A 574,409-nucleotide genomic window follows, 5' to 3' on the forward strand; every position below is an offset into this window, starting at 1 on the left:
GATTAATTGACCATGTAGGTATCGGTTTATTTCTGGGCTCTCTATTTTGTTCCATTGATCAACGTGTCTGTTTTTAAAGGTATTTGCTTTTTGACTACTTTCTTGTATAATTTCCAAGATACATCCAGCTTTTGACTACTTTCAGCACGCCAGGAATTGAGCTCCCTAATTAGCCTATGAATTCTTCAGAAGTGGGTCTCTTCCGTCCTTGAGTTTCCTGAAAGTCCTGCATAGTATTGGGTACACTGCAGGTACACCTCATAGCTCTATACAATTATTATATCCTTGAAAAATGAATAAAATAAACTTTTTGGGGGGGCAAATTTTCCATTTGGTTGTTGAACTGGCTATTGAGTGAAGTCTATTATAAATCGCTTTGTAAAGTGCAGAATTATTTTGCAAAGCGAAGGATCTCTCCCTTCTTGATGTATGGCATGACTGAAAAGTGAATTTATTAGATGGCGTTAGCTCACTATCCCTACACACGTTTTCGTTTTCTGACGTCACAGTTTGGCGACCTTTCAGTGAGCCAGTCTCACGCTAGAGGGCGCGCGACTGCCCATGTGGCTGCCACCTGCACCGCGCAGCCTCCGTTCAGGGGTAGGCGGGAATCGCCGTGCAGACGCGCGTGACGTCACCAGAGGGCGCGGCCCGTGGGCGGGGCGGCCCGTGGGCGGGGCAACCCGGAGCAGCGCTCCCACGGCTAAAATAGGCTGCGAAAGGGAGGCGGCGGCTGCTCCTCCGCTGTGTTGGGGAAGATGGCGCCGCCGGTGACGGAAAGGGGGCTGAAGAGCGTCGTGTGGCAGAGTGAGTGCGGTGGGGCAGGGGCTGAGAGAGAGAAGGCCTGGCGGCCGCCGCGCCGGGCCTTGCTTTCCTGCCCCAGACCAGCGGTCTCTCGGGGAGACGCCGCGGGCACTTGTCGCTTCGGGACCCACGTCCCACTTAGGACTTCTTCCTTCCCTTCCCAGCCCTGTTTCTTGCCAGCGCCAGGGATGGGCGGGGTCGGGAGCACTCGGCCTTCTCGCTCCCGTCTACTCCTGCGCCTGGGCCCGCTCCGGCCCGAACCCCCGCCCTGGGTGAGCGGCACCCCCTGCCGGCGTTTCCCGGCCGCTGCGCGTATCCTCGGTCGGGCTCCCCACGCTCCTCCGCGGCCGCACCGGTCGGTGATGTCTCCACCCGAGACAATCTGAGCACTGTTTTTATATCCCGCGCCTCTCCTTCTCCCCCCACTTGTTTCCGAAGACTGCTTATTCTGCTTATTTGTGTTAGTACCAAGGACGATTTTACAACCATACTTTTCAATGTCTGTCCTTAAAAAAAACAAAAGCAAACCTCGCTGTTAAAAACATCCTCTTCCTCTATTCCTAGAGGAGCCTACTTTCTAAAGAGTTCTTGAGACGGGACCACTGGAATGATTAAATCTCGGGAGCGACCTGCATCTTTCCCTCTCCCTTTACACTCCCCGGGCCACTTCCCGCTGTTAGGACTCTTACTTACTGGTTACTGATGTTCTGCCATTCTGTTATTTCATCTGACTTTCATAAAAGTCTCTCCAAACCTAGATCTGCCAGGTTAGAGAAGGAATGAAATCACCAAACAGGAAGAACCATCATTGTTTGGCATTGCTCGCTTCAAAGTAATTATGGTCTAGTAGTGGAAAAGGGAGTAACATCTAATTAGTATTTCTGACTCCAGTATGTTGAGCAAAGAACAGAAGTGACTTGAGTTAAAATTCTGCGAGTTACAGAGCTCCTTGTGTAAAATTAAAACTCCAGATCAGTAACTGGCATATTGCTTAACATACCAGGTACTAAAAACAAGTGTATAAATAGAAGGGAAAAGAAAAAATTGCAAAAACATCTTTTAAAAAATTGACTAATTATAAGGTTGGCATATTGTTTTTCAAGATTTACATGGGTGACTTCTAAGACATGGTAATGTTTTAAAATCACAATGGCATTTAAATACATTTATATGAAAATGGGTAACGAATTGTATTTATAATTTCGAAGAGATATATACGTATACGTATATATACATATATTTGTGTATATATATACATATATACGTATATATATATACATATACATATATATATATATACATGGCATCAGCATTTATCAGAAAAAAATGTTAATAGTAATGTCAGTCTTGATAGCATGGAAACTAGGCAACAGAGGGAGAGTTTAGTGATAACAAAATTTCCGTTTTGTGCTGTTAACTTGAGGTAGCACCAAGATATCCAGTAAGATAAAGAAGACAGGAGACTGAACGGAAGGAAAGAGATATAAGGGTTAAAAAATAGTTCTTTGAATCTTTGTGTAAATAGAAACATAACCAAAAGACAAGATGATATTCATTCAACATTTAGTGAGTAAAGTGGAGAGGGAGAGAGAGTGGGAGGAGCCTCTGAGATCTGTTAGCAAAAGATGACAGTGAAAGAAATGAAGCAATCTCCTGAGAGGTAGGAAAATCATACATTTAACTGGGAAAAGGTTTGCTAGGTTGAAGATGGTATAGTTCGGTCACGGTAGAAAACTAAATAACCTTCAATTTCCCCACAGAGTAGGGAGAAGGGAACTAATATTTTTTGAACATTTACTCTGTGCCAGGCACTCTTTACATTATATTAAAACTTAATGAGAATTATCTCTATTTCACAGATATTAAAAGTGATACAGCTATTATCATAGCTGCATTATTCAAAATATCAAAAAGTCAGAACAACCCAATGACCATGAAAAAATAACATGTGGTGTGTCCACACAATGGAATATTATTAGGCAACGAAAAGGAATGGTATACTGATACATGCTATAAAATTGATGAAGCTTGAGGAAATTATGCCAAATGAAAGAAGCCAGTTAGAAAGAACCACATATTATGTGACTCCATTTATATTAAATATCCAGAATGGACAAATCTATAGAGACAGAAATAAACTAGTGATTACCTACATGGCAAGGGCAGGGTGAGATGGGGAGATTTGGGGATGTTGGCTAAAGGGAACAGTTTCCTTTTGGAGTAATGAAAATGTTCTAAAGTTGATTATGTTGATGGATGTACAACTCTGAATATACTGAAAGCCATTTAATTGTGCACAATTGGGTCAATTACAATTGACCCTTGAACAACATGAGTTTGAACTGCCTGGGTCTACTTATACATGGATTTTTTTCAATAAATACCTGTACTTTTTTTAAAGGAGGACACAGCTCACAGTGCCCCATACAGGGATCGAACCAGCAACCTTGGTGTTATTAGCACCACGCTCTAACCAACTGAGCTAACCAGCACCCCAGTACCTGTACTGTTTTTGATCTGGGGTTGAGAATCTGTGGATACAGAAAGCTGACTGTATCCATTTATCTACCCCATTTTATATACGGGACCTGAACTCTGGCTTTTGGTATCCATATGTGGGGTGGGGTCATCCTGGAACCAATCCCCCACGGGTACCGGGGACAACTGTAGTAGTTTAGTTTTGGGAGAGTCAAAAGTTAATGTAGCTTTTCGACTGAGTGGAGTGGTGACCCTAACCCCCCCACGTTTTTCAAGGGTCAACTGTATATGGTATGCAAATTATATCTTAAGCTATTTTTAAAAAACCTGATACAGTTATTAAATATGGACTTAGTATTCAGACCCAGGTCTTTTGGCTGCAGAGTTAATGTGTGACTTATCTGTGACTCTATAATGTTTAAACCTTAACTCAGAACCTTATTTTATGCCCAGTCTGTTGCAGTAGCCTCCTAATAACTGAGCCTCCAAGCCATTGTTTTTTCTCCAGTCCACCTGGCCAATAACTGCTAGAATAATTTTCCTGTAACAGTACTGTGCTATGATCGGGCTGATCTGCTTGAAGACTTGCAGAGACCCCCCCCCCCCCCCCCCCCCCCGCCCAGTTGCCTGAAGACCATTTCAAACAGTCTGCTTTTGAAGATTTATATGCTGGCCCCAACCTACCTTGTTATCTCCTATTCCCTCATGTAATCTTAATGTTCAGCTAGTCTGTACTGTTCTCGAAATCTTCTGTCTCCCATTTGGATGCCAATTCCTCCATCTGAAATGCTCTCCTTACCCCTGTTCTTCATCTATTCAAAGGTTAGCCAGCCTTCACGTCTCTGCTCAAATGGGGCTACTACCTCCATAGTGGCCTCTCATTTTAACCCAGCCTCTTGTATTTCTGTAGCATTTAGTTTATCCTTCTCAAATGGCACTTCTCACTACTGCCTAATGTGAGTCTCTGGGTAAGCTTCTTGAACGTAGGTCCACTATTGTGTCTTCTGGAGCTTTAAATTCAGAACAGGCCCTAGCAGAATGCAGTGGATAGCAATCTTGTTAAAAGTGAACAGATCAGTTTTATAATTTTCTCCCATGTTTTGCTACCTAAAGTTCCCCATTTATTCAATAAATATTATTGAATTTCCTATAGGAATACAGCTATAGAAGGCAGACAAGTTTCCAGCCTTTGGAATCTTGCATTCAGTGTGAAAAAATAACAAATATGGAAACAAAGAATAAGCATAATTTCAGTTTATGATGTGTGTATATAGAGAGGGGCTACTCTGGGTGCATTTGAGCTGAAACCTAAAACATGAGAAAGAGACAGCTTTTAGGGACTACCTTAAAACTCTTTTTAAAACAAATTTAATATTTTGAGTGCAAAAGGCTACATTTATTTACAAAACTAATACCCATACTTAAAATCAGTGAAAATTTCTAGTGCTTGGTATTGCTCATTGGCCACTTTTTACTACAGGGATGTAGTAGCAAAAAATATCATTGATAAAATGTTTTAAATAAACATTTGATGACATTTATTTAAAAAATAAACACAACGAAACAACAGTACTTAAATCAACCACAAAGCAAGTTTAACCCAACGTGCTTTTTTCCCCTTACTCAGTCTATTTTCTTTCTTGTCTATTGTCTGTAATTCATAGCATATATTTTAGAGGAAGTTAGGGGAAATGAACATAGAAAAATTGCGAATAAAAGTAATCATAATATATTTATTTGAGCCAATTCTTTGCTTATTAAATCATAAGCTTTTACCCTTTTTCACATTTTCCTCTAGTCCTTACATAACTCCAGATAATTTTTACTTTGTCATTCCATGACTTCTTTTTTTTAAAACACCTAACATTGACATATTTTCCATGCTCCTTCATAATCTTTGTAGTTAACATTTTTAATCATTATTAAATACCCATGTGGAAAAAATTTTTGAAAGCATAAAAGATTGTAAAATAAAATTACTCTTGCTCTCAACCCAGACCCCCAGCCTCCCTCTCCACAGCAACCACTCTGAGGTTTTTTTTTAATCAATTCTTCCAGTTTTCTATGCAAATATACGCATGTATAAAATACATTTTTGTTTTTGTTTTAATCAGTTATTTTTCTTTTATGTCTTTTTTCATTCTGGTCACTTGTTTTAAGTTTATTTTGTTGAGCAAAATTTTCTTTTAATGTCTGGATATTTGCACAGTCATGTATTCATTTAAAATCAATATTTATTGATTATGTACTCGTACCTTGTGCTGCACACTATTCTAGGTGCATATTTTTTGACCTAGAATTCACAGACAGTGGGAGAAGAACTACACAAGTACCAAGTACTGTGTTATGAAAAAGTTTTATGGGAGGAGAGAAGAAAAAGGAATTATTTTCGCTCTGGGAGTGAATCAGAGAAGACGCCAAAGAGGTGACATTGACAGGTGGTAGGATTTTGCAGAAATCTGTGTACAGAAATCTGAGCCAAGGCCCAAAGCTGAGAAACTGCGTGGTTATTTATGGGAGGGGGTACAATTCCTTTTGTTTGAGTACAAGAAATAGGGAGACGAAGACTAAAAGGGGTAGGTTGGAGCTACGTGGTTTAGACGTTCTCTAGGCAGTGGGGAACCATTAATGATGAAAGTTTTTCCCTTCTGGGCAAAAAGCAGACACAAGCGTTTTGGGGACTCTTATTAAAACAATGCTGAAAGGAAGTCATTTTCTTGTTTTGAAGGGAAACGACTCTTAAGATTTCATTAAGTAATGGTAGTGTAAACTGCACTAACGCTAAGTGTACATACAGCTTGATGAATTTTGATCCATGTAACTACCACCTAGATCAAGATAGAGAACGTTTCCAAGCGCTCCAATACCATTCACAGTCCAAATCCCACCCTTTCCCCCAGAGTATTCTGACTTACACTGCCATCAAATAATTTTATAATGGTGTCTTTTTACCTTCAGACCCTTAAGTTTAAGAGAGAAACCCTCTAGACCTTTTATTGTAAAGTATTTTCTTTAAGAATAAATATAGGGTTTACTAAATTTCTACCTAGAAAAAATTTCTTTAATATTTGCCTTTGTGTATATGTGATTAGTCCTATAGTAGTCCTCAGTTTTCATGTTCTACTTTCATACTTTTTTTTGTAATCAATGCCTATCACATGCTTTGTAATTAACATAACCATTCTTTATTATAGTGAGAATATGGTGATTTCAAAATGTTACCTGAGCTATACTCAAACAATTTTTAAACAGTGTACGTACCTTGAAAGCCCTAAATCGTCTTTCCCACAAACTATTCAGTCTGTTTTTACTCAACTGACTGAGTATTGCTTTTGTGTCTGCCCCCCAGCCCTGGGTTTATGTTTCTTACCTGTTCAGTAAACAACTTGGACCCCAGGTAGGCAGAACCTGATTAACTCATAATCAGGAATATTTTAGTTTTCTGAGAATGTAAATTTCTTTATGACCTACAAGTCTGTCTTTTTTTTTTTTTTCTTCACTTTTGGCTATTTGATTTTCAAACACATTGTCATTATATATTACTTATAAAAACCAGGTTTATTATTTTTCCTCATTTGACTAAGAGTTGGAAGACTGGGTTTGCAGTCCACTCATACGTCACGTTCCTAACTTAAACAATGAGTTTTCTTTAAGTTTTTCTAGCTTGAATTCTCCATGATTCCATTTTTTGGGTCTTCATTTTGTTATATTTTCTTTATTTCTGCTTTCATTCCTGGTAGTTCTCTCTTATGCAATAGTTTTATGTTTTATTTAGGCCATAAATATTTAATATTAGGTTTTCATTGTTTAATGACATTATACAGTTTTTTTCTGTCTCAAGGCTTTTTCCCCCCTGTTTTCCAGACAAATTAGTTTCTCTTGCATTTTATTACCAGGTTTGTTAATTGTTTCTCTGTGATTTAACGTAGTTGTGCAAGTCTCCCGTCAGCATTGCTGATACCAGGCTGGACTTTGCAGTTCTGCTCTCATTTTCCCTTCAGTGTTTTCACCTAGTCTTTGGCGGTACAGTTTTAGATACATTTCCTTTTCCCTTTGCCTTTAGGAGAAACAATGAGTTCGTTAGTATTAACTGGTCATAATTTGGGTGACATCTGGATTGGTGGAAGATCAGTTTACAGATTAGATAGAGGCCAGTTGGTGGAGGATATTGGATAGTAGGGTCTAGGTTTTATTCTGTAGGCAAGAGGGAGCATTTGAGGGAATTCTGAGGTGGGTGTTGATATAAACAAAGGGTTGTGTTTCAGGAAGATAACTGACAGCAGTGTGAAAAATGGATTGAAAAGGCAAAGGGGTTGGAGGTGGGAAGCAGGAAATTCAGATAGGAGACTGTGTCCTGCAGGAGTTCAGTGAGAGACAGTGAGAATCAAGGCAGTGCTGGTGGTGACAAGTCACCAGCAAGAACAACCAATCCTGCCTGATGACTGGATGTGGGGGAAGGAGGAAATAGCCTGACTGTGACTAAGAAAATGACAGTAACTCATAAACGGAGAAGTCTAGAGCAGTTTTTAGGGAACTGTAATCTCAGTCTGAGGCATGGAGCTGCTTAAACCTGCATTGTGTAACTGTGTAATTGAATGAAGTCCAAGGAGAGTTGGGTTGTAAGATTTGTGGAAAATTGAAAGACTGTTGGGGGTTAGGGAAATGGGGAGAAGTTGGTCGAACTTCCAGTCAGAAGGTGAGTTAGTTCTAGGGATCTAATGCACAGCATTGTGATGGTAGATAATAGTACTGTACTATGTGTTAAAGACTTGAAAGTTGCTAAGAGAGTAGCTCGGCAATGCTGTCACCTCTCGCCCCAAATGGTAATTATGTGTGGTGATGGAGGTGTTAACTACCACTACAGTGGTCATTATATTGCAATATATGTGTATCATATCTACACACTGTGAACTTTAAAGTGACACAATTCAATTATATCTTAATAAAGTTGGGGAAAAGAAATTGAAGGACTGATGCGATAGATGAAACTCGGATGATGAATATGGTCTCTGAGGAAGCGTGTAGAGCAAGCAGAACAAAACTAAGAGAATTGAGTCTTGGGATATATCCATATTTAGGATGGTAGAGAAATGAATATAAGGTCAAATATTTTCATTAGTATTTAGAGGAAATACCTTTTTCGCTCTGTAATGTTAGTTGATGTAGTTTTCTTTGACTCCTCTCCAAACATACCTGTGACCATATCACTTTTCATGGATGCTCCTAATCTCTGTCCACAAAACAGTTTACTTCTTTATCGTTTATTTTTAAGATGCTTACACTGACTGTCCAGATATCCTCACATTCTAAGGCAGCACTATCCAGTAGAACTATAAGGCAAGCCACATATGTAATATAAACGTTTTAAAAAGTAAAAAGAAACAGGTGAAATTAGTTTTAATAATGTATTTTATTTAACCTAATATATTCAAAATTATCATTTGAACATGTAATTAATAGAAAAAATATTTTACGTTCCTTTTTTTGGACGAAGTCATTGTCATCTGGTGTGTATTTTGTACTTGCCGGACATCCCAGTCAGGCTGGCCACATTTCAAGTGCTCAGTAGCCACCTGGGACTAGTTTCTCCTGTACAGGACAGTGCCGTTTCTAGGGTTTTAAAGACTAAGGAGATGGGCTCTGCCCAGGGAACGCTTCAGTCTACTCCATCATAAATTCCATGAGCATTCATTTCTTAAGAGAAGGACACAAATCCAGTAAAAACAAGCAAAATGTTTTTGATTTTCGGCTTGTTTGAGGTATACAGGAATAAAGAAAACTTAGAAAGGAAGGTAGCATCATATTTCAGTGTCTGAGCTCTGCCTGAGAAAATGAGTCATCTTTTCCTGCCAGTACCAGTGCTTTAGGCTTAAATTATGGTTAAATACTTCAGGCTTTTGCCATAATTCTTGTATAACATTATAATCTTCCTAGCAAACATATATAAGCATCTTAATTAATATTTATTAAAAATTTCAAACCTTCCCAGTCATAATTCTTTTTTTTCCCTTTCTCCCACCTCTCCCCCTCCCCACGGTTCAAGCCGTTGTTTCTCAGTCTAGTTGTGCAGGACACAGCTCCCTGGCCCATGCTGGTGTTATGAGCCTTGCGCTCCCCCGGCTGAGGCAGTTGGTCACCGGTCGTTGGTCGGCCACTCACAGCAGCTCATGGCAGCTCTTGCCGGCTGCCGGCCACTCAATGTTTGCCACCGGCCGTTCATGGCAGCACATTGTAGTCCATGGCAGCACTCAGCAGCTCATGCCAACCTTCAGCTACTCACGGCAGCCCAGCTCCAGGGAGAGCTGTTGCTCTCAATCTTAGCTGTGGAGGGTACAGCTCACTAATCCATGTGGAAATCGAACCAGCGACCTCAGCGTTAGGAGCATGGCACTCCAACCACCTGAGCCACTGGGCTGGCCCCCAGTCATAATTCTTACGATAAGTGTTAGTAACCCTTATTAAATATACCCCCTGCTTAAACATGTCATTCTTTAGTATGATGCCAAAAAACTTGATAGTAAATTCCAAAAGCACTAACTCAAAGCAGTTATAAAATAAGAAATAGAAAATTTTAAATGAATTATATACACATTTCATTACCAAGAATTAAAGACAGTTACTATAATTTGCATTTGAATTCTATTTATTTATTACATATGCACAGTACTACAGTTTTCAAAATAAACTGAAAATTAATAAAACCTAGTAAGCGGGGAAAGTTATTACAAAGGAGAATAGCTATTTGTGTGATTTGCCTATGTGTATTTTTTTTATTTAATACAGAAGAAAAAAAGCTTTTGCAAATCAGCGAACTAATTTAAATTTAGATTTAGATTAGTTCTGAAAAGCATTGCAAGGAACATATTATTATTACAAATCAAGAATGACTTGTATATTTGCATCCTAGTGCTGTAATATGTATTGTTGACAATTATAATGTAGTAAATCAGGAAGAAAAGTACTTAGCCAGTTTTGATTGTCAGGTATAATTTGGCTATGGGCTAGTTAGGGATTTTCCTATGGGTTTTTGTTTTCATCATCTTTACTTGGGATTTAAGTAGAATAGGGAGAAACAAATCAGATAATACTTTCAGAAACATTTCCAGATATGTTTATGTACTTAAATATACTAGCCTTTTTTATTATACTTATTCTCAAAAGTTTAAAAATATTACAGTTTAAATGTACCATGTAGGTTAGATAATAAAGAGAACTAGATTTTTATGTAGAGTTTTACAAGTAGCTTAGCAGAACTTCAAATTGGATATTTCTCCAGCCATCTTGGGTCTTTTGAGTAGTTACCCTATTACTGTATTTCTAACTATTGATTAAGTTCCTAAATCTTTTTTTTTTTTTTTTCAGAGATAAAATCAACAGTGTTTGATGACTGCAAGAAAGAAGATGAATGGAAGGTAAAGTTTGCATATTTTGCCATTGTATTGAGGACTTTAATATATTATCCTTATTATACAAAGTATGATAAAAAAAAACACAGTGAATGTTTAAATTTAAAAAAATTTATTACAGTAAAAGACACATTGCCCTTAATCCCCCTCAAAATACTCCCCATCGCTTCAGACACACTTATCCCATCATTCTTGCAACTTTCTGAAGCAGTTCTGGAAGTCCTCTTTCGTGAGTGTCTTTACTTCATACTTCATCATGACAACGCTCCGTGTCACACATGGCTTCTGGTATGGCAATTTCTGTCAAGTAAAAACATTACAGTGTGTCCTCATCCACCTTATTCACTGGATCTGGCACCCTGCCAGATCCCCAAAGATTCTTCCCTAATGTGAAAATTACCATGAAAGGAAAACGTTTTGAATTGATTCAGGACATCGAGGCAGCCACAATAGCACAACTAAAGACACTCATGAAAGAGGACTTCCAGACTGCTTCAGAAAGTGGCAAGAATCGTGGGAATAAGTGTGTTTGAAGCGAGGGGAGTATTTTGAGCAAGTTAATGGCAATGTGTCTTTTACTGTAATAATTTTTTTTAATTTAGACATTCACCATATTTTTTTAGCACACCTTTTACTTCTGTAACAGTATAGGATCTGGAATCATACTGCTTATGTTCAAGTCCTAGCCTCACCACTTAATAGCTGTGGCTTCTTAGCTAAATTATGTGACCTCTCTGTGTCTCTGTTTCCTTGTCTATAAAATGGGGGTAGTTGTAAATATTAAATGAATTATTAATTCATGTAAAATGCTTAAAACAGTGCCTGGAACACTTTTTATTCTACAAGTGACACTATAATTTTAAGAAAATTTGATGTTAAGCATAACATACATTTACAATGAATAGTTCTCTGCTTCAGAATGGAAATAGTTCTATTTGCTCACTTATGTATAGTAATTATGTACATATATTGAAAAAATAAATCTCTAGGTCATGCAAGTTAAAAGAAGAATTGAGATGATTTTTGCCTACTGTCCAGATATTTTAATTTTATGTTATAAAAGGTTCATAAGTTTGGTAGGTTTAATGGATTAAATTGTCTTTTGTGAATTCTTAGCAGTCAAATGCTTATACTATTTCTTAATTTATGTTTATTTTAAGATAATGCTTTTAGATGAATTTACCACTAAGCTTTTGGCATCGTGTTGCAAAATGACAGATCTGCTAGCAGAGGGTATAACTGGTAAGTGTTATTACCAATATTCATCATGAAAACATTTACTGTGATGGGGAAAGTTTGAAGTATTAATTAATTTTAGTTCGTAAGAAGTGTTTCGTCAGAAACACTTCTGAGGGGGTTATGTTTTTTGTTTTTTGTTTTCTAACTCTAGCCATAATAATTATACTGGACATTCTTCTTTTCTTTGTGAGTCTTCAGAATAACCTCTGTAACTCAGGTTTTCTTTTTTTTTTCTCAGCTGAGACATATAATTAAGTTTCCCTAACCAAGATTAATTCAGCTGCCTTGTTGAGTTTGTTCTCCAAATATTTTATATACTTGTTACGATTTTGTGTGTTGATGCACAAGGTTTATGTTAGCACTTTAATTAATATTCATGATTTACATGTATTGCTTTTAAATGGATAGTAAGATTTATGTCATAAAGTCAACTTTTATACGTATTTACAAGTGTATAATATTGACTTTGTAAATGTTTCTTTATTACTTAGACATGAGGCAGTGAATTATAAGTTTAAATCAGCTTTATGGAATTACGAAAAAAATCATGCTGCTACAAGTTATCTTCTACTAGGCAGGATTGTGTTAATGAGATTTTCATCTCCTTTTTGGGGAAAATGCCAATATCATAACATTCATAATCATGTTATCATCCTTAACTCCTCATTCTTTTAACTCATTTATTTAAATTTGATCTTCATAACAACCCTTGAAAGACATACTAAATATCCCATTCGTAATGAGGAAACTGGTACTCAGTCAAACATAATTCTTTTGTATTTTGGATCCTAATGTAGTATATGTACCTTCTATCACTCCTAACTTGTGAAGTTCAAAAGTACACCCAGTATTTTCAAGAAAGCCTGAGCAATGTATACAATGAGAGGATTACCGTGTTTCCCTGAATATAAGACCTAGCCGGACCATCAGCTCTAATGTGTCTTTTGGAGCAAAAATTATATAAGACCTGGTCTTATTTTACTATAATATAAGACCGGGTATAATATAGTATAGTATAATATAATATAATGTAATATAATGTAATATAACGTAATATAATATACTATAATATAATATACTATAATATGATATAATGCGATACTAGGTCTTACTTTAAGTTTTGCTCCAAAAGACGCATTAGAGCTGATTGTCCAGCTAGGTCTTATTTTCAGGGAAACGGCATCTTAAAAAAAATTTTAAGTAATATTTACTTTTTGATATTTACATGTAAAATAATTTTTTATTGTTAATTACATATTCAATTTGTGGTGTTTATGACCTTCAGTGGAAAAAGCTCTAAACTAGAAATTGGAGGATTAAAGCTTTGGTTTTTCTATTGGATAAGTGGAATACTGGTTAAGGCACTTAAATTTTTTAAGTTCCCAGAGGTCATTCTGATGTGCAGCTAGAGTAAGAGCCATTTGATAGCATGTGTGAAAGTACTATGAAACTACAGAACCATTTGCACTGTAAGGAGATTTACTGAATTTTTGTAGACCATTGTTTCTTACATGTGTTCCGTGTTCACAGATATTTTTCAAGGAAAGGATTCTGTGGCCAACTAAGCTTGAGCAACAGCATTAAATAAAGCTAAACATGTTTCTTTAGGACTTTTCAGAGTTTTTTTATATGTCAGCATATATGTGGATCCCCTGGGGATAGGGATAGTATTCAGTTTTCTAAACTTATTCGACCACAGAAAGCTTTTTTGAGAGGCATGTCATAGGACTGTATATTATGGAATACATTGCTGTGGATTATTCTCAATATCTCCCAGAGTCACCTAGGTTTGCTGTGGTTTAATCATAATCATATCTACTAATTTGAACTTGTCACAGTCTTCTTGAGTTCCACATGAGTTCTCCTGAGAACCCCTTTATTAGACTTGGCATTGGCAGGTTGCGTGATCAGACTTTCTATTGTCATTCAGGTCATTGTGAAAATATTCAGTAGTGTCTTGGATTTTTAAACAGTAGATAAGAAAAAATGCACATATGATGCTACTTCAATAGAGTAAAATCAGGTAAAAACCTTTAAAAACTAGACTGGGAATTAAATGATTTCTTTGTCATTATTATAGGAATAATCATGAAAACCTTTCTTTTTTACATCATTTAATAGATGTCCACTTTTCAGTGAATTGAAGGGTTGGCACTTTCTGCTATTGCTTACCAGACATTTCAGAATATTTTCAATGTCTATGTTCTAAATCATTATCACAGTATTTTCACAATTTAACATTATTTACCAAACATAATAATATATGTAGTATAAGATGACTGTAAGACACTTCATTTTGAATATTAAGCAATAAAAGAAAGTTAACACAGACTTAACCTTAGTTTTTTAAAGGTAAAATTACAATTGTTGGGAATGGAGATAAAATATTTCCTTGGAAATCTTATTTGATATTCTATCTAATAGAAATTATGATAAACCTATACTGTACTAATATAAATTTAGGAATGAGAAAATGTATCATCATATTTAAAAGAAAAGTCCAACAGTGTCTTCTCTTACTCATCAGATTAATGTTTTTAATTCTGTCGAGGCCCTTTGCCAACATGAGTTTTAAAAGATGGCTCTGGGGTCATTATGAGGTTTAACAGATAATTCCTGTAAAGTGCTTAGCCTTGTATCTGTTCTGTGTTTGCTATTATAGTAGGATATTTTTAAAAAGAAATACATATTTTAATTTTTAATGCATTTTTTTGGTTTATTCATTGCATGTCGATTGCTTATGCTGGTAGACCTAACTATGAAATAACTGCTTTATCTTTTTTTTTCATGATGAGCACTTAGCCCAGAGTTGAGCGTTAGGGAAGACACATTTTCAGTTTTTTTACATTTATCATATGAAGGCAAAGAAAATGTTAAACCCAAGATATGTAAATGTGTTTTCCTATTATTATAAATAAGTACAGTAGTTTATTTAAAATGATTTCAAGTGTATAAACATTTGGTTATATAAAATGACTTTTTTTTGTAGTTGTGGAGAATATTTATAAGAATCGAGAACCTGTCAGACAAATGAAAGCTCTTTATTTTATCTCTCCAACATCAAAGGTGAGTATTTTGAATCTTTAAAAAAGTATGTTCTCCAACATTTTCACTATTGATACGATTTTCTCACAGAAAACTAAAAGCAATAGAATAACCTTTATTAGAAAAATAGTGCCATACACTAGTTTGCTTAGGAAAGTTTTCTGTGTTAGAAGATTGTTTGATTTGCACACTTTAAGAAAAATAGTGTGTTTAATTGTATAAAATGTTAAAGTTTGAATAATTTGTTACTCATGCAGTTCCTATTCAACCATGATTTTTGAAACGATGGAAATGTACTTAAATAGTCTTGGGTTAATCCTTTATTTAGCCCTATAACATACATATGTGTATGTGTGTATACATGTATATACGTATATATGCATATATGTATATATGTATTTTATATCAAATGAATTTTTTTAGTTTATAATCTAACTATGATTTAACTCATACTTAAAGCCAAACACGTTTAGAGCCAAATAAAGTATAAAATTCCTTTATTCTGTACAATATTTGAAAATGCATTTTCCAGCACATTCTTTGGCTTATTCTCACCTGGAATGTTAATTTGGAAATCCCAGTTTCATTTTTTTCTAACTTTGGCAGACAGTAGGAAAGAACCCAGATATTCACTAGTTAGTCTCTACATGTTGGCTGTGGGTGGGTTTTTTTGTATCTTATTCATGATATCATTTCATAAGATAAAATTCATGATTGGAAAAAATGTGAGCTAAAAACACCATTTTTTAGCTACTAAATTGGCAGAAGGATTTTTATAAAAAATATATACCGTGTGTTTCCCTGAAAATAAGACCTAGCTGGGCAATCAGCTCTAATGCGTCTTTTGGAGCAAAAATTAATATAAGACCCGGGCTTATGTTATATTATATAATACAATATAAGACTGGGTCTAATATAATATAATGTAATGTAATGTAATATAATACCGGGTCTAATATATTATAATATAATACCGGGTCTTATATTAATTTTTGCTCCAAAAGACGCATTAGAGCTGATGGTCCTCTAGGTCTTATTTACAGGGAAAACACGGTATGTGTATATATAGATACAGATATATATAGCTATATCTTATCTATCATTTTCATATTCTAGCTATCAATGGGTAATGGAGCAGAAACTATACTGCTAGTGGGAGTATAGATTGATACTGCCTTTTTGAAAAATAATTTGCCATTCTTTATCAAGAACTTTAAAATGGTCTGTATCTTCAAGTTCATTGTAAAGAAATAATCAAATAAATGGTTGAATTAAATCCCTAGCAATAAATAAATGCTAAATTTTTAACATTAACAAATGGTATGAAAGACCATGTGGCTATTGAAAATGAGGTTTCTAGGAAATTTTAATGGTCTAGGTAAAAGTTTCTTTTTAATGATTAGTGACAAAAGCAGGCTACAAAATTGTATATTCAATAAAGGAGCAAAGGACTCAGAGAAAATGGCACCTGAATGTGATGCCTTTTTCTGCCACAACCAAATACAGTTTCTCTTCCTTTCCTTAACAATTACCTATTTAGTCCTACATGCCTTAGGGTATAAGTGAGGCCTTGGGCTCCTTGGGCACTGGGAGAGAATCCTGGTGTGAGACTTCCTTCCTAGGGCTGGGCTGGCACCTGGAGACCAGGTCAGATAATTCCGAGGCAAGAACCACAAAATTACAGATTTCAGGATGAGTTGGACTCCGAGAGATCTGTGAATACCAGGGGAAAGGTCAGTTGGGTGTCTCAGGAAAGCCCTGGGAGTTTGTTTGCTTTTATTACCTATAGCCCTCCAGAGGAGCAACCACTTTGCTTTCCTCCTCTTGTGGAACTGCCTCTACTTAGGATACTCCCAACAACTAAACCTAAGCCTCAATTGAGCTGACAAAGAAAAGCAGCCACACTTCTAAGTGGGTCAAGCTGCTTGGAGAGCAAGTTCAATAAGAATAAAGAAAAGACACATCTAGCAAAACATAGCTGCTTGGAGAAAAGGATGACAACCTGAACAGAAAAATAGTACACATAAGGAGCGTCTAGTACAGCATAAAAAAAACTCTCTGAAGCTCAAAAGTGTTATTTCTCAGTTAACTAAAGAAGAGAATAATCCCTGTTGAGATTTGAATTGGTAGCCTAGAATAACAAAACGGAGTACCTCAAAGCAAAAAAAAAAAAAGTCCTGGAAATCATGGGGGGAAAAGAGACTTGAGGATGAATCCATGAGATCTAACAGACATACAGTTCTAGGAGTTCGAGAAGGAAAAAAAGGAACAGACGAAGGAGAGATAATTCTTTGTTCTCATTTTTTGCTTCTAGATCATTGTGTCTTTAAAACTGGCAGCATTGAGTCATATACTATCAGACTGTATTACCTGTTGTTCCTCCTCTTGCAGTCATCTACCATCCTCTGGGTGTTTCATTGTAATCCCCTGACAGTTTCACCTCCCAGCTCACTGTCACTCTATGCAACACTTCTCCAGTCACAGTCTTGGTGGTTTCACTATCTGTGTACATAATACTTCCAGTATGTTCAGTGACTTGTCAGTTCCTTGATCTGTTGTCTTCCAATAGTCTTGTCTTCTCTTTTGCTGCAGCTTCCCAGTTCCTTTATCATTTCTACATTTCCTCATTGCCAAAACTGCACTCTGTTCATATTACCTTACTATTTATTATGTTTCTAGCTATCACTGGCTAGACTACATATCACTGGCTAGACTACATAGCATCTTAAAAAACAAATTTTTATAAACTTTGAGACAGATTTTATTTCATCATCAAAGTAAAATAATCTGTTATTTCAAAAGCTAGCATTTTTAAATTAGTATTTGATAAAATGTATATTAACATCTACCCTTTTTTAAGTCTGTAGATTGTTTTTTACGTGATTTTGGGAGTAAATCGGAGAACAAATATAAAGCAGCATATATATACTTCACTGACTGTAAGTAGCTTTGTAAAAGTCATTGCTTCATCGTTTAAAATACTATTAATCATAAAGTATTTATTTCTTGTAATACTATTTCAATACTACTGACTTTCTATCCTGATTAGGTTAGAAAGAATCTAAAAATATAAGATCACATGTTTCCTAATTCACGTTAATGTGATAGAAAATTAAAAGAAATCATTCCAAGCCAGTTTCAAGACAGTCATTTTTTTCTGAGATTCCGGGGTGTGTTGGTGGAGAGGGCTATCGCTCAAATTCGGTGCTGATAACAGGAAGAATTCTTTTTTAAATCAGTTTCAACTGGGGATTTGATTATATAATAAAAAATAAGACCCTTGGAGGGCACTGAAGAAACTGCCATTTGTTTGGCAAATATTAAGGGAGAAAATCATTTCTCTTACTGTGGCATATGTTCAAATAGAAATCAGCTACACAAAAGAATCATAGAGGAGTCCAGACACACATATAATTTAGTTTTATGTTATAACTTACATAATTATACTGCAAAATAAAAATACCTTTGATCTAAGTTAGGTCTTGGTCTCTGCTGTTAGAGATTCATCATTTTAAGTAGTGTATTATTTTTCTTGTTAATATTTATGTCATGCCTAGTAGTATGCATTTTTTAAAATGTCATATCGTAAGTATTTGTCATTCAGGTAACCTTATTATACAGAAATTTATGTCTATGGAATTGATAGAATTTAATTAATGTGAAGCCTTTTTTAACTTAAGGAATCTTGAAGCTAAAGAATTTCATGTTAAAAGACACTAGAGCCAATTGTTGATATTCTAACTTATATTTAATGGAATTATAAACAGGTAATGGGGGAAAGAAAAAAAATGGGCTCTAAGGTCCACAACTTACTAGTTTAGAATCTTAGAATTTCCTGACATTAGAGAAAAATTAACAATATGTGTGGTATGATTGCACTTAATGGCCGAATTAGAAAAGTAGTGTAAATTCCCAAGGCGTTCTGAAAGTCCTACAAAATGTTATTAAGTCATGAGTTTGTACCTGATTTTCCTTTGTAACAATTTTAGTTTGCTGTGTTAGCAGCTCTCTAAGGAAATATATCTTAGATTATTGTAGCTAAGAATGGGGGAAATGGAATTTCTAATACAGCGCTCTTAGCTAGAATACATATATGCTCTATAAAGTAAGGAACAATATTTATACATTATCTTTGTCCTCATAGTAAATTACTTTGTGAAAATCAGTAATTATATATAAAAAGTAAATATTCTTGGATGTTGAAATGATTTATCCAAAAGTACAAAAATTTAGATGGAGTTATATGCCTTTTTTCCTTTTTGTCTTTTCAGTTTGCCCTGATAGTCTCTTTAACAAAATTAAGGCTTGCTCCAAGTCAGTAAGAAGATGTAAAGAAATAAATATTTCCTTTATTCCACTTGAATCTCAGGTACTTTCTATTTTAATTTTTAATTTTAGTTCATAATGGATTTTAATTTTTGGTTTTATGAGCTTATTTGTTAATAAGGTATATCCTAAAGATGTTTTATATATTATGTATTTGGTGAATTTTGAGTAATCCGCAAATAAACATTTCCTATGATGAAGGGAAGAACATGAGCACTTAGTTGGAATACAACATTAATAATGAAAGTGGAGCTTAAATTTCACATCTGCCACTAAGTCCTGTGTATGTCAAGTTTTACGGTACTATTAGATTATAAAATCAAATGATTTTGCGAACAATCTCTGTTAGATGACTCCACAAAAAAATATTTTTAGCTTCTCTAATTTGTGATACTAAAATAAGTGTTCTTTGATAAACTTTTTATATAACATTATATAAATTATCATTTTATAAAATTTATAAAACAAAAGGTTTTTGTTGATTTGTTTTGCCTTTGGAATAGTTAATGAGCCTTCAATTAATAATAATAATAATAACAGTGCTCTGTTCTTTGTTTGGATTCTAGTATTTTATAGAATTGAAATTATTATTGTTTGGAACTGTAAGATCAATATTTTAAGAAATAGGAAGGTCCTAGATAACGAATTTCTCTTTTAAGCTATTGCTGTTCTTGACAAAGAAAGATTATAATCCAAATTATAAAATTTTAAGATTATCTGTTTGACATTAAACTGTTTTCCAAATGTTAAACTTTAGACCTGTTCCTTTTAGTATGATACGTAAGTTTAGTGTAGAGTGAAAATGGGCTTCCTAAAATCCCATGGGATATGAACAATAGTGTGATAAATATTGCAAACATATCCAAAGCATCTTGTTGCACAAAAGATATAGTTTAACCCTCAGAATTTATTGAAATTGTGGAATTGTTATATTGTAAGGAGAGGTTTGTGTAGATATCTGGCCAATTTGATGGCTGAGGGAAATAACTTATCTTTGTATGTATAGAGAAATCTCATAAAAACCTTCTACTTGCCAGTCTTTTCAAAATGTTATTATTTTAGGTCCTGTCTGTCTGCTATGTTTCTCCCTTGTTTTTCCTTTTAATTTACTTCCTTGGTAAACATCTTAAGAGGGTTTACTTAATAAACTTAACTGTTAGGGAGAAATTACAGTGAAAATTTTTGAGCTTTTGTTTGTTTGCAAGTGAAGAAATAAATTAAATACTACTGTTTTAAGCTATGAACAAAGATCATGTGCAATGCACATTGTCTGCAAGATGCAAAACAGTCTGCTGTGAAAAGATGAACAAGATGTATGTCCTACCGTCATCTGAATACTGTAAAAAAAAAAAGTGTTACACATCTTCAAAATGTTATCAGTTAAGGTTAGGTTCAACTGCACATAACAAAAATTTAAACTTTCAGTGGCTTCAACAAGATGGAAACTTACTTCTTGCTAATATAAAATAAGTCAGGAAATGGGTGATGTAAGTTTGGTATGCTGGCTCTACAAAATTGTCAGGGGCCTGGTATCCGGGACATGGCCTGCATGATCTCAGATCACTGTCGATTTATTACATCCTCATTTGAGGAAGCAGGATGAAGGAGAGAAAGAAAGAAGTACATGGTTTTCATTTATGTCTTATTACCTAAAATTTAGTCACACGGTTATACCTAAGTGCATGGGAAACAGAAATGTAGTGTTTTAGCTGGGCATATGGCAGCTTCCTCCCAAAGAATTGGTATGTTACTCAAAAGTAAGGGAAGAATGGTTTGGTGAGAGGCAGCTCGCAGTCTGCCACAAGAGGAGAGAGATTATTCCTTACTAGGAGAATGGGAAAACATTGGAAGAAAGAATAGAATTTCATAAGGTAGTAGAAGACGAGGGAAAGAATATTCTAGAAAATAAGAATAGCCTGGTTGCTAAGATACAGAAGCAGTAAAGTGCAGGGGAGCATCAGGAAAAGTGGATTATGAGGGGTGAAGTGATGATAGATAAGGCTGTCTCTATAGGTAGGTTGGGACCATGTTGTAGGAGGCTCCCGGTCCCACCAAGAATGATCGCAGAAAATGGGAAGGTACAGAAAACTGTGGGACTGGTCCTAAAGTCTTTAAGGAAAAGTAGAAGTCAGGAGATCATTGCTGAGACTGGTAAAGTCAGATATCACTGTGTTCCCAAGAAGGAAAGTTGGACATTCAACATTAGACGTTGCATGGGGAGGAAGGAATTTGACTCACTCCTCCTAAATCCCTTTCAGAGGGCTTAAGGTAGTAAAGGCAATTAGATAGAAAGCACTCACGAGTGTAGAGGAGTTTGTTTACAGTGGGCCTGAGGGAGTACAAAGAGCCTGGTATAGTTAGTGGAGAGGGTGCTAGACAGAGTCTAGGTAGAAATTGAGCAGTTAGCTAGAGATTAGCAAAAAAAGTAGATGGAAGTTGCAAGGATCTCTAAGGAGTGATTGTGAGGCATAAAGATGAATAAAACATTTGGTTATAGTCTAAAGGAACATGTAATGGTGGTGATGGGGAAAGTGGGGCAGAGGGGGAGAAGGAGGGAAAGGGAAGAGATGTGAGTATAGAATGAAAATCTGCTCCAAAATTCTGTTTGGTTCATTGGAGTATTATTTAGATAGCTTAGAGTAATTTCAGCTGTGTGGTAGGAATTCCCCAAATCTCAGTGCATTACAACCACGGTGTATTTCTCGTTCATGTTACTGTGGTTTGCCCAGCGCTTTCCTCCTTATTCTCTTCATTTTGCGACTGAGGCCGAAGGAGTAGCCCCTGTCTGGGATGTAGCCGAGGGAAAAAGAGAAACGGTGGAGCCACAGAGGCTTTTAAAGCTTCTGTGGGGAAGTGGCATGTGTCACTTCTAGTCAGATTCCAATGACCAGAGACAAGCCCAACATCAGTGAGTGGGACTATTCTCCTATAGAAAGAGGCCCCATAGGGAGGGGCAGTACATATTTTTGAACAGATAATACTATCTACTGCAGTAGGATAGTATATTATCAGAAAACCACCATCAAGCTGTAGGATGCTTGTTGGCAGGTAATACAGCAACCAAGACTTTGAGCAGCACGGACGTAAGTGGATTCGCTACAGCCAAATCTCAGTCCATGTTCAAGCTGTTGCTCTTGGTGATGGATTATGTTCAAAGAAATGAATGGCTTTGTGTGAAAGGAAATGCAGGGAAGTTTATTCATAATTCATTAGTTAACCTATAATGTTTATTACATGCCTGCTTTTACACTCAGTACATTATCCTAGGCTAAGAGGGATTACTATCATTGTTTAAAAAAACAAACATTACATAGTTTAATGGGGGAACACTCAACTCCAATTAGAGAGCTTCTTCATTTGTATTATTCATATGACAATAATATTAAATCTCTAATCCGATTCTTTGCACATACAAGTAAGTAAATGCTTTTGTTAGTTGAATAAATGTGTCTGTGAGGTTTTACTATATATGTGGTAAGACCAGTACCGTGTCTGGCACAATACTGTGCCTTAGGAAGTATATCTTTATTTTAAGGACACGAAGAGTATAAGCTGAAAAATTGAAGCTATGTATCAACTATGGAAAATTTTTAGGTTATTCTCTAGAAGGTTTTTAGTGGATGTCAAATATATAGACCTGTTTTGGCTTTGTTGTATTTCCGTGTGGTTGGCATTAGAGTTGTATTTTGGTTTGACTACTTCAGATTCCTCCATCTGTTGCAAACAGTACTATCTGTATATGAAACAAGAACTGAAGGAGAGAGGTAGGCTAAGCAGGAAAGGAGAGTGAGGAAAAAAAGGATGAACTCAAGATGACAGAGAAAATGAAATTTGATTAAGGTAAAGACACAGTTGTTTCAGAAAACAGCATGGTTACTACAAGTATTTTTTTAATGTCCCAAACAATAGCCTCATTTTTCTTGATGTGTATTTTTAACAAGTCTACACAATTGACAGTGTAACTCTTTTTTGGCCTGCCTTAGGTATATACTCTTGATGTACCAGATGCATTCTATTACTGTTACAGTCCAGACCCCAGTAATGCCAGCGGAAAAGACGCCGTCATGGAAGCGATGGCTGAGCAGATAGTTACGGTCTGTGCTACTCTGGATGAAAATCCCGGAGTAAGATATAAAAGGTGAGACACTCGGTAGTGTCTATGGTATGCTTTCTATTTGCTGTCCAGTGTAGAGGTAAGAAATGTCTCTGTGCTTATGTGTACTGGTTTGCAAAATTTATTTTCCTTGTAAAAAATATGCTGTATATACAGGAGATTTAAAGTGTAAGGTTTAAATTTCAGAGTAACTAATAGCCTGTTACTGAGTGTCAGAGCTTAAATTTGTATGATTTATTGACACATTTTTTCATGAGTGTAGGAATGCTTAGAGTAAATGTCTTTGTTGTCATATAGGGGCTACTACAGTCTTACATTTAATCTTTTATTAAGTTTCCACCAAATTTAAGCGGCCATATTATCTAGATACAGGTTAGAGTGTCTAAGTGTCTATAGTATCTAATCCCAATGGCCATTTAAAATAGACTTTTGGGATTTTTTAAGAGGTAAAGTTTGACTTTAGTAGTATGTATCGTTATTTATTTGCCTCTTTTTAAAAATGAAGTTTACTGTTAAGTGCTTAAATTATATATATATGTATAGCTTGATACATCATTCCAAAGTGGACATACCCATCTAACCCCCAAGGTCAAGAAAGGGAGCATTAACAACATCTCAGAGGCCCCCCTCCTGATCCCTTCGAGTTACTGTCCTCTTTCTCCTCCCCAAGGTAACTACTCTCCTGACTTTTAACACATATTTTAGGGTTGCCTGATTTTGAACTTGGTATAAATGGAATCATACGATATGCTGTGTTTCTGGCTTCTTTGTTCAACATTATGTTCTGCGACTCACCCATGTTGTTGTGTGTAGCCAGACAGCTTGGACTTTAATCTTTACTAGCTCTGTGACCCTTCTTTTCTTAGTTTCCTTATCTATGACATCGGAACGACAATAGAACTCACCTTATAAGGTGTTGTTAAATGAGTTTAATACCTGTAAAGCACTAAGAGTGTACGGCACAAATAAAATGGTAGTAGTGAATATACTATACTACTACTACTAAAGATTATTACTCATTTTTCTTTAAAAAGGTTCTTTAAATATTAACATTTTTCAGGTTGGTTGAATTGTTTAATTTGAAATTTCGTGTAGTGCTTTATATTTAAGTTACATTACTCTTAAACCATTTTTAAAAATCTGTTAGTTACTTAGAAAAAAATATAGTAAATCTCCTTAATTCGGGTGTTACCAAACAAGCTCTGTACTCATAGCTTAGGTGTTGGAAACATTCTTTTTCTTATAGGTGATGTTCTGATTACGTTCTGAACCCAGTGGGGCAGAGAGCTAATTGGCTTATCTTCTGCCAGAGTTCAATCTCCATTCAAGCTTCTGCTCTTGGTGATTGGCTCTGTTCAAGGACATGAGTAAATATAACCAATTTATAATTTAATATCTCACCTATGGACCTGTTTTGAGTTACTGTGATAGTTAAATAATCCAGGCTTTCAGAATCCTACTTGTTCTTTTACAAAGTATTCTTTTATGCCTTATGGACTTTTAAAGTGTAATTCTAACATGAAATTGTTACCTTTTGAAATAGTTTAAAACCAAATGTGTAATAAATTATTCTTTATAGTTGCTGCTTTATTTTTAATGTATAAAACCTAAAGATTCTTTAAAACTTTGAAGCCCTCACAATGAGACCATTTTTGACGTCGGTGTGCTAATTGAAGAACCTTTTCCAACATCTTTCTTGTAAATTTGGAAGTTATACTCATGCCACTGATCATGAAGATACAATTTAGAGTATGATTTTTATCATTTTAGAAGACAGTGATATATTAGATTTTATGCAAAAGACTATATTGGAAAGTGACTAAATGTTAGAGAGCATGTGAGGAAATCTCACACTTCTAGTGGGTGGGATAATTGGTCAGCTGATTTGGAGAATATATGGTAATATCTAGAAAAATTGAAAACATACATACTCTATGACCCAGCCATTATACTTCTAGATGTAATATATGTAGAGAAACATGTGTATGGAGATGTATGTACAAAAATATTTGTTTCAACGTTGTTTGCAATAGGGTAAAATTGAGAATGACTTAAATGTCCATCTTGAGGGGAATTAATACATAGAATCTGGTATAATCATGATGGAATACTGTATCAAACTAAAATGAATAAATTTGATATATGTGTCAATATATATAGATCTCAAATATATATGTAAAGCAGTAAAAAACATACACTGTTAAAACATATAAAACAGTGTATACATATATAGAGTATATGTATGCATATATATGTGTGTGTGTGTGTATATATACACACACATAACAGTAATGGTACGAAACATACAAACTATATTCATGATAGTGGTTGTCTTGGGGATGGGGGAGTAGAAGAAGGGAAGAAGACCAGGAATTGGGGGGGAATAAAGGGAACCAAAATTTTATTTATCATATTTTATTCCCTTTATATTAAAAATATCTGAAGCATATATGATAATGTTTACATTGATAAAATCCAGATAAATTAGTATAATATATTTATATAAAATCTTTCAATAAATTACATGGTTTAATTTTAGAATTCAACCTTATGATATTGTAAAGTATGTTGTGAAAGAAAGATAATTGAACATTTTTTCTGTTTCTAGTAAACCTCTAGATAATGCCAATAAGCTTGCCCAGCTTGTTGAAAAAAAACTTGAAAACTACTACAAGACTGATGAAAAGAGCCTAATAAAGGTAAAGTATAAAAGGCAAATAGTGGTTATGCATAGTCTGACTTATTTCTTTATAAACCGAAAAACTATTGTTCATTCATTTTCCAGTACTGATTTGGGAATCATTAGCATAGATTCCCAATACTGATTTGGGAATTATTAATATAGATGGTAGTGGAAACCTCAGTAGACAGGGTGGTTTAGCGGGGAAGGTATGTGTTTTGAAATTAAGCACTGTGTCCAAATCCTGGCTCTGTCATTTAATTTATAGATATGTTAATTTAGGCAAATTGTGTAACTTCCCCTGTGCCTAAGTTTTCTTATCTATAAAATGGGGGTAATGAGAGAATACCTATTTTATAAAGCAGTGGAAGTATTGAAAGAGTTAATGCATGTAAAAGTTCTTAGAATAATGCTTGCCACTGAGCAAACATTTAGTAAATACAATTATTCCTATTATTACTAACTCTGTGACCTTGGATAAATTATTTACTCTGAGTTGTATTTTCTTCTATAAAATGGATGAGATAACATACCTTGCTTGGTTGATAAGAAGATTAGGTGAATTAACATGTGTTTGGCACATACAAGATTTTAATAAATGGCAGCTGTTACTGTCTTATGAAAATAGTCTAAAGTAACCAAAGACTAAGGTTGGAACCTGAGGAATTACCAGAATTTAGACTTGGGCTGGGGAATGAAGAATGTGAGGAGACTGACAGGTGTGTCAGAGGGCTAGGAAGCCATATTACAGTAGCTAAAGAATGAAGGGAAGAAACTGTTGATTGTTTAAAAGGAGATGGGCAAAGAAACCACCAGTTACAGTGCTAAGTGATAAGTGGAATGAGAGAAAACATAGAATGTAATGGGAATGTAGGCTGGGGCTTAATCGTATTCTAACTGGAGTCCTAGGAGCCGTCCTAGAGGAACAGGCCCTTGAGCTTGAAGAATGAGTATGACATGATAGAAGAGGGATTTTATTGCTTGGATAACAGTATTTTGGGGGTAGATGTACAGAGAAAAAGGCCCAGTCCACAACCAAACAACTTGGCTAGAATGGAGGGTATAAGCTTAGTTACAATATTAGTTTAGAGCTTTATTACTGGTTTTTGGTTTGGATGCCTAGTGAAAGCTGCTGATAGTAGTTATGAGGACAGTGGCTCAGTACACAGAGCAGGGTAGATAGTCAATAAATGTCAAATAAGGGGAGAGATAGACAATGAGTATATTAGTAAATATCCCTTTAGTCCTTCATGATTTCTGTGAAAAAAAGGCAAAATCCACAGAAATAAAACATCCTTTCCATTCTTTCTGCCTGGGAAATTATACATTCTTTCAAATGGTTGATACCTTTCTTTCATTCAAGGACCTGATAAAATGTCACCTCCTTTTTGAAGCCTTTCCTTCAGGTCAAGTGATACTTCCTCCCACATATTGTCAGAATCCCAAGCCCTGATCTAGTATTACGTATATTGTACTTTTTCCTATTCAAATTTCTGAAGACTCATACCTTACATGTATTGAGGGCTTACTAAGTGCCACACTGTGCTAAGTATTTCCCTGTATTATTATGTTTAAGCTTTACAATAGTCTTATAAGCAGAGGTTTTGATTATATTCTGTTTTATAAAGGAGAACGCAGAGATATTAACAAGTTAAGCAATTTGTCCAAAATTGTACAGCAAGGAAGTTGTCAAGGCTGGACTCAAACCCAGATCTGTCTGATTCCAAAGGCTGTGCTCTTAACCATATTGTCTCAAGATTTATTTAAATGAATGAATGGTTAATTTAAAAATATTTCAAAGATCTATCCTATGTAGTTTACCTCTACTGTATGTAAGTAAATAGGAAATGTTTGTCTAATGAGTTGTAGTTATCTCTTACTGCTTTGAATAAAAATCCAAAGAATTTATTACTTTTAAAAATGAAATATGAAAGATTGATATTAACAATTATTTTTCCCAGCAGTATTATTCACTGTTTAATAATTAGTACTGTTTGTGAATTAATGATAGCAAGGCTTTCATTGTGATTTATCACCTAGCTGGCAACAATATAATGTTTTTTTGTTTATTTATTTTTAGCAATATAATATTTTTAAATAGTATAATGGTTAAGAGCACAGGCCATGGAGTGAAGCTGACCTGAATTTGAGTCTCTTACTACCTATGTGATTTGGGCAAGTTAACTTTTTAAAATTTTTCAATTACAGTTGACATTCCGATATTATATTCACTTCAGGTATATAGCATAGTGCTTAGACATTTATATGACTTATGAAGTGATCCTCCCTGATTTGGACAAGTTACTTTTAAGGCTTAATGCCCTCATTGTCAAATGGAGAGAAGAATACCTGTTTCAGAGGGTTGCTGTAAGAATTAACTAATATATGTACTTCTTGCTTAGCACAATGTGTAGTAGCATCAGGTTATAATTTATATCGGTTTTAGTGTTTATGGAGCTGAATTCCTAAGAAAATAGATTTAGTGCAAACCAAATGTTACTTTTTAAAAGGAATTTTCACAATACTGTATTATTGAATATAGATATTCTTAATCTAATTATGAAAGCTTTTGCTTTTGTAGTCTTGTTTTTCCCCCTATTGTGCCACTCAGATTTTTCTGTCTTAATATAACTTCACAATCTTAAGAATGTGATAAAACTTAGGAAAAGTCTGTTTTTGTTTTCTAAGATATTGAATATGTGTTCCAACAAGGAAATTGAAGTTTAAGATAATTTTGTCTTATCATTCCAGGGTAAAACTCACTCCCAGCTCATAATAATTGATCGTGGCTTTGATCCTGTGTCCACTGTCCTGCATGAACTGACGTTTCAGGCAATGGCATATGATCTACTGCCGATCGAGAATGACACATACAAGCAAGTATCATTTGAAGGGCATGTAAAGGGCATATAGAAACGGGAGAGGATCTGAGCATTTAGTAATTTGTGCAGGCACCAGAGAGCTAACTCTGACCTTTTGTATTTTTTATTCAGAGACTATATCCTTCTCTTTCCCCAATAACCATAATCTATTACACATATCTTGGCCTTGTAAGTTAATGGGTATGTTGACTGCTTTGAAGCCTTTTTTGGTATATTTGCTTCTTTAACTGTCTACAACAAAGCTACATTTAAACCAGTGGAATTTGGACTTTTCACTTAGGTTAAGAGTAAATGCCATGCCTACTACTATATTTATTGAAGTGGTAACCATATTCAAACTGGTCATTCTGTAATTATTTTGAAATACACACCCAGAAGTCTCTGTATGTGTGTCTTGTCAGTGTAACGTATTTAAAGAGATTAGAAGACTGGAAAACTAAATAGGATGGCAGTTGGGATAGACAGTTTTACCAGTTTGGCACCTAGTATTGACTTAACCCTGATATAAGCATATTTACTTCAAAAGTAATGTGAAATAGAAAGCTACATGAAAAATAAAATAGATTTTCTATCAAGGACCCATTTTATTCTTTGTGTATCATTTATGTGTGTATATATGCATGTGCATATATATATAACATGTTATTTGATATAATCTCTAAATCCAAATAGGCATTTTTCAGTTGAGATTTACTGTTTGAGCATCGTAGTAAAAATGAAAATTAGTTTTCTGAAATTTCATAATTAATTTAGTAATTTTAATAGATTAAAAAGATTGAAATACTTGTGATAATTACAATACTTAATATTTTTCTTAAACCAAATATTGTTAAACTAATTTAGTATTTTCTGTTGTTTTTTAATTTGAATTCTGGTCAAATCCTGGTTTCTTGAGTTTATGTTGTTTGTGTTAATGTTAGATGACATAGAGAAATCAACATAGCTTTCTTCTAGTATAAAAGTAGTTTCAAGCAGTTTATTCAGAATTTTCAGAAGGCATATTATTACCTCTCTTATACTTTAGGTCTCTAAACCTGCATTGCACAAAAAAATTGAACTGATGGACTCTAAAGGATTTGTTTTCAATTTAGACCTTCATTTCAGACATTTCTAACCTAGTATTTAAAATATTTACCGCTCTAGGTTTGCTAGCAAGCAAAGCAAGTTTTAATTTTTAAGAGTAAGGGAGCAACTTTCTTTTTTTTTTAAAGCCATCCATACTTTTTTTTTTTTTTTAACGAATCAAAGCACTCCAGGGATAAGACTAGATAGATGAACTCCCTGCGGTTTGTGCTTCATCACAATTTTTAATGGAAGTAGAGTACAAAGCAGGAAATTGTTACAAAGCAGGAAATTTGTTAAGTACCCAGAATCTATTATTCATCTTGGTGACTTCTTTAAATGTACTCTTGAAGTGGAATTGTCATCTTTTAGTATTGTCAGGATTGTTATCTTAATCTTTGTTTATAAATCAAAGATTAAAGACATTGTATGAGTACAAAGTGACATTTTAAATGACAAAAGGGCCTCTATCCTTAGTGCAGTCTTGTAATTAAGCACAGTCTTTCTACCCTTGGGCATCTGTAATTAAGACCACATATAGGTAGATGGTTTTATAGGTGGGACCGGTAATTTTGGGGGCTAATACAAATTCATACAGCAGAAATCTACATTTATTGTCTGCAGTCCAGAGCTAGGAAAGCTCAGTGCCATTCTTCCTAATCTTGGCTCATGAAATTGACAGTCCCCTGAATGATTGAATCTCCTTAGTTTCCCAAATGGAAGGAGGCTATCTGCATAAAAAAGAGATGAGAGAAATTAATTTGGGCAAGCAGTCAGGAAGTCCATTTTAAGTTTTTTTCATGAACCCCTTGAATTGCTGCTTAACTTCATTAGGACTCATTAAAGCAATCACAATTTTTTTTATGGCTACATTAGTTTTTCTCTCATTTTCTTTCTCATTCTTAAAGGAGATGTGCTTACAGGGTTAGGGAAGAATGTGGAAACAGATGATATATGCTTGTGAATTTTGTACTAATTCCGAACATCTTCGATATTTAATAGGCTACATTGGGGCTGATGTTTCTCGTTTTTACTTAATAGAAGTTTGGTAGTTGTGCTGATGGTTACTAGTACATTAAAAGCGTGTTTTTAAGCAATTAACACAAATTGTTAGTATACTTGGTCTTGTTCTTAAAGTTGATTGTGGAATGTTGAATTTTTGTTTCATAAAATACCATTTTGTTAACCTAAAACTATAATAATGACAACTAAATCTAACATTTGAAAGTAAGACTGTCTTGGTAGGCATAGTACTTTGATTTTTAATGTAAGGATAGCAATATGCCTTAGTTTTGAGTAGGTCTTCATTATCCTCCTAAAATAGTGGATATGTACTCTTCAGTTCTTGAGCTTTGTTTTAAAATTTTTGTTTGTAAAAGTGTTTCTTCCACTTTTCTTGGGAAAAAATAATCCAGAAGTTTTATACTTATGTCTACTTGTAGATATAAAACAGATGGGAAAGAAAAGGAGGCAATCCTTGAGGAAGACGATGACCTCTGGGTCAGAATTCGACATCGGCATATTGCGGTTGTGTTAGAGTATGTGAACCCATTTTAATTTTTATTCCATATTTTTTGGATCCTGAATACATGATAATACATTTTGTAATCTTAAAATGTTTCTATAAAGAAGTACACCTTAGGAATTTAAAAAATTCTCTCAATTTGACAGGGAAATTCCAAAGCTTATGAAGGAAATTTCGTCAACAAAGAAAGCAACAGAAGGAAAGGTAAGAAGAGTCTTATTTAACTTTCAAAGTAATAATGAAGGTGAATTTTAAAATTTGTTTAAAATTTTTATTTAACTTTTCATTTTGGGAAATTTCCAACACACAAAAGTAGAGAAAATGAATTCCCACGTACCTATAACCTAGCCTCAACAGTTAGCAACATTTTGTTAACTGTCTTGCTTCATTAAAGTTCATTTTTAAAAGCCTATTTAGCTAATTTCACCAGTGCATTCTTGCTAAGTTTTTTATATTGACGTATAATTTACCTAAGTAAAATGCACAAATCTTATGTGTATACTGAATTACTTTTTTGTATATGTATGTACACACACACATTAGAACCACAACCTAAATCAAGATATAGAACATTTCCATCATTCCAGAAGGTTACACAATGATACCATCTATGAATAAAAAAAGTTTAGCTTGATCCTTTTCAATCTTATTTTAAGTTAGTTTTATTAGTAGTTAATACCTCATAGCTATATAATGTAGAAAAGAACTGGTGATAGAGGCTATTATTGTCTTATTCCTAACCTTAGGAGAAACATGTTTGATATTTTATCATTGAGTATTATGTTAGTTTTAGGTTGTTTAGGTGTACCCTTTTTCAGATTAAGGAAGTTCCCCTCTATTCTTAATTTGCCAAAAGGTTGTTTTTAAATCAAGAATGAGTATTGGACTTCATCAGATACTTTCGCAGCATCTATTGAAATTATTTTTTTCTCCTTTATTCTGTTAATGTGATAAATTACATTCATTGATTCTCTAACATTAAACCAACCATGCATTCCTGGAATAAGCTCTACTTGGTCATGATACATTATTCTTTTCCTCTATCACTGGGTTCTATTTGCTAACATTTTGCTTAGCATGTTTGCTTCAAGGTTTATGAGAAATATTTCCCTGTATTATTCCTTTTTTTGTAGTGTTCTTGTCAGGTTTTGGTAGCAAGATTATATTGGTCTTTAAATGAGTTGTAATGCTTTCCACTCATTTTATTCTCTGAGGCTGTTTGTATAAGATTGTTATTAGTCCAATTATTGCTTGAAAGAATTCACCAATTAAGTAGTCTGGGCATGGAGTTTTCTTTGTGGGAAAGTCTTTAATTACAAGTTCTGTACTAGATATAAAAAGCTGTTCAGATTTTTAAGTTTTTCTTGTATCAGTTTTGAGATGTTGCATTTTTCAAGGGATTTGTCTATTACACCTATGTTTTCAAATATCCTCTGATCCTTGTAGTGTCTGTAGAATTGGTAGTTGTGTTCTATTAATTTAATCCTAATATTGTTAATTTGTGTTTTATCCCCTATACTATTACTATCCCCTATATATATTAGTAATATTTGAAAGAATCAACTTTTGGCTTTGTTGATTTCTTTTTTCATATGTTACTATTGTATTTAATTGATTTCTACTTTTTTATTTCCTTCCTTTAACTTTCTTTGGCTTAATTTGTTTTTCTAGCTTATTGAATTGGATGTCTAGAGCATTGATTTTTCAACCTTTTCTCTTTCCTTCTCAACATTGCTGTCGCTGTATCCCACAAATTTTGGAATAACTTACTTTAATTCAGCTCAAATATTTTCTAACTTTCATTGTGATTTCTTCTTTGACTCGTGTTACATAGGAATATGTTTTTTAATTTCAAAGAGTTTGGGAATTTTCTACTTATCTTTCTGTTGCTGAGTTGAAATGTAGTTATAATAGTGGCCAGAGCATGTGCACTGTATGATTTCACTCCTTTGCAATTTGTTCAGACTTGATTTGTGACCCACTATATGATCTAGTGTGGTCAGTGCCCTATGTGTACTTAAAAAGAATATAAATTCTATGTGTCAATTAAATTAAGTTGGTTTATCATGTTATTCAAATCTATTTACTGATTTTTTTTGTCTTTTTCTGTCAGTTACTGAGAGTAGTATATTAAAATCTTTGATTATGAATTAATCTGATTTTCTTTATAATCCTGTCAACTTTTGAAGCTGTACCAACTGATAAGTCCACATTAATGAGAATCATTATAAATTTAAGATAGTTATCTTTGTTGAATTTAGTCTTTTATCATCATAAAATGTCATTTTCTTATCATTTGCAATATTTCTTGCCTTAAAGCCTACTTCACCTGATAGTAATGTAGTCATTCCTGCTTTATTTTGGTTAGTGTTTACATAGTATATCTTTTTCCCATCCTTTGCTTAGAACTGTCTGTGTCGATATTTAAAATGTGCTTATTAAAAGGAACTGTAGTTGGTTTTTGTTTGTTTGTTCAATCTGACAATCTTTGTATTTTAATTGGAATGTTCAGTCTGTATATATTTCATATAATTATTGATGTAGTTGAATTTTTTATCCATTACCTGAAAGCTGTTGTCTTAATTTTGTCAGTTTTATTTTTGTTTATGGAGGGAGAGTAATCTTGATATCATCTACACTATCGTGGCTGAAACTAGAAATTTCTTGAATTTGTTGTCTTAAAATTTGTCAAATATTTAATAAATTAACGAATATTTAAAACTACAGGATTTTAAAGTTGGTACATAGAATAACTGAATCATAAGTTTGATTTTTAAATGTTTGATTTTTCCTAGACATCGCTTAGTGCTCTTGCCCAGCTGATGAAAAAGATGCCCCATTTCCGTAAACAGATTACTAAGGTAAGCATGTGACATACCTTATCATTTTTCATTTATTTGTCCATCGAGTTCTATAGTCAACTTTAGCAGTGGATGTCATGGAACTTGGTGTTAGCTGTCCTCTAAAACCTTACTGTAGGCCTTAGAAATATCCCAAGTATTTAAGCTTTCCAATAGTATTCTATTTAGAATCTAGGTTTAGCCATATCCGACTTAAACTTTGTCTTTGTCTTGAACAGCCAAACAGAGAAAGTTTAGCATATACCAACTTACTAAGAAAATTCAACATTGGATTAACTAGTGGTTGTTTTTCCTTACTCGTAAACCCAATACAAATTCAACCCTTTCATTCTATTTTTTGCTGTCTGTTGATTGTCCCCTGTAGGTCATGTTAGTTCTCACTTTTTTCCTTTTCTTGCTTTACATGGTACCTCCTTTCCACCCAAGCCCATACTTACCTTCAGGCCAATCTCAAAAGTTTAATATTGGTTGCACAAAAAGAAATTAAAATGCTTTAAATGACTTATTTTGCTTTAAATGATTTCTAAATGCTTTAAAAATTTTTAAATGATTTCTGCTTTTCAGCAAGTTGTTCATCTTAACTTAGCAGAAGACTGCATGAATAAATTCAAGCTTAATATAGAAAAGCTCTGCAAAACTGAACAGGTATGTGCAGAGTCAGAAATACCTATGTTCATAATGGATTTCTTGAGTGAACTTTCTAAGGTAAAACCTAACTTTGCTCAATCAGTGCAGTGCACAGAGTCACAGAGTCTCTGTTAGAAGAGGACTCACCTAGGCCGTATTTACTACATCTTTCCCCACTGACAGTAACAAGTAGATAAAAAGTATCATAGTAAGCAAGTCCCTCCTGACCTGTGATTATGCATTTTTGGTTGAATGGGATGATTTAAGTGCTCGGAGCATTATTTCAGGGTACCATTGTTGGCAGGCTTTTCTCAGTGGGTGCAGCATTTAATGTAGCATCTTGCAGAGTACTGCATAGGCACTTTTAACTTGTTTTAAGAGGCTCCTCTATAATGCAAAACGGTTTAGGTCAGTGCTCTCTAATAGAAATAGAATGCAAGTCATGTGTAATTTTAAATATTCTTAAAAAGGTAAGAAACAAGGGTAGTTAATTTTTTTTTTTTTAATTGAACTGGCAACCTTGTGGTTGAGAGCCTGCGCTCCAACCAACTGAGCCATCTAAGAGGCAGCTCAGCTCAAGGTGCTGTGTTCAATCTTAGTTGCAGGGGGCACTGCCCACCATCCCTTGCGGGACTCGAGGAGTTAAACTGGCAACCTTGTGGTTGAGAGCCCACTGGCCCATGTGGGAATCGAACCGGCAGCCTTTGGAGTTAGGAGCACGGAGCTCCAACCACCTGAGCCACCGGGCTGGCCCCGGTAGTTAATTTTAATAGTATATTTGACTTAACCCAATATATCCAAAATATTATTTCAACATGTAGTCAATATCAAAAAATTATTAGTAAAATATTTTACATATTTTTATACCAAGTCTTCAAAATCTGGTGTTTTCATTTACAGCACATCTTAATTTAGCCAAGCCACATTTCATGTGCTCAGTAGCCACATGTGGCCCATGTCTACCATATCAGTACAGGTTTAGGTTAATGATTCTCTTCTCTAAATTATTTTTTGACTTTTTACATTTTCTTCAATCAGTAGTTCACAAGTGATGCCCACTTTTTCCTGTGAAATGTCATCAGTATTCCATTAAAACTTGGCAAGATTTAATAATAGGTATTTTTAACTGAAGATGAATTTGGGTTATAGACCACTGACTATTTCATTTTCAATAAGGATCTGGCACTTGGAACTGATGCAGAAGGACAGAAGGTGAAAGATTCTATGCGAGTGCTCCTTCCAGTTCTACTCAACAAAAGTCATGATAATTATGATAAAATAAGAGCAATCCTGCTCTATATCTTCAGTATTAATGGTAATGGAGACTTTGTTCATTTTCATGAATGTATTAGAATACCCAGCTCTAAAACCACTTTATAATAAGTGGTTTAACTAAAGATCTTAAGAGAATCTTAGAAAATTCAAAGGTAATAGCTGAAGTTGGTTCAGATACAGTGGTACCTTGGTTTTCGAACGTAATCCATTCCGGCAGACCGTTCAAGTTATGAAACATTCGAAAACAGGCACGGTTTCCCCATAGAAAGTAATGCAAAATGGATTAATCCATTCCAGACCTTTAAAATCAACCCCTAAAACTGAAAATTTAGCGTGAATTTTGCTTTCTAATGATACCATAGATCCATAAAATTTACGGCGTTCATAAACGGAACTGTTGATCAACGGAGACATTCGAAAACTGAGGTACTATTGTAAGTAAAAGGAAAAATATGAAATTGGGAGAAGACTGGAGGGTATGTAATTTAAATGTTTACTTTTTATTTAAAAACCTTTATTCATGGGTATACCTATAACCTAGAAATGATTGTGGTAGCAATTTTGTGACTCATATTTTTACTTATCTAAGGAACTACAGAAGAAAATTTGGACAGGTTGATCCAGAATGTAAAGATAGAAAATGAGAGTGACATGATTCGTAACTGGAGTTACCTTGGTGTTCCCATTGTCCCTCCGGTAAGAAATCTTACATTTTGTATATACTGACATATATATATGCATGTGTAGTTGTTTGCATTAAATATGTTGTGTTACGTGGGAATCCATGTGAACAGTCTTCTTAATTTCACTCAATAGATTTGGTAACTAAAAAATTAAAATTTTGTTTTCCATATATGAGTAATTTGGACAGATACATCTTTGTAGTGAATTTATGTCTTAATGGCTTCATTTGTAATTTGCTATTCATGCTTTTCTCTTTATGATTCATTTATAGCAAATTTTGAAAGGACTGTTTAGGATCTCACTCTTTCCCATCAAGTTTTATAGCACTTTTGAGTAAACATACATTCTGATGCTATTTTATCATTAAAGCACAAAATACTGTGAAGTTACGTAACCACACTTATTCAGGTTATTTGAGTAGGCATTTCTTAGTTTTAAGTCAAGTACAATATAGTATTTGCTGTAAAGTAAATATCTTTGTTAGAAAACTCAGTAAGAGACTATCACTAAATAAATTACTGGTTTTAAATTTTTTCCTCTAATTATATTAGTCTCAACAAAGCAAACCATTAAGAAAGGATCGGTCTGCAGAAGAAACTTTTCAACTCTCTCGATGGACACCTTTTATCAAAGATATTTTGGAGGTAAAAGTAATTAAATTTTACTTATACCCTAAGTGCCCTTCTGTATTCTTTACTCTTTGTATGTTTATCTGTCACTCTGAACATATCCATGGGTCAGGAATTTTCTGCAGTACTGGGAGGGTTCACAAAAGAAGACTGTGTCTGGGATCAAGGGAGGAGAGGAAACTCTTGGAAGATTCTTTCCTGAAGACCTCAAACAAACTCACACCACTGACTGCCTCAAAATAAAAAAGTAAAGCACACACGTTTTATGAAAAAGCTGCTGTTTTTTAAATAACTATATGTAGCAGAAATATAAATAATTTATTTGAATGAAGGTTCAAAACAAAATAACATTTGTATATGACCACTATTAGGAAATGTTAGAATCCAGTATTCTTGGAAATATATTTGTGATTAAAATGTGAACCTCACTATAGTTTGCTGTTATATCCAACAGATAGTTGATGCCTTTAGTACTATCTGCTTTTAGAAAATAATATTCTAAATCTATAATAATACTATGAGAAATTATAAAATGGACTAATAAAAATTGCATTATAAGCTCAATAAAATAACATCGATTTTTCAGTCATAATCATTTATTCCAATTTTCCTTTGACTTAAACCCCAGTTTCTACTTTCCTTTGGAATCTAATTGGATACAATATATTACTAGGATTTTTCTGTTTTGCTTGGCTAATTTTGTCATTCACACATATTTAATCATAGATGAAAAGTTTAAAGAATTTAGACTTTATTTTCTGCAACATAAGATTTTCTTTCTCTGACCCATAACAAGGATGTAGATCTAAGTAGTTTTTCTTGGCTGGTATTTTTAGAATAAGAATTGACTTTCTCAGACGCTTCCACAAAGATTTGCATGTTAAATTCAGAAAATCCACTTTGAGCTCAATAGCAATCTAAGACCTTCAGAATTTCTCCTGAAACTCCATTTCTGTTTCCTGCAGTCTTGTTGAAATATTCTTGGATACTGAGTACCTGGTGCCCACTCCTGTGTCCACTTATTAATACCATTTGTACTACCATGCTGTAAAGCAGTGGTCCCCAACCTTTTTTGATCATTCACACTTAACCATAAAAAATGTGAACATGAGCGTATAGCATAAGATTATTTATAAACTATATTACTATACTAACAAAACATAATCTATGTATACAATATATCCATACACATAAGTATATCCAATGTAACCCTTAAAAAAGGAAAATTTTTTAAATGAAATGGAAAGGAGAATTTCCCCCATCCCCATGTATTGTCTTGTGTAACCCTAGCCAGGGGTCACATCCTGTTTTAGAGCCACTGCTGAAGGTCAGGGCTTGTACACTGGTAGCCTAAGAGACATGTCAGGACCAGGATGGTATTTAGAATTCCCTAGCACTCTAGACATAAAGGTCCTGATAAGATACCTGGAGTCTTCACACCAATGTGGGGACCCTCCAAATGAAGAAATACAGGTATGCAGTAAATACTGGTTTAATAAGTAAGTGATTGCATTAATATTTGAAGCGAGTAAGTTTTGTGAGTTTCAAAGAAAGGACTAACCTTATTTTATTGAATATTTATATATCCTAAAAATATATATATAAAATATATATGTATATATAGTATATATATGTATATTATATATATATATATCCTTATGGTCCTTAATTATAAATACAAGTTATGAGTTTTATGCAAAACAAACAAAAATATCCTAGAGTTTACAACATTTTCTTGATGGTGTTAACTCTTTTCTTCCCTAGGATGCCACTGATAATAGATTAGATTCAAAGGAATGGCCATATTGTTCCCAGTGTCCAGCAGTATGGAATGGCTCAGGAGCTGTAAGGTAAAAGCTGTAAATGAGAGTCAGTGACATTTTCAGTGTGATATTACAGACTAACAATTGAAATGGTACACAGTACTCTTACATTGGCAACTCTCCTAGAACTCTAATCTGTTTTAAATGAGTCCAGGTAAACTGTGTGAAAATTTACTTTATTACGAAAAATATTTTCATGAAATTAAAACAGAGTTTTTCCTCTCTTTTTTTTTTTCTTCACATAGCAGAGGACATACCTGTTTTGATCATTTTTTTGGTGGTGAGATATTTGAAACATTCAGAAAGCTCTAGAGAAGATTATAATTCAGTGTCCAACTTAACAAATGAATCATAAATACAGTTCAATCATAAATACAAATCACTCTGATTTTGTTATTCTCCCTTTCTTCCCTATCCAGAATTTGGTGTTTATCATTCACCTATATATCTTTTACACATTTTCTACATATATTTGTATTATAAACAATGTATAGAGTTGTGTTTTGCAGGATATTTCTTTTGGTCTTTGGCTTTTAGCTATTTAACTGTGATGTGTCTAGGTGGAGTTCTCTGTGTTTATTCTACCTGCAGTTCTTTGAGTTTCTTGAATCTACAAGTTAATACTTTTCATCAGATTTGGGAAACTTGCAGTCATTATTTCTTCAAATTTTTTTCTGCCCGTTTCTCTTTCCCTCTTCTCTTTTTGAAACTCCATTGCACTTATGTTGGAAGGTTGACATTGTGTCATGGGTCACTGAGGCTGTGTTTACTTTTCTTTCTGTTCTTCAAATACAGTATCTATTGATCCATCTTTAAGTTCTCCGATTCTTTCTTTTGATATCTCAAATGTGCTGTTGAGCCACCTAGTTTTTTTTTTTTTTTCATTTCAGTTTTGTACTTCTCACATTTAGAATTTCCTTTTGGTTCTTTTTTAGTTTCCATTTCTCTTTTGAGATTTTCTATGGTTAAGTTGTTAGCATAATTTTGTTTAATTCATTTATCATATTTATAATACCTGCTTTGAAATTTGCTATATCTAACCACTCAGGTTTCTGTTGACTGCATTTTTCCAAAGTGTGGGTCATAGTTTACTGTTTCTTTACATACAAGGTCGGACAGTTAAGTTCGCGAACTCATCCTAGAAAAACTGCTACATACCTCATTGCTGAATATCACTACCTTCACCTTCAAAGTACTTCCCTTGGGAAGCTATGCACTGACTCTAGCTCCTAGTCCACCCTGCAAAGCAATTTTGGAACTCTTTTTCTGGAATGGCCATCAGAGCTGTCCTTGTATTACCCTTGATGTCCTGAATGTCATCAAAATGTCTTCCTTTCAATATTTCCTTTATCTTCAGGTAAAGAAAGAAGTCATTGGGGGCCTGATCAGGTGAGTAGGGAGGGTGTTCCAATACAGTTACTCGTTTACTGGCTAAAAACTCCCTCACAGACAGTGCCGTGTGAGCTGGTGCATTGTCGTGATGCAAGAGCCATGAATTGTTGGCGAAAAGTTCAGGTCATCTAATTTTTTCATGCAGCCTTTCAGCACTTCCAAATAGTAACCTTGGTTAACTGTCCAGTTGGTACAAATTCATAATGAATATTCCCTCTGATATCGAAAAAGGTTTGCAACATCATTGCAACAAATTCGCAAACTTAATTGTCAGACCTTGTATCTACTAATTTTTGGTTGAAAACTAGACCTTTTAGATAATGTATTGTGGCAACTCTAAATTATGTTTTGTCTATACCTGTTTTCTTGGAGGGGAATCTCCTGACCACCTATTCTACCATGACCACAAGTTTTCTCTATAGTTGTGTTTTTAAACAGTGTAAATGGTGTCATATTGTATGTGTCCTCCTGCATCTAGCTTTTTTTGTTTCCCTCAATATTCTGTTTGTGAAGTTTATCCCACACTGATACATGTATAAATGTTCACTCCTGGTTGGTATATGCTTATATGAGTATCACGGTTTATTCATCTGTTTTCCACACAGTGGAAATTTAGGCTGCGTCAAAACTGGCGCCACATGCAGTGAGCGCTCTTGTACATTTACATGTATTTGAGTGTTTCTGTAGGGTGCTTCTCGTGGACTGAGGACTTTTTCTTTAGTTTTATTTTTCCTTTTCTACTGGTTTGGAAGTTACATATTCTATTTGTATATTTGTAGCAGTTATCCTTAGAATTTTTGTACACTTTGACTCAACAAAGTTGAGATTACTTAATATCTCTGCCCTCCTCTTGAACAATACAAGAACCTCAGAACAATTTAGTTCAAGCCACACCTTTTTAAATGTTACCTTAATGCTTTATTTTTGCTCACCTTACATCTTTTTTACTTCTCAAATTAATGATCAGCATTAATATCTTTTTTTAGTTGTCTGTTATGTTAACCACCACTCATTGCTCACCACTCCTTCTTACATCCCCTTTTTGGAGCTCAGTTACCTTCTTTTTTTTTCTTTTCTTATTTCAGGTGTACAAAACAATGTAATACACATTTGTACCTCTCACAAGGTGATAACCCCCGTCCCCCATTCTACTAACCTTCTGATATCATATATCGCTGTTACAGTTTCACTGACTCTATTCCTTATGCTGTACTCCTTCCTGTGAATACACACACACACACACACACACACACACACACACACACACACACACAGAGTTGACATTCAGTATTATTCAGCTTCAGCTTCAGGTGTACAGTGCAGTGGTCTTGCACCTACACCGTCCATGAATAGGTCTCCCTAATGAGACAAGTGTATATCAGTTACCCTACAAAATCTTTACAACATTATTGATTATATTCCCCAAACTGTATTTTATATCCCTGTGGCAATCTTGTGGTTACCAATTGTGCTTTCTAATCCCCTCACCTTCCCCCTCGTCCCCACCCCCCCCAACTAGCAACCCTCAGTTTTTTCTCTGTCTCTGAGACTGTTTCTGATTAGTTTGTTCACTTATTCTATTCTTTAGATTCCACATATAGGTGAGATCATATGGTATTTGTCTTTCTCCATCTGACTTATTTCACTTAGCATAATATTCTCTAGGTCCATCCATATTGTTAAGATATCATTCTTTATGGCTCAGTAATACTCCATTGTATTACAATGTATTACATTGTACATACATCCGGTCGGGCTACCAATGGGCTTTTCGGTTATTTCCAGTTCTTGGCTGTTGTGAATAGCTCTGCAATAAGCATGAATTTTTTCAAATTAGCATTTTGGATTTCTCTGGATACAGTTACGTTCTTTTCTGAAGCATATCCTTTAGAAATTTCTTTCGTGTGGGACTGTTGGTGGTAGAGACTTTATGGTTTTCTCTGTCTGAAAATATCTTCATTTTTCTTACATGATATTCTTATATGATGGCTATAAATTTCTAGGTTCACGGTAATTTTCACTCAACACTTTGAGATGTTATTCTGCTGTTTCTTGGTTTCTATTTTAAACTTTTGGGAGGGTATGTGTTTGGGGGCAGGTTGTTTCTGTCAGTTTTGTCATGGGTATTCTTCCTTTTCTTTTTGGTTGCTTTTCGTCTTTAGTATTCTGTACTCCCTATGCTATGTCTACCTGAGGATTTATTTTTATTTCTTTCCTTGGGAAATACACTGAATCTGAGGTTTCATATCTTTCATAAATTCTTCAAATATTGCCACTTTGGCAGTCTTGGTTTTGTTCAGACACCTCATTCTATCTTCGTGTCTTGTAATTTCTCAGCTTTAACATTTCTTTTACTTTTTGTGTTTCATTCTGGAAATTTTTCTTCAGATTTGGTTTTCAATTCTTTAGCTCTCTCTTTAGTTTGTGTCCAACCTGCTGAGTGAGCTATTTTTTAAATGTCTGTGTTCAGGGACTATTTTGAAATTTTAAAAGTTCTGTTTCTTTTTCAAATATGCTTGGAATTTTTGTTATTATTTTATCATACTTTCTGTATTTTTTCATTTTTCCGTTTGTCATTTATATTAAACAAAAATTTTAACTTCCACAGCTGAAAGCCTTTTTTGCTAGCAAAAGAGACCGGTCTTGGGGCATGAGTCTAAACCAGCCTCAGCATGGCTAGGTAGGAAAGACAGCCATGTCCGTTGTCCTGGAGTTTTGCAAGCTCCGAGGAGTTTTTATACATCAAGTAGGGGGGAGAAAGATGTAAGCCATTCCGGAAGGATTCTGGGATGGGCTCAGCAGAGTCCACAGCGGAGTCCCTGAAGCTCATGTGTCAACAAGAAGCAGAGACTCCCAGGGTTCAACTGCTCCTGACTAGTCTCTCTTTTAGGATAATATTGGAAATGGCCACTTGGCAGTTAATGTAATAATTTAACATACACAAAGGAGTGTGGGCAGTCTTTTGTTGGTTTTGTGCTGCAGTTGTTAACTGACTCCTTTGTGTCTCTTCCTTTCAGCCTCTGGCCTGCTGTAATTTAATTTAGGACATCTCAGAATTTTCTCGTTATTTATCATTTTAAACACACTTAATTTTAGTCTTATTTTTAATAATTTTAATATGTGGCATTCTTTGGAGTCTAATTCTGCTGCTTTTTATTTCTGCAGACACTTAAGTTTGCATATTTACTCATGAGTTTAATAATTGTGGATTCTGATTTATTTCAGTAGCTGGGGTTGAAAGTGGGTTCCTTCAGAGAGGTTTTGCATTTACTTCTGCCAGGATTAGAGACATTTTTATGTGTTAATTTCTCAGTTGGGCTTCTCCAGGCCCTGAAGGTAGTGGAAATTAAAACTCGTGAGAGAAAGGCCTGGGTTGGAATTATCATCTTCTTGGTCATCTCCCCTTGCTTTTGAGGGTGTCCTGAGCTTATGGAGGGCTGTCAACTCCCAGTCGCTACTTTGCACAGCACCTCAGGTATTGTCTCCTTTGTTCATTAAACAGATAAGCACCCAAGCCCCTTGTTTGCTAAGATTAGACTAATATTCCACAAGGCAGACCAAGCCTCCCGACAGTTTACCACTCCAGTTTTTAGCTCCCTTTTTACTGCTGACTCCTGGAGGTTTCTTGTACTTGTTTTCTTTCAGCTGTGCTTTCAAAAGATGTTTGCTCTTATTTTAACCAATACATCTGGGTGCTTTTTTAGAGTGAGATGTTCAGGATCTAGCATTTTAATTATTAGTGTTGTATCTATCATAGTGTAAAATACTAGCAGAGTTTTTACACGTGTGTGTGAAACAAATAGAATCACATTGTCCTAAAATTGCTATTCAGAAGTTTAAAAATTGCTAGAATCACATAATTGTTTTGAGCAGTATATCTCCTTTACTTTTGTTTTCTCACTCTGTTTCTTTCTCTTTTGAAAAAGTTTTTAAACCTAAGTTGTACTTTTAGTATATCCTTGATTTATTTTCTGTGGGAACCAAGACTGTATCTTGTTCCTGTTCCATATTTCAAAACTAGCAGTTAATTCCCTTTTCCTGTTATACCTCATCATTCCTTAAGATGGCAGATGGAAGTTGTCATCTCAAAGGCTAGACTAAGAACATTTACTGTGAGGTCCTACATTGCAGGGTCTTAGGGGTCATCTAGAACATGGTTTCCGAAGTAGGTAGCAAGATGATCTATTGAGTACTTATTTTTACTTTAAAAAGGGAGAAATTAAGCTTTATTGATAATAATATATTACCAGTATATACATACTAGTACACATATATAATTTATAAACTAATGTACATTTTAACATGTACATAAATGTTAATTTTGAAATATTTATTTACTTTTCAAATAAAAGCTCAAAATTTTTACCCGTGGGTAGGGGAACAATAAAGGTGACCCTTATGCTCTACATCAGTGCCACCCAATAGAACTTTCTTACAGTGATGGAATGTCTTGTATCTGCATTGTCTGTTATGATAGCCACCAGCCACATGTAGCTACTGAGCATCTGATATGTGGCTGGTGTGACTGAGGAACTGAATCTTAAATTTCATTTAATTTCAATTAATTTAAATTTAAGTAGCCTCATGTGGCTAGTGGCTACTGTATTGGACAGTGCGGATATAGAGCAATCAGGGAGGAAATGGCAGAAATAATGGCTACTATTTATTGAGTGCTTTCCTGGTACTAGATTCCATACTTAATGTTTTCCATACATTATGTCATCTAATCTTGAAAACAACCCTTGAAGTTTAGAGAGAGGTTAAGTAACTTGCTGGAAGTCATATTGAACTAGAAAGACGCAGAATCAGAGTTGAAACCCAGGTCTAACTCTTTAACAGCTTTATTGAGGTATAATTGACTTAATAACATTGCATGTGTGTAAGGTGTACAACTTGATATTTTGATATGTATACATTGTGAAATGATCACAAGTTAATTAATATATCCTTCATTCCTCACAGTTAATTTTTTGTGGGGTTTTTTTTTTCTGGTGAAAAGACTGAATTTAAGATCTACCCTTTGTTAACTACAGTCACCGCGCTGTACATTAGATCTCTAGAACTTACTCATCTTGCAGAACCAAAACTGTGCTCTTAACCAACGTCACCTCATTTCCCTGTAGCTGCTGGCAGCTAACATTCTGTTCTCTGCACCTATGAGTTTGACTGTTTTCGATTCCACATATAGATGAGATCATGCAGTATTCGTCTTTGTAAGTCTGGCTTATTTCACTTAGCACAATGTCTTCCAGGTCCATCCACGTTGTTGCAAGTGGCAGAATTTCCTTTTTTTTAAAAAAGCTGAATAATATTCCATTGTATATACACACATCACATTTTCTTTATCCGTTTGTCCATCAAAGGACGTTTAGTTGTTTCCATATCTTGGCTATTGTGACTGATGCTGCAGTGAACACGGGGTGCAGCGATGTCTTCAATATTCAGTGTCTCCTGCCATGATACATTACTGAGGTCCAGCAATGGACATCCCAATACCACATCAGCTCCAAACCAGTCCTGTGACCGCCACCGCCTCCCCATGTCTTTAAAACCCTATTGTTTCTATGCTACTCCCCCCATTTTTTTTTTTTTTTTAACTTCAAGAAGTCACATACTTTTCAGGTATATTATTTCTTTTAAGTAAGAGAAGGTATTAGTTCTGTTTTATAGGTAAAAATGCTGAGCTAGCTTTTGAGTGATTTGTCTACTCTATCAGATCGAAATTAAACTTGAAATGGGGCTGTCCTGCCTAATTCTTGATGCCCAGTCATACCGTAGTTAAGTCGTTTCCTTAAAATCAGTATAATTGGTGCCAAATTTGAGTTGGCTTGAGTTAGGCTTTTTTAAAAGTGTATATGCAGCATGGCTTTGGAAATTTTTTTTAACATTTGTGTTTTTTTATTTTTTAGTGCTCGCCAGAAACCCAGAGCTAATTATTTAGAGGACCGAAAAAATGGGTCAAAGCTGATTGTTTTTGTAATTGGAGGAATTACATACTCTGAAATGCGTTGTGCTTACGAAGTTTCTCAGGCACATAAATCCTGTGAAGTTATTATTGGTAAGACTTGTTTTCCTCTTTTCTGTTTGTTTAAACAAACTCTAAATTACGAAATATATATGTAAAATTTTATCTTGTATTTTACTTTTAGAACTAAATTGTTGAATGCATTAAAACTGTTTAATCATAGTATGTTTTAGCTCTGTTCTAAATAGAGCTTTTTCCTGATTGACCTTCTTGATAATTTTCTTTTTTAAAACTGCCTGCCTTTGAGGGAATGAGCTTCAAAATACTATATTCTTTAAATATTATTGAATATGTCCTTTAAAATATTATGTTCTATACTTTTCTTGCTTTCATCATTAAATAATTTTTGAGACATTTCTACTACAGAAACATTTTCAATTATTTTGTGGGTGTGGACTGATATTGGCAAGGCCTATATGGAATTGGCCTTAAAACTCCTATACGGAGTTTTAAGAATTTCAGTCAAAACCACTGATACATAAACTCTCCTGAGCCAAGCCTCTATCTGCAATATTGCTTAATGGTTCTCTGTGATTAAACAGTGACGGTTCTGTCATGAGGGTAGAGTAACTTCAAATTTTGCTTTTCAGTATATCAATATATAGCACAAAGTAGACAAAGCACTAGTAGGGAGCGGTATTTCTAAAGGTTTACTGAGCATGCTCACAAAGGAGGAGGACTGAAATACTATATAGTATATAGTATAGGCAGATTTCAGGAAGGTGTCTTACAGAAATTTTGTTGTATTACCCCAAGCTACTGCACTTTGCATATTTGAAGGATGTGATAATATAATTAGCCAAGGAAAATGGATTTAACTGCTGGCCTCTGAAAATTTATCTTTTCCCCTACCAGGTTCCACGCATATTTTAACACCCAGAAAGCTGTTGGATGATGTAAAGATGCTGAATAAATCCAAGGATAAAGTCTCCCTTATTAAGGATGAATAGTTTTTTTTGAGGGGAGGGAGTTGGAGATTCTTGTTAATATGTTCAACTAAAGTAGATTAAGACAACGTTGCTCTCATGTAATTTAAACAATGTAAATATTTTATAGAATAATGACTTTTCAAATCTATTTCTTAAAGGACTGTTTATGATTACATATAATTGAATTTGACACTTAATAATTTAAGTATTGTTGATGCTTCATAGATGATGAGAAAAAATGTTAAAATGCTTTCTAAAAGGAAATTTTTTCACCTTTGGAACAGAATATATTAGAGTTATGCGTAATTTTTCACAGCTACCTCTGTACATACTTACTACTTGTTAGATAATTAACCTGTCTTATGATGAAGTATAATTTTTTGGGAAAGAATGACTTTAAATGGAAAGGTTATAAATGTAAAAACTGTAAATGTGTACGTGTGATAGAATTATTTCCTACGAGTGCAGTTTTTCTTTCAACTGCAATTCATAATTTCTTTCATGTGTAAAATAATTCAGTCATTACAGAATGATTTCACAGTGTATACTGTCTTATTAGATACTTCTAAAGAACACAATTTTATATAACTTTGAAATTATGTATGTTTAAATTGGAAAACCAAAAAGAATCATGAACATTCTAAGAGAAAATAAATATATAGTTACAAAAATTATCTTGGTTTTTTTGGGGGGAAGTCAGGGAAGTTAGGAAGTTTAAAAGTTCTAAGTCAGGGAGTTACAAAGAAGAAAAAGAATGGACCAGTCTTCCCACCAAGATAACCCCTGTTGGCTCTTAAAAAAAATAATATAAGGTTGGACAATACTTAACAACAGTGATATGTTCTGAGAAATGTGTCGTTAGGTGATTTTGTCCTTGTGCAGACATCAAGTGCACTTACACACCCCTAGATGGTACAGCCTCCTGCACACCCAGGCTGTGGGGTACAGCCCATTGCTCCTAGGCTACAAACCTGTACAACATGTTACTGCATGAAACAACATGAGATTAAATCAGTCACAAGAGAAAATGATGCAATCAAGAGACATAATAAGCACGATGTATGAGGCTGCTGCTTGTGTAACATTGCATACTGTTTTACAGCAAACTTTTTTATAAATAGAAAGTATGCTCTAAAATAATAATAAAAAGCATAGTATAGTAAATACATAAACCAGTAACAGTCACTTATTACCATTACCAAGCATTACACACTGTACATAATTACATGTGCTGTACTCTGTATGACTGGCAGTGCAGTAGGTTTGTTTACACCAGCATGACCACAAACATGTGAGTAATGCCTTCTGCTATGACATTGTGACAGCTGTGATGTCACTAGGTGAGGGAATTTTTCAGCTCCAGTATAATCTTATGGGACCACTGTCATGTATGTGGTCCATTGTTGACCGAAACGCTGTTATGCAATTCATGACTATATAAGGATGTCTGCACACACGTTACACAAAGGGAGCATGTGTTACACAAGGGGGACATCATTTCAAACCTGTCCTTTTACCTGCCCTTAGTGTACTGTCATATGACAGGCCATAATTTTAAATATCACTCGTCTTCAGAGTTTTGCTCTTGCAAATAATGCTGCATTGTTTGGGTACATTTGCAAACTTACACAAATATTTCTATAATATAAATTTCTAGCAATGACGTAGCTGTTCAAAGTATTTGTGCATTTAAAATACTGACAGATACACATTTTTAATTTTTTGCAGATAAATCCATCACTTTTCCTTTATGGCTTCTGAATTTTATGTTGTACTTAGAAATACCTTTTGTACCCAAGGTTATTAATTCACCCACTGTTTTTTCTAGAACATTTTGATAGTTTCATTTTCTTTTTTACAGGTAACTCATCCGTCTGGAATTGAGTTTAGTGTGAGAGTGTATGTTAGATACTGTCTCTTAGCACTTGGGATTATGCCCTATGCTTCCCTTTCCCATACCACAGGGGATGAAAGGCTGAAAATTAAGTTTTTCAGATAAGTAGGGTTCTGAAGGTTAGATTCTGCAAATGATTTGCATTTGGTCAAGATTTGGGAGGTAAGAGGCAGAGGCCATGTACCGTGGCTATGCCAATGACATGTAAGCACCTGCCAACAGGAGCTGTTTGTAGCAATCAGACTCCTCATTTTAGTGTCTGTCACCTGCTTCATGGATATGAGGCAATGCTGGTGGCTGCAGCAGCACTCGCGTCCTGTTTCCTGAATGACAAATGGTGATATGACCTTCAGTCTAAAGGCATGGTGGCCCCCAGTTCCTGCCCCTACAGCTTTTTCCATGATTTTTTAAGGACCTAATTCTGTGTATGAAATCCCATTCTCCTTGAAGTATGTAGAGGAGTTTCTGTTCCTACAAAGAACCCAGACTGATACAGTATTTAACCAGGATCCAGCTTTATTTCTGTTTAAACATCCAGATATTATACCAGGTTTTATTGGTATCCCCTCTTTCCCCAGCTAATCTGAAATACTACCTTTATCATAGACTAAATTTATATTTGTACTTTGGTTTATTTCTGGATTCTGTTTTATGGCCCTATAGTATTTCTTACAGTATTTATTTTAATTCATTGTATGTTTTAATATATGATGGCTGTAATCTCTACTCCACCGGCACCTAAATTAGTTATTTTTCAGAAATTTTCTGACTATTACATTTGTCTAAGTGAACTTCAATGTCATTTTGTTAATCCCAAAAAGTTATTTTGGTATTTTCATTAAGTTTTCAGTAAATTTATAGGTTAACTTAGGAAAAATCCTGACAGCCTGATAATGTTGAAACTCGATATTCAGGAATCTAGAATGTTTTTCCATTTACCTAAATCTTTATGACCTTCAGGATCTTCATTTTCTTGACGCAGGTACTGCATGTTGCCGTATCTGATCTGTCATGGTTCCATGTGAATTGGATCTCCTGTTATTCTTTTCAAACAGATTTTTATATATAGAAGAGTTACTGTTTTTGATAATAAATTTCATAACTTGCTATTTGACTAAGTGATGATTATAAAATAATATGCATGTGCTTTCTTAGTGCTCTATACAGGTATGTGTCAAAAAGCATTTTTTCTTTTTTTTTTTTTAAGATTTTATTGGGGAAGGGGAACAGGACTTTATTGGGGAACAGTGTGTACTTCCAGGACTTTTTCCACGTCAAGTTGTCCTTTCAGTCTTAGTTGTGGAGGGCGCAGTTCAGCTCCAGGTCCAGTTGCCGTTGTTAGTTTCAGGGGGCGCAGCCTACCATCCCTTGTGGGAGTCGAACCGGCAACCTTGTGGTTGAGAGGACGCGCTCCAACCAACTGAGCCATCCGGGAGCTCAGTGGCAGCTCAGTTCAAGGTGCCGTGTTCAATCTTAGTTGCAGGGGGTGCTGCCCACCATCCCTTGTGGGACTCGAGGAATCGAACTGGCAACCTTGTGGTTGAGCCCACTGGCCCATGTGGGAATCGAACCCGCAGCCTTCAGCGTTAGGGGCACGGAGCTCCAAATGCCTGAGCCACTGGGCGGCCCAAACAGCATTTTTAAGTGCTTATATTACCTCATTTGATCTTGTCATTTAATCTTGTGAAGGTAGGTACTGTTATTATCATCTCTATTTTAAAGCTGAGGAGACTAAAGCACAAAGAAGTTGTGTAATTCAACCTGAATGTGTACATGGAGAGCAAGGCTTGACATGAATAAACAGCTTTCTTCACATACTGAGCTTGAGAACAGTCATTGCCAGTGAGAGGGTTAATTTTTGGTGTCTGCTTTTATCTGAGATCCTTGAATGCCTTGGTAACTATCTGTCAAGGGTTGGTACCTGTGTGGAACAGAGATTCAGACTAATCCAGTACCTGTGACAGCAGAACTCGAGTGTGATGACAGCAAACATTGGCCCATTTCATCAGTCACCACCTCAGTGATCACTTTGCCCATTCACACTGATGTGAGATCCTTTGCTGCCTATATTTCACTTATATTTTAGGCTTAAAATCGGAGAGACCCTTTGTTTCCCAAATCTGTTACTGAATTTGAAGATACAGACATGAAAGGTCTCACATAAATTCCTTAGTATAAGCTGTTCCTCACCCTCCAGAATTAGCAATTAAACATTCTTAAATCTAGACCCAAGGAAAGACTTTTGTTGCAACTAACTGAAACCATTTATTCACTATCTCTGAAGCAGTTTTGCTTCCTGTAGAAATGTGCTTGGTCCACAACATATCGTGGATTCCCATTGTTCAGCCATATTCACAAAATTAAGTATGAAAAATATCAGCAGTTCACAAGATGCAAACATTTTTGGATTCATGCCCTAAGGGCCCAGATCCTGGCAGTCGACGTAAGATGTGATCCCTTTGTAAGGCAGTTCTGCTACAAGTATTGGATCCCCTTTGTGAAGCCCATCAGGATGCGGGCAGATTTCTTTTAAAATTAAGGGAGCAAGAAATGCCTTCCTCCACAGTAAAATTTCTACTACCAAGCAATTTGGGTATTAAATATAAATATATTCATAGTATGAATTAGGTCTATTTTAAGTAATTCATTAACAGTAAGATTACAATAGAAAGGAATGATAAAAAGATGAGTTTTTGTTTGTATAATCTAATAGTTAACTAAAGTGGATGGCTTGAATGTTCTCTTAAAGAGAGAAAAGCGTTCTACAGCCCAGCTCCTGCTGTCTTGGACCCGACAGCCTCCAGCAGAGGCCTGTGCGCTGTGGAAACTGCCGGGCGTTTCTTTACAGCACCTCTGCCTTCAGCTCTCGGGAGCCTCTTGACTCGGTATTAGAGATGCAATCATTTAACAAGCTTGTTTTCCTGGTTTAGCACTGAGGCCGAATTAGAAGAGAGGTCTGCCGGCACTGACACGAAGTTGCGTGAGGGAGGAGACAGTCAAAGCTATTGAGTCAATAAATATAAAATTATCCTTGTAAATCAGAGCCTCCCTAGCACTGTTTCAGAACACCTGACGGACGTTGCCCTGTTTCTCTTTCTTGGATGGGTCGTGGCAGTGATTGTTCACAGTGATCATCAAAGAAGTGTAAAATTACGTTTAGAATATAACTTAAAGCAGAGATGGATCATATTTCTAAATCAAAAATGATTACAATAGTAAGTTTCTCTAAAGGTTAGTTTGAGGAATTAGAACATTCATTTATGGGAGTCCTTTCTAACCTGGCTTCCACGGAGTTGCTTCAGGTGTCCGTGAACTTGAAAAATTGTGTGTAAAATCAGGCGTGTTCACATATCCCTTTTCAGATTCTCAAAGACCATGGAACCCCCCAAAAGTTAAGAACTCATGAATCGTTTAAGAATACTTCAACCATCCAGGAAAAGGATGTAATTTTAAACTTGGGGACAGGATAGTGATGCTTGGTGCACACGACAGATTCTCAAGTTGTGATTCAATTTAGGTAAAGGATGAATCTAGAAGCCTCTTTCGCACGTACACAGTTTGAGCTCCTTTTTTCCTCTTAAAACTACTACTTCCAGTGTTCACTATCTTCCTCGTAATGCCACTGCTTAAAGTAAACTTAGCTACAAAATCAGAGGTCTCTTGAGATTGGCCTCTGCTTTGTCTCTTCCGAGGCACCCCAAGCAATTTCCAAGCCCCAAAGTTAAAAACAGCCCGTTCTTCGTCCATCTAGACAAATAGCAGCTGCCTTGGTCACAAAAATACTCAAAGTGGGAATAGATTCAATTCTCTCCTTCCCACTGAGCAAAGTTCTGGGGGTTGGGAAACAATTTGTTAAACGTTTGGAGTGAATGGTTCCCTCAGGAAAGAGGGAAAGAACCAATAATTTGCTGCTCTGTCATTAAGAAGGTTAGAAAAGTCTTAAAGAAGCAAATCCAAATCTTGGCATTACTCTGACATTATACATGAAATGTTATAAATTTACTAAATCCCAGGTTCACAGTTGTAATGAATTGTCTTCGCTTTTGTTCCAAGTTTCATTAATCTAGGATTATCGTTTTTGCATATTTCTGACTCCAGAAGATCTTTAATCAAATAATTTTATAAGCACATCATAAGAATTTCATACAGTACAGCCAATGGAAAGGAACGATCCTTCCCTTCCCCACAAAAACTCCCAGTTCCATTTCCTACAGGTCCACTGCTTATTTTTGTGTACTTTCCAGAAAGTATATATGCCTTTTGGAACACACGAAAGGTCACACTGTATATATTATTAGGTAGCTTCCTTTTGTCCCCCTATCTCGCAGGTAATCCACCTCATTCTTTTCAGTGGCTGCAGAGTATTAATTGTATAACTGTTCTTATATATGAATCATCACATAGGGTATTAGATTAGTTCCACTTGGGGCTGTTCCCATCGGGGCTCTGGTGGCCATCCTCGTCCGCGTACCAGGGCCTACCCATGAAGTAAATTGCTAGTGGTGGGATTGCTGCTTGCAGGGGAAGTGCTTTTAGAATTTGTAGAATTTAATACTATCAAGTCGCCTTCCAACAAAGCTGTATCAATTTATACTTTCACCAGCTGTGTGTGAGAGTACCTGTCATCCCCATCCTCACTAACACTGGGGTTTTTCTAACTTTTTGGGGGGCACCATACTAATAGGTAAAAGTATATTTTATTATTTTGATAGGAATACAGATTTATTTTAAAATAAATACTTGTTGATTTGATTTTAAGAATCAGATCTCTGTGTTTTTTTTCTCTTAAGCACTTTGTGTCTCCCCCTTTCTTACAATTCTGTTTTGCTCTAGAAATTCACCTTCCTAAATTGTGCAATAAGTAAAATATGTGGGGAGGAGATCAAGTTTTCTTTACATTTTTTTAATCCTTGGTTGCCTGGGGTCAAACTAGTATTTCAGTCGACTCCTCCATCTCTGTAATTTGGCAAGATCTTCTGCAATAGTTCTAATCATTTGATCAGTAGTTTCTTTCAAAATGGTTGCTGTCTTTAGGGCATGATCCAAAGATGAGTTTAAAACCTACAGAGGAAAAGTCCACACATTTTAGTTACATAAATTTACTACTGTTTTTGTTAACTGGATTCCCTCATTATTAAACATTGCAAGGTGGAATTTTGGACTATTCTATTTTTCCACCCGGTCTGTTTCTGTTTTTGAGGGTTGGTTTCCTAGGAAACCAGTCTGACATGGAATATATTTTTTAGGGCAAGGGACAGAAAAAAAGACCAACACATGACTGATGAGCATGAATCAGAGAGTTAGGTCAGGAACCTGCTGGGCTATTTTCCTGCTGTGGAGAAAGATCTGTGAGAAAGAAGAAAAGCTCTTAGGGTGGGGGTGGGGGGTCATTGAAAGGGACTTAGGGACGTAACCACTGAGAGGGCGCTGGACGCAGTGCACAGGCGAGTGGGAGCATTTGAAAGGGGCCTGGGATTAGAGTTTCTGGTTTGAAAATAGGAAATGGCTGGCAGCCTTAACCCAGTGTCACTGGAACAGACTGGTGAGCGGCCAGAACAGTCTCCAGTGCTTTCACACCTGGGCCAGGGGAATCCTGGAGCTGAGGCACCACCCACAAAAAACTTTCTCCAGGAAATTTCCCTGGGAACCAATTTAGGAGTAATACAAACCACATGGCTATTCAGGCTGTGTGTCTATGTTAGTGCTGAGCACAAACTGTTTTTAGTAGAGCATTTTCAGATGCTCTCATACTGTAATAATTTAAAAGCCATCAGTTGTGTGGTCAAGACCACACTTACAAGCTCCAAGGATTCTAGAACGTTTTTTCCCTATGTCCTCACCTCAGATTCCATTTCTTCGACACTGCTGAAGTTTCTCAAGGACGGGCTGCCAGAAATCCTGCAGGAGTGAAAATGGGGTGAGGGTGTAGCAAGGTCTGAACTGTAGGTCGGGAAAGCCTTAAGATTTTTTCTGGAAGGCACAAGCACAGTGCTACTTGTGTAAAGCGCTACCCTTAGCGCTGGGGTTCGTATGCGCTGTGTGTGCGTGTTGGCCATGAGGAGTCCGCAAGGAGGACCCTCTGCCTGTATAGCTCTCAGTCCCTTCTCGGCTGACCACAGCCGAGCTTCAGACAGAAGTGGTTCCCATGGCCATGAAGGGCGTTTCCTCCCAGAATCTGTCTCCTTTTCTGTTGCCAGAGAAAGAGGCAAGACTCCAAAGAGATTTTTATTCAGTTTTCATTGTTTGGGGGTCAACTTTCTACCTGCATATTTATAAAACAAATACAAATCTGGCAATTGCAGGCACTTTTAGTTGAGGTAATTCTAGCTTACGCAGCAAGGAGGCAGCAGCACTAGAAAAATAAAAGCAGCACCTCTTTAAGTAAACAGGCTCCCCTGGACTAGGACACTGTAACTACAACTCTGTCCCTTAGTCTGTAGTGGGTGAATGAGGGCCAGGGCCACCACGTACAGTTGTTCAGGTTGAGCACTGCATAGTTCAAGGGCGTTTCATTTTCATTCACAAAGTCCACATGAAGGACACTGCCTGGAGTCAGACACTACTCACAGCCATGAGTAGTGGCGCTAGGAGGCGCCACAGAACTTTGCCTGACAGGTTGGCCATGGAATCATCCTCACATCTTCCCCTGGCTTGAGATTCCTTCTATTAAACATGTCTTCGTTGGTACGTAACCGCTTGTGAGCAGTATCACTTCAGATACTTGCAACTCAAAGCTTCCGTTCGCCCTCTCTTCCTACCGCATTAATGTCAGTTGGTTCTGCAGGTTAGTTTAACACACTGGATCTGCCCTCCTGTCGAAAGACGTGATTCAGCGGCTTTCAGTGTCGAAAAAGTGCTTACTGTGTATCAGGTACCTTCCTAAGTGCTTTATGTGTTGACTCAATCCTCAATGAGTTCGGCACTATTTTTATTCCCGTTTGGGGAATAATGAAGAAATATAATTGGGGAAAGGGAGGCACAGAGAGGTCAAGCAACCTGCCCAAGGACACAGAGTGAAGACGCAAAGCCAAGAAGTCTCCAGAGACCACATGCTTAAACAGCACACCGCGCTATGGCAGAGGGCAGTGGGTTCAGACGGAGTGAGTGAGTTCAGAGCGTCGACTCTTCACCACCCCGCTACACTATTGGTTCTGCCTCTTAAGCAGCTCCTGAATACTAGTCTCTTCCCATTGCTGCCAACCTTGGCCAAACTACCATCATCTTACCTGGATTTTTACTCTAGCCTCTTACGGCATTTGGCCTCTGCTCCGACCTTTGACTCCTCTAACCCATTCCCCCTCACTTAGTAGTTAGAGTGATCTTTTAAAACACTGGAAAAAACAACAACAAAAAACCTTTCAAAACACCCTGGTTAAAAAACTTACGTTCACCTCCCTCCCATTGTGCCTAAGAGTCTGAAATCCTGGGACTGACAAGTCCCTGCACAGTCTGGCCCCGCCCATCCCCCCTGCCTTCCCTCACCAGCTCCATCTGTCCCATCGCCACTCCCGTTTTTCGCCTCCAGCCATACCATTCCTGAACTTGCCAAGGGTCTTCCCACATCGGGAAGATCTCTTAGACGGGAGCGTTCTTCACTCTTACCTCTACATCCCCTTGTTCATCTGTTCAGATGTATCCTTTGGAGCTCAGCTTCCCTGAACCCCAAACTAGGTAATAGCCCTCTATATGCCCCCTTCTTGGCACTTACACAGACTGGCTTCTCTACCAAAAATACGCTCCCCGAGGGCGGGACAGTAGTGGACTTTGTCCTCAGCACTGTGTCCTCAGCACCTAGCACAGCACCATGCTATTGACACTCAAATATTTGTTGAAAGAATAAATGAATGATTGAAGTATTAGCCAGACTTCGGTTTGAATCCTGGGCCCACCTGTGTGTAATCTAGATGATCTTGGGCAGGTAATTTAATGCACTGAGCACACAGTATGCACCCAACCAATGGGTAGACATTTTTGTTATCACTAATAATAGGAAAATAAATACTTACTTTCCTGGTATGAGCTCATGTTCTTCTCGAGAGGATTTTGAATTTGCTGTCTCGGAACAGATCCATTTTGGTTTTGAACAAGCTGAAAAATGTTAGTTATAATTAAATTCAGGGCAGCAAAAATGATCCCCAAATGGTGGATATGTGGGTATCATTTCGTGAACTTGTCTGTGTGAATGAAATCTTTCATTAAAATTCAACAAATAAGAAAACTGGGGAACAGAAAACAACTTTCTATCAAGTATTTTACATTCAATTAATTCAGGAAAAGAAATTCAACTTTTAAAAGGAGTTTTATTAGCAGACAAGAGGCCAGGAGTCTATGTTTTCTGGGTGCTAACTGTGTGACCTGGGCATGCTGTCTTAACTTTTCTGGGCTCAACTATTTCATCTGAAAATGGAGGGATAACACCTTCCAAGAGGTTGAACCATTGGATTCCGGAAGTCCTTTCTAACTTTAGGAGCAAGGATTCCAGGACTTAGAAACCAACAAGTTAGTCACTACAATTCTAGAAAGTAGAGACTAAACAGAAAAGATAAATGTAGGAAAGTCACCCCTCTCTCTCCTCCTCTTGCCTCTATCTTCTGCTTTCTCCTTTCAGGTCTCCTGTCTTAATTCACTGGTCTCTGGTAGCAGTAACCAGAAAGTCCAACTCTAGTCATGCTGACCACCCAGGCTTGCGTTGTGATAAAAGAGGCACTAATGAGCTCAATCTTTATCCTTTGGTAGTCTCCAAATACAATTTTGGATTTTATTTGAAACATAGAAACTCAAGAGTTAGAAAGGACCACAGCGCCATCTGGTCCAGTTCCATTTAGTGTAGTCTCCATATCTACAATGTCCTAACAAAGCACATTGTCCTCCAGCCTACAGGTGGGGCTCACGACCTCCCATGACAGTCTGCTCCATTTCCCATTCATTCCAATTTCTGGAAGGTTCTTATTTAACATTGAGCAGATGATGCCTCCCTGTGACTTCCGTCCTCTTGGCCACTGAATGTTTACTAATGGAGTTCAAGATCACATTTCAGATGACTCAGTTGCTTGCCTCATCCATATATTGGAATAACAGGTCTCACGAGCTGCAGACCCAAAGACCAAAGAGATAGTAAAGAAACCTGCCCTGTTGCTTCTGCAGAGTCACGGACTGTCACCTTGACAATACATTCAACTGGAGGATTTGGCAGCTGGGGTATGAACTCGTCCTCAAGAAAAGAGTAAGTCAGAGAATCAGGTAGGACTGTCTACGGGCAAAATGGGCAGCATTACCTTCCCTCCTCTGTGTTCTCTTAGCGCTTACCACGTTTTGCTATGAACTTTTCCTTATTTGGGTGAGTTCCTTTCTCACAATAGATTATAAACTCCTTGGGAGGGACAAACCATGTCTTACTCATTTTTATTAACAAATGTTTGTGGGATTTTAATTTTTTCCTAAGACCGCAAAATTTTCCATTGAGATTAGCAATAATGTTTAAGGGGTGTAAAAAAAAAGTCTATTTCTTTATATGCTGACTGTCAGTAGGGATATAGTTAAAGCTTTTACCACTCCTGAATAATAACAACAGTGGCAATTATTCAGTCAGTCATTTGTTCAGCAAATACTTATGATTTGTTACCAAATTGCACTGATAAAGCACCTAATAATTTTCAAAGTCTTTTATTGCTAGGATTTCATATCTCCCAGCCTCAGCCCAGGCTCTTGCCATCCAAGAGTAGAGCCGGATATGGAAGTGTCAGAGGAGTGCTAGACACCTGGGCAGCAGACCGGAGAGGGCAGGGGGCTTCCCCAAGTGGAAGCAGTGGCCAGTGTGATGTGGGTCTCCCATACCTGGGAGACTAAGTTGTTTACAAAGGTGGGATCATGCAGGAGATGTACTTACAAGGTGAGAAAAGTTTATTGTCATCTGAAAAGCTGAGCTCGACAAAAACACAACTTTCGCTGTGATTTAAGTAATTCTGTCCTGGGGTGTTGTATCTATAATGAAATTCTAAAGAAGAAAAGATTGAAAATATGAGTTATTGCCTGGGAACAACAGTTGTCCCCACTCCCACCTTCTTTTCGAGCCCCCCCCCCCCCCGTCTCCCTCACCTTTAAGTGGTTCTTTATGGCAGACTCTTGGGGAGTTATGAATCTTAGTGCCACAGGTCTCACATTTACTACTCTGCAGTCCAGTGCCAGAAGCTGAATAGCAGCTGTGTCCTGTACCAGGACCTGAAAAAGTCCAAATGACACAAAGGAAGTGTGAGTTTCTTGATTATAGTTGTAAAATGTGTGGCAAGTAGAGCCCTAACCATGCAAGGTATACATTACACACCAGTGTTGTCTTCCCCAGCTGTGCTACCAAGGGGAGTTGCCTGCCTAGCGGATGACATTTGGGATCCCAGTCTGACAACTGCGAGATGTTTTGATAAGTAACAGTTCTGACTCAGGATGAAAGTCTCAAGATTTGCCTCACATGTGTGGATGCTTAGTAAAGATCTGCTGAATGGATGGATCTCTGAGAAAGTGGCCCTCTGAATTACCAGACAGTCTTGCATTGGTAATTCTTTTTCCAGTTTTGCCCTGATACATCCACATTCTCTTCTCAGACCCTGCTGTGGCTGAGAGCTTATTTTTATCACCAAGCAGTAGGAAAGATGGTTTTCCCCGCGTCAAATTCATAAGCCCATATAGGAACCGGAATCATAGCTTTGCCGTCGTCAGTGCCACGGAGAGGCTAGTAGTAGAGAGCGCGCGTGTCTGGTGCAGGTGTAGAAGTTGTTCTGCAGGCTGGGCAGCGGAGCTCTCGAGGTAAGGCCAGAGCGTGGGAGCCTGCGCCAGGCAGGTGAGCATGTCATGCTTGGGTGTCCAAGCAACATCTCAGCTCCAGGACGGATGAGTCCCGGGGACAAAGCCTCTGCCGATGATAAAAGTCTTGTTGCAATCCTGATCACACGCATTCGTAACATTATCTTTGAAAGTGTAAGTCACAAATGGAAGGAGCTTTAGGAAAGCTTTTTTCTTCCCCAAACCTCACTCAGTCCATAGTCATTGAATGCCTTCTTGATCCAGAGCCCAAGAAAATCACAAATAGAAGACGGGCATATACGCTGGGACGGTTGTGTAGTAGAGTTGAAAGAACAAGAGGTTCAGATAGGCCTGAGTTTGACCTGGCTCTGCCGTCTATTAGCTGTGATTGTTGGAACTATGGTCCACAAATTCTTTGACATGCTGTTCAAAAAGTAGAGCCTAGGGGCCGGCCTGGTGGCTCAGGCGGTTAGAGCTCCATGCTCCTAACTCCGAAGGCTGCCGGTTCGATTCCCACATGGGCCAGTGGGTTCTCAACCACAAGGCTGCCAGTTCAATTCCTTGACTCCTGCAAGGGATGGTGGGCAGCGCCCCCTGCAACTAAAATTGAACACCACCTTGAGCTGAGCTGCCACTGAGCTCCCGGATGGCTCAGTTGGTTGGAGCGTGTCCTCTCAACCACAAGGTTGCCAGTTCGACTCCCACAAGGGATGGTGGGCTGCGCCCCCTGCAACTAGCAACGGCAACTGGACCTGGAGCTGAGCTGCGCCCTCCACAACTAAGATTGAAAGGACAACAACTTGACTTGGAAAAAAAAGGCCTGGAAGTACACACTGTTCCCCAATAAAGTCCTGTTCCCCTTCCCCAATAAAAAAGTAGAGCCTAATTCCTCTCTCCCTAAGTGTGGGCTGGATTTAGTGGCTACTTCTAACGATGAGAATAAAGCAGTAGTGATGGTGTATAACTTCCAAAACGAGGTCATAAAGGACGTAGAAGTTTCCATTCTTGGTCTTTCTCTTGGATCACTTGCTCTGGAGGAAGCTGGCTACCATGTCTTAATGATGCCCAAGCAGCCAGTGGCCATGTGAGTGACCATCTTGGAAGCAGATTCTCTGCCCCAGTCAAGCCTTCAGATGACATCGGTACTAGCCGACATCCTGACTGCAGCCTCATAAAAGATGGTGAGCCTACATCACCCAAGTAAGTTACTCCCAAATTCCTGGCCCATAGAAACTGTGCATAGTCAATGGTTCTTTTCAGCCATTTGAGTTTTGGGATCATTTGTTACCTAACAGTAGATAACTAATATGCCACCTTTTTGACACTGGCAAGTCACTTAATTTCTCTGAGTCTTGGTTTCCTTATCTATAAAAAAAGATAAGAATTCCTACCTTACAGGGGTGTTGTGATAGTTAAATGATGTACACTATAGCAACAATGGTGAAACTTTTGATTTCAGAATCCTTTTATTTACACCCTTAAAATTGAGGACCCTAAAGAGCTTCTGTTTAGTTTTTATCTATCATATATCATAACATATGCCATTTTATATACCTGTGCTGAAAATATTCAGTCAGCTGAAGATGGATTGTTAGAGAAATATCTATATGTAAATTTCAAATTGTTTTTGTTTCTACAGACCTGACTGGGCAGTCCTGAGGCTTTAAAAAAGTTTTTTTAAAGTGAGGTATTTTTTAAATATTTTACTTATATCGTTTAAAAACAATCCATTTCATATTAACAAAATAATATTTTTAATTTTTTTCAATTGCAGTTGACAATATTATGCTAGTTTCAGGTGTGCAGCATAGTGGTTAGACGTTTCTATAACTTACAAAGTTATCCCCCTGATTAGTCTAATACCCATCTGATACCATAGCATAGTTATTACAATATTATTGTAAATTGTACTTGACAGCCCTGTGACTATTTTGTAACTGCCAGTTTGTACTTCTTAATCCCTTCACCTTTTTCAGCCCAACAAAATAACATTTTTTAAATGAAAACTAACTTTTTGAAAATAAAAAAAAATAGAACAATGGCAGTTTTCGTGTTTCCGCAGGTAGCTTGAATATCTGGCTTAATAGAAGGCAGCTGGATTCCATAGCTGCATCTCCATTCAATCTGTTGCAATACTGGCCTCGCAATACCAGAAAAGAGCAGACCTCATGGCCCCCCGAAAGGGTCTTAGGGACCCCAAGAGGCCTTGTGGCCACACTTGGAAAAGCTCCACTCTGTTACAGCATCTGGTATGTTCAATCAGCAAAACCTATTATTACTATTATTAGAAAATGTATCATCTACAGAAAAGAAATAGAACTAAAGGTGACATCGAAAGAACAGTGAGTTGAAGGAAAGGTTCTTGGCTGACAGGCTATATGAACCTAAGCCAGCCTTGTTAGCTCCTTGGCCCTCGGTTTCCTCGTATAAACTGGGTAAATCAGGCCCAGGTGGTGATTTTCATGCTCGGAAGCTGCCTGAGCAGGAAGGCCTTGGCCCCACCTCGTCCCCACCCAGGGAAGTTCTGCCAAGGGGTGTTTTTCTGCTTAAATTATTTTTGGAGAAAGGCTCCAGTGACTAAAAATCACTGAATTCCATGCCCTGGTGTTCTCTGGGTCTCCTCTCAGCTCTAACGTTCTTTGCTTCTGTGAACTGTGTCTGGACAAGTCGGCAGCAACTCTCTGTGGTGGGTAAGCTTACAGGTGCACAATATGGGTCACATTGGAAGAATGGGGACACACAGAATTGAGGCCACCCAATGACTGAGACAGTGCAGTCTTGTGATTTCAGCCAGAGACAGGTGTTGGCATTTTTCACCCTACTTCACCACATCTTATGTAAATCTATTCAATTTTTAATTCTTTACATTTTGGGAGGAAAAAAAAATACCCATCATGAAACACCCTACTCTAGGGCAATTCCATTTGGAGTAGCAGATAGTAAGCTGGAGCTCACCATGAGCAGACCCCTTAGCGAGGGACCTTGAAGACAGAGCACCCATGTCCCCAGGCCCCTTGACTTACTGAGAATTGAATCTGGGTGCAGTCCCGTTTCTTGAAGGGCAATGGGAAACCTTCCACGGTTGATCCTTCTATGACCTTTTTTCTCCGTTTTTTGCTTCCTGAAAAAGACCCCATGAGACTCCATGAACTTCCAAGTACACTTCTAGTAGAGATAGTGAAAGCGTTGGTAAAGCTGAAATGTTAAGTTTCCTCTATCAGAGCCTGGAACAATGTAGGAGTGGCATGCTATCCTCAACCCCTGCCTGTCTGAGTTTCCCTGCGAGAAATTATACCCAGCAGTTTGGCCTGATTAAAATATAGTTACCAAACATTAAAAGTAAATCTGTTTTTGTCCACAGAGGATAATATCTAATCATATATATATATATGTTTCAAAATCAGTTTTTATCTGGGGAAGAAGCTGTGCTATATATGTATGTCAGTACTGGGTCACAGTGCTTTGGCTCTATACGTGCAAGCTGAATGTATCCAAAAACTCCAGCAAGGTGGATTTTGTCCAGTGTCTGTGGGACTAGAGGCTAGGGGGCATCTGGGCTTCATTTAGCTGTACAAGGCCACAAGGGGGCATCAAAACGATGCCCTACAGTTATTTACCAGAGGCTTTCTCTGACCTGTCTGTACCTTTTGCCTTCCTCGTTCACAGAAAGTCTTAACTCCTCCAAAGGAATTCTACCTAATAACAATTCTTAAGGTTGTTGCTCAGCCCTTGGGATTCATTAATAGCCCCCAGGGAAAGCTGCTCATTCTTAGTGTCAGGGGCACGGTGCCCAAGATATCCTGACTGAGACTGTGAGCAGGAATGAGACTGACCCAGGATGGGGTGTGAGCAAATGCACGCAGGTCTAACTGTGCCCGGGCCTGCTGCTCGCAGAGAAAGGCTTCATGCTCAGAGTTTGTGGAGTTGGGGGCTGCAAAGCCAAGTTCTTCTCCTCTTGGAAAAACATGCTCTCCTCCTGAGTCACATATTTTCTCATACTTCATTTTCTGTCTCCACCCTCCTTCTCTGGGGCATTTGAACATCTGCTCTCCAAAGTGGAAAGCTTGGATCTCACTCAAGTGAGTTCAGTCCAACACATGACTTTCTTTTTCTCCTTCTTTTAAACTTTTTTGTGCACTACAGTCTTCTTGCCAAATATAACAGCAAAGGGCAATTCTACCTGAGAAGACAGTTTTAGTAGCTTAAATCCAAAGTTCTGCATTAGAAATAACACAAAAGCATAATAAGCCTTTGACACGTAGCATATGTGTTATTTATCTGCACGTAAATAGCACTTTACAAATACTGTGCAAACAGTATGACCATCAGCAAGCTTCCTAAAGAACATGTCCCATCTGAGAGAGCTAATCTTCTAGAAGAGTAAAGGGCCTATAGCCCTCCGTTCAATTAATTCCTCAGGGATTCTGTTGTTCAACGAGATTTCAATTTATAAATCGTGTGTATCCCGTTACTGCCCAGCAGTTGATTCACTGTTAGGTTTGATTTTACACTTGGTTGTGCTTTTCTTTGCATCTTGTCCATCTTGAAAGAATCAATTTAGTCTGGGACATTGTTCCCTATCTTGGTACCTAAGTGGTTCTGTATGGTCTAGACTGGGAATTTGGAAGAGAAACATTCAGTAGTTTGAATGATTAATGAAAATGTTTTTTAAATGTCAATTTTTTATTATACTTAATAAAACCTTTAAAAATCCAAAATCTAGATTTAACTCAATAAATAAAAATGGTAGGCCTGGGATGACTCAGGGAGTAAGCCCCTCGTATTTAGATTCAAAGCTGCTGACTGACATGTTGGTTTAAAGTATTGGTCCCCACCAGATGACACCCGGTGATTTTTAGCACCAACACCATGCTGTTTATTTTTCAGGGGGTGGAAACTCAATGGAACACTTATGACGAGTGCCCATTCCTGTGGTAGAATGATTTCTAACAGGAAACTTCAGTCTTCCAGACCTTCTCATCTGCTTCTATTAGAGTCCATCACGCACAGGTAACAGTGGTTGCTAAACAGCTCCTCCTTCCGGGACTCTTGAACTTTGACCTTTCAATGGTAAATTAGCTTTGGCACCAGTCCAGGTGCCCCCTGCGCTTAGAGGTGCCACTCTAGCTAACTGATAGAAGCTTCACATAAATGATTTCAAATCCACGTGGACTAACAGTGAGTGTTTCTAAAACATTAAGGCTTTCTCCTTAGGATTTTACACTTACAGCTTTGTACACGATTTACAACTTGTTACGTCGAAGATTTCTTTCTGAGGACCAGGGAGGAGTAAGCCCTGAGATGCGGGATTAGGTTTATTTCTGGGACGACCAGGGGGCAGAGGAGGTCCACGACAGGGAAGATTTTCCCTCATCTCAAGCAGAGAGTAGTGAGGGTGGGAGCTGGTATGCAGTGGTGTACAGTAATATTCCATCTGGGTTGTGTTCAAAGCGAGCCTGCAGGACAGACCACCCTGCACGTGCTCTAGTCAGGGTTCTTAACCAAGGGGGCTTATCAGAATCGCCACGGGAGATTTAAAACAAAACTTCCCACCAGTGCTCCACCCCTGGCAAGGCTAATATAAGAGGTGGGGCTGAGGCATTTGCATTATTTAAACATCTCCCTGGCGACTTTGGTGTTGTCCCCAGTGGAGAACCACTGTTAGAGGTATTTGTAAGTTGGAAGGCAGGCTGGGCTAAGTGCCCAGCCCTGAGATCCGTGATTCTATAACTCAGCCAGTGGCTTCTGGCACCAGGTTACTTAGTTGACGCCCACTCTCACTGGAGTTATTATCCCAGTACTGGCTGCCACCCACCCACTCTGGGAGTTTAGCAGCAAGAAGCCCTCACCATTCAAGGACCCGATGGCAGAAGGCACAGCTCCGACTGGTTGTCTCTGCACGTTCCTGCCTTCCGGAGGTGCTGTCGGGGTCCCCCTGCACAAAGCACACACAGATGTGACTGTGACCGAGGAAGTGACTCATCCCTTGGCTGTTCACACACAGCCCAGCAAGCAGCTCAGGCTCAGCTGAACTCACCATTTCCGGACAGCAGCGTTCTAACCCCCTCCATCAGGGGTCTGTGCTGTGATGGGCTGGGGCTTGGGAAAAGAACCTCCAACACTGGCTTGACTTCTCTCCTTCTCCAAACAGATTTTCAAAGCTAGTTTACAAATGAGAGGATATTTTCCCTTTTTTTTTTTCCTTTCCTTTAGTTTCAAATTACCCAACGCTCCCCCAGTAGATGGGCAGATTTTAGAAGATGATTTTTAAATCTATTGATCTGGCCACTGGTTAGTAGAGCTCTGAAATGCATTTCAAAAGAAATGCATTAAACTATTAATTAAAACAAAGCTTAGGGACTGTCTTGAGGCCTCAGTTATTGCTTATTATGTTCTTTTATAACACACAAAAAAATGACACTACTGATCTGAAAGGGCTGCTACCACCCAGAATGTATTTGTTATGATAGTTTTACCCTTTACATAAACAGAAAATAAAACACTTTTCTCACTATAATAAACAATGTTGGCATAAGTATCATTGTATAGATAGCTTTTTCCATATCTGAATTACTTCCTTAGGAAATGTCTGGGTCAAAGGTTGTGAACATGTTTGTGTGATGATACAAATTGCCAAATGCTTTCCACAAAAGTTGTGTGAATTACACAGCCACCAACAATGTGGGCGACTCGGTTTGGCCACACTTTCCTCTGCATTGGGAATTATCACTGGAAAATGTTTTTGTTCGTTTTAAAGGGGGGTGGTGGTGGCATCTTGTATTAATTAGTGTTTCCTTTGTTATTAAAGGAGATAAATGTTTTCCCATATGCTGATTTATTAGTTGTGTTTCCTACTTGTGACTTTTTCGTTCACATCTTTGGTTCACTAATTTTTTTGGAGGGTTTCAGTGTTTCCTTATTAATAAAAACAACCATTTGCTGATTGTGTATCATGCCAGGTGCTTCTCACGTGGCTTCCTTTATTCCTTCCCACCATCCTGGCACTTTGTCCCCATGTTAATGGCGAGTAATCTGAGGCTCAGAGAATGTAAGCAACTTGGCAAGGTCACACAGAGACTAAGGGGCCGGGCTGGGATTTGCCCCTTTACTGGTACGCTTGTGTTCTTAGCCACAATTCTGCTCCTTAGTTCACTTGTCAGAGCACTTTGTATAATAAAAATCTCAACATTGAACTTGATTTCCTTTTAATATTTTCCCAGTTGTCTGCTGTTGTTTTTTTTTAAGTTGACTGTGGTTTCAGTTTTGCAAACATAAGTTTAAAGTGTTGATGTTTTCAAAGAAGAGGTGGAAATGGCCAAGAAACATAGGAAAATGGGTTAGATTTCACAAATAGTCAAAGAAATACAGATTAGATCAATGAGATGCCAGTTTTCACTTATTACTTTAATAAAAATTAGAAAGAAACAAATACCTAGGTGGGATCAGGTTAGAAGCACCTACCTTCCCCTGCACCACTGTGGGCATGAAAACTGGCATCACCTTTCTAAGGCCAGTTGATCAGAATGTTCAGTGTGTACTTTCTGAACCACTAGCTGCACTCTTAGGTTTTTATTCAGAGGAAATAATCAACTATGGGGAAAGTTTGCATATGAAATGATGTTACCTGAGGCAGTGTGTATAATATCAAAGAACTGGAAAAAATTAAATGTCCATCAGTAACAGATTAGTTAAGCAAATCAGGGTATATCCATATAATGAAATATAATGCAGTCCTTAAAAATGAGGCTGTAGGTTTATTCTAAGTGATGTGTTGAGATCCCCACAATATAATGTTAAATCAAAAAAGCAGATCATAAAACAGTATATATAGTAGGATCCCATTTTGGCAAAAACATGTTATATGTGTGCAGAGAAAAAAAGACTGGACAGATATATACTAACCTATGAGTAATATTCTCTCAGTGAACTATGCTTTATACTTTTCTCTATTTTCTGATTTTTTTTTCTTTTTGGCCATAAATTATATCGCTTTTGTAATTTAAAAAGTAAAGTCCCCCCCCTTTATTTCCCCCCTGTGCTTTCTTTGATCACTTCTAGGCCTACAGGGGTACCCCTGCCCCACATTTAAGGTAGATTTACATTAGCAGAATGTAGGAGGTGCCACCTGAGTTGGGAGACCTGGTATCCAGTGTCTCTTGTCATTTGCCCTGGGCAAGTCTCCTCACCTTTCTAAGCTTCCAAGTCCTGCAAAAAGTCTTTGCATGATAACGCTCTGAACCAACAGAATTATTAGTGCTTACTGCATTGTATAATTTTGTCATCATTTTAGAACCAGGGGTTTTGAATCCCAGTGTTTCCAATTCATTCGTAATGAAATCATCTCCAAGTGTGCCCTCCCCCCGCCCCACCACCGACAGCAGTGTTGGCATCACCTGGGAGCGGGTTAGAAATGCAGAATTGCAGGCTCACCTTGGACCTACCGAATCAAAGCCTGAGTTTCCGTAAGGCCCGCAGGTGACGCCTAGGCCCCCTGCAGTTGGAGAAGCCCTGCCCTAGAACAGCAACCTTCGCAAGTTGGTGCAGACAGAGTGGGGAATGTTAGCAATACCGCAGCTCTCGCCAGCACCACAGCCAGGATGCCAGTTAGTTAGTAAAGGGCCAGGTGATCTTAAGTATGTCGATTTCGGAGTCGCAACACGTTCCGGGTGACGCGTCAACCGCAGGAAGGGAACAGAGGACCGCGCTGCGGGACATTATCCTGGAATCGGAAGACGACCTCGAGGCCCTTTGATCTGGTTTTTAATAAGGGAGTCGGGGAGTCGGGGACAGTTTGATTTTTGGAATCAGTTCTGGAGCCCCAATCTGGGGGGGTTATTTGATTTTCCTTTAATCTGGTGAAGAGTCGTAAGGAATTTAAATTCAGCATTCCTGGGACAGTGGGAAGGAGCAACTTGAGGAAGAGGGCGGTGGGGATATCATGTGGCCACTCGCCTTTTCCCTGCCCTCGCTCCCGCAGGGGTTACCGGGGCGCCGCTGCGGAGCCCGGTAACTTTCGGTGCAGGTCCGCTTCTCCGTGGAGCCTCTCGGACCCTCCCGGGCGGGACCGCGCAAGACAGGGCCTGCCTCTGCCCTCCTGGCCAGGGATTGCGGGGTGCGGGGCCTCAGGTCCCACGAGGAGGAGGCCTCCTGCGGCCTTGCGGGGGCGCCCTGTCCCCCACGCCCACATGGGCCGAGGGCCCCGAAGGACACCCGGCTGCTCCTTGGGAATCTGGGGGCCGCACACAGGGTCGTGCCGTTAAGGCTGCAGACCCGCGGAGGGCGGGGGGGGGGGGGGGGGGGGGTGACTCAAAATCATTTCCCCATTCCCGCCACCCCTAAGGCACCATCACATCCTGCCTGCAGTCCCTTTTCCAGTCTTGTCCCCTAGTTGCCTCCTCCTTGTCCCCCAGAACTCGGTTCAAATCTGACCTCCTCTGAAAAACCTGCCCCCACCATCTCTCCCGAGTGACCCTCCCCTCCCACACTTGGTTACGTTTGGTCACATATCACAGTACTTAATAGTCAGGGTAGTTAACATCCGAGCCCTGTTTTATTAAGTACTTTGCCTCTATCAACCCATTTGAACCTCATAACCATTTCTAACAAGCTCCCAGGTGATGCCCCTGCTGCTGGTCTGAGGAAAGCGCTTGGGAGTGTATTTCATTACAATGGGAAATACTGGGTCTAAAATGATAACGACAAAATTATAAGCAGTGAACAGTAACTCTGTTGGTTGTGAGCCTTCCAGTTTGCAAAGACTTTTTGCAGAAGAGGAGTTGGAAGGTTAGGCAGGAATTATCCTCATTTTACAGAAGAGGAAACTGAGGCACAGAGAGGCTACGTAACTTTCCCAAGGTCACAAAGCTGATAAGTGACAGAGCCAGTATTTGGGCCCAGGCAATCTGGCTTCAAAATCATAAGGAATGTGTTATTACTTCCTGCATCGCCCTTTTAACAATCTCTAATTACATGTTAATTGTATTTGTTGGTTGTATGCTGTATGCGTCCCTCACAGGATGGAAGCATCTTGAGGGTACGTGATTGTTATGTTTATTTTCCCCAATACCTAGAAAAGTGCCTAGCACTTAGCAATAAATATTTGCTGAATGTTTTAAACTTGAGACTATAAAATTTGCATAGTAAGGAAGAGCAAACCCAGACCTGCGGGAGCTGCTGGGCGGAAAGCTAGGCTGACTCACTGGGCTCCCTCACACCACCTTGAAGCTTATTTTGGTTCTTGACTAGAGGCCAGAGCAAAGAATTCTGCCTGGTGTGTGGGGGATGGGGATGGGGATGGGGGCTGAAGGTGCCGGTTATATGAATGGTGTAACTCTGAAGCTGGGCTTCGAATGATGAGATTTTGCCAGGCAGGTAAGTGTTTTGAGGAGGCAAACACACTTCTTTGGAAATGCTAACATTTATGTAATCTTCAACATCTTGTATTTAACTCTGACGAAAACCTATTCAAGTTTTGAATATCAGACACAGGCTGTGTCTTCCAATACTGCCTGAAACAAAAGAATCAATTTAAGGCAATTATCCAGATGATTCCGTTTCTCAGAATTTTAATTCAGTCTGAAATGTTCTGATGGTGGAGGCTACAAAAACACAAATGTAAGACAGTGGTGATTGATTTGAATTCCTAATCTTGCGTAGGTAAACAATCCAAAAGAATTTAACTTGAGAGAAAGAAAACGCAGAAGTGGATTAATGGAAATAGTTTTTCACTGAGTGTGTCATTCTTTATTTAGAAGAGGGCGTAGAAAACCATTAAGAGGAAAAATTATTTCTTCCAGGCACAATTCACAAAAATGTTACTATTTATCCAGAAGAAATAGCCCTTCGGCAGTTCATCAGTTTAAACTGTATTGCTACAGCCTAAACTAATAAGATATTTCAAAAACCAACACTTGAAATAGCTTCTAATTTTCAAAAGCTGGTTCCATTTTAAATAATATGATTCATGGGACTTTGGAAACTTAAATTTCCTGAAATATTAAAATAGACCTCAGTTATTCCATGAATTAGAATTCTATAAATGCACAAAACCCACTTTTCCTGGCATGAAAGTAGGCTGCCGGTGGCTGTATTACCTCATTTGCGGGTGGAGAGGGTGTAGATGCCAAGTCATTCAGGATGGTTGGAGAACTGACAGGAAGAGAGCTCACTGAAGTTAGTTTGCCTTCATCAATTTTCTCTTTAACGTCTTCAAGCAGCATCTCCACCTTGAAGATTTCACCTTCCACTTTTCTAAGTAAACATAAACAGACAGGCATCATATAGGGTATGAAGTCAACATTGTAATTAGTAACAACAGTTCTTGAATATACCATTGATCTATATTATGAAGGTGGTCTGTCTTCAGATGGAAAGGATAATGGAGACCTTCCCTGACAGGCATCCTGTTTATAGTTTTACTCCATAGGCCTGCGCTCTAATCTTTATTTTGTGTTTCATTAGCTGTGTGTCCTTGGATAAATCACTTAATCTTTCTATATTTCCAATGTCTTAACTATAACAGGGGAAAACAATACTTTGCTTATGTGGGTCTGATTATTTTGAGGTCCTTTCCAGTCCTAAGAGCTACGATTCTATGGAAATAATTTTTCATATCAATTGAAAAAGAGAAAGAATATAAAAATATCAGAATAATTTAATTAAAGAAGCTTGAGCTATAGGAATATGAACGTATGTGTATATGTGTATAAACATGTATATATGTGTATATAAATATATATATTACGCAGCAAAGAGAATCTGTCTTCCTCGAATCATTACATTTACATAAATTTACCTTGTATTAATTCACAAAGAAAAATTTCCACAAATTCCAAAATATTAAAAATTATACCACTGCTTTCCCATTAAGGTCAAGAACAAGTCAAGGAGGTCCCTTTTCACCACTCCTTTTCAACACTGTAATGGAAGTCCTAGCTAATACAGTAAGACAGGAAAGGGAAATAAAAGATATAGCAACTGGAAAGGAAAAGAGTAAAACTATCTTTGTTCACAGATGACATGATCATCTGTAGAAAATCCTAAAGGATTGACCACAAGAAACTCCTGGAACTATTAAGCAATTAAAGTGAGGTTGCAGGATACAAAGTTCATATACAAAAGTCAGTTGCTTTCCTGTATACCAGCAATGAACAAGCGAAATTTAAAATTAAAAACAGAATACCCTTTATATTAGGATCTCCCCAAAATTAAATAGGTAGAATATAATAAAATATGTATAAGATCTGTATGAGGAAAGCAACAAAACTCTGATGTATGAAATCAAAGAACTAAATAAATGGAGAGATATTCCATGTTCATGGATAGGAAAACTCAATATTGTCAAAATGTCAGTTCTTTCCAACTTGATCTAAAGACTCACTCAATGCAATTCCCATCAAAATCCCAGCCAGTGTTTTTTGTGGATATTGACAAACTGATTTTAAAGTTTAAATAGAACCTGAATAATAATAATAATAATAATAATAATAATAATAATTTCAATGGAGAGACAAAAGACCCAGCATAGCCGACATAATATTGAAGCACAAGAACAAATTTGGAGGACTGACTCTACCCAACTTCAGGACTTACTATACAGCTATAGTTATCATGGCAGTGTGGTATTGGTTAAAGACTAGACAAATAAATCAATGGAACAGAATAGAGAGCCCCGAAATAGACTCACATAAATATAGTCAACTGGTGTTTGATAAAGGAGCAAAGCCAGTACAATGGAGCAAAAATAATCTTTTCAACAAATGGTGCTGAAACAATTGGACAGCTACATGCAGAAAAATAAATCTAGACATAGAATTATACCCTTCACAAAAATTAACTCAAAATGGATCATAGACCTAATATAAAATGCAAAACTGTAAACCTCCTAGAAGATTACATAGAAAAATATCTAGATGACCTTGGGAATGGTGTAGACTTTTTAAATACAACATCAATAGCACCATCCATGAAATAAATAATTGATAAACTAGAGTTCGTTAAAATTAAAAACTTCTCTGCAGAAGATAATGTCAAGAGAATAAGAAGACAAGCTATAGACTGGGAGAAAATATTGGCAAATGACACATCTGATATACAAGAATTCTTAAAACTTAAAAATAAAAACACAAACAACCAAATTTAAAAAATGTGCTAAAGACCTTATCAGATACCTCACCAAAGAGGAAATACAGATGGCAAATAAGCATATGAAAAGATGCTTCACATAACATGTCAATCAAGGAAATGAAAATTAAAACAACAAGGAGATACCACTACACACTTGTAGAATGGCCACAATTTGGAACACTAACAACACCAAATGCTGGCAAAGACGTGGAGAAATAGAAACTCTCATTCACTGTTGATTGGAATGCAAAATGGTACATCCACTTTGGAAGACAGTTCAGCAGTTTTTACAAAACTAAGCATACTTTTACCATGTGATCCAGCAGTCATGCTCTTTGGTATTTACCCAAAGGAGTTGAAAACTTATGTCCACTCAAAACCTGCACATGGATGTTTATAGCAGCTTTACTTATACTGTGTTTCCCGAAAATAAGACTGGGTCTTGTATTACTTTTTGCTCCAAAAGACGCATTAGAGCTTATGTTCAGGGGATGTCTTCCTGATAATCATGCTAGGGCTTATTTTCCAATTAGGTCTTATTTTCAGGGAAAACGGTAATTGCCAGAACTTGGAAACAACCAAGATATCCTTCAGTAGGTGAATGCATAAATGAACTGTATTATATCCAGGCAATGGAATATTATTCAGCACTACAAAGAAATTAGCTATGAAGCCATGAACAGATATGGAGGAAACTTAAATGCATATTGCTAAGTGAAAGAAGTGAATTTGAAAAGACTACATATGAACTCTGACAATTAAGTTCACGAACGCATCCTAGAAAAAGTGCCACATATCCCATTGCTGAATATCACTACCATCAACTTCAAAGTACTTCCCTTGGGAAGCTATGCACTGACTCCAGCGACTAGTCTACCCTTCAAAGCAATTTTGGAACTCTTTCTGGAATGGCCATCAGAGCTGTCGTCCTATTACCCTTGAGGTCCTGAATGTCATCAAAATGTCTTCCTTTCAATATTTCCTTTATCTTTGGGTAAAGAAAGAAGTCATTGGGGGCCAGATCAGGTGAGTAGGGAGGGTGTTCCAATACAGTTATTTGTTTGTTTACTGGCTAAAAACTCCTTCACAGACAGTGCTGTGTGACATGGTGCATTGTTGTGATGCAAGAGCCACGAATTGTTGGTGGAAAGTTCAGGTCATCTAACTTTTTCATGCAGCCTTTTCAGCACTTCCAAACAGCTTGGTTAACTGTCCAGTGGTACAAATTCATAATGAATAATCCCTCTAATATCAAAAAAGGTTAGCAATAGCGTTGCAACAAGTTTGTGAACTTAATTGGCAGATCTCGTATATTGTATGATTCCAACTGTGGCATTCTGGAAAAGGAAAAACTATGGTGATTTTAAACAAGGTCAGTGGTTGCCAGGGTTTGGTGTGTAGGGAGGGATGAATAGTCAGAATACAGAGGATTTTCAGGGCAATGAAAATTCTCTGTATGATACTATAAAGATGGATGCATGCCATTATACGTTTGTCTAAACTCATAGAATGTACAACACCAAGAGTGAATCCTAATATAACCTGGACTTTGGGTGATGTGTCAGTGTATGTTCATCAGTTGTAACTAGGGTTTCCGGGCAGGAATTCCTGCCCGTTCTCAGGAATTTTTTTTGCTTTCCAGTTCCCGAATCTCAAAATATAAACTGTTTTCTGTTCTCCACGATGAATCATTTCCACAATGTGACGTCCAATACTACCAACCACCTGGGTTCAAGGAGCTGATTTTCCCGATTTCCCGACCAACCTTTCTTGGAATTCGGGAATGGAAAAGCGAAAAGAATTCCCGAGAACGGGTGGGAATTCCCGCCCGGAAATCCTAGCGATAAATAGGAAAAATGTCTAAGAGATACATTGTGAGTAGTACGTTTATTTCCCATTGTAGGTATTACTGAGTTAAAGGAGCCAATTTTCCCGATTTCCCGACCAACTTTTCTCGGGATTCGGGAACGAGAAAGCGAAAAAAATTCATGAGAACGAGGAGGAATTCCTGTCCAGAAACCCTAGTTGTAACATCCAGTGGGGGGTGTCGATAATGGGGGAAATTATGCATGTGAGGGGGGCAAGGGGTATATGGGAAGTCTCCAGATCTTCCTCTCAATTTTGCAGTGAACCTAAAACTGCTCTTAAAAATACAGTCTTAAAAAAATTACATCAGAGGTGGCCGGATGGCTCAGTTTGGTTAGAGTGCAATCTCTGAACAACAGGGTTGCTGGTTCAATTCACATGGGCCAGTGAGCTAAGCCCTCTACAACTAGATTGAAGACAACGAGCTGCCACTGAGCTTCTGGAGGGGCAGCCAGATGGCTCAATTGGTTAGAGAGCGAGCTTTCAACAACAAGGTTGCTGGTTCAATTCCTGCATGGGATGGTGGGCTGAGCCCCCTGCAACTAAAGATTGAAAACGACAACTGGACTTGGAGCTGAGCTTGCGCCCTCCACAACTAGATGGAAGGACAGTTACTTGGAGCTGAAGGGCCCTGGAGAAACACACTGTTCCCCAATATTCCCCACTGAAATTTATTTTTTTAAAAAGACTGATTTCTGTTTGTTTGTTTGTTTTTTTAAAATTACACCATTTACAATCTCTGATCACTGAAACTTAATAACAAAAAAATAGCAAGAAAAACCATGATCTAATGGAAAATTTTAACACTCATCTAAGGTTTGGGTTAAATAGGAAATGAAAAGGGGAATTAAGGATAATTTCCAAGTGGATAATGAGAGAACAATATATGAAAATAAGTATAATGCAGCTAAAGTAGTACTTTCAGGAAAAGTTACAGTCTTAAAATGTATTCTTTTAAGGGGAAAAAATTCAAACTCAATAAACTAAGTATTCAAAACAGAGGCAGAGAAAGAACAACAAAATAAACTCCCCAAAAGGAAGAGATTTATAAAAGGAGTAATAAAATTTGATCAATTAAATCAAACCTTTTCTTTGAAAATAGCTATAAAATAAACTGCAAAAATCTGAGAAGCATAAATAATATTAAGGATGAGAAGTGCAAAATACTAGAAGAAAAAATCTAGATCAAATGGAATCAAACGACTTCATATCAACACAGTTTAAAATCTAGGTAAAATGGATAAGTTTCTAGGAAAGTATAGAGGATTGAAATCTACACAAAAAGAGGTAGGAAATCTGAAAAGACTAATAACCAGAGAAAAATAGAAAAGATTGTAAAAAAATCTACCCTTTAAAAGGCACCCAATCCAAATGGGATTATGGGTGAGTTTTACCAAGACTTTAAGTAACTCTTATGGAACATAAATAGGAAAAAATTCCCCACTCATTCTATAGTTAAAGTTAGGATATTTATTCATGTATTTCATTACATTAATAGATGAAAGCAGATAAACTAGATTTCTAAATCTCATTTCATCATTTTTATAAATTAAAAAAGAAAAACCCTAATTAAGCTTATGTACTGGAACTTACAGCAATCATCACACTTGGAAGCATTTCTCATTACTACTAGGGATGTGACAAGAACACTTATTTTCATTAGTATTTTCAATATTGTTCTAGAAAACCTAACAAATGAAATAATACAAAGAAATGTGCTATATAAGAAATGGAGGGAAGAAAGGATATAAAGTACAAATATTTAGGGGGAAATTGGGAATGGGGGGACCCTACAATTCTTTTCAGATGCTATGACTGTTATACCTAAAAACTAAGACAATTAACTGAAAATCAATGAAATACTAAGAACAGAATTGCATAAGGTAGCCCAGTACAAGTTAATTAGGGAAAACATTAACAATACTCAGAAAAACTATCAAAGAGCTAGGAAAAAATTTAACAAAAAAATGTGTAAAATCTACGTGAAGAAAACATACTCCTCAAGGGGAATACTCATTGCAAAGATTTTAACTCTTCCCAAACTAATCTGCAAATTCAACATAATCCTGAACAACATTCGAATGGAATTTTATTAAGGAAATTTGGTGAGCTGATTATAAAGTTTTAGTAAGAAGAGCTAAAGAAAGTTTAAAAAAGAAGAAATGTTTCAAAATATATACTAAGCTATAATAATTTAAAACTGTGTGGTTAATGTAGAAATAGATCGATGGGATGGAATAGAACCAGTCCCATACGTATGTGGAGGTTTTATATATGATAAAAGTGGCTTTTTCAACCAGTGGGGGAAAGGCTGACCTATTCAATAAGCGGTGGGACAAAGATCTAAGCATGAAAAACCATATTGATATTCAAATAAAATATAAGAAAATGTGTTCTACTCTAGCAGGCAGAAGAGAATTAAGCAAGGGACAAGAAGAGAGTGAAAATTCAAAGGAAGAGAAACAATGAAGCAAGGCCTCCAGGTCGTGGGGAGACATGGACTCAAGAACCACAGCTGAAGAGGTTAGAAATTGAGTGAAGAAAGAAAGGGAAGGTGAAAACATGTAGATTTGGAGATGGAGAAAAGACATTTTTGAGGGAATTTGTGAGCAGAAGACAAGATTATGTGCTGATAATTTCAGGAAAAGGGATTGATGGAGGTGGAACCCCAATTCTTGACTCCTTGGCTTTGGGGGTTGGTGTGTGAAAGAAGCAAATGACTATCAGACTACAGTCTGACAAACAAGATGCATGAAATCCAATTATTTTTGCATCTTTTAAGGCCAATAAGAAGGTTTGATATGAACACAACAGCTGACTTCAACAAGTGTTTACACAATGAATTGGCAGAATTATTTCCCCTACAGAAAGCCATCTGCAGTGGCTTTTGGACCCAACGCTTAGAAGGTTCTCACCATACCAAGACCTCAAGGGTTGTATGGAGTTCTGCTCACTGACCCATGTCCGTGTGGAGAACAAGAGGACCAATCTAGAACTGAGAAGCTTTGCTTAACTGAGGTGACTTTTGCTGTGACGTGGGAGAAGCTGGGTCCTTGCTTTGCCCCCACGCGGGGAGCTTCTCCTGTAATTGCAGTTGAAACTTTGGTTTACACTGGGGCCAGGCACAGTGGGTGTAACTGGATATGAAAAGCATTGCATAACTTTGATCTTAATGTACACAGAGACATGGCTTTAAAAGGACTGCCAAAACAAGTGGGATTCCTTGGAAAAGAAATATCCTTACTCTGTTCATTTTTAAACAAATAGGGAAAGCATGTGGAGATCCTTTAATTTCCCCCAGAAAAATAAGCCTCTGGGGGGGGGGGACTCAATATTCACATCCCCCTCCAGTAATTAGCTGTCTAATTACTCAGTATTGAAATAATAGTTAGAGATTTCCTTCATTTTGAAAAAGTAAAACTATACTTTTGGGAAAATGCCTCAAGATGCTAGTGCTAAAATATAAACCATTAAAATATTTTTTGGCATGAAGAATGATTCTGTGTCAAAAATGCTGTGAGCAGAAAGAGCTGAACTTATAAATATTAAGCCCACTAAATGGATTCTTTTAATTCATACCAGGAAATTAAATGGAAACAATCCTAGCTTTGAGTCCTGGAATACATCTTAAAATTATTTGGATTGGATAGAGGAGCGTGGTGCCATAAAAAGAGCCAGCTGGAAACTTCCATGACTGTGCCTCCAAGTTTCTAATGGGCATTAACTCAGGGATCATTTGACTTTAAGTTTGAATGCTTTCTCTTTATCAGGATTTGTGAGTCCCTCACCCCAACATTAACCAACCCCACATTGATCCTGTCTTGCCCATGACCCTTTGGAATTGTCTGTTGGATGAGAAAGAAAAGTGGAGAAAAGAGGGCCAGAAGAGAAGAACGAGGCAGGAGAAATAAAGCCAGGAGTGGGGTGAAGGACAGGACTGAGGTGCTTAGAGAGGAGAAAACCCTTTGGGGTTAGCATGTAAGCCTTTCTAGGGTGTTCTGGTGCTCTTTTGAGTCTCAAACCAGTTATCATGACATGTGACAAAATGTAAGATGGTGGCCCAATATCCCCCAGGACACAGTTGTTCTTTTGGGCGCTCCATCTGGGTCAGCACATAGAGTAGCACAGGACCTTATGCTTAAGCAGGAATTCCTTACTACCGTATTTTGCCGTGTATAATGCGTACTTTTCTGCCTAAATTTGTGAGGGAAAAATAAGGATGCACATTATACATGGGTAGTACTAATTCCGTATCTAAATAAATGTTTTTGATTCTTTTTATTTATGCTTAGGAATTAAAAGTGTAACTCTAGAAATCAATAACTATATCCGTATGCAAAATAATACCCTGGAATACCATCATTGGTTTTGTTGAACTTTGGACAAACTTGCAATAACAAAGAGTTCTTGGCCTTCTGTGATGCATAAATATTATAACTTTGTTACTGGTACGTAAAATTTCTTATACCTTGTATCTGTTCTTGTAGTTTGTAATTATTTGTTACATAAAATTTCTTGTACCATAATATGTTAAAAATAAATGCTAAAATTCCTTTATAATACAAAAACCAAATACCAAAATGTAAACAAATACAAATTTGAATTAAAACATCAAAACGAAAGATTTTTTTTCCCTGAAAGTTTGGGCCAAAAACGTGGGTGTGCATTATACACGGGGGACTACATTATACACGGCAAAATATGGTACTTGTTGCACGGGGTGACACTTATTCATTGGGGGCACAATTTTTACTGACCCTAGACCAGTGGCTCTCCAAGCAAAAAATCGGCAGCCACATCAGAATCCCAGCTGATGGGGCCGCTCCTCTGAACCCCCACCTCATAAAGTTTAAATCTGACCTTTCTGGATCAAAGTCACTGACAGCTGGAAATTCATGCCTGAGGACTTGCTGCTTCAAAGTCAAGTGCTTCTCCTTGTTGGCCAGAAACTCCTGCTCCAGCAATTCAAGATGTCCCTGCAGCTTCTCTAGGTCCTGTATGTAGCAGAGAAGTCACTGGAATCTTTTCCATGTAAACCCATGCATGTCATTGTTTTTCTAAAAACCAGTGAGGCTGTATGTACCCTACGGTAGTGTCAAAACGAAGCCACCGTCCTTTTCCTGGTGATTGTTTTCTTTCCAAGTCTGACCTCTAAAATACAGACAAGCGCCATCTCGACGTTCACATCACCCTCATATCAGAAAGCTGAAAAGTACAGTTTCTCTGATTTCTTTAATGGGACATTAATAATCCTACATATTTGTACATTATAGAGTACCTTCCCCAGTCGTTATCTGATTTAGTCTACACATCAGTGTTGTAGATGTTGCAAAGTAGATTTTATTATCTCAGTGTATAGAGGAGGAAATTGGAGCTCTAGGAAGTATGTGTGATGCCACATAGCTCTTAAAACGGAATTGAAGTTAGAGGACCTGGGTTTGAGTCTGTGGCACTTAGAGGGTGAGATGGGGAAGAAACAGCAGGAAGTTTAGCCAAAAGCTGCGAATGGGCCATCCAGACATCACCACGTATTTATACCGAGCAGGTCAGGGTCTTGTCTTAGAGGATCGAGATTTTAGTCCCACAGCCCCAGTCTCTAAACATTCCCTGAGTGCTGCCTCTGTCTGGCCCTGGGCTAAAAGTGTGACAGATTCAAAAATTGTATCAGCCATGGGCGCTGGTTCCAGAGAATTTAGTCCAGCTGAGGAAAGAGACCTTGGATCAGAGTACTTTGCCGTGGTTCCATGGAAAAAGTGAAACTTAAGTCAGGCTTGAAGGAAGTTCAGGAGGGCCTGGACCAGATAGTATCCATGAAAATGGAGAGGAAAGGATGAAGTGGAGAGAGATTGCCAAGGGCAGGAATACAGCATAGTGGGGTTACAGGATCAGACACACCAAGGTGCAAATTCAAACTCTGTCACCTACTAACTGTATGATTTTAGTGAACTTGAATTCTAAGCTTCAGTTTTCTCATCTGAGATAATACCGTGTTTCCTCGAAAATAAGACCTAACCGGAAAATAAGCCCTAGCATGATTTTTCAGGATGACATCCCCTGAACATAAGCCCTAATGAGTCTTGTGGAGCAAAACTTAATATAAGACCCAGTCTTATTTTCGGGGAAACACGGTATTAGTTGGTGCAAAAGTAATTGCGGTTTTTGCAGTTATTTTTAACCAGCCTAGCCCTTACTTCATATTGTGAAAATTAAATGAGATAATGCTTAGTGCCAGGAGCATAGTACATACTCAATAGATGGTAGCTATCTATCATCATTATTAATTCTTATTATCACAAATGAATAAACAAGTTTGGAAACATATTGGCTATTGGGTATAAAAAATAGCAAGTGTGGTAGATGTTTTCCATTTCCCTCCCCCACCAGATCTGTCCTCCACCTTTCTCTGTGCCCCAGCCAGGAGGCTGATCTTCAATGGACTGCATCAGTGGGCTCCCTTGCCCCGGCTTTGGTTGTTTTCAGCCAATGGAAGGCAACAGCAGGAGAGAGGAACTGAAGAAGGTTGAGGTAGGGGTCTTTACTTCCCTAATTTCCTCCTGACTGTGTCATCATGGATTGGCTCCGTCTCTGCCGAAATTTGCAGAGCTTGTCAGCTACTCTGACAGCTACAGCTGCTCTCCTTGGCTCCAGTATCCGTTCTTCCTCCGTCCCTTCTGCGCCACTGTTCCTTCCATGAGATGCTTTCCATCATTTGTTGGTTTCCCTTAACTTGGCCCACACTGTGCTTAAATAATGCCTTATTAAATTCTCCTTGGTTACTCCATGGGAGTAAGCCATCGAGTTCCTGCCAGGCCCCTGACGGATACTGTAAATCTCACAGACAATTCTCAGGTGTCTAGCTTGGGAGATGGGAAGAACATGAAAGCCCTGACTAAAATGAAGAATTTGGAGGGGCGGCCAGATGACTCAGATGGTTCGAGTGTGAGCTCTGAACAGTAGGGGTGCTGGTTAGATTCCCACATGGGCCAGTGAGCTGTGCCTTCCACAACTAGATGGAAGACCAGCTGCCGCTGAGCTCCCTTCCAGAGGGGTGGCTGGATGGCTCAGTTGGTTAGAGAGCAAGCTCTCAACAACAAGGTTGCCTGAAAAATGGCGACTGGACTTGGAGCTGACCTGTTCCTCCACAACTAGATTGAAGGACAACAACCTGGAACTGATGGGCCCTGGAGAAACACACTTCCCCAACGTTCCCCAGTGAAATTGAAAAAACAAAATAAAATGAGGAATTTGGAAAGGCTCATGCTTGAATGAAGACATCAATAGCAACAAAGTCTACAACTCTGGATGAGGTAGAATTTTCAGTGAGAATGGGATATCGAAATGAAGATACACACAAACACTTGGAGATAATAGAGGAGAAGTTAGGACTGGTAATTTATGACTTGGTAGTACGAACATGACAGTTAAAGCCACAAGAAAGAATGAGGTGTTCAAAGGAAAGAGAAAAGAAAAAGCCAATGATAAATTATAATTTGGGACCTTGGAATTTGAATTGTGTTACATCTCAGCAGAGAGGGCACAGTTTTCTAGCCAAAAATGTACCTCATTTAATTCTCATAATAACTCTGATCTGGGAAGATACGCTGCATGTCTAAGATCATATAACCAATACGTAGAACTAGGATCTCTGCTCTAAAACCCAAATGCTTTCTACTATGTGCTACTGCTCCTGCCAAGAAGGTTGGTGTTAGCCTCGTCTGGCCTTCCTCTGACACTGAACCAAGTGGGCCTGGGACTCTCAGAGCAAGGGTGACACTTTCAGGAGTCACCTTTAGGCACCGCTCAGCCCCAACATGAATCCCCACATAGCCTGTAACATCAGGAAGAAACGCCCTGAATCAAGGCCTCAGAAGGCTCGTACCTTGAACCAGCTCCCTCTGCTTTGCTCGGCCCTTTAAAATTCTGTGTTGCCCCATTTCCCGAAAGCCTAGGTGTTGGGAGATCTCCTTTATCATTCACTCCTTAACTCCTGCAATCTGGCTTCCAGAGAGCCACCACTTCACTGAAACTGGGCTTGCCAAGGTCCCTCTTGACATCTTGGTTCCCAAATCCATTGCACATTTTCTTTCCCTTCCTTCCTTGAACATTTGATGGTGTGGTCCACATCCCTCTTAAAACACTCCGTTCTCTTGGCTTCTGGAGCACCGCCCCTTCCAGGTCTGCCGTGACCTTTCAGGTCTCTTCATGGGTCTCCTTTAGGACCCCTCTTCTTTCACCTGCCCTTGGTTGCTGTTTCCCAGGATTCTAACCTTGGACTTCACTGCTTACTCTGGATGCTTGCCCAGGCAACCTCAGATACCCCATAGCTTCAACCCACAACTAAACCCAAATTTACATTTCTGGCACAAACAACTCTTGAGGTCCAGATCCATTGTGCTGATTGTCTACTGGACCCATCCACTTGGATGTCCTATTGGGACCTCCAAATGCCCCCAGCTGGACTTGACACCTTGCCTCCTGCCTGCCTCCCACACCCATTCTGCACTGGGTCCTCCACTTTAATTCCTGACTTTGGCTATCCAAGCTAGAAGTCTGGATTTCATTCAAGCCTCCTCTTGCTTTCTCCACCCCTTTCAGCATGCCACCACTTCCTTAAACCCTGAGATTTGTCCCCCTCTCATCCTCATTGCCAGCCTTGGCTCAGGCCCTCATAACTTGTCTGTCCCTACGGTGTTGCCTCCATGGTGCTCACTACTTCTCAGTTTTAAATCCTCCCGTGTTGCCCATCACTCACCCTCAGGATGAAATCTCTGCTCCTCAGAATGGTTGAAAGGCCTTTCATGATGTAGCCCCTGTCTACCTCTCTAGTCTGGTCCCTTCTTCTTCACCACATGTACCCTGAGCTCCATCTGGTCAATTGCAGTGCCATGCAGTTCTCACACCATCAGCTCTTTCTTGTCCCTGGGCCATCGCACCTGCTGGTTCCTTTTCCTGGAACACACTTTTGTCCACTACTCTGCCAAGCTTACCCAGATTCCTCCTACAATACCCAGCTCAGACATCACTTCTGAAGCCTTCCAAAGTACCTTGCTCTAACTGGCAAGGGCGGGGGGCGGGCGTCTCTTCTAGGCTGTCATTAACATCATCTGTTACGTTTCTCAAGCTGTATGTCACCTGTCTATTTACCAATCTGTTATTCCTAGGAGACTACAAACCTCTTGAAAAAGAAATTATTTCTTCATCTCCAAGTCCTTAGTGCCTGGTATAGAGTCTGGGACATAGGAAGTAACTGATAAGTGTTTATTGAATGAATGAATGAGTTATTTAATTAGTATGACAAATGAATGAATAAAGAAGAATGTCTCCTAACATTTGGGTCCTCCAGTTTTTGTCTGTGCTGTCTGGTTTCTGAAGCACAGCCTGCCCTGAGCTTTGCTTTTGTCCTTTACATCTGCTGACCAGGTGGCCTAAACTACACCTTCAACTTTTCTGGCTCTAGCAGTCTCAGCTTTTTGAGTTGCCAGATACTGGCAATTTTTATAAGCTATATTCCCCAGGACCTATCAACTTTGAATGAGCTTGTCCTTTGTAACAGCTGATTTGCTATTCTGTTGAACCTACCATGACCTCAGATTTATTATGGGGTGTCTGGTGAGGGATAACAGTGATAGATTCCCCTGAGAAAGAAAGGGCTGAATACATATAGAAATTGAAGTCTAAGCTCTTTTAGCCTTTGTAACACTCAGCCCTTGAACCTCAAATAATCAGTGAGATTCCGAGTCTCAGCATGTTGGGAAGTTGGGTGGGGGGGATGGGAAGATGAGGTGAAGGGAAAAGGGGACATAGCATAAATTAAACATTAACACACTTTCGTACTAAATAATTACCAATGTAACAGGCTTGAAATATGTTATTAAAGATCGTAATTCAACTCAATTTAGCATTAATAACTAAGGGCGTAATATATGTACAACATGAGGCCAGGCCTCTGGGGGACGTTAGGCAAGAGATAAAGACAAGATTGCTGCTTTAATCTTCAGCAAAACATTTCCACTCCCGCCAATGTAGAGAAGACATGGTGCTATAAAGCCATTTGTATTTACCCATGTCAAATTCCCTAAGAAAGATTTAAAAAACTGCATAAAATTTGTTACCAGTCTCTTGTCTTGCAAATGATAGGGAGAGTCCTGTGTTATACTTTTGGAAAATTCTTGTACCTGCAGTGAAAACATGCAATATTTCGTTAATGGCATGGTGTCTTATATTTGAATTTGGTTACTTCTATTGTTCATTATAAGCTTTAAAAGTATTACTTTCATCTTCAGTTGATCAGTCTGTTCTTTTAACTTCTGACACATCTTTTCCCCTTGGCATATCTTTTGAAATATGTAAGAACTTGATGAAGGGTCTTTCTGAGAGTTTGATGCCAACTTAAAAAGACTTGTCTCAGATTCTATTCCTATATAAGAAAAAATAAATTTTGGCTCCCATTGATCTCAAGTTCATTGCAGATTTATTAAGTACTGAAAACAGAAGTCTGTGGCAATCACTACCATTTGCTACCATGTTTCCCTGAAAATAAGACCTAGCCAGACCTTCAGCTCTAATGTGTCTTTTGGAGCAAAAATCAATATAAGACCCGGTCTTATTTTACTATAATATAAGACCGGGTCTTATGTGATATGATATGATATGATATGATATGATATGATATGATATGATATATGATACCAGGTCTTATATTAATTTTTGCTCCAAAAGGTGCATTAGAGCTGATTGTCTGGCTAGCTCTTATTTTCCGGGAAACACGGTATTAAAAAAAGATTTCAAAATGTGTATCTAAATCAAAGAGATTTAAAAATGCTAGTACCTGCAGGATGTTCTTCATGGGGATGGGTTGTGGGCTCCATCTGCATAATTAAAGGTAAGAATACACTACTGTTACTGATCAATGACGCCATCATTCAGAATGACCTGATGTGTTCTGGTCGACCTCCATACCTCCACCCTCATGGAGACAGCCCAGTGTTGTGTCAAGAGCTGGGGCTCTGAGGCCAGGATTGAATTCTACTCTGACACTTACCTGCCAGGTGACACAGGGCATTACTTCATCACTGTAAACTCCAAATTCCTCAGCAGTAATGGGAGCAGTAATAGAACCTACCTCATAGGGTTGTTATGAGGATTAAATGTTAAGTATAACACTTGCCATCATATCAGGCATGTGATAAGCATTCAGTACATGTTAGCTGTTACTACTATCATGTGTGACACTTTTATATGGAATATTCAAGAATTTCTCCTAAAACTCGACCATGAGCTCCAGGAGAGCAGGACCATGGTTGGACTTGTCACCAGCTTTGTTGTTGCTGCTGTCATGAATACCAAACACATGGTAACCACACTCTAGGGAACAATATGAAACAGTGTGCATTAAGCTCCACGATGTGTGTCAAGACAGTGATGGATGACACAGGACATGCCCTTTTCCTCTCAACCCAGGCTAACTGCCTAAGACAATTTAAACTTAAAATTCCAGAGTGACTCACCTTAAGGGTCTTCCCACTGTTCCCAACACATAAAGCTCAGAAACATGCTAGTGCCAGGGAACGAAACGGCAGTGCTCAAATCAGACTATAATTATTATGCATATCTCAATTACATGGTGGATATGGAACATACAGAGTTCAGTTCACCACCCTAAATTGAAAGGACTAGAGACAACGCAACACCTGACTTGAGACTCCCGCTGACATAGAGAGAGAAGCCTGCTATCCGTTCTGTTCCTGATAACCGTGGGGCACTGAGACCTGTGCACCCCCAAGCGTGCTCTCCTACAAGCAGAATGAGGAACCCTGAGACTTCCCAATGTCATAGGGGTGCACATTTCTCCAAGATCTAGAGAAGCATCCCAGTCAAGGCCAGATGGGCTGCTGGCTCCAGGGGTGTGTGTGTGGTGGTGGTGGTGGTGGTGTCGGTGGGGGGGCTCTGATCAAACTACCCAGAGCATTCAGTTGAAAGAGAAGGGAGTTGAAGCATGAAAAGGTGAAAACGGAAATAGGCAGAGTGTTCAGTCCAGGTGCTTTTCATGTAAGGTTAAAAGAAAGATCACACAGTCCTAGCAAAGTGCCAGAAAACTAAAATGTTTACTTCGATCATTAATGTGAATTTACTTAACTACTGAATTTCAAATAATCCAATAATCCATGAGATCCTGCGCCTTAACATGTTGGGGAATCAGGTGGGAGGATGGGAAGATGGGTAAAGGAAACAGTATAAATTAAACATTAACACAGTTTTGTACTAGTTACCAGTATAACAATCCTGACGATATTAAAGATTTTAATTCGATTTAATTTAGCATTAATAACTAGGGGTGTAATGTATGTAAGATACAGGGCCAGACCTCTGGGGGAAGTTAGGCAATGGAGAGATGAAAACAAGGGTGCTGCCCTCTAGAGACTTCAAATCTACTGTAATAAACAGATTTCCAAATTATTATGATTCAAAGCAGACGGAGATCAACGTTTTAACACAATACTAAACAAACAAGGATGGGAAAGATTGTGACTGGGGGTTCTGAAAAGTGCTGTGGCCCATGGGGAATTGAAGGAGGCTGTTAAAAAGAGCAGGTCTTGTTCCATGTAAGGTAGGAGCTCAGAGTACAGAGCCTGAGGAGAGGTTGGGTCCAGCCAGGTAACTGAGGATGACTCTGGGGGACGGAAGCTAAGTTTAGAAGGGTAGGATAAAGTAAAAAAAGATGGGGGGACTCAAATTCCAGGTGGAAGAATTGTGATTTTATTCTGTGATGTGTTATTAGTCCAGCCCGATTCTTCTCATGGAGACACCCACTGAGCTTCTGCAAGATCAAGGTACTTGGTCAGAACTAGAACTCAGTGGCAATCACCAACCAAAAACCCACACTGATAATAGATGAGCAGAGGCCTTAATGATGTATTCCCTGGAGACTACTTTCACATACCTCTCTCTACCTATTGTGAAGGTTCAGTAGTTTTCCTTTTCTGCTCTTTATCTCAACACAATTTGATCTAGACAGGTGAAATAGCTTGCACAATAGCTAACTTATCTCTCAGTTTAGGAGAAAAGCTGACTTGTTTAGATAATGGTAAGTAGTTTATCAATTAGGTTATTTTTAGGGATTTTCACTTTGGGACCAACCTTAGAGAAATCAGAGAACAGGTAATGAACTTGCCCTTGACCATATATGAACCCACTGTCTGATCTTGCTTTTTCAGTCTGCTGTTTCAGGGGTGTCTGCTTTTGGCAACGTTTTTGTTTATCTCTTGGACTCTTGGTTTTAGTTAGAAAATTTGAATTTTCTGGATGGCTGCTGTCTCCAGCAGCCACTGGCTCTTCTAAATCAGAGGTATTTTCTTCTGTTGCAGTTGAAGGACGACTATTCTTATTGCTGTTTTCACCATCCCTTTTGGGGTTGAGTTGGTCAGTGAGTTCTGGGATTGGTTCTTTTGTCCAAGAATTCTTAACGTAATGCAAACTAATGTTTTTAACAATAGCTTCATCAAAACTGTCAGCATTAGAACTCTCTGGGAGAGTTTCACAACTGATGCCTTGACCTTGTAAAAATTCCTCTTTGGAAAAATGATGCAGTAAAATACCAGAAACGTTTGACTTTGAAAGTTCTCCTTTATTAGCTGGAATGTGAAGATTTGTGTCATATTTTTTCTTGAGTGCATTTTCAGGCATTTTATCCAGCGTCAGGGCCGTATCGACATTTCTGCAAGTCTCTTTATGTGTAGCCTTTTCTTGAGGGTTATCTACTGTTGAAATAGTTTGATCTGACATACCAAGGATGTCATTTTTTGAGGTAAAATTGTAGTCATTGTGTAGCTTCATTTGGGAGAAATTCCCATCATACGGCAAATCCTCCTGTTGCTTCAAAGTTGTATCTTCTGGGAAATCGGCTTCATCCATGTATGTGCAGTCTGACCTTTGTCTTTTGTACCTGACCTTGATGTTCTCAGTTGTAACGATAGGTATTCTGGCTTTCATTGATTGTCTTCATTGTGTGTCCTGTTCTGTGTAAAACAAGAACAGCCTTGTTGTAAATATATTAGGATAATGTATGAAACAGTGCTTATCCTGGAGTCTATGCCAGACAAAATGGATGCTTTTCATTTAGAGAAATTCAGTTATAAACATGAAGGCAGAAAGCTCAGCTGAGAGCTAACCCATCCTAAATGCTGCACTAAGATAATCAATGGTCTATAAGCAAGGAATTTTTTTAAAGGAGGGGGTGGTATTAAATTTTCATTCATTAGACTTTGAGGGAGACATTGGTCTCTTATGGTTAAGGACCAAATATTTATCAAGCTCTCTTAGGAAATGCTATTTGGAATTCCTTCTCCCTAAATAGGAGCTTGGGATAAAAGTAAAAGATTGATTTTTTTGAAGTACCATGGCCGTCACTTGTCCACACATCACTGACAGGCCTCTGAGTTGTGTGGTTGAAAGCTGGCTCAGCTAACACGAAACTATCAATCTTCTCTGTTCTGGTGCTTTGTCATCTGTCCCCGCTGACATTCTGGTCCCCTTCTCCTGATATTTCCTTGAGTGTTGGGGAAAGGTAGATAAGGACTGACAGAAATACGACCAAGGAACAAAAAGCCCTTCTGGACACCTGGAGGCTGGCCTGCTACCTCCCTCTTCTGATTAGATCCCAGGGAGGACCCGGTCAGAGAGGCTGCCTTGCTCTGAGCAGGTCCTACCAGCAGCCACGGTCTGGGGGCAGCAGCGTATCTTGGGGATACTCGTGACAGTGGTAAGAACAAAACAAACTGCCATTTAATATGAGTCTTTTTTTTCTTTTAAATATAATTTAAAATATCCATTTAGATATCTCTTTTTGATTTGTGAACTTGCAGGATAACTCCTTAGAAGCAGTAAAATTTCCTCCAGTTTTAGGTGGAGTAACTGAGGCTCTGACTCAACCAGGGGAACTCGGCAACCGGCCAGCCTCCTTTGCTCTTAAAATGACAGAGTTGGATGACTGGATCGCATTGGTTTTCTCCTCATCAAAATTTTTATGAGTCTATAAATTACTGATTTATTAGGTGACCTAATATGTTTGACAAAAAAAAAAAAAAAAAAGAACTCTCCAAGAAATAAGTACAAACTGAATGTGGTAAAGACATCTATTAAACACTGTACAAAAATCTTAATTTATAGAATGTTAGAGAACTCAAAAGATATTTTGTTTAGAGAGAGAGAGAGAGAGAGAGAGAGAATGAGGGAGGGAGGGAGGGAGGGAGGGAGGGAGGGAGGGAGGGAGGGAGGGAGGGAGGGAAAAGAAAGAAAAAAGAGGCAGGGGAGGAGGAGGAGGAGGAATCTCTGTAGGATCTCTTTAAATGATTTACAGGGTCCAATATTTACTGTAAAATGAGGTATATCTTTGTGAACAGAATTACAGGCCACTCCAACTCAAGTTGAAGAACAAGGAAAAGTGCTTCCCAGGAATGTCAGAAGCACAGTGGGAAAGCAGGGGCTGAAAGACCTGGATTTGAATGCCGGCCTCTTCACTCTTTAGCTAGATGACGTAGGGCAACTTATTTAACTTTTCTGAGTCTTCGCTTCCTTTTCTGAAAACTAGCAACAATAATACCTAGTTCACAGGATTGCTAGATGAACATGAGGTGATGTATGTAAAGCTCTTAGCATAGTGCTCAGTACAGAGTGAGCATTCAATGAGTGGTAGTTGAAAAATGAAAACAAAACCCACCACAGTGTGGAATACTGAAGGATGCCAGGTGCAGAAGGCTAGGTACTCTTTATCTGCAGGGATATTTAAAGGATAAAGAAATGGCACACATGAGACATGATCTCTAGAAGAGCCTTGAAACTATTTTTTAAATCTACCTGTAAAATGAATACACTGTTTGATGGTGAAAACTATCACTAAATAATTTTAAGTAAAACATTGTCTAAGACATCCAAATGGCCAAGTACTTATAAAGATGTTCAATATCACTAATCATCAGGGAAATGCAAATCAAAACCACAATGAGACCTCACACCTGTCAAGACAAGCGATAGCAAGTGTTGGCGAAGATGTGGAGAAAAGAGAACGCTTTATACACTGTTGGTGGGGATGTAAATTTGTTCAGCCACTATGGAAAACAGTATGGAGAAGCCTCAAAAAATTAAAAATAGAACTACCATACCATCCAGCAATTCTACTTCTGGGTATATACCCAAAGGAAATGAAAACAGGGTATCAAAAAGATATATGCACGCCCATGTTTATTCACATTATTCACAATAGCCAAGCTGTGAAAATAAACTAAGTGTCCATCAATGGATGAATGGGTAAAGAAGATTATATATATATATATATATTCAGCCATGAGGAAGAAGGACATCCTGCCATTTGTGACAACATGGATGGACCTTGAGAGTATTATGCTAAGAGAGATACGTCAGACAGAGAAACAGAAGTACTGTATGATATCACTTTTATGTGGAATCTGAAAAAACAGCATAGAATAGTGGGTATCAGGGCCTGGGGGGTGAGGGGATAGGACAGACGTAAGGGTTCAAATTTGCAACGAGCTGTAAATAAGCCCTAGAGAGCTAATGTACAGTATAGTGAATATAGACAATATTATAATATTCAAATTTGCTAAGAGACTAGCTCTTAATTCTTCCAACCACGAAAAAGAAATGATAATCACATAATGTCATAGAAGTGCTAATTATCCCTATAACGACAATTGTAATATATAAATATATCAACATATTCTACCCCTTAAAATTACACAATGTTATATGTCAAATGTATTTCAATCTTTTAAAAATGTTGTCTAAGTTTTGAGGGAAAAAAGATTATCTTTAAATGCCTATAAAGCAAGGAGAAAAAAGAAAGATGAATTCTAGTTTTGCAAGACTTTTAATGACCCACACTACAGCCCCAAACTCATCCTCATGCTTGTTTGTATCTTAAGGTGCTCATTACAGAGCTCCAAGCCCTTCTTACCAAGGAAGAAAAGATCCTTTGCTACCATGTTTCCCCAAAAATAAGACCTAGCCGGACCATCAGCTCTAATGAGTCTTTTGGAGCAAAAATTAATATAAGACCCAGTATTATATTATATTATATTATATTATATTATATTATATTATATTATATTAGACCGGGTCTTATATAATATTATATTATATAAAACCCAGTCTTATAGTAAAATAAGGCCAGGTTTTATATTAATTTTTGCTCCAAAAGATGCATTAGAGCTGATGGTCCAGCTAGGTCTTATTTTTGGGGAAACACAGTAGCCAGAATCTAGCTTCTAAAATACCATTCCATTTAAACTGATAAAATTTAATTTTTGCTGTGACTCTTAAGAAAGAAGAGACCACCAAGATAAGCCAGAAGCCTGAGGAACTCTCTCATTACATACAGGAAAACAGCTTCTATAATTATTATTGTTGTTATTTTTCTCTGTGCATGCAAAATATCAAATGGTTTTTCCCCGTTTCAGGACAGTCTACATCTTAGCATGGTAATGGGCTCTTACAAGTAGCTGCTGGAAGGAGCTGGAACATCCACACCAATATCCAGCTCAGTCTTGGAATCCAAAGGCTTGTTCAAAGAGTCTGACCAGAACCCACCAGCACCTTTCTGTAGAACACAACTGGATGTACTGAGTTCAGGTGAACACATTTAGGGCTCTGACTGCTCATGCATTATGTGCTCAGCAATAGCTCACAATTCCCCTTGAGCTGAACACTTTGGGCAGTGAGGCCAGCACATGCCCACTGACCCCGGCTCATGAAAACGTGCAGGCTGGGCCCCAAGCAGGGATAAACAACAGCGTGCTCACCGTGCTGATGGCTACTCCCTGTGTGGTTTCCTTTATTATGAAGTCTGAGTTTGGTGCTGAAGTGCTGGCTTAAGCCCACGCATTTGCCAAGTCTGAGAAGAAGCTAACCACGCCTGGGGTGACTGGGAACCTGGTGGAGTCAATTAAGAATATCAACAGTGGGAAAAGCAAGACTCCATAGTGGACCGAGGCTGAAGATGGTCAGAGAATCATTGCTTCTGGCTGGTAGGAGATGTTTGTTCTAGTCACTAAGCCCATGTAGTGGTGATGCAAATGTCATATCAGAGCACTGTTTCCGTCTTCAAAGGAAAACTGTGGGGCCGTGTGCCTGTGACAGTCTTTTAACCCCAATACCCTCTGTTCTGTGTTTAGACCTCTAGCCTCCAGACAGAGTGTGTATGACCCATAGGTAGAGGAGAAAGCAGATATTGTTTCTACCCACCCTTCCCTGCCTCCCTCCACTAAAGTACCAGCCACTTAACACTCTCAGGTCCCGAACCTCACTCTTCTAAGATCAACCCTATTGACTGTAATGAAAATAGGAGTTGACTTTTGGAGGCAATGATTCAACACTCCTTTGTACGTGTGTCATTAGAGTGTGAATAGACTACTGTTAGGAGCTGTAAGGGCATGATCCAATGATATTTTGTACTGCATAAAGCAATATGCTGCTCTAATAAGACCAGCATATGCTGCAGTCATCACAAACTGGTAAGACAACAGCAGTAGCAATAGAAACTCACCTCCGTCTCGCGGTCTCTGGACGTCATGGCGTGAACCGGTTGAAGGGCCTTGCAATACGGATGAGCAGTCCTTTAATTCTAACACATTTCTTTTTTTCAATAGTTGGAAGCTGGCTGCAACTGAACAACAGAACAAAAACTAAGCTCCGAAATCATGGTGTGCCTGCTTCTTCGGGGTTCCTTCAGCTGCAAGAAGTCAGCTTCAAAGATTACGTAGGGAGCTTCGGAAGGGATCTAAGTGTCTTTTGGGCGGGGCGTGTCTTTTAAGAGCATTCAGAAATACTTAGTTTGACTCTGTTTTAATTTTCAAATTCTCTCCCTCTACTCCTCGCTCAAGATTTCTATTTACCCATGAAGGCAAACAGGAGATGGCTCAGACCAGTCTGTGGTAGGCCACGCCCAGGGGTCAGGTGTTGATGGATTTTGTATCCAGTGTATGGTGTTGCCAGATTAAAATATTTTCAACGGTAAAGTGATACAGGCTCCCTCTGCAATGACTGCATTTGATGACACTCTGGTAATCCTATCAGCTAACTTTATCTCAGAAACACGGGGTGCCCACAAATGCAGGGTCTGTAACTGTAACCACATACCATTCAGTGTGGCTTCAGCCTGTTATTGTTGAGTGGCAGATGGGAGACACTGTGATGGCACAACACATCAATCCAATGCTCCTTGGAGAGCCGGATGGATCTATTATTTATTGTCAGTCAGAGATGTGGGCCTTCTGTGAGTGTGGGCCTTCAGCTGGTTTGACAACCAGCTGTTATAAATGATTTGTCCTAAAACTGTTTTAAAAGAACAATCAAAAACGTCTTTTGAAACTGTAAGCAAGGCAGTATTTGGAGAAGCTTCCTTTTGGCACTTTACAAGCAGCCTTTGCTTGTTTTCTTGCCCTTTGGGGACCAGCGCTGTCTTTTTATCCAGTTTTCCCATTGACATAACCACATAGTCGTCACAGATGGTCTAATTTGTACTGTAAACCCTGGACCTCTGCTGTGCTGTGGGAACATTGAGAAAACTCTTGCCCACTGATTTTCGAAGAATACTTCTAATGACAAATTTTAAAGCATACTAATATAAAGAAGTGTAATTTTTTTTAAAAAAAGGTAACTTGTTCCTACCCTAAGTTTCCAGGATTATAGCTTAAGTTGGGCAACCTCTGTCTAGAAATAAGAAGGCCCAGAATATTTTAGGAAAATTCTTTTTTATTTAAAGACTTACCTTTCTCTCTCCTGCCTTCCACCCCCTGACTAAAGGAAGAACGTTGACTTAAAATTATAAATTAACACAAAAAAATGAATAAAATGTCAAACATATTGTACATAGATGCCTTATCTATGTTCCTCAAAGTGATTTTTTAAAATTATGATTTTGATAAAAAGTCCATCTTTGCATTAGGAAAAAAAATCTACAGGATGAATTCCCCAAGTATGTGGATGGATTACAGGTAAATTTTATTTTCTTATTAGAGCTGTTCATTCATTTATTAAAAAAAATATTTATTGAACATACCTATTAGTTGCAAGACACTATACTAGGTCCTGAAATGAAAAGGAAACATAGAACATGGTTAGGAGTGTGGATTTTGGTACCAGATTGAGTTTGTACTTAGGCTGTATCACCCACTAGCTGTGCCACCTTGACACGTTGCTTAACGTCTCTGTTCCCCAGTTTGCCAATTTAAGAAATGGGGGGATTAATAGCACTGCCATACGGGGTTATGAGGATAATGGGAGCTGATTTATTTATTTGTTTATTTATTTATTGTTTTCTCTCTTTTTAAATTTTCATTTTGTTTTCTTAGTTTGGGGAGGGAGCTGAATTCAGTAATTGCATGCAAAGGATTCAGAATATTGTTTATTATAAATGGTGGTAAGTGCTGTGAAGGACAGGAAATGAATAGAAGAAAGGAAGGGAAAACTTTCTTGAGATAGGATAAGCAAGAAAGGGCTCTCTGAGGATGTGCTTTTCGAGCTGGAGCCTGAAGGATACAAACCCAGCCAGGCAGAATCAGACAGAATATTCCGGGTTGAGGGGACACGTGTACAAAGACCTGAGGACGACAAAGAACTTTGTGTACTGGGGAAGCTGAAAGGAGCTAGCGTGGGTGGTGACAGTGAAGATGAAAGAAATGGGTGTCTTCAAGATACAGGACGTATTTTGGAGAGAAAATCAACAGAAATTGGCAGTGTGCTTGTAAAGGTAAAGGACGGTGAGGGGGGAATTAATCATGACTCCTTTGTCATGTTTTCTAGTATTTTCCAAATACTTTATAATAAAGATCCGTTGCATCAACAAGAAAACGACCCCAGACAGCAAAGGAAATGAATCAGCACAAAAGGAAATATGCACGGCATTAAAAATTTTGAAAAGATGATGATCTAAATACATGACAAGCTGATTACCTTCATTAGAGCGCTTTGTTCTTTGGTTTAGACTTGTCTGTAGCCAACTAACATTTGCTGAGTGAACCGCTTACCATAGTTGTCTACACCACAAACAGGCACCTCCAGCTCTGGGGACAGCAGGACAAGAGTTTGAATCCCGGTTCTGCCACTTTCTCGTTTCACAATCTGGGGCAATTTACCTAACTTCTCTGAGTCTTATTTTCCTACTTTGCAAAATGATGCTGACAACTCTACCTCAAAGGGTTAATGTACGAATAAACTAAGATAATGCATTTACTTAGTCCAGTGTCCATCATGCAGTAAGTCCACGAAGTGGTAGCCGTTTTCTAGGGGACCCCATATGATCCTCCACCCTCATCCTCACCCTGATAAATCGGTTAGTTATATATTTGGAAATTTATGCAGCTAGTGATGCTCTCTAAATAAATGTGTGTTGGAGGTGGGTTATGCCTATTTTAGCTTTCATGCATGCGTAGGGTTTAGAACAGTGTGGCATATAATGTCTGACAAACACTAGCTTTAAAAAATTATTAACTATTATATAAAATGTATCAGTACTTCAAAATTTTAGCTTTTTTAGTCAACCTGTGTTGTTTCATATAAGAGAGAGGATTTGAAATGTAAATCTGTTATAAATTATGCTCTTGTAGAAAAATACTAGCTCTCACTATTTCTCTAAACCCTTTCTTGTAAAAAGCATGAAGCTCTTTAAATAGTAATCAATTAGAGCCCCCTACAGTGATTATGAAGTAAATATTACCTAATCCATTGCTGAAATGCCAACTTTTATTGGACAGTATTGGCTGCTATATTAAAATACCGGAAGTGACAACCATAGGAAAGATAAATAATACTCAACACTTCGGCTTTTATGATGGGCTTGTGTAGGCTTAATAAACATTAGTTAATTAAGACTCACAACAACAAGGTGAGGTATTTCTTCACCCTCTTCAACAATATCATCATCTCAGAGATGGAACCTCAGTACAGCGCTAAGCAATTTAGGACAGGAAATAATTACGTGCTGAAAAGATAACAGCACTTTGCATCTAAATGACATTTATTAACCAAGAGGATCCAGCCACATTACAAACTCTAAACACTCTCAGAGACTTAATGAGCATCTCCCTTTAACCTTGTGGAACAGATTAAAGGAGAGGAAGCAACTAAGCCAAGATCACACAGCAGGTCACTAGCAATGAGGATTTATTCTCTTGGGTTCACGTATCAGGTGGGAAGTGAAGAAAGTGAATAGTTATGGAGGGCCTACTATGTGCTAGGCCCTTTGTGTACATCATCTCATCCATACTTTCCACAGCCCCTCAAGATAAACACCACATCATCCCTCCATTAAGATGAGGAAATGAGCTTATAGTAGCAGGGTAGGTCAGCTGAGTCCAAAGCCAGCTTGCTTCTGCTCCTATTAGACCATGCGTCACAACGTGGAAGGAAATATAGAAGTGGACAGACTCACCAGTTTGTCTTTTCCCTTCCTTCCCTCCTTCTTTCCCTCCTTCCTTCCCACCTTCCTTCCTTTCTTCCTTTCTCCCTTCCTTCCTCCCTCCCTCTTCCTCTCTCTCTCTCTCTCTCTCTCTCTCTCTCTCTCTCTCTCTCTCGCTCTCGCTCTCGCTCTCGCTCTCGCTCTCGCTTTCGCTCTCTCTCTCTCTCTCTCTCCTCCTCTCTCTTTCTTTTGTGATTGTATTAGTTTCCTATTGCTGCTGTAACAAGTTATCACAAACTTAGTGGCTCAAAACAACACGCATGTATTATCATTTGGTTCTGGAGGTCAGAAATCCAAAAATGGGTCTCACTGGGCTAAAAAATCAAGGTGTCAGCAGGGCTGCCTTACTTCTAGAGTCTGTAGGGGAGAATTCCCTCACCGTTTCCAGCTTCTGAAGACCGTTTCCTAACCTATGTCCCCTTCTTCCCTCTTCAAAGCCAACATCACAGCATCTTCAAATCTCTTTTTGACTCTGACCCTCCTGTCTCCCTCTTTTACTTATAAGGATTGCTGAGATTACAAAATTGAAACCACTCAGATTATTCAGGATCGTGTCCCCATCTCAAGTCCCCTAATTTAATCTCACCTGCAAAGTCCCTTTTGGCATGTAAAGTAATATATTCACGGGTTCTAGGGATTAGGATGTGGACAGCTTTGGAGGCCATTGTTTTGCTTACCACAGTATTCATTTTATATTTTGGAGAATTCTTAGAAAACTAGGATCTATGCCTCATCATTTGGTCCCCAAGCAGTAGCTCTTGTACTTCCAGGGGGTCTCTTACCCCCAAAGCCCCGTCTAATGTGGAGCTTTATCATCCCATGGAATAAATTTGTTGAGATACAGTAAATACTGTAGGAAGGCATACCTCACATGTGGAAAGTTTTAAAAAATGAAAACTATTGATATATGCAACTACACGGCTGAATCTCAAAATAACGATGCTATTTGAAAGAAGCAAGACCAAAAAGAAAGAAAGAACACATATTGTATGATTCCATTTAATTAAAATTCTGCAAACTGCAAACTAACATATAGTGACAGTTGCCTGCAGTTGGGGTGGAGGTTGAGGGAGGGATTCCTAAGGGCACGAGGAAATTTTCAGGGGTGATGTACATGTTGTTTGTGTTGATGGTTTTCACAGGTGTATACACATGTCATACCAATGTCAGAACTTGTGCACTTTACATATGCGCTGTTTATTATATGTCAGTTACAGCTCAATAAAGCTGTTAAAAATTAACAATACATGAAAAGAAATTGAAAATACTCCCAAGGCACACAGGAACCATAAATGAGGTTATAGAGCCAGAGAGAAACTGACTCACACGGCAGTAATCTTATCTATATAGCTCTTCAGAAAATTCTTAAACGTTCATTCAGATATTATCATTTCAGGATGATTGAAGATTTGCAAGTATAACACATTTGGGAGTTTATTTTGCATATCATCTAAGCTCCTTAGCATATGGCATATGAGGCCCTTTGTGAACAGCAGCTGCCAACCTCTCCAACCTGTCTTCCCACTGCACCTTGACTTGAAATTCATCCTTCAAAAGTGCTAAGGTATTTATAGGGGCCAAGCTCACCTGGAGTTTAATGTCTCCATGTCTTTGAATGCGCTGCTGTCCTCTCTGCCTGGGATGCCCTTCCTCCCTGGCCTCCTTGGCCAGGAGAGGTCAGCACTTCCTCCTCTGCCACCTCTGCCCCCTGTGCAACAAGCTTCCTCAGTTGACTTTCCCCACCGCATTGTAATTAATTGTCTTACATCTGTCTCTGTCACTCGTCTACCTGCCATTGCAGAGACTCAACAGGTATGGCGTGGAATTAGAAATGCGCCTGGTATGTCATAGAGACAAACGTCAGAGCCGTTAGGGCGTCTGTAGGGAAGGATGTCCATCAAAAGAGGAGGTCGATGTCGACAGGTGAGGGGATAAAGCATGGCCAGGAAGTCGGTGGCAATGACACTCCTCCAGCCCAAACTAGAGCAAGATCACGCCAGAGATGACACACACGTGTGACATGTTTTTGGTTATTACAGCACCTGAACTGGGGGTGGGGGTGGGGGGAAAGTGCTGCTGGCCCTTAGTTCCTGGAGACCAGGGTGGAAGCTGGGTAAAGAGCAGCCCCGTAGAAGAATGATCACATCCAAAGTGCCACTGGGGCTTTCATTAAGAAATACTACTCTAAAGATAAGAAGTATTTTCTCTGAAAAGACCCAAAATGGTCCTTTTCCTTAGTGTTTCAGCTGAGTGCGAGGCACATTCAGTAAAGGACCAGGGTCCTCCCTCACTACAAACACTCATTCTTCTTGAGACCTGCCTGCGTCTCCAGCCAAGTGTCACTCTGCCCTCTTCCTCCCTGTACTTTATTTCTTTTGTTCCTCAAATACCCTGTCTCCAGCCCACCTTGGGGCCCTCCCTTCATGCTGTTCACTCTGCCTCATCTTCCTTCTTTCTACCCTAACTCATCCCTTAGCAAGTTACTTCTTCCAGAACCTTCCCTCATCTCCTATACTAGGCCTGGTTCCTCTAATATAAGCCCTCAAAGCACTTTATCTCTTTAATAGCATTTATCACAATTATAAAATATTGGTGGAAGGAAGGCGGGAGGAGGGATAGGAAGGGAGGAAAGAAGTGAGGAAGACCCATTTGGCTGCTTGAGGAGAGTGGAAAGAGGATACATTTTTAAAAACCAGACTCTTCTTAGCTCTGTTCCTCATTAGTTGAGGACCTTGAGTAAGTTATCTAAGTGATTTGAATTTCAGTTTCTTCAGTCACAAAATGGGGGTGTTTGTGCAGATCAAAGGAGATAAGTATATAGAGTACCTTGCTCAGTGTCTGACACATGGTGGGTGCTGAAGAAATGTCAAATCTCCCCCACCCCACCCTACCCCACGGAAGGGCAGGTAAGTGTAGAAATTTAATTGAGAAAGATGGACTGAAAAAGTCTTTATATCTAGCTTGAGAGAAAGGAGAACAGCTATAAACCTTTTATGTGGGCTGAAGGGGTTCTGAGAACTCACAGATGTCCTAAAGAAAGCCTGTGGTCAGCAGGTGGGCAGTCGTAACGAGCTGTGAGTAGAAGCAATGAAGTGAGTTCATAGACACTGACGTGAGAGTGTTGCTCAATTTTCTTCAAAGATCTACTCTTTTCTGCACGGTCCCTCCAGCGTGCTTGCAAGTACCTGTGCGATGACTACACCTGGCTTCTCAGAAGGAGCTTGAGCTAACTAGGAAGTGAGGCACCTCTAAAGTACTTACATAGTCCTTTATGTCTCCAAGATCAGGGTCCTAATGAGGTGTTACTGATGAAACAAAAGATAGTTAGGGGAGGGTCAGTGACAGCTTTCTGAGGTAGAACCTAGCCACTGAGGTAGAAAGGGTTCTAAGTGACTAGTTTTGATTTGTAGGATTTGCCTCTCAAAGGGAACCTCTGGGTACATTTGCAAGCCCATAATTAAGACTGATGATAGCGTCATAAAACAGTGGGTATTTATTATCTTCAGAAGAGAATATCTGAGTACTCGTGCTATCCTAAAGGCTTAGAAGTTAGATACACGGAAGATTGCTAGGGCAATCCTAAGAGAGAGTCTCACTTCCTTTCCAAGCAAACCATCCCACTATGTGATCCTTGGAATAACAGGGTAGTAAACAAGTTTCATTGGGCAACTTCTTTCGCACAGGACACCATGTGAATTCAGAGCCCTTGATTGCTGCTAACAGGCTGCTCCAGATCTGCTGTTAAGCAGCCAGATTGCGCACCTCAACTTTAGAGAGCCCCGAAAAGAACACAGGGCTGTTTCCTGTTAAGCCGTGAACTACTTGCTTCTCTTTTTCAGACAGCCTTCTTCCTTCCTAAAAAGTTGCCAGGCTCACCTGCCTTTCCCAACTCCTGTCCTGGGACCTCCTCAGTTCAGAAACGGTGAGTCATCCTTGCGTAGGACACATTCCCTCTCCCCCCACCAAACTCCTAACCTCTCTGTTCTCCCCTCTCCCGTAAGCACTCAATCCTGTTTCATACCTAAGTATTTTATTTTTCGAAAGGAAATGACAGAGAGACACACTTATGGGGAATAGACAAAGCCACGGTAATTTATTCTTCTTTAAACTTTTTTGTTGCTTTAAGTTATTCCGCTTAGTGTAGAAAATGTGAAAAGTAGAGAAAAGCGTAAAGAGTCAGAATGCTTCAGTATAATTTTTTCTAGTGTTTATTAAACATGTTTTACATAGTTGGGGTTATAATGTGTAAGCAATTTTGTATACCATGATTTTTTTCATTTAATATCAAGAACTTCCCCCATGTTATTAAAACCTTTTAAATAAATACCTATTTTTTAATAGTTATAGCCACTACATGGCTATACTGTAATTAATCACTTATTTCCCTAATGACAGACATTTAGGTTATATCTAGTTTTTCAATATTTTAAAATAATATAAGAGTAAACATCTTTTCCTGTATTTTAAATTATTTCCTCGAGGTAGATTATTATGTGGGAAAGTATTAGGACAGAGTGTAAATATTTTAATGCTCTCAAACTATATACCAAATTGATTTCAAAAAGTCATATAGTCTCACCAGCAACATGGGAGTGACATATTGATATACTCTGCAACACTGAACATTAACATTTAAAGAATCTTTGCCAATTTAAAAAAAAGGTATTCCAATATTGTTTTAATTTGTAATACTTTGATAACTGATATGGTTGAACATTTTTCTTATGTTTATTGGCCATTTTTATGCTTTTTTTTATTATTATTGGGGAACAGTGTGTTTCTCCAGGGCCCATCAGCTCCAAGTCGTTGTCCTTCAATCTAGTTGTGGAGGGTGCAGCTCAGTTCCAAGTCCAGTCGCCTTTTTCAATCTTTAGTTGCAGGGGGCGCAGCCCACCATCCCATGTGGGAATTGAACTGGCAACCTTGTTGTTGAGAGCTCACGCTCTAACCAACTGAGCCATCCGGCTGCCCCTCAGGAAGCTCAGCATCAGCTTGTCTTCAGTTTAGTTGTGGAGGGCGCAGCTCACTGGCCCATGTGGGAATTGAAACGGCAACCCTGTTGTTAAGAGCTCCAGCTCTAACCAACTGAACCATCTGGCTGTCCCGAGGCCATTTTTACTCTTCATTTGCAAATTATCTCAGTCCTTTGCTCATTTATCTATTATCCACAATATAACTAGTTGTTTTTTTTATTATAAAATGTAATACATGTGCATTGTAAAAGATGTTAATACTTATAGTGTTTTATAACCTACTCCTTAAAGAACTCAGTCTAATACATTGTATCTTTCTATTTCCACCAGTATACATCTAAGCCTTCATTTTCTTTTTCTAAGCCTCTGTTTTTAATGGCTATGTCATATTCCACTGTATGGATGAACAAGATCTGTTTTCACCAATCCTCTGGACATATAAATTGTGTCTTCTCTTTCCATATGAAAAATGATTGCATGATGAATGTCTGGTACGTTTATTTTGTACACTTGTCTGGTCATTTATATAGGTAAAGTCCTAAAAAATAGAATTATTTGCTTAATAGGTACTGAAGCTTTTGGTATTTATTGGAAAATTTCCCTTCAAAATGGTTATACCAGGGCTGGCCCGGTGGCTCAGATGGTTGGAGCTCTGTGCTTCTAACGCTGAAGGCTGCCGGTTCTATTCCCACATGGGCCAGTGGACTCTCAACCACAAGTTTGGCGGTTCCACTCCTTGATTCCTGCAAGGGATGGTGGGCTCCGCCCCCTGCAACCAAGATTGAACACGGCACCTTGAGCTCAGCTGCCGCTGAGCTCCCAGATGGCTCAGTTGGTTGGAGCGCATCCTCTCAACCACAAGGTTGCCGGAAGGACTCCCGCAAGAGACGCAAGAGACGGTGGACTGTGCCCCCCTGCAACTAACAATGGTAACTGGACCTGGAGTTGAACTGCGCCCTCCACAACTATGATTGAAAGGACAACAACCTGACTTGGAAAAAATCCTGGAAGTATACTCTGTTCCCCAATAGAGTCCTGTAAAAAAAAAAAGAAATATTAAAAAAAAAATGGTTATACCAGTTTCTTGGCCTACTAGCAGCATGTGAGAGGACAAATTGCATCGTATCCTCACCAACAGTGAGTAACACCATGCTTTTTTAATCTGTAATCTAATAGGCATAAAGGTGTCCCGTTGTGTCAATGTGCATGTATTTAAACACTACTGAGGCTGAAGTTAATTTGTGGGCTCATTGTGGTCCTTTGAATTTCCAATATCCTTGTCTTTTGTCTTTCTATTGGCTTGTTGCCTTTTTTTTGGTTGGATTGTTTCATTGAAAGAGCTCTTTAACTATTAATATTAAGTATTTAGTATTAACCCTTTGCCCTTCACATATATCTCCATTTATCAATTTCCTTTTGACTTTAGAAGAGGCAGTACAGGGAGAGTTTAAAGCATGGGCCCTGAGACAGACTGGCTCTGCCATTTACCAGGTGTGGTAAAGGTACCCTATTCAGATGTCCTTTACAGCCATCTCCCAGCTGTTGTGGGGCTGGCTACTAAAGATTACAGCTGCCTCCCTTTCTGAAGAGTTTGCACTAGAGGGACGTGCCATATCTGGGGAAGTTACACCCCACCCCACCCCAATACAGTGATTCAAAAAAAAACAGTACCCTCAGATGACAGTTTAGTGGTTACCAGAGAGTAAGGGGGAAGGAGGTGGTAGAAGAGAAAAAAAGGGGGTCAAATATGAGTATATGGTAATGGAGGGAGAACTGACTCTGGGTGGTGAACACACGATGCAATATATAGATGATGTATTATAGATTTGTACACTTGAAACCTATATAATTTTACTAACCAAAGTCACCCAATAAATTTAATTAAAACACACACACACACGTAGTACCCTTCTGAAAGTGAGGGCTAATTCTATGGTGAGGTTTATCTCTAGACTCTGGAGCCCTCCCTCTATGAATCAGACCAAGGTCAAGATTTCCTAAGATCCGTTCTTACTTGGCTCTTTTCTGTTCCCTATCCTGTCTCACTCTCTTCCTTACAGGTTCCTTCTGAAGAGCCTTCCTTCAATAAGTCACATGGATCTAAGTCCCTCTCTCAGGGTCTGCTTCTAGGGAAACTGACCCAAGATTCTGCAAAATGGGGATAATATTAGTACCTACTTCATAGGGTTGTTGTGAAGATGAAATAGTGATTAAAATCATAGTAATGGCAAAAATTATCCCGCACTTATTAGGTAGTAGGCATTGTCCCGAGCACTTTCCATGTATTCATTTAGTCCATGTATCAGTCAGGATCCAGCTATGAGCCTCAAACATGTAAAACGCTAAGAACAGTGCCTGATGCATATTTAACAACAATAAATCTTAGCTATCATTCTGACTGATTCACTCTACATTTCAAATGAAAGATTAGGCCTGTTAGTAGTCTGTTCCCCCTGCATTTTGAGGTCTCCTTCCTATGTCCCTTTTCTTAGGTATTCCTTTGGAAAGCTCCTTATTTTTCCCTCTTATTCCAAAAGGTGGAGCTACCAAGTCCACATTTTTGCTGAGCAAGCTCCACACCCAATATGCTGACTTCCTTTCAGTCGAGGGAGCACTGTTATTCTTTGATAGACTTTGTTGGAAAAGGAAACAATATGTGTTATCTACCTGGTTATAAAATTTGCCTTGACTCAAGGGGGTCATTTATAACTCAGAGAAAAGTCCAGCCACCCTAGCTTTACAAAAAAAAAAAAAAAAAAAAAAGAAAAAGAAAAGCTAAGCCTATCCTAACAATCCTGCATGTTATAAAGCAAGGGGGTCCAAACTGCGACCTGCGTGCCAACTGTGGCCCGCAATCCATTTTTAATTGGCCCGCAGCAAATTCCAAAAATATATGTAGTTTACTTAAATAAACCAGGTGAGGCAATACGTACTTCACCTCGAGTGAGTGGCCTGGCTGTTTGTGTATTTTACCTCATATGGCCCTTGGTAAAAAAAGGTTGAAAAAAGTTTGGACACCCCTGTTATAAACTATGCACACACTCTGTTCTCTCCCTTCTCCAAGGCACTGAGAAATGGTCGAGAAAGCTTGTCATCAGTGTCAATACCAGGGAGTTTCATCTAGTGATGTGGGAATGATACAATAAGACCCTCATTGTTGTGTCCCTAGCACCCAGCAAAGTGTTTGGCACATAACAGGCATTTAAATATATGTGATATTGAACAAATGAATGAGTGAATTTGCAAGGTCAGAGAGAGCAATGACATCAGTTAATAGTTGTTTGTATTTACCCACTAATATGGTATCGTTTCCTTCCTGCATCTTTAATCATCCATCTGAGATCATTTTTTCTTCTTGAGAAAGAACATTTATAACTTTAGTGAGTGAGTGAGGGTCTGTGATGGCAAAATCAGTTTTTGTTTACCTGAAAATGCCTTTATTTTACTCTCATTTTTGGAAGATATTTCCACTGGTTAAATAATTCTAGGTTGACAGTCATTTTTTCTGAGCACATCAGAAATATTCTTCTAGCTTATATTTTTGCAGTTGCAAAGTCACCTATCAGCCTAATTATTCTTCTATTGGAGGTAATCAGCCCTTTCACTCTCACTCGTTTTAAGGTTGCTTCTTTGTTTGCAGCACTCTGCCTTGTCATTACCTATGTTTAGGTGTAAATGTCTTTTTTCCTTCTTTCTAAAAGTTCCTGCTTAAAGTATTGTCCATTTCTTTTATCATCTTAGAATTTTGATTGGATGCATGTTAGATCTATCCTCCATGTTTCTTTTTTATATGAAAAAAATAGTTCAGGTCTAGCTTCCATTTTGCTAATTGTCTCTTCAGCATGTCCAATCTGCTGTTTAACCTGTTCATTGAAGTTTAAATTCTAATTATTATGTATTTTTAAATCTAGAACTTTGTTGGGTTCTTTTTTAAACCTTCCTGTTCATTTTTTTACCTCAGAACTTTGTTCTTTGTTTATGTTTTCTATTTTTGACTTTCTTTCTTTCTTTTATGTTTTTTTTTTTAATTAAAGTTTATTGGGGTGACATTTGTTAGTAAAGTTACATAAGTTTCAGGTGTTCAATTCTGTAATACATCATCTATATATCACATTGTGTATTCACCACCCAGAGTCAGTTCTCTTTGACTTTATTTCTTAAAATATATTAAACATACTTATTTAGAACCTATGACTGGTAACTCCAGTTTCTAAGTCTTTATGAGTTTGATTCTGTTAATCTCTTTTTTCCCTGCTAATTCTTATACAAGATGCCTTATTTCCTTGTATGATTTCTGATTTGATTGAGAGTTCACATTTCTTGGAACTATTTCTGGGGAAATTTTGGGGTCTCGGTTAAATTGGTGTCTTAGCCAACTTGGGCTGACAAAGTACCATAAATTGAATTGCTTAAACGAAAATTTATTCCACACAGTTCTGGAAGCTGGGAAGTCCAAGATCAAGTTGCCGGCAGATTCAGTGTCTGGTGAGGACACTTGCGTGTTCATAGAGGGCTGTCATCTTGCTGTGTCCTCACATGATAGAGGGGGTAAGGTTGTTCTCTGGGGTCTTTATTTTTAAAGATTTTTTTTAAAAGATTTTTTTATTGGGGAAGGGGAACAGGACTTTATTGGGGAATAGCGTGTACTTCCAGGACTTTTTCCAAGTCAAGTTGTTGTCCTTTCAATCTTAGTTGTAGAGGGCGCAGTTCAGCTCCAGGTCCAGTTGCCATTGTTAGTTGCAGGGGGGCACAGTCCACCATCTCTTGCGGGAGTCCAGCCGGCAACCTTGTGGTTGAAAGGACGCGCTCCAACCAACTGAGCCATCTGGGAGCTCAGCGGCAGCCATGTTAAATCTTGGTTGCAGTCCACCATCCCTTATGGGAGTCGAGGAATCGAACCGGTAACCTTGTGGTTGAGAGCCCACTGGCCCACGTGGGAATTGAACCGATAGCCTTCAGTGTTAGGAACACGGAGCTCCAACCACCTGAGCCACCAGGCCGGCTCGCTGGGGTCTCTTTTATAAGGGCGCTAATCTCATTTATGAGGACTCCACCTTTATAAGCACCCCAAAGGCCCTACCTCCAAATACCATCACATTGGGGATTAGGTTTAAACATGAATTTGGAGGGGAGGGGACATAAACGTAGTTTATACCGTAGTGGTTGGGTTTCTCTACAGGTGATTTGATTTACCTTTGCCAGTTGCTGGGGGACACTACTTTGAATTAAATGATGTGCTTGAATTTTTCAGAAAACTCAGGTAGAACAGATTATTGCCCTTGGTTAAAAAAATCTTAGAGAAGATATTTCCCCTTCCATTCTATATGTTAAGACTAATTACAGGCAGTTTCCTCTTGTAATCTTCTGGGAAACAGTTGGGGAAGTCTTTGGGGAATCCTGGCTTTATAAGATTGCTCATCTTGGAAGAAACTGGCCTTTGTCTCTTTTTCTATGTCCCATCAGACCATGACAAAACTCAGATTCATCTAGTTTAGTCAAGATGAATCTCGGCTTCAGTGATCTACTTATCTCTTTTCCTAGTTCTTAGCTTAAGTAATCCTTATTTTATGCTAATTCGTTGACAAATTTTCTATTTTTAAAAAAATATTTAAAAGCATTTTAAGTTGTTCTCAGTGGGAGAGTTGGACAGAGTATCTAATTCATGACTGTCAGAAATGGAAGTCCACAGAGTGATTTTCTTCACTACTTTTTGTTCTGAAAAAAAAATCCAAATTTCCATAAAAGGCAAAGGAATAACACATGAATAGTATAATATAAGAATAGTGCATGTGTGCACAGGCGTGTGTGTGTGTGTGTGTCCCCATATATCTTCAACTAGACTCAATTGTTAATATTTGGTTTGTATTTCTCTCTTTCTCTGTCTCTTCTGCTGAACCACTTGAATATAAGTTACAGAAATCATGGTGCTTTAAATGAAATGTTTCAGCTTGCATCTCCTAAAAAATTAAGAAATTCTCCTATATAACCACAATTCCTTGTCACATGTAAGAAAATTAACCATAATTCCATAATATCATCTATTAATAATATACAGCCTATATTCAAATTGCCTCAATTGTTTCTTAAATGTCTTTTAATAGTCTCTTTCTCTCTCTCTCATTCTGGACTCCATCAAGATTCATGTATACTTTTGGTTTCTTTTTCATGACAAAGATGTTTATGAAAAGTCTTGTAGAGAATCTCAAATTCTGGATTTGTTTCAGAGTGCTCTTTTAAAAATATATACAAATGAATTTATTCCCAAGCTTAAAATCTTTCATGGTCTATTATAACATTTAGGAAATAAAGCCCAAACTCATTACCCTGGCTTAAAAGGCCTGCATGATCTGATGTGACTTCATCTTGTATGTTCTCCTCCCCCTCACTTCACTAAGCCACAGTGGCCTTCTTCCAATTTCTCAACCCACAAAGCTTGTCCTCACAGGACTTTGCATTAGCTGTTCCCTTTGCCTAATGTGTTCTTCCCTGAACTTTGCTTGAAAGTTGGCTCCTTGTAATTCAAATCTCAGTTTGAATACCATCTTCTCAGTAACCTTTCTTACCTTGCCTCAGTGTAAACTAGTCATTCAGGCACTCACTCTCACATCACCGTACTTGGACTTCTCTGCATGGTACCTGTCACATCCGGATATTTTTCTTGTTTTTTATTTTTATTGAACTCCAGAAGAGCAGAGGCTGTGTTCGGTCTTGCTCAGGACTATGTTCCCAGCACCTAGAACAGTGCCTGACACATAGCAGAAATTTATTGAATAGTTGCTGAGTACTGTAATGAATAAGCTAAAAGCTGAGGGCTGAAAAGAAGCCAGCTATTGGAAGAACCTGTGGGGGAAATCCAGGCAGAGGGAACTGCCAGGGAGAAGGCCTCGAGAGAACCCAGAAATGGTGTATTCAAGGGCATGAGGAATGTCCTGGAGGACAGTGTGCCAGGAGGAGAAGGAAATGCAGGAGAGTAGAGAGGTGGGTAGGACAAGATGACTTAGGGCTTTGTGGGCCATGGTAGGGAATTGAGATTTTATTTTAAATCAAATGTGAAATCACTAAAGGTTTTCAAAGTAGAAGAGTGACATAATCTGATTTATACCTTTTAAAAGAGAATTGAAAAGATAATTGAACTTGGGTAAGATAGAGATAACTAACATGAGTGATAGAAAGTCACATGTGTAAGAGATTTGGGAGGGGAAAATAATGATTCATTTGGACATGTTGAACTTGATATATTATACGTCCTTTGTGGCTTTCATATCAACACCCCAAAGAAGAATTTATGAGTAAGAAGGAATTATAATACTTACCTCTGAGATAGTACAGCTAACTAATTTAGTTGTTATTTATAAGTACTTGATATTAAAGGTAGTTGTTGATAATGATAATAGGTACCATTTATTGAGCAGGTAGGCATTATGGTAACCACTTAACAAAACTTACCTCACTGAAGCATCACAACCACGCTTGTGAAAAGGGGATTTATTATCTGTGTCTTACAGTTGAGGAAAATAAGGCTAAAGAGGATAAGTAACTCACTCGTTCAAGATCATTTAGCCAGTGAGTGGCAGAGGTGGAGCTCAAATGTAAGTCTAGTTTGATGCCAAATGATGCTATTATTTTAACCAATTTCCCATAATACTTTCCCGTAAGAGAAATGGTGTTTGGATCACTTGGTTATGACCATCATTCAGAGGTACTGAAACTGGGGTTTTCTTTAACATATCCTTAAGCCCGTAGAAACATTTAAGTTTCATTTCAGCGGAGAAATAGCTGAGAAATAATCTAATTAAACCAATCAGATTCTTTAGCCCAGAGAGACTAGAGTCTTGTTATTTTTGTGAAGGAGAACAAATTGAGACCTTTTTTTTTTTTTTTTTTTTTTTTTTAGTTAACTTGATAAGGAGAGGAAGTCAATGGAAATAAAGTTTAATTCTTCCCAGTGTATTTGGAATGTAGCTGCCTGAAACTGAGTGAAACTGCCACCCAGTTTTCCTGGGAACCAGCGATTCTGCAGCCAACACAAGTGTGCTTTTTTAACAGCTGGAAACGCCAGAGTTGTGACAGAGCCTCCAGAACTGAGGCTGCCTTGTTCACTTTCACACGGTCCCTCTGTTCCTTTCACAGAGCCCTCTTTTTCTTAGACAACCCGCAAATGCCGCTGGGGATATTCATTCTCTAGGCCCGGACGAGCCTTAAGCGCAGGAGGCACGCGTTTGGGGCTCCCGTCTTTTAAAAGGGTCTAGGCTAGTCCCTCGCTGAAGCACTTTTTCTGGACGATATTTATCGCTCCGCCCGTTAGTGTCTGAGGAAGAAACAAGAGGGCAGGAAAGCAACTTCAATTCGGTGGTCGAGGAGAGGTCCAGGAGGAGCGCAACACCGAGCACCCCCAGACCCCGCTCAGACTGACACGCAGTGCCCCGCCCCCCAGGACGGCCCGCCCCGCCCCGCCCCGCCCCCCGCGCAGGCCATTGGTGGGTCCGAAAGACGCGGGGCGTTGTCGGTTTGAATGGGAGCTACCGGCGCTGCAGCGCAGGCGCAGAGGAGGGGAGCGGGAGCGAGAGGGCGGTGCTGCGGGACCCTTGGGTGGCGGTGGGACAACGGGGCAGCGGAGGAGGGACCTGGGAGCTCTGGCTCAAGTAACCAGCCGGGAGTGGGGGCGGGGGGCGCGCGCCTGCCTCCTGCGGTGCCCCTGCCTGGCCAGGCGCCCGCGGCGCGCAGACCCGCCGGGGGGTGGGGACGCCGCCACCTTCCAGTCGCCCGAGGCGGCCGCAGCTTCGCCGCGTCCACCGCGCTCTCTGGACTCGCCGACCCGCGGGAGGTGAGTTCTGAGGGGCGTTTGAGGGCTCCCCGCGGAGGGAGGTGACAGGGAGTGTGTGTGCGTGAGGGGGGCGCGTCCTGTGCTCAGGGTCTGAGGCCACCGCCTTTGTTCCGGGAGGGAGGAGGCCGCGGTGGTCGGCGGGGACCCGCGCGGCGGGTGCGCGGCGTGGAGAAACCAGAAACTCGGGGTGAGGAGCAGCTCGACACTCAGCTGCTTTCTTGTTGGAGGTTTTTAAATGCGAGTGAAGCTTAAGAGCTTCGTTCGCTAAAAAGTGTAATAAGGACCCAGTGACTTTTCACGTATTCGCAGTGTAACAAACGGTTGACTAAACACCCGAAACTCCGTGGAATTAAATCCGAGGCTGATTGCATCCACCTGTAGTCGTGAGTTGACTCTCTCTACCCGGCAGTTCCTGGTTTGGTTAAGCACCTGCGTTTCCCACCTTTAAATTCAGGACCTTTTGGGCACCAACCTGTCGATTTGCCACAGAAATTGATAGTCGCTGCAGAAAAGTTTCAGTAAGCATCGAATGTTACGAAAGCCTTTTCCTAAAAGCTGTAGAGAATCTTCGACTAGTAAAAAGTGGAGAATCAGTCACCAATTAGATCCTTTTAAGTAGTATCATTGGAACTCAAAGAAAACGAGTAAGGATGGAAATTGTATTTGCCTTAATGCATAATTTAACCCTAGCGTAGAATTAAATGAAGTAGGTTCTTGGCTTTCCTTTCTGTCGGCTTGTCGTGGAGTCTCTAGTGGTGTGTGCGGGAAGTAACACAGCAACTGAGCTGAGTTTTCAAGCGGCCACTGTAGAAGGGTGCAAGGAAGATTTCCGGCCTGATAATAACCAACGTGATCACCTCTGATAAATACCGCTCTTGCTGGGGTTGTCACTATTGGAGAAGCAGCTTTGGTTGATTGTTTGGAAGTGAGTGAGCAACATGAAGAAGGGAGGATCACTGCTGGTGACACCAGTGTGTGTGAGGAGAGTGGGGCTGGGGTGAGGGACAGTCTCCTACCTACTCTTCTTTACACCTTACAAGGATACGTTCTAGCAAGCTTTCTCTGGCTGCTATTTATAGAATAAGGAGTGGAGCAGATACAAAGTAAAACATTGTGTGAAGTTGTAGAGGCATTTCCCCCAAATCTTCTTTGGCTAGATAAGCAATTGTTCTTAAATCAGACATTCAGTGTTACAAATATTATATTTTTATATAAATCTCAGACTTGGTACTAGGCTAATTACAACAAAGATAGGATATAGTGCTTTTAAAATGGCCTTGTTCTTAAGCATAAAGTATTTCTGAGATTTACCCTAAAGATAGAATTTTGTAATTAGTTCTCTGGAATTAAAAATTGAAAACCTAACATAGATTTAGATTATTCTAAATTTATTCTAATTAAGATGTTCTTTTTTATAACAATAACAGTAGCTATTATCATTATTGCTACTATAATTTGTGGAGTACTTTTGTTAAGTACCAGAGCCAAGCACTGGGTTAGGTGCTTTATAAATCATCACAACATTGTTCATTATGCCCAGACCAACTCAGAGAGTTTAACTAGCTCAAGATCATATAACTAATACCATGTTTCCCCGAAAATAAGACCTAACTGGAGAATCAGCTCTAATGCGTCTTTTGGAGCAAAAATTAATATAAGACCCAGTCTCATTTTACTATAGTATAAAACCGGGTCTTTAACATAATATAATAATATAATCTAACATAACGTAACATAATATCGGCTCTTATATAAGACCGGGTCTTATATTTTTGCTCCAAAAGACGCATTAGAGCTGATTGTCTGGCTAGGTCTTATTTTCAGGGAAACAGGGTAAGTCACTGTGCTGGTATTCAAACCAGGGCCTGTTCCCAAAGCACGTGCTGTATTGCTTCTATGCGTTTGTTTGAATCTCCTCCAGGTCTCTGGATTCCATTTGGAGGGACATAATCCTACTTTTAAGATGCTTTTGTGTAGGTTTTGTGTTTTGTTGTTAATTACAAAGAAATATTTCAGTCTTTATTTTAGGACAACTGTCTTCCTTTCAGTACCTTATAAGGCACATAACAATTTCAATATCCTTTTTATTCATCTTTATAGGAACAGTAAAAAAGAGTAAAACTTTCCTGAGTTATTTACATGAATATGAATGTACTCTTTACTGCGGAGGAGCAATGTACTCAAGTACGGTTTTCTCAACATTATAGAATTCTTTGCTGCTTCATAGCTTTGTTCTTCCCAGGCAAGAACTCAAAAAAGTTTGTTAAGTGCAAAGCAATTTGCTCGGTGTTACGAGATGGAGAGAAAGCTTCTTGTCAACTCTAGTTGCTTTTGAAGTTTTTGCAGTATCTTCTGTCTCCCTGTCCTGTCTGTTGCTGCCAGTTTATTTTCCTGACACAGATCCAACTTTGCTATTCCTTTGTTGAAAAAATTACAAGGTTCTCCATTACGTAAATACAAGGCCAAATATGTGCTTCAGCGACATACAGATTCAGAGTCCCCCATAGTATAGTACCTTCTTAGACTTGTCTTTCTCTATTCTTACTTAACCCAGTCCTGGCACACATTCTGTGCGTTCCCAGCTTCTTTTGCTCGAGTCATTGCCTTCATTTGCCTAATAAGGTCTACTTATTTCAAGGTGCAATACAGATTTCCTTGCTTCCAAAAAACTTTTGTTGGCCCTTTTTTTTTCACCTAGAATTATTCTTCTTATATCATCTAGTAACATTATTGAATTGAATAGAATTATTTTTCCACAGAATAATAATAACTTTTGGAAGAAGACAGTTATATTTTCTCATGAAGAATTCAAAATTCAAACTCTCTAGGGATCGTTTTTAGGCATTTATAATCCTTTTGCATTTGGAATTTATTTCTGTTTAAAAATGTATTTGAAAGCAATTTTGCCGTTTAAAAGTCTTGTTACGAGAATTGATTTATTGTCATTTACTAACTCAAGAACAATGCTCAGTAGAAAGGATCACTTCTTTTCTACTTCACTGTTGAGTTTTTCATATATGAATTAATTGATTTAAGCTGATGGCTGATCAACATTGGTAGTCATAAATGGCTGTGGGTCATATTCTCTGGTGAGTTGGTAACCAGTTTTTCTCATTGTTTCCTAATAAGTATTTCTCTATTGTTTTCTAATAAGTATTTCTCTTTTTTTTGGCATAGTAATATTTTCATAAGACTATATTTTGAATTTACTTCTTTGAGCACCTATTAATTGCATCATGTTGGTCCAATAATTTGTATAGTCCCTAAAAAGATAAAAACAAACAAATATGAATACTTACATTTATTAACAAACAATTACAGACCAGAAAGGGCAAAGACGAATACATATTTAGGACTATTATTGTTATTGTTTTTAAAGAAATTGGGCTTAGTGTGAATGGTCAGTGTTTTCTTGTGATCTCCTGGTCTTATAACCTGAGTAGTCGTTTGGGAAGCATTAAAAGTATAATTGGGGTTGGTTAAAATTTAGAATGTCTTTTTTGTGTGTATGTGTCCTTCTGTCACCTTGATATATGTAGTATGTCTATGTATTCAGAATTTTGTGTTTACTTAACTAGAAATTATTTTTCTTATGCAAATGTCTAATCGAAACCTTCAAAAGGTTATTAATTTTACTTACGGATTGGAAGGGCCATCTCTATTTAAAATTGCTTTATAGGAGGGAAAATTAACATTTATGTATTTGTAAATTCTGGGCTTCAGTTTGATGAGGAATAAAACCAACTAATAGGGATAAAAGTGATACATAATATATCTAATAAACATACATAAGACCTTTTTCCTTTAGTTGAGCATATTTATATTCTCAAATGTAAATAAGTAATTTTGTTGGAGCAGGACTTTTGATTCAATAGCTGCTTCCCAGGGAAAAAGGTAACCAAGATTAGGGATTTTACATAAAAATAATCTTTCTTTTGTCCTTGAAATTTTTAAGCAGCTGCTTCATCCTCGATTGAATTACACATATGATCACTGAAGACAATAATTGCAAAACAGCAGTTTTAATGATTGATTCAGATGAACTCAATGTATAATTTGAAAAATAGAGCCCCTTTCTAGTTTACCACCCCCAGAAAAGCATTCTATATTCAGCTCCTTCCTGACTTATCACGGGCTGCCAAACCCTAAGACACTAAGGCTGCTCATGCAGTCATTGTATCTACAGTGTTTGTGTAGAGCTGTTGGGAAACTACTGTGAACTACAAATATTCAGCATTTCTCATACAGATACTTACACACTTGCCCTTTCTCACTGTTTAGTAACAATCCTAAGATGAAGGCTTGAAGCATTCAAATCTCTGTCTTCTGGGTTACATTTTGTTTTAGTATTTATCTAATTGAAATTTCCTATATGGCTTTTATTAGTGTTTTGGTTATCCAGGGAGCATAATTCTTTGGTGTCCTTTTAGCTTTATGTGATGGATAAAAATATAAATATTTCTCACCAAAAAAGGAAGTTTTACGTATACATTGCCCCCCGCCTTATTCGTGGAGGATATGTTCCAAGACCCCCAGTGGATGCCTGAAACCATGGATGGTACTGAACCTTGTATATAATATGTGTTTTCCTATATGAACATCCCTTTTCACTTAAAAGAAGCACTTTAAAGCTTCTCTTTGGCATATCTGAATTGCTAGCATCACTAATGCTTGCACTTTGGGGCCATTCTTAAGTAAAATAAGAGTCACTTGAACGCAGCTATTGCTGTCAATCTGATAACAGAGGCGGTTGCTAAGTGACTTAAGAGGTGGGAAGCATATGCTGAATTAAGGGGATGATTCACACCCTTGGCCGGATGGAGCAGGTTGGCCCAACATTTCATTACTCTACCCAGAACTGCATGAATTTTAAAACTTATGAATTGTTTATTTCTGGAATTTTCCATTTAATATTTTCATACCGTCGTGGACCTCAGGTTAACTGAAACTACAGAAAGCAAAACCTCCGATAAGGAGGACTGCTATAGTTTAGTTGTTTAGAATGGTGAGTTTTTAGGTATAAACATTTGAAAGCATGAAAAGGAATTCATATATTACTGAAATTGTTTTTGGATTATACTATGAAACAGTTACATTCATTGTTTTGCATTTTACATGTCCACAGCTCTGGACCTGATTTATTTTAATCTGCCAAGAATAAAAATGAGTTTGAAATTAATAGTGCCTTTACGTTGCATGTATTTGATATCTTTCAGAATGACCCATGAGAATTTCATATACACTTGGGAATCCTTCCGACTGGTGGTACGCCTCTAAAATATAGATTTATTTGGAATCTAACCATTCTAATCTAGTAATCTAAGTTTACTAGAAAAAGATTGTAATAAAATGTGTGTTTAATTAGCAGTGACACCGTTAGTTACCCTAGGCATAACATCTAAACTAACTTGGCCTAACATCTCATGGACTAACATTGATTGCTGTAATCTTAAAGATTAGAAAAAAAAAATTAAGATTTAAACTTAATTGAAATACATACTTTAGGATTATATATTTGCTCAAAGAAAACTTTAGCAATAGTTTTTACACCATAAGCTAGTAAATTCTCCTATCTGCAAAATGACAGAGGATAGAATGATCTGTGAACTGAGTACTATGATTGTTTATTACTTTGAGGTTTTAATTTACATTTGATATGTAAGACAATTACCAGTTAACACTAAAATCATGTTCAGCAAGATAGACAGGTATACACACACACATAATCTTGCGTTATCTTTAGTTCACAGTATTATGCAACTGTTTGATTATATTATTGGTTTACAGATTGAATATGTTGAATAAAGAATCAGGACTGTTATGCTTTGCTTTAATTTGTTTCTCCTATTGCAATTTCTCTTTAATTTGGCAGTATATTGTTAAGATTTTTTTTTTTTAATTGGGGAAGGGGAACAGGACTTCATTGGGAAACAGTGTGTACTTCCAGGATATTTTCTAAGTCAAGTTGTTGTCCTTTCAGTCATAGTTGTGGAGGGCACAGTTCAGGTCCAGGTCCAGTTACCGTTGTTAGTTGCAGGGGGCGCAGCCCACCATCCTTTGCGGGAGTTGAACTGGCAACCTTGTGGTTGAGAGGATGCGCTCCAACCAACTGAGCCATCTGGCCTTCCGGGAACTCAGCAGCAGCTCATTGGCTTCATTCTAGTTGCAGAGTGCACAGCTCTCTGGCCCATGCGGGAATCGAACCAGCAGCCCTGTTGCCCAGAGCTCGCGCTCTAACCAACTGAGCCACCCGTCCGCCCCTGGTCCAGGACTTTTGTTCGGAGTTTTTTGATTACTGTTTCTTTTTCATTAGTAGTTATCAGTCTTTTCAGATTTTTCTGTTTTTTTCCTGATTCAGTCTTGGAAAATTGTATGTTTCTAGGAATTTATCCATTGCTTCCAAGTTGTCCAATTTGTTGATATATAATTGCCTGTAGTATTTTCTTATAATTCTTTGTATTTTTGTTTGTGTTGGTTGTCATGTCTCTTATTTTTTATTTTATTTATTTGGGCTCTCCCTTTTTCTTGATGAATCTGGCTAAAGATTTGTCAATTTTGTTTATGTTTTCAAAGAGCCAGCTCTTGGTTTCATTAGTCTTTTTTTTTTTTTTTTTTTTTAATGGATACATTGTTTAATATATAGAAACCACATCACTTCCTTTGTCACAGTGACTAATAAATGGGAGGCGGTCATCCCGGAGGGCCGCAGAAAGCTTTTTCATTGGCCAAGCAACAATAGAGTAGCACCTTCACCACCCAAGCCTTTGGTTAACTTTTTCCTTTGATCTATGTTTTCCCACCCACATCAGCCTGCAGCATCCAGGATGGAACTCTGCCTTCAGATGTTAATCTAGTTGGGAGGCTAGTCTATTAGCTTTCCTTTCTAATGGAAGGGGGGGTCCTAACTTAGCTGAGGAACCTGGACAAGTCTTTGATCTCAGACACATCCCAAGGCCGATGAATGTTTTCTTTAAAAAGCTGCAGGCTAATGAGGTAGAAAGGGCAGAGACAGGAGATGGATACCAGCAGAAGGGCAAAGAGGAGGGCGCCCACCAAGCTGATGGACAGCAGGCCTCCCAGGGCCGACAATGCAAAGAGCAGTGTGACTCCCGCGTAGCTGCAGGGAGTGTGCGCCTTCAGTTTCTTCTGCAGCGTGGGCCACAGCAAAAATTTGGATGGCACACGTCACCATGATGAAGGCGTGCAGGGACCGGGGCAGGCGTGGGGCGAGGCAGACAGACGCACAGATGGCCATGTTCAAGGACAGAGTGCTGGACACAGTGGCCGCATTGGCGCTGTAATCGAAGAAGACCAGGTGGCCTAACGGCATGAAGACGGACATGGCGTAGATGGTGTCGGTGCTGACAGACTCTAGCAGGTGAGTCTTCAGGATCGGCGATCGTAATGAAGACCAGTGCGCTCCTCACGTCTGCCCGCGCTTCCTCCGTCCTTCACCTTGTCCTTCACCTCCATCGATAAGATGAAGCAAAATACAGCCAACCAGAGAAGAAGCCAGGTCCGTCCCAAAAAGCCAGTGGGACGCCAGAAGACCCTCATCCCTATATCGCCAGATGGCCACAGAAACACAAACACTGCACTGCTGCTGCACGGCCCCAATGGACTCAAACACCACAGCCCAGGACCAGTGCTGGGGGCCTAGATGTTTCTCCCGAGCTCTTCCAGGAACCGCCGGTCCATGGAGTTGTTGGGAGAGAGCTCTCGCTCAGACAAGTCCTTCTGCCACCTGATCTGCATGTTAGTTCTAGGTTGGACACACATTGTCCTTCCCCTGGAACTCAAGCCACTTCCGTTTCCTGTGCAGAAGTCCACGTGGTTCGCCTTCTGTATAGAGTTCTGAAATAAGACCTCTCTGGTTATTCCATGCTGTGTTCTGATTGATAACTGTGCCAGCTTTCCTTTGTTTTCAAAGGCAGCAACCTATAGGCTAGGCCTGCAGTCTATGAGTTTCTTCTCTGAGGTCGGACAACACAGCCAAGGTCCTGCCTGCCAGTTTGTAAGGGCACAGCTGTGACAGGGCAGCCTTCTGCATTCTTCCCCATCCCCGGTGCTGGGGGCTCATTAGTCTTTTCTGTTGTTAATTTAGACTCTGTTTATTTCTGCTCTTTATTATTTCCTTTTTTCTACTCACTTTGGACTTTGTTCTTCCTTTTCTAGTTCTTATAGTTATAAATTTAGATTGTTTACTTGAGATTTTTGTTGTTTCTTGAGGTAGGCTTATACTACTATAAATTTCCTTCTTAGAATTGCTTTGGTTGTGTTCTATTGATTTTGGTCATTGTGTTTTCATTTTCAGTTGTCTCACAGTATCGTTTGATTTCGTCCTTGATTTTGTTTTTACCCTTCATTGTTTAGTAGCGTGTTATTTAGCCTCTATGTGTTTCTGCCTTTTTCAGTGTCTTGTAATTGATTTCTAGTTTCAGATCATTGTGGTCAGAGAAGATGCTTGACATGATTTCAGTCTCCTTAAATTTATTGAGACTTGTTTTGTGGCCTAACATGTGGTCTATTTTGGAATATGTTCCATGTGCACTTGAAAAGAATGTATATTCTGCTACTTTTGGGTGAAATGTCTTAAAAATATTTTTTAAAAGTCCTAAAAATTAAGGCCATCTGATCTGTGTCATTTAAGGCCACTGACTGTTTCCTTGTTGATTTTCTGTCTGGATGATCTAGCCATTGATGTTAATTGGGTGTTAAAGTCCCCTAGTATTACTGTATTACTGTTGCTCTCTTCCTTTATGTCCTCCAATATTTGCTTTATATATTTAGGTGCTCCTTCATTAGGTAAGTAGGTGTTTATTATGAGAATTATATCTTCTCATTGAATTGATCCCTTTATCATTATGAAATGCCCTCTTTGTCTCTTGTTACAGTCCTTGTTTTAAAGTCTGTTTTGTCTGATATAAGTATTGCTACTCCAGCTGTCTGATACAAATATTGCTACTCCGATTTGTGTTTCCATTTGCATGAAATATCTTTCCATCCCTTTACTTTTAGTCTGTGCGTGTATTTCCATCTGGAGTGGGTCTCTTGCAGGCACTGTATGTACGGGTCTTGTTTTATACACTCAGCCACTCTGTCTTTTGATTGGAGCATTTCGTACATTTACACTTAAAGTAATTATTGGTAAAAATGTAGTTATTGCCATTTTATTGTTTTCTAATTGTTTTTGTAGTTCTTCTCTGTTCTTTGCTATTCTCCTGCTCTCTTCTCTTGTATGTTGACTTTCTACAGTGCTGTGTTTGGATTCCTTTCTCCCTCTTTCTTGTATATCTTTTGTAGATTTTTGGTTTGTGGTTACCATGTGCTTCATATATACCAAGCTGTTTTTATAGCAGTCTATTTTAAGTTGATGGTTGCTTAAGTTTCAATACTGTGTTTCCCCGAAAATAAGATCTAACTGGAAAATAAGCCCTAGCATGATTTTTCAGGATGCTCGTCATATAAAATAAGCCCTACCGTATTTCCCCCAAAATAAGACCAGGTCTTATATTTTTGCTCCAAAGAACACATTAGGGCTTATTTTATATGACGGGCATCCTGAAAAATCATGCTAGGGCTTATTTTCCAGTTAGATCTTATTTTCCAGGAAATGCGGTACATTCTAAAATCACTATAATTTTTATTCAACCCCCTCCATGTTTATAGTTTGTCATTATTTTTTACCTCTTTGTGCGTGTTTGTGTGTTTACCCCTTAATTTATTGTTGTATAATAATTACACATGATTTTCCTATTTTTTCCTTTTAACCTTTGTACTAGCATTATAGTTGGTTGATCCATTGCTTTTACTGTTGGCCTTTGTCAGTGAGAATTTTTTTCTCTCTTAATTTTCTTAACATTTTGATCATTTCTTCTTTAAAAAGTCCCTTTAATATTTCTTGTAATAGTGGTTTAGTGGTGATGAACTCCTTTAGTTTTTTCTTGTCTGTGATCAAATGGAAATCTTGTAAACATTGTTGCTGCTTGACCTTTGTCTCTCTCATCTAGTCAATGGGCATTGTTTTCATTTTTTTCTAGGTACTCGTACCCAAATTGCGGAGTGAAATACCCAGCCATTTTTGAACTTGTCTTCCCTTGCTTTAGGCACTAATTTCCTGTACATTAGACCTGTATTCTGATGTCAAAATAATTTTTCTTGATTTTAATTGGCTCTTCATCTCCTGCCATGCTAAAATCAAGTTTTAAAATTTGTCTGTTGGACTCTGTTTACTATGTCCTTTGCTTTTTCTTATATTCTTTTACATAAACTTCCTAATTTTACCTTCTTACTCTTGATTTGTATTGTTCCTTATATTTGCCATCTTTTTTCCACTTTTTTCTTGTTTATTTTTTTATTCCATTTTTTTGATTTTTGGTTTTTATTTATTTATGTCTTTCCCACTATATCTTTCAGATAAAATGTAATTAGATATAGAAGTTTGAATTCGGTGTAAGCCATAGTTAGTCAGTTTAAAGTAAATTACTGTCTACTTACAGGTGCATAATTTGACAGAAAATAACCAGTTTACCTAGGGTAGTTACTTGAGTTTATTTTGAGGTGGAGGGTGGTTATTTTGGCATCATGTTTTATTACCCCCATTATTACTATGATGTGTATTTGTTACTATAACCTGTATTATGAATTCTAATATAAAAGAACTTCATGTTAAATACATTCTTGATTCTTCCTCAATATTTATCCCTACTCACATTGATAAAGGAATCTCTGACTGAATCTGACTTGAAACATTACAACTGAAAGGGATTTGGAGAATTTGAGTATTGTACCTTAGAGGGAATTATTAGGATGAGAAGTTTGAAGAATTTTGATTATCTAACATGGAGGCAAGACAAGTAAGTTATATTTATTGCCCGAAGGGTGTTACCAGTTTATTGAGATACGTAAGTGAAAGAATAAGACCAAAAGTTATTGGCATTTGAGTTGCAGTGTGGAGTAGTTTAGATAAATTGATAGAAGATCAAAAGACATATATGTATCTGTCCATCCCCTATTTTTCCCTAAAACCTAGTTTGTAAATACTTTTACTGCCAGTGGAGTAAAGCTGGGCTAAGATTTGTTTCATCTGATTGCATACGTTGGACAGTATGCATAAATTTCACTTATAATGGGAGTCTGCCTTTTTGACTTCCTAATCAGGTAATTAAACATGAGGCAATCAGAGTTATGTACTTAGTTCATCTTTCTGTATGCTTCTGTCAGTTTCTAGGATATGGAAAGAAATTATTGCTTTCTCTTTATTTTTCTATGGTCAGAGCAAAAGATTCTGTGAGCTACGTTTTGTTAGCAGTGAGGTTTTGGAGCATTGTTTTTTAAAACCTTGGAGATGCTATTAAGGACATATGTGTCCTTTGCAAATTACTAGTTACAAGTCTTAATGGAGGTTGGAGGCTAAACTTGGTGACTTAATAGTTTTTCAAACCTATAATTTCCATTCCATTTCCTGATCATGTCATTAAATTTTCTTACCCTAATGAACAATTTGTAATATATGTGTTGCAAATTTTATTAGTGTTACACTAGCAAGATACAAAATGTGTTAAATATGAAGTGGGTTTATTAACTCCATATAGTTTGGAGCATGAAGGAACACAGTGTTACTAAATTGGTGAGAGAGTTCTGTAACATGAATCATTGAATCAAGAATTGCTTGTTTGGAGGTTGCCAGTTCAATTCCTCGAGTCCCTCAAGGGATGGTGGGCTCCGCCCTCTGGAACTGAGATTGAACACGGCACCTTGAGCTGAGCTGCTGCTGAGCTCCAGGATGGCTCAGTTGGTTGGAGCGCATCCTGTCAACCTCAAGGTTGCCGGTTCGACTCCTGCAAGGGATGGTGGGCTGCACCCCTGCAACTAGCAACAGGCAACTGGACCTGGAGCTGAGCTGCACCCTCCACAACTAAGACTGAAAGCACAACAACTTGAAGCTGAATGGCACCCTCCACAACTAAAATTGAAAGGACAACAACTTGACTTGGAAAAAAAGTCCTGGAAGTACACACTGTTCCCTAATAAAGTCCTGTTCCCCTCCCCCAATAAAATCTTAAAAAAAAATAAAAAATAGAATTGCTTGTTTGGGCAGCTGGTTGGCTCAGTTGGTTAGAGCGCAGTGCTCTTAACACCAAGGTCACCGGTTTGATTCCCACATGGGCCAGTGAGCTGCGCTCTCCACAACTAGATTGAAAACGACAACTTCACTTGGAGCTGATGGGTCCTGGAAAATCATACTGTTCCCCAATAAAAAATAAAATAAAAGAGAATTGCTTGTTTGTTCAGTAAATAATTGTAAGATAAGAACTGCTGCCTTGTTATGGAGATGGTAATGTAAGAGTGACTTTTTTGAGGATACTCTTCTTTTAAGAATAGTAAAACCATATTATAAATTGTCCTTAGTAAAATGGTGAATAGCATTTTCTCTGTCTTCTTGCTTGTTTTAATTATTTTAAAAATGGTTCTCTATGCAGTCTTTTAAAAAATTATTTTTATTTTTTTATTGCCATCTTCCCACCCCCTCTTTCTTTGGCAGTCATCAGCTTGTTCTCTGTGTCTGTTTCTGTTTTGTTTTTTTCATTTATTTTGTTTTTTTAGATTCCACATATATGAGATCATGGAGTATTTGTGTTTCTCTGTCTGACTTATTTCATTTAGCATCATACCCTCTAGTTCCATCCATGTTGTTGCAAATGCCAAGACTTCATTCTTTTTTATTGCTGAATAATATTCCATTGTATGTATATACCAGGGTGCCAAAAAATGTATACACATAACGTGTATTAATCTTTTGTTATCCGTATATATTTTTACAATTTTAATACAGTATTTTCCTTTTTAAAATGTGTATACATTTTTTTGGCACCCTCTGTTGTGTGTGTGTTTGTGTGTGTGTGTATGTGTATACCACATCTTTATCCATTCATCTATTAATGGACATCTAGGTTGCTTTCATATTTTGGCTGTTAGTAGGAATGCTGCAATGAGCATAGGGGTACATATATCTTTTCAAATTAGTGTTTTGTTTTGTTTTTTTCTCTAAATAAATACCCAGAAGTAGATTTGCTGGATCCTATGGCAGCTCTATTTTTAATTTTTTGAGGAATCTCTATACTGTTTTCTATAGTGGGTGCACTAATTTACAATCCTGTTAAGAGTGTATGAGGGTTCCTTTTTCTCCACATCCTCGCCAACATTTGTTATTTGTTGATTTATTGATGATGGCCATTCTGACAGGTGTGAGATGATATCTCATTGTGGTTTTAATTTGCATTTCCCTGATGATTAATAATGTTGAGCATCTTTTCATATGTCTATTGTCCATCTATTATGTCCTCCTAGGAGAAATGTCTATTCAGGTCCTCTGCCCATTTTGTAATTGGATTGTTTTGGGGTTTTATTGTTGTTGTTTTTGGTATTAAATTGTCTGACTTCTTTATATATTTTGGATATTAACCCCTTATCAAAAATATCATTGGCAAATATCTTCTCTCATTCAGTAGGTTGTCTTTTTCTTGTATTGATAGTTTCCTTTGCTGTATGAAAACTTTTTAGTTTGATGTAGTTTCATTTGTTTATTTTTCTTTTGTTTCCCTTGCCTGAGAAGATACATCAGAAAAAAATATTACTAAGAGCAATGTAAGCGAGTTTACTGCCTATGTTTTTCTCTAGGAATTTTATGACTTCGGGTCTTACATTTAAGTCTTTAATCCAGTTTAAGTTTATTCTTGTATGAGGTGTGATCAGAAGATATGGTGAGTGTTTAAATAAAAAGAATTTATTACAGTAAAAGACACATTATCATTAATCCCCCTCAAAATACTCCCCCTCGCTTCAAATACACTTATCCCATCGTGCTTGCCACTTTCTGAAGCAGTTCTGGAAGTCCTGTTTCATTGAGTGTCTTCATCCTCCATCATGACAACGCTGTGTGTTACACATCACTTCTGGAATGGCAATTTCTGTCAAATAAAAACATTACGGTATGTTCTCATCCACCTTATTTACTGGAGCTGGCACCGTGCAACTTCTGGCTCTTGCTCAAAGTCAAAATGACCATGAAAGGTAAATGTTTTGAATTGATTCAGGACATCGAGGCAGCCGCCACAGCACAACTAAAGACATGAAAGAAAACTTCCGTAACTGCTTCAGAAAGTGGCAAGAATGATGGGATAAGTGTGTTCAAAGTGAGGGGGAGTATTTTGAGGGGGATTAATGGCAATGTATCTTTTACTGTAATAAATACTTTTTAATTTAAACATTCACTGTTGTTTTTGATCATACCTCGTATGTGGTGTAGGAAAGCAGTCACTCTCATTCTTTTGCATGTATCTGTCCAGTTTTCCCAACACCATTTATTGAAGAGACTTTTTTATCTGAGATTTATCTATTGTTTTTGCCCCACTGTATATTCTGACCTCCTCATAGATTAATTGATCATATAGGTGTGTGTTTATTTCTGGGTTCTGTGTTCTGTTTCATTGATCTATGTGTCTGTTTCTATGCCGGTACCATGCTGTTTTGGTTACTATAGCCTATAGTAAATATAGTTTGGTATTTGATATCATGATGCCTCCAACTTTGTTCTTCTTTCTCAAGATTTGTTTGGCTATTTGGGGGTCTGTTGTGGTTCCGTCTAACTTTTAGCATTATTCTAGTTCTGTGAAAAATGCCATTCACATTTTGATAGGGATTGCATTGAATCTGTATATTGCTTTCAAAGTACAGGTATTTCATCTCTGGTTAAATTTATACCTAAGTATTTTATACTTTTTGATGCAATTATAAATGGGATTGTTTTCTTAATTTCTTATGATCGTTTGTTATTGGTGTATAGAAACAACATATTTCTGTATATTGATTCTGTATCCTGCAACTTGACTGAACTAAGGTATTTTGCAAGTCCATTTATATATGTTTATTAATTTGACCACATATGTACATTTTAATAATTATGAAGTTAATCTATTTTTAAATGGTTAGTAAAATTTGGGATTTCATTGTGATCTCATGGATGAAAATATATTTCATTTAAATTATGATTTAATTATAATTTAAATTAATTCTAATATTTCACCTTTTGCTCCATTTTATAATTAACAGCCTAAACCTCAAAGTGGCTAGTGGAAGACAGTTTGGTTGACAGTTTAGCTGTTGTGTAGCCTAGATGCAAATTGGAGCTATTATTATGAATATCTACACTAATTCTCTGTAATAGTGTTTTATATTAAGGGAAAAAAAGGAACAATGGAATTCTGAACAAAAGGCAAAGAGATTTGTTGAATTAATAGATGCTACCTATCTTTTCATCCTTTCTAAGATACTTTCTTAAGATAATGCTTCTTTGTTGGCCATGAGAAGGGATAAGAGAAATACTATTTTGTGTTTCTTATGTGCCAAACTGGTTATTAATATGAAAACCTCGTTTCCTCTAGGAAGCTTGTCAGTATTCCCAAGGGTGATCCTTTCCACCTTCTTACTATTCTGTGTCCTACTAACCTCGCTCTAACTGCTTAATTAACAAAGCAGTGGGTGTATATTATTTAGAGTCTAGTTCATGTTATAGCTGCAATACTTAAAAGGATGTTATGTGAAAGAGGAATTGAGCGTTACTGGATGGCAGCAAAAGGAAGAAATGGGTATAAATGGCAAGATTGCTCAAGTATGTAACAATTTCCTAAAAGGACAATTCAAAATTAGGATTAGCTGCTTTCTGACCTTCCTGGACTAAATGTTGGACCAAGTGACCTGTAGGGTTTCCTTCCTGGGTAAAATGTTGGACTAAGTGACCTGTAGGGTTATTTATAACACTGAAATTTCAGGACTTCATCATCGTATCTATTAATTTATATATTTATTAATAGTGTCTATTAATTTATTTACACACACATATCTTAAGCTTACTTTGTCTCTCTCAACTGTTACCTTAAAGGTTATATCCGATGATCTGTAGTTTCTTTATGACATACAGATATGGGAATGGATTCATTTTTATTTATCCTAATTAGATTTTGTGTGCTTCTTCAATCTGCTAATTCATGTCTGCAATTCCGAAAAATTGTCAGTCTTTTATTACTGAAGATTTTGCCTTTACTCCTCTTTGTTTTTCCTTCTAGTACTCAAATTAGACCTGTGTTAGAGCCTCTCATTTTGTCTTCCTTTTCTCTGAACTGCTCTTTAGTATTTTTCATCTCTTTTTCTGTTTGTGTATGTCTGCATTATTTCTTCACATATTCTTATAGTTCACTCATTCTCTCTTTAGCTTATCTTCTGTTCTGTTTAACCAAGTACATTGAGTTATTAATTTCAGTGTTCACAGCAAATACTTTCGATAGTAGCCAAAAAATAAAAATTCAAAACACTGCAATCCAAATGCACATGAACAACAGAATGAGAAATACATTTGGTATTCAATGGAATATGATACAGCAATAAAAATATGCAGACTGTAGCTATGTGTTACAGTAAGTGAGATAAATCTCAGAAACATAATGTGGAGCATAAAACCATACAAAACTAAACGATAAATTATTTAGGCCTATACAGATATTTGAGGCAAAGTTACAAAGACAAGGGAATAATGAGCAAAATTCAGTTTAGAGATCACCTTAGAGGGGAAAGAACGGTTATGGGTTAGGGTGAGGCACGCACCCAGCAGACTTCAAAGGCAGTGATCATGTTTTTTTATCTTAAACCTGGGTGGTTTTATATAAATATTTGTTGTCATTCTACCATACATATATTTTCTAAATTTATTTTGTATCAATTAAGTATTAAGAAAAACATTTTAAAGACCTGAAAGAATTTAAATAGAATATACTTTGAGAGCAAATGAATACAAGTCTGACCTAATTACCAGCACGAATATCTTCTTGGAAGAAATGAATATATAGAGTTTAAAATCGACTTGTTCAAATAATTATTGACTTTTCACTTTACTTGTTAGCAGTTTTCAAAAGCTTAGAGTGTCATAATTTTGTTTTTAGATACTAATATACATATTTTGCATTTGTTTATAATAGAAAATATTACATAAAATTATTGTATTTCAAACCAATTTAAAAAATTAAACTTAAGTGTAGGTCTCAAACAAATCTCATATATTCACATCCTTACTTAGAAGCTTCATGGTGACAGCTAAGCCCTTTGCTGTTTTTCTCCTGTGATTGACATGACAGCATTCTGGATTTAGCTGTGTGATTGTGTGCAGCTTTGGGTTACTTTAGGTTATTCTTTGAAAATAGGACTTCAAGCAAAGCATCTTGTATTCCTTTTGCAGAAATGTTGCTGAAGTGCTGCTGAAAGGGCCAGAGATGCCAGGATTTGGGACACATTTTGAACCTTTAAGCTGTCTGACATTGACCTCCTTTCATTATTAATAAAGAAGAAGCAGGAGCTTAGGATGTATTAACACCAACTCATTAATGTACTAACCGGACAATGTTCTGCAACAATTCTACATTGTAAAGAACTGGACTGGCACAAAATAAAGTAATTTCATATTATACTCAGCTTATAATATGACTCGATGGAGGAAAATTTGATAAGCATGAGGGAAGACCATTCTTTTCATGTTCGTTACAGGTAAGACTGATGCTTTCTTAGTGGGTGATTTTTAATCCTTATTTAAACATGTATTTAACTCTGTATTTACATGATCATTTAACTCTGATCATTTCAGATTTAAACTTGAAAATATTCAAAATACACCAGCCGTAGTTAGTGTCTCCTATAAACAAGATTTTCTTTTTGTTGTGGTAGTTCTAAGTTTTTATATCATTTCTTTAGGAAAATGGTAGTAGAGACCAATTACGTACTATACTTTGTTTATTACTGTTCTGGGAAGAGTTTATGAATAGTTACCTTTCATTTTGTAACTTTATATAGTGCAAATATAAAATTGAAATCTACTTCTAAATCTTTGGGGGTAAAGGATGGATTTTTGTAATGTCGTCAGCTGAATGACCTAATTTTTGTGGTATAATTTGTAAGTGGTAATCTTTCTGTGTGAGCTTTTTAAAAAATTGGGAGAAAAAATGGGTATTAATATTGGAGTGGGGGGGTATTTTCTAAACATGATAAACTAATAGCCAGTTTAATAGTTACTGATAAAATATTAATGATATTTCTCATACAAAGCAAGGATATCTGCTCATTATTATTTAACACATTCTGGAAGTTCTGGTCATTGCCCTAATTCCTAAATGAAACACAAATATAAATATTAGAATGGAAGAAATGTAATTTTTAGTAAGGTGATTAGATACTAATTCTTATCAAAATTCTTACAAGTTAATAATAAACATGAGAACTTACAGCAATGAATATTTGAAATCTCTAATGAGTGAAGGTATTTAAATCTTAGATGTCCTAACATGTTTAGGAAATAGTGAGACTCACTGTCCTTTGGAGCAGGTGGTTCATCTTAGGGCATGGTGCCAAGGAAGTTTATATAGGTCAGGTGAGTGCATTTTTATTAAATATAAAAAAGTTTCAAGTGAAAAATTGGAAGACATTCAGCATAATTAAAATGAGCTTGTAATATATGAAATGCCCTCAGTCTACCTTTTTGGGCATGGTTCCAGAAACTTACGTACCTTCTAACCTTCTCACTCTGTTTCCCGCGTGAAGCCTTGCCAGTTTTACCTCCGAAATGGTGCTTGGATTCATCTACCCACCCCCCCCCCCATAGTTCAGGCCTCCATCGGCTTCCCTGTAGACTCCATTCTCCATTCTTATTCTCCTGGAATTCATCTTTTTAATTTGCCACTAGACGGCTCAGTCTAAATACACAGAGCTAACCATTTAACCATTCAACCTCTGCTTCATCCCTGTGGTGGCTGCTGGCCCCTCTGTCGGGCAGAGCCAAGCTTAGCAGTGCACAGGAGTTTCCATTGTCTGGCCTTTGCCTGTCCCTCCATCGTTGCTTCCCGTCCTCACCTTTCGCCTTGAGCTCTGGTTCCCTGTACAGGCCCTGTTTTCCGGGTTACAGTGCCTTTGCTCCTGCTACATCCTATGACTGCAATGCCCGTCCCACTTTCTTTGTTTTGCTAATTCTACTCAATATCTAAGGTTCAGCTTGAATTACCTCCCCCTGGAAACCATTTCTAAATGCCGTAGTTTGGCTGTATGCCCCCCCTGTGCTCACATAACATCCTGGGCATAGCTTTCTTAGCACCCACCATATTAAAATCCATTTATGTTTGTGCCCTCCTCCCTGGCCACTCCCTTCTGTGACCGTTAGCTCCCTTGGGGCAGCCACGATGCCTAGCACGTTGTCTGGCTCAGAGTCCACATTGGATGGAATGTCCGTTGACCTTCATTGGATACAACCATAAGATGAACCTAATAAGATGTTTATCTGCCGTGCTAAATGTTTTCAAGAGTGGTGTACTTACTTATACTGTCAGAGCAGTAGGGACGGATGAGTGGATTGTACTTCTGCCTGTAGCAAGGTCTTAGATTTGTCCTTTTCCCATGATACCCCACAGGTCAGATGTGGTTATACACTGGCATAGGACTTCACTAAAAGAAACTTATAACTCTTTTTATTTTTAGTAAGAATGTACGAAATAAATCTCGGGCTTCATCAGCGCTCTACAATCAGCATTCTGTGCATTGTTGTGTAATTGCAGATAATAGTTTCTATCCCTTGTGGTAGGAGTCGGCCTAGTGTAAGTTGTTATTCTGCTGTAATTAACACTTAGCATGTAATCTTTTATCCATCTTTCATTGTGGAGGGTCTCATCTATCCCGCGGAGCTTCTGTGGCACAAAGAGTTTGCAAGTTTTAAATGTAATAATTCTTTGGACGCTAAGGCACCTCCTGAGCGAGAATCAGAATGCTTTGTGACAGATTTTGCAACATAATGGTGAAGGTAGAGAGAAATGGAGATTGATAGTAAAATGGAATTAGTTTCTAAACTTGAAAAAAGTATCTGATTTAGTTTAAGTAATTTAATCTTTTTAGGTATGATAACAGTATTATGATATATTTTTTGAAAATGACTCCTTTTAGAGATACATACTAAAATATTTAGAAATGAAATCATATGCTTTCTAGAGTGTCCTTCAAAAGAATGGGGTTGGAGAGTGAGGATGGAAGTAGAGATGAAACATTGATGATATATCAGGTATTGGTAATTGTTGATGTTGAAAGATGAATATATCAGGTTTGTTATACTGGTTTCTCTAGTTTTGTATTTCTTTGAGAAATTTTCTTGTTCGTACTTGTTACTATGAATAATCAACATTTTAATACTTTTTAATATTGTAAAAATTAGACTATTGCACATAGGTTGTAAAGGAATACAATTTGAGTGTTGAATTCTTCGTAGAGTGTATTTTGAGAATTAAATTTAATATAGGATAAAATCACTTTTAAAATTAAGTTACCAATCACTATTTAAGTTTAAATCAAGATAATTTTCTTCTGCTTTCCATATAACAAAGGACACTAGAATAACTAGATATATGAGGGAAATTGAATGGATGAAAATTGTTTATGGGGCTAGGACTGGTAATGGAAAAGGTCGATGCCCAATGAGAACACGCAGAAGGTGGCGCTACAGTCTGTGAAGGATATTTGACAGCCACAGGAGACAGTAAGCCGCATGCAGAAGATGCAGAGCAGTCTGGTTTTGAATCTTGAGTCCCATCATTTATTCTTAAATAGTGTGTAAGCATTTGAAGGGAGAGTCCGATTTGTACGTAATCAGTATTAAGTCTTTTAAAATGATGTAGCATCAAGGTTTTAATCCCCTTTTGCTCATTGATATACTGTTGTCACGGAGGCTCACGGGGTTGCCCACGAGAGGACTCAACCCGGAGCAGCGGTGACTGGGTTCTTGACTCTGCAGAAGAAAGAATTCAACAGTGAGACAGATGCAGGAAAGCAAAAGTGATTGATTGAAAATAAAGTACACGCTTGAAAGTGTAAGCAAACTCAGAGAACGAGTCTCCCCGAGGAATTCACGATCGGAGGTTTTTATCCCTCCCTGGTGGGAATTGGTGATGTCCCATTGATGTGATTCATTCATCTCCCCGCACTGGGCAGGACCCTCCGTTTCCCCACCTTTTCTTCCTTATTTGGTTCCTCTGGAACTGTCATGGCATCAGATGCATGATGGGAGTCGTAATAACCGCAATGTAAATGAGATTATAATGACATTATAATTAGCTAAAGGGCCAGTCCCAGTCATAGCGATCAGCCTAACTGGATGAAACTGGTTCTTGTTTTTGTCCAGCTGCGGTACTGGATGCAGTCACTTGGTACTTGTGTAACTAGTGAGGCACCAGGGTGCAATGGCACCCTGGAGGGGGTGGTCAATTTCCTAGGCCACCTAACCTTCATTGTGAACACAAACCAAAATTGAGGTAAAGAAAACAAATCTAGTGTGGAAGAAAAGTTAAAATTAATAAGAAAATATAAAAAGTTAAAAAAAAAAGGGTTTGCAGAAAATGAGGAATTACAGCCATGATAGTCAGTCAATTAGCAAAAATGAAAACATTTCGGTCAAGGATAGTAGTAATGTAATTATTTATAGTTGTTAGAAACGTACTTTTTTTGATTATACAACTAGATAGGCCATTTAGAAGAATAAAAGAAACTTTTTATGTGGGCTGTATTTTAATGAAGAGGAATTTCCCTGGTTTGTCTTCTGTTCTGGGTATGTTCTTTGTTTTCAAACCAGCTGGTAAACAAATGAAGTAATTCTATTCTCTCATAGACACAGAGAGGATATGAAATTACTTTCTCTGTTACTATTTAATGATCTTCTAAAAAATTTATAAACCAACCTGCCTTGACTATTTTGCAGACATATTTGATTGAGGGGTCAGAGATTTTGCCAGAAGATTGACTTCTTTTTAATAAAATATACCCAAGTCATAATCTATCTCAGAATTAATCATAAAGTAGAGAGTTTGGGACTTTATTTCAAGCATCACTTACTGAAATAATTTTTCTAAGGTATTTTTTCCTGTAGGGCAGTCTCACCTCATGGACTTCAAGGGCAGCTGTATAGCGTTTGCCATCACTGTTAATGAGAATGATATAAAATGCCTTTTAAAAATTTGTAGCGCGTATGACACCATTCAGCCTCTAGCCAAATTTTGTTAGATGCAACGTCATTTGGATTGATAGTTCCAGTATAATGTTGTATAAGTTTAAATCCCGAAGGTCAAATATTTGTGGTGAAGATATTTATTTGAAGAAGACACTTCTCTGTTCTGTATGGACATAGACAAACACTTGTCAACTTCCATTTTTCATGTGTCTTACACATGAAGCTAGTCCTACCTAATCCCTAATTTCCTGGCCCTGAAGTGATGGTGCTGCTCTGTGTGACCATTTCTCTCCCTCCCTTCAGTGAAATCATGTGCCATCACTGATATTCCCTTGTATGGTGGCATGTAATTTTTTTAACCAATATTCTATCAATGGACATTTAAGTTGTTTGTGGTCCTTTTGCTGCTGCTAACATCCTTTTATATATATCTTTTTAAATTTGTATACATATAGCTATTATGTGTATATTTCCTAGCAGTGAAATGGCTCAGTATGTAATTTTTTTACGTAATTGGAATCATGATTAAATTTAAAATTTTTAATAGAAAAAATGATTTTATATGTAAAAATACCTTTTCCAATTTTTTCCCTATGATAATTCTTAGATATTCAATGGTTTCAGTATTTAGACAAAGACAACTAGTTAAGGTACCTCATCTAGCAAAAGAACCCTTTAATAAAATCACACTTTTATATATTAATCTTTTGCTGACTCATTTCTCGCCATACACAGAATACTATACCAGTAACCTCATAAAATCCTTAAACAAAAATACTCTAATTTTTTTCTTTTATGAAATCTTTCAGTTTCAAAAATATAGTTCTAGTGGACAATTTTCACTTGTGAAAAACAAAAACTGACTTTTTAAATTTGAAGTGACATAAAGAAATATAAATATAACAATTTAAGGTTTCTGATTTAACTGACTTTTCCATGTGCTTTAGATCTTCCCTCCTATATCTAATTAACTTAGTCTAATGTTGAAGCAAAATGTTAAATAGAGTTTACTTGCATTATTTAGCCTCGATCCATAAAGTGAGGGTGAAATCACTACTCTAACTGAACAAACAGTAGCCTTTGGCGAAATCACTTGAATTATAAAAAAGACACCTGGATATAAAACTTAAAAATTACCTGTCAGAGATGACTACATAAATCTACTATTCTGATCCAGAAGTTGGCTTTGAGCTTTTGTAATTCGCTCTGTTAACCTTAGTCCAGACTTTTCTTTTAGCTTCTTCAGATTTATTCATTTTAATGTATGGCTCTAAGGAACCTTGAAGTTTTATAGGCTGAAAAACAGCACCTGAAGAAACATGTTAACCTACTAGAAATATAAAAGTATAATCATATTTAAATGAATTTAGGCTGAGTAGATGGTTGTTTAATTCACATTTCCTGTTGAAGTAGTGATTCTCAACCTTGGCTTATACATTGGAATTACCTGGGGGCTTTTAAAAAATACTGAGGGCCAGACCTCACCCCCAGAGAGTGGAACCCAGCATTGAGAGTTTTAAAAAGCACTCCATATAAACTGCTGTTGTGCAGCCAGGATTAAGAACCACTGCTTTGTTAGAGTTTGCTCAAAGCTAATTCTAGTAAGGAGTAATTTAGTGCTGCTCTGAAAATGAAAATGTTTAATGAGCTAAAGCAGAGGTTTCCAAAGGGTGATAGGCATACCACTGGTGGTACATAAGGGGATTTTATTTGCCTTTTATTTTAATGCATATTTGTTTTAATGTGCATTAGAAAATTAAAGTATCGCATCAAATTCACAGTTTCACAGATACTGCTTTGGATGAAGCTAGACTTTTTTGATGTGTGCCAAATTATAGAAGCACATTTAAGTGAATGATTAGGTGGTACGTAGACATGGCAGAAGTCACGAAAATGTCGAAGAAACACAATAGCAACTTTGGTGAAGGGCACCTATTAAAGTTTAAGGTTAGAACCCAAAGGATTGGTGCTTTTTCTCCCTAGATATATTTACAGTAACTTAATTCTGGCGTTTAGAATTCTGTGACAGACTTTGGAAATTAGAATTTCTGTAAATCTTGAAGTCATTGCTTTCTATCGTAGTTTCTTGACACTTAGTTCTCATATGGAAGTGTGCCTTGTAGATCAAGATATTTTGTTCCTTTATTTTTCTAAGGTACAGGTGATCGTGTGGTGGTAAGAAAAGGAAGGAGAGTGTGAGAAACACAGAGAGAGAGAGAGTCTGTGTGTATGTCTGTGTGTGTGTCTGTCTGTCTATGAGAAAGAGAGAGAGAGAGATGGATGGTAGGATGGATTCATAGACAGGTGATAAATTACCTGGATACCTGGATAGAGAAGAGTATTAAATGATAGGACTTCACCTTTCTCCCCAAACTCTCAGGAAATCCAGTAAGTCTGCCACAACTCAGCCGTTTAGGAAACACTATTTTAGGTTCTCATTGGTAAAGGGGATTGCTCTGGGTGAGCCAATTAAAATGGTCTCCATATAGAGATATTTAGCTATTGTCTATGAAAGACCTCTGAAACTCAAGAAACATCTGATTAGACAAATTAGCTCTTGCTATAAATAATGGTTTACTGTTTTATCAGTAACGTATACTTGTATATACTTCAATTATAGAGGCAGCTGTTCTGAGCCAGGGTAGCCACAGTCCATATTTAAATTACATTACTGGAAGTTAAAAACACTGTGGTGCAATTATAATGTAATGTTGTAAATGTCTGTCCTATATAATTTTATAGAATGGAAGCTTCTTGCCTAGAACTGGCCTTGGAAGGGGAACGTCTGTGTAAATCAGGAGACTGCCGTGCTGGTGTGTCATTCTTTGAAGCTGCAGTTCAAGTTGGAACTGAAGACCTAAAAACACTTAGTGCTATTTACAGCCAGCTGGGCAATGCTTATTTCTATTTGCATGATTATGCTAAAGCATTAGAATATCATCATCACGATTTAACTCTTGCAAGGTAATTAATTTAAGCTTTTTAACATTCTTTAAATTAACTGTCAGTTTTTAAATATTTGTATTCAATTTAAAAAACTAACACATTTAGTGAGTTCTAATTTAATAGCTTTGCATTTTAAAATCTTTAGGCTGAGCAGAGTTTAATTAAATGAATGAATAGTAGTGAAATGACCCTAGAGTTTAATTAATTAAAATTAATTAAATTTAAATACAGAAATGTAACTTTTAATTTTTTTTAAAAGTAGGTTTCAAGGCTAATGGTTCCTTCTTAAACATGTCAGTTGTCCAGTAGGGAAAACTGTACTCTGGTCTCATTATATTTTTAACACCACTTGTTTTTTTTCTTCCAGGACTATTGGAGACCAGTTGGGGGAAGCCAAAGCTAGTGGTAATCTGGGCAACACCTTAAAAGTTCTTGGAAATTTTGATGAAGCAATAGTTTGTTGTCAGCGACACCTAGGCATTTCTAGAGAGCTTAATGACAAGGTAATAAGGAAACATCAGATAGTAGGCCAGATGTTCTCACGAAAATTGCTTTGTGTTTTAATTCTATTTAATTATTCTGTATCTAACAGATAGTACCAAAAAAAGAAAATATTCATAGAAGAATCGAAGAAAAAGAGAAACATACAAATTTTTAAATAGAGGGAAAAAGTAAAATAATGAGAGGTCCTTTTTTCATAAGTAATCATTTGTTTGGTTTTGTTTGGATTGCCAGTGTAAACCTTTCTTTCTCTTGACCATAATATCAAGGATATGACCAATACGTATATGTGATAGGCATTATAATATCTGACCTCTGATTTCAGAATGTAAACTGTGCTGATATCTTTATCTAGGTGGGAGAAGCAAGAGCACTTTACAATCTTGGAAATGTGTATCACGCCAAAGGGAAAAGTTTTGGCTGCCCTGGTCCTCAGGACACAGGAGACTTTCCAGAAGAAGTGAGAAGCGCTCTGCAGGCAGCTGTGGATTATTATGAGTGAGTAGCACTGAGGCAGTCACGTGGCCCACCTAAGTGGATCCACCATACATTCTTTATCTGGTAGTAAGTTTCTACGTTTGGCAAAGATTTTTAAATTTGGGACTAGCAAGTAAAAATAAACCATCAAATTGTTACCGAAATGTCACAGTGATGTATTAGTAATAATTCCCTCCCTTGGAAAGCTTTCATTTAAACTGCAGACCAGTGCCACTTAGTGGCAAAAACAAATGGTTAGGCTAAGTTATCTGGAGTAAATTTAGTCTTAGATCAATAGAATTTCATAGAACTTCTTATCTATAGAGGCTCCAAGAATAACTCTGTCCTTGACTCTGGGCAGAAACCTGCCTGAATGGTTCAGTAAAGTGTTCCTAGCTATTTCCTATAATCACCCTCCATCTCAGACACATCTTTAAAATGTGGCACATTATGGCTGTAGGCTTAAGTTTGTTTTTTTTTTTAATAAAAAGATTTGTAAATCAAATCAATAAATTCTTTTTCTCAAACTTATTTTTTCACAACTTTTTGTTATCTCTTAGGGAAAACCTATCACTAGTGACTGCTTTGGGAGACCGAGCAGCCCAAGGACGTGCCTTTGGAAATCTCGGAAACACACATTACCTCCTGGGCAACTTCAGGGACGCAGTTATAGCTCATGAGCAGGTACAGCGCAAGGCTTTGGAGCCAAGTCATTTTCTCCATCAGTGTTTTGCACAGTGATTATATTATCCTTTCCTTATGGCTATATCTAATTAAAATTTTCTGTTTCAGCGTCTCCTTATAGCAAAAGAATTTGGAGATAAAGCAGCTGAAAGAAGAGCATATAGCAACCTTGGAAATGCATATATATTTCTTGGTGAATTTGAAACTGCCTCTGAATACTACAAGTTAGTCTGATATTTCTGTAGATAAATGTAAATTGAGTAGTTATGCTGTCATATGAAATCATAGGCTTTGGGTTTAAAACCTGCTTTTTGCTACATACTAGCAGCAGGAACTTGGGTTTCTAAGCCTCCTCGGTTTCTCATCTGTAACAGGCCATCAAGACTTTGCTTTGGGGATTGTTGTGAGGATTCAAAGGAAGAACATATTAAACACTCAGCATAATACCTGGTACACAGTGCTCAATAAATATTATTGTACCTAAGACTTAATAGCAGCAGTATGACCCCTTTATATTTTTACGAGTTTTTAATCTTCAAAACTGTTTTTAAATGAAATTCTTTTAAAGTTTTTAAAACCTGTTTAGCATGTGTACTGTGTATATTAACGTACTTTTTTTCACCCAATTATGGGTTTGCAGAAAGACCGCAAGAAAGCCTGGTAACAAAAATATGCCTTCATTTCCACCAGTGATCACTGAGTTTTTTCCCTTTTTGAGCAGTTCTCTTCCCACTCTCTCTGCCCATCTTTGATCCTCACTATAAGCTGAGGCCCTGCCCCATTCACTGACCTGAGAAGTTGGCAATCCCAGCTTCTTCTGTGGCAAGTCTTTCTAATCTGTCAGTAGGCTTGGAATATAGATGATAGCAGAGTTTAGACTGCCTAAGGCTGTCTGGTCTGTGCTTTCCAGATTGTTTGGAGTTTTCCCTGATTAGTGGGGATTGAAGGCCCATGCAGACAGACTTTGGCAGGAGCCAGTGTGAGTGAACCAAGGGCACTTGGTTGGTTTGTATTTATTGTTAAAGAATGTGAGAGGGTTCTGAATATTTTGTCATCTAAAGAAAAAAGGTAAAATTGCTTTAGGTCCATCTAAAAAACTAGAATGTTACCTTACCCTACTTTAAACATCGATTAATGGTATTTGTTGATTAGTTAGATATGAAATATCCTGCCAAATAAAATAGATCACTATATAAGTAGTATATATTCTAATTTAAAAAATAGGTTGCTTATATTTTAAAGCTAAAAGACACAGAAAAGTTTTAATTAATAAATGATGTACTTGTATTAAGTACTGAAAAGTTCTGTAGTAAAGTGGATGTTGGCTATTTAACTTAAAGAAGCATGAGTCTAAAGTAATGAAATTTACCCCCATCCCCTATAAGCAGCTAGAACTCAGAGCTTTACACATATTTTTAACCAATATTTTTGGAAATCACCTTTGGAATTATTTTCAGGGCCACTTAAGAAGACTATTTTAACATTATAGATCTATATCCTTCAGGAAGAGAGCAGTAGTTTGGTAAGCTTACTTTAGTAATTGAATTTGGTTTCAGAAAGATTTCTGATCATTTACAAATGAACTATACCCTCAGAGAATAATGGTGTGCCAGAAAGGGTCATGCCAGAGCATCTGAGGGCAACTGCAGAAATCTTCCAAAAATGTTTGAGCGGCTAGACACCGTTAACGTACATGTGTAGCCTCCCAAGGTGACAGCTTTGAAGGTATCGTCATTACATAGATAATTTCAGGTTTGTTTGCTTTTTAAAAAAAAGCCCATTATCATATACTTATTTTCATATAGTTATAATTGACATGAAGTATCATACTATTTAGCAGAAATTGTAGGAAAGAGTCATATGAATTATTGGATCCGAAAGCATCTATACGTTTAAGCACTGATGATAACAACAAAACAGAAGTAATATTTATTAGCATGTACTGTGAGCAAGATGCTATTCTTAGCACTTTGTACTAATTCATTTAATCCTCACAAACCCTGTGAGGTATCTCCCCATTTACTTACGAGGAAACTAGTGCATACAGAGGTTGAGTGACTTCCCCCAATTACAGAGCTAGAACCGTAACAGGCAAAGTTGGGATTTGAACCCAGACAGTCTGGCTCTAGGATCCCTGCTCTTAACTGCTTCCCTAGCTTCTCATTGATGATTTCGTATGTATTGGGTAGAATTTGGTTAATGTTTAAATGTAGTATTTAATATTTTTCATGAATTGGTGACTAACGGCCTACACATAAGAATTTAAGTATTTTAAGTTTTGACAAAATGTAAAGGCAACAGTATGATTGGAAAGAGAGGTTATGTGAACAAAAGTCTCTTTAAGTTATTGCCACTATAACAGGAAAAGGTTTTTCAAAAGTTAAAAATACTATGTTAATATTTAGAGGCACTTGATCTCATGTGTCACTACTCCTTTTCTCTGGAAAATTAATAGGGCTCTTATTATAAATGTCTGGATTTGTCTTTTTGTGGTTCCAAGTCATCTTTCTATTTCGTCTAAAAATAGTGCAGAAAATATGGGCTATTAGGCTTTAAAACAGATCTGCTTTAAAGGCAGGTTGGAAAAGTGAGAGTCTTATGATTATAGCCAAAAATAAAAATGATCATTATGTAAGAATTAATCTCTTCTTTTAGAAAGACACTACTATTGGCTCGACAGCTTAAAGACAGAGCTGTGGAAGCACAGTCTTGTTACAGTCTTGGAAACACATATACTTTGCTACAAGACTATGAAAAGGCCATTGATTATCATCTGAAGCACTTAGCAATCGCTCAGGAGCTAAAGGACAGGTATGTTGTATCCCTTTTACTATAGCTGTGGTAACACACAGGTATGCATTGTTCAAACCCTAGAATTTTTCCTTTAAATTTCTTTGTTTCCTTTTTAATTCCTTAAGGAATTTCCTCTATTTCAGTAACATTTTCTGCATATTATTGTTTGAAGGGCTAGCTTGTGGTAAGAGGATTAGACTGGTTCCTACAGCCTTGAACCAAGATCAGTCAATAGGTTGTCGACTGAAAAATAGTATCGACTAAGTGTTTAGTCACCAGAAAGGATTTATTCAGGAAAAAGAAAGGCTGGCAACCCAGTGCAGGCAGACATGGCAAGCCACGTGCATGCTCTGGCCTGCGTGCCAAGATGAGGGGCATTTATAGAAGGGAAAGGAAGTTAATGGAAGGGGAAGTTAGAACCACAGAGCTTTATTATAACAGAGTTCTTCCTGTAGGGTTCTCATGTATAGGGTTCTCACCATTATGTGAGTGCGAGAACTTCCATAAGCCCTAGCTCCTCCTGTAGATCCTCCCAACTGATTATATTTGCTTGGAGTTCCATTCATCTATCAAGGTCACAAACTCCATTGCCTACAAATGTCCTCCTGACTAGATGAGTGCGTGAATTGTGGTGAACTTGGAGATAGTAAGGCCCAATGTAAAGGGGACACCTGCCCCAAAACTCCAGCTAATTTTTGCCAGGCAGAAACACGGGTCCATTATGTCTAGATTCTCCTCTTTTTAAAGAGAAGCTAGATGTCCTGAGTTTTATATGTGATCTTCTATTTTTAGTGTTAATGGCTAATTTTTTCTCTCTACTGAATGACAAACAGCGTATCTGTGCAGGCCTTTAGTCTGTGATGTTTACTTTAGGAAGACAGATTTTTACCTCAGTATGAAGAACTTTTCTGTACAGTTGTTCAAAATGAAGTGTGCTACCTCAAGAGGTATTGGGTTCTCTCCCCCGATGGTGTTCAGACAGACTGAATGATTACCTAGTAAGGCTGTCATAGAAAGAAAATGGGGTAGTGAGACCGATCCCTGAGATTTGGTGATACATTGCATGTTTTGAAAAGATGCTTTAATACTTTGAGTTCAGTATTATCTGGGTATTCTAATATGTCTCGAGTATTATGATAGTATGTTCTTTATATGAAAGATCAAATACATCCAAAGCACTGTTTATACCTTTAATTACTGGTAGATAGCTTTTATTCTCTGTACAGACCTCCTTTCAGATAACTGCATGTTAGCTTTGAATTATTTTGTAGAATTGGTGAAGGAAGAGCATGTTGGAGCTTAGGAAATGCATACACTGCTCTAGGAAATCATGATCAAGCAATGCATTTTGCTGAAAAGCACTTGGAAATTTCAAGAGAGGTATGAAACTAAAAAATTGCTATCTATGCTATTGTGATTCACTTAATAGCATGTACAGTGAGCAAGATGCTTTCTTAGCACTTTATACTAATTTATTTAATCCTCACAAACCCTGTGAGATATCTCCCCATTTTACACATGAGGAAACTAGTGCATGGAGAGGTTGAGTGACTTTCCCCAGTTACAGAGCTAGTAACTGGCAAAATTGGGATTTGAACCCCAACGGTCTGGGAAAGTCCTATTCTCTAGATTGTTCCTATATGGCTCAGTAATAAATTTAATTATATATTCTGTTGGCATCAAAAGTGCAGAAAGCATTTTGATATACAGATCCGAGGTATGTTTGCCCTGTGCTTCATGTAGGAAGACAGGAAGATAAGGCTGGGCACAGGGGAATAGAAAGATCACCAAAGTAGGCCTCCATCATACCCCCATTTCTACATGGAAAAGTAGCATAGTTTGGAAGGGAAACATGGTTTTTTGCATCAAGGACTGGTTCCTGTTACAGCTCTGCCACTTGTTGGCTATTTGAGCTTGGAAACCTCTCAGGCTCATTTCTCTCATCTGTAAAATGGGAATAATATCCACCTTGCAAAGTATTATAAGGATTAGAGATAATGTATATATAATGTGTCAGCTTAACAAATAAATGTTAACTATTACTACAGTATGGATATAAAATATTCTAAGGAAATTTTATTCATGGGATACCAAGTTAATGTGTCACAGAATAACCACATTATTTAATATGATCACAGAGATTAAGAGCAATCTAATATTTAGAGAGCTAAAGAATTGATAGACTATAATTAGCTGTCCTGTTGTCATATTTTAGAAACTTTCCTTCTTTATACTTTAAAAAAGCTACTAATGAAAAACCCCACTTTCTTCGTAGTCTCATAGTTCTAATACAACTATTTTCATTTCTCTCTATTTTCTTCCAGTTTTAGATTCACAGCATTTTTCAACTGATTTTCACCATTCTTTGTCTTTAAGTATTACTCTAAAATGTAAATGCTTGTGGTTGTAGGTTGGGGATAGAAGTGGTGAACTAACAGCACGACTGAATCTCTCAGATCTTCAAATGGTTCTTGGTCTGAGCTACAGCACAAACAATTCAGTAATGTCTGAAAATATTGAAATTGATAACAGTTTGGATGGTAAGTAATTGGTCTGCAAAACCCAACTTCTTTACCTTAAGATTTATATTTATCGCATGTTTACCATATTCAGAGAGAATATAGAACGTAAGAAGCTCAACTTTTTACTAACAGAAGTTAATGAAATTGAAACAAAATTCAGGAGAGAGAATAAAAAACACACAAATCTGTTTCTTTAAAAAGACTGACAAATCTACAGCAAGGTTATCCAAGAAAAAAAAAAAGAGAAGGGGGACATAATATAGATGCAGCAGAGGTTAAAAAGGTAAAGAGATTATCCTGAATAATTTTATAAAAATATATTTGAAAACCTAGGAGAGATGGACACTTTCTAGAAAAACAACTTACCAAAACTGAATCAAGAAAAAAATAAAAAAATCTAATTGTAGAATGCAGTGTGAATGGCATCGCTAATTCCTAAAACCATGAAGAAATGATCAGTAATTTTAAAGCTTCCCACTAAGAAAATACATGGCCAAGATGATTCTACAAGTGAGATCTACCAAACATTCAAGAAAATTGATTCCAACCTTCCACAAAATTTTGTAGATAACTAGAAAAAGGGGAACACTTTATCAGCCTTTCTGAACCAGTACAACGTTGATATCCAAACTAGATACAAGTAAGGTAAATTATTGGTCAGTCTTTTCTCATGAACATAGATGCAAAAATTCTAAACAAAATATTAGGAAACCAAATCCAGCAATGTATTTAAAATAAACAGGCATGTAAGTGGATTGAACACTGGTAAATCGATTAATATAATTCACCAATAAACATAGTAAAGGAGAAAACAGTCCAAATATCCAAATATATCATTAATATTATTAAATGTAAATGTTCCATTTAAAGGACAGAAGTGTCAGATTAGAAAAAGAGTAAAATCCAAGTTAATGCAAGAGAAATATCTAAAATGTAAGGATATTATAAGCCAGAAAGTAAAAGGATAGAAAAAGATACATTATGGAAAAACAAATCAAAAGAAATCTCATATAGTGTATTAATATCAGATAAAATATGCTTGAGGGCAAAAGAGCTTGTTAGAAATGAAGAGGGTCGCTTCACAGTGGTGCTGCATAATGGTTAACAGTTCAATTCACCAGGAAGATAAAAGCCTTAAGTTTGTATGTTCCTAATAAGCCTAATAACAAAGCTTCGGAGTACGTAAAGCAAAATTGACCAAACTGAAAGGAGAAATGGGGAAATCCAGAATCATAATGGGAAATTTTAACACATTTCTTTCTGTAATTGCTCACATCAGAAAACTAAAGATGTCAATGCTCCCCAAACTGATATAAATCAATGCACTGCCAAGCAATTCACAACAAGTCTTTGTGGAACTTGGTGAGGTCATTTTGGTCTGAGAACTCTTAAAGCCAAAACATTCCTGATGAAAACCAAGAAATGAGACGTGCTTTATCTGCAGATAAAGATTATAAAGCTACAATAAGTAAGGCTGTGTGCTACTGGCACTGAGACAGACAAACCAGTGGAATGGAATATAGAGCCTGTGTTTATATTCATTGCATATATGGAAACTAATATCTTAAAAGAATAAATTCTTGCTATATTAAAGGTTTAATTAGGGAAGACAGATTGACAACAATAATGATAATGCTGGCCAACACTTCATGAATGCTTACTGCTTACCAAGCATTGTACTGACCCCTTTACAGATAATGATGAGTTTATCATCACACAATGTTAAGAGGTAGATATTGTTCTTTACATATGAGGAAACCAAATCACAGAGAGGTAATTGCCCAAGGTCATCCCACGAGTGAATAGTCTGCCTTTAGAGTCCATGCTCAATCAGTATGCTGTAATACCTCTGAAAATAAAGGAGAATATCTTCGTGATATCAGAGGGGAAGGACTTCTCAAGACACGAAAACAAAACCATTAAGGAAAAAACTGACATTGAAATTAAGAACTTCATTTCATTAAAAGAAACCATAAAGAGATAACAAAAACTGAGAGGACATTTGCCACACATATGATTAAAAAGGGATTTGTATACTCAATGTATAACAACTCCTATGAATTAAAAACAAGACAAATAACCCAACTTAAAAATGGACAGAAGTGAAGAACAGAAGAAACACAGATAGCCCATAAGTATATGAAAAAATATTTAACTTCATTTAATCAGGGAAATCCACAGTGAGGTAATACTGAAAGCCTATGAGGTGGACAAAAATTAAAAAGTCTGATAATAACTGGTGTTGAAATGATGTGGGGAATGGACTCTCTTATGCAATATTGATGGAAATAGAAACTGGTATGTTTTAAAGAACAGTCTGGCAACATTCTGGTAAAGTTGAAGATGTACCAAGCTTATGATCCATCAAGTCCACTTCCAGTGTAAACTAAGATTTCCAAGAATTTCTGGAGTAGTATTGCTTATAACAAAAAATTGGAAGCAACCTAAATATCTGTCACCAGTAGAATGGATAAATAATTTCCTAGTCCTAAAATGGCAATGAAAATTAAACTACACGAATGAACTTGAGTGACTCACAAAGGTAAGGTTGCTCAAAGGAAACAAGATAGAGGATATATATAGTATGAGACCATTTATATAACGTTATGTATGTAATAAACTTTATTGCTTAGAGATATACACATACGAATAAAAATATGAAAAAATCACAGGAAGAGAGGGAAGTTATGGGGGGAATTACACAAGGGGGAATTTAATGTGTTGGGGATGGTTTATTTTTTAAGCTGGGTATTAGATATGTATTCCTTATGTCTTTCAAAGTATTGCTTAATCTTTACAAGATTGGATATGAAAGGTTTTTAATGCTAATTTTATTGAAAATAAATTTTAAGGACCTTTTTATTTAACGTTTCCTGACTGGCAGTAAATCTGTCATCTAATGAGATCTTTTTTCTTTTTTTTTGAATCTAATGAGATCTTAAAATGGAAATGGGTAACTCAGAAAAAAATAGCACTGGGATATTATTTTGATTCTTATCTCAAAATTGACAGCCTAAAGCCTTTTCCTTATGTTTTTACTTAGATCACTATGGTTTGTTTGGTCGTGTTTTTTGTTCTGTTTTGTTTTTTAAGCTAGATAGTATAAAACCAATTATTATAAAATGCCTTTTCTAAATTAAGGGGTAATGTTAGAAACCAAAGTTAATTTCCAATCAAAATTTAACTTCCTTACATCAGAGCATTTTAGATCGAGTATATGTTCTATTTTTATGCAGTTGGTATGGAAAATTATTCTTAAAGGAATACATTTGTACATGTTTCCTCCTTTCATATGGGTTTGTGTAACAAACTTTAAAATTGAATAATGAATAACATAGTGATGCTGAATTTGTAGTCTTAAGGGCTCTCTGGTTTATTTTTTTTTTTTTACAAAGGTGCACGCCCCAAGTTAGGACGCCGACACAGTATGGAAAACATGGAACTTATGAAGTTAACACCAGAAAAGGTTGACAGTTTTTATGTTTCAAATTTATTGAACTATTATAATAAAATATTTTAGTAATGTTTAATTTAAATGAAAGTTTATATTTTTATAAAATTACAAAATTATTTTTTTAATGTATAGTTCATTCACATTATTCATGGATTCCATATTTACAAATTTGGCTACTTGCTAAAACTTTTATTTATTTATTTATTTTATTGGGGAATATTGGGGAGCAGTGTGTTTCTCCAGGGCTCATCAGCTCCAAGTCGTCCTTCCATCTAGTTGTGGAGGGCGCAGCTCACTGGCCTATGTGGGAATCGAACCTGTTCAGAGCTCTCGCACCCTGTTCAGAGCTCGCACTCTAACCAACTGAGCCATCCAACTGCCACACTAAGATTTATTTGTAATTTCCAAATAAATATTTGTGGTGCTTCCCCCCACCATGTATGATCTCCTGTTTTTTTGTTTTTTGAGGTGTCATTGAGGTAAATGTAATGTTATATTAGTTACAACATAATGATTTGAGGTATAAATGTAATATGTTAGTTTCAAGTGTACAGCATAATGATTTGCTATTTCTATATATTGAAATGATCACCACAAAAAGTCTACTTAACATCCGTCACCATACATAGTTACAGAATTTTGTCTTATCATGAGAACTGATTTACTCTTAGCAACTTTCAAATATACAGTACAGTATTAGTAACTGTGGTCGCCATGCTGTACATTATATCTTCATAACTTGTTTTATAACTGGAAGTTTGTACCTTTTGACTCCCTTCAACCATTTCATCTGCCTCCCACCTCCCATCTCTGGCAACCACCAATCTGTTCCCTTCATCACTGAGCTTGGTTTATTTTTGCTTTGGTTTTTTATTTTATTTTCTTTTTTTTTTTATTCCACATATAAATGAGATCATAGGTATCCGACTTTCTCTGACTGAATTATTTCACTTAGCATAATGCCCTGAAGGTCCATCCATGTTGTCACGAATGGCAAGATTTCGTTCATTTTATGGCTGCATAATATCCCACTGTACATATGGTCATGTGCTGCTCAGCGACAGGGATGCCTTCTAAGAAATGCGTCATTAGGCAATTTTGTCATTGTATGAACTACGTAGAGAGCACTTACACAAACCTAGTTGATATAGCCTGCTACATACGTAGGCGATATGCTATAGCCTGTTGTTCCTAACAAGCCTGTACAGCACGTTACTGTACAAAACAACACAAGATTAAACCAAGCACAAGAGAAAATGATGAAATCAAGGGATGTAGTAAGCAGATGTATAAGGCTGCTGCCGGTGTAACACAGCATAGTGTTTTACAGCAAATTTTTATAAGTAGAAAGAGTACACTCTAAAATAATAAAAAGAATAGTATACTAAATACCTAAACCAGCAACATAGTCATTTATTATCAAGTATCATGTACATAATTGTACTTGCTGTACTTTTATATGATTGGCAACTCAGTAGCTCTGTTTACAGCAGCAGCACCACAGACACGTGAGGATGCATTGCACTACGACGTCACTAAAGCTATGGGAAATTTTCAACTCTGTTATAATCTTAAGGTACCACCATCATACACGCTGTCTGTCAGTGACCAAAACATTGTTATTCAGTGCATGACTATATACCGTAATTTCTTTATGCACTCATCCGTCAGTGGACACTCAGGTTGCTTCTAGGCTGTTGTAAATGGTGCTGCAGTGAACACAGGGGTGCTATGTCTTTGCAAATTAGTGTTTTCATTTTCTTCAGATAAATACCCATAAGGGGAATTTCTGGGTTGTATGTTAGCTCAATTTTTAATTTTTTGAGGAATTTCTATACTTTTTCCATAGCAGCTGCGCCAATTTGCAGTCCCACCAACAGTGCACGAGGGTTCTCTTTTCTCCACGTCCTCACTATTACTTCTTATTTGTTGATTTACTGATGATAGCCATTCTGACAGGTGTGAATTGGTATCTCATTTTGGTTTTGATTTACATTTACCTGATGATTCATGATGGTGAGCATCTTTTCATATCTGTTGGCCATCTGTATGTCCTCTTGGGAGGAATGTCTGTTCAAGTCCTCTGCCTATTTTTTAATTGTACAGGTTTTTTTATTTGGTGTTACACTGTATGAGTTCCCTATAAATTTTGGATATTAACCCCTTATTGGATTTGTGAATATCTTCTCCCATTCAGTAGGTTGTCTTTTCGTTGTGTTGAGTTTCCTTGGTTGTATAGAAACTTTTTAGTTTGATGTAGTCCTGTTTGTTTCTTTTTGCTTTTGTGGCCCTTGCCTGAGGAGACACATCCAAAAAGATATTAAGACTGATGTCAACTCAAGAACAAAAAGACAAACAGTCCAATTAAAAAATGGGCAGAGGACCGGAATAGACATTTCTCCAAAGAGGTCATACAGATGGCCAACAGACATATGAAAAGATGCTGAACATCACTAATCATCAGAGAAATGCAAATAAAAACCACAATGAGATATCACCTCACCCCAGTCAGAATGGCTATCATCAACAAGACAACTAATAACAAGTGTTGGAGAGGCTGTGGAGAAAAAGGAACTTTCATACACTGTTGGTGGGAATGCAGGTTGGTCCAGCCGCTGTGGAAGGCAGTGTGGAGGTTCCTCAAAAAATTAAGAATAGAATTACCATATGACCCAGCAATCCCTCTTCAGGGTATATACCCCAAAAATCTGAAAACATTGATCCGTAAAGATATATGTACTCTGATGTTCACTGCAGCTTTATCTATGGTGGCCAAGAAATGGAAACAACCAAAGTATCCTTCAATAATTGGGTAAAGATGTGGTATATATACACAATGGAATACTATTCTGCCATAAGAAAAGATGAAATAGTGCCATTTGGGACATCATGAATGGATCTTGATATTGTTATGCTAAGCAAAATAAGTCAAGACATAAAAAGTCAAGAATCATCACTTCACTGATATGTGGGATATAAAACTGAAAGCAACAAAGGAACAAGACAAACAAACAAAAACTCATAGACACAACCATTTAGTGGTTAACAGAGGGTAAGGGGGAAGGGAGGATAGTAGAAGAGGGTAAAGGAAGCCAAATATATGGTGATGGAAGAACTGACTCTGGGTGGTGAACACACAATATGATATATTAGTTGGTGTATTACAGAATTGTATACTTGAAACCTATGCAATTTTACTAACCATTGTCACCCCAATAAATTTTAATTAAAAAAAAAAAAGACTGATGTCAAAGAGTTTACTGCCTGTTTTCTTCTAGAATTTTTATGGTTTCAGGTCTTACATTTAAGTCTTTAATCCATTTTGAGTTTATTTTTGTATGTGATGTAAGAAGGGTCCAGTTTCATTTTTTTACATGTATCTGTCCAGTTTTCCCAGCACCACTTATTGAACACTGTCTTTACTCCATTGTACGTATATCCTTACCACCTGTCATAAATTAATTGACCATAAAATTAAGGCTTTATTTTTGGGCTTTCTATTCTATTACATTGATCTATACATAGCTGTTTTTATTCCAGTACCATACTGTTTTGATTATTGTAGCTTTGTAATTTAGTTTTGAAATCAGGGAGTCTGGTACCTTCCACTTTTGTTCTTTCTCAAGGTTTGAAAATACTTTTTTCCTACTCTCACATTTGATTGGTAATTTTGCTGACTGTGGAATTACTGGTTAGAAATGGTTTTCATTCATAATTTTAAAGACACTGTTCCATTCTGTATTCTTCAGTATTTTTGTTGAGATGTCCAAATAACTATATAGGAAACATTTAAAATTTTTTACATTTCCTCTTGGGATTCAGGTGCAGTTTTATGTTCTAACATCAAGGGCCATTTATTTTTTCTCTGATCAGTAGATCCTGAAATCCACTCTAGCAAATAATTTCCCCTTATAACCTGTGTGAGAAAAGGAATGAAAAATGAAGCTCCACTGTGACTGCAGATAGCTGGTTTGGTTCACTTACTAGCTATGTGTCTCACTTAAGTCATTAGCCTTGGCAGGAGCTATTCTAATTTGTGCCCCATGGGGGAATATTCTGGGTTGATGGAAATGTTCTGTTCTGGTTGGGGTAGAGGTTATATATCTTTCGACTACACACTTAAAATCTGTGCATTTAACTATATGTGTACCTATGACAAGTGCCCCATCAAATCATCAACTACTACATAACATGGACATTAGTTACTTGCAAATACTTAAGACAATGTTAAAGCTGCAGATGTCACATATATGTACTCTATATTTGTCCTTTAGACTCAATATTTGTTATTTTTACTCTGTTATTTAAATATTGTGCAAAACAGAAACACATTCAGATACAGACAACAAATTAATGGCTGTCAGGTGGGAGTGGGGCTTGGGGGCTGGGGTGAAAAAAGCAAAGGGAATAAGAGGTACAAATTGGTAGTTGCAAAATAGTCACGGGTATGTAAAGTACAGCACAGGGAATATAGTCAATAATATTGTAATAACTATGTGCAGTGCCAGGTCGGTACTAGTCAGGGGGATTACTTTGTAAAGTCTATAAATATCTAATCACTGCTGTACACCTGAAACTAATATGTCAACTCTAATTGAAAAATATTTTTTAACTAAAAAGTTCAAATCTATGTTACCATTCTAAAAAGCTTGTTATGTATTAGGTTGGGGCAAAAGTAATTGCAGTTCAAAAGGTTAAAAAAAAAAAATGCAAAATCCGCAATTACTTTTGCACCAACCTAATATATTTAAACCAAATCTAGACCTATATAAATTGCTGATTATGTTTTGCCTATTGAGAATTTATGACAAAAGAGAATTTAGTGACAAATAATTTTAGTACTCAAAACTACAATTCTATTGACAAAAAATTACTGCTATGTATTAGATGTTAAATTTTACAGTTAAAATTCTACATATATGCAAAATTTTCAGTTGTTAACAGATTTTTAAGTAACTTACATCCAGAATAAAAGTTTGGCTCCTCTGACCATCGAGATTTCATTTTTATCGGATTTTGGCAAACTTTCTTATTCTTAGCTTCTTAAAAAGAATCATTTTAATGTTTTGATAGTAAGAAATCCGCAGTATATATTTGGTATGAGCTATTGAAAACAGTGAAATATACTGGCAAAAAGGAATTGATTAAAAGATCTAAGCTCCCCTTCCTCCAATACTAAATGAGTGCAGATGTAAGTGAATATTACAGAAAAACAGAGATAGCTTTGGTGTTTTCGTCATGCTTGTTTTATTTATGTTTAAAATTTTGTAGGTACAGAACTGGAACAGTGAAATTCTTGCTAAACAAAAACCTCTTCTTGCCAAACCTTCTGCAAAGCTACTCTTTGTCAACAGATTGAAAGGGAAAAAATACAAAACTGGTTCCTCCACTAAAGTTCTCCAAGATGCCAGTAATTCCATTGATCACCGGATTCTGAATTCTCAGAGGGTATGTTTGAAATAAATTTTAAGTACAGTAGCCTCCTCCCCCCCCCCCACCTACGTTTTGCTAAAGTTTCAATTCCCTGTGGTCAGCTGCAGTCCAAAAATATTAAATGGAAAATTCCAGAATAAACAATCCATAAGTTTTAAATTTTGTACCATTCTGATGAAAATTTTGCACTGTCCTGCCCTGGACGTGAACCATCCCTTTGTCCAGCGTGTCCACACTGTATACGTGACCCACCTGTTAGTCATTTAGTAGCCATCTCAGTTATCAGATCAACTGTCGAGGTATTGCAGTGCTTGTGTTCAGTGACCCTGATTTTACTTAATGGCCCCAAAGCGCTAGACTAGTGATGCTGGCAATTCCGATATGACAAAAGAAGCTATAAACTTTGAGCCTGGGCCTGTATCACTAATATTTGCGTAATTCCTTATATGAAGTGTATTTCTTTAGCCTTAAAAATACAAGGATTAAAAACTAAAATAACTAGAAATGCTTTTTGTCAGTTTGATTGAAATAACTTTATTAACAATGTTGTCATCTTGTATTATTTTTACAAAAAATGTCAGTTTTTATTTTAAATCTTCATCTTGACCTTTTGCATTTCATGTGTCAAGATACTGTTCCATTCATGATCTAAGGATAATGCTGGCATATTTAGATTTTCTCTCAATATTTCAGAAAATCAGTGCAGATACTATTGGAGATGAAGGGTTTTTTGACCTATTAAGCCGATTTCAAAGCAATCGGATGGATGATCAGCGGTGCTGCTTACAGGAAAAGAACTGCACGACAGCTGCAACTGCAGCTGCTTCCACTCCCCCTAGAATGGTGCTAAAAAGTAAGTTATGCTTCTCCCCTGGTTTTAATAGTTCCCTTTGATATTCTTGTGATTTATTTCTGAGAATTTAGTTCTCATCATAGGAGGAACAATAGATGAGGCTGAATCCAGGTATATCTGAAATTCTGGTATTTGTGCAGTTCAAAAAAAGGTTATGTTTCAGTTTCCCTAAGTTTAACTATATCACACTGCGCCCCCCCCCCCCCCACTTTCTTTAGGGCTGGGAAAAAAAATCTAAACTTTAACAAGTAAAAATGAGGAAAAAAATTATCCGTACTTTATAAATTATACGTAAAATGCAAATGCTTCATAGCCAGATTAAGAAAGAAAAGCCAAGACAGACTGAAGAGGAACCTGTGGCAAAGGCTGAGGCTGGGCCTGCCTGAGCCTTAGAAAGGTCTAAAATAGGCGACAAGTTTTTCTGTTTCAGCTGCCAAATGACTTCATTTGGCTTTGCCAGCAGCACTTAAGTTTAGTAAGCTAAATGGTTCCTATCCAGGGCATGGAATGAAAACAGTCCCATTCATCGTGGTCTGAGATACTGTGTAAAACAATTTACCTTCCAGAATCTAGCCCTGTATCTTATAAAGAACATGTTGGGTGGGCATTAGATAAGGAAATGTAGTCGAGTCATAATAACCAGCAAGTGGGTCATTTCAAGTATTCTGGGATTCACTCTTCTCCCCATGTAGTGACAGGCCCCAGACGGTCAGTGACTCAGTGACAGCTCAGGCAGGGCAGGGCAGGCAGGTGTTGGGACTGAACAAAGCAGAAAGGAATTGTATGTGTATAATATGCTTCAGTGTTTCTGTAACATTTGGGTTTTGTCCTGTTCATAGCACCATCTGTTCCCGTGGTGTCCCCCAACACGGATGAGTTTTTAGATCTTCTTGCCAGTTCACAGAGCCGCCGCCTGGATGACCAGAGGGCCAGTTTCAGTAATTTGCCGGGGCTCCGCCTGACACAGAACCACAATCAGTCTGTGCTTGGCCACCTGATGACCAGTGACATCAAAGAGCCTGATGAAGACTTCTTTGACATCCTTGTAAAATGTCAGGTGTGTCTGCATGTTTTCATCACCCAGAGGCTGTTGAGAGCTTTGGCAGAATGTTCGTTCTAATGTGGGAGGCAGGCTGTTCTTCAGGGGCCCGTCAGATGCAGCACAGCCGTGTGACAGCTTGTTTTGTGTTCCTTTTGGCTGCGGAGGTGAGATGCTGCTGACGTGGAGAGGAGGCTATAAAGGCTGTGGGACAAAACCTGAAGAGAGCCCCCGTTTCCCAAATTTTAGGAGAAGCATCAGCAACAAGCAGTGATGAGCATGGGGGTCTAGCTGGGCCCCGTCTAGACAGTTTACCATCTGGGAGAAATGTACAGATTGAGACAGATTTCATACTTTAACGAAAGTAATTAAGGAATCTCTCAAATGGCTTGGACAGGCTCATGAGAAAAATAAGCATTATTTTCACTAAAAAGAGATATTTCCTCTGCCTGGCCTTAGTTGAACCTGCGTTTCAAGTTTTCTTTCATTCATTCAGCAAAATTATTGATCACCTCTTATGTTCTGAGTGCTATTCCACACATTGGAGATACACTTGCTTTTTAAAGGATCCTACATTTTAGTTAGAGAGTAAGTGTGTATATATGTAGATAAATAGTATCTATTTATCAGGTACAATAAACTGCTGTAAAGAAAATTAAAGCAAGATAAAGGTTGTGGGTATCCAGGGAGGGTGGTTGGGGAAGACAGTTGAACAGAGACCACAATGAGGAGCAGCCAGCCATGTGAATAGTGAAGCCGCGCAGAGACAAAGTCCCCAAAAGCTTAACAGGTTCAGGGGTGGCAGTGACTGGCGTGCAGCACGGCTCGGGGAGAGGGGTACGAGACGAGGAGGAAGCAAGCAGGGCCTACGCCGTACAGGCCTTGGTGAGGTCGTGTTGCCGATGTGGCAGGAGACATTGGAGGCTTCTGTTCTACAAGATCATCTGGCTATTCTTGAAAGACTCGAGGGGCAAAGGGTAGAGGGTCTTGTTAGTAAGAAAACCAGCGAGGAAACTAATTTAGACATGTTACTGGTGAGTTTGACTAGAGTGGTGGGAGTAGTCAGATTAGGGACATATTTTGAAGTTATGATTGATTGGCAAAACCTGTTAATAAATTGGATGGTGGGTATGAGAGTCAAGAATGACTCCTATATTTTTTGGTGGGAATGAATGGTGCCCTTTAATGAAATGGAGATTAGAGGAGAAAAAGCAAGAGTTGTACTTTAGAGATGTTGAGGCAATTGGATATAAAAATCTGGAGTCCAAGGGAGAAGTAGCTTGGGGAGTCACCAGCAGATAGCTGGTATTAACTAAAGCCCTGGGTGCTCCAAAATCTCACTGGATAGAGGAGATAAACAAGTGTTTTAAGGAAAGTTCAACTGTGTCAAATGCTAAGAAACCCCGAATTGGCAACATTGAGGTTAGAGATTTTGAATGATAATGTTCTAGGGATATGATAGGGACAAAAGATTGGGTTGAGTAAATGCGAAGTAAACAAAATTTTCAAGGTGTTTTGCTTATAAAGGAAAGCAAATAAATGATTCATTAGTTAGCGGGGGATAGAGATGGATTTTTTCTTTTTGGAGGAGATAACATAGCATGTCTGCTGATGGAAATGATCTGATCAAGTAGAGAGGGGAACCAGTGATATAGAAGAATATGGAACAATTGAAGAACATAGTTTTTGTATAGAGGAGACAGGAAAGCAGAGTGTACAGATTTGGAGTTGGGAGCAAGTAGGAATTGTCTCTGATGGCAAAGAAAGAAGGAGGACCATCAGCTGAGATTGGAGCGTTGTAATTTTGAAAAGAGGAAGGGGAACGCAGTTGATTTTGAGAACCTGAAACTCGTAGGATTGCTGATCTGTGCTGAGCACTGCCTTGAAGTTCATGGTCACTGAATGAAGGCCATTCAGTACAATTGTGTATTTTTTCAAGTCATAACCAGCTGCTTAAGGAGAGAGAGAGATTTAATCAAGGTTGGTACTTTGCCTGGAGAATATAGGATGGAGGAGAGAAGCACATGCCAGGGAGTGATTTTAGTAATGGAGTTTGGAATCTAAGAAGGGAAGTAAGGAAATGAAAGGTTTGAAAGTGAAAAGTGGCTGTGATCTCAGTGAATTCAAGAAATACTGAAGACACATACCTAGTAACAGACCGTCAACATCTATGAAGCAAAAAATTGACAATTGAAGGGAGAAATGGACATTTCTAAAGTGCACATGGGACATTCTCCAGGATAAACCGTATGTTAGGCCACAAATTAAGTCTCAACAAACTATCTTCTCCAAGCAATAACAAAGTAAATTGGAAAATTCACAAATTTGTGGAAATTATAAACAATACCTACAGAGCAATGAAAACGCTAAAACTCATGGGAGGCCGTGCTTGGGGAAATTTATAGCTATAAATGCTTATGTTAAAAAGAAGAAAGACCTCAAAATAAAAACCTAGCTTTACAACTTAAGGAACTATAAAAAGAAAAGAATATAATGGAAGGAAATAAAATAGCAAACAGAAAAAGACTGCCAAAACCTTTTAGCTAGACTAAGAAAAAAGACAAGGCTTAAATTAGAAACGAAAATAGGGACATTACTCCTAATTCTACAGAAATAAAAATTATAGGAGAATCCTATGAATGATTACATGCCAACAAATTGGATAATCTAGTTGAATAATTAGAAACACAAAACCAAGAAAAGAAATAGAAAATAGACCCACAATTTGTAAGCAGATCCTATTAGTAATCAAAAACCTCCTCACCAAAAAAACACACAAAAAACCTTGGACCTGAATCTTGCCAAATATTTAAAGAATACAAATCCTTCTCAAACTCTTCGAAAAAACTGAAGGGACGGAACAGTTCCTATAACTTAGGAGTCATTCTGTGGGGCCAGTATATTGCCGTGATGATACTACAAGAACACTACAGACCAATATCCTTTTTGAATATAGATGCAGAAATATCAAAATACTAGCAAACAGAATTTAGCAACAGGATACACGATGACCAGGTACGATTTATTCCTGGAACGCAAGGATGAGTCAACATATGGAAATCAATGTAATTACATCACATTAAACAGAATGAAAGAAGCAAAACCACATCATCCAGTTGATGCATAAAAAGCACTTGACAAAATGATAAAAAAAACACTCAAACAAGGAATAGTAGGAAACTACTAGAAACTACAAAAAAAAATAAAAGTAATTTATGAACTACCTGTAGTTATCATCACACTCAATGGTAAAAGGCGGAAAGCTTTTCTCTAACATCAGGAACAAGACAAGGATGTAAAATTATCTTTGTTTCAAGATGACAGGATCTTAAATGTAAAAAACACTAAAGAGTTCACACAAAAACCTGTTAGAACTAAAACAAATTCAGCAAAGTAACAGGATATAAAAATCAATATCCAAAAATCAGTTGTTTCTACACACTAACAATGAACAGCCCAAAATGGAAATCAAGACAATAGTTCTACTTAAAATAGCATCAAAAAGAATAAAATACTTAGGAATTAACCCTGGAGGTAAAGACTTATACAATGTAAACTATAAACTATTTCTCAAAGAAATTAAGAACAACATGAATAAATGGAAAGCATGTTCATGGATTGGAAGACTTAATCTTGTTAAAAATGTTAATACCACCCAGTGTGTGATCTACAGATTCAACGCAATCCCTATCAAAATTTCAATGACTTTTTTACAGAAATAGGAAAATCGGCCCTAAAATTCATGTGGAATCTCAAGGGAACCCAAACAGGCTAAATAATCGAGTAAGAAGAACAAAGAAAACTCAAACTTCCTGATTTCAAAATTTACTACAAAGCTACCATAATCAAAACAGTGCACAACTAGCATGACAGACATACAGACCAAGGGAATAAAACAAAAATTAAGCCCTCACATTTAGGGTCAAATGATTTCAACAAAGGTGCCAAGACGATTCAATGGGGAAAGGAGTCTTATCAACAAATGATGAAAAATTGAATATCCACATTCAAAAGCTGGACCCTACCCAAACAAAACAAGTGAAAAGTAGGGACAGAACAGTTATTGGTACCCCCATGTTCATAGCAGCATTATTCACAACAGCCAAAAGGTGAAAGCAACCCAAGTTTCCACTGACAGATGAATGGATAAACAAAATGTATATATACATAATGGAATATTTTTCAGCCTTAAAAATGAAGGAAATTCTGATATCTGCTACAAGACGGATGAACCTTGAAGACATTATGCTGAGAAATAAGCAGTCACACAAAGACAAATACTGTGTGGTTCCACTCCTAAGAGGTACCTGGAACAGTAAAATTCATAGACAGAAAGAATGGTGGTTGCAGGGGCAGGAGGGAATGGAGAATGGGAGTCACTATTTAATAGGTTTAGAGTTTCAGTTTTGCAAGATGAAAGCGTTCTGGAGATGATTGTGGTGGTGATGACTGCACAATACGAATGTGCTCAATGCCACTGAACTGCACAACATAAAAATGGTTATAAGTGGTAAATTTTATGTTATGCTCATTTATCACAATTTAAAAAAAAGATTTCCTGGAGGAGGACTAGACAGCAGGATCTGGAAAAACAGGGAGGCCGTGGTCAGCATGGGATGTTTGTTTTGAAATAATTTTAAAGATAGTGCAGTTATCTTTAAACTGGAGAGGCTAACTGATGACCATGGGAGCTAATGGATTAAGGCAGAAGCAAAGAATGAAAGCCACAGAGGGGAGAGGTCTAGGAACTGTAGTGCCCGAGTGTTGGAGGACAGTGAAATTACCAAGACATATGACAGGTGAGCCGGGCGTGTGGAGGGCGGGGGTGGCCCTGACTAGGCCAGTCAGCAGCCCACCCTCACAGGGTTAAATGTTGAAGGCATTTCCGAGGATTTGTAAGTTGTATTTGTTGATGCTTATTATGGCAAGATTATAACCTTTGACTTTCATGCTTGGACACAGGTGACCTTTTGTCTTAATCTTACCAGAAGCTCTAGCTATATTCTACACAACACTTGTTATACTCTGTTTGATTTCTGAGAAGAGGCAAAAATGAAATGTTTAAAGCTACATTTTCTTGTTGTGAATGACAGACATGCCATAGCTTGGTGCTCCTTCCCTGCAGTATTTGTGTTTTAATCTCTTTATTGTAAATTTTTAGGGGTCAAGATTAGATGATCAAAGATGTGCTCCACCACCTGCTGCCACAAAGGGACCGACAGTACCCGATGAGGACTTTTTTAGCCTTATTTTACGGTCTCAGGCGAAAAGAATGGATGAACAGCGAGTTCTTTTACAAAGAGATCAAAACAGAGACACTGAACTTGGTATAAAGGACTGTTTGCAAAATAATGCTTTGTTGGAATTTAAAAATTCAGGAAAAAAATAAGCAAACCACTAGTTAGTATGGATGTATTTTTTTAAAGTGACTATTTCCTTTCACTGCAAGGAAATGCAATCTATTTCTTTTTTCCTTAAAAGGAGAAATTATAGCACTGTAATACAGCTTGAAATGTTTTAGAATGATGTAAATATTTAACCTTTAATAGTATGGCATAAATTAACATTCCTCTGGACACTCGTTTCAGGGTGGAGGTGTCTTATAGGTACTTCATCAACTTTTGTGATTTCTGCTTGGGACTCTGTTCTTTGGCACTTGTTAGGTTCCTTTACCTATGTTTGTGAAGTAGGTTAAATGAATCCCAGACAATTTAGTTCTCTGGCTGAGATCATTTTTTAAAATCTTAATTGACAATGGCTTTTTTTATACATTTAACCATTGATGTAGTGAGAAATTATGCTGTCTAGTAAAAATAATGTACTTGACCAACATGTAAAAGAGTTATATAAAGTAGTCTTATATCTTATAAAAAAATTAGTTTTTTTCCCAAGAAAATCTATTTTCAGTATATTAGGCCAAAGCCATTATAAAAGAAACTCTTAAGAAATAAACTTCTTTTAGCATGTTTTGGACTCTGTTTAAAGATACAGTCATGCGCCGCTTAATGGATGGGGGTAGGTTCTGAGAAATGCCTTGTTATGAAGTACGAACACCATAGAATATATTTAACAAATCTAGACAGTACAGCCTACTACTACAATATAATCGTAGGTGCTGTACTTCTACTATACGACTGGCAGTGCAGTAGGTTACACCAGTGTCACCACACAGGAGGAATTGTGCTACAAAGGCTAAGATGTCCCTAGGTGAAGGGAATTTTTTCATCTCCAGTAGAATCGTATGAGACCACCACTGTATGTGTGTTCTGCAGATTGACCAAAACATTGTTACGTGGTACATGACTATATATATACATGTGTCCACATATACATAGTTTTAAAATGTATCCTTTGTTGCAAAATACTGCTGTAAAACTTTTTAGGCCCTAATGTTAAAAAAAACAAACTCATGTGGTTAGGTCAAGAATGTAGGCCACGAAAATAGAATATAGAGGAAAAGGCATAAAATTTAAGTATGAAAGATGTAGGCGAGAAGAGAACCTCAGTTGTCATTAAGCCTCGGCCTCCTCTTCCCAGAAACTGAAGGTGGTTTACAGGGATACATAACAGGACATGACACAGAGTTCAGCAAAAGCAAGACGACAAGGACAGAGCAGGGCGGGGACGCTGAGGCTGACCTGCATAATGCAAACCCGCACCAGGAACAAGAGCCAACCTCTGGTTGCTTCTGACTGCACATCTGGGCTGGGATCTGGGGAGCTCATTCTAAAAATTCTTCAGGTGATTTTGATCAGCAGTGAGAACCACTTCTCCAAATGACCAATGTTTAAAAAAATAAAAAAGAAGAAAGTTACACAATCTGGAATAACATTAAGGGCTCAGGGAAAAAATATATATATATTCATGGTTCTAAGATCATACAGAAATTGTCACGAGTACCGAATACTTGGATTATATTATGTTTTACATATTATGTATGCGATATAATGTCCTGGAGATAGAATCCTTTAAAAACTGCACATAAGTTTTGCTTTTTCTTATAAGAATATTCAACTAACAAAGACCGCATATCAACCACAGTAATGTAAAAAATAAGTGTTTATTTTGTGTATATGGTAGTTCTTAGACCCTGTAAACATTCAATATTATTCCATTTAAAACCTGTCTACCATGTTCTGATTTTCCAAAAAGCTTGTCACTATAAACTTTGATTTCAGTGATAAATATTGGATATACAATAAACAGGCCTATCTCTTCTAGTTATAAACTGGCCTTGATGTGTTCAATTTGCTTTAATTAGTTTTCCCTGAATTGCTGTCATCATTCAACAGTAGCATGTTGCTTTGCTAGCTGTCAAAGTAGATTTCATCCCCAAATGGTTATCTGTAATGAAAGAATACAAAGATGAAATTTTACTTCAATTTTTTAAAAAGATTCATTTTTGGACTGACAAAAAGCAGTCAGGAATGCAAAATGCATTAACTTACTCTCGTAGTTAGAGTCTACCACTTGAGGCATTCATTTCTGTTCAGAATCAAAATCACAGCTCAGATGACAGCTGCCACATTGGGAGCAGTCACCAGTGTGACCATGTCTAGCCCCCACAGAAGACTATTTTATATGCATTAATGTTCACAAATCTATTCCAAACTGCAGGCATCCTTTCATTATTCATTTGTTATATGCCTGTTACAAATTTTTATATAAAATTAATTTTTGTATTTCTTGGAAAAAATTACTACCTCTGATGAAATACTAAAAGATGTTTGCAATATTAAACTAGAAAATAATATTAACATGTAAAATTAAATTGTTACAAGCATCTAAGTGATGCTTTTAGGAGCCCAAAAAAGGGATGGTCTACATTTCATGTGAAAAACTTATCAGAAAGCAAATGCTTTGAATATGTTTTTTCTCATAAAAGTACCTGAATGAAAAATTTAAGACTATTCCTACTGGTATCATTCTTAGTAAGCAGCTGAACATAACTTTTAGTGTGAAAGTTAAAACAAAGAATACTAAACAAAGTATGTGAAACTGCTCTGTAGGTTGGTACCAGCAAAATTAATTACTTAAAAAAAGAAAAAGTTTAAAACAGTCTCAACTGCTGGGATTCTGAGTAGCCAGGGAAATAGATCTTATGAAGCCTGTGCACTTCGTCTGGTGGGGGAAGAACAAAGCCATTCTCTAAAGTCTAAAGTCTATTCACCATATGAAACTGACTTAACAAGCTATGACATATCTAAATTACCCTGGCAATCTTCAGTTCGTCTTAGCTAAGAATAAAGTAAAAAGGGTGATGTGGAAGCAGGCAAGAATTGAGAGACGAAGGTAGGACGTGAAACTACAAAGCCACTTTGATCTGTGGGCAGCCTACACAGACACAGGTGGATGGGTGGCGATACTGCAGACCCCTGGCTGCATTAAGATGCTGAAGTACAGGGAGAGACTAAATTTGACAGCAGTGGACTTTCCTTAAACAATAGATCATCGGTACGTACCACTTTCGGAATCCAGTGCACAACTAACAAATTATCCTGTTAACTAAAGTAGGTATTACGGGACTTCCAACAGGCAACACACACTTTGGTTAGTTGATTCCTATATGTGCTTGGAAATAATAAAACTTCTTTTTCAATGTCCTTAATTTAAACCAGTCTCCTTAATTATTCAGTTAGTGATACATGCCATATGTTCACCTATGAGATGCTGTTTCAAAGTTAACACTTCAAAACTTTGTAGGATGTATCTTAACATCAGAGAGAAGATAACATTAAACAGATGAAAAAAGAAATCAAATTAAATAGAAATACATGCTTGTTCATTGTAGTTGTCAGTAAAAATAGCAATGTTTAAGTTGGCACCTGTGTGATAAACATCAGAAAACTTGTAGTAAATAGTTGTGAAGGGGATACTTTACAAAACCCAAGCCGAGGTCCGAGTCTGTCCTCTAGCCAGAGGGTCCGCCCTCGGGATCCCCTCCACCAGCCACCGCAGTGCTCGCTGGGCTGCCTGCGCCATCAGTCCTGGGCGGGGCCTTTCCTGCCGCAGGAGAACTGTCCACATTCCCTGACGGCTCTTGGGAGACAGGCATGGGAGGCTGGCTGCTTTCAGGACTGCTTTCTCCTGGGATTCCACCAGTCTCTCTGGGCTTTGTATCCACAACAGGTGACTTAGGCTATAAGGCAGACAATTACATTTTGTTTGAATTAAGCAACATAATGTGAAGGTTTAGTAATCAAACATGTTTAACAAGTTTCTATGCAAATCTGTTGTAACAAACTGAATTCTTTCAAATCCCGGTTCCAGGCTGGACTGTAATTATATAAATGTTATTAAGCCTCACAGAACTGTACATGGAGGAGTGGGACACTTGGGACATCCTAGGTGTCAAGTGACCAAGTTCAGGAAGGGTTGAGAGGACTGGTGGTGGCTGGTATTGCCAACTCCTCTTGTCTCCTGAGAACAATTCATTTGCCAAACGTTTACTGAGCATATATTAAGTTCTAGATGCTGGGGATATAGCAGGAACGAAACGCAAAATCCCCGCCCTCACTGCAACTCACATTTAGTTTGGGGACAGAATTAGGGGAAAAGAAATTAATAAAGTATCATGCTGGAAGTGGGTGGGGGTGGCAGGATTGGACTGCTGTTTAAATTAGGGTGGTCTGAAAGGTCATCTATCAGCAAAGGCCTGAAGAGGTGAAAAAACGAACTATATGAATATGTGAGGGAACACAATTCCAGCTCGTGAACAACAAGCACAAAGGCTGAATTCGAGGAACAGTCTGGAGGTCCTTGTGGCTGAAGCAGAATGGGGGGGGTGTCAAAACCCTCACTCTAGGTGGGGTGTGGGCAGATCAAGGAAGCCATAGGCCACCCAGGTAACTGCGGCTTCAAGTGAGATGGGAAGTCCCTGGAGACTTCTTGAGATGAGTGACAGATAAGCATTAACTATTAAAGCTGAAAGGAACATCTTCCGTTTTCCAGAGGCAGGCAGATGTTTCTGCTTGTACGGAACTCCATGGGAAGAAGGAATTCTGTCACTTCCTCGTAGTTATTTTTCAAAGGTTTACAGCTGTAATTTAAACTTTGCAAATGACAATATGAATTCCTCTCTTAAACAGAAATAGAAATGTCCCTTTAAATGACCAATAAAGGTGGAAAGAAGGCCTCACCATTCGCAGGTCAAAAGTATAGTGTCGCCAGCCAAAGAGGTACAAGATTTGGGAAGGGGAGGTTCTCGCTCCCCCTGGCCCACTCCCGCTAAGACTCTAGGCTCTCCCAGGGGCTCCCTCAGGCCTCCCTCAGGCCTCCGGGCCTTCAAAGGTAGATACTTCAGTCCTGCTCACCTGCTGGTTTCCTATGACATTTCACATAAATGACCACCTGTGCTAGCAAACCACTGGGAAAGAGTCCTGAACATAAAAAATAAATCTCATTTCTTCTAAGGAGGCTGCACTAACTTTTGACCGGAAAGGGGAAGAGAGAGAGAGAATGTGAATAATTAGCGACATAAGTAACAGTGCAGGGGAGAAGAGTACAAACACTTAACCGAAAGCTCTACAGGAAGCACTGAGGCCGTCAGAAGGGGCAGCAGAAGGAACAAGTGCTGACTTACAGTGGGCACCACCTGGGGATGCTCTCGCGCCTCTTTGTCTGGTAAATCAAATGCCCGGAGCACTTCCGGGCTCCTGTTGCCAGTCTGCAGTCTCAAGTCAACATCTCTCTCTCTGAAAACATCTCTTCTACCCTCATACGTTTTGTCATAAGGGCCTTGCTCAGAGGGGCCAGTCTGGCCCCTATAATAAAAGTCTGCATCACCTGCTCCAGCCTGGGGTCTATAATCAATTTCCTGCGGCCGCCGCCTGTCCCCTGGCTGAAGGGCCGGGGGCTGTTCTCTTCCAGGACCACCTAAAGGTCTCAGCATGTGAACAGATTTTCCAGCACCATAGCAGAAACTCTAGAAGGAAAAGAAATACATATTGCTGAGTACCTAAGGGCTGCCTTACAATGAAATTAGGAGGTTCTTTTTATTCAGTGTGTTAACAAAATTATGTAACATAAACAACTCAACTGCACTTTTTTTCATTAGAGACCTCTTCTTTAATACAGGGCCAGAACAGCCAATTAAATTTGAGAAATCACTGAGTATTCAGTAGACATCTTAATCAGCTGGACACATTCTAATACTAATTGTCTGATAATTGCTCATACGTTGTCTATATTCACACCCATCATATAAGGTAAATGCTGATTATTCAAAAGTTGTACATCATTATGTAAACATTCTCCTGCAGGTTAATTTTTTTTACCAATACAAACTTGGCTGTAGCTACAGCTACAATTCAACAGACTTTTTGAGTCACACAGTGCATGGGAAAAACTAGGCAGCATTTCTCCAAGTGTGGCCCCCGGAGCCCAGGAAGGACCCCTGAGACTCTCTCAGGGGATCTGTGAGGTCCAAACTTTTCGTAATGCAGACATTAGTCTTTCTCACTCTCCTCTCGTGAGTGTGCAGCAGTCTTCTGGCGCTGAAGTGACTGCCTCACTCTCACGGCTCATGGTCTGTGTGCTCGTGTATACTGGTATTTTTAAATTTTCTCAGTTTTAGTTCCTAATATGGTAAATACAAAAAAAAAACTCCCATAAACAAGAGCTCTTTGTGGTCTTCAATTCTTAAGAATGCAAAGTGTCTTGAGAACAAAATGTTTAAAAATCACTGTACCAGAGACACTATTTGAAAACAAACAGCAAAAGGTCTTTCCTCCGGTAAAGCAACATGAGATGATGGGGTTTTGCTTACAATTTCAGTTTCACAGATTAAACTACTACTACACAACTAATGTCACCTAACAAAACCAGACCCCTAAACCACTGAATCCTATCATCACAAGCCAAAAAACAAAAACAAAACAGGAACAAAGTGATTGGAGAACAGTGAATTTTGTGTTCTTAGGGAGGACAAGCCTTTAATGCTTTCCGTGACACAGCTGAGTTCCTTACGTTTTCTTTTCATATGACAACCGCTTTATTGGATAGGGCTGAAAACCACCACCAACAAAGCTAAAGGGATCATGGATGAATGACAAGTAATATTTCTTGTTAACAAACGTCTGCTCCTGATGACAAGCTGTTCACACTCACCTGCTTCCACATCCCTTCCTGATTCTGTTAGACGCTGCGACCTTCCCTTCTCAGTGCTACAAACACTCAGACTGAAAGAAGAAGGCCCCCTTTCTCAACGAGGACGTAAACGACTGATTTCTGATTTCATGTGTATTAACTCACCACTGAGGGACACATTTTAAAAGAAAGTATTACTGTAAGTCACTGCCGTGACATCTGTAACTCTAGCACCACTTCCTCGCTTAGAGGAATATACATGGAGGTATAAATAAAGCTGCGTCACGTAAAAACCACCTTCATACACCATTAAGCGTGACTTAACCTGACTCTTAGGCGTCAAAGAAGCCTAATGGCCTTTCTTCTGTAAATCCTGCTAACTGTCAGCGAAGTGACGAAGTGACGCTCTATACGCACCAGGACCGCTAACGCCATAATTATCAGCACTGGCACGTGAAGTAACACGGGGATCTCCTTCAGGAGCGCTCTAATGAATTCCCCAGTTCCTTTTCCAATGTACTTCAATGGCTCCGTGATGAAGTTGGTGAACGTAACCGCCAGGGCCTAAAACAAACGGTAAAGCAACTTAATTACTTTCCTCACAGGATTTTGAGGCACATAGAATGAGCCAAAATTCACTGGGAACTGTGGCTGGAATTATGTTATAGCAATTAAAATGCTGTCACATGCTTTTCAAAATGTGAAAATCACTATGTAATGGAAGTATTCTTTTCTAGAACAAAGGTTTATTATTAGTAAAATGACTTAAAAAACACAAAAAGTTTTTAATAAATACAAGGGATTTTTGACTTACTTTGTATGAGTAATTTTTACAAACTATCCCATACCTTTGTTGGTGGGACCAACCAAATAGGGTTGACTAATAAGAGCTCATAGTATTTTTGGCATGGGTCATCCTTGTAGGTCCATGAAATTCTTAACCATTCTATTTAGAGAGAGACAGAACACTGAGTCATTAAAAAAAAAGTTGCATTTCATTCCCAAATAAGACAATATTTTGGTTTTACCTCTGCCACCGCCACCACCAATCAATTTTAAAATTGTTTTACAAATAGACTTCCTGCAATGCCGATTTAAAATTTTTTCATCTTATGTCCAAAATATTTATTTTAAAAATCCATTCAAAGTTTACAAGTGCTATGCAGATAAAATATTATATATGATCAAGATTTCTAAAAGGTAACTATTTGAAATTTGTTCTGTACACACATAAATCAACCCAAGTAAAACGGGAAACCTGAGTAAGATTGGTGGGTATGATACCCGTCTATCCCGGCTGTGATACTGTACTAGCACAGCTGTGTGAGACGGTACCACAGGGGGAAATGGGTAAAGGGTACGCAGGATCTCTCTGTATTATTTCTTATGACACCCGTGACTCTACAATCATCACAGTAAAATTTCAATTTAAAAAGTCAGTTCTTACCTTATTTTATCAACTAAATTAGAATATTAGTTCTCCCTATATTTCTAAATCAGGCTTACATCACACACTAGCCTGAGCTAACGGGGGCATTTTAGTTGCCCCTGCAGCAGGCTGGGTTGGTTTAGTCGCCATAGCTTTGTAAGAAGCATTAATTTGGGACACCCTAATGTGTAATCTGCTGAGATTCTATCCTGATCAGTCATCATGGACTCGCATTTATGTATAAGGTGCTTTGAACACTAAGCCATTCCCACTGCTACGTAACTAAAGGCGGTCCATGTTAGCGAGAATGTTTAAAATCTGTAAGAAAAAAAGTAAAATAATTTACCTTTAATAAAAAACGAGTAAAGCTACAATATACGATTTCATAAATCAGTACAAGGAGATTAAATCTAAGGTGGATATGAATGCATACAGACATTGATTCGCTTCATTAATAAACTTCGGTTGAGGACCTAGATAGAATGTGCTAGACACTGGTAAGGACTAGATGAACAGTGAGCACAGGATCCCCCCAGTCTAATGGAGGAAGGCAGATAGTATCAGAGCCAGTACACACTTGCAATTCCTTCCTGTGACATTACATGAACACAAAAGTCACTAGTCTGAAACCTAAGACTCTTCTTGCATGTTCTTTTGATATTAAAGGGTCAGTCAAGGAAAGCCTCCTTGTGGCATTTTATCATTGTAATTATTCATATGTTTTCTCATTCTCAGAAATTCTATTCAAAAATCAGGCCAAGTGAAGCAACACCTTACCCCAGAGACTTCCACTCCAGTCCATCTTCTCAGCACACACCTTGTTAAATGGCTCCATCTTGGCGACTTCGGCCTGATGCTGTGCGAACGCTACCTGACAAACACCGAAAGGGAACCATGAACCACTGCTAACAACGAAGGCTGCACCTCACACCCAAAACACCTTTGTTCAAAGCATGTCTTCACCAGACACCAGATTGTTTACAATTTTTTAATAGAAAAAGTGTATCTATTTTTTCTAAAGAGTAGCTCTTTTGGCAAAGTACAGTCTTAACACAATCAGTAAGGATAAATTACCTTCTTTGTAAGTAATTATGATGAGGAAGGAAAACCTTTTCACTACAAAGATTTTTTAAAAATTAGTTCAAAAATACACTTTATATACCATGCCCCAAAATATAGCTATAAGTGACTACTTCTCATTTCATGATGAAATAGTGTTTTGCTTCGTATGGCTTCCACCACAAATGGCCTATATGAAGATAACATATCTTTTATAAATCAAAGGGGAAATCATTGGATAACAGTATTCACCACGTAACCTCCTTTCCTTCCATTTGTAAATAATTACTAGTTCTAGAAGCTATGGAACTTAGAGCGAAAGGTTAAAAAAAAATCACAACGATTTAATCAGATGAATTCATTGAAAATATCTGGCTACTTGACTAGGCTGGCTAAAAAGATCTAAAATGTTTCTTCAAAGATTATGCTGTTTTGACAGGCATAGTAGTGCTTCTTTCAAATATACAGCATGATCCCAATTTTGAAAGAATTAAAATTTAGAAAAAAGATGGGAAAGAAATTATCTCAAAATATTAACAGGGAATAGCTCTTCAATATCTCTAGGTGATAACATTACAGATGATTTTTAAAAATTAAATTTCTCTGTATCTTTTCTAAATTCTCTACCATGGATGTACCACTTTTATATTAAGAAAATAACCTTAACTTTTAAAAATGAATATTTTGATATCATTTCTAGCAAAGAATAAAAGGATATGTCCAAAACCACTTAAATAAGAATTGGAAAGATGTGTCTACCTAGCTCTATTCTGATTTAGCTGTCCCGATGCCTCCCATCAGGAACTGGGTTATGAAAATTAGAACCGAGCTTTTTTCAAGGGCCCAAGAAAACCGAGTACAGTCGAGCAGTGGCCAATTGCCTGCCATCTCCAATCACTGCCTCCAACCCTCATGTGAGGCAAGGTTACGAGCATATACTAGCTATAAATGGATTATCGTCTTCCTTTATTATGAAATAACATTTAAAAATGTTTAAAGTGCCCACCGACTTAATACCTTATATAAATACATCCAATTCCATCCCAAACTGAAGAGAAAACTGATGACTAAAACACGCCTCAGCTGGGTGTACCAGTGGATGTACGTCCACAGCTCGGTGGCCACTAACATCACGATGCACAGCAGACACAGAAGCACCTCAAAAACAGAAAGAAGCAGAAAGAGTCACTGCCAAGCTGTCTTCCCCACCCCAAACAAGAACGGTCAACAGAAACAAAAGAACTGGACTCAAACACACAAACTCATTTGTACTATTTTGCTTTCAAGTTCATCACCACAGTCTGAGTGACTTAACAGATTCATGGTGGAGTTTTAAAAGTATTTTAAAAAGAAACTGTTCCTCATGCCCCCGTATCCCAGCTTACCATAAACACATTATATGGATCCACTCCAAAGGAATCTTCAAATCGCCACACCCACGTTTCAAAATCATGCAACTTAAAATTAATTAAAATATCACTTAATGCATCATCCAAGGCTCCTGGCTTCCAGTCTTCTCCACTGAGAAACTTCTGTATTTCTAACAAGGTTTGTCTTTTAATGATAATCTCGGCATCATAATGCATATCACCTTTATTTTCTTCAGGCTGAATTAAATTTGCCAAGAAACAAATAGAAAAGAGAATTTTATTATTATATTACTCAGTGAAACATTTCAAGACAAAAGCCAATCTGTAACTAAATACATAATTAATTTACAATATTTCACATGTGTAAAATAAGAATAAAAATATCTACCTGTGTCTCACAGGCCAACATAACCAAAGACAATACATGTGAAAAACATTTCAAAACATAAAAGTCTAGGCAAGTAAGTAACGTATATTTTACTAAAATACAGTTAATTCTTGCTATTCGCTGTAGTTATGTTCTATCAGTATTTGCCGATTAGTCGCTCATTAATTAGCAAATACTGAACCATGGCTCCTACAAGAAAATACAGGGTTAGGCTCCTGCAACACATTTTCATCTGCCAGTCAATACATACCCTTTCTATGTGTGTTTCTATTTAAAGACACCATATTTAATATATACTGTTGATTCATTAACACCGAACTCACAGCCAACAACCCTGTAGCTCATGCCTGAAGGAAGCTCACCTAACACATGTATTTTCTCTGTAAGGCACCTCCTAGCCTTCTTGCACGAGGAACACTAGACACATTACACTTGGGAACTACTTTAAACAGTGAAATAACCACATACACCAAAAACAGCGTAAAAAATGTAGCCATATATTGACCACAAAAAAATACTTTTATAGTCAGGGCTGAAACCAGAAGGCAGGACCTCGGCAGCGAATGCGCACAGCAGGCAGCTCTTGTCCGAGTGACCACAAAAGGACCCTGGGTATTGACTCTGGGGTTCCAGAGAAGCTTTAGTGAGTGGGCAAATGTGTAAATATGGAATCCACAATAACGAGGATCAACTATGCACCTTTATCTGATGATTCGGGTTATGACTTTCCATTTGCTGAGTTTTCAGATAGTTTCAAATTTGCAGTGGCACAAGTAAGAAAAAGAAAAATCTTTTTTTCTTTTATAAGAGTAAATACAGATAGTTAAACAATAAAAACATAAAATGAGAAAAACCAAAGTGTCATGGCAAAGCACAAATCATCAGCAAGCATAAAAAAAGCAGTTAATATATTTTTCTAAAACCAGGAACTATGTCAACATTTCCTAGTATCTCCACCTTCAGTATTTTCTGGCTCCGCCTTATTTCCTCATCTATAAAACAGACTGTTCTACGTCGCACACAGTTGTAAGACTTGAATTAAAGGGTGCACACAGATAACAACGGCCTTTACACTTCCATTTTCCAAAGTAAAGTGGTGTTATTGAATTATTCATCTAACAATTCCTTTTCCTTGATATTCTGATTGCCCAAAGTGAAAAACAGACTAAAAAATGAAATCTTAACATTAATTATGAACAATGTGGGCATGATACGCAAGGTTGCAAAGCAGCACGTGCCACAGGACAGTTGGGAAACTGCTTAAAACACATTTTTCTTTTTCTCAATCTATGTGCTCTTGCATCATCTCAATAAGAAAGCACACAGTAGAAAACAAGTGAGGGCCAGGACAGAATTTCCTTACCAAGTCAGGAGTTTATTACGTTTCCAATTGTTTAGTAAAGTTCAAATAACAAACTTAAAACAAACCCTCACCCCCAAACTCAATTAAATGGTCAGCAGTGCACACAACTGAGTAGGTAAGTAAGTCCCTGTGAACTGGAAGCAAAGGAGTGTGGTCTGCACCGCCCGCTTTCTCCCTCCACACCACCGCCCAGCCGGTTGCTACCTTTCACCTGCACGAACAGGTTTGGCAAAAGGGTGAGTCAGGTATTCTCTGTTCAAGTATAATGATGCTTTATCACTACTTTATATAATTTGAAAATATCCACTACACTGACTGGTTTCACACCATCCACCACCAATACTCACAAGTCCAAGCTTTCTGGTTTCAATTAAAATTTTATTTAAATATCTCCTAAAAACGGGATTGCTTTGACTTTCATAGTCTTTCCTCGTTTTCTTTTCACACTGATCAATCTGTAAGCACAAAAATAAAAACAACAGTTAGCATCAAGTTTAATGTAAGGGTCAAGTTTCTAACCTATGGACTGATCAAGGTAAAAAGCCATTTTCCTCAAGCTTGCTGTCTCTGGGTTCTCTCTGCAAGGGGCAAGGAGGCAACCTTGCCCCAATGAGGGCCACACGTCCAGCACTGAGCCCTGACTGGCAGTTTTTCTGCTGCCTGTCAGTAATTTTAAAGCTGAAGATCATGAAGCAAGATGTAGAGAAGCAGAGCATCTGGACCAATCTGTCTTTTCCTAATTCCAAAGTAATGACTGGAAGGAAGAGTGGGTGGGAAGGAAGGAGGGAGGAAGGGAGGGAAGAAGGAAGAATATATAAAGAGACAGAAAGAGACAAAGACAGGATGAAGTCAGAAGAAGAAATGAAGAACACGGCAAAGAATTTCTTGAATGTGCATGTTGCTTTTGGCCTTTTATGAACTTTTCCTGTCAACAACGGATCATTCCCTCCTACGTATATGGGACGCTGCTTCTGGAAGGCAGGAACCATGGCTTCTCCAGAGTATCCTCCACATGGTAACCCCTCTGCCCATAATTCTTCATCAGAACAGACTTCCTCTGACGTAGCTCAACTCTGAACAAGTCACTGAGTGAGGGTAACGCGTATCTTATAGACATTACAGCTGTGAGAGCAGCTTTTCTTTTTTAATTGAGTGTGGACCACAAGTTGAGTTGAGCTTGAAAATGGGCCTTAGATGATGAACAAGATCATAATGAGCATCGAACACAAATACAGGACAAGAGGACACTTGACAGAAGAACACCTGGCAGTTTACACATCTACAAAATTTTTTAATTTCTCTTTAAGAGAAATAATGTTTCTTAAAGCAAGGACTCAAGACTCCATTTTACCAATCATGTTTTTACAATGTTTGAACCAAAGTCACACATAATGGAATGAAAAATTTCTATAAAAAGGCATTTCTGCATTTCCTACTGTGCAGCCAAACTAGCTCACGACACCACAAAACGCAGTGAAGTGGAGGCGAATGCAGTCCAAGCATTTCTTTGCTAGCACTCGGGTGAGGCCACATTCACATTTGGTACGAAGCACAAGCAGGTCTGCGTCTCAGGTAACAAGCTCTCCCAGCCTCTCAGCCGGAAGCCTCCTCACTCACCAGCTCTTCCTAGTTTGACCTCCACCCTCAGCTACAAAACTTGCCTCCTCTACCTTGGAAAAGTCAAAACAGTTTCCTCTTCTCTCTTTAACCCTTGTCACTGCCTGGACCTCTGCCACCCCATCTCCATCCCAGGCCCCCTCCATGCTGCCACCAGCTCAGCCTCCACAATCAACAGAGGGTGGCTCCCAAAGCACAGCATATGTTCAAACCCCTGCACAATCCTGACTTGTTTCTTTCCTCATAAACTCTACTTCAGCCACATAAAAGGACTGAATAAATGACGAAGGAACAGCTACCACACATATTATAATAATCCCTTATATTTGTAAGAGTAACTCTTATCCTTATAAGCTGGTTATAGGCCCATTTCTTCATTTGCCACATTTTTCATGAGTCTGATGCCCCAGCACTGTGACAGGTAATATAGAATCAAGAATGAATAAAACAGGGGCCGGCCCGGTGGCTCAGGCGGTTGGGGCTCAGTGCTCCTAACTCAGAAGGCTTCCGGTTTGATTCCCACATGGGCCAGTGGGCTCTCAACCACAAGGTTGCCAGTTCGATTCCTCGAGTCCCACAAGGGATGGTGGGCAGCGCCCCCTGCAACTAAGACTGAACACGGCACCTTGAGCTGAGCTGCCGCTGAGCTCCCGGATGGCTCAGTTGGTTGGAGCGCATCCTCTCAACCACAAGGTTGCCGGTTCGACTCCCGCAAGGGATGGTGGGCTGCGCCCCCTGCAACTAGCAATGGCAACTGGACCTGGAGCTGAGCTGCACCCTCCACAACTAAGACTGAAAGGACAACAACTTGACTTGGAAAAAAGTCCTGGAAGTATACACTGTTCCCCAATAAAGTCCTGTTCCCCTTCCCCAATAAAATCTTTAAAAAAAAAAGAATGAATAAAACATATTTCTAGTCCCAAGAAATTTTCAGTCTGGTAAAGAAATAATTACAACATAGTAAGATAAATGTTATTACAGGAAAATAAAAGTTACTATTTAAAAGAAAAACCAGAGTAACTAAATAAAAAATAATATACAGTTGACCCTTGAATAACACGGGTTTGAACTGCGCAGGTCCACTTATACCATTTGTTTCAGTAAATACATACAATACTGTAAATGTATTTTCTCTTCCTTATGATTTTCTTCATAACATTTTCTTTTCCCTAGCTTACTTTCTTGTAATAAAATAATATATAATACATAAAATATATGTTAATTGACTGTTTATGTTATCGGTAAGGGCTCTGGTCAACAGTAGGCTATTAGTAGTTAAGTTGTTGGGGAGTCAAAAGTTATAGGCGGATTTTCAACTGTGCAGGAGGCTGGCACCCCTAACTCTCACATTGTTCAAGGGTCAATTGTATATATAAATTGTACAGTACACAGAAACACAAATAATGTTTTCAAATACAGGAAAACAAAGAGCAATTAACATACCATAAATATAAAATTCATGAATGGAAAAATCTAACCTTATGGGTTAAAGAATCAAGTTGGCTGTAACATTCCGACAATTCGTCAGCATCTGGCAAGTCAGGACTGGCCTCTTTTTTATCTGATGTACCATATTTCACCTAGAGTAAAGCAGAGAGGTTTTATGTCGTTATGGTTCAAAAATAATCTCTGGCTAATTTGACTACTTCATTTTGTGACTTTGCTTGTTATATTCTTCAACTGTATTGAACCATTAAAAAAGTAAGACTCTCACATTTATATACTAGTTAAGAACTAGTTAAGAACTAAGAAAATCAAATTAGTTTGCTGCTTGATGGGCTTTACATTCAATTTCGAAATAGAAACAACCAGGTGGGGTTGAAATAACCTTAGACTAAGAGTCACGAGAGATATTCAGCATGATTGCTAATCATTAATACATGACTTTCATAGCTCTGTGTAAACAACAACAATAATAAATAGACTATTTCCATCACAGGACTGGGAAGGTCTTACACACACACACACACGCCTTTCTCTAATACCTGCGATTTTCTCATTGTTCCTGAAGCAGCGTCATAGTTCAGCATGTCTGTGGGGTCAATCCACTCGTCGTCATGCGCGTAACCAGTTATCAGCCACAGACATTCACAGAGGAGCAGAGAACACAGCATCCTGCATGAAGGGCTAAAGAACAGTTTTTTGCCTTTTTTTTAAAGAACAATTTTTAATAGCTATAATAAAATAGAATTATTTTTAGAAGAAATTGATTTGTAATAAAAACTACTTCCTCCTAGTGCTAAGACAGTGCTTTCTTTCTGAACAACAAATAAAACTCAGTAAAATGGCATTCACATATAAATATATATACACACGCGCACATTCCCATTGACACAAAAAGAAAACAGGTATTTTCCATATGACTTAGCAATTCCATTCCTAGGTATGGACCCAGGAGAAATGAAAATATGTATATATCCACACTAAAACTTGTACATAAATGTTTATAGCCAAGTTATTCACAATAGTCACAATGTAGAAACAACTCAAACATCCATCAATTGATGAATGGACAAATAAAATTGTGTGATATATTCACACAATGGAATATTACTAGGTCATGAAGACAAATGAAGTATTATCATATACTACAGTACGAATGAAGCTGGAAAATATTATGCTATGTGAAAGAAGTCAGTCACCACAAACCATGTATTATATGATACTGTTTATATGAAATGGCCAAAATAGGCAAATCTATAGAGACAAAGTAGATTAGTAGGTGCTTAGGGCTGGGGATATAATAAGGGACAGAAGGGTGGCCGTAAATCTGTACAGGATTTCTTTTTGAGATGATGAAAAAATGATCTAAAATTGATTGTGGTAATAATGGTTGCGCATAACTGTGAACATACTAAAAACCACTGAATTTAAATGGGTGAATTGTATAGCATGTGACTCATTTCACAGTAAGACTACTTAACAAAAATACAGGTGTTTTAAACAAATCCCCCCCCCCCAATTTTTTTTTTTAACAAATGGGAAATAATAAAGGTGCAAAATTAAGATTCAGAGTTCCGGTCAAGATAGCAGAGTAAACACTGTGCTCTCCTCCACCCACCACCACATCAAAATTACAACTAAACTGCAGAACAACCACCACTGAGAGCCACCTGAAGTCTAGCTGAGCAGAAGTCCTATTAACTAAGGACGCAGAGAAGGAGCCAGGTTGAGACTGGTAGTGGGAAAGCGGAGATGTGGAATCAGCAGGTGCCACACTGACAGTGTGGTTTTTACGAATGGGGAGGTATCTCAGCTTCGGAGGTTTCCCCCCTGAGGAGCAAGAGGTCCCAGTCCCACACCAGCTCCCCAGCCCAAAGCACCAGTGCCAGGAGGAGGAGTCCCCATAACATCTGGCTGGGAAAATCAGTGGGGATTGCGTCCAAGTGAGATGCAGGGCTGCTGGAATCCCAGGCATCCTCTTGAGGGGCTCATGCATGGACTTGTTCACTCACAGACTCACTTGCTCTGGGCTCTAGTACAGGGGTGGCAGCTCGAAGAGCAACAGGGACATATGGGGAAGAACTGAACTGACTGGCTTGGAGGGGGCAATGGAGGGGCAGGGGTCAGGGCAACTCTCTCTGGGGACTGAAACACTGGCAGCTACCATTGCTCCTTTGTTGAGCCCACCCTCCTCCCAGCATGTATATCTGAGTCTCCATCAACCAGGCTCACACCATCCTAGGGCCCTGGTGATTTCCTGAGACCACAACCAACTCACACACCTGCGTAAGCTGCTTCCAGCAGCTTTTCCACACAAGTGGCCTACCTTGGTTCATGCTGCAGACTTTCCTAAAATCTCTCAAAGGTCCACAAACCTCAAACAAGCAGCAGCTGGTCTCTGTATGCCCTGTACATCTTGCTAAGTGGCCCCAACCTGGCACAAGTAGCGACAGGTCTCAATGTGCATTTTAATTCCCATCAGGTGGCCCCAAGGCTGGCATAAGCAAGTGGCTAATGTTGGCCTGGAACATAACTCCAACTAAGCAGCCACATACCTGGCACAAGTGGCAGATGGCCTCAGCTCACATTGTGGTGCCCATCAAAGGGTACCAAGCCCAGCACTAGTGGTTCACAGCACAGCCTCTCCCAATGCCTGCAAGCCAAGCACAAGTGGCAACCAACCACAGATCACTTTGTAGTTCCCTCTAGGCAGCCCTCAAGTTGGGCACAAATAATGGCTGACCTTGGACAGCACCAGAAACCCCCACAAGAGCCTCAATAACCAAAACACCCAGTGGTGGGCTTCAGACCCCACCGAGTTCCAACCAGCTCTACAAATGACACACCCGAAGGACAGACTCAGTTGACACCAGAACCCTGCAAAAGCTACTCTACTCTGTAGGGCAAGGAACCACACAACAACTTGTCTGCTGTAGTCACGGCCACCCCTCACAGCCTGAGGATCAATCCCACCCACTGACATGCCAACAGCACTCCAGGCTCACCTACAATAGAAGGGCACACACAACCCACACAAGGGACATTCCTGGAGCACCTGGCTGTGAACAGGGAGACCGTGCCACTGGGCCTCACAAGACACCTACTATACATAAAGCCACTCTGCAAAGATGGAAGACATGGCAGACCTACCTAATACATATAAACAAACACAGGGAGTCAGCCAAAATGAGGAGACAAACATGTCCCAAATGAAAGAATAGGACAAAACTCCATAAAATGAACTAAATGAAATGGAGACAAGCAATCTACCAGATACAGAGCTCAAAACACTGGTTATAAGGATGCTCAATGAACTTAGGGGAAGAATAGATGAACTCAGTGAGAACCTCAATAAAGAAATAGAAAACATAAAAAAGAACCAGTAAAAAAAAAAAAAGAATACAGTAACTGAAATGAAAACTGCAGATTAGATGAAGCAGAGGATTAAATCAGCAATCTGGAAGACAATATAGCAGAAAATACCCAATAAACAGCAAAAAGAAAACAAGAATTTAAAAAGCGAACATAGTTTAAGTGACCTGTGGGAAAACATCAAGTATACCAACATTCGCATCATTGGGGTACCAAAGGAGAAGAGAGAGAACAAGAGATTGAAGAAATAATGACTGAAAACTTCCCTAACCTGGTGAAGGAAATACACATACAAGTACAGAAAGCACAGAAAGTCCCAAACAAGATGAACCCAAAGAGGCCCACACCAAGACACATCATTATTAAAATGCCAAAGATTAAAGACAAAGAGAGAATCTTATGAGTAGCAAGAGAAAAGCAGTTAGTTACCTACAAAGGAGCTCCCATAAAACAGTTGATTTTTCAACAGAAACTTTGCAAGCGAGAAGGGACTGGCATGAAATATTCAAAGTAATAAAAAGCAAAGACCTACAACTAAGATTACTCTCCCCAGCAAGGATGTCATTTAGAATTGAAGGAGATAAAGACTTTCCAATACAAGGAAAACCACTAAACGAGTATTGTAAGAAATGTTAAAGGTATATTTTTAAGTAGAATAAAAAATATGAATAAGAAAATATAGGGAAAAAAATTCTCCCTGACAAAAGTAAAAGCAATGCACCAAAACTATAAAGCCAGTACAAAGGTTGAAAGGCAAAAGTAGAAGATCATGTGTAATTACAACAATAAATTAAGGGATGCACACAAAGAAAATAAAAAATCATGACAAAATAAATGTGGAAGGAGTGAATAAAAATTGTAGTGATTTTAGAATGTGCTCAAACTTAAGGGACCATCAACTTTAAAAACTACTATAAACATAGCTTGGTAAACCACATGGTAACTACCTCTACAAGAGACATACAAGAAATAAAGAGACGGAAATCCAAACAACATACAAGTAATCAACATACAAGAGAGCAAGAAGACAAAAAAAAAGCAACACAGAACTACCAAAACAATGAGAAAGTAATTAATAAAATGGTAATATCTACATACTTATCAATAATTATTTTAAACATAAATAGACTAATGTTCCAATCAAAAGGTATAGGAGGGGCTGAATGGATTAAAAAAATCAAGACCTGTACATATGCTGGTCTTGTACAAGACCTGTACAAGAGATCTACTTCAGATTGAAAGACACACAGAGACTGAAAGTAAAGGGATGGAAAAAGGTATTTCATGCAAATGGAAATGAAAACAGAGCTGGGGTAGCAATACTTAGACAAAACAGACTTTAAAACAAGGGCTGTAACAAGAGACAAAGGGCATTTCATAATGATAAAAGGATAGATTCAACAAGAAGAGATAACCTGTAAACATTTATATACTCAACGTAGGAGGACCTAAATGTATAAAGCAAATACTAATGGTTATAAAGGAAGAGATCGACAGTAGTACAGTGAAAGTGGGGGACTTTAACACCCTACTGACATCAGTGGATAGATCATCCAGACAGAAAATCAACAAAGAAACAGTGGCCTTAAATGACACATTCGACCAGATGGATTTAATTGATAGGGTATTTCAACCAAAAGCAGAACATACATTCTTTTCAAGTGCACATGAAATATTTTCCAAAACAGACCACATGTTAGGCCACAAAACAAATCTCAACAAATTTAAGAAGACTAAAATCATTTCAAGTGTCTTCTCTGAGCACAACGGTATGAAACTAGAACATTTACAAGAACATTTACAAGAAATCATTTACAAGAACACTGATAAACACTGATATCATTTACAAGAACACTGATAAACACACAAACTCCTGGAGGCTACAATGAATGGGTTAACAATGAGATCAAGAAGAAATCAAAAGATTCCTTAGACAAATGAAAATGAAAACACAAAGACCCAAAATCTATGGAACACCACCAAAGAAGTTCTAAAAGGGAAATTTATAGCAATGCCCCAAAAAAACAACAAAAATTTCAAAATAAAAAGCTAACCTACAGAAACTAGAAAAAGAAAGAACATAAGCCAAAGTGAGAAGGAAATAATAAAAAAAGAGCAGAGATAAATTAAATGGTGTCTAAACAAAAATTAGAAAAGACAAATGAAACCAAGAGCTAGTTCTTTGAAAACATAAAACTGACAAACCTTTAACCAGACTCATGAAGAAAAAGAGGGCCCAAATAAATAAAATCAGAAAGGAAATAGAAGTATCAACCGACACCACAGACAAAGGATTATAAGAAAATAAAGACTACAAGAAATTATGTCAACAAACTGAAAACTTGGAAGAAATGTATAAATTCCTAGAAAAATACAGTCTTCCAAGACTGAATCAGGAAGAAACAGAATAATCTGAACAGATCAATAATCACTAACAAAAAAGAATCAGTAATCAAAAAACTCCAAACATATAAATAAAAGTCCTGGAGCAGATGGCTTCACAGATGAATTTTACCAAACATTCAAAGAATTAATACCTATTCTTTTCAAACTATTCCAAAAAATTGAAGAGGAGGGAAGAGTCTCAAACTCATTTTACGAAGCCAGCAGCACCATGATACCAGAACCGAACAGACGTTACAAAAAAAAAAAAAAAAACTATAGGCCAATATCCGTGATGAACATAGAGGCAAACTCTTCAACAGGGCAGCTGGGTGGCTCAGTTGCTTAGGGAGGCTCAGTTGGTTAGAGCGCGAGCTCGTAACAACAGGGTTCCCGGTTCAATTCCCACATGGCCCAGTGAGCTGTGCCCTCCACAACTAGACTGAAGACGAGCTGCCACTGAGCTGCTAGAGGGGCGGCCAGATGGCTCAGCTGGTTAGAGCGCGAGCTCTTAACAACAAGGTTGCTGGTTCAATTCCTGCATGGGATGGTGGGCTGCGCCCCCTGCAACTAAGATAGAAAACAGCGACTAGGCTTGGAGCTGAGCTGCACCCTCCACAACTAGATTGAAGGACAACGACTTGGAGCTGATGGGCCCTGGAGAAACACACTGTTCCTCAACATTGCCCAATAAAAAAAAAAAAAAAATCCTCAACAAAATATTAGCAAACCGAATTCAGCAATACATTACAAAGATCATACACTATCATCAAGTGGGATCTATTCCCGGGATACAAGGCTGGTTTAACATCTGCAAATCAACTACCGTGATACACCACATAAAAATCATATGATATCAACAGATGCAGAAAAAACATTTGACAAAATCCACCATCCATTTATGATAAAAAACTCTCAGCAAGTGGAAAAGAGGGAACATAACTCAGTATACTAAAGGCCATATATGACACCCGCAGCTAACATCATACTCAATAGGGAAAAGCTGAAAGTTATTCCTTTAAGATAGGGGACAAGGGCCGGCCCGGTGGCTCAGGCGGTTAGAGCTCCGTACTCCTGACTCCGAAGGCTGCCGGTTCGATTCCCACATGGGCCAGTGGGCTCTCAACCACAAGGTTGCCAGTTCAATTCCTCGAGTCCCGCAAGGGATGGTGGGCTCTGCCCCCTGCAACTAAGATTGAACACGGCACCTTGAGCTGAGCTGCCTCCCGGATGGCTCAGTTGGTTGGAGCGCGGGCTCTCAACCACAAGGTTGCCAGTTCAATTCCTCAAGTCCCGCAAGGGATGGTGGGCTCTGCCCCCTGCAACTAAGATTGAACACGGCACCTTGAGCTGAGCTGCCTCCCGGATGGCTCAGTTGGTTGGAGCGCGGGCTCTCAACCACAAGGTTGCCAGTTCAATTCCTCAAGTCCCGCAAGGGATGGTGGGCAGCGCCCCCTGCAACTAAAATTGAACACGGCACCTTGAGCTGAGCTGCCGCTGAGCTCCCGGATGGCTCAGTTGGTTGGAGCCTGTCCTCTCAACCACATGGTTGCCGGTTCAACTCCCGCAAGGGATGGTGGGCTGTGTCCCCTGCAACTAGAAAAAACGGCAACTGGACCTGGAGCTGAGCTGTGCCCTCCACAACTAAGACTGAAAGAACAACAACTTGAAGCTGAACAGAACCCCCCACAACTAAGATTGAAAGGACAACAATTTGACCATTGTTCCCCAATAAAAGTCCTGTTCCCCTTCCCCAATAAAAAAAAAAAAAATCTTTAAAAAAAAAAAAAAAAAAAAAAAAGATAGGGGACAAGACAAGGACGTCCTCTTTCACCACTTTTATTCAACATATTATTGGAAGTCCTAGACACAGGAATCAGACAAGCAAAAGAAATAAAAGGCATCTAATCGGAAAGAAAGAAGGAACACTATTATTATTCACAGATACATGATACTAGGTACAGAAAAACCTAAAGATTCCACCAAAAAAACTATGAGAACTAATAAATGAATTCAGTAAAATAGCAGGATACAAAATTATTATTCAGTAATTGGTTACCGTTTTATAGACCAATAACAAATTATCAGAAAGAGAAATTAAGAAAACAATTCTATTTACAGTTGCATCAAAAAGAATACCTGGGAATAAATTTTAAAAAGGAGGTACAAACCTATACTTGGAAAAGTATAAGACATTGAAAAAAGTATAAGAAAGAAATTGAAGAAGATACGAATAAATGGAAAACTATGTTATTCTCATGAATAGGAAGAATCGTTAAAATGTCCATACTACCCAAAGCAATCTAGATTCAATGCAATCCCTATCAAAATACGAAAGGCATTTTTCACAGAACTAGAATAATGCTAAAAGTTATATGGAACCACAACAGACCCCAAATAGCCAAACAAATCTTGAGAAAGAAGAACAAAGTTGGAGGTATCATGATACGTGATATCAAGCTATACGACAAGGCTATAGTAATCAAAACAGCATGGTACTGGCATAGAAGCAGACACATAGATCAATGGAACAGAACTGAGAACCCAGAAATAAACACACGCCTATATGATGAATTAATCTATGACAAAGGAGGTAAGAATATACAGTGGTGTAAAAAAAAAAACAGTCTCTTCAATAAATGGTGTTGGGAAAACTGAACAGATACCTGTGAAAGAATGAGAGTAGACCACTTTCTTACACCATACACAAGAAACTCAAAATGGATTAAAGACTTAAAGTCTTAAGGTAAGACCTGAGGGCATAAAACTCCTAGAGGAAAACATAGGCAGTAAACTCTTTGACATTATCACTCTTAGCAGTATCTTTTTTGATATATCTCCTTAAGCAAAGGAAACAATAGAAAAATAAACAAATGGGACTACATCAAACTAAACATTTTTTACACAGCTAAGGAAACCATCAACGAAACAAAAAGGCAACCAACCGAATGGGAGAAGTTATTTGCAAACACTACTTCCGATAAGGGGTTAATATCCAAAATATATAAAGAACTCATACAACTCAACAACAAAGAAACCTGATTTTAAAATGGGCAGAGGACCTGAATAGACATTTCTGCAAAGAGGACATATAGATAGCCAATAGACATATGAAAAGATATTGAACATCAGGGAAATGCCAATTAAAATCACAATGAAATATCACCTTACAGCTGTCAGAATGGCCAGCAACAATAAAACAAGTGTTGACAAGGACGTGGAGAAAAGGGAACCCTCATGCACCGCTGATGGAATTATAAATTGGTGTAGCCACTATGGAAAACAGTATGGAGGTTCCTCGAAAAATTGTAAATAGAACTGCCATGTGACCCAGCAATTCCACTTCTGGGTACTTATCTGAAGAAATCCAAACACCAATTTAAAAAGATATATGTTCACTGCAGCATTATTTACAACAGTCGAGATACAGAAGCAACCTAAGTGCCCATCGATAGACAAATGGATAAGATGTGGTGTGTGCGTGTATAAATAAGTAAATAAATAAATAAAATGACTACTACTCAGCCATAAAAAAAATAAGGAAATCTTGCCATTTGTGACAACATGGATAGATCTAGAGGGTATTATGCTACCTGAAGTAAGTCAGAGAAAGACAAATACCATATGAGTTCATGTATATGTGGAATCTACAAAAGAAAATAAATGAACAAATAAAACAGAAACAAATTCCTATAGAGAACAAATTTATGGTTGCCAGATGGGAGTTGGGGGAAATGAGTGACAAAGGGGAAAGGATTAAGAAGTACAAACTGCCAGTTATAAAAACAGTCACAGGGCTATAAAGTACAGCCTAGGGAATATAGTCAATAATATTGTAATAACTACGTATGGTGTTAGATGGGTACTAGATTTATCAGGGTGATCATTTTGTAAGTTATATAAATGTCTAATCCCTATGTTGTACAACTGAAACTAATATAATGTTGTATGTCAACTGTGACTGAAAACTAAAAGACATTTTTTTTAAGATTCAAATAAGGTGATGAAACTCTCAAACCATCGGAGAAAATAACCCACTGCATCTAAGCCTCTGCATAAATACTGCCATTTCAACACTTAATACCTTTGTTCAACACTGTCCAATACAGTAACCAGCAGCCCCATGTGGCTATTTAAATTTAACTAAATGTAAGTAAAAAAACACTCTGTTCCTCATTCACACTAGCAACCTTTCAACTGCTCAACAGCCACAGGTGGCTAGTGGCTGCCACATTGGACAGTGCAGACATAGAAGGCTCCATCATCGCAGCAAGGCCTGTCTTTTACCTACTACGGGTATGGATCGGCTACAGGAATTCGAAGGCAAGAAAGCCCTGGGCCCTGCCCATAAATGGCTTACAGTCTAATTGTAAGAATGAAAGTAATTTCAGGCTAAATAAAACACTCCCTCTCTGCACTCAGTGTACTGCTTATTCTTCTACCACAACACAATGAAATTAGCCACTTATGGTCTGTGTCTTCCATTAATTAGCACAGTGGCTCTCAAGCGTGGCTGTGCTTGAAAATCACCTGGGGAGCTTCTAACACTCCCAATCTTCTGGCCACGTCCCAGGCCAATTACATAAGAATCTTTAGGGGCGGACACTCAGGCCCTGGGATTTTTAAAGCTCCCACCTGGTTCCAATATGCAGTGAAGGTAGAAAACTGCTGCCCGGGAGAAAGAACTTTTGCAGGGGAAGGTGACAACTTACTCAAATCTGAATTCACCTTCCTGATGAACTCTCCCTCTTGTCCCCTGCATTCTCTGAGCCCAGCACCTACCCAGTGGCTGGCACATGAAAAACATTCAGTAAATGTTTGTTAAGCAGCAAATGATCAAAGCCATAGCAGGGATTCAAAGGGCTTAACAGGTTCCAAGGATGAAGGCGGCACAACTCACTGGGTGAAATTGGAAAGATTTCATGGAGAAAGGGACATGGGAAATGGATTTTGAAGTGTGGGTAACATTCTAAGAGTGCAAGATAAGGGAGGCACAGCAATGTGTATGCTTCAGAAATTGGGAGGGTGGACGCAACGGAGAAGGGCTGGGATGACACTGCTGAAGTGAAAAGCTTATGACTAACTTCATCTGCGTTCAAGGGTGATGGCAGCTAGATTTGGGGAACATGAAACTAGCATTACATGTACAGGACACAAAGCTTGGAAAAAACGTGGATTCACACTGTCCAACAGGTGACTGAAGCAGAAAAAGGGTATTGGTCTGAAAGAGTGGGGGCAGTGAGAACAGAAAGAACACACCTGACACATTTTGAAGATTAATTCTACAGACCTCAGCAACCGAGTGCAGGGAGAAGAAAAGGAAATGAATGATGGCAAACGTGACTCCAAGATTTCAAGGCCTCCTGACAAAAAAATGGTGATATCGTTAACTTCAAAAGCAACTAAGAATGAGAACATGGTTTGGGGGGAAAGTTCAGCACTCATTTGCACCACATTTACTAAACACCTACTGGATTGGGCACTGTCTTCGTGACAGGGATGCCAGGAAACTAGACCAGCCAGATCTTCTAAGCAGTTAAGATCTAAGTAGGTGACAAAGAGAATATCTGAACTGAGCAGAGGCTCCAAGAAGATAGCAGAGTATGAAATCAAGTCTGCAGGAAACGAGGCATTACACTACTTCATAAATAGAAATGAATGTGGAGGGATGGAAATCAACCTTCTAAAGCAAAGAAGAGCAGCTGACAGAGTTATTATTGTTATTGTCTGTCATCAAAAGGATGGTGAAACAGTCCACTAGAAAGCCAGGAGTGTCACTGTGTGCGGGATGGAAGGTTGGAGATTTGGAAACAATAGCACTAAGAGCATTATACAAGGGAGGTGACTCAAAAGCCTGTCAAGCAGCTGACTTTTTACTATGACCCCCCCCCCCCCATCCAAAGTCATGCTGTTCACAACCATGTTACTTTCTCCAATAACCATCACCAGATGAAGAGCTTGATCCAGGGCTAGGGATTAGCAATGTGAAAATGATGGAGAACAGGAGGTAACTGGATTTAGCTGCAAATTCAAGCCCTCCTGCCAAATCCCCATGGTCACTGACTTAAGGCTGGAACTCCTTAAGAAATCTTACAATTGATTTCATGCTTCCTCCAAATAATGCTGCATCTAAACCTGCTAGGGATCTTGTTAAACAAACAGGTTCTGATCAAGTCAGAAGTGGGTCTGCGAATCTGCATTCCTAACAAGCTCCTCCTGATGGCAGAGATGTTGGCCCACAAACAGTAGCAGTGTTAAGGGAAAGTAACCATCCCGAGCTGGTGTAGTTTAATGGTGGCACCTGTGATTCTACTTATTTGTGAATAATAGTCTCTCTCCCCCCAATTCCTATTCTTTATCATTTTTTCATCTGCATCGAGCTTTAACATTAATATCAAAATTATACTACATAATAGTAGCTAGTATTTTTTTTTTGATTACCCTGTTCCAAATACCGCTACTCTGCCAGCTACTGAGTGCAAATCAGCACAGACGAATAGTATCTGATTTCAATTAATTTACACGTTTAATGAGAAAGACAAGGCTAACTTAGAGAGGGTAGAGTCCAATTCCGTATTAACCTAGAGGTAGCATGGCATAGAAGTCAGGGGTTTGCAGGTTAGCTCCCGTGCATGCGTGCAGCAGCCTGAGGACGTGCCTGTCAAACTTGAGGATGTGCGTTTCTAATAAGCTCCGAGGTGATGGTGATGAGGAATGTGGGGACCACACTTTCATCCCCACTGTCAGAGAGAAAACCTGAATCGCTTTTCACCACCCACTCATATCTATGCATCCCTAATTTCTTACATTCAAATTAGATTTGGAGTTTTTAAAAATGAACTACAACCAAACCCGAGCTCTCCTGCTGACGGTATTTGTTCAAATGATGCTTGAAGTTTTCACGGTTAACTGAAACCAACAACATTGAACGTTTGCTCGGGTCCGCTTCGCACTTGCGTTGCCTCTCTTCCCTAGGCCGCTCTCGGATCCGTGCAACACAACAGCCGCGCAGCAAACGCGATAAGGGTCGCTCGCCCGCCCATCCGGGGAAACGCCGCGCTCCGAGGTTCCCCGCAGGCCCGGGGGAGAGCGGCCCCCGCCCCCGGCAACGTCCGCGGCCTCCCCGCCGCCCAGGGGACCCGCCGGGGCGGACCCAGCAGCCCCGCCTACCGCACAAGCCCACCGACACACGTCCAGGGTGGCCCGCCGGCTTCTCCAGGAAGACACACACCTGCCAGGGACCGCGGGACAAAGTGGAGACCGCCAGCCACGGCCGCCGCGCGCTTCAGCGGACGCCGAGCCTCTCGCGAGTCTTCATCGACGCGCTCGGCCCGCAGCTGTGTATCCCTCCCGGGCGCGCAGCTGATTGGCCGGCCGAGGGGGCGGGGCCGGCTTCTGTACGCTGGTTATAGGCCAGGGTGTGTTTTGTGTCCGCAGAACTCTTCTGCAATGAACACTGAACACGGAAGCTAAATACGTAAAATGGATATGAAGCGTATTTTTCAGTCTTGATTTATAAGTTTGAATGTGACATTTTTAATAAAACCCGGAAATCTATTTTTGAGCAAAATATTTTAAATAGGGTATAATGAATGAAAATGATAGTCCTGGGGCGGGGCCAAGAGGTGTTTAGTTTTTGTCTTAAACTGCTGGCCTTGCAATCTCAGCAAACTCGCCAAAGAAAAAATGCTGAGTTTTACACACTAGGAGAAAATGAGAGATGTGCACAAGTTATTGGCAACACATTTTAAAGTGTTTTAAAATTTGGTAGTACATAATGTACTTGTGTGCATGTTGCTTATCACAATTTTAAAAATTAAAATATGCCTGACATAAAATTTATCATCTTAACCATTTTTAAGTGTACAGTCCAGTGTCGTTAAGTATATTCACATTATTGTGCAAACTGAAGCTGTACGTATTGATTCATTTCCCCTGTACCCCCAGACCCTGGCAAGCACTTTGTATCTATGAATTTGACTACTCTAGGAACCTCATATAAGTAGAATTATACAGTATTTGTGTTTTTGTGGTCTGGCTTATTTTACTCAGCATAATATCCTCATGGATCACCCATGTTCTAACATGTCAAAATTTTGTTTTAAAGGCTGAATGATATTCCATTGCATTATATACCAAAGTTTGTCCATTTATTTATTGATGGATTCTGGGGTATCCTGCACCTTTTGTCTATTTTGAGTAATGCTGCTATGCATATGAGTGTACAAATACTTTTCCAGACCCTGCTTTCAACTCTTTTTGTTATATACCCAGAAGTGGGGCTGCTGGATCACACGGTAGTTCTATTTTTAATTTTTTTGAGGAACCACCATACTGTTTTCCACAGTGGCTGTACCATTTTACATCCCCCCCAACAGTGCACGAGTTCCAATATTCTCCACATCCTTACAAACACTTTAATTTTTTTGGTAATGGCCATCCTAATGGATGTAAAGTGTTATCTCATTGTGGTTTTCACTCACATTTCCCTAATGATTAGTGCTGTAGAACATCTTTTCATGTGCTTATTAGCCATTTGCATATTTTCTTTGGAGAAATGTCTATTCAAGTCCTCTGCCATTTTTTAATCAGGTTGTTTGGGGTGAGTTTTTTTTGGGGGGGTACTGTTGAGTTGTAGGAATTTGTCACGTCCAGCGCAACACGGGCAGTGAGGGTGCGAGAAGGGGCAGTTTGGGTTTTTTAGAAAGAAACAGAGACTTAATGCAGTTAAATCTCTCCGAAGGCCAGGGGTCTCTCAGTCTCAGAGGACTGGAGCCCAGAATATGGCTGACTGGGGGTTTTTATTGAATAGGTATGCAAAAACAAGAGAAAACAACATTGTTTTGTACACGGTCTCTGAAACTCACACATCATAACAGAAAAATATTTATCTCAATCACCCTTTGTCAGTCAACAGCTGAAGCATGTCCTAATTAAGGTACGTACCTTCTCAGAGTCAGAACGGTCAAGTCTCTTATTTTGTAAGTTCCCTTGAGCTAAGTGGAGAGAACTGATCTTTATTGTTTTTGTAACTTCTCTCACAAACAGGTGCCAGGGAAAAGGCAGAACCGGCAACAGCTTTTCCCAGGCAGGGGGAAGAGGAGGCAAGGCCTCTTCCCATATCCTTCTAAGGCAGCTCATTGGTGTCCCCACTCGGTTCCGCCTGGCTTAGGTTGTATCTCCCGTGAGATATCTTACCCGTCTTTGGCTGAAAACCATCTTTTGGGGACCAGACAGAGAGACATAAGGTGTAAACATAAGGATGGAACAAAGACCCAGAAAGGCACAGTCTCACAGACTCTTCTTTCCTTAAGGAAAGACATGGGGGGACAGTTGGCTAGGCTGTTGTGTGACTACAGGAATTCTTTATATATTCTGGATATTAATCCTTTATCAGATATATGATTTGCAAATGTTTGATCCCATTTCATGGGTTGCCTTTTCAGTTGATTGTATCATTTGGCTTATTACAATTTTTGAAAAATAATTAAAACATTTAAAAAATAAATTTTGAATCAGACCTCTAAAGCTTTTGCCGAGGAGTTAAGAATTTCAGCTGCACAACCCTCCCATCCCCACTCTCCTTCCCTGTACCCCCAACTGAGAATGCAGGTCCTTCAGTTTTCTCTTTTTTTCTTTCACATGAACTTCCCAGAATCTAGTCACCTCCATGAAAAAGTGTGGAGGCACAGGAAAAAGGACATATGAAACCAGATAACTTACTGAAGATCATTTCTAGTGCTTATTACCGTGTTTCCCTGAAAATAAGACCTAGCCGGACCATCAGCTCTAATGCATTTTTTGGAGTAAAAATATAAGACCCGGTCTTATTTTACTATAAATTAATATAAGACCCGGTCGTATTTTATATATATTCTTGCTCCAAAAGACACATTAGAGCTGATGGTCCGGCTAGGTCTTATTTTCGGGGAAATGCAGTATCTAATGCATTGCAAAATGAATTCCACATCCCATATGATATAGGAGGGTCTTAAAGTTTACTCCCTGTCGTGCGGGAGACCCTGCTCGCCACGCCATTTTTCAGGCGGGGCGGCCTGCGGGGTCTCAGCTCCCGCTCCCCACACAAGAACGCAGGATATGGTGAGACCAAAAAGGAACACCCACGGAGCCATAGGTAGGGGAGTCATACCACTACGGTCTCACTGGAGGCTGGGCCCACTGGACGTGTGACCTGCCGTCCACCTTTCCGCCGACCGACCCTCCTCCACTCTCCTCGACTCTGTTCCTCTCCTCTCTTCCACTCTCCTCGGCTCTCCTCGGCTCTCCTCTTCCGCTCTCCTTGGCTCTGCTCGGCTCCTCGGCAATCGTCGGCAGTCCTTGGCTCTCCTCCGGAGCCGCAGCAGTTATACCAGTGGCCAATCGGCTAACCGGCCACAGCCGACGGCCATCCACCACCCGAGCCACGTGAGGCCGATAGCCTGTAAACTACTTTCTGGGGCTCTGTCCCCACACTCCCTGATAGTGATTAAGGTAGAATACAAAATTTTATGCACATTTTTTACCATGAAGTTGAGCTGGTCTGTATCAAGAAATTGTCCTTTTTCCTAGTTTTAAACTTAACACTAATAACCTCCTAACATATCTGAAATGTGTGAAATTAAGCATAAAAGTAAACTAGAGAGGAAATTACAGCCTATCTTTAGCAAAGTTCCCCTCTGTTTGCCTGAGAAGTAGGAAAACTGGGTGCCCACGGAATATCCATAGCCAATTAGACTTTATTTCTTCCTAAAGCACTCAATTCAACATATTTTTAGTCTAAGTTAGAATTAATACATTTTGCCAGGCTTTTATTAATCAACTTCCACAATATATTCAAGACAGAAAGTTCTCTAGATCTTGAATAAAAGAGGTAGAAGGCAAACAAAGTTAGGCAGTTGCCACGGGTTAAAAAGTCAGTCAGTAGCAGAACTTTAAAAAGAAACTTAAGAAATTGATTGTAGGGTTCATCCACTGGACCACCCTACCTCCAAGTACACTGGAAAAAATACCACTCTAAATTGAAAGCCACAGACACTGAGGAACAAGAATAGTTTTAGGTGTCAAGAGGTCTTTATTGAAATAATAGCACAGTTACACTTCTAATAACCCTTTCCACTTGTATACAATAGCTTAAAAATGCTTGCTACATACAGTGCACAGACAGTTCAATAATTAGAACCAACTCAACTGCATTTGAAATAAATAAAATAGCCTATTTAATAATTTAAAGTAAAATTACTGTACAATATGAAAATAAAGATACATGAATGTTAGAATCTACAGTGTTGTAGAAATAAAATCATTATTTTGCATTACACAAAACAGTGCAAGAAAAAAAAATCCAAATAAGCTTTTGGAGTGCAAAGTTTAAATTTCTTATGTTAAAATTATCATGCAGACATAGCATTTCAAGCCATGCTATAGTCTATGGCAAAGTTCTCATTTTTTAGAGGAAAAATGCTAGCCAGTAAATTTACTGTACCATCAAGTGTATCACGCAACGCTGCTGCTCTGCTTCTACAGTACAATTTAGAAGGGAGGTATCTTGTTGCATTCAAAAAATTGAAATTAACAAGTTTCTGAAGCAAACACATTTACCTATTAAGCCCGAAACAAAATAATGTGACAAAGTAGTAATTATATCCCTGGGTTTAAGAAAAAAGAAAAGGCCTATACCACATAATGAATGAAGAAGCAGTTTCCCACCCATCTTTAAACTCCATAATGATCCTTAATGAAAACAACCATTTAACTTTTGAGAGACCTAAAATTCTGACCTCTAGCTGACAAGTGATACAATATCACGGGATTGTGAGAAAAGCAAACTTTCTGAACACCTATACTTAATCTGTGTAGAACTTGGTTGCGTTACATGTAATAATATGCTTAAAGTATAGTTAAATTTCCATGTGTATATAAAAGTGTTATTTAGGCAAAGACCAAGGAATGCATTTAATACTAAACCGTAAACACATCGCCCACCTTGACTTGGAGTGCACAATGACAACGTAAGAGCTCTTCCGCAGACTTTGGCAACAAGACTACATACAGCAGGTCACAGCAGCACGAGCTCACATGGAAGACGGAAAGAACTGCAGAATAACACCACCCAACAGCTCCTACCAAAGGGGTACATGGTATAAGCGGCCTCCTCGTGCTACCACACTCCTGGTCAGTCTATGTTCTTCACACTGGGAATTTTCACAACTCAGTAGTCTTAGGTCTCCGTGCCTTCACTGCATAGATGCCGCCAGGTGTACTCTACCCATTGTAAGTCCAGAGGGTTACAGTTCTGTCCGCAGAGGACGACAGGAAGGAAAGATCCTGGGTGTGCCATCTGCACTGAATCACTTTATCCTTGTGCTCTCCCACCACCATGATGGGAAGCTGTTTAGTGAGGTCTCCTAAATCAACAAAGGAAAGAGATACTGATTTACAATACAAAATAAGCATATGAAAAGATTTCACAAACTTTCTGTTACTTTAAAACATGACAGTATAAAAAAATCCTAAACTACAGTGATACATTGAAAGATTTAAACAGGGATAAGTTACTGAAAACCTAATCATGTCAGTAGAATTTGGTAACATATACACAGCAACACTGACACAGCTGCCACCTGCTCCTTGAAACTCACTAAACGTGATCTCTCCCTGACTTTCATGCCACTACATCTCGGTCTCCTTTGCTGATTTCCTGTCTCTTCCTGACTTCATGTTTGATGAATCCCAGGAGTCAAACCAGATTTCTTGTTCCCTTTATCCTTCACTTCCTAGGAAATTTCATCTAGTATCATGGCTCCATGACCATTATACACTTATGAGTCACACACACTTCATCTCCAACCTTGACTTCTCACCTGAACTCCAGACTAGGAGCCAAACAGCTATTCGACATCTCATTGATTGCCTGACAGCCATCTTAAATTTAACTTGTTTAAAACAAACTCTTGACTTTCTTGCCTAACCCTGTTCCCCCCTTCCCTGTCTTCCTCATCTCAGTTAATAGCACCATCCGCTCATGCCAAAAACCTAGGAATCAGCATTGATTCCTTTTTCCCCTCACTTCCCAAATTTAATTCAAACAAATTAAAATACCCAAATTCAGACACTTCTTACCACCTCCACCTCTTCCACCCTAGTCCAAGCCACCATCTTCTCTCACTTGAACTTTTGCAATAGCTCCTCACTGATACTTGTCCTTATAATCCATTCTCCCTACAAAACTCAAAATTGTCTTTTAAATGTAATTTAGATCTTATTACACTGTTTTAAATCTTCCAAGCGATTCCCATTATGTTTTTAAAATGCCTATAAAACCCTGCCTCTGACTTATTCTCCTGCCTCTCCCTCCTTTGGTTCCCCAGCTTCTTGCAGGGTCACAAACATGCCCCAGCATCTTACACTTGCTGTGGTCTTCGCCTACGGTCCTCGGAGGCCTTGTTCCTTCTCATCACTCAGGTCTCTGTGCAAATGGACCTTCCCTGGAGAGACCTACTCTATCCTATCGAAATTAGCCTTCTCCTATCCACCCGTCACTCTCTCCTATCTTGCAAATTTTTTTTAGTAGCACTTGCCAACACCTAAAATTACATTATTTACTGATTTACTTCTTACTGACCTCTAAAATGAGAGCTCTATCAAGGAGCATGTTACCTGTCTTATTAATCTTTCTGTCTGTCCCTAGTTGGTACACAATAAATATTTACTTAATTAATATTTAAAAATACTAGATACTGAAGATATAATTACACAGATTACACACCAAGATTTTTAAAGTAGAAGCAAATGGGAGCACATAAATGCATATTTTAACATCCACTGTCACTGAACTCAAAATGATTAAGTGCAATAATGTTGATTCTTTTAAATTTTTAAAACTATTTCACAATAAAAATAAGACTATTCACTCGATTTATTTAATAATTTCCTATAATTCATCTCAATACAGTACTAATAATTTGAGCAGTAAATACTATACAACTAAAATTTTAAAATGTCATATACTCAATCTCACCAGATTAACAAAAAAGATCCCACATAGAAAAGGAGAGACTAAAAAAAAAACAAGAAATAAGTCAATCTCCATCACCTTGTAGGTCTGTCACCTTTATTTTCATATCATAGGATCCTGTTAGCAAGTAGTGAGCTCCAGGAGAGAATCGAACAGAGCGAACGTCACTGGAATGAGGGTGGTAACTTTGTACCATTCTTCCTCCTCTTATGTCATACAACATGCAGCTAGAATCTTCTTGTCCTGTAGCTAAGAGACGGCCGCTGGGATCTACAGCTACAGATGCCACTGCACTGCCTGGAAAGCAGGAGGAACGGAAGTTTCAATGTGGAAAAACCAATATAGAAAACGGCAACAGCCCATTATGCTCACTGAACCATACACTGAAAACTTAATGTAGCTTACCAATACTGCTCGGTTACGGGAAAAATCCAAATCAACAGTCAACCAATAAACACTTGTGTTCTTTTTAGGGGCAAAGCATGAAGCAAGATTCTGTGAAAAATGAGAAAGTCCATCTTTTTGTCACCTGGGAGAACCTCCTGGACACCGTTACCTACAGTGCAATAGATGAATCACTTTTCCTAATGCAGCATTTTTTTCACTGACAGATAAGTGTCCAGAAATAGCCCCATACCCAGCTCAGCGTCTAGCTGGGAGAACAAGAAATTAAATTTTAAAAAATATGTTTTTGGACGCCGTGTAGAAAATCTCTCTAAGTAACACATGATTAACCACCAATGGGAACTAAACAAAAAAATAAGCTCTAAGGCCACAGGCTGGAGCCCTAACTCTGGACCACGCATCTGTCTTCAGTGGGAGCAATAGTGTTCCCAACGGGGTGCAAAATGGTGCTCAGGGTACAAAAAAATCTTAACCATTAACAATGGTTTGTAGCTCCCCAAAGCACAACTGCACCCAACAAAATCTTACCTAGTATTTAAGTTCTCTTGTTAGGAAAAAAATTAATTTACTTTCCCCTTAGCCAGGGCAATAATAAAAACAAGGCTGAAGAACAACTGTTCTAGACCAAAGTGGCCTGGGAGGACTTCACAGAAAAAAGGGACCTAACTCAGATCTCAAAGGATAGCAAACAGCATAAATAAGTGTGTGTGTTTATATGTATTACACACACACGTAATTAAAATAATCTTTGCGTGAAATTTTGAGAGAGAAGAGGGCTATATGACCAGGAAGAATTACAAGAGAAACTGTTTCCAGGGAACGTGTAACACTGGGTAAGGATAGAGAGCTTAGTGCGGCTGGAGTTACTAGGTTTAACCAGTTAACATGACAGGTAGCCTGTAGCTGAGACATAAAAGGCAGATGAGGCCCGACTGCCGGGCATCTTGAATCCCACACTGCAGAGTGTGCACTCACTCCTGTGCACAGTGAGCCATCACTGCAGGTTTCTGAGGAAGAGAATTACATGATCCAAGCAGTACTTTGGGAAGATTAACTCAGGTGAAAATGGGTATCAAATTAAAATGCACAGACTATAGAGAAGGGAAGCCACTGGAACACAAGATAGCATGAAGTAACAAGAGAAGCAGGGCTTAAACGATAGACAGATTTCAGACAAAAATATAAATAAAGAATCAACAGTCTTGGCAATTAACTGCCTGGATGGTGGCAAAAAAAGGAGTGAAAAATGAGTCCCAGATTTCAAATCTAGTTGCGTGAGGAAATAAGAGACCCATTATAAAAAACAGGGAAAACGGGAAGAAGAGCTGATATGCAGGGGAAACATATTTTTATTAGTTTCACAAACGCATAGTTCGTGGTACAAACAGAAATCCGGGTTCATTTATTCAACAGTTATTAGATCATTACTCCCTCGCGCCAGCACTATCGAGAGGAGGGCCTAGCCGTTAGAAGACACGTGGAAGAACGCTGAAGGCCAAGGAGACGGCGCGTGACTTCACTGCAGGTGGGAGGAGTTTGGCATGTTCCAGGAACTTAAAGGAAAGAAGCAAGTGATCTGAGATGAGACTAGAAGGGCACACGAGGCCAGATCCAGCAGGGTCTCGTAGGCCGTGCCAGAATCTGCACTTTAACCTAAGAGCAACGTGACGTCATCGAGGTGTTGTAAGCAAGGTGTAATGTGCTCCGGCTGCTGCGTGGCCACAGAATGGAGGGGGCCGGTAGAAGCGCAGAGCAGAGGAAGGAAGCTCCCGTGGTGGCTACATTGAGAGATGGTGGTTTATCCTATAGTGGTGGCAGTAAGATGAAAAGTAGTAGGTGGGCTTAAGATAGATTTTGGAGGCAAAAACACAGGATTTGCTTTTAGATTGGATTCTGGAGGAAAGAGAGATGGGGGAGAGTGGGTCCAGGGAGACTCCAGGGTTTCTGGCATGAACAATGGCTGGCTGGGACCATGTAGGTGAGGAGGTCTGGGGCAGTTACATTTGAGGGGAGAGGTCACGATTCAATAGTTTTGTTTGGCACATGGAAAGTTAGAGATGTCCTGTGAGATATCCAAAAGGAGAGGTCAAGTAGGTGGGTTACAAATACGAGCCTGCACGCAGCAGTTTGGGCTAGAGGATGAAAATTTAAGTATAACTTGTATCAGCATACAAGTTATACTTAAAGCTGGGGGAATCGATGTACTCACCTAGAGAAAGAAAGCAGACAAAGGTCCTGCGCCCTGGGACTTTAGTCCCTGCCAAAATTTCAAGGTTGAGCAGAGGAGGAAGAGCAGCAAAGGAGTAGTCCTCCAGAAAGGTAAAAGAAGAGTAGAACGCCCAGAAGAAAGGGGAAGAGGTCAGCTCTTATACGCCCCTGAGAGCTGAAGTCAAATGAGGATTTAAAAACGTTTTGACAACATGAAGGTTAATGGTGATCTTGGAAAGGCAGCTCTTGTTAGAGGGGTGGCAGCAGGAGACAGACTGGGGTAGGCTGAAGACTGAGGGCGAGGAAATGAAAACAGTGTATGTAGGCGAGATTTTTGTTGAGACATCTGGGTAAGAAAGGGAGCAAAATATTAGGGGCAGAACTGGGAGGGGGATTAGGAGGTCAACAAAGAAACTTTGGGGCATTGCCAATTCTATAAAATGTTTGTATATATGTATATATGGGAGAGAAACACAGAAGGAGAGATCTGGTAGACAAAGAGACATTAACGTTGCAAGAGAGAGAAGATGACCAAAAAATTGAAGTCTCTGAAAGGAGAGAAAAGGGGCCAAAAATAATTTCGGACAAGGGGACAGTTGAGAGATAAATTCAAGGTAAGTGCATAGAAACTAAGCAAACAAAACAAAATATAATTATTAACACCAAGGTCTAAATGGCCCTGCTAACAGGATAATTAGGGCATGATATTAATCTCCCTGGGCCTCGGTTTCCTAAGCTGAATATTATTTTTACAAATAAAGTAATAGATAAAAGCATTTTTGGAAGAACTTAAAGTACTCCATGAAAATACCAAGTATTTATTTTACCATTGTTCTTTTTCTTTTTTTTAACATATATGTTGCAGGGGAGAAGACGTAGGTGAGTGCAGTTTATAAAGTTTCTTCCTCATCAAAATTCATTTAAATTCTAGAAAAACCTACCAGTTCCATGGAATGTTGTGCCAACAACACGAACACAGCTTGGTACTCGAAGATCCCAGAATCTAACAGTCTTATCTTGGGAACCAGATGCAATCATCCAGCCACTCCAGGTATAAAGTGCTAAAATATGGCCTATTAAAGATCAGATACTCAGTTATTAACGAGGAATGGTACTTTTCTAAAACACATTCAAAGCTAAGTACTCCTTATTATTGTGCATGCCATGGTCTGGTTAATCAAATGTACTATGTGGTAGAGATTTTCCACATATGTACATCGGTGATTCAGTGTTTTAGGACCTCATATTAGTACTTAAAAAACATTTTCACTTGAAATTATGCTAAATTTTCCACAGAGGAAACACAGGACTGTGGGGTTAGGTCACCAGCTTTGGACGAGACAGACCTAGGGTTATATCTCAGTTCTGCCACATTTAGCCATAAGATATTAGCCAAGTCATTTTGCTTTTTCAAGTTTCGCTTTCTTCATGGATAAGATGGAGATAAAACTTTCTGCCTCATAAAGTCGTTGTGAGGATTAAATTAAGGAATTATGTGTATAAGTAAAGGATTTAACACAGCGAAATGTTACCTATCATTACTGTGTTGTCAACTAAAGTTCACAATTTAAATTTCTGACAGAAAAATTTCCTGTCTTGAAGAAATCTGGTTTGATGAAATATATCCCATTAATGAAATGCAGAAGGGGAAAAGCACAGGTTGAATCAACAGGAAAGACAGCCTCTGAGACTGATGGCACATACCTGTATGTCCACTCAGAGCATGCAGCCCCTGGCCTCGTTGACAATCGGTTGTATAAATATTACAGTCCCCTGCGCCAGCACTTATCAAAATAGCTCCACCACTTTCCGGGCCTTCCATAAATGCCAAGTCTCTAATTGTCCCATCATGCATGCTAAATTCCAGATCTGGTCCTGAAACAGCAATAAGAATTAAAACAAAAAGATGCTGCTCAACTTACTGTGATAATTTGAGATTGCTAAACTGCCTCAGAATTGACCAAGGATAAGGTAGAGTGGTATGGCGTATATTTTCATTTAGGGATTGGTATTATAACCAATTTCACTTTACTGAGCAAAGAAAGAACTTCAAGAAATCAAAATACTGATTCAGATCTCATCATCTCTAAAACAGAGCTATACGTAGTTCATCTCTTTTACCCCACAGAAAGTGAAAGAGAAGACAGATACTCTCTAGAAAACATACACTAATAAAATTCTGGTAGTTGTTTAAAAGTTATTTTTCTGGTAACAGTCATTTCCCCAGGATTAGACACAACCTGGCGACCTGTAAGAACTTACTAAAAAAGAATAATGCCTCATGAATGCAACTAAGCAATTAGAATGTAAAAAAATTCTTCTTAAGGCTGTATTCCTAGATGTTATTAAAAACAGTACAGACGTATATCAGAAATACAACATGGGGAAACATCAACATACACTGGTGAGCTATTGCTTGCACACTTGGGCCCTACCTGTTGCATTACAAGTCTCTGCATTGAAGGGCAGCACTTTGACGTATTTGTCATTTGATCCTGTTGCTAATAACTGTCCGCAAGGACTCCATGCCACGCAGTAAATGGATCCTTTATGATGTTTATTCCTTTTAAAACGCACCACTGGCTGCTTAGGGGTGTCGTGTGTACTAAAAAGAAAAATTACAGAAAAACACTTCAATTTTGTGCTTGCTAAAGTTAATGAACAGAAGTTCTCTATGATGGTTGTTCTTGAGGGAGGGAGCAAAGAGAGCATCAGACAAGATGTTAATAACAATTTTCAACATCTCAGATGAAATAAATTTAAAGTATTTTTAAAATCCAAAAGTAAAATTATAAATCATTATTATACTAATCTGACTCTTATTTCAGACCACATAGGGAACACGGTATTTTTCTTAAAACCTCCATTTCACATATTTTTCAGGGATTTTAACTCAGAAACACAAAAGAATTTTAAAAGAGTTAAAAATGCTTGCAGGGGAGGCCGGATGGCTCAAAGGTTAGAGCGTGAGCTCTTGGTTGCTGGTTCAATTCTGGCAAGGGATGGTGAGCTGCGCCCCCTGCAATTAAGATTGAAAATGGCGACTGGACTTGGAGCTGAGCTGCGCCCTGCACAACTAGACTGACAGACAATGACTTGACTTGGAGCTGACGGGTCCTGGAAAAACACACTGTTCCCTAATATTCCCCAATAAAAATTTAAAAAAAAGAATGTTTGCAAACTCAGAAAGTTCAATAAACATTATATTAAACATATAATATGAGCAGTTGCCTGGTGTTGAGGGATGGATAAAAAATAAAGGAGGCAAGAGCTTGATCCAGAGTTTAAAGTCTGGCAGGGGCACATTTTGTCATGACAACCCACTTACAGTAACGTATAATGATAACATCAAGCCTGTGTAAGAAACTGTACATGTTTTTGAAGATTTATCCTAAAGGGTGAAAGGATTTACTTTAAACTACTTAAGCAAACAAGAAGGACAGAGCAAATATGACAGAAACTTTGACGACTACTGCATTTTAGTGTTCTAGTCTCTACTTTCGTGTATCCTTTAAATTTTTCATAATTAAGAAATTTTTAAAACCAAGAAAAAAGATGGCTAAATCTCCAATGCCCAGAAGGTGCTTAATATTGATCTAGAAAATAGATGAGATCGAAAGATTCTCTTTTCAGTTGTATATCCAATTCACCGCTAAGGCCCACTGATTCTTTCTTTAAATGGATTTTCCCTCCATCCATTGTGCTCCATCTCTATTGCCATTACGCTAGCCGTCAATGACAACAGCCTCCTTCCTTTTCTCCTAACATCCACTCTTACTGCCATCTGACCCACAGCCAGAGTGAGCGTCTCAAAATATACTTAGCTCACAACACTGCTCTGCTCAAAACTTTCAGCGGCTTCCCCCTGCACCCAGGATAAAACACAAAATGACTACAAAGCTCTGCATGTCTATCTCTATAGCCTCATCACAATCCAACTCATTACTCCAGGCAAATCTGAACTTATTTTGGTTCCTCAAAAAGCCAAGCTCCTTCTCACTTCATGCGCCCTTTGGTTTACTATCTTCTCCCTTCTCTTCACCTGGTGAGGTTCTCCTCATCCTCAGAACTCAGCTTTAATACGTCTTCCTCAGAAAGGCCTTTCTCTGACTCCCCAGTCCTCCAAATCCCCGCTTTACTTAACAGCACCTTGTACTTTTTCTTCACACCTAACACAACGTATAATTACATTTGTTTGTGTGTTTATTTGCATAATGTTCATCTTCCCCACTAAACTAGAAATTCCATAAAGTCAAAGAATGTGTTCCTTTAATCACAACTGTCCCCAAACCCTAGAATAGTACCTAGCACATAGGAGCTCAAAATCTATTAATTAAATAAATTTATTTTCATAAAAATCACTTTTTTCATGAAGTTTATGAAACATCTATGCCAGCATAAGAAATACAAAAAGGAGAAACAGTTAACTTAAGGTCAGGTTAACCCTAAACATACAAGTCTTTGACTCTGTCTCCATAATTACTGCTATTTTCCATTCCTTGATCTGGAATTCTGCCTATGTTCGCTCATGTATTCCTATTTAACTAACATTAATGAGCACCAATAAATTATATTACTATCATCTAGCATGAGGCCTATTCCCTTTCCCAACATTTAAATGCTACTTCAGTGCAAAAGCCTAAATTTCTGCTTTCAGATACAGATACCCCAAAAAAATGCAAATAAATATTGTCACCCCTCTGTTCTCCAAACTAGGATTATAATAAAAATGACTTAAGAGTTGTAAAAAATTTCCAATGGTATGAATGGTATGAAAACTATTCCATTTGTGCAATTCATTTCTCTAATCACAAAATCTGCCAAATACCTCATGGTCTTTATTATGCTGATTTATTCTGATAGTAAAAGCCTTAACAAATAAATTGACAAAAAGAGTACCTAATCAAAGAGTAAGGCGTTCAAATTCAGTTTTCTGTGAGGTTATATACATAAACTATGTGCTTTCTCAGTAACTTTAAAGAATTAGTCATATGCCTAATAAGGTCATATGTCCATTTTTAGTGCCATATGCCCTTAAAGACATATGCATTATTTTCAAATCCTGTTAAAAAGGAGGTAAAATCAGGTTGACCAACCGCAAATGGAATTTTTGTATGTCAAAATGGTCAAATATCAGCAATTTCATATAATGCAACCTAATACTTCTTTGAAGCTATTATTATAAGAATTTTTTTTATTTTCTCAAAGAATATAACTAGCATTACTTTATCTTATATAATTTAACTGGAATATAGGAATTTTTAATATTAAAGAAACAAAATACAAAAGCCAAGGAAATAAGGAAAATTAGAGCTAAATAAACAATGGCCTAACTGAAAACATTTTAATCAATAATTCTTATGTATATTTCCTAAGCACTGAAAATAAAAATTAAAAAGCTTAATAAACAGACATAGAAATTAAACACTGCTGAATGGCAATTCTGAGAAAGCAACAAAGATAACTAAATTAAAAACTAAAGCAAGAATGCCAGTACAAACCATTTATCCTTACCTTGGATCAATTACTTCTGGATAGGCACATACTCTCAGTGTTTTTGAATTTGAACCGACAGCATATAAACCACCACCTGGATGAAAAGCCACTGCTCTAACAGCCTGTGTGTCTTCTAGGGTATTAATACAAACAAACTGCTTTTTTGATTTGTCATCCTATGGAAAGAATGAACATGAAAGTCATCCGATGCAAAAAATGAATTTGAAATAATTCATCTTTACCCCATTTTAAATTAATTTGAACCTGTATTATTCACTTTATCACTTTCTGTTTGTGACCTACAATCATATATTCTTTTAAATGGCAAACCCAATTAACTCCGATTTTTCCATTTTTTACTCCTCATCGCTAAACTAAGCTCAGACAGGTTACAGAAATTCAAGTTTTTCTTCACTATGACAAAGTATAATACACATTCCCATACCAAGTTCTCTTTAACTGTCAATGAAAAAGAAATAGCCCACATATATAGTTCTTACAAAAACAACATTATTTGTGTTTCTAAAAGTAGGAAGTATAAAGGACTGTTCTTTAGTACACGTAGGGTAAAAAAAAAAAAGTTGACATTATCTCCAGCAATCAATACTTTAATATTTCAAACTGAAATTGTAAAATACCCTTTTGAAAATTGTAAAAATTATTTTAATCAGAACATTTAATTTGAACCTCATTTTTATTTTAAACTGTCAACCTGTCTGTCTGCCCACAGCCCTCTTCTGAGGAAGGCAAGTTGAAGCAGTTCTGCATAAAAGCTTTGGTGTCTCTTGCTACGGGTGTCATTTGAACCCACTCTGTTATCCTGACCAGGAATAACTGGCCCTGGAAGAAGGACATCCAGACTGAGAGTAGTCAACAGACCGACCAAACCCTGTCTTTGTGAAGTATGAGTGTCAAGTGCATACACAAAGGTAAGCCACTTTACCTCTGGTTGTATCCTGACAGCTCTAGGACCCATAGTATTATAACTGTGTATCAGTGACGAGATTATGCCTCTCCCTACCCAAACTTTTATGTATTCCTGCAACACATCCTTAAGGGGGAGGAGGGAGTCAACCTGATATGCCACATCATGTTTGTCTTGTATAATTGATTTAAATTATATTATTCATATGAATTTATTTGACTAGAAATGCTACATTTTTCTAATAATCCACATAAAGAAATATGACCGTTTGCCAAACGAATGGCATGGGTAGATAAGAATGGGCTATAGCATATTAATAATAATTACTACTAATAATTGCTTTATAGCAGAAGTGGCAGAGCAACAAATAAACTTTATTGCTCTTCTCCAGTGGGTTTTTTAATTTGTTGTCATTTTAAAAATAGTGTTCACATAAAAATCTACAGTTCCAGCTTCTCTTAGAAATCAAAAGAACTGGAAACACTAGGCAACCATGTTTCTTTGTGCAAGGGACAAATATTCCTATGTGCTTATCACAAAAATAGTCAAGTTATTCATTTATGTTAGCTGGTTGACCCCATAAGCCTCTGAAATAATAACTATGTCTATGGGGTTAAAACTGAAACTAGAGAAAATAAGAGTGAAGCTGTATACTAGTTAGGGAAGGATGTCTGATTCCAAAGGAAAAAGCAGGCACACTGATGAGAAGCCCACAGGAGGTATCAATAATAACTGAACAGTCAATCACAGGGTTTAGAGAGTAGTGCACAGCCCCAAGTCACGCACCAAGACCTCCACTGGGCCACTGATATGAATACTCTTAAATGTGCTTTCTGAGGCAACCTCTTCACGTAGTCTAGTGAAAGCTCAACTACCTTGAGATAAATACCGGCATTAACAATAATGACTATTTCCAACATTGGTCCTTTCTTTGAATTGAGAATTCCTTAGCAAACTTTGCAAGTATATATAAAAACACTGAAACCTTCTTCCCCAAAGTATTACCTCTTCCCCTCTTGACCTTGATAGATTGCCTGGAGAATCTCCAAAAGGTGGCTTAATGACCAAATGTTCTGATGAGCTGTGTGAGTAGAAATTCAAATAAAGTTTATTCTGAATATCAAAACAGAAACTCAATTAATTTATCCTTTCAATCTCTAATACTATTTTTTTTTTTTTTTTTTTTGGCAAATGACCTTATTTCCAGTCAAAGTTCCTCTCTGGAGCCATTTATTAAGAGGCTTTGGATTCAGTAACACCAAGCATAGTTGTAAGGAAGGAGTGAGAAGCCATTCTGGAAAGGAAAATAAGTCAAAGTCCAGAAGTTTTACAGTGAGATGTCAAGTACCGCAATCCTGGTTGCTACGTTTAAATCCCACTCCAGCCATGAACTTGGATTGGTGTTCAGGAAAATTATCTGGCCCAAGAGAAAAGGCTAACAGAAACTGACAGTTGAGGGCCCCACAATAAAACAATGTTTCTACTTTATCACTTTTTTGAGAGACCAACAGGTAGACAGATCCATCCATATATATAGACCTTCCTTCCAGTCAGCATTTTTTAAATGCCTGACTCTTCACAGATAGTAAAAGATTTCCAGATACTTGAAGAAAGCCTCCTAGATAAAACTCAGAGACTAAAACAAACAAACAAAAAAAGAATTTGCAAGAAGACAGGCAATTCAGGAAACAAATGCTACAATGATATAATTAAAATTCTTAGAGATATAAGAGGAAATAATACAGGAAACAAGAAAAAGATCTATAAAAAAACTTTAAGGGAAATTAGAGAATAAGAAAGAGCTCAAACAATTAAAATACGGTAGCAAAAAAAAATTAATCAATAGAAAATGGAGGTGAGGAAATTGCTCAATAACATGTTTTTCAATTTCCCAGAACTTAAGTTTCCAGTTTAAAAGGGCCCCAAAAGTACCCAGCAAAATGAAGGAAAATAGACACATTCTGATATATATCATAGTGAAGTTCTGGAACATCAGGGAAGAAAAGTCTAAAAAATTCCAAAGTTGAAAAATTATCCCACCTCATACAACAAAGGACCAGGTGAAAATGGCATCAGACTTCTTAACAAGAACACGAAACATGGAGCAATGCCTTTGAAACTCTCCTCAGAGTTTATGATTTCCATCCTAGAATTCTATACTCAGCTATGCTAACAAATCAAATGTGAAATATTTAGACATGCAAAATCTCAGAAACCTCACTTCTGTCGTACCTTTTCAGAAAACTACATGAGACCCTGAAAACAGGGATCCAATAGAGGGAAGAGGCAAAGGAAATTCCCAAGAGAATGATGAAGTAAAGTCCCAGGATTCTCTAGGCCTGAACAAAATGGCCTAGAAACAATGGATATAAACTGAAGCAGGAGTGATACTGGAGCGATGTCTCCCGAGGGGAAAAAAAATGGAAAAGAGCAAGTAGCTGATGTTTTTTACTAACTGGGTTGAAAATGGCAGCCAACTGGAAGCAGAAATCATGGGCAAAGATGGGTAAGATGAGGGATTCCATGTTATTTTGTTTTGTTATTTTGTCCACAATGCATAATAATATACTGGAATGCTTCCTACTCTACCATCTTGACCGGAAATCCGGGGATTCTGTTTTATATCAAGCCTTGAAGTGCTATTTGTCTTTTTAAACCATGTGTGTATATTATTTTGATCAAGATAAAAATTTAATTTTAAAATTTGAGTTCTTTTGGGGGTACACAAAACAAATGTTATAGGAACTGTAATAAATAAGCAAATATTAGATAAAATTATGCTCTTAAGTATAAAACTAGTTTTTGATACTAAATTTACAAAGCTGATTTCCTATAGGCATCCCAAATGCCAAAAGCAAGTTATGCATTTTCAAATGAACCACTCTCAAAGGTGTTTAATGTGAAGAGTAGATGAAGAAAATGCTCCTTCGCTATTCCCACTGCATAAATTAACACTTGTTTACTAATGATAGCAAGATAAAAAAATTTTCCTGACTAGTGAAAACATAAATATGCAAGAAGTCTCCACCTGCTGTAACTGCCAGCACTGCCAACACTATCGTGCTGCAATCATTCCATCCTGGGCCCTGGAAGTCTGCGAATCAAAAGATTATTTGTTGAAAGGTACCAATGGCAAGAGAAAAAAAAATCAGGGAGAAGATAAAGCCTAAAATTATATGATCTCTGAGTAAGATGGTTTATTAAAAACTAGATTGTCTTGGTGGTGGTAAGAAAACAAAAAGAAAAATAGGGGAGTAAAGACTATGAAAAGACTTACAAGCGAGTAGAAGGGAATATAGATAAATGAAGGCGGATTAGAAAAAGAAAACTTGGCAGGTAAAGAGCTCCAAACTATTTGTAAGGCTCCAAAGCAAAGTTCGTATGTCTATACTTCTATTCATTAATAGGAAGTTACTATTTCCAAGTTTTACAAAGTGAAGCACTTACATTTGGTTTCCACTAGAAGGTGATTCCTCAAGAAAAGGTATGTGGTTTGTTGCTCCAGGATTACGAGGAGTGCTTGTGTGGATATTTGAAGCGTCATGTGTTAATCTCGGACTAGAATCTTGGGGAGGTGTAGCAAAGCTAATTGCAGAACAATTATTAGATCCATTGCCTTTGCTCCCATTACATTGCTGGTTGAGCACTGAGACCTCATTGCCAAGGCTATCCATTCCAATATTTAATTCACCAAGCTTTTGAATGGACCTAAAAACAATGTAATTATATTAAAATAAAAACTTAATCACATTCCTAACATATATAAGATTAAAAGTTTTAGAAGCTAAATAAATAAATGCACATATAATATAGAATCTCTGGCTAGTTTAGTACTAAAACATTACCATCTTCAGCTTAGGACATAACCAAGATCCTGAAAGAAGATCCACATTTTCCTACAGTATACCACTGGAAAGGAAATAGGCATAACGGGTATCACCAACATTTTAAATACCTTTTACCTTAAAAATAGAAAAAAAAAACCTGTTTCTTCTCTGATATAACTTTGGTTTAATTTTTATTTTAAAACTTAATTTCCCAAAATAGTCAAAAATATCACCACTACCAAAATTTCTCACCAACAAAACGAAACAAGCCTTTTTCACTTCATCTGTCTAGTAATACCATGTCAACTAGGAAATAAATGACTAGAGCGGGCCGTGATGGGACAAAGGGGCATCCCTATGAGTCACACATTCCTTCATTCTACAAAGGCTATTTGCCAGACTCTGATCCAGACTCTAGGGAGATAACACAGGGAGCAAAAGAAGTTAGTCTCATGGCCCTTCCCTCTATATCACAGTAGCCTGATTCCTTCTGTTGGATTCAGGGCTCCAAAGGACACAAAAAGGAAGCTGCCAGGCTTCTTAAGATTTAGACCCAGAACGGGCCCAGCATCACTCTCTCCAGCCTGGATTCAATACTATGAGACAGGACTACACAAGGGGTATGATTACCAAGAGGTGTTGTGTTTCACTCTATTTTCTAACATTATTTTGTGTGTGTGTGTATGTGTGTGTGTGTGTGTTTAAGGCTTTAAAAAGACTTTAAGAGTAGTTGAATAGTACTAAAGAAATTGGCAGCCATTTCTAAATATCAGTTAAAAATTTTAAATAGGCAGCATTTCCAAAATATTATTCTATGAAACATTAACCATGTGAAATGCTCCCTATAAAAAAAAGTATGAGGTCAAATAAATTTGGTAGATGCTAAACATAGTCTAAAATGCTGACATATCATTTTGACTCTCAAAGGGGAAGAGGATGAGGAAGGGGCAGAATACGCCTCTAATAAGTGCCAAATCAGTGGTGCCAATTACTAGTACTAATAGAAACAAAATATCAAGAGGTATAAAGTAGTGATACAGTACTGTTAATAAAAATCCTATCATGCTTTAGTTGATGTTTTTTCAATAAGATCTATATAACACAACTCTTATTTCTCTTTCTCTTTCTATTCCTCTTGGAAGGAGAAGCAGAATTTAAATCTGGAAAGTAGCTCTGCTGCTAGAACGATTTGGAAGAATAAAACAATAAGGGCAAAAAGCATATTTTAATTTATAGATTCTATCTCTATTCAGTTGGTCCTTGGTATTAGTCAAGTACGTTAAAGTCCCCATACAGGCTCAGGTATATAAAACTTAAGGGCCTAGAAAAAAAACTGAATAAAAGTATATTAAATGGTTAAAAAACAAAATACATTAGAAAAAGTTAAGAGAACAACAGACAATTTATGTGAAACTAACTTACAAAAGTTTAGGATAAACATCCATTCATGCTTATAATAGACCTGGTTATCGGACAGATTTTTATAACATACTTACCTTTTAATGTAATTTTAAATTCTGATCTCTAATGAAATGGAGAGTAGCTGTTAAACAGTAACTATGCTCTAAACAGAACCTAAATTCCAAGAAATAATTTTAATCCTATTTATAATTGTCTTTAAAGGAAGAAAAAACAGTTTAACTTGTTTTCTGAGGAGTACATCCCTACCCCTACTGGCATCACAGAACCTTCCCACTTCATCTTTTGACTTCATGCTAAATATCCGCTTTCACTTAAAAATGGTCAGGGAGTCAACTGCAACTATGACATTTATGGATAAGAAGAAGAGATCCAAAGACTAGAAGTGGCAATTCATCGAATTAGGAAAATTCTGGTAAGCCACTGATTTAATCAGAGGTGATAAGAAAACCATCTTCAAATTGAATACTCAGAGGCCTACTTAGACTCTTTAGATTGCCATTATAAACATTCCTTGTGTGACGGTTTATAGGCAGGATAAACTTCAGGAGCACTGACTTGCACAAGCCTCAGTGTCAAGCAGATTACTTCCAATATCACTGAGCCAAGTACAGAACTCACAGCTACCACTGCATTGCCTAATCGTAATTGTGATGAGAGCCGACAATTATGCCATACTTCTTCTATGTCGAGAATTATTCTAAGTAACTTTATATGTATTAACTCATTTAATCTTCCAATCCTTGTGCATTTAAATACACATATTCCAGTTTACTAATTTAAAAACCATGATATATATACCATATTATATATGTATTACACACACACACACAGACACACACACACACACACACACACACACACACACACACCTCCTGTAATTCAAAACAAGTTCACGCTGTTTTGACAGTGTGAGTTTTGACAGAGATTATAAGAAAGAATCATTTTAGGGCCAGCCCGGTGGCTCAGGCATTTGGAGTGCCATGCTCCTAACTCCAAGGTCGCTAGTTCGATTCCCACATGGGCCAGTGAGCTGCGCCCTCTACAGCTAAGATTGTGAACAACAGCTCTCCCTGGAGCTGGGCTGCCGTGAGCAGCCGGAGTTTGGTGTAAACGGCTGAGTGCTGCCTAGACTGAGAAACAACAGCTTGAACCAGAGTTGAGGGAGTGGGGGACGTGGAAGAAGGGGAAAGAAAAAAACAGAATCATTTTAATACACTGAATTCAAAAGAATGTTGAAGTATCAGCACTCAAAATAATTAAAAAGAAACAGCTAACACTTAATATAGTGCTCACTACATGCCAGGTACTGTTCTTGGCGCTTTACATCTAGCAACTCATTTAACCTTCGTGGCAACCCTGTGAAGTAGATGAGAACATGCAAAAGGAAGCTAAGCAACTTCCCACAGGTTCTCAGCTACCCTGGCACAGGGCTGGGTCCGCCTGGCCGTCTGCTTCCGCCACCCTTCTGCTCTCCTTGCTTAGATGTGAAAGGACAAAACGAGAGGAGGTCTCAGAATGCTGTGACTGGAAGATATTATGTGCTTCCACATTATTTGAAACACAAAGCCTTACAGTGTCAAACTATACATGGAAAGTAGCAGTTATTACATGCTTCTAATAGCTTTTAAATAACTCTTTGTATGTTAAAAAGTGACTGAAAGACTGACCTACTGAGGAATTGTTCAGTAAGATTCTGCTGTTGGTCAGGGCCGTCCTCCTGATTCACACCTCCTTCAAGCAGCATCTGCTGGTATATCTGTCGCTGCTGCTCCTTCTGTTCTAAATGCTGCTGGTAACGTAATCGTTGCCTATAATATTCTTGAAATTGTTCTGTTGAATCTCGAAGCTTAAAAAGGTTAGAAAAATATATTTGAACAGACCATTTGAATATATCCCCACTCAACAGTAACTTGTATAAATGCTGAATAAAATATACACATAGCTATGTTTAACAATTAGAAAATATATAATATATGGCTCTTTGAAAAATAACATAGTATCTATGAGTCTTAATAATCAAGTGGATCAGTTAATTTGCTTTATTCCATAGCAAGAGACTGGCCAAAATGAATGGTCATCCTGGATGCTTGACTTACCCCAAATAAAAATACATATTATAGTGGTCACAAGGGGGACATGGTTAAAGAAAATAATGTAGATAAAGACTAATACAAACCTTATCTATATTACTTGAAAAAAATACTGAAGGACTGTACTAATATTTAATAAGCACAATATTAACCTTATCCAACACACTTAATAGGGTAGGTTATGCTAGAGAGAAACTTACAAAATTTTCCTCAAAAACAAAACTTTCATTCGGGTTTTCAATGGCCTTTCACAATAAAGTGGAATATATGGCTGTTAAACTTAGCAGTCTCAACATTCCTACTTAACTCTTCTAAAAGAATCTATAGCACCCAAACTTATAGGACTTAAATATTTAAGTGAATTCCAATATTGGTAAAGAAACAGTCCTCTGCCAGGCCGGAGTCTGGTTACATTACACGGATCATGCGAACCAGGGCTACCCTGGAAGAACAAAATAATCATCTCTGAATTTGGCCAACACTACAAGCTTAATCAAGACCTTCATACAGCTAACTAAAGCTAAAGCTGTCTTCCTTTTCCAGGAAATAGTAATGATTCTCCTCTATTTCATAATGTATAGTAATGACAGGGACAAAATCATATGTCCTTTTAAAAAAACTTCATTGTCATAAAATATAAATTTGTCATTGTAACCATTCTAAGTGTACAATTCAGTGCCATTAATTATATTCACAACGTTGTGCAACCATCATCACTATTTATTTACAAACATTTTCATAACCCCAAACAGAAATCTGTAACCATTAAGCAATAACGCCCCATTCCCCCCCCCCCAAGCCCCATTCTACTTTGGTCTCTGAATTTGCCTATTTTAGTTTTTTCATATAAATAACATACTATACTTGTCCTTTTGTGTCTGGCTTATTGCACTTAACATGTTTTCAAGGTTCATCTTCGGTGTAGCATATGTCAGAATTTCATTCCCTTTTATGGCTGCATAACAGTCCAATGTATGGATAGACCACTTTTGTTTATCCATTCATCTGTGGGTGGATACTTGGGTTATTTCTACCTTTTAGCGACTGTGAATAATGCTACTATGAACACGGACGAACAGATATCTCTTGAGTCCTTGCTTTCAATGCTTTGGGGTATATACCTAGGAGTAGAATTTCTGGGTCATATGGTTAATTCTTGGTTTAGCTTTCTGAGGTACGGCCACATCACAGTGACTGCACCATTTTACATGCCAACCAGCAATGCTTGAAGGTTCAAATTTCTCCACTTCCTCACTAACACAAGGTTCAAATTTCTCCACTTCCTCACTAACACTTGTTATGTTCCACTGTTTTGATTTCAGTCATCCCAGTAGTTGCGAAGTTACATTTCATTGTGGTTTTGATTTGCCATTTCCCTAATGACTATTGATGTTCAGCATCTGTTCATGTGGTTATTGGTCATTTGTACACATTCTTTGGAGAAATGTCTATTCAATTCCTTTTTTAAATTGGATTTTTTGTCTTTTTGTTGTTGGGTTGTAGTACAGGCAGACCTTGGAGATATCATGGGTTTGGTACCAGACCACTGAAATAAAGCGAATAGTGCAATAAAACGAATTACTGAAATTTTGCTTTCTCAATGCCTGTTTACACTATACTGTAGTCTATTAAGTGTGCAATAGCAGATATGTCTAAAAAAATGTATATACCTTAATTAAAAAATATTGCTAAAAATTGCTAACCATCATCTGAGCCTTTAGCAAGTTATAACCTTTTTGGTGCTGATGGACTTGCTTGACACAGAGTTGCCATAAACCTTTAATTTGTAAAAAAACACAGTATCTGTGAAGCGCCATAAAGTGAAGTGCAATAAAACAAGGTATGCCTGTGGTTCTTTATATAGTCTAGATATTAAACCCTTACCAGATATATGATTTGCAAGTATTTTTCCCATTTTGTAGGCTGTTTTTTTTTTCCACTTTTTTGATAATACCCTTTGGTGCACAAAATTTTAAATTTTGATGAAATCCAATTTATTAATTTTTATGTTTGTTGCTCATGCTCTTGGTATCATATCTAAGAACACACTACATAATCCAATGTTACAAAGATTTTCGCCTATATTTTCTTCTAAGAGTTTTATACTTTTTGGAAGATTTTGAGAAGGATTAGTATTACCCTTCCTCAAATGTTTGGTAAAATTCACCAGCAAAGTTATCTTATCCTGGACTTTTCTTTATTCAGAAGCTTTTGATTACTGATTCAAACTCTTTACTTATTATAGGTCTATTGAGATTTTCTACTTATTCTTGAGTCCGTTTAGATAATTTGTGTGTTTCTAGAAATTTATCCATTTCATCTAGGTTATCAATTGGTCATAGTATTCTCTTATAATCCTGATTATTGTAAGGTTGATAGTAATGTCCCCAGTTTCATTTCTGATTTTAGTTACTTGTGTCTTTTTTCTTTTCTTTTTTTGTGTCAGTCTAACTAAGGGCTTGACATCTTTGTTGATCTTTTCAAAGAACCAACTTTTGGTTTTATTGATTCTATTGTTTTCCTGTTCTCTACTTTGTCTCCCTTCTAATCTTTCTTATGTTCTTCCTTCCTTCTGCTAGCTCTGGGTTTAGTTTGCTCTTCTTTTTATAGTTCCTCAAAGCATAAAGTTAGGTTACTGACTTGAGATCTTTCTTTTTTTTTAATGTAGGAATTTCAGCTATGAATTTCCCCCTTAATACTACTATTTTTGCTGCATCCCATAGGTTTGGAATGTTGTATGTTTTGGTATTTTTTTTCATTTTCGTTAGTCTCTAAGGATTTTCTAATTTCTCTTGATTTCTTCCTTGACCCATTGGTTAAGACTGTGTTATTTAATTTCCACAAATTTGTGAATTTTCCAATTTTCCTTGTTATTAATTTCCAGTTTCATTCCACTGTAATCAGAGAAGATATGATGCATGATTTCAATCTTTTAAAATTTTCTGAGATTTGTTTTATGTCCTAACATATGCTCTATCCTGAAGAACACTGCATGTGCACTTGAGAAGAATGGGTATTCTGCTATTGTTGGAGTGTTTCATAGATGTCTGTTAGGTCTACTTGTTTTACAGTGTTGTGCAAGTTCTCTATACCCTACTGATCTTTTGATTAGATGTTCTATCCATTTTGTAAGTGGGGTATTAAAATCTCCAACTATTATTGCATAACTATCTCTCCCTTCAATTCTGTCAATGTTTGCTTCATATACAGAGTGTGCCAAAAAAATGTTTTCAGAAAGGAAAACTGTATTAAAATTGTAATACTCAATATATACCAGTAACAAAAGATGAATACAAGTCACGTTTGACTTCTGCCAATTACAGGAGGTGCTCAAAGTGGTTACCATCAGCATCCAGACACTTCTGATTATGGCGAACTACTGCTTGAGCAACATTACCAACGTGTTCACTTGTATACATTTTTGTGGCACCCCTGGTGTTTTGGGGTTCTGTTCTCTTTGGTACAAATATGCATTTGTATTTTTAATAGTAATTTTTCTACTTCATTCTTAATATTTAATTGAAAACAAAAAAATTTATTCAACTTTTTAAACTACCTTCTAATCACCCTTTCTCAGTAGCATATATATTTATATATATATGATAAAATTTACATCCTACTTCACAATTTTCTTTCCAAAACACCACAGAAAAATAATCTGAAACTCTAAAAGCTTAGTTAAAAGTATTTTATATTTAAAATGCCATAATTTCTTGTTCATTAAACCTAATCAGTAAAATATAAAGCATATATCTTTAAAATACAAGCTATCCATGTTTAATGTGAGTTCAATTACTTGAATACTGAAATATGTAAGATTAATATCAACTGTGGTATTTTAGATTGCTAATAAATTCACCGTTTAAAAATATACCAAAATACACAATGACAACTAAAAATACCACATATTTCTTAAGGGAGAGGGGAGAAAATGAGCAAATTAATAAGAAAACCTAGATATTCTCTCTCCTACTCCCAAATACCAGAAAATTCTTTTTAAATTCTATCCAAGCAAATACTATTACTTCTTACAAAGAAAATAACTCTAAAAGACACTGGGCATAATAAATATTACCTCATTTTTTTCTTGCTTAGGTGGTCCTGGATTCTGTGCTCCATTTGCCGGCTCTTTTTCAGAAACTGAATTCTGGCCCAGGATTTCACTGTTGATAGGTCGCTGTGCCTCAATAGGTGTATCACTTCTTCCAAAAAGGTTTAAAAAAACAAAAAGGAAGAGGTGAGGGTGAAAGAAAATATATTTCAGTTAGAGAAATTTTAATTTAAAACAACATTTAGCTTACATGTTTATCAAATGCACAAAAACAGATTTTCCTTACTTCTCTTAAGTACACTACGTAAGGAGTTTTTAAAAATAGAATGTATGTATAATGGATGAGCACTGGATTAATAAACAAGGAGGGTAGGGGATCCCATCTAAAATAAGATGTGTGGCCTTGGGGAAATCACTGACATTCTCTGTGGCTCAGCTTCGTCTATATATTAAATAATAGGTTGGATGACCTAATGCCTAAATCTTTATGAACTCTTAACCTCTGATTTTGTTATCCAAACATTATTTATTTTTTGTCTCCAATATGTTTGAACAAAATTTTAAGAATTGTTGAGATTTTATTGGTTTCCTTGCATTTAACATAAAAGCTAAGCATACATCTTTCCAATATTTTTAATGTATACTAATTAGTAAGTTTGACATTTTACATCAGATTGTTCCTAATATCTTCTAAACACTAACAATTTCTACTTTTCATAGTTATACACTGTTCAAAAATTTTAATACCATCCAAAGATGACTACTACAGACATTTACACACATTACCTATATAGTACAAGGCACCATGGGAACAAATACAAAAGTAAAATGATCTTTGCCTTCAAGGAATTTGATTATGAGGTGGCCTCATAATGGCCTGTCTAGGCAGAAGTATGTAAGACATATCAAAATATAGCTCTGGGGTCAAGGAAAGCAGAGCTAGAGAGTCATCTTCACACAGGCACCATTAGTTAGGAGTCTTGCACTCTATATGTGTAAGTACCTAACACACATACATAAACGCACCCAGAGGAGGAAGCAGAAAGACATGGGAGGAATTTTCAGCAATCAGACTTTGCTGTAAGCAGCTAATGTCCGTAAGAAGCCCATAAAGGTCCATAAAGAATTTGTAAGGGTTATTAACTGTATAGGGATAGAATAAAAGGACCTTCATAAAGTAACATTTGATTTAATTTTGCAACTTTGATTTAACTTTTGCAACTTGATTTAATTTTGCTATCACTTCCATATGCATTCTCATTTAACTTGCGTAATAACCTGTGAAATAGAGTATAACTCCCATTTCACAGATGAGGAAACATTCAAAAAACAAGTGATTTTCTAAAATTACATAGCTAGCAAATAAATAAAGCTAGGACCTGAATCCAGATCTTTAGAGTCCAAACCCAATGCTGGCCCATTCCTAAAGATATTTGGGGGTTTTGTTTGTTTGTTTTCCCGTTTAATTTCGAGATCATTACACTGAATAGCCAAAGTTTACATATTTCTACTGATTTTTCTAACTTTCTATTTTGAGTTTGTTTCTGTTTGAGTGAAAAGGTATATTTCAAAATACCATGCATTCCCTTATAAACCCTTCTTTCGTGTTTTATTTTCTTGTTCACCATAGTAACTCAATCATTGAATCTCGGGGATGCAGCATGGTGCTGACACATAGTAGACAAATATTTTTAACTAAATACTGACTTCAAACACATATTACTACAAGTAGGAGTCCCTTCATGTGGCATCTTTAACATAATTGATCTAATAGAGCTTCCCACTATTTTTTTTCTATTCAGCCACCTTGACCTTTTTTCCGAATATTTTTTTAATTACATCTAAAATGTTTTTTTAACACAAGGTAAACTTTTCCCAAACTAAATTTTTATACTTTTTCCACCGCACAGTAGCTCTCCCATAGCATGTTATAAGCAGCCCCTTTGATGCACTGTCCTTACCAAGGGTATGAACTCCAAAGGGGAGAAACTGGTACTTATTTAAGTACCAATCACATGCTTGCCACGCTGCCAGCTTTATTTCACTTTGCAAGTCAACACACTATTTTACAGAGAAGGTCATGAGGCTCAGAGAGAGTAAGTAACTGTCCCAAGGTCACACAGCTAGTAAATGGCAAAGGTATTGCTCAAACCCAAGTCTGACTCCAAAGACCCCTTCTACTCATCACTCTACGCTGCTTTGCCTCATAAGTTCCAATATCAGATGCATAACAGATGTCTTCTGGGTTATTGCTACTGCTCAGCTCGTGACACATGCATTACTTTTTGACATGTCACATTTTACCTCTCTGCTTGCCCTATAATCATCTAATAACTTATACTCCACTTCTCTCCACCTTTATCCAGTCATCCCTCCATTTTTACCATCTTTACAAAGGCAACAGCACCTGCAGAGTCGTATTAGGCTGGATTTTTGTGCATCTTTTTTCTTTATAAAGACAGTCTCACTGGTGCACAAGTCCTAACATGCTGTTCATTAGACTGACCAAGAAGCTCCTGTCATATTATTCACTCAGAAGAGTATCAGCAGTTACTCCAGAACTGAAGCCCAGCATCCCACCTGATGAGAATTTTCTCTAAAGGGATTGGCAAGTCCAAGAAAAGTTTAAGATAGTCTCTACCAATGCTCAAGACTCTCTATTCCGTTGAGATTTAGACAATAGGATGCTCCTATATTAATTATACCCATCCATTTTCATCACTAGATACCATCTCTATCTAATATGAGATGCAGAACAATAAGATGCCTTAAGAAGTCACCCTAAGCTTTAGGAAGTCCCCTCACCTAACTGATCCTAGAATTCTTCCTCTTTAAGGAACTTTAAAGAAAGTATCACACACACACCCAACACACAAACTCACAGCAACTTAATAGAAAATGCTTCTGTATATATTTATTCTGTATTTTTGTGCCTGGACTAAAGATCTCCTGCTTTAATCAGAAACAGAAACGTGAGTCCAGTGCTTCTTCCCCAATAAAGAATGCCTCCAACTATCCTCTGTGAACAGGAAAAGGTTTAGTTTTTGTGTTCCTTCAATAAACTTATTACAGGGGTGGATGGGTGGCTCAGTTGGTTAGAGAGTGAGCTCTGTGCAATGGGGCTGCCGATTTAATTCCCACATGGGCCAGTGAGCTGCGCCCTCCACAACTAGAATGAAGTCAATGAGCTGCCGCTCAGCTCCCGGGTGGCCAGATGGTTCAGTTGGTTGGAGCTCTGTCTCTCCACCACAAGGTGGCCGGTTCGACTCCCGCAAGGATGGTGGGCAACGGCAACTGGACCTGGAGCTGAGCTGCGCCCTCCACAACTAAGTCTGAAAGGATAACAACTTGACTTGGATGGAGCTGATTGAGTCCTAGAAAAAAAACACTACTGTTCCCCAATAAAAAAGTCCTGGAAATACACACTCTTCCCCAATAAAGTCCTGTTCCCCTTCCCCAATAAAATCTTTTAATAAATAAATAAACAAACAAACAAATTTATTGCAGTCAATAGTAATACTTCATAGTATCAACTCTGAGTATACGAAACCAGCCCTATGTCCCAATGGAAAAGCAAGGCAGGAAGTTTCCTAACTATTGAAATACATAACTGCTAATCATGAAATTATTATTTCATGCCAGTTTCGAAGGAAAAACTGAATGGTGGCTTTAACACTCATTTCCTTCATATATATAAGGAATTAATAAAAAAAAGATGAGTGGAAGCAATCAGATTTTTATATACACATGTTCAATACATTACTATCCACAGGAGAAAAAGTGTAAACTATCTGCTGTTCTACAATAAGGAATTAGGTAAAATTATGATAGTCATTAAATTATGATAGTCATTAAATTGTTACAGTCACTATATCTCAAAAAATGTTTAAGAATATGGGAAAGTATTCATAATCTATCAAGTGAAAAAAGCAAATTATATGAAAATATATATGGTACATTCACAATTAAAAAAAGGCTGGTCATCTAAGTGTGCGATTGTGTGGGATTTTAATTGTCATATTTATACTCTTCTGTATTTTCCAGAATTTCTTCAATGTACACGTACTGGCTTTACAGCCAGCAAAAGAATAAGGAATATAACAATAAAGATTTTACCTCAGAATTTCAATTATCAAAATTTAAAAAAAAAACCTTTGTAAAGTTTTAAGGAATAACTTTCAACTAAAGGGACTTAAACATCAAGACAGATACACACACACACACACACACACACACACACACACACCAATTAGATTATCTCACAGCTGTGGAAATTTCCTAATATTTTATGAGCTAATATTTACCGTTCAGGGGATTCTTCATAGATACTGTGACATTCTGTATTCTCAAGCATGAGACTTCTACTGAGGTTTTGTACCCCTGGATAATGGAAGTTAGCAAAGGAGTGCGACATTGGAGAAGTTTTGTTCCCAAGGTCGGAGATTCTCTTATCATGACTGGTTAGTCCACAAGTGAGGCCGTCTAAAGCAGGATTCAGAGAGCGAGTCATATAGGCATCAGCTGATTGAGGCCTTCTCATTGGAGATGATGGATAAGGAGAAAGTTTGCTGATAAGAGGAGTCAAAAGATCAGCGTACGCGGCTTTTGTGGGTTTCAGAAGTTTGTCAACATGAATATTAAGCATTTTCTGTTCAAAAGCACAAGAGAAGACAGAAGATGGGAGATTCTGAAGCCATGACAATAAACTCAGATCCAAATCATCACAACCATTACCACATAAGAGGTCGATGCCAAGAAGTACTTCACTTTCTGTAATTTCTTCTCCAGTTGCTTTGCTTTGACAAAATTCTACACAGCATTCATAAAGCAGACCCTTCATTACAAGCTGAAATAAACGATTGTTACTTGCTTTAAAACCAGCCTCACTTAACTTCCTATCAGCAGGGATGAATTCTGCAACCATGACACAAGCCTCTTCAAAACAGTGAACTCGTGCAGTGCTGGGATTCCAGTCCTTAAATTCGGCGTGATTGGTCAGACGAGGCAAAGTCAAAAGCAAACAGAGCTTGCTGTAATCATCTTTAGAAGGACAGTACTCTTCCAGGGCATGTAAACACTGCACAGCTTCTTGCATTGTAAATTCCAGCTATAAGAAAAACATTAAGTGATTGCCTCAAAGAGAGATGCTGTGAGGTACGAAAACAATGAGCGTGGTTCATTCAAATACAAAGATACTTTACAAACTTTCATCAACTATTAAATTGCAAGAGGATAAACTAGTGTCACAGAATACCCACATAATTTGTAGGATATTTAACCACCTTCAAGTCAGAAACAAAAATGTTTTCCACTACTAAAATAAAAAGATTAAATAATTCCATTAATTAGCACATTAAACTTTTATCTATGAAAACAGTGTTCTAATTCAGGCTTAACACCTGCATTTCCAAATGTATAATTTCTTTTAGGTTTATTTTTTATCAAATGTATAATTGCTAAGAGTAAGAATAATTGAGTTTTCTGAAATGAAAACTGAAGCACACCTATATTCAATTGTTTATATAGATTGCTATCACTTCAACTTACCCAAAAATCAAAAGCCATTCACAAACTTGCGAGAGGAAAATTTGTGTGGGGAAAGAAAGCAAATAAGAAAAAGGAACATCTACAGTTTGTTTACTACAAAAACAGTGCTGAGACAAAACAAAAGGAGGCTCAGCTGAGAGAATAATTACAAGAATTTGTATAGTGAATATCATCTTAGATTCATAAGCTTTTAATGATGTAATGAACCACAGAGCTTATGTAGTCTAGCTTCTATATCTTACAAAAGTCTAGCTTATCTTACGAAAAGTTAGGGTGCAGATTTAATCAAAGTAATTCAGTTAGTTAGTGACAAAGACAGAATAAAAATTAGGTCTGTTAACTTACATTCCAGTGTTCTTTCCACTTACAAACATCATTATCTGGCAAACATTTCTCTGTTATATATAAAAGTTCCCATTGTAATATCCTTTTGGTTTATTTCAATGAACATTTACTGGCACTTACTAAAAGTTTCATTGGTTTTAGATATAACAATACTAATAGTAAAACATTAGAAGTAACTCTCAAATCAAAAAGAATTGAATAATAAATTTAAACTGTCATAAAGACAAATGTTTTATAAAAAACCACCTGTGGATCAAAGGAAATAGACAGAAGGAAGAGGGAAACATAATTCACTTCTGGGATGAGAAAAGAAGCAATGATGTAAAGTCATCAAGTCAAACATGTATTGCTACCTAAATCACCTTAAACAAGTGAGAAGCACACACTCTCCAACCAACCAGCCATTCATTTATCATCTTTGCCTAAATCACTGAACAAATTTAGACTCACTACAGACTGAAAACACTACGTCTACAAAAGAGCAGATCTTGCCCCATCCTGGCTCAAAAACTTCAAAAGTCATGATACTAATCTTTTGTTTTAGTGAATAAAATACTTATGACTGAAACAAGACTATGGCGCAAACCTTCAGGAATAAAAATCTTACATGCTGGGGCTCATCTTCTGCTGACATTGCATTGTTAACACATAAAGCTTCTAAAAACTTCTGCTTCAGGATAATATAACGAAACCTGTGAAAAATAAAATATGAAACATTAAAATGATTAAAAAGCTGAATTATAACAATGTCAAAGACTGGAAATGAAACTCAAGTTCCTGAAGCAAAACAGGCCAAGTGTGTCCTAAAGAGGTAATTATTTCTTTTAAAAAAGACTTAACAAAATTAATTTTTCCAATGTCTCATAAATCAAATGTACTTATAAGTTACCATAAGTATCTTTGCTTTCAGGAAATTCTTAAAATATTTTATAAGGCTTATCACATTGAAGCCATAATCAAAATCATTTCAGTAGTAAGTAATCCCAATTTAATACTCAAAGGAAGGATTTCTATTTCCAATATTAATGCTAAACAAAAATCAAGTTTTTATGGAAGATGTCAAATGTCACCTACTATGAAATCAAAAATCCTTTATATTCAACAAATGTTTTGTTTTCCCAAAATATGACCTTTTTTCTTTTCATACATGAGAAAGGTCTAATAAAAATAGGGCTGAAAGGGTAAGGAGAAACGCACATTTCTAAAAAGTCATAAAATAACTATAAACTTAAAACTCTTTAACAGGGATTTTTCAGGGAGAATAAAGAAGAACAAAGAATCTACTTGATTTGTCTAAGAATCAAAAAATGTTGGCTGCCTCAAGCACTTTAAAGAAAAAGTGTTTCTAAGAACTTAAAGAAAATAATAATGAACCCTCAGTCATTTTTTGAACCATTGTTGTAGTAGCAAATATGTGTTCAACAAAACAAAATCCCTGCCTTCAAAAAGAGGGCCATCTAATAAATTGCATGAAACATGTATAGGGTTCAGCAGGGTCCCAAGGGTGTGTGAAACCAATACTACCAGGAGGGGTGGAAAATAAAAGGAAAGCCTTATAAGAACTGACTCTTGGCAGACAATCAGGAGTGTGGTATGTAAAGGCAGGAGATGGTGAAAAGAGTAGTATTCCAATAAATGAAGAATGTACAAAAGCAAACAGATATCAATAACATGGTATGAATGGAGAATCAAAAAACAATATGAGGTTCCAGTTCTGTTAATGGTAGAGTACTGGGCTAACCTTTCTGCAGATAAATATGATAAACCCCAGATAAAATACAAAAAAATTACTATTTGAAAGCACCAAAGAACAACAAAAAGCTAGCACAACACCGTGTTTCCCCAAAAATAAGACCTAGCTGGACCATCAGCTCTAATGCGTCTTTTGGAGCAAAAATTAATATAAGGCCTGGTCTTATATTAATATAAGGCCAGATATAATATAATATAATAACATAATATAATGTAATGTAATGTAATATAATATAATATCTAGTCTTATTTTAATATAAATTTTAAATTAATATAAGACCCAGTCTTATTTTAATGTAAGACCAGGTATAATATAATATTAATATAATACCAGGTATAATATAATACCAGGTCTTATATTAATTTTTGCTCCAAAAGATACATTAGAGCTGATAGCCTCGCTATGTCTTATTTTCGGGGAAACATGGGAGAGGGACATCAATCTTCGACAAAAGGGAACTTTAGGGGGTGATATTCAAAGGTATAAGGCCTTCCAGCTGAAGGCACTCCCAAGTCCATGCAGTGTGAGCTATAACTCAAGCAGAAAGCTGCAGTTTTACCAGCTTAAGATTTGAGCAAAAAGTTGGTTCTGCCAGAGCACCTAAAAAGCTGGAGAGAGGAGAGGGAATCCAAGAAAGGAGGAAGCCACAATGAGAAATACACCAAAATCTAAGGTGTAATGTCTGCCCAAATCCTTGGCTGTCTCTATCCCTGCTGAAAACCAATGATAAAAAGAAAATCTTGTGGTTGCCAAAGACAGGGGTTGTAGGTGTGGAGAAAGGGGCTGCATGACATGAATGAAGGGGGTCCAAAGATACAAACTTCCAATTATAAAGTAAGTAAGTCATGGGGATGTAATGTACAGTATGTAAACCCTAGATAAAATACAAAAAATAACTATTTGACTGCATGGTGACTATAATTAATACTGTACTGCATATTTGAAAGTTGCTAAGTCCTCATCACAAGAAAAAAAAATTTTGTAACTACGTATGTATGGGGCTGGATGTTAACTAGACTTATTATGGTGATCATTTTGCAATATATACAAACATCGAATCACTATTCGATATTGTACACCTGAAACTAATATAATGCTATATACCTCAATCAAAAATAATCTTGAAGGCAGCCAGAAAAAAAAGAAGCATTACACACAAGAGAATAAGGATACAAATACAGCCAATTTTTTGTCAGAAATAATGGAGGCCAGGAGACAATGGAATGACATCTTAAAAATCTTCATACTATTATGAAGAAACAACCGCTTCAGATATGCCCCTGTGACTTTTTGTATATTCTGGACATTGTTGACCAAGTAGGTTAGTATATCAGATTTTCAAATGATTGAAGTACATGCAACTTGTTCTCTGGAAGTGTTCAAAATCAATGGGATTGAGTATACTATTTACCAGGAAAATTAATGGTCTTTTAAAAAAAATTTTTGTTTATTGTTTTATTTTGCTACGCTTCTACCAATGATAAGACACTAAAAACTGCAAATGAGATCTCACCTTTTTTTGTCAAATTTTTCCATACATTCTAGAGGCTGAATGAACTGAAGAACTTCATCCCATTGACCATCAAGGATTAGCTGCCTATATAAAGAAAAGCCCATGTACGTTATCACATTTGGGTTACACCAATTAAAAACAGAATAAATGACAAGACAGCATTAAAGCTGCCATCTGAAGTCTGTAATAAGATTAACATTTTACTTGGTTCCTCAACCACTATAATAAATTTTTTCACAACTTATTTATACAACATATGCTCTGAGAAGAACATGCGAATCTTCAGCCACTCCTCATTCTAATATATATGTGGTTTTTTTCACCTATGTAAAAACAATGGACTAAGTCTAAAAAATTCCTTTATTTCCCCAGTCATCTTCCAGTGTTAAAGCTATTCTGTGTTATTTACGGGCTCATGTGTGGGAATGTTTCAGTCTCACTAAATCAGTGGTCCTCAACTGGGGGCAATTTTTGGTTATCTCAAGTAGGGTGCTGCTGGCATCTACTGAGTATAGGTCAGAGATGCTGCTAAACATCCTACAAGGCACAGGACAACCCCCACGCCCTCAAATACACACACTACAATAAATTATCTGGCCCAAAATATTAATAATGCTGTGGTTGAGAAACCCTGCTCTAAACTGTGTATTCTGTATCTTTCAGGCATTTGATACTAAAGTTTACACCTGAGATTGAAAACAGGAAGGAATAAGATCAGGTTTCATCCTACTCTAGTGGTTTATGGGAACTGCCAATGGAAGTTACAAGGCATTCTTACTGCTGCTCTTCTTTTATAACAGTAATTTCCCTACTTTGGGATTTTTAGATCAAGAGGATCTACATAGAATTGCCAACTTTTTATTCTGCAAAAAAGGAATATTAATAAAAAATCACAATATATATAATAATCATTTTATAAAGGGATATTGTAATACTTAAAAAGGTAGGAAGGACACAATTTCAAAGGCCAGCCTTTTGAGATGAATACATTTAGTTTAATGAAAACCTTACTATTTTATAATTCTTTGCATTTCACCTCAGACCAGCAAAACGTACTTCATCAGAAACCAACAGGTTCCTGGAGGGGCTATACAACAGCCACTGCTGAATTCCAGGCTAGCAATGTTTGAAAGGCCCAGAAGAACACTGCCTCAGTACTGGCTCCTGACTACATCATTGACTAAGCTCCCTGGGCTCAGTGACATCTGTAACACCACATACAGGGAAGTCCAATGAGTTTAAATAAATTCCCCTCCTATAATAAAGCTTTAAAAGAAAAGTTTCTTTTTCATAAGTTGGGAACACTTCATTTCTTAAGGCTTTCCAAGTCACAAAACGCCACATGTCCAAGAAGCTGTACTCCTTGTCAATGATATTTGGTATCACATACGCATAAAATACATTTCTGTCTAGAAATTTGGGGAGGGGGCGGTTCTGTCCAATTCAAGTTAGGATATATTTAGCTTTCCATTTTGGCAAACATGCTAATTCCCTTTTGCCCTGCAACTCCACCTCTAAGAATTTCATTCTAGAAGACATATGTACAAAAGATGCTCAGGAGAGCATTTATTTAAGAAAAATTGAAAACAATTTAATTGTCTAGAAATAGGGGAACCATTAGGAAATTAAGGAAACTGAAAAATTTTTAAGCATAAATTTGTAATCACACAGAGAATCCTTATGATGTTAATGGATAAAGCAAGATACTAAATTATAAACAACAGAACTGCTGTTCTTTTTTAAATATGCATGGAAAATTTAATATGCATAGAAAATACTGTGTCTGGGTGGGGGGTGATTTTTCTTCTTTATTTTTCTATGTTTTTTATAATGAATATGTTTATATAATGAGTACGTTTTATTTCTATGGGCCAAAAAAATGGTATTTCAGAAATATTTTATCTTTCTGGAGTTTCCGCTTTCTTAATCAAATATTTTTTTATAATGATGCCACACCACAAAGTATTAAGTTGGTGCAAAAGTAATTGCAGTTTTTGCAATTATTTTTAACCTTTTAAACCACAATTACTTTTGCACCAATCTAATAGTTGTAACTCCTGTTTTTTTAATGGACCTCTAGATCTTACTACTTGAGAACATTCTACAGAAGACACTATTCTGTAAATGTTCCATTATAAAGACAACATTTTTAAAAATCATACTTACATAGCCTTTTCATAAGTATAAAGATCTACCTGTATTGTACATATTACCTTATTAATACTTAACATTTCTTTATAGGAGCTACAAACCTCACAGTACTAATGAAATCATACCTCAGGAAAAGCATATCATCTGAAAACAGGCCATTTATAACTCCACTTTCTTTCTCAAGAGCCAACATACTAATGTGAAGCTTCTTTGAATTCAAGAAGTCTAAAATTAGCTTAATGATTTCGACCTCTTTTACATTCACTGTTTCTTCAGCCGTCATGTTGATAGCCTAAATATTAAACAGAACAAAACAAAAATTAGTCCTATCGTTTTGTTTCTAAGTGTTTTTATTAACTGTGTTGAAGTTCCACATAACAGGTTTCTTGGAATTATTCAGTAAAGTCATTTCAAAGTGTAATTAATTTAATACTTATCAAAACCAAGTCATTCTTTAAGGTGTGATAAAGGTATGGCTATGATTTTTCAGGTCCTTATCTTTGAGAGATACACGTTGGAGTAATTCAGATTCAATGATATAAAGTCTGTGATTTGCTTCAAAATAATGCAAGAATTGGAGAGTGACACCAAGATGAAAGAAGACACAAAGATGAAACATGAATGATGACTACTGAAGCAGGGTAAGGGGTAAATGGAGGTTCATTATATTTGCTACGCTCTGAAAGTGTGTCCTCCCAAAATTCGTATGTGGAAATCCTAACTCCAGTGATGAAAGTGATGGTTTTAGGAAGTGGGGTCTATGGGAGGTGATTAGGTAATGGGGGCAGGGCTCTCACGATTGTGATTAGTGCCCTTATAAAAGGGACCCCAGAAAGCTAGCTCACCTTTCCACCTTGTAAGGAGACAATGAGACGTCAGCAGTCAGCAACCAGAAAGAGGGCCTTCACCACAACCTGAACAGGCTGGTACCCTGATCTTGGACTTCCAGCCTCCACAACTGTGAGCAATACATTTCTGGTATTTATAAGCCACAAGTCTGATATTGTTACAGCATAACAATGGACTAAGACAATATTATTCTGTTTGCTCTAACACGTTTAAAATTTGCCATAATAAAGAATATTTTAAAAAGTCACTAATAAACAAACCATGTTTAGCTATGTCATACCCTGCCCTAGGTATGGTCTAATACCTGCATTTCATAAGCACTGTTGCTTTTACTCTGTGAGGTTCTGCACTCAGGAGACACCGGCCCTGTCCTTAGCAGCTTATAGTGTAACAGCAGCACATAAAGTGGTGGACCCTGTACTTTAGAGCCAAGCAAAACCAAGCTGATCAAAAGGTGCAACTTTAAATCATCTTGGTACTATCAACCTAACCATCAATGATACTGCAACGTATACAATCCCTTCTAACTCTCACCTATAAGACTGCAGTGATACAAGTGAGCACACTGCTTATGAATTCATAAACATTTACAACTGGGAGGAATTTTGAAGATCATTAAGTCAACATTCTCATTTGACAGATGAAGCCACACAAGTTAAACAGCCTAAGTTGCTACAGTTTTCAAATGTTAAGGCTCAGAGCAACACGAAAGACTACCGTGCCAAGGGAACTAGCTGTAAAGAAACAGATGAAAAAGACTGTAAGCATATCTTTCTCACAAGGCATTACTTTAACCAAGTTCACAGAAACATAAACACCTATGTGTATGCATGCAGGTTAATTTTTTCAACTTGTTAACTATTTTGTCAATTTATTTCTTCATAATGAGAAGTGCAAACGTCTAGCAACTGGAATGCTCACATCAGATGAGTACCTTTTCTTAGGAAGAGAAGATGGTAGGGTAAACAAGGGATAGTGCATGGGAAGGTAATTATATGCCTAAAATATTTAATGCTATCAGACTAAGCTAATCTGACACATCCATCTCCACTCTACAGACATGCCTGCCTCAGAAAACTGAGAAATCGCAAATCTCTCCCAACAGGCCAGCCGCCCAATTGCTCATGCTTTGGGTTTTCCTTTACTATCTTCTGAGTTTACAACCCTCCTGTTCATAGACTTTGTCCAAAAGAGGATACAGTAAAATTAACGCTATTTCCACTCACTAAATTCTAATCACTTTTCAGAATTGTCTCCCTGAGATTACTCCTGGAGCACAGTGATTAGCAATTTCAGCATTCCCCAAATCTTCAGATAATTCTTACTAGCAAAGGAATGGCTTTTACTAATTAAACTCACAGAAAAATAACTGGATTCCCCACTCCATCTCTAAATTCTTTAGAGGGCACTTTCACTTATACCACGACGCACCAACCACACAACTTACTGCAGAATTGAGACCACAATTTTCTGATATCGCTCAATACACCCAACGAGAGTAAATCTTTTATAGGCTTCATATCATTCAACAGTCAGTGTAAATATGCAGTTAACTCTGGAGTTACTATGAATCTACACCAATAGTCCCACTTTAAATCATAACTACAAGTTGAATGCTGCCATCACTCCTGGTCAATAAAGCCTAAGATACACATTCTTACAAATACACATTTTACATTGACTTTATGTTTAAATTTTGAATAGATACAGAAAATGTATCCTCGTTAACCTAGAATTGGTCAGGGTTTTGTTTAAATTAATCTTAAAAAGACAGTTTTAATTCTATATTGTGAAATTCCCAGTATTTTAATCACCCAACCCAGACTTTTAATTCTTATTAAGCTTCACTATTACTACATACAATATAAAACATAGGCACATGCTTATGAGACCATTCTCAGAACTATTTTCTAACCACACTGTGAAACATCTTTAGAGGCTCCAAAATCCTAGCTGTAAAATTTAGAAGTTAGATACATCATATACAGCAATCCCCCCTTATCCACAGGGGATATGCTCCAACACCCCCAGGGGATGCCTGAAACCTCAAATAGTAGCGAACCCTAGATATACTAGGTTTTTTTCCCATACATACATACCTTTTCTCTTAAAGGAAGCACTTTACAGCTTCTATTTGCCATATCCGAATTGCCAGCATCACCACTCTTGCACTCTGGGGCCATTATTAGGTAAAATAAGGGTTACCTGAACACAAGCACTGCCATATCAGGACAGTGCTGACAACCAAGACAGCTACCAAGTGACTACGGGGCAAGTAGGGTAGAGTGTGCAGCGTGGATATGATGGAAAAAAGATGATTCATGTCTGGGTGGGATACAGGGGGACCGTGAGAGATTTCATCACGCTACTCGGAATAATGCACCACGTAACATTTATGAATGGTTTATTTCTAGAAATTTCCACTTAGTATTTTCAGACTGTGATTGACTATGGGTAAGTGAAACCACAGAAAGCAAAACCACAGATAAGGGGGGCACTGTTGTACATATTTTTAAAGACAGCATTTAATTCATAAACATTTTTTAATCTCCTTAAACTATTATTCACTACAAAGCTAGAATTTTTTTATAATTTAGAGAAGTAGAATTCAATAATAAATGCTTTCCCCCCCCTCCTCAGGGAGACTATAAATCAGTAAGAGTTAACCAGCTTAGAAACAACTAAAATTATCTTTTAAAATGAGATGGATAATACAAAATGCCTCTTAGTTGAATTAACTTAAGGTGTAAAAATCAATGAAGAAATGTCTCTAAAAAAGTACAGATAATTTTGTTTCTAACTGTTCTAAATGCTAGTCAAAAGAATGGAGCTCTGGCCCTTCAATCTGACTCGTTTAGCCAAAATCAGCTCTAACAGCATCTTAAGTGGACCTGCCAGCCACTCATCGTACATATAAACAAACAATTACTCACCCGAAGAATTTATGTAGGGCCAAAAATAAAGTGTATTCCACTGAAAATAGAAAACAAAATGGAAAAAAAATCAGAATGTTTCAGTATTTCCCTATTAAATGACAGATGTATCCGTTAAAAAAAAAAATCACAAAAACATCTCTAAATTTTCCTTTAAGAAATAAAATTTTATTTGTATCAAATATCTGGACTAGGTGAGATAAGGAAACAAGAGTTTTCTTTAATAATAAGTACATCTGGAAACCAACTGGAAGGTGGTTAGTATTTTAGTACTTAGATAGCAATTACTACCCACAGAAACTGAATTTCAGATAAGGTATCTATGTGAAATTGTATTGATTCCTATTTTAGTGAAACAAGATTAGAAGAATGTATTAAGGGGCAAGAAATAAAATTTTTCGAAATCGAACACTAAAGGTAAAATGTTAACAATAAGAAAAAAGAAATAATGGCAACAGAAATATATTGATTTCTATGTATATTTCCATATATAGATATGAAAAAGTTTCATGAAAAAAATATATCAGTGGTAGCTTTCTAACCAAATATAAATAGATATGATTTAAATGTTCCTTTGCAATGAGGTTACTTTACTTACTTATAATATAGATTAGGAAGGAAGAAAAATGCACAAGGCTAGAATGATTCAGAAGTATAAGGTTAAGGGAATTGGGGTCCAAGTCATAAATTTTACAGCCAAGAAAAAAGTGCTTAAGAACAGCTCCATTAATCCCCAGCTCCGTCCTACACAATAAAAGCCACTCTCTTTAATCTTCCAAGTGCCTAATGCTGACTAAAGCGCTCTACAATTCCAGTCTACAGGCAAAAATGCAGATAAAGAAATGAAGTACTGTGAAGCCACTGAAGAAACTATCTGCAACACAGGACTACTACTGCACCATTTCCTTTTAAAAAGAAAAAGAAAGAAATTTGCTAGCTATCTTTTTAATAAAACAGCATTCTAAAAACGTATGCTGCCTCCAGGTCATTTAACTGTAAGCGCCTGGTCCTTCATGAATTATAAACGTGATGATAAATGCAAGTCACTTAATCTGTATGGGCCTCAATTTCTTCATACATAAAATAAGAGGGTTAGTTTGGGTAATTGCTATGATTTCCCTTCAAATTTTATAATTTGGTTTAACTCACATTTCAATAACATGAAGTATATGTTTTACAGGGAATGGGTGGGGAATGTCAAATCTGGGATAATCAGAAATACACAATCTATAAGTCAGTTTAATGAGAGAAAAAAATAGATTTGTTTCAGATCATTAAAGGAAACAAAAGAAAAGCCCTTCTACTCGCAAAGCTCTGTCATGTCTGCTAATCAGCTTCTGTCTATAACACGGATGCAGCATGCATGTGTCCTCACTACTGACAGCTGTTCTCTATTCATCAATTATTTTAATTTACGTTCTGGAACTGTGAATGATTTGGGGCCTAAAGAACAAATTAACATTTAAAGCAGGTGCAGCTTTATATGGCTATAAAAAGAAAAAATTCAATTAACATATATATTGCGTATATTTATAAAATAGCTCTGGAAAAAGACACAAGAAATTAATTAAAATGGTGTCTCCAAGAAAGAAAACTAGATAATTAAAGAATAGGAATGGGAAGAAGACTTTTCACTATATATGCCCTTTTATACTTTTTGAATTTTGTATCATGTATAAATATTACCTATTCAAATTTTTAAAATGATAAATATAAAACATAAGTAATAAATCTCCAATTGCAAATAACTGAAAGGAACTAGTGATATAATGAATATAATGTATTCATTATGTGTATAATGAATACTATGTTAGAGTGATTTGTATTTTTTCATAACCCAAGACCTCTTCTCAGATTTGATTCAAGTATTATTTCAATCTTTCTTTATAAGACTAAAGTATTTGTGTTCTTTCCATATTCAAACCCACAAATAAAATTAAACATATTTAATTACTTAAATATTAAAAATTTATAAGATAAGCAAAAACCATTTTTGACTCACACTGTGTGATTAAGTCACATAACCCAGAAAAGGTAAAGAAAAAAATTGTCAAATTTGGCACTAAAACTGTAAAATGCAAATCTACCATTTAACAGAAGTTGCCATAAACAAAGTTAAAAGACAGGGACAAACTAGGACTAAATGCAACACACATAAACAGTTAAAACGGTTACATCTAGAACATATAAACAGCATCTTCAAGTCAATGCTCTCTAAAAAATCTAGTAGAACAACGAGCAAAGAATACAAACAGACAAGTCCCAGAGCTACAATGACCAATAAATTTATGAAAAGATGTTTAATCTCACCAGTGACATTAAGATACCATTTATGGCCTATCCCTTGTGCAAAAATTAAAAAGACCTGAAAATATCTAGTGTTGGAAAGAGTGTGGTAAATGCCTTTTCATGCACTGTATTAAGAATGTAAATTGGGACAAACTTTTTAAGAGAGAGTCTAACAGTATGAAATTTTTATCTATGAAAATTTAAATGCATATACTCTAACTTACTAATTCCAGTTCTACTTCTAGGAACCTATCTTGCATAAATACTTGCAAATATACACAGATACATATACAAAGATGTTCCTTGAAGATCTGCTTGTAATACCTAGAGAAACACTAGAAATAAACTGAGCTCCCATCAGTAGCAAATTGTTAAAATTATAGTAAATTGATAGTACAGAACACTAATACAGTGACGTGCGTTTATACCATCTTAATGGAAAGGCACATCACAGAACAATACAGCTATCAAATGTTTGCCAAATAGATGAATATACATAGGCCCATTTTTTTAAAGGAGGGCATAATATCTGTCTAAATAAATAACAAAGAAAGGTCTGGAGAGATACATATTAAACTGTTCAGAGTGGTTACCTCTGAAGAAAGGTATAGAATTGGATGGAGAGCAGGAAACTAGGAAGGGGAAAGGGACTTGAAGGGAGACTTTTTCACTCTTTGCCATTGGTATTATCTGAATGGTTCACAATCAACATGTATTCATGCATTACTGTATATTTATACATACATTTCTTACACGAATACAATTTTTCATTTTAAAGAGAAAAAACTCTGAAAATGGGAAAAAATTACAGGATTATATCTCGAAGGTTTTCTTCTATATCAAGGTACCAAGTAGAGTAGAATCTCAAAGATAGAATTAACTGCTATGTTTACAATTCAAAAACTATTAGGTACTGTTCTAGTATCTTGTATTGTTTAATTGATCCTTATAACAATCCAATGATTAGGCAATTTCATCCCACTTTACAGATGAAGGCACTCAGCTTTGTAAGGTTAAGAAATTAGCCCAGCATTTACATTAAGGCTAAACATGTCTCACTAGCAGCTGAATACCTTTCAGAAGTGTGTCAGGACCTAAGTCCTGATATCAGCATCCATGTGAACGCCAACCAGGGTATCTTTAAAAAACACAAGAGGGAACCTATTTAACAGGGAAGCAAAACAAAGGGCAAGAGGTAAATATATATATATATATATATATATATATATATATATATATATATATATATATATATATATAATTTAATTTTGGATCAATTTTTCATTAGTTCCTTAAACATCTGGGCTGCCTTATCTTGGTAACCAGACAAGAAATTGTCTCCTCCTCCCCAATTCATATCTTAAGCTTTGTAGCAATGAAAATTAGGATTTCTGATTGTAAAAGAGATACAGAAATGCACAAAGAGAACAAGCAAAGAGAGACAGAGAGAGATAAGACACAAAGAGGAAGAAAAGGAGGAAAGGAAGGAAATACAGTAGCTGCAGGTTATAACCCTAGCGCAAAATTGGAACCATAAGTCTGCAGATTCTAAAGCTCTTTCTACTGTATCACTGATTCCCAAGAAAGGAAAGGGCAAAAATGCCTCACAAAAACAAGAAAAAACATAAAATGGTTACAATCACCTAAATATGCCAAAATGAAAAGGCTTCATAATACTGAAATAATTTTTTTTAATTATTCTAACAGAAGTTCCTAGTTCTGTGAGCTTTTACATTATTTTTCTATTAAACAATGTTAATAGGATAGGTACATAACCTACAAGTCTGAATTAATAACAATCTAACCAGACTTTTAAACATGCATTTTTAGCTAAAGAGACAAAGAACACTAGCTCAACTATGTAAGAAACTAAAATTAAAGATTACTTTTAATTTTAAACAATCTCTCCAAGTCTAATAAAATATACTTCCTAACCCTTACTTAATAAACCTGACTAAATTTTTAAATTATGTTATCTAAATGAATATTGCCATCTAAACATCAAAAATAAGCAGTGTTAAAATTGGTAGAAAGGAAGGGAACCTCCAAAAAAAGAACAGAAAAATTTAGATCTAAGAATTCTAGGGTGTAACAGGTTTAAAATGAACTTTAGTTTTTAAAGTATCTATGAAAAACCATATCAAATATGGGGAAATATAAATATAGATAAATTTTAACAATGTGGTGCTACAATGCTTTACTATTAAATATAATTTAGTTTTTGGAGCACAACCAAAAGCAAAATTCGGGTGTTAAGGCACAAGAATTTTAGATCTAAAAACAAAATGTGTAGAAATTTTTGCTTTATTCTTAAATAGTACACTCTTTCAGCTCACTTGCTTAGCGCATGGTCCATTGGGTCTGTTTAAGACCTATCAGACCTCTGCTGTGTTTCAGACCTCAGACTGAAATGAACACTTTTCGAGTCAGAAAGCTCACAAATTATGTCACTTATCCCAAGAGAAAGCCGGTAAGTAAGGATGGACAGACCTAAGCAAGTTCATTCTTTAAAACAATTCAAAATGTGAATCTGACTTACTACTAAGCAACAGTACACCACTTAATTACACAATTATTATTAGATATCAGGTGGCGCTAAGAAGTCAAGGTCTCCTGACTCTGAGCCAAAAGCTTTTAGGTATTAATCATGCAAAGAATTAAGAGTTTTAAACAGTTTCTTAAATCATTACAGCAACTCATGGTGAAAATTCAAACAGTTATTAAACAGCGTTTCAACTTACAAACATATGTAAATAAGAAATATAGAAAATTTTTAATCTTAATATTTGTAAAATTAAATTTAAACTAATCACAAATTAATGCTGTATCAAATTAATACTAGATCAAAGAAAATGTACAAATTCATACAGTATTCCTTATTTATTTGTGGTAAAAGGATGCTTTCTCAAAAAACAGTTTCACCTTTTATTAATTATATGAGACCTCCAGTATAGTTTTCTGTCAGACCTAAAGCTAAGGTACCTAAGGTTTGTAAAACAGAGCAAAACTGTCCTTCATGTTCTTTTTTTATTCACACTTACTTTTTGTTTTCAAAGAGAAAAGCAAAACTTAAGGTATTTGTGTATGCTTCAAAAACTGAACTACACAAAAAAACTGATTTTTTAAGACAGTAGGTCAACATTCAGAAACACATAAGGAAATGCAGTAAACCAAGTCACTAAAACTTGAAAATGTACTGAAAAGGCCAAAATTATACAAGCATTAGCCATTGAAATAAGTACAATAGAGTGTATACTATATAATTACCTCCTGAAGTTTTCCATCCTTAGCTTTCGTACTTCCTTAGCATTTACACATTTATCACCGAATTGAGTTGGAAGGTACCTTACTCCACGCTCCTAGTTAGAACAGACTATCCAAATCCTTATCTCTGACAGATGGTCTGCCAACCTCTACATAAATGCCTCCAATGACTATACCCCCAGTGCACCTGTGAAAGGCAGTCTCGATGAGCCTCGATGCATAAAACAGTCAAAATATCAACTTTTTGTTTTTTGTGGATTTCCGACACACTTTGAAAAAAAAATCTTGAAAGGGTTTTGTAGTCCCTGGCCCCCGAGTGTGGGCTAGATTTAGTGACCCACTTCTACCCAAGAGTACAATAGAAATGTGGGCTGTCACTTCCAAGACTTACAGACTGCAGTATCCATCCTGAGCCCAGGCATGTGCCCTCTCTGACTACTCACTCTGGAGGAAGCCAGCTGCCACGTCATGAGGCAACCTTGTGGAAAGATCCAAGTGACACAACCAAGGGAAGACTCTAGTCAGCAGCCAGTGAAGAATGGAAGCCCTCAGTCCCACAGCCCACATCACTGAGACTGGAAGGAGACCATCCCCGAGTCAAGCTTTCAGGTGAGACCACAGCCCCTGCGGCAGCTTGACTGCAACCTTGAGACCATAACCATTTTGTCACGATGGTTGGATATATCCGAATGAATATTTCCATCTGCTGACTGCAGATGGAAACGTCCAGAAAGGAAGTTTAGGAAAGCAGATGTACATTTTTCCATATGCTTGTGCTTTTCAAGAATGAGTAATAATAGGAAATTTTTATACATAAAAATAATGTCACTTATATGCAAAGCAGCTCAAATTGTTATTAAATGCATTAAATAGTCAAAATATCGACTTTTTGTTTTTTGTGGATTTCTGACACATTTTGAAAAAAATATTGAAATCCATAAACACAGCAAAAGAGTTCAATCAGAGACCCCTAGCTGGGCCGTGCCCAGATGCCCGACCCTCATAAACAGTGCAATTTCTTCTTTTAGGCCACTAATTCTGGGGGTAATTTGTTACACAGAAACAGATAATATGGAACTTCAATTTTCTCATATGTATAAAAAGGTGTTTTTTTTTCCTAATATTGAATGGAAATCTACTTTCTTATGACTTTCATCTAGTTATGTCTTCAGGGTCAGCATAATACAAGTCTGTTATGTTAAAAACTTTCACTCATTTGAATCTTACAATAACCATGTCTATTCCTATACTTGCTTCAACTACTCTTCACATAGCTTTCAGATCCCCTATCATTCTGATCATTCCCCTCTTAAATTTGTTAATCTGCCTCTTAAAACACCCAAGATTTAACATAACATACCACATGTGGTCTGGTCAATACCATGTTTCCCCGAAAATAAGTCCGGGTCTTATATTAATTTTTTGCTCCAAAAGATGCATTAGGGCTTATGTTCAGGGGATGTCATCCTGAAAAATCATGCTAGGGCTTATTTTCCAGTTAGGTCTTATTTTCGGGGAAACACAGTAACTGTAACACTTCCCATGATGGGGGCACTATACAATGAATACACCTAAACACCTAAAATATAAAGAGTGTCATAAAAGAAGTATAAATAAAATGCCATGGAACTTCAGAGGAATAATGTGGTTTCCTGCTAAGAATGGGTTTGAAGAATTGTTAATATCATAATACGCAGAGATGGGAAGTGAAAAGGCACTAACATTTATTGTGCGTCTACTATGTCAGGCTCTGTGCTAAATACTCCTGTATATTATCTATGTAATTCTTACAACTCTAGAATTTCATTTTACAGATGATTATACTAAGGCTCAGAGACATTCGGTACTTGTCTCAGGTCACATAGCAAAACGTGCAGGAGCAAGAATGGGATAACAGTATCTATCGGACTAAAATCCTGTGACCTTGCCCCAATAACATTCTGACACTTAACATGGGTAAAACCAAGAGGGGATAATTAGGGTTCAAGTAATCTTGAGCCTAATGTCAGTCAAAGTTTTAGCAATTGGAATTCAACTTATTTCTTATGCTGTGTAGTGATTTCACCATTCATTGGCTGAGTCGAAGCCACAATGCTTCTTAAACTTTTTTCTCCATTAAGGCCGAAGAAACTGAATACATCCCCAGAGAGCCCTTAAGCATGAAATTTCTTTGAAGTCTTTGAATTTTACCATAGAAATTACTGTGAATATTACATTGTCTATACTATCTTTTTAATACAAAAACAGTATTTCTTTATCCAAGTCTTCATGTAAATTGATAGCATCTCCATAAGTGTGTGCCATGTTATGTGACCACAAATTTATCCCCTGGCAGATAGCAGCTTATCTCTAACACTGCAAATACTCCTATTTGAAAAGCATAGGTCAAAGAGGACAAAGTAAGCAATTTCTTTATAATTCAAGAACCAATGATCCACACTGAGGATTAATACCAAATGAAACTCAAGTCAGAGTTATTGGCTATAGCCTTATTTTCTAAATACGAGAACATCCTACTGAAAGCAAGAAAGCAACTCTGACCCACATATAGAGAGGAAACACCCTTTTCTCCATGTCACCACAGTAATAAAGAACCTCTCCCAAGGAGTGAAGACGCACCTTAATAGTTCCCATGAACCTTTTAAGGCCATTGTAAGAAGTAAGGTACTGGGCCTGAAAATGCTAAATAGATCATGCAGAAAATTTTAATTATCCTTGCCAATGCTCCACTCTATTAAAAGGTAATCAATAAATGCCTTAAATTTTTTCCAGAGTGCTTTCAAATACATTATTTTATTCAACTTCAGAGTCCATTCCCAGACTAAAACAATGACAGGTATTATCCCCATTTTACAGATCTAGAAATCAGAGTCAGTAGCTCTTCCAAGATTGTAATCAGTAGCAAAGGGAAACTTAAATCCAGGCAATCTGACTTCCAGCTTCCTGATCTAGTAAGGAAAATTGCATCTTTTCATACTTATTTTGAAGTGTTTTTCAAACTGTAGCATATATCAAGCATACACATGCTGTCCATTCAGCAAGTAACTGATAAACTTGATTTCACAAACAGAAGAGGCTGAATACAATTATGTAACTAGGAACATAAGATAGTACCCCTGTTCTCTTACAATACATTCCTATTACTGGCTTTAAAAAAAAAAAAAGAGAGAGAGAAAGGAAGTCAAGGGTGGGCAATAAACAGGTTAAAATCACTTCACAAAAACAATTACATATTTAGTATACTTGAAACGACTGTAATACTATGTCAACTGTAATTGAAAAAAATTTTTAAATATATTATTTATAATGGCATCTAAATTCAAGTTTTTTCTAACCTGACAATATACTGTTACGGCTTAATTGCTTGTTTTTTCCATGACTGTATAATAATTTTTCTTCCCTGTGTGGCAGCAATCTATCCCCCAAAACCTAACGTAAAATTGTTCATTATATCTTCCTCCCAAATGAGTCCTCAAGATTATACCATATAAAGGAAAATGGGCTCTTAGGCGTTTCTCCTTTCCTTGTAAAATTTCAATGCAACACATGCCAACACTGAAGACAAAAAAAAAAAAAAAATCTACTTCGATTTACTGTGAAAACAGATTTCCAGCATATTAAAAACCTACGTGTTAATTTCTGTGCCATTAACTTCTTGAAGTATTCTATGAAGTCTACAACAAAGGGAGGGAAATAAGTGGTAGGATCACAACCTATGAATCTGGGTGGAACAAAGACTTCTCCTCTCATTATGCAGAGAAAACCAAGTTGCCAAAATCGCCCCGCTCAGATGCCGTGCGTGGTTACTGACTGCAAGTCTGAGTACAGAGAAGAAAACCACAACTGCCTGCCCCTGCCCCTTTTGCCCAAGGCCTGGCCTCAGAGCTAGAGCCCCAATCTCTTTCTCCCCAATATAAGGAACCGGCTTAAACCTATGAGCTCGACAATCTCCCGCGCCTCCTATGCAAGCGCCCCCCGCGCGGGACCAACCCGCGTCCCCAATCCAGTCACCGCCCTTCCCCCGGACCTCCCGGCCCCAGACCCCAAAGGCTGCTTCTAATGACCACACACGTAAGAAAGGCCAAACCCGGCCCCGAGGGGCTGCCCCTCGCCGCCGCTCGCTCCCGACCTAGCAGCTCCCTCCCCTCCTCCGGCCAACGCCTGCCCACTTCTCGCACGGGCTCGGCGGAGGAGCCAGGAAGGAAGAATCAGAGCCGTTTGCCCCCCTCCGCCCCTCGGCAGCAGCGCGATGGGCACGACCCCTGCGGCCGCTTCTGCTCAGGGATGAGCAATGCCAGGTCGCGGGGCGTCGCTCTGCCCCCAAGAGCCGGGCTGGCAGTGAGGGGAAGGTGTGGTACAGGGACCGGGGCCTCACATCGGGCCGGGCAGTTCCCAAGTCCTCCTCCGGCGGAGCTGGGGCCTCACCCACGACCCAGTCCCACCTAAGCCTACTTAAGATCCGTCTCCAAGGGCCGCGAGCGCCGCCCTTGGGGTCTCCCGGGTCGGAGCCCCGTCTGGTGGTGACAGGTGGCGACGGGTGACCATGGCAACGCGAGGTGTGCAGCGCGGCGCGGCCCGACCCCGCCTCCGCCGCCTGGAGTCACGCACCTGAGGACGAGCCCGGAGAAGCGGCGGAGAAAGCAGCAGGGAGGCCGGCGGCCGGGGTCCCGAAGCGACCGGTTCCGGGTGGGGCGGGTGCTCGAGGGCGGCGATCTGGGCTTGGCGTCGGTCCTCCGGCCGCCCGTGCGTCAGTCCATCAGTTCGTCAGTCCGTCCTTCCTCCCGTGTGCCCCTCCCGGGTCGGCGGCCGCTCAGCCCAGCCTCTTGCAGACTGCAGTTGTCAAGCGGTGCCGGAGCCGAGCTCCAGCCCCAAGCCCAGCCAATCGCCGCGCTTCCCCGAGGCGCCTCAGGACCCCGCCGAGCGGGGCGGCCAGGCAGGTGCCTGCGCGGAAAGGAGAACCGGCTGGGCGGGCCCAGGCCTGGCGAGGTGGGGAGACACCTGGAATGACCCGCTCCGGCCCAGCGCTGCAAAGATCCACTGGACCGGGAGGAAGAGCCCGCGGCGGCGACTGTGTGAGAGACTGCAGCCGGGACGCAAACCCCTTACGGGCGGTGACCGTGCGTCCCGAAATAGCGCGGCGGGGATTGTCGCCTCCCAATCTGGAGTCCTCTGCGCATTAGAATGGACTCTTAATACTCCTCGATAATTTATTAATAAAGGCTAAGGAAATAAATCTTGCCTCCTACCTCTTCTCGCTCCAGTTTTCTCTCTCCAGTTTTGCAAGCAAACCCCAATTCCGTCCTGAAAGCTCCAGCAGCTTATTTGCCCCCTTGAGTTCTCATTTTATGATGCCGATCTGCCTAGAAGTATTTGTCAGTTACTTAATATTCAACGTGTTCACAGCTTTCTACTACCCCTTTTGGATCTACTAAGCAGCAAAGCCTACTTCCCACCTCTTTGGTGCAGTATGACATCCAAAATCCAGACCACCCACCTCTGGAAGATCATCTTCTCCAATCCAGAAGCTAAGAATGCAGACCTTTTTCTTCTCAAGAATGAACTTTTTATTATAAGAACTCTTAGCGTGTTCTTCTTCAGAACACGCTGGGTATTGCCGAGTTGTGTTTCCGGTTTGCAAAGCCTAAGACCCCTGAATAAGTGTATCATTTATTTCTAGCCGAAGCCTCCTGATTCATTTACCCTCAGGTGTATAAATAGTATTGATAAGGGCTAAACGAGTTTCTTAGCTCCCTAGTTCTTGATCCTAATCACCTTTCAAATCAGCTTTTTAATCTTAGAAGATTGTTCCTGGCCTGAATCATAGGAAGTCCCCTGCCCCCTGTTCCAGGCCATTCCAGGCCCAGCTCCAAGGTGAACACCGCCACCTGAATGACCGGATTAACCAAGAGGAAAAGACCACAGACTCCACGAAGCTAAACAGAATTTCTGTCACACAGCCACCTTGCCTCGATGGCTTTGGGTCCTGCTTCTTGGGCCAACACTTTTAACTGTTTAACCAAAATCTATTTTTTTTCCTCATGCAGAGGACTTGGAGATACAGATGATACCCTAGCAAGATTACCAGTCCCAACCAAAGAAGCCAACAGTCTTCCAGGCGGATCTCAAGACCCTTTCCTCTCATATAAGATCTGATAGGGCGACAGTTCTGTGAATCCCCCAACAGGCAGGGACAGCTCTACGCCCCTGCACAACAGGAATCAGATACAGAAAAAAAGAGCTCCTGTCCCTCAACTTCCCATCGAGAGTTTATGGGGATCACATCTCTCAAGGGGAAAACAAGGTAGGCATTTCTGCACATCCAACACAACCCATAGAATGTGACCACCCAAAAGACCTCCCCTCTCCGCCCAAAACTTCCCCTTCTCACTATAATTATCTACCTCTATCAGGAAACAAATGGGTACAAAATAGCTAACTAGATTAAACCAGTCACTCACACCTGCACAGTAAAGGCCACAATAACCTTCATTTCACCTGGGCCTCATTATAATATCATACATATGCCCGGAAGTTCATTAATATTATAACAGACTGAATTCTGGGAAAGAACATGTGCAGTCTGAAGAGATGAGGTAATAGCCTATTGTCAATCACAGGCCTCAATCAAGTGGTCCGTCCCATGCCTGGAAAGGAACCGCCCATTCTAGAGGAAAAAAAGGATAAAAATTCCAAGTACTCACCAGTCAGTGCCTTTGAGCCTTTTGAGCCCATTTTTCTGCTCAGGCCAACTCCAATCCCTTTGGAGTGTACTTTCTCTTCTAATAATGGCCTTGAGCCACTGCTTTTGGCTCGGGCCTCGTCTACCTCTTTGAGGTGTACTTTTTTTTTCCAATGAAATGCTTTTTCACTACTTTACCTCAGTGTCTTGTTCAATTCTTTGCTCGAGATGCCAAGTACCTGGACATTACGCCAAGAAGGGCCCACTCTCCGGTAACAGTATCCTACAAATATACAGGACACTCATCGGGGCTGAATTAAGCATTTGAGGTCTAACCACATAGAACTAAGGAAGAATACAGTGACACCAGCCATCAAGAGCCTCATCCTCAACAAAGGCTAAAAGCCAAGAGTGAGCTGGGCCTCCCAAGCTGAGGAAATGTGGTAAAAAGAGATTGGTAATAAAACCAAAAACATTTTTGGAAAGGAAAAATCTGACCCAATTTAAGATAAAAGAGGCGATAGCTTGAGAAAAAGGTTTTAAGAAAAATATTTACAAATTCAGGGAAAACAATTTGAGCACAAAAGTTGAACTGCAAAACTTCAACTGCCTAGTCCTGATAAACTTCTGGAAGAACGTCTTCATTAAGTACCCTCTCAGTGATAAGTGACAAATAAATATAAACAACTTAATATTACCCTGGGTCTTGATATATTTTTTAAAAACCCTTTACATGTTTAAATCAAAAAAGAGTGCAGGTATATCCTAGAAATAGTATGTCAATTATTTGGCCCATATAGTTCACCTGAAAATCTGCTTCTCAATCTTGATTCTCAAACAACAGCAGCTCCAAGAACCAGAACCATTTAAATATTTAGAATATTCAATTGGACCTAGAAGGAGTTACTAATTAGGGACAATCTGACAAACATTTGACCACCTATTAAAAGCAGAGTGCTATAAAAAATAAAGAACCTCACTGCTGGTACTACATTGGTTTTGGCATTCATTTAAGCACAAAATGAAGTGTTTGCCTATGTTCTCATTTAAACCTCATAGTCTCCCTTAAGATGCCTGTTAATTATTCCCATTTAGAGATTAAGGGAAATAAATTGCCCAAGGTCAAACAGCTGATATGTAGCACAGCCAAAATTCTAACTGTTCTGATTCATACAACCTTCTTTTCCATTCTTCCTCACTGTGTAACTGGAAATTTTAGCTGAAAGAAAATGGACTTTATCCTGACAAGAGAATAAAATGTCTTACTCATGTTTATATCCCCCATGTCACTTGCATCTCAATTTTCAATAAATAGTAATCAGAATTGTTAGAAGCAAATACATAACCATTATAGTTCCAGAAAAGGCGAATGGGATGGGAAAAGAACCAGGGACTGAAATACAAAACATCTGGTACATCTTACCACTTATACACTGACAAATGCGTTGATTGTGTATTTGCTTCCTAATGTCACATCAGGTTTTACACTACAACCTTAATAGCTGTTAGCCTAAGGTATCACCTTTCCTTCTGTACTCAACCACACTGGTTAAGATTAGATCTTCTTGTCTTTCACTCTAGTTGCAGCAAAGCAGCGAATTGTTCAGAAAGGACAAGGCTTTCTTAGATGAAGGACTGTCCTTAGATCCCGAGGTACTGCCTCAATCATTCACCAAATATTTATTAAGTGTCTGCCTACTGTGGATCAGGAACTAGGTTGGGCATCATTTGAAAATGCAAGTTCTAACTTGACAGAATGACTCATGATGCCTTGTGACATAAATGCCTACGGGCTAAGGTGGACCCCTTTTAATATGATTCTCAAATCTCACTTTTAAATAGGGGAATAATAGTTTTTGGTTGTCTCCAAATAGTAGAAAGGAGTCTGAGTACAAGCCAAAGTTAGGAAATCTTGCCCCAACCTGTTCAGGGGAAGTTCAGTGGGGATAAGGGAACTTGTTTTAAAAGCTCCACTCTTATTATTAGAACAGACACTCATAAATACACACACCAAAGAGCTGTATGCTTCAGAACCAGCAGTGCCCTGGCTCTGGGAGAACAAAGTATCACCACTAGCGCTTCTCTTTCAAACAGGTTCAAGGATTACGTAGATAGAATACCAGCGCTCCTGTCTAGACCCTAAAAAAAGCTTAAATTATAAGTGGATGGGTAGACCTAGCAAAGAAAAATACCTTCTTTTTCAACATAAAAGAGATGCACTTTTATTTATATTAATATCTGGATGTTATATTAAAAACAAAAACAAATTTTTAAAATATTTTGTTTTTTAAAAAAATAGCCCATTTTAATTAAGTCATTTAAATACTTCAACCCCTACCCCCAAGAGGAAACTATGTTAGGAAATGTTAATAATACATAAAGCACATTAATCATTATAATTTTGGATGGGTGTTAGGATAAGGTTAGTAAGTTTCTAGTAATAAGCTTGAGGCCATTTATTAGAACTTGCTATAAAGATGGAAGAAAATCACAGAAAGTCAGGTAGGTATCTTATTGTAAGTTCATGTGCCCCCAAAAAACTTACAAAAATCCTATTTCAGAAAAATTTAGTATTAGCATTTCTTTTGAGTTTTGTCAGTAACTAAGTAGGCTCTTTCCTAATAAATTTTCAGTTGTTTATCTAAAATGGTCACGCAAAGGCAACGACAAAATGATATATATTTTAGCAACTGTTCTTCTTATCCTAAAAAAATACATCCAAGGACTTCAAGGCAGTTTAACAGGTTTTCGGTGTTAGTATAATAAAGTATGTGCACAGACTCTCAGTACTACAAATAATATATGAATTGAGATTTTGCACAAAAGTTCAAATTGAAACACTTATCAGTCTACTGGTAACATATAAGAAATTTGCTCCTTACTTTATAACTTTAGAATTCCATTTATCCAGATACCATGCAGCAAAATGGTATCTCTGCCATGCCTCAAATACAATAGGTGCTTAATAAATACTTGTCTGATATATCAAAATGTTGTCCTTGATCCTATTCCATAATATAACAGTCTGCCCAGCACATGTAATATTCACCAGTACCAACAACACATTTAACACCTTGCTCACTGGTCATCTACCCTTCAGCCTCTATTTGTGGTAAGAAGGGAAGCATAGGGACCCTAAGAAAATCAGGCCTAGAGAATTGGGAATGTTCTGGGATGCAGGTAGAGATCTTTAAAAGTTCTTGATTTTCAGACACAATGCGTAGTGTTGTCAGCTCTTAGGAGCAACTGAGGCTTTTCAGAAGAACGTGGAAGTAAAATTGTCCTCTTTGAATTACCTCTGAGATCAACATTTAAATAAATTAGAGTAGAAATATGCAGTCACCTTAAAGCCCACAAACAGATGAGGCTTGGGCGGGTCAGTGGAATTGAAAACTCCAGCCAAGTTTCCAGTGTGGGTAAAAATCTTGAAGGTAGCTCCCCAGGCAACACGCCCCGCAGCATTGCTTCAGGCTCTGGGAGCCATTTTTCCTGTTTCTGCATTAACTTTATCTGTATCTTACACGATGTTCAAAGGCAATTAATTTATCTAATTCCCCTCATTCTGATTCACCCTCAAAATTATGTTTCAGTTTCCCACACGTGTCTGGGAAGAATTTATAGGCCACACAGATGTTTTACATCTGTAAATTGGCATCTATTTTCATATACTGGTTTTATGAGCTTGGTTTCAGTGACCCACCCGAGATGGAGGTGCTCTCCAAATGCTGATGAAATCGATTTCTGAGCCTGCAATACTAGGAATCAAACTCTGGACTCTAGCACATTCTCCAGAGTAATGTAACTTCTTGAGGCCTCTTGGGAAGCGGCCAAATGACTCTCCAGGCAACACCTCTCTCCATTGATGAGACCAGTTGAACTATTTTCCCTGTTTTAAAATTTCTACACTTAGAATATTAGTTTTTACTTAAGAAAACCAATTTAAATACAACACAACAATTATGAATCGTAGATATATATTAGACACTCGGCTTAAGAATCTAACAAACATGCTAGCTGAAAAAACGAATGGTATGATTTATTTTAGAGAGAGCTTCACTCAAAACAAAGGAGGGGAGGGGAGCCATTAAAGATTTTTTTAAACATTTGGACATACCAACCAAATGGAATGGGTGACACCTTGTTTCGATCCTTTTGCAATCAAACTGTGCGAGGCAAAATAACAACCCCCCAAAAGATGTCCATGTCCTAAACCCCAGAACCTGTGACTATATTACTTTACATGGTAAAAAAGACTTTGTTAGTGTGATTAAGTTAAGGGCTTGAAATGGGGAGATCAGCCTGGGTTACCCAGGTGGGTCCATTATAATCACATAGGTCCTTAAAAGCACAGAACCTTTCCCAGCTGGGGTCAGAGAGATGCAACCTGGCTAGCTTTGAGGATAGAAGGGGACCATGAGCCGAGGAATCAACCCCTAGAAGCTAGAAAAGGCAAGTAAATAGATTTCTCCTACAACATCCAAAAAGGGACGTAGCCCGGTCAGTACCTAGTTTTTTGCCCAGTGTGGCCTGTGTCAGACTTCTGACCTAGAGAACTGGTAAGATAATGAATTTGTGTTGCTTTAAGTCAGTAAATTTGCAGTAACTTGTTGCAACAGCAATACTGTGTTTCCCTGAAAATAAGACCTAGCTGGACCATCAGCTCTAATGCGTCTTTTGGAGCGAAACTTAATATAAGACCCAGTATTATATTACACTATAAAACCCGGTCTTATATTAAAATAAGACCGGGTCTTATATTTAATTTTTGCTCCAAAAGATGCATTAGAGCTGATGGTACAGCTAGGTCTTATTTTTGGGGAAACACGGTGATACACAAACTCAAAAATGATACTTTGAGACAAATCAGAAGATATTTTTAGACAGAGATTGGATATTAAATGGAATGTTAAGGAATTACTGTTAATTTTTGTTAATGTATACTATTATTTGCGCTACCTTCTTAAACTTTTTATTTGTTGAAGATACATACTGAAGTATTTATACATAAAATATCTGGGATTTGCTTTAAAATATACTGAAAAAGGTGGAATAGGTAAGATATTAAATTAGCAAAAAGATGGTTAATTGTTGAAGCTATGAGCTCATGACACTGTTCTATTATTGTGTGGGATTTTCCATAGTAAGGTTAAAAAAAAAAGTGAACTAACTTAGAAGAGAGCTCCTGAACACTGTATCAGCACTGTCAAAAAGAATTTTGTGATAATGGAAATGTTATCTATTAGCACTGAAGCCACTAGTCATGGGGCTGCTGAGCACTTGAAATATAACTAGTGCAGCTGAAAATGTTTCCTTTTATTTCATTTTAATTAAATAGCCGGATGTGGCTAGTGGCTACCGTATTACACAGTGCGGCTCTAGATATTGGAAAAGAGCCACGCTGCCTGAGTATTAGAATATAGTTCCTAAGTAAGCTCATGAAGCAAGTCAGTGCACGTCAGTTATGTTCGCCTGCCCAGCCTCTTTCCCTTTCCTGCTAATAGTCATACCCAGCTCCCACCCCACTCCATGCCCTTCACCACAGAGGCAGGGCTTAAGAGCCAGGCTATGATACTTCTTCCAGGCCACAGGGATTGGTCCCAGAAGAATGATCAGAGCCAGGGAAATCATAATCCTTGCTTGGAACGTGAAGTAGCTCCCTCGATTAGGAGGTCTATGGATGGAACTCTAGAGCTCGTGGCCATCATGTTCCCTTGACACACTGAGGTTCCTGAGAGAGTAAATCCAAAATGAGGATAAAGATGGACAGTCTTGATTCTCCTCAAGTTCTCAAACCCAGTCAACGCTGGAGTCAACTCTAGCCCTTCTTTCCCTTGTTTCAGGTAGATAAGCCAATCAATTCCTCCTATTTGTTTATGTTATTTTTGAGTTAAGTTCTATCAGTTACATCCTGGAAAAGTCTTAATACAAAATCCCAAAATTTCTTATGTGCCAGGGTCGTTAGCAAAATAGTAAGACTAATGGCACTGCTATCGACTGAACTGTTCCCCTAAAATTCTTATGTTGAAGCCCTAACCCCCCTCCATCCCACTGTACTCGAAATAAGAGCCTTTAAGGTGATTACAGTTAAATGAGGTCATACGGGTGGAACCCTGATGCAACTCGACAGAAGTGGTGCCCTTTTAAGAAGAGACAACAGAGCGCTCTCAGCCATGTGAGGACACAGGGAGAAGGCAGCCATCTGCAATCCGGAAAAGTCCTCAGCAGCCCTGACCATGCTGGCTGGCTGACACCATCATCTCGGACTGCCAGCCTACAGAACTATGAGAAAACCAAGCTGTTGTTTAAGCTGCCCGGTCTGTTTTGTTATGGCAGCCCTAGCAGACTAATACAGGCTCTCAGCATAACTCCCCAAGTACCAGTTACTACTAGTTCCTTCCTCAGGGTGAAGCAGACCCTGATTAGCAAAAATAATGATAGATTAATCTTTTATTATTCTGTTCCCATTCCTGATTTCAGCTTAGACTGAAGTAGCTCTTCAACTGGTTTTTACTTCTTTAAAAATAACAAAAAGATAAGCCCAGCTATCTTTAATTTAACTATCAATTCAGGAGCATTATAATATAGAAAAAAAGTCTTTAGTGAGATTAAGCAGCTTGAATTATATTATCAATAACGGAGGGAGCTGATCAATCACACAGTCAAATTCAATTATTAATCTTTTTAATTTTTCATACTTTACTCTGTGTTATCAATAGGTTAAAAAAGTAAATTTTTCCTAAGTACTGATTTTATAGATAATGTTTAAAAGTGGCACACAAGACATTCAGTTTCACAAAGAGTAATAGTCAGTGATGACTTTAAATGTAATTTTAATCCTTATTTTAGGCTAAGTACAATAATAATTTAATACAATAAGCTAAATACACACAAAACCTGTATACCCTGAATTACAAAAGTGGTTTCCCTAGCCAAATATTGTTTCAGTCAAGTGCACATTTCCACAATGAACAAGTACTAACAAATACGTTAATAAAACACTACCTCAAAAGCTTATCCTGCCATCAGCTTTTTAGTAATGCCCTTCTTGCTAATGAAAGCATTTATTTTTAGAAGCTTTAATCTGACCCTGGGGAAATGAGTTCTCTTAAAACTTGACAAACAGTATATTTTAAGTACAAAAGGTTTTAAATCAAAAAGAGCCTTCCCACACAGAAGCATTCACATAAAACTTTCAGTTTCTCCCACCCCAATCACTCTGTATCTGAAGAAAAACTATTAAAACAAATTACCTTAAGATAAACACTTACAAAAGACTATTTTCTTATAACATCTTCTCCTTAAAAAAACAAACAAACCAGTTTACTATCATTTAATAACCTCTCAGACTACTGTAGTCTAAAAACTTCAGCGTACATGAAACACATGGGCTTAGCTGTCATAAAGTCAAAGGTGCCATTTAGATTTCACGTATTAAACAGCTACAATATAGCTTACAACACCGGCACAAATACACCCGATACATAAAGAATACTTCATCATTTAGACAGTCACAAGTCAGAAGGTACTACGTGGTTTGCAAGGTCCTTCAACTTACACGTGGCCATTAAAACCCACGAAGTAATTTAGGTATGGTACTATAATGGCAGGCAATTAAAGGCTCAAATTATCACTCTAAAATCGAAGAACATGAAAACAAAGGTGGGAAACTATGTTACTCCATCTTTCACTTACATGGCTAGACATCAGGACCTTACTGTGGAAAATATACAATTATATATGGTTTCCCCAGAAGACAATGAAGCTTCAGAAAGTACGAAGGTGTCAAGATCCATAGTTTGCTTCATCAAATGCTTTTCTAGCTCGTTTCAATTCTTCATTCATAGTAAGCAAGTCTTTAACCCTAGCAAACTTCCTTGGGTCCTTTCGAATCAAGAAGACGATATCTTCAACTTGTACCCGCCCTTGTCTTCCAATTGACATTGCTTTGTGAGTCTATTACAAAGAAACATATTAAATTCAATTAATTTTTTAAAAATCTAATATTTTACTCATTTAATTTGCATTTATTCAATGCTGGTGAGTTTGAAGATTTTATCTTCTAATTATTATAGCTATTCATTTGTGAATTTTCTTTCCGTTCATGTCCTCTATCCACTTTCTACTGTTATTAGCAATGTTTCCCTTAATGCTTCATAGACTTTCTTTAATATTAAGAATATGAAAACTATCAAATTTATTGATTTTTTTTGACATACATAGTTTTTTCCTTCATTGGTATAAAATAATTCTGTAATTTCTTTGTAACCACCCATTTCATTTAAGCTTGGTGTCTACCTCAATAACCAATAAATATTTGTGGATTTTCTTAAAATTAAATCTCATCCTCTATCTCATCCCTTATCATTATATATTCATCCTGTGCAAAAACAAAGGTCCATGATAGATTATTTCTAATGACTAAAAAAAGGGAAACTAAATATTAAGTCATGAAATAAACAAACTTGAGCACATCCATTCAATTCTTATGAAACCATTAAAAATATTAGAGTATTACACAATGACATGGGTAAAATGTTCTAGACGAGGGGTGTCCAAACTCTTTTCAACATTTTTCACCAGGGGCCATATGCGGTAAAATACACAAATAGCCGGGCCACTCACTCGAGGTGAAGTACATATTGCCTCACCTGGTTTATTTAAGTAAACTAAATATATTTTTGGAATTTGCTGCGGGCCAATTAAAAATGGATTGCGGGCCGCAGTTGGCCTGCGGGCCACAGTTTGGACCCCCCGTTCTAGACTTACCTAAATGAAACAGGTTATAAGAGTGTATATACTGTATGATTTCATTTTTATAAAGTTTAAAAATACATGCAAAAAGTCAAAAGAATATTCACCAAAATCTCAGCATGAGTTCTCTATATTGTGTGTATATACACATATATGTACACACATATATGTACATGTGTATATATGTATACATATGTGTATATATACAGAGGGTGCCAAAAAAAATGTACACACATTTTAAAAATTGTAATACTCAATATATACTGGTAACAAAAGATGAATACAAGTCATATTTGACTTCTGCAATTACAAGAGGTGCTCAAAGTGGTTACCACCAGCATAATTTTAAGTTTTTTCCTTTCTTAAAATGTGTATACAGTTTTTTGGCACCCTCTGTATAATATATACGTATATCGTATATATAATCTCCATCCTTAATGATAAGTAGTAACCAGTATCCTCCATAAAACAGGCCCTCAAATGGACTGCTAATTTCAAAAGGATGCCATAGTTCTCGTCTTATCTAAAAGTTAGAATTTCAAATCTATTCCTCAATTAACTAAGACCAATTACAAAAAAAAACTTACCATTTCAGTGATGAACTCTATAACAAGGTCCTCAAGAATATCCACTGACTCAGTGTAAGGATTCTGGTCATCCCCAAACCCGTACATCATACATCGTACTGTAAAAAAAAAAATCATTTTTGTTTACTTAAACAAATTTAACAATTTGAGCAATACTTTTTTCAAATTAGAACTGAACCAAGTTATAGAAGATACTGGTATGAAAATGTATTTCCATTGTATTTGTTGTCTCCAAGTATGACTTGGGTGTAAGAGGTTTTAAACACAATCTCATAACCAACTGTCCCTACCTAATAGATAGGAACTGCCCTTCCCTCCCAGCTACTGAACCCTGGCATCGATATTCTTTCCCTAACCTCTATCATCTACTCACCAACAGCCCCAGAATACGTTTAAATAGGCAGGGACAGGATGAGTAGCAATGGCTTAGCCTTTACTGAGAGACAGAGACAGAGACAGAGAGAGAGAGAGAGAGAGAGATAGTGGGGCATCAGAAAACAGAAGGCAAAATCCTTTCTGCCACTACCAAGAAAAAGGACGGAGAGAAAGTGTTCTAATTACCTTCTTATAGGAAGAACAAGGTAATCAAAAGGAGACAGCAAAGGGCTTACTATACAGAATCTTGACATTTCATTCCCTAGATCAATGAATGCAACTGCTGGCAAAGCCCTTTCAGGCTTCAACTGAAGGAACCATAAAAAATACAAAAAAGAAGTCTAAAACAGAGTTAATAAAAATAACTGCTAAGACCTAAAATATATATCGCCTTTACTATATGCCAGGCACTGTTTTAAGCCCTTCATGTATAAAACTCATTTAATCCTCAAAACAATCCTTTGAAGTAGATACTATTATTATCCTCATTCTACGTAGATGAAAAAAATTGAGGCACCAAGTTAAGTGACTTACCCAAAGTCACACAGATAGTAAGAGATTGAACCAGAATTTGGACCCATTTGATATGGCTTCAGAGTCTATACCCCTACCCACAACTTGGTCGTTTAGGGCAGATGGAATCCATATGGATTCTTATCCTATAAACTCCCAGTTAGTCCATGAACAAGCTTCAAGAAGTCCTTGAACCCTCCTGAAATTACATGCAAAAATTTTATACATTATTTGTCTGTGTCCATTTTTCTGGGAAGAATCAACTCTTACTAGATTCTCAAACGGGTACATAAATGTTAAGAAACTCTGTCATACATTGGAAATGTTTTGTATATTGATCTGAGTGGTGGTTATAAGTATATGTATATGTGTAAAATTCATCAAGCTGTTCACATAAGACTACAATTTATTGTAAGTTTTACATTTTTTGAAAAAGAAAGGAACTAGACTACGTCTAAAGGCAGGAATGAGTACATTAAGAATAATTTCTATTTAGGAGAAGCAAAAGCTGGTAGAACTAAAAAGAGAAGAAAGTAGATCAGGCCTAGGGAAGAAAATAAAGGGGTGACTTGGAAGCCAGCCTGGGATAGAGGTATCCCTAGGGTTTACACTGGCAAGAACCATTAGGTCCAGATAAGGAGGGAGAACACAAAACACAGGAGCCAATATTCTCTCTCTCATTCCTTTGGATTCTGAAAACTTTCTTGCCCCCGCCTTCCCTTTTTAAGATAATTTCAGTCTTATAGATGACTTACAAAAATAGCAGTTCCCAAATACCCTATATCCAGCTTCCCCTTATGTTGACATCTTATATAACCATCAACATTTATCAAAACTAAGAAATTGACACTGGTACAAGTACAGAACTTACTCAGATTGCACCAGTTTTTCCACTAATGTCCTTTTTCTGTTCCAGGATCCTATACTATTTAGTTGTCATGTCTCCTTAGTTTCCTCTGATTTGTGACAGTTTGTCACACTCATCTTTTGTGACCTTGACACTTCTGAAGAATACTGGTCAGTTATCTTATAGAATGTCTCTCCATGTGGGTTTGTCTGATGCTTTCTCATGATTATATTGTGGTTATGCATTACTAGAAAAGGTACCAAAGAGGTGATGTGTCCTCTTAATGCATCACATCAGGGGTGCGTGATGTCAATATATGTCACCGGTGATGTTAACTTTAATGATTTGACTGAAGTAATGTCCACCAGGATTCTCTACTGTATACTTATTATTTTTCCTTAAATATTTTGAAGAAGAGACTGTCATTAATATTTTGATGGGTAGAATTCACTAGTGGGGAAATATATTTCACTGGAAAAGGAAAATGCATATTTAATAGTAAATATGTAAACTGTATTTGGTTAAAGGGTCTGTGAAGACATAAACAAATACCAGTGAATGCTTTGCAACTTTGTTATATTAGCAAAAATAATTTTTTTAAGTTTTAGGAGAACAGCTCTTGGTCAGCAATATATATCAAGACTGAAGTAAGACAAGGAGAAGGCTGTGAAGATTCCAAATTCTTGTCATCACAAAAATAAAGCATTTCAAGTAGAACAGAGATTTCTGCTAAGAACCGACTTTGGGGTACTCTGGTATAGAAACCCCCTTCATATGCTGACATAAGAAGTAAAACCACGTACAAATGGAGTAAATGGCATCAGAGATGGAATAAGGTAAGGAACTGAGATATGAAGAAGAATCTGAGTGATTAAAAAATAAAAAAACATACTGATTTTGCAGTTTCAAGAACCTTTAGGAACTGCTTACATCTGACCCAGCATAAATAAACCAGGTATTCCTGTGTTGCCCCATTTGTCAATACATGTAAGGGACCCGGGATTGGGAGATTTTCAGGTGCCTCTCAGGGTGGCCTAGGCCATCAGTAGTAGCAGCAGCATTCCCTCTTGCTGACAAAAAGAGTTAAACCTGTCTATTAAGGGAACAGAACAGAGGACCAATACACTATACTCTCTATGCCACTGTAATGCCTCACACTGTTCACCCCCTTCCTGCTTTGTCCACTGCCATAGTCTCAAGCTCCAACTTCCATCCTACCGTCAGTACCTGTTCAAGGATCCATCCTAACCCTTGGCTTACAGCCAAAGAAGTCCCTGCTCCTACTGCTAGAAAAGTATAGGACAGGAAAAGTACAAGTATGTTCTTAGGCCCTGAATTGAAACACTGATCACAATTCCTCACTTTAAAAAAGTGTGTGTGTATGTAATTATACATACATATATAAAAATTGGGGTTAGGATCATTACTAGCTCTGATTCACAAGTTAAACAGAATTGCATAGGCAAATCCGAGAATAATGACCCTACAGGGAAAACACACTAAGAACAATAAATTTTTGAATGCACATGTCCAAAACATTTATCATCTATAATAAAATCACTGTGTATATACTTACATTCTTTAGAAAAGAGTCTCTTTCTTTTTCCCTGTCCACCTTCTGCACCTCCTCCAATTTCTTCATTTTCCTCCTCAAACTAGAAGTTAAAATGTATACATAGAAATGTCAAGTAATTGCATTGCATTTGATTTTTTAATTTATTAATTTTTATTTCCTATTTCAACATTGACACCATGCCACAAAGCCTAAAGCAACAAATTAAGGCCCTAAAGACTGTATTAGTCCAACCTCCGATTCTTGCAGGAACGGCTGCTAAAATGTCCCCAACAAGTCATTCTACTGCCTTTCCTGAAAGAGTTCCAATGACCCTACTTTTTAAAAAAGCCAAGTTACCGTATTGCTAGACAGTTTACGATTAGAAGAGTTGATACCGAATCAAAGCAAGCAAAACTAGTATTTACTAAGCGCTGCTTACGCAGTGCTAGGAACTTAAGTAAGCCTTACCCCATTTTGTGACAAGAAAACCGAGCCTCAAAGTTAAATAACTAGCTCGCGCAGAATAAAGATTTTCAAATGCAGGTTCCCTGACTTTCGGTCCATACTTTACAAGACGTATACAGTTTTGTTAGCAGTTGAACTGTTGGTTCATAATGAGCGCTAACATTAGCTTTGACCTCTAATGACTCTCTCGGCGTTATGAAGGGTGTCTGGCATCTATGGACCAAAAGCAAAGGACAAGGGGCCACCTTCTTACTCTTCCTTCACGTCCTACTCGCTCCGAGAAACATCGAAGGGAAAGGCTCGCGTCGCGTTAAGTCCCCGACTCTCTCGGCTGAATTCACTACGGAAAATAGACCCGATTCCGAGCTCGGCCTCCGCTACTGTACCCGAGAGAGTGAAGAAAAGAGCGGGTTGGAACAGAGGTGGTCACTCACAGTGGGGTCCTCTTCCTCATCTGCCATCCCACCAGCCGGCCTACAGAACCCGGCCCGCCTCGCTCCCGGCGGCTTTTACTACTTCCTCCGTCTCACTTCCGGTGACGCGCCGGGCGGGGCGGGGCCTAATCCTGACTGACACGCCGGAGAGGGGCGGAGCGTCACGCCTCGGGGCCGACCTGGGCACTGCTCAGGGAGACCGGGAAGAGAGATCTTGGCTCTGTCATACCGAAGACGGAATTAAATATTAGCAAAGAAAAGCAAAATCATGGCTTAGGAGGCGTGTATCTCGCTGTCACCCTAAATTTGCTTCTACATAGCGAATCACTGTTTCCTGGTTCGGTACTGCCAAGTTGTGGATCATTGGGGGGCTAGCCAGCGGTCTTGGGCTACCCCAACCGTGTATTTAAACAGTTTCAACAATTTAGAGTTCCATTGTTATTGCCAAACACTGTATTGGTTTTGCGGGATATTGTTCTTCCTACTAGTTCTCAAGCCGGCGATTCTACCCCTTAGATTGAGGATTTAAGTTGTTGTGGGGAGTTTTTTAGTCCAAAGGATGATTGGGAAAACCACAGGCATTAGAAGCCTAAAACTAAGGATGTAAGATGTTCTCAGTGCAAGAGGTGATGCCACATAAGGAAAAACTGTCCCACAATACACTATTTCTGAATGTTCTGCTAAACATTCATGTGAGTGAAAACTGTTTATCATTATCTGACCTAACTTTGTTTACATATGTCCGTTTATACATACACATCCCTGACCCTGATTCCTGGCACAGAGCTCCTAAAACCCTTGTCATTTCCTAACTGATAAAAGCTCTAGGAGCATCTCTTGTTCTATAATAGTGCCCGGTCTTTGACCTCATGCCTGACACAGGGTTCCTAAAACCCTTGTAAACTCCTAAGCGATAACAGCACTAGGATTCTGGGTGGGCTCTGGGATTGCTCCTGGAGGTGGGCTGGTCACCGGAAAGACAAAGCCATGATTAGAAACTTGGAATTTTCAGCCCCACCTGCCCACTCCTCAGAGAGGGGAGAGGGCTAGAAATGGAGTTAATTGATAGTGCCTACATGAGACATAAACCCCATTGGTAGGAGATCAGAGAGCCACCAGGTGGGGGAACACATCCTCACACAGGGAGAGGGCCATACCCCAACTCCATTAGGACAGAAGCTCTTCACTCAGCACCCTTGCGTATTTCGCCTTTTGTATGTATCTCTTCATCTGGCTGTTCATCTGGATCCTTTATCATATCCTTTAATAAACTGGTAAACATAAGTGTTTTCCTGAGTTCTGTGAGCTGTTCTAGCAAAGAATCAAATACAAGAGGAGGAGCTCATTGGAATCTTCCATTTGCAGCCAAATCAGACAGATGTTGTGGGTATTCTGGGGGCCTAGTGCGACGATTGGCAGTTCAGTGGGGGAGAGAGGCAGTCTCATGGGACTGAGACCCTAACCTGTGGGTCTGACGCTATCTCCAGGTAGATAGCGCCAGAATTGAGTTAAATTGTAGGACATCTAGCTGGTGTTACAGAATTGCTTGGTGTAGGGGGTAAAAAAACATACTTGGTAACCAAAAGAATCAGAAGTAAAATATTCTGTATGAATGGAGAAAGGCCCACAGGAAGAAAAGAACTTGGAATTTTTCCCCAAACAGCAACTACCCTGAAATGCAGCAGATTACACTTTGTTTTGTTTGGAACTTATCAAGAGCTATGAACCATTTCGGGAAATAATATCACCAAGGGCCACATCACTTGTAGTAATTTGAGTAGCCAGTACTCACTAGAATCAGTCTGCATTTGTAGCTCCTGCATTCATGATGATTCTATACATAGGTGCAAGCATCTAAAATCATTATACCCTCTAGTATAGTCATGCCTGGGCATTTACATATTGAAACATATTATTATAGTTTACTATCTTTATTTTACCTTTATTATTCAGTTAGGATAGTACATATTATTTTTAAATTATATGGGTAGTTAGGTGTATTCGTTATTTACTGCTGTGTACCAAATCATCCCAAAACTTACTGGCAAAAACAATAAACATTTATCACACCGTTTCTGTGGGTCAGGATTCTGGGTGCTGTTCATCTTGGTGCCTCTGGCTAAAGGTCCCTTACGTTGCAGTCAGGGTGTTTGCTGGGGCTACAAGTCTCATCTGAAGTGTTGATGGGGAAGGATCCACCTCCAAAATTACTCACATGGTTGTCAACAGGATTTAGCTCCTTCGGTTGTTAGACCAAGGGCCTGTTCTTTACTAGCTATTGCCAAAGGCCTCCCTCAGTTACTTGCCACATGGTTCTCTCCACAGGGCAGCTTACAACATGGCAGCTGGCTTCTCTCAGAGCAGATGAGAGAGAGAACCAGGAAGAACGTCCAAGACAGAAGCCACTGTGTTTTGTTTTGTGTTGTGTTGTGTTGTGTTGTGTTTTGTTTTGTTTTGTTTTGTTTTGTTTGTGACCTAACCTTGCAAGTCACATCCCTTCACTTCTATTCACTAGAAGTCAGTAAATGCAGCCCACTCTCAAGGAGAGGGGATTACACAAGGATGAGAATACCAGGAGGCAGACATCATTGGAGGTTATTTGAGAGGCTACCTACAGCAGGAAGTTATGTCATCTGTGAATTTCACTTCAGAATTAAAAAGGAGACATTATATTTGTTATTTAAAGTAGACTGTTGAGTATGCTAGGGTTGAGAACTGCTGTGTTAGGTAGTGATGAAATGCTGGCCTTGTCCAGGAGATCAGGTATAAAACATTCACGGTGTCCATTATCCGGGGAGTGGATCGGTAAAATGTACTGGAGGCACACCAACGAGGACTATGCAGCAATCAGAAGCAATCGACTAGTGACATGGACAGAGCTTAGAAACATAGTACCCAACTTAAAAAGTAGAGACACAGTAAAATCTATGACAGTACCATTTATGTAAATTAAATATACATAGATACAAAAAATACATATTTTATAGGAATATATAAAATGCATAGACATTAACTACATTAGAAATGTTGCGACATAAGAGAAATGGGAATAGGTATAAAGCGAATGCATAGATAAATAACAAATGAAGGACTTGGAAAAGGGCCAGTTACGATAGTATGTCATGAACTGAGTGTGAATAATTCAACCTTTGGAACCAGAGATCCAAAATATAAAGGGGAAAAAATTGCAGTGTTATGAGCAAAGCAGAAATGCAGCACAGAAAGTAAAAAGTCATGGTATGCTTCTAGGAGATGTTTTAGGTGGCTTGCCAGAGCCCAGATTGTTGGGTGGGGTGCAGGAAATGAGGGTGGAATGAAGCTAGAGCTAAGAGTGTAAAAGGCCTTGTATGTTCTCTTCAGAGACTGAACTTCAAACTGCCAGGGTTTGGGGGCGATCTTTAAGCAGAAGAGTGACATGTCCCTACCTTTTTAAAAAAGATCACTTTAGCAGGGAGAGTTCCTAGGATGAGAGACAATTACAACCTGAATTAAGAAGGAGCTTTAGAAGAATTTACAGGACTTTGTGTCTGAATGAATTGGAGCGCTATGGAGAGAGACATTCACATCCAGATTAACATGATGCTATTAATATAAATTGGAAAGTAAAAGGGGAAAGCAATTGGGGAAGGAAAAAATGAGTTCAGTCTGAGTTTGAAAGTCTACAGATGTCCTAAAGACAGATGGAAGTGCAGGCCTGGAAATCCACAGACATTAGGACTAGAGAACATGGGATTGGAGACACAAACACCTAGGTGATAGTTTAAAGACACAGGAAAGAGAGAAGGGAGGCAAAGGGCAGACCCTTAGAAAAGGTACATCAAGAGAAAGAAAAGACACAAGGAATGGCTCGAAAGATAGCAAAAGATAAAAGAAAAAAGACAAAGAGAAGAGACAGAAGAGGAAGAGGAGAAGAATGTTTTGAAAGCCAAAACAGAAAAAATTTCAAAAAGAAGCGTGTGGTCAGGTATGCTCGGTACCACAGAAATTAAGAGACTTAAGAAAAGGCCTTGATTTGACAATTAGGAGGTGGGAGAATAATCTGGACAAAATAGTTTGAGGGCAATGGTGCAGATGGAAGCCAGATTATAAGGGGTGAAAGAATGAGTGTATAGTGGATAGTGAAAGGTAGAAAAGCAGAGAGAGGAAACTAGCCTCAGAGGGCCGTAGGATCAAGGAAAGTGGACTTTGAATAAATAATTACTGAATGAAGAAGGCTGTGAATTTGTGTCACCTAGCAAACTGCTAGGAAAAGCCAGGTTTTCATTATAGAAAAAAAATGGAATGAGTTTTTAAAGAAAAGGTTAATGACAAGGGTATTTGTTCACATAAGAATGGAGTCAGCAGAGAGAGAAGTAGAGCTGACTTCTGTGAGAATAATTTGCAAGGAATGGCAGGGGTGGGACTCTCAGAAAAGAAAAACACAGGAGGCTGGGTGGTGGGCTTTAGGAATGATGGGAGAGTACCAACCAGACCCCAAATTTAGGCAGAAACTGTACAGTCTCACCCTCACCCTGCAGCCCCTTCACCCCAGGGTATAGACCTCTGCAATGCTATTCCGTTTGGGGGCTTAGGGAGGTAGTCATTGTTTAAACGGCTTTCAGAATTTCCACAATGCAGTCTTAACCACCTGCTTTCACCAAATAATGTCCGTACTCTTTGGTTAAACATGCAGGCTCTGAGGTCAAATGAGTTGGGTTTGAAGTCCTAGCTGTGCTACCTATCGGCTATTACTTTGAGACAAGTTACTTGACTGCTCCATATATCCATTTCCTCATCTGTGAGATGGGGATAATAACAGTTACTAACCTTATAAGGTTATTATGAGGCTTAGATGTGTTAATACCATAAGGTGCTCTGGGTGGTACCTGGCATGTAGTAAACATTCCGTAAGTGTCAGCTATTTTCATTCAAGAACCTACCTTTCAGCATGATCTTCTGCTGTTCCTCTTCGTGAACTTTCCATTCCATAAAGCCACGTTCAATTATTCATGCAACAAATATTTATCAAGCACCTGTAAAATGTTCAGCCCCTGCCATGGGACTGTGAATAAAATGACAGACAATGCAAATGCACAGTCCAGGGCTTATGAACCTTACAATGTAGCAGAGGGGGTGGGCATGAATTAAATAGACATTGTGTGCTCTGGAAATTTATGATGGGGGAAGGGGACCCAAGAAGATCAGAGAAGCATCCCTTGAGCAAGTGGGGTTTGAGCTGAGACGTGAGTGATGAATGGAGTTAGCCAGTGAAGGAGGAAAGAGAGCGTGCTGTGCTCCAAATTTATCTTGTACTTTCCCATTTCCACTCCTTTGATCACTCTACTCCTTTCTCACTAGAATACCTTTCCTTTCTGTTGAAATGCTACATGCCTTTCAGGCGCCACTAAAATGTCTGCTCCTTCCTAAAGCCTTCCCTAGCTTTCCAGCCGAAAGCACTTTGTCCTTTACTCACTGACAGCACTTAGTTTTCATTTTCCTGTGACACTTCTCACTTTCTACTGTATCTTCTGGTTATTCACACACACACACACAGCTTATCTTGTCTACTAAATCTTAAACTTACTAAGAACAGAGTCTGTTTCATCTTTCAGCTCCCAAAGGCGAGCACATTCCTTACACTTAAGAAGTCCTGGAACAAATATTTGCAGCATAAATTAATGCCCGTTTGACATCCCTTTTCAAATATGTTGCAATTCAAATAAAGCTACTGTTGTAAGCTGTGCCTTTGGGACTGAACCTACTCTTTGCTTCAACCAGAATGCCATCGTCATGATCCCCAGGACTGATTAGTGTTTGCCACAGTCACTGCAACAACTCCAACAAACAGGCCCCTGTTCTTGACTGACGGGCACTTGGCAATAACTGCCATCTTCTCGTGGAGGCTAAAATGAACTGAGGAAGGACTGTGTGAATTTAGTCCCCAGCCAGTAGGACGTTATTTATTCCCTGTAGTTGGGCTGAAAGAGCTAGTGACCCACGCTTTGGTCTGATGTGAGGCAATGGGCATTTCCAGGGCGACAGAAACACTAATGCTTGAAACAAAATCATCAAAGATCAGTATCAGTGGACAGCATCCTAATTTGAGGCCGTGTAAAAACAAGGAGAAGGGAGCTTTGAAGTCAGACAGACCTGGGTTTGGATCCCAACTAGCCCTGTGATCTCCCTCAATATGTCTTTTTTGAGCCTCAGATTTCTCCTTGAAGAAATATTCTGCAAAACAGTTGTGGAGATCAAAGATAATGTCTTTACACAATGCCTGTGCTCTACTAAAATATGTGTATTCATCTATCTTCCCCAGTACAGTTTGTTCCCTGAGGGCAGGGACCCTTTTTTGCCTCTATGCCTGCAAATCTAGCAAAGTGCCCAGCACATAGCAGACATTGGTAAATATTTTTTACACAAATGAACCACAACAGTAATAGCTAACAGTTATGGAGCACTTACTTCATGCCAGGTATTACTGTAAATAGTAATTCATTTAATCCCTCAAGAACCCTAGAAAGGAACAACCATTATAACTCAATTTTACAAAGAGAAACAATATAATTTTTTAAAATACAAAATTCTTGGTATAACTAATTTTGAAACAAAAATCTGGTGAGATTCCCTTTACATAAAAAAGGTACAATACTTTATAAAGACTGGAAAAGAAAAAAATATGGTGGAGGGAGAAATAAGGAAGACAATAAATATGAATGAGTGGGAAGAAACAGTAGGAAGGAGAATAAAGAGAGCAACACATGAAAAAAAGGAGAAACAGAATAGGGTATTGTTTTTTAGGTTTTAAAACTTTTTATTTGCATTATTTAAAAAATTGTGCAGTCCAATAATGAAAATCATTTTAACAACAACAAAATGGCACTCTGATTAAACTGCATTTTACAGCCTGCAGGACACCTTGGACCAGCTTGGTTTTTACTCTAGATTTCACTGTCATCCCACCCAGCTTCTGCCTTCATCAACATGCAAGTTCTTTTCCTTCCCTGCCAGCCAGACAGGGAGACGGGAGAGGCAGGAGCGGCCTTTGTTGTCAGAAGTTCTGATGTGAAAAGGGGCAGCACAGTCATTTTAAACTTGACCCAACCTCTTTGCATCTTACAAAGTTAAACAGTTAGAAGAAGTAAAATAAGAAGGCAATGCTTGTGGAACGTACAGTGCATACTGGCCCCGCATGCCTCATTACAACTCGCCTGCTCGCTTCTCCGGTTCAGTCGCTTCTTTTGAAGGCAGTGGATTTTTCTCTTGCATTTCTGGCTTCTTCAATTTCAATTTATCGAATTTCTCAATCTCAGCCCTATCGGGTTCGTCAGACATGGTTGCAGAGGAAACGGAATGAGGCGCGCGAACGAGTGGAATCCGATCTGCTCAGTCTTGGTCGCCGAGTGCCCAAAAAGGGTAAATTCGGAGCAGAGTGAAAAAGAACCACTTAATCGGAGTAATATATTGTGGTCCACCACTGTTTTTTGAAATAGTAATTAGACAGGTAATCACTCTTCCCAGCTCTTCAACTGTGATTTCTTTGTCCTTAAACTTTATTCTTAAACTCTCAGAGTGACAGGGAAGCAAAGACTTACCTTTCACAGCATGACAAAAATTGGAGAGGTTTCCATCTAGTAAAAAATGATAAGGTAAAGTTATCTCCAACAGAGTAATTGGCATGAGTAAAATGTGAAAGCAAAGGGTACATTTGAAGAACACAGAATAGTCTTTTCACAGCTGAAGAGTGAAGTCCTCATAGGGGGAAGTGGAAAATACTCCTGGAAAGCCTTAAACACCCTGCTTCCCCAAAAATAAGACCTAGCCGGACAATCAGCTCTACTGCGTCTTTTGGAGCAAAAATTAATGTAAGAGCCGGTATTATATTATATCGGTCTTTATTATATTATATAAGACCAGGTCTTATAGTAAAATAAGATTGGGTCTTATATTAATTTTTGCTCCAAAGGACACATTAGAGCTGATTGTCTGGCTAGGTCTTATTTTCAGGGAAACACAGTAGCAGGGTAAGGAATTAGACATATTCAGCAGGCAGTGGTTGCTGTTAAAGGAAACAACAGTTGTGGTTTGGAGCAAAATTTTCTAGTCCTGAGTTCAGAAGACCAGAATTATTGTTTGAGTATGATACTGGGCAGTCCTTACCCTAAACCTGTTTAGCTCTAAAATGAGGGTAATAAGGCAGCTGTGTGGATTAAATAAGACCATATGACAAGGTGTGTTTGCTTTGAAAATGTCAAAATATTATGCGAATGTAAGTTTTCATTGTTGTGAGGATATAATGGATGCTTCCAAAGAATTGAAATGGTAAGATCACTAAAGTTATGTCTGTAGAATTGTAAAGGGGGCAATTTGAATGCCATTTTTTTAAAAAAAGAGTTCATTGATTCAAAGATTATTTACAGATTTTAAATTTAGTGATTAGGGAAAAGAAATTTAATCATAGAAACCGGAGAATTAATTTGGCTTTAAACATTTCAAATGTCAGATGAGCATCTATTAGAAACGTAGGACTGGAGCATGGGTAGGACATCAACTTAAGAACTCTGCAGAGGTTGTAGTGGAAACCAGGGAACAGAATAGGTCACCGAGTGAGAGTTAATAAGAGAAAGAAAGTGTGGGTATCCTAGAAGCATCTATATTTAGGTGGAAGAAGAACCTGAGTAAAGAAAACAGTGAGGTACAGGTCAGGGAGGATAGTGCAGTTCATAGTATCCAAACAGGAGGAGAATGTTTTTAGATGTAGATGAGCTACATTATTCAGGCTAAATTAGTGAAAACGAATTTGTTTAAGACCTGGTTAGAGGGGCTTGGGGCCTTTATCCAAGCAGAAAATTATGAATCAGTTGCTAGTGACAATGCCAGTGCTGATGCTGTTTTAGATTATGATTGGTGACAGGTTCAAAGGCCAAGACAATTAGGGATTTTTGTTTAGTTTTGGTTTTGAGTGGTCCTGAGCAATTCTTTTCCGCAGGGGGATTCGTGTGTGTATGTGTGGGCATATCTCTGGCTTTCTCTTAGGTTTTGTCTCGTAATATTCCTTTTTTTTATTCTGTATATTATACATATCGCAAGGAGTCTGTCCTGCATCAATCATACTTTTGTGTTTTGCCTCTCCATACCCCAGCTCCTAAAAGGCTTTGGTAGGTTTTCTTCTGCGTGACCAAGCAGGCCGTAGCCAGCAGATGGCACTGCAGCAAGAAGAGCATAGAGTCAGTCCCTTTAGGACCGTGACAAGCACTGCAGACTGGTAACCTTATAATTTCAGCCTCGGAGGACTCAGAGTCGCTCTCTCGGACTCGAATAAGGCAGGTCGAGTTATGTGCAATTAAGGAATTCAATTTATAAAATGGAATCTGTGGCTTTGTCTCCTCCAGCCCATCCCCACCACTAACACCTGACGATACTTCTCATCAGCTTGTGCAAGTGTGAGAAGCGTTAACCAGATATCGCCGATTCTTAGTGAAAGTGGCCGAGGAGACCCCAGCATTAACGAAGTACAGGAGATAATCGAGACTCTCCTGAAAGTTTAAACAAAAAATCCATGCAAACAAACAGGGAATTATATGAATGTATCCTGACAACATGAAACTTTAGAATCTGAAATACGCGACTTGTTTTTGTTATAATGTTCCTTATTTCATTTCGAAAGTTCAGATGCAGCCTGACTATCCAGATTGCCGTACGGAGTAAGAGCCGCGCAGCAAGGGCAGTTCGGGAGGCCGCAGGAGCTGCCTCTTGACCCCTAATATCCGTTGCAGGTGGGCTGCTGCACACACACACACACACACACACACACACACACACACACACACACACCACCACCACCCCCCCCCCCCCCCAGCTGCTAAGGCACAAAGTAAATTGCAAAGCTGCAAGTCCTCACCTTTTCACCAACAGCGACGCGAACGGGTCAGGTTACACCCCAGCACTAATTCTGCAGAGGCCCCCAAAAGAGACTTGATTACCATGGCCACGTAGGAAGCCTCCGGGATAGCGCGCTTCTTACCCCTACGACGCACGCAAGCCCCACTCCCACAGGTCCCCCAGCTCGGCAATCTGCTAGCCACTCCTGATCGTGTTCGGTGCTCGCCTCTCTGCTCTTGCGCCTGCGTAATACGCCTCCTACCCGTCGCTGCGGACGAGATCGGGAAGTGTCAAGCGGGAGCTGGGTTCCCCCGCCTTCGCCACTGCCACCGCTGATCCCGGACCCCCTAGCCAGGCCGGGGCCCAGCCGCGATGACGAACGGTGAATGCCAATGCCCCGAGCGGAGGATGGGAGGGAAGGACGAAGGAAACGTAGCGGGCGGGGCCGGGACTGACGTGGCGGTTCTCCCCGCCCCCTCCCCGCGCAGCCCCCCTCGGCTTCTGGGTGCCCCTGTACCCTGTACCCCTCTGCGGTTCCCTGGTCCCGTGCCCCTCTAGAAGCCCAGTGCCTCTCGTGCCCACACCCTGAGTCCTCGGTCCCTAGCCTGCGCTTTCCCTTCTTCCCTTCCTAGAAGTTCGTTCTGACCCTTACAAGCCTCTTGGAGAGGCCAGTCCCGGTTGAACTGTTGCTGTAGCACCAGCGAAAAGACAGGCTCCTTCTCCCAGCCCCTTACAGTCTCATACTTTAGGCTCGTTGGCAGGACCAAGAAATCACAGAGGTTCTCAAGCCCCACACTTTTGGGGGGTGAACGTAGATCCTACAAAAGTTCTTGTTTTGAAAAAATGCCGAAAAGCTTTCTCTTGTTTGATTCTAAAGTTCTGTCTCGGTGGTCCCATCTGGAGATCCTGGCTAGTGTTGTAAAGGGTAGGATTCAGACATTGCCTCTTCTAAATGTGGCAGTTGCCACCTTGTTTATCTGACCTAATTTTTCAGGCGTCTTCACTTGATAGACATGATTTCCGAATTCCAGGGAAGGGCAGGGAGCAGGGCTTTTATGGTCTTTAGAGTCAGACCTACAGGGAAGAAGAAGAGAAAGCCTCTTAGCCAGGAAGACTTGAGGGGCACAGGAAGACACTTCTCAAAGTACCTTCTCTACAAGCCTGGCGCTGAAGACTCAAATTTCACCTCCCTGTGAATTTTGGCATTGTCTGCAAAAACTTAAGGGGTTGAAAAGACTAGCACATAAAGGCATTGTTGGTCATAAAAACTTAGTGGATGTATTAATTTACTGGACTCTTTTGTGACACCTAGCTGTGAGATAGTTTTACTGGAGGGAGAGAGAGAGCTAGGGTGGTCCAGGACTGGCAGATACTGGTTATGTAAATTATCCTTTCGGAGCTTCCTGGACAGCTAGAGGTCTGAGGTCACTCGGCACAGTAGGAAAAGGGACATCACCCAGAGCAAGGAATCATCTGAACCAGGAAATAAGAGAGCAATCTGACACATAATAATTACTGAATAAGTTTTAGCCACCCTTTTGTGGTTCTACATCTTTTTTTGGCAATTAGGTGATTAATTGTGCTTACCTGTGCAAGAAATAGCTCAGTTTACATATGTAAGAAATAGAATTGTTCGAAGCTTTTTATTTCCACAATAGTTCCACTATGTTGAAGCCTCAGATTTTTTTTTTTTTACAAGAATCTGTTGTTATTCTGGCAGAAATTTGGTTTGTAAGTAGAATATCATGCATGGAGTGTAAGATAAGCTTAGGAAAATTGTAGTCGTATGGATTCTAACTCTTGTCATTTCCCTGAAGCTTCACTGTTTGCCTTAACATTTTCTTCAACAGATACAGATCTGAGAGACTTGGCTAAATATCTAGCTCTCCTTTGTCACATGCGTGATTTATAATAAGAACATGTTTAATTCTCTCAGTTGAGGCTCTAAGGATTCTTATGCTTCTCTCAACCTATTGCCCACACTGGCCATTCCTGAGATGCTGATTCCACATGAACTGATACCCTCTTCTCAGGACTTATAGTTTGTGAAAGGGGAGGAGTGCATAGCGCACAGTGAACTTGTTTTAAGGGGGATGCCTATTTTGGGAATAAGGTAAGCTTGTTAGTCCCAGGACCTTGGCTTCCTCTTGTCAAGGAGGTAGTTGAGGTTATCTTAATAGTATATCACACTCTGCTTCTTAGCGTCCTCTGATGGGATTACCTGTCCCAAATTCAATTAGCACCAAAGGTTTTCTTTTCTTCCTGTAACAGTGTACTCCTTGGATGGGATTCTGGTGTTTGGTTTGCTCTTTGTTTGTACCTGTGCCTACTTCAAGAAAGTTCCTCGTCTCAAAACCTGGCTGCTATCAGAGAAGAAGGGAGTTTGGGGTGTGTTTTACAAAGGTAAGATTATGTCTGCCCAGGAAGAGGCGATTGCCATCTCTGGACAGTGAGGTGTTACAAAGTGGAGGATGAGATAGACTAAGATGGTATTTGGTTCCACTTTTACATAATTGTTTATTTTAGCATCAAGGTAGTTTTAATATTCTCCATGGAGTAAAAGTTTATAAACAAAACATTTTAGACTTGACTGGAATTGTTGGGAGGAATATTTTCCCAATGAGGTTTTTCTGAATTTCTGGGAAAGAGTATTTTGGAGTATCTTTTGTTTTGATTTCATTAACACAGATACTTTCTGACTTTTCATTTTGGGCACCTTTAGCTGGAATCCTACCTACCTAAATCTGTTTTCAAAATAGGGCAAAATATAAACAGTATATTCAACTAGGACCTAGAGCTTAAGGGTAGTATTTAATACATTCCTGGGTGGGTTCTTGAGACTCTTGGTAGGTCTCTACATCTGTGACTAGTGGTTTCAAAGTATCACCTTGAAAGTGAGGACATATATGAAGGGTAGGCTGTGATTTCTTTTCTCTTTTTACTTTTGCCTGCTAGCTGCTGTGATTGGAACCAGGCTGCACGCTGCTGTGGCAATCGCCTGCGTCGTCATGGCCTTTTACGTCCTGTTTATAAAATGAATTCCAAAGCATCCATCTCATCAACTGCCAACCTAGGGGACGAAGGTGAAGAACCTGTCTGAGGCCTGGGCCCAGCGTAGGAGAATTCAGCTAAAATCATGGAAGTCCCCAGTATGACACCACAGCACCTGTCCCTACCATATGCAGGGAAAACTCCTCATGGTTGCAAACATTATTTATGCTTCAGGAGACTCCAGAAAGCCAACTTCCTTTGACCTGTGTGTAAATCAGTCTTCGGCAGAGAGCACATAATGACCAGATAAATTACGCCCTTCAGTAACATTTCATTACCTCCTGCTTAAAAACCTGTCACCTGTTTTGTTCCTCAGTCCTCATCAGGATCTTTTCAAACTGAGGCTCATTAGGGAAGGACATAAGCTATATTCATATCTCTTGGAAGGAGATCATTTTCAGAACTTGACTTTTTTTCCCCCACTGTTTGTTTTGCATTTGGCAAATTGGCAGGGGGTGGAGGGTCTGGGTAGGAAACAGGAGTTATGTACGATGCCAAGAAATTTTTTGGCTTTGGAAGTTTATCTTTCATATACCCATCTGGGAACATAAGAGAGAGGCATGGTCCTCATTGCAAAAAGAGAACAGATGAAATAGCTGTGCTGTGTGCAGGGAGCTGGAGAGTTTTGCCAAGAGAATCTGGGCCTACATAAGATTTGGGAGTTATCTGTCTATAATGAGACCAGAAAGCAGTAACTCAGACAAGAAAAAAATGTTCTGTTCACCAGTATTCCCCAAAAGGAGACTTCACTCCATCAAATGGTATATGAAAAATGAATCCACTTGTTATTTTCCTAAAGCCTTTTTATATTTTGTAAATTACCGAGTGCTAAATACTGTTACTCAGTTTTAAATGCCACCACTAGGGGAAAGAGATGATTGAAGAAATAATTGTTTAATATATTTGCAGTCAGGGTAGAAGAAATAAATCTAGTATATTAATTCATATACTAGTAAAGTCATCTAGTATGAGAATTTATTGTGTTAGATGGAAGTTTTTTCATGTTATCCAAGATACAAACTTATTCTTTGTTTAAATCTGGGTTATTATGGCAATATTTAGTTGATTATTTGTTTTTCTTGGCCAGCTCATTTTCTTCATATTGCAGTACTCTTTGGCTGTCTTGAAAATATGGTAAGAACATGAGAAATTTGAATAAGTGGAAGAAGTTGCTGATATTCATAGGCATGACTGGACAGTTCATGGAATCCATGAATAAAATGAGGGTATTTTCTAAAGTAAAGGAAAACAAAGGTTTGCAGCTGAGGTTGATGGTTTTTCCATGGAGTATGGTAACTCCTGAGCTAATCATTTTAGATGACTCAACATTTGAAGGGAAGACTTCTCCATTCCCTCTTCCTTATATCTGCAAAAGAATCAACTTGTATTTATGAAGCCTAAAACTTCTTTATTAAAAGAAAAAAAGTTGGTCTAAAACTAAATTATTGTAAAAAGCAAGCACAGGCATAGGTCTACCAGTTGAATTGTCCATTAAAGTAAAACTAGACTGTGGACAAGTTAGGTGTGGTTGACCCCTGTATAGCGGTAAGTTGTCTTTGGTCTTCAAAAGAACAAAGGCTGCTAGGAAGTTTAGGTTCTGAAATAGGCAGTTTGGTGCTTTGAAGGTTTCTAGAAGTATAGAAAGTCATCAAGTAAACACTACATGTCTAATCATCTCAGAGTTGTGGCTGTTCTCTCTTCAGGAATTGGTCCACAGGGTAACTTTCAATGATTCATATGTTTTCCATGGTCATTTCTGAGGAGCTTTCACATGAGAGAAAGGAAAGCTATTGGAACGGGAAAGAAGAGTTACACCTCATGGGTGTGAGCTTGGGACCTGTTGACCAACCAGAATGTCACTCCCTGGAAATACAGGTTCAGCATGTTTGCACTTGTTATTTTGTAGCTTTAATGACTTTTGTTTTCTAATAGGGCTAATGTCTCTAAGTTTGGAGCTTAGAGTTGCTTCATATTTTAAACTAGTTCCATTTCACAGTTCTAGTTTTTCAAACCAATTTTTGCAGCCTCTTGGGTGGGTCATCTTGACTAAACTCTTGAATTGTTATATTTTGAGATGTTTTCATACCAGAATGTACCAAAAAGTGCACAGAATGAAGGTAATTTACAGCAAGAAATAAATACACACCTTATTTCATTTGACTTTACGTAAGCGGATAAGCAGAAACCTGTTTGCTTGATGTGTCATATATTTTTGACTGAAAAGTATAGAAGTTGTTCCCCTAAAAGAGTCTTTTAGAGTAGAAGAATGGGGATAGCAATATCACCTCAGATTCAGACTGGCATCACCATAAACCCTATATGCCAGGGTGGAAGGAAGTCAGCATTTTATAGTTGAAATACAATTTTTTATTCACCATTGTCTGCACAAATCCTTGAAAATAAAAACTTTCCCTACCGTTTTTGTCCATTTTATGTGTCACTTGCTGAATTTCTTGAACTTTGTTCAATACTCCCTTGGGCTATGCCCATGGTGTACCTTTGTAGTTTACAATTGTTCCTGTTAACCCCTTGTGATGGTCTGAATATATGATATAGTTCAGAATCTATGAGTATAGCTTTCTCCTTTGGGAAGCTGATATATATATACAGATATATGTATATGTATATGTATATATATATATATATATATATAAACTTATGTATTTCAGCATGTATGTACATATATAAATAAATTTTGAGGTATATTAAGTAGGGTAGATGGTATTCCCAAATACATTTTACCTACTACTGCTATTAAAATCCAAGTATCATCTGCCATTACTAGCCATAAACCTCATTCAGGTGACGTTATCAGGTTAACCAGCCATGCACCTAGAAAATCTGACCCCATGAGATTCTGACACATACACTGGATACTTTTCCCTTATGTGTTTATTCCAACTGCATGGTGACACGCACAAGTACAAATATAACTCCACAAATCATTTTCTACTAATCCCCCAGAATTCTAATTTTTCTTCCCCTGCGCATATCTATATCACTGAAAAAGGAGAAAGAAGGAACTGAGACATTAAAATTGTGCCCTCTAATGTAAAAGGAGCTAATTCTACTTATATAATCACTACTGTGTCTCATTTTACTCATTCTGGAGTTTGAAAGTGATGTTTTAATGGATCTGAAAGTAAATGAAGATTCAGCAATACGACTCCCACAGCATCAAGTTTAGGGAGCAAGCGGGCTCTCTGTACATGGCGACAGGGATATGCCTTCTACCTTTACTCATTCCGCAGATATCTTGACTACCTAGTCCTTGATTGAAATAATCTATTCTCACCTTTCCCTTTGGTAAAATATGTGCCTCCTCCCTGTTGAGAAGCTGATGTTCGTAATGACCAGAATTGGCCTCCATGGGAAAGGAATCATTCACCTATAAATCCCCTGAGATTGAATCACTTTATCTCCAGAACTTGGATCAAAGAAAAACTACAGATATGGATAGAAATATGTAATTGCACAAAGATCAAAAGACAACCACGATTCAGTATTGTGGAATTTGTCCCCTTTCCTTGGGACCTGAGTTCCCCTCCGAGCCACGCGAGGGCAGCAAAGCGCGCCCTCGACGAGGGCCTGGATCGATTGTCCCTCCCAGAATCCTCCGAGGCGGGGAGGGATTTAAAAGAGGGTGCGGACTTCCGTTCCTTTACCGGAGGGAGCGGCCTGGGGTGAGGGCTGAGAGTAGTGTGCGGCGGTGTCGCGTGGAAGGTGTGTGCGAGGCGAATGTAAGTGGACGTGTGTGTGTGAGCGCGCGTGGGTCGTGCAAGACGAGTGCGTGCGCCCCCCTTGCGCTGCTCTCCCCGCCTACACATTGATCTTATTTGATCGGGTTGGGACCCTAGCCCCGCCGGGCCGACCCGAAATGAAAAGCTCCCTCCTGCGAAGCCCCCTCCTCGGAGGCGCTGTGCAGCGAGGCCCCTAAGGCGGAGGCAACGCCGCGGTCCCGGAGGTCCGGGAGCTGGTCCTACCGGGCCCGGCGCTCAGAAGTGATGAATTGATCAGATAGACGAGGCCGGGCTTGTCCTGGGCCGTTGATTATCGAGGCGATTCTGATCTGAGCCCGGCCCCAGAGCACGGCTGCCCGTGGCGTGGGGCTAATGTGTTTGCGGTCGGCGGCGGGCGAGGACGGAAGATGAATGAGCTGTCACCGTGCCCGTGGGAGCGAGAGCTGGACGGGGACGGAGGCCTCGCTCCTCCCCAGCGTCCTCCTTTTCTTTAAGTCTGCCTTGTCACGGCCACTGTAAGGTACCCACACTGGCGCCCCCTAAAGGCACTATACAGCATCTGCCGCTAAGGCCTGTGTGGATCTACGTAAGCGAAGTTGGAGAGCGTGTAAGAATTCGGATTCCAAGGACCCGCCCCAGATTTACTGAATTAAAATTATCAGGAATCTGTATTTTTAAAAGCCTCAATGCATGAATCACAGTAATAAATTTTTTCATGTTCAGTGTCAAATAACCTGCGCGAAGTGACTATCCAGAAAGACCCCTCTCTGCCATTTTCAGCCATTCTGAAGGAGAACAGACTTCACAGTGCCACTTGGCAGCAGACGTCATCTGAATAGATTGGAGTATCTCTGTGGAAGAAGGGCTGTGATAGTGTGGCGGTGTGTAAGGACCGTGCACCTGAGTACCAGGAAGAAGCCTTTTCCTTTCTGAATTATTCAACAATACACATGCTATTGAAACAGAAAAGGGCATTTAGCGTACAGTACTCTAGAAAGTCTGCCCTTTCTTCCCAATCTAACAGCAGGTTCTTATCAGTGACTTGTTATTTTAGAAACCACGTGAATGCATCATTTTTAGGTACTTTCAAACCCAAGCACCAGATTGTTGAGCCATTTTTATGAGAATGGGAGACTAGGTATCACAGCACAAACTAATACAAAGAAAAGGAATTGGCTTCCGGCAAGGAGACAGTAGCAAAGTTAGAGAGTCAACAATGGCAAGGAGGTAAGACCAGGGAGACGGAGCTTTCATGGGATAGTAGAGCCCAGCAGGTGACTTATCCAGGTCAGAAATCTGCTAAGTGTGACATCAGCATAAATATTAATGCTACGTAAAGCTACTAAGATTACAGTGATTGTAAGCACATTAAGACAATGGGCTAGGTCCGTTTCTGTTTCCCCAACATTTAGCTCAGTGCCTGACACAAATGTTGAATGGATGTATCTGTATGGTTGGAATGACTCCAGTTTACAAAATAGGAAAACCTGCCTGCTGCCAAAAACTGCTGTTCTCGCCTAAATCCTTATCTTTTAGGCAAGATGACTTTCCAAGTTGCCAGTGTGTCCTACAGGACTGATTTCTAGAAGTTGGGAAACTTCCCTCGCAGATTTTAAGAATAGTGGAGTGGCAAATCATAGTCCGTGGGTCACAGGCACTTCAGGCTTCGTCTTGCACGAATCTCTTTAATGGAGATGGGCAGCAGCATGTTCCACTCTGATTAATTAGTCCAGGGGCATGTCAACACTAAGTGGAAAAGAAGCCACCATCCGTCTTTCGAGAGTAGCCTCCATTGGTAGCTGCAGTGTGAGGGGCCACTGTGGAGAAAAGGGAGTGGGCTGTAAATTTCAGACCCTTTGCCTTTTCAGGAACCTGTAACCACCCATACTTTTATGGGTACTATGGAGAAGGTTCTTGTAACAGCTGGAAAACTGGCATGTAGAGGACAGAAGGGAGGTAGCTAAAGGTCTACTCCCAGGCTTTTGCCCTTTGCTGGAAATTGTCCCCTAGACCGAAGCCTGAGTTAGAGGTTCTGAAAAATTGCATTCCATAGGCAGCATGTCCCCTGATATTAGTCTATGACTATCCTGTTTTAATCACTGCTGTTCCAAGACCCTCAGTTATCCCCCATATTCCCTAATAGCCAATCACTTCAACTTCCTGATTCCTGGGTCCATTTAGAAAAAGTCTTGCACCACCGAGCTGCCCTTCTAAACCTTACCTATGGATCCCTGGATGCTGTGGATGGAGTCCTTCTTTGGGTTGATCCAGTGTCTGATGTGAGCTCGGGAATTGATGGGGGGGAGTAGGGGCGGGGGTAAAAATTCTCCAGGTAATTGAATCTTGAGGATTCTAGAAGATGGTATGGAGAAGAACAGGGGAGAATGAAACCAATCAAAAGGAGAAAAATGAGGGAACGATAGTTGCATGCAACCTCAAAAATGAAGTAACCAAAGGCCCTTTTTTACCCTCTGGAATTAATGGAAGATTTTGTTTGTTTATACAGACAAGCACAATCTTGGAGAGATCGATCCCTGTTCATTTTAGACAATGAAAAATACAGAAATTATTTACGGGTACAGATGTAAAACACAGAAATCTGAACAGAAATATTAATAAGTACTTATTCATTGTTATTTTCCAGGTGACACTTTACCATATATGATTAGGTGGCATTGTCCTTAGTGGGGGGCGGCTGCACCTCCACCACGTACCCGTGGGTATCCTGGATGGTCTCCGGGTGTGTCAGGATCTCACTTTTGTTCTTGAACGCCTCCAGGTGGTGGTTGTACAAGGCCGCTAGGCGGAAATCGAGGTCATCCTTCGGTATCTACAGAGGAAGTCACCTCCTCCAGGGTTAACTCACCACCTCTACCCCACATCCATGTGCTCTAGTCAGGTTCTGTTGGGCTCTACTGTTCCCCCAAAGCAGACTGAACCCCTTTTGGGCCTGAGATCCACCAACTCTACACACCAAATGGCACATGATGACTCCTGTCAATAGTTCTCTCACGTTTGGGTCTAAGGAGTAGCAAACTCTCCCTGTAGACACGGGAATCACTGTCCTGCCCCTGACCGGGCCTTCCTCATTCGTGGTTATATTCAGCCTTTCTTTTAATCAGAAGAGTGAGAAGTTTGATGAGAAAATGATTGGCTCCAGATCATTGACTGGAGCAAACCCCCAAGCTTTCTGACTTCCCTGAGTCCAGATAAATTGGTATTTGTTTTTAGATTTGGATTGGATCTTGGATTGGGAACCAAAGGAAAGATACTAAAGCAGTCAGGGACAAACTACCTTTCAAAGAGGATATGAACGAGTCCAAAGTGGATGTAGAGAGAAATAGCATTTCAATGTTCGTTACCTCAGATACAAAGAAATGAGCATCCCGCCTCACGGAGGTGATCGTGGGAGTTGAGCTGAGCCGAATCCAGGGTTGCTGTAGTTGAGCAAGGTGAGTGGGGTCCTTATATGGTAATTTCTGTAAAAGAGAAATCACACCCAGGACGTGGTGACGTGGTTATAGGTCCTTGCTGCTGTGGTAGCTTCAGTGACATCCATCCCTTAGTCCATCCTATTTTTTGTTGTTTATTTATTGTTTTAATTATTTTTTAAGTATAGTTGGCATACAATATTATGTTAGTTATATTAGTTTCAGGTGTACAATATAGTGATCCAACATTTTTATACCTTACAATGTGGTCACCTCCTAATTCTCATCATCATCTGTCACTGTGCAAACTCATCACAATATTATTGACTATATTCCCTTTCACCCTTTTCACCTATCTTTCCATTCCACTCCCTTCTGGCAACCATCCTTTGGGTCTCTGTTTCTATGAGTGTTTTTGTTTTGTTCATTTTTTGTTTGTTTTCAGATTCCACATATAAGTGAAACCATATAGTATTTGGCTTTCTGTGTCTGACTTATTTCACTTAACATAATCTCTAGGTCTAGCCATGGTGTCGCAAATGGTAAGATTTCATTCTTTTTTATTGCTGTGTAATATTCCATTATATATGTACCACATCTTTATCCAATCATCGGATGGACACCTAGGTTCCATATCTTGGCTATTATAAATAATGCTGCAATGAACACATGGGTGCATATATCTTTTCAAATTAGTGTTTTCATTTTCTCCGGATGAAATACCCAGAAGTGGAATTGCTGGGTCATATGGTAGATCTGCTTTTAGTTTTTTGAAGAACATCCTATTTTAATTGAATCTCAGAGGAACATCTGCAAAGAGAAGAATGATGTGGGGCAAGACTCCACAGGCTTTTGATCCTTCTAAGTCTTCAATCTTAGAACTGACAGAAATGGGCCAGGAATACAGACAAAGGGGTGAAGTGGGATGAGGGGGGGGGGCAAAAGGGAGGAGCAAGTAAGAAATATGATGAGTTCAGGTTTAGATGTCCTGAATTCGAGGACAAGGTAAGACATCCTAAGGCAACTAAGTAGAAAACTGAAGTGTGCAACTTATCGGAGAGCTCGGGACAAGCAATAGAAATGCGGGGGCTGTCCCCATGAAGTAGTGGTTGAAGCCTGCAAAAAGGAGTGTGGCCCAAGGGAAGAAGTGGTTCATGACTGCACAATATTATAACTGGGGGGAGGGAGGGAAGGAAGGGAAAGGGAAAGGATACTAAGGCAACCAGAGGCAGGAGAATCAGGAAAGTGCAGTGTCTAAGCAGTTGAGAAGATTTCAGTAAGCAGGGAAGGGTCATTGTGACTGCAAGAACACCAGAGGAAAGGTCCATTGGACATTCAATCCTCTAAACAAAACTTCACAAGCATGGATGTGAAAAGCACATGACTGGTTTCCTCATTACATGTAAAGTGTCATATTGTCCACCACTGTGACCCCAGTACCTAGCACAGCGACCTAACATATGCTGTTCAGAAATGAAGCATCGGTTGAATCAATGACTGAATTCCAGTGAGTACAGCTACAACCTAGTAGAAATGTCATTCAACCTATCTGATGTTGGGGTTGTGTCCCGCCCCCATATATGGCAAAGTGCTGTGTGATTCAGCTCAATTAGATATTAATTGAACAGTATGTACCAAGCATTGTGCTATCATCAAGAAAGATGCAAAATGAAACAAGAAAACTACAAATATACATGATGCAAAAGCATAGGCAGCTCTCCCATTCCTCGAAGACTACAAAAGCCTCATCTACCAGCAAAAGGATGAGATTGTCTTCCACCAAGAAAGTCAAGCGCGGATGCTGTCTTCACATCCATTTTCCATTTCAGAGAAAGGGAAGTCCCTTTTATTCAAGAATAACCCTTCTTCCCTGAACCCAGCCCTTCCCTGTGCCTCAGAGACCTGCAGCGTCCTGGTATCCCCGTACTCAGCTTCTCTCATTCTTTTATCACCATCTAGCTACTACTGTCAATTCCGCTAAAGAGCCAGACTCTTCTTCGAGAGTCATCGTTTACTATCTCCACTTCCTCCCCCTTCCCATCCCCTCTTCAGTCTGACCTCTGCCCCGAGCACCCACTGAAACTGCTCTTGCTGGTGACCAGTGATCTTTGTGGCTAGGTCAGGGGGATCCTTTCCAGACCAGATCTTACTTGACCTCTGCAGTTTCTGGCACCATGATTCTGATTCTCTCAAATGTTCTCTCCACCTCCTGTGGGTCCAGCGCCTCTTGGTTTTCCTCCTGCTTTTAGCCATTATTTCTCAGCTCTTTCCTTCTCTGCCCCTGAGACAGTGGCATTCCCCAGGGGTTTAGTTTCTGCTTTTCTTAGGCCAACACTCATTGGATGAGCTTATTTCCTCCTATGGATTCACCTACCTTGTGAACACTATGGCTTCTGTGTAAACACCCTCAACCCAGAACTCTCAACCACGCTGCCTACTATTCATCTCCACTTAAATGGCCCACAGGCATCGCACAAGCATCTGCATAACTGAGCTGAACATCTTTCTCCCCAAACCTGCTTCCCCTGGATGCCTCATTCGGTTAACGGTATCAATTAAGCCCTCAGAAACCTAGGAGTTACCCTAGGCACGTCTGCTCTCTTGGGCTCATATCCAGTCAGCCACAGAGTCCCAGCACTTCTGCCCTTTTCATCGCTCACATTTGCACCTTGTTACCATCCCCTGGATCCCTCCTGGCTGATCCCTTTTGTGTCCCTCCATCTTATCCACTGTCACTTGTGCTTTCTAACACCCATCTATTGTGTCGCTCTACAGCTTAAAATGCCGACATGAGTCCCCAGAACCTGTAGGATGAAATCCTAGCTCACTCGCATAGTGTGTACACAGCACACCAGCCCAACAAGGCCACTTCCCCAGCTCCTGCTCTCTCCATTCCTCCACCTCACACCGACACTCCAGCCATTCTGGACTCTTTGGCCCGTAAACAAATCACCCTCTCTCTCCTTTCTAGGTGTATGTATATCTGCCGTTTCCTTTGCCTTGAGTGTCTGTTTCCTATTTCCTGCTTCCTAACTCACAGTCCATCTCCTCCCTCACTTGGCCCAGCCAACTCATGTTTCACTGTCAAAACTCACCTGCTGGGAAGCTTTTCTTTAAGCGCTCAGTTCTCCTGACACTACATATAACAAGTGTCACAACACGTGCTATTGTGCGAGCATTTTTGCTACTGAGATTATCGGTCTGGCTTTTCTGCTAGAGTTTCTTTAGAGCAGGAGCTATACCTAATTTATATATCCTCAGTGTTTAGCAGAGTACTTGGCATATAGTAAATAATTAATGTTGAATAAAAAAAAGGAAGCGCTTTGATTTTGTTATGAAGCCACAATTACTATTTAATTCACCTTATTTTGCACCACTTTAAACATCACAATCACTTCTATCAGATAAAAAGATCATCTAAATTCCCAAATCTCACACACACACACACACACACACACACTCCAGCGTTAACCAGAAGACAGACGTATAAAGCATGACCTAGTGGCTTTCGGAGGATTCTCTCTCATCCATATCTCATATATCTTCAGAGAACAGTTTTCCAAACAGGGCAAAGGGTGGCTTGGTAGAACCTGGGCCTGTCTAAGCCCCATTATACCAATCATTGCTTTGGGCGGCGAGACCCCCTTATTCCTCTGCTTAAAAGCACCTCTGAAACGGTAGTAGATCTGAATACGGGGACGTGGAGGCGGGCAGAAAACAGATTTCTGCGGTACCTGACTCAGTGCCCTCACCAGAGCCCTTTAAGTTACCATCTCTGCGCCTCACGCTGGCAGAAAGAGTGCCATTGACCCTGCTGGGACTCTGGGACCACAGTACCTTGGAAGTCCGCAGTTTTCCCACATAGGAACCATCATTATCCAACGTAGGGTACTGGCAAGGGTCTCGGGTGGGTGGCATCGTAAAATGCTCAGCGAGACACGCTTAGGAGGGATGGGAGGCCCGCAGAGCTTCATATAACCTTGCACGCGGAGGATCCGGCACCCAATTGTTTGGAACGCCCCCTTTCGGTTGCCAGGCAACTGTCCTACCGTCTATGACAGGTGAATTGCCTTCGGGAAGAGCGCCACCTGGCGGTTCAGCGCGGGAGGCCCCTCGGGAGGAAGCTACTACACGGAAAACAGGGAAAGCGCCGCTGAGCGTACCCAGGAGGCCTGGATTTGCACTCGTGAGCACTAGGAGAAGAACGCCGGCCTCTCGGCGTGCAGGACTTCTGCAAGAGACTTCAGTTGACGAAAGAAGTGCTAAACGATGACCCAGCAATTTCCTTCTCTCTCGCATCTAACAAGGATTTTTCAAAGGAATGACTTAATGGGGATGTCCAGAGACTAAGAGCCCACGTGCAGTACTTGGAAATTTGCCGGCTAAGCAAACTCTCCTTGCTTAAACCCGGCTTAACTGTACGAGTCTTAAGGCTTAGCATCGAGCCGGTTGTAAAGGCACGGATGAAGTTGGCGGGACGGAAGTAAGAGCTCCAGCAATGGCTGCCTTTGCAGTAGGTAAGACCTACTGGGGCCGATTTTCTGGGCTGTAACTTCTAGAAGAGAGACGACATCTCTCAATCTTTCTATCGCTTCACACACAGGAGGTGCTTAGTACGTATTTGTCCAACACCACACCTGCAAAATTAGAGATGCTCACAAATAGGCCATCGCCGAAAGGGCAGTGGAAAACATGAATTTGGTGGCGATGGCTTGGAGGATGCGTCCACCGCGTTCCTTAAAAGAGCTCTGTGCCCGCCTGTTGGGCCGGTTGCAGACCCCGGGCGCGCGCACTCCCACGCGGCGCGAGCCAGCGGCGGCGGCTGCCATGGAGACCCGCAGGTGAGCGGCAGAGCATCGCGTGGTCCCTGCCCCACCCGCGCGGAGGCAAAGAGGAGGCGGTTGCCAAGGCGACGTGGGTGGGAGGAGGAAAAGAGGAAGGAGGAAGGATGGGCAGCCTTGGCGTAGCCGCAGGGAGGTGACTGAAGCGAGCCCAGCCCCTTGCACCCTCCCCCTGTGAATCTCCCTCCCCTTTTTTCCTGCTGTCTGCCCGCGGTAGCAGCAGCCGCAGCACCTGAGCCGCTGCTGCGGCCGGTTCTGGACAACGCTATGGCTGAGCCTGGGCGCAGCCTCCTCCAGCCCTCTGCCCGAGGCAGGGGAAGAACTGAGCGGCGCACACTCCGGCTTCTGCGGCTCCTGCTCTGGGTTGGGACCGCCTTCCAGGTGACTCAGGGAGCGGGACCGGAGCTTCATGCCTGCAAAGAGGTACTGTCCTCCCGGACCCGACCCCCCGCCAGTCAGAAAAATTTTGGATCCCAGCGGAGACCTTGGGAACCTAGGCACAGACAGTTTAGTTTCAGAGGCCACGGAGTTTAGGTTTCTTTGGGGATGGAGCGAGGAGCAGGTTGGCATCACGGAGAGGTCAGCTCCCTGTAACACTCAAGCAACAGCTCATCCTTACAGTTTGGGCTGCTGGGTTCGGGGAGAAAGGTCCCAGCTCTAAGGAGCCCCGGAGGCATCTGGGTCTCTGGACCCGGGAATAAGGGAAGGAGAAGACATGGGTTGTTTTCCAGCTGGAGTGAAATTACCTCAAAAGTGGTTAAAAACAGAAGATTATCAACAGAGGGGCAAAATAGAAAGTGGGAAAGGGTACGTGGGGTAAGAAAAGAGTTAGGAAGGCCAGAGGAAAGCAGTGGAGTGAAAGGGGAATCCTTGTGGTTTTATCACGGCTTCAGAAAAGGAGTGTAAAGGTTGGAAATGTGCAGGAGGGACTGAAAGATCCCATCATCTGTCTCCCCATGTGCTTTGCTTAGTATACCTGACAGCACATGAACCAGCTTTGACCAGACTTTTGAGTTCTGTAATGTCTCACTTTCTGCCAATCTCTATTTTCCTTCTCTGGACCTCTGTGGACATATGTCATAAGTCTTTTTCAAGATGTTTCTAAAATGTTCATCATTCAAACAATAAGTAATGAATATCTTCCAGCCAAAAAATGCCTTCTGAACGTTCTTTCCGAGGGATACAAAAAGGTATTAAGAAGTAACAAAACTCAGCAGTCTTTATAGTATTGAAATAATAATATTTGGTTGTGTTCTGAGTAACTTTTTTTAACCATATGGCAGAGGCAGCAACAAATATTTACAAGAACTGCACGGGGGAAGGCATAATAAAAGTTGTTCTGCTTATCTCTGTGAGATGTAAAAAACTTAGTAATGCATCAAGACTCTAGTCCTGTAAAAGTAGTCCCAAATGTTATACTTGGCTAAGGTTTTGAGAGGTTGAAATATTTTTTATAATTGTCATTGTTAACTGGTTACCGTGTTTCCCCCAAAATGAGACCTAGCCGGACAATCAGCTCTAATGCGTCTTTTGAAGCAAAAATTAATATAAGACCCGGTCTTATTCTACTATAAGACTGGGTATAATATAATATAATAATATAATATAATGTAATATAAAATATACCGGGTCTTATATTAATTTTTACTCCAAAAGATGCATTAGAGCTGATTGTCCGGCTAGGTCTTATTTTTGGGGAAACACGGTAGCAACAACAACCCCATCCCATATGGGAAAATATTATTATGAAGATGTTCCAACCATTAGACATAACAGATCATGAAGCAGTAGGAAGGGGGAGAGCTGAGGATTTTTGTGTGAATAAAGATGTTTGCATCGATGACTATGACACAATTAAGTGACTCTAGTCAGTGGGATTTTTGGTAACTTTTATCCATCCCAGTGACTGCCTGCCCTGAGCCATCTACACTCCCACCCAGCTACTTTATGACCTGTTTAGAGGTGGCTGGGAACAGGATGATTTTGTCAGCGACTGACTTACTTGCCCTGGGGGCTTGTGGTCTCTAATCAACCAAAATAACCAGTTCAAAGAAGCCCACTTGCCTAAGAATCCAACCTGGGAGTCTCCTGAGTGGAAGGTAAGAATCTTACAGTTCAACTACCACTTCTTGTTGAGAACTTCGTTAACAATGGAAAATGTGAGACATTTAAGAAATTTAACACATCGTATCATCTTGGTTTGGACGGAGGGAAGAATATGGACACTTGAGAACTCTAACTTGTGTATAAATATTGCCTTTAGTCCTTTTTAAATGACCGACATTTGCCTAAGCAAAAGGTCTTGCCACAGAGCATGAGCTTAGGATGGTAGAAAGCTGTGGACCTCAACACAGCAGGGTTCCAGTCCCTGCCTCTTACTTACCACCCAGTTTTTGGATCTATAGAATAGGTATTTCAATAACACCTACCTCAAAGGAATTGTTTTGAGGATTGAAAGAAAACCATACAAGTAAAACACAAATTAGAGTTACTTAACCCCCTTTCCCGTTCAGTTTCTTTACCAGTAGATCCACACCCCTTGCCAGAGTGCCAGTGTCTTCGGACTCGTGCTCATTGGCCATGGGCGTCAGCAAATCCTGTTTACACTCTCCTTGAGCAAACAGTGGCCGCTGAACACCCTTGACTTCAAAATAGTAAGGAAGAGAATAAACCCATTATTATAATAGTCTTCCTTTGGCAATATGAACTGACCCAACAAGTTTCAGGGCTTCCAACCCTACATGATAAAAATCCAATTCAGAGTAGGGTACCTTCTCTGTTCTTAATCTTCCTGTGACTTTTTTTCTGTGAGTCTACACAGGGTGTTAAAGGCAGGGATCCTTATCCGTGCAAGGCTGACCTTTATGACAACAGTGCTGTTCCAGCCTTGTTTCTGAAACCTGAGGCATCCCTCTGGTCTAATCAGGGAACAGATACGTTTAGCAGGTGGCTTCAACTTGTGGCAGAGCATAGCAAGTTCTAGATCGCCAAACGTGAGCGGGGCTTGACATTCCTTCAACAGTTTTCCAATCATCAGGGTCACCAGTGGAATTAAACATCCTGTAGAGTGTTTGTCTTCATGAATCATTTCTTTAGCCCTCCCTGTGCTAGCCCAGGCTAAGTGCTGAGAGCCAAAGAGCATTTCCTATAGCACAATGAATCTAACTAAATCAAATGAGAGAGGAGCAGAAAACTGCCTTTAACAGATCTGCCTCACCTCAGGCTTCAGGGCTAATTGCCCCCAAAGGGACTTCCCAGTCTATATGGAAAAGCCTGTAGGGCTGAGGAGTCTGGCAGACATGGCCTGTAATAAAATTTGTTGAATGAGTGATAACTCTGCCACTTAGTAAGGACGCTGCTTCGAGCAAGTTTATTAACTTCTGACGGCCTCAGATTCCTGATCTGTAAAATGGGATGGTGATACCGACCTCATAGGCTGTTGTGAGGATTACATTCAATTAGGTAACACAGGTGCCTAGTACATACCTTCGACATGTCATAGGTGCTAAAGAAATATTGGTAGGCACAAATCGTGATAAATGATGATGTAAGGTGAACATGTGGTAATCAGTGCAGGGGTGGCAATACAGAGGTTGACAGGAAAGGAAGAAAACGTATTTAAGCAGTTGGCACTTGACCTGCTTCTGGAATAATCAGCAGAATTTCAATGAGCAGAGATGGGGGGGGGGGGGGCGGGTGCTTTCTAGATACAGAGAGGAGCCTGAGGAAAGGTCAACAGGTAGAAAATGTGAAAGATCCTGGGAATTTCAGACCCGCTGGCTGAAATGTAGAGTAAGTGTGGTTACACTAGAAATCCAGGTTGCAAAATCAGAGACTGAGTGGAGAATCCCTGAAGGATTTCTGGCACGGACGGCAGCCCGCTCAGAGTGGATTAGCATGAGTATGAAATAAGCATGGTTGCGGTAGGCCAGAGCTGAGAACAGCGAGATGGGAGCAAGGAGACCAGTTCAGAAGATTTTACTGAGGTCAAGGAGAAGGTTAATAAAGGGACTGCACCGGGATGGTGGCAGTGGGATAAGGGGAAAAGGATAGATGGGAAAAGTGTGCTGAAGGTGCGTGTGAGAGGATTTGGCAATTGATTGAAAGTGTGAGGTGATGGAGAGGGGCAAGCGGAGGCTTTCTGTCAGGATTTCCGAGTGGGAGAACGGGAAGAGCTGCTCGCCACGATGCAGAAAGAACAGCTTTGGGGAAGGAGTAACCACCTTTCATAGTTCTGACTTCTCTGGGACCAGCCCCTGGACGAGGTGGGACAAGTCCTGAGACTTTGGCACACTCCCTCACAGTATGATCACGGCTTCTAGACTTTTACAGTTCTCTCTGTATTTGTTCTAACACATTATTCAAGGTTTGAACTCCACAGAGAAATGATCTAGAAAACAGTCAGGAGCCCTGAGCTTTCAGGAAATATTTCACCAAAAATACAAGATTTAAAATGACTCCTTTGGTTGGGAACCATCAAGGTTGGATGCTTAAAACATCCTGTCATATTTGGTGAAGAGAGAAAATTAAAATTTTCCACTTATCAAGACATATTTATAGAGTAGCAAGATGGACTGTTCTTGTTTACTATCAGAGGGGGTTAAAGAATAATAGATTCTTGAGATCTGAAGACATCTAAGGAGTCATTTTGTCTGTTCTCCTGTCTCACGGTAAGAGTAACAGTAAAACTGAATCAGTCTGATAATCACCTGACTTTACTTAAAAAAAAACAACTTTAAAAATTACAAAAGTGATACATTTCATTTGCAGAAAAATTGGAAAATATAGGTAAATAAAAAGATGGTAAAAATCACCTATCACTCAAATTATCATTTTAATGTATATGATATCTGGCTAAAACTGGACAGGCAGGGTTCAATTTCCAGCTTCTCCACTCAAGCAACTGTATGACCTCAGGAGACTTATTTAATCTCCTCGTGCCTCGATTTCTTCATCTTTAAGACGGGAATATTAATAGAGTACATGGAAATTCTTTAGAACAGTTCCTGGTGTATAGTAAGCACTCAATAAATGTTGGCTGCAACAGTGAGATTTTTAGGGCAGCCGGATGGCTCAGATGGTTAGAGCGTGAGCTCTTAACAACAAGGTTGCCAGTTCAATTCATGCAGGGGATGGTGGGCTGCGCCCCCTGCAACTAGATTGAAGGACAACAACTTGGAGCTGATGGGCCCTGGAGAAACACACCATTCCCTAATATACCCCAATTAAAAAAAAAATAGTGAGATTTTTAGTAAAAGTATAATTAACATGGTTTTATAGCGGTACAAAATTAAGAATCCAATGGTGGTAAAAGTCGATTGAATTGAAAAGGAAAAAAGAGTAGATGTGACAGATATTCTGAGGAAAAAGTTGATAGAACTTGTGAAAGAGCAGCAGGAGAGAAGAGCAGTTAAGAGTCTGAACTTGTGCTGTCTGGGAGAGGTTGCCACCCAGTCTCATGTGGTTTTTGAGCACCTGAGATGTGGCTAGTGGTACACGTCAGATTTGGAAGACAGTACAGTAAGTACAGTACGCGTAACATCATCACTAGGTTCTTAGAAACTGTGACTTGAAGCAAAACGCCGGATAACCAACCAGTTTTACCACAGGCTAATTGATAGAAACAAGAGTTAAGTTCCTAGGGCATAGTTCTGGTTATAAAAGTATCACTGAACTTCTAAACAAAGACCCAAAACACTTCTAATATTAAACATTGAAACAAACATGAGCTATACATACATTTAAGAAAGATTGATAGAAACCTCTAAGATAATGATTTTTCAACCTACTTATTCTAGTTCAGGGTCAAGGGTGGCTGGAGCCCATTCCAGCAGCTCAGGGCACCAGGTGGGCACCCACCCTGGACAGGATGCCCTTCCATGTCAGGGCCACTCACACCCACACCCACACTCACTCAGATTGGGACAGTGTAGTTCACATCTCTGGAATGTGAGAGAAAATGGCAAACCCAAGCAAAACCCATGGAGACATGAGGAAAACATGCCAACTCCACACAGAATCAATTTCTTTTTCTCATCATTAAGAACAAAATGATGTTGAACAGAATGACATTATTTGAGGACCAGCTATACAGAAAAAAGAATGTAAAAATATCTCAATATTTTATACTGAGTCCATGTGGAAATGATAATGTTTTAGATATTATCCAAATAAAATGTGTTAAAATTAATGTCACCTGTGTCTTTTTACTTTTTTTAATGTGCCTACTGGAAAATTTTAAATCTTGTATGTGACTCGCGTTGTATTTCCATGGGACAGTGTTAGCCTGGAGTAACGGCCTTGCAAGTCTGGCAGCTGCAGTCGAATCCTAGTCATTCCAGCTACATTATGTGGGGCAAGATATCACCTTTCTTCGCCTCAATTTTTCATCTGGAAAACAGAGATAATTTAGTTCTTTTATGGTCTTTTATGGTTTGGTGGAAGGATTAAGCAAAGCACTTTTGCACTGAATTAAGCTTAGTGCTTCATAAATATGGTGCTTGTTACTGTTTTATGATCTGTTTTTTAAAAACTAAACAGGAAATCATTCTAAGTCATTAAATGGTTTTGTTTGACATCATTTTAATGGGGAACTGGATGAACTACGCTGGCTAATCTACTGCCAACGCTTTCACTTTGACCACCTGCTTGAGGCCCATCCACTCGCACCTTTTTAATGTAGACTCAGCAAGTCTCCCTTCTTTCTCACCTCATCCATTTTCCCCCTTTACTGAACCATTCCTATCAATCTTCACATGTGCTATTATTTCTCCTACCTTAGAAAATAGGGGGGGAAACCCCCGACAACTTCTCTTGAGTGTCCCTTCCCCCTCCAGTTGCCACCCTATTTTACTGCTCCCCTTTATGGCAAAAGCCCTTGGACATCTTGTCTATAACTACTCTCTAAATCCACTTCCCTTCTCTCGTGAATCCTCTCCAAGCTGACTTTCAGCTCCACAACTCGACCAAAACTGCTCTTACTCAATCCAGTGGTAATTTCTCCATCCAAATCGAACGTCACCTCCAGCATGTGGTAGAGCTACGATCACCTTCCCCTCCTAGGAACATTTTCTTCTCTTGGCTTCCAGGACACCACCTCTCCTGGGTAATTTTTTCCTATCCCCTTGGTGGCTCCTTCTCTGTCCCCTTGATTGATTTTCCCTCTCATGTCCTTGAGCTCTAACCCTGGCAGTTCCCCAAGATTCTGTCAACCTTTTCCCCTCCTTCCTTCCCTCCCTCTTTTTCTTCTTCTTCCTCTCTCTCTCTCTCTCTCTCTCTCTCTCTCTCTCTCTCTCTCTCTCTCTCTGACTCTTCCCAACCTCTTCTATTTTCATTCCCTTCATTCTCTCATCCAGCATCATGTCTTTACACAGCATCTGTACATCAGTGACTTCCAAATTCATACTTCCAGTCTAGACCTCATCCCTGAACTCTAGACTTGTACATCAGCTGCATAAATGACCTCTCTGTGTACATATTTGATTGGCAGCTCAGATTTACCATGTCCAAAATACTGCTTTCCCCACCACCATCCAACATGTGCCTCCAGAATCTTCCTCATCTCAGCTAATGGCAATCCCATCCTTCCAGTTGCTCAGGCCCCAAGTCCTGACTCTTCTCTCTCGTACTCCCTATATCCAGTTCATAAGAAAATCTTGTTAGCTCTATCCTCAAAATATATCCAGAATTTGACAGCTTGTTATACCTCCACTGCCACTCATGCTGTTCCATGACACTACCGCCTCTTACCTAGAAGATTACAAAAGCCTCCTTGCTGGTTTCTTTGCTTCCACTCTGCCAGTTTACTGTCTAGTGTTCAGCCAGAGTAAACCTATTGAAAATAAGACAGATTTTGTCTCTCCTCTGCTCAAAATCTTCCAAAACTCCCCATTGCAGAGTAGAAACCAGCTCCTTATACAAGTAATGGCCTACAAGGCCCTAGACACAACGTGCTTCTCCTCTCCAGCCTCATCAGCCTCCTTGCTATTTCTCAGACCTGCAGGCAAACTACCATCTCAGGGTCTTGGCGGACTGCTGTTTTCTCTGCTTGAAAGGCTCTTCCCCAGGATGTCCGGCTGATTTTCTAGTCCCCTTCAGGTTTTGTTGAAATGTCATCCTACTCCCTATCCCATTTTCTGTTTTATTTTCTCCAGAACACCTACCACTCCCTAACATACTCTATGCTTTATTTATTTTACTATTTCTGTCCTTCCCCAGGAGCACTCCATGAAGGCAGGGAATTTTGTGTTTTGTTTAATGCTGTATCTCCAACACCCCAGATAGTATTTGGCGCATTGGGTGCCCTCAATAAATGAATGTAATAGATGAATCATTACATGAGCTCCACTGATAGAATTTATTTAACCAATCCCCTGTTGTTGAACACATAGGTTATTTCTAACTTTCGGCTATTATGAACATTGCAAAGATGAGTCACTTTTTACATACACCTTTTAGCACATCTGTCATTATTTTCTGGGAATAAATTCCTAGAAATAGAATTGCTGGATGAGAGATCATTTTCAGTCTTCTCATTGTATTTCTAAATTGCTTTCCAAAAGTTTTTGTAATCAGTTTATTCTCTTACTAGTAGTGCATGAGATTTTTTTCTCCCTACCATCATCACAACACAGTTTTTCCTCATCTTTCCCAACTTTATAGCATAAAAAAACTCACTGTTATTTTAATATTCATTTCTTTTATTTCATTACTTTTGAGCACATTCATTTTCTCTACTTTTTTCCATTCACTAGTTAAATTTATTTACTTATGTAATAATACATACCAAATATACATACACATATGTAAGCTATTAACTCACCACCCAATTTAGGAACTAGAACATAATCCATGCTCACAAAGCTTCTTGAGGCCTATCCCCAACTCCAGCCCCAGAGGTAACTGCTGTCCCAAATTTTGGTTTATGTTCCCTTATCTTTTCACTCTCTCTTTCTCTCTCTCTCTCTCTCTCTCTCTCTCTCTCTCTCTCTCTCTATATATATATATATATATATATATATATATATATATATCCCTAAACAAAAACTTTAGTTTTGTTTATTTTTGACCTTTATAAAAATATATTCATACTGAATGTAGTCTTGTAAGATTTAGTTTTGTTTGTTTGTTTGTTTGTTTGTTTGTTTTCCCCCCCTTTCCTCTGCCTCTCCCCCCCCCTCCGGTTCAAGCCGTTGTTTCTCAGTCTAGTTGTGTAGGACACAGCTCTCTGGCCCACGCTGGTATTATGAGCCGTGCGCCCCTGAGGGATGACTGGGTGGTCCTTCTGGTCTGAAGCAGGTTGGCTGATCTCTGTTAGGCCTTATGTGACTGTGGTAGGCTGGTGGGTTGACTGCAAGTTAGATGATGGAGGATGGCCTCGCTCAAATGTCTGACAGTTGATAGGCTGTTGATTGGGGTCCCCAGGTTCTCTTCCAGGTGGCTTCTCAATCTCCAGCAGGCTAGTTTAGACTCATTTATGCGATTATCTCAGAGTTCCAAGTGCAGTAAGAGAGCAAGCCCCAATGTGCAAGCTCTTTTCAAGCCTCTGCTTGTGTCATGTTTGCTAATGTCCTATTGTAATGTCCTATTGGCTAAGTCACATGCCATGAAACAGACTTCACCTCTTGATAGGAGGCCCTGCAAAGTCACATTCGAAGAGGTGAACATAGAGGGATGGAAGGAATTTGTTGCCATGTATACAGTATAGCACTGTAAAAAAGCAAGGTTGATACAAATAACCACTCCAATTGACTTAGAGTTATACATTTGGTTAAATGATGTGACAGAAAAGTGAAAGATATGATGAGAGATTATTATAAGGAGAACTAATTTACAGTATATCACAGGATGTTTTATATACTTTCAGCATCTTGCTGGAAAGATGACAGCTGAGAACTTTTAATCACTGTATCTGTTGGTATAGATCACAGCTTCAGGAATACAGCAAGAAAACTGCAGCACAGTAGAGAAATATCACAGTCAAGGAAAGCATACAAGTATTGATTTGAGAATGGGACTGACCTCCAGACTGCCTTCTTCCCTTTTGACCTACTGAATAATATTTTAGATAGTTTTATTATTTTTGTAACAATGATACTTTCTTATTCTAAAAATTCAAGAAATATAGAATGCAAAAAAAGACATAAAACTTACCAAAATTTCATAACTGGTTAATATCACTGTAAACAGTTTGTTACATCTTTCCAGACTTTTTTTCTATACTTGTAGATCTTCTGGGAATTTGCAGGTGGGAGGGGAACTTTTACTTTTCAGCTTACACCCTTTGCACAATTTGGACTGTTAGCATGGACAGGCAGCAAACAGCGTGGTGGTTACAAGCCCAGATGCGGGAGCTCCTGCTTTTTTACCAGCCAAGTAACCTCAGGCAGGCTAATCAATCTGTATCTTAGTTTCATCATCTACAAAGTGGCGATTCACTTAGGAAGCTTTGAGCATCTACTGTGTGGCAGGCACTGGCAATACAGAAGTGAATAAAACATACAAGAATACCAGCCCTCAAAGTGTTTACAGTCTAGACAGAAGAGGTGGGCAATTTTTAAAAACTATATATACAGAGGATGCCAAAACATGTATACACATTTTAAGAAAGAAAAAATGTATTAAAATTGTAATATTCAATATATACCGATAACAAAAGATGAACACAAGTCACATTTGACTTCTGCCATTACAAGAGGTGCTCAAAGTGGTGACCATCAGCGTAATTTTAATACAGTTTTTTCCTTTCTTAAAATGTGTATACATTTTTTGGCGCCCTCTGTATATGCACACATATGTATATATGTAAAAATATATATCAGATGGTAAAGATGCTGTGAAGAAAAATAAAGCAGGAGAGAGGAGAGGAAATGGTGTGGGGTAGCAGCACCCACTTCATAATTTTGTTGGGACTAAATGAGTTAATACACAGAACACTCAATAAATGTGAACTGTTATTATTATGAGCCTATATTACTTTAAAATGTAAAAGTAAATGACAACTTTTAAACAAACACATGTCCCCAGGGACCTTTGATTAAAATTTCCCGTCTTCCTTTAGTAGTTTTTGAAACTTCAAAATGGGGATATACTTTTTTTCCACTTTACAAGTGGAAAATTATGTTGCCCAGCCACATTGGCTTTCTTCCCATTGCTTAAGCACCAGACTCTCTTGTGCCTGCAAGACTGTCCGTTTTCACCTGTTGAACTCCTCCAATCCTCAGCTCGCCACTTAAACCCACTCCTCAGAGAGGCCTGCTCTAACCTTCCCAGTCTAAATTAGGTCTCCTTGTCAGAATCTCTCAGCATAGTTCTCACTTTTCTTTACTAGCACTTAACCACATTTATAAGTCAATTGTAGTGGCTGTGTGTGAGTATCAGCTCTACTTTTCAAGCCAGAGTCCTCCCCGAGGACCACCTAGGTGGGGAAATGTAAGAGAGGAGAGAGGGCTGGCAGAGCGTGTAAAGGGAATATCTAAAGGGTAAATGAATCCACCAAATCTGCGTATGGGGTTAGATGTACCCAGAGCGCATTTCCCCGAGAGCCATTTCTATAACCTAGTCTCCTCCCAGGTAGAGTGGAGAGCAGTGGCCATCTCCTAGCTACTGACTCTTCTAGTTTATTCTAAGAGGATCTCTTCAGACCTTAAGATGCTACCAATTACCAGAAGCCCACCCCTGGAAGCAGCTTTCACCCAGACTCCATAGCATGCGCGAAGAGTGGAGAGTTTTTACTCCTGGCTAGGTGGAGGGGAAAGCAGCTTAGGAGGGATTTAGAACACGAATGATGTATAGGGACTTTTTTATATTGTTTGCTATAGAATGAGCAAGCATTCTACCTATTATTTGTAGTAATAACTTCCAGAAACTCTCAGAGGTCACTTGGGAGCTCTAGATGGGGTCTTTCGACACTTGATGAAATATATTCTTGAAATGTTTTATGTCTATACAAGCACATCTGTCTGCTATTTTTACTTTCTGTACAAATCAGATCAGAATATTTGTCCTAGGCTGTATTTTACTGTTTTCATTACGATACCTCTACATCATTATTCTTAACAACTAAAGTGTGATGCATTATATTCATGTGCCATCATTTATTGAAACAGAAACTTGACAAAAGGTCCATTCCAGTCATTACATGGTAACCGCGCTGCAGTGCACACCCTCTTATGTGTGCTGACACGTACTTGTTTGAGTCTATCTGTAGGATGAATTCTTAAAAGTAGAAATTGCGGGTCAAAGACTCTTAAGTGTTTCATATTTCGATAGATGTATGTCAAGTCGGCACATGGAATTTAAAAGACAGCAATAGTCTTCTCCATCTGCAGTCAGAAGGATTCGGCTGTGAGCGCTGCTGCCTAGTTCATTCCCACTTGGGAATCGCTGAGACACGGAGGGCCCAGCTGGAGAGCCTGTCACCGTTACCAAGCTGCCAGCTGGTCCCAGTCAGGGTAGATGGCCTGATGGCTCATTTTGCCAAATGTTCTGAAAATAATTTGTTGGTCAAACTCATAGCTTTTCCTCAGTCTGTATTGTCCCTCTGCTAAGTGATAAAAATTGTACTGTTTGTCACATTTCTCCTTAAGCTCTCCTCCTATGTCAAATCAGATAAAGCACAGAACAGATCATTATAGTTAGTGCGTGACAGCTGCTGAAAAAAATACATTTTTCATGTTTCCTAGGCTCTCCATGTTCAAATTCCTTTAAGTCTGAGAAGTCCAACATGAGGTTTTCAATTATTTTTCTTCTTTATTTTGTCATGTATTATTAAAGGCATTTTCAAAAGGCCCCCAGAACAATGCAGTGTGAAAAATAGATTGAATTTCATAGACTTGGCATGTGATTTTCTAAATCTGAATCTTACTGATGATACAATATAAAAGGTAATAATAATAATAATAATAATAATAATAATAATTGGTCTTTAATGTAATAAGTCTGCATACTAATTGAAGTATCCCTCTTCCTACCCCATGCAAGATAAGAAAGGAAAACTGTTTCTGAATTAGAAAGGAAACTGAAATTGGTTCATTTTCTGCTTGAAATTGATTACTTCACCCTCCAATCCCAATCATATAAAAATAAAAGCGTGGCTAGTAAGCCACCAAGAAAAAAAGATAAAGGAAGCATCAATTATATCTGGCTTTGTTCAAATTCTCCTAAGGATGGCTCTGGGTCAGAGTAGCAGTGGGAAAAATCAGGCACATCAAGCCCTGTGCTATACACAGACTAGATGCTTCATAAATTTTGAATTAATGGGTCAACTTATTTTCCTTGTAAAAAATATTTAAAAGATTTGTGCTAGAGCCTCCATTTATAAATATTATTCAGATATGAAAATCATCTGTAAAAGAAAAGAAGGGGCTGTGCCTAAATACAAAGTAAGTAACAGGTTAGCAGGAAGTCAGAAGATGCAAAGAGCTATGGAGGAGGGGGTGGAGGCAGATTTTTAAAAGAACATATAGAGTTTTTAGTCCTGGGTTATCTAAAAGACTACTCCTGATTCTTTTAGTCACCAGCTCGTTTCTCCCATGTGGAGGTGGGTTCGGGGAAGATGTCAGAGGAATGTGTGACCGTGATCACATCTTTCATGCAGGCAATCGCTAACTGACTCTCATTCTAGTCAGATGATGAGTAACTGAAGAGAGTGGGCATGAATGAGTATGAGCAGATAAAGGTGACACCGCTGGGAGCGTGCAAATAGAGCTCGGGAACTTCTCTGCAAGAGGAGACATCCTTTTAAGTTTGAGATCACCTAAAAACTAAGGTTTTTAAAGAAAAGTCATTGATAACCCATCTCTATGAAAATCTTAACTTTATAGTGGGAGCAACTGAAGATCAAGTTGATCGACAGGTTGGTTCCCTCTGGGGAGTGTCATTTAGATATAAAATTGTGACCTCATAGGTCGGCGTGAGCTGCTGCGGGCTGCTGTGTGCTGCCAGGAGCGGCCAGTGGCCAGCGTGAGTGGCCGGCAGCCGGTGAGAGCTGCCATTGGCTGCTGTGAGCAGCCCACCGACCGACTGCCTCAGCTGGGGGGCAGGCAAGGCTCATAACACCAGCATGGGGCAGGGAGCTGTGTCCTACACAACTAGACTGAGAAACAACGGCTTGAACCGGAGTGGGGGTGGGGGGAGGCGGAAGAAGGGGAAAAAAAATTGTGACCTCATAAATGCTGGTTTTAGGTGGTCTTAGTGGTCATCCAGACCAAAGGCATCTCACCAGCGCCCTAAAATAACTGAGTGGGTGCTTCTCCTTAGGTGGTTATGTTGCTTAACAATTACCAATGTTTAAAAGAGAATACTTTTTACCCTGGATAATAAGAAGCCCGTTCTTTCTAGAGTGAATCCCCATCGCTGGGATAAGAAGTACTCTTTTGATCACCTGAGGGCTCATTATTTCTGACATTCATTTCCTCCACCCTGTACCTTTTCTGTGTTTTATGCCTCCTAGCAATATTGACAGATACTTTCCATACTGGTACCTGGAGCAGGTATTATCAGAGTGCTATCAGTCTGAAAACATCAGTGACAGATTTCCTATCAAGATCATGGACCATCATCCTTTTCTCTTATATTTTAGATTCTTTATCCTCTCGACTTTAAAATAATTCATTCACCTAGTGCTTATGGGACATAATGGAGCAAAAGAGACAGGGAGGAGTTATTATATGATATGAAGCCAACACTGATGGCACATACAGCCTTTAAAGGAACAAGTGCTTACAAATAGAGATCAAGGGCATAATGGAATGAAGCCAGAGCGGAAGGCGCAGTGGGCAGAGCACAGCTGCTAGAGTCTATCCCAGGTGGAACTTCACCCGCTGTGAGACTCATTTATCAAAGGAGCTAATCATCGTACTCAATTTGAAGGAAATTAGAAATGAGAAACAATAAGATATGCACATTGATTAATTGTGTTAGTTCGCTAGGGCTGCAGTAACAAAGCACCACGAGGAAGGTGTATTAAAACAACAGAAATGTCTTCTCTCACAGTTATGGAGGTTAGTAGAAGTTCAAAATCACAGTGTGGGCAGGGCCGTGCTCTCTCTGATGGCTCTAGGGAAAAATCTTTCCTTGCCTCTTTCTAGGTTCTCTAATGGTTGTCAGCAATCCTTGGTGTTCCCTGACTTTACAGCTGCCTCCCTCCAATCTCTGCCTCCATTGTCACATGGCTTCACCGCTGCGTGTCTCCCTGTGTCTTCACATGGCCAGAGTCATTTCCTCTGGTCTCAAATTGAAATACCAGTAGATATGATGTTTAATTACTATCTATTAACCATTACAGAAGTTGGCACTGCTAGGAGTGGGAGGGAAAGGCGAGATGGCTTGTTTATCGGTAGATACAAAAATACGGAGATGGGTGATTTGTCCTGCTTCCTCCTGTGACGGCTCAAAAGTAGAGGGATCACCTGAGGCTTTCCTGAAAATTAGGGAGAATGGCCTCCTGCCTTAATTTCTTCCACCAAATTTCACTCTTGGACCCAGGCCATTTCTGCTTTTGCAAAGCGAGAGGTGCTGATGTGGATGGACTCAGTTCCCAGTAATGGTGCTACAGGCTGGCCCAGGGGAGCCTTTGGAAATCTGTGTGTGGTGGTTGCCAGAGCCTCCAGCACTGTCAGGTGCCTGGCCTTGGGGGGCGGGGGGGGGGGGCTGTGGGAGGGAGCAGAGGAATGTGGACACCAACTTTATTCCGGCAAAAAGGAGCATTTCATTTCCTACCTTGTGGCAGCTATATGGGAAAGTGAACTTAGGCAGATGGCTTGAAGTTGAGCATTCCGCTTTAGATCCTTTTCTTTCTTCCAGCTCCTCTTCCCCCAAGCCCAGCTACCCTTTCCACAATGGGCAATATTATAGTTTCCCAAAGGAACACACTGCAGGTGAGTCAATGGCACGATTCCCCTCCTCTGGCTTTGGCTTCTGATGCTTTGCAGGTTTTAAGCTGCAAAGCCTCACAACCTTCTCCAGGCGGAGCCCAAGTGGGGAACCCTGCTTTGGGCCTTGCACCGGTCTTCTCAGCCTCACAGGGCTCTGGATTTCTCCCGTGTGGCTGGCATCTGGCTCCCACCCTCTTCTGTCACTAAAACCCTCAGGATGAACAGCTGGCTTTTATGACTGTCTCCTGTTGGTTTCCTGATAAGAAATGGTTATCTGTTCAGTCGGCAACTGTACCTGTGTTTCTAGTCTCTTCTTTCATGACTGTGCAGGTGAAATTCTGTGGGACTGAGTCAGTTCCACCTTCATCATTACTTCATACAACTTCGAAGCCCTTTGGCAGCTTTCAAAGCATCTTGACAATCTTATCCTAGAGGGAACTGTCAGTTCTCTTTTCTGGGTGGAGAAGCTGAAACTGAATTTGGGAGTTCTCAGTGGTGTTTTCATCAGAGCTCCATGATGTCTTATTTCCAGCAGAGGAAACAAAAAAGATTTCCTGTTTAAACAATTATCTATGGGCACTCCTCTCTCTATCTCCCTCCTTTTAAAAAACAGTGGGTAATGTAACTTTTCAGCATATAAAACAGCAACAATGGTTGGAGTAGAAGGTGAGGTTTTGGGAAATCTTGCAATTGCACAGGCAACTCAGAGAAAACAGTGACCAAGCCAATCTCGAACTCCACACCCACTCTTGACTCCTTCCAGCAGCTTCCTTCTTGCTGCAGGGGTTCCTACACTGAGCAGCTGTCACAGCACCTGGACGGCTCGCTAAAACCCAGGTTGCTGGCCCCACCCACCCTAGAGGTACTGATTCAGCGGGTCAGTGCAAAGGCTGCCGGTCCTGAGGCCACACTTGGAGAACCACTGGTTTCAGTTTAACCGAAAGGACAAGAGCTTAGAAGACAGGCGGACTTGGGTTTGGGTCCCAATCCTGCAGCTGACTTACCCGCTGTGTGACTTTGGGGCACGTACATACGTACGTGCCTGAGCATCTCTGAACCCGTTTCATCCTCAAAATGGGGGAAATAATATCTACCCCACAGAGTTTGTTGACTCAACAAATATTTGTTGTACGACTATTGCAGCACCAGGTTCTACACTAGGCAGTGGGGACGTGACAGTGGATAAGACAGACTTTGGTGTCAAGGAATTTTGGTGGTCGTAAAGATAAAGAGGTAAAGTTTGCAAAGTTCAAGGATTATGAGAGATGCCTGATAAACATTAATTTCATTTCCTTCCCTCACAGGCGGTAATGTGATTCTGCTTTTGCTTTTACTTTTTTATGTGTGCAAAACGTTGTTCTCAAATTTTATGGCATGGGACCAATAGCTATGATTTCCTCTTTGTCTAAATGGAAAATGTGAGGCATGTGCAATATTATGGGTTGAATTATGTCTTCCAAAAATTCCTATGTACCTTAGAGTACCCCCTGGGGACCCTAGCACCTCAAAATGGGACCATATTTAGGAACAGAGTCTTTTCAGATACAGTCAAATTAAGATGGGGTCATTTGGGTGGACTCTAATCCAATGATTAGTGTTTTTATAAAAAGGGGAAATTGGGCCACACGCACACACACCATGTCATGTTATCATTGGAGTTCTGCTGCCACAAACCAAGGAACTCTAAGGATCGCTGTTTATCACCAGAAACTAGGAGAGAGGCATGGAACTGATTCTCTCTCACAGCTTCAAAAGGAAGCAACCCTGCCAACACCTTGATTTCAAACTTTTTGCCTCCAGAACTGTGAGACAATAAATTTCTGGACAGGCCTATCAGACCGCTATAGGTACTGTGAAGTATTACGTCACGTCGTTCACAGGGTGCATTGAGGAAAGGTGAGGGAGAACTGTTCTTTTTATCCCATCCATCCCCTTATTATTTGAATTCTTTTATAAACATTCTTGTAATTTTCAGTGTAGGTAATTATTACTAAATGCTCTGACAAGAGTAAATTCCTCTGCCTCTAGATGCTTTTAATCTCTCAGCTAACCAACAGCTCTCACCACCTATCAGGTCTCTATCAGGGTTCCTGCATGAGGTCGGAGTGTGGATTAGAAGACCTCGAATTCCAAAACAATATGAAATTCTCCTAAATACCTGTGGAGTGTCTGTTGCAGGCAAAGCACAGTTAGACATGTAAGGGGTTGTCACACAGAAGTATGAGTCAGAGACTTTACCATCTAATAGGGACCAGGACTGAGAAGTGACAACAGAGCAAGGCAGTTTATGAGCATCGGTCCATGCGTGGTGGGGGGGACAGAGCTCTTGCCTCCCAGAAGGACCAGGGACGGTTTCCTGAAGGACCAGGAAAGAATGCTTCAGCTGGGACGGGTGGGACCTGAGGGGTGAGGAGGGCTGGGCAGGGCCTTCTGTGGGGTGGGAGGAGAGGGTGCAATGCTCTCTTCTGACCCTTTTACTTAGAGGCTCAGTTGTAAACCTGTGCTACTCTGGAGAGGGTAAGTGAACATGTAATACAACCACATAGTAAGCAACTCAAAAAGTGTATAGGGCACCCCAGAAAGATCTGCATTCTTCCCTCCTTCACAAGTGTACAGATTTTCTGATTTCTTAGCTATTTTTAGAATGAAGGTGAAATTAACTGAGGCCCAGAGTGACGAGCTTCCGGCTTTGTGGGACAGTGATTGGACTTTGCCGTGCAGAAACATGGTCAACTGCTAGGAATCTTTTCTAAAACCACCTGCCCAAAAACACTTCCACCCAACCCCGCCCCAGATTTTGGTCCTGGGCTGCAGCTGAGCCTGGGCTAAGCAGAGCTGGGCTTCTGACTGCCTTTAAAATCAGGTTGGCCAGAGGGGCCTGATGTCCTAGAGTTGGTTCTCTACTCACCCATCTCCAGTCTCCCAGTGATGGCAGAAGGCTGGGCCAGAATTTCAGTTGGTGACACTTGGCAATGGCCTAGGGTGAGACTGTCTCAGAGAATGGCCTGGGATTTTTATTCAGAACTTTTTCAAACATCACAGCCGTCCAAAGCTACACCCGTCACCAGTACAGTTGTCATTTTACAGGACAAGAGGCGCCCGCACCAGGTGTGTATTCAGCCTCTCTGGTTCCCAGCACTCACACATCACACGTATTAGTGCCCATAGCGTATCAGATCCCTTTGTGAGGCACAGATAAGACTTCAAACGTAGTAGAGAAACCATTTCCATCACCTTCCCTCCACCAGCAGGCTAAGACTTCCTGATTCCCTAATATTTCCTCTAAAGAACATTTTCTCATGGGTCACAGTCACCTGAGAAACACAATTGTGGTGTCAGCTCCTGCGTAGAATGGTGAATGTTGCTGCAGGCTTCCCCCACCTGGTACTCTCCACACCCCAGCTGCAAGAATCCTGCTAAAAAAAGCTCCTCTCTAAGGGAGGCACTGAAACTAATATAAAATAATACTGAATGTCAACTATAATTAAATGTATACAAATACAGAGGGTGCCCCAAAAAGGTATACACATTTTAAGAAAGGAAAACACTGTATTAAAGTTGTAATAATATACACCGATAACAAAAGATGAATTCAAGTCACTTTTGACTTCTCCAATTATAAGAGGTGCTCAAAGTGGTTACCATCAGTGTAATTTTAATACAGTTTTTTTCCTTTCTTAAAATGGGTATACGTTTTTTGGGCACCGTGTGTGTGTGTGTGTGTGTGTGTGTGTCTATATATCTATACCTATATATAGACATAGATAGATAGATAGATAGATAGATAGATAGATAGATAGATAGATAGATAGATGATAGATAGATAGATAGTCACGGGATGTGAAGTACAGCATAGGGAATATAGTCAATGGTGTTGTAATAACTATGTACCGTGTCAGATGGGTAGTAGACTTGGGGTTATCACTTTGTGGGGGGTGTACATGTCTAATATTATGCTGTTTCGTACACCTGAAACTAATCAAATAAATAAATAAGGCATTAACTTAAAAAATACTTCATTAAAAAATTGTTTGAACAAGTAATTCATCTACATGATAAGTCAAAAAGTGTAAGGGGGTACAGAATAAAAAGTAAGGGTTCTTCCCACCTCTGTCCCCTGCCACCCACCTAGTTCTCCTGCAGGAAGCAGCCCTGCTGCCTTTGGACTTCCTACTGAAGTAGGTTTCCTGCCTCTGGATACTGGGGGTACACAGAAGACATGCTGCAACCCTGACCATAGGCTTCTCTCTCTGGGAGAACAAAATCCGAGGCAGGAGAATGCGCAGAGAACAATGAGCATTGTCACAAAATCAAAGTATAAAACACAAGTTACAAGGGGTTCCTTTCAATTAATTTTAATTATTCAGATTGGAATTGGAGGGGTTGAATTTTAAGCCAGAGATTATGCATATGGACTGGGGGTAAAAAGAAAACTAGGAGGCATTAAAGAAATCGCTCTTTTTAAAAAATTCTTATAGCATGTTATTTCTCATATGTTACTTTCTACACAGTCTTATGTTTATGTATATATTTATAGCATTATTATTTTATGGTATGTATTTTGTACAATAGTATCTGACATTCTGTTATGGGAATAGCATGTCCTGGGATTGTGCAGTACACAACCTCTACAACTGTACACAGTGGTCCCTGTATATGCCAGACTGCCTCGATCAAATTTGTATCCCCTCACCATATACTTAGTGAATATTTTTAGCTGACTTTGAGGTAAAGTAGGCAACATTTCAAAGTGTGATGGTGGGGGTATAGGGTTGGAATAAAGAGAGAGATGGTTGGAGAAGTAAGCAGGGGCTGGGGAGTGAAGGCCCTTGCAAACCTTGCAAGGAGTTGGATGCTTACTCTGAGGGCATCAGTGGGGCAATGACACATTGTTCTGCAGTTCAGGTGGGTCACTCTGGCTGTAGACTGGACAGTGGCTTGGAGGAGAGAAGGGAGCAAAGCCTGGGAGTCCATCCTCTGTGTTCTCCATCATAAACAGCTAACACATCCAAACACCAAGCTGTCCTTGGAGAGTTTTGCGTAGGCCAGGACCTAGCTGGCTTATTTCTTTCATGTATGATTAAAAGCTCAGGTTAATAAAAAAATTAATGGAACATTTTGATCTCATTAAAAAACCAAGAAAAGCACACCTTTGAAATACAATCTCACAAAGCCCTGCCTTGTAGACGGATGTGTGTACCACACTCTCACCTATCAGAAAGGGATTGGAATTTATAAAGGAACACTTCGTTTCCTGGCGACAAAGCCATTTCGATTTTAGGGATATATAAAAAGCAATACTGAAAATCCCTCTGTCCCTGACAGAGCGGCCACAGTTACGAAGTGTCATAAATGTCAGCGGCCAGCCGGTTTCTCTTGGAGAGATTAGCTCTGGGGGATTTGCTAAGGGAGAAAAAGTGGAAAAGGGACAGATGTTGTTTCATATGTATGAGAAGACGCATCAGAGAAGAGGGTGAGTCAGGGCACGCAGTAAACAGTAGGGGGAACTGGGAAAGGTCTCTGCTGCTGTCCTCATCACTGTTAGGCCAAAAATGTCACCGGGTTCCTTTCTCCAGCCCTATGCCAGCAAGAGCAGAGAAAGGCTTGGGCACCCTCTCCGAGAGCCTCTCCAGGCAGAGTCATAGCAGTAACTGGTTGCTGCTGCTGCTGCTTTTTTTTTTAAACCAGTTTACAAAGAGCTTTCCTGAACAGAATCTCCTAATTGTCCTGAGAGGCTGATGTTACTCAGTTTTGGGGGGGATTTTTAATCATCTTAGCAGAGTGTTATCATCCCCGTTTTATGAGCAAGGGAACTGAGGCATGGGGATATTTAATAACTCGTCCACAATCATGCTGCTTGGGGTGGCAGGAAGACAGGAGAGTCTAGATCTTTGGGCTCTAATCCAGAGCACTTTGCACAGCTCCAGAGCTGCTCTGGAGTCATGGCCTCGTCCCAACATTCAGTCACTCAACAAATAACTCATCGATAGTTACTATATGTCAGGCAGTGTTCTGGGCACTTGGGCTACAGTGGTGAATACAAACAACGATCCCTGTTCTTATGGGGCTTACACATGGTCTGGAGGGGGCAGAAATAGACAATATACGTAATGAATGAGTTATAAAGCGTGTTTGTAAGTGGTAAGCGCTATGGCAAAAAGAAGTTATTCAGGATTTGAGGCTCAGTGAGAGGAAGGGGAAGCAGATTACAATTATAAACAAGGAGGTCACAGCAGTAGGGATATCGGGGGTCTGTGGGGGCTATGAAGGAAAATGCCTGTGAAGTGCCCAGCTCAGAGCCCAGTGCTTTGGTGCTCACACGTGCTCACTAATAATGGTGGCGGTCATCACCCCAGTGCCACCTCCCTCATTAGCCTGTCAGTGTCTCCCAGGCCCCCACCCCCACCCCCCCGCCCCAGCCCAAAGCTGTGCCTAACACGGACAGGTAGCTCAAGATACAGACAGGTTGGACGTTACCGTCCTGCGTGGCCCAGAGCATGGTGACCCAAACTGCCCCAGCTGGATGCAGAGACCCGGGGTCTGCTTAGTGACATGTGTCCATGGCCAAACCAGCAAGGCAGGCCCTGCCTGGGCGACTGAGCAGTGTCCCTGCTGTGTTTGATCAAAATGGAAGCTGGACACCCAAAGCAGAATAGAAAATGCTGAAAGATGGGGCAACGTAAGGCCAGGCCCCCCCATACTGCTTCAACTGGGAGCCCCAGGGCTCCCTGCACCTTGTTGCTAGGCAACAGCCCACAGATCGAGGACAGCCAGCAGGGGACAGCCTGCTTGGGGTCTGTTTGCTTTAGCTGCTGCTGGGAGTGGGGCCTGCTCTGGGGAAGAGGGGGCGCTTGTAGGTAGAGGAAAGAAGGAAGTGAGGTGAAGGCCAAAAGGTGTCCTTGACCCCCCCCCCCCCCCCCCCAGTCTGCCTCAGTGCCTACAAATGCACCTCTAGTGCTTTGCTTTTAAGGCTGTGGTGTTAAACTTTTGGTGTGTGAAAATTGTGGTTCAAACAAAATCTTAACTGAGAAGAACAAACATGTAAAATAGATTTAAAAAATAACACTGCTCCATGAAGAGGGGGAATCCAGAATCCCCACTCCCCTTCAAAGGGACTTGCTTTCAAAAACCCTAGACTCCACAGCATAATTTGAAAATTTCTGGCTTAAAGTATTTCAGCCCCCTGTTAAAAAGTAAACAGCTTACACCTGAAACTAATATAAAATAATATTGCATGTCTAATTAAAAAATAATAATAAAAGTGAACAGCTGTTGTCTGGAAAATATTAAGCTGTTTTTAAATTACTAATACATTATGGCAGAGTTTAATGTTTTTTCTGTGTGGAGGAAGGTGTAACAGGCTCCTTAGAGGATCTGTTGAAAACTGCAGACATTTTGCCTGTTTGTATGGAGGAAAAGGTCCAAGGACGGTAGATTAAGGACCCCTGTCTTATGGGAGATTGGTTTATCTGATTTGCTTCCAAGTGGGATTAATTTGCTTCCAAGTGAACTCTTGAGGCCTCGCAGAGTGAACTTTGCAAAAAGGGAGGAAGGAGAAAAAGATCTGGAGGGGAACTAGAATCGCAGTGGGCAGAGCCCAGGACTCTATTTTAAACCTGATCTCCAAGCCATTGTGATAATCAGACAGAAGTAGGTTTAGGCAGGAGAGCTCCAGAGCTGGGATGTCCCAGCCCTAAGGCCCAAGAGACACGGCTGCTGAGTGGGCTGCTGAGTGGGCCGCCTGGCCCGAAAAGGGTGGGAAGGAGGGAGGGAGAGAGGGAGAAGTCCTGCGGCCACCTCCAGTCTGATAGGCTGGAGGACAGCAGTAAAGGTGTGTACCTTCCACCCCACCCTTCACAATAGGTCAAAGCCAGGTCACTATACCAGAAGCGTCAACCAGATCGTCCACCCAAAACCTACTCAGGGCACTCCAAAGTAACAAAAGAAAAGAGTCCAGGAAACCCTCACTCTAGGGCTGGACCTAAGAGAAAGTCTCATTTGGGACCCCGAAAGCTCAAATTGTGACATTTCTCTATGGTCTTCCCGGTTCTGTGGTAAGTGGATGAGCTCATTCTTCCCGTGAAGCACAGAGCTAGTCTCTCCTTGATGGTGAGACTGTTGAATAGGACCTGCTCCTGTCTGAGTGAGGTGCTTTCCAAGCAAAGTGGTGTTTGCGACTAAGTCAACAAACACCTACTGACCCCACTGGACCAAGCTGGGGTGTTTGCCTTGCTCACCCGGCCTCAATCTTGACATTCTCTCCAAAGGATCTACTTTTCAAGGACGCTGACAGGAGAAGGGGAGGAGCCTGCGGCTGTGGGTGGAGCCAGAGGCAGCCTCTAATCAATATCCGGATTTACTTAAGAACCTGTTTTTTGACACAGGCCCTGTCCCAGCCAAGAAAAACCCAAGTCGTGTTGATACCCTGCTTCCTTGGATGGTTGTGACTTTCTGCAGCAGTGGCTCGTGATGCTAAGACTCAGGATGTGAGACAGCTGTTGGCCCTGTCTATTCTGTCTGTGGGGCACAGGTGCAGGGGAGTTGTCCCCTTCTCCCCAGAAGTCTCTGGGGAGTGATTCTCAGCCCTGTCAGTGTTTTACTCAAGTGTATCCGTTCATCCAAATTTCACAGTTAAGATGTGTGGATTTCAATGTATACAAATTTTACCTAAAAAAAAAAAGAAAAAAAGTGAAAAAAATAACTTCAAGTGGAGAGGAGTAGATGGAGGTAAATGGGCAAGAATGGTAGAAATGGATAAGTACTGACGATGGGTGATGGGTACGTGGCGGGGGTGTCATTCTATTCTGATTTTTAAACAATATATATTTGAAATTTACCATAATAAAAAGTAAAAACAAACAAACAAAAACTTAGAAATGTTTGTTTTCTCTTAGAAATCTCTCTACTTGATCAAGAATCTTAAAAAAATTCATATTTGGGAATCTATCCAAAGGAAATAACCTGTGATACACAGAAAGTTTCATTGTAGTGAAATTTAAAATAAGGAAAAACTGGACAAAAGTCAATATCCAACCATAGTTTAAAGAAACTATGGTGCAACCATTAAAGATAGATAGTGCTTGTGACCTAAGATGTAAAAACACACACACAAAAAGGTCAGACTACAAAAGCACATACCACATGCTCTTCATTTTGTGTTTAAAAACGCATGCACGTGTATAGTAAAAGAATCTGGAAAGAAATACAATAAAATGTTACAGGAAATAATCTCTGCTTTGTGGACTTATGGCAGGGATTTTTAAAAATTCTGGTCTATATTTTCATCTTTTCTAGAATTAATGCGTATTAGTTTGATAATTATTTTAAAAGCTGAGATGTGCCATTTTGAAGGAAGGACAAAAAAGGTGGAAGAAAGAACAGATTTCCATGCAAGGACCAGCCGTAAAATAAGATATTAGAACTGGAAGGAATCTTAGAAATTAGAAATTGCCTAAGTCCAACTTTCTCAGTTTACAGGTGAGAAGACTGAGACTCAGAAGGGTCAAATGACCAAATGTCCCTACTGAGCCCTCGCTTCCATGAGGAGCTCTTCCTGCCCCATCCTTCCCTTACTTCCCAGTCATGGCTAAGTGTCCTCACGCCCTCACCCCGTCTCCCACTTACCCAGGAGAGCATCCGATTGGCTTCACGTGGGCATGTATCCATGCCTTGGCAGAGAAGCGCTGGCCACCTCATTTGTCAGTCCCACCAAAACTGAATATAATCAGGAAGGGATGTGTCCTCGCACAGAGGCTCTGTTGCCAGAGGAGGGAGCAATGGATGCTGGGCCGGCAAAAATAACAGATGTCAACGACAGGGGAGGTCCTCCAATGAGATTTAAAATACCTGTCAGCCTTCCCATTCCATACGTCTCTGAACTTGACTCTTTCCCCCTTGGGTCCTGTTTGCAAAGTTTTTTGGGTTTTTTTTGGAACAGGACTTTATTGGGGAACAGTGTGTATTTCCAGGCCTTTTTTTTTTCCAAGTCAAGTTGTTGTCCTTTCAATCTTAGTTGTGGAGGGCGCAGCTCAGCTCCAGGTCTAGTTGCCGTTTCTAGTTGCAGGGGGCAGAGCCCACCATCCCTTGTGGGACTCGAGGAGCTGAACTGGCAACCTTGTGGTTGAGAGCCCACTGGCCCATGTGGAAATCGAACCAGCAGCCTTCGGAGTTAGGAGCATGGAGCTCTAACCGCCTGAGCCACCGGGCCGGCCCCTGCAAAGTTTTTTATACCCTTGGCTTTTCTTGCAAAGTTTTCAGCAGCTTCAGAGCCAGTGCCTGGAGGCCCCAGCCACACTCTGTAAGTGTGACTGGTACCTACACAGGCTGACCTCAACACCAGGAGCCTGGAACACAGGTCCTGGCTGTTGACTCAAATGGCCTTGAACAAATGACTTCATCCCTCAATGCCTCAGTTTTTCCATCTATAAAGTGGTACAGTAATAATAGTACCAACTTCATTAGGTTGTTTTGAATATTAAAAACCTCCTGTGCTATGTGCTTGACTATATCATCTTATTTCTGCTCACACCTGACCTATTATTGCACACTGGGGAAAAAAGGGCCCCCTTTAGGGGCAGATCAGCACACCGGCTAGCACGCATCCCTTTGCCACGAGCTCGTCAGCTTACATCTTCTACGTCTTCCACAGGGAATAGCAACCAAATGCTTCTCTAGCACCCAATCTACAGAGATCACCACCCATCTCTAATCTCTACTGTTATTTCTTTAATAATTTAAAAAACTGAGACATGTTATTTTGAAAGAACGGGGGAAAGGGGAAGGAAGGACACAGCGCCGTCCGGGTACCATCCTGACTTGGCAGTTATTTGATCGCTTCAGCTGTCTCCTCAATACCTGGACAGCAAGGACTACCAGCATGGTGGGTCTGAGTAAACCCTTTTTCTGGGGCCAAAAGATGAGCTCAATATTTGGCAAAGCAGATTCCAACTTTGCGGTGTTTTCCTCTTCTTTCTCACATTCCCTGGGAGCATTACAGGTGGCTGGGTGATTTAAGGGAGGGCACTAGGGTGCCCACCCCCTGTTTCTAAGCCCTTCCCTTCTTTCTCTGATGACTAGGCAGTAGCCACTGTCTGCAATGCCCCGTTTAAAACTGTGATTTGAATGTGTCATAGGGAGAGCAAGGAACTGTGCCTTGGACATATGTACTGAACATACTTGTGTGTCTCCTTTGTGAATCTGTATATTACACAGACTATACACTTTCAAAGACAGATCACTGGGTAAACTAAGGTACTGTCGGGGAATTGACTTATTCACAGAATATAACTGAGGAGCTGCCAGCTATGTCTCTGATTTAACTGTCTAAGCCCATGTCTTGAATGGTGAGATCTCGAAGTATAGTTCAGATTTGAAACAGCTGCGGCAGAGCCAGCCATCTTGGATGGTATAAATATCTTCAAGTGACAGGAAGTAAATTAGCACATGCTGAAAGGGAAATTTTCTAAGGCCTGGAACCACCATTTTCCCAGGAAACCTCCCACCTGAGTGGGTCCCAGGGGACACCAAATGAAAGACCATGAAAAGAAATGGGCATGGCCCATGTGTCTCCAAAAGGCCAAATGCAGTCAGAGTGAGCTAAAATTATCTGCTTGAACAGATTAGATACTTTAACACCCATTCTCAGGCCTCAGAAGTGGGCCTGGATGCTGGCAGACAACCAACACTGTCTTATTTAATTTTTAGATTTGGTTGGTAAATTTGGCCCAGTGTGAGTTTGTGTTTGAGTCGACATATGAGGGTGGAGCGTTCCTGTTGGGAAGGCCTGGGTTCTCACTCAGTGACTTGCCAGCTGTGTGAACTTCGACAAGACATTTCACCCCATTGAGAGTGTTTTCTCATCTATACAATGAAGGGAACAACCCCTGCTTTGCTTGTCTTAAGGAGAGATTGAAGGTCAAATGAGACAGTGTTTGGGAACTGTGAAAGCACTATGCAAATGACTGGCATAATTATTTTCACAGGCAGAGCATTGATCCTCTCTGCCTGGTTCCCTCAAGTCTCCATTAAATTTACATATTGTGGATTTTATCCCTCATTCTTGCAGCAAAACCCTTTGGAGAATATGATTTTTAGACCTGGAATAGGTATATGTGCCGTTGCCCTATTTATCTCAGAGTCTTCTGAGATAAGGAAAAGACTGGAATTATGAGGAAAAATAGACCTAGAAAGATGTTAGCTCCAGGGCACAATGCATTCCCATCCTGATGTTCTTTCTTTCCTAGATGACACTGACATCTAAATGCAAAGCCAGAGATTCTCATCAAAAGTTAGGCTCACAGTTCCCCAAATTGTCCCCTACTCCTCTGTATCTTCTCCCTCTGGATGAAAGTTCTGGGTTATGTGTTTCTGTCCTGAGCCACACCAGGCACAACATCTAGTACCACGAAGCGCTGGGCATATAGTATATATCTGGTAAATATTTACAATAAAGGAAAATAAAAAAGGAGCTCTAAAATTGTTCTCTTGCCAGCCTAAGTGTCTGAACCTGGAGAAACTTAGGAGAAACGTGTATCGTATTTCCACAAATCCGAGACGCCATTGCTTCTAAGACACATCATTTTTTATGTACCACAAAAAAAAGGCTCTATCAGTTAAAATATGACACACTCGTTCCTCATTGTGTCAATTATAAGCCAAACATCTTGATTTCACAAATGTTAAAATGTGAAAGAAATCGGCATCTTAGAATAGATGAAATGTAGTAAGTAGGTTTAACTCTTCCAAAAGGTAAAGATTTCTCCTTTTAGTTCTGATGCATTCTTGGATTAACTGTCTCATTTTTAGTCTCAGTCTTGCATTTATACATGTTATGCAATCATGCTTTCATATGGGTTGAAAAGGGGGCATTAAATCTATTTTTCGTATGGATACAGTAATACAAAGTAGTTCTGCACTTGAATATAGTTTTATGCAAACTGTAAAATTCTTGTCAGAGCCAAAATCACGTTATTTCTGTGGTCTATTGTTTATTAACAAGATTTAAAAGTGTAAGAAATATTTAGTAGGAGTGTTTGGCATGTCTATTGTGTTTTCTTTCCCCAAGTAGTGCTTTTTTATTTTTTATTTTTGTTGTTGTTCTATTTAATGCTTGATTTGGCTGTTACTGTCTGATCACCGCTAATGCACGCTTTGCCCATTGTTCTCTCCCCTGCAGTCTGAGTACCACTACGAGTACACGGCGTGTGACAGCACAGGCTCCAGGTGGAGGGTCGCCGTGCCACACACCCCAGGCCTGTGCACCAGCCTCCCCGACCCTGTCAAGGGCACCGAGTGCTGTAAGCAGACACCCTGCTCCAGGGCCACCCTGCTGCTCAGCTGTGGCTTCTGCCCCAAGCCTCCTGCCACCCAAGCTAGGCCCTTCCTGACAGTGCAGCCCACTTAAGGAATCAGATCTCTCTCCCAGTTAGTCTCCATCCCTACCCCTTTTGAAATGCTATTTCATGGATGCAAACCGGGTATCTGAATTGCTTTTTATTTTTAATTTAAATCCCATCAGGGTATAAAGTATAAGTAATTCCAGCTGTGTGCCACTCAGATATTTTTTCAGTTCGCATACATTTTCTTTTTTTTTTTGCCTATGCATTTCTCTCCAGTCTTCACTCACCAGCCACAATCAGTCATTAGGAAAGATTGCGATTTGCTTTCGTTCTTGAAAAGGAAGCCAGAGAAGATGAATTTCTGCTGAGACAGGCCTTTAAAATGCACTGGGCATCACTTCAGGGAAGAGCATCTTCCCCAGCGGTGGGGCTGACTGTGCAATCATCAAGGCAATGACCTGCCTGCAGCTCCTGTTCCCACCTCTGTGACTCAGTAGTCAGACCCGTCCTACAATTGGCAGCTCATTCCCCCTGCACTGTCCTTTTTAGAGATACAGTGGGGGTAACAATAAAAATCAGGGACTAGAATCAAGGAATATTTGAAGATCTGGAAAGGGGATGGAGGGCGTTTAAACTCTAAAATAAGCTTAGCACAGTACCTGGTTCAGTGGGTGAGTAAACACTTGTTAAATTAATGAATGGCTATGGCTAAGACCTGAGCAGACCCGAGGTGTGAAACAAATGAGCCGTCTTCAGTTAACTCGGCCAACCTTCCTGGGCTCCTCTGACGTGGCCGTACTGTGCGAACCATGAAGCTAAGGGAGGAACAGTCTCTGCCTTCAGAAGCTGACAGGCTGGTGGAAGGAGCACACATTCACTCATCCCTTCGTGTTTTCAGCAAAGCCTTTATGGAGCTCCCGCTATGTCTGTGTCAGTCACTGAGCCCCCATCTCTGGAGGAGCTCAGAGCCTAGTGGGAGGCACACGTCAGTATGTTAATACCAAGTGGAAAAGAATGGGCGTTACAGATGCTGAGGGATCAGGAACAGCTAGGAGAACCACTTGAGTGAAAGCTCAGAAGGGAAAGAACGCCAGACACATTCAAGGAAGAACATGTGGTCTGGGGTGGAGGCCCCAGGGCAGGGGACAGATGGGGCTGGGCTGGAGAAAGGTCTGCAGAGGAAGCTGGAAAGTTAGGTTGGGGGAAGACTGAATGCCAGGCTGAGAGCTTCATTCTATAATCAAAGGGGAGTGCCAGATTAGTTTTTAAATAACAGGAATAATAGTACGTCTCAGTGTCTTAGAATGATACTTCTGAACACAGAATGAGCAAAAACAAGAAACAAAGAACCAGTTAGGAGGACACTGCAGCGGTTGAGCTAACAGATCGCGAGAATCCCAACCAGTATGGTGGCAGTGGAACCAGAAAGGAAGAGACAGTGGCCAGAGACTGAAAGGGGGGATTCAAGGCTGAAGGGCCAGGCCCCATTCAGAGGGGTCGGCACGAGAGACCATGTATCCTTTCCACTGGAGAGCTCTCAGCATGGTGGAATCTACTCCTTTAAGAAACGAAACTCACAGGGACGAGCCTTAGTCCCGCAACAGGGCTTCCACGGCCCTAAATCTTTTTTTAATAACAGCTTTATTGAGATACAATTTTCATTCACAAAATTCACCCTTTTAAGGGGTAGAATTCACTGGTTTTTAGAATAGTCACAGTTGCATAACCATCATGAGTGTCTAACCTCAGAACATTTTCACCACCCCCAAAAGAAACGTCCAATCCATTAGCAATCTGTCCCTATGCCCCCTCGCCCAAGTCCCTGGCACCACGAAGCCACTGTCTGGCTCTGTGGCTTTGCCTAGCTGCACATTCCACAGTCGTGCCGTGGCTCTGAGCCGTAGTGGGCCAAACGCTTAGCTCTCCCTCCTCGGCCCCTCCCTTTAGGACGCCCGCAACCCAGCCCCTGCTCCTGGGGCGGCGGTGGCCTCACCAGGGCGCCCTCGTCCCTGATCTGTGTTCCAGCCTTCTCTTGCAATGCCGGGGAGTTTCTGGACATGAAGGACCAGTCCTGTAAGCCATGCGCTGAGGGCCGCTACTCCCTCGGCACGGGCATCCGGTTCGACGAGTGGGATGAGCTGCCCCACGGCTTTGCCAGCCTCTCAACCAACATGGAGATTGACGACGGCACCACCGAGTCCACGGAGAACTGCACTTCGTGAGTCACCCCTCTCCCCTGCCTCTCCCACCCCCTAAGCTGTCTCCACCCCACACTGGGGAGGGGGCTGCAGGGAGCCCTGGGCAGCCTCCTCTCCGGCTCCTCAGGCCTGGCAGGGAGGATGGAGGAGGGAGCCAAGCTGCCAGGGTGAGGGCTGGAGCAGGTCCCCACAGGACTGTTGGATGTGGTGTCCGCCTGAGCTTACTAGTGATGACCAGGCATTTGTGACAGGTGAAAAACAAGAGGAAATGGAGAGAGGTGGGTAAGATGGGCGAGGGTTAAATGGCCCAGTCCATTTAAAATAAAATCCAATTGGGTTGCCTCCATGGAGTCCTGGAACAGCTAATAAACAGCCTCAACTTGATTACAACACAATATGTAAAGCACTGGCTATCTTCTGGCTTTGGGGCCGACTTCAAAAACTGGCCTGCCAAACCTGAGTTCACAGGTTCAGGGGGGATACAGTAGGACCAGAGCTGTGGTCAGTGGTGGTCGATATCTTTCAAACCCTTTGAGACCCCAGTGACCAGAAAATTTTCCAACCCAGAAGATCTGTTCAGTAATTGAAAAGCTCAGCCCAGGGTGCATGGAGAGCTGGTAAGCTCTGTATCAAATCTTTCGATGCATAAGTCCAGGGATAAGAACTAAATGGTGCACCTTCTATAGTCCAGACACTATTCTGGATGCTTTGCCTGCATTCTTTTCTATGATCCTCCTAAGAACCCTGTGAAATAAGTATGATTGTTCCCGTTACACAAATGAAGAACTGGTCAGCGACAATAAGTGCATTGTCCTTTGTTACCCAGCTTACAACTGGTGAGATTGGAATGCACACCCCGTCCCAAGCTTTCTACTGCCCCAAGCTGCTACCTTCAAATAATTGAGTGCAAGGCAAGGCTGGGTCCTAGGGAGGAAAAGGGGGAGGGGAGCATGGATACCAAAGACAATCTGTCCACCAATCTTCATAAATATTGACAAAGAAGGTGGGAGAAAAGTACATACATGAAAGCTTCTCTTGTACCCAAACAATCAAACGGATAAAAAGGAGTTAATAAACTGTATTCCATTTGGATTTCTAAAACTTATTTGTTATAGGTAAATCTCCCAGAAGTGCCATCGTCAGAACCAGGCAGCAGGCATTCCATGGTCCAATTTTAATGTTATTTTAGAGTTCAGTAGTATGTGTCAAAATCATTAGCATGACAATGGTGGCGGACTAAAGCTAGAGGGGATTAAAGTTGGAAGGAGAGGGAACATGCACGTTAAGACCACCCACCCCCACTTGTGTTCTAACAGAGACTGTGATTGATTGGGCCACGGTGCCGGCCTGGCTCACTCAATCCTTCTTCCCCGGGGAAAGAAAAGGCTTCTCTCCCTCTGGGGGCTGACTGCCCTGAAAGTCCAGAAATCACTACCTCTCGGCAAGGCAGGCTGTGCGACTTACGTTTCCACGGCCCAGATTCCCAAGGGCCTGGATCTCAAAGTGTCCGTGACATCCCTGGGAGGGGGAAGGAGGTTTCTCTTTTGTAGAAATGGGAGGAGATGGCCACCTAAAGAGGGTTTGTGATTCCCCCACCGCTGCTCAGAAAGGCAATCATTGAGCCGGTACCAAGATACCAAGTGTCTGGTATTTACCCACTGCCTCCAACCTCACCGGAGCCAGCGTCGCCTCCTGCCTGTTCTGCCTCTAGCGCTTCCCAGCTGGTCCCTGCTTCCATTCCAGCCTCCTCCAGGCCACTGACCACCCAGCAGCCGGACTGATCTACTTAAAACACAAATCCAACCACAGTACTTTCCTACTGAAAATCCTGGATTCTATGGATTCCTATTGCTCTTGGAGTTAAATCCAATACCTTGCCATGGTCTGCAGGGTCCTGCCTGGTCTGGCCTCTGCCCCCTGCCCATTCTCCAGCTTCTCTCAAGTACCTCCCCTCTTGCTTACTGCACTCCAGCCATGCTGGCCACCAGGCTCCTTACTTCCTGGGGCCTTAGAACATGTCCCACCTCTTCTTCTAGCTGACTCCTATTGCACCCCCAGCTCTCTGCCTCAGTGCCACTTCCTCACAGAAGCCACCCCGACCCCCTTACACTCTGCATCATCTTGTATTTTTCCGTATGGCACTTATCATAGTTATTACTCCATGATTAACTGTGTGATTAGTTAAGTTTCTGTCTCCTCAATTAGAAATCAATTCAGGTTCCAAGAGGGAGGGGAGCAGGTCTGTTCTGTCTTTTGCTGTGACTCCAGCATCTAACATCTGGGAAAAAGTCAACATGAAATAAATACTTGGGAACAAAACAAGCCAACCCAATGGAGTTTCCATGGCAAGATTCCAAGCCTTCAGGGGCTCAGTCATCTTTAGTTCCTGGATAAATGTCCCAGGAACTAAGATGCTGGAAACAGTTCTCAGATCTGAGACTGGGACAAGCAAGAGGGAACAGAAATAAAGAGGAACAATGTAGAAAGGGTATTTATTATATGTTAGTGGAGAAGAAAGGACAGAAGGCCAGGTCCTGTGAAGGTGAAATAAGAATGAGAGAAAGACAGATGTACACATGAAAAAGGGTCTCAAACACTGGAAGCTTCTAAGTTTTTCTGTAGAGTTTCTTCTTTCTAACCTGCACTTACGGAACAGTGCCACGCAGCGTGAGCCAGGCAGGGTGAGAATTCCTCGCTTTCTCACCTCGTCCTCGCTTTCCACAAGGCCATGGTAAAGCGAAGCAGGCATAAGCAGACCACAGCTAAATGACCAAGAACATGTTTTCTAATCACGTCCACGCCACAGTTTCCTTATAGTAAAAAATAGTACTCTCCTTATAGGTTCTGGTAAGGATTAAATGAGATGATACATGTAAGAAATTTAGAGTCATGGCTGGCACTCGAGATCCATCGAGATGTGTTATTATTGAAATTGAACTGATCTTCACCAGGGACAGCTCTGACAAACATCAGCATTGTAATGCATTTTGCAAATGTAGCCCATTTATGGCATCCTCTTCATTATTCATCCAACTTGGGGACTTACTGATATCTGATGTCAGGGGACATACCAGCGTTGAGTGTTGTCTCTTTTAACAGGAGAAATCGATACCATTAGGTTAGCTGGGGTGTCTTGGATGAGCTCAGAATAGGTATTCTGGATGCTTCCATTTGAAAATAACACTAACTGTTGAAGAGCTGGAAGTACCATGTTATCCTGACAAACATGGGGAAACTAGTGGACTAGTCTGAGTTGCCTTAACTGGCCACTACCAACAACTGGAGACCTGGGCTGGTTTCAGGTGAAACAGTGGGCTTGTCTTTGATCACCCATTTCCTACCTTCTTCTGTTTAATCCTCTGAGTCCCTCTTACCGGCCAGACCCAGGGCTTGGTGCTGGGGCTACAACAGTGAGCAAGATAAATCTGGTCTCTGCCCTCACCATGTCTGCAAACCAGTCAGGAAGACAGACAATGAAAGAATTAAAGTACGATCAGAAGAGGAAACCAAACTGCAAACAAACTCAGAAAAGATGTGCAACCTCACGAATAATCAAGGAAAGGAGATTTATAGCCCAGTGAGACTCTATCCCCTACCCCATCATATCAGCAGCAATTTTCAAGTCTGACCCTTCCAAGTTGGGGGAGGATGTGGAACTCTCTTCCACTGCCTGTGGGTGTGAAATTGAAGCAACCACTTTGGAGAACAACGGAGCAGTAGCTGGCAGAGCTGGAGATTCACATGCCCTCTAAACCTGCAGTTCTACTCAGGCATTGCACTCAGACGTGTGTGGAAAGAGACAGGGGGAGAATGTTCCTAACAGGGTGCGTACAATAGCAAAAAATTGGAAACAATAAAATGCCCACCAACAAGCAGTGTGTAAATAAATAGAGTAGAGCCATACGACGCAGTATTATATAGTAGTAAAAATAAAAGAAGAGCTACACCTGTGAATATGGGTGAATCCCACAAGCATTATAGTGGGGAAAAAAAAGGGGGGGGAAATTTCCAAACACATACTTATGATACCATTTACCTGAAGCTTAAAAATATGCAAAGTACTCGTATGTTGTTTAGAGATACAAACATAATTACTAAAGGATAGAGAACTACATGGGGATATTAAGCACCAAACTCAGGGGAAAGTGGCTGGTTACTTGGCAGCGGGGGAAAGGGGTGTGTGATAGGAAGAGGCTTAAGATGAGTGAGGGGTCCACCTGGGCTTTTGTTGTATCTCTTAAGCAGGGTGGTGGGTCTTAAATATTTCATAATGTATTTAAATGAAATGGAGTAGGATCGTGCTTATGAGACAGGAAGCAGTGAGAGCTAAGGGCACACACAGCAGAGTCAGGTAAAGGGTCAAGAACTTCTCAGATTAGGCGGCATTTAGACACGGGTAAGACTTAAACAGAGAGGGGAGGAGGAAGTGTGTTCCAGGAAGAGGGAATAGCATGTGCAAAGACCCGGGGTGAGAGAAAGAAGTTCTCTAGGGCTGGAGTGCAGAGAACGGGTGAGGAATTTGTGCCCTGTCCTAGGGGAAATGGGTTTTCAGCAGGGAAGTAGCTCGGTCAGATTTGTGTCCTAGAGGGTCTCTCCAGCCAGTGTGAAGAAAGGTTTGGAGGAAGGACTGGATGCAGGCAGGTGAGTTAGGGGGTCCGTTCAGAGCTGAGGGTGGGGGGAGGAGGAATAGGGAGAGCCTTTGGGCGGGGTGGACAGAGTTGAGCGATATTTAGAAAATAAAATCAACATGGCTACCCCCATCCCATAAAAACTAGTTACTTGGTGGACATTTCCAGAAAAACAGGTGAAGTGGCCTGGATGGCCTTCTGAGTTCTGAGGAATAGCTGTATCTACTGACTTCTTTGACAGCTCTGGAGTTAGGCAGACCTGGGTTAGCATCGCAGCCCTGCCATGTGCTGGCTGCGTGATACTGGGCAAGATACTTGCCAAGCCTCAGTTTCATTATCCATTAAGTGGGGGAAAAACCTGCACTTCCTCTTACTGATGAAAAGAAATGATTAGGTTGGTGCAAAAGTAATTGCGCTTTAAAAGGTTAAATAATTGCAAGAAACGCAATTCCTTTTGCACCAGCTTAATATAAAGCAGTTTACTACTTGAGAGATAGTAAGCCATCAATAAATGTTATCCACTCCCCCCACTTCACCTGCCATCTCTCTCCCAGGTAGCTCTACATGATGTGGGGGCACACCTCTTGATGGCTGTACCCCCAGGCTCCTTAATCTGGAGGTCATTCTTCACTGAGCATTTTCAGGTCTTTGCTTCCACTTGTGAATCACAAATCTGGAATCCCCCCCACAGACCTAGCAGGACAGGAGACCTGCATATCACACAGAGCCTGGTGGCTCATGCCCCTGACGGTGAACTTGGCTCCCCTTCCAACCCACAGGTCCAAGTGGGTCCCCCTGGGCGACTACATCTCCTCCAACACAGATGAGTGCACGGCCACGCTGATGTACGCTGTCAACTTGAAGCGGTCGGGCACCGTCAACTTCGAATACTACTACCCAGACTCCAGCATCATCTTTGAGTTTTTTGTAAGCCCCTGGCCAAGGGGGAGGATGGGAGGGAAAGATGCTCCAGGGCTCAGATTCATTTGCGGGAATCACAAGCTAGTCATGCTTGGGAAATTTCCACAATTGTTTTCCCTCTGAGAGAACTGTGGACAAAATGAGCTGAAGCTTCAAGAGGTGAGGGACTCTTAGGGAAAAGAGCAGAATCTGGGAGATCCTAGAGGTTTTTGCTTTGCTCAGACATGAAAACAGCCTGTAACCCTTCTGAGCTATTTCTTTGGTGACGTTTTGTGTGTGTGACTAGCTCCTACCCTACTTCAAGGCTCATGTGTTCTGAGACCCATTCCTAAAGGAAATTGGCAACGCTTGTCCCGTAAGAAGGGGCCTCCGGAAGGGTGCTGCGGCATGGAGGGAGGGACCCGTTTCCTTAGAAGGCCGACACTCTGACCCCAAAGTCCTGCCGTCTCAGGTTCAGAATGACCAGTGCCAGCCCAATGCAGATGATTCCCGGTGGATGAAAACCACAGAGAAAGGATGGGAATTCCACAGTGTGAGTATCAGCCTTCCTAAAGCCTGTCCTGGACACATCAGCCTTCCCTAGAAATCCCAGAAAAGGGACCAAGGGCCTTTCCTCTAAGGAGTACTTCCTCCCAGCCTGGGTTTCCACCCCTCTCCCTAGAGTGCAGGGGTCTGCCAGGAAGAGGATGCTATGATTTCTCTCCTCTTGAGTTGACAGAACATGGGTGTGGGCTAACTTGTTCCTCTGACTTGTCTCCAAGGACCAGCAGCTTTCCAGCATTAAGGGCCAGTTCTTCCGGGGATGGGGCATAGGTAAATAGAAGCAAAGAATGAGGGAATTCTAGCCACCCGAGGTCCTTTCGGGTCCCTTCCTCAGTCTCGCCATAGAGATGCTCATAGTATATGTGACTGAGGGAGAAGCAGGACAAGGCGGGAGAGGGTTACAGAGGCGGCTTAGAAGGAGAGAGGAGCTAAGCCAAGATGGGAGGAAGGGCAAAACCGAGGAAGTTGAGAGGGAGGCTTGGAATAGGCACTGCCGTGCAGACTGTAGAGGAGGGGTCACAACAAGAGGCTAATCCAGTGCATTAGGGAGATCTGTTTCTGAGACTGAACTAACTCTTCCTGTTGGTGGTTTTCAGGTCGAGCTAAATCGAGGCAATAACGTCCTCTACTGGAGAACCACAGCCTTCTCAGTGTGGTCCAAAGGTTCCAAGGCAGTACTGGTGAGAAACATCGCCATAACAGGTACGGAGAACAGGGCTGGCGCTGGGCCCTGCTGCCGAATTTCTGGCCCTGTGACTCTGCGGGGCTCAGTCCCCAGGCACTCAGGCTCTAGGCTCCATTTTTGCTTTTCTGTGTTGTTCTTCTTCCCTAGGGGTGGCCTACACTTCAGAATGCTTCCCCTGCAAACCCGGCACATACGCAGACAAGCAGGGCTCCTCTTTCTGCAAACTTTGTCCAGTCAACTCTTATTCCAATAAAGGAGAAACTTCTTGCCACCAGTGTGACCCTGACAAATACTCAGGTGATGTTTCTGAGGGCGGGAAGAGTTCGATGGGCGTTACCAAAAACCACAGGGAGAAACAGGAAGCAGAGCGGTCCTTCTGGTCAAACTCAAGACTGATCATTTTTTAAAAATTATTTATATTCAGAATATATAAAGAGTTTGAGTCTCAATGTAGCTCCTTCTTCACATCCTTAGTTATAGGGCTTCTGTTCAGCTAGTATTCAGATGGTTCTCCTGGTTGCCTGTTCTGTAATTTAGTGTAATTTTAGTGTGGTCATGGAAGGAGGCAAGCACAGCGTTTACCTACTCCGCCATCTTGCCCCAGGCCTGAGACTAATAATTCTTAAACCCTTACACCCTGGAAGAGCCTTGCCAATCCACACTCCACCAATCACTCTGGAAATAAAAATGAAATCATTCAATAAGTATTTATTGAGGCTCTATTCTAGGTGCTTGGAATACATCAGTAAACAAAATAGACAGAGATGCTGTCCTCATGGAATTTATATTCTGGAGGGAAAAAGACAGACAATAAACAATAGCTATAATAATAAATATATAAAAGTTTATGTAGTATGTTAGACAGTAAAAAGTGCATGGTGCCATGGCAAAAAGTAAAAAACAGCTCAGGGTCAGAGGCTTAGGAGAGCTAGGGAAAGGGGTTACAATCTTTCTTTTTAAAAATTTTTAAATGAAATCTTATACAGTATAAGATTATAATTATAAATAACAGATAGAGTGGATTAAAGGTATACATTTATATGGTTTAATTTATAACAATTATTATTAAAGTTAATTCAGAAGAGCCATAAGGCTACGTTAATGAGCAAAATATTTTGATAACAATCGCTAAAGATAGAACTTACTTACAATCTATTATCAGCCTGAGCATCCATTGAATCCAAAGATTTCCTTTTTAGGAAATCCAGGGTTCCTTGGAACACAATGTGAAAACCACTGTTCTAAGGGAAAATAAGAGGACAGCAGGAAGCAGACTATTTCTACAGTCTCTGTATAGCTTCCCAAAGCATTCCAACTTGAGAAACAAGACCTGGCATTTGGGGGGGCACAGGGGCACCAGGGCTTTGGTGTAAGCTTGGCAGTGCTCCCAGAGGGTCCTCTGCTCAGGCAGGCCAGTGGTTGGCAAGGGGACCAATCGCCAAGACAGGTTCTGAACAAACTAGTAGGGAGAGAGAAAGAGTCCCTTCTCTTCCCCTGCAAACACTCACAACTATTCCATTTTCCTTTCTCACACGACCATATACAAACCCAGCTCAAGGCCCCCTCTCAAGCAGACCCCCATGTCCCTACACTGACACACCCACCCTTCACACAGGTGTTACAGTGTGTTTGCTCAGCCCAGACCAGCCACTGACCTTGTGAACTGCTTATTTTCACACTATTCCTAAAACAAAAATCCTATTTATCGACGCAGATCTTGCCAAATGAGTCTAGTTTTCAGCAAGAACAGGAATGTTCAGATCTTGAGGGAAATTCTTATCTATGTCTAAATTCCTGTTTTTCCACTTGAATTTCTTATTCCTCTTCCCTGCCCTATCAATGGCAGCCTTTGTTATTTGTTAGTCTAAGTCTCCAGCTCCCTTTCCAGCCCAGCTCTTGTACAAGGGTTTGAATGGCAAGGTGTTTCTAGGAAAACTGCCTAGAGTATTTTGATCAACTCTGTGTAAACCGATTTTTATCCAGGGAGCTGTTACAAAAGTGTTCGGTTGGGAGTCTGAATTCTTAGAATCTATGCCACTGATTCCCCAACCTACCCCTTTGACTGGGGAGTAAGTTTTTACTATGAAGAGCGTGGTCAGCTTGTTGACCATCTCACCAGCCAGGGGTACAAAGAGAGTCATGTTTCTTTGGGACTTGACTCTTCTAGAACACGGTGTCAGTGGGAAGATGGGGAAATGCAGAGTCTGATGAGGGCCTATGATGGAAGGTGCACGAGGGGAGTAGTGACAGAAGGCCCTGTGGCCAGTCCATCTTCATTTACAAATCAGTTGAGTGACTGCTAGATGCCAGGGCTTGAGCTTGGTGCTAGGATTAGAGCTGGTGCCTGCCTTCCAGCTTATGTTGAAAAGTGGAAACGTGGTTATAGAAACACCTAAGCACAGTAGCTCCATGGCGCAGGAGGTGCTGGGACAGGAGCGCTGGGTGTCGCGTGCAGTGGAGGCAGAGAAGTGAAGTGGTCCGTCCTGTCTGGGGACGGACGAAAGGCTTCCCGAGCGGTGGTCTTAGCGATAAGCTGAGTCTTGAAAGAGGAGTTGGAGATTTGATGGGGGTTGGATGTTCTAGAAGTGTGAGGCAAGGCCAGAAGGCTCAGGGGAACTTCCAGTAACTAGCATGGCTGGAGCTCATTGGGAGAAGTCACATCCAAGGCTGAGAGGTGGGCAGGGAGCAGATTATGGACCAGGCCTTCTGTGCCATTGCTCAAAAACTGGGATTCGATCTTTTCAGCAGTGGAGGCCATTAAAGAATTTTACGCTGGGGAGTGACCTGATCTGGCTTGTGCTTTGGAAAGACCACTCTGGCTGCCATTTGGAAAATGGATGAGGAAGGGGATGGCTGGCTGGAGGCAGAGGGCCCGGCCGGGAGGTTGTGTGACAGGCTCCATTGCTGGTATCCAGGACCTAGGCTGAGGCAGAGCCAATGGGGGTGGACATGTTAAGGTGAAAGGCTTCACTGAAAGCATCTTTCTCATTAACACCTAAAATTTGATCAGTAGAATTAATTCCTTGGTGTTACATTTAATATTAGGGATTCATTTCCTAACAGAATAGCGCGGGATTTAAGAGCATGGACTCCAGAACAAAATTACTATGGTTCAACTTCCTGCTCCATCATTTACTAGCTGTTCCACCCTCGGCAAGTTGCATGTCTGGGCCTCAGTTTCGTCATCCACAAAACGGAAATGACAATAGTCATATCTACCTCACAGTTTTATTGTGTGGATTAAATAATACAGGTAAAGGATTTAGAACAGTGTTTGGCATGAAGTAATCTTATTAATTCACTTACCTTAAGGCCTGTTCCAGCAGCCCTTTTCTAATATAAAAATATTCTTGGCATATATAACAATCATAATATGTCACTTGTATAGAACTTTACAATTTATAAAACATTATCTCATTTATTACTCACAGCATCGTACAGGAGTGACTTCCCCATCTACAAATGAATCAGGAACAGCTCAGAGAGGTTAAGGGGTTTGCTCAGAGTCTCAGATAGTATCTGAGCTGGGCCATGTGTTCACTGGGTACCTCAATCCTCAGGGGAAATGTTTTCCTTTGATAAAATGGATCAACATGAGAACACTGTCATCCTGGAGGCAAGAGAGGACACTGAAATGAGGAAGAAGGTGCAGAAAGAGGAGTTGGAACCCCCAACACAAACTTTATATGCTTACAGTTTCGCCAAAGGCCAATCCTACAGGAATTACTTTTCACATTCTCACCAAACATCTAGGCTGATCTTTCAAACTGGACTAGTACCCAACTTACATACCATGATGAAACCTGAGCTAGGAAATAAGGTCTATCTCAGGCTTTGGGTTAATCATTTATTGAAACCAACTTAGCCGTTGTCAATGTGTAAACAGCTGGACTGTTTTTGCTGAAACCTAGAGCTAGGGTGTCAGGTTGAGCAAATATTGACAAACAGAAAAACGTTCTGGTGTGGAATGCACTTTCTAGCACGTAGCTTGCAATTTGCTAGATCCAATATGCAAAGTCCTGGGAACCGGCGTGTTTTCAGCAGCTTTCCCCAAATTTCTCCTAGACAAGCCAATCAAAAGCAGAAGTCCTTGTATCCCCCATGCTGAATTAGGCCTTCTGCTTGTTAACCACATAAATGAGCTGAGAAGACCCCAGCTGTTTCTCAGCCAGTAGTTCCCTCTTGCCCAAGCTAATAAGGTGGCGACAGAAGAGGTGTGGAAATGGGTGGTTTTGGGAACTCCGCAGTGCAGGCCAACACAGCAATAATTAGGAGATTTTCTGATCTAGGAACTCATTTGGTCCCTTGGGAAGAAGAAGGGATCAGTTGAGAAATAAACCCTAAACTGGAAGGAAAAGAGACTTTTAATCCTTATTTAAAATTCCATAAAAGTTACCAAATAAAAATAATTCCTACAAACCCAGGTAATAACAATTACCAGCATTTCGGGAGTCCCTACTTACAACATGCCAAGTATGTGCTGGCTCCAGCAAGGTAGATATTAATATTCCTTCTCTGCAGATGCGAACACTGGCTCAGAGAGGTTAAGTAACTTGCCTAAAGTGACACAGCTACTAAATGATCTGCCTAACTTAAAATCTCATTCCACTCTGCTATACTGCCTGTCAAGTTATATAGAAAGAGAGGGAGTCTCACCATTATCAAATGCTTACCTGCAGGGGACACAGTAGTCATATTAGAAATAGTGGTGACAGTAGTATTAGTAGCAGTACTAGTAACAGTAGTAGCAGTAGTCGTCGTAGTAGTAGTCTTGTATTGGCATGTGTAAAACAGTGGTTTTTATTCTGGGGAAAGTAAATTTCTTGGAAATTTTACAAATTTACTTGCATGCATTATGTATATTTTTCTGGGTAGAAGAAACAGTCTTTTCAAATTCGCAAAAGGGTTCGTAATTCAAAAAGGTGAAAACAATTGCTTTAAAGAGGGATGCACTGAAATAGTTCTTGCTATCCAGGGGTTTAAAGAATTAAAACAGAATGAACACAGACATGAGGAGAACTTACAGAGAGCAAAATACATAAAATAAATAGTTAATAACACTTTTTTATCAGGTGCAGGTCAAGGGTTCGAGAGAGTGCTGAGATGCTTGCGGGGGTGGTGGGTGGAAAAAGTGGAAAGAAAATATTAAGAGAAAATTCACAAAGAATCTGAACCAGAGTATGAAGGCGCTGTCCTAAACTTGCCTGCATTTCGGCTCAATCCTTCAGGAGCAGGAACCGCACACACAGTTAGGATTCCGAGGCACCTGGAAGGTGGTGGCTTCAGGGAACTTGGGTTCGCGGTGGTTGACCTGCAAGATGCCCTTTCTAGCTACCTGCCCTGGGGGCTGGTCCTTTGGCGGGTCCGCTTGTCCATGCCCTGCCCCCCAGTGCAGGCCCACTGGTTTCTCATCAGCACCATGGAGAGGTACAAAGGGCTGTCTGTGCAGGGCTCTAGGGACCAGAAATGCTGCCACTGAGGCAACTCCCTGTTGTGCTGTGACTCAGCGTCTCGAGGGTCATAGGTCATGGGCGAGTGGTCAAGAGCTCTGCTTTCTTACATAACTTCATGTATTTGTCCTTGCTTCTGTCCTTCAGAAAAAGGATCCTCTTCCTGCAAACTGCGCCCAGCCTGCACAGACAAAGACTATTTCTACACACACACGGCCTGTGACGCCAACGGAGAGGTGGGTAGCGTGCGCCTGCGGCCCCTTTGCCCATCCCCCTGGCTTTCCACCTTTGGAGTTGTAGCAGTCCCTGAAGCTGGCACCAGAGAAAACCCCACAAACCTCCACAGTGACCCTAGGGCCAGTGGGGAGGCAAAATGAGATGGCCTCATTTGTTTTCAGGTCAGAAACTGGTTTTTGCCACCTTTGTTCAACCGCTTATCCACACAGGCTCTGCTTCAAAAAGCCCTTTCACTTTGTTTTGATGTCTTTCCTTTGCTCAGCCCTTTGGGCAATGGCTGCCTACCCTTGCACACTTAAGTTGTGTGGCTTTCTGCCTCCGAAAGCCTTTCCTGGAGGACACAGCATCCCTGAGTCAGCAGTCTTTTTGTTTTTTTTTTCCTTTCTGTACTAATCGCTGGCATTGTGCGTCAGCGGGGCAATCAGATTCTAAGCCAGGTTCCTGCCCTCAGGGAGCTCACTGTCCTGTGTGGGAGCATGGAGACAAGAGAAAGAGGGCCGGACCAAGGCAACAAGACGTGCAGGGCTGGGCGGCCCTGGAAGAGGAGTGACCAGGACTGGGGGGGAGACAGCAGATGAATAACAAATGGGTGTATGACGTATAGGATGGTAGTCATAGCGGTAGGAGGAAAAACTGAAACAAGATTAGGAGAGAGAGAACAACGGAGTGTGGAGAAGCTATTATAGAGAGGCTGAGGGTGACCTCGCTGAGGGGTAACAGCTGAGCAGAGACCTGAGTGAAGTGAGGAGGGAGCCAGAGCCCTCACCGGGCAGAGGGCCCTGCAGGTGTAGAGGAGGCAAGCGAGTGCCTGGTGAGATCGAGGAACAGCAGTCAGGGATGGTTTGAGGGCACAAGCGGAGGTTGTCTGTCTTAGATTAGATACTCTGGATGAACGGTCTGTATCTCTAACACAGAAGACAGAATTAGAAGTGGGGAAATCTGCACTAAGCATATGCTTGGCTATTGGGATGCATAAATGTTTGCTGGCTGCACAGCTGGCTGAAGTCTCCTCTTGCTAATCAAGCGTGGGAGAAAGTCTGGTCCTTAACAGTGATTGTTTACTCCCCTCCCTCCCCCTCCCCCCAGCCCTCATGCTTGAAGCATCCAGTAGCCAAGCAAGAATGGCTACATGTCTTACCAATTGCAGCTTAGACTCACTCCTATAGCGTCTGGTGTCCTATATGACCTTGTGAAAATTGTCCTTTTCTTGGCCTCAGTTGACTCACTAACTAAATGAGGACCGTCCTGCTCCTGTCCTGCTCCCTGGGAACATTGCACGGCTGTCTTCGCTTCCCTCTCGCCCATGCTCTGCCCTCGTAGCTTAGGCCAAAGCCCTCTGGCTCTGTGGTGTGCTCTGCTGCGTGCGAGCCTGGGTGTCTGCCCGCACCTGCCCCCCTCGGGGATTTCAGATGCTGAGTCGGGCCAGAGCCAGCGCTCCCACCTTGCAGGCAGCCACGGCTCAGGGGGGACGCCCTGGAGATGTACAGTGAAGGCGTGCACATCCACCTGCCGTCACCCGGGACCCCTGAGCGAAGGCTCGTGCCTCACACCCGCACTCGCTCTGCTCGGTCTCATGATTTCCGTTTGTCTGTCTTCTACGCTGTATTTTAAAATCCAGGGACACACCTCAGGCCAACTCCTATGATTGTCCCTGTGGCCTCTGCGGTGCCTCAGTGATGTTTCAGTGGCCAATCCATGGGGGCTGCTAACTACTGCTCCGAGAGATGGCCCACGTCAGTCGTCCTGCTCCACAGGCCTGTCTCTCCATGAGACTCAAGGAGACAGCCGGGTGGGATAAATTAGCATGAGCCAGGGGCCCTGGCCATTGGCTGCTCTTCACAGGGAGGCAGGCTGAGCCGGCAAGGGGAGGAGGGCCCCAGGTCTCACCAGCAATAAGGCATCTCGGGCGTCTTTGAAGACCGTGTCATTTCTTCTCCTCAATAAAATGGACAGATGCCTTAGTCATCCACCCTTTTACAAGTATAGTAGCCGCACAGACCCTTGTCACCGTCACCTCAATGCAGTCTACACAAGCACCTTTTGTCTCTGACTTGACCCCAGGGCCACATAGGAAGCTCGGAGCTGCCCAACCTCACCCCTGACTCAGCAGGGGCCTCTGCAGGGCACCCCCTCTTCTGTACCCAATGCCTCCACCGAAAGACTAGGGATGGCCCTAGTGAGTGACAGACACAACTCTTCTCTTGTCTACTGACAGATGGCTGACCGTTTCACGTGCCTCCATGCCCCCAGCTTCACTGAGCTATAACTGACATGTAACACTGTGTGAGCTTAAGGTGTACAGCGTGTTCATTGGATACACTTCTGTCTCACAAAATGATGACGGCCATCGCGTTAGCTAACAACTCCATCACGTCACATCATTACCATTTCTTTTTTGTTGTGAGAACATTTAAGATGTACTCTGTCATCAACTCTCAAGGCTATAATACGGGACTATTAACTGTAACTGCCGTGCTGTACATTCCATCCTCAGAATGTACTGGTCTTGTAACTGGAAGTTTGTGCGCTTTGACCAACATTCCCCTTCTTGCCTGGATGTCCCAGGACAGTGTCCAAACCCCCCTGTGGGTTGTTATCATGGGACTGTTGCCCTTGCTCGGTGATGAGCTCCTGGAGGGCAAGGGCCACATCTCAGTCATCTCTGAGCCACCCGGTCTGGCATAGATAGATCAGGCTTTCTCTAACTGCCTCCTGAATGAATGAAAAAGTGAACAACACCCCTGGAAGACAAATCGGGACACCGCAGCCACCCCGTTTCCCGGGGGTTATGTAGGCCACCTCCATGCCATGTGCTCTCTGTTCTGGGATTTTCACCAGTTGCTTTTCCTGTGACTTGCAGTATTAATAAGATTCTACACTGGAATCAGAGCTTTCTCTGGAGACAACAGTTCCCCCCTGGGCCCTGTCACACAGCCCTCGTGAGGCACAGCCCTCTTCATCTCGTCAGCAGTCCCCCCGCAGACGGACACTCACTGAGCACAGCCATGTGCCAGGAGCGGGGCCGGGGGCTTGTGCTATATCAGTGACCACAGCAGTTTCCCCTCCCCCCCTGGAGCTTCCATGACAGCCCAGAATCCCCCCAGCCCCGAGGTAAATTTTCCGAAAGATGTGCCAAATCCCACACAGGCTGAGCCGTTCTCAATCCATTTCTGCAGACACAGCTCATGTACAAATGGGCACAGCCGAAAATCTGCAGCGAGGATCTCGAGGGGGCGGTGAGGCTGCCGGCCTCTGGCGTGAAGACCCGCTGCCCGCCCTGCAACCCAGGCTTCTTCAAAACCGACAACAGCACCTGCAAGCCCTGCCCCTACGGCTCGTACTCCAATGGCTCTGGTAACCCCTTACCACCCAGTGCCCATGTCACGCACAGGAGAGGGCCATGGGGGTGGGTGCTCTGGGTGGGCAGCTGAGCACGGACTCTCCTCCTGAGGGAGGCAGTCAGGGCCAGGCCACCGCTGAGGACCTGAGAGAGGTCCGGGTGGGCTCTGTGTGGAGGTCAGAGTCACCTTTGGGAACTGCCTGCCCTCCTCCTCCTCCTCCTCCGACTGTGAGTGTGGCTCAGGCCTGAAGGTACCCTGTCCTCACCACAGAGGCTGCGCGTGGTGGCAGGGATGCTGACCAGAAGGTCTGGGGAGCTGGCATGGCCAGCTGGGTACAACCAGAACCTGTCAGCCGCGCTGCAAGAGGGAGGTGGGGGGGGTGTACCTATGTGAATGCGTTTACTGATCATAACGTGACACTATGAACTACATGGATCAGAATAGAAGATACATTTAAGTGCAAAAATGAACATTTTGGTGGGCAAGTAGGTTAGCTGAAATATTGAAATGAAGAGTCAGTGTTTACGTCTTGAGTTTGTTAAATACATTGTCAGAGTGTTTTCGAGGCGACTTGATACAACGGTGCAGCGGAGCTCAGCACCACCCTGTGCGGCTGACCGCGACTGTTACCACGACTATTGCCACTTGTCTGTGTGACAGCAGCTCCAGTCAGGTGGCTGCAGCCTTCTTACTGACCACAGGATCTTGTGGTTCCCCCAGATTGCAGCCACTGCCCAGCTGGGACTGAACCTGTTGTGGGATTTGAATACAAATGGTGGAATACGCTGCCGACGAACATGGAAACGACGGTTCTCAGTGGGATCAACTTTGAGTACAAGGGCATGGCAGGTGAGACATGGCGGGTGAGGCACGGCGGGTGAGGGCACGGCGGGTGAGGGCATGGCGGGTGAGGGCATGGCGGGTGAGGGCATGGCGGATGAGGCATGGTGGGTGAGGGCATGGCTGGTGAGGCACGGCGGGTGAGGCACGGCGGGTGAGGGCATGGCGGGTGAGGGCATGGCGGGTGAGGGCACGGCGGGTGAGGGCACGGCGGGTGAGGGCATGGCGGGTGAGGCACGGCGGGTGAGGGCACGGCGGGTGAGGGCACGGCGGGTGAGGGCATGGCTGGTGAGGCACGGCGGGTGAGGCACGGCGGGTGAGGGCATGGCGGGTGAGGGCATGGCGGGTGAGACATGGCGGGTGAGGGCATGGCGGGTGAGGGCATGGCGGGTGAGACATGGCGGGTGAGGGCATGGCGGGTGAGACATGGCGGGTGAGGGCATGGCGGGTGAGGGCATGGCGGGTGAGGGCATGGCGGGTGAGGGCATGGCGGGTGAGGCACGGAGGGTGAGGGCATGGCGGGTGAGACATGGCGGGTGAGGGCATGGCGGGTGAGGGCATGGCGGGTGAGGGCATGGCCGGTGAGGGCACGGCGGATGAGGCATGGTGGGTGAGGGCATGGCTGGTGAGGCACGGCAGGTGAGGCACGGCAGGTGAGGCATGGCAGGTGAGGCACAGCAGGTGAGGGCCTCTCCCCCTACCACGAGCTCTCAGCTCCCTGCACTCCTGCAGGGACTCTTCCAAGTTTGCATTTCTTCAAAATAGTGAGAACTGGAAAAATATGAGCGAGTCAAGCTACGCATTCCCTTGCAAGTTCCACTCCTCATGGGCATATATTCTGCCAAATCTGAGTTTCAGAGGCCGAAGCATAACTAGAAACAGTACGCACATACCCCAGACGTCTTGGTCTGAGAGCTCCAGAGTCTCTGACCAAAGCAGAGGGATGAGTAACATGGTTTGTTTGGCGGTGGTTCTGGACACCTCAAAGGACGGTGCTCTCTCTCTCCCAGAGGGCCATCTGGGCGCACGTCTGCCCAGGCCACGGAGGCATTAACTCACCGCATTCCTTTTCCAGGCTGGGAGGTGGCCGGTGATCACATTTACACAGCTGCTGGAGCCTCAGACAACGACTTCATGATTCTCACTCTGGTTGTGCCAGGATTTAGGTGAGGAATACAGAGCTAACGGGCAGCCCAGGCTCCTCGGCCACATCCAAGTCCCACAAACCTCGGAATTTGAAGAGAGGGCTCTGGCGTGCTGAAGTATCAGCTCAGAGCTGAGCGAGCGCGGTGATGGTCTGATAAAGGGAAGCTGAACGCTGACACAGGCTCTTAGCTGCTGCCCGTGCTGACGCCCCTACGGCTCTCCCATCCCATCCAGCTTCTCCTGTCACTTGCCCGCACGCTATTTGAATGTTTCCTCCTCACAGCACCAGATAAGATTTTTTTTTAAAAATTTTTAAATGGGCCAGGAGTGCCCATAGACAGTTCATCTTTATTTGGGGCAAGATAATTGGGAGGAATTGTTCTTATTGTCATATTTATCCCCATATCCCAAGGATACCTAGCACAATAGCAATTTGTTTGCCATTAAAAAAAAACTACTACAGACAGTGTGGTACCGTGTGGAAAGAGTGCAGGCCAGTGCACTTGAACTTTGCCCCCTACGGACTGTGTGAACTTGGGAACACTGTGCCCCTATAGGACCCTGGTGTGCAGCACCAGGGAGACTGACAGACTGATTTTGGACTAACTGAGGTTGAGATGATTCTTCCAGCACATTCATTAGCACAACTATGTAGACAGGACCTGAAGGTCCTCAGAATTCAAGCAAATTGCCAAAGCCAGAGAAAAGCCATAAATGGATTTCCAAAGCCCAAGTGAACCTCCTGCCCAGACGTGCTTTCAAGATGCGGGGGAACCACTGAAGGGGCTCCCCGGTTGCCAATTTGGCTTCTCTGTTCCCTCCTTCAGACTCCCTCCTTTCCACCCCTGGCATGGTGCTCAGCCCACGGGAATTGTTCAAAGGGTATTAGTCTCCTTTCCCTTAATTTACATTACTCAGAGCGGAGCAGATATATCCCGTGTGTGCGAGACGAGCACATTTTTTAGGCTTTTTGGGGGTGTAACATTCCCGAAAGTACTTTTCAATTTGCAAATCTGATTGCCATAGTGAAAGCTTCTGTACCTCACCCACCCACGCTGCCACCCACCACCCTCCCCTGCCCCTTTGGGTATGGCTCTCTCTTCCCCCAAAAGAAGGACCAGCCTGAGAACGAGGCTGAAGAGATTGCAAGTTGAAGCATCTGCTCATGCAAACCAGGGGCTGAGCTGCTCCATCATTGCAGACAATTCACCTCTTATGATAGTGGCGCTTCTCAAACTTTAATGTCCATACACATCACCTGGGGATGATGCCATGTCATGTTACGTCCACACGTCGATTCTGACTCAGGGGGTCTAGGGAGGGGCCTGAGGTTCGGCATGTGTCATGAGCTGAGTCTGGGGCCACATTCTGCTCATGAGGCTATAGAGCATTTCACACAGCACTTCTCCATCTGCGATGCCTTTGGCTCTCACCACAATGATGACAGGTAAGTAAGAAAGATATTAATAATATCACCTCCATTTTACAGGTGAGAAAACTACACTTTGGCTACGTCAAGGCCATACAGCCAGGGAGGCAGGACTGGACTTAGTCCCTGCTCTTTCCAACATATTCAGAACTAAATCCCATCCCCCTGGGCACCACCGGGCCCCTGGGACTGACTTAAGATCTGTGCCCACAGAGCTCCACAGTCGGTGACGGCGGACACGGAGAACAAAGAGGTGGCCAGGATCACGTTTGTTTTCGAGACCATCTGTTCTGTGAACTGCGAGCTCTACTTCATGGTGGTACGCTTTCCTTGCTTTGCCCGCTATGGGGCTGCAGGGCTAGTGGGAGGGTTGGCCCCCTCAGCCCTCTGGTGCATCCACATAACTGACACCCTGCTTATACGTAGTGATTTCACAGAGGAAGGGCCCAGACTGTCCATCAGGGACTTCACAGGTTAACATGGGTCTGGCCAACTGTGAGTGGCCCCTGGGATGGCCGCGTTATGGGCACCCCCTTCCTTAGCAGTCACACAGACAGGCTGCCTTCTTCACTTGTCTGTCTTGGGTGTAGGGTGTGAATTCTAAGACCAACACTCCGGTGGAGACGTGGAAAGGTCCCAAAGGCAAGCAGTCCTACACCTACATCATCGAGGAGAACGCGACCATGAGCTTCACCTGGGCCTTCCAGAGGACCACCTTCCACGAGATAGTAAGCTCCTCCCCTTCCTCAGTCCCAGCTCCTGTGAGAGACCTCTGAACCCCGGGGGACTGCTAGCATTAGCCGAAGTAGGAGTGTGAGGCTCAGAACCCATGGGTTAGAAGGACCTTACGGCGTCCCGCAGAGAACTACCTGGTCCAGCCCCAGACTGTGTATTTCACTGGTCACAACCACAGGGACGTACATCTGCAAGGCATTATGTATCCATACAGCCCAGAAGCGTTGCTCAGTTCAGCTGTGCACTAGAGAAGCAGTTAGCCTTGTCCAAATCACTTCCAGGTAAGCTTCTTAAACTACCTGTCTCTCCTCAGCAGCCCCTGCCTTGAGGACATGTGTGTGCCTGACCTGGTATACTCTGTTCATCCCTGTTGTTGGTGGTTTTTTAAAAGATTTTTATTGGGGAGGAGGAGCAGGGAAGGGGAACAGGACTTTATTGGGGAACAGTGTGTTTTCCCCAGGACCCATCAGCTCCAAGTCAAGCTGTTGTCCTTTCAGTCTTCGTTGTGGAGGGCGCAGCTCAGCTCCAGGTCCAGTTGCCGTTGTTTGTTGCAGGGGGCACAGCCCACCATCCCATGCGGGAGTCAAACCAGCAACCTTGTGGTTGAGAGCACACACTCCAAACAACTGAGCCATCCGGCCGCCCCTCTGGAAGCTCAGTGGCAGCTCACTGTCTTCATTCTAGTTGTGGAGGGCACAGCTCACTGGCCCATGTGGGAATCGAACTAGCAACCCTGTTGCCCAGAGCTCACACTCTAACCAACTAAGCCACACATCTACCCTCCTGTTGTTTTTAATAATAATAAGTCTGGTTTTATTTTCTTAACTCAAAGTAGTGCAAGTTCACTGCAGAAAACTCGGAAAGAAGCAAAAGGAAGAAATAAAATCACTCGTAATCCCACTACCTAGGTAACACCTAAGTATGATCTACACAGGAGATACTCTACATTTTTTTCCCTCTCACAGGGAAAAGACCTGCTTTTTTCATACAACACTATCTACTGCGTATTTCCTGATGGCACTTAATATTTGTATCTATCATTTAAAATGGTCCAGTCTTGTTTTAAAATTCCACAAAATGTACACAAAGAGCTACTGTTACGTGAGTAAAAAGAATCGGATGCTTCTAAGATTGTTCCCAAGTATTATAGGATAAAAAAGATGAAGTAGCAAGTAATTTACTGTTTCCAGAGAACTCAGTTGCTGCTGGTATCCCACACCTCCACCCCCTCTCATTTCCCTGTTTCCAGGGCAGAAAGTACACCAGTGATGTCGCTAAGATCTACTCCATCAATGTCACCAACGTCATGGATGGGGTGGCCTCCTACTGCCGTCCCTGTGCCCTGGAAGCCTCTGACATGGGCTCCTCCTGCACCTCCTGTCCTGCTGGCCACTACATTGACCGGGATTCAGGGACCTGCCACTCCTGCCCCCCTAACACGATCCTGAAAGCCCACCAGCCCTATGGAGTCCAGGCCTGCATGCCCTGCGGTCCAGGGACCAAGAGCAACAAGGTGCCAGCAGTGTGTTGTGCGTTCTAACCTTGGTCTTGGGGATGGACCACCTCGGAGGGTGCCAGGCCCGAGACGGGGTTCCTGAGGGCCTGATCCCCACGCGCTCTCTGGAGCACACTCCCAGGTTGGAGTCCCGGAGGACAGCCAGGCAGGCTGTGACCGTGGATGGCAAATTCTTACCTGTAGCAGTTGGTTCCCCAGGTCTAGGCCTCAGCCATGGACAGGTGTCATCTTCAAGAGATGAGTAAGGGAGATCTGGGCCCCTCTGGTCCTCAAGGTTACTTGGCATCTGTGCAGAGACCTGAAGGGAAGAAAGAGTGGGGCCTGTGGCTCAAATTCAGCCTACTTCCCTCCAGCTGATTGTCGTGGGAATTCGCCCCCTCTTCTTTGGGAAGGTCACCCACCTTTGCTGGGACACACGGTTAATTGGCATCGCCGTCTTCTGTCCCAGCAGCTTCTTCTAAAGCGAAAAGCAGTGCTTTTGGCCCATGTACTGTTGGCCCATGTACTGTCTGCATCTAAGGAAGTACTACGACTAAAAGCTCTTAAGTATCCATTAATGCTTTTAGGGGCACTTGCATTTCACTGGTCACAACCACGTGGGCGTACATCTGTAAGGCAGTCTCTATACAATCTGCAAGCTTGGCTCAGTTTTGCTGTGCAGGGAGAGCAACAGTGTTACACACCCCTGGCAACCTCTCTTGGGCACCCTGGACTTTTGCCACAAACTTCTTCCCTTGGGGCTCCCTCTGCTGCTCTGGGAGGGAATGACGGTTGTGTAAGACATCTGTGGAATGGAGGAGACCCCCCCAAAACAGAGCAAGGAAGGGGAATAAAGCCCCTTTTGAAGTTCAGTTTCCTAAAGAGAACCTAGGAAAGAGGAAGCAGGGCTCAGTGAGTTTGATATGGGGGAGGGAGGAAAGTTTGTTCTCCGTCCTGCCCCCCTGGATAGCCTTCTTCCAGTGAGCACCTGGTTGTCTTCTGCTTGAAGACAAGAAGGGCTACCTTGTGTCTTGAGAGAATTCTATAATTTAAGCATCAGGACGAGGCGATAGAATCTGACCCAACTACTTACCGAAAAATGGGTTTCAGTTTGTACATCATACATGTGCTAATAATTGAATGGCAAGATGCACATAAACCCACTAGCCCGTTTTAGTCCTTTTACTGCCCAGCCACAGTCCTTACTTCCTCCTCCTCTCACCTTACTTGGGCTGGACAGGCTGGGTCTCCACTGGGGTCTCCTGCAGGGCCTCGCCCGAGCAGCCGGCCTCATGGACCACTTTCCCCTTAGATCCAGTCTCTGTGCTACAACGATTGTACCTTCTCCGTCAGCACTCCAAGCAGAACCTTCGACTACAACTTCTTGGCCCTGGCAGACACCATCTCTCTGGCTGGAGGGCCAAGCTTCACTTCCAAAGGGCTGAAATATTTCCATCACTTTACCCTAAGTCTCTGTGGAAACCAGGTAAGGTGTGCAAGTGCTGACACCGTGGGAATTGCAAGGGGATGCCAGGGGATCAGAGACCAGAGATGGACGTAGGAGAAAAGCTAGAAAAACCTTCAGGTAGAGGAGATGGAGAAGATGAAAGGTTTCTAAATGGTTATTCTTCTCCCTGAGGACTCGCCCTAAAATTAAATCACTTGGATTATAAAAATTTAGGGAAATAAAAGTGTTTAAAATAAGATGTTCATTTATTCCTCCCTGACCTTTATTCCCTCAAATGAGTATATAAACACGATGCAGGAGGAAGATTTCTTTCCCTTAAAAAGCAGTTTTCAGTAATCATGGCACTTAGCATTTGTTTTCTAGAAGCTAAAGTAAATTATTCTTAGATCAGCTACATGTATCTTTGCTGACAGTACAAAAGAAAGTAACATGAAAGGCTTTATAAGGAAAGAATGTTACCACCAGCCATTTCATGCTGCTGCAAATATTCTGGATCCAACATTTAAAGGCAGAAATGTAAAGGGTAGTCATACCGCTCGTGCACTTGACTAAATGACAAACAAGCCAAGATTAGCAGTTGGAGAGCTAGCTTCATACGGTACAAACTACAGAGCGTCCTGAGCATTTCGTCTGTGACTCTGTGTGGAGATAAGGCCTGAGCGCCACACAGCTTCTACCCAATCTTCTGCAGCACGCAAAAACTGGTGGTTTGTGTTTGGGTAGAGAACACGTCAAGAAATAAACTAACCGATGAAAGATTAGAGATAGATGTCTCTAGCTTGTTTTTTAACAGTCTTTGCAGAAGTTAAAATAAAACCTCAGAAGTGACAGTGATAACTCAGAAATTGAGACTGATTAAAGCCCCATGTAGCAATAGTTTCATTCAGTGAATTGAAAGAGAGGTGAAGATGGGGAATTTGGAGCGTTTGTGGTTTTTTTTTTTGTTTGTTTGTTTTTTGGCTTGCCCCTTTATTCTTTTCAAAAATGTTTATTGTGTACTGTCATACTATAGACCTTCAGTTCAAAAACAAAGTAACTCTTTTATTATAATGTAAAGGTTTCTTTCTGTTCTCATGTTCTTTCTTACAATCTAGAAAATAAACTGAGATATCAGATTTAGCAGTTTAGCTCGATTTGTAATAAAATATATAATATTGAAAACCCTACATTCTAAATGCTTAGTCCACTTAAATTTAACATCTTGAACAAATGATTTTATATTAGCAAACAAGTTACATATTGATATTCCATAAATTTAATATTTTTAAAGGAACAATACCTCATATTTCCTCTATTACAAAATCCTGAGGACAGAGTCTCAGTTCCTAACATCGTCTTCCAGATTTCTTATACAGTGAGGGTTGCTAAAAACTGGAGAAGCAAACTGTCTTCTCTTGAGAAAAAAATTTTAATGGCATACTTGTAGGTTCCAATGGGTCCTAAGATGTCCTATCCCAAGGCAGGGAAGGGGCTAGTTATGGGGTCTGTTTTAACCTCTGGAAGTCTCTGTCTGGAAAGTGCTTCTGAGACAAGCACGGGGAAATCACAGCACCAAGGGAGAGGCAGAGAGAGTCAACCAGACCAGGTGTTCAAAAAATTTCATGGGATCAGTTACGTAGTTCAGTAACCGTCTAGAAAACTGACTAGGATAAGAAAGGCCCTTAACTGGTAGCTGGTAGACCAGGTCTCCAAATCAGTTACCACCATTATAGTCTTGCTCATATGGGGCTCCCACATGACTCCAAGGAAACAACAAGACCGGGGGACCCCTGAGCCAGAGTTCCAGAAACTAGGACACCAAGGCCTTATTTTTAGCTTTTTTTAAAAAAAACATGTCTTGTAATTAGATCTGGGATGAATTCTTCCACTGCCACATACCATCAGAAGGCTGAAATGTTAGATGTGAGAAAAACTGTCCCCGGTTTCCTTCTGGGAGTTCTGGGAGTATTCACTCCTTCCCACACCCTCCTGCCCAGGGTAAGAAAATGTCCGTGTGTAGCGACAATGTCACTGACTTCCGGATTCCTGAGGGCGAATCAAGTTTCTCCAAATCCATCACAGCCTACGTCTGCCAGGCGGTCATCATTCCCCCTGAGATGACCGGCTACAAGGCGGGAGTGTCCTCACAGCCTGTCAGCCTTGCTGATCGACTTATCGGTGAGTAGCCTCGCTGCTCCAGCTTGCCTGAGTGTGTACACATGTAAGAGAAAGGGCGGCTACCAGGCTCTGAGGTAAGAGGCCCCAGATGAGGAGACCAACCTCCAGACCTGTTTTCTATTCCATCCTGGGCACCAAGTGCCACAGGGGCTTCTGACCAACCTTTGGTTCACCCTTTCATGAGCCACTCAGGGATGTGATGAGATGAAGGAAGGTTACATAATGCCAGGTATTGAAAGAATTGAAGTGGTCGCCAGCTAATTCTACTATTGAGCTCTGATTTGGCAGGGGTGACAACAGATCTGACCCTGGATGGAATCACCGCCCCAGCTGAACTTTTCCACCCGGAGTCCTTGGGAATCCCAGATGTGATCTTCTTTTACAGGTGATGTGAGGCCCGGCTAATGCAAGTAAAACCTTGGGCTACCCCACAATTTCTGTTACATCCCTCTCTTCCTAGCCACCTATTACTTATCAGGCCAAAACATGTCCAAGGTCTAGCCGATCCCCCCAGCAATGACAGCTGAAGGCTGGGAGCCCCCTGATGCCCGCTTCTTGGGTATTACAGGGACAAGTCTGTCTTGGAGGCAGGGAGAAATCCCGGATGACCTATAGCAGACTTCCCTTCCTGCCTAAGGACACTGGCTCCAGTGTTACACACGCTAATCTTTCCTAAACCAGTGTATTCCTCCTCAAGCACGTCCCCGATCCCTCCTCTCTCCTCGTATAAACCAAGGCCTGTGCACTCTGTGTGTGCACTGTCTGTGTGACCCCCACTCCAGACTCCCCAGCGAGGGCCCTGTTCTGTGCTCACCTCACTCAGTGACTCTCCAGTGGCACAGATCGGTGACTCACTTCCCCACGGGGCTGTCTTTCACTACAGATCCAATGATGTGACTCAGTCCTGCAGTTCTGGGAGGTCAACCACCATCCGCCTCAGATGCAGTCCACTGAAACCTGCTCCTGGAAGTCTATCACTTCCAAGGTAAAGGGATAACAAAGCCTCCCTTCCTTGGGACCATTCCATCCCAAGAGCCGAAGATGACCAAAAAAGAGCAAACGAGAAAACAGTCTGACACCCATGAATGGGTTCTTGGGGACGGAATCATGCTCCAAACCCCCAATCTGCAGATGTCAGCAAAGCGGCAGGAGGAATTGTCCAAGCTCCCTTCACATTCCCAGCCATCATGGGCGCAGGTGCCCGGCAGACTGGCCAAGGGCTGGGGCTGACAGCCAGACTTGACTCGTCTCCTCCACTTACTGTTATTGTGCCTACATTTCTTGGCTTCTCTAAGGCCTCTTTTTTCATTATCTGTAACATGGGGATAATAGTAAGTTCCCTCAGGAGCTTGTTATGAAGACTTGAAGTGTCAGGGTGCCTGGCTGTATACTTGCTATGATTACAATTAATAAAGGTTTGGGGAACCCTAGAAACTCTCCACAACTGAAAGATCTAATTCCAAGTTTAATAGCTTGGTGCACTAAATCAGGAATTCCCAAACTGATTACAGTACCCCTCCACCTCACCTCGTTCTCCCCCCCCCCACATAACCCCAACTAACATCTTGAGGGGCACTAGTATCTTGAGAAAGATGGTTTGGAAAATGCTGCTCCAAAACAACTGATCAGGGAGATAGGGAAGCAGGATGTTTGGACCCAGCAGTGGCATCAAAATGTAAGATCACTGCTGTTGTTGACAACGCCACAGGAAAGCACACAATAGATATCCGTGACTCCAAGTCCATTCCTGAACCCCACCCTCAGGAAGCTGCACGGAAGTGGCTTCTGCATAACGTTACAAGTCTATGGGGAGAACAGGAGCCCCCAAGGGGTTGGCGGGGGCAAGCACGCTAGAGCTCAAGACACCTTACATTGGCTCTCACCTGCTGTCAGCAGAAATCAACAGAGGCTGGGGAGGCTTCTCACGTCCAGGAAACCAGAGAGCAAAACCTGGGTTAAGGATTAGTTGGAAGGATCCTGGCGGGGCTAACGGTTTGGCAAGGGGAGGATGGCTCAGGCCCGCTGCGAGGACAGGACTCCAACCCGCTTTTCCCCACTGGCCCAGCAACTGAGCGCGCGTCTCCTTCTGGCTTTCTAGCACATGCTCTGATGGGACCTGTGATGGCTGCACCTTCCACTTCCTGTGGGAAAGCGTGGCCGCGTGTCCGCTCTGCTCAGCTGCGGACTACCACGCTATCGTCAGCAGCTGTGTGGCTGGGATCCAGGTGTGTTTCTCGGCTTGGGGACTTCCCAGGAGAGAAGGGAACGTAGTGTCTGAGTGGCTTGTTTTCCTCCTCAACAGAAGACGACGTATGTGTGGCGAGAACCCAAGCTATGCATGAGTGGCATCGCCCTGCCTGAGCAGAGAGTCACCATCTGCAAAACCATAGATTTCTGGCTAAAAGTGGGCATCTCTGCAGGCACCTGTACTGCCATCCTGCTCACCGTCTTGACCTGTTACTTTTGGAAAAAGAATCAAAAGTACATGATGATGGGGGTATCGGAGTTTGGGGATGGGCTGGGTGGGATCACTGAGCCAGGAGGACATGTGACAGGATAAAGTCCTGGGGCTTTTATCTGGACGTGGCCACAGACCCTGTGACTCTGACTGGAGACATGCTGACACTACACGTCATGCAGTGCATGCCTTGGTTCTCCCGACTCCTGAACAGGGACGGTACCGCATGGCAGTGTATAAACAGCTATTAGATTCTCGAAAGAAAAGCGAAGAGCATCTTTGTTATTAATAATAAAAAGAATGACTTATGATCCCAATAGTTCTATTAAACTTTGAGATCGGAGAAACAGCCTGGTCTATGAAGGGAAAGCCATCACTGACCTAGGAGCCAAGACCGCGTCGCTGTGCGCAGCCCCCCCCCCCCGCCCCCCCCGGTTGCGATACGTCAGTTTCCTCACATGGTTTCGGGAGATCTGTCGATGGCCCAGCCCCTCCCCACATTGTGTGTCCTGTCTCTCGCACCCCACTTCACAGACTAGAGTACAAGTACTCCAGGCTGGTGATGAATGCCACCCTCAAGGACTGTGACCTGCCCGCAGCCGACAGCTGCGCCATCATGGAAGGCGAGGACGTGGAGGACGACCTCATCTTTACCAGCAAGAAGTCGCTGTTTGGGAAGATCAAATCATTTACCTCCAAGGTACAGAGGCTGGCCAGGGCTCTGAGGGCGGCCTGAGGGCTGGAGGACACACACTGAACGGCCCCGCTGCTCAGGGACCACTGCACTGCTCCCCCCTCCATACTATTCTGTCCCTCCACCCTGAAAACCCAGGCTTCTGCCTTCTCTATTTTCGCACCAAGATCCTTTTCCCTGGGGCCCAAGGCTGCTCTTGACCAGGCTCCTTCTCTCCCAACATGCACTCCAGTTGGTGAACTCTTTGGGCCTTTTAACTTCCAGAAGGAGTGTTGAACCATCCACGTTGTAAGAACCATTCCCACCCCACCCCGCCCCATCCACACCCTCCCCGCCCCCTTTTCTTTTTTGGAGGGAGGGGAAGAGGGGATCTCGAGGATAAATTCTGAGCACAGTGAGGCTGTCCTCTGGCCAGTGGAGGGCGCTGTCCCCTAGACGTCTGGGCCCGGCTCCCTGGGCGCTGACTCACAGCTCAGCCTAAGCTGTTCAGCCCTGAGCGATTCAGAGCTGGCTTTGCATGCGTGGGGTGGGTGGCTGGGTGGGTGGGTTTGAAGCTCATAAATGCAAGACAGACAACACTGTGGCTGGGCACGGGGCCAGCGGAGAGCACCCGAGCAACTACTGCAGGGCCACAGGCCTCTGCAGCCCCTCCGCCCGCACCTGCACCTCACCGCTGCCGGGAACCAGTTCATCCAAACAGGTGTGGGCAGGGAGGACGGTGAGACCGGAGCAGAGGACAGGGAGGGACAGCGAGGAAAGCAAGGAGAGGGGTGTTCAGGTTGCTGAATCCCTTTGTCCTGACCTACCAGGGGGATCCCTGCGCTTCCTGAGACCTTGATTTCTTTCTTTTTTAAACTGGTGGGAGAACAATTCACCCTGGGACCCTTGAGTCTTTCTGACACTTCTAGAATTCAGCAAATCAGAGGCTTTTAAAGATTTTCCTTATTCTCTGACTGAAGGGAGCAAGAAGAATAGAGGGGAGCTTATGTCTACGTTTCCAAAAGCCACTGAAAGCAGGAATTCCACCAGGGTTCCTTCTGTCACCTCTCTTCCATTTCTCTCCTTTGTTCCCCAAACTTGCCCCTGTGCAGCAGCCAGCTCCTGTCACCATCTCTCTTTCAGAGGACGCCTGATGGATTTGACTCAGTGCCACTGAAGACCTCCTCAGGAGGCCCGGACATGGACCTGTGAGGCACTGCCCTGCCTCCCCTGCCTCCTCACGCTGGCACATCACCTTGCAAGCCTGTGGCAATTTGGGTGCCAGCTTCCTGCAACACCCACTGCTGAAAAATCTCTTCATTGTGGCCTTATCAGAAGAAGTTTGAATTTCAGATTTGGGGGATTTTTTATATAGAGTACCCAAACACTCCGTCCTGCTTGCCTCAAACCTGCCAAATATACCCACATTTTGTTTGTACATTACTCCCTTGCTTGCATCTTGTTTCCCAAAATGGTCCAGCCGCGGAGCCATAGCTACATCTGCTCATAATTCTTATAGCTCTGGAATGAAAAGATTTCTCTCTTTTTAAAAATAGAAACTACTTCCTCTGTCCTCTTATTTAAGGGCAGAGGCAGCTGGGAGTTTTCCTGATCATATGCCCTGGGCTCATGAGCTCTTCAGGCAGACGCTGGGGGAGGAGGGTATTCCCTGGCGCACCGGACCATCTTCACGGTTGCCTGGCTTAGCAGCTCACACTGTGTAATGGATACAGGCGGAGGGCCCGCTGAGTAAGGCCTGGGCAAGAAAAGGTTTGATAAGCACAGAGAGGCAGTAAGGAAGGTTTTGTTTTGTTCTTGAAACGAGGTACTTCATCCCCTTCCCTTAAGTTAGTGATCAATATTCTTACTGAAGCCAAAAGAAAAGTTCATTGAGAAAATACCCAAAGGCCTGGTGGATTTATTTTCTCCATTTTTTAAATCTCCCACTAGACTATCTCCCAATGACACTAAAGAGACCCAGGTAAGCCCCAAAGTCGGATGTTCTAGCCTTATTATCTATTCTGTCTTTACCCACAGAGATGACAAACCCTGCCAGTGAGGAAAATTCTCCCTCCTTGAGTGCCCCATTCCTAGAGGCTTGGGTTATATCATGAAACGGGTAACATATTTCGAAAGAACACAGGAGGCTGAGGTTTTAATGGGGCCACACTGGGGTGGACCTGAGGTGGCGACGTCTGCTTCTAAGCTTTTCGTCTACTCAGCCACGTTGAATCAAGAACTCTAGGCTAGCCGAAAAGGACCTGACTCCCGGGACCATATGCCAGCAGCTGAACCACATCAGTCTTCAAGGAGGAAAGACTAAGGGAGTTAGTTCACTAAGACACTCACCAAACCGGGGCACATCACACTTTCACGTCTGGCCTCCCCTTTGCCCTGTTCTCTTTTCTCTGTGTGCTAAAAACTAAAAAGACCTCTGGTCCCAATTTCTGGCAGCATCCTTTTGAAAGGTGAGTAAACGTAGTGTTCTCTGTGCCCCTTTTCTCCACTTTTACACCAAATATAATCAATGAAGTTTACCTAGGATGGTAAAACTGGAGCAAGTGTTTAAATTTCCATTTTCTTTCGACCACTGGCAATTCTTCCTATCAGGTTAGAATGACCACCCCTTGGTCAAGGACTTAGGTGCCCAGGTTTGTGCCTCTTCTCAAGTGGCCATTTGGTGATCAGATGGTAGGTACAGAATGGAGGTAGCATTTCTAAGTGGTTTGTCTGCCACAAAATGGCTTGCTGGTCTTATTAGCCACGCTGCCCCAACAGTGGTCTTATAAAAGGGTCAGTGAGCACGGGAGCCCAGCCGTTACTTCTGGCCAACCACATCGCTGAAAGCAGGCAGTCCCTCTGAGTCAATATATCTAGAAATTTTTCTTAGTGTATTCAAATCCCCCCTCCTCTCAGAAGCTGTGGCCACGTTGGGATTTCTCCTAATGGATGCAAATAGCAAGCTCCTTCGCTCCAGCCTAAGGTTTTTCTGCAGCCTCAGCAAGACCCTGGGCATCTGCTTCCCCACTAAATAACTTGCTTTTGTGACAAAGCCCACAGAACATCCTTAGACTATTCTAGAAGCAGTAGGACGAAGTACGTACGCGGGTGACTACTTCATTCTGACATCTTGAAATGGGGTGCTCCCAGAGCAACCTCAAACTCCCCTGATTTACTCATAATACTTTACGGATCTTTTTACTGTCCCTTAGTGTACCAACTTCTGTGGCTCTTCTGTGTCCTTCCAGGAACCCCTTCGTTATGCTATCAGGTCATCTATTGTTCCCCGAGCAACTTAAAGACACGTTAGATATTTTTTTAACAGCTTTCTTGAGATGTAGTTCAAATCGCTATACAACTCACTCATTTAAAATGTCCAAGTCAGTGGGTTTCAGCATACTCACACAACTGTGCATCCATCACCACAATCACTTTTACAACAGACACATTAGAGCAGGGGTGTCCAAACTGCGGCCCGTGGGCCAACTGCGGCCCGCAATCCATTTTTAATTGGCCCGCAGCAAATTCCAAAAATATATTTAGTTTACTTAAATAAACCAGGTGAGGCAATATGTACTTCACCTCGAGTGAGTGGCCCGGCTGTTTGTGTATTTTACCGCATAGGGCCCTTGGTGAAAAACGTTGAAAAAAGTTCGGACACCCCTGCATTAGATGGTACATAGGAAGAGCCTTTTAGCCCTTAAACTAAGGCTCTAGTGGTTTGCATAAGCTACCGGGGGAGGGAGTGTGGGCTCAGGAGATAAGATATTTAAACCCCATTTGGTTACCTAAAGTACTAGAACACACAAGTAACTCTCCTCATGTAGGTGTCTCCTGTATTTGGCTGGGAACACAAATGAAGATTGTGGTGTATTCAAGGACCAGGAGATTTTTTATGTCAACAAAACGTTTTGTTTTTTGTCTGAGTCGACATTAACGATAAGACTGACTATATTTATATAACAGAGACTTTGTAACGGATTTTTCAGCTTTGTGAAACCAAATTTTTGTCTCATTCAGACTTGTTGGATTTCCTTTTTACTCTGTATTCCAAGAGTGTGTAGTTTGTTAGGGGATGGGTATTGCATGTCACGTGTGTGTGTGTGTGTGTGTGTGTATATGCATGTGTGAAATTAAAACATATCTTTCAAGTTGTTTTTCTTGAACATGGGTTGGATGGCTGGATGGGTGAGTGAGAAATGGTAAATGTTCTTAAAGCTTAAACTGAAGAGGGAGATTCTGGATCCCCAGAGTGACAGAGAAAAGAGCATACTTTGGAACAACAATGGACCTCGGCTAGGCGCCTCTCATCACTAACAATCAAAGCCTCAGTTTCCACAATAATAAAATTCATTTAACGACGCCTCACATCTCAATATTGGGTAGGGTTCAAAACAGAGAACACATAAAACACTTAACATGTTAGGTGTTTCCCTTCCAGATCAGTTTTCACTCAGGTGGTACTGAGGCCAGCCACATAACAATGTGTCCACAAGTAAAATTAGCTCATTTGGGTCTGAGGTGGATTATTACAGACTAGATTATGGATAAAGTCCTCGAGGGCATCGAGGACCTACCATTTCCCAGGGTATTGGACTTTTCCGTCACTCTAGTTGAGGGCACTTAATCCCCTAGAAAGAATTCCCTCAGCTGGTTGGTTTTCACCCACATCTGTTTTGACTGGGTGGTAGGTACTGGTGGTTCAGTATTTTAAATACCACCCCCGCTTATAGACTTTATCCTATAAGCAGGGGTGATATTTACCTTCTTCTTAAGAAGGGAAGTAGGTCAGGAAACTCGCATTAATGTGGCATCTCTACGTATCAAGCCTGGACTAAGAGCTTTCATGGCATTGCCCACTGAGTTCTTAGAACAGCCCCAGAGGTAGGTCCTATGCCCATTGTAACAGGTAAAGAAAGTGTACCTCCAACAGATTTAGTCATGTGGGGTGTAAGGTCCCTAACAGTCCACCCTTATACTCTAACCACACTGAACTTCTGACTGTCCCTCAGTCATAAGCTCTTTCACGCCTCCCAGCTTGAGCATATGCCTCCGCCCCTCCCCTTCCTTTTCACCTGACAGACCCCCCACCCCATCTTCAGTCCCCCCACTGTGAAACCCTTTCTGGCTCACCGACTGGGGATGCAATAGGGAAGAAACAATTAAGTGACATGAGTTCAACCATATATTGGGCAGTGTCCCGATGCATCAAACAAAGCAGCAGACATGACTAAGCTTGAAACTGGGGGGAGGGAGGTGGGGATGTGAGTGGAACACGTGAATGATTTTAAGGGCTTCCCAATTACCGACAAAGAAGCGAAACACCTGTCAGGTGACCAGGCAAGAAGATACCAATGACTTGGATGAAAACTTAAAGAAGATGTTTAATTGATTGAGAACCACAGAACAACATGGCCCTTGCAGATAGAGAAACTGATGTGGGCGTGCCTATACACAACATTACAGGTAATTAAAGAGCTATTCAAGGAGAGTTTGGAATATACATAATTCCATTTTAGCCCTGAAGTTAACAATCCTACATAAAATGCAGTTCCCTGAACCATACAATGTGGAAGGAGAATTGACGCCTCATTCCAATTCTAAGAGGGAGAGGCAGCAAGCATCAAAGCCAACCGGGGCCTGGCAGCTTTCCCTGACCCGCGCTATTTTTAAACGGTTCCTCCTTGGTGGCCCAAGGACAGCAACATCAACTGCCTTTTGTTACTGTCCCTCGGATAGAAGGGAGTGGGCAGCTGAGAACTGGAGCTTGGGTTGTCAGTTCCTCCTGAAACAGTATGACTGACGCTACTGCGTGGTGGGAACCTACAAGGGTGGCAAACCAATCTGGGGGAAGGAATGACGAGGCTTTCAGAGAAGACTTCCTGGAGGAAGAAGAAACTAGCCGGAGGAAAAATGGAGGGAAAAGGCATTCTAGGTAGAAGGAGCTAGTACCAGGGCTCAGAGGTAAGAAAGGGGAGCCACCAATAGCTCGGTATGGGGGAGTGTGAGGGGGGACATGTTAGAGGGGCAGATGACGATGGGCTCTGCAAGCTCCATTTGGACACTCTCTTGAGAACAGGGAGTCACTGAAGCTTCCAGCAGAGTGAGAGGACAGGGCTTGCTTGTGAAACACTGCAAAATCCTACTCTAAATCCAAAACAAAAAGAGGAACAGAGTAAAAAGGGGCTAAAGTGAAGCCCACGAGAGCCCTCCCACACGAGCCAGCTCTGAACTGAGGATGGCATCTCCGGCTGGTGCCCCACCCTCTTTTCTTGCTCCCTCCCTGCAGGTACTCATTCCCCCTGGGCTGCCCACTGGCTGCCCAGGACGCCCGAGGCGGTACCTCACCTAGGATTCTGCTCCCTGAACCCGCACCAAGCTTCTACCACTCAGCCTACTCCCTGCGACTCCCTCATCCAAGGGGGTTGTGACAAACACCTACCATGTGCCAGGCGCTGGGCTAGGTCCTGTGGAGATAAAGATGCAACTATCCATTGGTTTTTGCCCTATAAGAAAAGGCCACATTTTCTAGACAAGGTCCTCAGGCCGTTTTCTGCTAAGGAATGCGAACAGCGGGACAAGCCCAAATACGGACTATCTCAGACATTTTCCAGATTCAGGTTTGGGGTCCATTACATAACTTCCCTGGGCCTCAGTTTCCCCATACAGGAGATACAGGGGTTAACCTAGCTGTCTTCCAGTTGGCAGTCCTTGAACCCTTGAGGGCTCAGATGCAGCATCCAAGAGCTCTTCTCAGCATTAAAGGCTAAAAGACACCACCCATCCAAAAGATGGCTTCACTCCATCACTCCATAACTGCAGCATTAGGTTGATCTGCTTTTGTGTTAGCTTCTGGCAGGAATTACTCGGTGTAGTAACACTGGTTATTTCTTGCTAATCAGAAATTCTAGTTGGCAGCGGTGTGTGTCTAATTAATAAGGGAATACAAATTATTGTTCTTTAAATCATACGTTAGACAAAAATATTTCAAAACATGAGGGACAAGGTGATAAAAAGATTAGAAATTATTAGGCTAGCAGATAGTAGCTAAGAGATTCCCCTCTAGCCCTAAAAAGCCTACGATTCTAAGCTGATAAATGAAGTCCGTGATTATGTTAATTTGTTAGGTAACAGGAGCATTTTAAAGGAAGAGTTTGTAATCAAATGATAAGACTAATGGTGAAAAATCCTAAGGAAGTTTGGAGAGGCCAGAATGTATAAATCACCCTTCCTGTGATACTAATGGCCTCATTGAACCTCAGGAATACCCATCAGTGTTTTGAAACTTAGCAGACAATACACTTGGCAGTGTCTTTGTGGACATGGACGCAGTCAGCCCCCTTGCCCTTAGAAGAATTCAGAGAACCCAACACTTTGCGGACAATCTTCTTACATTTTCTTCAGGGACGGCAGCTCCCTACACCTCCTTTCCACTGGTTTTAAATCGAACGTCCTAGGCAAGCTGAACCTGGGGTGGGGGCAAACCTAGACAACCCCAGTTCCTAAGTTTCCCTCTAGATTGTTACTTGTCAGTTCCACCACTGCCAATAGCCTTGTCCTACATCTCAGAGTTGGCGTAGCAGAGCATTTTGGGACACATCGTCATCACATGAGCCCATGCATGTGACATGAGACCAAGACAATCTCAGCACAGCTAGCTTTGGGAATTGGGAGTGGCCTCTACAGTCTCTGCAAGGTGGAAGGATGGGGCGAACACAACGCCTATTCCCAAATCCTCCAAATAATCTCATTACCAGGGAGATTCTTTGATAATTTTGGCTCGACCAGCAACCAGAAATATTTTACTGGAAAGGCCCGAATGTTCTAAAATGAAGTGATGTAATATTTGGTCAAGTTTTCACACAAACCTAAGACAGGACCTCGATACCTTGTCCTGCCTTCAAATCTACTAAATATTTTCCCCTTGGAAGTCCCCTCATGTCTCGCTCTAAAAGATTTCAATTGCACTTTCCAGGCCCTATGCTCTTAAGCCTTGGTAAAGGGACAATCTAGTTTACCCAACAGTCGGATTAAGAAATGTGTCCGAGCTCTGAGGCAGGAAAGTGGGACTGTTGAGTTGAGGTAACCCGGGGACTAAAAAAATGTAGCCATACGCTTGTCTCAAGATGAAGCAGAGAGCAGAGGTCCAGGGAGAGGGTCCAGTCTGAGAAGCCAAGCTTGCAAAACGGAAACGGGCATCTTCTGGGCTCCAGCTTCCAAGGCAGCTATCATATTGGCAGGCGTCTGCCTAGCCTGAGTCACGTCCTTGAACATGAGTAGGAAACTGAGGCACTCACCTTTAAGGGGCAATGACAACGCCCAGAGGGGTGCAGAGCTGGGGAGAAAGCACAGGAGGCAGCAAAGCTGCCCGCCAGGTCACACCCCTGCACGGCCGGAGCAGCCCGCGCCCGGCTCCCCCACCTTCCTCTCCGCGGCCCCGCCTCCCCGCAGGAGCACTGTCGCTTCCGGCGGACAGGGGGCGCCCGTGCCCTCGTGCCGCGCCTGCGCGGGGAGGGACAGGTCAGCGCGCCAGCGCAGGGCGTCGGTCACAGGCTTGGCTGCCGCGGTCCCAACCTCATTTCCCTCAGTGTTGACCCGGGAGGAGGGAAGATGGTGCTGGATCTGGATTTGTTTCGGGTGGATAAAGGAGGGGACCCAGCCCTCATCCGAGAGACCCAGGAGAAGCGCTTCAAGGACCCGAGACTAGTGGATCAGCTGGTAAAGGCAGACGGCGAGTGGCGAAGATGTAAGTACCGGGAGGCGCCGGGTGTCTCCCGATCCTAACCCCAACTTCGGCTCTCGGATCTCGGGCCACAGCTTCCGCCCTTCGTCAGACCCCCCTCCCACGTCGCGGTGGCTCCGAGGCTCTCTCTATCCCCCAAAACGTACCCGGGCAACCGAGACCATCCCACTTTTCCTTCTGCCGGGTTGGTACACGCTCCCTTCCACGCGTGCTCAGTGCGGATGGCTGATCTCAGGCTGGCAACGAGCATGACGCATGCGCATCTAGAGCTGTCAAGCCCTCCTGCCCCAAGGGTAGCCAGAAGGAAGCCAGGGCGCGAGGTTTGGGGGGTTTCCCCTTTCCTAACACTGTACTTTGGTCGCCTCCAGTCCTTTTCTCACCTTCGGCAAGGCCAAAGTGGTCACCTATTTTTGATAGGATGAAAGGCCTGCGACCGAGTCACATCTGCCGCGTAATAGGTTCACTCCACCCATATTGGAAGTATTTGGGGTCTTCGGAGGCTGCTCCCGTCTAAAAGCAGGGGTCCTGGAGCTTTTGGAAAAGCCATTCCCCTGATTTGTGGTTCTAGCTTTCAGAACGGATAAGTCTTTGTAGTGGTAGGTCAGACATAGGGAGAGGGATGCGGCGAGGCAAGAAAAAGCTTTTAATTGTTGAGGCTGTTTAACTGTGATTTGTGAAAGTTTTCCGGAAAAGATATTGGCAGGGTTGGACTAAAACCTGGAACTGACCCGGGCATCTTTAATGAACCTAAATAAAAGCATAAAACCCTCTGCCTGTATTAAATGGAGTGATCACTGATTGGCTAGATGCACACGTGGTTAATTTTGTCTGATGCAATAAGTCGGCAACCAGCTGAGAGCCAGGTTTATGACAGCACACTGCAAAGGCCATCGCTGTCCGAGAGTGGGGTGTGTTTCCATTAGGAAAATTAATTTTCCTAAATGTATAAGGGTATTGAGTACCAAGAGAATGTTTGTTTAACTCGGTTTGTCTGATGCTTCAGTATGTCTCGGTCACTCTAATGTGGTACTTTGTGACTGAGATCCCACCACCTGAATTTGAAGTTTTGAGTTGCTATGGAATTCAACTAAACAGAAGGAAAAAACTAGACCGGATATTGTTTTACTGAATCAGAAGTATCATATATTTGTATCAGCCTAGCCATTGTCCAGCACTAAATGTATTTGAATGTGTATAATGTACATGTATACATTATATATGTGTATAATGTGTATATAGATGTGTATAATGTACATATCTATAGGAAGTTTTATCCTTTTCCTGATGAATGGATATATGGAGGGGATAAGTACTTCAGAGACTTGGCTGTGTTTTATTCATCTGTATGTCCCAGTACCTAGGACATACATAAACATACAGGATATACATATACATATGTATACATATATTCCAAGTGCCTAGCACTGCATCTGCTCCTTGGTAAGAGCTTGACAAAGGTTTGTTGAATTCATGAATATCTTCTGTGTTCAGGGCACTTTGATGGTCTGTATGAAAAGCAATTTGTGTAATTTATTTTCAACACACATACTCTTTTCTACCTGATATCCCTTAGTAATATTCTCTTTGCAGCCAGAGGGAGTTAATGATTTTTCCCAAGTTACTGGCTGCTCAAGTAGGACATTGACAGATCTTGTATCAAGGTTCTTCTGTATCTGAACCTCAGATCAGAGATTGGGGTTCTTCTGTCATTGGCTGCAACAAGGACTTGTAACCCAGTTGGTCTGCCTGTAGACCTCCAAGCTGCCACTAGGGCTCTCAAAGGAATCTGATAAAACTTGGAGTCATAGCACCACAGAGTTTACCACACCTCATCTCACTCCAAGGATTTGAACTGTGATTTCTTCTTTTTAATTTCAGAATAATGTAATGAGGACACACTTGGGCACATGAAAAGCATTTGCCTCGACTACTTCAAAGCTACTAGATTTCCACCTATCTTAAAATCGGCTGCTAACCACAGGAATTCTGTCTTCCCCCCAAAAGTGCTTTTCTGAATGAGAGTTCTCTTTAAATTGAAGTTACTTCCTGCTAACCCTTACTGCAGATGTCTTCAGCCGGGCTCTCAGCATTGGAATAACTTTTTAACTGCTTTCAGTTTCACCTCAGTCTCACCCAGTCCTGGGCCACACCCAGGACATGTGATCTATTTGGAATGTAAATCTAATCCTTTTACTTCCAGGCATAAGTCTAGCAATGACATTCATACCTTAAAGCAGTACCGTCTGATAGAAACATAATGTGAGCCACAGGTGTAATTGTAAGTTTTCTTGTAGCCACTTAAAAAACGAAAAGAACAGATGAAGTTAATTTTAGTAACATATTTTATTTAACCCAATATATCAAAAAATATATATTATTTTCAACATGTAATCAATATAAAAAATTATTGAGATATTTTACGTTCTTTTTCTTTTTTATAAGTCTTCGAAATCTAGTGTATACTTTACACTTATAGTACATCTCAATTCAAGCCAGCCATGTTTCAAATGCTCTGTAGCCACATGTAACTAGTGACTGCAGATTGGACCGTAGAGTCTTAAAGCATAAAAATCCAAATTTCTGAACCCAGTTTACAAAGTCCCACATTCCTTCCTAGCCTCATCTTCTGCCATTCTCCCACATATGCCCCTCGCTGTTTGTTATGCTACTCCTAAACTCTGTCACATGTCTGTGACTGTTGCCTCTTCTTGGGTGATGCCCCACTCCCATCAGCCCTCCTTGCCACCCAATTCTGCTCTGATAGCACTACTTCATGTGTTAAGTGCTCTCCATGTATTATATATCTCTGTTGTGGCATTTATACTATTTTTATAGACAGCTTTTTAAAACTTGCTTTTATTGCGGTGTAATGTATGCAGGGAAGTGCACAAATCTTAATGTGCAGTTTGAATTTTACCAATCTCTACGCCCATGTAACCGCCACACAGATGAAGATCTATGGCATTTGCAGCACCCCAGCAGGCTCCCCTCACCGTCACTTCTCACCTCCAAAAATCACAGTATTCTGCCTTCTACTGTCAGGGACCCCAAAATAAGGTCCTTTTGCCCAGTGTCACTCACACCAATATAACAGAGACTGTATTTCGTAAAGCAAAGCAGAAACTTGATTTCTTTGATCAAAGAATGCAGAAGGATGAGCTTACATTAAAGATACCACCTCCCCATATGGGGAAATGAGGAGAATCTTAAAGGATTGGTGGGAAATGGGCAGGTTCAGGAGTAGAGATTTCCGAGAAAACGGTGGCAAATTCTCTGAATTGCCAGGGAGTGTGAGCAGTTTCTATACATAATTGGAACATGGCTGTCCAGACAGCATGTCTCATTTTAATGTTAAGTCTCCAGCCCTGGGCATGATTTTTAGCATTCCAAAGAAGGAAAATTCATCAAAAGGTCACTTGGGAAGGGGTTTTGGCACCATCTTGGATTCTTCTGTGCAAACCAGTTTTTTAGCTGTGTCCTTGGGTCTCTTATCTAGTCTTTACGGGAAGGCTCAGCTTGCTGCGGAATTTCTGCGCTTTCCTTAGGAATTCAGCCAGGTTCATCCGGGGATGCACTGGAGAATGAGAGCAGACACGAAAGTTAATAAGGATTAACTAATACTGTGGTGGCACAACCCAGTGACACTATCACCATAAATTACCTTTGCCTGATTTTGAACTTCATATAAATGGTCTTATATAGTATGTACTTTTGTATGTGTCTTCTTTCTCTCAAAGTGATGTCTGTAAGATTATTCTGTGTTCTGATGTGTAGCAGTGGTTGGTTCATTTTCATTGCTGTATAGTACTCCATTATGTAAATATACCAAACAATTGTATTGATGGACTTTTGGATTGTTACCAGTACAACGGTATTAAGAGTATAAGGCCCAGGAGTGGAATTGCTGGGTCATAGGGTAGGGACATGCTTAGATTTACTAGTTGCTATGAGAGTTTTCCAAAGTGGTTGTAGCAGTTGGTACTCCCACCAGCAATAGAAGAGTTTCAGTTGCTGTACATTCTTTCCCTTCATTTTGGCAGTCCTTTCAATTTTAGCCATTCTGGTGGGGAGCTAGTGGTCTCTCATTGTGGTTTTTATTTACATTTTCCTGATGACTAAAGATATTGAACACTTTTTCATGTACTTGTTAGCATTTGGACAGCCTGTTTTGAGAGGGTCTGTTCAATCCTGTTGACCAGTGTTGTTTTTTTCTTATTGATTTTTAGGAATTCTTTATCTATTTTGCATACAAGACCTTGTCTGGTAGTATATATATTGCAGATCTTGTCTCCCATCTGTGACTTGCCTTTTCACTCTTTGTCTTTTAATGAGTAGAGTTCTTAATTTTAATGAAGTCTAATTTATTGGTCTTTTGTAATTTGTGCTTCTTGTATTCTTTTTAGGAAATCTCCATATCCAAAGTTCTGAAGATAGTCTCCATTTTTTTCCTACAAGTTTTATTACTTTACCTTTCATTTTTAGATAGATGATTTATCTCACATTGATTTTAGTGTATGATGTGAGATAGGAATCAAAGTTCTTTTTTTTAAATGTGGAATCCAATTGCTTATGATAAAATGTGGCAAACTAGGAATAGAGAGAAACTTTCTTAATTTGATTAGTGGTATTTATCAAAAAAAAACAACCCATGGCTAATATTATTCTTTTTTTAATTTATTGGGGTGACAATTGTTAGTAAAATTACATAGATTTCAGGTGTACAATTCTGTAATACATCATCTATAAATCCCATTGTGTGTTCACCACCCAGAGTCAGTTCTCCTTCCATCACCATATATTTGATCCCCCTTACCCTCATCTCCCACCCCTCTCCCACATTATTCTTAATGATGAAATACTGAACCTCTCTCCCTGAGCTGGGGAACAAGGCAAGGATGTCTACTAGACCACGTCTAATCCACATCGTGCTGGAGGTTCCAGACAGTATGTGTAAGGCAAGAAAAAGAAATAAAAGATTGGAACAGAAGTAAAACTGTCATTATTTACAAATGACTTTGATTGTCTGTGTAGAATCTCAGCTATTAAAATTAAATAAATTTAGCAAGATCACTGTATACAATATACAGAATCAATGATGTGTCTATATATAAGTAACATTTAAAAAGAATCTGATACCTAAAACTATATTTTAAAAGTGACATTCAAGATCCCTGTACTGAAAACTACAAGACATTGCTGAGAGGAAAATAATAAAGGAATATACTATGTTTATTGATTAAAACATTCAGCATTGTTAGAATATATTTTTAAAATTATTGTTAGAATGTATTTTTAAAATTATCTTATTTTCTTTTATTTCCCAGTGCCTAGTTCAGTGTTTTATAATCCCAACCCTTAGCACGGGGCCTTGGAAATAGAAGGGACTAAGTAAAAAATGTTTAACTTTTTATTTCAAAATATTTATAGATTTAGAGAAAATTACAAAAAGTAGTACTAAGTGGTCCTGTGTACCCTTCACCAAGTTTCCCCCAGTGATAACATCTAACATAAGTTGTACAATATAAAAACCAAGAAATTGACATTTCACAATTCACAAACCTTATTCAGATCACCAGTTTTTCATGTACCTGTGTATGTGTGTGTGTGTGATTTTATCACATGTAGATTTGTGTCACTACTGCCACACGCAAGATAAAGAACTGTTCCACCACCACAGAGATCCCTCTTGCTGTCCCTTTGTAGTCTAGTCCCTTTCCCCTCCCCCACCTACCCCTGGCCACCATGAATCTGTTCTCCATCTCTGTGATCAATGTGAATAAGTGAATGAGAAGGTAGTTATATATCATTTTCTGCTAAAATTTAGTTTAGTTAAAGTTTGGCAAAGCCTTTGAGAGTAGCTATGTCTCATTTCTAGTCATCATTTTACCTGTTAAAAGCCTGATTTTCACTATATTGCTCCTAAAGTTTCCATTTAAGAGGTCCAATTTTTGCGTATCAGTTAGACTAATGAACCACAATACCAATATATTAATTTGGACCAGAATATATATGTAGGTTGATTTAGTAGTACACTGTCTTCCCAAAAGAAACCAAATCATGAGAAACTAAATTATTATAATTTGAAAGTTGCCAGATGAGCATTATGTCAAAGCAAAGAGAATAACACTTACTGTTTCTAGCATAGAGATGTAGCAACCAAGTTCCTGGGAATAGAAACATGAATGCCCTCTTTCTAGATTCTCCTGCGTACCACATGGTTTCTTAAATGAATTTTAAGATGACAAAACACGTTATAGTTACTTGAGTATTTTTAGTCTCAGAATGGCCTTTTCCTTGTCACCAAACGCTGGAGAACCCTATTGTAGTTACCAATATATGCCAACTAAATTTGGGACTCTAAAGCTACAAGGTTTCACAACTTCATGAGGCAGGTCTCGCACTCTGGCCTTGGCTGAGATCAGTCCTAAGAGGCCGTGATTAGGAGAAAGAGGAATCTTAACTATATGCATATCTTTGGTATATTCTTGGATTCTTTATTCTTCAGGCAGATTTCGGGCAGACAACTTGAACAAGCTGAAGAACCTGTGCAGCAAGACAATTGGAGAGAAAATGAAGGTAAGTGGCGACCTTGAAAGCTTGAGCAGAGGAAGTCAGTCTTATTCTTAGTTAATACTCATATAATTTCTAATTTAGTGTCTAATTCTATGGATACCGAATTTCTTACCAAAGTGGGGGAATTATTTTTAAAAAAAAGGAAGGACGTGGGGAGGAAAGTAAGAGATACTTTAAAGCATCAGTTAGTCCGTCTTCAGTCTTCAGATATGTCTTAGTCTGTTTGTCTGCTACTATAACAGAATACCACAGACTGAGTGGCTTATAAACAACAGAAACTTATTTCTCACCGTTCTAGAGGCGGGAAGTCCAAGATCGAGGCACAGGCAGATTTGGTGTCTGGTGAGGGCTCTTTCCTGGTTCATAGACAGTCTCCTTGCTGGTTCCTCACATGGCGGAAGGAGAGAGGGAGCTCTCTAGAGTCTCTTATGAGGTTACCCTCATGACCTAATCACTTCTAAAAGACCCTACCTCCAGATACCATCACATTGGGGATTAGTTTCAACTTTGAATTTGGGGGGACACAAACATTCAGTCTGCAGCAAGATTCGGATTCTTGCCACACTTGTCATTCATTGTCTATTCTGTTCTTGTAATAAGAATATAAATTCCACCAGTAATCCTTTCCAATTATTTCTTAAGGTCAACCTACAGTGCCACAAACAATTTCTTATGGCAGACTTCAGGTCGTTTGTCCCAGGGCAGTTGTGCTCTTTAATGAAAAGAGTATACATAGGGTCTCCAAATCCTGGACTGTTGGCTATGTGACTGGAGGCAAGTTAACTCCTGAGTCTCATTTTTCTTGTCTGTGAAATGACAATAATAACTTTTACCTATAGAATAAACTTGTGAGAACTAAGTTTTTTAAATGTAGAGAACCTGGCACAATGTCTAGAACATTGTAGTTACTCAGCAATTGGGAGGAACAATGGCTGGCAAGTAGTCACGACCTTCGTCCACAAAACCCTTCCATGCTTTAAGAATGTTACGTTTTGGGGCCGGCCCAGTGACTCAGGCGGTTGGAGCTCTGGGCTCCTAACTCAGAAGGCTGCTGGTTCGATTCCCACGTGGGCCAGTGGGCTCTCAACCACAAAGTTGCCGGTTGGACTCCTGGACTTCCTGAAGGGATGGTGGGCTGCCCCCCCCTGCAACTAACGACGGAAACTGGACCTGGACCTGGAGCTGAGCTGCGCCCTCCACAACTAAGATTGAAAGGACAACAACTTGACTTGGAAAAAGTCCTATTGCCCTTCCCCAATAAAATCTTTAAAAAAAAAAAGAAGAAGAATGTTAAGTTTCAGCCGGGCCTTGCCTTGGTTTCCAGAATAGTACATGTTTCTAATCTTTCTTCCAAAATACCCTTTTTTGCCTCTCAATCACTTTTTACAAAGTATATTAATTTCACCCTACCCTCTGTCTCATTTTTAAGTTGTAAACCTCTAAACTAAACCCCAAAATTAAAAATGTGGAAACTGAACCAGTAAAGAGCAGAACAAAAAATTTCCTTGGGATTCTAACACCTTATGCTTCCTGATAGTCCGAGTCCTTCTCTTTAACAGCATTTTGTTCCACTTTCAGCTTGTGACGGCTATAGAAACTGGTATCAATAATCGCATTGTTTTCTTCCTATGGGACTCATGATGCTTAATCATTTGCATGCCAGAGGTCCTGTGACTATGTTAACTGCCGTGTATGCGCCTGCCTGTGTGCTCTGTGAAACACACATACAGGTAGTGCCAGCCAAGAGTTTTTTCATAGCAAGAAGATGGGAGTGTTTGTTTCCATTTGCAATAACAATAAAGAGTGTTCTCCTTTGCGGTCCATTGGAATGGTACTCACAGTGCTTTAACTTGCATAGCACTTGAAAGTATTTAAAACTATATATATATATATCATTTTGGGTTTGATTTTTGCTGCAAGCATGGAGTGTAGGTAGTACAATTATCAGCCTTATTTAAAGGTTAAGGATATAAGCTTAGGAAATTCAATTATGGCCTAAAATCATGCTATGAGTTACTTACAGAGCCAGAACTTGAACTTAGAACTTGAATTTGCTGCCCTAACGGATAAGTGGATAGCGGGGTAGCCTCAGCTATCTTGTTAGCATACAGGAAATATTGAGATTTAGGCCATTTTTTTCCTCAGAAGTTTTTGCTTGTTCTTATCAAGACTCATTTTGATATTTTCAGACTTTTCCACCTTTTTAAGATGATTTGTTTGAGTCACCGAAGGGTATGAGTTGGGTTGTGGTTACAATCTTGACTTTTCACTTCAACGTATGAGAATGTATAATAAGCCTAAGGGATTTCTATGCTTTACCCTCAGAAGATTTAGTCCTTTCTCATGATTCAATTTTGTGCAGTGGGTTATGAGGTTGTATAAATTGCCTACTATTATTGGATTGGATTTAAAAAATCCTTAGGGCATGGAACATGATTTCTACACATCATTTTATTTATATTTGCAAAGCAGATCCAAAATCTTCTCAACTTATTTTTATGAGTTTTGCTGAGATCTTCTATAGCTTGTTATAATGGCCTTTGATAATTTTCCTTAATTTAGGAAGAATTTGACTCATAAAGTTATCCTCCCCATGGCTTTGGGCAAGGATTAGAAGTGACTTGGCAGATTGTCATAAAGGAGGGTGAGGCAAGAAACTGGAGAGGGAAAATATCTAGTCCTGTGTACACCTCTGCTGTACAACTTGCATTGACTGCTCTAAACTTAGTTCCAGATTTTGTGACTTTTTTCCTCCAAAATGTTGTGTTCCTTGTCTCCCTAATATTTCATCATCCCATCGTTTTGTCCCCTTTACCTTCAGCACTGGGACTGTTCTTAGCAGGTAGCCAAGGATTCAGAAATTCACACCCAGGCGTCTGCCCCGCCCCAGTGCTGGCTCCTGAGCACCCAGCTCATGAACGATTTCACACATTCTTGGGGCCCATAACTATTCTATGTCCAAGACAGACATTCTTCTTCTGTGCCTGATGATGTCAGCCCTCTGACCCTGATTGATTAATATCGTGCCTGATGATGTCAGCCCTCTGACCCTGATTGGTTAATCCACCTGGCCGGGATCAAAAAGCTAGAAAGTGGCAGAACAGGGACTTGAAACTTCTCACTTCCAGTTTAGCAATTTTTCTCCCACATGTTACGTCTTTTAGAGACAGTTATGTAGAAAGTTCTGTGAGTGCTCCCTTTGGCAATACATACACTAAAATTGGAACGATACCTTGCTCCTGGCCCTTGCGCAAGGATGACACACAAATTCATGAAGCGTTTCATATTTTGTGCAGGTGCTGCAGTCTCCTCATACCCTTTGCTGGTTAGCTCAGAAGAAACAGTGAGTCAAAGCACAATGTAAGGCACTCGATAGCAAAAGTGTGACTTTTCTCTATAAGAAGATAAATAAATAAAAAATAAAGTTCTGTGATTAGTTTACATGCTATTAATTGGGTGTGCACTTATAAAATGTCAGAGGATTTTTTTTTTTTTTTACTCAGTAGTGCTGCTTGTTTGTATTTTTTTCTTGCAGAAGAAAGAGCCAGAGGGAGATGATGAGTCTGTTCCAAAGAACGTGTTAAATCTTGATGACCTCACCACAGACACTTTAGCTGTAAGTTATTGTCCTTTTCTAGGTTGGAATTTCTGTTCTTTTATCTAAACTTATTCCTAAATAAGCGAATGCTGATACTCTGCTCCACCCAACGTTGTGGCATCTTGGGACATGTCCCCATCTGCTCTTATTATATACTCTGTACTTGAGTGTCTATTAAACAGCAGAGATGGAGTCATGGAGTGGAAGAGCAAGGGTAGGAAGAAGAGAAAACAGGAATCGAACTATGTTTGGTTTATATTACTCCATTTTCACAAAGTCAGGGAATCTTTTCAATATACTGTAATTCAGTACATATTCACTACAGTGGACCTAGAGCAGTAATTTTCAAGGTTTTAATCACCGAACCCTTTCTTAAAACCCACAGTACAAAAGCATAGCAAGAGCCTGAACACAAAAAAAGCAAAGTTGCTGTGCTTGAAGGGCTAGTTTGAAGGAGTTATTCCTGTCCAGCCCTACCTGGTAAGGGCTCCCCCTAAGAAATCAGTATATTTTGTGACACCTGCAGTAAGGAATACAAAATTAGCTTAAGGCAAAGTCTCTTGCTCCTAATAAATGTGTAATCTTCCTGGAGAACTGTTAAATGTTGTACATAACAGAATGTTGAATTGATTTAACCAGGAATATCAGAAAATGCAAGGTAAGGGAAAGAGCTCTTAAAAGAGCTACATATTAAAACTCCTGACACATATAGGAACAAGAAGAGTGGCCAGAATCGATCCACCTCTGCCTCGGGCACCCCAAAAGAAAATGCCAACGGATTTGTAGGGCAAGACCATATATATCCCTGTGTGAAATAAATCTCGGTTCTTTGAAAGCCTTCCTTGTCAATTTTTAAAATGCTATGACAATGGTTTTCATTAGAGCACAACAGGGTTAGGGCAACAGAATCACATTGCTGCTACTCAGTCCTTGACTCGCTGTGGCCTGGCTGCGGCCTGACCTGTTCATCTACAGAACCTGAAAGTGTCACAGATCAAAAAACTCCGACTCCTCATCGATGAAGCGATCCTGAAGTGTGACGCGGAGCGGATAAAACTGGAGGCAGAGCGGTTTGAGAACCTGCGAGAGATCGGGAACCTTCTGCATCCTTCTGTGCCCATCAGCAATGATGAGGTAGGCGTCAGTGCCACCGCAGGCAGCTGCCTTACATCCTCCTCTGTTAGGCAGGGGCACGGTGGGAGGAGGAGAGCAAAACACTGGCACTTTCTGTATAATAGGCCTTGTGTCAGTAGCAGGCTCTTTGTACATTCAGTCTGTCCACCAATTGAGAATTGAAAGATTCAGATCCTTGCCTGATTGGGAAGTAGCAGAGACAGCAGGTAGGGGACTTCGGGCATAGAAGTCTCTTCTGAATCGTGCTACTGTCCTTCACTGTTGCCCCTGGTAGCAGTGAGTCTCGTGGGAGGGATCTGCTAAATCAACCTCACCCCTCACCCATACCCTGCTGAGAAGCTGCAGGTTGAAGGGAAATCTGCATGATAAAAGTTTCCTGCTGAGTGGAGCTTCCCCGGCACAAAGCTGCTCAGAGCCCAGCCTTTGTTCCCTGACACCCCAGCCATTGCTGGGCCCATCTGTGCCTCTTTCATTCATTCCCTGGTGAACAGAAAGTTAAACTCAGGGAGGTCAGGCCCTGAGCCCGCCCTCATGTGGCCGGGGACCAATAAGAGCCTGGAAAAAAAAAAAAATCTACATTCTCCTCTGCACCCCAGGCAATGCTGATTGTCCAGGGGAGGGGTGTCCTTGTGCAGGATTTTCAAGGAGTCATTTAAAAGGGTAAAAAAGGCAATGCAACAGATCTTTTGCAAAATCGTGATTTCAGTTTCATGGCTAGAATCGCTTCTAGGAATTTATAAATGATTATTTCTCTATTGAGCACAAATTCTCTAGCAAATTCCCCTCTCTAGTCTCTGTACACAGTGACCAAAACCTCATGTTCGAGTTAAGCAATGGCTTCACTAAGCTCAAAGTTGTTGGAACAGGATTTAGAAAGATGGAGGTTGTAGAATTCAGAGGTCATGTATCTTTGTCTCCTGGTCTTGTTTCCTTAGGACGCAGACAACAAAGTAGAGAGGATTTGGGGTGATTGTACGGTCAGAAAGAAGTACTCTCACGTGGACCTGGTGGTGATGGTTGATGGTTTTGAAGGCGAAAAAGGGGCCATTGTGGCTGGGAGTCGAGGGTACTTCCTGAAGGTAAGAGTAGGGAACCAGTGGGGATGGGATTATAAATAAGGAACTAAATGTGCAGAAAACATAACCTACTTAAAGAGGCCAACACATCAAATCTACCATTTGTACTCGCCTTTCTACTGCAAACTAAATCAGAACAGCCTCTGCCTAAGGAGCTCAGTGTAACTGGACAGTGAGACAAGTAACAGAGTCAAAACCCACTGTGATACGTGCTGTGGTGTGAGCAGGCCCAGGGTGCTACGAGAACAGTAGGCCAACCCGGATTAACTGAATTCAGGGAAAGCTTTCAGAAGGCCATGGTAAAATAATTTTGGAATCACAGTTGACCCTTGAACAACACGGCTTGAACACGTGGGTCCACTTACACGCAGATTTGTTTCCAATAAATTCTGTAAGTGAATTTTTTCTTATGATTTTCATAATAACATTTTCTTTTCTCTAGCTTACTTTACTGTAAGAACATAGTATATAATACATATAACATGTGCAATATTTGTTTATCGTGTTTATGTTATTGGTAAGGCTTCCAGTCAACAGTAGGCTATAAGTAGCTAAGTTTTGGGGGAGTCTAAAGTTACACATGGATTTTTGACTGTGAGGGAGGGGGATTGGCAGCCCTAACCTCCACGTTGTTCAAGGATCAACTGTACACATATACACATATATAGGTAAGCTCTACATTATATAAACGAATCCAGCGTTGTAAGAATTAGCACAAGAAAACTTCCCTGTGTACCCGGAGCCAATAATCCTTTCCTCTTGCTTTGGTATCTGAAAGAGAATTCAATGCTCCTGGATGATATGCTGGGCATTTGTATTAAGGAAGAATCTCTTGAAGTAGTATTGGGGTGCATGGTCTTTGCTGGCCTCCTGTGTACCCCTGTGTAGTCATATCTACGGCCCCAGTTGCCTTTGAATGTGAACTCTAGCAGGTGGACATGTTGGTGACAGAACCCAATCACACAGCGCTGTGTTCTCTGCTTCTTTAGGGGGTCCTGGTGTTCCTAGAACAGGCACTCATCCAGTATGCCCTTCGCACCTTGGGAAGTCGGGGCTACACTCCCATTTATACCCCCTTCTTCATGAGGAAGGAGGTCATGCAGGAGGTGGCACAGCTCAGCCAGTTTGATGAAGAACTTTATAAGGTGAGTAGCCTGAGGCATTGGGGCAGAGGACTTCCTAAGTTAAGAAGTTTAACTTCAGTGGCAGCCGGTTAGCTCAGTTGGTTAGAGCGCGATGTTTGTAACACCAGGGTTGCTGGTTCGATCCCCACATGGGCCAGTGTGAGCTGCGCCCTCCACAACTAGATTGAAACAACTGCTTGACTTACAGCTGATTGGTCCTGGAAAAACACACTTAAAATAAATAAAAGTTAAAAAAAAAAAAAAAAAGGCAAGTTTAACTTCAAAGATACAGAGCAGCGCTGTCCGGGAGAACTTCCTGTGATGATGGAAATATTCTGTATTTGTGGCTATTGCTCACTTAAAATGTGGCTAATGCAACTGAAAAAGTAAAATATTGATTTTTTACTAATTTTAATTCAAATAGCCACACATGGTTAGTGGCTGCCGTATTGGACAGAGCAGGCATAGAGGCTGTTTGATCTTTCCCCGAGACAATCGGTCTGATGTATCTAGATGAACGTACTTTAACATTATGAGTTTAGAAAAGCACATCTGTTGAGTGGTGGGACAAAAGGAAATCATCGAAGTGGCTGGTCTTACCATGTCCTTCCAGTGTGTAGCTCCTTCTCAACCAGGGACCGTCTCACAGAGCCAGAGGGCTCAAGTCAAGGTTCAGAAGATGCTTCTAATCGACTGAACACCAAAGTGATTTTTTGAGGATTATAATCTGTAGACTAACCCATAAGCACCAAGAAAGCAGAGACTGTGTCTCCTTCTGCCTAGCATTGGCAAAAAGGACTTGACACTTAGTAAATGCTTCACAAGCCCTTGTTGACTGGATTGATTTATGTTGCTGCTAGCTCAGGTTTTATCGTACGCCTGCTATCATGGGCCCTTATACGTCATTTATAAATGTTTCATGTATGAAATAAGTAAAAACTATTATCAGAATATTTTATCTCTTTTTGGTTTGCTTTTCTTTGATCTAGTACGGACCCCATTTGGGACTGACCCAATCCCTCCCCTGTCTTTAGCGTCCCTTGCTCACTTCCAGGCAGAGATTAAGGAAAATTCTCCCTGCCCCATCACTCTTCTCTTTGGTTTTTTTGCTCTAGCTAAGGTCCTCCTCCCTCACTTTTAACTAATAAAGGTCCCTCCTCCTTCAGGTGATTGGCAAAGGCAGTGAAAAGTCTGATGACAACTCGTATGATGAGAAATACCTGATTGCCACCTCAGAGCAGCCCATTGCTGCTCTCCACCGAGATGAGTGGCTGCGGCCAGAGGATTTGCCCATCAAGTACGCGGGCCTGTCCACCTGTTTTCGCCAGGAGGTGGGCTCCCATGGCCGTGACACCCGTGGCATCTTTCGAGTCCATCAGTTTGAGAAGGTGAGTACACGAGTCGGGGTGAAGCGTAGGACCCTTCTACCTTTCTGTCCAGCGTGGTTAGAGGAGACACAGGATCTGTGTTGCTCAGGCCCGCCCTGGCCTGGTCTTTCCTCCTGTTGCCTACATCTGTGTTTCTAGGAAAGAGCCTGAGAACATGTGGAGTGGCTATGAGCACAGACTCTGGAACCAAGCTGCCTGAGCCCAAATGCCAGCTCCACCACTTACCAGCTGTGTAACCTTGAACAAGTTGCTTAACCTCTCTGTGCTCAGTTTTCTCCCTGTAAAAGGAGGATAGTAATAGTACCTACTTCATTAGGCCTATTGTGAGGATTAAACTAGTTAATAGACGTAAAGCACTTGGAACAGTACCTGGCACATAATGTGGTAAGCTATCTATAGAAGCATTTGTTCTTGTTGCATTCCCAGTCCAGTGCACCAACCCCTTGCTGGGGGCCCCACCGTCACCTCATTCCCAGTGGTGTAGGAACAGGCCTTCATTGCAAGAATATCATCCACTTCAGTCCTTTAGTTTATTCACCTTGTCCCATTGTTACTGTCTCCTTGGGTCCCTCTTTGCAGATTGAACAGTTTGTCTACTCGTCACCACATGACAACAAGTCGTGGGAGATGTTTGAAGAGATGATTACTACCGCAGAGGAATTCTACCAGTCTTTGGGGATCCCTTATCACATTGTGAATATTGTCTCAGGTATCGGCCTCCCTTTCCTGCATCCTACAAATACCACCCTCACCACACAAAGAAATAGCTCACAGTCCGATTAATTGCCCTCATTAATTAAAATATCACACTCTTCTCACTTGGGAGTGTTTGGTGATAAGAATATCTGGGCATGATTTCACTTCTGGGGATAGGATATGAATTAAAGAATTCTTCAGGTTTGCTAAAGGTTAGTCTTCTGAAATACCATCCCTCCTTCATGAATTCTGGGGGTTTTTCCTTACAGGTTCTTTGAATCATGCTGCCAGTAAGAAGCTTGACCTGGAGGCCTGGTTTCCGGGCTCGGGAGCCTTCCGTGAGTTAGTCTCCTGTTCTAACTGCACGGACTATCAGGCTCGCCGGCTCCGAATCCGATACGGGCAAACCAAGAAGATGATGGACAAGGTAGATGGCCCCTGGGGAGGCAGGCAGCACGGCCTTCAGTGCAGAGTAGATCCATCTTATTTCTCAGCCCCCGGAATCCATTATTTCCCAGCATCATGGGAAAAGCTGAGCTTTTCAATCAAGACCAAAAAGGGAATCTGAAAATGACCTGTACTAGATCAGGACTGAGTCCTTTTAGATAGAACCCTGAATCTAGCTCCATTCTACAGGGCAATTCTAGCTTTTCTCGTTGGGCTTTGTTTTCTATAACTCCAAATAAAGAATAATTCCCCTTTGTTTACACCGAACAAGTCGGAGGCAAAGTTTTCCCTTATCATCCAAGGAGGTCTGGGTTGTAAGCTTATCTCTTCAGACCCAATTTGCAGGTCTTACTTTTCCAAGTTAGGGTCTTGAAAGGGATTAAAAGGAGAGGCCCCTGTAGTAGTTTCTTCTTTTTCCCTCAAAGGGCCCAACTCTCCTCAAAAATGCTGGAACCCGCCACTTGTGACTCATGGAGACATGAGGAATCTTCCTGGAGTTACCTGACAGGCAATACATATAAGTTTAGAAAAAGCTTGATAATGGGTAGAACCCATAATTTTGATTTGGATAATTGCAGTCGGGGAGTCATCCATTAAACTAGCTCAGGGCTGAGTTTAACTGCTCCCTCTGGGGCCCTCTCTTCGCAGGTGGAATTTGTCCATATGCTGAACGCTACAATGTGTGCCACTACTCGCACCATCTGTGCCATCCTGGAGAACTACCAGACAGAGAAGGGCATCGTTGTGCCCGAGAAGTTGAAGGAGTTCATGCCACCAGGTAAGACTCCGGCCCAGCCCATCTGCCTCCTGTTCTCTGTCTTCACACTCTTCTGAGTAGCGGGCCCCTTTCAGAATGGACCAGATTTGCTTGTTGAGACACAGTCTCCAAAACTCTGCCTGTCCTCTGGTGCTGGGCATTGCAGAGGCAAAGCTGCGCAAGTAGCCAGTACAGATATGATATTCTGTTGAAATGCAGCTAAAATTCAGACTGGGGAAGAAAAGAATGAATGAAACCAGTGCCCATTGTGGGTACGCTTTTGTTCAAAGAGATCATTATCTTGTGAAACTCACCCCAGAAGTCCTTGGGCTTTGACTCCTGAGAAACGATAGGTTACTTGGTTGGCTCTTCCCTTCCAGGTCTCCAAGAGCTGATTCCCTTTGTGAAGCCAGCACCCATAGACCAGGAGCCATCAAAGAAGCAGAAGAAGCAACATGAGGGCAGCAAAAACAAAGGGGCAGTGAGAGACGTCGCCCTGGAAAACCAGCTGCGGAACATGGAGGTCACCGACTCCTAAACATTCATTCCTCCCAGTTCCGTCAGCTGGGATCTCAGAGCCTGCCCACAAGCAGGGGAGCTAAGCACTCACTCATCGCCCGCCCCATCTGACTGCATTGTTAAAAGGAGAACCATCTGCTTTGCACTACACAACGTTCCTGTCTCTTCCCATGGGCCTAGGATCCAATCATTGCTAACTGATGAAACCATGTAATAAAACATCTCTGGGGAAGGTTACAACTCTTCCTCAGCCTGGGGCTGAGCCATCTCTGGCAGTTCTTCCTGGAACCATACTCACTTTTTCTTTTCTTTCTAAATTCTCTTTTCCTGACTTGTTGCATTTACCAAGTCGGCCTTTGAGACAGTAGGTGAAGGCAGAGGTAGATTTAGTAAAGACTCAGGGGCAAAGTGAAAACCTTGCAGGACAAGGGCCAGAATCCTCTTTTGTAAATCTGCTTCTGTTTAAAAGCAGGTAAGACTAGCTTAGAGACCAGAGTTGATCTAAACAGAAGCTTCATAGCACTTCTGTTCCCCAGGAAGGGATCCTTGGAAAGAGGGAGGCTGTGAACCCTCGGGGGAGAGGTAACCATATTTAATCCAAAAGAGCCCCTAGATTCAAGAACATGAACTTCTCTCTTTCCACTCATTTCAAAATGGGAGACCAACTGCATAGCAGCTTGTCGGTACAACTCCAAAGGATGGAGATGGCCAGCAGGACAGAGGAGAGGGAGGAAGAACGTTTTAATCCTTTCTCTGGAGCTCACACTATTGCCCTAATAGCCAGTTCACCCTTTTTCTCTGGGGAGGGTAATGTTTAGGCTCTTGATTTACCTGCTGCCTTTCATCTGCAATCTACAAACACTTTACTTTAATAATACCTCTTGTTAGTTTAGTGCTTCTCTCCTAGGAGCCTAAAATACTTCCTGTAGGTGATCTCTTTTATCTTTGTGACAGTCCCAGAAGGGAGGGTGGGGACATGATTATACCTCTTCCATCATATGGAAGACAGAGTACAAGGTGGGTGAGGGAGATGAGACAACCTGGCCAGGTGGAAGCCAGCAGTCCTAACTCCTCAGCAGTGCTTGATGTTACGTTTCTTTGGGAGAATGAGCAGGACTCTGAACTGGCCTGTCAGTTAGACGCCTTTATGTCATCTCAGCTTCCTTAGTCCCTAAGCAGCAACTTCGCCGTGACTGCTGCAGCTTGGCACCCACGAAAGAGGCCATGTGCTTGGTTTTCCACTGGGGACTTAGGGCTGATCCTATCCATCTTGCCGGAAACCCTGTCAAAACTGGGATACCTGAAAGGGTGACTGCAGTGGCTCTTGCCACAGGCAGGCTCCGCCAGCCCACCTCTACTGTAGCCCATTGCCCTCAGGTCTGGGATAACAAAGCCAGAGCCAACAAAGGCAAGCTGCTCCCATTCACGCAAAAGATCAGAAATTCACATTCCTGTAGCCTCAGCTTTTTGGTATGAAGAAAGGCAGTTTACACAGTGAGTAGGAGGCTGGATTTGCTCACAACACAGCCCTTCTCCCATTTGAAAAGCCCATTGGGCTTTGGGGTTAGAAACTTTCAGATGTCCTTGAACACCCTGTCTAGCCATAGAGGTCACTACACTGCTCCCTTTGCTCCCCACTCCCACCCTCTTCAGCCCCTTGTGCCCCGCTTTCCTTCCACCAGGAGGTACTGCTTTTCTCCATGGCCCTGAATCCCAGGAGGGCCGAAGCTGGGGCTTTGAGCTGCAGAAGGCCCAGGCTGGCTCTGGGCTTCCCTGCACTGCCTGACTTACCTATTTCGTACCTGAATAGTTTTCTGGAGCTGGTTGCACCTGGAACCCGGACTGGACTCCCTGCTGCTTTATGCAGAGAGGGCCTCCTAACTGCTGCTGGCAGCCCAACTCCCCATGCCAACCTCCCCCTACCTGCCCTGCAGCTGGGTAAGGGTGTGGACTGGCCTGCCTAGTGAAAAGGAATGTGCGAGGTCCAGAATATGGCTGCTGTCTGCCAACTAGTCTGTTAGAAAGTCTATATCCTCTTACTAGAGACAGGAGAGAAAAATGGAGGCAAAGATGACCCTGTGCCTGAGGTCCCTCCCTGCCGGCCATACAGTAAAACACAAGCAGGTGAGCATGTGGGCATAGCACGCATTTACTGAGTGCTAACCCTGGACCAGTCACAATGAGCACAGGGGTTACAGAAAGAATGGGACACAGTCCTTGCTCTCAAAGAACTCGAGAGTCACTAGGAAAGGTGTGGCCTGCCTTCCTCCAGAGTGAGCTGAAAACCAGACTCCCCTCCCTGGAGCAGTGGGATGGGGCTGATGCAAGCCTTGTTTATGATGGGCCGGCCAGCCTGGAAGCTGAGCACTTGGGAGCCTGCCCAGATAACCTTGACTCCACCCACGGCTGATGCCCTCATCCCAGGCACCTTGACCTGCCCCATCTCCAACCTCAGCTCCCAAGTTTCCTCAGCAAACTACCCCCACAGGCTGGTGGAATGAGTCAGAGTCCTGGGTCCTTCACCAACCCTGGGTTCCCACACCCAGGGATTCAGAGCCCAAGATGCAGGTCCGAGTGCTTCAGGCAAGAGAGGAGACACCCGGCCTCTCTACCAAGACACGGAGACCGGAGACCGACAACTAGGAGCCAGACTTCCAGAGACAAATTCTGAAATCAGGCAACTGTGTGGAGACTCAATGTAAGACCAAGGGGGGCCTACCTGTGCTCAGTCTGCTGGGAAGCTCGGTTTATCAGCCACCAAGGATCCAACCAAACCGCTCGCGCGCACACACACACGTGAAATCACTCGGGGAACTGACACTTTGCCTGTGATTTCCGGTTTTCACAAGGTCCCAAGACTGCCTCCTCTCCCCCCACCCCCCAAACCTTTCTGGCCTCTGTCCCAGGATGAGTCTGACAGGCAGAGCTGGGATGGGCCCCAGAGAAATGTGTTGCATGTCAGAGCCTGCCAGGATGAGGGGCCTGCCCCACTCCCCCACTCACCTCACAGCATGGGGTTCCCCAAAAACTCCTCCCAGATACACATAAAAGGAGGAGCGCAACCCTGCATCTCCAACCAGGGAAGGTCTGGTGAGACCGACATCTCCGCCTCTAACGTTGCCCTTTTAAGAGGCCCCCCCACACAGGGGCGGGGGTGCTGCAGGCAGGTTCTGGTTGCAGAAACCCAGCAACTGGGCTCCCCATCAACCTAGAGGAAAGGAGACCCAGACGCCAACCTTGCCAGTTCTCAACCTCTAGGTCCCCGGACCTGCAGGACAGGTAGGGGGTCCCAGTGACCTCTGATTCTGAGAAAGCCCCTTTTTCTAGAAGGGGAAATTCCTCTTCGCTGTTCTGATTGGTTGGCTGACAAGCCTGCATTTTGGAGAGCTGTCCCGGTCCCTCCCTAAGACTGGGGTTTCCCTCCCCCTCATAAACCTGCTGTCAGAAATAGTCTGGAAAATTATTTTCCTGGGGGTATAAATTGCTGATAAGATGGCGTGACCCTTCAGGGAGACTGGTTTTTCATTTTTAACCCCAAAGAAAAGGGGAGTTTAGCTCCCATTTAGAATAGTGTTCAATCCTCTCCTCCTTCCATCTTGTCTCAAAAAAAAATTTTTTTTTCCTACTCTTTTTCCCAAACCAGCCCTTATCTACTTTTGCCCTGAATCTCACGTCTCTGGGTCCCTGTGCTTCAGCGAGCTCTGCCCTGAACCTCCCCTCTCACCCTCCCCACCCATTCCCTTCAACATACCAATCTGTTTACATTTCCCCATCTTAAAACAGCCTTCCTGCCTCTGCGGTCAATTCTGATCAAACAGAAACAGCGGGGACTAATAGGCTCTGGTACCTCATTGACATTCCAGACCCTCCTGGGGCCAACACCTCAGAGGGAAAAAGGAACGTTCCAGACTGGGAACAGCATGAGGGAGCAGGAAAAAGGCCTGAATAGCTGGAGTGCAAAGAATGAGGGGGCAGTTGAGTAGAGGCCAGAGAAGTGGACAGCAGAAGGAGTTAGTGCCTGCCCCTGACGGCCGGTTCCCCAGGGCTCTGGCCTCTCCCTGCTCCTTCTCCACGTGCTCTCCTAGCTCTTATCCCAAATCCATGATCTCTCATCACACATCTCCGGCTCCTGCCCCCCACCCTGCAACATACACATTGGGCATCTCCACCCAAAAGTCCAAGTCTCACTTTGTATCAAATTCTCTACCTCCACCCTCCTCTGGGTATTCAGGCACCCAAAACAAACACCCAGGAGTCACCCTGGACCATCCCCTCCTCATGGCCAGCGGCCAGCCTCGCACAGCCCCACTGAGTTCCTTCATCACAGATCGGGCCCTCGGCAGACTCAGTCTCTCCTCCACTGGGACTAGGTACTGGGTGGGAGTAGTCTATGGATGGTATAGCCGTGACCATGCCTTCCTCTGCCACTTCAGATGGCTCCCTCAGCTTATCAAATAAAATCCAGACTTCTCAGCCAGAGTCCAGACTCATCCAACGGTGGCCACAGTTCAGATGAACGGGCCTTCTGCTCTGATTGCGCCCACCCCAAGCTCTGAGCTCCAGCCTGCCTGACTACTCACCTCTCCCAGCAGTGACCATGCTTTGCAACCCTCCATATTTGCTCATGCTGTTCCCTCCGCCCGGATGCCATGGCTGCTGCCTGTCTGTAGAATTCCTCCTTCCTTTTCAAAGTGGTTGAAATGCCACCTTCTTTACAAAGCCTTCCCTAACCCCTCCCACCCCACAAGGAAATAGTAATGAATACAGCGATACCCCTGCATTTGTCTCTGTCGCATTAGACTGGTTGCTCCTTGAGGCCAGAGCTGGAGTTTTGTTCATCGGTGTACCTTTCATGCCTTGCCTGGTGCCCAGAGCACGGCTAGGGCTCTCCCCTTGGCCTGCTCTGATAAACTTAACAACTAAGTTGTTGAAGATGTTGCTTTGGGATTGGCTGCTCCAGCTCAGCTCCAGGCGCCATCTCTCCCTCTCTGTGCTCAGGAGCCAAAAATGATCTCAGTGGGATCTTAGACGGACTGTACATCCGTATGGAATGCTGGCCTGCTGAGCCACCCTCAGCAAACAGTGCTGGCACTGTGGGTTGACCCTATCACTGGGTTGAGGCATCCAACACCATCTTTTAATGAGCCTCAGAGAAAGTCTATGTAACTTGGCTGAGACATCAGGCCTGCAACTCCTGGCTGCAGCTGGCACTAGGAATAAAATTTTATGGTTAAAGTGAATGAATTCAGAGCTGTCCACAGAGGAGCCTAGATACCCAACTGGCCTCCCAGATAGTGGCTCCAGAAATGGGGGACACCTGGTCACCCCTCTATGCCATCCATCCGTCCATCCATCCAGGTGATCAATATTTACTGAGTACCTACTATGTGTCAGGTACCATGCCAGGTGCTAGGTATTCAAGGCACACGTGTTGTCCCTGCTCCTGGACCTTACTGCTAGTGGGCAAGACAGCTGTTAACCAGTAAATTTACAAATAAATACTTTATGTAATTACAAATTGCTATATGTGCCATGAAGAAGGGGACATTTAAGACCGCCATAGTCAACAGTTGGAAGGAAGCCAACGTGCCCAGAATAGAGTAAAGGAGAAGCAGTAAGAAGAGTCTGGGCCCCTCCACACCAGGCTTTGTGGGCCAGCTATTCAAAGAACAACAGAAAAGCCAGGTGCAAGGTTTTTAGGGAGGGAGCAAGATGCTTAGATTTGGGACCGGTATTGCTCTGTGAAAAACACCGTGGGGGTCCTTCAATCAGATAAATCCAGATGTGGTACAGTCAACAAGAAAACTAGCCTGGACTCTTCAAACATTTAATATCCAGAGAGAGAGAAGAAAGGAAGGCAGGGCGGAAGGAGCGAGAAAAAGAAGGGAGGGAGAGAGGAAACTAAAGTGACATAACCAAATGTAATGCATAAGCTTCTGGTTTGAAAGTAGCAGTTATCAGAGACCTTTGAGAGACAGTAAGGAATTGAATCGGACTGGATATTAGATGGTAGCAGGATTGTCATGCTGGGCGTCAGGCGGAGTCTCTGCTCCCACTCCCCACACAAGAACGCAGGATATGGTGAGGCCAAAAAGGAACACCCACGGAGCCATAGGTAGGGGAGTCATACCACTACACTCTCTCTGGCGGCACTATACTCTCTCTGGCGGCTGGACCCACACTGTCCGCAAACCGCCATTCACACTTGCCAGCCCAGCCACCATCTTCTTGCTAGCCCCCCCATTCTTCTCTCTTTCTGCTAGCACAGCCACAGCAGTTATATTAGTGGCCAATGGCTCACCTGTTACAGCTGACGGCCAACCAGCCACAGCTGATAGCCATCCAATCATATTGATGGCCATTTACTACCTGAGCCAGCACCTGTCCATGTGAGGCCGAGAGCCTGGAAACTGCTCTCTGGGGCTCTGTCCCCACGAGGATTCATCTTTCGCGTTCCCCTGCGTGGCAGCAGTCCTGTGGGTTGTGGGAGAAGGCTCTGACTCAGGAGCTGCACGCTGAGGGGCAGAGGGTTGAGGTGCCGTGATGTTGACACCTCACTTTCACTTCATCCTCCAAAAATCGTGAGAGAAAGCACAGTGTCAAAAATTAATGAATCAAGGTGGACAGTTGCTGAGGATGCATTGTCCTATTTTGGCCATTTTTCTGAATCTTGACATTTTCCAAAATAAAAAATTGGAAGGGATTTTTTAAATCTAAAAAAAAAAAAAAATGTTTATTAATTTAAAAAAAAAAAGGGTTACTTTGGCCACTGAGTGGAGACTGGTTTGGAGGGGAAGCAACCACACAACTTTGTATGAGTGCCCCTCTGTGCCAGGCAGGGAGTGGGTGGCCAAGAAACAACAGTGCCCACCCTGAAAGAGCCACAGAAAAAAGTGGGGGGAAGCAGACTGGGCACGAAAGGCAAGTGTGGAAAAGAGAGCACTCAGGTCCTGGCCTGCCAGGTCTGCTGGCTCTTAGTCACCTTCCATCTCACCCCACCCCACTAACCCAGAGCACCAGTGTCTGGAGTGCCACATGGCCAGGCTCTCGCGTCCCCATGTCTGTGCCTTTTATAAAGCAACACTGAGCCTAGAAATAGGATCAGGCATCAGGGCCTCTCCCACCTCGCTCTCTTGCCAGAGAAACTGCCCTGCCCACCCACCAAAGGTCACTATGACCGGTCCCCATCAGCAGCCTCCCTCCACACCCCTCCTTCTAAGCAGGCAATTGGTCCCAATCCAATCTTAGCTTCAACCAACGCATTACTCACATTTTATTCATTCATAGTAACTACATAAGAAGAGCACGGACTCTGCAGCCAGATTGCCTGGGTTCAAATCCCAGGTCTGCCATTTACTAGCTGTGTAACCTTGGGTAAGACTCTTAACCTATAGGTTAAATGAGTTTGATGATCAATTCCCCTTGCCAGAAATGCAGGTGCTGATTCTTCAAGAGACAACCTAAGTCCCACCTCCTCCTGGAAGCCCTGTAGGATTTCCTCAACCCTCACAGCTCTCTTCTCTGAATTCCTTTAGCCTTTTCTGTCTCAGTTGCTCCTAGAGCACTTCACCCATGCTACCCCGTTGAGAGCCATGCCTTGTGCACGCTGTAGTCTCCATATCCCTGGGGGATTCTAGAGGAAATCCCATAAAAGCTGAGGGAGAGCCCCGGTCTCTCCCCACAGGTTACTTTTCTTCCAGAGCCTCCACTGTCAAGTGGAAGGTTTGGCCTAGAAAAACAGTAAATTCCCTTTGAACAGACTCCAGAATCTTGCTGCACCTTGGTTTTCTCCCATGTAGGAGAGAGGTCTAAATGTTCCTTACAGCTGGAAAGTTCCTTCCTGCTTTTGGGAGGGGGAAGTAGCTGAGGAAGTGACAGTGGATTGGGGGGGGAGGGGGGCGGAGGCAGTTCTGTCCTGTGCCCTGGGGTCCGGGTGGGGAGAAGATAAGGACTATTTGCCAAACAGGCTTGGAGATGAAGGGAGGGGTTCCTTGCCTCCCCCAACCTGTCTGCCCTTAGGCTGGAAGGCCAAAGTCCTGGAGGGGCCCTTCCTGACCAAGCTTTTCACGGCAGCCCTGTCCTCAGTGCTAGGCTCCCGAGCCACGGTCCAGGATCCAGAGCCACGGCTGCTGCTCTCTCCCACCCAGAAGCTCATTTTAGTACAAAGGGAGAGAGATGAACGGGGAGCTACAATTTCTCCATGTGTTGGCTTGGCCCTTCCACAGAAGTGAGAGTCTCATTACCCAACCCTGATTCAAAGGATAATTAACACACGGTATAATTTCCGAACATTCCCCATGCCACATGGCTATTAGGTGAAGAGCAAAATGCCCACACAACCCCTGAATCCTCAAAGGAAGTCCTGAGAGGAAGAGCCCAGTGGAGGCTGCTTACGCCACTGGAGCTGCCCTCGGCCTTGACCACAGGGAAAGAGCTCGTCTTCTATCAAAGGGGAGAGAATTCCCCTGAGCCGTGGGTTCTTCACCCACTTTCTCCTCCTCATCCCATCCCCCACAATGCCAGGAATGTAGTCTAACCCTAATCCCTCTTGGGGTCCCTGAGGCCCATCTCCTTTCCTTTCCCCTGGGAGAAAGAGAAAAGCTGGTTTCTCATTCTTGGCATCACTGGGTGGTCGCACAGAAGTTCCTTGGCCCTGGGGCCCCTGAGAAGGGATCCATGGCTCTTCAGCTGTGACCCACTGATAGTGACACTGCTGTGACCAGAGCACAGTGTTGGAAGGGAGCGTCTAGTCCAACGCTTTTTCAAATTGGGTCCCTCTAGACCCTCAGGCTGCACAGGATGGCCCAGGGATTTCTTGGTTGCGGGGAGCAGTGGGGCAAGACCCTGACCTCCACTTCAATCCTGTGGCACAACCTTTATTATTGGTTTTATACGTTAGGCCTCTACTTTGGATTTTATTTGAAAAAAAAAGGATTCTACTGCTAAATAAACTTTTGAAAACCATTGACTTGATTCACCCCCCTCATTTTTGGAAGGTGAAGTTGAGGCACAGGAATTTGGCCAAGGTCACAGCTAGAAGGTGGTGGGCCTGGGACTAACGCCCTGGCTGTCTCCCCAGCCCAGCCCTTGTACCACTTGAACAGGTCTCTTGCTGCTCATCCAGTTGACCCTGCGGACCCTAGATGGGGACTCCTGGTTGGGGTATGAAAGAGGGGATCCCCTTTTGGATCACTCTTGCCTGGCTTTTCTTTATGGTCGGCTTCCACGAGAGGACCTCCCCCAGGACTCCTGGAATCCCCACACCCCTTTCAGGTGGAAGGTCCAGTGTGTGCGCCTGCACGTGAAGAGGCTCAGGAGCCCTGTGCACGGGGCCGGGCTGTTTGCTGGTCACAAAGCTGCCGTGGAAGGAGGAGAGTGGTAGTTGGACATTGACGGGGAAGAAGCGAAGGGGCAAGAGGTCATCTCTCCAGATGGGAGGCCCTGTTGGGCAGTGAAACCACTGGTCTAGGATCCAGGAAGCCTGTGTTGAAGTTTGGCTCCATCCCTAGCCATCTTTGTGAGTTTGTACAGGTTTCACCCTCTCTGGGCCTCCGAACCTGGCCACATCAGCCTGTTTATACCAGCGGGCTTCTGCCCTGACGCTCCCAGTTTACCTCCCCCTGAAAAGCCTAGGTGGTGTCCAACTGAGGCTGGGGTCATTCTGCCCAGCAGCAGGACTCCCAGGGGGCAACCTGGTTACACAACACCCTCTCGGAGGGGTGGAGCTCAGGACCGCATGCACTGTGCATTCCCAGGAGGTGGGGTGTCTGTGGGGTGTGAGGAAGCTTTATACTGTGCAGAAAGGCCATTTTAGCTCAGTCTGACCAGAGACCTGTGGGAGAGGCAGCAGTGAGGGCTCTTATCTGCAGTCAGCAGCACCCAGCCGGCATAGATGCTGTAAGGCGGGCACTTGGCTGCTGAGAGCCCTTCAAAATGTTTTGAAAACCTCTAAGCATGCTTAGGATAGTACCATCATTATTATCGTTGTCTTTCTGGCTTCTGATTGTTAATTCCTCTAGGAGGTGGTAGGGATCTGGGACAGACGGACGAGGGGTGGTTTTAGACAACGAGAATCCTAGAGCTTGTGTGGGGAAGGCGCTGGGTGGGGCCCACCTCCTTCGGTGCGGCTGGCGTCGCCACTTTAAGGCGGCGGCGGCGCGAGCAGGTCTATGGTAATGAGCCGCCGCTGCCGCCGCCGCGGCTCTGCAGAGCTCGCCCGCCCGCCGGGTAGGCGAGGGAGCTTGGGGCTGGGCCCGCGGCCGCGGCGACAGCAGCAGCCGCGGCGGGGACGCGGGGCGTGAGAGGGCGGCGCGGGGCAGTCGGGGGCGGCAGGGTCCGGGCCGGGGTCCGGGTGTGCAGCTCCGCGGGCGCAGGTGGGCGATTTCGCGGGGGCGGAGGGGACACTCGGGGGATCGGGGGGCCGGCGAGGCCTGGGGCGCGCGGGGCCTGAGGGCGCAGGTGGCGAGAGCCGGGTGCGCAAGTGGAGACGCGGCGGAAGCCCGCAGTGGTCGGGGTGACCCGGGTGCAGGCCCGGCTCGGCGAACGGTGGGAGCCCCGGCGCATGAGAGCGCTGCGCCGGCCCCGCCGAGCCATCAACGCACAGGCCCTAAGGGGCGCACGAGTGGCCCCCGGGGACCGGCACCCCGGCCCGGGCATGAGGCGCGGCAAGGCCGGCAGGAGCCGGAGGAGGAGCCGCAGACGCCGTTGACCCGCCCGGCCGGGAGCTGGGAGAGATGCGGAGCCGGGCGGCCCGCACCCCCCTTCCCACGCCGCTGCCGCTGCTGCTACTACTGCTGCTGCTGTCGCCACTACTGGGAGACGAAGTGGGGCCCTGTCGTTCCCTGGGGACCGGGGGACGCGGCTCCTCGGGGGCCTGTGCCCCCGTGGGCTGGCTCTGTCCGGCCTCATCCTCGAACCTCTGGCTCTACACCAGCCGCTGCAGGGAAGCTGGGACCGAGCTGACTGGCCATCTGGTGCCCCACCACGATGGGTTGAGGGTCTGGTGTCCAGAATCCGGGGCTCACATCCCTCTGCCACCAGCTCCAGAAGGCTGCCCCTGGAGCTGTCGCCTCCTGGGCATTGGAGGCCACCTTTCCCCTCAGGGCAAGCTCACCCTTCCTGACAAGCACCCGTGCTTGAAGGCCCCACGATTGAGATGCCAGTCCTGCAAGCTGGTGCAGAACCCAGGGCTCAGGGCAGGGGAAAGGTCAGCGGAAGAATCCACCGGCGGGCGACGGAAAAGGAACGTGAATACAGCCCCCCAGTTCCAGCCCCCCAGCTACCAGGCCACAGTGCCTGAGAACCAGCCAGCAGGTACCCCTGTGGCATCCCTGCGAGCCATCGACCCAGATGAGGGTGAGGCAGGTCGGCTTGAGTACACCATGGATGCCCTCTTTGATAGCCGCTCCAACCATTTCTTCTCCCTGGACCCCATAACTGGCGCTGTAACCACAGCTGAGGAGCTGGATCGTGAGACCAAGAGCACCCATGTGTTCAGGGTCACAGCGCAGGACCATGGCATGCCCCGGCGCAGTGCCCTGGCCACGCTCACCATCTTGGTGACGGACACCAATGATCACGACCCTGTTTTTGAGCAGCAGGAGTACAAGGAGAGTCTTAGGGAGAACCTGGAGGTTGGCTATGAGGTGCTGACTGTCAGAGCCACAGATGGTGACGCCCCTCCCAATGCTAATATTCTGTACCGGCTGCTGGAGGGGCCTGGCGGCAGCCCCTCAGAAGTCTTTGAGATTGACCCTCGCTCTGGGGTGATCCGAACCCGTGGCCCTGTGGATCGGGAAGAGGTGGAATCCTACCAGTTGACAGTGGAGGCCAGTGACCAGGGTCGGGACCCCAGTCCACGGAGGGCCACAGCCTCTGTTTTCCTGTCTGTGGAGGATGACAATGACAATGCCCCCCAGTTCAGTGAGAAGCGCTATGTGGTCCAGGTGCGGGAGGATGTGACCCCGGGGGCCCCGGTACTCCGAGTCACAGCCTCAGACAGAGACAAGGGCAGCAACGCCCTGGTGCATTATAGCATCATGAGTGGCAATGCTCGGGGCCAGTTTTACCTGGACGCCCAGACTGGGGCCCTGGATGTGGTCAGCCCTCTTGATTATGAGACGACTAAAGAGTATACTCTACGGGTTCGGGCACAGGATGGCGGCCGGCCTCCGCTCTCCAATGTCTCTGGGCTGGTGACAGTACAGGTCCTGGACATCAACGACAATGCCCCCATCTTCGTCAGCACCCCCTTCCAGGCTACTGTCCTGGAGAGTGTCCCCTTAGGCTACCTGGTTCTCCACGTTCAGGCCATCGATGCTGATGCTGGTGACAATGCCCGCCTGGAATACCGCCTTGAGGGAGTTGGTCACGACTTCCCCTTCACCATCAACAATGGCACAGGTTGGATCTCTGTGGCTGCTGAGCTGGACCGGGAGGAAGTTGATTTTTATAGCTTTGGGGTGGAAGCCCGAGACCATGGCACCCCGGCGCTCACTGCCTCGGCCAGTGTCAGCGTGACCATACTGGACGTCAACGACAACAACCCGACCTTTACCCAACCAGAGTACACAGTGCGGCTCAATGAGGATGCAGCTGTGGGCACCAGTGTGGTGACCGTGTCGGCCGTGGACCGGGATGCCCATAGCGTCATCACCTACCAGATCACCAGCGGCAACACCCGGAACCGCTTCTCCATCACCAGCCAGAGTGGTGGCGGGCTGGTGTCCCTCGCTCTGCCCTTGGACTACAAACTTGAGCGGCAGTATGTTTTGGCTGTCACTGCCTCTGACGGTACGCGGCAGGACACCGCACAGGTGGTGGTGAATGTCACTGACGCCAACACCCATCGTCCCGTCTTTCAGAGTTCCCACTATACGGTGAATGTTAATGAGGACCGGCCAGCAGGCACCACGGTGGTGCTAATCAGTGCCACGGACGAGGACACGGGTGAGAACGCCCGCATCACCTACTTTATGGAGGATAGCATCCCCCAGTTCCGCATCGATGCAGACACGGGGGCCGTCACTACCCAAGCGGAGCTGGACTATGAGGACCAGGTGTCCTACACCCTGGCCATCACCGCCCGGGACAATGGCATTCCGCAGAAGTCGGACACGACCTATCTGGAGATCCTGGTGAATGACGTAAATGACAATGCCCCTCAATTCCTACGGGACTCTTACCAGGGCAGTGTCTACGAGGATGTGCCCCCCTTCACCAGCGTCTTGCAGATCTCAGCCACTGACCGTGACTCTGGCCTTAACGGCAGGGTCTTCTACACCTTCCAAGGGGGCGATGATGGAGATGGTGACTTTATCATAGAATCTACATCTGGCATTGTGCGGACGCTGCGGAGGCTGGATCGTGAGAATGTGGCCCAGTACATCTTGCGGGCTTATGCAGTGGACAAGGGGATGCCTCCAGCCCGCACGCCCATGGAAGTGACAGTCACTGTGTTGGATGTGAACGACAATCCACCTGTCTTTGAGCAGGATGAGTTTGATGTATTTGTAGAAGAGAACAGCCCCATTGGGTTGGCTGTGGCCCGAGTCACAGCCACGGACCCTGACGAAGGCACCAATGCCCAGATCATGTACCAGATCGTGGAGGGAAACATCCCTGAGGTCTTCCAGCTGGATATCTTCTCCGGGGAGCTGACGGCTCTGGTGGACTTGGACTACGAGGACCGGCCTGAATACATCCTGGTCATCCAGGCCACGTCGGCGCCCCTGGTGAGCCGCGCCACCGTCCACGTCCGTCTGCTTGACCGCAATGACAACCCCCCAGTGCTGGGCAACTTTGAGATCCTTTTCAACAACTATGTCACCAACCGCTCGAGCAGCTTCCCTGGAGGTGCCATTGGCCGTGTGCCTGCCCACGACCCTGACGTCTCAGACAGCCTGACTTACAGCTTTGAGCGGGGAAATGAACTCAGCCTGGTCCTACTCAACGCCTCCACAGGCGAGCTGAGGCTGAGCCGGGCCCTGGACAACAACCGGCCTTTGGAGGCCATCATGAGTGTGCTGGTATCAGGTAAGGAAGGGCCCAGGTGATGTTGGGGTGCGGTTGGCCCCTAGGGGAGGGCCTGGGCGGCTGACCAAGGAGGAACCGCTGACCTGCCCCTCGGTCTGGTGCCTGGCACAGAGGTTGAGGGGCAGAAGCAGGTTGGGAAGAAGCCCCTGGAGTCCTGGCAGCAATTGAAGCACCCGCTCGTCTGCAGCCCAGGGCTGCGCTGGGCTAGTCTGCAGCTCCGGCTGAGCTGGGCTGCTTCGATTGGCTGCCCCCTGCCTACCAGCCTGTGACATGCTAGAGGAAGTTTTGTGAGACTGCCCTGGCTATGGCTGCCAAGAATTGTGAAAAAAGGCGCGTGGAAGACTGAGAGGCCAGGGGAGCTGGGGGAGGGGAGGGGAGAGGACTGTGACAGGGAGAGGCAAGAGGGTCCCCTCAGCACCCCTTCACGCTAGCAGGATATTCCTGTGATCTCATACAGAGCTGAGGGCTATGGGGCACAGGGTTGCCGCTGCTGTGGGGTCAGGACCCTGCTGTCTCGCTTCTTTGGGCCCCTCTGGCTCCCAGCTGAGGGGGACTTTGTCTCTAGCATTCTTTTCCCTCCAGGCAGAAAGAGCCTGGCCTGGCTCCCCGTTCAGAGATCTCGCAGGAAGTGAGGCTAAAGCTCATTTTCTCTGTCCAAACAGACCCCACTGTCACAGGCTATGGTTCGGTCCGGCTTGGGGGAGGGGCTGCAGTGAAGCCAGGAGCAGGCTAGGGGCTCCTGGGCCCGCTTTCCACCCCATGAGCTGTTCTTAGGACCCCAGGCCTTTCCTGCTGGTTGTAACAGCCTGGGCTTGGGAAATACGGTGTGGGACCAGGGTGAGCCAGGGGACCAGTGTCCTGTGAGGGTAGAACCCCCTGATCTGGTGGGGAAAGAACAGAGCCCCGGGGCGTGGGAGCCTGGCCAGGACCCAGGCAGGGGCATTCCTGCTGCTTGGCCAAGCGCTCAGCCTGCAGACTCCATGGACAGAAGGCTTGGAGGAGGAGAGTTGGGATGGGGGCGGCATTGTGTCTTTTCTGTCAGCTACGGGCAGTGAGCAGCAGCAGCAAGGAGGGGCCGGCCCTAGGTTGCTGAGCCCCTTTCCCAAGCCTGGGAACAATTGGGATACTTGTGAGGATCCATTGTTAACTGTACCCTGGGGATGGATGGGTCATGTACCCCCACTCCAGACGCACCAGGGAGGGAAGGCCTGGCAGGCTTCTACTTCCACCCCAGGGAGTAAGAGGCGTGAGAGGCAGGGTATGGCTTCAGCCTCCTTCCGACTTATGGTCCTTCCTGCCCCACTCCTCTGGTGCCCATGAGAGCCAGGGTGTGGGAGCTTTTAGAGGTCATCGCTCTGTGGCTCTCAAAGCTTAAGTTTCCCCTCTAGGAGGAGGAAGGCGGAGGCTGAAGGAGGCTGGAGTTCCTGTATCCCTGTCCTTCCCTGTGCTGGGAGGTGAGGCCCTGGGAAGGAGCAGGAAGGACAGCCTCTCCGTCTCGTCCTCTCCTCAGCTTGCCCTAGATGAGTGAGGCAGGGCACTGACGATAGGGGCAGAGGAGGCGCCACCCAGACTTTGAGTCCTACCAGACCTCAGTTCCTCTGGGATAGAGACGAAGGTCTCACTGGCCCTCCACCCCTAGCCGCACCCACTCCCTCCAGCCCTGACCCTTGGAGGCAGTCACCAAGGCAACCCCAAAGTTCAGGGAGGCTGGGGTGAGGGGGAATTGACTCCCACTGCCCCTTTGTTTTCCTTCTCTTGTTCTTTGTCTCTTCTTTCTTTCCTACCTCTGCCCAGGGGTGCCCTTCTGCACTGCCCCTCTCCATTACCCTCTTGCCATTTTCTGTGAGGTTCTTTCCTCCTCTCCCACTTCTTCCATTGCTGGCTCTTTTCCTGGGCTTTTGTCTTACCATTTGGTCTCTTCCGTGTTTCTGCCTTTCTGATTTCCCCTTCTCTTGTGCCCTGTGGCTGCAGCTGCCCTAGCCTGGGCTGGAGGTCTCTCCTCAAGCCTGAATTCTCCCTGCCTCTTTCTTACTCTGCTAGGACACACAGGAGCACCTGTCCATGGTCTATTGACGCCAAGAGTGGCAGACCTCCTCCAGGCCTGCAACCTCCCTGGCACATCTGCCAGGGGAAGAGAGACTTGGCGTCTGACTCTGCCACAGTCTGGGACCTGGCACTTTTCCAGGTGTGGCTGGTTGGGCTCTGTGCACAGGTGGTGTTTCCTGGGGTCACAACCCATCCAAACCATTTCATGTCCAGGAGGATGGCTCAGGCAATGCACCCCCTATCCCTGTTCCCACCACTGCCTTGGCACCTGAGGGGCGACTCAGGTCAAGGCAAGGGAGAGGAACAAAAGGAAAGAGAGAGCAATAGGTTAACTGCTGGGGATGGGGGACAATAGCAGAGGGGGCAGGTGGCCACAGATGGTGGACCAGATGGGGAGCAACAGAGATACAGTGGGCGAGGAGCATAGTAGGCGGGGCCTGGGATGGCAGAGTGGGGATGTAGGGAGCAGTGCTTGTTCCCAGGGCTGAATGATAGTGAGGTCCTCTTGCTCTTTGGCCTTGACTAGCCTCTTCCCCTCCCTAATCAGTTCGGAGCACTCTGTGTGGACTCCTCGGCTGCTTTCTGCCTGGAGGGACTCTCCCCTCATGGAACAGTTGGTCAGAGCCACCAGGTACACGAGAGCCCTGTGCCAGCTCTGAACCTGAGTACACAGGGGTCCAAAAGAGGGAGGAAAGTAAAGCTTAAGGTCATAAATCTGGACAGGCTTCCCGGAGTAGGTGAGCTGAGGGCACGTTAGAAAACTCAGAGGACTGTGGGCTGGCAGCTGGCTAGGGTAGGTAGAAAGGAGTAGCCTGTTCAGTAGCTGCGAGATGAGTGGGAGGAGCAGAAGTGGGTAGTGACAAGCAGGCCTGCTGATGAGAGCAGGCCAGCCTCAGCTGTCTCCAGCCATGAGGCTGGGGGGCAGGTGGGCAGTGAGCTGAAGATATGGCTGAGATGGCTTCCCAGCCTCAACTGAGCTGCCCAGTATAGTCAGCCCCCTCAAGTAGGTGTGACATGGAAGCAGACTCTATTTCCAGACCCCTCTTCTATTTTCACCCCAACCCAGAAACATCTCCTGCCCCGTTCCTCCTAGGATGTCTTTCCTTCTATCTGCTCAGGGCCCCTCCTGCTATATTTTAAAGACCATCTCTTCACTATGGATACTGAATAGATTCTCATCAACATCTTAGTATTTACTGAACACCTACTATGTGCAGGACGTTGTAGTAAATGAAAATATGATATCCTTGCCAGGCCTTTTCCCCCTCCCCTTGGCCTCCAGCTTTTATTATTGACCTAAACAAAATCCATTCCCATGTGATTGTGTGCTTTCAGGTGTGTGTGGTATTTCTGGGCTTAGGGTGTGTGGGTGGCGTGAGGTAGCAGAGTGTTAGTACTTAGCTGTTTATAAGTGAGTGTGCGGCCTGGGGGTGTGGCAGGAACTCGATGTAATGTATTGAGCTAAGTGGGTGATGAGTAGCTAGAGGCCCTAGGGCCAGAGGAGAGATCAACCCAGTGGGGCCTCTGTCTGGGGTCTCCCGGAGGAGAGCTGCCCAGGCCTTTCCATCAACATCAGGACTGGGTGGTGCTGCCACTGGTAAGGTGGCTCAGCTGAATTTCCTGGGGTGGGGCCCCCCAGGCTACCCTCAGCAGCCCAGAGAGTTGGGCGGGAAGAATGCTTTGTGTGGGGCGTTGCCATGGAGATAGTGGGCTTGCGCCCAAGCAGCTATTGCGCTCAGTGGGAGGAGGACCGGGTGGCCCACTGACCCAGTTCATCCCCCACTCTCTGCGGTTGTGGGGGAGGGGAGAGCACAGCCAGGGTAAGGGTTATAGTAGCGTTGAGATACAGGGGCTGAGGGGGCAAGAGGATTACACTTTTGGGTCTCTCATGGTGCTCTGGCCCTGTAGAGAGGTAAGAAAAAGGCGAAATAGGGTTCGTGTGCAGGGAATACCCGAGTTTGGTATAAGGAAACAGGACCCATGGTTTAAGGGAGCAGAACCCATGGCTTGGGCAGGAAAAGGTGCACAAACATTAAAAGACGTGCCATGCTTTACAACAGAGGGTTTGGGGAAAGTATGCAAAGAGAACTTCTGAAAATCGAATCTCAGTGCATCTGTGGGGCTGATCCTCAAGGAGCAACTTGCCCACAGGTGACATACACAGACCTCCTTGGACACCTTTATGCCAATTGAAAAAGGGAGCCCCTTCTTGGCAACTGAACAAGGCAGGAGTGTTCTGGCTGGTTTTCAGCCCTCCTTCACTGCCCCCTCACGTGCTGCTACCCAGGGACAGGTCTATGGCTTGGCACCCCTGCCCTCCCCAGCCTGACCCATGGGCAGGGTCCTGACCTATGTCGCCTCTCTGCAGATGGTGTGCACAGTGTGACCGCCCAGTGCGCACTGCGGGTCACCATCATCACCGACGAGATGCTCACGCACAGCATTACACTGCGCCTGGAGGATATGTCACCGGAGCGCTTTTTGTCGCCGCTGCTGGGCCTCTTCATCCAGGCGGTGGCGGCCACGCTGGCCACGCCCCCAGACCACGTGGTGGTCTTCAACGTGCAGCGGGACACCGACGCCCCTGGCGGCCACATCCTCAACGTGAGCCTGTCTGTGGGCCAGCCGCCGGGCCCCGGGGGCGGGCCGCCCTTCCTGCCGTCGGAAGACCTTCAGGAGCGCCTGTACCTCAACCGCAGCCTGCTGACAGCCATCTCGGCGCAGCGCGTGCTGCCCTTCGACGACAACATCTGCCTGCGTGAGCCCTGCGAGAACTACATGCGCTGTGTGTCGGTGTTGCGCTTCGACTCCTCGGCGCCCTTTATCGCCTCCTCCTCGGTGCTCTTCCGGCCCATCCACCCGGTTGGGGGGCTGCGCTGCCGCTGCCCACCCGGCTTCACAGGCGACTACTGCGAGACCGAGGTAGACCTCTGCTACTCGCGGCCCTGTGGCCCCCACGGGCGCTGTCGCAGCCGTGAGGGTGGCTACACCTGCCTCTGCCGCGACGGCTACACGGGTGAGCCAAGGGAGGGGGACCCCAGGGTGTCCCTGGAGGGAGACAGGGTTGGGGGGTTTGGGGGGTAGGGGGGTTTGGGAAGGTGGGGGGTGGGGCGTGGAGGGGGAGGGGGAGCAGGGCTGTGTATGGTGCAAGCACAAACCAGGCTAAGAACAGGGTTCATTTACAGAGTAAGGTCCAGGTTGCATTGGCCATTCGCAAATCCCACTTGCTCTGTTGCAACAACCTATTGAGGAAGGCAGAGAGGGGAGACCTTCTCCGCCACCCTTCTCCCCCCAGGCGGTGTAACTGAGGTCAGCACTAGCTCTAGAGCAAACCTGCTTGGGTGTGTAACCCAGCTTTGCCACTAGGAGCCATGTGACCTTGAGCAAATTACTTACCCTCTCAGTACCTCCTTAATTTTAAAAAGGAGATAATGAGTCTACTTACATCATAAGGCAGTTGTGAGGATTAATTTAATTAATTTAATACACGGAAAGAGCTGGTCTGTAGAAAGTGTTGGCTGTGATTTAAGGGACCTCTGAGATCCGGTGACTTACTCCAGGTCTTACCTCACAGCTTGATTAGAAGTGACACTGGGCCTAGAGCCTGATCCCCCCCCCTCCCCGCACTGAGTGAGTTACCTTTCTGAGCTGCAGCAAGTGCTTTTCTCCTAGGCATTGAGGGGACACTGGAGAGGTTTGGGTGCAGGGGGTAGGTGTGTTTTGGAAGATCATTATACCTGGGTGACCCTGAGCAGACGAACTATACTGTGCCCAGGTGCATAAAAGGGTCTTGACCAGGAGGCCTTCCTGTTGTCCTATGACCTGGGGTTGCTCGCTGCCTCTGCGTTGTGCTCCCTGCAGGCTCCCTTTTCTCCTCAGGACTCCCGTTCTGCTCCCCACCCCCCTGGGCCCTTCCTTCGCAGTGCCTTGGGCCTCACTCCTTCTTCTCCAGAGCCATGCCCACAGCTCTGCCAGCAGTGGCAGGCAGGCGCCACTGCCTTCCCTGCTGCATCTTCCTGCCCAGAACTTGCCAGACTTGACTCCTCTCAGCTGCTGCTGTGGGTGGGGGGGAGGGGAGGGTGGGCTTGTAGGAGGGGAGGAGAGTCTTTGTCCAGGAGGATGGTAAGGGGGGGCTTGGAGTAGGCGAACAACAGTTTCCATGGAAACAAGAGCCAGTCACTAGGCACAGGAGCTGAGAACCTATCTCTAGAATCTGGGAATGGTGAGGGAGAGAAAGGGGTAGATTTTCCCATTGGAATTTTCAGCTCCTCCATTGAATCCTGGTCTGCTCCCAGGGCTCAGTTCCCTTCCCTCTCAGCATCTCCCAAATGCACAGAGGTCCTCAGTCTGGACCCCAGGGCTCAGAGTCAGAGTTCCCTGGCCCATTCCTGCAGAGTTCCCAGCTTCCCCCCGCCCATACACACACCCCATAACTCTGACAAATCTAAGTGGAAGCCTGGTCTCATCCCCAGGGAGGGAAAGTGATCTTGGCGCCTGACGGGGACAAAAGCACCAGTGGGAGGGAGGGAGGAAGTGGGGGTTGGCACCAGCCTTCATGCTGTCCTGCAGGCCCTTCTTCCATGCACATTCACCCCTGCAGGGGCCAGAACACCTGCATTCACCCCTGCAGTGGCCAGAAAGTTTGCTTGGTAGCCTTGACACCAAAGGCTACTGGGACCTGGGCCTTACGGTCAGGGACCTCACAGCCCTGTTCTCTAGGCTCCAAAACAGGAACTGGGATTGGGAGCTTCAAGGAACTTGTGGGAGAGCGGTATTATGGGATTGTGGTGAGAATGGCCCAGTGGGCCAAGCACAGTGCCAGGAAGGGCTGGGCTTTCTCAGAGAAGATGGGCCTGTGAGACGAAGTGGGTGCCTGGGAGAGTTTGGGAATATTGTGGGGCCCACAGGAGAGCATGGGAGGTACTGCTGGGTGGGGAGGAGTTGCATTCCCCCTCCTGCTTTCAGGGACTTGGTCCTCACCCTGCCTTTCCTCTTGCCCAGGTGGGCACTGCGAGGTGAGTGCCCGCTCGGGCCGCTGCACCCCTGGTGTTTGCAAGAATGGGGGCACTTGCGTCAACCTGCTGGTGGGCGGCTTCAAGTGCGACTGTCCATCCGGAGACTTCGAGAAGCCCTACTGTCAGGTGACCACGCGCAGCTTCCCCGCCCGCTCCTTCATCACCTTCCGTGGCCTGCGCCAGCGCTTCCACTTCACCCTGGCCCTCTCGTGAGTGGCTGGCACTGTTGGGGAGGGAGCGTGGTGGGAGCCTGGGGTGCCTCCTGTTCCCCCGACAACGGGAGAGGTGAGGTAGCAAATGTGCTTGGAGCAGGTGGTTGCCAGAGCCAGGTCGGCACTTGGAGTTGTCTGTGCACATTGCCAGCAAATCTTCCTCACCCGCCGGGACCCACCTACCCCACCTACCCCACCCTGGATGCTAGGGTTCTGCTTCTGCTCCTGCTTTGAGCTCATCTTCCACTTTCTAGCCCCATGGCCTATGGCCGTGGCCAGGGTACCCGCCCTCTGGATGATACTGTGTAAGCTCAAGGGCTAGTTAGGTGGCTGGGGTGCTGGCGTCCAGGTGGGTGCCCCATTCCCTGCCCCTACCCCCACCTCCCGCTCAGGTTTGCCACCAAGGAGCGTGACGGGCTGCTGCTGTACAACGGGCGCTTCAACGAGAAGCATGACTTTGTGGCCCTCGAGGTGATCCAGGAGCAGGTCCAGCTCACCTTCTCTGCAGGTGACCCGGGTACCCCGTGTCCTTGCCCATCTCCCAAAGGCCCCGTGTCTCTTGGCCCCTGACTCCGACTCACTCTCCTAGCCATACCTGGGCCCAGTGCCGCGCGTGAGCACACCCTCCCCATGCCCAGTCCTCGTCTGGTGTCCCAGCTCACCTGGTCCTTTCCCCAGGGGAATCAACCACCACTGTGTCCCCATTTGTGCCTGGAGGGGTCAGTGACGGCCAGTGGCACACAGTACAGCTGAAATACTACAATAAGGTGAGTGTGGGAGGGGGTTGAGGAGTTGGAGGGTTCTGTCCTTGGCTCAGGTGCTCCCCCAGACCTGGGTGGCACTGCCTCAGGGGGGCTGGTCATGGCACTTCTGGCTGAACGGGGCGGGGGGGGGGGAGGTGGGCACTTGCCACCTTGCTGGGCCGTTTCCTTTCCGCTGGGTAGTGCTCGATACTCCCCGTTCCATCAGGCCAGCCAAACTTGAATGGACATTGAGGAAGGATGTTGACTTAAGCTCATCAGTCCTGTCAGCACACGTGTATATGCACATATATGTATGTGTATGCACAGAGGGGTGTCTGTACACTGGTGTCTTTGAGTCTGGTCCACACGAACCTCGTGGGCTCCTTGCCCACTGTTTCCCTTCTCTGCCCTTCCCTATCCACAGCCACTGTTGGGCCAGACAGGGCTCCCGCAGGGCCCATCCGAGCAGAAGGTGGCTGTGGTGACCGTGGATGGCTGTGACACAGGGGTGGCCCTGCGCTTTGGAGCTGTGCTGGGCAACTACTCCTGTGCTGCCCAGGGCACCCAGGGTGGCAGCAAGAAGTAAGCAGGGGAGACCGCAGGGGGACAGGGTGAGGTGAAGGGCCAGGCAGGGACTGATGGTTGAGAGATGGGCCTCAGGGGGCACTGAAATGGGAGCCAAACCACATGGGGGCCTGCCCTCACCTTGCTTCCCTCAGTCCCCGCTCAGCCCTCTGCAGGCGGCTGGGGTGGTGCGTGGTAGCTGGCAAGATTGGGGCATTAGAGCAGGGCCTTGTGGAGCTGTCTGGGGAGGGGGTGGGTATAAAAGGAGAGCAAGTCCAGGTCGGGGGTGCCTCCCCTCCTTGTGGTGCTGCCCTGCAGGGCCCCTTGGACTCTGAGGCCCTTCCCGTCTCTGGCCTGGCGGCAGGACATGGGAAGAAGGAAGAGCCACGAGCGGCCCACTCTGCGTCACGTCGCCACTGTTGTTTCTCTCCAGGTCTCTGGACCTGACAGGGCCCCTGCTGCTGGGCGGGGTGCCTGACCTGCCCGAGAGCTTTCCTGTCCGGACACGGCACTTTGTGGGCTGCATGAGGAACCTGCAAGTGGACAGCCAGCACGTGGACATGGCCAACTTCATCGCCAACAATGGCACTGTGCCTGGTATGGGAGCCTGCGGCTGGAGCAAGGCCAGGAGCCACCTGCAAAAAAGGAGGGGACACCTGTTACGGGACATCTGCATGCAGGGTGTTGAAGCCCCTTTTAGCCACTGCCACAGGACCCCCGCCTGAGCCCTCTTCTCTCCATTCTAGGCTGCCCTGCCAAGAAGAATGTGTGTGACAGCAACACTTGCCAAAATGGGGGCACCTGTGTGAATCAATGGGATGCGTTCAGCTGCGAGTGCCCTCTGGGCTTCGGGGGCAAAAGCTGTGCCCAGGGTAGGAGGGGCTGGTGTCAGAGGCCGAGGCCGGGGAGCTGTCAACAGTGCTGGGAACACTGGCAGGGTCGGGGCAGGCACTGGGCAGGGCCCAGCCCAGCCCGCTGTGGGTGGAAAAGCGTGTCTGGGCAGAGCTCGGAGAGGGTAGCACAGGAGACAAAGGGCCCAGTCAGAGGCAGGCCTGGGCACAGTGTGGGGCGGGTCCAGGGCAGGTAGATTCTCTGGAGGGCGTGGCTGACAAGGGAGGGGGCACTAGGAGAGGCAGTGCCCTGCCTCCCACTGAGCCGCCATCACTGGGCACCATATCTCCTGGGGCACTGGGCTGCACCCTCCCCTCAGTTTGCCTTTATCTGCCTCCCCAGAAATGGCCAACCCTCAGCGCTTCCTGGGCAGCAGCCTGGTGGCCTGGCACGGCCTCTCGCTGCCCATCTCCCAGCCCTGGCACCTCAGCCTCATGTTCCGCACACGCCAGGCCGACGGTGTCCTGCTGCAAGCCGTCACCAGGGGGCGCAGCACTATAACCCTGCAGGTGATGCAGGAGGCGTGGGGGCAGGTGGGCCCTGGCCAAGGCTGCTGGAGCCTCCGGAGGGCTGATCAGAGATGGCTGGGCGGGGTCTTTTCTTTGCTGGAAATAAAAAGGCAGCTGGATCCGTTCAGTGGATCACTGCTTCCATCTATTGGGCCTGGAGGAAATAACACCTTGTCCTCTGGCCTCAGCGCAGCAGGATGGGTTTGGTGGTCCTGCAAACTGCAAACTGCAAACGGGGATGATAGGCTGGAAGCAGAGCCAATTAAGGCGATCTGATGACACTCCTTTCTTTCCTCCTGGTGCCAGCTGCGGGAGGGCCACGTGGTGCTGAGTGTGGAGGGCACAGGGCTACAGGCCTCATCTCTCCAGCTGGAGCCAGGCCGGGCCAATGATGGCGACTGGCACCATGCACAGCTGGCACTTGGAGCCAGCGGGGGTCCCGGCCACGCCATCCTGTCTTTCGACTATGGGCAGCAGCAGGCAGAGGGCAACCTGGGCCCCCGGCTGCATGGACTGCACCTGAGCAACATTACGGTGGGAGGCGTGCCTGGGCCAGCCAGTGGTGTGGCCCGTGGTTTCCGGGGCTGTTTGCAGGTGAGCATCTCGCCCGGCCTCCCCAGCCCCACCAACACCTGGAAGCCCACTCTGTGGAGGACTGACTCTGCCCCTGTTCCTCCCAGGGGGTGCGGGTGAGCGAGACACCCGAGGGTGTTAGCAGCCTGGAGCCCAGCCGTGGGGAAAGCATCAATGTGGAGCCAGGCTGTAGCCTGCCAGACCCTTGTGACTCGAACCCGTGTCCTGCTAACAGCTATTGCAGCGATGACTGGGACAGCTATTCCTGCAGCTGTGATCCAGGTGTGTCAGGGACCCAGGGAAATGGGCACGATAGCGGGTGCCCGGGGTCTTACTCTGGCTCTGCTGTGTGACCTGGGGCCAATCGTCACATCGCTCAGATCCAGTCTCCTTCATGACAAAGTTAGTATGGTCAGAGTGGAAGGAGCGGATGAAGGCCGGTTTGCCGAAAGTGCCGAGGGAGGGTGGGGATTGAGTGTCTCCTGTGCTTCTGGCCCTAGGTTACTATGGTGACAACTGTACTAATGTATGTGACCTGAACCCATGTGAGCACCAGTCCACGTGTACCCGAAAGCCCAGTGCCCCCCATGGCTACACCTGCGAGTGTCCCCAAAATTACCTTGGGCCGTACTGTGAGACCAGGTAAGTGGACTAGGCATGCAGCAGCAGGTCTCAGTGGCCAGCCTATCTCTCGTGTGTCCCTCAGAGAACTGAGAACCTGGCTGAGCTATGGCCAGTGTCAGAAGGGCCACATATCTGCCATACCAGGTGGGGGTGGCAGAGGGAGCTCATGCCTGCCTTGGCTTTTCTCTGCAGGATTGACCAGCCTTGCCCCCGAGGCTGGTGGGGACACCCCACGTGCGGCCCGTGCAACTGTGACGTCAGCAAAGGCTTTGACCCAGACTGCAACAAAACAAGTGGCGAGTGCCACTGCAAGGTGACAGCCCCACCCTAGGCCTCCACAGTGGCTGCCTCAGCCTCTGTTCTACACCTCCTGGACCCTTGATGGGGGACAGTGGGGAAAGCCTGCCTGCAGAGAGCTGAGGGCTTTGTGCCTTTGCTCTAACAGGGTGGGCAAGTGACTCTTTGTCCTCACGTGTCTGGGGATTGGGGGGACCCGAGACCGATACCTAAGCAGTGAGCTCTGGGCCAAGTGGACTTGTTGTTTCACATCTGTTCTGACTGGTTGGTGTCTCACGGATGGGTCAAACTCCCGATCATTACCAGTTGTTAAATATTTTGAACCACTCTCAGGGGGACCTGAGGTCAGGGAGCCTCTGTCCAGAGGGGCCACACCTGAAAGGATCCATGAGAGTCCAGGGAAGAGAGCCTGAGCCAGTGACCCCATCCCCCTCCTCCTCCTCCTCCCTCCCAGGAGAACCACTACCGGCCCCCTGGCAGCCCCACCTGCCTCCTATGTGACTGCTATCCCACGGGCTCCTTGTCTCGAGTCTGTGATCCTGAGGACGGCCAGTGTCCATGCAAGCCAGGGGTCATTGGGCGCCAGTGCGACCGCTGTGACAACCCTTTTGCTGAGGTCACCACCAATGGCTGTGAAGGTGGGGCTCCCACGATGGGTGGGTGGCCCTCCCCACTGTGTGCCAGGTCCTGGAGTCCCAGGGAGGCCAGGAGCAGGGCTTGGTGGCACGCCTGAAGATGGTGAGGGAGGGCTGGGGAGCCTGCGCAGAGCTGCAGGGGGACAGCTGCTCCTGAATGACTGTGTGTGCTTCCTGGCAGTGAATTACGACAGCTGCCCACGGGCCATCGAGGCTGGGATCTGGTGGCCCCGTACCCGCTTCGGCTTGCCTGCTGCTGCCCCCTGCCCCAAAGGCTCCTTTGGTAGGTGCTGGATGCCTAGGATATGATATGGAGGACTTAGCCTCTCATTGGTGGGGGGAGGGTGGGAAGCCCCTAGCTACAGATCCTGGGACCCCCTTTCTGGCCTCCAGGTCCTGGAGACTCCACATACCATCTTTTCCTAGCTCACAGTTCCTCTGCTCCCAAGGGTGCCCCAATGAGGGGCACCTAAATCTTAGACTTTTAACAAAAGTGCTGAGAAACCAGCAGGGTGCCGGGCAGAGGGGGCTGGGTGCTGGTGATTCTAAGATGAATCCCACGTGGTTCCCAGACTCAGTTCACCGCCTGGTCCTGCAGTTATGGCCCCAGACAGTCTGGGAAGGAGGGGATGTGAGGAGCTGTCCCAGGGGACCCTGCCTGGGATGGAGGCTGGCACTGGTCCTCAGACTGACAATGAACGGAGTTCACGAGCAGAGAGCGGCTGAGAGCACGAGGTGGTGGCGGGAGAGGGGTAGCGACGTCTGGCGGCTCAAGGAGGCCCCGTGCCCTGTGCTCCTGTAGCCCTTGTTTGGGCTTATCTGGCAGAGGCTTTCCCATTTCCCACACCTGTCCTCCCATTTTCACCTGGGCTGCAGAAAGGAAGGGCCCTTGGTCGCTTGTCTCCCGTCTCTGGCCGAGAGGTGCTGGCCCCCAGCAGAACCTCTCAGCCAGGTCTTGGTGGCCTCCTGTGTCTCTCCCTGAGGCAGCCCCCATGGCTTCCTTTCTCCAGGGACCGCTGTGCGCCATTGTGATGAGCACAGGGGATGGCTCCCCCCAAACCTCTTCAACTGCACATCAGTCACCTTCTCAGAGCTGAAGGGCTTTGTAAGTGAACCTCCTCGTCTCCATCTCTTCCCTCCTCTTCCCCAACCCAGTCTCACTTGGCCCACCCAGCTTTGAGGAAAGGATTCTGGAATTCCAGCCCCTGCCTCTTGGAGAGGCCATTTGTCCCCTTTCCGGAGGCCCTTGTCCTCTAGTTCTGCCCTCTGGGTACCTCACTGCCACCTTCCTGCGTTGACCCTCTTCCTCTCCCCTCCTGTCTGGCCCCGTCCTAGGCTGAGCGGCTACAGCGGAACGAGTCAGGCCTGGACTCCGGGCGCTCTCAGCAGCTGGCCCTGCTTCTGCGCAATGCCACCCAGCACACGGCGGGCTACTTTGGTAGTGACGTCAAGGTGGCCTACCAGCTGGCCACACGGCTGCTGGCCCATGAGAGCTCCCAGCGGGGCTTCGGGCTGTCAGCCACACAGGATGTGCATTTCACCGAGGTGGGGCTTGGAGGGGGCAGGGCTGGCTAATGGTTAGGTGGGGTCACGGTGAGTGAGCCTGCTCCTGGCAACCTGAGGGCAGCGTGGGGAGCACTCCACACCCCTTCGTTTGGGGAGCTCCCAGCTGGCATGAGACCTCCATGAGATCTCCCAAGCCGTGGCCCAGCACTGGGGTAATATAAAACACTTCTTCCCAACCCTTTTCACCAAGTGCCCATAGAAAATAATGTTTGTCATGGGGCCTGGTCTGACTGGGCTTCTCAGAGCAGAGGCCCTGCTCGCATTTAGTACCTGTGTGCAGGTCCAGGCACCGAGCCTGGGCAGCTTAAAGAGTGAGGAGGAAGGAAGGATTAGAGGGAAGGGAAGGTGGGTGGGGAGCGGAGCTGGTCTAGGCACACGCTGGGGCCTGGGGGTGGGATGAGAAGGTGTGGGGCCACGGGCACCGCTCACTGTGACCATGCCCACCCCCAGAATCTGCTGCGGGTGGGCAGCGCCCTCCTGGACGCAGCCAACAAGCGGCACTGGGAGCTGATCCAGCAGACGGAGGGTGGCACCGCCTGGCTGCTCCAGCACTATGAGGCCTATGCCAGCGCCCTGGCCCAGAACATGCGGCACACCTACCTGAGCCCCTTCACCATCGTCACGCCCAACATCGGTAAGACTGGTGCCCGGGGCGGGGAAGGGTGGCCGGCTGGGGACCTGCCGGCCTCACCGGGGTCTGACCTGTGACCCCTCCCTAGTCATCTCTGTAGTGCGCTTGGACAAGGGGAACTTCGCTGGCGCTAAGCTGCCCCGCTACGAGGCACTTCGGGGGGAGCGGCCCCCGGACCTCGAGACGACGGTCATTCTTCCTGAGTCTGTGTTCAGAGGTCAGTGGGGGCCTCAGGGGAGGGTCGGGCCAGGCTGGGGCATCTGTGCAGGGCCCAGCTGAGTGGACACTGTTCTGCTCCCAGAAACGCCCCCCGTGGTCAGGCCCGCGGGCCCTGGAGAGGCCCAGGAGCCAGAGGAGCTGGCACGGCGTCAGCGGCGGCACCCGGAGCTGAGCCAGGGGGAGGCTGTAGCCAGTGTCATCATCTACCGCACGCTGGCAGGGCTGCTGCCCCATAACTATGATCCGGACAAGCGCAGCCTGAGGTGAGCAGAGAAGGGGTAGGACTGGTGGGGGCGGGGGTGCGGGTTGGGAGGGTGAGTGCTGAGGCGTAGAGCAGCACCAGGGTTTGGGGGCCTCTTGGAGTGTGAGGGGTGTGCCGCAGTCACACAACTCCCATGGTGACCGTGCACCTGCCTGCCCCCCATCAGAGTTCCCAAACGCCCCATCATCAATACGCCGGTGGTGAGCATCAGCGTCCATGACGACGAGGAGCTTCTGCCCCGCGCCCTGGACAAGCCAGTCACCGTGCAGTTCCGGCTGCTGGAGACAGAGGAGCGGACCAAGCCCATCTGTGTCTTCTGGAACCATTCCATCCTGTGAGCCTGCGCTGCCCTACCCCCGAGGCTTTGGGCCAAGAGCCCAGGCCCTTGGGCTCCCCACCCGCCTGTCTCCTGACTCAGCCTCCCTCATTCAGGGTCAGTGGCACAGGTGGCTGGTCAGCCCGAGGCTGCGAAGTCGTCTTCCGAAATGAGAGCCACGTCAGCTGCCAGTGCAACCACATGACAAGCTTCGCCGTGCTCATGGACGTGTCCCGGCGGGAGGTTGGACCCACAAGGGGTGGCTGCAGAGCTGGGGGTGGGAGCCCAGGCTGGGTGCTCAGACCCGGCCCTTCTTAATTTCCCTGGTCCTCTGCTGCCCATCCTGCAGAATGGGGAGATCCTGCCACTGAAGACACTGACATATGTGGCCTTAGGGGTCACCTTGGCTGCCCTGCTGCTTACCTTCCTCTTCCTCGCTCTCCTGCGTGCCCTGCGCTCCAACCAGCACGGCATCCGGAGGAACCTGACTGCCGCCCTGGGTCTGGCTCAGCTGGTCTTCCTCCTGGGAATCAACCAGGCTGACCTCCCTGTAAGATGTCCCTCCTCGCCCAGCTCCCAGCCCTCCCAGGCTCCCTTAGGAGTCCTCCCCACCCCTCCTGTCAACCCCTGCTCCTGCAGCAGTAACTGACAGAGAGCCTATGCTTTCCTCTTCTTCAGTGCCCCTTACCTCCCCAGCACCCCAGCAGTGCCTTCCTCTGGCTCAGACTCCCCCTGAAGCACCTCCCTACACCCAAGCCCTCCCCCTCTGCCTGATGAGCGCAGACTCCATGTCCTGGGGGCTCCCCGGGCAGTCCCTGACCTGGCCTGGGGCCTCAGTTCGCTTGCACAGTCATCGCCATCCTGCTGCACTTCCTGTTCCTCTGCACCTTCTCCTGGGCTCTGCTGGAGGCCTTGCACCTGTACCGAGCGCTCACGGAGGTGCGCGACGTCAATGCCGGCCCCATGCGCTTCTACTACATGCTGGGCTGGGGTGTGCCTGCCTTCATCACAGGTACCCGCCCTCGTCCTGGGCCTCACGGTTCTGCATGCCGAGGTCCACCTCCGTGCCACATTGTCCCCACCCATGTCCCAGGCTCCACATCCCAATGCCACAGGCTAAGTTCTCCATAGGTGTCCCTCTGATTTAACCTGGCCCCAGAGGCCCCCACCTGAGGGCTGGTCCCCCATGCTGACATACGCGGCCCTCGGTGAGAGGACGGCAGGGACAGATGGTGGACAGAAGCCGTCATTCCCCGTGCCTGGCCCTGTGAGCCCACTTGACCGCCTGACTTTCCCAAGCCCTGACCACCCCTTCCCCTACTGTTGTCACCATGCTCCCAGGTCTCGCTGTGGGCCTGGACCCCGAGGGCTATGGGAACCCTGACTTCTGCTGGCTCTCCATCTATGATACACTCATCTGGAGTTTTGCTGGCCCTGTGGCCTTCGCTGTCTCGGTAAGTGCTAGAAAGTGAGCGGGCTGAGTGTGTCCTCAGAATCCTTGTTCGGAACAGCTGAGGCTGCCAGGCCCCTGTGGGGTGGAAGCTGTCTGTCCTCTGATGATCCCCCCCTCTCCTGCTAGATGAGTGTCTTCCTGTACATCCTGGCGACCCGGGCCTCCTGTGCTGCCCAGCGGCAGGGCTTTGAGAAGAAAGGCCCTGTGTGAGTACGGGGTGTGAGTGCCTGGGCCGTGGACAGGCAGTGGTGTGGGAGGCCTCCTGGCCGCACTCACAGCCTGCCCTTCTCCGCAGCTCGGGCCTGCGGCCCTCCTTCACTGTCCTCCTGCTGCTGAGCTCTGCATGGCTGCTGGCACTGCTCTCCGTCAACAGCGACACCCTCCTCTTCCACTACCTCTTTGCTGCCTGCAATTGCATCCAGGTACCTGGCCTAGACCCTGCCTGTGGGAGATCCATGGAGGCGGGTGGGTACCCGAATAAGCACTGAGACAGTTGCTGCCTCCTGCCGTTTAGGGCCCCCTCATCTTCCTCTCCTACGTGGTGCTTAGCAAGGAGGTCCGGAAAGCACTCAAGTTTGCCTGCAGCCGCAAGCCCAGCCCTGATCCTGCTCTGACCACCAAGTCTACCTTGACCTCGGTGAGGGAGCCAGGGCTCAGGGAAGTGGAGGGGTGGAGGGGTGGAGGGAGAGGCAAGAGGCCCAAGGAGCCTGTTCTCTGAGCTTTGGCCCCACGTTTCTTCCATCCATACATCCTTTCCTGGGAAGGAGGGAGGGAAGTAGCAATGGTACGTGTAGTCTGGGGAGAAGGCGGCATGGGGGTGAGGAAGAGGATTTGACTTGGGAGCGGTGGGTGTGGAGCATGGAAGTAGAAGGTGAGGACGTGGCCAAGACAAGTCATGAGCTCATGAATGCCCAGCACCTGAGAATCCCGTTACACTCCCAGGATGCTCTCAGGAGATGATTCCTGGTGCCGTCTTTTACATTATACAAGGGTACTTGGGTGTGCGTAAGACTGGCACAGTTACGGCAGAGCCACAAGCACTACTAGCTCCTGGGATGGGAGGCAGCAGATGTGCCTCTCTCTTCCAGACCTGGGTGTGTGGGAGGTAGAACTTAGCGCAGGCTCCCTCGGCCCTTCCGTTTCCAGCCTGGGGCCACCCCATCCTGCTCCTCCACTTACCCACCTCTCTGTTTCCTGCCTAGTCCTACAACTGCCCCAGCCCGTACGTGGATGGGCGGCTGTACCAGCCCTACGGGGACTCGGCTGGCTCTCTGCACAGCGCCAGTCGCTCAGGCAAGAGTCAGCCCAGCTACATCCCCTTCTTGCTGAGGTGAGCCCTGGCGACGGGAGGGCCGGGGAGGGGAGAACACCATGCATGTGTGCCAGGCCCAGGCCAGGCAGCTGTTGGGAGTGTACAGCATGGCTGACACTGGCGGCAGCTTGGATTAGGAGCCATAAAGGACATGGGGTAGGAACTGAAAAACCCAGGAGAGATGAGGATGGGACACTGAGCAAGAGGCCAGGCGGACCCCTCCAGCATGGCCTTGTCTTCTTAGGGAGGAGTCCGCACTGAACCCTGGTCAAGGGCCCCCTGGCCTGGGGGACCCAGGCAGCCTATTTCTGGAAGGTCAAGACCAGCAGCATGGTGAGGACGGAAGCCCCTCAGGTGGGGGTGCAGCGGCTTGGGTTTTGCTGAGGGTAGGCAGAGGCAGGTAGGCCAGCTGTGATCTCTCTCCCACCTCCCAGATCCTGACACAGACTCTGACAGTGACCTGTCCCTGGAAGATGACCAGAGTGGCTCCTATGCCTCTACCCACTCGTCAGACAGCGAGGAGGAAGAGGAAGAGGAGGAGGCAGCCGCCTTCCCTGGAGAGCCGGGCTGGGACAGCCTGCTGGGGCCTGGGGCCGAGAGACTGCCCCTGCACAGTACCCCCAAGGGTGGGCCGGCGCCAGGGCTGTGGCCTTTGGGGGAAATGGGAGGGCAGGATTCCTGGGAGGTAACTAGGGTGGTGACTCTCCTACCGTAGACGTCTGCCTTCTCTGGGCCTCATCTACTGCCTTTCTCCAGCAGATGGGGGCCCCGGGCCTGGGAAGGCCCCCTGGCCCGGAGACTTTGGGACCACAGCAAAGGAGAGTGGTGGCAGTGGGGCCTGTGAGGAGCGGCCGCGGGAGAATGGAGACGTCCTGCCTTGGGAGGGGTCCCTGGGCCCCCTTCCAGGCCTTTCTGCCCAACCTCACAAAGGTGAGTGGGCCACCTCCCGCCTCACCTTTGCCCTGCAGCCGATGGGGCTCTCCCCGCCTGCTCCTCATGGCGCCTGGCCTCCTGCCCCACAGGCATCCTCAAGAAGAAGTGTCTGCCCACCATCAGCGAGAAGAGCAGCCTCCTACGGCTGCCCCTGGAGCAGGGCACGGGGTCTTCTCGGGGCTCCTCAGTCAGCGAGGGCAGCAGGGCTGGGCCCCCTCCCCGCCCACCACCCCGGCAGAGTCTCCAGGAGCAGCTGAACGGGGTCATGCCCATCGCCATGAGCATCAAGGCAGGCACAGTGGATGAGGACTCATCAGGTTCCGAGTGAGTGTGGCCGGGCGGGCGGTGAGGGTACAGCCTGAAGAGGCCCCCGCTGGGCTCCGAGCTGCCTCCAGGTCTCCCCGGCCTGCTCTGGTTGGCAGTCAGTGGACGCACGGGTGGAGTGTGGCCCAGCTCCCTTACGGCAACATGCCCACAAACTATGGTGCCCATGGGGTTGACCCAGCCCAGCATCTGGCAAAGTGAGGAGGGTGGGGAGCTGGTGTTGCTTTTCTGTTTCCTTCTTCTGGTGGAAGCTTCTCACTGTCTCCTCTGCTCCAACTAACCCTCTGTCTGCCTTTTCTGTCACTTTCCTTTCTTGCCTCTCCAGATTTCTCTTCTTTAACTTCCTGCATTAACCCTGGGCCAGTGGTTCCTACACCCTGAGGCTCCCTTACCTTCCCCAGCTGCACTCATGCCCCACTCCTGTCTTGTGCTTTATCCTGCCCTGCTCCCCACCGCCTGCCCGCAGCAGCGACGAAACGTCCATCTGAGGAGCCTGGGCCTTGTCAGGAGGGGCACCCACCCCACCCAAGGCCATCTAGTGCCAACTCCCTCCCCCACCATCCCCCTCACTGCACTTTGGACCCCTGGGGCCAACATCTCCAAGACAAAGTTTTTCAGAAAAGAGGAAAAAAAAAAAGAATTTAAAAAAGGATCTCCACTCTTCATGACTTCAGGGATTAATTTTTTGTATATGCTGGAAACTGACTCCCCTTTCCCTTCCCAAAGAGGATAGGACCTCCCAGGATGCTCCCCAGCCTCTCCTCAGTTTCCCATCTGCTGTGCCTCTGGGAGGAGAGGGACTCTTGGGGGGCCTGCCCCTCATTTGCCATCACCAAAAGGAAAGGACAAAGCCACACACACCCAGGGCGGCGAGCCCTGCAGGCTGTACCCGGCGGGCCTCAGTATGGCAGGGGTGTCAGGGTAGAGTGTGCTCCTCACCCTGCCTGTGCCACCCTCCCAGGAACTGAAAAAGCCCTGTTTGGAGAGGGGGCAGAAGGACTCAGAGCCCCCAGACCCCCAAATGCTGCATGAACACATTTTGAGGGGAACCCGTGCCCCTGGGCGGCGGCCGGGCCACCCCAGCCCCTCTCCTCTCCCTGGACTGCGACATGCTGCAGCCCAGGTGTTTGCTCAGTTTGCTGACCCAAAAGTGCTTCATTTCCCTGCCCGACCCGCACGTGGGGAAGGCCAGTCATGTTAAGTTGCGCTTCTTTACTGTTGTGTGGGTAGGGCGGACAGGAAGAGGAAATACAGTGCTGACTCAGTTGCTCCAAGCACAGGTCTCAAGTCTGGGTTCTGGGGTCCACTCACCCATCCCCCCAAGATCAGATAAACCCCACTCTGTCTGACTTGCTGTGGCCACTGAGACGTTCTATTTTTAACCCCTTCCGGGAATTGGCTCTCTTCTTCAAAGGACCAGGTCCTGTTCCTCTTTCTCCCCGACTCCCAGCTCCCTGCGAAGAGAGAGTTAATATATATATTTTATTTATTTGCCTTTTGTGTTGGGATGGGTTTGTGTCCAGTCCCAGGGGGTGTGATGTGGCTGTTACAGGTGGGGTGTGTACCCAGCAGTCCTGGCCTGGGGAGCTGAGGCCCTTCCCCTTGCTACAGACTGTCATCTCCCCGCCTCTCCCCTCCCCTCGGTTTTGCCAATTGCTATCCATTTGAGTCACCATTTATGCTAAGCATGTATTCCAGACTTGTCACAGACTTTCCTCTGGAACAGGTGGCTAGAAAAAAAGGATTGGGGCAGAAAACATGCTCCCGTTTCTCATTTGTAAGGCTGATTTCTGGTTTTCCTGCCATGGATCCTCCCCGACCTCTCCCCTCAGCAATTCCTGCAAAGGGTTAAAAATTTAACTGGTTTTTACTACTGATGACTTGACTTAAAAAAAATACAAAGATGCTGGATGCTAACTTGATACTAACCGTCAGATTGTACAGTTTGATTGTGATTGTAAATATGGTAGGGTTTTGTGTTTTTTGTTTTTTGTTTCATTTTCCCATACTACTGAATAAACTAGTTCTGTGCGGGTTGAGCAGCGTCAACATGTACTCCTGTTTGGTGTCCTGTCCTTCCAGAGGGAAGGAGGCCTGGCCCCTGGAAAAGCACAGCAGGAAGGGCCCAGAGGTCATGGGACTCAGATAGCAAGTGGCTGGTGAGCTAGCCCCTCGACCGAAACCCCCAACAGTTTTTCTCTCCCCATTAGAAATGAAGCAGCTACTCATAACCTAGTCAACTGTGTGCTCTGCAACATTATTTCTATTCTCAAGTTTGGGGAATTACTTCTATTTCCAAGTTCTGTTCAATAAACTAGATAGGGAGTTAACCTTGGGGCAACAGAGGGTAGTGACTAAGAACACAGACCTGGGAACTAGATTGACTTCCTCTCTCTTGGCCTTAGTTTCTTTGCCTGTAAAATGAGGATGATAATAGCATCCGCCTAATTGAGCTTTTATGAGAATTAAATGAGTTAACACATGTAAAGCGCTTAGAACAGTTCATAGTGCATAGAAAGAGGCCAGTGAATGTTGGCTTCCCTCTTTGTTGCTACTGGTTGGGGGCAGGGGTGGAGTGCATAAAGAAAAAAATAGAAAGCCAGACCAAAGGGAAATAAGCAAGTAGCTGAACAAGGGCTGCTGTGGCCCGCAGGCCTCCTCCCTAGTTGGCTCTGCCTACTGCACGTTGCTCAAGCAGGTTTGGAGCGGGATGGGGCTGGGGGTGGGTACAAAACTCAAGACTGATCGAGGGCCAGAGGGATGTCTTGTCCTCTCCCGCCACCAGGTGGCGACAGCACATGGGTCTGCCGCTCCTTTTGCTTCTAACGACGGGACCTGCCAGGGCCTGGCCCACACGCAGGCCACGCCTGCCATTTGCTGGCCACACCTAAGTGTGTGCCTCGCTTGCCCACCTTCCAGTGCTTCTGTCAGAGCGGGAAGTCACCAACAGGCCCTACTCACTAGTGTGGGACGCAGCTGGGAAACACACCTGAGGTGATCTTGCCTCTACCAAATTGCTCCAGAGCCAAATACTCAATGTGTCTCCACACCCTCTCCCCTAACTCAATTCTTGGAATCCCAGAGGCTGCAGGAGTTGCTGCAAGAGGCTGAAGAGAAAGATGAATGTGTAGGCAGCTGTCACTGTGACATAGGTGAATGTATGAAATGAACTTGAAGATCAGCCAGAAAAAGAGAAGAAAACAGTGACAGGCCCCTGGCCTGGGAACAGAGGGAGGCACTTCAGTGCCTAAGTTGGGTGCTTATGGGCATATAAGAGTGGGGGGCGGCACCAGCTGGCACTCCACTCTTTGCCCAGCTGCCGGCTGGCTTCCTTGAGTCCTGGCCTGGCCTTCAAAGAGTAACATTCTCTCAAAACTCACAAGGAATTGAGTTTGTTCTGGTTGCAAGAGTCAAAGGCTGTGGGAAAAGGGAGACCCTTAGTTCAATCTCTTAAATGAGTCTTTGTTGTTCATTCAACAAACACTCATCTTGCACTCACATATTTTTTCCATAAATGAATGAAATTCTCTGCCACATACAAATCACAACACTAGACACTGCAGGGGATCATAAATCCTGGGGCTGCCCCTCAAGTCTATTAGGGGAAACAAGAGGAGAGCACCCACGACGCCAGTGAAGTGAGGTAGAACGTGAGAGGTTTTCCGATACCTTCTACCTGAGGCAACCAGCGAAGCGGAATACCAGAGTACCCAACAAAAGGTCCCTTCACCCCACAAGCACAGCAGACAAGATGCTGAGGAGTTCCTAGGAAGATCCATTCTCTTGTCACGAAAGGACACCCAACTTTAGCATATAAATAATATATAGACCATGGCTTAATAGCCTCACATATTGTGAATCAAGCTATACTTAATTTGATCTGGACCTTTTAATAACATACAAATCCTGGGAAAAGACAGCCTGTTCCTATCTAATGTCAAAAAGGGGGGTCGTCACAGCTTGATTAGGTGGCCCTATCTAGGACCTGCCTGGGAAGCCCTTCCTGGCTCCCTCATTGGAATTACATAGGTATTTATTCCCAATCTGTTAGAAATTAGAGAGGATTCTCTTTCACATATACAGAGAATATAAAAATACATTTATTTTATTTTAGAAAAATGCAAGCCAACAGAGTAAGCTTATCATAAACTGGCCTGTTTAAAAGTCCGGATTCACAGGGAAAAAGTTCGGAAGCCAAGTGGCTGCCTCTGCCTTTCCAGACAGGCTGGATGGAGTTCAGTAGAGGAGGTAATTCAGGAGGAGAGCAGGGAGGTTATCTAGAGGTCATTCACATGTAAATGTCCAGGGAACCACTGCCTGGGAAGAAGATCAAACTCGGGGGCTGAACATAAGAGTGGGGGTAGATGAGGACAACCCACTCTTCCGCATTTCTTATTTCCTGTTTGTGAATCTCATTGCTGGGAGGCAACTTCTTTTCCCTGGTCTTCTTTCAACCCCCTCCAGTTCAACCCCAATCCACCCCATCTCTCATGGTCTCTACTACTGGGGCACCGGCCCAGGTGGCATCTCTTCCTCCTGCCCCTGGGCCAGAATCTGCTGAAGTGAGGAACTGCCTCCAACGAGAGGGGCTCGGGAGGCCGAGGAGAGTGAGTCCAGGCAGTGACTGTAGTGTCTGCTACTGAATCCTTGCTTGCTGTCCTGATCTATTTACCTAGAGAGACAGGACGAACTGCTTTATTGTTCTTCTTCCTCAAGCCCATATGTTACCCGGCTGAGTTCAAATTCCTCAGGGTAGGAAGACATGGGACACCCCCGACCCTCCAGGCTCCCCTCCTTGTCCCCAGCTTGCCACGCAGGAATCAGGACCGATCTATGACTTGTACATAACAGCTCAGAAGCCCAGACGACAGTGGAGAAAGAGATAGCATCTCGCCCAGTCTTACCTGGTAGGTCCTGCAACTGCAACTTTCCTGGGGGGCTGCAGATTACTGCGAGTGGTACCAGTGACAGAAAGATTTGGTCGCTGGGAAACAGGAACTTGATGGGAGTTAGCAAAAGAAATGAGTTAGCAGCAAGTTCACGGGACCTTCCAAAAAGAAACACTGGATGAAGGCAGAGTTTGGGATTACTGCCTTTCCTCCCACCCACGGTATTTGAAAACCAAGACTCAAAACTCTTGGCCCAGGCCCAAATTCTCTCCTTAACTCAGTCTGGCCATCTTCAAATAGAGCTGTAATGAAGATGGAGAAAGTGGTCATTGTTACCATCTCTGGGAGGTACGATCTACCTGGGCAGGAGTAGGTATTCTTCCTCCTGACTTCTTACCCTTATGGTCCGTTCTTCCTCACCTCTGTGCCCTGTGGTGCTTGGTCTTGGAAGTCCTTTCCGAGTTGACAGAGAATCTGGAGCGAGGGCACCTTTGCTGGGTGGTATACTCCGGCTGGTGAGTGGCACCCGACTGGCAGGCCTGGGGATGGCCGAGGGAGCAGGCAGTCGACTGGAAGGTTTAGCAGCTGCTCCCTGTGGCCGAGACGGGCGCTGAGAGTTGCTGGTAGAAGGCTGTGGGGCCAAGACTGGTCTGACCACGGGGGTAGGCGGGCCTGGTGCAGAGGAACAGAGGAATTTTAGGCTAAGTTCCACAGCCTCCCTACTGCCACTCACCCACAGCTTTGCTGCCCAGGTCTTCTCACTTGCTGTTGCTCTCCCATTGGGCCCAGCTTTTCCCCGGATTGGAGGAGTTGATCGGGAAAGAGGAGAAGAGGCTGGGCTTTTGGATGTGGGGAACAGATTGCAAGTGGGCGACTCCTGAAACAGAAAAAGAGACACGAAAAAAAAAAAAGGGACTAGAATGGAAAAAGAATCTGTTCTGCTGGCTGGTTAAGGGATAGAGGTGGAGGGTTGCCTAGATCCCAGTAAGGAACGGCAGAAGTTAGCTGCCGACACCATCATCATCACTAGTACCGTTTACTGAGAGCTTATTACAGACATTAGAGGGCTATGCACACAGTGGTAAGTGCATGGCTTATGGGATTTCGTGTAATTCCAATAATTCTACGAGGTAGAATTTTACTATCCCCATTTTACAAACAAGGAAACTACTTCATGGTTGTACCAAGTCACACACTATGCCTGGGGGCACACATCCAGCCCAGACCCTCCAAACTCACCCTTTTCACGCTGGAGGGCCTCTTTCCAGAGGTTGCCCGAAAAGCCCTGACTGACCCCTTCTTCTCGCTGCTCCGCAGTCGGGGTGGCAGGCTGCTTGGGGAGGGGGTGCTCCGAGCCAAAGAGCTCACAGTGGGCAGCAGGTCTCGGACAGGACTGTCCTTCAGCACAAAGGTCTCCCGCCGAGGGCTGGGCTTCACCCTTCGAGGCGCGGAGCCCGCGCCTGTACTCTCCGGCTCCTGCAGGGCACACTGTTCCAGCTGCGCTGCCAGCCTGTTGGCCTCATCGAGAATCTCCTCCAGCTTCTCTGGGCTGAGGCGGCCTAAGCTGAACCTCAGACCCTGGGGGGTGGGGGCCACCGCATTTGGGTCACTTCGGTGGGAGAGGCCGCGTCGGGGGCGTTTCTCTGACGTCACCAACACTGCTACCTCTTCCTCCTCACGACTGAGACAGAAAACAAACCAGGCACTGTGCCCACATGGAAGAGAACAGGAGACTGTACAAGAGAGACTGGGCAAAACCACGCAGAGCCAGAGACACAACCCCAAACTCTGACGCCCATGTTGGCTGTGAGATCTGGCCTCTAGGTTTGAGAGACCGGGTTCCGTGAGGCCTGACAGGCCTTTAGCATTTACTGACATTGGAAATTATGCCAGGATGGAGATGCAGCAAATCCACTTACCCTCTTTCTTAACACCCTGCAATCTCATTCCAGCTTCTTCCTTCTCCCAGTAGTAGTGTCATAGAGGCCCAAGAGAACCAGCCACCCAGCAGCCCCAGCACATCCAGCCTTGAGACCCAGGTTTGAGACCAAAAATTCACCAGTAAGGGGCTAGAGACAGAGGCATCGGTGGAGGAAAGTAAGTAGGATAAAGAGGCTGGTACCTGTCAGATGGTGACAGCCCTCCAAAGTCCAAGGTCTCATCCACTATAAACTTCACATCTGTAGGGGAGTTAAGAAGGAATGCCAGCCTTGTGTCCCTAACGTGGCTCTCCATCACAGGGCCTCAATCTTCCCTGCAGGGCTTCCTTACCTTCCTGCAAATCTCCCATGTTCCAGCCAGCAGGGGTAGGAGTCAGCTTAGATCTGAACTGGAGAGAAAACGTACTTCCCTCAGATCTCCATCCTACCCAAGGCTCTCAGCTAGGGTGCAAGCCAGGGGGTTGGGAGTCATGCTGGAAATAAAGCAAGCTTCCCAGGAGCAGCACCTGCCCCTGTTACTACCGTTACCTCCCGGGAAGGTGCGGAGAGCTCCCCGTGCACTCCTACCCCTCTCCGCAGATTGCCCTCCCGTCCCCCAGGCGACCCGGCCTCCTCACTGGGGGCGGTCTGCGCGCTCTATTTTCCTCCCTGCCACCATCCTCCGGGTTCTTCCTCTCCCCAAGCCACCTTTCCACTCCCCGCAGCACCACCGCCCCGCCACACCTCCAGCTCAACTTCAGTTTTCACTTTCCGCCCCCCGACTCACCTCCCGTGAACCGTGCTTTCTTCGCACAACTCAGTCCCGGGAATCAGCTCCGAGGGGGCGGGGCTCCTTTCGAATCTCTCCGGCCCACCCACTCCTACCACATGTGCACAGTGATTGGTGGATCCCAGCATCCCCCGCCCCCAGGGGGCGGGGCGGCGGCGGGCCGCTGGCCGGAAGTCCGCCGGTGGGGCCGTTTGGAGCGCTAGCCATTCCAAGAAAGACTCCAACCCAAGGGCTGAAGCGGGGAGGTCGCGAGCGCGCGCGCGTGCCCGGGAGGCCTTTGCTGGCCAATGACTGGGGGTTTCGCTCCCCTGTCATCCCTTCTTCTCCTTTCCCTCCCGGAACTGCTAGGTGGAGCCGGGGTTTGTAGCCCCAGGGACCGGCATGGTCACCTGATGCCTTTCGCGGCTGTCGGCCCAAAAGCTAACGCTCTGACTGAGAAAATTCGTTTCCTTTGGCTCACTCCACATGCAAGCGCCGCGTTTGCTAGATTTCCTCAGTGGCGATTTTTCCAAGCTACGGAAGTATCTAAACACTGATACGTTAGGTATATCGAGGTTCTCTAGGAAGTACCTTTTCCATGGCTTTTTAGGAGAGAACGTTCAGACCCTTAGGCAGCCAAGGTGTAAAGAAAACAAGGGTCTTTTCAGACAGGGCGATTCAGACAGGGAGATTGGGGTTCAAATTCAACCGTGACCCCTCCGTTTACAAGTGGCGCAAGCTTAAATCAATTTGCATTTATTTTAAATTAAAAAATTTTTTATTGGGGAACAGTGTGTTTCTCCGGGGCCATCACCTCCAAGTCATTGTCCTTCAATCTAGTTGTGGAGGGCGCAGCTCAGCTCCAAGTCCAGTCGCCTTTTTCAATCTTAGTTGCAGGGGTGCAGCCCACCATCCCATGTGGGAATTGAACCCGCAACCTTGTTGTTGAGAACCTGTGCTCTAACCAACTGAGCCATCCGGCTGCCCCAAGTCAATTTTTATATTTGACCCTTGCTTTATCTATGAAGCGAGGATCGTGACCATCAGTTTCATGGTTGGATGATAATTACGAATATCAAGTTTTATACCCTGCCGGTCAGGGGCTTTTGAGGGTGTGTTTGTAACTTGCGACTTCTCTAAACTCAAAGCTGTGTTTATAAAACACTTAAGCCCACTTATTAGGGATTTCCTTTCTGTTGTTTCCAAGTGTTGCCTGTGAATAGGCTGGGTCACCAGTTAACAGAGTTCAGAAATGTTCTAAAAATTAAATCAAAAAGGTCCTACAAATGGGCTGAAGAGCTGTCCTGTAAACAAAGAGCCTGAGCGCTAGTCTCCAGTATTTGTGGGCCATTTATAGGCTTTCTTGTTTACTTCCTTGTTTTTAGCTGCTATGAAGTTGAGGTAGTGAGGTTGGCAGGAGTGAGATATTACTGTAATAAACGCCACCAGAAGCAAAGGAACCTTGAAATGTAATGGGGTGATAAGGGAAAGGGTGGGGAGACTCAGAACTTGCAAGCTTATGTGAGAAAGAGCTGAGACAAGAGGACTGCCTCTTTTTCCATAGGATTGCTAGTGAAGGTGAAATTTCAGTTGCCTGTAGGATTCAGGATCTATGGAGGTGGGAAAACCAGAGCCAGTATCTTCCCTCTCCAGGCAAATAGTGGCAAAGTGGAGATCTGGGGGAAAGAAGTTGTTAGTTAACTGCATTCTTTCTTTCCCTAGGAACAGCTTGAGTGGGGAAACTGCACTTCTTCACCCGTATTCAGGTAATTGGGGGAAGCAGTTTTGGCAAATTGGAAGTTAGTTTCTCCTAAGGTAATTTATCTGCATTTTTCCATCGCCAAATTATGATTTGGAAAACTGTTGCAGTACCAGGAAAAAAAAAATAGCAGAACTACTTTCTCTTCCAAATGACAACAAAGAAAAATACAGATTTCAGGTACAAGAATTCTTCACTTAGCGTAAGGCCACTAACCTGGAAATATTTGTCCCCTGGAGCTCAACCCCAAAATGATATGTATGAACACGTGTTTAAGATTTTGGATAAATAATAAATAAGTGAATTAATGAAGAAATTATAATGAATTATACTCCCGCCCAGGCACATGGTAGGCCTTAGTTCAGAAGGTACTCCAAAGTGATAAATACATAAATCAAAAAAATTAAGATTCCAGTGCAGGTCTTCTTGAATGCAGAAGATTTTGTTCCTTCACCATGAAGGTTGAGCATATGTGAACTTTAAGGGATAGTCATTGAGTACTTCAACAAATAGCAGAGGCATGGAGCTGGGGGCTGAGGCCAGAGGTCTAACTGATGCATAGGGCATCATAGCTGAGAGTACTTGATAGTCATAATTATCATCCGAACCATGAAACTGACAGTCACAATCCTCACTTCATAGATAAAGTGAGGGGTCAAATGTAAAAAGTGACTGAGTACTGCTAGAGGGAGGCCTCGTGGCTGTCCTGTACCTGACTGGTTGGCTCTGGACTCTGCTGCAACCCCTCAACATTCGCAGCAGGGTTTAAGTGCATTAGACCCTACAAATGATTTGTGTGACTGTTTTCTCAGGTTACCCAAGGATGGTACATAACTAGTAACATTCTAGATGCATAGGAAGAAGTTAATTTATGACACGCAGTGGATGCCTTGGGACATTGGGTCTTAATTCTCATAGAACTCCAGTTGAGAAAGGCTAGAAAACATGCTCATTTTCCTCAACGTAAAATAGACCTTAAAATAGTCTGAACAAAAAAGCCTTTTACACTCTTCTCAGCCCAAACACATCCCCTTCCTCCTCAAAATCTTGCCTAATATTTACTGGATCCTGGAAATCTTTTCATTCTTAAGCCCATATCTACTTACAGTGGAGGTCACTGAGCAAAAGAGATGAGATGAAATAGGGAATGCTTGAGGTCAAACAGACCTGGTTCAAATCCTAGCTCTGCTACTTACCAGCTGCATATTTGGAGCTATTTATAAGGCTAAACTTACTCATTTGTAAAATGAAGATCACAAGAGACAAAGCACTTAGTTCAATGACTGATGCATAGAGGGCTGTTTCAGTTATATATTACCATGTGACACACCACCCTGATATTCAGTGAAACCACAGCAACCATTTATCTGCTCATAATTTTACAATTTGGGCAGGGTTCTTCAGAGACAACTTGTCTTCCCTCCACAAGGAGTAGATAAGGCGTAGATGAAGGGTCCAAGGTGGCCACAAATAGCTAGGGCTGTGGTGTTGGCTGTCAGCGGGGATACCTGGTTGTCCTCTATAATGTGGCCTCTCATAATTCAGTAATCTGTCCTGAGATTCTTTACATGGGAGCTGACTTCCAGAAGCAAAAGCAGAAACTACCTGACCTCTTAATAAGGTCTAAGCCCAGAACTGGCCCAGCATCACCTCCCCTACATTCTTTTGGTCAAAGCAGGTCACATGATCAGCTCCAATTCAAGAGGAGGAGAAATAGACCCCAACTCTTGATGGGAAGAGTACCACGCCCACCAGGATGGGAGGAATTGTTGCTATCTTTTGCAGATTCCATCACAGAATACCTTCAGTATCTTACTTGTTTAAGAATGAAAACAAACGTAAGCAAGGGCACCTCACCTTAATTCTTTCTTGAGGGCTTAATGAGACTGCTCCAATTTCTTCAGTATCTCCCAGCCCTCAAGACTTAGGGGGTCTGTCCTTAATTAGCTATGTATATATATATGTGTGTCCTGCTGTCTGATCTCTGTGATGGCTGTGCATCCTGTTACCCAACTTTTACTGGCAAGCCCAGAGAGGAAGAGAGCAAGCCGTCTTCAGCGTCTTTCAGCACCTCACACTGTATAGAGTTGAACTCAGCTCTGTCATGACTATCTAGGGACAAGACACTGTTAGAAACCTTTGTGGAAGAGAATGTAGCTATGGAAAGAGAAAGAGGAGTCTGAGGGTTCTGAGATTCCATAGAGTCTGGCTAAAGAATTCCAACTTCCTAAATGGTTTTCCCATATGGAAAAGCTCAAACAGATGGACAGTTATGCACTGAGAATCCACACATTTATTTAGACCAGTCCAAACCAGACGCTGTGCTGGAGCTCAATCTCATCGCAGTCAGGCTTCCTGGAGGCACAGAAAAGAAAGAATTTACTATGGCCTAACAGCAAACAGCCAGAGCATATCCAATGTGCCGAGGCATCCCCTCTTCATGGTCCCTGGGTTCTGTGCTATGAATTCTCTACTTACCTGGCTTCATTGCTGGGCAGCAGCTGGGAGAGAGGTGAAAGGACAATTAACACTAACAAGGCTACCATTAACCCAACATCATCCTGATGGGGAGCTGAGGGGATGGTGAGAGGACAGTCTTTGCAAGCCAACGGGCAGAGACCGCTCTCCTGAGAAGCCTGTACTTTTAATGCATCCCTTAGGGTTTTCATTTGCTGTTTAGCAATGGTAGGCTGAAATAAATGGCTTCTGGGATTGAATGCATTCTCAATTTTTATCAGCTAGGAGCTGTAAGTCAGAGGAGACATTGGGAAACAGTCCTCTTTAATTCTCTCACGAGCTGCTTTTCACCCGACTCATCAGTTTGTACACAAGATTTCTACTATGAATGATTTAGACTCTGAAAGTGCTGTCAAAGTCTAAACAATGATTTGGGTTGCCCTTTGCCAGTAATGTGCTGCTTGGAACCGCGTACCCAAATGTTCAATTATTATTGACATGTAATGATCATGATGGTTTTCTTTTCTTGGAGGGGAAGGAATCCATAACCTTCAAAGTTAAAAAACAGGCAATAAATCTGTTTCTCACCATGCTTACGATACTGAGGTAGAAACACTTAATTGACAAGAGCAGCTTCCTGTCCCCTTTTCCACGCTGCTGCCGTGTAGTGGTGGTGACTCTCACCCGTCCTCCACTCTTGATGGTTCCCTTGACATCTTTTCTTATAGCACCGGCCTCCCTCCCTCCCACAGAAACCCCTTCCAATTAGATGCTATCACTCTTCTTCAGAGGACCATTAGGTTTAATTCCTGTCATGAACTTGAGGAGTAAAGACAGGTAGAAGATGTGACAAAAATAGACTTCATCTGTGGTAAGTTCACTCCATGGGGATGAGACTATTAACTTACATTTTTTAAAAAAATGGATAAAAGAAAAGTTGTCACCAGTGAATGCATATGGTTGGAAGGGTCAGGAATACAGGAATACACATCTATCTCAACAACACTAGCCGTAAACATCAAACACTCCACTCAGACACCCTGCTTCTCTTTCCTTACCTTCTTCAGAGTTGCCCATGCCTCTTAGAGAGCCTCATTCAGGAGCTGCAAGAATCCCGACATTTCTCAATGTTAATGTCTCAGAAATCTCTGGGGAACCTTCCTTTGGAGTACTGAGGAGGGATATACTTCTCTGATTTTTTGGGAGTCCATGGTGCTAACAAGGGGTGTGTCTGGGCATAGGGAAGAATAGGGCAGTTAATGACCCATTTATTCCTGATTCATGCTCCACACACTTAGAGAGTGCCTGTTGTGTCAGAAACTAGGCTCAATACTGGGGGAACACAGGTGAATAAAACTGTCCCTGCCCTCACGGTGCTCATACTTTCCTGGGGAAACAGATCAGTAGACAGACAATTATAAGAACAATGTGCTAAAATGCAATGATCTAACAAGGTGACAGGAATGGATAAAGGAATGAATACTTTAAAAGAAGTAGAGAAGATGTGCAATATTTTCTTTTCACAAACCAGAGGGGAAAGTCCTCTGGTTTGTCTAAAAGCTGCAGGTTCAAACAAACAGCTGCAGGTTTCCTGGACTGACTAAGAAGAAGACTGTATAGTTTCAAGAAAAAACACCTGGTGAGGAGACTTGGGCTCTTTCCACCATAGTGCCAGCTCCTCACTTAACCAACACTAGAAATCTTGGGTAAACCAATCACCTTCTGTGCTTCATGTGTCTCCTTTGCAAAATGGAAATAGCTATTCTTCCTATATTACAGAATTACAGTGGAAAAAAATGAGACAGTGGATAAGAAAAACGGCTCCTCAAATACATCCTGATGGTGACAGAGATGAGAAGGCCTAAAAGGGGAAGCAAACCAAGCCCTTCTCCATGTAGGCTTGTGTCTCTGCCCCTGCTTCCCCCCTTTGGGAGACAGGAGATGACTGTCCCCTGAGGCATAGATCCTGCCCTTACCTTTCACATCCACCCGACAGTCCACCGAGGCCTCCCCCAGGGTGTTAACGGCCTTGCAGGTATAGATGCCCCCATCAAAGGGACCAGGCTTGCGAATTTCTAGCGAGCAGATTCCCAGGCATGTGAGGGCTCTGTACTTGGGGTTGCCCTGGATATCCATCTTGTTCTTCAGCCAAATGATCTTTGGCTGGAAGATAAAGATGAGGGGGCAGCAGGGGTGGTTAAGAACCAATTGTCATTTTCATGCTTAGTCTCTGAGACTCTTTGCCAGTGACAGGTTTGGGGACACACCGGTCAGAGAAGCAGGAGTAGGGTGCTTTAAAAACAGATGGATCTAGAAGAGATAATGGCCTCCATCCCTTATATTTGGGAAGGGGTTCCACTTCCAGTACCTTCAACAGCCCCCATGCTCCTTCTGTTGGTTGAAAAGAGCACCTGAAACCTTGTTTCGTTCATCAAGTATGTATTTCTGATCAGAAGAAAGGCAGTCACTTCTATTCCACCTTGCTCAAGCAGCCCCGTCATGGATCCAAAGACCTGGGCGTCAGGATCTCATCTTCTCTGTATGTACATTGCTGAACCAATCCTATGCTAGTCCCACTGTTGCTTGGAAAGCCAGTCCTGTCCCCTCTGGTTAGAAAGTAGTTTCTAAAATGGGATTATTGATACTCTCTTTCTGAGATGTTATCCCTACGTAGTTTGGTCCAGGACTCATACACAAAAGGTACTTGGTAAAGGTTGTTAGTGGCATTTTATGCCATGTGTGGAGTACAGTGGCTAGAGTGTTAAGGGTTGTGGCTAAAGGCTCAACTCTAGGCAGCTTGTATGTGTGTAGCCCTGACCAAATGACGCCTGGTGGTGGTGGTGGTGGTGGGGAGTGGGGTGAGTAAGGAGAAACCAAGGGCACTCCATCACCCCTGCCAGAGAGACAGCTTTGAAGCTCATGCCCAATTGCCAGCCAGTCAGAGCAAGACATCTGCATATATGAGGAGCAGACACTAAAAGGAAAACTGGGAACATTATACACATCAGCCTGTCTTGGACTCCAAGTGCCCTGGCTATTTCTACATAACCTGCGGTGGAAGAGGCAGATGATGGTGACGGGAACAAACGTTTTGGTTAGAACGCTCTTCACCATAGCTAAGGTTAGAGCAGGAGCAGGAAGCAGCATGGCGCAGCCAGCCCCGAGACCTCCCTGCTCACCTTGGGAAAGGCGCGGACACAGCAGTAGAGCTGGGTGTCATAGCCGGTGACTGTAGTGCAGTCTGCCAGAGGCTGGGTGAACTTTGGAGCTTCAGAGAAATCTCGCTGGGCAAACCCCGTGGTCTTATAAACAGTAGCTGAGGGGACCAGGAAGGGCCACACTGTGGTGTCTGAGATGCCATCCCTCTTCAACTCTTTATTCTTAGCTCTTCCCAGTTCAGGGTCTCCGTGCCTTACCTGCTTTCTGGATGTGGGCAAGGTCGGCAGTGATGGGGGCTGTCTCACTGAGCCCACATTGGTTCTCAGCAAAGACTCGAAACGCATAGGAGTTGCCGACGATGAGACCAGAGACCGTGCAGCTGGTGTGGTGATAACGCTCCAGCACCGTGAACCACAGCTTCGGGGTCCCAAGAAGATGCCGTGAATGAGACACCTGCTTTGTGAACTCAGTCCACCTCAGCCCACCACGTGGAGCTCCCAGAGCTCCATTCTAGAATGTGCTATGCTTCCCTCCCTCCCTCCTAGCTGGGCCTCACCCCATATTTTGTGTCAGCCTTCTGCAGCATGTATCCCAGGAGTGCCGCATTGCCCGTATCTCGGGGAGGTGTCCACTCCACGATAGCATTGGAACCCCAAACATCCACCAACTTGATACTCTGAGGAGGGCCTGGCCTCTCTGAAAGGGTCAAGCGCGACAGTGGGCATGGTACAACTCACATGGGTGGAAATCACCCCAGCAGTGTCCCCTGCCCCTTCTCTGCTCAGCCACCCTCCCTTCACACACCACTGTGTCCCACGCTCAGTGTGGGGGAGGCACCCGAGCTTCCCCAGCTCTCTGCCAAGTCTCCTTCTCAGCCTGGAGAGGGAGCCCCTGAGGACCTCTCCATCTTCTTCCCACACCATACCGATCACCAAGATGTCAATGGTGGCAGTGGCCTCCAGGCCACCCAGCTGCACTCTGAGCTGGTAGTGACCGGAATCAGCCCGCTGGGCTTCTCGGATGAAGAGGATTGAGTCCCGCTCCCCGTTCCGCACGCTTACACGACTGGCATCCAAGGCACCGCCATTATGTGTCCAGGTGGCTTGAGGTTTGGGTTTGCCCTGAGAAATAGGGATGAGCTGTGAGCAGTCCCTTCCCCCCAGTTCCACATGGTGACTTACTTGGCTTGCAGCTGCAAATTCCTTGAGTTAAAGGTCGATGGACTCTCCCAGGGGACTTTGTCTTTTAGCAATAGCCGAAGGATCATGGGAAAAGGGGGATGGCTTTGGGTTTCCCACTCGCTGGGAATTTAGGTCATGGATACCCAGGGCAGCTGGGACTAACAATAGCTGCCCAAACTCCGGAGGGCCCTCCCACTGAGAGCTCCCAGACCTCTGCTGACTGAAGGGCATGGATTAGCCTTACGTCATCAAATGGGCCCTGACCCGACCCACCCTCAGGAGTATAGATGGAAGGCCCATTTGGCCCCACACTTCTGGTGACATGGCTCTCTCCATTCAAGGCCAGGACGACTGCCCCACTGCTAGCGGGACTCTTGGTATCTGTTTCCAAATCAAACCCTGTCCTGTTCCCAGCCATAGACCCAGCATGGGGCTGACACGGTCACCTGGAATGGGATTAGTAGTTTCACAGTGTCTCCAACCTTCCGGATATAGGTCTGCCGCAGGGCCCGAGGCAGACAGATCTTCGGGTGCTCTGAGTGGTGGAAAGAGAGAGAACGGTGGTGAGCCTCCTGTGGAGGGAAGAGTAACACTCAGAGGGAGTGGGCACTGCGTTCAGCTATCCTCCTTGGGCAAGTGAGCCCGGCATCACTCAGCAAGTGAAGTCCTCTCGTGGGAATGGGAAGATCGCTCCCATTGTCTTGCTGGGATTTAGGGATGAGCAACTGGCAAAGGATTCTCAAGAGCATTAAAGTCTTGGCAGGAAGAGCACTAGAGTGTGAGTCTGACACGTCTTTTAATTTGTAACTCTCAGCTCCCAACTTTCCGTTAACTGAGATTTCTTTTTTCTGTTGGTGCACAGGCCAGTCCAGTCGGTGTGGGTTGTCTTTCCACCCATTTTCTACATTTGTCCTTAACAACTCTCCTTTTATCAGGGCCACTTTCAATGTTACTGTGTTTCCCCGAAAATAAGACCTAGCCGGACAATCAGCTCTAATAGTCTTCTGGAGCAAAAATTAATATAAGACCCGGTATTCTATTCTATTCTATTCTATTCTATTCTATTCTATTCTATTCTATTCTATTCTATTCTATTATTCTATTCTATTCTATTCTATTCTATTCTATTCTATTCTATTCTATTCTATTCTATTCTATTCTATTCTATTCTATCCTATTCTATTCAAGACCCGGTCTTATATTATAGTAAAATGAGACCGGGTCTTATATTAATTTTCGCTCCAAAAGACACATTAGAGCTGATTGTCCAGCTAGGTCTTATTTTCAGGGAAACACGGTAATCCTGACCTCCAAGTATCAGCCCTGCTCCCCCAGTTTGGTGCCAGACTCAAGGAGAAAGCTTTCCCTTCCACAGGCAGAGTCAACAGCCTGGACCCACTAGGACAGCACGGATATCATTGCAGAGGGAGCGGGCGTCTAGGTCCCTTCCTCTGTATGGCTGCCCTGCTCGGTGCCTGTGGAGTATTCTCCCAGTTTGTGGAGGATCACTTTTGCAACCAGAATCTGGGAAAGATGAAATGCTCCACTGCTCACTTCCCCTTGGTCTCCCAGGTGTGTTCAGTGAGAAGAGAGATTAGATCTTGTTTATTGGCTTCCAGGATAAAGACAGGAGATGCTCAGGAAAGTGCTGAGTGAGGTTTGGAGAATGACCAGGAGTCATTTCTCTCCTCGGCCTCAGGCTGCCTTGGCTGAGAAAGTGCAAACATCTCACCAGGGTTCCCTCGGGGGCCTGGCTAAGACTGACACCATTTTCTAGCTTTATTGGGTCTTCTGTCGCCTCCTTTCTCAGGCAGAGACAGTCCCCTGCTGCTGTTGTCTTAAGGAATGTGACGGTGCCTCAGTTCCCACCAAAGCCCCGGCCTCCCCCGAGTTCATTCCTAGCAGTTGGGAAAACTCCACGCCAGCACACAACTGCAGAAAAGAGCACAACTGCTTGATAGTGGATTCCAAACTTTTTGATAATATTCATTTCCCTGTAAATACTTTCCTGAGCATTCACCCCAGCATATGTATGTTTATTTATAAATTGAACTGTTTAAATGTATGCATTATATAATGCAAAATTTTGAATGGTGAGATTTAAAATACAATACACGGAGGTTTTGCTATGTTCTTCCTATACCTCAAATTGTAGACCATCGTTTGGAGACCAGGAACTTCACTCCCACAATTTCCACCCCATTATGAGCTCGAGATCACTTGGTCTTTGTAAATGAATATAAACCCCCATATTCAGTGCATGCTGTCCATTTATCTAGCTTCCCTTTCTGCTGTGTGGCTTATGTTTTCACCTGGGTTGTGCTGTCTTAGGCTGGACCTCACTGCTGCCCTGACAAAAGCAGGAACTAAGGGATACGGGGCGTCCAGTGCAGTGAGGCCCGTCCTGCCTTTGTGGCCTGGCCGCCTTAGTAGGAGCACTACAGCCACAGAGCCCCAGGCAGCTGAGTGACCCTGCTCTGCTTGCCCTCCGTTTGACTTTGGCGGTTTGGGAGGGGGCGGGGCATGAAGAACAGAAGAAGTGTTTGTGTGATGTGTTCCTCTCCTGGGGCCATCTTGGCAAGCCACCAAGGAGTTGAGAACAGGCGGATATGACTTAAGAGTTTTCTGAAAAAAGAGAGCAGCAATTGAAAAGGAGGGTCAAAGCCTCATCTTGTTGGGCTTGGTTCCCCACTGTTGGGTGAGGGAATCGCCCTTCACACTTGCTGGGCAGAGGGCTGGAGACAAGCCGGGTTCTGCAGTCCCTTGCTCTGCCTACAGAATATCTGAGCTATGAAGGGCCTTGATGAGCACCTAGCACAGGGAGAGGAGTGGACGGAAAGGGCTGAGAGAGAGAAACAGGTTTGCTAAGGTGTCCTGGCTGGTTGTGAGGTTGTGCTGCTACCACGACTCCTGTCTCCCATCTAGGAATGTGTATCTGAGGGACCCATTTTCCGAGCACGGCGTATTTGTCCACTCACCTGTCCTCCGGTGTCCACCTGGGACTGGGCACCACAGTCAGCGCTCTAACCGTGACCTTGCCCTGGAGGGAGGCGGCAAAGAGGGGGAAGCAGAGGGACACCCTCAAGAATTGAAAAGGTGGGACGGACAGGTGGCTCAGTTGGTTAGAGCGTGAACTCTGGGCAATAGGGTTCGATTCCCACATGGGCCAGCGAGCTGCACCCTCCAAAACTAGAATGAAGTCAATGAGCTGACGCTCAGCTCCTGGGTGGCCAGGTGGCTCAGTTGGCTGGAGCGCGTCCTCTCAACCACAAGGTTGCTGGTTCGACTCCTCAACTCCAGCAAGGGATGATGGGCTGTGTCCCCCGCAACTAGCAATGGCAGCTGGACCTGCAGCTGAGCTGCGCCATCCACAACTAAGATTGAAAGGACAACAACTTGACTTGGAAAAGTCCTGGAAGTGCACACTGTTCCCCAATAAAAAAAGTCCTGTTCCCCTTCCCCCCTCCAAAAAAAAAAAATTAAAAAGGTTAAGGTGAGGAAAAGAGCCCAGGTGGTAATGCCTGGAAGATGTCCCAACTGAGCCCTGCTCTGCTTAGACCTCAGGCAGGAAATGGGCTTCTGTAGCTTGGTGCACGCTGAGGTATATATTTGTTCCCACTTAGTGTTTCTTTTGTTTCTTACAGAAATATCTTGGAAAATGTTAGCATTGTTTTACCTGAACTAAAGAGAAAAATTAAAGAAATAGGAACATACGCTATAATGGGGGTATTTTATGTGGAACATAAGTTACAATAGGGGGATTCGGAGAAGCATGAGCAGCTCTGAGATGCAGGGGCCTCACGTGGGGGCAGAGAGACAGTGAAGAAAGGCCGACAGCTAGGATGGCGGTTTCCTCCTCCCTGGAGGGCTCCTGGCCCAGTTCTTTGCTTATAAGTGGATTCCCTGACATGATGAATCAATGGGGGACAAACTTCAGTTACTGGAATGTTCTGAGAATTAAGTAGGTGAGGATAAGGCTTTCAGCAGGCTCCCAGACCCGGGTGGGAGGGCAGAGGATGGGCTTAAGGCTAAAGCAGCTGACAAAGTGCGGGAGGTGGCAGAAGTGTGTGACAGCTCCAGGTGCCTGGGCAGCAGCAAGCCCTTCCCCAGCGCAACCCAGGTCTTCTTGTCTGCCCAGCAAACAAGAGCAATCTGACCCTTTGCTGAGACTGGTACTAGGAAGGCTCATTTGGGGCATCTCTTTTCACACCTCCGTAGTCCAGCGAGGTGCTAATTGTACTGACCTTGGAGCAGCATGGCTTTCTCCTCCTCAGATGCCAGAAAGGGTGTGAACCAAAGCCTAGAGCCCGAAAGCAGAACCTAGATTTTCTAAGACTAGGTTTGCGACAGCCACAGTTTGGTTTTCTCCCTTTATAGAGTCTTGGGAAAGTCCTTTGAGGGCCACTGGCTTCCGAGCTGTGTCCCTCTTAGCGCTATGTTTCTCTCAGACAGGATGTTGTCTACGTCTTTCTTAGATATTAGTAGAGAAGGAGACTAAAAGTACTCTCGACACAGATCTTGACTCCTCTTAATTAGAAAATTCCTCGTAGTTCTATCCTATTTCATTCTGCTGAAGTTTATGCCCATTTTCTTGTTCTATGCTCATGGGAAAAAGTGTTCATGTCCTCTCGTAATTTCCTTTCACATGGCTCAAGACTTTGCAGTTCCCTAAGGGCTGGAGGTCAAATTGAGGTGTTTTAATTACGGCCTTGAGACTGAAGAAACAAGATGGATACATTTAAAGAGTGAAAGGGGGTGTGAATACTCAGGTGTGTGTGTGAGTGAGTATGTGAGAGAGTGTATGTGTGTGTACATGTGTAGAGTGTGTATGTGTGTGTGTGAGACAGTATAAGCGTGTCAGTGGACGGTTACCAGAAGAAGATGAACGCACAAGGTGAGCTGTGGCTTTCAAACATAACCAGAGATTTCCAGGGATCCAAAACGCACCAGCATTTCTTAGACATTAACAGATGTCTCGGTTGGGGCCTTGGGCTTATCAGAAACCTGTCTGGAGAAGTGGGATGAGAAAGGAGTGTAGTGACCTTGGGAGCACCTTGTGAAGGACAAAAGTGTCATCTCCTTGCAGACCATGAAACTAAGTTCAGGAAAAATCAGAGGACATAGAAATAGACAACAGTTCTCTGAGGAGAAGACTTGTCACCCCACCCCTTGTGGTCTTCCCCTCATGCTGATGGCTTTAGCCCTGGCTCCCTGTCGCTCTTTCCAATACTGCTCTAGTCATGATTCCCGGTGATTTCAATAGCCGTCCTTCCAATCTCTGCAGGGTCTCACGTCTGTTCCTGCCACTCCTTCGGTGATTTTGTCCTCCCCTGTTTCACCCTGGTTCCTTGGCCATTCTCTAGACCAATAACCACAAGCCCCCATAATTTGAATTTCCAGCATCCCACTCTCATCACCACCTCGGTGGATAGTTGCCCACCAAACTTTACATGATCTCTTCCATAGTATATTTCTCTCTGAGACGGAGCTGCCCCCCTTGCTGTCTGACCAGTGATACATGAGTAGACATGATCAGAATCACTGCTGAGCCAAGGATTTTAAGAAACGTGTTCTCTATTTCTCATTCCACTTCTGGTTGGCTGAACCAGGCGCATGGGGGACACCCCAGGCAAGTGTCACAGAGCTGTCGGCTACCGAAGTCTCAGCCAGGGGCAGCTGGGGTTGGGCGGCAGGGCTGCTGGTGGGGAAAGCTGGGGCTGGAAGGGGCACCCGCCACTTCCTAGTTCCAAAATGTCTCTTTGCCGAGGGGCAAACAGGGACCACCAGGGAGGGGAAGCCAAATGCGTCTCCCAGAAGGACTCTGCTTCCGTGGAACTCACACTGAGGTGGGGATTTCCCACGGGAGCCAGGGGGGTGTTGGGTGGGCTCTGGACCCACGGCCCTGCCGAGCGAGAGACAGAGGGTCATGGACTTCACTCTCGCCGCCCAGTGGCTATAAGCGCTCGTTTCCCTCTTCTCCTGCTCTAGAAGCCTCAGTCCCTTTCTGAGTGGCAGGTCCTCCTACTCCCTGTGACAGACATTTCTTAAAGGTAAAAATAGAAACAGGTCATTTTTACTGTAAAGTGCCCCAAACTCCATTTACTGAATTCTTAGCTAAAAAGCAAAAACCCAGCAGAGACACTTGAGCAGCAAGGAGAGCTCCACCCAGGAACGGAGTGGGGCCCCCAGCAGTACTCCTGCACCCTCAGAACCCACCCACGAAACCTCGAAACCTCGCAGCTCTGCACCAGCCTCCGGAGGAGCGGTCCAGTGCAGCTATCCTCCCAATTCCCTCCACCCAGCTCCCCACACTCCCCACCCCCACAGTCACCTTCTACAGGGGACAGGAGCTGGGGAATGGGGCTCCCGGCCCCCTGTCGAGGCGAAGTCTGGGGTTCTTCAGCATCGCCTGGCCCGACTTCTTTCACCTTCAGTGTGGGTCCCGATGCCACCTGCAGTGCTGTGGCTGCCTCCATGCTGGGCCACCCCACGCTGGGCTCCAGGGGCAGGTTTTCACAGTTGGTGGTGAGGGAGGGACTGAGCACCTGCTCTCCAGCCTCCAGGGGTCCCTGCCACCGGGTTATGTAATTGGGCTGGCCTTTCCCCCACCCAGCTACTCCCAGCAAAAGAGCTAAAGCAGGGGCTCGGGGAAGACGGGGGATCAGACAGCAGCCCAGAATAGCCACAGGAGGAGGGCTGAGGTGGCCCTGTTATCTTGGGAGTGAGATGACATCCCTCACCCAACACCAGGGAGGGAGTTGGGAGCTTGAGCTTCAAATAGCTTCCCCATGTCCCCCACTCGCACGCCGTCCACAGGGGGCCTGTGGCTTGTGTTGGGAGGATTGGGTGACATCTTGACTCCTGCTCTCCAGCTCATCCGACGGGTGCTCAGGTCCAGAGAAAGGGGCCCCAGGATTAGCTGATCCACAGGCACACCTTTCACTCTCTCTCTCTCTCTCTGCTCCCACATTCAGTGAGTCAGTTTTGTCAACTCGACCTTTACAGGGTGTATCCCCATTCTGTCCACCTCCCCCTGGTGGCAGTGGAAGGTTTATCTGTGCTCTGGAGACGCTACCAGGCCTCACTTTGGCTCTGTCACCAACTCTGTGTGACTTGCAAACACATCCCACTCTCTCTTAGGTGTTTCCTCATCTAAAAAATGGAGATAATAACCATAGGCTTGTTGTGAGGATTAAGAAGTAATCTGTGTAAAGTGCTTAGCAGAGTGTGGCCGACTAAGTGCTTGATAAACGAAAGCTATTTTTAGGTGAGGCCAGCACTTGCCCCTTTGAAAGATCCCTGCCTGTGAGATCAAGTGAGAGAGCTGTGAAGAAGGGAGGAGAGCCGGGGCATAAGGTCGGGGGACGCGAGTGTGACTTTTGGCTACACCACGCACCCGTTCCTAGGTGACCCTGAGCAAGTCACTCCTTTTGAACCTCAAGTCTCTAGTCTGTGAAACAAGGGACAATGCTGCTATGATTGTGTTGAGGATAAAATGACAAAAATATAGGAAAGTGGCCAACCCACAGGTGTCACTTACATACTAAAGGTCCTGTGAGTCCCAGGTTTACCAAACCATCATTCTACACGTGCTACACGCTCCATCCGAATTATCTGGCTCCGTCATACTGTTTCTTATCTCCAGAAGGCAGCATCCCCTCTGTGTACGTGTACACATATTTCTATGTAGACTTTGAGAGCAGTTTTAGGTCCACAGCAAAGCTGAGCTGAAAGCACCAAGTTCCCATATATAACACAACCCTCCACCATGCCTTCATTCTATTATGGGAAAGTGTGGTTGAATGAATAGGCTCCTTACTTATTTTCCCCTTTAGCCCTCAATCTGGGGGCAGGATCAGTAGGATCCCGGGCGCCTGTGTTGGGGTGTGGGACCGAAGCCCAGAAGTCCTCTTTGCAACTTGCACAGGGGCTCAGGGCCAGGACAACCTGTAGACACACTTTGGGCCCAGGCCTGTTTATCAGGAGCTAGGATGGCCGAAGAGGGTGACTGTGGAGCTTGCCCTATGGGGCTGGTTATGAGGCCCCATCAGGACTAGTGTGAAGCTCTCCGACCGACTGCTCTTGCCTGACCCAGCCAAGGCCCTCGTACGTAAGTACAGACAACCCCCGCTCCTGACACCCCACTTGTGCTCTGGTGAGACTGGCCCAGGTTTTCAGTCTTAACCATTGGTTGCAGTGAAGGTGTGAAAGAATCAAATTAAAAATGCATACCCTAGGGTCCGTCCATTAGAACAGTCTAATTTAATAGGTCTGGGTGGGACACAGCAACCCGCATTTTAAACAGCAACCTAATAAAATATATGGTGATGGAAGGAGAACTGACTCTGGGTGGTGAACACACAATGGGATTTATAGATGACGTAATACAGAATTGTACACCTGAAATCTGTGTAATTTTACTAACAACTGTCACCCCAATAAATTAATAAAAAAGAAATCTGTATGGCAAACTAAAAAAAATAAACAGCAACCTAGTGATTCTGGTGCAGCCAGTCTTAGAACATTACGTTCGGTAACTTCCTGAAAACAGAGCCACCTTAGATCACCCCCCGGGGGAGGAACTGCTCCACCAGACAACGGGCTCCTCAAGAGCAAGGTCTTTGCCTCGTCAGCTTCAGACTGGGATGCCAGAATATATTCTACGGATGTATCATCCGAGGATGGCAGGCTGCGGAGCCAGCTCAGCCTGGGCTAAGGGCTCAAGGAGAGAGGACAGGAACCTCTCCTAGAAGAAGTACTTTGGAAGAGAGGAGAGCTGCAACGCTTTGAAGGTCCTGAAATGCAATGGATCAGGAAGGACGAGGAGAGCAGAGAAATTTAAGAGGGGCGACTGGAAAGATACCAAAGTTAAACTTCAGTGTTGCCATTTGTCAAACCTGCTATAAGGAACACACAATTCAGGAGAGTAATTATACGTTGCTGTGTCCACAGGAACAGTACAGCAACTGAAACCTGAGAAGGTGGGTGGGATGGGTCAGACTTTCTGGGGAGAAGAAAGCTGGTCTGACAAATACCCATGGGAAGTGGATCGTTATGAGCACAGAGAGGAAGAAGAGAGTGAGTAGTTTCACTCATACATGGTCCAATACCTTCCATGCTATAAATGCACAGTCCTGGCTCTTTAATTGGCTTATTTGCTGGTTTGGTTTGATTGCGGAAGCTAGAACACGGGAAAAGCTATGTTAACACATGGCAGCTTAGTCACTTCAGCAGGTCAGGTAACAAAGTCCCAGTGTGTTTTATTTCTAACCCAAATATTGCAAATATACAGAAAATTACCAGTACAAAGTTAAACACATCCAGATTTATTTACACAATGCTAAAGAAATTTGAGTTTTATTTCCATTTTGTGGAAATTTTATTATGGGGTCTGGCTTTGTTGTGTAACTGACGGGTCATCGAGACTTGATTATTCCACCTCACATGCAATTTTCTGTCCCGAGGGAACAGAAAACTGGTTTTGTAACGCACATGCAGTAATGATCTTAATACTGCTTTACACTTTCGTAGGAAGGCAGTTGTCCCACAGCTTGGGGAAAAGGCAGAGTAGAGAAGAGGGAAGGACCATGCGCAGAAAGGGAACAGGGGACGAGAGCGTGAACGACAGGCACATGGGGGCCCTGAGCAGTTCTGTGCACAAGGAGGAGGAGGGTCCGATCAAACCCTCCTTCCGAGACGTCCAAACACGGGAGGTGGGCGGTCATCAGGGAACATTCAAGTCACCTGACCACAAACCGAGGCCATGCAGAGGATGAGGACGGCATTAAAGATTTGGGACGTATCAATAAATCATTACCATGTACACTATACAGTTTATACATGTATATATGTACATATATATAAAGATACAGATTAGCTTATGTTATTCTCTATAAACAAGGATGCTTAAGAATGTACTGGTGTGAAAAAATGCATACAGCAAGCTGTTGCAGACAATTTCAAATTCATGTTCTGATTCTTGTTCTAATGCGACGTAACCAAGAAGTCAACATGCTCCTGCTACTTCGGTTCTCCTCCAGGAGGGCAAGGCCTGGGCTCCGCGCAGGCAGGACGGTGCTCCCAGAGCTGCCTGAGCTGGGCAAACTGGAGGCAGATGGAACACAAACACTGGCCCCTGCTGAGTGCCAGTGCTGAAAGGCTGGCCCTCCCTGTCACTCCATCATGTGGCAAATCTTAAAACTTTGGTTTTGTTCAAAGGATATTTAAGTCCATGTTTATTTTCCTGCTCAAGGGAAGGTAGTAGCAAAATGGAAAAGCTGAATCTCTTCCTACGTTAGAGCCAAGCATCCAGGTTTCGTACAGGATGAGGGGCTGTACCAGCAACGAGCAGGGCGTGCTCTGAGCCGTAGGGGCAGGGCTCTTCAGAGCTCTCCTAAAAGGAAGTCTCTTTCCAGGATGATTTGCCTGGAAAATAAAAAAAATGACTGAAGCCAAACCAGCCCTGCCCCCTGGGGTGGGTGTGGACGAGCCTGCACTCCACTTTGTATCCTGGTGTCATGACAAAGGCCATGGGAGAAGCAGCAGGAGCTGGATGGAGGTGGCCAGCACAGTACTGATCTGTTAGGGATGGAAGGCCAGCTTGGGCATGTAGAGGCCCAGAGGCAAACCTACGAGTGAGAGACACACACTGGAACGCCTGTGCAGAGGCAGATGGCAAATGCTAAGTTTCAGTTATGGCTAAACTATTGAATCTTCTGAGCCCAACCTAGAGCGGCCACACCCTCTAAACACTTTGATTCTTCTAAGTGCTGTTGCCATTCAATTCATCATTCAATTCATGGGCGCATCTGTGGTCTCGTGTCACTACAAACCAGAACCCCCCTCAGGTCCAAGACACCTATCCACAGAGCAGGAAAAATGGCCAGTTCTCCACCTGGATTTAAGAACTCAGAACACTTTGGATGGTCTGATATGTCCAACCTATCTTACGATGCCAAATTCTATCACTGAAACCTCCAGAAATAATCTCTCTGATACCAACAAGCCTGGGACTTTCCACAATGATACGTTATGCTTTACTTCCAAAGATAATGCTCCTAACTTAACATCGGTAAGACAAAGTCGAAATCTGTTTTCCTTCGATGCTGTCATCGATTTAGGCTGTTTTACTCACTGGCTGAGGGCATCCACTTGTGAGCAAGCAGGCTGATGCAGAAACGGAATGAGTCACGCTTGCTAGCAGTCCCCAAACCAACCGAGCAAGCTTAGCCAGCCAGGGACAGGAAACAAGCAGACTGGAGATTCCACTCCTGCACTCTTGGAACACTGACCCTCAGTGAGGTGAGGGGCAGTTTCTAATCACATATTCAAAGTATCATCACTTTTGTTTCCAGCCATGACGAACAGGAGAATACAATTTTCTGTTTACCAAGGTGGCAAGAGGGCGCTCAATGCTGCTCTGAGACAAATGCCACTGATCCCTGCCCTACAGAACAGCAAGTCATCTGTCAGGAAGAAGCCCTGCCACTTGCACGCATAAAAATGCTCAGGAGTTCTGAAGACGACCAACCAGGATTGCTCGTAACACACCAAAGACCCTGGACAATCTACTCCATTTTTGTACCTCAGCTCCATCTCCTAAAAAAATGGGATTACAACCCCTGCCTTTTTTTTTAACCTCACAAGAATGTTGTGAGGTTCAAATGACATAATGCAAGTGAAAGTGCTCTGAAAATCCCAGATTCACCATCAACAAAGAGCCCTATTCTTATATGGTTGGAGAATATTAACTTTCCATCTGAAAACTGATGAGAGAACCAACAAGTACCGGCACACCTACCCAGTGAGTATACGCTGAGAGCAAAGGGGGAAGCGTAAGTAGGTCTTGTCTGGGCATCAAATTCACTGCGGGCAGGAGGTGAGGGTGTCCAGGACAGAGGCTGACATTGGATCACTTGTGAGCTGGTTAATCTTTGGAATTATTTTTAACTTAAAAAAGATGAAAAATGAATGCGCTTTTCCTAAAAGACTAGTGTTCTCTGGCTCTAACAAATATTAATTCTCTTCACAAAACCTGCCCTAACTTTATTTACTAACTGAAGCTCCCTGATTCATTTCATTTTACTGCAGTTTCAGAGTCTCTAAATTCTCCACCCACTCCCACCCCCACTTTCCCTGCTGCTGTTCATCTATTCTGGTGAGGAGAGAATTTGGTCATCTGCTCTTGCATTCTGACAAAAGCTAATTTGGCACATTTACTTTTTACTGATTTTCTAGCCATAAAATGAACTAGCAGCAAAATGGCAGTTACCAAAGAAAGTCCCAATCATAATTATTGGGAGAAACTGTGACCAGCACAGTTGGTATGCTAAGACCAAAAATGTACTATACTATATCCCTGTATAGCAAATATTCAAGCTGTGTTAAAATGAATTATTGCAGCTTTCCATTACTATATGGCCACCCAAAAATCCACCTCACTATATTCTATATTTGAAAAAATGTCAAATGGAAAACTCACTTTAAAATACGAACTTAACATATCACACAAAACATCGTCTACACTGGAAGTTCTCAGTTGGTTCAGCCAAGTTTCATGCCAATACCTTACTTGGCAAAGCTGGGAAAAAGAGGTGAGGAGGAGAGCCTGGTAATAAAATTCTGATTTTTAAAGACAGCCTATAAATCTGAAAACATGTCTGGTCCTGGCTCCATGAGCAATAGCCATCTAAGGGGAAGCAAATAAGCAGCCATTCTAACGATTCACCAAAGGGCCAACACAGCAGGTAGAATGGCATATGGAAGACTCCATGTTCCGTCCTCGGGGCCTGCACCGTACATGCCACCATCAGCTCTAGGGAAGAGATCCCTCAGCTGGGCACACAGCCAGGGCAGGCCTGAACCCTGTCCTCGAGCGAGTACACTGGCACACACACAAAGCGTGGCTTGAAAGACCGCAGAAGAAGGAAGAATTCCTCCTTTAATAGGTGCTATATCTACTCAGTTCTCTGCTGCTCCCTTCTTCCTGCCCCAAGTCAAAGATATTGCCCTTTAAGTTTTCCTGATTTACTGTCTTGGAAGCACATGGTTAAGTTAGTCGCCAAAGGGCAATTAACAAGGGTACTGCCTGCTTAAACAGGGCAAAGAAAAATCACTGTGATCTATGGTCCCTGAAAAAGAAAAGAAAAGCGGGATTTGCGTGAGGAGCTGGTATGCAATGTTCTTGGAGCACGGCTGTCCCCAGACGGAGAAAGGTCACTGCAGCCTCTGTGTTCGTCTCTGCAGCTGCTTTGTGTCACCACCAGAGCCCAGGGACAGCACCGAGTACTTTGCGAGAGAGTTGATGCTGGAGCTGGCAGATGCCCTGGGGCAGGCACCAGGCAAAACATGCAAGAGTGGGATTAGTGAAGCGTTCCCTTCAAATTCCATTTCATTTCCCTTAAAAAACAAAAACAGAAAGAAAAGAGCCCATACTTTGCAAAGACAGAACTTGAAATAAGAGGTTAAAGAACTGAAAATTTCCCCTCTTCTCAGAGCCAATTGCAAGAGTGTTAGGGTTTTGCCCCCACCCCACCCCCTGCATTTCTTTAGTGGAGGTCCTTCTGGCTTTGACGGAAGCAGCAGAAACAGAGCTGGGTCCCTCGCAATGGGAAATTTATTTCCCCACGTCAGAGCCACAGGGAGTGTAAGAGGTACTGCGGTTCCATCATCCATGCTCGATCCCAGTTTCTTTGAGGAGCTATTCCAGGAGGTCCTGAAAAGACAGACATAGACCATATGTACAGACTGAAAAATTCCTATTTTGAAAGCAATTACCTCGTTTCTGGCTGACCAAGTCTTATAGTCATGAAGTTCTTGCTTCTAGCTTATTCCCTCCTTTGCCTCAGTCATAGCTTGATCACAACCAGGCAAAGAATCGCTCTTTCTTTCTGCACATCTGGACCACCCTTCAAGAAGAAATAGTCTCACCTCATCCGAGTCGTCATGATAACCACTCTTATGGGTGTGGGAGGCTGCGTCCAGAGCGTCTGCCCCGTCCACGCCATTGGCCTCTGCGTGCTGCTGTAGCACCGAGTACCGATGCACGAGGAACCTGCGGACGGAAGCCTCCGTTAAGCCCCACGTGGTGAGGAGGGCTGTGCTTCTTACGGGACTGGGGGTTTTCCGAGTTTGCACCCCACAGAATGAGTCACACACCAGGGAGCACAACCCATAGCTGGCATATGGAAAATAGAAGAGCTGAGAGATTCGAGCCTGATGTTTAAAGACCATCACTTTGGCGAGCTGGCTTCTGCCACGGGCAGACTCAACCGTATGCCGCTCGATGACTTTCTGGTTTGCATGCAGCACCTCTGAGTGACTTCCACGTTCCTTACCTTCCCCCACAGACGTATTTCTTCACAATGAGCACTCCTGCTACGACTGTGACCAGCATCAATCCCACCGTAGCCAGGATAATTGGAACAGAATTTGACTTGGAATTCTTGATAAATTAAAACACAAACAAAACATTTCAGGTGTGCATATTCTAGGGCTGAACTCAAAGAGGCTGCTCATCCGCTCACTTCTCTGAATGTCCTGCGTCTCTAGACACTTCACGACGATACTCTTCCAACCCCCAGATATCGCAGCTGGCAGAGGGTCACCAGAACCTCAGAACGGTGCAAACGCAGGGGCTTCAATGTTATTTACATGAAAGCCTTGGGAACCGCAGTCAAATGGTAATTGTGACTGTTCCCCATGACAACTGTTTATAAGTCTTAGAGCTTTGAAGGGTGGAGCAGGGAAGGGAGATTATGATAACAGTGGGCTGAAGGAATCTGCGCCAATGCTGTATCAGGAAGGCCATCATATGACACCAAGATTTATTTTTTCACTTAATTTTTGGTATGTTTTTACAAATATGCCTTTTCATATCATTGAGTGTGACCTACGTGCTTCTGGGTGGGGGACAGGGAGTGTGTGTTTTCAGTGTATCCAAGGGGAGGCTGAGCTGGATTCTGGGACAAGGTGTGTCCCTGTGGGGGAAGTCCTGTGCAATCACACACACTATTCTCTGGGGAGAGCCACCAGAAGTGAGGGCGGGGGCCCAGAGGACGCGGAACTTGCCCCCTGACGAGTACACACACCCACACATTCTTCTCTCACTGCTGTCTTAGTCCCACCTCTTGTCAGGCCCTCATCTTTTTGAAGTTAGAGAGGAGGGGACTGCAGATTGTCCAGTTCTCATTTTACAGATGAGGAAACTAGGGCCCCCAGTTTATTGACCCAAGTCACACTGCTGGTCCAGTGCCTCTTTATCAAGAAGTTTCCTCTTTACCATGTCCCTAAACCCAGCCAGATAGTTCAGTACTACAGACCTGTAATCAGCCCCAGAACTGCTTCTACATCAAAACCAGCCTATTATTACCAGTTGGTTTTTTCTTCTTGAACACAGTTGGCGCGACTCGGCAGAGCTCCACCCGGCCTTCTCCACACGCGCAAAACTGCAGCCCTTTACAGCCAACCTTCCTGAGTCTTTTTCCTAAATAACCCTGAGCCTCAGAAATTTCCTCAACTCTATGCTTCCAAGACTTGGAACAACTTTACGGAATACTATCTTTTCCCCAACAAACACATTTCCAGTAGATGAGCTTATCATTGGCTTATGTGACCCGTCCTTCACCCTAACAGTTTCCTGTGCAAAGGGAAGCCTGACAGAAGTAGTTTGGCCACTTTGTATTAAGTAATAAAATTCCTGATGCTATAATTTTGACTATTCCTGGCAGAACATGAAACTCCACTTGTACCTAAACCAGATCTATTTTAACATACCTGTTTTTCTGGACTCAAAAAGTTGCTTGTGCATTTCTTTTTCAAGTCTTTTACTTCTCGAACTGGATTCACTCCACCTTGGCATCTGTCTCCTGGAATTTTCCGGTACCTGAAAGGCAGAGAAAATTTGTTAACAGAATACAAAGATGTATTCCTGGATTCCTGCCTATTATTACATTACATTCCTACTATTATATTGTATCATACAGTCTTATAGTAAAATATTATATTCCTACTATTATATTCTATTACATTCTGTTATACAGTCTTATAGTAAAATAAGACCCCGTCTTATATATTATATTATATTAATTATTATATTATATTATATTATTATTATACCCAGTCTTATTTTACCATTTTTTATTTACTAATTTTACTATAGTAAAATAAGACTGGGTCTTATATTAATTTTTGCTCCAGAAGATGCATTAGAGCTGACTGTCTGGCTGGGTCTTACTTTCGGGGAAACACAGTGCCATCTTTCAGGCCTGGGGAGAGATCCACAGGAAGGTTTGGGGATGTTTTGTGTAGTTTCGCCTCGAACAGGCTAAGCATCCCTGGCCTTGCCGCAGGGACATGCCCACCTTTCTGCCTCAGGAGACTGTGTCAAAGAACTGTAACCTGGAAAAGCACGTTAACATGTGGTACGAAAATGGGAAGGGGAAGTGTTTATCAAGGGAGGGCGGCAACGAGGCTCCTCTCAATCAGCACTGTCTAATATGGAGACTATTTAAATCAATTCAAATTAATTCAGTTCCTCAGTCGCACTGCGGCCAATAGCCACACAGGACAAGTGGCTACTATACTGGACACAGCAGACTATAGAACATTTCCATCATCAGGAAGGTTCTATAAGGCAGTACTTTTCTAGAGTGCTCTAAAACATGGCTCAGATCTCGCTGTGGAGAGAAGAAGTTTTTCACTCTGAATAATGGTGACCCGTTTGTCACGACAAGGAAGAAAAGCCACCTCACCCGTTTGTCGTCAGGTGCTCCTCTCTGCCATACAGACAGAACTCCAGGTCGTGGCCCTTCAGCTCTGGCTGTTCCACACACTTGGAGTCATTTTCTGGGCGGAAGTAGCCAAAATCACTGCAAGAATCAGCAAAGAAAGTAGCTTTCACAGTTGCTGAAAGGTCGTAAGTGACTATCAACGAAGGTTCTATGTGGGGCGGTGGATGGTTAAGGTGCCAGTCTTGGGTTACCTGAAAGCAGCGCAGGAAGGCCTGTGCCATCTACATAGGATGCCCACTTAGGAAAACAGACATGGAGAGGGCTTAAGTGGGGGCAAAACAGCTTATCGATTGGGCCTGGCAGACGTAGGACTCAGGAGCTAGGAGCCCCAAGGCTGGGAGCCTTACACAGATGGCTCAGGCTCCGGGAAGGGAATGACTACAGCCTGCAGGGAGTAGGGACTCATGCAACTAAGACACAGAGAAACAGTGGCATCCGTGACAGAGCTAAACTCAGGGACACTTAGCAATTTTTCATTCACCTTCAAGTAAGTCATTATGTTCTTTGCAGACAGACCACGGGAGGACCTGCAAACCTCCCCTGCCTCCCCATTTCGGACCCTCTAGCTTCTCAGATGTCCTTGCCTCCAATGTGAACGTGCTGACCTGCCCTCTGCTCTCTCCTCTCTCTCCACACGCCACCCCTCTGCTCACCTCTCTTTTCCCTGAAGAAAGGACACACCGCCTCCTTTCCCAGCTACCCCTTCATGAGCATCCTGGCCCATCCGTCCTATTGCCCTGGGACCGTGCTTCATCCACAGTGTGGGAGGGACCACCAGGCCCACTCACCTGCTGGTTTCCCCTTAGCCGGCACCTGTCCTCTTTCTCCTCCTCTGTCTTACTGGCCAAATTTCTTTAAAGAACACTTTTTAATTGTTCTGTTTTACTCATTTACTTTTAATTCTGTGCCTTTCGGCTTCAACCTCTTCTGCAATCTTGAAAATGCCCGTCTGAGCCCCCCCTCCAGTCCCCTCCTCCCCCCGGCTCACTAGTCATCCAACCCAGGGGCACGCTCTCTGGCCTCACTTACTGTAACCCCCTCTTCTGCCGCACCTGACACCTGCTGCCCCTCCCCAGCCCGCTGCGCAGCTGCACGTGTCTGTCCTTCTGGTCACTGACGGCTCTCCTCTTTTCCTAATCCGTAATGCAGACACTTTCCAAGGTTCTGTAATTCATTCTCTTACTTTGTATCTGCTTTCCCTTTGTGAGCTGAACTGTTTGTTGCAATTAAAACATCCAGGTTTTACGTCTCTTGAGCTCTAACCTTCCATTTCTAAATGCCTGCTAGACGTCACAGCTAAATCCGCTGACACAACCCCAAATAAATAAAATATCCGAAACACATGGTTTTTCTCCGTCATGCCAGCCTGTCCCATCATTGCCTTATGTTTGCCCACGACACTACCCTCCTTCCCTTTAGCTCAGTTGAAAGTTTAGCCAGAACATCCCCTTCTGGACCCTATTCCCACATTTATCGCGACGACTGTGACTTCCCCTCAGGCCTATCTTCCAGCGCAGCCTTCCCCTCACACTGTCGGGCGTCCACTGGCTTTAACGACCCGCTGCTTCCCACACGCTCATGGTCAAAGCCGACAGCTCGTCAGGGCTCAGCTCCAATGCCACCTCCTCAACGAAGCTTTCTTTGACACACCTCCGTTCAGCTCTAGCTAGAACAGGCCCTCCCTTCTCAAAATCCCCGAGGCGTTTACCACCTTCTGTTTCACAACACAATTTTGTGCATCTTACCGGGAAAGCCTATTTGTTCTTTGTGCTGCCCTGTGCACAGCAAGTATTCAGTGAATATTTGGGTAATGTACAGATGCTGCCTGTACTTCAAGGTTTATCTGACAAATATTTAGGGGTGAGAGTAGGGAGAACCTAAGATGCAGAGAACACCACCCCTCCAACAGCAGAGGGAAACTGCCGGTAAAAATTTTAGGTATTCAATCCCAAATCTGAGGGAACGTCCTTTCCCACGCCCAGAGCACACACTTCTCAGGCACCTGTGACACAGTGTCCGGGCTCCGGAGCTGGACTCCAGGCTCACATCCCAGCTCCGCCCCTTCCTGGCTCAGTGGGCAAGCCGGCCGTAACCTCTCTGTACTGTCATTTCTTCCCTGTGTGAACTGGAGCTGACCATAGGACCACAGTGCCATGAGGTTAAGTGTAAGGCAGGACCGTGCCCGGTACAGTTAGTGCTCAATAAACGTCAGCTGTGTCATTGCTACCATACGATTATCAAATATAGGATGTCCTCAAGGAGTCGAGGGTTTAGTGGTGGAATCCAACCTGTACCCAACGATGAAAACACAGTAAGTGCTGTAATGGGGGTTCTGTGGGAGCCCTGACGAGGGGAAACTGGGGAAAGCTTAAAGAAGTGCTATCTGTGCGAAACACGAATCCATCAGGCTTGGGGCTTAAGCAGGGAATGTGGACTTTCCAGGTAGAGGAAGCAGCAGGGGCAGTAGCGTGCAGCTCTGAAGCATGTCTGCAAACCAGGTGAAGCTCAGTAATTAAGAGCCTCGCCTACGTGCAGTCAAGAATGGGAGACAGTCCTTAGAGTTTTGCAGTATCCGTGAGCTCTAGCCCTACGGTAACAAAATGATACAAGTGCTATTTTCCCTGTGGAAATAGAGAAGGGAGGACCCCTGGCCACTCCACCTGCGGTCTGAGAGAACATGATGGAGGAGACATGACCGCTATCTATCTGCCTCTGGTCCAGATCCTTTAGGATCCACCTTTCCCTCCCGTCAGTATATTTCTGCAGGTGACGAGTTCCATAAAGCCACTGCCTGTGATGTGAAGTCGTCTCCTCTGACTTGCCCTAAGTGACCGTGCTGAGGCTACCCAGGGACTCCCTTGCCCTTGTATAACCCCCATACCAGCCACATAACTGATACTTAAATTTGGATGGTCCTGAACTCTAGGGAGTTCACCGTGATGGCCTCTAAACCTTAAGGGACATAGGGACCATAAATATACCGATGTCACCTCGTGTCTCAGGACATAAGCCCACTCTCTCTGCTTTTAGTCCTGCAGATGACCCAACACCTAGCGTCCTACATGCCGAACTCAGGCTGTCGGGCTTTCTGCTAAAGTCCAATGCCCTCTTAGCTCCTGTACCACTTTTCTTTGTGTTTTTGTCCTATCATCTTCTGTTTTTTAAAATTTTCTTCCTCCTTATATACCTTGTTCCTTCCTACCATTGTTAAGTCAGAATTTCTGGGGGTTGTTGCTGGTTTTGCCCAATAATTAACTGCTCGATATGATATTATCTGTCCAATTATTAACAACTTTGGCTCTGTCTCTGTGCCTCAATTTCCTTAATAAGAAGCAGTTCTCCACTCTTGGGGAAGAAAAAGATTGAAACACTTTTCAGCCTTATAAGACAACTGGATTCCATCTCCCCCAGACGGGAAAAGGGCTGACAGGGACGCTGATACCAGAGGAAGTCCTCCAGGGAGCAGAGACAGACGGATGGCTGCTTGGTCACCACATAGTCCCGACCATTCTGACAGACGGATGACTTGCGCAGTCGTAGGAACTGTTCTTTATAGCCTAGGATGCAGCCGTCTCCATAATCCCCGGGGTCTGTGGAGTGCGCCAGCCATATGGTGTAGTCCTTCTCTTCACCTGAAGGAAAGACAGAATGTTCGGGAAACTGCATGGCACAGAACCCGCCCACATGATGCAGCTGCCAGGCTATAGGAAGAACAGGGACAGGAAAAGTGGGTCTGTCTGACTCAACCTACCCCTTCATTTTGGAACTGCAAACCATAATTAATTAGTTAGAGCCTACTAGCGATTAGCATTTCCTCATACCAAAGGAGGGTCATTTGCATCTCACCACTCATTTGGGTATTAGGAAAACCCTTATTTGTTTGGAAGTGGGAAGCTGGACAGACGACCTCAAGGATTCCTTCCAAACTGAGAGGCTGCTGTCTGTGTCTTGTACACCGGTGCCCTCAGCCAGCAGGAGCTGTCAGAGGTCAGCAACCAGATGTTTCCCTTTAGGACAAGACACCAATTAGCCAAAAACATGGGTTCAATTTCACTATGGGTTAGTTTGCTTCAAGCAGGAGGGAACACATTCTTTCTAGACTTTTAACTCTAGTCGACTGGCTGTCGAATGACGATTCTGACAAGTCAACCTGGCTCATATCGTCTCCTCACTCCTGGAAAAATGACTCAGAGGCTGTGGCCTGAACACTGTGGATTAGGGTTTATCCTTTGCGACATGAAGACCAGCACAGAGCCTGTTAGAGAACAGGCGCTTAACAAATCTTCTAATGATGTGAAACTATAGGATAACTGTGGCTGCCTGCTGGAGGAAAACTCATACGCCAGCTCCTTTACAGCCGATTTAATGAATTTAAACAACGATGGCTCCAGTATTAAATCATGTTTAAACATCTTGTAGAAAAGTAAGGTCCAAACGAGTGCTTCTGTTTCCTCCAGGAGTCACTGAATTAACATTCTGAGGAAATGGACCCATAATACAGTCTAATAATAGGACCAAAATTCAACCAAAGTGGCTTAAAACCTTAAGTCTTGTATGATATTATGCCAACAAATAACTACAGGTCATAGGATGGTCACCTCTTCTCCAGTTTTTTCTTTTCTCCTCCATAGTTTTCAGTACAATACCAGCATCCTTGGTTCTGGGGCCTGGGTTTGCTTGTGATTCTTGCAATGAACATTGTAACTCCTTTTCCGAAGCCATTTTTCTGGGCCTGTAACATGCCTTCTAGATTGAAGTTACAGAGCTCTGAAATGGTCAATGTGGGCTTCACACCTACTCAGTAGCCATCCTAGAGCCTCGCCTGTGACTGATATTAAAGCCAAAGCTCTGCAGGAAAACTTCCTTACTTATCAACATTTTGGGAAGTGGCACAATTAATTAGGTGCTCTTTGCAACCCACTTTCCTCTAAAGTTTCCTCTTTATAGTTATGCTATACTGAGGGGTGGAAAACCCTGAAAATGTTATGAAATAATTTTAGACAAACGCAAGCATGCATTATCCTTATAAGCAGAAAAAGTCTCATAAAATGCTACAGAAACCTAACAGTGCAAAGCTGCATTTTCCTATGTGATCGCTGTAGCTACATGTGGCTGGTCTGAATTGAAATTTATTATAAGGATAAGCGTAAAATATACACCAGATTTTGAAGACTTAGTTAGAAGAAAAAGAATGTAAAGTATTTCATTGATAATTTTTAATATTGCTTACATGTTAAAATGACATTTTGGATATATTGAGATATTATTAAAATTAATTTCACCTCTTTTACTTTTATAATGCAGTTGATTTGAATTACATATATGGCCCTCATTTTTTGTTTCTCTTGGATAGAGCTCATCCAAAGAGGGAGCTGCTTTTCTGATACCATTCCACACGGAACATCTTTCAACCCTCTTTCATAAGAATTTTCTTCTTTCAGCAAGAAGAAATTAAGCTGAGGTGGTTATTTAGAAGAAGGGGCTTACAAGTTTCTGGTAGAAAAGGTCAAAGGCGACACTCACAGTTCCTTTCGAGGAGATCTTTGAAATCAATGGTGTAGGAGACCCACTGCCGAGTGAGGAAGGGTTCTGTGAAGCCCCAGATGCTGACATTCATGGATCTTGCTCCAGGCTCTGAAGCCAGGCCGGTGAAGTAGATGGGTGCCCTGGTGAACGTGTAGGTTTGCCAGCACTGACCTTCATCTGTGGAAAACCTGAAATCCCCGCCAGAGAGAGATCATGACTGAGGACACTTAAGGGAATATCAGGAAACCACTCTGGCTTTTTGATCCCAAACCTGAGAAAAACCCTCATATTGAGATGGCTTACTGACTGACAAATATATCGATTTTTAATGCCTATAGTTAACAGGGTAGGGGAAAGGGGTTCATTCAGAGAGTATAGAAGAACATGCCTTTATAAAAATTCTTTCAAAAGAAAGAGGGTAGTGACTATGCAAAAATGGGCTTCCAAATCAAATACAGAAATTATTTTTTAAGAACTTGTGCTTAAGGAGTCATTACCCATCCAGAATGCATGAACATTTCCGTAATATTTTTGTGGAAAGAATATTTTTACAAGTGACAAAAAGTGTTAACTAGAGGGAGTCAGAGGAAAAAGCAAAGCCATTTAATCTGAGTTCCTCTCAACATAATCCCTTCAAGAATCTTCCCTATGGTTCTGCAGAATGCACAAATTTGAGTGATGGTCAGTAACTTTCCCCAACAAACTGGAAACCTTCCCCAGCTGCGGGCTGTGCAAATCGTGCGGGTGGAGCCGAGCTCATGCATACTTAATCACATTGATAGGATGGCTGCTGTGCTCCACGGCCACCAGGATGCCTCCGGAATCCAGGATGGTGTAATAGTGGGGTCCTTCCAGCATCTTCGCCCAGGAGTAACCCCCATCATCGGAGATATACACATCTGGGATCATCACCGAGATGGCATCCCCCACGCTACCTGCAACACAACCCCCATCTCCTTAGCACAAATCAGCAATGGAACAGAAAGGATTTGCTGCCAAGAGAATAATTTTGAATGAATTTATTATTTCCCATCATGCTTCGTGTGATAGGAAAAAAGGCCACTGAAAATTTGGAAAAGTGGGAAGTCATGTTGCTTTCTATCATGGGAGCCTATGAAAAACCCCAAGTACCATTATTATACAAGAAATTCTACAAAGGACGGTAAAAGCCACATAATGCTGATTTTCTCACAGGGTTCAAGGCTGTGACTGAGTTTCAGTGTGGTCAGCTACTTTTTCCTGTGGAGGGGAGGGAAGGGGAGGGCTGCTTACCATGGGCAATGACTATGCCGACAGCATTAGGCTCTGAGAGGGGGGGCATTGGAACGTTTAGTTTCTGGGAGATGCTGTAGGAAGCATGAATATGAAGGCTGCACTGTGAAAAGAAACCAAAGGAGATTAAAACCAAAGGCACAATTTTTTACTAATCCCACAGAGCCTTCTAATAAAACTTTGAACCTACCCAGACCTTATGGGATACTCCTTTTTAAAAAAATTATTGTGATAAAATACATATACCATAAGATTTACCATCATAACCATTTTTAAGTGTACAGTTCACTAGCATTAAGTACATTCACACTGTTGTGCAACCATCACCACCAACCATTTCTGGAACTTTTTCATCCTGCAAAACTGAAACTCTTTACCCATTAAACAATAACTCCCCCTTCCCCCACCCCCAGCCCCTAGCAACAACCATTCTATTTCCTGTCTATGCATGACTACTCCAGGTACCTCGTATACGTGGGACCATAGAGTATTTGTCCTTCTGTGACTGGCTTATTTCATCCAGCATAATGTCCTTAAGGTTCATCCATATTACAGCATCTGTAAGAATTTCCTGCCTATTTAAGGCGGAATAATAGCCTATTGCGCGCGTATCCACCACATTTTGTTTATCCACTCATCTGTCAGTGGGCACCTGGATTACATCCATGTTTCGTCTCTTGTGAATGATGCTGCTATCAACATGGGGTGCATATATCTCTTTAAGACTCTGTTCAATTCATTTGGATATATACCCAGAGGTGGAATTGCTGGATCATATGGCAATTCTGTATTTAATTTTTTCAGGAACCACCATACTGTTTTCCATAGTGGATGTACCACTTTTCACTCCCACCAACAGTGTACAAAGCGTTCCAATTGCTCCACCTTCTTGCCAACACTTATTTGTTACTTTTATTTTTTGATAGTCGCCATTCTAATGGTGTGAGGTGATCTCTTGCTGTGGTTTTGACTTGCGTTTCTCTAATAATTAGTGATGCCAAGCATCTTTTCATGTGATTATGGGCCATTTGTATATTTTCTTTTGAGTTTTTTTTGTTGTTGTTGAGTTATAAGCTCAGTGGAATATTCTTGATTCTGAAATACATTAGTACATTTGGGAGCAAATTACGCAATTATTTTCTCATGTGTAATCTGTCTTAGTTTATTTTATTCCTGCATTACACCAAAACCTCTGATCAATATTTAAAGTATGATTCCACACAAATAAATATGATGAACGCCTATCGTATTTCAGATACTGTACAAGATGTGGTGGTGATTAGAAGTAAGACCGAGTTCTGTCTTGAAGAAATATTTCTCAGAATCTAGTTGAGGTATAAAGCAGAACTAAAGTCAGTGCTTTAAAAGAGGTTTAAATTAGCTAAAATGTTAATTTTATGTCATGTATATTTTACTGCAATACAAGATCCAAGCAAACTATTAATGAAATGAACAAGAATGACTAGTCCTAACTGAAGGTGGGCAGTGAGGATGGTTAGGATTTCCACGGATCCTAATGAATGGGGGTCGGGGAGATGGGCACGGCTTCCCCGGGAACAGCATGGGCAGGCCACAGAGGCACAGGTACATACGGGGTGTTCACGGAGCAGCAGAGGACGACAAGGGGTACGTCTGTGACCAAATGAGCAATGACAAGGAAGAGGCAGAAGAGAGCCTGACGGGAGGACAGGACCTGCGTTACCAAGTCACCGCCTTTACTCACAGCAAAGGGGAGCCATGAAAAGCATTGAGGAGAGAGAGGCGTGGGCGTGTGAGGCTGGCAAGACGAGGAAGGAGGCCCCTGTACCGCCCAGGCTTAAAGTGAGGAGGGCAGGCCCAGGCCCAGGCCATGGCCGAGGGATGGGAAAAAGGAAGCAGAGGGACAGAGACCTAACAGCATATACGCGTATGGGGCAATGGGACAGAGAGCATTGGGGGTGGTGTAGGTACAACTTCTCTCACACTGAGGCTCTTTAAATAAAACAAAAACCCTGTCTAGAACAGCATATCAGCCACAGGTATTCTGCGGAACTACCAACACTGTCATTTTTTGAAGAAAACTCTTAGCGTTCCCCTAAGCTCCTCTCAAATTCTGAGTCACACACAAAGCTTGTTTTCCTTTTCTTTTGTTCTTGCCTGTCAAGACTTGTCGCTCCTGGAATCCAGGATCTCCTGGAGCAACACCTCTGTATTTCTAGTTCTCAGTCTTTCCTCAGAAGGGTCGGCTCCTGCTTTCACATGCACGGCCAGGTCACCACACACCACCTGGCTCTGTGGCGCCCCGGCCGGCCGAGGGGAAGAGAAGGCCAAGTTCTCTTCTATTTGTTTCTCGCCAGCGTGGCTCTGCACTGCTCAGAACGGCTGGCTATCTATGGTTTTTGTAGATTCCTAACATCTCACAGCTGTCATGCTGACTCCTCACTAATCACTGGCCCATCTGTCCATTCTGTTTTCAGTCAGCAGTTTATAATCAAACACAAATTGGTGCCCTCAGTTTTGTTTTTACTTAGAAGACGAATAATCCCCAGTATTTTGGCCTTTCTTCACAATTCCTATTTCCTACTTTCTGAGTTTAGTTTCATTACTCTCATTTCCAAACTTTCCACCTTTCCCTGTGAACCCTAACAAAACGTCATTGTTCACAAGCCTGGCACAGGAAGGGCAGAGCAGAATGGCTGCTTTGCTCCAAATATATAGGACAACTGCAAGAAGACAAACCTTGTTCTTATTTTTTGCTGTGGCATCACATTCACTGTTTTCGGGCTTCTGTAGGTGCTCCCACCTCCCTCCTTGGTCAAACGTGATCATGGTCTGGATAGAATTATCTGAATGAGAAAAGAATGACATTGAGCAGGATACACAGGAAGCAGCCTATTAAATTCAGTTTATTATTGCAGAACTCTCTCCTGAGACTATATAGCACCATTATAACCCTGGAGTCCTGTCAGCTTGTGACCCCCAACAAAACGGCTCAGTGTCGGTGAGTAACTGAGCAGCACTCTAAACATGACATCCAAAGAAGGCTTCCCACCTGAACAGGACCCAACTGATTCCAGAAATCATCTAGACTGGCACTCTTAAAAAAAGATACTTTTTATCTCCTTACTAACACATACTGATGTCCATTCTCCTTTCTTGCCTGCTTGTCTTAGAAGTAATATGTACATGGGGAAGGCACCCTCGTCTTCACTCAGATAAGGCCATGAAACTGGGCTTGTTTTAGGGAATCTCAAGATTTGAATGTATGTGCCCAAGTCTGAATTAATAATTCCTAATTCTTGTCTCTCCATTACCCCGTATCCTATCTCTCTTACCCCCTTTTTTTTTTTCTCATGTCTCTTCCCCATTCTCTATTTTCAATGACATAAACTGTTGCAGATTTAAATTCAGAGATGATATGCTTTAAGTCTTTCAAGGAAAATCAAACAAGAAGGCAAATGAAGGAAAATTCATTTTTTCAATAAATATTTATTATGTGCCCACTATGTGAACATTGTTTTAAGCCTTTGGGAATTTTTCAGTGAACAAAACAGAAAAAGAAAACTCTGTGAAATATGCATTCCGGTGGGTGAGACAGACAAACACTAGTGCTGTAAAGAGTAAATTATATAGTATGTTAGAAAATAAGTGCTATGGAAAGAACTTGCACAGCTAAAGGGGGAGTAAGAGTGTGTGTGTGAGTGGGGGAGGGCAGACTGAAATTTAAAATAGGATAGTTGGGGCAGGTCTCATTCAGAAAGTAAATATGAGCAAAGGCTGGGAGGAGGGAGGTGTCAGCCTGGCAGCTATCTGCGGAAACGGAGAGGACAGTCAAACCACGGTGTGTGAACCTGGCATGTGTCAGGACTGGCCGAGAGCTGGAGTGGCTGGAGGAGCGTGAGCGAAGGGGAGGAGAGTTGGAGGTCAGGTCAGGGAGGAAACGGGGCCAATGTCACCTAGGACCTTGCAGACCACTGCAAGTTCTTTAGAAAATAAAAACAAACATCCCCTACCTCCTACCAAAAAAATAAATACACAAAACCCTACGAGTCTTTTACTTTAGAGTCATGTGTTTATTTGTATAAGTGGGCTTTAGTAAAGATAAAGTGCAGAACCACTGAACAGAACGCAAGAAGAACCTTGGCTGGCTGCTGCTACGCCCTCCGCGAAGAGAAAAGCAGGAAGCTGTTCAAACGTAGCCTCATTCAGTCGGTCTGAACCTCCCAATACAGAAGACTTAGTTTACAAACTAAACATAGAACCCCCAAAATACTTCTTTCTACCTGTGGATGCTTTGCTCTTTCTTAGTTCTACTTATCAGAACTTATTTAAAGAAAAGAGCCAGAATTTACATGCGTCGGCTGTGGGCTACGTAAGCAACATTACTGGGGGGACTGGACCATCACTCTCCCCAAAAGCCTCAACTCCCAACGCGTTCTGCTGACGGACCGCTGTGCCCAGGCTCACCTTCTGAGAGCACACTCGTTATGTAGACCCCGCGGAGGGAGGTCACATTGGTGAAGTCTGTCTCGCCACCTGTGGTGGTGTAGAGATGTCGGTCCAAGGACTTGGAATAGACAATGCCTCGATCGTCTGAGGTAAAGATGGTGCCAAATCCGGTATCTGAAATCGGCAAACAAACAAAAACACTAAGTCTTGGGAGGGAGCAGAGAGACAACAATAGTCGAACCATGACTGAATGACTGCACATTAGCCAACTGGCTCGCTTCATGATGTAGACGGAAACCTGAGAATTAAAGAAGGTTCGATATGCAAGATCTTCATGTCCATCTTTAATTCCAGGACCCAGCTTAGTGCTTGGAATATGGTAGACGCTCAGTTTGTTGAATGAATTAATCAGATATTATAGAAAAGCTCTACCCAACTATATTGTGGTGGCAGAGATACTGTATTTAGATTTATATCTTACACATCTCTAACTCTTTAGAACAATGCTTCTCAAACTATCTGTGGTGAAGGAACAATTTTTAAATTTCCATTGTGTCACAAACCAATGCTTTTGTAAAACATAATCAAATTAGTCATTAGCAAAATGAAATACAAAAGACAGACAAAATATATTCATCAACTCTTTTATCATTAGAGTCAACAGACACAAAATTACTTTGTCAAATGGCTTGTAAGAGTTTCTAAGTGCTTGCTCTCACTTTATCCTTATTTGGTAACAGAGTCTGCAAATCGGTACCAATCCTCCAGCCATTCTTTGAGCAGCATTGCTCCAGAACACTTGGACACACATACACACCATATAACGTCAAAATAAGTGGCCTTTTAAACAGAGGCTCCATTTATCTCTAAGACAGAATATGCAGTAGGACACTAATGAATTCCTAGTAGTAAGACGAAAAACCTACACATAAGAAGAAAACCTACTCAAAGTGGGACTTGAAACTTAAATCTATGAATTCGAGGCTGGGCCGCGGGGAAGCTCTTACCGCCGGGCTCATCCACGTGCATGAACACCATGTCATCATTAGCTGCCAGAATAGAATAGAACTGTTCCTGCCCCACGGAGGGGAGCTGGGCCATGCTCCACGTGTCCCCTTGGTCTGTTGACACATGAATCCTTCTTGTTGTATCCTGGAACAAAGGCCAACATTTATCTTTTTAACTTTCCGCCAAGGTGCCATGTGTAGGGACATAATAGGAACATTATAAATAATTACACGTATCATTATCCATTTCCTCACTGGGTACAATTGTTATAAACCAAAGGTCCCATTACCAACTAGCAAAGCAATTTCTAACCTCTAGCAAAGTTGCCGGCAATGGGGACAATCCATTCCATTGTGAGTAAGGCTATCCTGGCTCCCTCTTTGGATTCTTCATTCTGGTGTGGCCGTAACATACTAGCCTCCCAACCTCTGACATTCCAATTTCCTTCAGTAGAGCCAAGGGTGTGATGGGAGCATCATATATTTGGCATTACAGCCCTTCATGTACACTTACTTGCTCAGATAATTCTTAAAATGCTGATTGCTGCATAAAGGTTTGGTCCCTATGAGATAGTCCTAGCATAATCCAAAGAATTAGATAATTAAGGGTCTAGAAAATGAAGCTGAATCCCATGCTTGGGAGATTTCAAGGGAAGTCGGATGTGACACATCTCAGAGCTGCCATAACGAGGGGAATGTGCACAGGCTGGGAAGAGGCCAAGGAGGTCAGAAATTAATAAAAGGAAGCTGATCAGGGAGTATTTAGCTGCTAGAAGGAGTCTGTTAAGGATGCAATTAACACCTACTTTCTGACAAACAGTTTAAAATAGCTACTAGACACAATTAGGCATGGCACAAGAATTAGTCCCAAGGCCTCTTTATGTTAAATACTCTTTAAAGTTCAGTGACAAGTATATTTACCTTATTTTTCTCACTTATACCTTTGAATGTTTACTTTGAATCTTACTCTATTATAGCTAGAAACTAGAGTTCAAAAGCACAGAGTGGAATTTTAATTCTGTAAGACAGGAACAGTGTCGTGTAGGCGGCTACCTGTGGAATCACATAGTCTGATTTCCACCAGGGCTCCACCTCTGTGTGGCCCTCGGCAAGTTACTCAATGTCCTCAAATAAAAATCAAGATAACAGCATTAGCTTATAGGGTTGTTGGGGGAATTATTATAATGTCACTGAGGGAGTTACCTGTAGTTACTGTGTCTGCTTCCCCATCTCCAGTTCTCTCTGAATCCACTCTGATCAGTCTTTTAACCTCAGTCTCCAGTGAAACTGCTCTGCCAACTCCAGTGGCTAATTCTCAGCACTCCTCTAACTACAATAACTCAACATTTCAGTTGAGTTTAACACAGCTGATCACTTTCTCCTTCTTGAAATCCTCTTTTCGCTTGGCTCTTGTGACATGGCACCGTCCTGTTCCCCTGTCTCACTGGCCCCTCCCGCCCGCCTTCTCTGCTGGGTTCTCCGTCTCTCTCCAGCCTTTCGGTGCCGTGAGCTCCAGGGCGTGCTCAGTCCTCCCACCTCTTCTCTACCTATTCATTCCTCCAGAAGATATCATCTAGTCACACGGCTTTAAACACCATATAATTTGGGGAGATTCATATATCGAAATGCTTACTTGACATTTCCACTTAGGTATCCAATAGGCACCTCATATCCACAACTGAATTCTTGATTTTCCTCTCACAAACTTGCTTCTCCTGTGGTCTCTGCCATCTTAGTCAATGGCACCACCATTCACCCAGCTGTTCAGACCAAAGACTATCAAGTTATCCTTGTTCCTCTCCTTTCCCACGATCCACACTAACCCATCAGCAAATCCTACTGGCAATACGTTTACACTATGGTATACCCACCACCTTACCGCTTGTCCCTTCCTCCACCGCTGACAGCCTGGTCCGCCCTCCCACCTCTTACACTCTTACTATAGCAGGCTCCCACTGCTCTTGCTGCTTCCCTTTCTGCTTCGTCAGACTAGTCTGCACACACCTATTCTGTCAAAAGAGAAGTTAGATTACACCATTCCCCTGCCCACAACCCTGTCACAGCTTCCCAACACAGGAAGAAGAAAAGCCAAGGTGTCCATCACGCCCTGTATGCTCTGGCTGCTGGCTCCCTCTCTTTGGACCTCACTCTGTGCTTCAGCCACACTGCCCCTTCTCACTTTTCTCTGATACGTCAAGCTCCAGCCTAAGGCCTTTGCACTTGCTGTTTCCTCAGCTGAGATGTCCACATAGCTGTGCTCTCACCTCAGGCAGGTCTCAGAGAGCCCATCGAAACCACCCCACCTACAACAGCCCTGCTCCAGTTCCTGTCACTTTCTATGTCCTTACTCTGCTTTAGATTTCTTCATAGCTTTAATAATTACCTGATACTATACTTATTAATTTAGTATCTATCTCCCCTACTTAAATATAAGCTCAGAGAACAGAACATTTATCTGTTTTGTTCACTGCTCTAGTCCCAGGACTTAAAGAGTACCGTGTGTGTGTGTGTGTGTGTGTGTGTGTGTGTGTGTGTATTAGGTAGTCAATTAATGTTACCTATATCTAATATTATTAATGGATAATGAGCAAGTGGATTGCCATGTGTGACTAAAGCCCAACCAACCACTGGATCTATCCCAGAATTCATGTGGTGACGACAGGCTGAAGTGCAGAGGAGCCCAGAAGGATCAATCAGCCTCTGGAGAAAGGACCACCCCCAAATCTTACAGTCATACAAATATTGCAAAAAGGCAAGAAACACTGACAGTACAAGTCGTAAAAGGATCTATATGCGGCCGGTTTACAGAAATATCAGGACCCAAAGAGGCACACACTCACCTTATCAGCCATCACAGAGGCAAAAAGGAAACGCCCCCCAAGACCGAATGAGTAGATTTTCACACCAATGGTTTTGAAGCTTTTCCCCAAGTCTGAAGTTCTCCATAATTCCAGTGCCCCAAGGTCAGCTTCTTAAACAAGACGAAATATTAATCAAAATTCCATTTACTGTTGAGTCTTTAGTTCAAACAACTGTTTTGGCAATGTCCTTAATGTTATAGCTCCAGCATTTGTAATCTTATGCATGTTAATCGAGTAAGAATATAAAATGATACGGCATTAAGACATAAACAGTTCACGCTTGGGTTTTATTTTTATACATGTGAGGTTTCACCCTGGACAGAAAGATGGAGTTTACTTAATTCCCGCAGAGCGCTACACGAGAACATCACAGCCCCGGCTCCTGCTTTACTTTCTTCACGACGCGGTTTGAAATGATCTTGCCCTGTTTTCAGTTGTCTTGTTTGCGTTTTGGTTTTCCTGTCGATCCTCCCACAACCCTACTTGAATTTAGTTCCATTTAGCTCCATGAGAGCAGGCCCTGGGCGTCTCGTTCTCTCCATTCTTAGAATAGGGTCTAGCACACTACTGCAGGTGCTCGAATGAATGAATGAAGTGAATTTGTTGAATGAATAAGTGAAAGATTATGCTTTGTCCTTTGAAACTGTGCCACTGACTGAAAAGCCAATGGCTCCCATCGACGAATACAATCCATGTTCACTATACGTTTCAATTTGTTATTGTTTGCAGCCTAATATTTACTTTATGTAAATACATTGCTAAGACCAAGTATACCGTCTCTGTGCGCAGCCTGCTTTCTTATTTGATCTAGGCACGGTCCAGCAACTTGGTTGTACTTTCAAGATTTTAAAAATCATTAACAGCTATTTTTAGCTATTAAAACTACAGGAGAATGGAAGGATCTTTGATGTTTCTAGCCTTACCACCCAGAATATTCTACCACAAATGGACAACACTCTCCTCTGGGACTGAAATATACTTACTGCAGGAGCCATTCACATAGGTGGTGAAGAAGATGGTGTTTTCTGATCCCCTGCAATGAGGCAAAAACAAGGGAAAAGACACGGTTCAAACCTTAATGGCTGGTGTCAGCCTTAGCCGCAAAGCTCCATGCAAGTCTAATAAGCTCCATCCACAGGTATTGGCCAGCAGCCTGCTCGGCCACTGCACACCTGATCCTTTCACAGCTCACAGCCCGGGCTCCCCACGGCCCGGTCCCAGGCACTTTTCATAGTCCACTACTTCTTTAAGTCAGCGCTCCCAGCTGATCAAACCGGTACACTCGTGTTCTCCAAATCTGCCTCTTGCATTGGCTCACACTGTTTCCTTCTTTAAATGCTTTTCTCTCGTGGAACTGAATCTTACCCTCACAATCTTCAGGCTCCAGCTTAAAATCTAGCTCCTCCAGGGAGCTTTCCCTGTCACTCCAACTAGAAGCCTTCTTTGCTGCAAACTTCTAGTGGTGATTCTCAACCAGGGGTGATTTTGCTCAAGGGACGTTTTTAGTTGTTATAACTGGGGGAAGGGGAGTTGTTACTAGTATCTACTGGGTAGAGGCCAGGGACGCTGCTAATAAACATCCTACAGTGTTTCCCCGAAAATAAGACCTAGCCAGACCATCAGCTCTAATGCGTCTTTTGGAGCAAAAATTAATATAAGACCCGGTCTTATATTATATTACATAAGACCCGGTATGACATTATATATTATATTATATTATACTATATTATGTTATTACACTTATATTAATTTTAGAACTGATGGCCCGGCTCGGTCTTATTTTTGGGGAAACATGGTACAATGCGCAGGATGGGCCCCACAACAAAATGTCATTAGTGCTGAGGTGGAGAAACTGTTGTAGAGCCCTGGGCCATGCTGTATAAGCCACTTGGCACTGCTTTGTCTCCCATTGAGTTATTTTACTCACATAGTCTGTGCCTTCTCTCTCCTACTACACACTGTTGGGTTCTTTAGGGCAGGTACTAAGTTTTACGCCCTGTTGTTTCCCCTCAGAACCTAGTGTGATGCTTTGCATGAGCTAAATAATTTAGTTCTTTCATCTCGAATAGACGACTAGGTTGAATTATTTAAATTCTAACTTGGAAAGGGAGTTTGCAGGGAACTAGATTCAGACCCTGATAGTACTTATAGGTTGGCACCAGCAAAAGGAGCTGGCCCTCTGCATGTTTTTTCAGAATTTTAGGTTGTCCATTCCTGGAACTCAAACCTCTAAAAGGTGAACAAACAGTGACCAGCAGCCCCATTATCTCATATTGAGACACTAAGCAAACAAACGAGTTACAAAAGTAAAAAATCTTGTATAGCATACAAAATAAAATACCATTTTGAAATAACTTTTTAGTTTTCAAGATGGGTTTGTTTCTTTTAGCTTTATTGAGGTATAACTGACAAAACTGTGAGCTATTTAAAATGTACATTGTGGTGATACATACGTAAAGATGAGTTTTAATGATCAAAATTATATAGTCTTTCTTGAACACATCCTATGTATTTTAGGTCCATCAAGAGCGAAACAATTTGTCAACTTACTTTAAAGATTACTTCCTTCCTGATAGACCACATAAGATACAAACACAATTCATTAAAACACATAAAATAAAAGCAGAGGTGGCATTTGTACCGTAGTGGTATGGCAAAAACCTCATCTAACCAGCATTTTCTGGAAAAGACCCACTTTAGTCAAGCAACATTTTTTAATATTTTAGCTAATTTTGGTAGACGTATTTGGCAATGTCTATATTACACGTTTCTCTGACTGCCTAAGTAGAGGACATTACACATGAAATTCCTCCTTGGGAGGCTGGCTCACTGTGAACATCACCATGTGAAACTCGAACACAGTGTTCCCATTAGAAGTTACTGAGGTGTGTGTGCTCTCTTGATCTAGCACTAAACAGTTTCATCCTGCTCTGCTCTCTCAGCTTTTGCCTGCTCTTACAGTTCTCCTGCTTGTTGTCTGCACTCATACACACCACCTCGGGCAGCAATCTGCTACTAGCTGGGAAACCAGAATAACAAATTTGCTGAAATTAGTCAAAGAGAAAGAACCGAGAGGCTCTACAAGGGTCTGAGTCTAATCAGAATTTTGGAGGCATGAAGGCTCTTAATTCAGTTCTTGCTCAACCATCCCCCAAATTCTTGAAACAAATCTCTGTTCATAGACAGAAGGAAAAAACTAAAGCCCGGAGAGGTTAAGCCACTGACTAGCAGCAGAGCCAGGTTAGAACAAAGGTGACCTGACGTCCCAGGAAGAGTTCCCTCCACTGTGTCTTCTTTAAGCAGGAACCTGGGTGGGGGTGTGGGGGGCCCACCGAGAGAAGTGAATGAGTTTTGTGCACGGACAGTGTGGCTCTGGCACGGAAGCTCTTTGGGCTTTCCTCCCCATTCCTCGCTATACGCCTCATAACTGAAACGGAGCTCTAGATGACAGAGTGTAAATCTGGGCACAGAGAGGTATGTAAGTCCCCAAAACACAGCTGTATTTTATGCTATTCCAACTGATGTCACCATTTATGGAGAATAAACCTTTTGCAGGCAGCAGCTACTCAGTCACATGCCTTGTTTTCTACTTTACATTCTAACATTTTGTGAGGCTAAGTCTTCTTTCCCAGCAGAATTAGAAGCTCCTCCAGGTCAAGGTCTGTGTCATACCCCTCTCTTGTATCCCTGTGGCTCCCTGAAGAGTACTTGGCACACAGTAAGTGCTCAGTGTTCATCCACGTGACTCCTGGCAGCACTGTCAGGACAGGTTTAGGGCTCTGCACAGATGCAGTGTTCTGTTACTCACCATTTGGCCAAACATACTGCTTTGTGGATTTCTTCCCATTTTCCCCCAAAATTCTTGGACACCCACAGGCCATTCTGAAAGATTATAAATGACTTATCACAATTCCAGCTTTATCCTGTGCAGCTGCTTATATGACCTTTAATAGTTCATATCTAATCGTTCAGGACAGTAAACACACACTGAAGTTCTGTCCGAGTTGCCTGAGCTCCAGAGACACACACACGGTTTACGGGGGCCCCTTCCGGGTCTTGGAAGTTCAGAATAACAAATGCTTATGAAGTGCCTACTATGTGCCAGGCACTGTTCCAGACATTGCATTGGGGATACAAAGACGAATAAGACACACTCCCTGCTCTCAAGGAGCTCACTGTTTAATGAGGATCCCAGATAAGCAAGTTTGAAACAATGTGGTGTTATGGAAACGGGGTCGCTGGGGTAAGAGTCAGGAGAGGGGGTACACTGCACCAGAGTCAGTCTGTGAAGAAGAAAGCTGAACTGAGTCTTAAATGATGAGCAGTGTAACCAAAAGAAGGCAAGTGGGAGATTAGATGCTACGGCACAGAGACAGACTAGAACTAGGAAAGGCAGACGGGTGCTAAAGCATCTCAGTGTGTGCCAGGAGCTCAGAGCCTTCAGATGCTGATGGAGCACAAATTCCAAGGTGAAGGAAGGAGCAGCACATGCAGGGAGCGGGCAGGGCCAGCTGAGACCGCTTCCTATGCCACGCTGAGGAGCCTGGTCTGCAAACGAGGTACTCGAAGGAGGAGGTGCTCTAAGTAGGGGAATGACACAGTTGGTTTTAGTTTCTTAGGAAGAATACTAGGATGATAATGGGAAAGACAGGTTTCAGAGGGTCCAAATCAGAAGTGGGAAAAGCAGTGAATAACTGTCACATTAGTTCATTAAGAGTTAGTGAGGCCCTAAACCTCGGCTGTGAGGAATAGGCGCAGGAAGAATTTAGAAGCTACATCCAGTAGAACTGGACGACCTTTCCTGTAGGGCAGGATGGTGTGTGTGTGTGTGTGTGTGTGTGTGTGTGTGTAAGTTCATCACTCTGGGATTCTGGCTGAGGGACAAGATGCAGTGTGGAATCTTTAGCCAGTATAAGGACTAAGGGAAGAGAGTGTGTCCGTGAGAAGAGCAGGATGAAGTCGGTTTAGATTCAGTCTGAGGTGCCTGTGAGACTTCCAGCTAGAGGCATCCAGGGGGCAGCACGATAGGAATCGGAAGCCAGGACCAGAGACAGGGACTCAAAAATCTTACACATTTCGGTGGCAGTTAAAGTGGTAAGAGGGAAGAGACTGCTCAGAGTGAAATGAGCAGAGTGATTTAAGGGTAGGTTGACAGGAGTTTAAGAAAGAGACCCAAGAAGGAATGGTCAGAAGGAAGGCAAGAACCAAAGGGAATGATGTCACAGAAGGCAAGCGAGCAGCGTTCCCAAAAGGAGGGATTGGCCAAAACTTTCAAATGCAGCAAAGACTTAGTAAGCTGAGAACTGACAATGTCAGTTACACTGGCAACATAACCCAGTCGGCCCAGATTCAGTGGCGGTGGGACAGAGAGGTCCTGGGACAGAGATGTCCTGAAATTACATGGGGCTGATCTAGGCAGTTTGCCTTCAGTGCTCCCCCCCGCCCACCATTCTTCTTATTTCTTCAACTTTTCCTACTCTTGTAACGTTCGCCTCCCAGCATTTCTAATGTACCTAATTCTACTCAGAAACAGGAAAGAGTCTGATAGCCCCTATTTGCACTTCATACAAACCGGTCCCTCTTCTGTACCCTAATTATTTGTACTTCAGACTTACCCTTACCTGGAATAAATATCAGGTATAAAAGCAGACTGTGCCTACTTAGTAATGGTGATGGGGTGATCAAAGGGGGGATTGATGGTTCTGTCCATTCCTAAGGGAGCTCATCTCTTTGCTCCCTTGAAAGGCCTTCAGCTCAAGGTGCTGGAGGCCAATTTCCAGGAATTGTTTCTGGAGACCTGAAGCCTACCCAGCAGGCTAGTTTCCTTCCTCTGGCCTCCTCTGGCTGAGCTTCACTCTGACCTTCCTTCAGCCTCCCGTCTTCCATCTGTTCAAAGATCTGCCCTCACAAGGCCCAGAATGCAGACCTCTCTTCTATGCCCTTCCCCCGCCCTTTGCCACCCCATGCTCAGCCTCACTTGTCCACATTTGATGATCCTGTTTCTGTGACCAGAGTGGTCAATGCAACAATGGCTCTCAAATTTTAGTGTGCAGGCTCGGCTGGGGGGCTTGTTAAAAATACTAGCCACCTCGTAACCAGAAGTCACTGACACTATATCTGGATCGGGGACTGGGAATCTGCATATCAAACCAGCCTCCCAGGGGTTTCTGACACTGCTGGTCAGCAGACCACGCTCTAAGAGATGAGACGAGAGAGAGCCATATAAAGTATAACTGTGATTATCGCAGTCCAGCAGCTCAGCCTCTGGGCCCTTAACACCCAAGACAAAGGAGACTGGGCCTTAGGAAGGGGAACTTTCGGAGGAGAGGTAGGAGGGACACTGGTTTCTGAGGAGAGTATAGGAATGTGTAGGGCACAGGGATTTCAGACTCCAGATACTTAATACACGAGTATCAAAGACAGAAATCAATATGCTTCATGTACTACGCAACTAACAAAAAAGAAAAATTATAAGGATGTGGTTTGGCCACAAGGAACAATAACAACATTAGGACTTTGACAATTTATGCTTGTCCCTTGCAGAACAAGAATGATTACATTAAAGTTTTCTCGTTCATAACTCCAATAGCACACATCTATTCACTGAAAAGAAATTGTAATGATATCTAGATGTCATACTTATTTGGAATAGATAGCACATAAAATATTGTGCCCTTTACCAAACAGGAAAAAAATGCAAAAAACGCATGCGTCATGACATAAGAAGTCACTAGAAAGCAGTCCAATACTGCATAAAAGCATTACTTACAGGGTCCTTTTAAGATAGTACATTTTGAGACAATAAAAATGCAAAAGGCAAGACAAGTTCTTTAACTAAACTTACTTCAGTGCTGAGAGCTAAAAGATAATCAGAATTCTGAGGGCTATACGTCATCTGAGTCAGAGGATGAAAAGGGAGATTGGTTTGAACAAAGTTCTTTGCAAAATCTGATGATCTGAAGATTCTTCCTCCGTGACTTCCTCCAGACACCTCTGCTGTTAAAATCACCTGGTTAGGAAGAAGAAAGTTCAAATTCAGGATATAACACTATAAAAGCACAGGAAGGTCTTGCCCCATTTTCAGCAGACATTAGTTAAGAAAATTTTAGTTCCAAAAGTAAGAAGAGTTATAAAAACAGATTAGCTGACGTACCCCACTCCTCAAGGATTAGTCTTATCAAAAAATATTATCCTGAATCAAGCTAGTGCATCGTACCTATGAACTTGAGCCTGGTCAGTCTGAGGTTAGCCAGTTTCCCAAAGACTACAATGCTGTCCTAAGGAGTGTACGTTGTAATGCTAAACAACTGCCATGTGAAGAGTTTTGGTACATCTTGGACAGGGACCAAAAAAGAACCTGTGTGCTGAATTCCATTCTTTTGTGATCTGCATTAAATTAATTTTAAAATACAGTAAAAGTAAACTAAATATACTGCTGCGTATCACTGGATGGTACCAACAGTAATATCTTGACAGCCTGCATGTGGTATCAGGCACAGCTCTATATATGCATGAATGAGTCTCACCTTTCCAGAGTTTTCAGGACCAATAGCCATGCCAAATTCAGTGCGAATGAAGGTGTTATTGATGAGATTTGTAATATCCTTGAAGTTCTTTCCATAGTCCTCACTGAGAGGAAGAAAAATAAAGACAAAATGAGAATGCAGTGGTCGTAGACATTGTTGGGTTCCTTCCCAGCTTGCATCCCCCTTTCGCTGACTTTACTGAAGCACTCAAACTGCCCCCTGCATGGTCACCTGCCACAGGGGAGCTGATTCCATCCCTAGCTCCAATGCTGTGCCTGATGCGTGTAAAGAAAATTCCACCTCCTCGCAGGTGACGGAGTTGGGAATGGAGGAGTGACCCAGGTTGAGGCCGTAAGACAAAAGGAAATTTGGGATCTATTAGGAAGCACGCTTCCTCACCCTTCAGACGGCCACCTGATGAAATGGTTTGTCCTCCTTTAGACCAGTGGTTCTCAGCCAGGGTATTTTTGCATACACACCCTCCCCTCTAAGCAACCGCTTGGTCATTTCTGGAGACATTTTTGATTATCACAGCTCAGGGTTGGGTACTACTGGCATCTGTGGGAGAGGCCAGGGCTGCTGCTAACCACCCCACAATGTACAGGACAGCCCCACAACAACAGAGAATTATCTGGCCCCAAACGTCAACAGCGCCCAGGTTGAGAACCCCCAACACGATAGCATATAAATATAAAGCAAAACCGCTGCTGTAGGCATTCTGACACAACGAAAGCACAGCCTGAAGATGAAGTCAACGTGAGTGGAGAGCAGTTCCAGACCCCAGGGAAGCAGCACCTGTGACACTGGGTTGGACTGAGGCCAAAGCCTGTTCTTCCTCTGTGTTTAGTTAGGAGCCAGTAATTCCTCACTAGTCAAGCTAGTTTGAGTTGGGATCTGTGCTAAGTGTAGCCAAAGGCCTCCTAATGAACCTGCTCATGCAGAGCACTCATGCTGAAGTGGTAAGTTAATAGGAGTCCCGAGGTTCCTGCCCCCTCAACCCCCCCGAGGTTACCAGCCCTGGGCACACGTCTCTAACACATGGAGCATGTGAAACACAGCTAGGGAAACAAACAAACTTAATCTCAGCTCTTGGGTTGTCAAAGCTTTTCCCAAAAGTTCATTCCAACAATATCTTTGAGAGATAATTCAATTCCATGTTTAGATTTTGAAAAATACAAGCAAAAAAATCAGTAGCTGTCTAATTCTGAGAGGTTTAATACTACGTGCTGTTCTTTTAGAACATGATACAGATTGCTAAATCTTAATATTCATTACATTTGAATATCCATCAGAGAAGAACATTGTACTGCAAGTTAGGTGCCCAGGGATAAACGCAATGTGCCGTGGTCCTCACTGATAGAATATATGACTTAATCCAGGTAGCAGCCGCCACAAATAACGAATCCCAGAACCAGAGAACACGAGAGACGCCAAGGGACTCAACAGAACATTTTGTTCCACTCCCTCATTTCACAAAGAGGTTCAAGGGGAGTCAATTTATCAAAAGCCAGACAGTTAATTATAGGCAAAATTGAAACTATAATCAAATTCTCTTCACTTTCAGCCCCAAACTAAAGGCACTCTTTAATGATTTGTGAGAAGTTTTTCCCTTATAACCTGTAGTCTCCCTCTATTGTGCCAGGACTTGTGGCCCGGCAGTAACAATCAGCGACGTGGACCCTGGAGACACACACAGGACGGAGGCTCCTCTGAGTGTTTATTTAGGTCCCTGACAACAGGCTAACGTAAACTACAAGGGACTTTAAGTTGTCTGAATGACTCTTCCCATCTCTTAGCACACTCACACAGAAAATAAATAAAACAGGGAGCAGGCACCACCCAAAGATTCCTGTGTTACCCGCCCCGCCCCTTTTTTTGGCTTTGAAGTGCAAGAAGAGCTCTTATCTCCCTGACAGCAGGCCAAGACATGTGCATGAATAACTCCATGCCCTGCCGTGTGCATATGTCGTCAACAGCTCAGACAACCTTCTAAAGGGGCTGGCAGCAGCCTTACAAACCTCCCCTCCTTCACGGTATCTCCAGGGAACCTTTGCAAACCTGCTGGCAAGTATGCTGGCTTTTTAAGAACTTGGCACAACAGATACATCCCTGCCCTTCAGAAAAAGAGAGCAACACTGAGCAAAACAAAAAATCATCTGCTACAACACTCTGGTAATTTAGCCAGTTAAACAAATAGGGCACAATGGACTAGGGTCAACCTGCTGGCACTGGAGTGCGGTTCTGTTAAGGTCTCGCTGGGCTCAGGGATGTATTTTCATATAGCACTTTATTTAAAAGTAGCTTCATTTTCTATCAGCATATATATCAACATACAACATACGTGACGAAGACGAAATCAACGAAACTCCTTGACAAACAACTCTACTTTGCAAATTCCAGATAATAATAAGAGCAATGAACAGCCGTCAAAAGAAAGGTTAACAAAACCCTGTGAAACTATCTGCTTTAAAAACAAGTCTTTTTAATAACAATTCAATACATCAATCCTGATGGCTGCTCCTTCTGCTTTCCAACAATAAATGATCACTTTTGCATATATTTGTCCTGTCAACATGCGTAAGAATACGCACACATTTAGAACTCAAGAAAATAGTGGTAGAATACAAATATTTTGGGAATACCCCCAAAGAACCAGAAAAATCTAGAAATTATTTTTTAAAAAAAAGAAAGAGAAGTAATCACCACATGGGCTTCCAATAAGACACAGCGTCAACATTCTTACGGAATGAAGCACGCGAGAGGGGGTTTTTCCAGGAGACTCACATGTTCACACTCACATGGTTGGCACTCAACCTAAATGTCAATAGCCTAGAATCACACCCTTGTTTTTCAGCACTTTTCATTCACAATATACAGGAACTTGTGACATAGTCATTTAACCTGCAGAAATGGAATGAGAAGTAACAGTAAAAGACTCCTGCCTATTACCTTTCTCAACAATCAAACAAGAACAGATATCCTTGTGTGGTGGGCTTTCAGGCCTAACCATTTCTCTTTTCCTTTTAGTTCATTTTTGCCACGATTAAGTCACTATAAATTGCAGCATCAAAACAATAAGGATGACAACAAACTCTTAACAACACAACTGCAGTTTTGACTAATTGAGAAAGCTTATCCAGTTGATTCTCATTATTCCTGGATTTTGTATTTGTGAATTTGCCTACTCGCTAACATGTTTGTGTAATCCCCAAATCAATACTCGTGGCATTTTTGCGGTCACTTGCAGACATGCACAGGGCGGGGAAATACCTGAGTCACCCAGCAAACCTGTTCCCAGCTGAGGGCCAGTCAGGGAATGCTCTGCCTTCTTGCTTCGGCTCTTGTATTATAAACAAATGTCCTCCTCACGGTCTATTTAGTACCCCACATTTTGTATTCCTGTGCTTTTATTGGTGACTTTGCTGTTTAAAACAGCCCCCAAGCATAGCGGTGACGTGCTGTGTAGTGTTCCTGAGCGCAAGGCTGCGATGTGCCTTGTACAGAAAATGTATGGGTTAGATGAGCTTCTTTTGGACATGAGTGAGTTGTGAGCTCAACGTTAGGGAATCCACAATATTAAATAAGGTAACTTTAACCAGAAACACACATAAAACAAGGTTATGTATTGATCGACTGACAAACATTAACATTGTGACCAGAGGTTTGCAGGAACCTAACCCCGTATTTCCCTTAGGAGCGATGGTTCACTACTCACTAATTCAGTATTCGTGCAGACTATGCAGAACATAATTATTGTCAAGAACGAGAATTGGCTGGATTGAGATTTCCAGTTAAAATATCAGTAGGGAGAATGCAGCTTATTAAAATGTGCCAAAGGAATCACTGACCTGAAATTGTTTCCAGGTAAAATTGGCAGAATTTGAATTTACAGTAAACTGAACTCCAAATACTGTAGTCTTTTCTTTTTTTTTTTTTACTCCAACTGTCTAATGCAGTGAAAAGTGAACCAAGCATATCATTAAAAAGGCTATCATACAGGATGGCTTGGAGAAGGTGGTTTACTGTACTTTGCTTCACTATCTACTGCATATCTTTAAGTTATACTTTTTTTTTTTTAAATCTCAAGTAACATCCTGAGAAACTTACATCAACTATGGAATAAACTTTGATGTGAAATCTGTTAGAGATTCCCTTACTGATTTCCAAAATTTCAATAACTGTCATTGGGAAACAAAAATCACAAACAAAATAGCCCAGCGATTTTGTGGTAACCAGGTATGAATGCTGGTATAGAATAATGCTTACATGTGCTTCATTAATGATCTTATAAGAGGCCATAAAACAAAAGGTACAAAACATCTTTCAGTTGCCAAAAATCAAATTATCATCTCACCTATAGCTAGTTTACTTCCTTTTTAACTTCATACGTGCCCAAGTGAGAAACAAATGGACTTTCCAATCAATTATATGAATATTCCTTAACAGAGAATCAAAATTTGTACTATTCAAACATGACTCCTTTAAATTGAAGATATTAACATATTCAATTTTATCTAATCATTAACTCCTAGGGGCTCTATTTATTATTTCCCAAACCTTTCACCAATTCTTTTTCACAATCGAAAGACTAAAGTCTACTCCGTCTAACTTCTATTCTTGTGAGCCTCTGTGCTGTACTACTCAGAGCAAGTGGCGATTATTTGAATCCCAAATGAACCTTTGACCACATGAGATTTAGTAGAGAAAGATAATCCTGTAAATAATATCATCATTTAAAACTGTGAAATACAGAAGAGTCTTCAGAATGGATTCAACAGGCTTTTATTTTATTTCTCTGTTGGGCAACCTCAGTATAGGCAGAACCCACTTTGATCAAACTGCTCCCTCCCTTTCCCATTTCTGGAGCGACGTGTGCCTCTTGACTGTTCACAACGTCTATTCAACAACATGAGTCACATCAGGCCAGGGCAGCCCAGATGGAAAGGCAACGGGACACATTTACAGCTTCCACCTAAACTCTGGAAGACTTTTCCATTCGCAGCAAGGAGGAAATAACTACAACTCAAAATGACCTTGGTAAAAACAAACACCACCAACAAAAAATACTGCCACGCAACATGCAGAAAAAGCACCTGAGTAACATGGTCACATACCAGAAACAAATAGGATTGCTCTTTAGTAAAGTGTATGTTCAGGGTTTCTCACAGACTAGACAAACAAAGGATGAAAAGGGCTGAGTCAGATGGTGGTAGATATTTAAACAGTAATACAGGGATATCGTTTTTGTTTTGTTTTTTTTGGCTGTCTTAAGGTAAGCACAATATTGAAAAGCAAAGGATGGGGAAGAAAGTCACGAAAAGCCATTTTACTCCTCATGTGTCGGACTCAGGAACCTGTCAGGTCCAGTTCTGGCCACATGATTAAAGAGCAATGTAGAGAAGAAAAAGTGAATTCAGAAGGCAAGCAAAAAAGTGGCTGAAGCAACAGGTATAGAAGATAATTCAACCTAGAAAGGAGGAGATCAGTAAATAGCCTTCAAACCATATAGGGGTCAATCAGAGAAGAGGTTTTCATTTGCTACTAAAAAGTGAACTGAAATTAGCATCCTCTATGACACATATTTGCGTGATACTCATAGCAGCATTAATAATAGTGAAAAAAATTAGCTACAACCTAAGTGTCCAAGAGAATAATGATTAAATAAATTCTGTCAATCTAATTAAAATGACTGGTTACTAGCAGAGGGAATGTGAAAAACATCACGGTATGAGCACTGCCAATCAGAATGGATATGGGTCGTAATGCCAGCTACGTGCTGGGAGGGGCACCCGTAGAAGCCACGGAGGCATCCGGGGGCAGACATTTTACCAACTGGCATGAAACGCTTCTCTTTTTAACAGCTGCTGCTATGCAGTGCCAGTACATGCTGGTTACATGCCATCCCAAGCTGTTAGCATGGCAGCAGCTAACCCCACCAAGTTCTTACGCCAGGCACTGCAAAGCATAACTCACACCAGCCCTAAGGTGGCCATTATTGTCATCTTTCTTTTACAGATGACAAAAAAGACTCGGCAGGAGGGAGGTTAAATGACTTTTCCAAGTTCATTCTACTTGCAAACGACAGTGCTGAGATTCAATCCCAGGCCTATTTGCCAACAGAACCTGGCAACTTTATGCTGCAACCATATTACTTCCCAAGACTATGTAGCCATATGATATAATACTAAAGGGGAAAAATCAAGATAATGAATTGTAAATAAATGAAGATTACACTTGACATTAGGGTGAATTTTTTCTTTCCTATGAAATTTACAAATGTTTTATAATATGGTTGTATTGCTTTTATAATGAAAGATAAATTGGTAAGAGAAACTGTATCATAAGGAAAAAATTTATGACAGCAAGATTTCTTAAACACTGGAAAGAGTTACTGAAGTTACAATTTTTATGCTTTTTTTTTTTTTTTTGCCTCCCAAACAGGATACTTTTCACCTATCTGATGGTTCAACAATTGTTTTAATTGAACAAACAAAATCACCTACGAATTATAGCCTTTCTAGCACTAGAGTTCTACAGTCCACTGTTAATTCTTATCATACAAATAAAAAAATACTGTCAGTCTAAAAATTAGAGCGAAGCCAAGGCACTCATTCATTCAGTTAATAAGGACTGCCTGCCTACTCTGTGTCAATGGTTTGGCTAGTAGCTGGTGAACCCCAAGTTAGTCAAGAACCTTGTCTTCATGAAGCTTACAGCGATTCCAAGATGGCAATTCCTTCTTGGACTATTTTTAAGCCAACATTGCTGTGTTGAAGGGCAGAGAGCACTGGCTCCAGGCTCAGGAGCAGCAGTCACGAATCACACCGACTGGGGAAGAGAGGTTGGGCTGATCCATCTCAGAACTTCAACGTGGGTTTATTCCCACTGGGCCAAGATCAAGTCAAATAAAGAACTCTGAGAAAGTACGATGGCTGCTGGGAGATCCCTAGGCCCTGGAGATAGTTTCTATGTCACCTGCAAGGATGCCATATTTCTTTAGATCCCTTGGGGAAAAATGGAATAGGCACAAATTGAGAAGTCCATCAGCAATTTCTGGGAGTTAGCTGGTCTTGAATTTTACCGTTAAGGAAAAGAATCAAGTTGAACCTTTGAGAAGACAATTCTCAAACATTGTAAATGGCACCAGAGAGGCTACAGCTCTAGAACAAACGCTCCACCATCACTACCAGCGCGAACATTGCAAGGCACTTTGGGAGGTCTGACCTCAGAGCCTCCTCCTGATCTAGAAACAGTCTGTTTGGGGCTCAACAAATTAGATAAATATATTCACTTGGAAGGTACAGTGAGAATTGTTACTTCAGGGATATGAAAACCATTTTGTGCTCGTAAAAAGACAGTTGAACTCCATGCTACCTTCCCACAAATAACCATTTAAATTAATAAACACACTCCCCTATAGACGCTTCCTCCATCTTCCTTTATTGTTTTGCCATCCAGTCAGGTCAACCGAATCTCCTTGGAACTAGATTCCTTTTCATACCTCTTCAGATTGCTAAGTAAATATTAAAAGTGTGCTGAATGTGACAGTTTGGTCAAAATTGCAGGTGGCTAGAGGATTTTTTTTTTTTTTTTAAATAAAGATTTTATTGGGGAAGGGGAACAGGACTTTATTGGGGAACAGTGTATACTTCCAGAACTTTTTCCCAAGTCAAGTTGTTGTCCTTTCAGTCTTAGTTGTGGAGGGCGCAGCTCAGCTCCAGGTCCAGTTGCCATTGCTAGTTGCAGGGGGCGCAGCCCACCATCCCTTGCGGGAGTTGAACCGGCAACCTTGTGGTTGAGAGGATGAGCTCCAACCAACTGAGCCATCCGGGAGCTCAGCGGCAGCTCAGCTCAAGGTGCTGTGTTCAATCTTAGTTGCAGGGGGTGCTGCCCACCATCCCTTGCAGGACTCGAGGAACTGAACTGGCAACCTTGTGGTTGAGAGGATGAGCTCCAACCAACTGAGCCATCGGGAGCTCAGCGGCAGCTCAGCTCAAGGTGCCGTGTTCAATCTTAGTTGCAGGGGGCGCAGCCCACCATCCCTTGCGGGACTCGAGGAATTGAACCAGTAACCTTGTGATTGAGAGCCCACTGGCCCATGTGGGAATCGAACGGGCAGCCTTCGGAGTTAGGAGCATGGAGCTCCAACCACCTGAGCCACCGGGCGGCCCCTAGAAGATCTTTTAAACCAACTGTTAGACTCCATCATGTCTGGTAAACTGTATATTCACGATGTGTTACTCAGTCTATGCCCCAACCATATATCATGCATCTCACCTTCGATAGAGCTTGGACTGTCCGAAAGTCATAATTACCAGTGGTACATGGAAGGTGGTCAAGACTAGAATGATCTGGAGAGAGACAAAAGCATTCGGTCAGTAAGAAAGGCAGTCCAATTGTTTGTCTGTGATGGGATTAAATCAACATCTGAGAGGTTGCCAACAGCCCTGCTTTGTAGTAGCCTATCTTGTAATGTGTCAGAAAACCAAGAAGGACCAAGTTACTAGGGCTTGCAATGACGCAAGGTCTCAACTCATTTTGTTGAGATGGTCCCATTTTACCTACACTTGAGGCAGTGAGGTAGAGCTAATCAACTACACAGTACAATAAAGGAAGGATTTAACTATTTGTATCCATATTATTGTAAGATCTTCTCAGGCAAGAGTCATCTCTTCCTGCTCACAGAGGCTAGAACAGTGTGGGTGCTGCCATAGAGGTCACTGTGTCACATATATCTCTCCTTTTCTTCTTCTCCCAGCTGTTAGATCTCCATGAAATTAATTTCTTAAATAAATATTTTTCTAGATAAAAATATGCATGAGGAAAAGATTCTGATAGATTAGTGCAAGAAGCTAGGAAGTCTCAAATAGCCATACAGCAAGAAATCTTGTAGATATTGACTATCTTAACTAAATGGACAAATCATGGAAATTAGAGCACAACTCAAATTTTACAAGGAATTGAGTGAGACATGCTTAAAGAAATTCTACCAGAAGCTTGAAAATTAGTTAAAGAAATTTATAACTTGCTCTTCAGCACCAAAATTCTGTTTCTTTAGGCTCCTGAGATGGCCGTCCTGTGCCTCAGTGCTGTGGTACATACATTACTGGAGCGCCGGAGGGTATGAGCTGGGGCCGGGCAGGATCACAGAGCCAGGCAACACCAAGCCCTGATTCAAAGCCTGAGGCCCATGTATCACCCTCAGCACAGCCTCCTACTGGGAGACCCGCTACGTGCATATGAGGAGGGAAAAGCCGCTGACGGACTACCCTCTCATCCCCAGCTCTGGCAGCATTTCCTTCGTGGTAGGGGAGGGACAACAGATGAAGCTGAACAACACTGAGCCCACGGGCACCACAGTCCCGCAACAATAACGGTGGGAAAGGACACAGGAACAGTACAACTTGGAGGGAAAGGGCCAAGATGTGTAACATGCAGTTTTCTGCTTCTACACAGGGGTTTTCCCCAAGTCTTGTGAGGCTCCCTGCTCAGCACATAGCACTCTCTTTCCTCTTCCTTCTTCCTGCCCATCTTGGTGCCAAGCAGCCCCCAGGGACTCAAAAGGTGTCTATCTTCCTACTATGGAAGAAAGTGGTCACAGATGTTTCCAGTTCTGAAGCAAAACCAAACCCCCCACAGCTTCCTGCCAGTCTGTCCCGCAAACATGCATTTCTGTGACTGAGGCTGGAAACAGTTTCGGAAAGTAGCAACATTCAGTGCTCAAACTCCTCAAATCTCCATCCTCCTGCCAGGCTGAATTCATAGCCTCAAAATATACTTACCCCAGTGCTGTCTCCAACCCAGGACAAGGACACCGAGCCACTGAGATCATCAAACACGTGCTACAGGAAAAAGAAAGAGAAATTCATTTAGAAATGACACCTCTGCTTCAACCTTTGGTTTCCTTAAATAATTCAGAACACTATTACTTTCGAAGTAATTAAGTTCATAATTATAAGGGGAGATGGATTCCCAGAACAAAATTTGAGCTACACAGGATTTAACTACTTAATCTGAATTATAAACAACTTGGAAATTTTAATTCTCTCTCGTACAAAAGTAAGCCAAGCAGATGAGTTTTCTTCACTGCACCAGATGGGGACATGGGACAATCTAATTGCTTTCTCCAACAGCACTAAATATAAAGATACAGAAAGTATTCTTAGGATGCTTGGAAACAAGAGATCACAGCCCACATTGACAGATATAACTGTAACCCTATCAGCATAATTTAAAATTTTCTAGGCAGCCTTCACAGTGTAGCTGAATAGTTAATAGTTGGATTCCTTTTGCTTCTAGGCTAACTCAAAATGACAAGGCACAGAAGCAAGAGCAAATGCCCTTGTTTCACCTTTTAAAATAACAATTAATAATAATAATAGAACAACCTTAAGAGAATTATGGTGAGAGTGAGGAGATAAAAAAGGGAAAGCTAATATATTGTATCCAAAATATGGCAAGCACGTAGTTTTAATAATCATTGTAGGTACTTCTGGGTTTTCGTTTTCAAATACTTTATTTCTCTATTTATAAAATAGTACATATCCAATATAGAAAATGTACACAAGAATAGGGAGGTATAAGAAAACATAAATCATAATCCTATCACACAGAGATATTCAAGGTTAACATAGTATGTATAATATTCTAGTCTCTTATCATTTTTTCAACTGACAAAGAAATAATTCCAAAAAGGCCAGATTGGCACTTAGTAAAAATGTCTGACCATACAGAAATGTACATAGAAAAAGTGAACAGCCTCCTCTCCCCCTGCCACAGGCCCCACCACTCCAAGCCCCGCTCCCCGGAGGGATTAATAGTTTAGTATGTATTTCTAAGTGTTGATGATTATTCTTTTCTCTTATAAAGACTTACATCTTATTAAGATTTTAAAAAACCTTCAACATGCCCTGCCTTTCCAAATATGACAGTTCCTCAGAAGCAGAGGATCACCTCATATTTCTCGGTGCTCCCCGCGCGTACCACAATGTTCTGCACTTAATAAGCATCTGTTGAAAATGGTTATACAGCCTTCCCAAACCACAAACAATCTCAAAATAGAACATGTCTGTAAATGGTGGGGTGCCAGCCGCTTGGTCACTCAAGCCACCAATCCCCAACAGAGACGCCTAAGGAAACAGAACTCAAAACATAACTGTTTTGCTTATCTTCTTATTTTCTTTTGTGGTCTTCCTGAATGGGCCTCTAAATTCACCTATGCTGTTTCCCCTCCGGACTGTAAGGACCTCTGAGGTCAGCAGAATCTCCTGCACAATCTGTAAATAGTACAATCAGTGCCTCACAGAGGGCTTTCTCAGTAAACGCTGGTTAACTCTCACACGCTCAGGCAGAGCTTCTCACAGCCTCTGCAGGACAGAAAGGCTATTCATACGTGCAAGCCGGCCAAGCATCTGAGAAAAAGTAGGGCTGCGAGCGACATCTGGAACCAGAAGCTTAAAAACTGACACAGCAGTGTGTCTTGTAAGATATTCCACACAGAGCAAGACGGCATGTTCTCTTGAGTAAGGATACAGTGTCTGAAATCACATCAATGAGTTCCTTGAGGAGAAGCAGAAATATCCAGAGCTGTCACAAGCACTGCAGAGGCCACACAGGGCTAGCAGTCATCAAAACAGAGGCTATCTTTCCAAGGAAAGTTCTGGTTACAGCAACCGACTAGGATAAAAAAAAAAAATCCACCACTGGAGTTCTGACTACCTTGATCAGGCCACAATAGAGATAGTCGTGAGCCAATGAGGACGTGCACCTTTCACTAGCGCATTGCACAATTCTCCACACACCTGCCCCAGTCAGTGCACACTAGCATTACTCACAGTTTCCTACTGGCCATTCACAGAAGGGGGAGGATGATTAGATGTCACTAGCAACCTGCGGATTCACGTAAACAACTCAAAGGACAGCTCACCTCAATCATCATCCAAAGAGTTCCTTTGGAAATGTAGGACCGATCTATTAACTATAATTTTGGTCTTCTGCTACTCTTAACCCTTTCTCCTTCCCTTCCCAATAGCCAGTTAAATTTTACTTTTGAAAATAAACAAACTCAATGAAGAAAACTCATTCATCTGTAGCAAATGAAGCTATTTTTTTACATTTCAGTGTTTAACATTCTTATGCTGGTGAAAACGGAAATCAGATCTAACAACAGACCAAAGCTCAGATGGAAAGAAAAGATCATATGGAGGAAAGGAGACAAATTCAGGAGAGTTGGGGGACCGAGAGCATATGTACAATTCCACCCGATTAATGGGAGGATTGCAGATGTCCAGGAAAGGGAGGGCAACCTGGTCACGGTCGGGTGGGACAGAACGCACAAGTGTCAGCAAAAGGCCATCAATTCTGATGCTTAATCATTTGTTATATTTAACATAGCACACATGTCACTACATTGTGGTGGCATCTAAGATATTGCAAAATAGGTGTTACTTTTATTATATTAATAGCAACCAGAACATCGACGCCTCCCTCCCTAGACTTGGAGCCCATCTGGCACAGGGATCCAGCCTACTCATTTTAGCGCCTAATATGTAACATAGCACATGGAAGGCACTCAATTAATATTAAATTCATTTTCTTTAAGAACTACTTGTGAAGCTCTAAAAAGGTGGATGATGAAGTGAAAAGGTAAGGCCAGACCCACTTAATTTCCCCACGACAGAAATGGGCATGAAATATAAAATTCTATTGAGAGTGCTTCTGCTTCCGGCCAAGATGGAGTAACAGGAAATCAGATTTATCTTCCCACCTGAAACAACTAGGAAAGCAAAACAAAACGAAACAAAACCCACAAAATATATAAAACAATAGTTTTCAAGACATTGGACTTCAACGAAGGACAATAATCCCTGAGAGACAGGAAACAAACGCAAGCCTACATCTGTCCTGGCTGACTATCAGGCCACAGTGTAGGGAGGGGACCCAGGTAGAGCCCAGGTGTCTCCCACAGCTGCAGAGATGAGTGGGCTGCCTGGGGAGGCCACACAGGCTGTAGTTACCATCAACTCCATCCACATATCAAAATGTGGTCCAGGGGTCCTGCACACACCAAAGTGTTTGAGGGCACTGGCCAGAAGCAGACTATACAGAAGAGAAATTCAAATATTTGAGTATGGAGAAAGAAAGGTCTGCATACTGAGATTTAAGCAGGCCTTACAGAGGCAGGCGGGAGCACAAAGAAGCAAGAACAAGATATTGGTAGAAGGTAGCTGTGCAGGTAGGACAAACATGAATATACAGGCAAGTATTCTGAAAAACCTTAAAGGGTAACAGAAATACAATTTTAGTATCACCAACTAATGAAGTGCTGGGTATACGGTAGATACCATTAAGTACTTGTTAAATAAGAATTTCAAAATCAGGATAAAAAAGTTAAGGTGGGAATCAAAGGAAAATAAAAATAGAGAAAGGAAAGGTGTGTGAGAAGAAAAGTCTTCTGCTTGAAATACCCAGAGAAAGCTGAGAAGAGACCACAGGATCATATACTCAAAACAGGCATGGTTTCCAATGGTATATACAGCTGAATGTAATCAACCAATAAGTTATGGCTCAATTGTTCTAATCAAGGCAAAGTAAGATGAATAAAAGAAATATGAGCAGAGGACAAAGCGTGTGGCTAGAAAGAACTGAAAGGCAGAATAATCCCTTTAGGGAAAGAAAACCTCAAACCTCCAACACAATACTACCAATGAATAGCTTATACAGTGTTTCCCCGAAAATAAGACCAAGCCTAATGCATCTTCTGGAGCAAAAATCAATATAAGACCTGGTATTATATTATAATTATATTACGTTATATTGTATTATAGTAATAATAGACCGGGTCTTATATTAAATTTTGCTCCAAAAGACTCATTAAAGCTGATTGTCCAGCTAGGTCTTATTTTCGGGGAAACGGTAATATTTAAATACTGAACATATAAAAATGTTAAAATACCGAACATATAAAAACATTTAGGAGTCAAGAAGTCCAGCCAACAGAAAGTGGAGTGAATGTCTATCTCCAGCACTGTTACAAAAATCATGTTATGTGTTACGGTATACACGACAATTTAAATGGAGAAGGTGGGGGAGATTGTGAAGCATGTTTTATTTCTGGGGAACAATAGCTGTGTTGCTGTAACATAGTTTTCATAAGACATAGATTATTTAGCACAAAGGGAACATGATCTGGCCACTACGTATTGCTAAGCTGTTAGCTAAATGTATGATTTAGAAGCTAGTCAAAATTAAGGGAAGTCACGTAAGTATGCTGTTTGTGTGATTAACAATCCGAAAGTCAGTATCCAGAGAGACCACAGAGTAAATACAGTAATTCCGATTACTTAATCATACCCTAGGGTAGGAAGCTAGGAAATTTAAAACTATATAAAATGTCACTTGATCTATCAGGAGTAGATGAGCACAAAACTTGCCACATCTAGAGCGAGATAATATTAATCCTGTAGCACAGTTACAGGCACAGAAAAAGCCAGATCAATGGAATTAAAGTCCAAGACTGGGCAAAGTCCCCCCCGTTCTTCTACTCCACCACCCCACCACCCCCCGCGGTTTAAGCCGTGGTTTCTCAGTCTAGTTGTGTAGGACACAGCTCCCCGAGCCCAGGGCTGCCCATGGCAGCTCACAGCAGCCCAAGCAGCTCACGCCGACAGGAGAGCCGTTGTTCATGTTCACAGTCTTAGCTGTACAGGGAGCAGCTCACTGGCCCATGTGGGAAGCGAACCAGCGACCTCCGCATTAGGAGCTCGGCGCTCCAACCACCTGAGCCACTGGGCTGGCCCAAAGTTTCTTTTAGTTTATGATAAAACTAGCATTGCAAATTAGTGGTGAAAGAGTTTGGAAGAACTAGCTATTTGGAAAACATAAAAAGCTGGATTTCAAACTCCTTTCTTACCCCACTCCCAAATAAATTCCACACAGAGGGAAATTTTAAATACAAAACGTTAAATCATAAAAATCCTAGAAGTATGAGTGAATATTTTTATAATCTTAGAACAAGAAGACTGTTACAAAAAAATAATACAAAAACCAGAACCCATAATATAATAAAGGGATTACTTTGACTATATAAAAAACTTTTAATAGCAAATTACCAAAAAGGCAGTTGGAAAAAAAAAAAAACTGGGAAAAATTACTTGTAACCATGACAAAGGGTTATTTTAGAGTTTTCAAATCAATAAGAAAAAGGCAAAACCCACCTCACAAGAAAACAGGCAACGGACACAAACAAGCAATTCATAAAAGGATACAGAAATGGCCAATAACCTGAAAAGCTATTTAATCTCACTAGTAAGCAAAAGAAAATCAAAGAAAAATAATGTGATGACATTTTCCACCTTTAAGAAAAAAAGCTTAACAAAATAGATGGTGAGCAGAGCACCTGTGTGCAATTGTGGGTAGACGTACAAACTGCCACAACTTTCCTGAAGAGCTATCTGGTGACGTGAATCAGAACTGAAAGTGTCCACACCATGTGACCCAGCAATGCCACTCTTAGGAATTCATCATAAGGGGATAAGTACACAGCTTTACAAAAGATGTTACGCACTTGGGTGTTTATTGCAGCGAACAACTGCTGAGCACTTCCTGTAGGCCACTGTAGGTCTTCAGAAAGATAACTACCAAGAAAGACTCCTGGAGGCTAATTTGGGCTCAAATTTAAAAACAGAGCCAAGCTGCCATTCCTGAACAGGGGCCTCTCACACAAAGTACACCTCAAGGGAAGCCCGCACTAAATTGCCTGCCTCTTGCACTGAACTGCCTGCCCACACTGTGTTCCTGCCAGATGAGCCAACCTTTATGAAGGAGTTCCTGGAATTGGATTTCAACCAATAAGACTGAGGTTTCCCCTGTCCAATTGGAGCTATATCCCCATCGGCATCTTCACCAACCATTCAGAGTGGCTCCATTATGACCAATCAGGACAGTGCCTTTTGGACCAATCAAACTGCAAAGATTTGGAATCCTCATTTACAGGAGTACTGACCAATCAGGGACCAGAGGCAGGGACTTATATAAGTCAGCTCCCTTCTAACTGGCTGTGCACTTTCCCTTTTTACCAAAGATAAAAGGCTGTGTTTCACCAGCTGGAACTGAAACACTGAAAAAGTCTCACCAAAGCAGAGCAGGGCAGAGGGGAGCAGATTGGAGCAGGTGGAGCAGACTGGAGGAGAGCAGGGCCGCCTCACAGCCGTGCTGTTTCATAATTGAGCTGTAACACTATTCAGCTGTTTCACAGCCAGACTATCACAAACGAGCTGTTTGCACCGCCTAACGTTTCCTTCTTCACTGCACCCCAAATTGGGGATTCCTGTTGGTGTTGAATTGGCGCCAATGACCATCGGTTGACACCATCTACTATGCTAAGCATCGTACACACATTATTGTTTAATCCATACAACAACCCCATGCCATATTACCGTATTTGTATATTCTAGATGAATTGAAACTTCGTTAAATAAGATGTTATGCAATAAAACAATACACCAGATACGACTGTACTGAAAATCTTCAGGTATTTATTGACATTGAAAGATATTCATAGCATGTTGAGTAAAAAGTAGGTTAAGAATAGCATGTAAAATAGTGTGTGTGTGTTTATGATTAAAATGATATCCAGAAGGATGGTCTTCAAAACATTAACAGCAACTATCTCTAACTGGCAGAATTTATGGAGATGTTTTTTTCTTTATAGTTTTTCTGGACTGACTGAATTACTTGCCACGCACCTCCAATTAGCAGGAATCATTTTTAAAAAATAAAACTATATAATTTATTTTTATTCTGAAAAAAAGGATATATGAAAGGGTGGTATAAGAAGTACACACAGACCATGTCAGGTCATTCTTACTGTGTTTCCTCAAAAATAAGACCAGGTCTTATATTAATTTTTGCTCCAAAAGACGCATTAGGGCTCACGTTCAGGGGATGTCAGCCTGAAAAATCATGCTAGGGCTTATTTTCTGGTTAGGTCTTATTTTCGGGGAAACATGGCATTACACTGGCTCACAGCAAGTTACAGGATAAGTCAGAGAGCGCCTGCTAACACAGGTGGTCTTGACTTAATTTTTAAGGTAGACTTAAGGCCACATCTAACGTTATTCACTGACACATTAACCTTTTCAGAGTCACATTCAGTCTTTTGTTCATCACCTGCTGAAGTGATTGCTAGTGCCCCAGATGGCGCCCACAGCCATTTACTGACCTCTGTAGGGGAGCTCTAGACAGCAGGAGTCATTGCCTGGCATTTATAACCAAATGAGTTTTCGGAGATTCATTAAGTTAGATAGTAGGAAAGAGCTTGTACTGCCTCCTCCGAAATACATCCACCTTGATAGCTGCGGATGCAAGACCCCACAGATTTACTGCCTCCCATTTTAAAGCCAGAGGGCCACACATTTTAGAGACCATGAACTAACACAGAAGTCCATTTCTGTGGTCTTGTGGCTAATCCCTACTTCCACCTGGAAAAAGAGAAAGGCCACAAAACCACATTCTCCATGGAAAAAACTGTCTTCACATCTAATTAAGTCAGAAGTCTAATTAAATTACTGTTACTATAGCTTGGAGGACTTGAAGTTGGTCCCAAGAGTCACTGTAGCTTGGAAAAAAACTTGGTAATGAGAAACTTCTGCCCATCTTTAGTTACACACCTGATCAAAAGTAAAATACTGGAAGAACTGACACTGGCACAACCAAGCGTGGGTCAGTTTCACATGGCAGGCCCCAGGCTAGAAGACACTTGCCAAAGACCCGACCGTCATGCCTTCAGGAACAGCCTCTCTGGCAAGTAAATAAGGGAGTGGATTCAAGGATGCCATTCTTCTCACACATTCTTGCTCCTGACAAACACGTTGGCTTATGAGACTTGGGGCACTGGGGAAACAGCAGTGATAGTACACGTTCTGTGCTCACGGAGCTTGCACCCTATGAACACCTCTCACAGAAGGATAAAAATTAAGGCTAACCATGCTAGCCATTTAATCTACAGAAGACAGCCTGTCAGAGAGAAAACAAAACTACAAAAGGGTATAAAAAAGACTAGTCCAGGACCTAACTGGTTAGGGAAGTAGGCACAGACCATTTTCTCTCTTGGGAATCCATTTCCTCGGAAGTAAACCTGAATGATGCTCCTTTACTCACTGGAATAATCAGAATCAAATGAAATAACCTACAAAGGCAGGGCACCGGTGATCCCATAAAGGCTTGGAATTGAAGATTTAGGTTTCCAACCCCCACCGAGGGAACACAGGAATAGACAGGACACCGTAAGATGCAAGAAAGGTCTGCTGGAACGCCACCTGGGTGAGGCTCTTGCAGGCAGGAAGAAAGTCTTACCAGAACAGTTTTGTTCAAGTATGGCACTGCTAGGAGCATAAAAACATGAGCCAAAAATAAGTCACGAATGTTCCAGTTCTCACGGAAACTATTCTTAGAAATGAAAGGCTAAACATAAACTATTACACAGGTTTTCAAACCTATTCAATTATTCAAAGTTTTCTGTGAAACAGGATGATACAGAAGCGAGCACCGGGAAAACAGTCAACCTGAATTTTATTTCCAGCTCTGCCTAAAGCCTTGTGAACTTTAAGTAGCTCAACTGAATTGCAAGGCGAGGTGGCTGGAACATTTCTAGTCCCTATAAGCTTTACAATTCTATGACTCATCAATAATTTAACCTCTCAGTTTGCTTTTCCACTGCTCTGTCTTCATCAAAAAAAAAAAAAAAAAAAAAAAAAAAAGCAGTTCCCTTCTCAACAATACTCTAGTGTTAAAAGCAGAGAACAGCAACCTCCATTATCTAGAAACCTCCACAAATTACACACTCAGTGAAAGCAAGCAAGGGAGACCGCTGATGATACTATCCATGCAATAAAAATGTATGCAGTTGACCTCAAAGAGAAACTTGCAGACCATCACTCTAAATCAATTTGCTAAGTTTATTAGAATTGCCTAAATTAGTAATTTGTTTTCTTAGCTTACAGAAAAAGCAAATCAAATTTAGGGACAGTGTATCTACGTAGAGATAGGGACAGCAGCAAGAAGGAACAGGATATTATTGCAAAAGGACTATAATTTCTGCAAGTTAAAAAAAGTAAACTTTGGGGCAGCTGGATGGCTCAGTTGGTTAGAGCGTGAGCTCTGAACAATAGGGTTGCCGGTTCGATTCCCACATGGGCCAGTGAGCTGCACCCTCCACAACTAGATTGAAGGACAACGACTTGGAGCTGATGAGCCCTGGAGAAACACACTGTTCCCAAATATCCTCAATAAAATTTATTTTAAAAAAAGTAAACTTCAACAAGAAGACAATGGCATGATGCTTATAAATCTGGGAGAAAACAGCCCCACATACTATGTCAAAAGTCCTCGAGAGCATTCAGGCCCGTGAGTCATGCTATAGCACAATCTCTTCTTAGACCCAGGGTCTTATGGTTGACTAAGAAGGCAGATAAGTATTTTAGAAAATTTTCCATTAAAACAAAACCTTTGGCACTTAAAAGGGTAAGCATAGTTTTCAAAAAATTCATTTTCACGGTAATAATTCATTTCTAATCATGCCCAATAAATGAGCTAAATTTCAAAACTGTTAGCATTTAATTTTTACATCTTAGTCCCATTTCAGAGAAAGGAGAGTGATGAAGGGATATGCCCCAGTTGCCAGCTGACTGAACCAAAAAGGCTCACTGCTCGCCCACTGGGTGTGGGGACAAACCCCACTCCCTCTGCCACCACCACGCTGGCCTTCGTCCAGACCTCAGGGCACACCGAGCTCATTTCAGCCCCAGGCATTTGAACGCGCTGTTCTCTCTGCCTGGGATACTCCTGCTGGCAAACATTCTATTCATCTGCAAGTATCAGTTTAAACCATTTCTCAGCAAGTCGTTTCTAATGCCCCTGACCAAAAGGACTTCCGTCAATTATTCTCTTGCAGTTTCTTGTTTTCTTCTTGGTACTTATTGTAGCTATAATAACATATTTGTATAATGTCCTTTTTCTCTCCAGGGATCTTATCTGTGGTCCACTGTCAGTTCCCAGGAGCCAGCACGTGGCAGGTACTCAACAACCAATTGCTGAATCAAAGACTAACAATACGAGTACTTAATCTTTCCTGAGCACTTGTGACATATTAAGGACCCACTGTTACCCTATAGGAGCCACCGGCTCAGAGAGGTTAGAGAACCTGCCCGGAGTTACACGACCGGCAAGCGGCAGAGCAAGGATGCCGACTCACGTCTGTCTGACGCCAGGCTACACACTTAATGGCGACTCCTTCTCTCCAGTCTTGTGTGAGGCAAAAGTGAAGGACTCCTAGCACAAGTGTGGCCCCTACCTGTAAGGAGTTTATAATCTGGGAATAAATATTTCACAAATGAAAGCGAATACAAGACCGAACACTACCATGAAGGGCTGCACGCATTACACGGCATCGTTACATGTAGGTGAGATGGGGGCGGAAGGCAGCTAGAAGCACATTCAGACCAGAGAAATGCCCTGAGAACAAAGATGAAAAACCAACACAGCACATGGCAGAGACTGGTGAAAAGGTCACTTTACCTGAAACAGGGTTAACATAGGCCAGGAAGTGGCGAAATATTAAAGAGATAAGCACGTAAAAGTAATAATGTCAACATTCTGGTTGTCTACGCTTCCAAGCAAAGTTCTTGAGAAGACCTACCACATCTCATTAATGTTTTTTAAAACTTCACCAAGGTCAGTACACTGCACAGCTGTGTATGAATGAAAGTGAAACAGGCAACGTGCTACTTCAGAGCTGCCAACGTAAAACCCTAGTCACTAACTCCAATAAACTAAAGCTTAATGAAGGAGAGAAATCGTTATTAAATTGTAAGTAGTCTTATTTTTGTAACTGCAAGTTCTTTAAAACTACAAGTTAATAACTTTATATACTTGAAACTATTATAACCAGATGACCAGGTATCTGATGATGGTGGGATGAGGACTTTCTCCTCCATCCCCCACAGCTTCAAGAAAGACGTTTGGCCAGACGATCTCTCCTTCACCACACCCACTTTTTTTAACCCCAAGTCCAAGGGCATGAATAGTATATATGTCTTAATCCAGATTTGGTTCCTCTGAATACCTGTAATAATTCTCTAGGGATACTACAGCTATGGGAAAAAATAAAGCACATACACAAATATTGGAGTATCTACCTGGCAATGCGTCAGAAGCTTTATGGAGATACTCACTGTAAGATACCCTCGATAAATGATGGATACACACCAAATCTCACACTGTCTCATTTAATCTTCACATGATCCTAAGAGGCAGGTATTAGTACACCCCATTTTATAGATGAAAAAACTAAGGTTCACTGAGATTAATCAGACCACAGTCACCACTGAAGTGTGAATCCAGGTCCAATGTGAGATCGTGTTCCCTCTTAACCACTGCCTCAAAGAACAATCAATCACACTAACAAGATAAAATTTTGATGAAATCATTAAAGTTTAAAAAAAAAAAAAAAGGGAAGAAGAAGAAGACATATGCTTCTTACATTTCTGCCAATCTTGACTCACTCTCATTCTTGCCACCCCCGACCGAGGCTGTCACCCAACCCTGCCAAGTGATAAAACCAAATACATTTATGCTGCATCTGTGTCCTTTTACGCACATGTTCCTCTGGAACATGTTGGTATTTATCAAGACTATTTGGCTGACAATTGGGCCCTGTGGATGCAGTAAGAGATCAACAATCTTATTAAGAAATGACATAAATCTTACGTATATAGTACTTCAAGGTTTTCAACACGTTTTCCCTCAAAGTCTCGTGGTAATGCACAATTTTATCTGATGGGGACCTGAGGCTTAGGAAGGCTAACTGAGCTCTGTTGAGGGTACTCTGAGCTTTAAGGAACAGAGAACAACTCACGACAACATGACTTACGATGAGGGTCTATAACTTTACCTTATCCCTAAAGCAAATGCGCTGATTTAAAACCTTTCTATGAAACACTTCCAAATGTAGCAGCACCATGTTGGGACATGTGTTCTACTTCCCGCTCTTGGCCCATAAGCAAGTCATTTGGCCTCAGAGGTAAAAGTAAGAATCTCACCAGCTAATCAGCCTAACAATCTATGATTCAAACCGTTAAGCACATTATCAGCAAGAGTTCAAGTTTATCCTTGTTCATAAATGTTCAGAAAAGAGAAGTCCGTTCATGGGCTTCTGTCTTATAGCTAGCTCCTGGGTTTCCCAGGCCGTGGCTCACATTCTCCTTCCAGGAGGCCCAGGAGTGTTCCTTAGAACGCTTAATGCTTCAAGTACAAAAGATGGCCCGCCCTGCTCTCTATTCTGCTGTCCTGTTGGCTACACTCTTCCAAGACCACAGCAATGGGCAACCTCTACAAAGATAACTCTTCTTGGCTCCTCATTTCCACCTCTGGTTTCTCCAGCTCTCCCCTTCTGTCTAGCACTATCTGTTAAAACACTTCCCCAGTAAGTCCTAATGCCAAACTCCCCACCTGTACCCCCCTCCCTTCCCATTTCCCCCACCCAAAGAGCTATCTTTTCTGACCCCTCTGTCTGTTGTCCTGGAAACCTTAGTCATATTCCTCATCAACCACTTCTTCCCAACAGAAGCTTTCCACTGACCTTGCCGGGCCATGTCTTGGATTTCCCTACCTCCATGCCTGTACACATCTCCCTAAGAATTACCCCCACATCTTGATTCTCTCCTCACCCCTGAGGCCTTTCCAGACCACCACTCTGTAGCGGTCATGCCTTCTTCAAAAATTGCTCCAAACCCTCAGCAAGCGGTCTCTGAATACCTAAACCCTTAAGAAGGCATCAGTGCCGGTATTTTTCCTGTTTAACTTTGCTTATGCACAGGCCTGGACTCCTCTACGTGTTTTAATGAAAGACATCTACTTGAAATGAATGACAGTACTTTCCATTTAACAAAATATTTTGACGAAACTTCCCATTTGCCCCTCCAAATAATCCTAAAGCTGCTTCTCTAGTGTGAAAAACCAAATCTATGCAAGTCAGAGAAGTTAAGTGATTGTCCCTGACCACAAAGCTATGAAGCAGCAGAGGCAGGACTCAAATCTGGTCATTGAAATATCTCCTCTGAGTTTTGTATGCGACGTCTGTGATTTGAATCCCTCTGACAAACAGCAGGTACCAGATAAAAACCTGAACTATCTTGCTTGAAGTTAATTAAACTTTTCCTTCCCAGTTCAATTTCTCTTGGTCCTTCAGGGTGATCTTACTGTTGAACCAGACTTGCAAACTGGCTCAAGTGCAATATTATCACTTACTTTTTAGAATACACAGGAAGAAAAGAACAAAATTCTTACCAAAAGCAAGTATAAGAAAGATAGTACTCATAAGCCCTGGAAGGAAAAGAACATACATTTTCTTCTGATGAAAATAAATCAAGCCAATGAATCACACATAAGTTCTAACTAGCACAGGGCTGAGAATACTAATGGTAAACTGACCATCTACTGTCAAATACATAGGCAGCAGCTGGGACCAAAAAAATTTAAAAAAAAAAAAAAAAAAAAGCCCCAGTTTTGGCAGAGTACTTGTAAGGAAGGAAAAAAACAAATTTACTGCTATATATCTATTATTTGATTTCTTTTTGGACTAGCCAAGCTAGTAGCTTTGATCAGCACTTGATTTTTCAGCCAAAAAGGAATGATAAAGTATTACCCAAAAAACAAATGTCTTTCATAATTATATGGAAAAAAAAATACTCCTGCTATCTTTAAGAGCACTCGTATTTCGTTGAGGCAAGCTCTGGAGGTGGTAACAAATTACCCCCAGATGTGAAATCCAGGCTATGGTCAAGTTCAACAGGGAAGTAGAACAGCCCCAATTTGCTTCTAAATTTGGAACCAACCAATAAACATTAGTGATCATAACCTCTGGCTTCCTCCTCTTCCTTATGAATCACAGAATTATTTTAGACATTTTAAATCTAGTCCAAAACTTCTCATGTCGTAGATGAAGAACTGAGGGCCAGATACTGAAATGCAAAACAGAAAACAAATTACATTCACAGAAAACTTTCTCAGCAAAACACCACAGGCTTGGAATGGAAGATTTTGTTTTTACTGTGGTTTCCTGAGACTGTGGTTGAAGGTAGAGAGGGAAAAACAGCCTCAATTTTTTTTTTAAATCAAAGACAAAACAAAAAAACCCTAACAAACAAAAACAAAAAACCCCACATGTCCAGCATTCACCTAACAAACGCCACAGGTTTGAAGGGTCTGTCACGCGGGTTCATTCAGCCCAGCTAGCGCAAAGCCACAATCACTAATCCAACTCTTTACCACAGTTACAACAATAAAAAACCCTGCCTAGAAGTGCCTGTGATGGACCAGCTTGTTCCTCAAGCCCCATTACTCTCCAATCCCACCTACATAAGGATCAGTGAGGCCACACACAGGTTTTCAAAAAGAGTAAAAGAAGAAACAGAAACATTGGTGACAATGGGAACTGAACATTTTTTTAGAAGTTTACAAATGCAGTATCTATTTCACATTATTTTTGGAGCCACTGACACACAGCCCTTTGCTAGAAAGGCTTTCATTTTAATTACATGTCAAATGTAATGGTTTTGTCTACCTTAATATGAGCTTCTAATCAGATAAAACATCTGAACATCAATTCACTTTCTCTAAAGACAGGACTTGAGGGGTAGGGGTGGATAGGAAGGGAGGGAAAAGGGGCGATGTTACCCTCCTGTTCTGACCACTACAACTTGGTGTTCAGTAATGCCCTTTGTGTGAGGATTACACAAGGGTAAAAGGCCAGCAAGGACAAAGTTGGGGAACACAGCACCTGCAGTCACTGAGAATCCAAAGCTTGTTGGCAAGAGCTGATTGGAGAATCAGCAGAGTAAAGACGGAGCTGTTAACAGCCTCTGTGAACCTGACATGAAAGATCAGATCAAAATAGCAGGATGGAGAGATTATTATTATTGTTATTATTATTATTATGAAAAAAATGGCATTAGAAATTGAGCAGAAGAATAAGCCATCTTCCTATTATTTCCACAGTCAATGAAATCTGATTTCTAACTAAAAATCACTATGCACAGAGCTAAATATTCAAATCAGCAGAGAAGTCACCTACTGGTTACACCACATTCTCTTTGAGCCATTTGCCCTACCTGGCTAGCTCTCCACCCTCACCTCAACCAAACCTCAGATGAAGACTAACCTTTGCCCAGGTAAGTATATACCTCCTCAAATCTGATGATACTGGCACTTCCAACTGAAATCCACAATGCACACGTCATTTTACCTTCCCTTCTGGGTTGGAGGGTTTGGTCACTATACTGCACGGGTGTCAAACGCACATGAGGATTTGCTCATTCTGCTCAGCCAGGACCAACAAGGAGATCCTACAGAATTTCTGTTCCTTGACCCCAGAACAAATGGATGAAACAGGACTCGAGAGAAAATGAACTAGAGGGTGAAGGTGGGAATGCCAGGGAAGGTAGTATGAAGAGAGACTGAGCCCTGGAATAAGTGAGGCAGTTAGACAGCAGGGTTGTTAAAGGCACCGACTTTCAGATTTCCGGGTGTGATAAAGACCCACAACAGGCTAAGAGCGGCAGCTCCCTGAAGCCTCCAAAAGGCACATTCAGTCCTGTCAGCACGGACTCAGCCCTGCCAGCACCAGCAAACAAACACACACATTCTTCTCAAAGCTGACACCCCATTCCACATGGCCTCTCTATGGGGCCTGTTTATCTAAGAAACCAGATGCTTTGATGTTGGGGTGGAAGTTGGTAAGTAATGTGTAAAGAGGTAGTGACAGGAGCAAAGGGAGGACAGAGAATGAGCTTCATTAATCATAAATTTTAAAAGTTTTAAGGAAATCGTCAAATGGTCTGAACACAGGAATGAGAAGCAAGGAAATTATGTCAGCCACCGCCGTAACTCTGGCCAAAGCATTTCATCTGTTTCTTTAAGACAGAGTTTCATGCCTAACCTCAAAGGGGTGCTTATAGGAGGAATGTTTTGAAGCAATCCAACTTAGCAACCAACATTAATAGAATCTTCTAGGCTTGCTCAATTCCTCTCATGTACAAAGGTTATACATGGCATGAAGGAAAAAACTTGAAGGAAAGAATCAGTTAAAAGTGTGGCATGAAACAGTTTGTGGTAAAAGGCAAAAGGAAGGTTATTTATTGAGTGTAAGAAAAGAGCATTTATAAGTATATATGTACACTGTTGGATTTCATGAGTGAAGGATCCTGAAATATAAGTCATTAGGGCACAGGTCTCCTTATACCAGAGGAACATAAAAGCACTAACATGGTTTTAGTTCTACTTCTGCTTTCTTAAGGTAAGTTAAATGCCAGTAAGTCCTCACAAGCCAAATAAGCCGCAGAAACAGGTCTAGGAGATCGGCTAAAACCTTCTGAGGCTTTTCAGTCTCCAGTCTGAGTTATCTTTTCTTAGTGTCCTGGCCTCCCAGCATCTGGAGGGTGGGTTTTCACATACATGATGAATCAATGTGACTTGACATGGACAGCGAGTTATAACAAGTAAGAAGAAAATCAGGAACTTTGGATTTTTCCTGCGAAGTGAATCCTGTCATCTTATAAAAAACTCCTCTAAATGGCACTTTCCCAGCTATACGAACGTATACAATCTCTCCAATAGAAAGTGGTTCTGTCACGCTGGTACTTTCATTTCACACTGTTTACAAAGGGCCCTACAATACTAGATATCTTCAGTATAGTTCAGAACGATTTATTATGACTTTTAAAAAGACGTAACTGAAAAGCAGAACAGACGACTACATGACAACTCCGGGTTAAGGTGGTGGTCCGCTCGAACCACCACTTTACTCGACCACTTCTAAGGTGAAGATCGTTAATAACACTTGCTCTTTAACCACATCTGCATGGTCCAAAAAGGATGGGATCTCTGAAGAAGAGACCGTGATTGATTAACACATGCAAAAGTAGTGACTTAAAATTATGTCACTGGAAGAACACTGAAAAAATAATAAGCTAAAAAAAATCATTGGGAACAATAGCTAAATAAGGTGAAAGAAAACGGGGGAAGTGTCTTTACAAATGGACTTCAAAGAATAAGGTTTCAGATATGCTCTTGAGTAGATTTGGCCTAAGAACCCCTTGAGCCAGTTTAATCAACCAGCTTGCTATAGAAATCAGTATAGTGCAAATGACATATCAATGCAAACTAACCAGGGAAGACTCAATTACAGGAATGAATCCAGAAGCAGCAGCAGATCCTAAGGGAATGTCAACCAGGAAGAGAGGAATCTGAAATATGGGGTAAGAATGCTGTGTCCAGCTGGCTCGAGGAAGGAAGTAGTCCTGTTATAAATTAAGCATCAGTATCGCAAAGCCTTTCTCAATTCCCCACTGGGAGGTGGAAGTCTACACGATTTATTTCTCCCTTCATCAAACAGGAAGACTTTCCAGTACTCATACCACCCTACCTGCACCCAACCTGTCCCACCCGCCAGCACTACCTCGGCCAACTTGAAGCAGAGGCTGCTTGGACTGCATGAAGTGGGCTTATCCCTGCTTGTGCCTTGACTGCAATTGACCTGGCTCCCACATCTGAGAATTCTGTACAGGTAACAGGTATAGTCAGTCCCAGCAGGGGGAGAAAGATAGTTCAAGGGGAGACTGAGATTCCCTGATGCGAATGTGGCTATTCAAGGACAAGTGCAGTTAGCCACTCATCTCTGTCCCCAGGTGCAACTCTTTGCAAGAGAAAGGGATATAACAGAGAAATATATTACATTGAAAATAAGTTATGCAAATGTGGGTAGCCATAATTAAATCGTTAGTTCTTGAAAAAAGACGAGGAAGACGGTCAAGCTGCACTGGAGCCAAGAGCCAGGATACACTCCCATCTGCTGGCTCTGTCAATCCAGTGGTGCCCAAAGGTTGAGCTGCTTGTCTCCAAGGATGGAACTGCAGCAATTTTAAAAGTTTCTGACTAGGACCTAGCTCAAAGCAGGGTGCCTGCAATGTGTTTCTTAACAGTTGGAAACCTTGTTACAGGACACAGATTTCCTGGTCAAAGTCCGATGACACCATAGAAGGTCAAACTGAAGGCGTTTTAAAGAGAGAGAACATAGATACAGCCATCCCATTTCCACGCTTGCTCCTTTACCTATGCCAACACACAGTAACCGAACAACTGCGTCGGGAATTCTGAACAGCCCCCTACCCACCCTGAAAGTACTGACCCAGAGAACACACCTTTGCTTTTGCGCAGCCCAACTTGTGCAAACACTTCAGCGGTAACTATTCCTCACCTTCCCGGTGAGGTACAGCGTTACTGGGTCCCGATTATTTATACAGACGGAAAACAACGACGCTCAAGAGATTTTGACAACTTGAAAAAAGGAATGCCGTGAAAGGCTAAACCGGCCTCCCCTGTGACGAAAGGGCCGCTGCCCGGGCCGGACTCCGCCCGCCGCAGTTTCGGGGCCGCGGCCTTGGGGGGCGCGGCGGGGGGCGAACTGCCGGGGTCCCCTCGGCGGAGACGCGCGGGCGGGGCGGGGGCGGGGGCGCCGGGGGCGGCCCCTCGCAGTCCGGGCGGCGCCCGGGCCCGGCGCCCGCTCACCTGGTGCGTGTTGTTGCCCAGCCTGGCGGCGAAGTCCGGGAGCCGGCCGCAGTCCTCTTCCTCGTCCTCTTCGGGCGCGCTGCGGCGCCAACGGCCGCCGCGGGGAAACAGGCCCCCGGGCGCGGCCGCGCGCAGCCCCCAGCTCACCCCGACGGGGCCGGGCCAGCGCGACAGCGGCGCAGCGGGCGGCGGCGGCGCGTCCAGCCGGTCCTGGCCGAGTGTCGCCAGTGGTAGCAGCGGGAGGAGGAGGAGGAGGAGGAGACCGAGGCCGTGGGGCCGGCGCGAGAGGCCGCCCGCAGCTGCCCCGGGCCGCTCCATCGCCGCCGAATGCCTACGCCGCCGACACCTGCCGCCCGGCGCGCCCGCCCACCCCCGCCGGCGCCGCGCCACACCCCCGAGCCCAGTCCGGCGCTCCTTGGATACGCGCAGCCGGGCCTCTCCGCCCCCATAGGCCGGCGGCCTGTCCTTCTTCCCCGGCCCGCTCCTCATTGGCTCGCGTCGCCTCCGGCTTCGGGGGTCCTGGATTCGGATGCCAAGATGCGGGACTGATTGGCTGGAACGTGGCAGAGACGGCTGAGGTCATCCCCCGCCTCGCCCGCGTCTCCAGGGCCGAGCTTCCAGAGTTGGTAGGAGCTTTTCCCTCTTCCCGCGAAGCTCCCCGCTCCATGGCGCCCAGAGCCCTCGCGGCTCCCAGGGGCACCCTCAAGTCGGGGCTGGTTTAGAATTTCCCCCAGAGACCTCCCCCCAACCCCCCAAATTCTTTGGGTTGCGGCAGCGCCGGGATAATCTCAGGGAATCCCTGAGCTCGCCCAGCTGGAAAAGGGGGGCTTCGTCATGAACCGGTGCTTCAGGTTTTAAGCTCCGCGCACTGGAGCGCCCATTGTCTACTGAAGCAGCCTTTTGCTGCCAGAAAGGTGAATGCGAATTGTGTGGGCTAAAGCCTACGGAGAAGATAGACATCAGGACATCCGTGACTCATGCAAGCTATAAGAAAAGTCTCTCCACCACCTATGGCCTCATTCACCTTCTTCTGCAGGGAGTTAGGCCAAAGATGGGGTTGCTTATTGGTTTTCCTGGAGGTAGAAAGTAGCTTGGACGCTAAGGGCAGGTCAGAGCGGGCAAGACGATTGCCCAATGCCTGCTTCAGACATGCTCTTTTCATAGATACATATTTATCTCTACCAAAGTGCCTGAACCTTACATTTGCATAAGTGTGGTTTTCAGTATATGATGTCCCCTAAATTAGTATCCCCCATCCAATAAATAAAACAAAACCTCTACGCTTTTCCCTTTAACTCAGAAACTGCACACATAACTTCTAGAACATGCAGTGCAGGTAAAACCAGTTCTGGATCTTAACAAATCCCATCCCTTCAGAATGTTAGTTGTTCAGTAGAAAATGTAGCAAATAGAAAGATACAAAGTGTGCAAAACGTTACTCCCAAATAAAGAAAGCAACTAAAAATTACTTTTAACTAAACTGCAGGTAAGCATAAATGAAAATGTATCATTGTAGAGCAAAATGGTGCACTGCACCTCACTCAATACAGTAAAATTCTTTGTCACGTTAATTAGCAAACAAAAAGATTTTTACAAATTTACTTTTTTTTTTCCAGGACAACCATAGTAAGACAGAAGTGAAAAATACTTTTGAATAGCAGGATGGGAAAAATCATGAGAATAGTCTTCCAAGTTCTCAGCTACTGAAATGACAAGATAAACTCCATGAAAACTAGTAAACAATTTGTTCCTTTCTATTAACCATCATTGTCAGATTATTTTTTAAAATACAGATTATTTTTTAGTTTATCCAACTATGGAGTAGATCACAAGACAGTCAGTTCCAGTAGCATGTGATAGGAGGGGGGGGTAAGAGAAGAGGGACGATACAGGAATATTTCTTTGTTCGGTGACACAAAGATGAATGGTCTATTGTCTTACTGTCTGAAAAGAAAAAACACAACTCAACAGTGACATCTCCTGGAGAAACTACTAAATACTTTTTAACTCAGTATTAAATAGTAATTATCTGTTACCTTCACTTTTTAATATATTGCATTTAGTTATCATTATATGCTTACAGAATACATATTTCCTTCCTCAAACTGTTATCAGTTGCTGGAGACATGATACCTTGCATTTGGCACTGAGACAATGTTTGAGTGCATAAACAGTTTTAGTATTTCAGTCTAGTGACACGGGTACGTACTAAATACAAAAGTTGCACTGCTGACAGATCTCTTGTGAAAACACTGCACATAAGATGCTACCTGACTTGCAGAACTAAAGTATGTCAAGTTATCTTATTACTAAAAACCATACTGTTCTCCAAGATAAATTCTGTAGCAAAAAAGCAGTTAGACATCACAGAGCCATTCTTTTCCTCGTAAGATCATTTCTGTTTCAATTGGACACAAGAACAAATCTTGTAGAAAGTTTTAAAATTCTACAGTAAACCAAAGTTCTCTTTCAAGAATGCTCTAATTCTATCTTTTCAAGAATTCTAAAATTCGAATTACAGAGGGTATGAAATGTACTGTTTCAGCAGTTTTTTGTAAGGTATGAATGAATACACTTGCCGAGGCAGTGAGAGAGAAAACAGTGCAAGCTGAACCTAAGAGACATACACGAAGAACCATTAGTTAGTATTTGGTTTTCCCCACACAATATATGTAATTCAGAGACACAGTTCTCACCTCTCCCTAAAGCAGCATGTTTTGTCCATTTCCGCATTAACCTACGCGGAGTTAAAGGGAATATTGTCTAGTTCACCCTTAGAAGCTTCATGGAAGCACAGACCGTATCTACTATTTACACAAGTCTGTCCCCAGTGTCTAGTACGTTACTTGGCATATAGTAGGTAGGTACTCAATAAGCTTGTTAAATTTGAATAAATAGAAGTTGAGATAGTATTTTTTCAATGACATTTTCTATTAAGATTTGATAATAGGTGAACGTGAGAGAAACTAATCTCATGATCATCACGTTATACCGCGTTTCCCTGAAAATGAGACCAGCCAGACAGTCAGCTCTAATGCATCTTTTGGAGCAAAAATTAATGTAAGACCCGGTCTTAAGAAAAAAAAAAGACCCAGTCTTATTGTAAGACCGGGGTCTTATACGAATTTTTGCTCCAAAAGACACATTAGAGCTGATGTCCGGCTAGGTCTTATTTTCGGGGAAACACAATATTTAGTAACAGGGTTCAAATCACTAGAAGTTAGTCTCTAGAACATTGGTGACCGACGCAAGTTGTTTTTTTGCTGGACATACAGTATGAGTGTAATATGAATTCAGCCTACTTAAATCGTTTTGATATCAAGTACAACTTCCTACAAATGTTAATGAGTATACAATCAATTCTCCATTATCCACATGTGGATTAGTCATGTTGTGGATAGTGTAAGTACATTTCAAATCTCAATGAGATTTCCCTATTACTCAGTAGGTGTCTAGGCTTCAAGGGACATGGCATTGTAAAATCAAGAGTTGATCTGAAACCAGAAAATCCAAGTTCACTTCCCAACAGCTTAATTTTCTGTGTCCATAGACAAACAGCCTAAGATTCTTCATCTGTTAAGTATGATCAAAGTATCTACTTTATATGGCCATTCCCAACCAATTGCATGATGGCAGCTCTAATGGAGGAAATTCATAGTACATTCCAAAGTGTGATATAAACTAGTTCTGAATTATACCATTCCATTACTCATTTGTAATTGATTGCCAGTGAGGTAACATCATGAATTCTTTTGTCCTTAACTTCATTAAACACATATATATATATATATATATATGTGTGTGTATATATATGTGTGTGTATATGTCTTTCCAAATTGTCTGTTAAGACACTGGTATAGCATTGTAGCTAGCTTACTCCAAGCCATCAGTGTTTGGGGAGGACTTCAAAACGTGTTGTTTTTTTTTCTGTCCCTATGAAGTGACTACTCTAGGTAACTTGTATAAATAAAATCATAAAGTATTCACCCTTTTGTTACCGGCTTATTGTAGCATGTGTCAAAATTTCCTCTCTTTTGTAAGGCTGAATAGTAAATATTTCATTGTATATATAAGCCACATTTTGTTTATCCATTCATCTGCTGATGGACACGTGGATTACCCCACCTCTTGGCTATTGTGAATAACACCACTATAAACATGGGTGTGTAAATATATGTTCAAGTGTCTACTTTAAATCGTTAATATGTATTTCCTGAAGTGAAATTGCTGGATCATATGATAATTCTATTTTTAATTTTTTGTGGAGCCATTATACTGTTTTTCATAGAAGCTACACTTTTTACATTTCTACCAGCCTTGCATAAGGGTTCCATTTTCTCCACATCCTTGTTAACACAAGTCATTTTTTTTGTTTTGATAACAGCTATTCTAATGGGTGTGAAGTAGTATCTCATTGTGCTTTTGGTTTGCATTTCCCTAGTGGTTAGTGATGTTGAGCATCTTTTCATATAGTTTTAGGCCATTTGTATATTTTCTTTGAAGAAATGTCTATTTAAGTCCTTTCTTTGACCATTTTTGAATGAGTTTTTTTTTTTTTTAATTTATTGGGGTGACAATTGTTAGTAAAATTACATAGATTTCAGGCGTACAATTCTGTATTACATCATCTATAAATCCCATTGTGTGTTCACCACCCAGAGTCAGTTCTCCTTCCATCACCATATATTTGATAAAACATATTCTTTTGATGGTTAATTAGTAGTATCTCTTTCATGTAAGGAAAGCAGAAAAATGCCTATTTACTGAAGATTAACTATAGGTCTGGAATAGGTTTACAGTGGTATTAATATCTTAAACCACTGGGAGGAGCTGGATTAGTTTGAGTTCATTGCCAATACCCAGGGACTAATGTAATGCTGTAGTTGATTCTGTTGTAGCGAGCTGCTAAAACAATTTTAGAATAGATACTCTGAGAGGGTAGGGATATGAATACAACTATTCCAGCCCTTTTGCCCTCTAACATAGGCATTGTGAATAAAAGACTGCATTAGAATAGTCTATTAACAAATATTTTAAATTTTTCTTTATTTCAGAACTGTCTTTATGTACAGACATCATAAAAAAATGCACATATAATGGAGATTTTTCCAAGGAATAGGAGCTGGAAATAAAAGTTAAGGGCAATTAGGAGAACTGAAATTGTCCCACAGAAGCTCTGAGGATCACACGTCTTTAAATGTCCTTGATAACCTCTTCAAGTTCTTCCTTTGTGAACATGTGGAAATTCCGGCCAGGCTGCACAGTGGCTAGCTGGAAAGAAAACAGAGAAGGGTCAATAAGCTGGGCTCGATTAGCCCGCTGCGAGCCCCAGCATAGGCAGAAGTGTGCTGATGACGCAGCTGTTCACTAGAACTAAGGGATCTGCTGTCCCAGGGATATCCTTTCCGGCAGCAGGTTCCCAACATAGCTCTGACTCCAAAATAAAAATTCTCATTGACCAAATTTTCTATTTTGAGGTTAACCCATCACATCATAGTTAACCAAATGCCTGCCGTCACTGTTCCTTTTTGAAGTTACTTCAACAGGGATCACAAAAGAAGTAGCAAATTATTTCCTTTAGAAATATATTATAAGCATATTTGCACACTTGGCAAGTTGAGCTTGTGTGCGTGACCTCGGGTTAATGGCCACTGTGTCTTAATTTCCATCAGTAAAATGGGGATAATGGTAACACCCAACTCAAGAGTGGCTCTGATGATTAAATGTGTTAATATACGTAAAGTGCTTTTGAACAGTGCCTAGAACATCATAATAAGCACCGCATAATTGTTAACTATTTTTGTTTGGTAGTATTTTCTCTAATTTGTTCATATGGCAACTTAACAAAAATCTGTTTTGTTTTTTAAAAGGACTAAAAAGATTCCATTACCAGTGACAGGAAATCAGTTGTGACTGGTTATTAGTAATAACCAGCGGTCCATGTTATTCTTTATTTAAGCAGTAAAACACTAAGGTCAGAAGCTGGTTAGTTCCAACTTTAAGTAAAACTACCGAGTTTTCTATCATCTCTGTTGACAACAGTCTCACGTTTTGGGGCAATACTGAGAAACAGGTGCCACTTCACATTTGCCTAAAAAGCTTTTCTGTTTAATTTGTTTTAAATGTCATTGCTTCATGTTGTCTTTTTTTTTTTTTCACTTTAAAATTAAACATAGTAGGGCTTTTTGAATAGTCTTCATTACTGATATTTAATATACCGTATTTTGCCACGTATACTGAATGTGCTCCCATGCATAATGGGCACCCACATTTTTTGTCCAAACTTTCAGGGAAAAAAAACTTTCATTTTAATTTTTTAATTGAAATTTTTATGTTTACATTTAGGTAGTTTTTTGTATTACAATGGAAATTTAGCGTTTATTTTTTAATATATTATGGTACAAGAAATTTTATGTAACAAATAATTATAAAACACAAGAACAGGTAAAAGATACAAGAAATTTTATGTACGAGTAACAAATTTATGATATTTACGCATCATAGAAAGCCAAGAACTCTTCATTGTTGCAAGTTCGTCCTAAGTTCAACAAAACGATTATCGATTATCGTATTCCAGGGTATTATACAGATATCGTTATTGATTTCTAGAGTTACATAACTCATAACATAAATAAAAGAATTAAAAACATTTATATAGATACAGAATTAGTACTACCCATGTATAATGCACATCCTTATTTTTCCCTCACAAATTTGGGCAACAAAGTGCACATTATACGTGGCAAAATACGGTCATTTGAAAACTTCCAGAATTCGCATAATCCAGTTACATGGTGTCTATTATTCTCTGCCTCATCAACAGCTGAAATTTAGAAAAGACTGTATCTTAAAACACCTGAAGATCTAGTTTGGGAACAGGCTAAAAAAACCATTCCCTTAAAGCCTTCAGTCTCCACTGGATTCTCCCAAAAGATCTATCCAATTACATGAAATGTCAGAAGACTCCAAATATATTTACAAAATACATGTTAAACAATTGACTCATGTCCATACAGACCATGAGTTCTATTCCAAGGAAATTAACATATGTAAATGGTATTTCTGCTTCTCTTAAGGACATGAGGAGAGACAAATAAGGTCAATAAACCAGAGGAGGGTGAGGGCCTACAGAATTTTTTGGTCAGATCAATCATGGCTCACAGGCTCTCCTCCCAAACCATTACAGGGGCTAAAAACCAGAAACTGCGCCAACTCTTGGCTACAACAGTCCTATAGAACTAGGCTGCAAACCAATACTAACAGGACTTGAAACCAAGTCCTGCCTTCAGGAAGGTACTCATCATCAGATGAGTAAAATAACCCCTTGTATTTGCATAATGGTAAGTTTATTTACATAACGAGTATGAAAGATACTTCTGTTTATCTTACTTTACTTTCGATAAACCTCTGTGAAGCAGGTAAAAGATATTTTCTTTCATTGATTCAATCAATAATTAATGATTAAGCACCTATGTACTAATTACAGTTGTGCCCGGCACTAGGGATCCAAAGATGAAAAAAGCTTCTTATTCACTACTGGTGCTGGACACCCAATGCACTCAGTGTCAGGTAAGCATTACAATAGAGTGGAGGCACAAGAAGTAATCTAGGGGGAGGCCAGGAAGGCTTTGAGGAGAAGCAATGTCTTTTAAAGCGTGGCAAGAATGGGTCAGTTGAGGAGCAAAAGGGCAGACTGTGTATATGCATAAAATCATGAAACAAGATGATTTATTTATAAAACTAAGTCATTCTGAATGGCTGGAGCAGAGGCTGCATGTGGGATGAGATGAAATGGAGAGAGAGCAGGAGGTCAAAGCTCATAGAGAGACAGGAGCCAAAAATCAGACCTGGGTTCAAATCTTGACTCTACTATTTACCAGTTCTGTTATTTTGGACAGCGTCCTACCCTCTCAAAGCCTGTTTTCTCCTCTGTAATATGGAGATAGGAATACCTATCTCACAGGGTTGTTGTGAGGATTAAAAGAAATAATTGCATGGAGAATGCGTGTTATCAAGGTGCCTAACTGATTAAGACTGACTTAAGAAGTAGTGAATTATCATGTCATGACAAGAAGGTTGGACTTTATCTTGTGACAGGAGCCAGAAAAGAAATTTTTAAGAGAACAATCAAGATTAGATAGGAAATTCAGAAAATCTACTTCAGTAGCACGATGGGGTGAAATGGAATGAAATGGAGGCAGGCAAGGCTAGAGGCAGAAGGAAATGAGGACCTGAACAAAAGAAGGTACTGGAAGTAGGGATGAAGAGGAGGCACTGATACGAGATATTTATAGGGAGGCAAAGGCACAAATTAGTGAAGGGAAAGTGAACTCTTCCCGAGTTCTGCTGTGACTGACAGGTTCACTGGTTATGTCATCAACCAGAATTAGAAATATAGGAAAAGAAAATGGTTTTCAGGGGGTGGCCCGTTAGCTCAGTTGGTTAGAGCGTGAGCTCTGAACAACAAGGTTGCCAGTTCGATTCCCCCATGGGCCAGTGAGCTGCGCCCTCCACAACTAGGACAACGACTTGACTTGGAGCTGATGGGTCCTGGAAAAAACACACTGTTACCCAATAAAATTAAAGAAAGAAAAAAAATGGTTTTCAGGAAAAGATAAATTTAGTTTTACAATTGTCAAAAAATTTGAGGTGTCTGCTTCAGAAAGGTCAAATAACAGGTCTAAAAAGTGACCACGAACCCTGACAAACAGGAGTTATCTTAGCAAGGAGCAGTCTCGGAAATAGTAAGGACAGAAAAATGGTAGTAATTGAGGAATAAATGAGGTGAGGCAGTGAAGACAATAAATATAGATTGTGTTTGTAAGAGACCTAACGATGAAGGTTAAAACCCAGGATGAAATGAAGAGCACCCAGCAACAAAATGCACAGACTACAGATACACACAACACGGATGAATCTCAGAATCACTATGATGAGAGAAAGACGTCAGACACAATAGAGTACATGCTGCACGATCCACTTATATGAAATTCTAGAACGTGCAAAACAAATTGATAGCAACAAAAAGCAGATCAGTAAGAAGGAGTGATTAAAAAGGGACAGGAGGGAACTTTTGGGGATGGTGGAAATGTTCTTTATTATCTTGACTGTGGTGGTGGGCAGAGGGGTTAAATTCACTGTATATTTAAAATGGATACATTTTATAGGATGTGTATTATACCCCAACAAAGTTGATTTTTTAAACAAAGACAGGACACTAAGTAGAGGGTGGGGTTAACAAAGGCAGGCTTTGTTTTTGTTTTTCTCAAGAAAGATGCAACTTGGAAATTTTCCTGTTTTGAGGGGAAGCAGCTGTAAAGGAGAAGCTGGTGATCCAAGGGACAAATGATGGAGAAGGGTCCTAAAAGAGATGGAGGACGGTGGGCTCTATAGCAGTGGCTCCCTAATGCCTGATCTGCTGACGCTGACCATCAGACTCATCCAAGGACATTTCAAAAACACAGATGCCAGGCCTCATTTCCAAGGACTGATGAACAGTCAGGTTTGGAAACCATGAGGTAAAGTATTGGTGACTAAACAGTCTTGGACAAGTGAAGTGCCCTTTTTTTTTTTTTTAAAGATTTTATTGGGGGAAGGGGAACAGGACTTTATTGGGGGAACAGTGTGTACTTCCAGGACTTTTTTTCCAAGTCAAGTTGTTGTCCTTTCAGTCTTAGTTGTGGAGGGCGCAGCTCAACTCCAGGTCCAGTTGCTGTTGCTAGTTGCAGGGAGCACAGCCCACTATCCCTTGCGGGAGTCTAACCGGCAACCTTGTGGTTGAGAGCCCGCGCTCCAACCGAGCCATCCAGGAGGCAGCTCAGTTCAAGGTGCCGTGTTCAATCTTAGTTGCGGGGGCGCTGCCCACCATCCCTTGTGGGAATCGAGGAATTGAACTGGCAACCTTGTGGTTGAGAGCCCACTGGCCCATGTGGGAATCGAACAGGCAGCCTTCGGAGTTAGGAGCACGGAGCTCTAACCGCCTGAGCCACCTGGCCGGCCCGAAGTGCCCTTTTTTAATGCGCAGAAAAACTAGTCGGGCATTAATGCAGCTGGTGGTGGAGCACGGATGAGATACCCCTCTTTTCAAAGCAGCACTGTAGATGCAGTGAAATTGAAAGAGCCTATCTTTGCAGTTTCAGATGAACCAAGCAGGCCTTAAAACATTCATAGTGAAATCAAGAGCTACACTTGAATTACTTCGTGAGGTAACGAGGAGCTCGTGGCAGCAATGCCAAGCCCCTATCTCATCCAGTATCAAAGGAACTGACAAAAATCCCTCCTAAGAGTCAGATGGGGCTATCACTGCATATGTTGTATCTCATGGTCTCAGATTGGCAAGGGAAGTATTTTTAGATTGCTAAGAAGGGGGAAAAAAGCAACTTATTTAAGAAGTAAGTTTTTCCATTTCCATTCCAAATCCCCTGCTCCTCATCCCCAATCCTCTCTCCAACTCGCCTCAGACCTTCCTTAGGTCAGCCTGTTGTTTTGGAATCCGATTCTGGCCCTTGCACTGCAGCCTGTGGAACCTGGCCCCGCGGGTGAGACAATCACCAACACCGCCCTCCAGTCTCTCCACTCTTCTGCCCATAACCAACGGGTCAATCCTCCGCCAGGGACCAACCCAAACATGCATTTTCTCAGTCTATGCTGCATACAGCTGACACATATCCTGGGAAGTGATGACTGCTTTAATTACTGATTTGGGATTACAGCCTCAGTTGCCTTAAAAATTTTTAATTGAAATATAATCTACATACACACGTGCTATGCCTCCAAGGGTAGTCACGATCCTGACTTTTTACAATTTGTTTTGTGATTCCAGCCTCAGCTAGTATTTTACTGTGGCCCAGCAATCCTTTCACTCATCCTGGTCCGTCTTCCCTTTCCCTATCCATCGGAATTTTCCAAATATTTCCCATTCTCTTACTTGCACTGTTGCATTCACACACCCTCAGCAGGTGATCTAACAATCACCAGAGAAATACAGAACCTCTCTCCCCACTCACCTCCAAAGCCACCTTATCTTTACTCATCATTGCCTCCTTTTCTCCTACATACTCTTAGCATCCTACGTAAGGGCATTCGGAACCCAGTCCACGCTTCCCCAGCGTCATCTCTTACTAGCTCCCTGTCTTACGTGCATCTTACACGCCAGCATTCAGACAAAACCCCCAAGTTCCCTTTTACGCACAATGTTATTTTACATCTTTGAGCCTCTGCATGTGGCAGTTCCCGCTTCCTGGAATACCCTTCTCTTCCTTTCTCCAGATATCACCTCTTCCAGTAGGCTTTCCTAATGCCCCAATATAAGTTCTATGTTCTGTGACAATCCATTCCTATTGCTATTATAGAACTATCACCCCAAGCTGCATTATCTGTATGTTCTCTACACTACACAGTATACAACTTGAATGGGAATAGAATTTTCTGTGTCTGTATCCCTGGCATCTAGCACAGCACCTGGCATACAATGGGTATTCACTATAACGCTAAACGAGTTCTACTTTTCCAAACCAATTCCTGCATTTGTACCACGCCTTCCCTCTTCTAGAGCTTTGCCATCAGTGTCTAACCTCTGCTGTATTTCTTTCAACATTTTTCTCTCCACTACTGTGTTTCCCCGAAAATCAGACCTAGCCGGACAATCAGCTCTGATGCGTCTTTTGGAGCAAAAATTAATATAAGACTCAGTCTTATATTTTATATTATATAAGATCCGGTCTTACGTTATAGTAAAATAAGACCGGGTCTTATTATTTTGGCTCCAAAAGGTGCATTAGAGTTGATTGTCTGGCTAGGCCTTGTTTTCGGGGAAACATGGTAGTTTCTTTTCAGTCTATAAAAGTATGTTTAAGTCTTTCCTATCCCTAAAGACAAAAATCCTTTTCATTAACGCTGCCTTCTGCTGTCACTAACATTTTGAGAAAGCAGCCTACTCTTGTTTTGTCCTCACCTCCCTTTCATTCTTTAACTATGGAAATCTGGCTTCTGCCACTCCCACTTCACTAAGGTGGTTATTCAGAGGCTATCAGTAACTTAAAAACCGAGCATACAAAAATGTGATTATCTTATCTATTCAATCTTCAGCAATGGGAGCTATAGCTGAATAAAAAACAGTAAAATAGAAAGATACCTCTATGTTAGTTGCATTCAGCTTCTCCTCCATTACTTGTTTGAGGATGATGAGTGAAGATTTGATGGCTTCTTTCAGTGTCATAGACTTGAAACATAGAGGGTAAGAAGAGGAGCCATTAATTGTACATAATCCCTCCTTCCTTCAAAGATTTCCCCTGTATCTCCCTGAAGAAATGATTTAGCAAATATTATTAAATATCTTAATAAGTAGAGTACATTACAAGTATCTCCAGAATTCAAGTAAATGGTAAATAAGTAGAATACATTTATTCAGAGGGAAAAAAAGTCTTATTTAGAATCAGAACAAAGTCACCAACTTTCATATGGTAAGTGACCTTTGAAGGAGGGAAAGTCTATGATTCTTTAGTTATCTTCTTTTAATTTAGAAGCAAGATAATAATGGTGATATCCTATGAAGAATCACTACCAAATGATGTACGAAGTAGCCCAATGGTTTAGCAAATCTTCTTTTTACGCCGTTTTATACCTCATTTTTCTCCACGTGTAAAATCAATCCTGTTAGGGGTTGATGTGAGCAGGCATCCCTATATGAACCACCCGAATGATGAATATGGCAGCCTTCAACCACAAGTCACCCAAAATCAAGGCTTCCCAGCCCACAGATAAAAGTGCCAAGTGCCCACTTGTTTCAAGAGCCAGATTAGTAAGCATAAATCTCTACTGTTAAGTAGAGCTATAAAGATAAAGGATAAACAAATTGTGGTACATCTATACCATGGTATAACACTCAGCAGTAAACTATTGGTGCAAAAACAGGAATGGATCTCAAAAACAGTACGCTGAACAAAAAAAGGCTGACAAAAATACAAACTGTATTATTTCATTTATAAAAAGTACAAGAACAGACAAAACTCATCTGTAGTGGTAAATGTGATTGCGCGGGAAGACGAGACGGACTGAAGCTTTTTTAGGAGGTGATGGAAGTGTTCTATATCCTGTTTTAGGTAGTTACAAGCGGATGTACAACTGTCAAAGCCCACAGCACCAAACTCTAAAGATGTGTATATTTTATTGTAGGTCTGTTACACCTTTATTCAAAATAATAACAGCATAAAACTTTTGAGAATGCTTAATTACCTTGTGGTAAACTTCTTGCAAGGAGCTCTGAGCACCCTCTGAAGCAGAGCCAATTGCTCGAGCATCACACTGTACAAAGGTCCCAGATGGGTCCATATGAAACCTGCAAAAACCCCAAAAGAGGATTAAAATGCGTAAAAATGGTGGCATTTTGTGTAATAAACGTCTCACTAAAAAATGTAAATGCTTGGCCTGCAGCCAGGAAACTCCACTGAAATACTAAGGCACAAATTCCAAAGATGTTCTATGCCTGGAGAAACCAGATCTTTTCAAAAGTGTTCAAGAAAACTAATCGCTTCTTCAGGAATTTAGAAGACAAGTATAGTTACAGTTGTAGTTATAGTATAGTACACATAAATATGGCACTTGTGTATGCCTAGACACAGAATTTGAGGATAGAGATCAAATCAAAATTCCAAAGCAAAGCTCTAAAACATATCCTGACTACAGAAACAAAGTTACTTCTAGTTCTTTCCAGAAGTAGCACTGGTTCCAATAAGGGAGTTCTTCAGAGAATCCCCAAATCTCTTTGTATAAACGCATAGAATCACTGAAATTAACAGTAAGAACCCTTTGCTTTTTACAACTCTACAACACAATCTCAGTTGATTTCAACTACCAGTCCCCATCCCAAATTAAAATAATTCTCCCAAAAAAGAGGCAGGAAAAAATGGCAAAATAGTTCTTACAGCTGAGGTCCTTTCTCATCAACGCCTCCAAATAACAGTGCTACTCCAAAGGGACGAGACTAAAATAAAAAAACAAGACGTATTAAGATAATGGCTATGAAACGGGGGTGAGAGGGGCTGGGAGAACCATGTTCAGAGGACAGATTCCTAGGGCCCACAGAATAGCAAGAAAACCTGATACAGCTTCCCACTCACCATAGCACCTGGGTCTGCATCTTCTTCTCCAAATTGTAGGGCCAGATTGGACACAGCCTGGGTCACACTCTCCACTGTCATCGTCTCATTGTAGGTGAACCAGTGGTTCTAGAAGAGCAAAGCATGGTCTACCTTCCAAATACGAAAGACACTAAAGCAGCCCACCATCTCACTGCACACACACCCGTGAACTGTGCTTGGAAACTGGAGGTTTAAGCTCCAGTGTGTTTTCCTTAACACTAAACTCGAATGCTTGGGACTACATGAGAGGAAGAGAAATAGCTCTGGAAATAAACTTTTATCAAAAGGACTCTAAGCAATGATGGCCTGGAGGATTACTCCCTTGAAAAACAGTTAACCCCTCACAGAACCAAGTTTAGTTTTTTTCAAAAAATGAATGCAAATCGCTGAGTGCCACTTTCCCTCAAAGACCCTCTCTTAGAATCATTCATTTGATGTTTAAATTAAATGACTTATTTTTACATGAGTACTGGCAGTAAATTTGCAAATGAGTGCAAAATTTTTTACCCATCACATATTTTTTTCTTACTAGTCTATTTCCACGCAGCAGGTGCTCAGTTATAAAAAAATAAAAATAAAAAAATCAGTATTCCTGACCAGTATTTGTCACTTGGTACATATCATTACTCACCACAGGAGAGCTGTTATTTGCAAGCCCAGCAGCAAAGGCAGCTGGGAGGAAAATGTCCTTTAGCTGTGTTTACCTCCCACCATGGTGCTCCCATAGAAAGTCAATTAGGGAACAGAATGCAGCACAACGCTTGTTTACATAAGGCAAATCAAAAAGAAGCAAGAGACTGTCAGCGCTATTTACCAGGGCTTCCTTAAGGCTACAATGTTTGGATGGCTAGATTCCAAGCCTCAGAAAGTTGTAACTAGGGATTCTACCCAAATCACTCCTAAGAGCGACATCTGCTATTAACACAGATACCTGTAGTGCAGCCCAGGCAGCTATAACATCACAAGGAATTCAAGCATCATGGTAAAAAGGAGAGATGATGCTAATTTTATTTTACCTGTGTCTCCACTCTGGCTTTATCAATTAAAGTCTTAGCATCAGCAATTAGCCCACTCATGGCACAACCTGCAATGTAAAAGCAACAGTGACCCAGTGGCCAAATCCTTGTAGAACTCTTTCATCCACTCAAGAAATACAGAAATTCTGGAGTGGAACCATGGCCACCATTCAGCAATCCCATAGCAATATACCCAAGAGCTGAGATGGGAAATTATCTGCGCTGAACACAAAGTAGGATTATATTACGAACAAGTAAAAAACCATCCACAGTGACTCAGAAGTCCAGCTATTAAGATAGAAGATAGAGAAGGACAGCTAATCAAACATGAATTTCCATGTATTACATTCTTAAGCATCCCTTTAGCACAATTTGTAGACCACGATACTTTCAAACTAAGCAAATACCAACATTCAACAGGAAAAATAAGGAAAAAAATAACCATCTCACTGTGAGCTACGATGGAAGACCTTAGAATAAAATCAAAAGCCTTTTTACCTCCCTGACCAAACACAAACCAACCAGTTACATTAGAGGGAAGTTTGCCTAATGTTCCAAGATGCCGAGGCTATGACTGTTACTTTATATGCCATGACTCAGATCTGAACCTGCAGCCTGGATCTCACTACCATGTCTCAGACCTACAAAGCCAAATGACTCCCTTAATGTCGCTACTTGGATATACCACAGACTCAAATCAAGTTATTTCCCTTCTAGACGCCATCTTCTTCCTTTGCCCTCACAACCAATCAGCTCCCCATTTCCACCACCTCTGTCAGGCATCAGTCCTTACCTCTCCATCCTCTGGCCATAGTCCTGTTTAAAGCAGCATCATCTCTTTGTTTGGATTTTAACAAATTCCTTACCTGGTCTCCCTGCCTCGTCTCAGGCCGCTTTACTCTACCTTCAACACTCTTACCAAAATCGGCTTTCTAAAATCCTAACCCGATCACATTACTCAATGTTTAAAACGTTTCCTGTGTACAAAAGCATCAAGTTCAAGCTCTTGAGCGTGGTAAACAGGACTGTCTGATTGCTGAGTCACTCCTTGCGGCACTCCGTCTCTCAGTCGTACCAAACTACTTGTGCCGGTATTTTATATTTCACACCACCAAGCTTTGCTATTCTCTCTGACTGGAATGCTCTCCCCTGCGATACCCAGACTTTCGTTCCCTTGGCAAATACTTCCTTATCTTTTACAATTCAACTCAGCTCAAGCATCACCTTTGCGGAATCCTTTTCTGAAAGCCCCACTACCACTGACCCCAAGGAAAGCTAATTATTTCCAACTTTGAACCCCTACTGAGCGCATACCGTACTACAGCCTCTCTTCATACTTACATCACTTAATTGCATTTACTTATTTACACATTCACTTCCACGATTAGACTGTATGCTCTTAGAAGGTAAGGACTATGTCTCATTCCTCTCTGCATCCCTGGTGACTAGCAGAATGTCTGGCACATAGTAGGCTCTCAATTCGTTAAATGAAGTGACACTGACCTACCTCTATAAGATAGGTGACTTCAGATAAAGTAGATACAATATTCTCATCTTAAAAGACAAAATCCCAGTTTCTATACCTATGAAAGGGGAAGTGTCAAGCTCCCAGAATCACCACAGCATTTGGTTCTGATGCCCTCAAACAGTTGATTATTTTACCAATGTTTCATTAATTTGATGACTAGATAAAGAAAATTTGGATAGCCAAGTAAAATGCCATGCTATAAATAAGCAGAACTACTCACTACAAGGATGCCAGAAGCTAAGGCAGGGGAATGGTAACAAAGATGAAAAAAGGAGGCGGGGTGGGAAATAGCAGGAGACCGGGAGTAAAAAGATGTATCTGAAAACAGAGGAAGAGGACTGAATAGACTGGCCAAAGTCTGTTACTCCTATGCTCTGAGCCTTAGTCCCTCTGAAGATCGTCCATCTTCTGCTTCACCAGAATCCCCTGCGCTTGAAGACCCAGCAGCCATCATAGGGAGCTGGCCTATGATTCAACCTTTACGTGTTTCAACAACCGTCACATTTGCCAAGTCTAAAGTGAGGGAGAAAGGAACTTCTGGGAGTGAGTCCTACAACTGCTTCCCACTGCTCTGTGGTCACCCTGGCCGACTGCCTGGAAGGCGACGGCTAAGCGGGCGAAGTCCATCCAATGGCCCTCCCGGGGAACATGGAAGACTATTGAGCCACATCCTCGGGAGAAGCTCTTACCTATGTGAGCATCAATCTCTACGATTTTCTCAATGCTGCTCGGCTCCATGAGCGGGGAGGTAATCCTCTTCTCCACAGCGAGGCACACGCCCTCTGATGTCTGGATTCCAATAGCTGTGGAACCAAGCTAAAGAGCAACATGTGACAGTTAGCATGTCTCACACGCTCACCAGGAATCTCTGTACAGCTTCACAGGCACATGCTTTAGTCAGTCAGAGCTAGTACACAGGGAGAAAGAATGAGGAGCGCCTTAAGAAGTACTGTTCCTGTCGAAGCTAAGAGCACTGATGTACAGAATTTTGTGCTTTAAGGGGGAAATCCAATAAGGTCTTAAAAATTCCTGGAAAACGATCATCTCTAAGATGATCACACCACCAACATAAAAGTATTAACTTCATTTTTCGAGGTCACTAGCAGTCCACAATATAGCTTCATTTCATCTCTCCATCTCCATGCCACCATCCTCGTCACCCACCCCTCTATGCCTGTTTCTTTGCCTACAAAATGGGGAGAATAATAATACCTACATCAAGAAGAGTAAACACATGCTTCAACAAAGGGTAAACAAAATGCTTAAAATGGTGCCTAGCGAATAATAAATGAGCGACAAAGGTTAGTTATTCTTATTACCTCAGCAGCCTCCTACGTAAGTCTCCCTATTTGATTTCTTTCCCCCAATGTATCTCTCATGTTATGGCCTGACTGATCTAACAAAATTCTATTTTCATTATCCTTCTTCACTGTAAAGAACTAGTGTCTCCCTATATTGCCTGTAACATGAACTCCAAATAAGCTTCCAGAGCCCTCCAAACCTAATCCCACTTTCTCTTCCAACTTGATTACTGATTATTCTCCAACAAAATCCCTCAGGCACAGTCCAACCCATTTTCTCATGCCGTATCATCCCCTACCCTTTCACCTCTGCTCATGCTATTTCCCCTGGAAGACAAGCTTCCCTCTGCCTATCCAAATCCATCCCATCCTTCATAAAGCCTTTCCAAGAGCACGTGCTCTCTCCTCTGAGTTACCATTATCTTTAGTTAATTCTGGAAAGCAAAGGCTGCCACTGTGAGCAACAGACTCCTGGAGCCTGTTGCTATGAAGGATTCCAAAGAATTACATGAATCATTATGCATCACACACTTAACATATAAAATATATACGCTAGCCTGTGTGAGACAGGCTAGCTTATAAAATATATTAAAATCTAGAGAGTTTTCTTTTATATACTTACATTTACCCCCAGATATTTCAATAATACAATTCTGCCTAAACTCCACCCACCCTCTCCTTGGCGGAAACTGGGGAGAGGGAGAAGGGAGGAGAGGGGACTCTCCATTGTAAGTGGACTCTTTGAAATATTGCTTTAATATAACTTGCTAGCCTAGCAACCAATGTCCAGATGCTCAATCTAATACAATAATTTTGACACTGCCAGAGTTCCACTCTTTCCCCCAAGAAACGTACTCTAAAGCCACTTTTGCCCCTACCTCTGATGGCTGTATCTCACCCATTCCCCCCATATGGTACTTCCTAGTGATAATTACTACTTGTCAGCCATTTTTACTCATTTCTTCAGCTCCTTTCATACTACTAAATCCTTACAATTATCAAGTTGCTTTCTCATTGGCTATTCCTAAGTTGCCAAGGCAACAATCAGGTTGTTTAAATGCCCAAGAGCCTGAATTTTCAAACATCCCTTGAGGGCCACATCACCATCTCTATCCTAGCCCAACCTGGCTACAGGTTAGATACCATCTCATTATCTCTAAGCAACGTGGAAATGACTTGCAGTAAGGAGCTTAAAGGAGAAAACCCCAAAATGAGGATTATTGTTGGCTTGCAGAACTACTGTCTTAGCTGAGGCTCAAAATAAATGCCACAGCTTGGAATTGTGATAGCCCCATACTTCACAGTAATGTATGGTTTTAATAAAAGCAGAGATGATCAAAAGTAGAAATGGCACTTGCAGCTGGCCCATCATCTTCTGTTCCACTATCTACCACAATGCTTCCACCTTCACTTGTACGTTTTCAACTACTCAGAATCCCTTCCCCTTTTCAAGATTCTCATATAACCATTTCCGCCAATACACTTTCCAGAAGAGGTAGCTTAGAAGGAAACACAATAGCTCTCTTCAATATGTGAGGAACTAGCTTATGGAAGTAGTTTAAACATCCTGTGTGGTTCAAGGACAAAACTAAAGCCAACTGAAGGAAACTTCAGGAAGCTCGACTTTTGATTCAATACAAGGAAAAATTTCTAAACCATTATGAATTGTTTTAAAACAGAAGCAGCTATCTAGTGAGAACTATTCTGTCACTAGAACTATACAAATAGAGGAAATTTGGGAATGTAGATAGAGGTGACTGAGCACAGTGTGAAGGGTTAGACTAGATCAGTGATTCTCAACCGTTGCTAGACACTAGTCACTGGGGGAGTCCTTAAAAATACTGATGCCTGGAATTCAGATTATCCATAACCTAACAAATATAGATCCTAGTTAATAACTAACCTTAGCTTACTTTCTAACCAATTTTTCTAACATTGGTTTGAACTATTCGATTTTGTTACTAGATTACAGAACACACCTCTTATTCAGTCCTGACAGTGTCTAGTAAAAATTCACAATTTTACCTACAAGAATACAGGTGATTTGTTAAAAATATCTCCCAGGTGCTAACTCTGGACTTCTATACCCTTCTCTTTATAGCCAAAAAGATTATAAACACAAACACATCCCCCCAATCCACTGAGAAAAGTCCACTTACATAATTATGCAACAGTTCTCTGTTCAAGAAGTTTCAAAATAGATCTTAGGAATGGGATTGAAATTGTTATTAAAATGGTTAATCGTGGTTGATTAAAGGGAGGTAAAGGAACATTTTTCTAAAGGGATAGAAAACACACATTTACTCTGAATGGTCTTCTAGCAAAGTGTTAGGTTGCCATGAAATTTCAAAAATTATGCCACTTGATACTATACCTTGATAGCCTCAATGGCATATTCCACTTGAAATAATCTTCCTTCAGGAGAAAAAGTATTCACACCCCTATAATTAAAAAAAAAAAAAAAGAGAGAGAGAGAGGCATTAAAAATTGTCAGAAAAAATAAGCACAGATTCATTAAACTCAAGTTCCTTGACGTCTAGCTCGGAAGGCTGCAAGATGTACTGCTGTCATGATTCTCCTTTGCCCACAACAATCGTAGCTATTTTTTTACACAGTAACAGCTTTTCAAAGGAATGGAACCTATGTATAGAACACTTTTACCCACTGCCAGAAAGTCTTCAAACTGATCAAAATGAGAGCAAGTGACTTTCTGCCTCAATCATGAATCAATCTGGAATCCCTCTGGTAAACTCATGTGGCAAAACTATCAGGCAATTCCCAAGAAAATGCATTTATCCTTATCCTCTTCCCATTACGTGCATTTGATGTTAATATCTTACTTTTGAGTAAAAGTCAGTCACAGATACAGATATATTTGTATGAATTAGTATTTTTATCTTAACAGGCTGAGATTTGTATAGTTCCTAAAAGCGTAACCTACCATGTTTCCCCGAAAATAAGACCTAGCTGGACCATCAGGTCTAATGCGTCTTTTGGAGCAAAAACTAATATAAAACCGAGTCTTATACATTATATATTATATTATTATAATATAATTATAATATAATATACATTATAATATATAATATAATGTACAACATATAATATAATATATAAGACCCGGTATTGTATTATATTGTATCGTATTGTATTGTATTATATATTATACCTGGTCTTATATTAAAATAAGACCGGGTCTTATATTCATTTTTGCTCCAAAGACGCATTAGAGCTGATAGTCTGGCTAGGTCTTATTTTTGGGGAAACACAGTAGTTCATTCACTCAATACGTATTTACACCAATTTCATGCCAGACTGCTTTTCTCTCTAAAACACTCCCCACCTTTCCTTGTTCCAGTCTCTTGGAAATCCCTATGGAGAAGAGGCATCAATCAGTCTTAGCTACAAAAGCTTCCAGCACACAATGGATACTTTTTAAATATTTGAACAAATGAATGAAAATAGTTATTTATGATCCTTGGTTTATGGAGTCTGGGATTTTATAACATGTAAGATAATATAGTATAGTACAGTGTTTTCTAATTTATTTTATCAAAAACTTTTTTCAAAAGAAATTATATATATATATATATATATATATATATATATATATATATACATATCCCCAAAATATACAACAGATAATAATACAAGTTGACATTTACTACATATTTACTATATGCCTGGCACTGTTATAAACTTTTAAATGATTTAACTCATTTACTCTCCAACACAATCCTATGAAGTAGGAGTCTAAGGTGGATACTATTTTACAGATGAGGAGGTTGAAGCACAAAGGTTAAGTAATTCGCCCAAGTTACTCAGCATACAAGAGGCAGAGCTGGAATTAGAATTGAGGCAATCTAACTACAGAGCCCAAGCTTTCAACTATTCCACTGGACTGCTGGGAATTGTTCTGGCTAAATCTGGGGTGAAAGGAGAATCCCACCATCCAAGCCTTCCTCTTGCCCCAGAGCTAATATCATTTAAAAGGAAGTTTAGGACTCTAAGGAAGTTTTTTTAAATCACTGAGAGAAAAGTCTGAGGACAGAAGAGCTGGGATTAGGTTCTAGTTTCGCTACTTACTAGCTAATTCCCTCAAATGGACAAACAAATACCAAAGCAGCCTACCCTGCCTCTGACACAAGACAATTAGTTGAACTGTATAGAGTATGAAAGAACTTTGTAAAGTGCAAAGTACTGTGTGAATGTAGTATTTTCACCCTAATTCAGGAACTTCATCCTAGTGAGGTTATTACTCCATCCTCCCTAATACAGGACTCTGCTGCTCTTGGCCCTCTTCTCAAATTTCACCTTTTCCAAGGGTTTATTTCATTTATGCCAAGTACTAACTCTTACTTCCAAATCTCTGTTATCAGTTTTACCTCTTCCCTTATTAATTTAAATCTGAGCATATCCACTTGGATATCCCATTAGCACCAAACTCCCAAAATTTTCCTATCTGAAATATCTCTTTAAATCCAGCCATTTTTACAAAATCAGCTCCATCTCCTGCCATTCCCACTTCTTTTTTATTTTAAAATACCTCCAATCTCCAGTTCCCAAAGCTAGAGAGTTCTGAATGATCTGACTCATTCCTCCCCATCTTCTTCCATATCAACCATATGAGTCTGATCCATTCTTATCAATTCCTCCTCCACAGTAACTCAACACTCTCTTCCTTCCATTCTCAATGCCCTCATTACCTTTCACCTATTGTTAAGAGCCTTCTGGTATTGACTCATGCTTTCCCCTAATCCAGTCAATTAATCTCTATAAGACACAAGTATGATTATGCAACTTCTTAAAATGAAAATTAATGGCACAGTTACCCAAACTCCTTAACCTAATATTAAAAACCATTCAATATCTAGCATCATCCTGTTTTTCCCATATCTCCCACTATTTCCACACATGTATTATATGTGCCAGACAGACGGGAATTTCCCAATCATGCACTGTGCTCTCCCACTGCCCCTCTGTTCATCCTATATTCTCTGCCTCAAATATTGACTCTCACTGTCCACATTCATTAAAATCCTGCTTTCTCAAGACTCAAGTTTAAATATCAGCTCCTTTGTGAAATTTTCCATGATCCTTTAATATTGAACATAGTCTTCTCTCATCACAATTGTTGATGTGAATTTCTCTGACATGAATACATTTGATTCATACTGTACTTACTTTTGTAAATAGCTCTTTAAAACAGTCTCCCATATGAGAGCAAGGATCTTGATTTTGTTCACTGCTGTATGACCAGCAACTTGAACAGTTTTTGTACACAGTAAACACTTAAGTACATTAGCTAGTTTTGAATAAAAAAAGCTGTATTTTAGGCCTTCTTGGGAAGATACAAAAATGAATAGCACAATGCAGCAATAAGGATGTTAAGTAAATGATCACAAAACCTTAATAAAGGCTTTCTGATAAGGCTAACAATTTCCATCATGCACACCCTAACTCAAGGTATATCACCCAAAGATGATTTTCTTCAGTGCTCTAGCAGCTTAATATTGACTAACAAAGTCATTTTATAGCACAGTGGGAAACAAAGTCATTTTATAGCACAGTAGGAAAAGATGTCAGTTTTAAAACTTCACATACATCTTCTATGAGTCAGTAAAAGGATAAAAAAAAAAAAGTGGTAGTTCCAGGGAATAAAAACTTTTGACGGGGTCAAACTATACTTGACAAGAAATGAAGCTTCTCAAGCCACCTAGTACAAAGAAAACATCTGCCTTTCCTGGCTTATTAAAAAAAAACCCCACAGAAACTTAATAACTGATCAAAACAGAAACTGAAAGTTAAAATGTCTACAGTATAAATATGTGCAATTTAATATTAACATTTCTAAGCTCTGAAAGTCTTTTTAAGTAAATACAACAATCTCACAACCTTGATTTCAAAAACATCTGGCTTCCAACACACTTTAAATGGACTTACTTTAAACTCTTTAAAACTTCAAAAAAAAAAAAAAAAAAGCCTCGGTCTATAGTGGAATCAGCATGATGAGAAAGAAAACTTTTGGGAACCACTCTAAATGCCAGTTCCTATAAAATCAGACTCCAGACGCTCTATCTGGGCATAGCTGAGAGCGCCTTCGCGCTTTTGCTGAAACTAGACATCCTAGCACGCCCTACTAGCGCATCTCAATCAAAGCAAAGGCTGTCCTGTTCTCACCACTAAGAAATGGAAAATGAAGTTGTTCCAGAAAGAGAAGGGAGCTGATTGATCAAACCCATTAAACACTCTCTAGTTGCTTTTTCTTCCAGGCAGCACGTTTACATTTTTTAAAAAAGGCGGTACGAAAAGATGAACAGGGAAGGGGGTAACCCCCGGCCTTCTCCCGGTTAAAGGTCGCAGTCCCTGCCCCTCGGTCTTCTAGCCGAAGCACGAAGTGCAGCTTCTCGCTTCCGCACCGATTTAGGACCCAGCAGTGACTCAGCGGTAGCACAAGTGTGGCCGATCGGCGCGAGTCTAGTTTGGGGAATCACAGCGGGCGGGGGCTCGGAAGGCAAGAGAGCCCCCAGGCCGGGCCAGACTCGGGTACCTGGGGAGCCCCATGACACGGCAGAACCCAGGCCGGAGCTGGGCCCCGGGCCAGCCCACCCATAACCCCAACTCCATTTCCCCCCACCGCACATACCTGTCGTACTCAGACCGGGTGAGGAACATGGCGAGGGCAGGAAAAGGCGGCAGCGGCTACGCGGGGATTTTGAGAGGTAACACGAGTGTACTGGAACCCAACTCACCCACACCGCCACAGAACCGAGACCCTGCTCCCAACTGCGCGTGCGCCCACGACCTCTTCAGCCCGCCCTCCTGTGCCTGCCTCCTATTGGTTGGTCGTAATTCTAGCCAAGGTGATTGGGCCAACGGGCTTCCCCTCCCGGCTTCGGTTGGTCAAGGGAGGGCGGGACAGGGGTCATTCTTCCGCTTTAAATTGCAGGTGGTTGCTGGTGGCGCTGGGAATCAAAGTTGTGCGGTGAGAGTTCCTGTTTTAGAGAAGGTATGAACCTGCCCCAAGATTGGCAACTGAAAATTTGTACGGACGGTTGGGCAGGGTGAACCCTGATGTGACAGGTCCCCCCGCCGGAGCACGTTGGCTCCATTTTCTCCATGGTCTCCAGCCGCCCAGCCTTTCGCGGGATTCACCGGTCTTCCGGCTCGGGTGCAGTCTCCTGCGAGGTGCCGTGTGGAGGGCTCCAGAACTAGCCTTGGGCGGTGATGGGGTGCCTCACCGGGAGTCTTGAGTGGGCGCCGTGAGCGAGCCCATTTGCTTCCTAACCCTCCCCTACCGTGGCTGTTGAGAAAAGTTGGTGAGTTTTGGTTTGTCGGAAAGTCTTCAAGTTTCTGCATGGTCAAGGTAATTTTATCAGCATCGCCCCCACCTCCGCTAGATTCAGACACTAAGAAAGGTATATAACCATCTTGGAGAGTTAGGCATATGGGTCCTGGAGCAAAATAAACAGTGGCAGAATAGCCAGGGTAGAGTGGAGACACGACCTGAATAAAGAAACCGGTAAGAACTGACCCCAAACTGAATTCTTTATGTACCTGTAATTGCCTAACGTATAAATATAAGACACCTGAAAGTGTGTATAACTGTGTATAACTGATGACTCATAACGAGAAATACAGAAGAAAAGGGTCAGGAATTGTTTCTAAGACTATAACCATAAAAGACAGAACCTGGTACTTTGGGTAATGGCAGCAAAAGCAGGGAACTGGCATCCGGGCAGCTACTATAGACACTACCATAAAAAAAGTCATTCTAAAAGCCTTGTGGTATCTATCTCTTTGAAAGAAATAAAACGAGAGATTAGCTATTTTAAAAAATAATTGAATATAAGCCCATATTCAGTCATCAGTTATAAACCCCAAAAATTGAAAGTGTGGTACATGTGTACATACAGTAGAATATTATTCAGCCTTAAAAAGGAATGAAATTCTGATACATGCTACAACTTGGATGAAGCTTGAAGGCATTATGCTAAGTGAAATAAGCCAGACACAAAATGACAAATATTGTATGATGATACTTACATGAGGTACCCAGAATAGTCAGATTCATAGAGACAAAAAGTAGAATAGTGATTGCCTGGGGCAGGGGAAGAGGGGATTGGGGAATTATTGTTTAATGGGTACAAAATCTCAGTATAGAATGACAAAAAAGTTCTGGAGATGGATTGTGGTGATGGTTGCACAACAGTGTGAATGTATATAATACCACTGAACTGCATGCTTAAAAATGGTAAAATGGTTTGTTTTCTATTTTGCTGCAAAAAAATAAATAATTTTTTTAAAAGGAAAGTAATTGAAATGTGAGTTCTTTGAAGACCAGTGCTATGTTTTACTCAGCCTAGAAACTGGCATATAGTAGATGCTGTAGAAATAATTGTTGAGTAAATAGACAAGTATTTCTTGATTGTTATGAACATACTGGCCACATTGAGATTAATATATGTGTCACTTGGAGAATTAAGAGTAAGTAGAAAATTCAGTATTTCAAATTGCTCCTCTTAAAATTTAAAACTAGTATTTTTTTTTTAATTTCCTTGTGGGTTTAAAAAAAAAGTTTGTTGATCACAGCCTTTTTAGATGAAATACTGAGAGATAAAAACTGTTTGTTCCTGAAGAAATACCGATCATTTGGACATTAATGAAAGTTCTACACCCACAGAATGAGAACTTTCAGATATTTTGGTACTTTTTGCACATTTTTTGCCAGAAAAAGGAAAATAATCCCCTAACTGAAAGCTGCTGTAATTATTTTACAGATGAAACACAGAGGTCTAAATTGTATTACAATAAAATGTGATATTTTCCTGTCCATAGATTAGAAGCCTCACGATTCCACTGGAAGTAAATGAAGTAGTTTGGTAAAGTTAATATTCCAACAAATATTGGAAATATTCAAATTTGTTAGCAAATGTCATATATGGTCACTTTTTTTCAGACACTCCTGGGCAATTGGCAGAAAATATACTTACGTGGAGAATTTCATAAGTGATTGCAGATCAGTCTAACTTGGTCCCTTTGCTCTTCCTAAATATTGTGTCCCCCAAATCCAACTGTCCATTAGTCTTTAGCAGCTACAATTTGTTATTTTCATAAAAACATGTTAGATTTGGCTGCTTCACCTTGTATATGATTTTTTTACTTCAGTCATTTTGTAAGAATATTTTAAAATAAGCAAAGGTTTTTAGCCAAGGATATTGGAAGGTTTAACTAGCTTTGACTCTTGCAAGCCCCTCAAGAAATAATAATTGGCCAATCCTGGCCAATGACTAAGTATATTGCAGCTTCATTGCTGCAATGATTGGGACTCCTCAAAAGGGCAGCTTTGGCTTGAGGACGACCCGTCAGCTTAGCTGAAACTTTCTTAGACCTGTGCTACAGTCTGAGACACCGTCTACTTAACCTTTTCTTTTCCCTCCTTCATAGGCCTCAGACCTGTATCACAGTTTGCAGATTCTCCCACCTTCTCCTACTCTCTCCCTTTTATCTTTCACAGATATTTCCCCTAATGAATCTCTTGCATGTTGTTATGGGCTGAATCGTGCCCTCCCCAAAATTTATATGTTGAAGTCCTAAACCCCCAACACCTCAGAATGTGACTATTTTGAAATAGTTTCTTTGAAGAGGCAATTAAGTTAAAAATGAATTTGTTAGGGTGAATGGTAATCCAACCTGATTGGTGTCCTTCTAAGAAGAAATTTGGAGACAAAGAGACACCAGCGGCATGTGTGTACAGAGGAAGGGCCATGTGAGGACATAGCGAGAAGGTGGTCATCTACAAGCCAAGGAGAGAGGCCTCGGAATAAACCAAACCTGTTGATACCTTGATCGTGGACCTCTAGGCTCCAGAACTGTGAGAAGTAAACTTCTGTCCAGTACTTATTGCAAGCACCAGCGGAAAAAAATCACAATACAGCCCCTGGGACTCTGCAGCAGAGAATTATACACATTATAAGAACCAACTACTAGTGTGATACTGGGCCTCGGTGGAGATAGAACATTTAACCATAGGATACCAAGTAACCAAGTGTCCAGGACTGCCTGTTATGGGCTGGGTTGGTTCAGACAGACAGAGCAGCATCTATTGTAAGATGGTAATGGTACATCGTAGATGGAGCTCCATAAGTGCAATTGGGACACTTGTAAGCTGCAGGACCAGGTAGCCCAGACCCCTATGTCACCCACCACAGCTGCACTAATAACCATGACCAGCTGAAGGAGGAGGAGGGGTAAAGGTGACTTTGATTTATGGATAAGTCAGCTCAGTATGTGGGTTCAAACCAAAATTGTATGGTGGCTGCATTATAGTCACATTCTTGAGGCTTTGAAAAACAGCAGAGAGGGAAAATCTTCCTGATGGGTGAAGTTGGAAGCATTATCCCTGGTCATCTGCTTTGTGTATAGGAGAAGCAGACTGAACTAAGAATATATAGAGAGATTCTTGGGCTGGTGTCAATGGCCTGGCATTCTGGTAGGGGACCGTAAGGAAAAGGACCGGAAGATCATAGACAAGGTCTGGGGTGGAGTCATGGGTGAATATGAGTGGGCATGAAGTGTGAAAATTTTTGTATCACATCTTGAATCCACCATGGAAGAGGCACTACACAATCAAGTAGACAAAATGACTCATGCAGTTGTCATTACCAGCCACCGTGGACCAGCATGATGGACATTGTATGGGTTGTAGTTTATGCCCCCCGAAATTCGTATGTTGAAGTCCTAACCCCTAATACCGCAAAATGTGACCTTATTTGGAAATAGGGTGGTTGTAGATGGAATTAGTTAGGATGACATCACTGGAGCAGGTTGGACCCTGTGTAAATGACTGGTGTCCTTATAAGCAGACGCCATGTGAAGACAGAGATACACATAGAGAATGCCATGTGAAGATAAAAACAGAGACCAGGGTGATGCAGCAGAAGCCAAGGAATACCAGAGATTGCCAGCAAACCACCAGAAGCTAGGGAAGAAGCATGGAACATATTTTCCTGCACAGCCCTCAGAAGGAACCAAGCCTGCTGTCACCTTGATCTGAGACTTGTAGCCTCTAGAACTGTGACTTAAACAACCGAATTTGTGGTCCTTTGTTAGGACAGCCCTAAGAAACTAATACAGGTACATAAGTGGAGTGACCAGAGTGTCGCAGATGAAGCTGGAAGTTGGGTCCAAAAGCAGGACTCCAACTTTCCAGGGCTGATCTAGCTACTCGTGCATAAACATCCAACGTGTCAGCAACTCAGACCCCAATGCTGAGCCCCCAAATCACACTATTACTCAAGGAGAACAACTGGCTACTTTGTCACAAGTTGACTACATTGGGTCCCTTCCTGGAGGGACCGGTGGTTCATTTTCACAGTGATAGATAGCTGTTCTGGGTACAGGGTTTTCTTTTCCACCCACAGATCCTCAGCCAGTATTGCTGTATTGGGGTTTATGGAATGCCTGATCCACAGGCACAGAATCCTGCTTACCATAGCGTTCGACCAGGGCACCTGCTTCATGGTAAAAGAGATGCAGGAGTGGACACAATGGTCACACCACACCATCCAGAAAAAGCTGACCTCAGAGAGCCAGAATAACTTTTTAGAGGCACAAGTGAAGTGCCAGAGGCAACACTGAAAAAGTAGGATGCCATCATTCAGGGTGGGTTATACACCTTAAACCAGAGGTCTTTATTACCCCAACAGGAAAAATACATGGGTCCACTTACCAAGGAGTGGATGCAGGAATAGCCCCAGCTACCTTCCCTGCCAAGGATCCACTAAAGGATTTTGCGCTCTCCATACCCACAAACCCAAAGGGGTTTCACTCCTTTTAAGGGACACAGGGTCCCACTGAACTACAAGCTGTGACTGCTCCTGGGGTACTTTGGACTCATTCCAGAGACCAGTAGGCAAAATAAAAAGAGTCACCATCATGACAAGGATAATGACACTGATCAAAAGAAGGTAACACTGCCTCTTTTACAGAATCCCTGTGGTCCACACGGGCATCTCCTGATACTCTCTTACCCCACGCTAACTGAAGACATGCAACAGAGCTGGCCTGAGAAGGGTACGGTTACCAGGAGCTCAGACCCCTCAGGAATAAAGGGTTGGATCACACCACCACCTACACCACCCAGACCTGCTAAGATGATAACTGAGGGTGAGGGGAATTTAGAGTGGATACTGGAAAAAGAAGAGAATAAGTATCAGTTGTAACCTCCAGACCAATTGTTGTAGTTCATTCCACTAACCTTCCTTTTCTAAGTTTCCCTTCAGGAAGAGAGGAGCATTGGGAACCATGGAAGAGCGTCTCCCAAAACCTGCATGAAGAAGTAGGTTGGGCCAGTCTGGTGGCTCAGGTGGTTGGAGCGCCGTGCGCCTAACGCCGAGGTCGCTGGTTTAATTCCCACATGCACCAGTGAGCTGCGCCCTCTACAGCTAAGCTTGTGAATAACAGCTCTCCCTGGAGCTGGGCTGCCTTGAGCAGCCAAGGGACAGCGTGAGTGGCTGGCAGCCAGCATGAGTGGCCCACAACCATCGTGGACTGCTGTGTGCTGCCATGAGCTGATATGAGCGGCGGACTGACGACTGGCGACAGACTGCCTCAGCCAGAGGGAACCTTATGAGGCTCATAATACCAGCATGGGCCAGGGAGCGGTGTCCTACACAATTAGACTGAGAAACAAGGGAAACAAGGGCTTGAACCAGAATGGGGGGAGGAGGCAGAAGAAAGGGGGGGAAAAAGAAGTAGGTCTATAGGGCAAAGGAGTGAACGGTGGTGGTTCTGAAAAAGGCCACTGGATTTCCTGCTGTGCAAAGCATAGTTAATTGATGACCCCAGCTGCTGATCTGGATATATCAGTGTCTTCACAACTGAGGCCACACTTCCCACAACCTATTCCTAGCTAATGACTGAGCTAATGCTGCAATGGTGGGGTAATAATACGTGCTCATTTCTTTGAGACTTGGGACTTCTGTAATGGGCCACTTTGGCTAGAGAACTACCCATAAAGAGAATGACTTTCTTAAAGATACAGGTGAAGTGCCAGTCAGAGGCAACACTCTGAAAAAGTAAAGAAAGTAAAAGAAATGAAATAAAATCAGAAATCAATGAAATAGGAAGCAGATAAGAGAAAATCAACAAAGCCAAAACTTAGTCCTAAAAGGACTGAAAAATTAATCAACTCCTAGCAAAATTAATGAAGGACAAATGTAAGAAAACACATTACCAATACCAGCAATAAAAAAGGGGACATCACTACAGGTCCTATAGACATTAAAAATATAAGAGGATATTAAAAACAACTTTATACCAATAAATTTGACAATTCAGATGAAATGGAAAATTTTGTTGAAAAAGAAAACTTACCAAGACTGAAACAATAATAAATAGAAATTCTATATTTTAAAGGAATTGAATTCATAATTTAAAAACTTTCTAAAAAGAAAACTCCAGATGGCTTCACTGGTGAATTCTTTCCAACATGTATATATCTTTTAGAAAGGCATAAAAGGCATATTCACACTTTCTAACGCTTGTATGTTACACACTCTATTTGTGGATTAACTTCTCCCTGCTCCATGCATCATTCATTTAGCACCTACAATGCATTATGTTAAGAATTGCAGATAAAAAGATGAATAAAGTTTTTCCGGAGGGAGCTTTCAGGTTGGTGGAAGAAACAGACATACAATGTAAATGCAGTGAAATAGTGCTAATAAAGATTTATATAAAGTACTATAAGAGATGGGAAGGGAAGGGAAGGCTTTACAGGCATGAGAGGTGAAGCCATGTGCCATGTCTTATGGGCATAAAAAATAACTGGAAAATAGAGGAAATTCCTTCTCTTCCTTATTGGAATTTCTCCCCTTGTTCCCTTAAAATTTTTGATACTACAGGGTTCTGTCCTTGTGTCTGTTTTTCAGTCTCTCCAAACAAGTTCATGCTTTCCCACATTTGTCCCTTTCATATATAGTTAATCATTCCAAAATCTGTATCTCTAGCCCCCACCTGTCTTGAACTCCAAACCTAAATAATCAAATATCTAGAGAACTCACAAAGGAGGAAGAGCTAGAGGAAACATCTCTAACATAACTGAAGATTTAGTCACGTGGCCAATGATCCAATCAATCATGCCTACATAATGAAATTCTAATAAAACCTCTGCTCACGAAGACTCAGAGGAGTTCCTGGTTGGTGAACACAGGTGTGCTGGAAAGATGACACATCCTGACGCCACAGGGAGAAGGCATGGAATCTCTGTTCAAGATCCTTCCAGACCTCACCCTGTGTGTCTCCTCATTTGTCTGGCTTTGATTGGTGTAGCCTTTAAATGAAACTAATGGTAAGTGTTGCACTTTTTTGAGTTCTGTCAGTCATTCTTGTGAATTATTGAACCTGAGGGGGGTCATGGGAACCCCTGGATTTTCTCCAGTTGATCAGAAGTGTGAATGGGCTGAGGGCCCCCAAAGTTTGTCTGATGCCTGAAGTAAGGGCAGTCTTACTAAGGACTCTGCCCTTAAATCTATGTAGTCTGACACTCACCCCAGGTGATCAGCATCAGAACTGTATTGCAGTTGGATTTGGTGTCAGAATAACAGGTTAACAGATAATCCTACTCAAACTGACTATTCATGCATATTACTGAAAAGTCCACAAGTATGTGGCTTCAGGCATGGCTTGATCCAGCTACTTAAATAAGGTGATAGGGACCTCGTTTTTCTCTTTTAGTTTTTTTTGAGACTGGCTTCATTCTCAGCAAACTCTCCCTGGTGCAGGATGGCTGCCAGTAGTTCCTGAGGTATGTGCTTGTGGATTTACATCCAATTGAGGGTGGGGGAGTGTGTGTGGGGGAAATAGGGATACATATTCTTATTCATTCAAATAGATGTCCAAGAGTTGAGTTTAGTTGGCCTAAATTGGATCATGTGCCCATCCTTGAATGAACTACCATGACCAGAAGTGTTGCCATAAGTCAATCAGAGCCTACTTTTAAAACCAGAGGTTGAATTTATCTTATCCAAACCATTTGGCCATGAATGGCTTGCCTTAAGCAAAATCTAGAAAAAGGGAGAAATCAATACAGTGGAAGCAATCAGTAATGAAACACTGTTCAGTTGGTGTTTATTGAATTGATTCCTCATTTTGAAAGTTAGCTGCTTTGTGGAAAGCAATCACAGATTCCTTTAGGTCTTAAATCCTACACTTGAGTTGTTCTATCTCTACTCCAGGTGGCTTAAGTATCCTGTGAGATTCTCTTCGCTACCTAATGATTTGCTGGTGCAATTCCGAAAGACAGAAATAGAGCTTGTCAGATTATGGTACAGCTCATCTTCTCCAAAGATCATTTATGTGACAACTTAATTATTCAGAGAATAAAACCCTAAGAAATGCCCATAGTTAAAGAGCTGACATAGGAAGATGATTCCACAAAAGAACACCTCTATGCCCTGAGCTCTGCAAACTACCAAAATAGATGCCGCAAAGTTTATACACCAGGTTTCCTGGGCTTTATTTATGGGAAATATTCTTAGATCTTCAGACCCAACGTGCCACGATTCTAGATGCAATTTTAACAGGTTTACTTACCTGACGTAGTGAACATCTGTTGATTTTGCTTGTTCACTATCTATTCTTTCTTCTTTAGGCAAAAACACCCTGATTTTCCTCTGGGGAAACTAGTTCTCTCTAACTTTCAGTTTCGTGGTTTTGGTACTAGGTACTACCCACAAGGTCCAAGATCTGGCCAGTCCCTTCGCCACAGCGATTGGTTCACAAGGGTTGTGGCTCAATCTGGACCAATGAACTTTTCCTGAAACTCTTATGGGACTGTTACTAGGTTGTTAAGATGTAAGGACTGATGTGAGCTTTCATGGGGGAGACTCCACTGGAAAATGAAACCAACGTAGAGGAGAGCAGAGCAGCAGCAGTTTCACTGATTTTTTTTTTTTTTTTTTTTTTTTTTATGTTATAAAATCGAACACTTTATGAAATAAAATTCAGTATTTTGCTACTAGGTGCTAATGCCAAAGGAAGGCAAAGGAAAACTTACAAAACCAATCTCTCTCATTAAACAACAAACAAAAAAACAGTTTGGAACCCTAATCATGACACCATATCTTATAATACAGGACAATGTTTGAGAGTCCTGATGACATCCCCTGTTTGTATAACTGTCCTCAATGGTCCTTCCCACTTTAAACCATCTTTGATTCCTCTCTCAATGAGTGGTTACAATACTAGAGCAAAATTATATTGTTAATGTTCCTGTTTTAATTTACTGCAAAGCCAAAATACTGTATTTTATTTTTCACATGTTCAGAATTTAGTTTTTTAAAAAAATTAATGAAACTAAATATTATTGAATATGTTTTAAAACAAAAATTATAGTGAATACATTACAAAACGCCCTCTGGCCACTGCTGGTTCTGCGGCTTTCTGCCCCTTCACTGCTCGCCCCACCCCCACCCCCACATACATACACCCTCACACATGCGTCACCGCTGATGGAACTGGTCTGGAAGAGCTTCAAGACTTCCCTGCCCAGTTGAGCTCCTCACCAAGTTTTCAAGACTATTGGCTCTGATTGAAGATGATTTCTGTCCTGTGAGTCCAAGAGAGGTGGCCCTAGCTGGGGGTGACGGTGGGGTGATGCTTCCCCGCCCGCTATGGGGACATTTCCTACTTTGAAGGCTCCTCCTGCCGAGTCCTTGCTCAGCACTACAGTGGAGGATTAAGGAGTTTGAAAGAGGTAGGGAGTTGCTAGAACTGGGTGGTAAAGAGGGGAGGAGAGGGCTTGTGGTGGTCGTGATGAGAAGGGTTGGGCAGAGGTTTGAAGACAGCTAAGAAGAGCAAATGAAACTGCTGACTAATGTCTAAAAGAATGGTATTACATCAACAAAAATACCTGAATTTTCGTGCTGAAAAAGAGTACAGTATGCCAGAACACTGGAATACAGAAAATAGTAATGTAATCATGATTCCCTCTTCCCTGATCTTCAGTCAGAGTAGCCTCTAAATCTTGTTAATTCAATCAGAGACATGCCACTCCACCTAGAGACTCTGCTTTCTGAAATATTCTCGGCATAAACTTTGGAAGACCTGGTTCTGTTTTAAGAAGGAAAGCCATGTGCTTATATTACTGGTACACATGGCTGTCAGACTCTCGTATTCCTGAGGCACAGTTCCAATCAGGTAGTCACTAATATTGAATACTTCCTGTGTGCCAGACCCCAGATTCTGTATACAGTATCTTATTTTACCCTCACCACAGCCCTTTGTAGTAGGTACTATCCTTAACCCCATTCCACAGGTAAGAAAATAAAAGCTTAGAAAAATTAAATCTCTTGAAGAGGAAACATAGCTACTAAATGGCAGAACTAGGTTTGGAACTCAGATCTGTCTGCCTCCAGAGCTTGGGTCCTTAACCACTAGTCTATAGTACCTCTTCTGCTTAAAATTTAAGAATGAGTGGTCAATAAATTCTAATGGCTTGTCACTCAAGGCCCTTACTCCCAACTGCCATTCCAATTTGATTTTCTATTACACCGCTTCATACATCTGATTTTCAGACAAATATTTGCTGATCACCAATACCCCTCAGTAGTTCACACGTCTATGCCCTTATTTATGTAATAATGCTCTCTCTGTGTCACTAGTTCCTGAAAAAAACAAATCTTTAAATCATTGTTTCACACAATAATTGTCATGATTTTTATTTTTCATTACAATAACAGCTGTTGATTCTTACTTTCATATGTATATTTCCCCTTAAACTATTTCCTTCTGAAGAATGTATGAAGATTAAATGGTTTTTGAAGTGTATTAGGCCTTTATAAATAGTTTATAAATCCTAATCCAACATAATTAGGATTCCTGATAGTAGAATTCATTTTACCAAAAGTCCAAGAAGCCTTTAGTGTCTCCCAAGATTATCTAAAACAATTGAACAAAAAATTATTAGGACAGAAACTTGGCAAGTGGTTAATCTCCTTTTGTAGGGTGCCTCTACTACTAACAGGCAGGATTTTTTAAAAATGAAATATTGCTAAGGAATAATTTTATGGATTTAAAAAAGTACTGAGAGAGTGATGATACCTTTACTGTACAGTTGGTTTGATTACAATATGATGTCAGTTTTTTAAAAAGCAGTAGCTCTCAGCAGGGCAGAGAGGAATGGTGTGCAGGAGAAAAATAAATAAATAAATAAATAAATAAATAAATAAAATAAAAAGCTGTAGCTCTCCAGAAAATATAAAAGAAGGGAACATTTTCTAACTCATTTTAGAAGGCTATCATTACCTTGATAATAAAACCAAACAAAGAGAGTCCAAAAAAGAAAACTACAGACCAATAGCCCTCATGAACATAGATGCAAAAGTCCTCAATGGATATTAGGAAATTGAACTCAGTGACATATAATAGATAATATATAAATATATATTGCAGAATATACATAAAGAATAACATGCCCCAAAATTCAAGGCTCATTCAATATTCAATAATGAATCAATATACCCACAAAAATATATTAATAGCTAACTTGTCTTTGACAAAAGAGTAAAGTCAATTCAATGGAGAAAGGATAGGCTTTTCAATAAATGGTGCTTGAACAACTGGACATCCACATGCAAAGTGTCTCTAAATACAGACTTCATACTTTTCACAAAAATTAAAATGGATTATAGACCAAAATGTAAAATGCAAAACTATAAAACTCTTAGAAGATAACACAGGAGAAAATCTAGACAACCTTGGGTTTTGATGAAATTTTTCCCCCTTTGTTTTTCACCAATGGTGATGACTTTTTAGATATAACACCAAAGGCATGACCTATGAGAGAGAAAAAATTGAAAAGTTGGACTTCACTAAAATTAAAAACTTCTGATATGTGGAAGACATTCTCAAGAGAATAAGACAAGCCAAAGACTGGGAGAAAATATTTGCAAAGTACATATCTGATAAAGGATTTTTATCCTAAACATACAAAGAACTTTTAAATCTCAACAATAAGAAAATGAACAACCCAATTAAAATGGGGAAAAGATCTGAACAGTCACTTCACCAAAGAAGATATACAGGTGGCAAATAAGCATATGAAAAGATGTTCAACATCATGTCATTAGGGAATTGTAAATTAAAACAATAATGAGATACCACTACACACCTATTAGAATGGCTAACATCCAAAACACTAGCAACATCAAATGCTGACAAGGATTTGGAGAAAAAGTTCATTGCTGGTTGGGAATGCAAAATGGTACACTTTGGAATATGGTTTCACAGTTTCTTACAAAACTAAACGTATTTTTACCACACAATCCAGCAGTCACGCTCCTTGATATTTACTCAAATGACTTGAAAACTTATAAGTCTATATAAAGTCTATATAAAAACTTGCACATGAATGTTTATATCAGTTTTATTCATAATTGCAAAAGCTTGGAAGCTACCAAGATGTCCTTCAGCAGATGATGGATATATAAACTGTGATACATCCATACAATGGGATATAATGCAGCACTAAAAGAAATGAGCTATCAAGCCATCAAAAACATAGAGGAACCTAAAGGTATATTACTAACTGAAAGAAGCCAATCTGAAAAGGCTGCATCCTGAATTATTCCAACTCTATGAAATTCTGGATAAAGCAAAACCATGGAAGCAGTAAGATCAGTAGTTGCCAGGGAGTTGGGGGCAGTAAGGGATGAACAGGTGAAACACAGAAAATTATTAGGGCAGTGAAATTACTCTGTGTGATGCTATAAAGGTGGATACATGTCATTATACTTCTGTCAAAACCCATAGAATATGTACCTCAAAGAGTAAACCCTGATGTAAACTATGGTCTTTGGTCGATAATGATGTGTCAGTGTTGGGTTATTGATTGCAACAAATAAATGATTCATTATGGGAACGGCTGTGTGGGATGGGGTGGGAAGGTGGGAATTCTCTGCACTTTCTGCCCAGTTTTGCTGTGACCCTAAAAGTTCTTAAATTCTAGTGTGTCAATGGAATACTATTCGGCGGTAAGAAAAGATGAAATAGGACCATTTGTGACAACATGGATGGATCTTGAGATTTCAATGCTAAGTGAAATAAGTCAGACAGAAAAAGCAGAGAACTATATGATTTCACTGATATGTGGTATATAAACCAAAACAACAAAAGAACAAGACAAACAAATGAGAAACAAAAACTCATAGACACAGACAATAGTTTAGAGGTTACCAGAGGATAAGTGGGGAGGGGGGTGGTAGTTGAGGGTAAAGGGGATCAAATATATGGTGATGGAAGGAGAACTGACTCTCGGTGGTGAACACACAGTGGGATTTATAGATGATGTAATACAGAATTGTACACCTGAAATCTATGTAACTTTACTAACAATTGTCACCCCAATAAAGTTTAATTAAAAAAAAAATTCTAGTGTGTGTGTGTGTGTATAGTCTTTTCAAAAGTATTGTCTTTTCAAAAACTGGTGTTAGAACAATTGGCATCTACATTCCAAAAGAAAAAGAAGAACCTTGACCTAAAAATCATCCTTATACAAAAAAAAAAAAAAAAACCTCAAAGATATCTAAATGTAAAGCATTAGACTATAAAACATATATATATATATATATATATATATATATATATATATATATATATATCCGTTCATGGTAAAAACTCTCAGCAAACTGGGAATAGAAAGGAACTTCCTCATCCTGATAAAGGGAATCTTTAAAAAACCAACAGCTAATATGATACTAAATGGTGAAAGGCTGAACACTTTCTCTTAAGATCAGGAACAAGGCAAAGGATGTCTGCTCTCACCATGGACTGGAAATCCTAGCCAGTGCAATAAGACAAGGAAAAAAATAAAAGGCAAATAGATTGCAAAGAAAGAAATAAAAATGTCCCAATTTGCAGACAACATAATTATCCATATAGAAAAATCCAAGAAATCTACAAAAAATTCATGGTACTTAAATGTAAGTTTAGAAAGGTCACAGGATACCAGATCAACAGAAAAAAATCAATCATATTTCTATGTACTAGCAATTGTCCAATGGAAACTTAAATTTAAAATGATACCATTTATAATGGCTCCTCAAAAATTAAATACTCATATATAAGGCTATCAAAACATTTACGTGACCTGTATACTGAAAACTGCAAATGCTGGTGAAAGAAACCAAAGAAGGCCTAAATAAATGGAGACACATACTGTGTTCATGGATTGGAAAATACAACATAGTAATGATATTCATTTTGCTTAAACCGATCTGTAGAAATGAAATTTCAATCAATATCCCAGCAGAAGTTTTTGTAGATATAGATAAGTTGATCCTAAAATTTATTTGAAAGGCAAAGGAACTAGAATAGCTAAAATAATTTTGAAGAAGACAGAAGTTGGAGGAATCATATTACTCTATTTTAAGATTTACAGTATCCAACACAGTCTGTTATTGGCAAAGGTACAGACCCATAGATCATGTAGAGAGTCCAGAAATAGACTCACACAAATATGGCAACTGATTTTTTTCACAAAAGTGCAAAAGCAATTAAATGGAAAGTATGGTCTTTTCAAAAACTGGTGTTAGAACAATTGGACATCTACATGCCAAAAGAAAAAAAAAAGAACCTTGACCTAAATCTCAATCTTATACAAAAATAACTCAAAAATATCTAAATGTAAAGCATAAGACTGTAAAACATAATAAAACATAGAAGAAAATATTTGTGACCAAAGGTTAGGAAAAGAGTTATTAGACGTGATGTCCAAAGCATGATCCACTAAAAAATAAATAAGTTAGACTTCACCAAAATGTAAAACACTTGCTCAGCAAAAGACAGTGTTAAGAGAATGAAAAGGCAAACTACAGACTGGGAGAAAATATTTGTGACTCACATATCCAACAAAGGACTTGCATTCGGAATATATAAAGAATTCTCAGAACTCAATTGTGAGAAACAAACAACCCAGTATAAAACTGGGCAAAGGGGGCTGGCCCGGTGGCTCTGGCGGTTGGAGCTCCATGCTTCTAACTCCGAAGGCTTCCCGTTCAATTCCCACATGTGCCAGTGGGCTCTCAACCACAAGGTTGCCAGTTTCATTCCTCAATTCCCCCAAGAGATAGGGGGCACATGGGCTGCGCACCCTGCAACTAACAATGGCAACTGGACCTGGAGCTGAGCTGCGCCCTCCATAACTAAGATCGAAAGGACAACAACTTGAGCTGGAAAAAGAACTGGAAGTACACACTGTTCCCCAGTAAAGTCCTGTTCCCCTTCCCCAATAAAATCTTTTAAAAAAAAAATGGGCAAAGGACTTGAAGAGACATTTCACCAGAGAAGATACACAGGTAGCAAATAAGCACATTAAAAGATGTTTACATCATTAGCCATGGGGGACATGCAAATTAAAACCTCAATGAGCTACCACTATGTATTTTTAGAATGGCTTAAAAAAGCAATAACTAATAATGCCAAGTGCTAGAAAAAATGCAAAACAACTGGAATACTTCATTGATGGGAAAGCAAAATGGCACAGAGACTCTTGAAAACAGTTTTCTAGTTTCGTATAAACATACATTTATTTACATATAACCTAGAAATCCCACTTCTGGGTACTCACCCTAGAAATAAACGCTTATGTGTACTCAGAAACCTATACAAGAATGTTTATAGCAGCTCTACTCGTAGCAAAGCGAGAGAGAGAGACAGAGAGAGACAGAGAGAGAGAAAGAAAAACAACATAAATATACATTGGCAGGTGAATAGATAAACAAACTGTGATGGATAATATTTCATAATATGATGGAATGCTATTCAACAGCAAAAAGGAACAAACTACTGATAAGTGCAACAATATGGATGAATCTCAAAATCATTATGCTGAGTGAATGAAGGCAGACACAAAAGAGTACATAGTGCATAATTCCATTTATTTGAAATGCTAGAAAAAGCAAAACTAATTTATAATGACAGAGCAGATTAGTGTTGCCTGGGGATTGGCAAGTGGGAGCTCTTTGGAATGATGGGAAAGTTCTATGTCATGATCATGGTAGTGATTACATGGATATATACATTTATCAAAACTCAAAGTTGAAATGTTCACATCTTAAGACTTAGCCAGCTCATTTTTAGGTATAGAGTAATGTTTATCAAACTGCTTATAGAGACCTATTATTAGTGAACCATTAAATCAATCTAGTGTGTCTACTCAGAGGGATATTTACCCTAAAACTAATAAAGCTTGTTTCAGGCCCTCTCACTTGCAAAGCTTTTTCCAAGGCCTGGTTACTAATTTTTTATTTATAATTTTGTATTCTTTTTCTAAAGAGGTCCCTCAAATTATAAACTTTAGGCCCCCAAAAGCAGGATCTATATTTGGGTGACCGTAATTTTTTTTTAAGGAAATGGAATAGCAAATATGAGAATGTTTTGTAAAACTTTTGTTTCAGTTTATATAATAGATCATAAAATTTTCTTTTTTTACCTTTGTGTTTAAGAAAATAAAAACAAAAGGAAATTTGGAAATTCAGTACTGTGTAGCAACTTACGCACATGTGCACAAGGAGATGTGTACACTTTCAATGCAGCGCTGTGTGGAAGAGTACATATTTGGAAATAACCGAAATGTCCATCAATATGAGAATTAGTAAGTACACTGTGGTCTAGGTATGTTGTGGAATTCTATGTAACTAAAATGAACTAGCTAAAGGTCCCTATGTCAGGCTAGACGACTCTCATAAACACAACATTAACTAAAAAAGCAAGTTTAAGAAGGTTACCTAAAACATAATATTTATATAAAGTTTAAAACAATCTAAAAAATAGTACTGTGGTGAATTTCTATGTATTGTTTCTATATATAGTTATACAGAGAGTACAAGTGTTAAAATGTGCATGAAGCTGGTAGAAAACAAATTCAGCAGAGGATAGTGGTTACTTCTGGGGAGAAAGGAGAGAGGGAGGCGATGATTCGAACGTACAAGCCGGCTTGATTTTATACACAATTTTCGTTTTGCTTTGAAAGAATGGATGTGAGACAAACAAAGCAAAGTGTTAACAAGCTTAGTTGGTGGGTATGTGGATTTTTGCTGTCTTATTCTGATTCTTTTCTGATTGTGTTGTATTCTGTACGCATAGTGTTGTACACATTGGTAAGAGGTATCGTTTTATATTTGTGTAGTGTGGGCATTTACACACATCGCACCACTTCACCCTCACGATGACCTTATACAGTAAGTAGGACAGAAATTAATATTATTCCATAGGAAAGGAAACTAAGACTACAGAATAATGTATTAAGAACTGAATTGAGGACTCAGTTGTTCCTTATTTAGCCTAGATTCTCATGGCAATCTACCCGAGAAGTTTCCATCAACTCCAGGTGACCTGATCCCAGCCACTCCCTCCTACCCAACCTTAGGAAGGCACTTACTCAGTGGGGGAATGAATTGATTAACAATAAGTAACTGGTTTGTTCGAAAAACAGTCCTTGTGAAGTACCAGAGGAGACCTCCAAGAATAACTGAGGAGGTGGATGTGAGGCAAGGGCGGGTTCTCTCGTCCTGGCACCGCCCGCTGGCTCACTCCGTGACCTTGGACAAATCACTTAACCTTTCACTCCTTCCATTTACAATCCGGGAACCCAAATGTGTAAAATTCATGGCTGTTCACTGGAGGCTCCTGAAAGTTAGAGACCGATTTAAGGTCGATCATAATGCAACAACGTCAACTTTTCAATACAAATTACATTCTCTGGACCCCCTATTCCTCAGACTTTATTTTCACTCATTTAAACAGTGATGGCTATTTCAACGGACGTTGAGTTTATACCTTTAAAAGATTAAGAACTTTTAAATCGTTACATACAAATGCATTTTGTTGTTTAAAAAATTCAAAGCAACGCCTAACCAGACCGAATAAAAAGTGAGCAATGTGTATTCTATTGCCCTTTTCATCTGTACCGGCTCTCAAAGATTTTGAAAGCAAGTGCTTTGTTAACCGTAAGGTTTAAAACCTTATTTCAGCACTGACACTACCTTACGAAAATCCTTAAGTTTCTGAGTATTGTGGTGTGGAAGGGAAATAAGGAAAGATAAGCTAGGAACAGGTGCATCCCAGAGAGCCAGGCTAGTGCCCGACTTTGGCAGTGGGTTTGGAGCAGCCGTGGGAGTCTCTCTTGGGATCGGCCCTGAAAGCTTCTGGCAAAGAACTGGAGCCCCCTTGTGGCCCAGCTGCCCACGGAGGCCACGGGTCCCTTTAAGGCGCCCTGCGGGCAGACAGCGAAGCGGGGGGCGGGAGGAGGGTTCCCGAGAGCACGCCACGTGACTCGGCTGCCAAGTTCGCTGTCGAGTTTGACAGAAGTTTGAATCGGGCTCGGGGGCTTTCTGCAGCCGCAGGGGCAGCGCGGCGGCCGTGACCTCGGCGAGAGCGAGCAGCAGCGCCCCCGCGACCCACCTCGCCAGCCTGGATCCCGGGCCACCACCGGCCGCTAGCGCTCCGCCACCGCTCGCGAGCCCCACCGTGGGCCAGCAGCCCCCAGCTCGACCGCGGACCCCGCAGCCTCCGGGCGAGGGAGCCGAGCCCCAGCGCCGCGCCCCGGCCCCGCTGCGCCAGAATGTCCTCGACGGAGAGCTCGAGTCGCCCGGCGGACAAGTCGCCGCGCCAGCAGGTACTCCCCTCGCGCCCCTGGGGCTCTCTCACCTCCCCTTCTCCCCGCTTATGCCGCCCCCTTTCCCTAGTGTGGGTGGGACGAGGTGGAGCAGCGCCTTCCCGAGGTCCCCCACCACACTGACCCCCGGCCCGCCTGTCTCGCAGGTGGACCGCCTGCTAGTGGGGCTGCGCTGGCGGCGGCTGGAGGAGCCGCTGGGCTTCATCAAAGTTCTCCAGTGGGTGAGTCGCTGTCCTGGCCGCGGGCTATTTCGGGAGCCTGGGCTGTGACGCTGACCCGAAGCAATGTGGCCGGAGTGGGGGGGCGGGGAGGTCCTGCGGCCGGTCGCGGTGGGAGGGTGGGGGGCGGCGACAGGTGGGCGGGGGAGGGGCGGGCTGGGGCTGCTTCTCCAGCACTTGGTGGCAGGAGGGTGAGTAGCAAGGCATGCGGAGTCCGGGATTCGTTCCTTCTATGTGCAAGGAGCCCTTGCCCAGGGCGCTCACATTTCACCCGGGCGAGAGGATTCGGGTGTAACCTTTCCAGAACTCTGATCCTGCACATACCACTCCTCGGTGTCGGGAGGGGGGAGGAGGACAAGGGGGATGAGGAAAGCCGCGGAGGACAGAGGAGGGAAAGAGGCAGGTGATGGAAACCATCCCACAACCAAACCCATCAGGACCTGACTGACCCTGGAGGTGGACTCAGGGGACAGTGTCCCCCAGCTGGCTGTTGCCCTTTTGAAGTCACTAGAGTAATCTGGGTTCCTGTAACTGACTGAGGGGGTGGATGAATGAATGAGTGGAGTTCATGGCTCTAGGATTAAATAAAAGAGAAAAAAAATAAGACAGTAAAACTCACAGTGTGGCCACAATGCGGATTGTAGAATAAGACCGTTGAGCTGGGAAGCCGGGGCTCTACGTTCCAGACCTGGACCTGCCTTTTCAGCTATGTGAGCTTGGGCAAGTCACTTCTTTGGACCTCAGTTTCCAACATTATTCAAGTGTTGATCACACCAATCCCCTTCTGCTATAAATGGGTTGGCATTCTAGAGTATTGCCGTTCATTCAAAATCCTCACCCAGAACCTCAGTTTCCCCCATAACGGTCTAGGGTAAACACAAGCTCCTTGCTTCACTGGTACTTTGAGACAGTGGTATGCTCTCTGTCCTTCCCAGTGCCCAAGGCCTCCTGGGTATAAGGCATGTGGACAGGTGCAGTCGCTCTTTTAAATCATAAAGACTTGTTGGGAGCATTTAGTGTACTATCCCAGAAGAGCTTGAAGTTAGACTATCCACACACCAAATGGTGTGTGAATAACTTATTAATGTGCTTTTAGCACAGAATTCAGCTATGGAATAAGTTACCATTAATACTGAGGAGGATTGAGTTTTAAAGGGCTTTTAACTCACTGGAGACAGGAGTTTGCACCGTGTCACCGACTCTTAAATCACTGTTTGGATGAGAATCATCAAATCTGGAATTCAGGGTTCAATAGTGCATTTGGGGTTATCTCTGAGATATCTGAGACCCTGACTGGGGCTACAGGCCAAATTGGGAAGCTTCCAAGTGCAAACTCTGGGACCTGGTGGGGACTTTCCACGCTCCCTGCTGCCTCAAGAACAGTTGGACAGACTGCTGACTGAGCTCTTTCACCTCCCCCCACTTTCCTGTTGTGACCCTCCACTTGGGTACCAGAGGGGGCCATATAAGGATGATATTAAGGCCCTATGTGACTGCCACTCAGAACTAGGGAACCATTATGAGCAATCTGGAGGAGCAGAGCCTGAAATGTAAGAGTACAATTTTATCATTACACTAGACAAATGGATCTAAGGGGAAATGGAGAAATACTGTCAAGGGACTAGGGGAACAATGAAGTTATTGGACCATGGAATCATCTTCCATGGGGAGATTCTGAAAAGCTTCCTTTTTCAACCCTCTTTCCTTTTTTCATCCCCTCCCCCACCCCTTGGCCCCAGTATCCGCAACATTTCTATAAAGGCTGCACAAAGCGATGCGTAGGGAAGTGGTGCAGTCTCCTCCCAGGCTTAGCCCTGATCCCTAAGAGTTAAGACCTGTTTGATTTTTAGGATCCTCAACTTCTTAGAGAGAGGATACACCTCTCTCTCATAATGTTCCATCCAGGGACCCAGGGCTGGACTCTCAGCTCAGCCTTCATTTGAAGGGCAGCCTCGTAAAGAGACTTGATTTGCTTTTACTACCATCCTCGTAACCTAAATTCAGAGCGTGAGTTTCACTTACGTTGGATCTTTGCGGATGAGCTAACATAAAAGTACACAGGAATCAGCACCAGAACTGACAGGGAAAATGTCACTTGGGAAGTTTCACTCATTTCCTGCTTGGAGGGATCAAATGCTCCTGATTGAAAAAGGGGTGGGAGGTGGGGCCGGGGGAGGCATAAATCTTGCAGTTATTGTAATGATTATTGAAAACTTTTTACTGCAATCCTGGTAAGAAGAAAGTAATGTTATTCTTTCATTCTTTTACTAGCCAGGAGCTTGGCTTAGAGTATCTTTGTGAAATTCAAAAATTAACTAATCTCACCTCAATTCCAATTCGGGTCTCACCAAGTCTATATATACTAAGCCAGTGAAATAACGTGCATCGACCAACTGTTGGAGAACTAGTTTTTTTTTTAAAAGAGAAAAAAGCAGACTTTGAGGTCGGATGGGCTTTGGTTTAAATCCCATCTCCTCTGCTTTCTAGCTGTGGAACGTAGGGTAAGTGATGAAACTTTATGGGCCTCGAGTTCTCACCTGTAAGTGAGGGTAAGATCTGTCACATGGCCTCACTGGGAGGATTCTAGGAGGTACTATCTGTAAAGCATCTGAGCATTCAAGAAGACCATGGCAAGTCTGGCGGTCCAGGAGGTATTCTGTAAGTGTTGGTTCCTTTCCCTCCTATTCTCGAACCTCCCCTGACCCTTAACTTTCCCCTGTATGCAAACTGTCAGCTAGACTTGTCCTTTGGTGAGATTATTCAAATGTCACTGCCAAATCCTCTCTTTGAGGGTCAAGTACAAAAGAATCTTCTGGATTACTCAGTTGCTATTCCCTTAAGAATTCATAGTATCATTAACGGGGGGTGTCCTGATGAACAATTCACCTTTGAGGTGCCAAAGTCACTTATTTTGACTCCGGGGGTCTCTGTAATGAAAATCACCTGTTTCGGTAAGTGTGGGAAATGTGAGAGTACGCCACCAGAGTCCATAAGTCAATGAGGTAATTGTGGGAGCAGGCTTTGGGGGCAGAACTGGTCTTCCTTGTACCCTGCCTGAACTGGGGACGTTAGTGTTCTCAGGACTGACACAAGATGATCCCCAAAAGTAAGTCAGCACCAAAGTGGGGCCTCATCCTTAAAACTGGCAAGGCTATTCTGATAGCTTCCAAAAGAGATGCAGGGGCAGGAGGAGGAGGCGGCAGGCAGTGAAGACCGTCGCTGTCCCCAGCGATGCAGGTTCCAGAGGAGGGAGACTGCGTGGCCCCAGAACTCCAGAGATCCCTCCTTATCCCAAGGACTCCATCTCTCCTTCCTGCCTGTGTTTTATGAGCAGTTTACTCAACTCAGACACTTGTACTTGGTGACAGGGGGTGGTTTTAGTTCTTTCCGGCTCTTCTCTGTGGCTCAGTCACCTGGCACAGTTAGGAAAGAAAGCAAAGTTGGTGCAGAAAATGGAGGGGGCTGGGAGAGGGTGTCTCGCTGCTCCTTCATCCCAGGGGCAGAACTACTCCCTCCCTCCTTACAATCCTCCCTGCACATAGTACAGATCTCTTTTTTCGGCCCTAATAACTCTGTGAAGCAAGGTTTAGTTTTTTGTTGTTTGTTTGTTTGAGCCTGACATTCTCCTCTCTGGATGTAAACTCTTGAGAGTAGCCATCGGTCTTATTCATCTTCATGTCTCCAGCATCTGACACAAAGTAGATGCTCAATAACTGTTGATTAATGGATGAATGCAGTAGAAAGAGCCCTGGACAGGGTATCAGGATATGCAAATCCTAAGCCTGGACCTCACGTTGGCTAAATGTGACCTTGGGAAAGTCACTCAATCTTTTGGGACTTTAGTTTCCACCTCTATGTAATGAGACTGTGGCATTTGATAAGCTCTGAGATCCTTTTTTTGCTCTGCTGCTCTGTGAACCTGTGAGATTCTCCTCAGATCTTGCCCTTCGTCCACTTAGAGCAAACTTTCTGTCATCTGGCACTATTTCACTGTGTGATGTTCAGATTTAATGATATATTCTGGTTAAGTACGAGTTATATAAAGTGTTTAGAGAGTCTTGGCTTTCAAAGAATCAGAATAGAATACAGTTAAGACTAAAGTTATTGTGGGTCTATTTTGCCTAGAAAGGAATCATAAAGCAGGGTTCGGGATTGTCAGAACCTCAAGATACCACCTAGACATAGCAGAACTTCTGGTGATCGTGGAAGAGTTCTCTAATGGGCTATCCAGTATGGCCCCTGCCAGCCCATGTGGCTGTTGAGAACTTGAAATGTGGCTAGTGTGACGGAGCCCGAGAATTTTAAATTTCATTTAATTTGGATTAATGTAAATTTAAATGGGCACCCTTGCCTAGTGGCGACTGTCGTGGATACGAGAGCTCTAGGGTCTGAGCTCCACAGTACAGAGACTGTTTTCTCTTTTGTTCACCGGTAAGTACTGGTCCCCAGAGCCGTGTGCCTGGTACATACTAGAAGCTCAGCAAATGTCACCTTTCTGAAGATGTTCAGGAGTGTCTGTCAAGAGAGTGCTGGTGTCAGAGAGAAGGCTCCATAACTGAGCATTCCTTGCCCCCAGGTCGGAATACCTGTGTTCTTAAGGAACCTGTATACAGCCATTCACTGAGTAATTGCCAACAGGTAAAAATATATCCAACTGTGCTGCCCTTCCTAAAGTGTGACACCCTAATTATGTCCAGTTGGACACCAGAAGCTAAGAGGAATAAAGAAACTCTTCAGAGGAATCAGAGAGTCACAGAGCTGACAAAAGAGTAGAGAATTCCTCTGAGGAAGAGCTAGAGAAGTTCCATTGTGACGCCAGGTAGGCGACTTGAAGTGTGTCAAGGGTCATGACGCAGAGGCTTTGGGTGACTTCTCTCCAGCTCTGTCAGGAAGATGAATCCCCAGGGCCCTACAGCAGCCTGGGAAATTTAAGTCAGATGAGGAGGTTGTTCAGGCATTGGAGAGAGGTTATACTATTTCCTTTCTTGGACATTTTTTTAATGGACACAATTCTTATTTGTCTGAACAAAACCTCCTGGAAAGAGAAAGGTGCCCATTATGACCTTTAAAGGGGGCAGGAGGAGGGTCTGGCTCCAGCACAGAGATGTGCCTGGCCAGGCAATGCAAGGGGGGGCAGTGGCACCAGACACCACCCGGGGGCTGAGTGCAGCTGCTGGCAAGCCCGGCCAAGAGCACACTAATAGCATTACCCTCAGAAAGTGAGAGAATCACAGTTGGAAAAGGCCTCCAGAATGCCTACTCCAAACCCCTCATTTCACTGGTGAGGAAACAGACTCAGAGAGCAGAGCGACTTACTTGAGGCCACCCAGCTAACTTGTGACAGGGCCAGCACTAGAAGCCAGATTTCCAGACTCCTCATCCGGGTTTCTTTTCACTCCAGGACACTCTTGAGCATTAGGCAAAAAATACGCACACAACTCTGTTCTAAACTCTGGATGCAGGACTGGGGTGCGGATTAGCTGTCTTCTAGATGCTTAATGTCTGAGACACTAAGCCACAGAGAAACATAGAGAAAATGAACAATTTAGAGAATAAGCTCCCTGCTAAATAAGAATGATTACATCACGTACAAGCCAAGGACATGGGGCCTGAAAGATGATATGGGAGGATAAGGAATTCCAATTTATCACCTCCTTTTCTAATCAAATTGTGTTTTCCCAGAAAGAGATTTGAAAATCATAACATGAGGGACTTGCATTTCACTCAAGACAGGAGGTTTAGTAAAATGAGAGGAAAATAATTCAAGTGACCTGAAACGCCTCCGGTTCTTAACCCTGAGAAGTAGCAGCATCAACAGATTACAAAGGGAGACACCACTGGGAAAGCAGTGGAGGCAAGTGGAGGGTGCTTTTCTCTGGACTTGAGCCAGGACTGTCAGCGGACCCAGCCAGCACTGCTGCTGAAAGGAAAGGTGCCTTTGGGGGAAGTGGGGATAGGCTGGCGGTACCATGGGACAGCAGCATGGCCCCTGCCCCTTGGCCCCTCTGAAGGCTTGGCAGCAGTTGTCCCCTCTAAAGATACCTCCACTGAGGCAGGAAGCCAGTCAAAGTTAGCCCCAAGGTAATGAATGACAGGGTTCAATGACGGCTTCAGAGGAGAAATAGAAAGAATTCCATGCGTGCCAGATCTAGGTTGGGGCAGGGGAATCTATTTCCAGGGTACGTCTCCGTTGGGGAGCAAAGTCAAGTCCAGCTTTGAGCTAGAAGTTTCCAAAAGCCTAAATTGATTTGGGCTAATCATCATCTAAAGGAGGTTACCTGTGATCCCGAATGTCACATCCCGTGAGGAGACCTAGAAACCGTCCATTTCCTCTCTCCTCATCTCCCTCCCAGACACCACTCAAAGTCACCTTTACTCATTTGGCCATTTGGTCCAGCACCCTGTGCAGTGAATCCAGCACCCTGAGGCTGAAAGATGAATGGAAGTCATGGGTCCCTGCCCAGGAGGAACCTGATCAAAGGGAATCCTGCCCCCACCCCAGAGGTGCACCTCCTGAGAGTCAGAGGGTGGTTCTGAAGGGATGTACCTTGGCCCGCTGTGGCCTTCTGACACTCAAAGGCGCTTCACTCTTCCTCAGCTTTTTGCTATTTTCGCCTTCGGGTGCTGCGGCTCCTACAGCGGGGAGACAGGAGCAATGGTTCGCTGCAACAACGAAGCCAAGGACGTGAGCTCCATCATCGTCTCATTCGGCTATCCCTTCAGGTGAGCAGGAATTGATCCTGACCCCACACAACCTCTCACCTGGATCGGCGGGACCTGCTAGGTCTTCCTCGTCCAGAAACCTACGGCCCGTTTGCGGGGTGCCCCTCTGGACTTGGGTCCCATTTCAGACACACTGACCAGAAAAAAATAGAAGGGAAACTCAGACCATTGTTATAAGTGTTCCAGTCCATAGAGAACCAATAGCAGGTAACGACAGCTCCTACGGAGAGGACCCACGCAGCTTGGCCTGGAGGCTCATGGGAGTCTGGGCAAGTTGGGTAGGTCCCTCTGAGCCTTGGCATTCTCTGCCCCACCTTGAAGGTAAGGATGTTTGTTATTACTTAAATCCCAAAGAGTTGATGGGGCTGCACACTTGATACCACCAGAATACAAGGAGGCACACCTGAGCAGGAGGTAGAAGATAGTCTTTCCTGGGTATTTGAGAGCTTAAGGTGTTCAGAGGAGAATCAGGACATTCTCACCTTTTCAGAAGGAACAGCCAAGTTAGATGAACTGTCTCTTATATATACTAGGGTGTTTTGTTTTTCTCTTTGTTTTGTCCAATTGTCTCATTGAAGGGCCTAAAGTAGGCCTGAGAATGGGTGATTCCAACCTTAACTTGGTCACTGGGGCCTGCGCCTTCTCTGGAGCAGAATGAAGCTGCTCTCCCTGCTGGTTTGGATCCCAGAAACAGATGAACTATATATATTGTGATTGTAACCTAAAGGGCCCTGGAGATACTGGGAAATACATGGTCACCATATCGGGGCAGCGTGGATGAGTATGGGGGTGGTGGCTGAATGGGAGGCAGGTTTTGACCAGAATTCTAGGGAAGTTCCTGTCTTGAGTGCAAGGTTCCCTCCAGAAACACGCTTCCCGGCATGGCCCCCGTCTTGGCTCTGTAAGAGTCCTAGGGTGAGAACGAGCTCAGACCACCCCTCAGCAGGCAGAGGATTGCCCTGAGCTCAAGGTGGCTTCCCCTGCCACCTGCAGGTTGAACCGGGTCCAGTATGAGATGCCCCTCTGTGACGACAGTGACCCCAACACTAAGACCATGCACCTCATGGGAGATTTCTCTGCCCCCGCCGAGTTCTTCGTGACCCTGGGCATCTTTTCCTTCTTCTACACCATGGCTGCGCTGGTTTTCTACCTGCGATTCCACAACCTCTACACGGAGAACAGGCGCTTCCCGCTGGTGGTGAGTGGGGACAGGCCAGAAAGGATTGGGGGGAGAAACTGAGGAGACCTACGTTCTGAGGCTGAGGTCAGAGCTGGAGGTGAGAACAAACATGGTGGCTTTGCTGGGTCCCGGACACCCATATGTGGGGCCTCCTGAATTTCCTTTCCAGCTCTTTGCTGTTGGTCCCTTCAGGTGCTGTGGCTCCCACAGTTCTTCAGGCCAGCAGAAGGCCCACCTCTCAGGACTCTGCCTCTACTAACCTCCCATGGCTTGCTCTGCTCAAGGAAGGCACAATAGCATCAAGTAGCAGGCTCCGGAGTCACACTGCCTGAGTTCAAATCCTGGCACTGTCCCCTACTAGCTGTATGCTCTTGGAAAAGCTACCTAATCTCTCTAAACCTCATTTCCTCAGCTATAAAATGGGAGTAAAATAGTACCTATCTCACAGCCTCTGGGGAGATAAAATTAAAATGTATGTAAAATAGCTGGTATATAGTTAGCCTCACTAAGTGTTAGCCATTATTAATATTATTCCCACTTTACTTTCTCCCTATCCCAGGCATGCAAGGTGGAAGGGGTGCCTTAGGGGACCCTGTTTGTCTCCTACAGTCTGCCCTCGCTCTGCCACCAGCTGTAGCTGAGCAGTGGTGATCAAAGGAAAGGCTGGGATGCCTAAACACTATGCTGTGCACCTGAAACTAATATAGTATTGTATGTCAAATGTCACTGAAAAATAAATAAATAAAAGAAAAACCCGTTAAAATTTTTTTTGAAAAAGGAAAGGCTGGGAAGGGAGATTGAGGAGTTTAGGCCACTTGGGTTTTGGAGTGACACTGACTAGCAGATGCCTTGGTACACTGTTACTTGACCTCAGTTCTGAGGGCATGGCCAGGGGGTAGCCCCCGGTGGCAGAATTCCTTTGGTGACCGTGAACAGATTCTCTAGGACAATCTGGGCTCCCTGAGGTGCTAGGTGTTGGGTAGGATAGAAAGAGGCAGCTGCTTGGGACCCCAGGGCCCCAGTGCATTATGATAGCAAGAGGAAAAGAAGTGGGGAATCATGGGGTATGATTGCATTTCCTGTCCCTCTGCTCCTCCCAGGACTTCTGTGTGACTGTCTCCTTCACTTTCTTCTGGCTGGTGGCAGCAGCTGCCTGGGGCAAGGGCCTGACTGACGTCAAGGGGGCGACACAGCCATCCAGCCTGACTGCAGCCATGTCCGTGTGCCATGGAGAGGAAGTAGAGTGCAGTGCCGGGGCCACACCCTCCATGGGACTGGCCAACATCTCTGTGGTGAGACCTGTGGTCACTGAAGAGGTCCCAGCTTCCCAAGCTTGCCCTAGCAGCAGGTTCTGAGAAGAACAGAGGTGTCCCCACAGCCGGTATCCCCTGCACCTGGAACCAGTGGCCCAGTGCCGAATGCTGGCTGCTGACCCCTAGCTGACCCTGAGAAGACATTTTGGGACGGGGGGTGGGGCACCTGAGGGACACTTAGCCTTAGCCTCCTGTCCCTTCCTTCTCTGCACACTGCCTTCCCATTTCCCTTCTTTTTTCCCCACCTCCAGGCTTGCTGTCTGTGACTGCCTCCCACTCCTCCTGCCTCTTTACCATATGTGTGTGTGTGAAGGGGGAGTGCAGGGCTGTGGCTGGGCTTAAAGTTGGGAGCAGGCCCAGGGTGAGTGAGAAGGGGCTCATTGTCACTCAGGCCTCCAGACTAGAAAAGGCCTTTGGGCCACGGTGGGTCCAGCTGGTATGCACATTTTTGGCCACCCCAGTTGGACTGTTTACATATCAGTTGGTAAATAGCTGCGGCCTCAAGCTTTTCAAATGCCCCTCTCTCATCCCAGCTGCCTCAGGCCTGCCCTGAAAACGGCCTGAACCTCCCTGAAGGCCCAGTAACTGAAGGGTTTAATGGCTGGCACACCAGGCAGCCCCTCGACCTTGCTGGAACACTGCTGATAGGTTTTATCCACCAACATTTTATTGTAAAAATTTTCACATATACAGCAGAGTTGGAAAAATTGTACAACGAACACCCACAGCCACGTACTCACCACCTAGACTGTACCATTACATTTTACTGCATTCGCTCGATCATGTTTCTATCTGCCTCTCTTCATCTGTCAATCCATCTTATTTTTAATGGATTTCAAAGTTAATTGCAGACGTCAGGACACTTCCACCTAAATACTTCCCGCTGATAGGTTTTTAAATGTTTCGAATAAATATTTAACTATAGCTCTGGCGGGGTCCCTGGCCCTCCGGAAGGAGCACCTTGGACAGCTCTGGCCACACCCACCTGCGAAAGGCTCTGGGAACAGGGTCCCCCTTGTGCTGTGGGCAGCGCTACTACAGCCCTTGCTCCTTGGCTGTGCTTTGCAGGATGCTCCACTCCGGGGGCCAGATTCTCCTAGTGACCAAGCCACAGCGTGGGTGCATGCTGTACACAGAGTTAGACACGTTCACCAAGGAACCACTTAGCAGGTGACGGCCTCGAACTCCGCCTCCATATCCAGTTCTCGGTCATTTAGTCTTTGTAGCCCTCTGCACCTCTGCAGTCCTTCGCCGCCCCCACACAGGTACTCCCCTCCTTGTTCCCCTGATGCCCCATTACTCTTCTCACAAACTCTCCTGATGTCTTTGCAGCTCTTCGGCTTTATCAACTTCTTCCTGTGGGCTGGGAACTGTTGGTTTGTGTTCAAGGAGACCCCGTGGCATGGGCAGAACCAGGACCAGGGCCAGGGCCAGGGCCCCAGCCAGGAGAGCGCAGCTGAGCAGGGAGCTGTGGAGAAGCAGTAAGCGGCCCTCACCTGGCTACTCCCGAACAGGACGGCACCTCTTCCACCACCACCTCCGGCTTCCAGGACCTCCCTCTTCTTCCTCCTCTAATCCCCTCCCCCGTTATTCTGGGCTTTGAGCTTGGAGACATCGATGGATGGGCAGGTATCAGCTGTCAGAAACCTCGACAGCCCTCCCAGTGGCTTCCTATCCCTCCTTCTGCTGGAGTCCCAGATGGCAGGAACTCAGTGCTTGTCTACGGCCTGGACCCAGGCATCTTTCAGACCCTCACAGCCTCTGCTGCAGGCGAGGGTTGGGGGCAGGGGACCAGAGTCCTTGGACTGGTTCCTAGCAGCCACTTCTACCAACCTGTCCAGCCTCAATAAAAGTGGGGGGAGGGGAAATTGGCTGGCAGCCTTCTCCTTGGTCCGTTGCAGGGAGGGCCCACAAGTGGTTTAGTGACCCCTCTTCAGTGACTGCCCTTGTCCAAGCCCTCTGTCTGCACTGATTTCCAGACAGCCCAAGCTCAGTATGCTTCTCACTCCTCAGGCCTCTTCTTGCACACAGAGCTCACCATGTGTGAATTGGGGAGGCCCACTAGCCTGGAAAACAGTCTTCAGGGAGTCCTGATGAGGCATAGACTCAGTGGGGAGCAAATAAATTGCAACTGAGCTGAAACTTCAAGAAACTAAAGCCAGGAAACTTGGCGGGAATCAGTTTCTTCTATTCCCTCAGTCCTCCCGCCCCTCCAGGCTGGGGCACTTTCTACCAACACCCTGAACTCGTACTGGCCCTAGAAACTCCTTACCTTCCTCCCTTACCTCCTTCTTGGGCTTGGTCTCACACTTGGGACACAACACGTGGGGTTTAGGAGCATCTCCATCTCAGCCCCCCCCCCCCCCCCCATCGAACACCTCTGCCCATTTCCCTTCCCCAGCCTCTTGGGTCTGAGGCATTCAAGAGCCTTTTCCAAGTCTGTCCAGGCCTTCCTTCCTTTCCTGTGGGTTGAAACAGGGGCTTTGGAAGGGCCCAAAGGACCATCATGAGGCTAAGTTGCCCCAAAGCCCCAGGAACATGGATGGATGGGCCCATTTCTTCCTTACTCTCTGACCTTCTCCACCCTCACCTCATTGCTCCTTCTCTGGCCCCTCTTTCATACTTCCGCTCCTTACCTTTACAAAAGGACATGCCCTCTCCCTTTGCCCTCATTCCTATCCTGCTTCCTCATTTGTCCCAGGTTCTATCCTGCTCGCCCCCCCACCCCAACACACACACACACACACACACACACACACACACACACACACACACACCCCAGTCCAGGGCAGGCCGACGCTATTGGTGCTTCTTCACTTCGGGACCCAGTTCCATATGTGTCTTTGGTGTGTCTCCTCTTCCTGACACCTCCTTCAGTCCCTCTCTAGACCCCAGGGCCTAAGAGTCAATGCTAACTGGGTATCTGTCTCCTCCTCAGCTCACAACACTCCAGTCCTCCCTAGCCATAAGGCTTCCCAGAGAAGGATGAAGGTAGAATCCAGCCATTTTCCAATCCAGTGCCAATTAGCCCACTTACTATCCCAATGGTGAATGTACCCTGTGCCATTCTCTCCTCAGGACTGAGTCAACCCCTCTAACCTCCTCACTTCCCCAGACATCATTCATAGTAATATGTGCATTACCCGGGGACCCAGGAGTCAGGACCTTTGCCTTTGGGCCAATCGTTTCTTCTTTGAGTCAGAGTTTCCCCACTTGACGGGGGGAGTGTGAGATTTACATCCTCAAATGCTCCAGAGTCCTTCAGTGAAAGAACTAGTGTTTTGTATTGTTTTGTTTTGGATTTTGGGGAAGGGATTTGAGGAAGGAAAAAAGGAGATGGGGATGAGAATGTTTGTTTCTATGTCTGAACCTCTCTGTCCTGAGCTGTCCCCATGGTTACTCAAGGACAAGGGGAGACAGTTTTGCCTACAGCTCCAGAGATACAGAGAGAACAAAGGGGTGACTTTCATTTTTTTTTTCAAGCTGGCCCCTGTGAGGGTCTGTGAGCAGCTTCTACTGTAACTTTGTTTGGATTCTGTGTATGTATTTATAATTTATTTGAAATGTGATGGATAAAGTGTTCTCATTTGGAGGCCAGAGTTAGCAACTGGCCATTCACTAGGGAAAGGGGAGTGGGTGGGCACACAGTCCTGCCAAGGACTCTTAGCCCAGAACTTTCCCTAGAGCAGAGAAGGCTCTTTCTCCTCAAGAGGATGGCTTGTCCTCAGCCGGAAGAGCCTTGATTTAGGCTACGGCCTCTCTCTCCCTGGCCACCCTACAAGGAAAGACTACTTCACTTCATTACTTCCAGAAGGCTGGGCCAAGTGCCCAAGGGCAGGGCTGTTTGCATAGGATTCATGTCTCCTCCAACCAGGGCTGGCATCACCGCTTTGCCTAGTGGGGCCAGAGGTAGAAGAAAGTGTCTGGTTTCTCCAGCTGCTGCAGGAGGCCAACAAACAGGGCACTTACCCTTTGCCCTAGTAAACCCTGACCCTGCCAGTGTGCCCACTTAGGACCCTTCCTGATCATGAGTTCTCTCCATTATTATGGTCATAGGTCTCCTACTTCCGGGCTTGCAGATCAGGGGTGGGGGGAGAATGTTGCATGTTGTTTTCTGGTGCTTGTTATTACACATTGGAATAAACAGTGCTTCAAGCATTTGCCATAAAGGAGCCAAGACTGGAGCCCTTATGGGGATTTTTCTTTTCTCTTCCTCCCCTACTTTAAGTTGTTCGACAAATATTTACATTTCCACCAAAATATCATTCCACTCTTCCCTAATCTGCACCTCAAGCAATAGAGTCTGCACACTGAGGAGTTGTTCCTGCCAGTCTGGTGACATCTCTTTTGATGGCATCAGTTAGTCCAAAGTAACCGAGACTCATTAGCAAATTGAGAGCAAACTCAAAAGGCGAGAGAAGTAGTGGCTTCCACAATGCTGTTTCCATTTGTTCTCCTACCATCTGTGACCCAGACAAACTTCCTGTCAGGAGTTGAGGGCCATATGCTTTGCCCTCTTAACTATAAAGGTACTTGCTGAACAAACTTGCACCTCTCTCCTTCTGACAATCATACCCTACATTCCCTAGAAAAATACACTTGGGCACAATATTACATTTGATTTCACCAGGCTCCTGGACCCCCCTAGGAATTATCTATGGTTCTCAGGTTAAGAGTCTCTGCCCTCATAGATCATCCTTGAGTTACTTAGACCTCGCTTGGGTGAAGGTGAGAAGAAAATCTGAGATCTTGAAGTCACAGACCTTGATTTATTTGCCTCCAATTCGGTTCCCCCTTAGCTGAAGGAATGAATATGGGGTGAGGTGTGAGGGGTTGAGGGATAAGATAATTCGTGTATCTTTTTTGATGTGATGGGGAGGGGTGGGCTTTTGTCCCGATTGTGTGAGAGTGGGAAGAAATGTTATCAGCTGAGAAAAAAGAGGTGGATGATTAAGGTATTTTCCAGGCCTTAGCAAGGAAAATGACAGATCTGATGAGAAATCTCCCTATGCTGAGGTCTGGTAGCAGCATTTCCAGCATAGAAAATATTCATTAGAAAAAGAAGCCAAAGTGATGGATGGAGTCAAGATCCAGCCAGGGTTTGGGAAGAGGCGGTACAGGGTATCGATCGCAGTGCTCAGGAGAGAGACGGATCAGCAGAGATGCTGCAAACCCAGTTCCGGGGCTGGCTCTGGCTGGGAGATAGCCTTCTGTCATCCTGACAGGTGATCTTGGTCAGCTCAGCTAGGTCCTCCCAAAACCGGACAACGCCACTCCAACCCTCTGTTCCGCATCAGGGGAGCATGGGGTTCCCACAGAGGAGGCACAACACGGCAGCCTTGGACCCTCCCCCACTCCAACCCCTGTGTCCTTCAGCACATCCGACAGACTCCCTCCCCTTGCCCTTCTGATTCACAGCGCCCACCTCCCTGCACCTACCCTATTCCATCTAGAGGGGACTGGAGTCGATTCGTGGCCGCCAGCCCGGGAAGGGGCGCCAGCCAGCGGGCGGAGGCATGGCTTAGCGGGGCGTCTTGAGCAGAGAGAGGTGTGGGGCTGGGGTGTGTGTGCAGTGAGCCTAGGAGGGTGGGTTGGTAGCAGAAGGAATGTGTGTACAAGGGTTAGCAGAGAAGATCTTGGGGCTTTGGTCTTTTTTACCCCCTCAAATGTGCATTTCGGAAGGGCTCTCGCTGCAAGATCCGTAAGCCTCAGCACCTCCTTCACGACTACATTTCCCAGAAGGCCATGCGGGAGGGAGGGTGAGGGGAAGGCGACCTATGCTGCGCTTGCGCAAAGTGTGAGCTGGAAAGGTGGGAGGGAGAGGGGAGGCGTGCCCGCGGCGGGGAGGGGGGGGGAGGCGTGCCCGCGGCGGGGAGGGGGGGGTGGGAGCCGCGCGGCGGTGGCGCCGGGGCGGGCGCGCGTCCGCGGCGGTGATGGCGGTGCGTGAACGCGCGGCGGCAGCAATGGCCGCTCTGGAGCGGCGGGTGCCGAGTCTCGATGACTTCGCGGGACAGAGCTGGAGCTTGTGGGTGGAACGGGCCGACCTGCCCGCGACCGACGGTGAGTGAAGCTCCCCTAGAGTCTGGGGACCCCATCACTGTCTCCCCTCCCCCACTCCGGGTCCCCGCCAGCAGAGGGGAGCCGCCGACGGGAGCCGCCGTCCGGCTCCCCGGCCCCCCAAACAAAGGACCCGCCGGGTCCTAGTGCCCGCCCGCTCCTCCACCTTCGCGCCTCCGGGTCCTAGCGCCGGCTCACCGCCCCGCAGCCCACCCTGCCCACCTCTGACTCTGCTGGTGCCCAATACCTGCCTCCACATCTGTTTGCTTTTATCTTTCTCGTTGCTTGCTGTCCTCCAGCTTCCGCCCCTTCTGCACCTGCCTCGGGCTTTCCCCATCCGCAGTAGTCCTCTCCACGTGTTTCCCACGCACCCCACTTCTGTGCCCCCCTCCCAGCCCCCCTTGTTCCTTCGCCTTCTGCCCCACACCTCCTGCTCTTTTTCGGCTTTTGCCTGCCGGCTGCCGTGCTACAAGACCCCCGCCCTCTCCGCGTTAGTTCGTCGGTCCATCCATCTATCCATCCTCCCTCCCTCTGTCCATCCATCCATGCCTCCAACCCACCGTCCTTTCCCGGGCCTCTTGCCCTGCCTCCTGGCTCTCTCCCCGACCCCCACCTTCTCCAGGCCCCTGAGAGCCTTTGGTGAGCGGGCTGACAGCCCTTCTCCTGATCTTTGTCTCCTGGGCCCCGGGGGGGGCACCTGGCCTCGTGGCCTTTGGGGTAACAGCAGGCATCACGCCCCTGAAGAAGTTTGCAAGTGAGAAGAGGTGGAGGAGGAGGACCGCTCCATGCGGTTTCTGATGACACTTGTTCTCCTCTGAGACTTCCGACTCCCAGCTCAGTTCTGTCCATCACTGCATTTTAACGGACTTAAGAGTGGGAGCTGGCCCTTGTCTCTGGCATGCCTAACCCACCACCCCTCATATCTGCAGATTATATAAGACTGTCGACAATCTTCTCATCCTAGAAAGGGGCAAATCTGTTAATAGCCTTCAGAAGCAGATCTAAGTGGGAGCCCAGGCCACCCCAGGGACTGCCCCATGCCGGGTGGGCAAGGATGGGGCCATTGTCAGGGTCTGGGTGCTTTGAGAACCGGAAATGGAATCAGACGGGTTTGGTGACTCAGAATTGATTTTTTTTTTCCAAGGGACAGGGAGGGGGCGTAGAGGAGGGAGGGGAGAGGAGTAAGGTAGGGGGATGGGGAAAGAGCTGCTTTGCACAGCGAACATGTTTTTGTCATCCACCCAGAAACTGAGGTACAAGGGCAACCCTTTGAAGATGCCAAAGGGCCCCAAGACAGCAGTTGCTCTGCTCTGTGGCTGTCCTATCAATGCAGGACCTGAGAAGCTGGGTGTGACTTTGCTGGTGCTATGGTAACCCAGGTGGAACGAAATTGAGTTCATGGGGATGGGGACCTGGGGGAGTTTCTGTTTGGGATGCTAGAGTAGCAGAAAGGACCCATCTGAGAAATCTCAAGAAGGGACTTGGGGATTTAGAGTAAAATATGGTAAAGACCGTTTCCCATTTAACTGGGGAAGCAAGCCAGAAAAGTCAGCAGTGGAACCGTGAACTGCACCTTGGAGTAAAGGGTCCATAAGAATGGGCCCAGCTCATTTCAGAAGTAGCAGATGTAGGAAGAACGGGCACTGGAGAATGACCCACCGAAAGGTTCTCCAAGTGGTCCTGAGCCCCAGGAGCTTGTCAGGGAGTGTCCTACTGCCAGACTCCAGACTGCAGGCCCTGGCCAGCTAGGATATGGGGCTTCTGGGAAGGGGATGGTCCTTCTGAGCTGTGTTTCTCCTCCAGGAGCTGAGTTGGAGGAGAGTAACAAAAATCCGAAGAAGCTGGATGCCATGACCCTCATTAAAGAAGGTAGGCATCAACGCACATTAGGGCTGGGGCCCAGGGCAGACAGGACCACCTTCCTCTGTTCCACCGCATCCCAGGACGTGGTTGCTTAAAGCAGCAGGTCTGGGGAGCCTCACTTTGGTAGGTCTGAGTCCACCCATTCCCCTGGCTCACGTGACCTGTTGTGGGACATCCTAATCATAGGTGGTTGGTGCCCAATCACCTGAAAGCCCACATTCCTAGGGACTGGTTAGATTGAACTCTGGAGGCTGGGAGCATAAAGCCTGTCATGTCAGCTGGGAGGGGAAGTGTCTTCTAAGTGATGGGGTGGGAGCACTCACTGATCTTACAGGGAAACCCTGGGGTCCCCAGCCCCAGTGATAAGGGCTTCTGTCATTGCAGACATGTCCATCTTCGGGCACTGCCCTGCCCATGACGACTTCTATTTGGTTGTGTGTAACCACTGCAGCCAAGTGGTGAAGCCTCAAGCTTTCCAGAAGCACTGCGGTGAGGGGAGCCCTAGGGAGGAGCTAGAGGGGACAAGGGAAGGTGGAATGTGGAACTCTGAGGTCAGGGTCAGTTGGGAGGTCCTGTGTGTACTGGAGGGAGGCCTTGGGGAAAGGAAGGTCCTGGGGGTGGAAGATTGTGGCAGGCTGGGGTTATTGTCTGACAAACTTCTAGCAGATCTGGTAGCGTTAAGGGAAGAGCTGAGAGGTTCAGGAAGCCGGGTCCTACAGTTTTGAGTCTTGAAGGCTCAAATTCATAGGGAAGGAGGCACATTTAAAATCTAAGCTATGGAAACTCCAGATTCTCTATCGCGAGTCTGTGAGCAGGGTTAGAAGGTGGGGGAAGGAGGCAGTTGATACCACTCACCTCGATTACTCTCTCCACCTCCTGGTGACAGAAAGAAGACATGGGCCCCTCAGCAAGCTTTACGCCCGGGCCCCACCCCCACCTCCAGCCCCTGCCAGCTCTCAGAAATGCCATGTAGTGAATGGGCAGGGCCCAGCTTGTAGGGCCCCAGGTTCCACCAAAACCTCCTCCAGGGAGAAGGGCCAGGGGTCCCGGAGCCGTGGCCACCAGCCTCCTGAGAAGACCCAGAAGGACAACCTCTGGTAAGGAGAGGCTGGAGACTCCCAAAGACCGGCCCTGACCCTAGCCCAGGGAGGGATTGACACAAACAGAGGGCGCTGTGGAGCCAGGAGCATTGCTCAGAGCCAGCTCTGTCTGCAGCTCCCTTCCACGTGGTCCAGGGAATATGGGGTCCCCTTTTCCCATGTTCTGCACCCCTCCTAGAGCCCACCTAAGTGCCAGGTCTGGGAAGGAGATGTCTCTGGACTAGAGCCCAGGGCCCAGGCCCAGCCTCACTACCCCCAGCTCACATCCTCTCTCCATGTGTAGCCTTTTCATGCCTGTGGTGAATCTGGAGAAGATGTCCAGTCTCCCGAAACCCGATGGACACGGAATCAGGGTGGCCCCACCCTCTGCTTTCCTCAGCCAGCCGGGCAGCCTCACCAAGGACTCCCCTGGAAAAACCCCCATGGTGCCCCCTTCTAAAGAACCTCCTGGCAGAGAGAGCATCGAGATAACCCCCAGCGAGGGCCCTAGTCACCGGGCTGAAGTCACCCCTCCTGAAAAGGAGCCTGGTGGGGCCAGGCTGCCCCCCAAAACCCATCGGAAAATGGCTCGTGAGTAATCGTGGTCTTCGGGTCAGGAAGGTAGAGTGGGGACTCCATTGGACTGCTCTCTCCTTGGTCCCGATGCAGAGGTGGGCAGGAGGGAATGGACCTGGCCATCACAAGTTGCCAGCATCCAGGAGCCCCTGGTCACCCCTTGACGTGGACACACATTTGACCTGCTTGCTCTGTGGGAAGCTTCTCTCCAGCCCAGGTCTCCTGATTCAGGCTAAGGGATCCAGGCTTAACGTGGCGAAGTTATTCTTCCTCACCTTGGGCTGGTGACCTTTATCTTTTCTCACCTAGGTTCAGGGCACCATACACCTCCCACAGCTGCTTTCCCTGGCATCCCAGATGTCTGACAGCTTTTGTGTTTTGATATGTGTTGCCCTTTTTGGGGCTTAGAGTCCCCAAAAGGAGTGCCTGGGTGGTAATGGGCATGGGAATGGTTCTTGTGCCCAGGAGAGAGCTGCTGGTGCCCACAGGAGTTTATTTGGAAGACTACAGTCTTCCCGCATGGAGGGCTGGGAGTTCTGCCTTAGGCCAAGCTCTCCTCCCGTGGGCCGACTGGAAATGGCCTTGGGACTCATGGGAACCGCTTTCCCCACAGGGAAGGAGTGTGACCTCAACAGGCAGTGTGGGGTAATAAATCCTGAGACCAAGAAGATCTGTACCCGCCTGCTGACCTGCAAGGTAACCCCCCTCCCACCACACAGCGAGGGAGGACGGAGCAGACACGGGCCCTGGGCAGGGAGAGGAGCTGAGATGTTCTCTAAGACCCAGCGCTGGGGCTGGGGTGAAGCCCACACCAGGCAAAGGGAGGGGAGGCTGCCTACAGTGGGCCCAGGGTGGGGGCAGCAGGCAGGGGTGGCTTCCAGATCCCCTGTCCCAAAGGAGGGTTTTACCCTATAGGGGAGTGAAACAAAGACACACAGACACACCCACAATCACACTCACACCCGCTCTCTCTCCGCTTGCCCAGGCCAGAGCACACCGCTGCCCCTCACCCCTGCTCAGCTCACACCCCCCTCCCCACCCCTCCATCCTGCTGTATTCTAGATCCACTCGGTGCACCAGCGCCGGGAGGTCCAGGGCCGGGCTAAGGACTTTGATGTGCTAGTGGCAGAGCTGAAGGCCAACTCCCGCAAAGGGGAGTCTCCCAAGGAGAAGAGCCCAGGGCGCAAGGAGCCAGCTCTTGAGCGCCCCTCCCAGGAACCCCCCTCAGGCCAGGTCGTAGCAGCGGCGGCCGCTCCCAGCAGCACCTTCTCTGCTCGTGCCAAGCAGACCTACTCATACTGTGCACTGCCCAGGTACGGTCCAGGATCTAGCCCCCATCCTCACCTGGGGACACTTGGCTGCAAGCCATCAGGGACCCCTGGAGACAGGCCCAGGGAGTCTCCTAGAAGATGCTGCTCACTCCGCCCCCAGTGTGTGGGGAGACCTGGGGCCCCTGGCGGGGGTGGAAATAGGTGACTCCCTGTTTCTAACCAAGCATGCCACAGTACCCTAGCCTCTGTAGTGTGCCAGTTCCAACACCCAGGAAGAAAACGTTTTCCCAGTTGCTTCCGACAGGCCAAAACTCGTAACTGGGGAGCTGAAAGGGTCAGGGTCCTGGGTAAGGCAGTCCTACTGTGTATTCATTCGCTGGCCCCTTCGTGTGCAGAGGCTGCGCTGGACCCCGGGGAGAGCCTGCCTTGCCGAAGGAGACACACACGCATCTCTGCCTGTAACACGAGGGGCAGACACAAGACGCAGGCTCAGCTCACAGACAGGCTCACAGGAATATGTGATGCAAGAAGGGGGTTGAGAGAATTGACTGGGCTGCCCAGAGCTGGGTGCAGTTAAACTCAGAAGATTTTCTGGAGGAGGCGAATCTGGAGCAGATTTTCCCTCTGAGGAGGCAGGGCCTGGGAAGTGAAGGGGTTGGGGAAAGAATCCCTCGGGAGCTGTGGCCCCTGATCTTTCTGGCTCTGACTCTGTGAGCTCTGTTGTTGCCTCCCTTCCTGTCCTCCCTTCCTCTTTGTCTGATTACCCAGCAGGGTGTATGGCCCTGGCTTTTTGAGCTTGGCGGGTTCAGGGACATCCCCTCCCTGACCCACTCCTGTCACATCCCCCTCACATCCCCTTTGGCCCTTCCAGGTCCCGGGCCTCCTCTGAGAGTGAGTTGGATGATGAAGGCCCTTGTGGTGGTGATGGGGACCCAGGCCTGTTCCCCTTCCCCCTACCCCGGGGTGGGGCCCAGGCCTCCAGCGAGGAGAGTGAGGAGGAGGGGACATCTGACGACCTCCACCTCCCCTCTGACTGCCATTATGCAACCCGACCGCCACGGCCACAGGCGGTAAGGAACCTGGGGTGGGGGGTGGCCTAGCTCTCCTGGCCCACAATGTGGGGAGGAGGTCAGATGCTGTGTGCAGGTGCCCTCCCTGTCATCTCAGGCCCCACTAACCATGTACCTTCCTTCTGCCTGCAGTTCTGCACCTTTGGGAGCCGGCTGGTGAGTCCAGGGTGCTACGTGTTTAGCCGCCGGCTGGACCGCTTCTGCTCGGCACTGAGCTCCATGCTGGAACGGCACCTCAGCTCACACATGTGGAAGTGAGTCTTTCGGGCTCAGAACTTCCCTCCCCAGGCCCCAGGCATATGTGGGCTTTGGAAACCCTAGTTCTTCACACATACCTATAGATGTGGCCTGGCCGTTTGCCAGGAAGACCCTAGCTAGAAGGAAGAGGAGGTGGGGAAGCTTGGCCGCCTGGAGCTGGGCTAAGGCAGGGCATGAATGAGTGGTGGGTGGTCTGTGAGTGACTCTTGACTCTTATCCATCACTTCCAGTACCTTTTGGGTAACTGGGAGTAGGGTCTGTCCAAACAGATTTTAAAATGAGGTGGTTAATGGGTCTCTACTACTAGTTCATTCCTGCTTATCCCTGTGCCTTCTTCCTAATCCGCAGTTCCAGCATCTGCCAGCAGGTGGCAGCACTGCCAGGGCTTGTGCTTGTGGGCCATTACTTAGGTGGGGCAGAGAGACTGGTGTATGTAGGTGGAGAGGCCCTCTTGTTTGCTTGGCATGACAGGGGGGCTCTCTTTTTGCTGCAGGAAGATCCCACCAGCGGCTGAGCCTCCATCCCACCTTGTCAGCTCCCCTCTGTCTGCTCCCCTGAGCCCATCTTCTACGGGCAGCTGCCCCCGCCTTTCAGGCCCACCCCCCAGACCTGCCTGCCCAGCTTCCACAACCCCCACCAAGGACAGCCTTGTCCCTAGCTACCTTGCAGGCTCCCCCAGTGTGGCAGCCGCCTGCAGCCAGGCGGAATGCATGGGTGGAAGCCAGGCCATCACCTCACCACTGCCTGCCAACACGCCATCCCCGTCCTTCAGCAAGCTCCCGCCTTCGAAGGCCAGCAAGTCATCCAGAGGCAAAGATGGGGCCGAGTTGGAGGCCCCTTCTCGAAAGCGAAAGTTATCCCCTGGCCCCACGACTTTCAAACGGACCTGCATCCTGGAACCCACTGGAAAAGGCAAACCCTCTGGCTGCCGGGGCCTCTCGGCCAAGACTAAAACAGCCCTGGGCATGGGGCTTAATGGGACAGTGGGGCCAAGAGTGAAGCGGGCTGGGCCCCTGGACTGTCGGAGTTCCCCTCATCAGCCCCCCACACCAGTCAAGGCTTCTCAGCTGGACAACCGGGGAATGGCTGGACACCCAGCCAAGGCCCTGCCGACCAACTGCCTCTCTGAGGAGGAGGTAGCCAAGAAGCGGAAAAACCTGGCCACTTACTGCCGGCCAGTGAAGGCCAAGCACTGCCAGGCTGCCCCCCCTGCCGATGCGGCCTGCTCTGTGCGCCGCAAGAAGCCGGGTCCGGCCCTGGCCTTTGAGGAGAAGTGTTCTACACTGAAGGTACCAGCCCAGCTCCCGGAAGAGCATGGGCAGGGAAGGGTCAAGGTGGGAGAGGGTGGAGTGCACGGTGGGAATCGGACACAGAGAAGGTGCTGAGTATATGTTTGTACAAGGAAGGGAAGAAAGAGGAAGCTGAGAGAGAGAGTTCTTGGGACATCTTCTTTAGGGAGAGGTGGGTCAGCTCCTTGTAAGGTGATCCCAGCCTTTTGCTTGATGGGCGTTCTCCCTTGGGATGAAGGAGATGCTGCTCCTGCCCCACCCTCACCAACCCCTGCTTTTGCTTCAGTCAAAGGGCCACTTTCTGATTTGGCTGTGGCCCTCACTCCGGGAACTGGAGCTACCTACCTCTGTCCATGAAGGGAAGGAAGTTGGACTCCATGAGCTCTGATAAGAAAGGTTTGGGCGGTGAGGTTGAGCTTGGGTCCTTGAGCTGTGGCCTAATATGCTGCGCAGCAGGGCTGGCAGGCCTGTCTGGCTCATTGGTTTGGTCCCTGGGCATCAGGGCATGGAAGGGCGGGGACATAACTCAAGGCCCACATATGCATGAATGCCCACCTTGCACATGTGTCCATTTCGGGTTTTCAGGTGCCAGGCAAATTCTCCAGGGCTTCTGGTCAAGCCAGTATTCAGTTTTGTTTGCTTGTCTGCTGCTGGAGCCCTGGAGTAGCATGCTAGGAGCTGTCCATATGATGTCAGCCAGGAGGGCGTGGCTGGAGGTCGGAAGGAGAAACGCTCTCCTGGTTTCAGCCAGATGCATACCAACATCTCGGGCACGCGTATGAGAGTAGTGAGTTTAACAGTTGCCCAGGGCCTGAATGCGTATGTGTGTATATACATGGGCATGGGTATTCTCCACCCTGCCCCTGCTCGGCTGGCATTCATCTTCCCCCTGGCCCAGCTTTATTCACCAGGCCAGCAGGAGGAAATCAAGCCTTAGCTTTTGTGGTTCACACTGGGTAGGAGAACTGGGAGGCCCCCAGCCTGACCCTGTCTCTTGCCTCTTGTCTTCCTACAGTCAAAAGCCCATTAACGAGAAAGTGCCTGCCCACTGTGATGGAGCCGCCAGCACCTCCTCCCCTCCAGATCCGGGCCCCAGGCTGCTGCCGCTTTTTATAACTTTATATTATTTTTTTTAAGAAAAAAAACCTCTTTAAAATACCTCAAGACTGTCTCCCTGTTCTGTTGCTGCTAAGAAAATATAAAAACAGAAATAGAAAAGGAAGGAAAAAAAATGTAACAAAATGAGTGTCCTTACTGTCCTGAGGAGGCTGAGATGATAGCCAGACTCCAGCTCCCATCACTTGCCTACAAAAGTCTCATGCTCATATATTTTTGTCCCTTGAAACAGTGTGGAAATATCTGGGGTTTGTATCACTGGGGAGTCTTCTTTCTAGACAGGATGAGGAGCCTGTGGCTCTGAGTGAGCAAGGCTCCCCAGAATCTTGACCCCAGAGACTACTTCAGTCCCATTGGGAAGGGAAGCTTGATGGCGGGGAGGGAAGCCACACCTCTGACACTACTCTTGGATCTTTGCCCTGAGGGTACGTAGGAGTCAGCCTATGGCCCTTTTCTGGTCTTCCAGCAACCCTGGGCTTCCATCCCATCTCTGAATTAATTGCCTCAGTTTCTTTAGCTGTTCCTGCCCTTCCCGCCTTATTTTCTCCACCACTGGGGGAGCTTGAATTGAGTTGGTAACTGCTCTCAAGATGTCCGTGATTTCTTTGGGGCAGCCTGTTTGGTTTTTCTCTCCCTGGCCTGTGGGTTTGCCCTTAAGGAAGGGGTACAGCCTCTCCCAGGTAGGCTTCCTTGAGCTGAATCACACCGTTTTTGGAGGCAGGAAGGGAAAAGGTATGATCATTTACAGAACTTCCCTTGGTGTGGGAGGCCTGGCTCCCCAGGGCTGAGCAGACAGTGGAGGTGGCAAGGCCTGGGAGTGCCCTTCTTCTATTTATCTCATTGGGGACAACTACGGTGAAGATAAGAGTATCAGACTATTGCATCTCCCTCCTTTGGTCCTCAAACCTGAATTCACTTAGGCACAGGCCTTGTCCTTTCCTTCCCTTAGGCAGGGAAGAATCTTATTCCCTTAACAAGACAGAAGGGGTGGTAGGAGATAGTGGGCAGCCAGGGAAATCCTGTGTTTCTGGAAAACTGCTCAAATTTCAGTGTACCAAATTTGTGATTTGGGGTTTGGGTGAAATCAGTTGCCATCAATGTAATTTCCAAGGCTACATGAGACGTAAGCCCTGTAGACATAAAGATACAATGATGTTGGCTTAGAAAACAATGGGTCAGGAGCTGTCAGGTGCCCTTTGCCCTAGGGGCTCTCCGGGGCAGACGCGCTTTCCCCCCAGCCCCGAGAGGGCGCTGTGGGCGAACCCGCCGCATTGCCGGCGGCGTCCGGGGGGAGGAGCCTCACCGCAGCTGCGGCCGCCTCCGCGTTCTCAAACCCGGAAGACGCGTTCTGGCAGCTGGGAGCGTGCGCCGGCCCGGCCCGGCCATGCAGGCTCTGGAGGTAGGTTTGGTTCCAGCTCCAGCGAGGGAGCCGAGACTGACTCGCTGGCTGCGGAGAGGCAGTGGGATCTTGGCGCATCTGGTAGCTTTGGGCTTCACCATCTTTCTGACTGTGCTGTCCCGGCCAGGAACCAGTGAGTGTGCGGGGCGGGGCTAGGGAAGGGGGCGGAGCCGAGATGCTGGAGGGGCAGCGTCTGGGAGCGCTGCGCAGGGACCCCAGCAGTGGGGGCGGTACAGACTGTGGAGGGTAGTAAGGGTGTGGTGGGGCGGGGCCCGGGGGTGTGGGTCCTGGAAGGAGGGGGCTTTGGGTGCTGGGGAGAAGAAGCAGACGACTGAACTAAACTCATTATCAAAAGCAGAGCCCTTTACGTAGAGTACAACTAAAGGAGGGAGGCGAGATTTATTCTAAGGCAGGGCTGACAGCTGCGAGGTGCTCAGTGGGGAACCCAGGCCCAACTGGTGTATGTTTGTCCTCTTAGTTGCTCACCCTAAGGCCCCTTGGCTGCTCCACTTCGCCCTGAGGTCATGATTCCTGATTAGGAATAGTAGGGGATAGTACAATGACTTTTTCCCCTTAGCCAGATTCGGGGCTCCAGCCAGCCTCAGGGGCGTAAACAGTGGTGCCCAGCCGTCAGTCTGTTCTCTTTGATTCTTAGGTCTTTTCTCCTGGCACCCTGTATTCATGGCCTTGGCGGTGAGTTTGGGCTTCTACCTGCAACTGATTTGTTTGGATATGCCCCTAGGGACGCATCCAGCCTTCAGAGGGCTCAGCCTTGCTAAGGCTCAGAGAGGTGCGAGAAACAGGCAGGGCCCCATCTTCCCCTGCAACCTGTGAGATTGGGAAACATGGAGGGCTGGGCTGTAGGTAGTATCAGGTGGTTGAAGGGGGTGGGAGGATATGGACGGTGTTTCTCCACTAGGGCCTGAAAGGAGGAAGTGGAAGGAGTTATATCTAGTCACTCCTCCCCCACAATTCAAGGGGAAGCTTAACATTTGCTGTTTCCATTGGCCAAGAAATGGGAGTCGTTGTCTGTGGAGGAGGGGGGTGGGGGCATGATGTCAGCCTGAATGACTAGACTTCCACCCAAGCGTTCGTGCCTGGCAATGCTGACCTGTGAGGTCCTGGTAGGAGTTCTTTAGCCCCCACCCTTTGTCCTCCTTGTTTGGATGTATGAGAGCACTTCCTTTTTCTTAGGCCTCCAAGCTGGGCCTAAGGCTCACTGGCCCTCTCCTGTGTTCACAGTTCTGCCTCTGCATGGCTGAGGCCATCCTACTCTTCTCACCTGAGCACTCCCCGTTCTTCTTCTGTTCCCGAAAGGCCCGGATCGGACTCCACTGGGCGGGGCAGACCCTAGCCATCCTCTGTGCAGCCCTGGGCCTGGGCTTCATCGTCTCCAGCAGGACCCGCAGTGAGCTGCCCCACCTGGTATCCTGGCACAGCTGGGTAGGGGCGCTAACACTGCTGGCCACTGGCGGCCAAGCACTGTGTGGGCTCTGCCTCCTCTTTCCCCGGGCAGCCAGGGTCTCAAGGGTGGCTCGCCTCAAGCTCTACCATCTGACATGTGGACTGGTGGTCTACCTGATGGCTACGGTCACGGTGCTCCTGGCCATGTACTCAGTGTGGTTCCAGGCCCAGATCAAAGGTGCAGCCTGGTACCTGTGCCTGGCATTGCCCCTCTATCCGGCCTTGGTCATCATGCACCAGATCTCCAGCTCCTACTTGCCAAGGAAGAAAATGGAAATGTGAGTGCCTCCAAACTCTGAATCTAGATGGGACACTTGACCTGGACGTCAGTGGTTCCCTTGGTGAACTTCAAGGGATCCACTCCCAAATTGGTAGGGTTTTTGTACTTCTTAGCTGGGCCAAGGGCTGCAGAAACCCACACAGCGATTGTAGACATGGTTCAGTGGGCTGAAATGGGGGCATGTACTGGATGCAAGTAAAAGGTGATGGGGAGCTTGATCCTGAAGCCGCCACTCTTGATGGAAGACAGAAGGGGTGTGTGGTGGTGGTGGGGGTGGTGGTGTGGTCATTTCTTACATGCCTGATGAAGAGTTGGGGTCCTGTAACTTAGGAATAGCACCTGTGGCTCCCTGGGTCACTTTTGAGAAAGCCGTGTGTTGTAGTGGACAGAGCCCATGGGTCTTGTTTAGGTGTCATGGTCCTCCTAGGCTCTATCATGTGACTTTAGGCAAGTCACGTGTCTCAGGACCTCAGTTTCTTCATCTGTGTAATGAATGAGTATTTCTAAATGATCTCTCAGATTCAGTGTCTGTCAGGTAGGTGTCACAGAACACCTGCCCAGCTCTGGACCATGGGCTGGACCACTCAGCAGATTCAGGATGTAGTTCTTACATTCATCATCCCCTAACCCTCTGGAGGGACAGGTCTGCCCTCCTGGCCCGGCAGGAATCTGTGCTGATTTGGCCCCTGGCCCAGGGCACGGGATCAGGCACTGCGGAGAGCAGGAGCCCAGGTGAGGGTCTGCTGAACTCCAAGACAGTAAAGGCACTACAGTCACTTTAAAACTTTGGGAGGAGCAGAAAGGCCTTGGCTTACCCAAGCCTTGGCTCCTGGCTGGGCTTCTGGGTCCCGCTGGTCTTCCTTCAGCCCACGTCAGGATCCGGGCTTGAGGCTGCAGGGCCTGGGTGCGCTCCTTCCCCTGACGTCCGTTCTCAGAGGCAAAGGAGGCCTGCGCATCTCGTGGTTTACCCTTCTTGGGGCTCAGGTTCTCGCCTTAGCACACAGCTTCGTGGAGCTATTCCGAAGCTTTTAGAACAAAATAAGAACCAAGGAAGTGGAGCAGGGCTCTTCTGATCTAGGGAAAACAGGGTCACCCTGGGCCCTCGTCTTACCTTGTCAGCTAAGCTTTCCTCTCTTGTCGTCTCTTGCCAGCTCTTTGACCCGGGAGCAGGCTGAGTTTGGTACCAGTTGGCAAATAAGGCCTGGGCCCTCTTCCCTGCAGAGACCCCTCTTTGTTCCAAACTGAAAGTAGTTCCTCAAACTGCCCTCAGCAATGAGGGCTGGATGCCGGCTAGTTAACTGTGATCTGGCTCAGGTGGGGAGATGGGACCTACAGAGATCATGGCAAGGACTGAAGATGGCCAGGCCGGGAGAGACAGCTCAGTGGGACTCTGGGAGGCCTGAGGGGTAGGGGCTGGAGCTCCCTGTCTTGGGAGCAGAGGTAAGCATTACTAGATGGCAGCGTTTTGGATGTTCCCGGTCTTTCGAAGATGCAAGACCTGTCTGGGTGGTATGATTCAGCAGTACGGGAATGGGGGCTGCAAGGGCAGAAGCGTCCTGAGTGGACTCACTGGGCTCCTTCTGGGTCAGATGGCATCTCTAAGCCCTGAGCAGCTAAAGGGGGCCCTGCTGTGCAGAGGGTGATTGTTCCTGTCTTATTGCCCTTTCTCCCCTCTCAAAGTACTCAGGGTGGTCTGAACTCGGGAGAGATGGTTACTGAGGCTGCATAGAGCAGATTCTCACCTGGGGTCACTTTAACCGGGGAGTTCATTTCCTCTTTGCTCGTCACAGCCAGTGCTGGGAGTCTCACCCTGTCTTCAGCAGGGAGAGGCCGGGTAAGGTTCACCAGGTTGCTCTGAGCCAAACAGGCAATGCCAGAAAGCCTGCCTGAGGTGTTTCCTGCTCCCAGGTGGTGTGGGGCGTGGGGGTGGGAGGTGGGGTGTTGTGGGCGGGTGGGCAGGCTGGCTGACAGCCGGCAGTTTGCGTGGGCTGTGCCAGCTGATGTCTATTCCCAGCCCTGGGAGGAAGGGGGAAGTCATTTATATTCTGCAGGAGGAAGGGGCTGCAGCTGTGCCTCTCTGACCAGTAGACCTGAAGGGCAGGGGCACAGGGCAGCGAGGAGGGCACAGTTGGTCTCCTGTTTAGGCAGTCTGACTGCAGCATAGGGAGTAGGTCACCAGGAGGAGCCCTGCTTCCCTGCTGGCCAGATTGTTGGGGAGACTCCCCTCCCCTCTTTGTGTTTTTCCCTCCATCACCACCTGCCCTCACATCCTGGGGCGGCAGCTGGACAACCATTAGACCTAAGTGCCAGGGCACTCGTCCTCCAGCTGGGATCTTGGTGGCTGCCGGCTGCATATGCCCCCTGCGTGTGTATTTCCTCCTCCCTACCCGCTCTCTTCCCCCCACCTCCTCCTATCTCCCCATCTGGGATATTAGCTGGGCACCTTAACGATGAAGCAGAGGCCTCGGGGGAGAAGCCAATGGCTGCCCTTTTGTCCTTGTCCCCTGACTAAGGAAAGCTGCTAGTAGTCAGCCGGTTTTGCCTTTTTAAAAAAGGCAGGGTGCTCAAATTAAAAAAAAAAAAAAAAAAAGCATGTCATTTGCACAAATTTGCATATCAGGCTCACTAAGTCCTGATTCTAAATATGATTATATTCAGACTCAACCTTGAGGACATTAGAAAGACAGGTTTTTGCATCAAAATCCAGATGGTAATAGGACAACCATTCTGGGTTCAGAGGCCCCCATTTTTCCTGGAACCCCCCTGCCCTCTTGAGCCCCACAGTAGCTGGCGGTGGTGTCGAATGGCAGGAACTCTGCCTCTGGGGAAGTCTTCCAGCCTCACCTTCTTGGCTCTTCAGCTGCATCAAAGGTAGGCTGGTCAGTCCTGCCAGCCGGTGCCTCCTCTCTCCTCACCCTCTCACAGGGCAGACTGGCCCGCCCCACTGGGATACTGGCCTCTCCCTTCTTTCTCATTGTCCCCACCCTCCCACCCCCGTGCATGGCTGCCATGGGTCTTGTTTTTAAAACCTCACTGTGGGAGATCTGGGCATCCTCCTGAGCCAGCTGGCTGCGGTGCCAAGGCCTGTTCAGCGTTAATAATAATCATTAGGCGAGCAGTGCGAGGCCTTTCAGCTGCAGATCTCTAAGCACTTGCAGGCTGAGTCGTCAGCCCTCGCCTTCCCCCTCTTCCTGGGCTGCAGTGTCACAGATGGGAAGCGCTGTGGCAGGGAGGAGGGGTCAGGAGTCTCACCTCCCAGCCGTGGCGTGAGGCTTCTGTCCTCTGGGAGCGGGTCCTGAGATGCCTCTGAGTAAACGAATAAGGCCTTTTCACCTGACAGAGGTCACGATGTAGGGAACACAGTGTGTGCCCCGCTGACACACGTATAGCGGTGGGGACTGTTGACCTGACCCTCTAGTAGTACTGCTGCCTTCCCTTCTGTTTACCTGTCCCGGCCTCCAGGGCACACCTCTGGTCCTGACGCCTGACCTCAGCCTTTTTGGTGGTCCTCTGCAGGCTTAGGGAGCAGGGGGGCTCCCGCTGCCTGTGTCTGGTGGGCAGAAAGAGCCTGTGCGTCATGAAGTGAAAAGTGTTGACCTGGGAATGAGGAAACGTGCAGTGTGGGCTTACTCAGCACCTCACACTGGTGTGGCCATGAGCAAATCATTTACTGCTCAACCTACCTCACAGGGCTGTTGTGAGGGTGAGATGACAGAATGCATGTGACCTGGCATTGGAAAGTTCAAAGCATTAAACACATGTAAACAGGTGGTATCACTATGTTGTTGCCTCTCTCTCTCTCTCTCTCTCTCTCTCTCCCCCCCCCCCACCCCCCGCCTGGCTCTGGGCTGTATGCTTCTCTGAGGGAGGCAGTAAACACGGATGGATGATGCTTAGGGTCCCCGTGTCTCCGAGGGGTTATATTGCTGCTGCCATCACAAGAGAATAGACACAGTCCCTCCTAGATGCAAGGTCAGCTCTCATCCACTCCTGCCAGGAATGGCACCCAGGCTGTGACCAGTGCAGCCTGCCCTAGGCACTGCCTGTCTGGTGTTTTCAAGTCATGGGGTTCCTGGGAAATCTGGGAGGCAGTGCGGTTAACCCCCAGGTCCAGCCTGGAGTTCTTGGAGCTGGTTGGTCTGGGGCTGCTGGTCACAAGTCCATGCAAATCTCTCCTGAGGGACAAGACAGGATGGGAGGGGAGAGCAGCAGTAAGGGACACAGCAGTGCCACCTGGGCCCCATGCCACAGCCTGAGCCACGCCTGCTCAGGCCTTCAGGCCAGGCTTGTCCACAGGTTGGTTTCTCTTTCCTTGTTTCAGATTCTTGGAGTAGGGTCACAGTCATCTCAAAGGAATTAAAACATACAACTATACACATACACACACGCACACACCATGAAAGCAGTTCTGTTTAAATTTTAAATTAGAGGAAGGATACTTTCCATTCCATTTGTCTGAGAACAGCCTGCATTCGGCCTAAAGTGGACAGAGAGGCAGAGTAACAGAAGCTCAGAGGCTGCAGTGTTCATCTCTTTATCTGAATTGGGATTTTTCCTGCCCTGCGATCCACGAATGAAACACTCATCAGGCACTGTGGGCAATTCTTAGCAGTACAAGCACAGGGACGACACAGCTGACGGGCAGGACAGTGCCCGAGGAGTGCCCTGGAGGGCGGTGTGACGCAGACGCCAGCACCAGGCAAAGCTCAAAGCAGACACACATGACCGCAAGACAACCTTCCCCCTACGCAGCCACCCAGAAGGCTTGGCTACTGTACAGCGAATAAGAGCCCCACTTTTTTATCTACCTGCTTTTGTCAGAATTTCCCAGGTGATTTTTAAAACCTCTGCTAAAAGCAGGTTAAGTAGCTACTACTTCAGGCTATTCTGTGGTACCAGAGAATTCAACTCTGTCTCACTGAGTATACATGAGGGGTCCCCCACACCTCTCTCTCTCTAAGGCAGATTCCCAGTTATCTCATGGTGCTGTCTACAGATACAGGCCTGGGCTAGACCTTCCTGTTTAGACCCCCACAAACGCAAACTCTGCCCAGTGAGGGAGCAGTGGGAGGTGGGGGGAAGCAGCACAGAGTTCTCTGGCGCTACAGTGCTCTGCAACCTGAGTGTGTGTTTGCACACCTGCTCGTGCACACACCCCTAACTGGGGTCATTGACTCTTGACTGTATGCTTTCCAGCGCTGTGGGATGCCTAGGAGTCCCCCGCAGGGCTTCACATCCTGGCTCCCTGAAGACTGCTCCTCTAAGGCATGGTTCCATGCCCTCTGATTCTGGGGCAGTAACCAGGCTGATGTAGACTAGTTAGGGCAGACCAGGGCAAGTCTGAGTATCTTTACCACTTGCCATTTTCCACCCAGTGGTGTATAAACCTGAAGGGGTTGCACGTGGCAGCTGCTTTAGCCTTCCTCTCTCAGTGCCCAGGAGTGGAAGCATCCAGCATAAGCTCATTGTAGGCAGACCAGAAGAGCCAACCATCCTGCCGCACAGGCCTGAGCCTTGACTGCTGTGTGGGTGGGCAAAGTGAAGCTTCACCAGTGGTTTCCTGGGAGACAAGATAAGGGCTACAAGAACTCCAACTGCAGAAAGGGAAGGAGCTGAGGGATCAGGAAGAAGAGACGAGGCTGGCCGATCCTCTTCTGTGCTCAAAGGCAGCTGTCACATTACCCTCACCCACTCCCCTGAAACGCCCCCTAACAGGAACTAGGGGAAGTGCTGCAAGACACGGCAAACAAACTTGCACGTCTTGGCCAGAATCTAGGGAACTTCCTGTGGTTGGGTTGTGGGGAGATGCAGCCATGGACTTCTTGGGATGATGGAGAGAGAAGTATCAAAACTGTTCCCGCCCTGGGGCAGCTGGAAAGCTCAGCTTCTCAACAACAAAGTTGCCAGTTTGATCCCTGCATGGACCACTGTGAGCTGCGCCCTCCACAACTAGATTGAAATAACTACTTAACTTGGAGCTGATGAGTCCTGAAAAAACACATAAATAAAAGTTTAAAAAAACTTTTCATGCCCAGAGACGGGGCTTGGCACAGGCCACAAGGTCACTTCCAGTCGTCTGCCCCAGACCTGTTCTTTTTACCAGTTTCATCCTCTTGGCCAAACGCAGCCAGAGCAAAAACTGCTTTGCAAAGATGAAAAATGCTTATAAATGTAGACTATGGGGCACTGTGGCATCAACAGCTGTCCTTTTATTGACTGTCAAGGTTGATTTGACTGATGTGGCTGGGTGTAAGGTGTCTCCATCCCTCACCACTTTGGTTGTTTCTCCTAACGAGAAAAAGACAATTGTCCAGACCGTAGGGCTGCCATCTGGTCAAGATTTTTTCAATGTAAGAAATTAGGTAATTATTCAAATTCAGGTTCTTTTAATTTCTTTTTTCCTTAACCCATTTCCTCTCCTTTTGGAATCTACCATAACAGTGCCCTTCCAGAAGTACCAATGGAGGAGACAAAGAATTTGCATGTTCAGAGTTCCATAGAATCCAGTCCGGTTTCTGCTGGGCTGTGTCTGTACCAAGAAAGTGGGGAAGTTGTTTCTCTGTCCATTGTATGGCCCAGGACACATGAACTGTCAAGGAATATTAACCTGCCCATTAGATGAATAAACTTTCAGCCAAACTAAGGTGGTTACCATCTACAACATGAAAATATACTGGTAATAATCAAAATATTGTGAAAGTGAGCTGCTCTCCCCCATTTCTTTTAACCCAGTCCAAGCATTTTTCCATAATACAATTAGTCGGCTTGAGCCAGACTTTTAAGAGAACTCTGCAGGGAGGCCACCCTCCTCCCCAGGGATCCAGGAAGCCTTCATTACCTACAGGCTCTTGCCCCGAGTCATGGAATTTCTAAACTCCTACAAAAGTGTCAGTGACATTTCTTTTGAGAATCTATCTATTGGGTTGGCAAACTAGGGTCTGCTGGCCCAAACTGCCTGCTGCCTGGTTTGGTATGGTCTGTGAGCTCATAAGAGTTTTTTACATTTTAAATAGTTGAAAAAACTCAAAATGACATGAAATTCAAATTTCAATGTCCATAAATACAATTTGGACCAGTACCACACTCATTCATTTATGTGCTGTCTGGGGCCAGCTTCCTGCTACATCGGCACAGCTAGTTGTCACAGAGACTGTGTGGCCTGCAAAGCCTAAATCCTTACTCTCTGGCTCTTTACAGAACAAGTTTGCCAACGCTTCGTCTATCGTAATGCCTAGATACGGATTCTACCCATGCCCTGGTAACAGCATTTCAATATTCTCTCCTTACACAGCTCACACCCTTCAGAGGGACACTGAACCCCCACATCCACAGGCTGAAGAGAGAAATCAGTCACAGACTATGCCAGAACAGAGACTCAAGCCAGGTTTAATGATCATTGTCTAGTTTTCAGAGCCCAGAGGCTCCAAGGTTTGCCAGCCTGGGTATACACAGGGGGGAGGAATAGCGTCCTGGACACAGGGAAGCCAGCTTGCTTTGCCAGCAGGACTACAAGGTAGTACAGAGGTAAGAACACACAGAAAAACGAATCAGTTTGGCTTTGCCCTCTCTCCAGCTGGGGTGTTCCCTCTCCTGGGCCCTTCCTAGGAGACCCATAAATACAAGCAAAGAAAAAAGGTCACAAATAGTCCCATGGACAGATTGTCGTACTCTGTCTCCAGGGACACCTGCTTCCTGGGAGACACGTCTGGTTTATGGGTGTGGGTGGGAGGAGGGGAAGGATGATCTCTCAGCCTTTTCTCATAACCAGATATGGCAGTTTCCTACCCAGGGTTCTCGTGAGCTTACATATGCTGAGTACCAAGTCCTCCAAGTAGAAAGCGACCTTTGGGTTCGACAGCTGAAACCATGGCAGAGGCTAATCAGTTCAGTGTCATGGTGGATCAGCCAGGCACATCTTCCAGTCTCTCCACCTAGGGCCAAGCTAGTGGAAACAGGGGGACTTGGAGCATCAGGGCCTTTTCTTATTCCCTAACTGGGTGGGACTTCTGAAGAAAATGGCCCTCCTGGTCCTCACGCACTCAGCTAGAATGCCCCAGAAGGCCTGCTTCCTTTGACATTCACTTGAAAGATTTTTCAGAGCCCTAGATGGCTCCTGGAGGGGATACTGCAGCATGGTGGTGACATTTTCCCAGACTCCCTTGTAAGTCTGCGGAGGGAGTCCTGGTTCTCATAGCTTCAGTAACAAAATCTTCAGAAATCTCTGGAATTTAACCAGACAACTTTTCCCTCCTGTTTGCCTCCCTAGGGCAGTTAACAGGAAGAGCAACTTAAAGCTGCTTGGTCCTCTGCCAGTTTCCTTCTGGATCCTTCATTGACCTAGCTATACTTTCATTTCTCATAGATACTGTTTTTAATCCAAGGAAGGTTTCTGAGGAGGCTGAAGAATGGACTAGCCCCTCATCATCCCTTCTCCCAAGGTCCTCAACCTGTGGTTCTCCTACGTCCAGGCTTTGCAGAGAAGTTATTCAGTACCATGGAGATGTGGGTGAAGCTTCAGAGAGTTCAGAAGTTAAAAGTCTAAGAGTTTGTATTTGGGGAGCCTGGCGTGATCACTGTCTCTCCTATAGGGCAAGAAAGTTGGGTGCGTGAAGTTGTGAACATAGGTGGAGGCCATTCTGAAAATGGACATTAGTGGGACTAAGGAACCACTGTCCTGGTGGGAGGCAAGGCGCTGGTGTGCATGCATACCTATAAGCATGCGTACCTTTGAGCATGCAAGTACTCGAGGGAAATGCTGCACCTCTCAACAAAACGCGGTTACTAATAAGGGATGGACAGCAGTCTTGACCTCCCAGGAGCAGGCGAGGGGAAGATGTTAAGCTCCAGTCCCCTTCCCCAATCTTACTAGGTAGCAGGAGTCAGGCCCTCCTCGCAAGCAGCCCTGCCCCGCAGATAAATGATACCTCTTAGAATCTAAGGAGCAGTTCAATACACCAGAAAATCTGGAGAACTTCCACTGGACAAGGAACTTGGTGAGAGGGGAGAGACTGAAAAAGACCAGCATCAGAGAACACTTTCACCTCTGCCCTGCTCGTCCCCTTGCCAAAGCTCAGAGCAGCCATCTCCCAAGACCTAGAGTCTAGTCAAAGGGAGAAGTTAAAAGGGGGCAGCCATCTCCATACCCAAAGTATTCTGTAACCTTGGATGGAGTGGAATGTTGGGCCCATTCTTAAGTTCCTTTGGCCTGATGACCACAACTGCACAGACCTCTGGCTGAAAGGGATGGAGGTGGCAGAGCTTCCCTTCTGAAAGTTTAGTACCATTGACTGTCTCTGTTACAAGACTGCCTGGAACCTTGTGGAGAGGCAGTACTCTAAGCCACATTCCAGAATGCCATTCTAGGGCAAGTAGCATCCAATTCCACCCTCCTGGATGATGGAATCCCATGCTCTGGATTTGTGGCAGATGTGAGATCTCTGAGAGGAGCAAGGCAGCTTTGTCAACACAGAGGAGATACATACCTGGTCCTCTCCATCCCCAAGCTCAGTCTAACCCAGCTGGGACCAGACTTTCCAGGACTCTACCCTCTGCTGAGCAGCATTAGGGACAACTCAGAATCCCACCTGAGCTTGCTAAGGAGACTGAATGAAGAGACGGCATACACAGAAAGCCAGGTAGGTCCAGCTGGATGCTACATAAGAGAGGCTGGTTTACCCTCCTCCTAGTGTGAAGTGGCCTTGTCTGGCAGGCATCCGTAATAGCTCTGCCTTCAGTACCCCCCACCCCAGTCTGACACACAGGTGCTGGAGCCAAATGCTAGCCAAGGGTTTCGCCAACCAGAAAATTAGCCAATCTGGAGTGTATCCCCCATCTACAAGTTTTGTGCTGCTACCTGTGCTGTGACACGGACTCGTCAGTTCATGTTGTACCCCTCTGTGCCACTGGTCCCAGGACGAGGCACAGATACCACATCTCATATCATTGCCATTCTGACAGGCTCCTGCAAAGATCCATCCACCCAGAGCCATCGGGAAAAAGGAAGGCATTAGTGGAAAGTCTCACAGCAGCTTTGGGGAGTGTTATTGATTGAGGTCTCAGCCTTTTCCTGACTCATTTTTCTAAAGGTCTCCAATGTCCCCAGCTGTGAAGTGTGACTTCCTGGCCAGAGAAGATACTACAGCTTTTCCCCAATGTAGCTCCTATGGAAGCTCCCCCAACACACCTCCATCACAGGTGTGGGTGGGCAGAGATAGAAAAAAAAGTGATTTTCCCCCCAAAATGATTTTCTCTGGAGGAGCTAGGGATGACATCGGAAAAGTTTAGGGAATCTGCTCTTCCCCCCACCCCTTCCTCATTCTCACCCAACTCCGACACGCCCCTCTTCCTCCACCAATGCCAGGGCTTTGGGTAGGGGTGTAGCATCTGCCTGAGGATGAATATATCCATATTTGGAAATCATGGCGGCCACACCCTGCTTGGGGTCTTGCCTGCTGTTGTAACCATGACCAATTCCCTTAAGGTCAGGGGGAACCCACTCCCTTGGGCAGCCAGCCCTCTCTTCCCCTCAAATCCTTCAGGGGTGCGTTACCTCTCCTGGGGCAGAATCTCCCCACCAACCCATCCTGCTCACACCACAATGGGCGTATCTGAGAAGACCGAGCTGACTGATTCCGGATCTGACATCCTCCGCTGGCCCTTGCCTGTCGCCTCGGGCACTGGTAGGGTGTTGCCTGGCTTGAGCTTGCCGTTTTGACCCTGCCCGGGTCCACCAGGTTCCAGGAAGGCCACCCGCCGGTCAAAACCATCATCCTTGTCCCCGCCGGCCATAGGATCGTGGTTGGGTGTGGTACTAAGCATAGAAGAGCTGAGGCTGTCTCCTTGGTGGCTGGAAGGCTTCTCGACACCCCGACACCAGCAGCGACACGGGGTGAGGTACAGGTATATGAGGACCAGGACCACACTGAGGATACAGCCCACGAGGGTGGTATAGGCCGTGTTGAGGGTGTCGTGGTGTCCGTGCAAGGTGAAATTGTACACTTTCAACTCCACAGACAGTGTCTCATTGAAAGTCTCCCCCATGGCGTAGCAGGTATACACCCCCCCGTCCTCAACCTGCACCCCCTTGATCTGCAGACTGCCATTCTCGAACACTGTCACTGTGCTGTTGACCACCACATCGAGCACCCGTTCATTACTTGGCGTCACCCACACCTTCGTCATCCCCTGCTGCTTGGTGTCACAATGGATGGTCAAGGTCTCGCCCAGGTGGGCCTCCCAGGCACGCTCCTTGTACTCACTGCAGTTGAGGTTGAAGACATTGTGCAGCTCCTTGGAGCTCACGCAGTACAGGTCCTCCCGAAAGTCCACGACGGAGCTCAGCTGCCGGGACTGCCAGTGTGAAAAGAGGCGGTAGAGCTCGCAGGTGCAGTGCAGGGGGTTGTTGTGTAGGTACAGCCCATTCTTGAACCACGCGGGCAGCTTCTGCAGGTTGGACAATGGTAAGCTCTTCAGCCTGTTGGACGAGAGGTCCAGGAGTGTCAGTTTGGGGAGCCCACACAGTTCCACCGGGAAGCGGGAGATGTGGTTCTGGCTCAAGTAGAGTTTCTGCAGCTGGACCACGTCCTCGAAGGCCGAGCGGTCCACTGCCATGATACGGTTATTGTACAGCAACAGCACCTCCAGTACCTGTAGTCCACTGAACAGGGACTCGTCCAGTGTCCGCAGCTGGTTGGAGGAGAGGTCCAGGTAGCGCAGGTTGGGTACTGGGGAGAAGGCCTCAGAGGAGATGAAGTTCAGGTGGTTGTGGCTCAGCAGCAGGGAATGCAGATGGGGCAGGCGTGTGGGGGTCCACTCGGCCCGCAGGCGGCTCAGGTTGTTGTGGCTGAGGTCTAACAGCGCGGTGTAGCTGGGCAGGGTGTGGGGCACGTTGGGCAGCTGCTGCTTGGAGCAACTGAGGATGTTGCTGGCGCACAGGCAGGCGGCAGGACAGCTAACCACCAGTCGGCCAGCTTTGGCCACCTCAAAGAGGAGCAGGAACCAGGGCAGCAGCAGGAGCCGGAGGCCTCGCAGGTCCCGCTGGGGTTGCATAGTGTCACTGGGGAGGGCGAGGAAGGCCACTAGGAAGATCTGGGAGGGAGTCACCCGGGCATGTTCTGGCGGGGTAAGAAGAGTCACTGTCACTACAGACTTGAAAACATGAGTTTATGGTCACCAGAGCCGCTGGAGGAAAGGACTGGCCCTCGGTCTTCCTCCATCCTCCTCCCCATCACCCTGACACTCCCGCACCCCCTCCCCCTTTGGGCTAGAAGAGAAAGAGGTGCCGGGTAGTCCCAGGCACTGTGCAGGCAGTGGACTCAAAATACTGGGCCAGAGGAGGTGGGCACAGGGCCTGCTGGGCCGGGCCACAGGAGTGTAGGATGGAGGCATGCCCGGGATGTCAGAAACTGTTAGTTTTACAGGGGTTGCTCAGGCCGGTTTGGAGGCGGGGTCAGCAGGGCCTTCGGGGAGCTGCTGAAGGAAGGTCAACAGGGCACCGGCTGGGTAGGGGCGTCCCAACAGGGTTCATGGTCCCCTGGGCCTGTCGGGGCGGGCTCCCCCGGGGACCTCTGGTCACTGCACCTGCTCGGCGAAGACGTGTCTCAGCCCATGGCGGGTCCGGGCGCTCCGTCACGACCTCCCCCGGCGGCGCCTCACCGGCCGGCCTGTCGCGGCGCCCGGCTTACGCAGGGGCCCGCGCCCGGCGACATCGCCTCCCGGGGACTTGCCGAGCTCCGCTGCGCCCCCCTCCCGGCGCCGCCGCCTGAACTGCTGCGCCCCCCCAGAGTCCACAGACCACGGCCGCCGCCTCCGGGTCCGCGGGTCCCGCGTGGAGTGGTGCAGGGAGACAGAGGCGCCGCGATCCCAGCGGAGGGAGCGGCGTGGGGGCAGCAGCACCGCGCGCGTGCCCGTCGCCGCCGCCGGAGCCTCGGGGCGCGTGCGCGCGCGGGGGCGGGGCGCACGTGCGTGTGTTTGTGTCGGAGCCCGACCCGCGGCAGCGCGCAGGGTCAGTCTCTCTTGGAATGTGTCGGGGGTCGGGACCTGGTGACGGAAACTGTAAGGAAGGGGGATCTGGCCCCTTGACTTCTCTATTACATCTTGCATCCCCTTACCCCCCAACCCCCTCCTACTTACCAAAACCACTCTCAGGAAAAGTGGCTCCAACTGAAGTGAATTTGCTGCAACCGACTCCGGGGCAAGAAGTGTAACAAGTCTTTTAATTTTACAAATTAAAGAAATCGGGTTCAGCTCCCGCCTGTCAATGTTGGCGGGAAATTTATTAGTCACCATCGGAGGTTCCTGCTCCCCTCTCTCTAGGACTATGAAGTCCCACAATTTTAGGAAAAGATTTAGGGAAGGATTTTTTGTTTTTTCAGTCTGGATGCCATTATACCACCACCCTTGAGGTACCAGTGAAGAGCACAGTTCCGCAGTCGGCAAGCCAGATAGGCAGGAGTGGGGGGTGGGGATAAGGAGGGGTCTCTGGTGCTTGCCCAGGTCCCAGGGATCCCACTTGCTCAGACCCCATTCAGCAAGCCTCATTACGCCCCTGACACATACATACACGGGCTACGTAGAAGCTGGGAACAGGTTTCCATTCCTGGAAACTTCAAAACCCTTTCCAGCCTGGGGAAGTCATTGAAGCCTTGGGCCTGGCCCGCTTTTTCTCTTCCTGAACCAGTGCCAGCTCATTCCCCTCCCCTTTTGGAGCAATTCCAGCATAGTTCCTCTATTACCTAATCCTCAAGATGAAGGGGGGGGGGGTCTTCTTTAGGGTGGCCCTTGAAACACCAAGAAGCTGTTCATAGTATGTTGGGGGTTGGGCATGGGGTGAGGGGGATGGAAGAAGAGCCCAGACCTTACGATTCAAGACTTGAGCTTTGGGATGGCAGACCCAGAGCGAGAAATTACCTTTTTATTCTTTCTGGTTTCTTACAACAGCAAGAGCAAGACTGAAATCAATGTCTTAATACATTAGGCTGCTAAGAGTTTCAAAAAGAATTTATATCTGTCACATGTTTTGCCATGAATTTAAGTGAATGTATAATCTCTTAAAGGGGTGTTAGCATGTTTACCTTATACATAGTGTGCAGAGAGCTTTTTCTTGTTCATTTCAGGCACCTGTGATAGAGTGGGGAGGATGTCAGGGAGTGGGAAATCCTGAAATGACATTGCATCAGTCCTCTATTGATGCATAACAAATTACCCCAAATTCAGTGGCTTAATACAATGATGTACATTTATTGTCTTTCACAGTTTCTTTTGGTCAGAGATTCAGGAGCATTTTGGCAGGACATTTTGGCTTGGAGGTCCCTTATAGGTTTCAGTCACACGTCAGATGAGCTACAGTCATTGGAAGGCTTGACTGGGGCGGTAGAATCAACTTCCACAGAAGCTCACTTAAGTGGCTCACTCCTGTGACTGGCTGTTGGCAGGAGGCCTTGGCTCCTCTCCATAAAGACCTCTCCACCAGACTGCTTGAGTGTCCTCACAGCATGGTAGCTGACTTCCTGCAGAGCAAGAGATCAAAGAGAGAGCAATGCAAAAGTTACAGTGACTTAGTTCTGTGAGGTCACCCCTGTTACCTCCACTTTGGTCACATGGACCGGCCCTGATTCAATGTGGAAGGAGATTACGCAGAGGATGACAGGCAGGGACCACCTTGGAGTGTAGGATCACATGCGCACATCAGCTCTGAAATCACATCTGTTTGGTCGTTTTGAAAATTTTCAAACATACACAAAAGTAGAGAAAATAATACAATGAACTCCCATATGCCCATCATCCATAGTCAATAATTATCAAGGAAATTCCATCATTTTATTTTGCAAAGTGTCCCTAAGAAACACATGCCCTTGCCACCTCACCCCCCCCACCCCCGCCCCATATCTTTCACTAACTTTCCTTAGACCCAGTGTTCCAGGTGCTTGCTCGAGATCTCTCTCTCTCTCTCCTGCTTCCCCTCTTTCTGCTATGTTTAATGGATGGAAAAGAGACAGATACAAAGAAACAAGAAGTCCCCTTATGCTGGACACCAGACTCAAGTGTGGGTGTCTGCAGTTTAGAGAGGTCACCACAGATACAGTGTTCAGTTGTCCCCCCGCCCTTTTTTCATCTCATTCAGAGGTAACTATGCCCTTTTCAAATTTTAATGTGTATATAGTCCACCTGGGAATCTTGTTAACATGAGGGTTCTGAATCATTAGGTCCAGGGTGGGGCCTGAGATTCCGCATTTCTAACAAACTAATAAGGTGATGCAGACACTGGTGGTCCACAAGCCACGCTTTGAATAGCAAGGGTCTAGAGCTGTGCTGGCCGAAGCCATAGCTACTAACTCCATGTGGCTATTTAAATTAATTAAAATTAAATCACATTATAAATCATTTCCTTGGTTTCCTTAGCCACGTTTCAAATGTTCAATAGCCACCTGTGACTAGCTACCCTATTGAACAGAATCCCGGAAAGTTCCATTCCATTGGATGGCACTGGTGTAGAGAATTAACTCAGGATACCTTTCCCACAACTGCCTTCTAGACCAGAACTGTCTATTAGTTCAAAACAAAAAGAGGACCTTGGCAGTATAAATAGCAACTGTATAAATAATGAGTATTTATTTCCTTTTGCTGGAATGGATCGTCAACCCAGTGTTCTTAAATACAGTTTGGAAGGTTGTTTGGTCAGCTCAGCATTTGAGCAAAAGAGGTTGGCTATGTCTACCATGTTACGAGACTGGATGAATTGCTTTTCTCTATCCTAGAAGTATTTTTTTCTTTCTCAATAACTAGTACTGGCCATCAGAATCAGAGCTGGAGAACACTGGAGGAAGACACCTATTAAAAAGCTACATTTTGACTCCTTTTTAAAGACTGTGCCGCTGGCCACCATTCTTTAGGACAGTGTAGTCTAATTTTCTGGGCATAGTTAGGTGTTCTTTTCCGTGATTCCATTTCACATTGTATACATATGTCCTTATAAAACTACTATTTTGTGTGTTCACATGTCTGCTTCTTCATTAGACTGCAGGCTCCTTGAGAGCAGTGATTTGCCCTCGGTCTGGCTCCTAATAGGCATTCAAAATATGTTGACTTAATTTATGATTTAATAATTGCATTACATTCGCATGTTTATTACATATTAGTCTCAATGGCTGGTGTAGGAGTAAGGACGGAGTAGAGGAGTTGGGCTTGGAGAAGTCACAGCTGCATACTGGCTCTGTGACTTTGGGTGTTTCACTTTGTTCTTTCAAACCTCATTCCATTATCTGTAAAAAGGGAACAAGAATAGCACCTGAGCTTATGTCATAGGAATATTTTGGGGGATCAACTGAACTAACAGCTGGGCAAGTGGTTTATCATGTATAAGTATTACCTTTTTAAACATTGTAGTTTTCTCCATGAGAGTTAGGAGAGGCCGCTGGTCTTATTGTCAACATACATACAGTTTACCTTGCGCAATTGTCTACCTTGTTCCCACATTCTAGGGTATTTATTGTCTGTTTGGAACATTCATTCATATGTTCAAGCTCTTCCTCTCTGGCTTAGCAATCTTTTACAATTTCAAACTATTTACAAATTTTAAATAATAATTTAAATTTAAAAATTTTGTTAATGTTAAAAAATATTTAAATTTTTTTTTAAAATTGCATTTTCTGGAGAACCCAGTAGTGTTACTAATATCAGCACAGTTTTTTTGTAGTTCTTGGGGCATCTCCAAAAGGAGGGGGCTCTAAAATGACGCTATCTGGGAGGGGTGGCAATAAAGGTGAGTCGTTTGTTAAGTATTGCTTAAAGCACTGAAATTTAAGCCCTTACCATGGGGTTGAGCCCTTTGTAAATCTAGCAGTTCACCCACATTTCCATTTCTGGTTTTCCCTGAAGGCGCTCAATCTGGAGGATTCCTGTTGCCACCCCCCCACCCCCACCTCCAGAAGCCCTCGCTTATTTCACTGACCCTTTTAACTGGCCCTTTAGCATGCTTACCCATTATTTACTGATCAGGAGGCATATAGTCCCTCTTTTTGGACAACTGGCATCTGACTCCCCTTTTGCTACTTCTTACCCTTCTCCACCTCAACCCCACACTCTTTCCAGGAGCTATACTTGAGTTGCAGAAACCGCAAGGATGTGGATATTAACTAGGGAGCGGAAGAGGAGTGACTGGTGTAGGTGGATGGGTGCTATAAACACCTTTCAGTGTCCTGGGCTTCTCAGGTTTGTCAAATAAATCCAAAGGCACCTTGTTTAGTCTATAGCTCATGCTCACGATCAGGGGTATTATTCTGCTTCCGTTGAGGTGATCATTCCTGATGGCTAAATCACGAGCACTTTCTTGACTTTTGACACCCACATATGGTCATCTCAAAATAGTCCTGCATTGAGTCATCAGATAGATGTGCGTTGGAAATATCGCTGACAAATAAATTCATGGTTCAAAATGTTATTTCAGCCTTTAGGGCTGATGTCAGCCTGCAGCTGACCAGACCCTCCCAGAGATGGAAGACTGATTCTAAGGCATTGTAACAAGACAATCTTGGAGGTCCTGCCATGTGGGTCTGGAGAACCAGGAGGTCCTCCAAAAGGAGCTCAGTAAGTTGTCTCATTAAGTTTTCTCATAAGTCTGAAAATATTCTCTTTTCCTGTGCATGCAACCCTCTCTTTTGATTTCTAAAGGCATTATATCTAAAATTCTAACTAATGTGAGACTTCACAGCTAATTCAAATGATATGAATCGTTGACTAGTTGGTAGTATATTTCGAAAGTTAATATTCCAGTTTAGGAGGAAGTCAATGCTTTTATGATTTGGGGAAGGGTTATAGATAAACTAAATGTTAAGCTTATAGTTAAGGATTTTTCTTCTTTATCTAAGGCCATTTGACTAACGCTTTAAGTTCTTACCTATTCATTTATGTTTGAAGTTTCTACTCTTCAACCACTTACTGTTCTTAGCTGGTTCTCAGGTTGCTCATGTTCATGGGTCTGGTCCTTACCTATAATGAGAGAAGTTTAGACTGCCAGTGCTGAAAGATCCCTATGCAGTGATACCTAAATTCATTCCTGGTTCACGGCAGAGCTGAGTTAACCTGGAGAGGAAGTGTAGCTTTGTGGTTGAGAGCACTGTCTCTGGAGCCAGGCTAGTTGGGATCAAATCCTAGTTGGGCCACTCACTCACTTTGTGACTTGAGCCAGTTACTTAACCTGTAAAATGGGCGTACTAAGCATACCTATGTTGTGAGGATATAATGAGTTCATGTACCTCGCAAAGTCTCTAACACACAGTACGTGCTCTATAAATGTGGGGAGGTAGGAGTGGACTGTGTCCTTCATCCCTGTTTAGACATCTTTTGAATGCACCATGCCATTTCCAGGGATAGTGCAAAGCAGAGAGAACTGAGAGAAAACCGTGATCTGTGGCCTGTGCTCTCCAGGGCTTTCAGGCCCAGGCTATGGGCAGAGCAGAGTTCTAAGTGTTGTTGGTGATGAACGGGAGGCTAGGATTCGGAGGCCACAGTGAAGGCTGAGGAGTGAGGTGGGCCCAGCGTGAGTAAGAGAGCAGTCAGTTCCTGTTAGCAGAAGGAGCAAGGTCCAGTTCCCCAGAACAGGCAGCAATCCTTAAAACCACGGGGACGGGAGCTCTTGCTGCACTCAGTTTGAGTCAGACCATAGCTAGAGCATCAAGTTTGGTTCTGGGCAGCTCATTTATAGTCTGGAGTACAGCCAGAGGTTGTTGATGAAGCAGTAAACAATCCAGTAATCATATCATAATGTACTGTCTCACAAACATCTGTTATGCCCCTATGGCAGACCACTGTGTTATCTGCCTTGGGGTGAGGTTGGGTGGAGTGGGATGCAGAAATGCTGTGGAAATCATTTCTTCTCTCTACAACCTAGAAAGTAAGTATGTGGATTCTATTCAGTGTAACTTCCTATCAATTGCCTGTTATGTTTAGGACTCTGTGTGGGTGTATGTATGGCCTCCATGGTCCAAAGGAAAGAGCACTGGGCTGAGTATCTAGAGAGCTGGATTCTGGTCTCACCCCAGTTAGCAACTAGCTGAATGACTGTGGATAAGTCTCTCTAGGCCTCAGTCTTCTCACATACAAAATGGAAGTTATGATACTTGCCCTATTCAAAGTGTAAATTCCGGAGCCCCCGATCCACTGCATCAGAATTTTCACGGGAGGAGTCCGGGAAGCATTCTGATCAGCAGGGCAACGTTCTCCTGTGTGGGCTTCAGGCTGCCGACCTCAGGGTCTCCAAGGAACTTGTCTCAAAAGAGGATTTCAAGGCCTACTCCAGACTTGCTTAGAACCTCTGGACATGGGGGCTTGGGAATCTGTACTTAAGGTGAGGCC

The 574,409-nt window shown here is 42.9% G+C and overlaps 20 protein-coding genes, 1 long non-coding RNA gene, 1 other non-coding gene and 2 pseudogenes across 58 annotated transcripts; 11 read left to right on the forward strand and 13 right to left on the reverse strand.

Annotated features, from left to right (window-relative positions):
• Positions 1-650: 650 nt before the first annotated feature.
• Positions 651-48,477, forward strand: STXBP3 (syntaxin binding protein 3). Its single transcript, XM_019746518.3, has 19 exons — positions 651-807; positions 10,645-10,694; positions 11,849-11,930; positions 14,917-14,993; positions 17,833-17,911; positions 19,244-19,341; positions 23,282-23,436; positions 26,021-26,111; positions 28,844-28,968; positions 31,479-31,574; positions 31,708-31,765; positions 34,357-34,422; positions 34,987-35,067; positions 36,226-36,364; positions 36,914-37,020; positions 37,560-37,652; positions 39,402-39,487; positions 46,762-46,910; positions 47,733-48,477. The coding sequence occupies exons 1-19, from the start codon at positions 759-761 to the stop codon at positions 47,825-47,827; spliced, it is 1,776 nt and encodes a 591-aa protein (XP_019602077.1). The 5' UTR covers positions 651-758; the 3' UTR covers positions 47,828-48,477.
• A 2,396-nt stretch (positions 48,478-50,873) lies between these two features.
• AKNAD1 (AKNA domain containing 1) lies at positions 50,874-89,496 on the reverse strand. Its single transcript, XM_074318549.2, is given in 14 exon segments — positions 50,874-54,761; positions 55,541-55,598; positions 57,707-57,788; positions 59,587-59,694; positions 59,796-59,918; positions 63,518-63,615; positions 66,344-66,429; positions 71,588-71,744; positions 80,346-80,479; positions 85,598-85,660; positions 85,757-85,902; positions 86,314-86,360; positions 88,437-88,564; positions 88,566-89,496. Coding segments are annotated over 14 exon segments (2,271 nt in total). The 5' UTR covers positions 89,475-89,496; the 3' UTR covers positions 50,874-54,629.
• A 21,974-nt stretch (positions 89,497-111,470) lies between these two features.
• On the forward strand, positions 111,471-160,493 carry GPSM2 (G protein signaling modulator 2). 2 transcript variants are annotated; one of them, XM_019730541.3, is made up of 15 exons: positions 111,471-111,750; positions 129,038-129,342; positions 136,568-136,789; positions 137,139-137,274; positions 137,628-137,770; positions 138,310-138,433; positions 138,542-138,657; positions 141,089-141,244; positions 142,498-142,606; positions 143,637-143,766; positions 147,144-147,214; positions 152,474-152,650; positions 153,329-153,488; positions 154,328-154,545; positions 159,689-160,493. In XM_019730541.3, exons 2-15 carry the CDS (start codon positions 129,287-129,289, stop codon positions 159,914-159,916), a joined length of 2,046 nt encoding a protein of 681 aa, XP_019586100.3. In that variant the 5' UTR covers positions 111,471-111,750; positions 129,038-129,286; the 3' UTR covers positions 159,917-160,493. The 2 variants fall into 2 exon arrangements, with proteins under 2 accessions (XP_019586100.3, XP_019586103.3); XM_019730544.3 differs by lacking the exon at positions 129,038-129,342 and adding an exon at positions 116,967-117,015 and having other exon boundaries at positions 111,497-111,750.
• Positions 118,589-119,865, reverse strand: LOC109446781 (phosphatidylinositol N-acetylglucosaminyltransferase subunit C-like; annotated as a pseudogene).
• Positions 160,494-161,568: 1,075 nt separating the features above from the next.
• Positions 161,569-188,392, reverse strand: CLCC1 (chloride channel CLIC like 1). Of its 5 annotated transcripts, none has more exons than XM_019730548.3 (12): positions 188,269-188,392; positions 175,826-175,967; positions 175,319-175,420; positions 172,571-172,678; positions 170,488-170,709; positions 170,120-170,260; positions 168,821-168,914; positions 167,463-167,560; positions 167,032-167,178; positions 165,110-165,451; positions 163,409-163,666; positions 161,569-161,871 (listed from the first exon to the last, which is right to left on the reverse strand). In XM_019730548.3, exons 2-11 carry the CDS (start codon positions 175,952-175,954, stop codon positions 163,439-163,441), a joined length of 1,611 nt encoding a protein of 536 aa, XP_019586107.3. In that variant the 5' UTR covers positions 175,955-175,967; positions 188,269-188,392; the 3' UTR covers positions 161,569-161,871; positions 163,409-163,438. The 5 variants fall into 5 exon arrangements, with proteins under 5 accessions (XP_019586107.3, XP_074175135.2, XP_074175133.2 ...); XM_074319034.2 differs by having other exon boundaries at positions 188,208-188,366; XM_074319032.2 differs by having other exon boundaries at positions 161,569-163,666.
• A 3,693-nt stretch (positions 188,393-192,085) lies between these two features.
• WDR47 (WD repeat domain 47) lies at positions 192,086-240,973 on the reverse strand. 7 transcript variants are annotated; one of them, XM_074318377.2, is made up of 16 exons: positions 240,728-240,953; positions 230,567-230,606; positions 226,910-227,076; positions 224,634-224,717; positions 221,975-222,059; positions 219,780-220,582; positions 215,500-215,623; positions 211,002-211,180; positions 207,533-207,793; positions 205,091-205,166; positions 203,179-203,336; positions 200,100-200,269; positions 199,369-199,539; positions 198,606-198,737; positions 195,130-195,348; positions 192,086-193,441 (listed from the first exon to the last, which is right to left on the reverse strand). In XM_074318377.2, the coding sequence occupies exons 3-16, from the start codon at positions 227,065-227,067 to the stop codon at positions 193,299-193,301; spliced, it is 2,763 nt and encodes a 920-aa protein (XP_074174478.1). In that variant the 5' UTR covers positions 227,068-227,076; positions 230,567-230,606; positions 240,728-240,953; the 3' UTR covers positions 192,086-193,298. The 7 variants fall into 7 exon arrangements, with proteins under 7 accessions (XP_074174478.1, XP_074174477.1, XP_074174475.1 ...); XM_074318376.2 differs by having other exon boundaries at positions 215,500-215,626; positions 240,728-240,867; XM_074318374.2 differs by having other exon boundaries at positions 215,500-215,626; positions 221,954-222,059; positions 240,728-240,867.
• Positions 240,974-249,611: 8,638 nt separating this feature from the next.
• TAF13 (TATA-box binding protein associated factor 13) lies at positions 249,612-256,472 on the reverse strand. Of its 2 annotated transcripts, none has more exons than XM_019730530.3 (4): positions 256,326-256,472; positions 255,448-255,526; positions 252,137-252,234; positions 249,612-250,751 (listed from the first exon to the last, which is right to left on the reverse strand). In XM_019730530.3, exons 1-4 carry the CDS (start codon positions 256,350-256,352, stop codon positions 250,581-250,583), a joined length of 375 nt encoding a protein of 124 aa, XP_019586089.1. In that variant the 5' UTR covers positions 256,353-256,472; the 3' UTR covers positions 249,612-250,580. The 2 variants fall into 2 exon arrangements, with proteins under 2 accessions (XP_019586089.1, XP_019586088.1); XM_019730529.3 differs by having other exon boundaries at positions 256,278-256,422.
• A 6,622-nt stretch (positions 256,473-263,094) lies between these two features.
• LOC109446776 (thymosin beta-4-like) lies at positions 263,095-266,360 on the reverse strand. 3 transcript variants are annotated; one of them, XM_088799471.1, is made up of 3 exons: positions 266,206-266,360; positions 263,900-263,935; positions 263,095-263,695 (listed from the first exon to the last, which is right to left on the reverse strand). In XM_088799471.1, the coding sequence occupies exon 3, from the start codon at positions 263,637-263,639 to the stop codon at positions 263,505-263,507; it is 135 nt and encodes a 44-aa protein (XP_088655597.1). In that variant the 5' UTR covers positions 263,640-263,695; positions 263,900-263,935; positions 266,206-266,360; the 3' UTR covers positions 263,095-263,504. The 3 variants fall into 3 exon arrangements, with proteins under 3 accessions (XP_088655597.1, XP_088655596.1, XP_088655598.1); XM_088799470.1 differs by having other exon boundaries at positions 263,095-263,781; positions 266,206-266,358; XM_088799472.1 differs by lacking the exon at positions 263,900-263,935 and having other exon boundaries at positions 266,206-266,356.
• A 59-nt stretch (positions 266,361-266,419) lies between these two features.
• Positions 266,420-271,665, forward strand: TMEM167B (transmembrane protein 167B). Its single transcript, XM_019730528.3, has 3 exons — positions 266,420-266,568; positions 268,458-268,589; positions 269,142-271,665. The coding sequence occupies exons 1-3, from the start codon at positions 266,559-266,561 to the stop codon at positions 269,222-269,224; spliced, it is 225 nt and encodes a 74-aa protein (XP_019586087.1). The 5' UTR covers positions 266,420-266,558; the 3' UTR covers positions 269,225-271,665.
• Positions 271,666-271,906: 241 nt separating this feature from the next.
• On the reverse strand, positions 271,907-280,654 carry CFAP276 (cilia and flagella associated protein 276). The gene is made up of 5 exons (XM_019730526.3): positions 280,246-280,654; positions 276,340-276,456; positions 275,692-275,807; positions 275,199-275,329; positions 271,907-274,794 (listed from the first exon to the last, which is right to left on the reverse strand). The coding sequence occupies exons 1-5, from the start codon at positions 280,324-280,326 to the stop codon at positions 274,724-274,726; spliced, it is 516 nt and encodes a 171-aa protein (XP_019586085.3). The 5' UTR covers positions 280,327-280,654; the 3' UTR covers positions 271,907-274,723.
• LOC141568729 (small Cajal body-specific RNA 2) lies at positions 272,897-273,310 on the forward strand. Its single transcript, XR_012491949.2, has one exon.
• Positions 280,655-281,067: 413 nt separating the features above from the next.
• On the forward strand, positions 281,068-342,308 carry ELAPOR1 (endosome-lysosome associated apoptosis and autophagy regulator 1). Of its 5 annotated transcripts, none has more exons than XM_088799469.1 (23): positions 281,068-281,249; positions 310,299-310,419; positions 312,487-312,679; positions 318,067-318,214; positions 318,660-318,740; positions 319,348-319,453; positions 319,584-319,733; positions 325,034-325,122; positions 328,300-328,477; positions 329,185-329,313; positions 330,380-330,470; positions 332,093-332,198; positions 332,470-332,607; positions 333,864-334,127; positions 335,422-335,595; positions 337,554-337,734; positions 338,023-338,119; positions 338,618-338,719; positions 339,833-339,959; positions 340,037-340,215; positions 340,727-340,892; positions 341,119-341,174; positions 341,978-342,308. In XM_088799469.1, exons 3-23 carry the CDS (start codon positions 312,519-312,521, stop codon positions 342,075-342,077), a joined length of 2,823 nt encoding a protein of 940 aa, XP_088655595.1. In that variant the 5' UTR covers positions 281,068-281,249; positions 310,299-310,419; positions 312,487-312,518; the 3' UTR covers positions 342,078-342,308. The 5 variants fall into 5 exon arrangements, with proteins under 5 accessions (XP_088655595.1, XP_019586081.3, XP_074175307.2 ...); XM_019730522.3 differs by lacking the exon at positions 281,068-281,249 and adding an exon at positions 281,256-281,672; XM_074319206.2 differs by lacking the exon at positions 281,068-281,249 and adding an exon at positions 281,256-281,672 and having other exon boundaries at positions 342,009-342,308.
• On the reverse strand, positions 319,993-349,354 carry LOC148757792 (uncharacterized). The gene is made up of 3 exons (XR_016021743.1): positions 349,163-349,354; positions 334,308-334,428; positions 319,993-320,225 (listed from the first exon to the last, which is right to left on the reverse strand). It is a non-coding gene; the product is annotated as an uncharacterized LOC148757792 (long non-coding RNA).
• Positions 349,355-349,368: 14 nt separating this feature from the next.
• SARS1 (seryl-tRNA synthetase 1) lies at positions 349,369-367,182 on the forward strand. The gene is made up of 11 exons (XM_019730525.3): positions 349,369-349,611; positions 356,114-356,184; positions 359,717-359,797; positions 360,755-360,913; positions 361,849-361,992; positions 362,979-363,134; positions 364,280-364,501; positions 365,081-365,210; positions 365,467-365,624; positions 366,293-366,422; positions 366,782-367,182. The coding sequence occupies exons 1-11, from the start codon at positions 349,476-349,478 to the stop codon at positions 366,937-366,939; spliced, it is 1,545 nt and encodes a 514-aa protein (XP_019586084.2). The 5' UTR covers positions 349,369-349,475; the 3' UTR covers positions 366,940-367,182.
• LOC141568716 (U6 spliceosomal RNA) lies at positions 359,372-359,472 on the forward strand (annotated as a pseudogene).
• A 10,339-nt stretch (positions 367,183-377,521) lies between the features above and the next one.
• CELSR2 (cadherin EGF LAG seven-pass G-type receptor 2) lies at positions 377,522-400,809 on the forward strand. Its single transcript, XM_074319102.2, has 34 exons — positions 377,522-380,954; positions 385,369-386,016; positions 388,002-388,224; positions 388,620-388,735; positions 388,906-388,994; positions 389,395-389,552; positions 389,968-390,131; positions 390,281-390,406; positions 390,768-390,934; positions 391,241-391,528; positions 391,615-391,789; positions 392,008-392,149; positions 392,324-392,444; positions 392,883-393,066; positions 393,245-393,346; positions 394,074-394,168; positions 394,399-394,608; positions 395,080-395,263; positions 395,349-395,477; positions 395,562-395,742; positions 395,908-396,075; positions 396,174-396,300; positions 396,407-396,607; positions 396,895-397,069; positions 397,399-397,511; positions 397,637-397,716; positions 397,806-397,932; positions 398,025-398,147; positions 398,713-398,840; positions 399,067-399,155; positions 399,257-399,448; positions 399,582-399,752; positions 399,845-400,079; positions 400,405-400,809. Exons 1-34 carry the CDS (start codon positions 377,654-377,656, stop codon positions 400,430-400,432), a joined length of 8,760 nt encoding a protein of 2,919 aa, XP_074175203.2. The 5' UTR covers positions 377,522-377,653; the 3' UTR covers positions 400,433-400,809.
• A 462-nt stretch (positions 400,810-401,271) lies between these two features.
• PSRC1 (proline and serine rich coiled-coil 1) lies at positions 401,272-498,552 on the reverse strand. 10 transcript variants are annotated; one of them, XM_088799476.1, is made up of 8 exons: positions 498,543-498,552; positions 407,240-407,299; positions 407,091-407,148; positions 406,208-406,673; positions 405,731-405,845; positions 405,366-405,640; positions 404,984-405,077; positions 401,272-401,533 (listed from the first exon to the last, which is right to left on the reverse strand). In XM_088799476.1, exons 2-8 carry the CDS (start codon positions 407,256-407,258, stop codon positions 401,292-401,294), a joined length of 1,269 nt encoding a protein of 422 aa, XP_088655602.1. In that variant the 5' UTR covers positions 407,259-407,299; positions 498,543-498,552; the 3' UTR covers positions 401,272-401,291. The 10 variants fall into 10 exon arrangements, with proteins under 10 accessions (XP_088655602.1, XP_019586075.3, XP_088655601.1 ...); XM_019730516.3 differs by lacking the exon at positions 498,543-498,552 and adding an exon at positions 407,675-407,775 and having other exon boundaries at positions 405,389-405,640; positions 406,208-406,649; positions 407,240-407,297; XM_088799475.1 differs by lacking the exon at positions 498,543-498,552 and adding an exon at positions 407,675-407,775 and having other exon boundaries at positions 407,240-407,297.
• On the reverse strand, positions 411,670-422,845 carry MYBPHL (myosin binding protein H like). 3 transcript variants are annotated; one of them, XR_002137269.3, is made up of 10 exons: positions 422,544-422,845; positions 416,659-416,747; positions 415,957-416,152; positions 415,588-415,727; positions 415,289-415,448; positions 415,052-415,188; positions 413,849-414,035; positions 412,931-412,975; positions 411,894-411,916; positions 411,685-411,770 (listed from the first exon to the last, which is right to left on the reverse strand). XR_002137269.3 is itself a non-coding variant. In XM_019730511.3 (9 exons), the coding sequence occupies exons 1-8, from the start codon at positions 422,686-422,688 to the stop codon at positions 412,965-412,967; spliced, it is 1,065 nt and encodes a 354-aa protein (XP_019586070.3). In that variant the 5' UTR covers positions 422,689-422,845; the 3' UTR covers positions 411,670-411,770; positions 412,931-412,964. The 3 variants fall into 3 exon arrangements, 2 of the variants coding, with proteins under 2 accessions (XP_019586070.3, XP_074175035.2); XM_019730511.3 differs by lacking the exon at positions 411,894-411,916 and having other exon boundaries at positions 411,670-411,770; XM_074318934.2 differs by lacking the exon at positions 411,685-411,770 and having other exon boundaries at positions 411,876-411,916.
• On the reverse strand, positions 425,448-484,651 carry SORT1 (sortilin 1). 3 transcript variants are annotated; one of them, XM_074318968.2, is made up of 20 exons: positions 484,243-484,651; positions 465,405-465,464; positions 463,900-463,973; positions 455,623-455,725; positions 454,941-455,105; positions 451,905-451,978; positions 449,080-449,129; positions 448,076-448,206; positions 445,236-445,380; positions 444,247-444,402; positions 442,519-442,625; positions 439,801-439,903; positions 439,295-439,463; positions 438,526-438,716; positions 436,445-436,634; positions 432,964-433,080; positions 431,987-432,095; positions 430,549-430,655; positions 430,142-430,265; positions 425,448-429,926 (listed from the first exon to the last, which is right to left on the reverse strand). In XM_074318968.2, exons 1-20 carry the CDS (start codon positions 484,558-484,560, stop codon positions 429,912-429,914), a joined length of 2,508 nt encoding a protein of 835 aa, XP_074175069.2. In that variant the 5' UTR covers positions 484,561-484,651; the 3' UTR covers positions 425,448-429,911. The 3 variants fall into 3 exon arrangements, with proteins under 3 accessions (XP_074175069.2, XP_074175070.2, XP_074175071.2); XM_074318969.2 differs by having other exon boundaries at positions 448,076-448,203; positions 484,243-484,633; XM_074318970.2 differs by lacking the exon at positions 484,243-484,651 and adding an exon at positions 483,876-483,896.
• Positions 489,272-509,029, reverse strand: PSMA5 (proteasome 20S subunit alpha 5). The gene is made up of 9 exons (XM_019730508.2): positions 508,872-509,029; positions 504,600-504,666; positions 501,614-501,740; positions 499,397-499,464; positions 498,360-498,467; positions 498,165-498,223; positions 497,476-497,578; positions 496,376-496,462; positions 489,272-489,513 (listed from the first exon to the last, which is right to left on the reverse strand). Exons 1-9 carry the CDS (start codon positions 508,898-508,900, stop codon positions 489,436-489,438), a joined length of 726 nt encoding a protein of 241 aa, XP_019586067.1. The 5' UTR covers positions 508,901-509,029; the 3' UTR covers positions 489,272-489,435.
• Positions 509,030-527,540: 18,511 nt separating this feature from the next.
• On the forward strand, positions 527,541-541,509 carry SYPL2 (synaptophysin like 2). Of its 3 annotated transcripts, none has more exons than XM_074318772.2 (7): positions 527,541-527,903; positions 528,050-528,124; positions 534,720-534,844; positions 535,838-536,042; positions 537,125-537,316; positions 538,406-538,507; positions 538,670-538,805. In XM_074318772.2, the coding sequence occupies exons 1-6, from the start codon at positions 527,850-527,852 to the stop codon at positions 538,502-538,504; spliced, it is 750 nt and encodes a 249-aa protein (XP_074174873.2). In that variant the 5' UTR covers positions 527,541-527,849; the 3' UTR covers positions 538,505-538,507; positions 538,670-538,805. The 3 variants fall into 3 exon arrangements, with proteins under 3 accessions (XP_074174873.2, XP_019586066.3, XP_019586065.3); XM_019730507.3 differs by lacking the exon at positions 538,406-538,507 and having other exon boundaries at positions 527,544-527,795; positions 527,829-527,903; positions 538,670-541,509; XM_019730506.3 differs by lacking the exon at positions 538,406-538,507 and having other exon boundaries at positions 527,544-527,903; positions 538,670-541,509.
• A 1,718-nt stretch (positions 541,510-543,227) lies between these two features.
• On the forward strand, positions 543,228-551,958 carry ATXN7L2 (ataxin 7 like 2). Of its 3 annotated transcripts, none has more exons than XM_074318409.2 (11): positions 543,228-543,397; positions 545,198-545,263; positions 545,642-545,746; positions 546,144-546,354; positions 546,641-546,927; positions 547,526-547,608; positions 547,975-548,225; positions 549,055-549,253; positions 549,386-549,507; positions 550,005-550,800; positions 551,816-551,958. In XM_074318409.2, exons 1-11 carry the CDS (start codon positions 543,271-543,273, stop codon positions 551,828-551,830), a joined length of 2,262 nt encoding a protein of 753 aa, XP_074174510.2. In that variant the 5' UTR covers positions 543,228-543,270; the 3' UTR covers positions 551,831-551,958. The 3 variants fall into 3 exon arrangements, with proteins under 3 accessions (XP_074174510.2, XP_088655604.1, XP_088655605.1); XM_088799478.1 differs by lacking the exon at positions 543,228-543,397 and adding an exon at positions 543,479-544,033; XM_088799479.1 differs by lacking the exon at positions 543,228-543,397 and adding an exon at positions 544,629-544,773.
• A 149-nt stretch (positions 551,959-552,107) lies between these two features.
• On the forward strand, positions 552,108-558,833 carry CYB561D1 (cytochrome b561 family member D1). Of its 2 annotated transcripts, none has more exons than XM_019730502.3 (3): positions 552,108-553,315; positions 553,971-554,008; positions 554,558-558,833. In XM_019730502.3, the coding sequence occupies exons 1-3, from the start codon at positions 553,087-553,089 to the stop codon at positions 555,059-555,061; spliced, it is 771 nt and encodes a 256-aa protein (XP_019586061.3). In that variant the 5' UTR covers positions 552,108-553,086; the 3' UTR covers positions 555,062-558,833. The 2 variants fall into 2 exon arrangements, with proteins under 2 accessions (XP_019586061.3, XP_019586062.1); XM_019730503.3 differs by having other exon boundaries at positions 553,169-553,448.
• A 3,596-nt stretch (positions 558,834-562,429) lies between these two features.
• On the reverse strand, positions 562,430-567,954 carry AMIGO1 (adhesion molecule with Ig like domain 1). Its single transcript, XM_019730497.3, has 2 exons — positions 567,639-567,954; positions 562,430-567,172 (listed from the first exon to the last, which is right to left on the reverse strand). Exon 2 carries the CDS (start codon positions 567,105-567,107, stop codon positions 565,647-565,649), a length of 1,461 nt encoding a protein of 486 aa, XP_019586056.3. The 5' UTR covers positions 567,108-567,172; positions 567,639-567,954; the 3' UTR covers positions 562,430-565,646.
• Between the last annotated feature and the right edge of the window lie 6,455 nt (positions 567,955-574,409).

This window comes from Rhinolophus sinicus, chromosome 7 (genome assembly GCF_057876585.1).
Source record: "Rhinolophus sinicus isolate RSI-liver-muscle chromosome 7, RSI-T2T, whole genome shotgun sequence".
NCBI classification, from domain to species: Eukaryota; Metazoa; Chordata; class Mammalia; order Chiroptera; family Rhinolophidae; genus Rhinolophus; species Rhinolophus sinicus.

Bases quoted from the DNA above. Each gene is read 5' to 3' on its own strand.
- PSRC1 (XM_074319106.2), bottom strand. From the start codon at position 406,846: ATGTCAGTAAATGCTAAAGGCCTGTCAGGCCTCACGGAACCCGGTCTC. The intron at 405,641-405,730 runs GTGAGAAGACCT...CCTCTGCACCAG, and splicing joins CAATGGGAGAGCAACAGCAA to GCCCGCCTACCCCCGTGGTC. The intron at 401,534-404,983 runs GTAAGACTGGGC...CTCTCTTCGCAG, and splicing joins GCAGTTGCAGGACCTACCAG to GGAGCTGGGAGTCGGGGAGA.
- TMEM167B (XM_019730528.3), top strand. The intron at 268,590-269,141 runs GTAAGATTATGT...TTTGCCTGCTAG, and splicing joins TTGGGGTGTGTTTTACAAAG to CTGCTGTGATTGGAACCAGG.
- CFAP276 (XM_019730526.3), bottom strand. From the start codon at position 280,326: ATGCCACCCACCCGAGACCCTTGCCAGTACCCTACGTTGGATAATGAT. The intron at 275,330-275,691 runs GTACGTGGTGGA...ACCATCTTCTAG, and splicing joins ACCATCCAGGATACCCACGG to AATCCTCAAGATTCAATTAC. The intron at 274,795-275,198 runs GTAAGGTTTAGA...TTTTCTCCACAG, and splicing joins CAGCATCCAGGGATCCATAG to TGGCCCCTCACACTGCAGCT.
- ELAPOR1 (XM_019730522.3), top strand. From the start codon at position 281,517: ATGGCTGAGCCTGGGCGCAGCCTCCTCCAGCCCTCTGCCCGAGGCAGG. The intron at 312,680-318,066 runs GTGAGTCACCCC...TCCAACCCACAG, and splicing joins TCCACGGAGAACTGCACTTC to GTCCAAGTGGGTCCCCCTGG. The intron at 332,608-333,863 runs GTAAGCTCCTCC...CCCTGTTTCCAG, and splicing joins GGACCACCTTCCACGAGATA to GGCAGAAAGTACACCAGTGA.
- SYPL2 (XM_019730506.3), top strand. From the start codon at position 527,850: ATGTCCTCGACGGAGAGCTCGAGTCGCCCGGCGGACAAGTCGCCGCGC. The intron at 527,904-528,049 runs GTACTCCCCTCG...CCTGTCTCGCAG, and splicing joins ACAAGTCGCCGCGCCAGCAG to GTGGACCGCCTGCTAGTGGG. The intron at 528,125-534,719 runs GTGAGTCGCTGT...ACTCTTCCTCAG, and splicing joins TCATCAAAGTTCTCCAGTGG to CTTTTTGCTATTTTCGCCTT.
- WDR47 (XM_019730535.3), bottom strand. From the start codon at position 227,067: ATGACGGCTGAAGAAACAGTGAATGTAAAAGAGGTCGAAATCATTAAG. The intron at 222,060-224,633 runs GTGAGATCTCAT...TATTTTTCACAG, and splicing joins GAAAAATTTGACAAAAAAAG to GTTTCGTTATATTATCCTGA. The intron at 205,167-207,532 runs GTAAGTGCTTCA...CTACTCACACAG, and splicing joins CCTTCTAGTGGAAACCAAAT to CTCATCAGAACATTTGGTCA.
- CLCC1 (XM_019730548.3), bottom strand. From the start codon at position 175,954: ATGCTGTGTTCTCTGCTCCTCTGTGAATGTCTGTGGCTGATAACTGGT. The intron at 175,421-175,825 runs GTATTAGAGAAA...GCTTTACTCTAG, and splicing joins GAACAATGAGAAAATCGCAG to GTGAAATATGGTACATCAGA. The intron at 170,710-172,570 runs GTGAGTATTGGT...AATTTAATTCAG, and splicing joins AAACCAGAAAGCTTGGACTT to CCTGAAGAAAATAAAGGTGA.
- SORT1 (XM_074318968.2), bottom strand. From the start codon at position 484,560: ATGGAGCGGCCCGGGGCAGCTGCGGGCGGCCTCTCGCGCCGGCCCCAC. The intron at 432,096-432,963 runs GTGAGGTGGCTT...TCTGCCTTTCAG, and splicing joins GAGCACCTGACGACAAACGG to GTACCGGAAAATTCCAGGAG. The intron at 430,656-431,986 runs GTATGTTAAAAT...TAATTTATCAAG, and splicing joins TTTTGAGTCCAGAAAAACAG to AATTCCAAGTCAAATTCTGT.
- TAF13 (XM_019730529.3), bottom strand. From the start codon at position 256,352: ATGGCAGATGAGGAAGAGGACCCCACTGTGAGTGACCACCTCTGTTCC. The intron at 255,527-256,277 runs GTACAGTAGCGG...TTTAACTTCTAG, and splicing joins TCTTTTCTTCACTCTCTCGG to TTTGAGGAGGAAAATGAAGA. The intron at 252,235-255,447 runs GTAAGTATATAC...TTTTTTTTACAG, and splicing joins GAGACTCTTTTCTAAAGAAT to TACGATGTATGATGTACGGG.
- CELSR2 (XM_074319102.2), top strand. From the start codon at position 377,654: ATGCGGAGCCGGGCGGCCCGCACCCCCCTTCCCACGCCGCTGCCGCTG. The intron at 397,717-397,805 runs GTGAGTACGGGG...CCTTCTCCGCAG, and splicing joins TTTGAGAAGAAAGGCCCTGT to CTCGGGCCTGCGGCCCTCCT. The intron at 399,156-399,256 runs GTGAGGACGGAA...CCCACCTCCCAG, and splicing joins AGGTCAAGACCAGCAGCATG to ATCCTGACACAGACTCTGAC.
- GPSM2 (XM_019730541.3), top strand. From the start codon at position 129,287: ATGGAGGAAAATTTGATAAGCATGAGGGAAGACCATTCTTTTCATGTT. The intron at 142,607-143,636 runs GTATGAAACTAA...TTGTGGTTGTAG, and splicing joins ACTTGGAAATTTCAAGAGAG to GTTGGGGATAGAAGTGGTGA. The intron at 152,651-153,328 runs GTATGTTTGAAA...TCAATATTTCAG, and splicing joins GGATTCTGAATTCTCAGAGG to AAAATCAGTGCAGATACTAT.
- PSMA5 (XM_019730508.2), bottom strand. From the start codon at position 508,900: ATGTTCCTCACCCGGTCTGAGTACGACAG. The intron at 497,579-498,164 runs GTAAGAACTATT...GGGTTTTTGCAG, and splicing joins GATGAGAAAGGACCTCAGCT to GTTTCATATGGACCCATCTG. The intron at 496,463-497,475 runs GTAATTAAGCAT...CTATGTTTCAAG, and splicing joins TGCAAGAAGTTTACCACAAG to TCTATGACACTGAAAGAAGC.
- CYB561D1 (XM_019730502.3), top strand. From the start codon at position 553,087: ATGGGTCAGGAGCTGTCAGGTGCCCTTTGCCCTAGGGGCTCTCCGGGG. The intron at 553,316-553,970 runs GTAGGTTTGGTT...TTTGATTCTTAG, and splicing joins CGGCCATGCAGGCTCTGGAG to GTCTTTTCTCCTGGCACCCT. The intron at 554,009-554,557 runs GTGAGTTTGGGC...CTGTGTTCACAG, and splicing joins CTGTATTCATGGCCTTGGCG to TTCTGCCTCTGCATGGCTGA.
- LOC109446776 (XM_088799471.1), bottom strand. From the start codon at position 263,639: ATGTCTGACGAACCCGATAGGGCTGAGATTGAGAAATTCGATAAATTG.
- ATXN7L2 (XM_074318409.2), top strand. From the start codon at position 543,271: ATGGCGGTGCGTGAACGCGCGGCGGCAGCAATGGCCGCTCTGGAGCGG. The intron at 546,928-547,525 runs GTGAGTAATCGT...CTTTCCCCACAG, and splicing joins AACCCATCGGAAAATGGCTC to GGAAGGAGTGTGACCTCAAC. The intron at 548,226-549,054 runs GTACGGTCCAGG...TGGCCCTTCCAG, and splicing joins TCATACTGTGCACTGCCCAG to GTCCCGGGCCTCCTCTGAGA.
- STXBP3 (XM_019746518.3), top strand. From the start codon at position 759: ATGGCGCCGCCGGTGACGGAAAGGGGGCTGAAGAGCGTCGTGTGGCAG. The intron at 34,423-34,986 runs GTAAGCATGTGA...TCTGCTTTTCAG, and splicing joins TCCGTAAACAGATTACTAAG to CAAGTTGTTCATCTTAACTT. The intron at 39,488-46,761 runs GTAAAAGCTGTA...TTTATTTTTTAG, and splicing joins AATGGCTCAGGAGCTGTAAG to TGCTCGCCAGAAACCCAGAG.
- AMIGO1 (XM_019730497.3), bottom strand. From the start codon at position 567,107: ATGCAACCCCAGCGGGACCTGCGAGGCCTCCGGCTCCTGCTGCTGCCC.
- SARS1 (XM_019730525.3), top strand. From the start codon at position 349,476: ATGGTGCTGGATCTGGATTTGTTTCGGGTGGATAAAGGAGGGGACCCA. The intron at 359,798-360,754 runs GTAAGTTATTGT...GTTCATCTACAG, and splicing joins TCACCACAGACACTTTAGCT to AACCTGAAAGTGTCACAGAT. The intron at 365,211-365,466 runs GTATCGGCCTCC...TTTTCCTTACAG, and splicing joins CATTGTGAATATTGTCTCAG to GTTCTTTGAATCATGCTGCC.
- MYBPHL (XM_019730511.3), bottom strand. From the start codon at position 422,688: ATGGAGGCAGCCACAGCACTGCAGGTGGCATCGGGACCCACACTGAAG. The intron at 416,748-422,543 runs GTGACTGTGGGG...TCCACCACTCAG, and splicing joins GCTCCTGTCCCCTGTAGAAG to AGCACCCGAAGATCTGTCTG. The intron at 415,189-415,288 runs GTAAGGCACGGA...TGGTCCCCTCAG, and splicing joins TGCCCACATCCAGAAAGCAG to CTACTGTTTATAAGACCACG.